At 39.9% G+C, this 576,716-nt stretch overlaps 10 protein-coding genes and 3 long non-coding RNA genes across 24 annotated transcripts; 9 read left to right on the top strand and 4 right to left on the bottom strand.

Annotated features, from left to right (window-relative positions):
* Positions 1–112,113: 112,113 nt before the first annotated feature.
* On the bottom strand, positions 112,114–120,040 carry LOC148649875 (uncharacterized). 2 transcript variants are annotated; one of them, XR_015925955.1, is made up of 3 exons: positions 119,354–120,040; positions 114,812–118,815; positions 112,114–113,357 (listed from the first exon to the last, which is right to left on the bottom strand). It is a non-coding gene; the product is annotated as an uncharacterized LOC148649875 (long non-coding RNA). The 2 variants fall into 2 exon arrangements; XR_015925956.1 differs by having other exon boundaries at positions 112,122–113,357; positions 117,744–118,815.
* LOC148649874 (procathepsin L-like) lies at positions 116,887–125,399 on the top strand. Of its 2 annotated transcripts, none has more exons than XM_088603082.1 (7): positions 116,887–117,016; positions 120,303–120,445; positions 121,177–121,368; positions 122,288–122,479; positions 123,552–123,717; positions 124,229–124,334; positions 124,995–125,399. In XM_088603082.1, exons 1-7 carry the CDS (start codon positions 116,917–116,919, stop codon positions 125,092–125,094), a joined length of 999 nt encoding a protein of 332 aa, XP_088459208.1. In that variant the 5' UTR covers positions 116,887–116,916; the 3' UTR covers positions 125,095–125,399. The 2 variants fall into 2 exon arrangements, with proteins under 2 accessions (XP_088459208.1, XP_088459209.1); XM_088603083.1 differs by having other exon boundaries at positions 116,917–117,024; positions 120,311–120,445.
* An 8,784-nt stretch (positions 125,400–134,183) lies between these two features.
* fabp3 (fatty acid binding protein 3, muscle and heart) lies at positions 134,184–145,026 on the top strand. Of its 2 annotated transcripts, XM_088603081.1 has the most exons (5): positions 134,184–134,320; positions 135,852–135,949; positions 142,177–142,349; positions 143,708–143,809; positions 144,750–145,026. In XM_088603081.1, the coding sequence occupies exons 2-5, from the start codon at positions 135,877–135,879 to the stop codon at positions 144,801–144,803; spliced, it is 402 nt and encodes a 133-aa protein (XP_088459207.1). In that variant the 5' UTR covers positions 134,184–134,320; positions 135,852–135,876; the 3' UTR covers positions 144,804–145,026. The 2 variants fall into 2 exon arrangements, with proteins under 2 accessions (XP_088459207.1, XP_088459206.1); XM_088603080.1 differs by lacking the exon at positions 134,184–134,320 and having other exon boundaries at positions 135,681–135,949.
* A 1,971-nt stretch (positions 145,027–146,997) lies between these two features.
* Positions 146,998–160,749, bottom strand: zcchc17 (zinc finger, CCHC domain containing 17). Of its 3 annotated transcripts, none has more exons than XM_088603078.1 (9): positions 160,646–160,749; positions 159,044–159,164; positions 158,396–158,440; positions 157,183–157,240; positions 155,130–155,230; positions 154,172–154,263; positions 152,484–152,584; positions 151,800–151,939; positions 146,998–149,080 (listed from the first exon to the last, which is right to left on the bottom strand). In XM_088603078.1, exons 2-9 carry the CDS (start codon positions 159,083–159,085, stop codon positions 148,835–148,837), a joined length of 825 nt encoding a protein of 274 aa, XP_088459204.1. In that variant the 5' UTR covers positions 159,086–159,164; positions 160,646–160,749; the 3' UTR covers positions 146,998–148,834. The 3 variants fall into 3 exon arrangements, with proteins under 3 accessions (XP_088459204.1, XP_088459203.1, XP_088459205.1); XM_088603077.1 differs by having other exon boundaries at positions 160,541–160,695; XM_088603079.1 differs by lacking the exon at positions 158,396–158,440 and having other exon boundaries at positions 160,541–160,694.
* Positions 160,750–163,480: 2,731 nt separating this feature from the next.
* On the top strand, positions 163,481–172,400 carry snrnp40 (small nuclear ribonucleoprotein 40 (U5)). The gene is made up of 10 exons (XM_088603076.1): positions 163,481–163,753; positions 164,710–164,839; positions 165,331–165,424; positions 166,271–166,436; positions 167,091–167,213; positions 167,725–167,845; positions 168,161–168,243; positions 168,599–168,660; positions 170,668–170,771; positions 171,682–172,400. Exons 1-10 carry the CDS (start codon positions 163,634–163,636, stop codon positions 171,729–171,731), a joined length of 1,053 nt encoding a protein of 350 aa, XP_088459202.1. The 5' UTR covers positions 163,481–163,633; the 3' UTR covers positions 171,732–172,400.
* Positions 172,401–187,538: 15,138 nt separating this feature from the next.
* nkain1 (sodium/potassium transporting ATPase interacting 1) lies at positions 187,539–295,707 on the top strand. Its single transcript, XM_088603074.1, has 8 exons — positions 187,539–187,810; positions 188,083–188,574; positions 271,310–271,447; positions 274,247–274,327; positions 282,862–283,059; positions 284,393–284,453; positions 287,181–287,262; positions 290,211–295,707. Exons 2-8 carry the CDS (start codon positions 188,521–188,523, stop codon positions 290,218–290,220), a joined length of 624 nt encoding a protein of 207 aa, XP_088459200.1. The 5' UTR covers positions 187,539–187,810; positions 188,083–188,520; the 3' UTR covers positions 290,221–295,707.
* LOC148649869 (uncharacterized) lies at positions 291,488–304,546 on the bottom strand. 2 transcript variants are annotated; one of them, XR_015925953.1, is made up of 4 exons: positions 304,492–304,546; positions 303,641–303,766; positions 292,774–292,866; positions 291,488–291,769 (listed from the first exon to the last, which is right to left on the bottom strand). It is a non-coding gene; the product is annotated as an uncharacterized LOC148649869 (long non-coding RNA). The 2 variants fall into 2 exon arrangements; XR_015925954.1 differs by lacking the exon at positions 292,774–292,866.
* Positions 304,547–304,669: 123 nt separating this feature from the next.
* On the top strand, positions 304,670–346,792 carry pum1 (pumilio RNA-binding family member 1). 5 transcript variants are annotated; one of them, XM_088603072.1, is made up of 22 exons: positions 304,670–304,797; positions 320,364–320,734; positions 321,105–321,173; positions 324,838–324,943; positions 325,346–325,533; positions 325,869–326,038; positions 326,826–327,096; positions 327,370–327,463; positions 330,271–330,387; positions 331,554–331,705; positions 332,129–332,267; positions 333,013–333,147; positions 333,733–334,023; positions 336,602–336,838; positions 337,391–337,658; positions 338,483–338,612; positions 339,280–339,414; positions 339,894–340,031; positions 340,932–341,057; positions 342,500–342,621; positions 343,466–343,658; positions 345,004–346,792. In XM_088603072.1, the coding sequence occupies exons 2-22, from the start codon at positions 320,375–320,377 to the stop codon at positions 345,133–345,135; spliced, it is 3,573 nt and encodes a 1,190-aa protein (XP_088459198.1). In that variant the 5' UTR covers positions 304,670–304,797; positions 320,364–320,374; the 3' UTR covers positions 345,136–346,792. The 5 variants fall into 5 exon arrangements, with proteins under 5 accessions (XP_088459198.1, XP_088459199.1, XP_088459195.1 ...); XM_088603073.1 differs by lacking the exon at positions 304,670–304,797 and adding an exon at positions 308,825–308,842 and having other exon boundaries at positions 324,841–324,943; positions 330,286–330,387; XM_088603069.1 differs by lacking the exon at positions 304,670–304,797 and adding an exon at positions 308,825–308,842 and having other exon boundaries at positions 324,841–324,943.
* Positions 346,793–358,821: 12,029 nt separating this feature from the next.
* Positions 358,822–485,246, top strand: sdc3 (syndecan 3). Its single transcript, XM_088603068.1, has 5 exons — positions 358,822–359,343; positions 465,519–465,630; positions 469,702–470,354; positions 473,826–474,051; positions 479,798–485,246. Exons 1-5 carry the CDS (start codon positions 359,281–359,283, stop codon positions 479,962–479,964), a joined length of 1,221 nt encoding a protein of 406 aa, XP_088459194.1. The 5' UTR covers positions 358,822–359,280; the 3' UTR covers positions 479,965–485,246.
* A 9,604-nt stretch (positions 485,247–494,850) lies between these two features.
* nobox (NOBOX oogenesis homeobox) lies at positions 494,851–513,227 on the top strand. Its single transcript, XM_088603066.1, has 8 exons — positions 494,851–495,431; positions 498,129–499,013; positions 500,029–500,135; positions 501,062–501,222; positions 501,697–501,806; positions 502,170–502,443; positions 506,527–506,912; positions 512,686–513,227. The coding sequence occupies exons 1-8, from the start codon at positions 495,386–495,388 to the stop codon at positions 513,141–513,143; spliced, it is 2,427 nt and encodes an 808-aa protein (XP_088459192.1). The 5' UTR covers positions 494,851–495,385; the 3' UTR covers positions 513,144–513,227.
* A 17,246-nt stretch (positions 513,228–530,473) lies between these two features.
* On the top strand, positions 530,474–539,210 carry LOC148649865 (uncharacterized). Of its 2 annotated transcripts, none has more exons than XM_088603064.1 (3): positions 530,474–530,554; positions 531,425–531,682; positions 534,193–539,210. In XM_088603064.1, exons 1-3 carry the CDS (start codon positions 530,527–530,529, stop codon positions 535,668–535,670), a joined length of 1,764 nt encoding a protein of 587 aa, XP_088459190.1. In that variant the 5' UTR covers positions 530,474–530,526; the 3' UTR covers positions 535,671–539,210. The 2 variants fall into 2 exon arrangements, with proteins under 2 accessions (XP_088459190.1, XP_088459191.1); XM_088603065.1 differs by having other exon boundaries at positions 530,502–530,733.
* Positions 539,211–552,257: 13,047 nt separating this feature from the next.
* On the bottom strand, positions 552,258–561,322 carry LOC148649864 (uncharacterized). Its single transcript, XR_015925952.1, has 2 exons — positions 561,241–561,322; positions 552,258–552,376 (listed from the first exon to the last, which is right to left on the bottom strand). It is a non-coding gene; the product is annotated as an uncharacterized LOC148649864 (long non-coding RNA).
* On the top strand, positions 556,449–574,158 carry laptm5 (lysosomal protein transmembrane 5). Its single transcript, XM_088603063.1, has 7 exons — positions 556,449–556,627; positions 561,288–561,393; positions 561,923–561,999; positions 568,733–568,864; positions 569,634–569,729; positions 572,392–572,490; positions 573,311–574,158. Exons 1-7 carry the CDS (start codon positions 556,529–556,531, stop codon positions 573,398–573,400), a joined length of 699 nt encoding a protein of 232 aa, XP_088459189.1. The 5' UTR covers positions 556,449–556,528; the 3' UTR covers positions 573,401–574,158.
* The last annotated feature ends 2,558 nt before the right edge of the window (positions 574,159–576,716 follow it).

Raw genomic sequence — 576,716 nt, 5'->3', positions numbered from 1 at the left:
AAATGAAATTGTACCACAGTTGATGCATTTTGCTTGGTGTGGCAAGGCTGCAAAGTCTTTTCAGACTAATATTTTGATGCCCTGAGTTATATTTTCTGCTTAAATGAGTGTTAGGTTGCATTGAAGAAAATCTGAACCCTAACCCTAACTACCCAAACCCTGAGCTAGGGTTAGGGTTAGTGTTATTAGAAAACATAGAAGATGTTTGATGGCATGGCTGTGTTTTAGGACAGAAGTGAAATTTAGGAAACGTGTTATTTTAATGTTCTCTGCACTTTTTTTTTCTTGCCTATATGGGTCTATCTACTGCTTTGCTCTAAATGGGAATGTTGTCCAAATCCCTGAAAAGCAAAGGATTGAAAGAAAGTGGTTAAATGTGTCAATCTGTTGCATTTGGCATTGAATGCACTGCCGTTTTAACAGGTGTAGGTAACATTTATTGGGTTTTCCTGACTCTTAACCTATTTTACGCTGATACCATTCTCATGGAGAGCACGATTCGACAATAAATTTTCCAATACCAGAAATCTTGTCAAAAATGAAATTGTACCACAGTTGATGCATTTTGCTTGGTGTGGCAAAGCTGCAAAGTCTTGTCAGACTAATATTTTGATGCCCTGAGTTATATTTTCTGCTTAAATGAGTGTTAGGTTTCATTGAAGAAAATCTGAACCCTAACCCTAACTTCGCAAACCCTGAGCTAGGGTTAGGGTTAGTGTTATTAGAAAACATAGAAGATGTTTGATGGCATGGCTGTGTTTTAGGACAGAAGTGAAATTTAGGAAACGTGTTATTTTAATGTTCTCTGCACTTTTTTTTTCTTGCCTATATGGGTCTATGTACTGCGTTGCCCTAAATGGGAATGTTGTCCAAATCCCTGAAAAGCAAAGGATTGAAAGAAAGTGGTTAAATGTGTCAATCTGTTGCATTTGGCATTGAATGCACTGCCGTTTTAACAGGTGTAGGTAACATTTATTGTGTTTTCCTGACTCTTAACCTATTTTACGCTGATACCATTCTCATGGAGAGCACGATTCGACAAAAAATTTTCCAATACCAGAAATCTTGTCAAAAATGAAATTGTACCACAGTTGATGCATTTTGCTTGGTGTGGCAAGGCTGCAAAGTCTTTTCAGACTAATATTTTGATGCCCTGAGTTATATTTTCTGCTTAAATGAGTGTTAGGTTGCATTGAAGAAAATCTGAACCCTAACCCTAACAACGCAAACCCTGAGCTAGGGTTAAGGTTAGTGTTATTAGAAAACATAGAAGATGTTTGATGGCATGGCTGTGTTTTAGGACAGAAGTGAAATGTAGGAAATGTGTTATTTTAATGTTCTCTGCACTTTTTTTTTTCTTGCCTATATGGGTCTATGTACTGCTTTTCCCTAAATGGGAATGTTGTCCACATCCCTGAAAAGCAAAGGATTGAAAGAAAGTGGTTAAATGTGTCAATCTGTTGCATTTGGCATTGAATGCACTGCCGTTTTAACAGGTGTAGGTAACATTTATTGGGTTTTCCTGACTCTTAACCTCTTTTACGCTGATACCAATCTCATGGAGAGCACGATTCGACATAAATTTTCCAATACCAGAATTCTTGTCAAAAAATGAAATTGTTCCACAGTTGATGCATTTTGCTTGGTGTGGCAAAGCTGCAAAGTCTTGTCAGACTAATATTTTGATGCCCTGAGTTATATTTTCTGCTTAAATGAGTGTTAGGTTGCATTGAAGAAAATCTGAACCCTAACCCTAACTACCCAAACCCTGAGCTAGGGTTAGGGTTAGTGTTATTAGAAAACATAGAAGATGTTTGATGGCATGGCTGTGTTTTAGGACAGAAGTGAAATGTAGGAAACGTGTTATTTTAATGTTCTCTGCACTTTTTTTTCTTGCCTATATGGCTCTATGTACTGCTTTGCCCTAAATGGGAATGTTGTCCACATCCCTGAAAAGCAAAGGATTGAAAGAAAGTGGTTAAATGTGTCAATCTGTTGCATTTGGCATTGAATGCACTGCCGTTTTAACAGGTGTAGGTAACATTTATTGGGTTTTTCTGACTCTTAACCTATTTTACGCTGATACCATTCTCATGGAGAGCACGATTCGACACAAATTTTTCAATACCAGAATTCTTGTCAAAAAATGAAATTGTACCACAGTTGATGCATTTTGCTTGGTGTGGCAAGGCTGCAAAGTCTTTTCAGACTAATATTTTGATGCCCTGAGTTATATTTTCTGCTTAAATGAGTGTTAGGTTGCATTGAAGAAAATCTGAACCCTAACCCTAACTACCCAAACCCTGAGCTAGGGTTAGGGTTAGTGTTATTAGAAAACATAGAAGATGTTTGATGGCATGGCTGTGTTTTAGGACAGAAGTGAAATGTAGGAAACGTGTTACTTTAATGTTCTCTGCACTTTTTTTTTCTTGCCTATATGGGTCTATGTACTGCTTTGCCCTAAATGGGAATGTTGTCCACATCCCTGAAAAGCAAAGGATTGAAAGAAAGTGGTTAAATGTGTCAATCTGTTGCATTTGGCATTGAATGCACTGCCGTTTTAACAGGTGTAGGTAACATTTATTGGGTTTTCCTGACTCTTAACCTATTTTACGCTGATACCATTCTCATGGAGAGCACGATTCGACAAAACATTTTCCAATACCAGAAATCTTGTCAAAAATGAAATTGTACCACAGTTGATGCATTTTGCTTGGTGTGGCAAGGCTGCAAAGTCTTTTCAGACTAATATTTTGATGCCCTGAGTTATATTTTCTGCTTAAATGAGTGTTAGGTTGCATTGAAGAAAATCTGAACCCTAACCCTAACTACCCAAACCCTGAGCTAGGGTTAGGGTTAGTGTTATTAGAAAACATAGAAGATGTTTGATGGCATGGCTGTGTTTTAGGACAGAAGTGAAATGTAGGAAACGTGTTATTTTAATGTTCTCTGCACTTTTTTTTTCTTGCCTATATGGGTCTATGTACTGCTTTGCCCTAAATGGGAATGTTTCCCACATCCCTGAAAAGCAAAGGATTGAAAGAAAGTGGTTAAATGTGTCAATCTGTTGCATTTGGCATTGAATGCACTGCCGTTTTAACAGGTGTAGGTAACATTTATTGGGTTTTCCTGACTCTTAACCTATTTTACGCTGATACCATTCTCATGGAGAGCACGATTCGACAAAAAATTTTCCAATACCAGAATTCTTGTCAAAAAATGAAATTGTTCCACAGTTGATGCATTTTGCTTGGTGTGGCAAGGCTGCAAAGTCTTTTCAGACTAATATTTTGATGCCCTGAGTTATATTTTCTGCTTAAATGAGTGTTAGGTTGCATTGAAGAAAATCTGAACCCTAACCCTAACTACCCAAACCCTGAGCTAGGGTTAGGGTTAGTGTTATTAGAAAACATAGAAGATGTTTGATGGCATGGCTGTGTTTTAGGACAGAAGTGAAATGTAGGAAACGTGTTATTTTAATGTTCTCTGCACTTTTTTTTTCTTGCCTATATGGGTCTATGTAGTGCTTTGCCCTAAATGGGAATGTTGTCCACATCCCTGAAAAGCAAAGGATTGAAAGAAAGTGGTTAAATGTGTCAATCTGTTGCGTTTGGCATTGAATGCACTGCCGTTTTAACAGGTGTAGGTAACATTTATTGGGTTTTCCTGACTCTTAACCTATTTTACGCTGATACCATGCTCAAGGAGAGCACGATTCGACACAAATTTTCCAATACCAGAAATCTTGTCAAAAAATGAAATTGTACCACAGTTGATGCATTTTGCTTGGTGTGGCAAGGCTGCAAAGTCTTTTCAGACTAATATTTTGATGCCCTGAGTTATATTTTCTGCTTAAATGAGTGTTAGGTTGCATTGAAGAAAATCTGAACCCTAACCCTAACTACCCAAACCCTGAGCTAGGGTTAGGGTTAGTGTTATTAGAAAACATAGAAGATGTTTGATGGCATGGCTGTGTTTTAGGACAGAAGTGAAATTTAGGAAACGTGTTATTTTAATGTTCTCTGCACTTTTTTTTTCTTGCCTATATGGGTCTATCTACTGCTTTGCTCTAAATGGGAATGTTGTCCAAATCCCTGAAAAGCAAAGGATTGAAAGAAAGTGGTTAAATGTGTCAATCTGTTGCATTTGGCATTGAATGCACTGCCGTTTTAACAGGTGTAGGTAACATTTATTGGGTTTTCCTGACTCTTAACCTATTTTACGCTGATACCATTCTCATGGAGAGCACGATTCGACAATAAATTTTCCAATACCAGAAATCTTGTCAAAAATGAAATTGTACCACAGTTGATGCATTTTGCTTGGTGTGGCAAAGCTGCAAAGTCTTGTCAGACTAATATTTTGATGCCCTGAGTTATATTTTCTGCTTAAATGAGTGTTAGGTTTCATTGAAGAAAATCTGAACCCTAACCCTAACTTCGCAAACCCTGAGCTAGGGTTAGGGTTAGTGTTATTAGAAAACATAGAAGATGTTTGATGGCATGGCTGTGTTTTAGGACAGAAGTGAAATTTAGGAAACGTGTTATTTTAATGTTCTCTGCACTTTTTTTTTCTTGCCTATATGGGTCTATGTACTGCGTTGCCCTAAATGGGAATATTGTCCAAATCCCTGAAAAGCAAAGGATTGAAAGAAAGTGGTTAAATGTGTCAATCTGTTGCATTTGGCATTGAATGCACTGCCGTTTTAAAAGGTGTAGGTAACATTTATTGTGTTTTCCTGACTCTTAACCTATTTTACGCTGATACCATTCTCATGGAGAGCACGATTCGACAAAAAATTTTCCAATACCAGAAATCTTGTCAAAAATGAAATTGTACCACAGTTGATGCATTTTGCTTGGTGTGGCAAGGCTGCAAAGTCTTTTCAGACTAATATTTTGATGCCCTGAGTTATATTTTCTGCTTAAATGAGTGTTAGGTTGCATTGAAGAAAATCTGAACCCTAACCCTAACAACGCAAACCCTGAGCTAGGGTTAAGGTTAGTGTTATTAGAAAACATAGAAGATGTTTGATGGCATGGCTGTGTTTTAGGACAGAAGTGAAATGTAGGAAATGTGTTATTTTAATGTTCTCTGCACTTTTTTTTTCTTGCCTATATGGGTCTATGTACTGCTTTTCCCTAAATGGGAATGTTATCCACATCCCTGAAAAGCAAAGGATTGAAAGAAAGTGGTTAAATGTGTCAATCTGTTGCATTTGGCATTGAATGCACTGCCGTTTTAACAGGTGTAGGTAACATTTATTGGGTTTTCCTGACTCTTAACCTCTTTTACGCTGATACCAATCTCATGGAGAGCACGATTCGACATAAATTTTCCAATACCAGAATTCTTGTCAAAAAATGAAATTGTTCCACAGTTGATGCATTTTGCTTGGTGTGGCAAAGCTGCAAAGTCTTGTCAGACTAATATTTTGATGCCCTGAGTTATATTTTCTGCTTAAATGAGTGTTAGGTTTCATTGAAGAAAATCTGAACCCTAACCCTAACTTCGCAAACCCTGAGCTAGGGTTAGGGTTAGTGTTATTAGAAAACATAGAAGATGTTTGATGGCATGGCTGTGTTTTAGGACAGAAGTGAAATTTAGGAAACGTGTTATTTTAATGTTCTCTGCACTTTTTTTTTCTTGCCTATATGGGTCTATGTACTGCGTTGCCCTAAATGGGAATATTGTCCAAATCCCTGAAAAGCAAAGGATTGAAAGAAAGTGGTTAAATGTGTCAATCTGTTGCATTTGGCATTGAATGCACTGCCGTTTTAACAGGTGTAGGTAACATTTATTGGGTTTTCCTGACTCTTAACCTATTTTACGCTGATACCATTCTCATGGAGAGCACGATTCGACAAAAAATTTTCCAATACCAGAAATCTTGTCAAAAATGAAATTGTACCACAGTTGATGCATTTTGCTTGGTGTGGCAAGGCTGCAAAGTCTTTTCAGACTAATATTTTGATGCCCTGAGTTATATTTTCTGCTTAAATGAGTGTTAGGTTGCATTGAAGAAAATCTGAACCCTAACCCTAACAACGAAAACCCTGAGCTAGGGTTAAGGTTAGTGTTATTAGAAAACATAGAAGATGTTTGATGGCATGGCTGTGTTTTAGGACAGAAGTGAAATGTAGGAAATGTGTTATTTTAATGTTCTCTGCACTTTTTTTTTCTTGCCTATATGGGTCTATGTACTGCTTTTCCCTAAATGGGAATGTTGTCCACATCCCTGAAAAGCAAAGGATTGAAAGAAAGTGGTTAAATGTGTCAATCTGTTGCATTTGGCATTGAATGCACTGCCGTTTTAACAGGTGTAGGTAACATTTATTGGGTTTTCCTGACTCTTAACCTCTTTTACGCTGATACCAATCTCATGGAGAGCACGATTCGACATAAATTTTCCAATACCAGAATTCTTGTCAAAAAATGAAATTGTTCCACAGTTGATGCATTTTGCTTGGTGTGGCAAAGCTGCAAAGTCTTGTCAGACTAATATTTTGATGCCCTGAGTTATATTTTCTGCTTAAATGAGTGTTAGGTTGCATTGAAGAAAATCTGAACCCTAACCCTAACTACCCAAACCCTGAGCTAGGGTTAGGGTTAGTGTTATTAGAAAACATAGAAGATGTTTGATGGCATGGCTGTGTTTTAGGACAGAAGTGAAATGTAGGAAACGTGTTATTTTAATGTTCTCTGCACTTTTTTTTCTTGCCTATATGGCTCTATGTACTGCTTTGCCCTAAATGGGAATGTTGTCCACATCCCTGAAAAGCAAAGGATTGAAAGAAAGTGGTTAAATGTGTCAATCTGTTGCATTTGGCATTGAATGCACTGCCGTTTTAACAGGTGTAGGTAACATTTATTGGGTTTTTCTGACTCTTAACCTATTTTACGCTGATACCATTCTCATGGAGAGCACGATTCGACACAAATTTTTCAATACCAGAATTCTTGTCAAAAAATGAAATTGTACCACAGTTGATGCATTTTGCTTGGTGTGGCAAGGCTGCAAAGTCTTTTCAGACTAATATTTTGATGCCCTGAGTTATATTTTCTGCTTAAATGAGTGTTAGGTTGCATTGAAGAAAATCTGAACCCTAACCCTAACTACCCAAACCCTGAGCTAGGGTTAGGGTTAGTGTTATTAGAAAACATAGAAGATGTTTGATGGCATGGCTGTGTTTTAGGACAGAAGTGAAATGTAGGAAACGTGTTACTTTAATGTTCTCTGCACTTTTTTTTTCTTGCCTATATGGGTCTATGTACTGCTTTGCCCTAAATGGGAATGTTGTCCACATCCCTGAAAAGCAAAGGATTGAAAGAAAGTGGTTAAATGTGTCAATCTGTTGCATTTGGCATTGAATGCACTGCCGTTTTAACAGGTGTAGGTAACATTTATTGGGTTTTCCTGACTCTTAACCTATTTTACGCTGATACCATGCTCAAGGAGAACATGATTCGACACAAATGTCCAATACCAGAAATCTTGTCAAAAAATGAAATTGTACCACAGTTGATGCATTTTGCTTGGTGTGGCAAGGCTGCAAAGTCTTTTCAGACTAATATTTTGATGCCCTGAGTTATATTTTCTGCTTAAATGAGTGTTAGGTTGCATTGAAGAAAATCTGAACCCTAACCCTAACTACCCAAACCCTGAGCTAGGGTTAGGGTTAGTGTTATTAGAAAACATAGAAGATGTTTGATGGCATGGCTGTGTTTTAGGACAGAAGTGAAATGTAGGAAACGTGTTATTTTAATGTTCTCTGCACTTTTTTTTTCTTGCCTATATGGGTCTATGTACTGCTTTGCCCTAAATGGGAATGTTGTCCACATCCCTGAAAAGCAAAGGATTGAAAGAAAGTGGTTAAATGTGTCAATCTGTTGCATTTGGCATTGAATGCACTGCCGTTTTAACAGGTGTAGGTAACATTTATTGGGTTTTCCTGACTCTTAACCTATTTTACGCTGATACCATTCTCATGGAGAGCACGATTCGACAAAAAATTTTCCAATACCAGAATTCTTGTCAAAAAATGAAATTGTTCCACAGTTGATGCATTTTGCTTGGTGTGGCAAGGCTGCAAAGTCTTTTCAGACTAATATTTTGATGCCCTGAGTTATATTTTCTGCTTAAATGAGTGTTAGGTTGCATTGAAGAAAATCTGAACCCTAACCCTAACTACCCAAACCCTGAGCTAGGGTTAGGGTTAGTGTTATTAGAAAACATAGAAGATGTTTGATGGCATGGCTGTGTTTTAGGACAGAAGTGAAATGTAGGAAACGTGTTATTTTAATGTTCTCTGCACTTTTTTTTTCTTGCCTATATGGGTCTATGTAGTGCTTTGCCCTAAATGGGAATGTTGTCCACATCCCTGAAAAGCAAAGGATTGAAAGAAAGTGGTTAAATGTGTCAATCTGTTGCATTTGGCATTGAATGCACTGCCGTTTTAACAGGTGTAGGTAACATTTATTGGGTTTTCCTGACTCTTAACCTATTTTACGCTGATACCATTCTCATGGAGAGCACGATTCGACATAAATTTTCCAATACCAGAATTCTTGTCAAAAAATGAAATTGTTCCACAGTTGATGCATTTTGCTTGGTGTGGCAAGGCTGCAAAGTCTTTTCAGACTAATATTTTGATGCCCTGAGTTATATTTTCTGCTTAAATGAGTGTTAGGTTGCATTGAAGAAAATCTGAACCCTAACCCTAACTACGCAAACCCTGAGCTAGGGTTAGGGTTAGTGTTATTAGAAAACATAGAAGATGTTTGATGGCATGGCTGTGTTTTAGGACAGAAGTGAAATGTAGGAAACGTGTTATTTTAATGTTCTCTGCACTTTTTTTTTCTTGCCTATATGGGTCTATGTACTGCTTTGCCCTAAATGGGAATGTTGTCCACATCCCTGAAAAGCAAAGGATTGAAAGAAAGTGGTTAAATGTGTCAATCTGTTGCATTTGGCATTGAATGCACTGCCGTTTTAACAGGTGTAGGTAACATTTATTGGGTTTTCCTGACTCTTAACCTATTTTACGCTGATACCATTCTCATGGAGAGCACGATTCGACAATAAATTTTCCAATACCAGAAATCTTGTCAAAAATGAAATTGTACCACAGTTGATGCATTTTGCTTGGTGTGGCAAAGCTGCAAAGTCTTGTCAGACTAATATTTTGATGCCCTGAGTTATATTTTCTGCTTAAATGAGTGTTAGGTTGCATTGAAGAAAATCTGAACCCTAACCCTAACTTCGCAAACCCTGAGCTAGGGTTAGGGTTAGTGTTATTAGAAAACATAGAAGATGTTTGATGGCATGGCTGTGTTTTAGGACAGAAGTGAAATTTAGGAAACGTGTTATTTTAATGTTCTCTGCACTTTTTTTTTCTTGCCTATATGGGTCTATGTACTGCGTTGCCCTAAATGGGAATGTTGTCCAAATCCCTGAAAAGCAAAGGATTGAAAGAAAGTGGTTAAATGTGTCAATCTGTTGCATTTGGCATTGAATGCACTGCCGTTTTAACAGGTGTAGGTAACATTTATTGTGTTTTCCTGACTCTTAACCTATTTTACGCTGATACCATTCTCATGGAGAGCACGATTCGACAAAAAATTTTCCAATACCAGAAATCTTGTCAAAAATGAAATTGTACCACAGTTGATGCATTTTGCTTGGTGTGGCAAGGCTGCAAAGTCTTTTCAGACTAATATTTTGATGCCCTGAGTTATATTTTCTGCTTAAATGAGTGTTAGGTTGCATTGAAGAAAATCTGAACCCTAACCCTAACAACGCAAACCCTGAGCTAGGGTTAAGGTTAGTGTTATTAGAAAACATAGAAGATGTTTGATGGCATGGCTGTGTTTTAGGACAGAAGTGAAATGTAGGAAATGTGTTATTTTAATGTTCTCTGCACTTTTTTTTTCTTGCCTATATGGGTCTATGTACTGCTTTTCCCTAAATGGGAATGTTGTCCACATCCCTGAAAAGCAAAGGATTGAAAGAAAGTGGTTAAATGTGTCAATCTGTTGCATTTGGCATTGAATGCACTGCCGTTTTAACAGGTGTAGGTAACATTTATTGGGTTTTCCTGACTCTTAACCTATTTTACGCTGATACCATTCTCATGGAGAGCACGATTCGACAAAAAATTTTCCAATACCAGAAATCTTGTCAAAAAATGAAATTGTTCCACAGTTGATGCATTTTGCTTTGTGTGGCAAGGCTGCAAAGTCTTTTCAGACTAATATTTTGATGCCCTGAGTTATATTTTCTGCTTAAATGAATGTTAGGTTGCAGTGAAGAAAATCTGAACCCGAACCCTAACTACGCAAACCCTGAGCTAGGGTTAGGGTTAGTGTTATTAGAAAACATAGAAGATGTTTGATGGCATGGCTGTGTTTTAGGACAGAAGTGAAATGTAGGAAACGTGTTATTTTAATGTTCTCTGCACTTTTTTTTTCTTGCCTATATGGGTCTATGTACTGCTTTGCCCTAAATGGGAATGTTGTCCACATCCCTGAAAAGCAAAGGATTGAAAGAAAGTGGTTAAATGTGTCAATCTGTTGCATTTGGCATTGAATGCACTGCCGTTTTAACAGGTGTAGGTAACATTTATTGGGTTTTCCTGACTCTTAACCTATTTTACGCTGATACCATTCTCATGGAGAGCACGATTCGACACAAATTTTCCAATACCAGAATTCTTGTCAAAAAATGAAATTGTTCCACAGTTGATGCATTTTGCTTGGTGTGGCAAGGCTGCAAAGTCTTTTCAGACTAATATTTTGATGCCCTGAGTTATATTTTCTGCTTAAATGAGTGTTAGGTTGCATTGAAGAAAATCTGAACCCTAAACCGAACTACGCAAACCCTGAGCTAGGGTTAGGGTTAGTGTTATTAGAAAACATAGAAGATGTTTGATGGCATGGCTGTGTTTTAGGACAGAAGTGAAATGTAGGAAACGTGTTATTTTAATGTTCTCTGCACTTTTTTTTCTTGCCTATATGGGTCTATGTACTGCTTTGCCCTAAATGGGAATGTTGTCCACATCCCTGAAAAGCAAAGGATTGAAAGAAAGTGGTTAAATGTGTCAATCTGTTGCATTTGGCATTGAACGCACTGCCGTTTTAACAGGTGTAGGTAACATTTATTGGGTTTTCCTGACTCTTAACCTATTTTACGCTGATACCATTCTCATGGAGAGCACGATTCGACAAAAAATTTTCCAATACCAGAAATCTTGTCAAAAATGAAGTTGTACCACAGTTGATGCATTTTGCTTGGTGTGGCAAGGCTGCAAAGTCTTTTCAGACTAATATTTTGATGCCCTGAGTTATATTTTCTGCTTAAATGAGTGTTAGGTTGCATTGAAGAAAATCTGAACCCTAACCCTAACTACCCAAACCCTGAGCTAGGGTTAGGGTTAGTGTTATTAGAAAACATAGAAGATGTTTGATGGCATGGCTGTGTTTTAGGACAGAAGTGAAATGTAGGAAACGTGTTATTTTAATGTTCTCTGCACTTTTTTTTTCTTGCCTATATGGGTCTATGTAGTGCTTTGCCCTAAATGGGAATGTTGTCCACATCCCTGAAAAGCAAAGGATTGAAAGAAAGTGGTTAAATGTGTCAATCTGTTGCATTTGGCATTGAATGCACTGCCGTTTTAACAGGTGTAGGTAACATTTATTGGGTTTTCCTGACTCTTAACCTATTTTACGCTGATACCATTCTCATGGAGAGCACGATTCGACATAAATTTTCCAATACCAGAATTCTTGTCAAAAAATGAAATTGTTCCACAGTTGATGCATTTTGCTTGGTGTGGCAAGGCTGCAAAGTCTTTTCAGACTAATATTTTGATGCCCTGAGTTATATTTTCTGCTTAAATGAGTGTTAGGTTGCATTGAAGAAAATCTGAACCCTAACCCTAACTACGCAAACCCTGAGCTAGGGTTAGGGTTAGTGTTATTAGAAAACATAGAAGATGTTTGATGGCATGGCTGTGTTTTAGGACAGAAGTGAAATGTAGGAAACGTGTTATTTTAATGTTCTCTGCACTTTTTTTTTCTTGCCTATATGGGTCTATGTAGTGCTTTGCCCTAAATGGGAATGTTGTCCACATCCCTGAAAAGCAAAGGATTGAAAGAAAGTGGTTAAATGTGTCAATCTGTTGCATTTGGCATTGAATGCACTGCCGTTTTAACAGGTGTAGGTAACATTTATTGGGTTTTCCTGACTCTTAACCTATTTTACGCTGATACCATTCTCATGGAGAGCACGATTCGACAAAAAATTTTCCAATACCAGAATTCTTGTCAAAAAATGAAATTGTTCCACAGTTGATGCATTTTGCTTGGTGTGGCAAGGCTGCAAAGTCTTTTCAGACTAATATTTTGATGCCCTGAGTTATATTTTCTGCTTAAATGAGTGTTAGGTTGCATTGAAGAAAATCTGAACCCTAACCCTAACTACCCAAACCCTGAGCTAGGGTTAGGGTTAGTGTTATTAGAAAACATAGAAGATGTTTGATGGCATGGCTGTGTTTTAGGACAGAAGTGAAATGTAGGAAACGTGTTATTTTAATGTTCTCTGCACTTTTTTTTTCTTGCCTATATGGGTCTATGTACTGCTTTGCCCTAAATGGGAATGTTGTCCACATCCCTGAAAAGCAAAGGATTGAAAGAAAGTGGTTAAATGTGTCAATCTGTTGCATTTGGCATTGAATGCACTGCCGTTTTAACAGGTGTAGGTAACATTTATTGGGTTTTCCTGACTCTTAACCTATTTTACGCTGATACCATTCTCATGGAGAGCACGATTCGACACAAATTTTCCAATACCAGAATTCTTGTCAAAAAATGAAATTGTTCCACAGTTGATGCATTTTGCTTGGTGTGGCAAGGCTGCAAAGTCTTTTCAGACTAATATTTTGATGCCCTGAGTTATATTTTCTGCTTAAATGAGTGTTAGGTTGCATTGAAGAAAATCTGAACCCTAAACCGAACTACGCAAACCCTGAGCTAGGGTTAGGGTTAGTGTTTTTAGAAAACATAGAAGATGTTTGATGGCATGGCTGTGTTTTAGGACAGAAGTGAAATGTAGGAAACGTGTTATTTTAATGTTCTCTGCACTTTTTTTTCTTGCCTATATGGGTCTGTGTACTGCTTTGCCCTAAATGGGAATGTTGTCCACATCCCTGAAAAGCAAAGGATTGAAAGAAAGTGGTTAAATGTGTCAATCTGTTGCGTTTGGCATTGAATGCACTGCCGTTTTAACAGGTGTAGGTAACATTTATTGGGTTTTCCTGACTCTTAACCTATTTTACGCTGATACCATTCTCATGGAGAGCACGATTCGACAAAAAATTTTCCAATACCAGAAATCTTGTCAAAAATGAAATTGTACCACAGTTGATGCATTTTGCTTGGTGTGGCAAGGCTGCAAAGTCTTTTCAGACTAATATTTTGATGCCCTGAGTTATATTTTCTGCTTAAATGAGTGTTAGGTTGCATTGAAGAAAATCTGAACCCTAACCCTAACTACCCAAACCCTGAGCTAGGGTTAGGGTTAGTGTTATTAGAAAACATAGAAGATGTTTGATGGCATGGCTGTGTTTTAGGACAGAAGTGAAATGTAGGAAACGTGTTATTTTAATGTTCTCTGCACTTTTTTTTCTTGCCTATATGGCTCTATGTACTGCTTTGCCCTAAATGGGAATGTTGTCCAAATCCCTGAAAAGCAAAGGATTGCAAGAAAGTGGTTAAATGTGTCAATCTGTTGCATTTGGCATTGAATGCACTGCCGTTTTAACAGGTGTAGGTAACATTTATTGGGTTTTCCTGACTCTTAACCTATTTTACGCTGATACCATTTTCATGGAGAGCACGATTCGACAAAAAATTTTCCAATACCAGAAATCTTGTCAAAAATGAAATTGTACCACAGTTGATGCATTTTGCTTGGTGTGGCAAGGCTGCAAAGTCTTTTCAGACTAATATTTTGATGCCCTGAGTTATATTTTCTGCTTAAATGAGTGTTAGGTTGCATTGAAGAAAATCTGAACCCTAACCCTAACTACCCAAACCCTGAGCTAGGGTTAGGGTTAGTGTTATTAGAAAACATAGAAGATGTTTGATGGCATGGCTGTGTTTTAGGACAGAAGTGAAATGTAGGAAACGTGTTATTTTAATGTTCTCTGCACTTTTTTTTTCTTGCCTATATGGGTCTATGTACTGCTTTGCCCTAAATGGGAATGTTGTCCACATCCCTGAAAAGCAAAGGATTGAAAGAAAGTGGTTAAATGTGTCAATCTGTTGCATTTGGCATTGAATGCACTGCCGTTTTAACAGGTGTAGGTAACATTTATTGGGTTTTCCTGACTCTTAACCTATTTTACGCTGATACCATTCTCATGGAGAGCACGATTCGACAAAAAATTTTCCAATACCAGAATTCTTGTCAAAAAATGAAATTGTTCCACAGTTGATGCATTTTGCTTGGTGTGGCAAGGCTGCAAAGTCTTTTCAGACTAATATTTTGATGCCCTGAGTTATATTTTCTGCTTAAATGAGTGTTAGGTTGCATTGAAGAAAATCTGAACCCTAACCCTAACTACCCAAACCCTGAGCTAGGGTTAGGGTTAGTGTTATTAGAAAACATAGAAGATGTTTGATGGCATGGCTGTGTTTTAGGACAGAAGTGAAATGTAGGAAACGTGTTATTTTAATGTTCTCTGCACTTTTTTTTTCTTGCCTATATGGGTCTATGTACTGCTTTGCCCTAAATGGGAATGTTGTCCACATCCCTGAAAAGCAAAGGATTGAAAGAAAGTGGTTAAATGTGTCAATCTGTTGCATTTGGCATTGAATGCACTGCCGTTTTAACAGGTGTAGGTAACATTTATTGGGTTTTCCTGACTCTTAACCTATTTTACGCTGATACCATTCTCATGGAGAGCACGATTCGACACAAATTTTCCAATACCAGAATTCTTGTCAAAAAATGAAATTGTTCCACAGTTGATGCATTTTGCTTGGTGTGGCAAGGCTGCAAAGTCTTTTCAGACTAATATTTTGATGCCCTGAGTTATATTTTCTGCTTAAATGAGTGTTAGGTTGCATTGAAGAAAATCTGAACCCTAAACCGAACTACGCAAACCCTGAGCTAGGGTTAGGGTTAGTGTTATTAGAAAACATAGAAGATGTTTGATGGCATGGCTGTGTTTTAGGACAGAAGTGAAATGTAGGAAACGTGTTATTTTAATGTTCTCTGCACTTTTTTTTCTTGCCTATATGGGTCTATGTACTGCTTTGCCCTAAATGGGAATGTTGTCCACATCCCTGAAAAGCAAAGGATTGAAAGAAAGTGGTTAAATGTGTCAATCTGTTGCATTTGGCATTGAACGCACTGCCGTTTTAACAGGTGTAGGTAACATTTATTGGGTTTTCCTGACTCTTAACCTATTTTACGCTGATACCATTCTCATGGAGAGCACGATTCGACAAAAAATTTTCCAATACCAGAAATCTTGTCAAAAATGAAGTTGTACCACAGTTGATGCATTTTGCTTGGTGTGGCAAGGCTGCAAAGTCTTTTCAGACTAATATTTTGATGCCCTGAGTTATATTTTCTGCTTAAATGAGTGTTAGGTTGCATTGAAGAAAATCTGAACCCTAACCCTAACTACCCAAACCCTGAGCTAGGGTTAGGGTTAGTGTTATTAGAAAACATAGAAGATGTTTGATGGCATGGCTGTGTTTTAGGACAGAAGTGAAATGTAGGAAACGTGTTATTTTAATGTTCTCTGCACTTTTTTTTTCTTGCCTATATGGCTCTATGTACTGCTTTGCCCTAAATGGGAATGTTGTCCACATCCCTGAAAAGCAAAGGATTGAAAGAAAGTGGTTAAATGTGTCAATCTGTTGCATTTGGCATTGAATGCACTGCCGTTTTAACAGGTGTAGGTAACATTTATTGGGTTTTCCTGACTCTTAACCTATTTTACGCTGATACCATTCTCATGGAGAGCACGATTCGACATAAATTTTCCAATACCAGAATTCTTGTCAAAAAATGAAATTGTTCCACAGTTGATGCATTTTGCTTGGTGTGGCAAGGCTGCAAAGTCTTTTCAAACTAATATTTTGATGCCCTGAGTTATATTTTCTGCTTAAATGAGTGTTAGGTTGCATTGAAGAAAATCTGAACCCTAACCCTAACTACGCAAACCCTGAGCTTGGGTTAGGGTTAGTGTTATTAGAAAACATAGAAGATGTTTGATGGCATGGCTGTGTTTTAGGACAGAAGTGAAATGTAGGAAACGTGTTATTTTAATGTTCTCTGCACTTTTTTTTTCTTGCCTATATGGGTCTATGTAGTGCTTTGCCCTAAATGGGAATGTTGTCCAAATCCCTGAAAAGCAAAGGATTGAAAGAAAGTGGTTAAATGTGTCAATCTGTTGCATTTGGCATTGAATGCACTGCCGTTTTAACAGGTGTAGGTAACATTTATTGGGTTTTCCTGACTCTTAACCTATTTTACGCTGATACCATTCTCATGGAGAGCACGATTCGACATAAATTTTCCAATACCAGAATTCTTGTCAAAAAATGAAATTGTTCCACAGTTGATGCATTTTGCTTGGTGTGGCAAGGCTGCAAAGTCTTTTCAGACTAATATTTTGATGCCCTGAGTTATATTTTCTGCTTAAATGAGTGTTAGGTTGCATTGAAGAAAATCTGAACCCTAACCCTAACTACCCAAACCCTGAGCTAGGGTTAGGGTTAGTGTTATTAGAAAACATAGAAGATGTTTGATGGCATGGCTGTGTTTTAGGACAGAAGTGAAATGTAGGAAACGTGTTATTTTAATGTTCTCTGCACTTTTTTTTTCTTGCCTATATGGGTCTATGTACTGCTTTGCCCTAAATGGGAATGTTGTCCACATCCCTGAAAAGCAAAGGATTGAAAGAAAGTGGTTAAATGTGTCAATCTGTTGCATTTGGCATTGAATGCACTGCCGTTTTAACAGGTGTAGGTAACATTTATTGGGTTTTCCTGACTCTTAACCTATTTTACGCTGATACCATTCTCATGGAGAGCACGATTCGACAAAAAATTTTCCAATACCAGAAATCTTGTCAAAAATGAAATTGTACCACAGTTGATGCATTTTGCTTGGTGTGGCAAGGCTGCAAAGTCTTTTCAGACTAATATTTTGATGCCCTGAGTTATATTTTCTGCTTAAATGAGTGTTAGGTTGCATTGAAGAAAATCTGAACCCTAACCCTAACTACCCAAACCCTGAGCTAGGGTTAGGGTTAGTGTTATTAGAAAACATAGAAGATGTTTGATGGCATAGCTGTGTTTTAGGACAGAAGTGAAATTTAGGAAACGTGTTATTTTAATGTTCTCTGCACTTTTTTTTTCTTGCCTATATGGGTCTATGTACTGCTTTGCCCTAAATGGGAATGTTGTCCACATCCCTGAAAAGCAAACGATTGAAAGAAAGTGTTTAAATGTGTCAATCTGTTGCATTTGGCATTGAATGCACTGCCGTTTTAACAGGTGTAGGTAACATTTATTGGGTTTTCCTGACTCTTAACCTATTTTACGCTGATACCATTCTCATGGAGAGCACGATTCGACACAAATTTTTCAATACCAGAATTCTTGTCAAAAAATGAAATTGTTCCACAGTTGATGCATTTTGCTTGGTGTGGCAAGGCTGCAAAGTCTTTTCAGACTAATATTTTGATGCCCTGAGTTATATTTTCTGCTTAAATGAGTGTTAGGTTGCATTGAAGAAAATCTGAACCCTAACCCTAACTACCCAAACCCTGAGCTAGGGTTAGGGTTAGTGTTATTAGAAAACATAGAAGATGTTTGATGGCATGGCTGTGTTTTAGGACAGAAGTGAAATGTAGGAAACGTGTTATTTTAATGTTCTCTGCACTTTTTTTTTCTTGCCTATATGGGTCTATGTACTGCTTTGCCCTAAATGGGAATGTTGTCCACATCCCTGAAAAGCAAAGGATTGAAAGAAAGTGGTTAAATGTGTCAATCTGTTGCATTTGGCATTGAATGCACTGCCGTTTTAACAGGTGTAGGTAACATTTATTGGGTTTTCCTGACTCTTAACCTATTTTACGCTGATACCATTCTCATGGAGAGCACGATTCGACACAAATTTTCCAATACCAGAATTCTTGTCAAAAAATGAAATTGTTCCACAGTTGATGCATTTTGCTTGGTGTGGCAAGGCTGCAAAGTCTTTTCAGACTAATATTTTGATGCCCTGAGTTATATTTTCTGCTTAAATGAGTGTTAGGTTGCATTGAAGAAAATCTGAACCCTAAACCGAACTACGCAAACCCTGAGCTAGGGTTAGGGTTAGTGTTATTAGAAAACATAGAAGATGTTTGATGGCATGGCTGTGTTTTAGGACAGAAGTGAAATGTAGGAAACGTGTTATTTTAATGTTCTCTGCACTTTTTTTTCTTGCCTATATGGGTCTATGTACTGCTTTGCCCTAAATGGGAATGTTGTCCACATCCCTGAAAAGCAAAGGATTGAAAGAAAGTGGTTAAATGTGTCAATCTGTTGCATTTGGCATTGAACGCACTGCCGTTTTAACAGGTGTAGGTAACATTTATTGGGTTTTCCTGACTCTTAACCTATTTTACGCTGATACCATTCTCATGGAGAGCACGATTCGACAAAAAATTTTCCAATACCAGAAATCTTGTCAAAAATGAAGTTGTACCACAGTTGATGCATTTTGCTTGGTGTGGCAAGGCTGCAAAGTCTTTTCAGACTAATATTTTGATGCCCTGAGTTATATTTTCTGCTTAAATGAGTGTTAGGTTGCATTGAAGAAAATCTGAACCCTAACCCTAACTACCCAAACCCTGAGCTAGGGTTAGGGTTAGTGTTATTAGAAAACATAGAAGATGTTTGATGGCATGGCTGTGTTTTAGGACAGAAGTGAAATGTAGGAAACGTGTTATTTTAATGTTCTCTGCACTTTTTTTTTCTTGCCTATATGGCTCTATGTACTGCTTTGCCCTAAATGGGAATGTTGTCCACATCCCTGAAAAGCAAAGGATTGAAAGAAAGTGGTTAAATGTGTCAATCTGTTGCATTTGGCATTGAATGCACTGCCGTTTTAACAGGTGTAGGTAACATTTATTGGGTTTTCCTGACTCTTAACCTATTTTACGCTGATACCATTCTCATGGAGAGCACGATTCGACATAAATTTTCCAATACCAGAATTCTTGTCAAAAAATGAAATTGTTCCACAGTTGATGCATTTTGCTTGGTGTGGCAAGGCTGCAAAGTCTTTTCAAACTAATATTTTGATGCCCTGAGTTATATTTTCTGCTTAAATGAGTGTTAGGTTGCATTGAAGAAAATCTGAACCCTAACCCTAACTACGCAAACCCTGAGCTTGGGTTAGGGTTAGTGTTATTAGAAAACATAGAAGATGTTTGATGGCATGGCTGTGTTTTAGGACAGAAGTGAAATGTAGGAAACGTGTTATTTTAATGTTCTCTGCACTTTTTTTTTCTTGCCTATATGGGTCTATGTAGTGCTTTGCCCTAAATGGGAATGTTGTCCAAATCCCTGAAAAGCAAAGGATTGAAAGAAAGTGGTTAAATGTGTCAATCTGTTGCATTTGGCATTGAATGCACTGCCGTTTTAACAGGTGTAGGTAACATTTATTGGGTTTTCCTGACTCTTAACCTATTTTACGCTGATACCATTCTCATGGAGAGCACGATTCGACATAAATTTTCCAATACCAGAATTCTTGTCAAAAAATGAAATTGTTCCACAGTTGATGCATTTTGCTTGGTGTGGCAAGGCTGCAAAGTCTTTTCAAACTAATATTTTGATGCCCTGAGTTATATTTTCTGCTTAAATGAGTGTTAGGTTGCATTGAAGAAAATCTGAACCCTAACCCTAACTACGCAAACCCTGAGCTTGGGTTAGGGTTAGTGTTATTAGAAAACATAGAAGATGTTTGATGGCATGGCTGTGTTTTAGGACAGAAGTGAAATGTAGGAAACGTGTTATTTTAATGTTCTCTGCACTTTTTTTTTCTTGCCTATATGGGTCTATGTAGTGCTTTGCCCTAAATGGGAATGTTGTCCAAATCCCTGAAAAGCAAAGGATTGAAAGAAAGTGGTTAAATGTGTCAATCTGTTGCATTTGGCATTGAATGCACTGCCGTTTTAACAGGTGTAGGTAACATTTATTGGGTTTTCCTGACTCTTAACCTATTTTACGCTGATACCATTCTCATGGAGAGCACGATTCGACATAAATTTTCCAATACCAGAATTCTTGTCAAAAAATGAAATTGTTCCACAGTTGATGCATTTTGCTTGGTGTGGCAAGGCTGCAAAGTCTTTTCAGACTAATATTTTGATGCCCTGAGTTATATTTTCTGCTTAAATGAGTGTTAGGTTGCATTGAAGAAAATCTGAACCCTAACCCTAACTACCCAAACCCTGAGCTAGGGTTAGGGTTAGTGTTATTAGAAAACATAGAAGATGTTTGATGGCATGGCTGTGTTTTAGGACAGAAGTGAAATGTAGGAAACGTGTTATTTTAATGTTCTCTGCACTTTTTTTTTCTTGCCTATATGGGTCTATGTACTGCTTTGCCCTAAATGGGAATGTTGTCCACATCCCTGAAAAGCAAAGGATTGAAAGAAAGTGGTTAAATGTGTCAATCTGTTGCATTTGGCATTGAATGCACTGCCGTTTTAACAGGTGTAGGTAACATTTATTGGGTTTTCCTGACTCTTAACCTATTTTACGCTGATACCATTCTCATGGAGAGCACGATTCGACAAAAAATTTTCCAATACCAGAAATCTTGTCAAAAATGAAATTGTACCACAGTTGATGCATTTTGCTTGGTGTGGCAAGGCTGCAAAGTCTTTTCAGACTAATATTTTGATGCCCTGAGTTATATTTTCTGCTTAAATGAGTGTTAGGTTGCATTGAAGAAAATCTGAACCCTAACCCTAACTACCCAAACCCTGAGCTAGGGTTAGGGTTAGTGTTATTAGAAAACATAGAAGATGTTTGATGGCATAGCTGTGTTTTAGGACAGAAGTGAAATTTAGGAAACGTGTTATTTTAATGTTCTCTGCACTTTTTTTTTCTTGCCTATATGGGTCTATGTACTGCTTTGCCCTAAATGGGAATGTTGTCCACATCCCTGAAAAGCAAACGATTGAAAGAAAGTGTTTAAATGTGTCAATCTGTTGCATTTGGCATTGAATGCACTGCCGTTTTAACAGGTGTAGGTAACATTTATTGGGTTTTCCTGACTCTTAACCTATTTTACGCTGATACCATTCTCATGGAGAGCACGATTCGACACAAATTTTTCAATACCAGAATTCTTGTCAAAAAATGAAATTGTTCCACAGTTGATGCATTTTGCTTGGTGTGGCAAAGCTGCAAAGTCTTGTCAGACTAATATTTTGATGCCCTGAGTTATATTTTCTGCTTAAATGAGTGTTAGGTTGCATTGAAGAAAATCTGAACCCTAACCCTAACTACCCAAACCCTGAGCTAGGGTTAGGGTTAGTGTTATTAGAAAACATAGAAGATGTTTGATGGCATGGCTGTGTTTTAGGACAGAAGTGAAATGTAGGAAACGTGTTATTTTAATGTTCTCTGCACTTTTTTTTTCTTGCCTATATGGCTCTATGTACTGCTTTGCCCTAAATGGGAATGTTGTCCACATCCCTGAAAAGCAAAGGATTGAAAGAAAGTGGTTAAATGTGTCAATCTGTTGCATTTGGCATTGAATGCACTGCCGTTTTAACAGGTGTAGGTAACATTTATTGGGTTTTCCTGACTCTTAACCTATTTTACGCTGATACCATTCTCATGGAGAGCACGATTCGACATAAATTTTCCAATACCAGAATTCTTGTCAAAAAATGAAATTGTTCCACAGTTGATGCATTTTGCTTGGTGTGGCAAGGCTGCAAAGTCTTTTCAGACTAATATTTTGATGCCCTGAGTTATATTTTCTGCTTAAATGAGTGTTAGGTTGCATTGAAGAAAATCTGAACCCTAACCCTAACTACGCAAACCCTGAGCTAGGGTTAGGGTTAGTGTTATTAGAAAACATAGAAGATGTTTGATGGCATGGCTGTGTTTTAGGACAGAAGTGAAATGTAGGAAACGTGTTATTTTAATGTTCTCTGCACTTTTTTTTTCTTGCCTATATGGGTCTATGTACTGCTTTGCCCTAAATGGGAATGTTGTCCACATCCCTGAAAAGCAAAGGATTGAAAGAAAGTGGTTAAATGTGTCAATCTGTTGCATTTGGCATTGAATGCACTGCCGTTTTAACAGGTGTAGGTAACATTTATTGGGTTTTCCTGACTCTTAACCTATTTTACGCTGATACCATTCTCATGGAGAGCACGATTCGACAAAAAATTTTCCAATACCAGAAATCTTGTCAAAAATGAAATTGTACCACAGTTGATGCATTTTGCTTGGAGTGGCAAGGCTGCAAAGTCTTTTCAGACTAATATTTTGATGCCCTGAGTTATATTTTCTGCCTAAATGAGTGTTAGGTTGCATTGAAGAAAATCTGAACCCTAACCCTAACTACCCAAACCCTGAGCTAGGGTTAGGGTTAGTGTTATTAGAAAACATAGAAGATGTTTGATGGCATGGCTGTGTTTTAGGACAGAAGTGAAATGTAGGAAACGTGTTATTTTAATGTTCTCTGCACTTTTTTTTTCTTGCCTACAGTATATGGGTCTATGTACTGCTTTGCCCTAAATGGGAATGTTGTCCACATCCCTGAAAAGCAAAGGATTGAAAGAAAGTGGTTAAATGTGTCAATCTGTTGCATTTGGCATTGAATGCACTGCCGTTTTAACAGGTGTAGGTAACATTTATTGGGTTTTCCTGACTCTTAACCTCTTTTACGCTGATACCAATCTCATGGAGAGCACGATTCGACATAAATTTTCCAATACCAGAATTCTTGTCAAAAAATGAAATTGTTCCACAGTTGATGCATTTTGCTTGGTGTGGCAAGGCTGCAAAGTCTTTTCAGACTAATATTTTGATGCCCTGAGTTATATTTTCTGCTTAAATGAGTGTTAGGTTGCATTGAAGAAAATCTGAACCCTAACCCTAACTACCCAAACCCTGAGCTAGGGTTAGGGTTAGTGTTATTAGAAAACATAGAAGATGTTTGATGGCATGGCTGTGTTTTAGGACAGAAGTGAAATGTAGGAAACGTGTTATTTTAATGTTCTCTGCACTTTTTTTTCTTGCCTATATGGCTCTATGTACTGCTTTGCCCTAAATGGGAATGTTGTCCACATCCCTGAAAAGCAAAGGATTGAAAGAAAGTGGTTAAATGTGTCAATCTGTTGCATTTGGCATTGAATGCACTGCCGTTTTAACAGGTGTAGGTAACATTTATTGGGTTTTCCTGACTCTTAACCTATTTTACGCTGATACCATTCTCATGGAGAGCACGATTCGACAAAAAATTTTCCAATACCAGAAATCTTGTCAAAAATGAAATTGTACCACAGTTGATGCATTTTGCTTGGTGTGGCAAGGCTGCAAAGTCTTTTCAGACTAATATTTTGATGCCCTGAGTTATATTTTCTGCTTAAATGAGTGTTAGGTTGCATTGAAGAAAATCTGAACCCTAACCCTAACTACGCAAACCCTGAGCTAGGGTTAGGGTTAGTGTTATTAGAAAACATAGAAGATGTTTGATGGCATGGCTGTGTTTTAGGACAGAAGTGAAATGTAGGAAACGTGTTATTTTAATGTTCTCTGCACTTTTTTTTTCTTGCCTATATGGGTCTATGTACTGCTTTGCCCTAAATGGGAATGTTGTCCACATCCCTGAAAAGCAAAGGATTGAAAGAAAGTGGTTAAATGTGTCAATCTGTTGCATTTGGCATTGAATGCACTGCCGTTTTAACAGGTGTAGGTAACATTTATTGGGTTTTCCTGACTCTTAACCTATTTTACGCTGATACCATTCTCATGGAGAGCACGATTCGACAAAAAATTTTCCAATACCAGAAATCTTGTCAAAAATGAAATTGTACCACAGTTGATGCATTTTGCTTGGTGTGGCAAGGCTGCAAAGTCTTTTCAGACTAATATTTTGATGCCCTGAGTTATATTTTCTGCTTAAATGAGTGTTAGGTTGCATTGAAGAAAATCTGAACCCTAACCCTAACTACCCAAACCCTGAGCTAGGGTTAGGGTTAGTGTTATTAGAAAACATAGAAGATGTTTGATGGCATAGCTGTGTTTTAGGACAGAAGTGAAATTTAGGAAACGTGTTATTTTAATGTTCTCTGCACTTTTTTTTTCTTGCCTATATGGGTCTATGTACTGCTTTGCCCTAAATGGGAATGTTGTCCACATCCCTGAAAAGCAAACGATTGAAAGAAAGTGTTTAAATGTGTCAATCTGTTGCATTTGGCATTGAATGCACTGCCGTTTTAACAGGTGTAGGTAACATTTATTGGGTTTTCCTGACTCTTAACCTATTTTACGCTGATACCATTCTCATGGAGAGCACGATTCGACACAAATTTTTCAATACCAGAATTCTTGTCAAAAAATGAAATTGTTCCACAGTTGATGCATTTTGCTTGGTGTGGCAAAGCTGCAAAGTCTTGTCAGACTAATATTTTGATGCCCTGAGTTATATTTTCTGCTTAAATGAGTGTTAGGTTGCATTGAAGAAAATCTGAACCCTAACCCTAACTACCCAAACCCTGAGCTAGGGTTAGGGTTAGTGTTATTAGAAAACATAGAAGATGTTTGATGGCATGGCTGTGTTTTAGGACAGAAGTGAAATGTAGGAAACGTGTTATTTTAATGTTCTCTGCACTTTTTTTTTCTTGCCTATATGGCTCTATGTACTGCTTTGCCCTAAATGGGAATGTTGTCCACATCCCTGAAAAGCAAAGGATTGAAAGAAAGTGGTTAAATGTGTCAATCTGTTGCATTTGGCATTGAATGCACTGCCGTTTTAACAGGTGTAGGTAACATTTATTGGGTTTTCCTGACTCTTAACCTATTTTACGCTGATACCATTCTCATGGAGAGCACGATTCGACATAAATTTTCCAATACCAGAATTCTTGTCAAAAAATGAAATTGTTCCACAGTTGATGCATTTTGCTTGGTGTGGCAAGGCTGCAAAGTCTTTTCAGACTAATATTTTGATGCCCTGAGTTATATTTTCTGCTTAAATGAGTGTTAGGTTGCATTGAAGAAAATCTGAACCCTAACCCTAACTACGCAAACCCTGAGCTAGGGTTAGGGTTAGTGTTATTAGAAAACATAGAAGATGTTTGATGGCATGGCTGTGTTTTAGGACAGAAGTGAAATGTAGGAAACGTGTTATTTTAATGTTCTCTGCACTTTTTTTTTCTTGCCTATATGGGTCTATGTACTGCTTTGCCCTAAATGGGAATGTTGTCCACATCCCTGAAAAGCAAAGGATTGAAAGAAAGTGGTTAAATGTGTCAATCTGTTGCATTTGGCATTGAATGCACTGCCGTTTTAACAGGTGTAGGTAACATTTATTGGGTTTTCCTGACTCTTAACCTATTTTACGCTGATACCATTCTCATGGAGAGCACGATTCGACAAAAAATTTTCCAATACCAGAAATCTTGTCAAAAATGAAATTGTACCACAGTTGATGCATTTTGCTTGGTGTGGCAAGGCTGCAAAGTCTTTTCAGACTAATATTTTGATGCCCTGAGTTATATTTTCTGCCTAAATGAGTGTTAGGTTGCATTGAAGAAAATCTGAACCCTAACCCTAACTACCCAAACCCTGAGCTAGGGTTAGGGTTAGTGTTATTAGAAAACATAGAAGATGTTTGATGGCATGGCTGTGTTTTAGGACAGAAGTGAAATGTAGGAAACGTGTTATTTTAATGTTCTCTGCACTTTTTTTTTCTTGCCTATATGGGTCTATGTACTGCTTTGCCCTAAAAGGGAATGTTGTCCAAATCCCTGAAAAGCAAAGGATTGAAAGAAAGTGGTTAAATGTGTCAATCTGTTGCATTTGGCATTGAATGCACTGCCGTTTTAACAGGTGTAGGTAACATTTATTGGGTTTTCCTGACTCTTAACCTATTTTACGCTGATACCATTCTCATGGAGAGCACGATTCGACAAAAAATTTTCCAATACCAGAAATCTTGTCAAAAATGAAATTGTACCACAGTTGATGCATTTTGCTTGGAGTGGCAAGGCTGCAAAGTCTTTTCAGACTAATATTTTGATGCCCTGAGTTATATTTTCTGCCTAAATGAGTGTTAGGTTGCATTGAAGAAAATCTGAACCCTAACCCTAACTACCCAAACCCTGAGCTAGGGTTAGGGTTAGTGTTATTAGAAAACATAGAAGATGTTTGATGGCATGGCTGTGTTTTAGGACAGAAGTGAAATGTAGGAAACGTGTTATTTTAATGTTCTCTGCACTTTTTTTTTCTTGCCTACAGTATATGGGTCTATGTACTGCTTTGCCCTAAATGGGAATGTTGTCCACATCCCTGAAAAGCAAAGGATTGAAAGAAAGTGATTAAATGTGTCAATCTGTTGCATTTGGCATTGAATGCACTGCCGTTTTAACAGGTGTAGGTAACATTTATTGGGTTTTCCTGACTCTTAACCTCTTTTACGCTGATACCAATCTCATGGAGAGCACGATTCGACATAAATTTTCCAATACCAGAATTCTTGTCAAAAAATGAAATTGTTCCACAGTTGATGCATTTTGCTTGGTGTGGCAAAGCTGCAAAGTCTTGTCAGACTAATATTTTGATGCCCTGAGTTATATTTTCTGCTTAAATGAGTGTTAGGTTGCATTGAAGAAAATCTGAACCCTAACCCTAACTACCCAAACCCTGAGCTAGGGTTAGGGTTAGTGTTATTAGAAAACATAGAAGATGTTTGATGGCATGGCTGTGTTTTAGGACAGAAGTGAAATGTAGGAAACGTGTTATTTTAATGTTCTCTGCACTTTTTTTTCTTGCCTATATGGCTCTATGTACTGCTTTGCCCTAAATGGGAATGTTGTCCACATCCCTGAAAAGCAAAGGATTGAAAGAAAGTGGTTAAATGTGTCAATCTGTTGCATTTGGCATTGAATGCACTGCCGTTTTAACAGGTGTAGGTAACATTTATTGGGTTTTCCTGACTCTTAACCTATTTTACGCTGATACCATTCTCATGGAGAGCACGATTCGACAAAAAATTTTCCAATACCAGAAATCTTGTCAAAAATGAAATTGTACCACAGTTGATGCATTTTGCTTGGTGTGGCAAGGCTGCAAAGTCTTTTCAGACTAATATTTTGATGCCCTGAGTTATATTTTCTGCTTAAATGAGTGTTAGGTTGCATTGAAGAAAATCTGAACCCTAACCCTAACTACGCAAACCCTGAGCTAGGGTTAGGGTTAGTGTTATTAGAAAACATAGAAGATGTTTGATGGCATGGCTGTGTTTTAGGACAGAAGTGAAATGTAGGAAACGTGTTATTTTAATGTTCTCTGCACTTTTTTTTTCTTGCCTATATGGGTCTATGTACTGCGTTGCCCTAAATGGGAATGTTGTCCACATCCCTGAAAAGCAAAGGATTGAAAGAAAGTGGTTAAATGTGTCAATCTGTTGCATTTGGAATTGAATGCACTGCCGTTTTAAAAGGTGTAGGTAACATTTATTGGGTTTTCCTGACTCTTAACCTATTTTACGCTGATACCATTCTCATGGAGAGTACGATTCGACATAAATTTTCCAATACCAGAATTCTTGTCAAAAAATGAAATTGTTCCACAGTTGATGCATTTTGCTTGGTGTGGCAAGGCTGCAAAGTCTTTTCAGACTAATATTTTGATGCCCTGAGTTATATTTTCTGCTTAAATGAGTGTTAGGTTGCATTGAAGAAAATCTGAACCCTAACCCTAACTACGCAAACCCTGAGCTAGGGTTAGGGTTAGTGTTATTAGAAAACATAGAAGATGTTTGATGGCATGGCTGTGTTTTAGGACAGAAGTGAAATGTAGGAAACGTGTTATTTTAATGTTCTCTGCACTTTTTTTTTCTTGCCTATATGGGTCTATGTACTGCTTTGCCCTAAATGGGAATGTTGTCCACATCCCTGAAAAGCAAAGGATTGAAAGAAAGTGGTTAAATGTGTCAATCTGTTGCATTTAGCATTGAATGCACTGCCGTTTTAACAGGTGTAGGTAACATTTATTGGGTTTTCCTGAGTCTTAACCTATATTACGCTGATACCATTCTCATGGAGAGCACGATTCGACAAAAAATTTTCCAATACCAGAAATCTTGTCAAAAATGAAATTGTTCCACAGTTGATGCATTTTGCTTGGTGTGGCAAGGCTGCAAAGTCTTTTCAGACTAATATTTTGATGCCCTGAGTTATATTTTCTGCTTAAATGAGTGTTAGGTTGCATTGAAGAAAATCTGAACCCTAACTACCCAAACCCTGAGCTAGGGTTAGGGTTAGTGTTATTAGAAAACATAGAAGATGTTTGATGGCATGGCTGTGTTTTAGGACAGAAGTGAAATTTAGGAAACGTGTTATTTTAATGTTCTCTGCACTTTTTTTTTCTTGCCTATATGGGTCTATGTACTGCTTTGCCCTAAATGGGAATGTTGTCCACATCCCTGAAAAGCAAAGGATTGAAAGAAAGTGGTTAAATGTGTCAATCTGTTGCATTTGGCATTGAATGCACTGCCGTTTTAACAGGTGTAGGTAACATTTATTGGGTTTTCCTGACTCTTAACCTATTTTACGCTGATACCATTCTCATGGAGAGCACGATTCGACAAAACATTTTCCAATACCAGAAATCTTGTCAAAAATGAAATTGTACCACAGTTGATGCATTTTGCTTGGTGTGGCAAGGCTGCAAAGTCTTTTCAGACTAATATTTTGATGCCCTGAGTTATATTTTCTGCTTAAATGAGTGTTAGGTTGCATTGAAGAAAATCTGAACCCTAACCCTAACTACCCAAACCCTGAGCTAGGGTTAGGGTTAGTGTTATTAGAAAACATAGAAGATGTTTGATGGCATGGCTGTGTTTTAGGACAGAAGTGAAATTTAGGAAACGTGTTATTTTAATGTTCTCTGCACTTTTTTTTTTCTTGCCTATATGGGTCTATGTACTGCTTTGCCCTAAATGGGAATGTTGTCCATATCCCTGAAAAGCAAAGGATTGACAGAAAGTGGTTAAATGTGTCAATCTGTTGCATTTGGCATTGAATGCACTGCCGTTTTAACAGGTGTAGGTAACATTTATTGGGTTTTCCTGACTCTTAACCTATTTTACGCTGATACCATTCTCATGGAGAGCACGATTCGACATAAATTTTCCAATACCAGAATTCTTGTCAAAAAATGAAATTGTTCCACAGTTGATGCATTTTGCTTGGTGTGGCAAAGCTGCAAAGTCTTGTCAGACTAATATTTTGATGCCCTGAGTTATATTTTCTGCTTAAATGAGTGTTAGGTTGCATTGAAGAAAATCTGATCCCTAACCCTAACTACCCAAACCCTGAGCTAGGGTTAGGGTTAGTGTTATTAGAAAACATAGAAGATGTTTGATGGCATGGCTGTGTTTTAGGACAGAAGTGAAATGTAGGAAACGTGTTATTTTAATGTTCTCTGCACTTTTTTTTTCTTGCCTATATGGGTCTATGTACTGCTTTGCCCTAAATGGGAATGTTGTCCACATCCCTGAAAAGCAAAGGATTGAAAGAAAGTGGTTAAATGTGTCAATCTGTTGCATTTGGCATTGAATGCACTGCCGTTTTAACAGGTGTAGGTAACATTTATTGGGTTTTCCTGACTCTTAACCTATTTTACGCTGATACCATTCTCATGGAGAGCACGATTCGACAAAAAATTTTCCAATACCATAAATCTTGTCAAAAATGAAATTGTACCACAGTTGATGCATTTTGCTTGGTGTGGCAAGGCTGCAAAGTCTTTTCAGACTAATATTTTGATGCCCTGAGTTATATTTTCTGCTTAAATGAGTGTTAGGTTGCATTGAAGAAAATCTGAACCCTAACCCTAACTACCCAAACCCTGAGCTAGGGTTAGGGTTAGTGTTATTAGAAAACATAGAAGATGTTTGATGGCATGGCTGTGTTTTAGGACAGAAGTGAAATGTAGGAAACGTGTTATTTTAATGTTCTCTGCACTTTTTTTTTCTTGCCTATATGGGTCTATGTACTGCTTTGCCCTAAATGGGAATGTTGTCCACATCCCTGAAAAGCAAAGGATTGAAAGAAAGTGGTTAAATGTGTCAATCTGTTGCATTTGGCATTGAATGCACTGCCGTTTTAACAGGTGTAGGTAACATTTATTGGGTTTTCCTGACTCTTAACCTATTTTACGCTGATACCATTCTCATGGAGAGTACGATTCGACATAAATTTTCCAATACCAGAATTCTTGTCAAAAAATGAAATTGTTCCACAGTTGATGCATTTTGCTTGGTGTGGCAAGGCTGCAAAGTCTTTTCAGACTAATATTTTGATGCCCTGAGTTATATTTTCTGCTTAAATGAGTGTTAGGTTGCATTGAAGAAAATCTGAACCCTAACCCTAACTACGCAAACCCTGAGCTAGGGTTAGGGTTAGTGTTATTAGAAAACATAGAAGATGTTTGATGGCATGGCTGTGTTTTAGGACAGAAGTGAAATGTAGGAAACGTGTTATTTTAATGTTCTCTGCACTTTTTTTTTCTTGCCTATATGGGTCTATGTACTGCTTTGCCCTAAATGGGAATGTTGTCCACATCCCTGAAAAGCAAAGGATTGAAAGAAAGTGGTTAAATGTGTCAATCTGTTGCATTTAGCATTGAATGCACTGCCGTTTTAACAGGTGTAGGTAACATTTATTGGGTTTTCCTGAGTCTTAACCTATATTACGCTGATACCATTCTCATGGAGAGCACGATTCGACAAAAAATTTTCCAATACCAGAAATCTTGTCAAAAATGAAATTGTTCCACAGTTGATGCATTTTGCTTGGTGTGGCAAGGCTGCAAAGTCTTTTCAGACTAATATTTTGATGTCCTGAGTTATATTTTCTGCTTAAATGAGTGTTAGGTTGCATTGAAGAAAATCTGAACCCTAACTACCCAAACCCTGAGCTAGGGTTAGGGTTAGTGTTATTAGAAAACATAGAAGATGTTTGATGGCATGGCTGTGTTTTAGGACAGAAGTGAAATTTAGGAAACGTGTTATTTTAATGTTCTCTGCACTTTTTTTTTCTTGCCTATATGGGTCTATGTACTGCTTTGCCCTAAATGGGAATGTTGTCCACATCCCTGAAAAGCAAAGGATTGAAAGAAAGTGGTTAAATGTGTCAATCTGTTGCATTTGGCATTGAATGCACTGCCGTTTTAACAGGTGTAGGTAACATTTATTGGGTTTTCCTGACTCTTAACCTATTTTACGCTGATACCATTCTCATGGAGAGCACGATTCGACATAAATTTTCCAATACCAGAATTCTTGTCAAAAAATGAAATTGTTCCACAGTTGATGCATTTTGCTTGGTGTGGCAAAGCTGCAAAGTCTTGTCAGACTAATATTTTGATGCCCTGAGTTATATTTTCTGCTTAAATGAGTGTTAGGTTGCATTGAAGAAAATCTGATCCCTAACCCTAACTACCCAAACCCTGAGCTAGGGTTAGGGTTAGTGTTATTAGAAAACATAGAAGATGTTTGATGGCATGGCTGTGTTTTAGGACAGAAGTGAAATGTAGGAAACGTGTTATTTTAATGTTCTCTGCACTTTTTTTTTCTTGCCTATATGGGTCTATGTACTGCTTTGCCCTAAATGGGAATGTTGTCCACATCCCTGAAAAGCAAAGGATTGAAAGAAAGTGGTTAAATGTGTCAATCTGTTGCATTTGGCATTGAATGCACTGCCGTTTTAACAGGTGTAGGTAACATTTATTGGGTTTTCCTGACTCTTAACCTATTTTACGCTGATACCATTCTCATGGAGAGCACGATTCGACAAAAAATTTTCCAATACCATAAATCTTGTCAAAAATGAAATTGTACCACAGTTGATGCATTTTGCTTGGTGTGGCAAGGCTGCAAAGTCTTTTCAGACTAATATTTTGATGCCCTGAGTTATATTTTCTGCTTAAATGAGTGTTAGGTTGCATTGAAGAAAATCTGAACCCTAACCCTAACTACCCAAACCCTGAGCTAGGGTTAGGGTTAGTGTTATTAGAAAACATAGAAGATGTTTGATGGCATGGCTGTGTTTTAGGACAGAAGTGAAATGTAGGAAACGTGTTATTTTAATGTTCTCTGCACTTTTTTTTTCTTGCCTATATGGGTCTATGTACTGCTTTGCCCTAAATGGGAATGTTGTCCACATCCCTGAAAAGCAAAGGATTGAAAGAAAGTGGTTAAATGTGTCAATCTGTTGCATTTGGCATTGAATGCACTGCCGTTTTAACAGGTGTAGGTAACATTTATTGGGTTTTCCTGACTCTTAACCTATTTTACGCTGATACCATTCTCATGGAGAGCACGATTCGACATAAATTTTCCAATACCAGAATTCTTGTCAAAAAATGAAATTGTTCCACAGTTGATGCATTTTGCTTGGTGTGGCAAGGCTGCAAAGTCTTTTCAGACTAATATTTTGATGCCCTGAGTTATATTTTCTGCTTAAATGAGTGTTAGGTTGCATTGAAGAAAATCTGAACCCTAACCCTAACTACGCAAACCCTGAGCTAGGGTTAGGGTTAGTGTTATTAGAAAACATAGAAGATGTTTGATGGCATGGCTGTGTTTTAGGACAGAAGTGAAATGTAGGAAACGTGTTATTTTAATGTTCTCTGCACTTTTTTTTTCTTGCCTATATGGGTCTATGTACTGCTTTGCCCTAAATGGGAATGTTGTCCACATCCCTGAAAAGCAAAGGATTGAAAGAAAGTGGTTAAATGTGTCAATCTGTTGCATTTAGCATTGAATGCACTGCCGTTTTAACAGGTGTAGGTAACATTTATTGGGTTTTCCTGAGTCTTAACCTATATTACGCTGATACCATTCTCATGGAGAGCACGATTCGACAAAAAATTTTCCAATACCAGAAATCTTGTCAAAAATGAAATTGTTCCACAGTTGATGCATTTTGCTTGGTGTGGCAAGGCTGCAAAGTCTTTTCAGACTAATATTTTGATGCCCTGAGTTATATTTTCTGCTTAAATGAGTGTTAGGTTGCATTGAAGAAAATCTGAACCCTAACTACCCAAACCCTGAGCTAGGGTTAGGGTTAGTGTTATTAGAAAACATAGAAGATGTTTGATGGCATGGCTGTGTTTTAGGACAGAAGTGAAATTTAGGAAACGTGTTATTTTAATGTTCTCTGCACTTTTTTTTTCTTGCCTATATGGGTCTATGTACTGCTTTGCCCTAAATGGGAATGTTGTCCACATCCCTGAAAAGCAAAGGATTGAAAGAAAGTGGTTAAATGTGTCAATCTGTTGCATTTGGCATTGAATGCACTGCCGTTTTAACAGGTGTAGGTAACATTTATTGGGTTTTCCTGACTCTTAACCTATTTTACGCTGATACCATTCTCATGGAGAGCACGATTCGACAAAACATTTTCCAATACCAGAAATCTTGTCAAAAATGAAATTGTACCACAGTTGATGCATTTTGCTTGGTGTGGCAAGGCTGCAAAGTCTTTTCAGACTAATATTTTGATGCCCTGAGTTATATTTTCTGCTTAAATGAGTGTTAGGTTGCATTGAAGAAAATCTGAACCCTAACCCTAACTACCCAAACCCTGAGCTAGGGTTAGGGTTAGTGTTATTAGAAAACATAGAAGATGTTTGATGGCATGGCTGTGTTTTAGGACAGAAGTGAAATTTAGGAAACGTGTTATTTTAATGTTCTCTGCACTTTTTTTTTCTTGCCTATATGGGTCTATGTACTGCTTTGCCCTAAATGGGAATGTTGTCCATATCCCTGAAAAGCAAAGGATTGAAAGAAAGTGGTTAAATGTGTCAATCTGTTGCATTTGGCATTGAATGCACTGCCGTTTTAACAGGTGTAGGTAACATTTATTGGGTTTTCCTGACTCTTAACCTATTTTACGCTGATACCATTCTCATGGAGAGCACGATTCGACATAAATTTTCCAATACCAGAATTCTTGTCAAAAAATGAAATTGTTCCACAGTTGATGCATTTTGCTTGGTGTGGCAAAGCTGCAAAGTCTTGTCAGACTAATATTTTGATGCCCTGAGTTATATTTTCTGCTTAAATGAGTGTTAGGTTGCATTGAAGAAAATCTGAACCCTAACCCTAACTACCCAAACCCTGAGCTAGGGTTAGGGTTAGTGTTATTAGAAAACATAGAAGATGTTTGATGGCATGGCTGTGTTTTAGGACAGAAGTGAAATGTAGGAAACGTGTTATTTTAATGTTCTCTGCACTTTTTTTTTCTTGCCTATATGGGTCTATGTACTGCTTTGCCCTAAATGGGAATGTTGTCCACATCCCTGAAAAGCAAAGGATTGAAAGAAAGTGGTTAAATGTGTCAATCTGTTGCATTTGGCATTGAATGCACTGCCGTTTTAACAGGTGTAGGTAACATTTATTGGGTTTTCCTGACTCTTAACCTATTTTACGCTGATACCATTCTCATGGAGAGCACGATTCGACAAAAAATTTTCCAATACCATAAATCTTGTCAAAAATGAAATTGTACCACAGTTGATGCATTTTGCTTGGTGTGGCAAGGCTGCAAAGTCTTTTCAGACTAATATTTTGATGCCCTGAGTTATATTTTCTGCTTAAATGAGTGTTAGGTTGCATTGAAGAAAATCTGAACCCTAACCCTAACTACCCAAACCCTGAGCTAGGGTTAGGGTTAGTGTTATTAGAAAACATAGAAGATGTTTGATGGCATGGCTGTGTTTTAGGACAGAAGTGAAATGTAGGAAACGTGTTATTTTAATGTTCTCTGCACTTTTTTTTTCTTGCCTATATGGGTCTATGTACTGCTTTGCCCTAAATGGGAATGTTGTCCACATCCCTGAAAAGCAAAGGATTGAAAGAAAGTGGTTAAATGTGTCAATCTGTTGCATTTGGCATTGAATGCACTGCCGTTTTAACAGGTGTAGGTAACATTTATTGGGTTTTCCTGACTCTTAACCTATTTTACGCTGATACCATTCTCATGGAGAGCACGATTCGACATAAATTTTCCAATACCAGAATTCTTGTTAAAAAATGAAATTGTTCCACAGTTGATGCATTTTGCTTGGTGTGGCAAGGCTGCAAAGTCTTTTCAGACTAATATTTTGATGCCCTGAGTTATATTTTCTGCTTAAATGAGTGTTAGGTTGCATTGAAGAAAATCTGAACCCTAACCCTAACTACGCAAACCCTGAGCTAGGGTTAGGGTTAGTGTTATTAGAAAACATAGAAGATGTTTGATGGCATGGCTGTGTTTTAGGACAGAAGTGAAATGTAGGAAACGTGTTATTTTAATGTTCTCTGCACTTTTTTTTTTCTTGCCTATATGGGTCTATGTACTGCTTTGCCCTAAATGGGAATGTTGTCTAAATCCCTGAAAAGCAAAGGATTGAAAGAAAGTGGTTAAATGTGTCAATCTGTTGCATTTGGCATTGAATGCACTGCCGTTTTAACAGGTGTAGGTAACATTTATTGGGTTTTCCTGACTCTTAACCTATTTTACGCTGATACCATTCTCATGGAGAGCACGATTCGACATAAATTTTCCAATACCAGAATTCTTGTCAAAAAATGAAATTGTTCCACAGTTGATGCATTTTGCTTGGTGTGGCAAGGCTGCAAAGTCTTTTCAGACTAATATTTTGATGCCCTGAGTTATATTTTCTGCTTAAATGAGTGTTAGGTTGCATTGAAGAAAATCTGAACCCTAACCCTAACTACGCAAACCCTGAGCTAGGGTTAGGGTTAGTGTTATTAGAAAACATAGAAGATGTTTGATGGCATGGCTGTGTTTTAGGACAGAAGTGAAATGTAGGAAACGTGTTATTTTAATGTTCTCTGCACTTTTTTTTTCTTGCCTATATGGCTCTATGTACTGCTTTGCCCTAAATGGGAATGTTGTCCACATCCCTGAAAAGCAAAGGATTGAAAGAAAGTGGTTAAATGTGTCAATCTGTTGCATTTGGCATTGAATGCACTGCCGTTTTAACAGGTGTAGGTAACATTTATTGGGTTTTCCTGACTCTTAACCTATATTACGCTGATACCATTCTCATGGAGAGCACGATTCGACAAAAAATTTTCCAATACCAGAAATCTTGTCAAAAATGAAATTGTTCCACAGTTGATGCATTTTGCTTGGTGTGGCAAGGCTGCAAAGTCTTTTCAGACTAATATTTTGATGCCCTGAGTTATATTTTCTGCTTAAATGAGTGTTAGGTTGCATTGAAGAAAATCTGAACCCTAACTACCCAAACCCTGAGCTAGGGTTAGGGTTAGTGTTATTAGAAAACATAGAAGATGTTTGATGGCATGGCTGTGTTTTAGGACAGAAGTGAAATTTAGGAAACGTGTTATTTTAATGTTCTCTGCACTTTTTTTTTCTTGCCTATATGGGTCTATGTACTGCTTTGCCCTAAATGGGAATGTTGTCCACATCCCTGAAAAGCAAAGGATTGAAAGAAAGTGGTTAAATGTGTCAATCTGTTGCATTTGGCATTGAATGCACTGCCGTTTTAACAAGTGTAGGTAACATTTATTGGGTTTTCCTGACTCTTAACCTATTTTACGCTGATACCATTCTCATGGAGAGCACGATTCGACAAAACATTTTCCAATACCAGAAATCTTGTCAAAAATGAAATTGTACCACAGTTGATGCATTTTGCTTGGTGTGGCAAGGCTGCAAAGTCTTTTCAGACTAATATTTTGATGCCCTGAGTTATATTTTCTGCTTAAATGAGTGTTAGGTTGCATTGAAGAAAATCTGAACCCTAACCCTAACTACCCAAACCCTGAGCTAGGGTTAGGGTTAGTGTTATTAGAAAACATAGAAGATGTTTGATGGCATGGCTGTGTTTTAGGACAGAAGTGAAATTTAGGAAACGTGTTATTTTAATGTTCTCTGCACTTTTTTTTTCTTGCCTATATGGGTCTATGTACTGCTTTGCCCTAAATGGGAATGTTGTCCATATCCCTGAAAAGCAAAGGATTGAAAGAAAGTGGTTAAATGTGTCAATCTGTTGCATTTGGCATTGAATGCACTGCCGTTTTAACAGGTGTAGGTAACATTTATTGGGTTTTCCTGACTCTTAACCTATTTTACGCTGATACCATTCTCATGGAGAGCACGATTCGACATAAATTTTCCAATACCAGAATTCTTGTCAAAAAATGAAATTGTTCCACAGTTGATGCATTTTGCTTGGTGTGGCAAAGCTGCAAAGTCTTGTCAGACTAATATTTTGATGCCCTGAGTTATATTTTCTGCTTAAATGAGTGTTAGGTTGCATTGAAGAAAATCTGAACCCTAACCCTAACTACCCAAACCCTGAGCTAGGGTTAGGGTTAGTGTTATTAGAAAACATAGAAGATGTTTGATGGCATGGCTGTGTTTTAGGACAGAAGTGAAATGTAGGAAACGTGTTATTTTAATGTTCTCTGCACTTTTTTTTTCTTGCCTATATGGCTCTATGTACTACTTTGCCCTAAATGGGAATGTTGTCCACATCCCTGAAAAGCAAAGGATTGAAAGAAAGTGGTTAAATGTGTCAATCTGTTGCATTTGGCATTGAATGCACTGCCGTTTTAACAGGTGTAGGTAACATTTATTGGGTTTTCCTGACTCTTAACCTATTTTACGCTGATACCATTCTCATGGAGAGCACGATTCGACATAAATTTTCCAATACCAGAATTCTTGTCAAAAAATGAAATTGTTCCACAGTTGATGCATTTTGCTTGGTGTGGCAAGGCTGCAAAGTCTTTTCAGACTAATATTTTGATGCCCTGAGTTATATTTTCTGCTTAAATGAGTGTTAGGTTGCATTGAAGAAAATCTGAACCCTAACCCTAACTACGCAAACCCTGAGCTAGGGTTAGGGTTAGAGTTATTAGAAAACATAGAAGATGTTTGATGGCATGGCTGTGTTTTAGGACAGAAGTGAAATGTAGGAAACGTGTTATTTTAATGTTCTCTGCACTTTTTTTTCTTGCCTATATGGGTCTATGTACTGCTTTGCCCTAAATGGGAATGTTGTCCACATCCCTGAAAAGCAAAGGATTGAAAGAAAGTGGTTAAATGTGTCAATCTGTTGCATTTGGCATTGAATGCACTGCCGTTTTAACAGGTGTAGGTAACATTTATTGGGTTTTCCTGACTCTTAACCTATTTTACGCTGATACCATTCTCATGGAGAGCACGATTCGACATAAATTTTCCAATACCAGAATTCTTGTCAAAAAATGAAATTGTTCCACAGTTGATGCATTTTGCTTGGTGTGGCAAGGCTGCAAAGTCTTTTCAGACTAATATTTTGATGCCCTGAGTTATATTTTCTGCTTAAATGAGTGTTAGGTTGCATTGAAGAAAATCTGAACCCTAACCCTAACTACGCAAACCCTGAGCTAGGGTTAGGGTTAGTGTTATTAGAAAACATAGAAGATGTTTGATGGCATGGCTGTGTTTTAGGACAGAAGTGAAATGTAGGAAACGTGTTATTTTAATGTTCTCTGCACTTTTTTTTCTTGCCTATATGGGTCTATGTACTGCTTTGCCCTAAATGGGAATGTTGTCCACATCCCTGAAAAGCAAAGGATTGAAAGAAAGTGGTTAAATGTGTCAATCTGTTGCATTTGGCATTGAATGCACTGCCGTTTTAACAGGTGTAGGTAACATTTATTGGGTTTTCCTGACTCTTAACCTATTTTACGCTGATACCATTCTCATGGAGAGCACGATTCGACAAAAAATTTTCCAATACCAGAAATCTTGTCAAAAATGAAATTGTACCACAGTTGATGCATTTTGCTTGGTGTGGCAAGGCTGCAAAGTCTTGTCAGACTAATATTTTGATGCCCTGAGTTATATTTTCTGCTTAAATGAGTGTTAGGTTGCATTGAAGAAAATCTGAACCCTAACCCTAACTACCCAAACCCTGAGCTAGGGTTAGGGTTAGTGTTATTAGAAAACATAGAAGATGTTTGATGGCATGGCTGTGTTTTAGCACAGAAGTGAAATGTAGGAAACGTGTTATTTTAATGTTCTCTGCACTTTTTTTTTCTTGCCTATATGGCTCTATGTACTGCTTTGCCCTAAATGGGAATGTTGTCCACATCCCTGAAAAGCAAAGGATTGAAAGAAAGTGGTTAAATGTGTCAATCTGTTGCATTTGGCATTGAATGCACTGCCGTTTTAACAGGTGTAGGTAACATTTATTGGGTTTTCCTGACTCTTAACCTCTTTTACGCTGATACCATTCTCATGGAGAGCACGATTCGACATAAATTTTCCAATACCAGAATTCTTGTCAAAAAATGAAATTGTTCCACAGTTGATGCATTTTGCTTGGTGTGGCAAAGCTGCAAAGTCTTGTCAGACTAATATTTTGATGCCCTGAGTTATATTTTCTGCTTAAATGAGTGTTAGGTTGCATTGAAGAAAATCTGAACCCTAACCCTAACTACCCAAACCCTGAGCTAGGGTTAGGGTTAGTGTTATTAGAAAACATAGAAGATGTTTGATGGCATGGCTGTGTTTTAGGACAGAAGTGAAATGTAGGAAACGTGTTATTTTAATGTTCTCTGCACTTTTTTTTCTTGCCTATATGGCTCTATGTACTGCTTTGCCCTAAATGGGAATGTTGTCCACATCCCTGAAAAGCAAAGGATTGAAAGAAAGTGGTTAAATGTGTCAATCTGTTGCATTTGGCATTGAATGCACTGCCGTTTTAACAGGTGTAGGTAACATTTATTGGGTTTTCCTGACTCTTAACCTATTTTACGCTGATACCATTCTCATGGAGAGCACGATTCGACAAAAAATTTTCCAATACCAGAAATCTTGTCAAAAATGAAATTGTACCACAGTTGATGCATTTTGCTTGGTGTGGCAAGGCTGCAAAGTCTTTTCAGACTAATATTTTGATGCCCTGAGTTATATTTTCTGCTTAAATGAGTGTTAGGTTGCATTGAAGAAAATCTGAACCCTAACCCTAACTACGCAAACCCTGAGCTAGGGTTAGGGTTAGTGTTATTAGAAAACATAGAAGATGTTTGATGGCATGGCTGTGTTTTAGGACAGAAGTGAAATGTAGGAAACGTGTTATTTTAATGTTCTCTGCACTTTTTTTTTCTTGCCTATATGGGTCTATGTACTGCGTTGCCCTAAATGGGAATGTTGTCCACATCCCTGAAAAGCAAAGGATTGAAAGAAAGTGGTTAAATGTGTCAATCTGTTGCATTTGGCATTGAATGCACTGCCGTTTTAAAAGGTGTAGGTAACATTTATTGGGTTTTCCTGACTCTTAACCTATTTTACGCTGATACCATTCTCATGGAGAGCACGATTCGACATAAATTTTCCAATACCAGAATTCTTGTCAAAAAATGAAATTGTTCCACAGTTGATGCATTTTGCTTGGTGTGGCAAGGCTGCAAAGTCTTTTCAGACTAATATTTTGATGCCCTGAGTTATATTTTCTGCTTAAATGAGTGTTAGGTTGCATTGAAGAAAATCTGAACCCTAACCCTAACTAGGCAAACCCTGAGCTAGGGTTAGGGTTAGTGTTATTAGAAAACATAGAAGATGTTTGATGGCATGGCTGTGTTTTAGGACAGAAGTGAAATGTAGGAAACGTGTTATTTTAATGTTCTCTGCACTTTTTTTTTCTTGCCTATATGGGTCTATGTACTGCTTTGCCCTAAATGGGAATGTTGTCCACATCCCTGAAAAGCAAAGGATTGAAAGAAAGTGGTTAAATGTGTCAATCTGTTGCATTTGGCATTGAATGCACTGCCGTTTTAACAGGTGTAGGTAACATTTATTGGGTTTTCCTGAGTCTTAACCTATATTACGCTGATACCATTCTCATGGAGAGCACGATTCGACAAAAAATTTTCCAATACCAGAAATCTTGTCAAAAATGAAATTGTTCCACAGTTGATGCATTTTGCTTGGTGTGGCAAGGCTGCAAAGTCTTTTCAGACTAATATTTTGATGCCCTGAGTTATATTTTCTGCTTAAATGAGTGTTAGGTTGCATTGAAGAAAATCTGAACCCTAACCCTAACTACGCAAACCCTGAGCTAGGGTTAGGGTTAGTGTTATTAGAAAACATAGAAGATGTTTGATGGCATGGCTGTGTTTTAGGACAGAAGTGAAATGTAGGAAACGTGTTATTTTAATGTTCTCTGCACTTTTTTTTTCTTGCCTATATGGGTCTATGTACTGCGTTGCCCTAAATGGGAATGTTGTCCACATCCCTGAAAAGCAAAGGATTGAAAGAAAGTGGTTAAATGTGTCAATCTGTTGCATTTGGCATTGAATGCACTGCCGTTTTAAAAGGTGTAGGTAACATTTATTGGGTTTTCCTGACTCTTAACCTATTTTACGCTGATACCATTCTCATGGAGAGCACGATTCGACATAAATTTTCCAATACCAGAATTCTTGTCAAAAAATGAAATTGTTCCACAGTTGATGCATTTTGCTTGGTGTGGCAAGGCTGCAAAGTCTTTTCAGACTAATATTTTGATGCCCTGAGTTATATTTTCTGCTTAAATGAGTTTTAGGTTGCATTGAAGAAAATCTGAACCCTAACCCTATCTAGGCAAACCCTGAGCTAGGGTTAGGGTTAGTGTTATTAGAAAACATAGAAGATGTTTGATGGCATGGCTGTGTTTTAGGACAGAAGTGAAATGTAGGAAACGTGTTATTTTAATGTTCTCTGCACTTTTTTTTTCTTGCCTATATGGGTCTATGTACTGCTTTGCCCTAAATGGGAATGTTGTCCACATCCCTGAAAAGCAAAGGATTGAAAGAAAGTGGTTAAATGTGTCAATCTGTTGCATTTGGCATTGAATGCACTGCCGTTTTAACAGGTGTAGGTAACATTTATTGGGTTTTCCTGAGTCTTAACCTATATTACGCTGATACCATTCTCATGGAGAGCACGATTCGACAAAAAATTTTCCAATACCAGAAATCTTGTCAAAAATGAAATTGTTCCACAGTTGATGCATTTTGCTTGGTGTGGCAAGGCTGCAAAGTCTTTTCAGACTAATATTTTGATGCCCTGAGTTATATTTTCTGCTTAAATGAGTGTTAGGTTGCATTGAAGAAAATCTGAACCCTAACTACCCAAACCCTGAGCTAGGGTTAGGGTTAGTGTTATTAGAAAACATAGAAGATGTTTGATGGCATGGCTGTGTTTTAGGACAGAAGTGAAATTTAGGAAACGTGTTATTTTAATGTTCTCTGCACTTTTTTTTTCTTGCCTATATGGGTCTATGTACTGCTTTGCCCTAAATGGGAATGTTGTCCACATCCCTGAAAAGCAAAGGATTGAAAGAAAGTGGTTAAATGTGTCAATCTGTTGCATTTGGCATTGAATGCACTGCCGTTTTAACAGGTGTAGGTAACATTTATTGGGTTTTCCTGACTCTTAACCTATTTTACGCTGATACCATTCTCATGGAGAGCACGATTCGACATAAATTTTCCAATACCAGAATTCTTGTCAAAAAATGAAATTGTTCCACAGTTGATGCATTTTGCTTGGTGTGGCAAAGTCTTGTCAGACTAATATTTTGATGCCCTGAGTTATATTTTCTGCTTAAATGAGTGTTAGGTTGCATTGAAGAAAATCTGAACCCTAACCCTAACTACCCAAACCCTGAGCTAGGGTTAGGGTTAGTGTTATTAGAAAACATAGAAGATGTTTGATGGCATGGCTGTGTTTTAGGACAGAAGTGAAATTTAGGAAACGTGTTATTTTAATGTTCTCTGCACTTTTTTTTTCTTGCCTATATGGGTCTATGTACTGCTTTGCCCTAAATGGAAATGTTGTCCACATCCCTGAAAAGCAAAGGATTGAAAGAAAGTGGTTAAATGTGTCAATCTGTTGCATTTGGCATTGAATGCACTGCCGTTTTAACAGGTGTAGGTAACATTTATTGGGTTTTCCTGACTCTTAACCTATTTTACGCTGATACCATTCTCATGGAGAGCACGATTCGACATAAATTTTCCAATACCAGAATTCTTGTCAAAAAATGAAATTGTTCCACAGTTGATGCATTTTGCTTGGTGTGGCAAGGCTGCAAAGTCTTTTCAGACTAATATTTTGATGCCCTGAGTTATATTTTCTGCTTAAATGAGTGTTAGGTTGCATTGAAGAAAATCTGAACCCTAACCCTAACTACGCAAACCCTGAGCTAGGGTTAGGGTTAGTGTTATTAGAAAACATAGAAGATGTTTGATGGCATGGCTGTGTTTTAGGACAGAAGTGAAATGTAGGAAACGTGTTATTTTAATGTTCTCTGCACTTTTTTTTCTTGCCTATATGGGTCTATGTACTGCTTTGCCCTAAATGGGAATGTTGTCCACATCCCTGAAAAGCAAAGGATTGAAAGAAAGTGGTTAAATGTGTCAATCTGTTGCATTTGGCATTGAATGCACTACCGTTTTAACAGGTGTAGGTAACATTTATTGGGTTTTCCTGACTCTTAACCTATTTTACGCTGATACCATTCTCATGGAGAGCACGATTCGACATAAATTTTCCAATACCAGAATTCTTGTCAAAAAATGAAATTGTTCCACAGTTGATGCATTTTGCTTGGTGTGGCAAGGCTGCAAAGTCTTTTCAGACTAATATTTTGATGCCCTGAGTTATATTTTCTGCTTAAATGAGTGTTAGGTTGCATTGAAGAAAATCTGAACCCTAACCCTAACTACGCAAACCCTGAGCTAGGGTTAGGGTTAGTGTTATTAGAAAACATAGAAGATGTTTGATGGCATGGCTGTGTTTTAGGACAGAAGTGAAATGTAGGAAACGTGTTATTTTAATGTTCTCTGCACTTTTTTTTTCTTGCCTATATGGCTCTATGTACTGCTTTGCCCTAAATGGGAATGTTGTCCACATCCCTGAAAAGCAAAGGATTGAAAGAAAGTGGTTAAATGTGTCAATCTGTTGCATTTGGCATTGAATGCACTGCCGTTTTAACAGGTGTAGGTAACATTTATTGGGTTTTCCTGACTCTTAACCTATTTTACGCTGATACCATTCTCATGGAGAGCACGATTCGACAAAAAATTTTCCAATACCAGAAATCTTGTCAAAAATGAAATTGTACCACAGTTGATGCATTTTGCTTGGTGTGGCAAGGCTGCAAAGTCTTTTCAGACTAATATTTTGATGCCCTGAGTTATATTTTCTGCTTAAATGAGTGTTAGGTTGCATTGAAGAAAATCTGAACCCTAACCCTAACTACGCAAACCCTGAGCTAGGGTTAGGGTTAGTGTTATTAGAAAACATAGAAGATGTTTGATGGCATGGCTGTGTTTTAGGACAGAAGTGAAATGTAGGAAACGTGTTATTTTAATGTTCTCTGCACTTTTTTTTTCTTGCCTATATGGCTCTATGTACTGCTTTGCCCTAAATGGGAATGTTGTCCACATCCCTGAAAAGCAAAGGATTGAAAGAAAGTGGTTAAATGTGTCAATCTGTTGCATTTGGCATTGAATGCACTGCCGTTTTAACAGGTGTAGGTAACATTTATTGGGTTTTCCTGACTCTTAACCTATTTTACGCTGATACCATTCTCATGGAGAGCACGATTCGACAAAAAATTTTCCAATACCAGAAATCTTGTCAAAAATGAAATTGTACCACAGTTGATGCATTTTGCTTGGTGTGGCAAGGCTGCAAAGTCTTTTCAGACTAATATTTTGATGCCCTGAGTTATATTTTCTGCTTAAATGAGTGTTAGGTTGCATTGAAGAAAATCTGAACCCTAACCCTAACTACCCAAACCCTGAGCTAGGGTTAGGGTTAGTGTTATTAGAAAACATAGAAGATGTTTGATGGCATGGCTGTGTTTTAGGACAGAAGTGAAATTTAGGAAACGTGTTATTTTAATGTTCTCTGCACTTTTTTTTTCATGCCTATATGGGTCTATGTACTGCTTTGCCCTAAATGGGAATGTTGTCCACATCCCTGAAAAGCAAAGGATTGAAAGAAAGTGGTTAAATGTGTCAATCTGTTGCATTTGGCATTGAATGCACTGCCGTTTTAAAAGGTGTAGGTAACATTTATTGGGTTTTCCTGACTCTTAACCTATTTTACGCTGATACCATTCTCATGGAGAGCACGATTCGACATAAATTTTCCAATACCAGAATTCTTGTCAAAAAATGAAATTGTACCACAGTTGATGCATTTTGCTTGGTGTGGCAAGGCTGCAAAGTCTTTTCAGACTAATATTTTGATGCCCTGAGTTATATTTTCTGCTTAAATGAGTGTTAGGTTGCATTGAAGAAAATCTGAACCCTAACCCTAACTACCCAAACCCTGAGCTAGGGTTAGGGTTAGTGTTATTAGAAAACATAGAAGATGTTTGATGGCATGGCTGTGTTTTAGGACAGAAGTGAAATTTAGGAAACGTGTTATTTTAATGTTCTCTGCACTTTTTTTTTCTTGCCTATATGGGTCTATGTACTGCTTTGCCCTAAATGGGAATGTTGTCCACATCCCTGAAAAGCAAAGGATTGAAAGAAAGTGGTTAAATGTGTCAATCTGTTGCATTTGGCATTGAATGCACTGCCGTTTTAACAGGTGTAGGTAACATTTATTGGGTTTTCCTGACTCTTAACCTATTTTACGCTGATACCATTCTCATGGAGAGCACGATTCGACAAAACATTTTCCAATACCAGAAATCTTGTCAAAAATGAAATTGTACCACAGTTGATGCATTTTGCTTGGTGTGGCAAGGCTGCAAAGTCTTTTCAGACTAATATTTTGATGCCCTGAGTTATATTTTCTGCTTAAATGAGTGTTAGGTTGCATTGAAGAAAATCTGAACCCTAACCCTAACTACCCAAACCCTGAGCTAGGGTTAGGGTTAGTGTTATTAGAAAACATAGAAGATGTTTGATGGCATGGCTGTGTTTTAGGACAGAAGTGAAATTTAGGAAACGTGTTATTTTAATGTTCTCTGCACTTTTTTTTTCTTGCCTATATGGGTCTATGTACTGCTTTGCCCTAAATGGGAATGTTGTCCATATCCCTGAAAAGCAAAGGATTGAAAGAAAGTGGTTAAATGTGTCAATCTGTTGCATTTGGCATTGAATGCACTGCCGTTTTAACAGGTGTAGGTAACATTTATTGGGTTTTCCTGACTCTTAACCTATTTTACGCTGATACCATTCTCATGGAGAGCACGATTCGACATAAATTTTCCAATACCAGAATTCTTGTCAAAAAATGAAATTGTTCCACAGTTGATGCATTTTGCTTGGTGTGGCAAGGCTGCAAAGTCTTGTGAGACTAATATTTTGATGCCCTGAGTTATATTTTCTGCTTAAATGAGTGTTAGGTTGCATTGAAGAAAATCTGAACCCTAACCCTAACTACCCAAACCCTGAGCTAGGGTTAGGGTTAGTGTTATTAGAAAACATAGAAGATGTTTGATGGCATGGCTGTGTTTTAGGACAGAAGTGAAATGTAGGAAACGTGTTATTTTAATGTTCTCTGCACTTTTTTTTTCTTGCCTATATGGCTCTATGTACTACTTTGCCCTAAATGGGAATGTTGTCCACATCCCTGAAAAGCAAAGGATTGAAAGAAAGTGGTTAAATGTGTCAATCTGTTGCATTTGGCATTGAATGCACTGCCGTTTTAACAGGTGTAGGTAACATTTATTGGGTTTTCCTGACTCTTAACCTATTTTACGCTGATACCATTCTCATGGAGAGCACGATTCGACAAAAAATTTTCCAATACCAGAAATCTTGTCAAAAATGAAATTGTACCACAGTTGATGCATTTTGCTTGGTGTGGCAAGGCTGCAAAGTCTTTTCAGACTAATATTTTGATGCCCTGAGTTATATTTTCTGCTTAAATGAGTGTTAGGTTGCATTGAAGAAAATCTGAACCCTAACCCTAACTACCCAAACCCTGAGCTAGGGTTAGGGTTAGTGTTATTAGAAAACATAGAAGATGTTTGATGGCATGGCTGTGTTTTAGGACAGAAGTGAAATGTAGGAAACGTGTTATTTTAATGTTCTCTGCACTTTTTTTTTCTTGCCTATATGGCTCTATGTACTGCTTTGCCCTAAATGGGAATGTTGTCCACATCCCTGAAAAGCAAAGGATTGAAAGAAAGTGGTTAAATGTGTCAATCTGTTGCATTTGGCATTGAATGCACTGCCGTTTTAACAGGTGTAGGTAACATTTATTGGGTTTTCCTGACTCTTAACCTATTTTACGCTGATACCATTCTCATGGAGAGCACGATTCGACAAAAAATTTTCCAATACCAGAAATCTTGTCAAAAATGAAATTGTACCACAGTTGATGCATTTTGCTTGGTGTGGCAAGGCTGCAAAGTCTTTTCAGACTAATATTTTGATGCCCTGAGTTATATTTTCTGCTTAAATGAGTGTTAGGTTGCATTGAAGAAAATCTGAACCCTAACCCTAACTACCCAAACCCTGAGCTAGGGTTAGGGTTAGTGTTATTAGAAAACATAGAAGATGTTTGATGGCATGGCTGTGTTTTAGGACAGAAGTGAAATTTAGGAAACGTGTTATTTTAATGTTCTCTGCACTTTTTTTTTCATGCCTATATGGGTCTATGTACTGCTTTGCCCTAAATGGGAATGTTGTCCACATCCCTGAAAAGCAAAGGATTGAAAGAAAGTGGTTAAATGTGTCAATCTGTTGCATTTGGCATTGAATGCACTGCCGTTTTAAAAGGTGTAGGTAACATTTATTGGGTTTTCCTGACTCTTAACCTATTTTACGCTGATACCATTCTCATGGAGAGCACGATTCGACATAAATTTTCCAATACCAGAATTCTTGTCAAAAAATGAAATTGTACCACAGTTGATGCATTTTGCTTGGTGTGGCAAGGCTGCAAAGTCTTTTCAGACTAATATTTTGATGCCCTGAGTTATATTTTCTGCTTAAATGAGTGTTAGGTTGCATTGAAGAAAATCTGAACCCTAACCCTAACTACCCAAACCCTGAGCTAGGGTTAGGGTTAGTGTTATTAGAAAACATAGAAGATGTTTGATGGCATGGCTGTGTTTTAGGACAGAAGTGAAATTTAGGAAACGTGTTATTTTAATGTTCTCTGCACTTTTTTTTTCTTGCCTATATGGGTCTATGTACTGCTTTGCCCTAAATGGAAATGTTGTCCACATCCCTGAAAAGCAAAGGATTGAAAGAAAGTGGTTAAATGTGTCAATCTGTTGCATTTGGCATTGAATGCACTGCCGTTTTAACAGGTGTAGGTAACATTTATTGGGTTTTCCTGACTCTTAACCTATTTTACGCTGATACCATTCTCATGGAGAGCACGATTCGACATAAATTTTCCAATACCAGAATTCTTGTCAAAAAATGAAATTGTTCCACAGTTGATGCATTTTGCTTGGTGTGGCAAGGCTGCAAAGTCTTTTCAGACTAATATTTTGATGCCCTGAGTTATATTTTCTGCTTAAATGAGTGTTAGGTTGCATTGAAGAAAATCTGAACCCTAACCCTAACTACGCAAACCCTGAGCTAGGGTTAGGGTTAGTGTTATTAGAAAACATAGAAGATGTTTGATGGCATGGCTGTGTTTTAGGACAGAAGTGAAATGTAGGAAATGTGTTATTTTAATGTTCTCTGCACTTTTTTTTCTTGCCTATATGGGTCTATGTACTGCTTTGCCCTAAATGGGAATGTTGTCCACATCCCTGAAAAGCAAAGGATTGAAAGAAAGTGGTTAAATGTGTCAATCTGTTGCATTTGGCATTGAATGCACTGCCGTTTTAACAGGTGTAGGTAACATTTATTGGGTTTTCCTGACTCTTAACCTATTTTACGCTGATACCATTCTCATGGAGAGCACGATTCGACATAAATTTTCCAATACCAGAATTCTTGTCAAAAAATGAAATTGTTCCACAGTTGATGCATTTTGCTTGGTGTGGCAAGGCTGCAAAGTCTTTTCAGACTAATATTTTGATGCCCTGAGTTATATTTTCTGCTTAAATGAGTGTTAGGTTGCATTGAAGAAAATCTGAACCCTAACCCTAACTACCCAAACCCTGAGCTAGGGTTAGGGTTAGTGTTATTAGAAAACATAGAAGATGTTTGATGGCATGGCTGTGTTTTAGGACAGAAGTGAAATGTAGGAAACGTGTTATTTTAATGTTCTCTGCACTTTTTTTTTCTTGCCTATATGGGTCTATGTACTGCTTTGCCCTAAATGGGAATGTTGTCCACATCCCTGAAAAGCAAAGGATTGAAAGAAAGTGGTTAAATGTGTCAATCTGTTGCATTTGGCATTGAATGCACTGCCGTTTTAACAGGTGTAGGTAACATTTATTGGGTTTTCCTGACTCTTAACCTATTTTACGCTGATACCATTCTCATGGAGAGCACGATTCGACAAAAAATTTTCCAATACCAGAAATCTTGTCAAAAATGAAATTGTACCACAGTTGATGCATTTTGCTTGGTGTGGCAAGGCTGCAAAGTCTTTTCAGACTAATATTTTGATGCCCTGAGTTATATTTTCTGCTTAAATGAGTGTTAGGTTGCATTGAAGAAAATCTGAACCCTAACCCTAACTACGCAAACCCTGAGCTAGGGTTAGGGTTAGTGTTATTAGAAAACATAGAAGATGTTTGATGGCATGGCTGTGTTTTAGGACAGAAGTGAAATGTAGGAAACGTGTTATTTTAATGTTCTCTGCACTTTTTTTTTCTTGCCTATATGGCTCTATGTACTGCTTTGCCCTAAATGGGAATGTTGTCCACATCCCTGAAAAGCAAAGGATTGAAAGAAAGTGGTTAAATGTGTCAATCTGTTGCATTTGGCATTGAATGCACTGCCGTTTTAACAGGTGTAGGTAACATTTATTGGGTTTTCCTGACTCTTAACCTATTTTACGCTGATACCATTCTCATGGAGAGCACGATTCGACAAAAAATTTTCCAATACCAGAAATCTTGTCAAAAATGAAATTGTACCACAGTTGATGCATTTTGCTTGGTGTGGCAAGGCTGCAAAGTCTTTTCAGACTAATATTTTGATGCCCTGAGTTATATTTTCTGCTTAAATGAGTGTTAGGTTGCATTGAAGAAAATCTGAACCCTAACCCTAACTACCCAAACCCTGAGCTAGGGTTAGGGTTAGTGTTATTAGAAAACATAGAAGATGTTTGATGGCATGGCTGTGTTTTAGGACAGAAGTGAAATTTAGGAAACGTGTTATTTTAATGTTCTCTGCACTTTTTTTTTCATGCCTATATGGGTCTATGTACTGCTTTGCCCTAAATGGGAATGTTGTCCACATCCCTGAAAAGCAAAGGATTGAAAGAAAGTGGTTAAATGTGTCAATCTGTTGCATTTGGCATTGAATGCACTGCCGTTTTAAAAGGTGTAGGTAACATTTATTGGGTTTTCCTGACTCTTAACCTATTTTACGCTGATACCATTCTCATGGAGAGCACGATTCGACAAAAAATTTTCCAATACCAGAAATCTTGTCAAAAATGAAATTGTACCACAGTTGATGCATTTTGCTTGGTGTGGAAAGGCTGCAAAGTCTTTTCAGACTAATATTTTGATGCCCTGAGTTATATTTTCTGCTTAAATGAGTGTTAGGTTGCATTGAAGAAAATCTGAACCCTAACCCTAACTACCCAAACCCTGAGCTAGGGTTAGGGTTAGTGTTATTAGAAAACATAGAAGATGTTTGGTGGCATGGCTGTGTTTTAGGACAGAAGTGAAATTTAGGAAACGTGTTATTTTAATGTTCTCTGCACTTTTTTTTTCATGCCTATATGGGTCTATGTACTGCTTTGCCCTAAATGGGAATGTTGTCCACATCCCTGAAAAGCAAAGGATTGAAAGAAAGTGGTTAAATGTGTCAATCTGTTGCATTTGGCATTGAATGCACTGCCGTTTTAACAGGTGTAGGTAACATTTATTGGGTTTTCCTGACTCTTAACCTATTTTACGCTGATACCATTCTCATGGAGAGCACGATTCGACATAAATTTTCCAATACCAGAATTCTTGTCAAAAAATGAAATTGTACCACAGTTGATGCATTTTGCTTGGTGTGGCAAGGCTGCAAAGTCTTTTCAGACTAATATTTTGATGCCCTGAGTTATATTTTCTGCTTAAATGAGTGTTAGGTTGCATTGAAGAAAATCTGAACCCTAACCCTAACTACCCAAACCCTGAGCTAGGGTTAGGGTTAGTGTTATTAGAAAACATAGAAGATGTTTGATGGCATGGCTGTGTTTTAGGACAGAAGTGAAATTTAGGAAACGTGTTATTTTAATGTTCTCTGCACTTTTTTTTTCTTGCCTATATGGGTCTATGTACTGCTTTGCCCTAAATGGAAATGTTGTCCACATCCCTGAAAAGCAAAGGATTGAAAGAAAGTGGTTAAATGTGTCAATCTGTTGCATTTGGCATTGAATGCACTGCCGTTTTAACAGGTGTAGGTAACATTTATTGGGTTTTCCTGACTCTTAACCTATTTTACGCTGATACCATTCTCATGGAGAGCACGATTCGACATAAATTTTCCAATACCAGAATTCTTGTCAAAAAATGAAATTGTTCCACAGTTGATGCATTTTGCTTGGTGTGGCAAGGCTGCAAAGTCTTTTCAGACTAATATTTTGATGCCCTGAGTTATATTTTCTGCTTAAATGAGTGTTAGGTTGCATTGAAGAAAATCTGAACCCTAACCCTAACTACGCAAACCCTGAGCTAGGGTTAGGGTTAGTGTTATTAGAAAACATAGAAGATGTTTGATGGCATGGCTGTGTTTTAGGACAGAAGTGAAATGTAGGAAACGTGTTATTTTAATGTTCTCTGCACTTTTTTTTCTTGCCTATATGGGTCTATGTACTGCTTTGCCCTAAATGGGAATGTTGTCCACATCCCTGAAAAGCAAAGGATTGAAAGAAAGTGGTTAAATGTGTCAATCTGTTGCATTTGGCATTGAATGCACTGCCGTTTTAACAGGTGTAGGTAACATTTATTGGGTTTTCCTGACTCTTAACCTATTTTACGCTGATACCATTCTCATGGAGAGCACGATTCGACATAAATTTTCCAATACCAGAATTCTTGTCAAAAAATGAAATTGTTCCACAGTTGATGCATTTTGCTTGGTGTGGCAAGGCTGCAAAGTCTTTTCAGACTAATATTTTGATGCCCTGAGTTATATTTTCTGCTTAAATGAGTGTTAGGTTGCATTGAAGAAAATCTGAACCCTAACCCTAACTACGCAAACCCTGAGCTAGGGTTAGGGTTAGTGTTATTAGAAAACATAGAAGATGTTTGATGGCATGGCTGTGTTTTAGGACAGAAGTGAAATGTAGGAAACGTGTTATTTTAATGTTCTCTGCACTTTTTTTTCTTGCCTATATGGGTCTATGTACTGCTTTGCCCTAAATGGGAATGTTGTCCACATCCCTGAAAAGCAAAGGATTGAAAGAAAGTGGTTAAATGTGTCAATCTGTTGCATTTGGCATTGAATGCACTGCCGTTTTAACAGGTGTAGGTAACATTTATTGGGTTTTCCTGACTCTTAACCTATTTTACGCTGATACCATTCTCATGGAGAGCACGATTCGACAAAAAATTTTCCAATACCAGAAATCTTGTCAAAAATGAAATTGTACCACAGTTGATGCATTTTGCTTGGTGTGGCAAGGCTGCAAAGTCTTTTCAGACTAATATTTTGATGCCCTGAGTTATATTTTCTGCTTAAATGAGTGTTAGGTTGCATTGAAGAAAATCTGAACCCTAACCCTAACTACCCAAACCCTGAGCTAGGGTTAGGGTTAGTGTTATTAGAAAACATAGAAGATGTTTGATGGCATGGCTGTGTTTTAGGACAGAAGTGAAATGTAGGAAACGTGTTATTTTAATGTTCTCTGCACTTTTTTTTTCTTGCCTATATGGGTCTATGTACTGCTTTGCCCTAAATGGGAATGTTGTCCACATCCCTGAAAAGCAAAGGATTGAAAGAAAGTGGTTAAATGTGTCAATCTGTTGCATTTGGCATTGAATGCACTGCCGTTTTAACAGGTGTAGGTAACATTTATTGGGTTTTCCTGACTCTTAACCTATTTTACGCTGATACCATTCTCATGGAGAGCACGATTCGACAAAAAATTTTCCAATACCAGAAATCTTGTCAAAAATGAAATTGTACCACAGTTGATGCATTTTGCTTGGTGTGGCAAGGCTGCAAAGTCTTTTCAGACTAATATTTTGATGCCCTGAGTTATATTTTCTGCTTAAATGAGTGTTAGGTTGCATTGAAGAAAATCTGAACCCTAACCCTAACTACCCAAACCCTGAGCTAGGGTTAGGGTTAGTGTTATTAGAAAACATAGAAGATGTTTGATGGCATGGCTGTGTTTTAGGACAGAAGTGAAATGTAGGAAACGTGTTATTTTAATGTTCTCTGCACTTTTTTTTTCTTGCCTATATGGGTCTATGTACTGCTTTGCCCTAAATGGGAATGTTGTCCACATCCCTGAAAAGCAAAGGATTGAAAGAAAGTGGTTAAATGTGTCAATCTGTTGCATTTGGCATTGAATGCACTGCCGTTTTAACAGGTGTAGGTAACATTTATTGGGTTTTCCTGACTCTTAACCTATTTTACGCTGATACCATTCTCATGGAGAGCACGATTCGACACAAATTTTTCAATACCAGAATTCTTGTCAAAAAATGAAATTGTTCCACAGTTGATGCATTTTGCTTGGTGTGGCAAGGCTGCAAAGTCTTGTCAGACTAATATTTTGATGCCCTGAGTTATATTTTCTGCTTAAATGAGTGTTAGGTTGCATTGAAGAAAATCTGAACCCTAACCCTAACTACCCAAACCCTGAGCTAGGGTTTGGGTTAGTGTTATTAGAAAACATAGAAGATGTTTGATGGCATGGCTGTGTTTTAGGACATAAGTGAAATGTAGGAAACGTGTTATTTTAATGTTCTCTGCACTTTTTGTTTTTTGCCTATATGGCTCTATGTACTGCTTTGCCCTAAATGGGAATGTTGTCCACATCCCTGAAAAGCAAAGGATTGAAAGAAAGTGGTTAAATGTGTCAATCTGTTGCATTTGGCATTGAATGCACTGCCGTTTTAACAGGTGTAGGTAACATTTATTGGGTTTTCCTGACTCTTAACCTATTTTACGCTGATACCATTCTCATGGAGAGCACGATTCGACAAAAAATTTTCCAATACCAGAAATCTTGTCAAAAATGAAATTGTACCACAGTTGATGCATTTTGCTTGGTGTGGCAAGGCTGCAAAGTCTTTTCAGACTAATATTTTGATGCCCTGAGTTATATTTTCTGCTTAAATGAGTGTTAGGTTGCATTGAAGAAAATCTGAACCCTAACCCTAACTACCCAAACCCTGAGCTAGGGTTAGGGTTAGTGTTATTAGAAAACATAGAAGATGTTTGATGGCATGGCTGTGTTTTAGGACAGAAGTGAAATGTAGGAAACGTGTTATTTTAATGTTCTCTGCACTTTTTTTTTCTTGCCTATATGGGTCTATGTACTGCTTTGCCCTAAATGGGAATGTTGTCCACATCCCTGAAAAGCAAAGGATTGAAAGAAAGTGGTTAAATGTGTCAATCTGTTGCATTTGGCATTGAATGCACTGCCGTTTTAACAGGTGTAGGTAACATTTATTGGGTTTTCCTGACTCTTAACCTATTTTACGCTGATACCATTCTCATGGAGAGCACGATTCGACATAAATTTTCCAATACCAGAATTCTTGTCAAAAAATGAAATTGTTCCACAGTTGATGCATTTTGCTTGGTGTGGCAAGGCTGCAAAGTCTTTTCAGACTAATATTTTGATGCCCTGAGTTATATTTTCTGCTTAAATGAGTGTTAGGTTGCATTGAAGAAAATCTGAACCCTAACCCTAACTACGCAAACCCTGAGCTAGGGTTAGGGTTAGTGTTATTAGAAAACATAGAAGATGTTTGATGGCATGGCTGTGTTTTAGGACAGAAGTGAAATGTAGGAAACGTGTTATTTTAATGTTCTCTGCACTTTTTTTTTCTTGCCTATATGGGTCTATGTACTGCTTTGCCCTAAATGGGAATGTTGTCCACATCCCTGAAAAGCAAAGGATTGAAAGAAAGTGGTTAAATGTGTCAATCTGTTGCATTTGGCATTGAATGCACTGCCGTTTTAACAGGTGTAGGTAACATTTATTGGGTTTTCCTGACTCTTAACCTATTTTACGCTGATACCATTCTCATGGAGAGCACGATTCGACAAAAAATTTTCCAATACCAGAAATCTTGTCAAAAATGAAATTGTACCACAGTTGATGCATTTTGCTTGGTGTGGCAAGGCTGCAAAGTCTTTTCAGACTAATATTTTGATGCCCTGAGTTATATTTTCTGCTTAAATGAGTGTTAGGTTGCATTGAAGAAAATCTGAACCCTAACCCTAACTACCCAAACCCTGAGCTAGGGTTAGGGTTAGTGTTATTAGAAAACATAGAAGATGTTTGATGGCATGGCTGTGTTTTAGGACAGAAGTGAAATGTAGGAAACGTGTTATTTTAATGTTCTCTGCACTTTTTTTTTCTTGCCTATATGGGTCTATGTACTGCTTTGCTCTAAATGGGAATGTTGTCCAAATCCCTGAAAAGCAAAGGATTGAAAGAAAGTGGTTAAATGTGTCAATCTGTTGCATTTGGCATTGAATGCACTGCCGTTTTAACAGGTGTAGGTAACATTTATTGGGTTTTCCTGACTCTTAACCTATTTTACGCTGATACCATTCTCATGGAGAGCACGATTCGACAAAAAATTTTCCAATACCAGAAATCTTGTCAAAAATGAAATTGTACCACAGTTGATGCATTTTGCTTGGTGTGGCAAGGCTGCAAAGTCTTTTCAGACTAATATTTTGATGCCCTGAGTTATATTTTCTGCTTAAATGAGTGTTAGGTTGCATTGAAGAAAATCTGAACCCTAACCCTAACTACCCAAACCCTGAGCTAGGGTTAGGGTTAGTGTTATTAGAAAACATAGAAGATGTTTGATGGCATGGCTGTGTTTTAGGACAGAAGTGAAATGTAGGAAACGTGTTATTTTAATGTTCTCTGCACTTTTTTTTTCTTGCCTATATGGGTCTATGTACTGCTTTGCCCTAAATGGGAATGTTGTCCACATCCCTGAAAAGCAAAGGATTGAAAGAAAGTGGTTAAATGTGTCAATCTGTTGCATTTGGCATTGAATGCACTGCCGTTTTAACAGGTGTAGGTAACATTTATTGGGTTTTCCTGACTCTTAACCTATTTTACGCTGATACCATTCTCATGGAGAGCACGATTCGACATAAATTTTCCAATACCAGAATTCTTGTCAAAAAATGAAATTGTTCCACAGTTGATGCATTTTGCTTGGTGTGGCAAGGCTGCAAAGTCTTTTCAGACTAATATTTTGATGCCCTGAGTTATATTTTCTGCTTAAATGAGTGTTAGGTTGCATTGAAGAAAATCTGAACCCTAACCCTAACTACGCAAACCCTGAGCTAGGGTTAGGGTTAGTGTTATTAGAAAACATAGAAGATGTTTGATGGCATGGCTGTGTTTTAGGACAGAAGTGAAATGTAGGAAACGTGTTATTTTAATGTTCTCTGCACTTTTTTTTTCTTGCCTATATGGGTCTATGTACTGCTTTGCCCTAAATGGGAATGTTGTCCACATCCCTGAAAAGCAAAGGATTGAAAGAAAGTGGTTAAATGTGTCAATCTGTTGCATTTGGCATTGAATGCACTGCCGTTTTAACAGGTGTAGGTAACATTTATTGGGTTTTCCTGACTCTTAACCTATTTTACGCTGATACCATTCTCATGGAGAGCACGATTCGACATAAATTTTCCAATACCAGAATTCTTGTCAAAAAATGAAATTGTTCCACAGTTGATGCATTTTGCTTGGTGTGGCAAGGCTGCAAAGTCTTTTCAGACTAATATTTTGATGCCCTGAGTTATATTTTCTGCTTAAATGAGTGTTAGGTTGCATTGAAGAAAATCTGAACCCTAACCCTAACTACCCAAACCCTGAGCTAGGGTTAGGGTTAGTGTTATTAGAAAACATAGAAGATGTTTGATGGCATGGCTGTGTTTTAGGACAGAAGTGAAATGTAGGAAACGTGTTATTTTAATGTTCTCTGCACTTTTTTTTTCTTGCCTATATGGGTCTATGTACTGCTTTGCCCTAAATGGGAATGTTGTCCACATCCCTGAAAAGCAAAGGATTGAAAGAAAGTGGTTAAATGTGTCAATCTGTTGCATTTGGCATTGAATGCACTGCCGTTTTAACAGGTGTAGGTAACATTTATTGGGTTTTCCTGACTCTTAACCTATTTTACGCTGATACCATTCTCATGGAGAGCACGATTCGACAAAAAATTTTCCAATACCAGAAATCTTGTCAAAAATGAAATTGTACCACAGTTGATGCATTTTGCTTGGTGTGGCAAGGCTGCAAAGTCTTTTCAGACTAATATTTTGATGCCCTGAGTTATATTTTCTGCTTAAATGAGTGTTAGGTTGCATTGAAGAAAATCTGAACCCTAACCCTAACTACGCAAACCCTGAGCTAGGGTTAGGGTTAGTGTTATTAGAAAACATAGAAGATGTTTGATGGCATGGCTGTGTTTTAGGACAGAAGTGAAATGTAGGAAACGTGTTATTTTAATGTTCTCTGCACTTTTTTTTTCTTGCCTATATGGGTCTATGTACTGCTTTGCCCTAAATGGGAATGTTGTCCACATCCCTGAAAAGCAAAGGATTGAAAGAAAGTGGTTAAATGTGTCAATCTGTTGCATTTGGCATTGAATGCACTGCCGTTTTAACAGGTGTAGGTAACATTTATTGGGTTTTCCTGACTCTTAACCTATTTTACGCTGATACCATTCTCATGGAGAGCACGATTCGACAAAAAATTTTCCAATACCAGAAATCTTGTCAAAAATGAAATTGTACCACAGTTGATGCATTTTGCTTGGTGTGGCAAGGCTGCAAAGTCTTTTCAGACTAATATTTTGATGCCCTGAGTTATATTTTCTGCTTAAATGAGTGTTAGGTTGCATTGAAGAAAATCTGAACCCTAACCCTAACTACCCAAACCCTGAGCTAGGGTTAGGGTTAGTGTTATTAGAAAACATAGAAGATGTTTGATGGCATGGCTGTGTTTTAGGACAGAAGTGAAATGTAGGAAACGTGTTATTTTAATGTTCTCTGCACTTTTTTTTTCTTGCCTATATGGGTCTATGTACTGCTTTGCTCTAAATGGGAATGTTGTCCAAATCCCTGAAAAGCAAAGGATTGAAAGAAAGTGGTTAAATGTGTCAATCTGTTGCATTTGGCATTGAATGCACTGCCGTTTTAACAGGTGTAGGTAACATTTATTGGGTTTTCCTGACTCTTAACCTATTTTACGCTGATACCATTCTCATGGAGAGCACGATTCGACAAAAAATTTTCCAATACCAGAAATCTTGTCAAAAATGAAATTGTACCACAGTTGATGCATTTTGCTTGGTGTGGCAAGGCTGCAAAGTCTTTTCAGACTAATATTTTGATGCCCTGAGTTATATTTTCTGCTTAAATGAGTGTTAGGTTGCATTGAAGAAAATCTGAACCCTAACCCTAACTACCCAAACCCTGAGCTAGGGTTAGGGTTAGTGTTATTAGAAAACATAGAAGATGTTTGATGGCATGGCTGTGTTTTAGGACAGAAGTGAAATGTAGGAAACGTGTTATTTTAATGTTCTCTGCACTTTTTTTTTCTTGCCTATATGGGTCTATGTACTGCTTTGCCCTAAATGGGAATGTTGTCCACATCCCTGAAAAGCAAAGGATTGAAAGAAAGTGGTTAAATGTGTCAATCTGTTGCATTTGGCATTGAATGCACTGCCGTTTTAACAGGTGTAGGTAACATTTATTGGGTTTTCCTGACTCTTAACCTATTTTACGCTGATACCATTCTCATGGAGAGCACGATTCGACATAAATTTTCCAATACCAGAATTCTTGTCAAAAAATGAAATTGTTCCACAGTTGATGCATTTTGCTTGGTGTGGCAAGGCTGCAAAGTCTTTTCAGACTAATATTTTGATGCCCTGAGTTATATTTTCTGCTTAAATGAGTGTTAGGTTGCATTGAAGAAAATCTGAACCCTAACCCTAACTACGCAAACCCTGAGCTAGGGTTAGGGTTAGTGTTATTAGAAAACATAGAAGATGTTTGATGGCATGGCTGTGTTTTAGGACAGAAGTGAAATGTAGGAAACGTGTTATTTTAATGTTCTCTGCACTTTTTTTTTCTTGCCTATATGGGTCTATGTACTGCTTTGCCCTAAATGGGAATGTTGTCCACATCCCTGAAAAGCAAAGGATTGAAAGAAAGTGGTTAAATGTGTCAATCTGTTGCATTTGGCATTGAATGCACTGCCGTTTTAACAGGTGTAGGTAACATTTATTGGGTTTTCCTGACTCTTAACCTATTTTACGCTGATACCATTCTCATGGAGAGCACGATTCGACATAAATTTTCCAATACCAGAATTCTTGTCAAAAAATGAAATTGTTCCACAGTTGATGCATTTTGCTTGGTGTGGCAAGGCTGCAAAGTCTTTTCAGACTAATATTTTGATGCCCTGAGTTATATTTTCTGCTTAAATGAGTGTTAGGTTGCATTGAAGAAAATCTGAACCCTAACCCTAACTACCCAAACCCTGAGCTAGGGTTAGGGTTAGTGTTATTAGAAAACATAGAAGATGTTTGATGGCATGGCTGTGTTTTAGGACAGAAGTGAAATGTAGGAAACGTGTTATTTTAATGTTCTCTGCACTTTTTTTTTCTTGCCTATATGGGTCTATGTACTGCTTTGCCCTAAATGGGAATGTTGTCCACATCCCTGAAAAGCAAAGGATTGAAAGAAAGTGGTTAAATGTGTCAATCTGTTGCATTTGGCATTGAATGCACTGCCGTTTTAACAGGTGTAGGTAACATTTATTGGGTTTTCCTGACTCTTAACCTATTTTACGCTGATACCATTCTCATGGAGAGCACGATTCGACAAAAAATTTTCCAATACCAGAAATCTTGTCAAAAATGAAATTGTACCACAGTTGATGCATTTTGCTTGGTGTGGCAAGGCTGCAAAGTCTTTTCAGACTAATATTTTGATGCCCTGAGTTATATTTTCTGCTTAAATGAGTGTTAGGTTGCATTGAAGAAAATCTGAACCCTAACCCTAACTACCCAAACCCTGAGCTAGGGTTAGGGTTAGTGTTATTAGAAAACATAGAAGATGTTTGATGGCATGGCTGTGTTTTAGGACAGAAGTGAAATGTAGGAAACGTGTTATTTTAATGTTCTCTGCACTTTTTTTTTCTTGCCTATATGGGTCTATGTACTGCTTTGCTCTAAATGGGAATGTTGTCCAAATCCCTGAAAAGCAAAGGATTGAAAGAAAGTGGTTAAATGTGTCAATCTGTTGCATTTGGCATTGAATGCACTGCCGTTTTAACAGGTGTAGGTAACATTTATTGGGTTTTCCTGACTCTTAACCTATTTTACGCTGATACCATTCTCATGGAGAGCACGATTCGACAAAAAATTTTCCAATACCAGAACTCTTGTCAAAAATGAAATTGTACCACAGTTGATGCATTTTGCTTGGTGTGGCAAGGCTGCAAAGTCTTTTCAGACTAATATTTTGATGCCCTGAGTTATATTTTCTGCTTAAATGAGTGTTAGGTTGCATTGAAGAAAATCTGAACCCTAACCCTAACTACCCAAACCCTGAGCTAGGGTTAGGGTTAGTGTTATTAGAAAACATAGAAGATGTTTGATGGCATGGCTGTGTTTTAGGACAGAAGTGAAATGTAGGAAACGTGTTATTTTAATGTTCTCTGCACTTTTTTTTTCTTGCCTATATGGGTCTATGTACTGCTTTGCCCTAAATGGGAATGTTGTCCACATCCCTGAAAAGCAAAGGATTGAAAGAAAGTGGTTAAATGTGTCAATCTGTTGCATTTGGCATTGAATGCACTGCCGTTTTAACAGGTGTAGGTAACATTTATTGGGTTTTCCTGACTCTTAACCTATTTTACGCTGATACCATTCTCATGGAGAGCACGATTCGACAAAAATTTTTCCAATACCAGAAATCTTGTCAAAAATGAAATTGTACCACAGTTGATGCATTTTGCTTGGTGTGGCAAGGCTGCAAAGTCTTTTCAGACTAATATTTTGATGCCCTGAGTTATATTTTCTGCTTAAATGAGTGTTAGGTTGCATTGAAGAAAATCTGAACCCTAACCCTAACTACCCAAACCCTGAGCTAGGGTTAGGGTTAGTGTTATTAGAAAACATAGAAGATGTTTGATGGCATGGCTGTGTTTTAGGACAGAAGTGAAATGTAGGAAACGTGTTATTTTAATGTTCTCTGCACTTTTTTTTTCTTACCTATATGGGTCTATGTACTGCTTTGCCCTAAATGGGAATGTTGTCCACATCCCTGAAAAGCAAAGGATTGAAAGAAAGTGGTTAAATGTGTCAATCTGTTGCATTTGGCATTGAATGCACTGCTGTTTTAACAGGTGTAGGTAACATTTATTGGGTTTTCCTGACTCTTAACCTATTTTACGCTGATACCATTCTCATGGAGAGCACGATTCGACAAAAAATTTTCCAATACCAGAAATCTTGTCAAAAATGAAATTGTACCACAGTTGATGCATTTTGCTTGGTGTGGCAAGGCTGCAAAGTCTTTTCAGACTAATATTTTGATGCCCTGAGTTATATTTTCTGCTTAAATGAGTGTTAGGTTGCATTGAAGAAAATCTGAACCCTAACCCTAACTACCCAAACCCTGAGCTAGGGTTAGGGTTAGTGTTATTAGAAAACATAGAAGATGTTTGATGGCATGGCTGTGTTTTAGGACAGAAGTGAAATGTAGGAAACGTGTTATTTTAATGTTCTCTGCACTTTTTTTTTCTTGCCTATATGGGTCTATGTACTGCTTTGCCCTAAATGGGAATGTTGTCCACATCCCTGAAAAGCAAAGGATTGAAAGAAAGTGGTTAAATGTGTCAATCTGTTGCATTTGGCATTGAATGCACTGCCGTTTTAACAGGTGTAGGTAACATTTATTGGGTTTTCCTGACTCTTAACCTATTTTACGCTGATACCATTCTCATGGAGAGCACGATTCGACAAAAAATTTTCCAATACCAGAAATCTTGTCAAAAATGAAATTGTACCACAGTTGATGCATTTTGCTTGGTGTGGCAAGGCTGCAAAGTCTTTTCAGACTAATATTTTGATGCCCTGAGTTATATTTTCTGCTTAAATGAGTGTTAGGTTGCATTGAAGAAAATCTGAACCCTAACCCTAACTACCCAAACCCTGAGCTAGGGTTAGGGTTAGTGTTATTAGAAAACATAGAAGATGTTTGATGGCATGGCTGTGTTTTAGGACAGAAGTGAAATGTAGGAAACGTGTTATTTTAATGTTCTCTGCACTTTTTTTTTCTTGCCTATATGGGTCTATGTACTGCTTTGCCCTAAATGGGAATGTTGTCCACATCCCTGAAAAGCAAAGGATTGAAAGAAAGTGGTTAAATGTGTCAATCTGTTGCATTTGGCATTGAATGCACTGCCGTTTTAACAGGTGTAGGTAACATTTATTGGGTTTTCCTGACTCTTAACCTATTTTACGCTGATACCATTCTCATGGAGAGCACGATTCGACAAAAAATTTTCCAATACCAGAAATCTTGTCAAAAATGAAATTGTACCACAGTTGATGCATTTTGCTTGGTGTGGCAAGGCTGCAAAGTCTTTTCAGACTAATATTTTGATGCCCTGAGTTATATTTTCTGCTTAAATGAGTGTTAGGTTGCATTGAAGAAAATCTGAACCCTAACCCTAACTACCCAAACCCTGAGCTAGGGTTAGGGTTAGTGTTATTAGAAAACATAGAAGATGTTTGATGGCATGGCTGTGTTTTAGGACAGAAGTGAAATGTAGGAAACGTGTTATTTTAATGTTCTCTGCACTTTTTTTTTCTTGCCTATATGGGTCTATGTACTGCTTTGCCCTAAATGGGAATGTTGTCCACATCCCTGAAAAGCAAAGGATTGAAAGAAAGTGGTTAAATGTGTCAATCTGTTGCATTTGGCATTGAATGCACTGCCGTTTTAACAGGTGTAGGTAACATTTATTGGGTTTTCCTGACTCTTAACCTATTTTACGCTGATACCATTCTCATGGAGAGCACGATTCGACAAAAAATTTTCCAATACCAGAAATCTTGTCAAAAATGAAATTGTACCACAGTTGATGCATTTTGCTTGGTGTGGCAAGGCTGCAAAGTCTTTTCAGACTAATATTTTGATGCCCTGAGTTATATTTTCTGCTTAAATGAGTGTTAGGTTGCATTGAAGAAAATCTGAACCCTAACCCTAACTACCCAAACCCTGAGCTAGGGTTAGGGTTAGTGTTATTAGAAAACATAGAAGATGTTTGATGGCATGGCTGTGTTTTAGGACAGAAGTGAAATGTAGGAAACGTGTTATTTTAATGTTCTCTGCACTTTTTTTTTCTTGCCTATATGGGTCTATGTACTGCTTTGCCCTAAATGGGAATGTTGTCCACATCCCTGAAAAGCAAAGGATTGAAAGAAAGTGGTTAAATGTGTCAATCTGTTGCATTTGGCATTGAATGCACTGCCGTTTTAACAGGTGTAGGTAACATTTATTGGGTTTTCCTGACTCTTAACCTATTTTACGCTGATACCATTCTCATGGAGAGCACGATTCGACAAAAAATTTTCCAATACCAGAAATCTTGTCAAAAATGAAATTGTACCACAGTTGATGCATTTTGCTTGGTGTGGCAAGGCTGCAAAGTCTTTTCAGACTAATATTTTGATGCCCTGAGTTATATTTTCTGCTTAAATGAGTGTTAGGTTGCATTGAAGAAAATCTGAACCCTAACCCTAACTACCCAAACCCTGAGCTAGGGTTAGGGTTAGTGTTATTAGAAAACATAGAAGATGTTTGATGGCATGGCTGTGTTTTAGGACAGAAGTGAAATGTAGGAAACGTGTTATTTTAATGTTCTCTGCACTTTTTTTTTCTTGCCTATATGGGTCTATGTACTGCTTTGCCCTAAATGGGAATGTTGTCCACATCCCTGAAAAGCAAAGGATTGAAAGAAAGTGGTTAAATGTGTCAATCTGTTGCATTTGGCATTGAATGCACTGCCGTTTTAACAGGTGTAGGTAACATTTATTGGGTTTTCCTGACTCTTAACCTATTTTACGCTGATACCATTCTCATGGAGAGCACGATTCGACAAAAAATTTTCCAATACCAGAAATCTTGTCAAAAATGAAATTGTACCACAGTTGATGCATTTTGCTTGGTGTGGCAAGGCTGCAAAGTCTTTTCAGACTAATATTTTGATGCCCTGAGTTATATTTTCTGCTTAAATGAGTGTTAGGTTGCATTGAAGAAAATCTGAACCCTAACCCTAACTACCCAAACCCTGAGCTAGGGTTAGGGTTAGTGTTATTAGAAAACATAGAAGATGTTTGATGGCATGGCTGTGTTTTAGGACAGAAGTGAAATGTAGGAAACGTGTTATTTTAATGTTCTCTGCACTTTTTTTTTCTTGCCTATATGGGTCTATGTACTGCTTTGCCCTAAATGGGAATGTTGTCCACATCCCTGAAAAGCAAAGGATTGAAAGAAAGTGGTTAAATGTGTCAATCTGTTGCATTTGGCATTGAATGCACTGCCGTTTTAACAGGTGTAGGTAACATTTATTGGGTTTTCCTGACTCTTAACCTATTTTACGCTGATACCATTCTCATGGAGAGCACGATTCGACAAAAAATTTTCCAATACCAGAAATCTTGTCAAAAATGAAATTGTACCACAGTTGATGCATTTTGCTTGGTGTGGCAAGGCTGCAAAGTCTTTTCAGACTAATATTTTGATGCCCTGAGTTATATTTTCTGCTTAAATGAGTGTTAGGTTGCATTGAAGAAAATCTGAACCCTAACCCTAACTACCCAAACCCTGAGCTAGGGTTAGGGTTAGTGTTATTAGAAAACATAGAAGATGTTTGATGGCATGGCTGTGTTTTAGGACAGAAGTGAAATGTAGGAAACGTGTTATTTTAATGTTCTCTGCACTTTTTTTTTCTTGCCTATATGGGTCTATGTACTGCTTTGCCCTAAATGGGAATGTTGTCCACATCCCTGAAAAGCAAAGGATTGAAAGAAAGTGGTTAAATGTGTCAATCTGTTGCATTTGGCATTGAATGCACTGCCGTTTTAACAGGTGTAGGTAACATTTATTGGGTTTTCCTGACTCTTAACCTATTTTACGCTGATACCATTCTCATGGAGAGCACGATTCGACAAAAAATTTTCCAATACCAGAAATCTTGTCAAAAATGAAATTGTACCACAGTTGATGCATTTTGCTTGGTGTGGCAAGGCTGCAAAGTCTTTTCAGACTAATATTTTGATGCCCTGAGTTATATTTTCTGCTTAAATGAGTGTTAGGTTGCATTGAAGAAAATCTGAACCCTAACCCTAACTACCCAAACCCTGAGCTAGGGTTAGGGTTAGTGTTATTAGAAAACATAGAAGATGTTTGATGGCATGGCTGTGTTTTAGGACAGAAGTGAAATGTAGGAAACGTGTTATTTTAATGTTCTCTGCACTTTTTTTTTCTTGCCTATATGGGTCTATGTACTGCTTTGCCCTAAATGGGAATGTTGTCCACATCCCTGAAAAGCAAAGGATTGAAAGAAAGTGGTTAAATGTGTCAATCTGTTGCATTTGGCATTGAATGCACTGCCGTTTTAACAGGTGTAGGTAACATTTATTGGGTTTTCCTGACTCTTAACCTATTTTACGCTGATACCATTCTCATGGAGAGCACGATTCGACAAAAAATTTTCCAATACCAGAAATCTTGTCAAAAATGAAATTGTACCACAGTTGATGCATTTTGCTTGGTGTGGCAAGGCTGCAAAGTCTTTTCAGACTAATATTTTGATGCCCTGAGTTATATTTTCTGCTTAAATGAGTGTTAGGTTGCATTGAAGAAAATCTGAACCCTAACCCTAACTACCCAAACCCTGAGCTAGGGTTAGGGTTAGTGTTATTAGAAAACATAGAAGATGTTTGATGGCATGGCTGTGTTTTAGGACAGAAGTGAAATGTAGGAAACGTGTTATTTTAATGTTCTCTGCACTTTTTTTTTCTTACCTATATGGGTCTATGTACTGCTTTGCCCTAAATGGGAATGTTGTCCACATCCCTGAAAAGCAAAGGATTGAAAGAAAGTGGTTAAATGTGTCAATCTGTTGCATTTGGCATTGAATGCACTACCGTTTTAACAGGTGTAGGTAACATTTATTGGGTTTTCCTGACTCTTAACCTATTTTACGCTGATACCATTCTCATGGAGAGCACGATTCGACAAAAAATTTTCCAATACCAGAAATCTTGTCAAAAATGAAATTGTACCACAGTTGATGCATTTTGCTTGGTGTGGCAAGGCTGCAAAGTCTTTTCAGACTAATATTTTGATGCCCTGAGTTATATTTTCTGCTTAAATGAGTGTTAGGTTGCATTGAAGAAAATCTGAACCCTAACCCTAACTACCCAAACCCTGAGCTAGGGTTAGGGTTAGTGTTATTAGAAAACATAGAAGATGTTTGATGGCATGGCTGTGTTTTAGGACAGAAGTGAAATGTAGGAAACGTGTTATTTTAATGTTCTCTGCACTTTTTTTTTCTTGCCTATATGGGTCTATGTACTGCTTTGCCCTAAATGGGAATGTTGTCCACATCCCTGAAAAGCAAAGGATTGAAAGAAAGTGGTTAAATGTGTCAATCTGTTGCATTTGGCATTGAATGCACTGCCGTTTTAACAGGTGTAGGTAACATTTATTGGGTTTTCCTGACTCTTAACCTATTTTACGCTGATACCATTCTCATGGAGAGCACGATTCGACAAAAAATTTTCCAATACCAGAAATCTTGTCAAAAATGAAATTGTACCACAGTTGATGCATTTTGCTTGGTGTGGCAAGGCTGCAAAGTCTTTTCAGACTAATATTTTGATGCCCTGAGTTATATTTTCTGCTTAAATGAGTGTTAGGTTGCATTGAAGAAAATCTGAACCCTAACCCTAACTACCCAAACCCTGAGCTAGGGTTAGGGTTAGTGTTATTAGAAAACATAGAAGATGTTTGATGGCATGGCTGTGTTTTAGGACAGAAGTGAAATGTAGGAAACGTGTTATTTTAATGTTCTCTGCACTTTTTTTTTCTTACCTATATGGGTCTATGTACTGCTTTGCCCTAAATGGGAATGTTGTCCACATCCCTGAAAAGCAAAGGATTGAAAGAAAGTGGTTAAATGTGTCAATCTGTTGCATTTGGCATTGAATGCACTGCCGTTTTAACAGGTGTAGGTAACATTTATTGGGTTTTCCTGACTCTTAACCTATTTTACGCTGATACCATTCTCATGGAGAGCACGATTCGACAAAAAATTTTCCAATACCAGAAATCTTGTCAAAAATGAAATTGTACCACAGTTGATGCATTTTGCTTGGTGTGGCAAGGCTGCAAAGTCTTTTCAGACTAATATTTTGATGCCCTGAGTTATATTTTCTGCTTAAATGAGTGTTAGGTTGCATTGAAGAAAATCTGAACCCTAACCCTAACTACCCAAACCCTGAGCTAGGGTTAGGGTTAGTGTTATTAGAAAACATAGAAGATGTTTGATGGCATGGCTGTGTTTTAGGACAGAAGTGAAATGTAGGAAACGTGTTATTTTAATGTTCTCTGCACTTTTTTTTTCTTGCCTATATGGGTCTATGTACTGCTTTGCCCTAAATGGGAATGTTGTCCACATCCCTGAAAAGCAAAGGATTGAAAGAAAGTGGTTAAATGTGTCAATCTGTTGCATTTGGCATTGAATGCACTGCCGTTTTAACAGGTGTAGGTAACATTTATTGGGTTTTCCTGACTCTTAACCTATTTTACGCTGATACCATTCTCATGGAGAGCACGATTCGACAAAAAATTTTCCAATACCAGAAATCTTGTCAAAAATGAAATTGTACCACAGTTGATGCATTTTGCTTGGTGTGGCAAGGCTGCAAAGTCTTTTCAGACTAATATTTTGATGCCCTGAGTTATATTTTCTGCTTAAATGAGTGTTAGGTTGCATTGAAGAAAATCTGAACCCTAACCCTAACTACCCAAACCCTGAGCTAGGGTTAGGGTTAGTGTTATTAGAAAACATAGAAGATGTTTGATGGCATGGCTGTGTTTTAGGACAGAAGTGAAATGTAGGAAACGTGTTATTTTAATGTTCTCTGCACTTTTTTTTTCTTGCCTATATGGGTCTATGTACTGCTTTGCCCTAAATGGGAATGTTGTCCACATCCCTGAAAAGCAAAGGATTGAAAGAAAGTGGTTAAATGTGTCAATCTGTTGCATTTGGCATTGAATGCACTGCCGTTTTAACAGGTGTAGGTAACATTTATTGGGTTTTCCTGACTCTTAACCTATTTTACGCTGATACCATTCTCATGGAGAGCACGATTCGACAAAAAATTTTCCAATACCAGAAATCTTGTCAAAAATGAAATTGTACCACAGTTGATGCATTTTGCTTGGTGTGGCAAGGCTGCAAAGTCTTTTCAGACTAATATTTTGATGCCCTGAGTTATATTTTCTGCTTAAATGAGTGTTAGGTTGCATTGAAGAAAATTTGAACCCTAACCCTAACTACCCAAACCCTGAGCTAGGGTTAGGGTTAGTGTTATTAGAAAACATAGAAGATGTTTGATGGCATGGCTGTGTTTTAGGACAGAAGTGAAATGTAGGAAACGTGTTATTTTAATGTTCTCTGCACTTTTTTTTTCTTACCTATATGGGTCTATGTACTGCTTTGCCCTAAATGGGAATGTTGTCCACATCCCTGAAAAGCAAAGGATTGAAAGAAAGTGGTTAAATGTGTCAATCTGTTGCATTTGGCATTGAATGCACTGCCGTTTTAACAGGTGTAGGTAACATTTATTGGGTTTTCCTGACTCTTAACCTATTTTACGCTGATACCATTCTCATGGAGAGCACGATTCGACAAAAAATTTTCCAATACCAGAAATCTTGTCAAAAATGAAATTGTACCACAGTTGATGCATTTTGCTTGGTGTGGCAAGGCTGCAAAGTCTTTTCAGACTAATATTTTGATGCCCTGAGTTATATTTTCTGCTTAAATGAGTGTTAGGTTGCATTGAAGAAAATCTGAACCCTAACCCTAACTACCCAAACCCTGAGCTAGGGTTAGGGTTAGTGTTATTAGAAAACATAGAAGATGTTTGATGGCATGGCTGTGTTTTAGGACAGAAGTGAAATGTAGGAAACGTGTTATTTTAATGTTCTTTGCACTTTTTTTTTCTTACCTATATGGGTCTATGTACTGCTTTGCCCTAAATGGGAATGTTGTCCACATCCCTGAAAAGCAAAGGATTGAAAGAAAGTGGTTAAATGTGTCAATCTGTTGCATTTGGCATTGAATGCACTGCCGTTTTAACAGGTGTAGGTAACATTTATTGGGTTTTCCTGACTCTTAACCTATTTTACGCTGATACCATTCTCATGGAGAGCACGATTCGACACAAATTTTTCAATACCAGAATTCTTGTCAAAAAATGAAATTGTTCCACAGTTGATGCATTTTGCTTGGTGTGGCAAAGCTGCAAAGTCTTGTCAGACTAATATTTTGATGCCCTGAGTTATATTTTCTGCTTAAATGAGTGTTAGGTTGCATTGAAGAAAATCTGAACCCTAACCCTAACTACCCAAACCCTGAGCTAGGGTTTGGGTTAGTGTTATTAGAAAACATAGAAGATGTTTGATGGCATGGCTGTGTTTTAGGACATAAGTTAAATGTAGGAAACGTGTTATTTTAATGTTCTCTGCACTTTTTGTTTCTTGCCTATATGGCTCTATGTACTGCTTTGCCCTAAATGGGAATGTTGTCCACATCCCTGAAAAGCAAAGGATTGAAAGAAAGTGGTTAAATGTGTCAATCTGTTGCATTTGGCATTGAATGCACTGCCGTTTTAACAGGTGTAGGTAACATTTATTGGGTTTTCCTGACTCTTAACCTATTTTACGCTGATACCATTCTCATGGAGAGCACGATTCGACAAAAAATTTTCCAATACCAGAAATCTTGTCAAAAATGAAATTGTACCACAGTTGATGCATTTTGCTTGGTGTGGCAAGGCTGCAAAGTCTTTTCAGACTAATATTTTGATGCCCTGAGTTATATTTTCTGCTTAAATGAGTGTTAGGTTGCATTGAAGAAAATCTGAACCCTAACCCTAACTACCCAAACCCTGAGCTAGGGTTTGGGTTAGTGTTATTAGAAAACATAGAAGATGTTTGATGGCATGGCTGTGTTTTAGGACAGAAGTGAAATGTAGGAAACGTGTTATTTTAATGTTCTCTGCACTTTTTGTTTCTTGCCTATATGGCTCTATGTACTGCTTTGCCCTAAATGGGAATGTTGTCCACATCCCTGAAAAGCAAAGGATTGAAAGAAAGTGGTTAAATGTGTCAATCTGTTGCATTTGGCATTGAATGCACTGCCGTTTTAACAGGTGTAGGTAACATTTATTGGGTTTTCCTGACTCTTAACCTATTTTACGCTGATACCATTCTCATGGAGAGCACGATTCGACAAAAAATTTTCCAATACCAGAAATCTTGTCAAAAATGAAATTGTACCACAGTTGATGCATTTTGCTTGGTGTGGCAAGGCTGCAAAGTCTTTTCAGACTAATATTTTGATGCCCTGAGTTATATTTTCTGCTTAAATGAGTGTTAGGTTGCATTGAAGAAAATCTGAACCCTAACCCTAACTACCCAAACCCTGAGCTAGGGTTAGGGTTAGTGTTATTAGAAAACATAGAAGATGTTTGATGGCATGGCTGTGTTTTAGGACAGAAGTGAAATGTAGGAAACGTGTTATTTTAATGTTCTCTGCACTTTTTTTTTCTTGCCTATATGGGTCTATGTACTGCTTTGCTCTAAATGGGAATGTTGTCCACATCCCTGAAAAGCAAAGGATTGAAAGAAAGTGGTTAAATGTGTCAATCTGTTGCATTTGGCATTGAATGCACTGCCGTTTTAACAGGTGTAGGTAACATTTATTGGGTTTTCCTGACTCTTAACCTATTTTACGCTGATACCATTCTCATGGAGAGCACGATTCGACAAAAAATTTTCCAATACCAGAAATCTTGTCAAAAATGAAATTGTACCACAGTTGATGCATTTTGCTTGGTGTGGCAAGGCTGCAAAGTCTTTTCAGACTAATATTTTGATGCCCTGAGTTATATTTTCTGCTTAAATGAGTGTTAGGTTGCATTGAAGAAAATCTGAACCCTAACCCTAACTACCCAAACCCTGAGCTAGGGTTAGGGTTAGTGTTATTAGAAAACATAGAAGATGTTTGATGGCATGGCTGTGTTTTAGGACAGAAGTGAAATGTAGGAAACGTGTTATTTTAATGTTCTCTGCACTTTTTTTTTCTTGCCTATATGGGTCTATGTACTGCTTTGCCCTAAATGGGAATGTTGTCCACATCCCTGAAAAGCAAAGGATTGAAAGAAAGTGGTTAAATGTGTCAATCTGTTGCATTTGGCATTGAATGCACTGCCGTTTTAACAGGTGTAGGTAACATTTATTGGGTTTTCCTGACTCTTAACCTATTTTACGCTGATACCATTCTCATGGAGAGCACGATTCGACATAAATTTTCCAATACCAGAATTCTTGTCAAAAAATGAAATTGTTCCACAGTTGATGCATTTTGCTTGGTGTGGCAAAGCTGCAAAGTCTTGTCAGACTAATATTTTGATGCCCTGAGTTATATTTTCTGCTTAAATGAGTGTTAGGTTGCATTGAAGAAAATCTGAACCCTAACCCTAACTACCCAAACCCTGAGCTAGGGTTAGGGTTAGTGTTATTAGAAAACATAGAAGATGTTTGATGGCATGGCTGTGTTTTAGGACAGAAGAGAAATGTAGGAAACGTGTTATTTTAATGTTCTCTGCACTTTTTTTTTCTTGCCTATATGGCTCTATGTACTGCTTTGCCCTAAATGGGAATGTTGTCCACATCCCTGAAAAGCAAAGGATTGAAAGAAAGTGGTTAAATGTGTCAATCTGTTGCATTTGGCATTGAATGCACTTCCGTTTTAACAGGTGTAGGTAACATTTATTGGGTTTTCCTGACTCTTAACCTATTTTACGCTGATACCATTCTCATGGAGAGCACGATTCGACATAAATTTTCCAATACCAGAATTCTTGTCAAAAAATGAAATTGTTCCACAGTTGATGCATTTTGCTTGGTGTGGCAAGGCTGCAAAGTCTTTTCAGACTAATATTTTGATGCCCTGAGTTATATTTTCTGCTTAAATGAGTGTTAGGTTGCATTGAAGAAAATCTGAACCCTAACCCTAACTACGCAAACCCTGAGCTAGGGTTAGGGTTAGTGTTATTAGAAAACATAGAAGATGTTTGATGGCATGGCTGTGTTTTAGGACAGAAGTGAAATGTAGGAAACGTGTTATTTTAATGTTCTCTGCACTTTTTTTTTCTTGCCTATATGGGTCTATGTACTGCTTTGCCCTAAATGGGAATGTTGTCCAAATCCCTGAAAAGCAAAGGATTGAAAGAAAGTGGTTAAATGTGTCAATCTGTTGCATTTGGCATTGAATGCACTGCCGTTTTAACAGGTGTAGGTAACATTTATTGGGTTTTCCTGACTCTTAACCTATTTTACGCTGATACCATTCTCATGGAGAGCACGATTCGACATAAATTTTCCAATACCAGAATTCTTGTCAAAAAATGAAATTGTTCCACAGTTGATGCATTTTGCTTGGTGTGGCAAGGCTGCAAAGTCTTTTCAGACTAATATTTTGATGCCCTGAGTTATATTTTCTGCTTAAATGAGTGTTAGGTTGCATTGAAGAAAATCTGAACCCTAACCCTAACTACGCAAACCCTGAGCTAGGGTTAGGGTTAGTGTTATTAGAAAACATAGAAGATGTTTGATGGCATGGCTGTGTTTTAGGACAGAAGTGAAATGTAGGAAACGTGTTATTTTAATGTTCTCTGCACTTTTTTTTTCTTGCCTATATGGGTCTATGTACTGCTTTGCTCTAAATGGGAATGTTGTCCAAATCCCTGAAAAGCAAAGGATTGAAAGAAAGTGGTTAAATGTGTCAATCTGTTGCATTTGGCATTGAATGCACTGCCGTTTTAACAGGTGTAGGTAACATTTATTGGGTTTTCCTGACTCTTAACCTATTTTACGCTGATACCATTCTCATGGAGAGCACGATTCGACATAAATTTTCCAATACCAGAATTCTTGTCAAAAAATGAAATTGTTCCACAGTTGATGCATTTTGCTTGGTGTGGCAAGGCTGCAAAGTCTTTTCAGACTAATATTTTGATGCCCTGAGTTATATTTTCTGCTTAAATGAGTGTTAGGTTGCATTGAAGAAAATCTGAACCCTAACCCTAACTACCCAAACCCTGAGCTAGGGTTAGGGTTAGTGTTATTAGAAAACATAGAAGATGTTTGATGGCATGGCTGTGTTTTAGGACAGAAGTGAAATGTAGGAAACGTGTTATTTTAATGTTCTCTGCACTTTTTTTTTCTTGCCTATATGGCTCTATGTACTGCTTTGCCCTAAATGGGAATGTTGTCCACATCCCTGAAAAGCAAAGGATTGAAAGAAAGTGGTTAAATGTGTCAATCTGTTGCATTTGGCATTGAATGCACTGCCGTTTTAACAGGTGTAGGTAACATTTATTGGGTTTTCCTGACTCTTAACCTATTTTACGCTGATACCATTCTCATGGAGAGCACGATTCGACAAAAAATTTTCCAATACCAGAAATCTTGTCAAAAATGAAATTGTACCACAGTTGATGCATTTTGCTTGGTGTGGCAAGGCTGCAAAGTCTTTTCAGACTAATATTTTGATGCTCTGAGTTATATTTTCTGCTTAAATGAGTGTTAGGTTGCATTGAAGAAAATCTGAACCCTAACCCTAACTACCCAAACCCTGAGCTAGGGTTAGGGTTAGTGTTATTAGAAAACATAGAAGATGTTTGATGGCATGGCTGTGTTTTAGGACAGAAGTGAAATTTAGGAAACGTGTTATTTTAATGTTCTCTGCACTTTTTTTTTCATGCCTATATGGGTCTATGTACTGCTTTGCCCTAAATGGGAATGTTGTCCACATCCCTGAAAAGCAAAGGATTGAAAGAAAGTGGTTAAATGTGTCAATCTGTTGCATTTGGCATTGAATGCACTGCCGTTTTAAAAGGTGTAGGTAACATTTATTGGGTTTTCCTGACTCTTAACCTATTTTACGCTGATACCATTCTCATGGAGAGCACGATTCGACATAAATTTTCCAATACCAGAATTCTTGTCAAAAAATGAAATTGTACCACAGTTGATGCATTTTGCTTGGTGTGGCAAGGCTGCAAAGTCTTTTCAGACTAATATTTTGATGCCCTGAGTTATATTTTCTGCTTAAATGAGTGTTAGGTTGCATTGAAGAAAATCTGAACCCTAACCCTAACTACCCAAACCCTGAGCTAGGGTTAGGGTTAGTGTTATTAGAAAACATAGAAGATGTTTGATGGCATGGCTGTGTTTTAGGACAGAAGTGAAATTTAGGAAACGTGTTATTTTAATGTTCTCTGCACTTTTTTTTTCTTGCCTATATGGGTCTATGTACTGCTTTGCCCTAAATGGGAATGTTGTCCACATCCCTGAAAAGCAAAGGATTGAAAGAAAGTGGTTAAATGTGTCAATCTGTTGCATTTGGCATTGAATGCACTGCCGTTTTAACAGGTGTAGGTAACATTTATTGGGTTTTCCTGACTCTTAACCTATTTTACGCTGATACCATTCTCATGGAGAGCACGATTCGACACAAATTTTTCAATACCAGAATTCTTGTCAAAAAATGAAATTGTTCCACAGTTGATGCATTTTGCTTGGTGTGGCAAAGCTGCAAAGTCTTGTCAGACTAATATTTTGATGCCCTGAGTTATATTTTCTGCTTAAATGAGTGTTAGGTTGCATTGAAGAAAATCTGAACCCTAACCCTAACTACGCAAACCCTGAGCTAGGGTTAGGGTTAGTGTTATTAGAAAACATAGAAGATGTTTGATGGCATGGCTGTGTTTTAGGACATAAGTTAAATGTAGGAAACGTGTTATTTTAATGTTCTCTGCACTTTTTGTTTCTTGCCTATATGGCTCTATGTACTGCTTTGCCCTAAATGGGAATGTTGTCCACATCCCTGAAAAGCAAAGGATTGAAAGAAAGTGGTTAAATGTGTCAATCTGTTGCATTTGGCATTGAATGCACTGCCGTTTTAACAGGTGTAGGTAACATTTATTGGGTTTTCCTGACTCTTAACCTATTTTACGCTGATACCATTCTCATGGAGAGCACGATTCGACAAAAAATTTTCCAATACCAGAAATCTTGTCAAAAATGAAATTGTACCACAGTTGATGCATTTTGCTTGGTGTGGCAAGGCTGCAAAGTCTTTTCAGACTAATATTTTGATGCCCTGAGTTATATTTTCTGCTTAAATGAGTGTTAGGTTGCATTGAAGAAAATCTGAACCCTAACCCTAACTACCCAAACCCTGAGCTAGGGTTAGGGTTAGTGTTATTAGAAAACATAGAAGATGTTTGATGGCATGGCTGTGTTTTAGGACAGAAGTGAAATGTAGGAAACGTGTTATTTTAATGTTCTCTGCACTTTTTTTTTCTTGCCTATATGGGTCTATGTACTGCTTTGCTCTAAATGGGAATGTTGTCCACATCCCTGAAAAGCAAAGGATTGAAAGAAAGTGGTTAAATGTGTCAATCTGTTGCATTTGGTATTGAATGCACTGCCGTTTTAACAGGTGTAGGTAACATTTATTGGGTTTTCCTGACTCTTAACCTATTTTACGCTGATACCATTCTCATGGAGAGCACGATTCGACAAAAAATTTTCCAATACCAGAAATCTTGTCAAAAATGAAATTGTACCACAGTTGATGCATTTTGCTTGGTGTGGCAAGGCTGCAAAGTCTTTTCAGACTAATATTTTGATGCCCTGAGTTATATTTTCTGCTTAAATGAGTGTTAGGTTGCATTGAAGAAAATCTGAACCCTAACCCTAACTACCCAAACCCTGAGCTAGGGTTAGGGTTAGTGTTATTAGAAAACATAGAAGATGTTTGATGGCATGGCTGTGTTTTAGGACAGAAGTGAAATGTAGGAAACGTGTTATTTTAATGTTCTCTGCACTTTTTTTTTCTTGCCTATATGGGTCTATGTACTGCTTTGCCCTAAATGGGAATGTTGTCCACATCCCTGAAAAGCAAAGGATTGAAAGAAAGTGGTTAAATGTGTCAATCTGTTGCATTTGGCATTGAATGCACTGCCGTTTTAACAGGTGTAGGTAACATTTATTGGGTTTTCCTGACTCTTAACCTATTTTACGCTGATACCATTCTCATGGAGAGCACGATTCGACATAAATTTTCCAATACCAGAATTCTTGTCAAAAAATGAAATTGTTCCACAGTTGATGCATTTTGCTTGGTGTGGCAAAGCTGCAAAGTCTTGTCAGACTAATATTTTGATGCCCTGAGTTATATTTTCTGCTTAAATGAGTGTTAGGTTGCATTGAAGAAAATCTGAACCCTAACCCTAACTACCCAAACCCTGAGCTAGGGTTAGGGTTAGTGTTATTAGAAAACATAGAAGATGTTTGATGGCATGGCTGTGTTTTAGGACAGAAGAGAAATGTAGGAAACGTGTTATTTTAATGTTCTCTGCACTTTTTTTTTCTTGCCTATATGGCTCTATGTACTGCTTTGCCCTAAATGGGAATGTTGTCCACATCCCTGAAAAGCAAAGGATTGAAAGAAAGTGGTTAAATGTGTCAATCTGTTGCATTTGGCATTGAATGCACTTCCGTTTTAACAGGTGTAGGTAACATTTATTGGGTTTTCCTGACTCTTAACCTATTTTACGCTGATACCATTCTCATGGAGAGCACGATTCGACATAAATTTTCCAATACCAGAATTCTTGTCAAAAAATGAAATTGTTCCACAGTTGATGCATTTTGCTTGGTGTGGCAAGGCTGCAAAGTCTTTTCAGACTAATATTTTGATGCCCTGAGTTATATTTTCTGCTTAAATGAGTGTTAGGTTGCATTGAAGAAAATCTGAACCCTAACCCTAACTACGCAAACCCTGAGCTAGGGTTAGGGTTAGTGTTATTAGAAAACATAGAAGATGTTTGATGGCATGGCTGTGTTTTAGGACAGAAGTGAAATGTAGGAAACGTGTTATTTTAATGTTCTCTGCACTTTTTTTTTCTTGCCTATATGGGTCTATGTACTGCTTTGCTCTAAATGGGAATGTTGTCCAAATCCCTGAAAAGCAAAGGATTGAAAGAAAGTGGTTAAATGTGTCAATCTGTTGCATTTGGCATTGAATGCACTGCCGTTTTAACAGGTGTAGGTAACATTTATTGGGTTTTCCTGACTCTTAACCTATTTTACGCTGATACCATTCTCATGGAGAGCACGATTCGACATAAATTTTCCAATACCAGAATTCTTGTCAAAAAATGAAATTGTTCCACAGTTGATGCATTTTGCTTGGTGTGGCAAGGCTGCAAAGTCTTTTCAGACTAATATTTTGATGCCCTGAGTTATATTTTCTGCTTAAATGAGTGTTAGGTTGCATTGAAGAAAATCTGAACCCTAACCCTAACTACGCAAACCCTGAGCTAGGGTTAGGGTTAGTGTTATTAGAAAACATAGAAGATGTTTGATGGCATGGCTGTGTTTTAGGACAGAAGTGAAATGTAGGAAACGTGTTATTTTAATGTTCTCTGCACTTTTTTTTTCTTGCCTATATGGGTCTATGTACTGCTTTGCTCTAAATGGGAATGTTGTCCAAATCCCTGAAAAGCAAAGGATTGAAAGAAAGTGGTTAAATGTGTCAATCTGTTGCATTTGGCATTGAATGCACTGCCGTTTTAACAGGTGTAGGTAACATTTATTGGGTTTTCCTGACTCTTAACCTATTTTACGCTGATACCATTCTCATGGAGAGCACGATTCGACATAAATTTTCCAATACCAGAATTCTTGTCAAAAAATGAAATTGTTCCACAGTTGATGCATTTTGCTTGGTGTGGCAAGGCTGCAAAGTCTTTTCAGACTAATATTTTGATGCCCTGAGTTATATTTTCTGCTTAAATGAGTGTTAGGTTGCATTGAAGAAAATCTGAACCCTAACCCTAACTACGCAAACCCTGAGCTAGGGTTAGGGTTAGTGTTATTAGAAAACATAGAAGATGTTTGATGGCATGGCTGTGTTTTAGGACAGAAGTGAAATGTAGGAAACGTGTTATTTTAATGTTCTCTGCACTTTTTTTTTCTTGCCTATATGGGTCTATGTACTGCTTTGCTCTAAATGGGAATGTTGTCCAAATCCCTGAAAAGCAAAGGATTGAAAGAAAGTGGTTAAATGTGTCAATCTGTTGCATTTGGCATTGAATGCACTGCCGTTTTAACAGGTGTAGGTAACATTTATTGGGTTTTCCTGACTCTTAACCTATTTTACGCTGATACCATTCTCATGGAGAGCACGATTCGACATAAATTTTCCAATACCAGAATTCTTGTCAAAAAATGAAATTGTTCCACAGTTGATGCATTTTGCTTGGTGTGGCAAGGCTGCAAAGTCTTTTCAGACTAATATTTTGATGCCCTGAGTTATATTTTCTGCTTAAATGAGTGTTAGGTTGCATTGAAGAAAATCTGAACCCTAACCCTAACTACCCAAACCCTGAGCTAGGGTTAGGGTTAGTGTTATTAGAAAACATAGAAGATGTTTGATGGCATGGCTGTGTTTTAGGACAGAAGTGAAATGTAGGAAACGTGTTATTTTAATGTTCTCTGCACTTTTTTTTTCTTGCCTATATGGCTCTATGTACTGCTTTGCCCTAAATGGGAATGTTGTCCACATCCCTGAAAAGCAAAGGATTGAAAGAAAGTGGTTAAATGTGTCAATCTGTTGCATTTGGCATTGAATGCACTGCCGTTTTAACAGGTGTAGGTAACATTTATTGGGTTTTCCTGACTCTTAACCTATTTTACGCTGATACCATTCTCATGGAGAGCACGATTCGACAAAAAATTTTCCAATACCAGAAATCTTCTCAAAAATGAAATTGTACCACAGTTGATGCATTTTGCTTGGTGTGGCAAGGCTGCAAAGTCTTTTCAGACTAATATTTTGATGCCCTGAGTTATATTTTCTGCTTAAATGAGTGTTAGGTTGCATTGAAGAAAATCTGAACCCTAACCCTAACTACCCAAACCCTGAGCTAGGGTTAGGGTTAGTGTTATTACAAAACATAGAAGATGTTTGATGGCATGGCTGTGTTTTAGGACAGAAGTGAAATTTAGGAAACGTGTTATTTTAATGTTCTCTGCACTTTTTTTTTCTTGCCTATATGGGTCTATGTACTGCTTTGCCCTAAATGGGAATGTTGTCCACATCCCTGAAAAGCAAAGGATTGAAAGAAAGTGGTTAAATGTGTCAATCTGTTGCATTTGGCATTGAATGCACTGCCGTTTTAACAGGTGTAGGTAACATTTATTGGGTTTTCCTGACTCTTAACCTATTTTACGCTGATACCATTCTCATGGAGAGCACGATTCGACACAAATTTTTCAATACCAGAATTCTTGTCAAAAAATGAAATTGTTCCACAGTTGATGCATTTTGCTTGGTGTGGCAAAGCTGCAAAGTCTTGTCAGACTAATATTTTGATGCCCTGAGTTATATTTTCTGCTTAAATGAGTGTTAGGTTGCATTGAAGAAAATCTGAACCCTAACCCTAACTACCCAAACCCTGAGCTAGGGTTAGGGTTAGTGTTATTAGAAAACATAGAAGATGTTTGATGGCATGGCTGTGTTTTAGGACAGAAGTGAAATGTAGGAAACGTGTTATTTTAATGTTCTCTGCACTTTTTTTTTCTTGCCTATATGGCTCTATGTACTGCTTTGCCCTAAATGGGAATGTTGTCCACATCCCTGAAAAGCAAAGGATTGAAAGAAAGTGGTTAAATGTGTCAATCTGTTGCATTTGGCATTGAATGCACTGCCGTTTTAAGAGGTGTAGGTAACATTTATTGGGTTTTCCTGACTCTTAACCTATTTTACGCTGATACCATTCTCATGGAGAGCACAATTCGACAAAAAATTTTCCAATACCAGAAATCTTGTCAAAAATGAAATTGTACCACAGTTGATGCATTTTGCTTGGTGTGGCAAGGCTGCAAAGTCTTTTCAGACTAATATTTTGATGCCCTGAGTTATATTTTCTGCTTAAATGAGTGTTAGGTTGCATTGAAGAAAATCTGAACCCTAACCCTAACTACGCAAACCCTGAGCTAGGGTTAGGGTTAGTGTTATTAGAAAACATAGAAGATGTTTGATGGCATGGCTGTGTTTAAGGACAGAAGTGAAATGTAGGAAACGTGTTATTTTAATGTTCTCTGCACTTTTTTTTTCTTGCCTATATGGGTCTATGTACTGCTTTGCCCTAAATGGGAATGTTGTCCACATCCCTGAAAAGCAAAGGATTGAGGAAAGTGGTTAAATGTGTCAATCTGTTGCATTTGGCATTGAATGCACTGCCGTTTTAACAGGTGTAGGTAACATTTATTGGGTTTTCCTGACTCTTAACCTATTTTACGCTGATACCATTCTCATGGAGAGCACGATTCGACAAAAAATTTTCCAATACCAGAAATCTTGTAAAAAAAGAAATTGTACCACAGTTGATGCATTTTGCTTGGTGTGGCAAGGCTGCAAAGTCTTTTCAGACTAATATTTTGATGCCCTGAGTTATATTTTCTGCTTAAATGAGTGTTAGGTTGCATTGAAGAAAATCTGAACCCTAACCCTAACTACCCAAACCCTGAGCTAGGGTTAGGGTTAGTGTTATTAGAAAACATAGAAGATGTTTGATGGCATGGCTGTGTTTTAGGACAGAAGTGAAATGTAGGAAACGTGTTATTTTAATGTTCTCTGCATTTTTTTTTTCTTGCCTATATGGCTCTATGTACTGCTTTGCCCTAAATGGGAATGTTGTCCACATCCCTGAAAAGCAAAGGATTGAAAGAAAGTGGTTAAATGTGTCAATCTGTTGCATTTGGCATTGAATGCACTGCCGTTTTAAGAGGTGTAGGTAACATTTATTGGGTTTTCCTGACTCTTAACCTATTTTACGCTGATACCATTCTCATGGAGAGCACGATTCGACACAAATTTTCCAATACCAGAATTCTTGTCAAAAAATGAAATTGTTCCACAGTTGATGCATTTTGCTTGGTGTGGCAAAGCTGCAAAGTCTTGTCAGACTAATATTTTGATGCCCTGAGTTATATTTTCTGCTTAAATGAGTGTTAGGTTGCATTGAAGAAAATCTGAACCCTAACCCTAACTACGCAAACCCTGAGCTAGGGTTAGGGTTAGTGTTATTAGAAAACATAGAAGATGTTTGATGGCATGACTGTGTTTTAGGACAGAAGTGAAATGTAGGAAACGTGTTATTTTAATGTTCTCTGCACTTTTTTTTTCTTGCCTATATGGGTCTATGTACTGCTTTGCCCTAAATGGGAATGTTGTCCACATCCCTGAAAAGCAAAGGATTGAGGAAAGTGGTTAAATGTGTCAATCTGTTGCATTTGGCATTGAATGCACTGCCGTTTTAACAGGTGTAGGTAACATTTATTGGGTTTTCCTGACTCTTAACCTATTTTACGCTGATACCATTCTCATGGAGAGCACGATTCGACAAAAAATTTTCCAATACCAGAAATCTTGTAAAAAAAGAAATTGTACCACAGTTGATGCATTTTGCTTGGTGTGGCAAGGCTGCAAAGTCTTTTCAGACTAATATTTTGATGCCCTGAGTTATATTTTCTGCTTAAATGAGTGTTAGGTTGCATTGAAGAAAATCTGAACCCTAACCCTAACTACCCAAACCCTGAGCTAGGGTTAGGGTTAGTGTTATTAGAAAACATAGAAGATGTTTGATGGCATGGCTGTGTTTTAGGACAGAAGTGAAATGTAGGAAACGTGTTATTTTAATGTTCTCTGCACTTTTTTTTTCTTGCCTATATGGGTCTATGTACTGCTTTGCCCTAAATGGGAATGTTGTCCACATCCCTGAAAAGCAAAGGATTGAAAGAAAGTGGTTAAATGTGTCAATCTGTTGCATTTGGCATTGAATGCACTGCCGTTTTAACAGGTGTAGGTAACATTTATTGGGTTTTCCTGACTCTTAACCTATTTTACGCTGATACCATTCTCATGGAGAGCACGATTCGACATAAATTTTCCAATACCAGAATTCTTGTCAAAAAATGAAATTGTTCCACAGTTGATGCATTTTGCTTGGTGTGGCAAGGCTGCAAAGTCTTTTCAGACTAATATTTTGATGCCCTGAGTTATATTTTCTGCTTAAATGAGTGTTAGGTTGCATTGAAGAAAATCTGAACCCTAACCCTAACTACGCAAACCCTGAGCTAGGGTTAGGGTTAGTGTTATTAGAAAACATAGAAGATGTTTGATGGCATGGCTGTGTTTTAGGACAGAAGTGAAATGTAGGAAACGTGTTATTTTAATGTTCTCTGCACTTTTTTTTTCTTGCCTATATGGGTCTATGTACTGCTTTGCCCTAAATGGGAATGTTGTCCACATCCCTGAAAAGCAAAGGATTGAAAGAAAGTGGTTAAATGTGTCAATCTGTTGCATTTGGCATTGAATGCACTGCCGTTTTAACAGGTGTAGGTAACATTTATTGGGTTTTTTCTGACTCTTAACCTATTTTACGCTGATACCATTCTCAGGAAAGAACACGATTCGACAAAAAATTTTCCAATACCAGAAATCTTGTCAAAAATGAAATTGTACCACAGTTGATGCATTTTGCTTGGTGTGGCAAGGCTGCAAAGTCTTTTCAGACTAATATTTTGATGCCCTGAGTTATATTTTCTGCTTAAATGAGTGTTAGGTTGCATTGAAGAAAATCTGAACCCTAACCCTAACTACCCAAACCCTGAGCTAGGGTTAGGGTTAGTGGTATTAGAAAACATAGAAGATGTTTGATGGCATGGCTGTGTTTTAGGACAGAAGTGAAATGTAGGAAACGTGTTATTTTAATGTTCTCTGCACTTTTTTTTCTTGCCTATATGGGTCTATGTACTGCTTTGCTCTAAATGGGAATGTTGTCCAAATCCCTGAAAAGCAAAGGATTGAAAGAAAGTGGTTAAATGTGTCAATCTGTTGCATTTGGCATTGAATGCACTGCCGTTTTAACAGGTGTAGGTAACATTTATTGGGTTTTCCTGACTCTTAACCTATTTTACGCTGATACCATTCTCATGGAGAGCACGATTCGACAAAAAATTTTCCAATACCAGAAATCTTGTCAAAAATGAAATTGTACCACAGTTGATGCATTTTGCTTGGTGTGGCAAGGCTGCAAAGTCTTTTCAGACTAATATTTTGATGCCCTGAGTTATATTTTCTGCTTAAATGAGTGTTAGGTTGCATTGAAGAAAATCTGAACCCTAACCCTAACTACCCAAACCCTGAGCTAGGGTTAGGGTTAGTGTTATTAGAAAACATAGAAGATGTTTGATGGCATAGCTGTGTTTTAGGACAGAAGTGAAATTTATGAAACGTGTTATTTTAATGTTCTCTGCACTTTTTTTTTCTTGCCTATATGAGTCTATGTACTGCCTTGCTCTAAATGGGAATGTTGTCCAAATCCCTGAAAAGCAAAGGATTGAAAGAAAGTGGTTAAATGTGTCAATCTGTTGCATTTGGCATTGAATGCACTGCCGTTTTAACAGGTGTAGGTAACATTTATTGGGTTTTCCTGACTCTTAACCTATTTTACGCTGATACCATTCTCATGGAGAGCACGATTCGACACAAATTTTCCAATACCAGAATTCTTGTCAAAAAATGAAATTGTTCCACAGTTGATGCATTTTGCTTGGTGTGGCAAGGCTGCAAAGTCTTTTCAGACTAATATTTTGATGCCCTGAGTTATATTTTCTGCTTAAATGAGTGTTAGGTTGCATTGAAGAAAATCTGAACCCTAACCCTAACTACGCAAACCCTGAGCTAGGGTTAGGGTTAGTGTTATTAGAAAACATAGAAGATGTTTGATGGCATGGCTGTGTTTTAGGACAGAAGTGAAATGTAGGAAACGTGTTATTTTAATGTTCTCTGCACTTTTTTTTTTTTTCTTGCCTATATGGGTCTATGTACTGCTTTGCTCTAAATGGGAATGTTGTCCAAATCCCTGAAAAGCAAAGGATTGAAAGAAAGTGGTTAAATGTGTCAATCTGTTGCATTTGGCATTGAATGCACTGCCGTTTTAACAGGTGTAGGTAACATTTATTGGGTTTTCCTGACTCTTAACCTATTTTACGCTGATACCATTCTCATGGAGAGCACGATTCGACACAAATTTTCCAATACCAGAATTCTTGTCAAAAAATGAAATTGTTCCACAGTTGATGCATTTTGCTTGGTGTGGCAAAGCTGCAAAGTCTTGTCAGACTAATATTTTGATGCCCTGAGTTATATTTTCTGCTTAAATGAGTGTTAGGTTGCATTGAAGAAAATCTGAACCCTAACCCTAACTACGCAAACCCTGAGCTAGGGTTAGGGTTAGTGTTATTAGAAAACATAGAAGATGTTTGATGGCATGGCTGTGTTTTAGGACAGAAGTGAAATGTAGGAAACGTGTTATTTTAATGTTCTCTGCACTTTTTTTTTCTTACCTATATGGGTCTATCTACTGCTTTGCTCTAAATGGGAATGTTGTCCAAATCCCTGAAAAGCAAAGGATTGAAAGAAAGTGGTTAAATGTGTCAATCTGTTGCATTTGGCATTGAATGCACTGCCGTTTTAACAGGTGTAGGTAACATTTATTGGGTTTTCCTGACTCTTAACCTATTTTACGCTGATACCATTCTCATGGAGAGCACGATTCGACAAAAAAATTTCCAATACCAGAAATCTTGTCAAAAATGAAATTGTACCACAGTTGATGCATTTTGCTTGGTGTGGCAAGGCTGCAAAGTCTTTTCAGACTAATATTTTGATGCCCTGAGTTATATTTTCTGCTTAAATGAGTGTTAGGTTGCATTGAAGAAAATCTGAACCCTAACCCTAACTACCCAAACCCTGAGCTAGGGTTAGGGTTAGTGGTATTAGAAAACATAGAAGATGTTTGATGGCATGGCTGTGTTTTAGGACAGAAGTGAAATGTAGGAAACGTGTTATTTTAATGTTCTCTGCACTTTTTTTTCTTGCCTATATGGGTCTATGTACTGCTTTGCTCTAAATGGGAATGTTGTCCAAATCCCTGAAAAGCAAAGGATTGAAAGAAAGTGGTTAAATGTGTCAATCTGTTGCATTTGGCATTGAATGCACTGCCGTTTTAACAGGTGTAGGTAACATTTATTGGGTTTTCCTGACTCTTAACCTATTTTACGCTGATACCATTCTCATGGAGAGCACGATTCGACAAAAAATTTTCCAATACCAGAAATCTTGTCAAAAATGAAATTGTACCACAGTTGATGCATTTTGCTTGGTGTGGCAAGGCTGCAAAGTCTTTTCAGACTAATATTTTGATGCCCTGAGTTATATTTTCTGCTTAAATGAGTGTTAGGTTGCATTGAAGAAAATCTGAACCCTAACCCTAACTACCCAAACCCTGAGCTAGGGTTAGGGTTAGTGTTATTAGAAAACATAGAAGATGTTTGATGTCATAGCTGTGTTTTAGGACAGAAGTGAAATTTAGGAAACGTGTTATTTTAATGTTCTCTGCACTTTTTTTTTCTTGCCTATATGAGTCTATGTACTGCTTTGCCCTAAATGGGAATGTTGTCCACATCCCTGAAAAGCAAAGGATTGAAAGAAAGTGGTTAAATGTGTCAATCTGTTGCATTTGGCATTGAATGCACTGCCGTTTTAACAGGTGTAGATAACATTTATTGGGTTTTCCTGACTCTTAACCTATTTTACGCTGATACCATTCTCATGGAGAGCACGATTCGACACAAATTTTCCAATACCAGAATTCTTGTCAAAAAATGAAATTGTTCCACAGTTGATGTATTTTGCTTGGTGTGGCAAGGCTGCAAAGTCTTTTCAGACTAATATTTTGATGCCCTGAGTTATATTTTCTGCTTAAATGAGTGTTAGGTTGCATTGAAGAAAATCTGAACCCTAACCCTAACTACGCAAACCCTGAGCTAGGGTTAGGGTTAGTGTTATTAGAAAACATAGAAGATGTTTGATGGCATGGCTGTGTTTTCGGACAGAAGTGAAATGTAGGAAACGTGTTATTTTAATGTTCTCTGCACTTTTTTTTTCTTGCCTATATGGGTCTATGTACTGCCTTGCTCTAAATGGGAATGTTGTCCAAATCCCTGAAAAGCAAAGGATTGAAAGAAAGTGGTTAAATGTGTCAATCTGTTGCATTTGGCATTGAATGCACTGCCGTTTTAACAGGTGTAGGTAACATTTATTGGGTTTTCCTGACTCTTAACCTATTTTACGCTGATACCATTCTCATGGAGAGCACGATTCGACACAAATTTTCCAATACCAGAATTCTTGTCAAAAAATGAAATTGTTCCACAGTTGATGCATTTTGCTTGGTGTGGCAAGGCTGCAAAGTCTTTTCAGACTAATATTTTGATGCCCTGAGTTATATTTTCTGCTTAAATGAGTGTTAGGTTGCATTGAAGAAAATCTGAACCCTAACCCTAACTACCCAAACCCTGAGCTAGGGTTAGGGTTAGTGGTATTAGAAAACATAGAAGATGTTTGATGGCATGGCTGTGTTTTAGGACAGAAGTGAAATGTAGGAAACGTGTTATTTTAATGTTCTCTGCACTTTTTTTTCTTGCCTATATGGGTCTATGTACTGCTTTGCTCTAAATGGAAATGTTGTCCAAATCCCTGAAAAGCAAAGGATTGAAAGAAAGTGGTTAAATGTGTCAATCTGTTGCATTTGGCATTGAATGCACTGCCGTTTTAACAGGTGTAGGTAACATTTATTGGGTTTTCCTGACTCTTAACCTATTTTACGCTGATACCATTCTCATGGAGAGCACGATTCGACAAAAAATTTTCCAATACCAGAAATCTTGTCAAAAATGAAATTGTACCACAGTTGATGCATTTTGCTTGGTGTGGCAAGGCTGCAAAGTCTTTTCAGACTAATATTTTGATGCCCTGAGTTATATTTTCTGCTTAAATGAGTGTTAGGTTGCATTGAAGAAAATCTGAACCCTAACCCTAACTACCCAAACCCTGAGCTAGGGTTAGGGTTAGTGTTATTAGAAAACATAGAAGATGTTTGATGGCATAGCTGTGTTTTAGGACAGAAGTGAAATTTATGAAACGTGTTATTTTAATGTTCTCTGCACTTTTTTTTTCTTGCCTATATGAGTCTATGTACTGCCTTGCTCTAAATGGGAATGTTGTCCAAATCCCTGAAAAGCAAAGGATTGAAAGAAAGTGGTTAAATGTGTCAATCTGTTGCATTTGGCATTGAATGCACTGCCGTTTTAACAGGTGTAGGTAACATTTATTGGGTTTTCCTGACTCTTAACCTATTTTACGCTGATACCATTCTCATGGAGAGCACGATTCGACACAAATTTTCCAATACCAGAATTCTTGTCAAAAAATGAAATTGTTCCACAGTTGATGCATTTTGCTTGGTGTGGCAAGGCTGCAAAGTCTTTTCAGACTAATATTTTGATGCCCTGAGTTATATTTTCTGCTTAAATGAGTGTTAGGTTGCATTGAAGAAAATCTGAACCCTAACCCTAACTACGCAAACCCTGAGCTAGGGTTAGGGTTAGTGTTATTAGAAAACATAGAAGATGTTTGATGGCATGGCTGTGTTTTAGGACAGAAGTGAAATGTAGGAAACGTGTTATTTTAATGTTCTCTGCACTTTTTTTTTTTTTCTTGCCTATATGGGTCTATGTACTGCTTTGCTCTAAATGGGAATGTTGTCCAAATCCCTGAAAAGCAAAGGATTGAAAGAAAGTGGTTAAATGTGTCAATCTGTTGCATTTGGCATTGAATGCACTGCCGTTTTAACAGGTGTAGGTAACATTTATTGGGTTTTCCTGACTCTTAACCTATTTTACGCTGATACCATTCTCATGGAGAGCACGATTCGACACAAATTTTCCAATACCAGAATTCTTGTCAAAAAATGAAATTGTTCCACAGTTGATGCATTTTGCTTGGTGTGGCAAAGCTGCAAAGTCTTGTCAGACTAATATTTTGATGCCCTGAGTTATATTTTCTGCTTAAATGAGTGTTAGGTTGCATTGAAGAAAATCTGAACCCTAACCCTAACTACGCAAACCCTGAGCTAGGGTTAGGGTTAGTGTTATTAGAAAACATAGAAGATGTTTGATGGCATGGCTGTGTTTTAGGACAGAAGTGAAATGTAGGAAACGTGTTATTTTAATGTTCTCTGCACTTTTTTTTTCTTACCTATATGGGTCTATCTACTGCTTTGCTCTAAATGGGAATGTTGTCCAAATCCCTGAAAAGCAAAGGATTGAAAGAAAGTGGTTAAATGTGTCAATCTGTTGCATTTGGCATTGAATGCACTGCCGTTTTAACAGGTGTAGGTAACATTTATTGGGTTTTCCTGACTCTTAACCTATTTTACGCTGATACCATTCTCATGGAGAGCACGATTCGACAAAAAAATTTCCAATACCAGAAATCTTGTCAAAAATGAAATTGTACCACAGTTGATGCATTTTGCTTGGTGTGGCAAGGCTGCAAAGTCTTTTCAGACTAATATTTTGATGCCCTGAGTTATATTTTCTGCTTAAATGAGTGTTAGGTTGCATTGAAGAAAATCTGAACCCTAACCCTAACTACCCAAACCCTGAGCTAGGGTTAGGGTTAGTGGTATTAGAAAACATAGAAGATGTTTGATGGCATGGCTGTGTTTTAGGACAGAAGTGAAATGTAGGAAACGTGTTATTTTAATGTTCTCTGCACTTTTTTTTCTTGCCTATATGGGTCTATGTACTGCTTTGCTCTAAATGGGAATGTTGTCCAAATCCCTGAAAAGCAAAGGATTGAAAGAAAGTGGTTAAATGTGTCAATCTGTTGCATTTGGCATTGAATGCACTGCCGTTTTAACAGGTGTAGGTAACATTTATTGGGTTTTCCTGACTCTTAACCTATTTTACGCTGATACCATTCTCATGGAGAGCACGATTCGACAAAAAATTTTCCAATACCAGAAATCTTGTCAAAAATGAAATTGTACCACAGTTGATGCATTTTGCTTGGTGTGGCAAGGCTGCAAAGTCTTTTCAGACTAATATTTTGATGCCCTGAGTTATATTTTCTGCTTAAATGAGTGTTAGGTTGCATTGAAGAAAATCTGAACCCTAACCCTAACTACCCAAACCCTGAGCTAGGGTTAGGGTTAGTGTTATTAGAAAACATAGAAGATGTTTGATGTCATAGCTGTGTTTTAGGACAGAAGTGAAATTTAGGAAACGTGTTATTTTAATGTTCTCTGCACTTTTTTTTTCTTGCCTATATGAGTCTATGTACTGCTTTGCCCTAAATGGGAATGTTGTCCACATCCCTGAAAAGCAAAGGATTGAAAGAAAGTGGTTAAATGTGTCAATCTGTTGCATTTGGCATTGAATGCACTGCCGTTTTAACAGGTGTAGATAACATTTATTGGGTTTTCCTGACTCTTAACCTATTTTACGCTGATACCATTCTCATGGAGAGCACGATTCGACACAAATTTTCCAATACCAGAATTCTTGTCAAAAAATGAAATTGTTCCACAGTTGATGTATTTTGCTTGGTGTGGCAAGGCTGCAAAGTCTTTTCAGACTAATATTTTGATGCCCTGAGTTATATTTTCTGCTTAAATGAGTGTTAGGTTGCATTGAAGAAAATCTGAACCCTAACCCTAACTACGCAAACCCTGAGCTAGGGTTAGGGTTAGTGTTATTAGAAAACATAGATGTTTGATGGCATGGCTGTGTTTTCGGACAGAAGTGAAATGTAGGAAACGTGTTATTTTAATGTTCTCTGCACTTTTTTTTTCTTGCCTATATGGGTCTATGTACTGCCTTGCTCTAAATGGGAATGTTGTCCAAATCCCTGAAAAGCAAAGGATTGAAAGAAAGTGGTTAAATGTGTCAATCTGTTGCATTTGGCATTGAATGCACTGCCGTTTTAACAGGTGTAGGTAACATTTATTGGGTTTTCCTGACTCTTAACCTATTTTACGCTGATACCATTCTCATGGAGAGCACGATTCGACACAAATTTTCCAATACCAGAATTCTTGTCAAAAAATGAAATTGTTCCACAGTTGATGCATTTTGCTTGGTGTGGCAAGGCTGCAAAGTCTTTTCAGACTAATATTTTGATGCCCTGAGTTATATTTTCTGCTTAAATGAGTGTTAGGTTGCATTGAAGAAAATCTGAACCCTAACCCTAACTACGCAAACCCTGAGCTAGGGTTAGGGTTAGTGTTATTAGAAAACATAGAAGATGTTTGATGGCATGGCTGTGTTTTAGGACAGAAGTGAAATGTAGGAAACGTGTTATTTTAATGTTCTCTGCACTTTTTTTTTTTTTCTTGCCTATATGGGTCTATGTACTGCTTTGCTCTAAATGGGAATGTTGTCCAAATCCCTGAAAAGCAAAGGATTGAAAGAAAGTGGTTAAATGTGTCAATCTGTTGCATTTGGCATTGAATGCACTGCCGTTTTAACAGGTGTAGGTAACATTTATTGGGTTTTCCTGACTCTTAACCTATTTTACGCTGATACCATTCTCATGGAGAGCACGATTCGACAAAAAATTTTCCAATACCAGAAATCTTGTCAAAAATGAAATTGTACCACAGTTGATGCATTTTGCTTGGTGTGGCAAGGCTGCAAAGTCTTTTCAGACTAATATTTTGATGCCCTGAGTTATATTTTCTGCTTAAATGAGTGTTAGGTTGCATTGAAGAAAATCTGAACCCTAACCCTAACTACCCAAACCCTGAGCTAGGGTTAGGGTTAGTGTTATTAGAAAACATAGAAGATGTTTGATGGCATGGCTGTGTTTTAGGACAGAAGTGAAATGTAGGAAACGTGTTATTTTAACGTTCTCTGCACTTTTTTTTTCTTGCCTATATGGGTCTATGTACTGCTTTGCCCTAAATGGGAATGTTGTCCACATCCCTGAAAAGCAAAGGATTGAAAGAAAGTGGTTAAATGTGTCAGTCTGTTGCATTTGGCATTGAATGCACTGCCGTTTTAACAGGTGTAGGTAACATTTATTGGGTTTTCCTGACTCTTAACCTATTTTACGCTGATACCATTCTCATGGAGAGCACCATTCGACATAAATTTTCCAATACCAGAATTCTTGTCAAAAAATGAAATTGTTCCACAGTTGATGCATTTTGCTTGGTGTGGCAAGGCTGCAAAGTCTTTTCAGACTAATATTTTGATGCCCTGAGTTATATTTTCTGCTTAAATGAGTGTTAGGTTGCATTGAAGAAAATCTGAACCCTAACCCTAACTACGCAAACCCTGAGCTAGGGTTAGGGTTAGTGTTATTAGAAAACATAGAAGATGTTTGATGGCATGGCTGTGTTTTAGGACAGAAGTGAAATGTAGGAAACGTGTTATTTTAATGTTCTCTGCACTTTTTTTTTCTTGCCTATATGGGTCTATGTACTGCTTTGCCCTAAATGGGAATGTTGTCCACATCCCTGAAAAGCAAAGGATTGAAAGAAAGTGGTTAAATGTGTCAATCTGTTGCATTTGGCATTGAATGCACTGCCGTTTTAACAGGTGTAGGTAACATTTATTGGGTTTTCCTGACTCTTAACCTATTTTACGCTGATACCATTCTCATGGAGAGCACGATTCGACACAAATTTTCCAATACCAGAATTCTTGTCAAAAAATGAAATTGTTCCACAGTTGATGCATTTTGCTTGGTGTGGCAAAGCTGCAAAGTCTTGTCAGACTAATATTTTGATGCCCTGAGTTATATTTTCTGCTTAAATGAGTGTTAGGTTGCATTGAAGGAAATCTGAACCCTAACCCTAACTACCCAAACCCTGAGCTAGGGTTAGGGTTAGTGTTATTAGAAAACATAGAAGATGTTTGATGGCATGGCTGTGTTTTAGGACAGAAGTGAAATTTAGGAAACGTGTTATTTTAATGTTCTCTGCACTTTTTTTTTCTTGCCTATATGGGTCTATGTACTGCTTTGCCCTAAATGGGAATGTTGTCCACATCCCTGAAAAGCAAAGGATTGAAAGAAAGTGGTTAAATGTGTCAATCTGTTGCATTTGGCATTGAATGCACTGCCGTTTTAACAGGTGTAGGTAACATTTATTGGGTTTTCCTGACTCTTAACCTATTTTACGCTGATACCATTCTCATGGAGAGCACGATTCGACAAAAAATTTTCCAATACCAGAAATCTTGTCAAAAATGAAATTGTACCACAGTTGATGCATTTTGCTTGGTGTGGCAAGGCTGCAAAGTCTTTTCAGACTAATATTTTGATGCCCTGAGTTATATTTTCTGCTTAAATGAGTGTTAGGTTGCATTGAAGAAAATCTGAACCCTAACCCTAACTACCCAAACCCTGAGCTAGGGTTAGGGTTAGTGTTATTAGAAAACATAGAAGATGTTTGATGGCATAGCTGTGTTTTAGGACAGAAGTGAAATTTAGGAAACGTGTTATTTTAATGTTCTCTGCACTTTTTTTTTCTTGCCTATATGGGTCTATGTACTGCTTTGCCCTAAATGGGAATGTTGTCCACATCCCTGAAAAGCAAAGGATTGAAAGAAAGTGGTTAAATGTGTCAATCTGTTGCATTTGGCATTGAATGCACTGCCGTTTTAACAGGTGTAGATAACATTTATTGGGTTTTCCTGACTCTTAACCTATTTTACGCTGATACCATTCTCATGGAGAGCACGATTCGACACAAATTTTCCAATACCAGAATTCTTGTCAAAAAATGAAATTGTTCCACAGTTGATGTATTTTGCTTGGTGTGGCAAGGCTGCAAAGTCTTTTCAGACTAATATTTTGATGCCCTGAGTTATATTTTCTGCTTAAATGAGTGTTAGGTTGCATTGAAGAAAATCTGAACCCTAACCCTAACTACGCAAACCCTGAGCTAGGGTTAGGGTTAGTGTTATTAGAAAACATAGAAGATGTTTGATGGCATAGCTGTGTTTTCGGACAGAAGTGAAATGTAGGAAACGTGTTATTTTAATGTTCTCTGCACTTTTTTTTTTTTTTCTTGCCTATATGGGTCTATGTACTGCTTTGCTCTAAATGGGAATGTTGTCCAAATCCCTGAAAAGCAAAGGATTGAAAGAAAGTGGTTAAATGTGTCAATCTGTTGCATTTGGCATTGAATGCACTGCCGTTTTAACAGGTGTAGGTAACATTTATTGGGTTTTCCTGACTCTTAACCTATTTTACGCTGATACCATTCTCATGGAGAGCACGATTCGACACAAATTTTCCAATACCAGAATTCTTGTCAAAAAATGAAATTGTTCCACAGTTGATGCATTTTGCTTGGTGTGGCAAAGCTGCAAAGTCTTGTCAGACTAATATTTTGATGCCCTGAGTTATATTTTCTGCTTAAATGAGTGTTAGGTTGCATTGAAGGAAATCTGAACCCTAACCCTAACTACCCAAACCCTGAGCTAGGGTTAGGGTTAGTGTTATTAGAAAACATAGAAGATGTTTGATGGCATGGCTGTGTTTTAGGACAGAAGTGAAATGTAGGAAACGTGTTATTTTAATGTTCTCTGCACTTTTTTTTTCTTACCTATATGGGTCTATCTACTGCTTTGCTCTAAATGGGAATGTTGTCCAAATCCCTGAAAAGCAAAGGATTGAAAGAAAGTGGTTAAATGTGTCAATCTGTTGCATTTGGCATTGAATGCACTGCCGTTTTAACAGGTGTAGGTAACATTTATTGGGTTTTCCTGACTCTTAACCTATTTTACGCTGATACCATTCTCATGGAGAGCACGATTCGACAAAAAATTTTCCAATACCAGAAATCTTGTCAAAAATGAAATTGTACCACAGTTGATGCATTTTGCTTGGTGTGGCAAGGCTGCAAAGTCTTTTCAGACTAATATTTTGATGCCCTGAGTTATATTTTCTGCTTAAATGAGTGTTAGGTTGCATTGAAGAAAATCTGAACCCTAACCCTAACTACCCAAACCCTGAGCTAGGGTTAGGGTTAGTGTTATTAGAAAACATAGAAGATGTTTGATGGCATGGCTGTGTTTTAGGACAGAAGTGAAATGTAGGAAACGTGTTATTTTAACGTTCTCTGCACTTTTTTTTTCTTGCCTATATGGGTCTATGTACTGCTTTGCCCTAAATGGGAATGTTGTCCACATCCCTGAAAAGCAAAGGATTGAAAGAAAGTGGTTAAATGTGTCAGTCTGTTGCATTTGGCATTGAATGCACTGCCGTTTTAACAGGTGTAGGTAACATTTATTGGGTTTTCCTGACTCTTAACCTATTTTACGCTGATACCATTCTCATGGAGAGCACCATTCGACATAAATTTTCCAATACCAGAATTCTTGTCAAAAAATGAAATTGTTCCACAGTTGATGCATTTTGCTTGGTGTGGCAAGGCTGCAAAGTCTTTTCAGACTAATATTTTGATGCCCTGAGTTATATTTTCTGCTTAAATGAGTGTTAGGTTGCATTGAAGAAAATCTGAACCCTAACCCTAACTACGCAAACCCTGAGCTAGGGTTAGGGTTAGTGTTATTAGAAAACATAGAAGATGTTTGATGGCATGGCTGTGTTTTAGGACAGAAGTGAAATGTAGGAAACGTGTTATTTTAATGTTCTCTGCACTTTTTTTTTCTTGCCTATATGGGTCTATGTACTGCTTTGCCCTAAATGGGAATGTTGTCCACATCCCTGAAAAGCAAAGGATTGAAAGAAAGTGGTTAAATGTGTCAATCTGTTGCATTTGGCATTGAATGCACTGCCGTTTTAACAGGTGTAGGTAACATTTATTGGGTTTTCCTGACTCTTAACCTATTTTACGCTGATACCATTCTCATGGAGAGCACGATTCGACACAAATTTTCCAATACCAGAATTCTTGTCAAAAAATGAAATTGTTCCACAGTTGATGCATTTTGCTTGGTGTGGCAAAGCTGCAAAGTCTTGTCAGACTAATATTTTGATGCCCTGAGTTATATTTTCTGCTTAAATGAGTGTTAGGTTGCATTGAAGGAAATCTGAACCCTAACCCTAACTACCCAAACCCTGAGCTAGGGTTAGGGTTAGTGTTATTAGAAAACATAGAAGATGTTTGATGGCATGGCTGTGTTTTAGGACAGAAGTGAAATGTAGGAAACGTGTTATTTTAATGTTCTCTGCACTTTTTTTTTCTTACCTATATGGGTCTATCTACTGCTTTGCTCTAAATGGGAATGTTGTCCAAATCCCTGAAAAGCAAAGGATTGAAAGAAAGTGGTTAAATGTGTCAATCTGTTGCATTTGGCATTGAATGCACTGCCGTTTTAACAGGTGTAGGTAACATTTATTGGGTTTTCCTGACTCTTAACCTATTTTACGCTGATACCATTCTCATGGAGAGCACGATTCGACAAAAAATTTTCCAATACCAGAAATCTTGTCAAAAATGAAATTGTACCACAGTTGATGCATTTTGCTTGGTGTGGCAAGGCTGCAAAGTCTTTTCAGACTAATATTTTGATGCCCTGAGTTATATTTTCTGCTTAAATGAGTGTTAGGTTGCATTGAAGAAAATCTGAACCCTAACCCTAACTACCCAAACCCTGAGCTAGGGTTAGGGTTAGTGTTATTAGAAAACATAGAAGATGTTTGATGGCATGGCTGTGTTTTAGGACAGAAGTGAAATGTAGGAAACGTGTTATTTTAACGTTCTCTGCACTTTTTTTTTCTTGCCTATATGGGTCTATGTACTGCTTTGCCCTAAATGGGAATGTTGTCCACATCCCTGAAAAGCAAAGGATTGAAAGAAAGTGGTTAAATGTGTCAGTCTGTTGCATTTGGCATTGAATGCACTGCCGTTTTAACAGGTGTAGGTAACATTTATTGGGTTTTCCTGACTCTTAACCTATTTTACGCTGATACCATTCTCATGGAGAGCACCATTCGACATAAATTTTCCAATACCAGAATTCTTGTCAAAAAATGAAATTGTTCCACAGTTGATGCATTTTGCTTGGTGTGGCAAGGCTGCAAAGTCTTTTCAGACTAATATTTTGATGCCCTGAGTTATATTTTCTGCTTAAATGAGTGTTAGGTTGCATTGAAGAAAATCTGAACCCTAACCCTAACTACGCAAACCCTGAGCTAGGGTTAGGGTTAGTGTTATTAGAAAACATAGAAGATGTTTGATGGCATGGCTGTGTTTTAGGACAGAAGTGAAATGTAGGAAACGTGTTATTTTAATGTTCTCTGCACTTTTTTTTTCTTGCCTATATGGGTCTATGTACTGCTTTGCCCTAAATGGGAATGTTGTCCACATCCCTGAAAAGCAAAGGATTGAAAGAAAGTGGTTAAATGTGTCAATCTGTTGCATTTGGCATTGAATGCACTGCCGTTTTAACAGGTGTAGGTAACATTTATTGGGTTTTCCTGACTCTTAACCTATTTTACGCTGATACCATTCTCATGGAGAGCACGATTCGACAAAAAATTTTCCAATACCAGAAATCTTGTCAAAAATGAAATTGTACCACAGTTGATGCATTTTGCTTGGTGTGGCAAGGCTGCAAAGTCTTTTCAGACTAATATTTTGATGCCCTGAGTTATATTTTCTGCTTAAATGAGTGTTAGGTTGCATTGAAGAAAATTTGAACCCTAACCCTAACTACCCAAACCCTGAGCTAGGGTTAGGGTTAGTGTTATTAGAAAACATAGAAGATGTTTGATGGCATGGCTGTGTTTTAGGACAGAAGTGAAATTTATGAAACGTGTTATTTTAACGTTCTCTGCACTTTTTTTTTCTTGCCTATATGGGTCTATGTACTGCTTTGCCCTAAATGGGAATGTTGTCCAAATCCCTGAAAAGCAAAGGATTGAAAGAAAGTGGTTAAATGTGTCAATCTGTTGCATTTGGCATTGAATGCACTGCCGTTTTAACAGGTGTAGGTAACATTTATTGGGTTTTCCTGACTCTTAACCTATTTTACGCTGATACCATTCTCATGGAGAGCACGATTCGACACAAATTTTCCAATACCAGAATTCTTGTCAAAAAATGAAATTGTTCCACAGTTGATGCATTTTGCTTGGTGTGGCAAGGCTGCAAACTCTTTTCAGACTAATATTTTGATGCCCTGAGTTATATTTTCTGCTTAAATGAGTGTTAGGTTGCATTGAAGAAAATCTGAACCCTAACCCTAACTACCCAAATCCTGAGCTAGGGTTAGGGTTAGTGTTATTAGAAAACATAGAAGATGTTTGATGGCATGGCTGTGTTTTAGGACAGAAGTGAAATTTAGGAAACGTGTTATTTTAATGTTCTCTGCACTTTTTTTTTCTTGCCTATATGGGTCTATGTACTGCTTTGCTCTAAATGGGAATGTTGTCCAAATCCCTGAAAAGCAAAGGATTGAAAGAAAGTGGTTAAATGTGTCAATCTGTTGCGTTTGGCATTGAATGCACTGCCGTTTTAACAGGTGTAGGTAACATTTATTGGGTTTTCCTGACTCTTAACCTATTTTACGCTGATACCATTCTCATGGAGAGCACGATTCGACACAAATTTTCCAATACCAGAATTCTTGTCAAAAAATGAAATTGTTCCACAGTTGATGCATTTTGCTTGGTGTGGCAAGGCTGCAAAGTCTTTTCAGACTAATATTTTGATGCCCTGAGTTATATTTTCTGCTTAAATGAGTGTTAGGTTGCATTGAAGAAAATCTGAACCCTAACCCTAACTACGCAAACCCTGAGCTAGGGTTAGGGTTAGTGTTATTAGAAAACATAGAAGATGTTTGATGGCATGGCTGTGTTTTAGGACAGAAGTGAAATGTAGGAAACGTGTTATTTTAATGTTCTCTGCACTTTTTTTTTCTTACCTATATGGGTCTATCTACTGCTTTGCTCTAAATGGGAATGTTGTCCAAATCCCTGAAAAGCAAAGGATTGAAAGAAAGTGGTTAAATGTGTCAATCTGTTGCGTTTGGCATTGAATGCACTGCCGTTTTAACAGGTGTAGGTAACATTTATTGGGTTTTCCTGACTCTTAACCTATTTTACGCTGATACCATTCTCATGGAGAGCACGATTCGACAGAAAATTTTCCAATACCAGAAATCTTGTCAAAAATGAAATTGTACCACAGTTGATGCATTTTGCTTGGTGTGGCAAGGCTGCAAAGTCTTTTCAGACTAATATTTTGATGCCCTGAGTAATATTTTCTGCTTAAATGAGTGTTAGGTTGCATTGAAGAAAATCTGAACCCTAACCCTAACTACCCAAACCCTGAGCTAGGGTTAGGGTTAGTGTTATTAGAAAACATAGAAGATGTTTGATGGCATGGCTGTGTTTTAGGACAGAAGTGAAATGTAGGAAACGTGTTATTTTAATGTTCTCTGCACTTTTTTTTTCTTGCTTATATGGGTCTATGTACTGCTTTGCCCTAAATGGGAATGTTGTCCACATCCCTGAAAAGCAAAGGATTGAAAGAAAGTGGTTAAATGTGTCAATCTGTTGCATTTGGCATTGAATGCACTGCCGTTTTAACAGGTGTAGGTAACATTTATTGGGTTTTCCTGACTCTTAACCTATTTTACGCTGATACCATTCTCATGGAGAGCACGATTCGACACAAATTTTCCAATACCAGAATTCTTGTCAAAAAATGAAATTGTTCCACAGTTGATGCATTTTGCTTGGTGTGGCAAGGCTGCAAACTCTTTTCAGACTAATATTTTGATGCCCTGAGTTATATTTTCTGCTTAAATGAGTGTTAGGTTGCATTGAAGAAAATCTGAACCCTAACCCTAACTACCCAAATCCTGAGCTAGGGTTAGGGTTAGTGTTATTAGAAAACATAGAAGATGTTTGATGGCATGGCTGTGTTTTAGGACAGAAGTGAAATTTAGGAAACGTGTTATTTTAATGTTCTCTGCACTTTTTTTTTCTTGCCTATATGGGTCTATGTACTGCTTTGCTCTAAATGGGAATGTTGTCCAAATCCCTGAAAAGCAAAGGATTGAAAGAAAGTGGTTAAATGTGTCAATCTGTTGCGTTTGGCATTGAATGCACTGCCGTTTTAACAGGTGTAGGTAACATTTATTGGGTTTTCCTGACTCTTAACCTATTTTACGCTGATACCATTCTCATGGAGAGCACGATTCGACACAAATTTTCCAATACCAGAATTCTTGTCAAAAAATGAAATTGTTCCACAGTTGATGCATTTTGCTTGGTGTGGCAAGGCTGCAAAGTCTTTTCAGACTAATATTTTGATGCCCTGAGTTATATTTTCTGCTTAAATGAGTGTTAGGTTGCATTGAAGAAAATCTGAACCCTAACCCTAACTACGCAAACCCTGAGCTAGGGTTAGGGTTAGTGTTATTAGAAAACATAGAAGATGTTTGATGGCATGGCTGTGTTTTAGGACAGAAGTGAAATGTAGGAAACGTGTTATTTTAATGTTCTCTGCACTTTTTTTTTCTTACCTATATGGGTCTATCTACTGCTTTGCTCTAAATGGGAATGTTGTCCAAATCCCTGAAAAGCAAAGGATTGAAAGAAAGTGGTTAAATGTGTCAATCTGTTGCGTTTGGCATTGAATGCACTGCCGTTTTAACAGGTGTAGGTAACATTTATTGGGTTTTCCTGACTCTTAACCTATTTTACGCTGATACCATTCTCATGGAGAGCACGATTCGACAAAAAATTTTCCAATACCAGAAATCTTGTCAAAAATGAAATTGTACCACAGTTGATGCATTTTGCTTGGTGTGGCAAGGCTGCAAAGTCTTTTCAGACTTATATTTTGATGCCCTGAGTTATATTTTCTGCTTAAATGGGTGTTAGGTTGCATTGAAGAAAATCTGAACCCTAACCCTAACTACGCAAACCCTGAGCTAGGGTTAGGGTTAGTGTTATTAGAAAACATAGAAGATGTTTGATGGCATGGCTGTGTTTTAGGACAGAAGTGAAATGTAGGAAACGTGTTATTTTAACGTTCTCTGCACTTTTTTTTTCTTGCCTATATGGGTCTATGTACTGCTTTGCCCTAAATGGGAATGTTGTCCACATCCCTGAAAAGCAAAGGATTGAAAGAAAGTGGTTAAATGTGTCAATCTGTTGCATTTGGCATTGAATGCACTGCCGTTTTAACAGGTGTAGGTAACATTTATTGGGTTTTCCTGACTCTTAACCTATTTTACGCTGATACCATTCTCATGGAGAGCACGATTCGACAAAAAATTTTCCAATACCAGAAATCTTGTCAAAAATGAAATTGTACCACAGTTGATGCATTTTGCTTGGTGTGGCAAGGCTGCAAAGTCTTTTCAGACTAATATTTTGATGCCCTGAGTGATATTTTCTGCTTAAATAGTTGGTTAGGTTGCATTGAAGAAAATCTGAACCCTAACCCTAACTACCCAAACCCTGAGCTAGGGTTAGGGTTAGTGTTATTAGAAAACATAGAAGATGTTTGATGGCATGGCTGTGTTTTAGGACAGAAGTGAAATGTAGGAAACGTGTTATTTTAATGTTCTCTGCACTTTTTTTTTCTTGCCTATATGGGTCTCTGTACTGCTTTGCCCTAAATGGGAATGTTGTCCACATCCCTGAAAAGCAAAGGATTGAAAGAAAGTGGTTAAATGTGTCAATCTGTTGCGTTTGGCATTGAATGCACTGCCGTTTTAACAGGTGTAGGTAACATTTATTGGGTTTTCCTGACTCTTAACCTATTTTACGCTGATACCATTCTCATGGAGAGCACGATTCGACAAAAAATTTTCCAATACCAGAAATCTTGTCAAAAATGAAATTGTACCACAGTTGATGCATTTTGCTTGGTGTGGCAAGGCTGCAAAGTCTTTTCAGACTAATATTTTGATGCCCTGAGTAATATTTTCTGCTTAAATGAGTGTTAGGTTGCATTGAAGAAAATCTGAACCCTAACCCTAACTACCCAAACCCTGAGCTAGGGTTAGGGTTAGTGTTATTAGAAAACATAGAAGATGTTTGATGGCATGGCTGTGTTTTAGGACAGAAGTGAAATTTAGGAAACGTGTTATTTTAATGTTCTCTGCACTTTTTTTTTTCTTGCCTATATGGCTCTATGTACTGCTTTGCCCTAAATGGGAATGTTGTCCAAATCCCTGAAAAGCAAAGGATTGAAAGAAAGTGGTTAAATGTGTCAATCTGTTGCATTTGGCATTGAATGCACTGCCATTTTAACAGGTGTAGGTAACATTTATTGGGTTTTCCTGACTCTTAACCTATTTAACGCTGATACCATGCTCAAGGAGGACATGATTCGACACAAATGTCCAATGCCAGAAATCTTGTCAAAAAATGAAATTGTACCACAGTTGATGCATTTTGCTTGGTGTGGCAAGGCTGCAAAATCTTTTCAGACTAATATTTTGATGCCCTGAGTTATATTTTCTGCTTAAATGAGTGTTAGGTTGCATTGAAGGAAATCTGAACCCTAACCCTAACTACCCAAACCCTGAGCTAGGGTTAGGGTTAGTGTTATTAGAAAACATAGAAGATGTTTGATGGCATGGCTGTGTTTTAGGACAGAAGTGAAATTTAGGAAACGTGTTATTTTAATGTTCTCTGCACTTTTTTTTTCTTGCCTATATGGGTCTATGTACTGCTTTGCCCTAAATGGGAATGTTGTCCACATCCCTGAAAAGCAAAGGATTGAAAGAAAGTGGTTAAATGTGTCAATCTGTTGCATTTGGCATTGAATGCACTGCCGTTTTAACAGGTGTAGGTAACATTTATTGGGTTTTCCTGACTCTTAACCTATTTTACGCTGATACCATTCTCATGGAGAGCACGATTCTACACAAATTTTCCAATACCAGAATTCTTGTCAAAAAATGAAATTGTACCACAGTTGATGCATTTTGCTTGGTGTGCCAAGGCTGCAAAGTCTTTTCAGACTAATATTTTGATGCCCTGAGTTATATTTTCTGCTTAAATGAGTGTTAGGTTGCATTGAAGAAAATCTGAACCCTAACCCTAACTACCCAAACCCTGAGCTAGGGTTAGGGTTAGTGTTATTAGAAAACATAGAAGATGTTTGATGGCATGGCTGTGTTTTAGGACAGAAGTGAAATTTAGGAAACGTGTTATTTTAATGTTCTCTGCACTTTTTTTTTTCTTGCCTATATGGCTCTATGTACTGCTTTGCTCTAAATGGGAATGTTGTCCACATCCCTGAAAAGCAAAGGATTGAAAGAAAGTGGTTAAATGTGTCAATCTGTTGCATTTGGCATTGAATGCACTGCCGTTTTAACAGGTGTAGGTAACATTTATTGGGTTTTCCTGACTCTTAACCTATTTAACGCTGATACCATGCTCAAGGAGGACATGATTCGACACAAATGTCCAATACCAGAAATCTTGTCAAAAAATGAAATTGTACCACAGTTGATGCATTTTGCTTGGTGTGGCAAGGCTGCAAAATCTTTTCAGACTAATATTTTGATGCCCTGAGTTATATTTTCTGCTTAAATGAGTGTTAGGTTGCATTGAAGGAAATCTGAACCCTAACCCTAACTACCCAAACCCTGAGCTAGGGTTAGGGTTAGTGTTATTAAAAAACATAGAAGATGTTTGATGGCATGGCTGTGTTTTAGGACAGAAGTGAAATTTAGGAAACGTGTTATTTTAATGTTCTCTGCACTTTTTTTTTCTTGCCTATATGGGTCTATGTACTGCTTTGCCCTAAATGGGAATGTTGTCCACATCCCTGAAAAGCAAAGGATTGAAAGAAAGTGGTTAAATGTGTCAATCTGTTGCATTTGGCATTGAATGCACTGCCGTTTTAACAGGTGTAGGTAACATTTATTGGGTTTTCCTGACTCTTAACCTATTTTACGCTGATACCATTCTCATGGAGAGCACGATTCGACACAAATTTTCCAATACCAGCATTCTTGTCAACAAATGAAATTGTACCACAGTTGATGCATTTTGCTTGGTGTGGCAAGGCTGCAAAGTCTTTTCAGACTAATATTTTGATGCCCTGAGTTATATTTTCTGCTTAAATGAGTGTTAGGTTGCATTGAAGAAAATCTGAACCCTAACCCTAACTACCCAAACCCTGAGCTAGGGTTAGGGTTAGTGTTATTAGAAAACATAGAAGATGTTTGATGGCATGGCTGTGTTTTAGGACAGAAGTGAAATGTAGGAAACGTGTTATTTTAATGTTCTCTGCACTTTTTTTTTTCTTGCCTATATGGCTCTATGTACTGCTTTGCTCTAAATGGGAATGTTGTCCACATCCCTGAAAAGCAAAGGATTGAAAGAAAGTGGTTAAATGTGTCAATCTGTTGCATTTGGCATTGAATGCACTGCCGTTTTAACAGGTGTAGGTAACATTTATTGGGTTTTCCTGACTCTTAACCTATTTTACGCTGATACCATTCTCATGGAGAGCACGATTCGACACAAATTTTCCAATACCAGTATTCTTGTCAAAAAATGAAATTGTTCCACAGTTGATGCATTTTGCTTGGTGTGGCAAGGCTGCAAAGTCTTTTCAGACTAATATTTTGATGCCCTGAGTTATATTTTCTGCTTAAATGAGTGTTAGGTTGCATTGAAGAAAATCTGAACCCTAACCCTAACTACCCAAACCCTGAGCTAGGGTTAGGGTTAGTGTTATTAGAAAACATAGAAGATGTTTGATGGCATGGCTGTGTTTTAGGACAGAAGTGAAATTTAGGAAACGTGTTATTTTAATGTTCTCTGCACTTTTTTTTTCTTGCCTATATGGCTCTATGTACTGCTTTGCTCTAAATGGGAATGTTGTCCACATCCCTGAAAAGCAAAGGATTGAAAGAAAGTGGTTAAATGTGTCAATCTGTTGCATTTGGCATTGAATGCACTGCCGTTTTAACAGGTGTAGGTAACATTTATTGGGTTTTCCTGACTCTTAACCTATTTAACGCTGATACCATGCTCAAGGAGAACATGATTTGACACAAATGTCCAATACCAGAAATCTTGTCAAAAAATGAAATTGTACCACAGTTGATGCATTTTGCTTGGTGTGGCAAGGCTGCAAAGTCTTTTCAGACTAATATTTTGATGCCCTGAGTTATATTTTCTGCTTAAATGAGTGTTAGGTTGCATTGAAGAAAATCTGAACCCTAACCCTAACTACCCAAACCCTGAGCTAGGGTTAGGGTTAGTGTTATTAGAAAACATAGAAGATGTTTGATGGCATAGCTGTGTTTTAGGACAGAAGTGAAATTTAGGAAACGTGTTATTTTAATGTTCTCTGCACTTTTTTTTTCTTGCCTATATGGGTCTATGTACTGCTTTGCCCTAAATGGGAATGTTGTCCAAATCCCTGAAAAGCAAAGGATTGGAAGAAAGTGGTTAAATGTGTCAATCTGTTGCATTTGGCATTGAATGCACTGCCGTTTTAACAGGTGTAGGTAACATTTATTGGGTTTTCCTGACTCTTAACCTATTTTACGCTGATACCATTCTCATGGAGAGCACGATTCGACACAAATTTTCCAATACCAGAATTCTTGTCAAAAAATGAAATTGTTCCACAGTTGATGCATTTTGCTTGGTGTGGCAAGGCTGCAAAGTCTTTTCAGACTAATATTTTGATGCCCTGAGTTATATTTTCTGCTTAAATGAGTGTTAGGTTGCATTGAAGAAAATCTGAACCCTAACCCTAACTACCCAAACCCTGAGCTAGGGTTAGGGTTAGTGTTATTAGAAAACATAGAAGATGTTTGATGGCATGGCTGTGTTTTAGGACAGAAGTGAAATGTAGGAAACGTGTTATTTTAACGTTCTCTGCACTTTTTTTTTCTTGCCTATATGGGTCTATGTACTGCTTTGCCCTAAATGGGAATGTTGTCCACATCCCTGAAAAGCAAAGGATTGAAAGAAAGTGGTTAAATGTGTCAGTCTGTTGCATTTGGCATTGAATGCACTGCCGTTTTAACAGGTGTAGGTAACATTTATTGGGTTTTCCTGACTCTTAACCTATTTTACGCTGATACCATTCTCATGGAGAGCACGATTCGACACAAATTTTCCAATACCAGAATTCTTGTCAAAAAATGAAATTGTTCCACAGTTGATGCATTTTGCTTGGTGTGGCAAGGCTGCAAAGTCTTTTCAGACTAATATTTTGATGCCCTGAGTTATATTTTCTGCTTAAATGAGTGTTAGGTTGCATTGAAGAAAATCTGAACCCTAACCCTAACTACCCAAACCCTGAGCTAGGGTTAGGGTTAGTGTTATTAGAAAACATAGAAGATGTTTGATGGCATGGCTGTGTTTTAGAACAGATGTGAAATTTAGGAAACGTGTTATTTTAATGTTCTCTGCACTTTTTTTTTCTTGCCTATATGGGTCTATGTACTGCTTTGCCCTAAATGGGAATGTTGTCCACATCCCTGTAAAGCAAAGGATTGAAAGAAAGTGGTTAAATGTGTCAATCTGTTGCATTTGGCATTGAATGCACTGCCGTTTTAACAGGTGTAGGTAACATTTATTGGGTTTTCCTGACTCTTAACCTATTTTACGCTGATACCATTCTCATGGAGAGCACGATTCGACACAAATTTTCCAATACCAGCATTCTTGTCAACAAATGAAATTGTACCACAGTTGATGCATTTTGCTTGGTGTGGCAAGGCTGCAAAGTCTTTTCAGACTAATATTTTGATGCCCTGAGTTATATTTTCTGCTTAAATGAGTGTTAGGTTGCATTGAAGAAAATCTGAACCCTAACCCTAACTACCCAAACCCTGAGCTAGGGTTAGGGTTAGTGTTATTAGAAAACATAGAAGATGTTTGATGGCATGGCTGTGTTTTAGGACAGAAGTGAAATTTAGGAAACGTGTTATTTTAATGTTCTCTGCACTTTTTTTTTTCTTGCCTATATGGCTCTATGTACTGCTTTGCTCTAAATGGGAATGTTGTCCACATCCCTGAAAAGCAAAGGATTGAAAGAAAGTGGTTAAATGTGTCAATCTGTTGCATTTGGCATTGAATGCACTGCCGTTTTAACAGGTGTAGGTAACATTTATTGGGTTTTCCTGACTCTTAACCTATTTAACGCTGATACCATGCTCAAGGAGAACATGATTTGACTCAAATGTCCAATACCAGAAATCTTGTCAACAAATGAAATTGTACCACAGTTGATGCATTTTGCTTGGTGTGGCAAGGCTGCAAAGTCTTTTCAGACTAATATTTTGATGCCCTGAGTTATATTTTCTGCTTAAATGAGTGTTAGGTTGCATTGAAGAAAATCTGAACCCTAACCCTAACTACCCAAACCCTGAGCTAGGGTTAGGGTTAGTGTTATTAGAAAACATAGAAGATGATTGATGGCATGGCTGTGTTTTAGGACAGAAGTGAAATTTAGGAAACGTGTTGTTTTAATGTTCTCTGCACTTTTTTTTTCTTGCCTATATGGGTCTACAGATGCAGCCATTCAAAACGAGCGGGCGATACCGCATTATTTTGCGGTGCGCTTTAAGCAGTCTACCGCGAGTTACCGTAAATTTTCCTATAATACCGCAAGTAAAATAATAGTATCCGGAATTTCCGCAAGGTGGAGCTAATAAAGCTCAACCTCTCATGTTTGTGCTGTCGCCATCAAAGTCTTTAACGAAGATATTACTAATAGGATTAATAATGAATGACCTTGGACAAGCTGTAAACTCAAAGTCTGGTCCACTGGTCCACATTCTTTTTTTCATTGACCGTCTTTGTAAAAGTAACACCACAGCATTTCGCAATCACGCATTTGTTTCCAATCATGCAAAGTACAGTAATTTTTGAGAATCGATTCACCATGCCTTTCACATGCTCATAAAATAGATTGATTTAGGAACATAAACATATTACCGTATGCAAACTGTACTGTATACAGTATGTATATGTATATTTAATGTCTTAACAGTGCCCGTTTAAGTATTGAATATTTATATGGAATTTTACCACTGAAGGGAAATCTTAGTACCTGAGCATAAAATGAATAGGAACATACTGTAACGCGTGTGAAGGCCATAAACGATATTAATTTTGGAACTTAAACATACAGTATATGGCTGGTCTCAGTACTTTAAAGAAAACATACACACCAGTATCCCATTTCTCCCTAAACATTTTAAGCATCGAAGTCTTTAACTAATGTGATACCGGAGTCAACAAGCATACTTTTAGAATTTGATTAAACGGGAATATAATATGGAATCGCGTATCTAAAGAAATTAATAACAATATAATTATATTCATGTACCGCAACACAAGAATAGTACACGCTGTACATTGTCTGTTGATAATGTTTCTGTAGTGTTTTTCCAGCACTCTCCATGTGACCTTGCTGGTGGCACTGTGGGTTAGGTTCCTGACTCCCATATCACATGGTCTGTGATCGAATCCTGCTAGAGCCGTGACTTTTTTTTAACAAACATTTCTTTGAAAAAATGAAACGTTTCCCTGAGTCAGAGATTAAATAAAACCTCACTCGCACCAAACAAATTTATATTTCTAAATATCACAACATGATCGAATTTAAGTCATTTTAATAACAATGAATAGTCACCTAGGCATTACAATATAAACATATATTGATTTAAATAACGTTTTGATTTAAATCGCAAATGCGGGTTTAAATATATGTGTTTTCTGATTCACAATCAGACAAATGCAACATAAATTGATATCTTTGTCTTCTAAGTATCTTAATAAACTTTCAGCATAGCTTTCTCCCCGTTTAGATTTATTTTGGGATCAAACATGGAAAGATTAGATTGTAATCGTTTTTATTTTTTAAATACATTTTAGAAAAGTGTAATCTATACTAAAAAGCTGTACACCACCTGCTATAAAGATACATATTGTAATACTTTCGGGTTCGGATAGGACAGACACAAGAACTCAGACTTGCGGAGTTAAAGCAAGTTAAAGCCTTGATTTTATATATCACCTTTAAAAGTGGCATCTCAAAGCAAAGTAAATACCCAACACTGATTGTACCCATCTGTCATGCTAATAAAGCAGCTTGAATTGAATTGAGAGGGGGGGGGTATATTTGCTTTGTGTATAAAGTACATTGTGAATGTTTTCACAGCCTTCACTTTGTCGTTTTTATGCCATTTTTTGACCATGCACGAATATTCCTATGTCCGTATCTTCGCAAGGGAATCAGTGCGAATTTTAATACTAATTAAATGACCGCGGGCACTTTCCACCCCCTCTAAATTCTCAGAGTAGAACAGACTAACCTTCTAATGAAAGACGGTCCACCCCCCACGGACAGGAAAAGTGCCCACAGGCACTTAAACTTAATATGGTCAGTAACAGTAAACAGTAACATGGTCAGAAGGAGCACGTACAAACGTTTCCGAAATAACCACATGTAAGACTCTGATGCTTAAAATGTTTAGGGAGAAAGTGGAATACTGGTGTGTATTTTTTCTTTAAACTACCAATACCAGCCATATACAGTCTGTAACGTAGGGATTTCTATATGTCTTTATTTAGTGGTTACATTAGTGACAAAGGCTAAACTTTTAGCTTCAGTAACGTGTACATATCTCCCCTTTTTATAAAACGACATGGTTGAAAACTGTTCCAGAGCCACTGTTGTTTCATCAGTGAAAAGTACATCATGAAATGCCTCTCCCTGTTCAATCCACTGGAAAAAAGAAAAGGAGCATAAAGCTTCTGATGGTCATAAACGATATTCATTTAGGAGCAGCATCAGAGGTATGTTTTTAACTGCACTGCATTGGAGAGAATACCATAGTGTGTTTTTTTTTTACTCCCTGGCGGAAACTGGCTTCCAGAAGAATCAGTATGGCTCAGAGATTAAATAAAACTTCACTCGCACCAAACAAATGTATATTTCTAAATATCACAACATGATCGAATTTAAGTCATTTTAATAACAATGAATAGTCACCTATGCATTACAATATAAACATTTATATTGATTTAAATCGCGTTTAAATCACCTTTATTTAAAACCCATAAATAAAGCTGATACTGTTTAGACTTTTAATTATTTAAAACTGTATTAAAGCAGCACGATACACAATGCAACGTAAATCGCTATCTTTGTCTTCTGTGTAATAATGTTCACCTCTCTGTCCAGCAAATTTACAATAGTAATAATAATGAACTTTATTGTATATGGCGCCTTTAAAGGTGGCTCCTCAAAGCGCTTTACAGGTTAAAAACAATACTGTTAGGCTGGGAAACCGATTTTTTTTTAAGAAATACAAAATGAGATATAATGATATGTTCCGGCTTAGACATTAACGAAGAGCATAACGCGTGTACTGTATACACTGCAAGTACAACCCCCCTCTCTGCAGGAGTGCTGGCTGTGACGAATTGAACCGGTTTCATGGATATTTTCAAAGTAGGAGGCGAGATTTCCAGCGAAAGACACCCCCCCCCCCTCAAAAACTCAGTAAGTACAGTACTTACTAGTTAAAGGCTAGGCTCCTCAATGAAATCGCTTTAACATGCTAATGCGTTGGTGTAACAGTCCGGGCGTGGCAAGCTTCTAATTTCAACCCGACTACGGCGAAAGGAACCCTTCTTTCATTAGAAGACAATGAACATATTTTAGCCCTGAATGAATTAATAGCAAACATGGTTTACATAAAAGACATTTTTCCAAGAAAGTTTAGCCTTTGTCACTAATGAAACCACTAAATAAAGACATAAATATAAAAATCTTAAGATTTTTAAAATACATGACTTTGCTAAAATTTATTTGAAAATAAAAACAATTACAACCGCCAGGGGAAAGAGAGAACAGGGGAGGGATGTTGGTTTTGCATAAGGGGCGGGGCTATGGAAATTAGGTCTGTTTGGGAATGTGTAGTTACATGTTCTGGCTGTTTGTGAATTATCGTTGTTGAGTATGGAGTGTTGAGGTATTGATTTTGTGTAATGCTTTATGTTGAAAATTGAGGTGGATTTTGTTTATGATAAACAGGATAAACTGGGATGGGAGGAAGGTTTGGTTTTGCATAAGGGGCGGGATTATGATAATTGGAGGAATTTGCGAGAGTAAAATGGTTTGATATATTTGATTTTGTATTGTGGTTGTTATCTATGTTTTTGGTTGGTATTATGTTTATATGGTTGTTTTTATTGGTTGGTTGTTATTATGGTTATTAATAATACGATCTATAGTTGAAATCTGAGCCTAAATAAAAAGAAAAAGCAAGTGATTAGGTTTATGAGCAATCTAATTACTTATTCGTTTAAAACGCTATATAAAATAAAGTTTATTATTAATTTGCTGGACAGAGCGGTGAACATTATTATGCATAAGACAAAGATAACGATCCTGATCAGTTTAGAAATCTGTGTACGCTGTAAGGTTTTTACTTCTTAAACTTTTAAAATACACGTTTTGAATAGAAAGAAATCCTCTTCCTGGTACAGTATGTATAGCAAACCCGCACGTCTTTTTTCTCCAATCAGAGGGGTGTCAGATGGTGTCAGCCAATCACCATTCTGAAGCCCTACCATAATCTCTGGTATGGGGAGACCCCAGAATTCTGTCCCATAGTTTAGACAGATGATAGATACTTTTATTGATCCCGTGAGGGAAATAAAGTAAATCATTTTCATTTTAGGAAATTATTAAACGCTCGGTTAAAAGCAAAGGAGATTGTCTGTTATAGTGGACATAAAAACAAGAGTTCGCTGGCATTATATCCTGGAAGACACAGACCGGCGCCAGACCGGTAAAATGCCTGATGAACTAGGGATTGGACAGTTTCCAAGTGCTTGTACAATCGATGGAAATGTTCAAATAAATGTGCAAAAGAAATAAACAAAATAATCATTTATTTCTTTATCATATTGGGTAGCTAATGTCCTCTCTTTGCTAGTTAGTGGCTGTGTTTCTGCGTTGGGTAGCAACGGGTGACTGTTCTCAGGCGGAAGATGTAAACAGCTTAATGTTCGTGTTAAATAATTTTTTTAAATTAAAATTCATTCTATACAGCAATCGCATATTTGGGTACCATTTCATAAAACTTTCATGCTTAAAATGTTTAGGGAGAAATGGAAGACTGGTGTGTATTTTTTCTTTAAACTACCAAGACCAGCCATACACAGTACAGTTTACATACATACAGTAATGTTTATGTTCCTAAATTAATATCGTTTATGACCTTCAGATGCGTTATGCTCCTCTTCTTTTTATGCTCAGCTACTAAAATTTCCCTTTAGTGGTAAAATCCATATAAATATTCAAAACTAAGCGGATTAAAATGTGCACAGTAAAGACATTAAATGATTAAATCTTTGCACTACCAACCAATGCACCACGAGTGCCCCTGTCGGTCATTTTGGCCAGCCAATCACTTACCTCGGTGCCCTCCGGTGCCCTGCGGTGGCTTGTGGTTAGGTTACTGTACCGCGGGTTTTTACCGCGCATTTTGAATGGCTGCATCTGTACAAACTAGTTTGTTGTTAACATTAGCTCTCACACTGTTAAGCCTTGCGTGTTCTCATCCCCCTAGATACATCAGCACAACCAGGAGTTTATAAATCTGCCCCTCCATCCTTCCTTCATCAGGGCTGGAGGAGTCCAGATCAGTCTCCTGTTCTCCAGTCTCACATGTTCACACTCACAACACACATTAGCACAGCAGCTGCTGGCTGAGCCAGAAGCATGATAATTAGCCCTCCACCCAGCTTCCATCAAGGCTAGAGGAATCCAGCTGAATCTCCTGCTCTCTGGTCTCACAACTACACACAGAACACATATGTTAACACAGCATCTGAGGCAGGAGCATCATAATCAGCCCTCCTCATCAAACCATTAATTCCCTGCAGTTATGCACTGGCCAATGGCCTGTCACAGATACATTGAACACAAAATAGCCGAATCCACAATCAGCCATCTGAAAAGCTCTGCTGATGGGTACGAGTGAGCTGGTGAATGTGGGAACTGTGGTACATCTTCCTCTTGAATTTTAGGAGCTCTAATTGCAATGCAATTCCGGTGATCCGGTGCCCTGGGGGGGGTGGGGTGGCAGTCCAAAGGGGGAAATCTGGGGTGCAGTCCAAAGTCCAAAACAGGGGGATCCAACCAAGACGAAACAAACACAGTTACAATCCGGAACGGGATCCGGAACAGGGACAGGGAACCAGAAAGATAAAAACAGGATAACGAAGCCAGGCGCTCCGAGCTCCAGTCTCAGATGGTCAGGACGCCGTGATGAAGCCTATGCTGTCAGGTCTCTCCTGGACCCACAGGTAGCTGGGCTTCTGGGCGTCCATCTCCCAATCCAGAGCCAGGAATAGCGAGAGCGCCAGGCTTAAATAATGGGACACAAAACAGGTGGCAGGTGCACATTATTAACTAAAATACGAAAGAGTCGGTGCGCCCTTAAGAGGAGGGATCCCGATCGTGACAATACCAAAGGCTTAATGAGATCAACTTAACAACCTCCCCGAGCTGTTAAAGTGCAGCTGCCTTGAAGAGACACTGGGCCACCAGGACCTACTGTAGATATCCCACTCCTGTTTTAGAGTCTTTGAGGCCAAACTAAAAAACTGAAACTGGAGTCATGGAGTTTTGGGCAATGGGAATTTTCTGTATTGCAACACTGGCAATTCCAACAGAACCTCAGGCCATGAGCACAGAAATGTCAGGTATGAACCAGTCAGGGAAGGGTAAGATTTCATCTCAGAACCCTAGAATATATACAAACAAGCACCTTTTCACACCTTAGCTTAAACTGATTAAAGAACACATTGCATGTGATGTTTTGATTTGTTTTTGTTTCCGTACAATGGAATTTTTGAAATAGCATAACTTCAACATATACCTATAGGGTGTAAAGCAACTTTAAACTATGCAACTAGACCTGAAAAGTCTGAAATGTTTCCTTGTGAACTATTCCAGATTCTACTTTTTTCACAACCTGTGTTGCAAAACACTTTTACTTTAGCTGAAGCAACATTAAAAACCTTTTTTATCCATTATTTTCTTGGCATATTTGAGCAGTTTAGAGTTTTATGCATCTTGTATTTTTAAACAAAGTTTGAGGTGCTTGTAAAGGATCTTGGCTTGATAAGAAATGTACAAACGGCTGGTCCTTTAATAAAGCCATTAAGATTTCGAAAATATATAGAGTACAGATACTTCTAGTTATGGGTTTGCCTCCTAGCTAAATCTCTGAGCACCACTTTTAAAAATTACAACCACTACCATTTTTCTATTCTGTCACAATCCTGAGACTATTCTTTAGTTCAAAGATGCTAATCATTAGTTACTCTTTTTCTGTTTTGCAGTCTCCTGTTCTTTAAATATATTAACACCTCGCTAAGTATTTTTTAGAATTTCATTTATTATTAAATTATAATCTAATTGTTACCTTCTGTTAGATTTTCACTGTATTAAACAATTATAATAGTGGTTAAAGCAGGTAGCTGCCTCAGCACACATAGGCTGCAAAGGAACAAGTAAAGGTTTATTCAATGCTGAAAAGAGAGGAAAAGAAACACAACGTTTCAGCTGTGTTTCAGCCGAAACGTTGTGTTTCTTTTCTTCTCTTTTTAATTACAATAGTGTTCTCACTAGATATAGAGCCACGATCATAAACAGACACTAAATTGGGAATGACGTTAATAAGAAGACGATAAAAAAGGGACAGCAATACCTTTAACTGCTGAACAAAATAATGCAGCAGATAGCATATCATGTACTAATAACTTTACCACACTTGAAACTTTTAAAAGATCTGTATGATCTGCAATCACACTCACCTATGCTCCTTGAAAATACATTCTAAATAGAATTGTAAATACATTCACTCCAAATTAGACAATTCCTGAAATGCTTTACATAAAATCTAAAACACAGAGAAAATTGATTAAAATAAGCTTATTTCACTCACATTGAAAACGAAAAGGGTTGGGGAGAATTAAACAGGCTAGAGTTTACCACGTTATCGTAGTAGTGTGGTTGAATCGCAGACTAAGTAAGGAGTGTCACAATGGCGGCCTCTGGTGGTCACCTTTTCTCAATACACCTGCTGTCCACCCTATCCCGGGCGCAAGATACAGCCTACTGGTCGAAATTGTTGTTAAATTTAAAATCATCTCACCAGTATCATGGAGTAATGTAAATTAAATTCAGGATCAAAGCATTTATCCTCAACATCTTGTGAGTGAACTAGATCCACTTTTCAATTTATAAATTAGTTTACAACAACCTCAACACACAGTTACATTCAATCCTCCCACAAGCCTTCTTTCTCCTGATTGAGCTACTGTAACATCAGCAATTGTGTGCAGCATAGCCCACTCTTGCTAAAATGAAATCTGTGAGACCAGCTGTAAGGGACTAAAGTCTACTGTTAAAATGCAGTGACTCTACATGAATCAACCTTCTTCTTAATCTTACTATTTCAATAAGTTTGAACTGTCCCCTGGAGAGATGGGTACTCATCACATGAACATCACATACAAAAGAAGAAGTTAACGTTTCTAGACAAAAAGAACACAGAAAACAAAGTGAGTAAAACTCACTATGAGCACTCCACAGTATACAGCAATATACTGTTTTAGTGCTGAAGAGTTTTAAAGAATAAGTCTAAAAATCCTAATTCTTAAAGTGCTTGAACTGTTTTAAATGCCTGCAATGCATGCAGAAATGTGGGACTACAAGTACCTATCATTGCCCACCGCAACACTGCAGGAGAAAAAAGTTGACAAAACAGGCAGCTGGATTTTTCTTTAGTCAAGACAAACTTCTAATTTCCTCCCCTTATATTCCATTATTAAAACTTTGTCAGCAGGACAGAGCAAAGCACAGTGAGCTGTGTTTTGTTTCAGAAAGGTTTCTGTTACGTTCCACATTCCTGCTCTAAAGGGCGCTCCTACTCGTTTCTCTCATTGATTCAGTTTCATTATTTTCCGGTGTCTTGTTAGTGTTTTGGCTTTATAAGCCTTCATAAGCCTAGGCTCAGCTTTGGAAGACGGACGTCCGAAGGCCCGCCTATCAGCAGGCCTGGAGTAGCCTGAGGCCATAGGCCTTCACCCCGGAGTCCTGACCTACTGAGTCCGGGGCTCGGAGCGCCTGGTCCCGCTAAGGTTTTAGTTCTCTGTGTTCCTGGCCTTGGTCCCCCTTTCCAGGGATTTGAACTGTCTTCGTCCCGGATGGATCCCCCGGTTTATGGAATATGGACTGTGCCCTGACAACCCTTTTGGATCTCCCTGAACTTGGTTGCTTCTGCTTTTCCCCCGTGCACCGGGGGAAAAGCAGTCATTGTCACCGACAGTCACCGTCCCCTGTCTGCCAACTCGTCCCAACCCTGCTGTATCTTCCTCTGATGTCCTTCTCCAGACTCTTCCAGATTATACCGTCACGCATAGGGTCTTTAACAACGCATTTCACTCTGGAGTCTGACCCGGCTCCCATGAGCTTCTCTCAAACCTTTGGCTATACTACTGTCAAGGAACTTTCAAGAAATGAGTGGATGAGATCCTTGGACCAAAAGCCTACTAACACCCAGTGCAGCTAACACAAGGGATGACTGGTCTTTCTCATTTTCTTATGTGACCAATTGAGGAAAAGGCAAGCAACATGCAAGAACTGGATCTCCTCAAAAAGAATCTGCAGACTCTTGTTTTTGTGAACCTCATTTCCCCATTCTTTCTGTCTTGGTGAAGGAATCTTTTAGAGTTTGTAATGTTCTTGTGACAGCCACCTGACACACCAGAGCTCTTCATAAAACACACCGGTTTCATTTTCATTCAGATGCTCATCAAAGAACTCAAGTGAGGAACGGTGAAGACAGCGCAGTGTTCAGCACATTAAAGAGAGGGAGAAATAACCACCTTCTTGTTTCTTACTTCGTCTTTTCAGGATGAAATTGATCATTCTGTCCGCTCTCTGCATTGGTGTGGTCCACTCAGCCAGCCTATTTCTTCAGGACTTTGAGTTCGAGAAGTGGAAACTTAAACATGGTAAGAAACTCATGGCAACCCGCACTCCTTGTTGATAAACCTCAGCAAGGAGACCATCTCACAGACTTCATGCCTAACACTCTTCTTTTCTCAGCCGAAGGGGAAACAGTTCTCTCCATTGTAATGTCTCGTCTCAGGGCTACAGTATGTGTAAAAAAAAAGATTGGAATAATTTCTCTTAACAACATTGTGTCTTCTATCCTCTTCATTCAAATATTAGAGAGGTTTTCCACTGTTGGTCGCGCAGTACTTTACTTTGTTCAACGTTTCCAAAAATCTTTGAAGTGAACACTCGAAAAGTTTGCCTCCAAGAACAGTAAAAATAGATGCTTACAGACACTATGAGTAAATGTAGAATGCAGCTCCAAGGATTCTTAGGTCAAAATGAGAAAGAAAGAATTGTAAATGAAAGAGCAAATCCAGTCTCTTGCACAGTAAGAACATCAGGTTACCAAATGTGACGAATGTGGCCGAACAGAAGTTTGCTGCTCCTGTCACCTTTTATTTATGTGCCGTCAATTTGAAAAGCTTGATCCGTCTAACGGGGCCTTCGGCTTCTGCTCCTAAAATCCCACCCGGCTGTTTGCGAGTCACGTTTAACCTCATTGTCTCAACCGCGATCAGTTTCTGCGCTCTCCGTTTTTTAAAAGCCAAGGTCTTTATGTGAGCTGGTCGTTATTTCCCGAAGACGTTGCTTTTGTTACAAACCAGTTTTCCAGACACCCACCTTCTTCTATGCGTCATGTTCGGTAGAAGGTCGGGTTGTTGCTTTGCGTCATCCAAAAATTCAAACCTCAACATCCTGTCTTCCTTTCTCGGACTGACTGTATTGTTATGTTACGGGTTCCAGCGAACACAAACGTGGGATCGCCGTAACGGTAATAAAGAACATTAAAGAGGAGACGGCTAATCCTAGTCCTTTCGTTATCTTCGTTTATTTAAACTCAGACTTTAGTATTGCGGACAAAATTAAATACCGTCTTCTAATACAACATCTTGTCTGTAACTAAAACAAAAGTTTACATATTTAACTGAGAATTAACAATAGTTGCACCGCTACATAAAACGAAATTACACATATTTCTAGACAATATTAAGAAACTCGAACATCACACATAGTGAATACTATAGTGTAATAAACTCTGAGGATTTTACATGAATTAAATGTTATTTAGAGCGATAAACTGTAAGCAACCTGTAATAAAGAATATTAAGAGAGACGGTTGGTTTTAGTCCTTTCATTAATTTAAACTGAGCGCACGACTACAGTACTCCCGGCTGAAAGCGTCCAGTCCCACGCCGCGCCGCACCGAATGAAAGAACTGGATCTTCGGCATTATCGTACCCTGAATCAAACCTTCTCTACCACTTACATTAAAGAATGGGTAGTCGTGACGAAAGTTACTTATGTTGTTGCACTCCGTAATACTCCACCAGTCTATTTTCAAAAGGCTCTATATGACAAGGGTCTCTGTACACACGAGGCTGGAAGCTGGTGGTCCAGATATTATTTTGTCTTCACAGCAAGAACGCGCCTGCACCCAGATCCGAAAGAGCTTCGCCCGGCAGGGGCTGTGCCATTTGCTGTAACGTCATGCTAAGTCTTTGGTGTAAAAGGCTGTAACCCAGTCTTGGCTTCTTTCAGATTTTCATACACATTTCCAACGACGCTGTGATGGACTGCTGTCCCGTTCAAGGTGACCCTGTCTTGCGTCTGTTGTTTTCAGAAACAGGCTCCAGCTGTCCCGAACTGGAAGAACATGTTATAAACCGGACGGATATTTCCAGGGGGCAAAATACTGTAACGCAACGGGGGCTCAGGCAGGCGCCCTTGCCGCAACTGGTCGGCCCAAAGTATAGGTGGCTCGAACCCGGGACTTCCGCGTCTCTCTGCAGCGACCTAGCCCCGTGAGCTAAAGAGAGATCTCTCCACAGCCCAGTAGCTGTGGTCCTGCTATCACAGGGAAGGGCGGTGACGTCACCCGCTCTGGTACGCCGGCTCTTACACAGTGCCTGTCGGCCGTAAGCGTTACACTCTCCCCCGCTTAAATCGCCGTCCCCCGGCGAAGGGCTATCCCACCCCGCTTCTGACACCAATGTAACGCAACGGGGGCTCAGGCGGGCGCCCTTGCCGCATCTGGTCGGCCCCATCCCGACTGGAGGCTCGAACCCGAGACTTCCGCGTCTCTATGCAGCGACCTAGCCCCGTGAGCTAAAGAGAGATCTCTCCACAGCCCAGTAGCTGTGGTCCTGCTATCACAGGGAAGGGCGGTGACGTCACCCGCTCTGGTACGCCGGCTCTTACACAGTGCTTGTCGGCCGTAAGCGTTACAATACTGTCTCTTCTGGTTTCAGTTTTTTTCACCAGGCTTCTAGTTTCCAGACTTTTCTGGTTTTATTTTCAGATAAACACCTGGAACTTGCACACAGTATGTTTTGATTTCCAGGGAAGGTCCTACAGAACCTTATTTACACACAAACAATCGATCTTACTGCAGGTGTAAAGGGGAATAATACGGTTGGTGAAAATAAAGCAGGTAAAGGAAAGCATGCAGATGTGAAATAGAAACTGAATGAGACCGAAGTTAGATTGTACACACGTATCGCAGCAAACGAACACACACGATCCTCCTTTATGAAAAAGAGAATGGCTTAAGCTCTTCTTTATTATTAACAATCTCTTTAGTGTCGCCAGCCTCTCCGTTTTACCGTTTTGTCGTTCACAAACAGAAAAAAAGACGTACTGCAATGTGGGCATTTTTTCAATGAAAAAAAATACAGTAAATGCTTTCATTTTTAAATGAAGCAACAGAACATCTAAACTTACGAATACACAGATTAATTTATAACTGAACTGAAAAACGAATTTACCAATCAAAGAACTGTAACGCATACGGCCGACATTGCAGGTTGTGGGAGCCGGCTTACCAGCGCGGTGACGTCACCGCCCTTCTCTGTGAATAGCAGGGACCGCAGCTGCCAGGCTGACGGGAGACTTCCCTTTAGCTCAGCCGGCTGGGTCCTTGATGAGTGACGCCGGAGGCCAAGGTTCGAGTTCCCAGCGGTGGGGGCCGACTTAAAGCAGCAGCGGCAGGGGCGCATGCCCACGTGAACCTAAGAGTGCTACAGTCCTATTATACTGGTGATGGTGACTTTCAGGTTTTTTTAACCATTCATAATACATCCGCTGAATATGAATCCTATTTTTCAGGCGGAAACACGGAATTTATGGACTTTCAGGAAACTTCAATGAGAAAGACTAGATTGTGTGCATTTCTGTTTGCAGGTAAGAACTACAGCTCGCCTGTTGAGGAGTCCCGGCGTAAAGAGACCTGGCTGTCCAACCTCAAGCTAGTGATCGAACACAACACGCTGGCCGACCTGGGCCTCAAGTCCTACAGGCTGGGGATGACTGCATTCGCAGACATGGTGATTCTCCCTGCGGTCTGAAAGTCATAGACTGATTCAGCTTTAGAAATCATCAACTCTCTAAGAAGATTCCTTTGCTTATGCACTTTGTCATATTCTGAACCTCATTTTCAAGCGAGGTTACCGATTTCAAGACAGTCCTGTCTCTCTGCAGTATGGTGTAAAAGAGCTGGTGGCAAGACCCAGATTATCACCCTGCAGCTCACAACTGGCAGCCCACTGAAGCTCAGCAGGCTGGCTCAGTACCTGGATGAGAGATCTCCTGGGAAAAATTAAGGTTGCTGCTGGAAGTGGTGATAGTGGGGCCATTAGGGGGCGCTCACCCTGCAGTCTGTGTGGTCCTAATGCCCCAGTATAGTGATGGGGACACTATACTCTAAAAAGGCAATGTCCTTTGGATGTAAAACTTAGGTCCTGCCTTTCTGTGGTCATTAAAAATCCTAGGGGGGAGTTGCCTGTGATTCATTTTTCTGCCCTTTCTTGTAACTCACATAGTTCAAGTAAAACTTTTAAAGACTGCAATAGGATGGTGTCTCAAATAATTAAAAAAAACAATAACCTGGTGAAACAATAACCTGGTGTATTTCTTCTCACTCTGGTGTAAATGAAAGCTTTATATCATAACAATTTGCTTTGCAACACATTATACATAGTAGAAAGCCTTGTTCGGAGAGGTTATGTGTTAACATGCAGTCGACTGGGCTGACAAGTCTCCCTATCGCCCCCCTCAGGACAATGAGGAGTACAAGCACATGATGTTCCAGGGCTGTCTGGGCCACTTCAACACCACCAAAGCCAAGAGTGGCTTCACCTTCCAGGCAAAGGACTCTAATGTGCTTGACAGTGTTGACTGGAGGACCATGGGATATGTCACTGGAGTCAAGAACCAGTTGAACTGTGGTTCATGTTGGGCCTTCAGTGCGGTAAGACGTTCTAAAAACATGAAATTAACACTTAGCCTTTTCAGACAGACAGGTCTGATTGTAGTTGGTTATCACTACTGAGATTACTTGCAGTCAATTGACCAGCACCAATGGAAATTAAAGACCGGGTTTTACTTGTTTTCGTAAAATTAGAATTAATATTTATTTTTGTTATCACACAAGGTTTGGAATACTTAGGGGTTTATCTCAGCTTTCCACCCACACTGGCGTGAGGATTAAATTGCCTCTTCTCCTTTGTTACAGTAACTTTAATGTGCTTATGGACAATTCTTCATGGAAACTGTAGCAGAGATCTGAAAAAAAAACCTCTTCATATTGTCAAAAAATGTGTCTCCCGGGATGAGATTTTAGCAGCCCAAAAGAAACATGGACATATTCAGGAGCAATGGTTAAAAAAACACCAGGCATTTCAGATTTTGCTAAATGGGTTCTGTACAATTACACTGAATGTTTTGCGAGGAAGAAACTGCTGACAGCCCACAAGAGCAGTGCATGATCAATAGCACAGCGATCAAGTACAATGGGAGCTGAGGTGGGTGTCACTGAAGAGCCATGAAGTCTCCGAATTCAGCATGTATTTCAGAAACAAGGCACCAGTGCACACAGCACATGGGTGTGTGACACCTGCTGTAGCTGAATCCTTGCCTCTCTTCATTCAAGAATCAGCTATGCGAGAATTTCTGATCAAACAGCTCCTGTTATTAACATTTAACTGGATGTCATGCACGCTGTGCTGTTATTTGGTGTTGAAAGATGACTTGTTTATTAATATAAACTGTCTGTTATTAGAAACTGACCCAACTGATATGTTGCATGATGCTGATCTTTGTCTTAATATCACATGCTGGCTGAGAGGATGTCATCTGATCAAGTGTGTGTGTGTGTGTGTTGTCCACAGACAGGCTCTCTGGAAGGGCAGCACTTCCGGGCAACTGGGAAGCTGGTGTCTCTGAGCGAGCAACAGCTGGTCGACTGCTCTAGAGCCTTTGGGAACTACGGCTGTGGAGGAGGCCTGATGGACCAGGCCTTTCTTTACATTAAGGCAGCGGGAGGAATTGACACTGAAGACTTCTATCCTTACGAGGCCAGGGTGAGATCTCCTCATGATCAATCAATGAGCTTTATTCGGGATCAGGAGAGTGCTGTAATTTGTGGTTTGGATGGGGCACATTTCTGATAAGTTTGTCACAACAGGTTCACTTATCGTCACCCCCATAAAATGGCTTCTCAGTTTGGTGACGGCGGCTTCAGTTTGGACCCCACACAGGGCTGAAAGAATGGAATCTTCTCAGTTTTGAGTGGAGAAGTGCACAAGATTACCTTATTCAATTCTTAGAAACCCTCAAAGTCATTGACAAAGCCAAGCCACTGCACTTCTTCAGAATAGACAGTGACACATGAACCAAACAACACAAGTGGAAACCGAGGGGAAGAGTATTTAAAACAAGACAGCATGTACTTTTTTGCACAATGGGATGTCATGGGAGTAGGACAAGATACAACATCTCCTTAATAAAACAGTTGGTTGTGATTCTTATGTCATGTAACCACAAGCAAGTAAACTAGCCAGATGGGTTGAATATTACATAGAGGGTATTCTATATTCCATAGAGAGTGACAATAAAACACATCAATAGCATCTTTGGGGAGTGCCCAGAGAAAACCCAAGAGGAACATGCAGACTCCTCATAAACAGATGCCCCAGGCAGAATGCACCACAAGGAGTCTTGAACAGTGAGGCTGTAGTGCTGTTCTACCACTGTTCTGGCCTTAACAGACGCTACTGCAATAATTGTAAATAAGATCACAAACCTGTGATAACAGAGACTGGTTGTCTATATCTTGCGAGACAGAAATTAGGCTGTTTGTAAGGACGAAACTTACCCCAGGCTGCACCAGTCCATTCAGATGTGGGCTGTGTATTAGTGACCTTTGAAGGGTTCTCTTAATGTACACTCTGCCTCATAAATGGTACAGAAACCATTAATCCTATTGTCACGGCAACAGGATTTTACTCCAGTTATAAATAATAGGCCTGAGTAAACTTTAGGTTTTCTTAAACTTGACAATTAATGACTGATAAGATTTCTGTTCCTCTATACTTGGTAACCCACCATTTATTATCTATAGTGTGATTATTTTTCTCCACTTTCCATGTCCAGGACTCGACCTGCCGTTTCAGTCCCAGCACCATCGGGTCCACGTGCTCTGGATACGTCGATGTCGTTCCCAGAGACGAGAGCACCCTCCAGAGTGCTGTGGCCATCATGGGGCCTGTGTCTGTGGGCATCGACGCAGGAAATCCTTCGTTTCAACTCTATAAGTCCGGTACTGTAGCAGCCCTCCCCTCCACCACAGGCGTGTGAGCTGTCCCAGGCTCTCAGCGTGATGCAGGCCCTGCGATCATCTCATCTCACCTCATTTTGTCACTGCTCACTCCTGGGGAGGCTCACGGTTGTAACAGGCAGAGCAGACCAGACTGCCCTTTCCCACAGCAACAGTCTCCAGCTCCTCAGGCCGGCTGAGAGATGGAATCCTCACCTGGGATCATGACCTTGTCATGGTGGAGAGGTCTGAGTGCCCCAGGGAGCCTAGGAGCTATGATGTCAGGAGCTTTGCACTCCTGGTAGGGTTGCCCTGCATCCTCCACAACAGACTTAAACATTAATAGGAATATTAATAAGTCTATTAACAGGAAGGAGATTTGCATTAGACTATGCTATCCACACTACAAATGTTGCTAGCTCATGTGCACCATTTAAAGTCTATTTAGAAACAAGACAATTTTTCATAATATAATCCTGCCTTCTTAACGAGAAGTGTCCCTGTCTCATTGCAGGCATCTATGATGAGCCTGGCTGCAGCTCCACTTCCCTGAATCATGGAGTGTTAGTAGTTGGCTATGGGACTGAGTCTACTAAAGATTACTGGATTGTGAAAAACAGGTGAGCCTAACGGTACTGGTATAACATTAATGCATGCTATGTGTGCTGGAAGAGGCTTTCTGTGCAGGAAGTACACTTTTTCTGGAAGGTTAGATACAGTACATGCAAGTTTGATGGACTAGAGTTTAGGTCTCTTGAACGACCTTGATCCTTTGAACTATCAATCAAACTTAACGTGTGCAAGGAGATCTTTTTTCACAACCATCCATAAAACTAAGACGACATTCACAGCTGTAGTTTATTCGAAAGATCAATACAGTCTTAAGATGACCCGATACATAATCAATAGTCAATACTACAAATCTAACACTATATGCAGTACCATCGATCCACAAATTGTGCCATACAATTCTACTGTACAATTGAATAAAAATGTTACTGAATGCCTTGACACAAAGGTTCCATCAACTCTTTTTAAAATAGAAAAATCACATTTCCTGTCAGTATCCTTCTCCATCTATTACTAACCACTCATTGTATAAATGAGCATTCTTATTTTCACATGACCCGACCTCAAGCTTCAAACAACGTGTTCCGAGTTACTGTTCAAAACTACTCCAAGGCACAGGAAAACAATATTTACAGTAGTATAAGTCCCTGCTGTTGGTATATTTGGTGAGTCTAACTCCTTTTATGCATTTACTGCGCTGTGTGTTCCAGCTGGGGCGTCTCCTGGGGAGAAAACGGCTACATCAGGATGTCCCGAAATAAACACAACCAGTGTGGGATCGCTTCCTTAGCCAGCTACCCTCTTGTGTAGAGAGGAACGTCGGGAGCAGAATGTTTCCTGGGGTCTCGCACTCTTACAGGGCAATTACTGAGGATTACTCATGCAACCTCCTTTACTTTTACGTAATTGATTCTAAATGTCTTCTCTTATAAGCAGGCTGAATAATTAGCTGGTTAGCTGAGGGTTTATGCAAAAGTGTATCTTTCTGACCGGTATTTCTTTTCTTGTGCTTCGTGGAGACTAAGGTTATCAAAGATGTATTGTAAATCCAGGCATGTGTCAATGAGCACAGGGGCATCTATTCTTACTAATAAAACAGATACATTCATGTGGAAGTCTTTCTCTGTTTATCTATGCTTGACCTGGGTTGCCAGAGTCTTGCCTGTTTGGGTTGAGTAAGACCAGGGCTGTCCAGCCCTGCTCCTGGAGGGATAGTGTATCTGCAGGTGTGTCAATCGGTTCATACAGCATACAGAGTGCCATTTGACTAAAGACCAAAAGTCTCTGGGCCACCAAGACAGGACAAGATTTTGGAAGTGCTGTTTCAGACTGTGAGTCAGCCTCTTTCCAACACGGTGGATAAATACACTTCTATCGAGGCCAGTAATGGCCAAAACAAGACCTTAACAGCCACAGGATCCTCTGGTTTTTATTCAAAATCTATGCTTAATTATTTAATTGAAGTATCTGGATAAAAAAGTCACATTTAAAAGCAGCTGTACCATTTAATCTGGCTCTTGAAGACTGGAATTATCCATTCCTGTCTACAGTAGGTTCATTTATTCCAAAGATATAAGAGAGAAGGAAAAGTTGCTACCTGGTGTCGTGTTCCCAGACCACAGAATTCTGCGTCCCTCCACTCTTTTATGCTAGAGCGACTGGTGGTCAAGTCTGTCCCACTGTGTGAAGACAAATGCATTCTGACACTGGGGTGTCGGGCAACTTTAGATTCCAAGGTGGACAGAGAGAAACCAGGAAACCAGTCTTTATGTACAGTATCTTACCCCTGTGTTGAAAATGGTTCTGTGATCCCTTAAAGAAACTGCCTGATATGATTTTTCATTTTTTATTCCCTGCAACCACAAAAAGCATTTGTATCCTGCTATGTTTCTTCCATCCTGCCGATTTTGGAAAGGATCTATCCCACTGGTCTGAGGATAAGGACAGCTGTAGACAAGGTATCACTGGACAATTCCAAAAATTAATATTCTATTCATTACACTCACTATGGTAACACCTGTCCAATCCTGAGGAAAAAGGGAGAACTGTACATATCCCAGAGGCTGATACAAATGTATTATACCTCTAATAAGATAAATATATTACCACAACACGCTGGTAATGTGGCACTTTGTAATGACAGCTTTGTGATAAAATGCAATTAAAGCAAGTCTCAGAACCATCTCAGGAGGTTATTTGATTCCAATTGTTCTATTATAGTTCAGATATATGGTCCAGTTCAAACCAAGACAATATCTCTTGTGCACAGGTGTGCACTCTTGGCGACTTGTATTAAAATCTGTCTAGGCAAATGTTTCCCTGTCTATTTGAGCAAACGCCAGGAGTCACTTGACTCTAACTGCTGTTGCCACAAGATATTCTAAATCCCAGCCTAGATGGAAACTGCTGTCAGAGATGACTTTCTATAATCCTGCTCAAAAAGAGAGATTTATATTGGTCTTTTTTCTGAAATATAAAAATCGATTTTTCAAGCCTGATGATACACCAAGGTCTGTGGTTTTTGCCTTAAACAAACTCTTGTGTTTTAACCGAAGGTGTGCTGTGTCCATTGCCCCGAGACCCTGTATTGGAAGTTGTTAGAAAATTGATGCCGTTAAGCCCTTCCTTGTCTTATACTCATCTCCCGCACATGCCTCCAGTTCCAGCCCCCCGTGCTATAAAAGCCAGATGTTCCTGCCAATCTAGGCTCAGCTTTGGAAGATGGATGCCTGGAAGCCCGCCTACCCGCGTGTCCGGGAGTGATTCGACGGCACAGGCTTCATCACGGCATCCTGACCTTCTGATTCCGGGATTAGGGAGCGTCCGGTCCCGTGACCCCCCTTTTATTCCCCCGTCCCTCCGCCGGATCCCTCTCCGGCTTTTAGCTCAGTTTGTCTGTCAGGATGGATTACCCGGTCTTGGACTTTTGCTACACTCATGGATTTGCCTCGGAATCCCTCGGACTGTTTGCCTCGGCCACACCTCCCCCGGACACCAGCGCACCCTGTTTTCCTTCCAGCCCCTTCCAGCATGCTTTTTTCCTCATGTTTTCCTCACTCCTCCCCGGATTGTGTTGTCTGCATAGGGTCCTTAAGAACGTTTTGTGACACATGTATGCCTTATTAAGACTGTCTTGTTTTATGCTTTGTATAAGCAAAAACGTCCCATGAAACATGTAGGAGTAGGAGCTGCTTGTAATAAAAGAAAAATGCTTGTGCTCTTTCCAGACTTTCCAAATGATACTTTAGAATCCCAGGAAATAATGCTAAAATATCACATTACAGGCATACTGTACACAGGTCTGCAATGCTGCAGTAGATCCACAAGATGGGAGTAGCGCACGAAATGTTTTCAACTCTTAAATGTACTGAAAGACTCCCTTTAACTTAAAAGTTACTTGACATCTGAACAGTTTCAATTCAGCAGTTTACAACTTCAATTAAGGGTTCAATTAAATAACTCTGCTAGGATGAAAACCATCAACTGTGGAAATCCAGAGCTGTTCTGTTCTTTAGGTTTGACTAATCTCTTTAAAAATACAGCCTCTTAATAACAAGGAAATGCTTCAACTTGTCCAATTAATCACATAATGAGTTCAATTAAGTACTCATTATGTCCTGAGATGGCAAAAAAACAGAAACTTTCTGACCCTCCAGGACTTGAGGTGTGCACCCTGAATTGGGGAAAATGTGTCCATCTCTGTTTTTATTTTGGCATGACTAGATTTTCACAGACACCCTACATCCATACATGAAATAAGAACCACACCAGTTCTTTGTACATAGTCTGTCAATCAATCCTACCAATCCTGTAATGTATGCAGGATTGAACATACTGTACACCTCACCAAATGGTGCAGTTATACTGTAGTTGGAATTTGAAAACAAAACCCTCAAACCTTTAACGATAATGCCATGACAGAGGAATCCAATTATCTATATTTTTCATAGGAAATTAAATTTCATTTTTGCCCTCCCCACCTAGCAGTCTGTGCCAAAGTATTCTGTGCATTTCTATGACCTAAATCCCTCTGCAGGACAAATTTGTACAGTGACGTGTGAGGCTGGTACTGAGACTGTAACTGCAGCTGTCTCTGCACTGGTCAAAGATTTACAAACACTGACCTTTGGCCTACTTTGTATATCAGGTGAGCAGTGCAGTGTGACTGGGTGAAAGAGTACTTAAGGGTACGATGACTTTGCTGGCTGAGAAAGCTGTTGAGGTGAAACTCTTAAGGCTCAATATTCAAAATGCCTTGAGTATCCTGCATCAAACAGAACAAATGGTCTTTGCACGTTTTGCACACAGCAATGTAAACAAACTTTAAATAATTATATTGCAGTTTGCAAGAGGTTTCCTTTTGACATTTGTTACAAAAGGTCCATAAAAAGTAGCTCTAGGAAGCTACAGAAATCCAAGGCATTCATGCATGAAGATTGAGAATTGCTTCATGTGCTCTCAAGGGGAACATCTCAAAGGAATCTTACTTACTCTGTTATGTTAATTAGACTTAATTGGGCATACAGGTGATATAAAAATGAGATGTTTGGTGGGGTGCAGCAGCTGTAGCAAAGGACAAAGAAGCATTACACAGTACAGAATAGTTTTAATGTAAACGGGACCTAAATACTACAGTACATGCAGGTGCAGGAGCATGCCTTGGTAGCAAAAAAACATTGCATGATCCTTCTAAATACGGTCACTTGTCTCGGGCCTGATTGTAGAGAAGCACTCCCTCTTATTGTGGTGTCCAAAATTTTACACCTAACTATATCTCCACAGCCTTTCTTACCTGTGCTCCCAATTCATTGTACCCCTTTTCTTTAATTAGATTAATAATACAATCATTGGCTCACAGGTCTACTCAAAAACCAGCTATGCACTGCACCTTGAGGTCCTACCTAAGTACTACTGAACAGTGGAGAAGTGAGATATGATCAGATGAATCATCAATGTTCTCAACAAACACACAAGTGCATGAAACAGCAGGCTTAGAGGAAATCTACAACCCTGAGTGCCTGGTTCCAACAGAGAATGGGTCTTGTGGTTCTATAATGTGGGCACAATTTCCTGACATGGTTTGGGTGCACTCCTTCCCTTAGAGACAAGCCTAGCTAACTGTCATTCAATGTTGCTGAATGATTCATTTTCATACAGTGTAGTGGAATGTCTTTCCTGCTGGGAGAGGTGTCTACCAGGATGACAATGTCCCCAGCCGCAGAGCGTGTGTGGCCACCCGAAAGGTTTGGTGATGTTAGCCACATGTCATGGCCTTCAACCAATCCAATCTGCACCTAATCCAGGATTTACAAGATATTCCAGCACGATGCGCCAGACTGCATTTTACACCTCCACCAATCAGGTGTGTGTTGACTGGCTTTCTCATGCAACAATGGTGCCACACCCCTCCTGGAGAATTTTACATGCTGGCAGACTCTATGCTGCAATGCACACATGCATAACAGGCTGTATTTGGTGGCCCAGCATCCTATTAAGTGACTTTACATGGGCGTTTCCTATTTTCTTGTCTACTACCTGTATATTATATGAAGGCGCTTCACACAATAGCTGGTGTGTTTTTTAATGGAGTTTTAGACTCATACAGCTGCTTTGTGAGTGATCAATGCCTTTGCATGGCCATGGCCGCAGGCAAGGGCCTAACCGTTTTTTTGGCAGCTGTTTTTAGTTTTCAGCCATATAAGATGTCTATGTGACAGGTGCAAGGGCTCTCAAGTCTCATCTTTCACAGATCCCTGAACTTCATGATCTACAGAAGTTCACTGTGCTGGCCTCCAGGATGGACTTGGCATCTGTTACGTAGTGGGTAGTTTGGTTCAAAACATCTAAGCTAATGATGTTTATTTTTTTTGTCACATTGTATCCTCTTATATCTTGATTGCTGAAGTACAGTATACAATTACACATTAAATCCCTTACTCATAGCAGAGCCTTAAGCTGTTCTATGTTTCTAATCTGTCATACTCCCTGAAATACAGTAGTTTGTAAAAAATAAGGAATTCCGATAAGAAAATTAGTGTATTAGTGTATTAGAATCTGAAATAAAAGAAGATCTAAATGCAAATGGCTCATGCTATCTGGTGTATGAGTTTATGACAATTCACACAACATAGGTATAAGAACAAGAATATCAGGAATAAGGACGAATGTGGATTAAGGATAAAGACAGTTCTTGTGTAGAACAATAGAAATAATATTAAGACAGGTTTAGGTTGAGACCTTGAGGTTTAGCATGAGACATTGCATTAAGATTGAAATAATTTGCAGTGGTTTGTAATAATGGGCTGATGATAACTCTCAAAGGCTAAGTGAGAATTTACATCGCACAGAGCATGCTTGTAGGTAATTTGTCTTATTGATGTCCAATGTCTCTGTCAATTGCAACTCATGTCCAATGTTAATTTAAATATAGGTTGTGTGAAAGCAGAACTGACACTGAAATGCAGACACTTCCAATACCATTCAAACAACACAATCAGAGCAATGTTTAAGAAGAGTAATACAAACATGAAAAATTAGAAGAGGACTTTTACCTAGCTTTGCTCATTTGAATACTAGTGGCAAACGATCTGCGATTTCTACCAACTCTACAAGATGACTCTAGTTTCTCACAATAATGTGTTAAGGGAAGATGACTGTTTCCTGCCTTTAAATGCTCATCAACTTAAACGCTACCTGTGTCCCAGGCTCCTTGGGCTGTTGTTGATTTTGAAATAGGGTCTCCATGTTGTCTTGATCAGGACCTTTTAGAATTTTGAGTACCTGAATTAGGTCCCATTACACAACCTCTACAACAATATCTTTCTACTAATGTGGTCACCAAAGAGAGGACTAGCTAATGCATTGTGTACTTCTATACTCTCAACATATCTGAGTATTTTGCTGACCTTTAATTGCTACCCAATACTGTCTAGTTAAAGAAAGTAAAAAACCTCTTACATCTCGCTCATATATTTTTCATTCCAATTCTCTAACACCTATTTGATATCTAAACTTCATGTGCTGGTTATGCAGCTTGTACTCTGCCAACACCATGTCTTTAGATGCCCCAGTTCCAAGCACTTGCACAGGGAGCAGAGAATTATGCTACAGCAAAAGCTGAGCAGCATGTGTGTTGTGTGCTGTTTGTTCAAAGGTATTGAGATGCTGACCTCCAGAGGATTACTCAAAAGTCAAATCAACCCCATTGCACAAATCTGTAAATACACTGTGACTCGACTCACACGTCCATGTTCTGTCTGCGTGTCTTCGTAAGAATCACAGCAGCTGCAGCTTGCCAGGTAGAATTGACTAGATACAGTTTTCCACAACAGATTGGTCTCATTCTTAAAAACCAACTGAGCAACAGCTCAATACTTGCATACATTTGAAGCTGTAGCCCTTGACATGTTAAGGGAATTTAACAATTGCTTAAGTGCCCACAGTCATCTGCCCAGGAAATGTGTTATTGTCTTTCAGCTGGCTGCTTGATTTTGGCCCAAGTGTTGCTAGATAATTGGAACGCATTTCAACCAGTGTGTGTGCCTCTGAAAGCATGGTTGGGGCTTTGATACTTACCTCTTAAACCCCACTGATGAAGAAGCAGCTGCAGGACGATGTTAAGAGAGGGGAGCTACGTCAGTGCATTTGCCGAGTAACCAGATAAAGAAGGTTCAACAGATGAAACATTGCGTTTCTTCATCCTACTTTTCAGTGTGGAACTAACCTTTTCTTCTTCCCTTGCAACTTCCAGTAAGATGCTTCCTGCTAGAAATCATCCAAGATCACACCTGGAAGGCTAATGTAACTAAGCAACTTAAGTTCATTACTTGTGTTACCAGAGTTCAAGTCTTCTGCAGTTAGGTGCTGGCAGATGCTTTGGGGGATATGGGTACATTGCTTGACCAAGACAGTGTATTCTTCTCTGATGCACTGTGGAAACAAGCTTATGTATCAGATGGCAGATTCTCTGAAGCCTGTCCACTCTTTCTAGTCTAGGCATGTATACTGTACGTGCTTCTCATTCAAATGGAATAAAGAAGGCTGGTTTAGGCATGTCTTCTTGCAGCTTGCTCAGATGGGATGAAGAAGGCATCCTGGTCTTCCTTTACCTTCACAAACTGGAGCAGCTTCCAAGGCTTCCATGCGAAGGGGATGCAAGCACGTTGGGATCCCAGTCTACCACGTGGGAGTCACGTCAGTGCAAAGCGTCAAGCAATGTTGAAAAGTTGCAGCCTGGCTGCCACCTGGCCTGCCTTCTGTTAAGAATGTAGCAACACATGGCTGAATCTGGAGCAGGGCTGTCAGAGGTTCAGCTTTGCATACAGGGGTTTGAACAGCAGGACCTTTCACTTTTGACCTCCAGTTCCAATGTAAACATAGGCTGGGTAAGGTGTCAGATTGGTGGCGTAAGATTTTGTAGAAGGTTGGAAAAACTGGGCTGTGGTTGTACTTTAACACCTGAAGTGCCCAATAAACAGCCTTAAATTGGGAGATTTTATTATATTTCACTGCAGTGTTTTACATCATGTTTAGCAACAGGTATGAATAAACTTTGACTCAGCATTACGAAGACAGAAAAGCCTTGAGCTTTTTTCTTCTTCTATTGCACTTTCAATGTTTTCAAAACCAGGTGGATGAAGCACAGCTTTCTGCATTTGTTCAAAAAGGAGGAGCGACTTCTAAAACGCCAGAGCAAGAGTGAAGATTTTCTAATTCAGAGATCTCGATCCAGAAGAGATGGGTGGACTTCAGCTTCAAATAAGCATGCAGTTTGCAACTATACTATTTTTGTGGTAATAAAAGCACCAGTATCATTTTGTCTCAACAAACGCTGACTAAGCTGAGGAAGAAAGCCTTTGCTAACTGTATTGAAGTGTGGTACTGTGCAATGTTATGTAATGTGGTACTGCCTATAACTCTTATTTTCACAATTGTTCTACTTTCAGTCTCATTCAAATTGCTATTGCATATACTGTACATTACACTTAGTAAAAAACAGTACTGAACTTTTTTTCTACTATTATGGAACTGTGAAAAAGTATAGAATAGGTCATGTCAAGCCTGTTGCTGTGCACACCACACGTCATGGCACAGTTCATATACTTTCACATGCATTTTCAAAAAACAGGCCAAAGAACATCTTGTAATTGTCGTGTTGCTATTTAATGTGGAAATCAGGCCCGTTATCAAACTGTAGGCTGCTCACGGCATGCGGCCCCTTGTGTTTTCTTGCTTTGCACCTGCCTGTTCCATCGGTGTATTTTACATTTTGTTATTGTTGCTCAATTAAGAGATGGACATTATGTACCCAACAAAGGCGTGCCCAAACTTGGAAAACGTCTCGATCAAAGATAAAGATAAAATCAGTTTTCAGGTATTTGTCTTGTTTTGGCGCAATGACTCAAAACCCCACAGCGGCTTCCAAACGCGATGCAGTGTCCGTCCGTCGTCACATGACGTTCTAGCGCGCGATCTCGTGCATTAGCGCGCTTTCCCAACAGGCTGGCAGTTTTGTTTTTCACCTTTATCTCTCAACCAATTACAAACTAATTCACTATATTAATTAGTTAAATAGGACTGACTTTAACGAATCCACCTTCAACACAGTTTGTCTCTATGTTTAACTCAGACAAAAGTTATAAAGGGTATCTCGACAAAAAAAAAACACGTGTAAACTTATACGTTACACTGACCAACAAACCTTTGCTGCACAAAACCGTAACTACACTACCCAAACCCTTGCGAGCGACACCCAACTATATGCCACGTGCACGGAAGAGAAATATCGCTGCGTCATGACGCATAAACAGCATAACGTGGACTCTGATTGGTAAATCTTTCTAATACGTCATTACGTACGGACAGGCATATATACAGGGTTAGCAGGGGGCGGTACGGCGCGCAGTAGTAAATTTAGGCGTCAGGGATCGCTGCAATTTCCCCAGCAGAAAATCGAAACGGCAGTTAGAGTGGGCCGTTAGCCGAATCCCATAAGGATTGACACCGGTCGGATTAAACAGTGTCAGCTAAATCAGAGGTAGCTAATTTACTTTCCAACCGTAATTTCTCATTTTACTTTTTTAAAAAAATTCTGGTGTCGTATCCAATTCAGTGTCTCCTAGAAGTCTGTAGCTTCACCGCACCTCGTGCGAAATTCACACGCATTTTTCCAAGCTTTCCACGATGCCCAAAATACTGGCGGGGACTGCGTGCGAGTATCTCTTCGCTCATTACCGCGTGGTTTAAAAGGAGCCCTTGGTCCTGCGTGTTTATGAGCGGTTTTGTCGGTGCATTTAATGCTTTTGCTATGGATGATTGTAAACATTTCTCCTGTCACCCCGTGAATGAAAATGCTTCAGATCTTTCCACAAGCCAGGGGAGTCCGAAAGAAAGCACTCATAGGCTGGGTGCATGTTTTGTCTTGGTGTGACTTGTAAAACTTTATATGTAGATCATGAGGAAAAATCGTGCGTTCCCGAGAACGGAAGTACAAAGCGCTCGTTTGTTAAATCTATGCGAGATCTATCTTGAGAGCATTTTTTGTGCCTGGTTGATATGTGCTTAACGGTATTAAAACAAGTTTGGGTGAAAGTCTGCCAACCTTTCAATATAAACCTTTTGTCTTGTAGGGGTTCTTCGGTAGGTCCTTAATATTAGAACTTTTAATTCGCTTCCTTGATTTTCATTTTTACACTTTACTACAGTCTAAGGGCACACGGAGCTCTATTGTTTTTAAAGGGTGTAGCGTTGTTATTTCTTGCCTTAAGCATTAACGTGTGTCGTGAATAACGAGAATACTATCTGCATAACTGGAGGAGGATGCTCAGATATAATCTGTCTTCTGAGTGTTAGCTACCGTCTTACTCCTGTCTTGCGTTTAAGGGAAAAGGCGTTTTAATTTCCGAGACATGAACACCATTGCATTGATAAAATCCTTTATTTAAAATTATCCCGTTGTGCATGAAGACGTTTTATGCAAAAGTGTGCTACCAGAAGGTTTAGCAGTTCTCCTGATAGACGATGTGGAGCATTGGCATTGTTGAGCAGCTGTTAGACGCACTCTGCTTCTGACGGGCCCCCTTGTGTGCTCAGAGATGGGGGGAAGGGGCCTGTCGTCGGGCAAGGCCGTGCACTTGATGGTCCCATTGACCTCTTCCAAATCGATTCGCAGCGGAGCCAGCCTGCGCATCTGCAAACTCGCTCGTCCCTGCCCTGAATCCCCCCCTCCTCCCCTTCGCTCCCGCCGTCTCAGTCTTTACATTTCATTATTCCCGCTGGCCCCTCGCGTTATTCCACTCCTCCCCCACCCCGCAGACAAATTCTTTGTCTGTTTCCCGTTTTTCCTCCCAATCCCATTCCCTCGCCGCTCTCGGCGCTTGATCCCCAGTCGTCCCGTCTCTCTCCCTCTCTCCCTCTCCCACACCCCCTCTCTGCTTCTCTGACATCACAGACTGCTGATATAAAACCTTCCAGTAGAAAGGCGAGAGTCCTGCGCTACTGCTGCTGCTGCTCTGTCACACATTCTCCCTGTCGGTGTTTGACACAGCTATCTTCTTTCCTCCACGCAGACTGCTCGCTGACCCTCCAGTCATCATGGTTGAGGCTTTCGTCGGAACCTGGAATCTGCAGGAGAGCAAGAACTTTGATGACTACATGAAAGCCATTGGTGAGTGAATCAGGAGAGACCTAGGGCAAAGCGGCAGTCCTCCGTTTTATTGGAATTCATCTTTCATGCATAATGCACGTCTTGCAGTCGGATGATTCAGCCAGGCGCAGGTGCTGTCAAAACTGCTGCCATTTTAACTCTTGCTGAGCCACCCACGAGCCCGACACAATCTGCCAAAATTGGTAAGGCGAACACAAAGGTGATCTTTGGTATTTGCGAGGTAAAATCAAGAGCTGGTGATGGAATTTAATGGAGAAGCACAGGCAGCCAATAGGGGAAAGATCGGTTTACATTGCCAGCCATAAGAATGTAAGCATTTTACCCATCACGGATAAATGGGAGATAAATGAAGCACTGCCTGCTGTGAGGTAGATGAAAGAAATACTGCTGTAAAATTCCCATTTTTACGGAGATGAGTCTTAAAGGAATCTCCCCATTTCTATTAACATTTTGCAGACATGCAAACCATGACGTGATGCAGCACCACTCTCTGTTGAATTAGGAGGTTATGTTTGAGAGGTGGACATTGGGCACCCGTATGTACGTGTGCACTTTCCAAAGCAGAGAGCATGTCTGAAGTGGCAAGCTGGGTGTGCAAAATTCAGTCCTCTCGGTCCTCCGGCATGCACTTCAAATAGTGCTGATTTACAAAGGGGGGGGGGGGGGCCCATTCATCTGAGGAAGAAGTGTTTCAGCACATTAACGGGGAGCTGAACAGCTGCCCCACCTTTTCCCTCCCCCAGGCTACGGTCTGGACACGTTCCTCTACTCTTGAGAGCAGGACATGTGCTGCTACATGTTCAATGCAGTGGTGCTGCTGAGCGTTATGTCATGTGGCACACCTCAGTTTCCCATGCTGCGTGCCCCAGAGGTCAGAATCGGGCTGGTTCAGCATGCGAGTCCAGTTAGAGTTTAACCCACTCATGTCCTTGGCTTGTCCTTTTTTTGTGCGGTTGAAGTGAACTAGTTCTGAGGGGGAAGACATTTATTTCTACGTTTTGCCTTGTTTGATTTGACCCTCATTTCATGCTTTCCCACCCCCTCCCTTTTTTAAAAAGCAGGTGGGGTGTATTTACCTCGTACAGAAATAGTGCCGGTTCTTTGCTCGGAAGCCAGATATCCCTTCATCCTGTTACTTGTTAAATGAAATGCGTTTAGTTTCTTATCTGCACTGAAACAACCTGGGCTTGGTCTCGGAATGCCCTTATTTTCTTCATGTGCTCTCACACAGCCTTTCTGATACTTTCCAGTGTGTGGCCATCCTTTAATGCCTGTGTAAATGATTTGACAGTCTGCGACGGATGAGTAATGCAGTAAGTAATATAGTATCTTTAAGAGCCGAAGTGCCAACAGTGCATTTTGTTGAAGTGGAACGACAAGTTTGTTTTACATGAGCTGATAGATGAGTGTGCTTACTTTATTTGCCTCTCGTTAGTCTTTGTGTGTTCCTTTCCAAGTGCTTTCACACCTCCTTTTCTTCAACAGCGGGTTATTTGGTAAGTATTTGCGGTCAAATCGGATTTCTGAGTTTTCACAGCTACAGGTATGGTGCCGCTCATGGCCTAAAAGAGACAAAAGTAAAATGCAGCTTATACACTGCAAACTGACTGGAATAAAAATGATATTTTAACCTGATCATACATGTTTGGTGGAGTTGCCTTTTAACTTTAAGAAGATGCTGTTGTTATCTTGAGTGAGACTGAAGATTCTTGCAGGATGGTCATTGTCCATTAATGGGTTATGTTGGGAGAAACGATGCACTTAAAAGCCACAGCAGAAAACCTGTGCTGAAATTAGTGGTGGCCTGAGCAGTTCTCAGGGGGGTTTGAGAACACCCTGACAGGTCTGCATGACATTGCAAAACCCTCAAGGTGTGGATCCAACAACACCATAAAAAGTCATTTGGCCATTAACACGTTTACAAACCGAACAAGCAAACCTCCCCGTATCTCATTTTACTGCCAGCTGCTTTTCAACCCAAGACTCTCATGCAGCTGGTTATTGTATCCCAATGAATGGGTCAGCTTCATCAGAAAAGCTGGTTTTGGTCTTGAGTACACCCTGCATACAGTATGTGCAGCTAAGGTCTGTGTTTCATTTATCCAATTCTGCCTTAATGTTAAAGTTCAACACCTTTGCATCTTCTGATGACCAGACTCATAACGCTACCAGAGCAGAAGTGCTGAATGTGCAAGTGGTGTCTGAGCCACAGTTTTTGAAGAACGTCTTCCTGCAGCTTTAAAACTGCACGTTCATCAAAAGGCAGGAGCTCTTGCATGCACATTACTAGTGAGTTTTACAGTGTAATAATAATAATAATAATAATAATAATAATAATTGCTTACACTTATATAGCGCTTTTCTGGACACTCCACTCAAAGCGCTTTACAGGTAATGGGGACTCCCCTCCACCACCACCAATGTGCAGCATCCACCTGGATGATGCGACGGCAGCCATAGTGCGCCAGAACGCTCACCACACATCAGCTATCAGTGGGGAGGAGAGCAGAGTAATGTAGCCAATTCATAGAGGGGGATTATTAGGAGGCCATGATTAGTAAGGGCCAATTGGAAATTTGGCCAGGACACCGGGGTACACCCCTACTCTTTTCGAGAAGAGCCCTGGGATTTTTAATGACCACAGAGAGTCAGGACCTCGGTTTTACGTCTCATCCGAACGACAGCGCCTGTTTACAGTATAGTGTCCCCATCACTATACTGGGGCATTAGGACCCACATGGACCACAGGGTGAGCGCCCCCTGCTGGCCCCACTAACACCTCTTCCAGTGTGACCTCATGCATTTGTTTTCACATATAAACATGGTGAATTGTCTTCCAGGAACCCAAATTTAACATTGACCCGGTCTGATATTTTTTTTTTAAGCTTTGTCCGCCAATATGCCGTTAACTGCCCCATTAATATCTAGCAGAGTTTCAATTGGGCAGTAATTGATGGTGGCTTTTACAGTATAAGGTGTCAAATGGTTGCTTAATTAGCAGATAAATGCCCCTTGTGCATGCAACAGGATGAAGTTCTCCACGCTATCGATATTAATCTAGACTCCGCCCAGTTGTGTTATTTACACAGAGTAAGGTCAAGTGTGCAGACGTCCAGTTTTTGGAATGATCATTTGCACTGTAGCCACACCTTGCTCTGGCAACACTCCAGCAGAGTTAATATTTGATGGCGCCACCCCTTTGCCTTTTGCAAGAGACCATGTGTAGACAAGGTCGCCATTTCTGATTGGCTCTGTGTATGGCTGAGGTCATGACCAGACTGTCCTCAGTGACTCCTGGCCAAATGTTTAGCCATTGCCTTGCATCCTGGGTGTGGAATAGAGTGCCCATTACTATATGGCTCCATTTCCTGGGTTGTGCTAAAAAAATTTCAACATACAGGCTAATCTGTTATAACTGTACAGTGTCCTTCAGAGCAAAATGTCAGTTTGTGTCTTATCCAGTTATTTTACTCCTTTCTATGGAAGCTTGTGCTTTTTCTAATTTGGTGTCTGTGTCTCTGCTTAGACTCTTAATTACCACTGTGGTTATTGCCACAAACAATACCTTCTGAAAACAGATTGTAAGATCCTGCCAGCAGGTCTATTATTCAGAAGCCGCCGCGCCTTCCTGTGTGGCACAAGTTAATCCACTAGATCCCTGATATGAAATTAAAGTTATTTTGAGATTTGTTCCGAGTAAGTTGTCTATATTCGGAAAATTGTGGTTGTCTGTCATTAACTCGGCTCTGTGCTGAAACAATTGAAATACCCTGCTGGGAAAGGAGCTGAGACCATCGACATGCACAAAAATAAAACTTCAAAACAGTAGGCAGCTCTGTGGGGAGAGCAGATCGGGATGGGGGAAATTTATGTGTGTAAGTTTTACTGTATTTGGATATAGTAAACCTTCCAATTGGATGAAAGGTACTGTTTCTTTCACTGTTTGCACGAAACGCTGGAGTTGGATATGGGCTGATCCTTCCCATCATGAGTTCAGCTTTGTGCCCTTGGGATGTGCACAGCCTGGCAGTGTGGTGGCTGGTGCTGCTCCCTCACTGCTCTTGAAACGTGGGTTCAGTTCCAGGTGGGAGTTTGCATGCTCTCCCCTGGTTTGACTTTTGTTTTTTGAGTGCTCCAGTTTGCACTCTCCAAAGACTTGTTCGTTAGATTAATTAGCATTGCTAAACCCTCGCTATGTGTGTTTGCCCTGCCAAGGGCTGGGCTAGCACCCCCATCCTGGAAGAGGTCCTGCCAGGAAGACAACACCCATAGATAGTTTGCTAGTAGCTAACTGATTGGAAGATGGTAGCCAGCTTTTTTTTTCCAAGTTTTTGATAACATTTCTTCCAATTCTCCTCTGTTGAAGGCTAAAGAGCTTGTTTGTTTTTTTGCCTGTTTATGTGCTAGTACTACATTGAAATATTGCATGAAAACCACCCCTATAGTTTCAGTGTGGTTTCTTGACTATACAAACTCAAGATGCTGGATGGAAGTCTGTGCTGTTTTACCAGTATTGTTCTTTAACTATTTTGCAATGAGGCTTTGTCAGAAGAAAAATATACCCACTATTCAATAACCAGGACATTCATTAGATCTATATATTCAACTAGACAAGAGGGAACGATCAGACAGGGGCTCTGCTGGAACATGTGCAAATTCTGCTTCGTGAACAAGCTGCTTGACCTGCTGTACTGATACTCCGCTGCAAAAAGGGAATGAACCTGATCAAACATGCAAACGAGAGGATCATCATTGTATTTTTTTCTTGTGGGAAAAAAAAACAAGACCAGATGGGTAAAAAAAACCCACAGCAGTAGCAGTTGGACTGGTTTGGTAATGATATATGCAGGGGCATATTCAGACATCTCTACATTTGTTTTCAACAGCTAGCTCGTTCAGGCCTTGATACAAATTGTTGTAGCTTCTCGGGCTCAGTGGGCAACAAAACGGTGAGATCCATGCCGGAGCTCATCCCGGTTTGAACCACACTATGCCAAATGGAGAGCTTCTCTTCTTAATGGGACAGCAGTCCATAGCAAGAATGACCTTCCAGCAATGCTGGATTTAGGATTAATCCTGGGGCGGTGTGGTGGCTCTGTGGCTAAGGATCTGCACCTGTGGCCGGCAGAGGAATCCTACTCTGTTGGGCCTCTGAGCAAGGCACTTAACCCCAACTGCTCCAGGGGCGCCGTATAAATGGCTGACCCTGTGTTCTGACCCCAAGCTTCTCTCCCTGTCTGTGTGTCTCATGGAGAGCAAGCTGGGGTATGTGAAAGGACAAATTCCTTATGCAATGGATTTTCCTAACAGTTGGTTCAAGTAGTTAATATTGCAGATTGAAAACTAGAAGACCCTGAAACCATGGGGGGCTGGCGCTGCCCATCTCTGATTCAAAACATTATCGATTACACATGGTTATTTTAAGACCATTTTGACAACCCCGGCACAAAACAAGCTATCTAAAATACTCATTTCATGTTTTGTTACAGCGTTAAATGATTTGCCTTTAAAATCCAATATGTAAAACTCTGTGGGATCCTTCTGGTTGGAATGTGGGGATGTAAAAATGCAAGTTATTACCAGCAAGAATAAAGTCCATGAAGGATAAAAGTAAGACCCAGAAGAGGGATTGGGTGAACGTGCGAAAGCAGTAGGTTTTATCAGAAGATACAGAGATGATTACAGACAGCAAAGCTTGTTGCTGTAATAAATGAGTCCTTTAGCCAGGGTAGGTGCAGTAGATTGTGTGAACTGTGTTAGAACGAGCTTGTTCATTTTTCAGTCAGTTTTCTACAGTCTTCATTGCGGTGTAGGTCGGTAAATCTCATCATCTCAGGGTCTCTCTCTCAAGCCACTGGTGATAAGCGGGACTGGGGCGTTACAAGACTTGGGATGGAGACATGCAAGTCCTAATGGACTGCTGCGCTGGAGGACAGGAAAGGACTGGGAAGCCCTGCACTACCAAACTGCTGCCATCTAGTCCCAGTATCGCACTCCTACATCTTAACAGCTCTGTAAAGTGAGCAATTCTGCTCTTACTTCCCTCTGCCTTTAGATTCCAAATACCTGCTGTTATTCCTTATTTTAATTCATTTTATAGATAACTGTTTGCAATTTCTCAAGGCCCAAGACCTCTTATTTGAATCGGCTACTTTCTTAAATGGTCAAAAATGTACTATGCTTTCTGCACTTGTGGCTTTGACCGATGGGTCCGAATTGTCTCGCAGGGGTGGGCTTTGCCACCAGGCAAGTTGGCAGCATGACCAAACCCACCACCATCATCTCCGTGGACGGAGACACGGTCATCGTGAGAACGCAGAGCACGTTCAAAAACACCGAGATCAAGTTCAAGCTGGGCGAAGAGTTTGACGAGACCACAGCCGACGACAGGAAGGTCAAGGTAAATCTTCCATCTCCTGGTTTCCTGGCTCTGGCCAGGCTGATTGTTAACCTTCATTTCTCTAAACCATTGGGGGGAGGGGCGTTTAGTTTAATGCCGATTCTAAGGAGAAGGTCATTTGTAGCATTGGTTTTAGCATTTCAGAAGGATTTTCCAAACGCATTTCGTTTTGTGAGTGGTAGTGCTAATGAGTGTGTCAGTTGGTTTGAGAATTGTAAACAGAAGCACTGGTGTGACTGTCTCGCACACATTTAACTTCAAATCAGCGCTATTAACTATCATATGGTCTCTTGGGACTCGGTTATCGATATAAAACTACAACTGACATCCTGATAGAAAAGCTGGTTTTGGAATGATTGAATGAAAAGTGAAATTACTTGGTTAAATGCTTTGATCTCTTTTGCCCCTGAAGAGTTACTTCCTGTAATAACTTGGATAAAAACAGGTTCCTGAACATGTACAGTAAGTAACCAAAAAGTGAATGATTTTTTTCCATTTGACCAAAAGCTATTTTTTCATGTGACAGCAGTGCATCAGGATGTCACTTCTTCATTTAAAACTTCTTCATTTAGGAGGATGCTTTGCTCATTAAGTATAGGGATTGTCAAGACGGGAATTTATTTTACAGTAGGAGTTGGTGGTGGGGGATTAAATCAATCCTAAGATAATTTTGTTTTACCTTAGTGTAGTGTTTAGTATTGCACAGATTTGGGAATGTTTGGAATCACTTTTGAAAGGATCAAAGCGTCAAGAAGTTGACAGGGGGTGTCTGTAGCCATTACAACATCTGGCAAACATTTACTCTTGACTTCACTCATTCATTCCAGTCTTGTCCACTGCAGTGCTGTGATGCATCCAGCTAATTAAATGATAATCAGCAGGCTCTATGTATTAAATTGCTGGTTGCAACAAAACTATTTGTGTTTTAGAAGTTGATTAGCCCTGGATTAACATTAAAGAAACCCAATATTGCCGCTAGGAGCGCCTCATTTAATGGTAGTTCTGACCACCGTATGAGTCATTCCCTTTCACTATAGTATGCGTCAGTGTTATCTCAAGGGAAATTGTTCCATGTGGGTTGTACAAGGTAATGTTTAAATATCTTTATTAACATGAAAAGCAAAAATACTTTTCCAGTAGCAGACATCCTTTTTCAATTCCAGATTCCGCAAACACAGGGAAGGGGTTTGGCTTTCGTTGACAACGGGAGTTCTGAATTCTCTCGCTACAGTCAGTGTCACCTTTGCATGTTTATGAGTGAACAGAATAGCAGAGCTCAGACCTGGAGAAACACGTGGAGCCCCGATCCCTGCGATTCTGTGTTAAGGTGATCATGGTTCCTCTTCCTCTTTCTGCAGTCGTTAGTAACAGTGGATGGAGGGAAGCTGGTTCATGTTCAGAAGTGGGAGGACAAGGAGACCTCGCTCGTGAGGGAAGTCAATGGAAACCAGCTCGTACTGGTCAGTAATCCTCACTTTAACTGGTAAACCTACAGTATTTAGCCACATAGCAGTGCTCATTAGTAAAGCAGTGGCTTTGTCATTTTCAAATTTTGTGTTTAATTCAAATATTTTCTTATATCCATCACAATCCCCACATAGATTATATTTTACTGTTAGGAAGTACTACCTGCTCCTAACAATCTTCTAGACCTTCCATTGGCAAGACTGAGCAGTCAGACACCAGAAGTCAGTGGGAGTGGACTGTGGAGTAATTCTTGTTTAAGATTATGAAATTGTAGGCAGTCCAACCAGTAGGTGAGACCTGTATATTCACATGCCATGCATCCAAAATGGACTTTGGTGTTTTTGTGAACCAACACATTGAGACAGGACTTTGTGGCAGAGGATACAACTATACTAAATGTCATAATGCATTCTATATTGTGTGGTGTCATGTGGTTTTTCTGACCATAGATATCTTCCATAGTTATGTTAACCCAGCACAGCAAAATGAAGAATTATTTTTAAAGTTATGCTGCTTTGCCCACAGTCCTAATAAAACCCTGAATTGTAATCATTAGTGACATTTTTTGGAAATGGAAAAAAGTCAGTAATGCTAATTGCTGTTATAACACGAGTGCTGTTTGCAAAACATTAAACCTTGGGGCTGTTTAGCAATTTTATGTAGATCAAAGTGTCTTCAGATGATGATGTAATAGGTTTTTATATAGCACCATTCATGATTCATTTCAAAACCGTTTTAGTCTGTGGTAGCAGTTTATGTAAGTTACATAAGTAGCAAAAAACAAATCCTTGGTGTTTTTTCTGGAATATAGAGCATGGGAAGAATTTAGAGGTGGATTTAAAGTGACATCTCTGTGAAAGAAGGCACAATATGTGCAAGTGCCTGATCCTGAAGTCATGCCTTGACTCGCCTGCTCTGTGCTTTGCCCTGCAGACCCTGACGATGGGAGATGTAGTTAGCACACGTACGTACGTGAAGGCGCAGTGAGAGGTTCTGGACTTTCTCCTCGAGTTCTTAAGGGCTTGATCACCTTCGCATCCCCAGGCCCTGGCAGCGAGAGTATGGACTGAAAACATGGGCTCACCTCGGCTGCTATATGTTGTGATGTTTCCATTGTGTGCCAGGCGTCTTGTCACTGAGCAATGCTAATTGTCATTGTTTTCCACTTACTGTGTCACTTGAAAATAAAATTCCAAAAAGCTCAAATTGATTGCATTAGCTTCTGCTGTGCTTCTTAGCCGGGTTGTTGTATGGGGCTGGTGTCTTTATTTCTGTCTGCGAGGTTATTGCTTGTAACAGACATTATTTCAGGGATGGGCAACTCCAGACAATCTCCCGATTTTCATTCTACTTTCGATCTCAAGCCAATTTGTTATCTAAGAAAGCATCAGGTTTCTTCAAAGGTGTTCCAGCTCCTCTCCGGACAGTTTCTGCAGGTTAACAAAACCTTGGAAAAGTAGCAGCACCCGAAGAGCAGAAAACAAGCTGATATAGGACATTGAGCGGAGTTGGAATTAAATCCACTATGGTATGTTAATATACCTTAATTGTAATATTGATTCTTAAACAGCTGAGCTGTTTGCAGCTAAGTCATGCACTGCCATGTGATGAATCCTGGTCACAATTACTGTAGCTATAGACAGTGTTTATTCTGGTCATGTATAAGCCATAAGGCTCAAGCTGAGTGCTAGTAACTTTTTTTGCAGGGCTCACAAATGTCTCAGTCTGGTAAGTGTGAAATTGTGGAGCGTTATTGATACCAAGAAAAAAAGTATATTACAGAAAAACCCTTAAAGGGAGATGTCTGCTTGGCACTACACCATGAAACTGTAAAAGATCTAATGTATTAGTTCTGTATTCTGGTCTATGCTAAGAAGATACATAGCCAGAGGTTAAAATTGATCCTTTCATGCAGACTAGGAGCACTTAAAACAAGTCACCTGCACCACATGTGTGTCTAATAACGAACCAGGCCACCATACTAATGAAGATCTGACTGACACTTAAGCCCTGAGAGATTTTGCCCAGATGGCACTGGATGAAAGAGCTAATTCTCAAAACTGGTGTATGAATCAATAGGCTTTAAGCAACCTCGTTTCCTACGCTTAAAGGTGTCCTATTCATTATTTCAATGTCAGCTGGAAAAGGAATATCCACAAATACAGCAAAGCTTCAGGAATTTCTATTCAATGTGAAGATGAGCAAGTATGAGCATGTTTGTGTGTGTCCAGTGATGGACTGGTGTCCTGTCCAGGGTGTATCCTGCCTTGTGCCCGCTGCTTGCTGAGGTAGGCTCTGGTTCCCCCATGACTCTGAATTAGATAAAGTGGTTAGAAGATGGATGGGTGGTGATTATACGATAATTTAATGCATTTTACAAGGTACAAGTTCATCATTTTATATTTCTACATTTTCATATGTAATACTTTATAAAAAATGAAAGGGTGATTGCTGTTCTACAGTAGTGTGACTGGATGGGGGGGGGAGGGGCTGTAGTATGAAATAAAGGCGGTGTATTTCCTGACCCACTTACATCAGAACTACATCATCTGCAAAAATGTTGAAGCTCACAGATATGAATAGATAAGATCAATCTGGGACTGATGAATCGGAAGCAACAAAGAGATTGGGGCAGGAAGGATGACCCTCATTTCTAGCCTTTATAAAGCATTTAACATCTCAGAAAATCCAGAAGATGGGTTCCCAGGGACCAGTGGAGATAAGACAGAAGCTGTTTGACAGCTCATTGCATTAAATGTAAAAGTATTGCACTGGTTAGAGAGATTGTAGTAGATAAAATGCAGTAAATACTGAAATAAAAAATTAAAGGAGGTCTATTAAAATCATACATTTCTTTTAAAAGCTAAATTAAATGTGTGATCCAAGCACATCTGAAAAGCATTTCTATGTTGGAAAATTTCAGGTCACACGGAATATCAGCAGATACAGGGCTGTACAGTGCTGATGCCCAGCATTTAAATTTAGAAACATTCCCAGACAAGCCAAAACAATCTGTATCCCCTGTCATGTGTCTGACATGCTGAGCTAGGTGACAGGCTTTGCCAAGCAGGTCAGAGGATGGCAGGAGTAAGTGTAGGACAGCCTGAAGAGACAGACTGACCTGGGTAAAAACAAAACCGACCCAACTCCCAGGCACAAACTGCAGCCCAGAACTTGATGGTACCTGTACATGTTTGTTTATTGAAGACTTCTGAATAGAAAACCACCATCAGGTACTGAGTTAGCAATGTATGGAGGGCTATTGATTTGAATTTTTTACCTCATCTGCAAAACTGTCCCCAGTTGCTCACTAAATGTTTGCTGCTGCTCTAGAGGTTGCACAAAGGACAGTGAATTTTGTGGTTTCAGAAGTCACCCAGATAAGTAAAGGGTTAATATTCTGACTGGGTAAATCGTGTAGGTCAGAATCCCCATGAACCTTTACACCAGTCACTGCAGATTAATTAATCAATAGCATTTTCAATAAGCTACTCAAATGTAAAAGGCAACTAGTCAAAGTCAATCAAAAGCCAGCCCAGAAAGCACCTTAAAAAATATTTTCATTCAACAGAAATCTGCAAGAATAAAATGTGTTGCAGTGTTACCTTGGAGGTTGCCCAATACATAGTTTCCATCTCATTGATACAAAAAATACCCCTAGCACAAAAATGTCTTATCATTGTTAATTTAGTTACAAGAAGCACTGGACACTACAGCCCTGGAAAACATTCAGATAAGAACAACCAGATAAGTTCCTGGTAAGGCTGCGAGAATGTGCTTGTCCTTGAACAGATGAGATTACAAGAGGTCATGACAGACACTGAGAATCCTGAAGGTACAGACAAGATTAATACAGTGGGCTCCTTCAGGATCTACAGCAGGACACAGCAAAAAAGTGAAATGAAGATTGCAGGACATCTGAGATTAGGAATTGGAGGCACTTCTAGAGGTGGGAGGAGCAAACTTCCCCACCACATTGTTGAAGCCGATTTTCCAGTGTTCTTCAAGAAATGGCTGGGAGAGATTCTCTGATCAAAATGCCATTGATCTGTAGCCTCTCTTGTATTCTTACCTAATTCATCTCTTGCTCATTTGGAAACCTCACTTCATAAATGTGAAGAATTATTTTTCCAAAGTAAAATCATTATGTTCCTTAGATGTCTCATCTAAGAATATGCAGCTGCTTTAGATGGTTTTGGCATAGAACAAGACCTAATGGATTCATAATCAATTCCAAAGTGGTAGCCTGCATAAGCAATAAAATACACCAGCAATTATACAGTATACAGCAAAGTTTTAACAAAGATGTCTCAAATAATCGTATTTATAAAAAACACAATACAACCAAGGAAACTCTGTTGTGGATGATGTCCAAAATTTTTTAAGCCTTTTTAGAGTGTTTTACATTTAGCATTTTTGTACATTATGTAAATATTTTTTGTTGAGCACACAAATTCCTAGTCTATGTGATACTGCAGCCCCAACAGCAAGAGAGGAGTCTCCGAGATCTACACTGAGAGACTATCGTACTGCTCTGTGGATGAGAAACTACAGTATCCCTCAGTCTTTGAAAACATCTGATCTGGTATCAATTACAACTGCAGATGTGCCTATCACTAAATTTGTACCTTAATTGATCACACAAATTTACGATAAACTTCCTATCAGTATGAATTTGAATGACACATGCACAAATACCTCTAAGTATAACAGTAATATGTACATTTTACAATTACAGCTGTATTAAAATATGATGGTAAGGTCTGCAGTAAATTGGTGATAACTACACAAAAATACCTCTGCAACTAAATTCAGCCACCAATGCTGCAGTATTAATTTTGACTTAAAGTCCTAAATTAAGCCATTTGCTGTGAAGCTAGAGGCCTTTGCCTAGATGTGGGGCCCTGTCTCCAGGCATCTTACAGCTGTTTCCTCTCTGAGAGGTGATCGGTGGCCCTAACTTCTGTCACAGCAGCACGTCAGCCAGGACTGGGCTCCACCCTCCCAGTCATCATCGCTCAGTCGCGCTTCCGGTGGGCCTTGTGCTTCTGTTTCTTGTGCTTCTTGCTCTTCTTCTTTTTCTGCTCCGAGGAGGAGGAGGACCGCCTGTGCTTCTTGCTGGATGAGCGCCTCCTCTTGGTAGGTCTGGGGTCATCTTCGTCGGAGCTGGAGTCCGAGCCGTCGTCGCTGTCCGAGCCGGACGAGCTGTGGAGCTGCTCCTGGAGCTTCTTCTTCATCTTCTTCTTCTTCTTGGTCTTCTTCTCCTGAGGGGTCAGAACAGAGGGCACGTCAAATGCCGGGGGTGCCCATGCACTAGCAGCAATGTCTGACCGAACCATTGTGGTCAGCAAATGGACAGTCGCCGAAGTGTGAAAAGAAACAAGATTTGACTCACTGAACTCCATCTACAAGAGTTTATATATTATGTGCTAGTGTACCAACATACATACTGGATGCAAAAGTAAGAGGGCTAAAAACCATAGAGAAATATCTGAAATATAGAGAAATATATATATGTAAGAAAGACAGCATCAACAAATTTTAAAATAATCCTGAAAATGGCCCTTTTACTTTCACTGCTTTTATCTTTACAAAAGTTATTCTTGCTGTTGCTCACCTGCAGCCCTGTATTGGTTAAAGCAGTTAGAAGATGTATTGATGATCATATATTTATATATTATGTATGCAGTATATTTAGTCCAGGAAACCAGTAACCTGTGATATTCTCTTCAGTGTCCTTACTATCAGTCCCTATCTTCCTCCGTCAACAGTCGCAGCTCATTTCCGACACCTGCACTGCTAACGTCAGAGCAAACCCCCAAACTCCCAAATCGATGACACTCATGGACATGACTACGGCAACTGTAGCCATAAAAAAATCCAGATGAATAAAAGTTGGACCACAGACAAACAGAGCCCATAATTTCAGAAAGAAAAGACAAATGGCTGAGGGTGCAGAAACAGTTGCTAATGGATCTCCTAGCTAACGCAATTTTGGGTTTGGGGTGGGTTACAGAGTTTCAGTGTCTTTCTCCTGTTGGAACACAATAAGGCAGACATTTGAGACCCTGCACTAATCTAAGCAAATACAGAAATTGAAATCTCTTCTTGAAAGAAGTGAGTGAGTTACCTCCCTTGACTGAGTAAGAAATCATTCACAAATCTTAAATTAACGTTTGCCTCAGAGCTTATTAAGACCCTGTAAGTAGTGCATCATTACAGTTGGGAAGGCACTCAGTGTCTTTTCCTCCCCCCCTCATTAAAAGTTTATAAAAGTTAACAATTCTCAAAGATCTTCAGCTAATTTAACAAGACCTGGAAATCATGCGGGATTCTGGCCCTCAATGACAGACTAACAAAAACAATGCTAACTTGTGGTTAAAGTGGTAATGGATTTTGAGGAAAAAAAAGAGCAGCCAGTTTTCAAACATGTTATCCGGAAAAAACGGTCAAGATGATCTCATCCATTTTGTGACTGACGTTTCTATTTTCTGGATCAACTTGATCTGGTTTTCTGTGGGTGTCATTACACTTTTCTGTATTTACAGCTGAAAGAAAGCAGGATTTGACAGACCTTTTCAGCTAGATTTAATTAATAAAGACTGCTCCAAAACCCTCAGCAGAGTTTGGATGTTCTCCCCATGTTTGTGTGGGTTTCCTCCATTCATTCCCATTTCTTCCCACAGTCCTAAGACTTGCTGGTGGGTTAACTAGCTTCCAGAAAAACTGGCCCTGCTGTGAATGTGTGCGTTTGTGTCTGTGTGTGCCCTGAGGTGGACAGGCGTCCCATCCAGGGGGGTGGCTTGCCGAATAGGCTTCGCCACCCTCCCATCCCTGAATTGGTTGAAAATGGATGGATATACATGTTAGATTACAGTAGTTCGAGATTGCTGTTGAGCACCCAGCTGTGTTTTGTCAGTGATGACTGCCAAATTGCACTGAATCTTCTGTTGGCAGACCTACTATGACTGCAGTTAAAGAACCCTCATAGGATTGATGTATCTCATGCACAAAATATCTAACAAAACAGGAATCAATCAGTCAGGTTAATCACTTTCTACCCTCTCAATGATGAATTACCTGATAATAAATGTATAATGACAGCACTGATAAGAACTTCAAAATAAAGCTCTTTAATAATGACAATGTTTCAGCTAATCACTCTATAAGCTATGGGAGTGGAATGTTTGCAGTTGAAGGAATGAAGGGTTTTTCCACACTGAGGTAGAACACACTATACACTTCCACTTAAAGGGTTATCCATACAGTGCCACAATACAATCAAAACCAGTCCTGCTGTGATGCTGTGAGTGTTGTGAACAGCTGAATGGGCTCGCAAACAACAAGGGATTCAGGAAGCAGCTGCTTATGAGGGGAAACATTCAAGCAGCTGTGAGAGACTTCAGTTCCCATCAGAAAAGCCTGGCTCTGTTCCAGACAGACCAGTCTATCAATCAGTCAGAGCTGCTCCAAAAGATTTTGAGAAATTTAAAAAAATATAGATTTTAAAGGTTTCCGCAAGGCCTGTACTCACTTTTCTTTTCTTGTGTTCATGGCTCACACAAAAACACTAAAAGCGGTCGCCTTTAACTGTAAAGGAAGAAGCTTTGATAATTCTCATGAATATTCCGTGTTCATGACATTATACCACAATGTTAATGATCTATTTAACACAAAGATTAATATTTCCTGCAACTACCACATTAATAATCATAATACAGTCTTATTTATATAGCACTTTTCTGAACACTCCTCTCAAAGTGCTTACATAATAAACATAATAATATGAAACCACAAAAAGGTCTGATTTTAACATCACGTTAGACACCATAAGGTTGAGCTTGGTCAGTCTTTCTGCCTGGTTGCCATCAGGTTTGTCTGTGATTAGCACCGTTTTTAACCAGATGCATTTTTCTGTACATTTCTAAATCATTCAAAATGCAGCCTAAAACAGACATTACGGACACTAGTTAAATCATTTACTTTCTTCCTTTTGGTAGGATCTTTCCCCGACTGGCTTGGCTGTTCCTGAAAGCCCTCTCCTGTCTGCTCCTCCTCCTCTTCTGGTAACAAGCTGTACTGAAGCCCTCCGGGCTGTGAAAAGCAGTCTTTTGTGAAATGACCTGAGGTGGGATCGAGACGAACTCATGTTAATGTTATATAACACAGGTTTTAAATACCTGTTCTCAGATTCTGGTATGAAGTTAGCCAATGAAAACCTGACCAATTAATTAATGGAAGGCAAGACGTCAGACATAAAGTGTTTAAGTTACATTTTACAAGTTGGTGCTCCTGGTGGACAGCAGCAAATAAACTGCACAGCTAGACACATTTGCTCATCATCCCTTGTCATTGACCTTACGTAATTGTGCTTCCACCCATTGTTAAATTACTAGATCGTTTTAAAAGCTGCAAATCAAATGAGGCCATTTAACCCATCGTGCTCATTTGGTTGCTTATTGAACCCAGGATCTCCTCTCTCTGCTCTGTCAAGACATTCAGTAAATCCACATCAACAACACGGCTGTTCCAGAACCCAACAATCCTTCTTGTACGTCTTTGAATCATTTACTGATCTCGTTAAGAGTATCTGAATTCTGTCTGGCATATTCTTAATTTTTCCATTTATTATACTGTAATTTTCATCAGTCCCTCCCGAAACCCAACCTTTGCAGCCACATTTCTTGCAGGTGGTATTGAGAACGGCCTCCAGGGTGATCCTCTGTTTGGAGTAATCTCTGAACTCCCGTCTCCTCCGCTCGTCCTGTCTGCAAGCGGAGCAGACAACACCGAGTCAGACAACAGGCAGAGGGCCAGCAAGGTCACCACACTTCAGACTAACTGGGCCTGACTTGTTGAGGTTCAATAACCCAACATACATGAAACGCAGGTTATGAATGAAGTACATCCTGGTTTTGCACAACATTCATTATGTTTACGGAGGAAAATTCAGACTGTATGGATTTACAGCATTATTCCTTCAGCTGCCAGCCATGACACAAGTGAATGCAATCAGCTTCCTAAGGAACCACTGACAATTTCAGGATAAACAATATCCTTTCCACCATCTGGTGTTCCTGGAATGCCCTGGACTTCGTTGTTGCACTTAAGAGTTGCTGTAAATGCAATATTTTTAAGCAAGATACCATTGTCGCTGGTATCCAAGACATTAGGTTACAAAGGACCCAGGCTGGCTCTCTCTTTGCTGTTTACTATTATAGGTTATGCATATGAGAAAGTCAGTATAGACTAAAAAAAAATTAAACCGGTACCTTTGGGTGTTGATTAATAACACCTTTTTCTCCTATTTAAGTGTAAAAAAAAATGTACAAAATGAAAAATAATTAATGAACTATCAGGCTCTAAATCAGGCTCTAAATATTTTGTTAAACTCATAAAAAACATTAACATACTGCAGAATTAAAAACTTTGTTTACATTTCCACCTAAATCCAGACTGGGCACATTTTCAGTCATATAAACTACTATTAGCACATAGGGGAGCATTTCTACAATGCAGCGAATCCATGGTGAAGACTTGCATAATCACAGCACGACATACACACCCAAACTTTCCGTCTGCCGTTGGATTTTCAACTTTTACCAGACAGAAGTTAAAGGGTGTGGCTTAACACCCTTCAAAGAGTATTAGCTGATCTCCAGAACCATTCTCCAAAGCCTTTCTCCCTGGTAATCAATGATGCAGCTGTAAGTGTGGTGGAGTCCTTTAAGTTTTTGGAAATTATGATGTTTAATACCCTTAACTGGGAGACGAATATCACCACTATTGCAACGAAAGCACACCAGAAAATCTACTTTTTGCATCAACTGGAAAACGTTGGTGTTTCCTTAGCCAATTCTAATAGTTTTTCAGGGCCATTATTGAGGGCATTCTGATAGCCTTGGCAAATGTTTGGCTTGGTAACGTATCTGCCTGCTTCCAAGATAAACTGCAGAGTGTTGTTCCCTCCGTGGAGAGGGTCACTGGCTGTCATCTGCCCTCCAATGATGATCTGTACAATTCCAGAGCACAGAAGCAGGCAGACAGGAAAGATTGCTGATGACTTCTCCCACCCTGGTTGCCACCTGTGACATAAACTTCCCTGAGGAAGACTCTACTCGTCTATTAAAAACAAAACCACCCTTTCCTAGGGCTGTCTTTTTGCTTAACCAGAAATCCTAGTTATATGTGCACTACCTTAATGTTAACTATTAGTCTTGTTTGTGTATGGTATATGTAGAATTTTGTAGCAGCAAGTACACCAGAGTAAATATCTTGTATGTAATACAAACTTGGCAAATAAAGGTGGCTCTGAGTCTGAAACAAAGAAAAGAAATGTAGAAAGGGTTACCCACTCTAAGCCAACATTGTTGGGATCCAAATCCTTTCCAGTTCCTTGGTTAACAACTTTCATTGAAAAAGAAAGTTTCACTTTCTCATCTTGAACCTGAAACAACAAAGACTTTTTACTTGTCTGGTAAATTATATCCCATTCACACTAAAGAGGAAAGTACAGCACATGGATCAGAAAGATGTTAGCACTGGGGTTTAACGTGAACACATCATGCATACACTGGGCAGAGAAATGCACACTAAAGCAGTTTTAATACAGTTCTCCAGAAACCCCATGACATCACTGATAAGAACATCATTATGGTTATATAAGCAACATGACCAGTGGCCGAATATATTAGGTATCAATGAATTGAATAACTTGAGTAACATTAGTTCAGTCTGATAACAATAGCATTAAACATGAAAGACCAGCTCACCTGTGCCTTATACACCTGAATACTTCACTGTCTGAGAAGCTCGCAGAACAAAACTATTTGTTGCACCTGTGGAAACTGCCAATTCTAGACAACCAAGTGAGAATTTATATGTTGCGGAGAAATTAAGAGTATTTAGATTAGACTGAGAACTACTGACTACTGCACATTCCAACATGCAGTAGTAGCAATCTGCTTTATGGTTGTCTAAGAGAGGGAAGTGTCAGAAGTGTCCCTGCTACTAATGAGCAGAAACTTTGATCAAGCCAATTGTTAGAGGTTAAACAATACAAGAACATAAGAAAGGTTACAAACAAGGAGGTCATGCAACTCATCTAGCTCATTGGAGTATTTGTAGCTAACTGAGGAACTGTTTTCTGAAACAGCTTCAACAATATATCTGGGTAGCCTGTTCTATACTCCCAGAATGCTTTGTGTGAAGACGTGTCTCCTGTTCTTACATTTACATACACGTTCACATAGTTTCCATTTGTGTCTGCTGCATGAAAAAAAAAAGGGATTCTGTTTTTTTTTCTGGAATTACCTCTTTGCCAATCACCTTCACCCACACCTTCTCCCCAACATCCACAATTTCGGATGGATTGTCCACGCGACAAGAGGACATGTGAGTCCGGTGTACAAGCCCTGGAAGACAAAGGGAAAGGGACTTAGATGTACAGCAGGGGTCCACTTTCAGACACAGGTAAGAGCAGGATGTGTGTATACTCTTCCACCAATGAATACAGCCCAATCAAAACAGAACATGGATCTCTCAAGCAGTGGGGAGTCAAAAGATATGGGATTTCCAATCTACTTTACAGTCATCAAAGGACTAGCTGACAAGGCTTTTTGTAAGCGTGCTATAGTAAGGAAAGAAAGGTTGATGTTCATCAGTTAAAGCACCAATTTAGATGGTCTCAAGGGTTCACAGCTAGCAAAAGTAAAGTCATCAGAATCTACTGAACCAAAGGGACAGCTTGCAGGATTGATATGTTTTAGAAGACCACTAGACAGTCCCTGATCTCCAAGGCCTTCAAGAGCAGTTTACTAGACACCAGAATATACTGTACCTGTAATTACCACTGGAGAGGAACTGACCACTTGGTAGGATTGTACATTTCATTATTATATAACACATTAGATAATCCCTTCAGATTTTTTAAACACTTTGACCATGGAGTTATATTTGTCTTGCAAAAGACTATACTCTACAAAGGAACAAAGGGACAAAGGAACCAATAGAAAAAAAAAAGAAATAACAGCCTAACTATTAACCGTTTGGTGTTCTTATGTGATCTTTGCCAAAATATATTTTTTACTGCTCACAAATGTAATAGCAGGAAAAACAATAGTTCTACAATGTCTCCAGGTTGTTCTTATTTTTCTTACAGGAAACATCTTTATGTAAATCCTATGTAAAGCTTAGGAAATGAAAAACGTTTTACAAACTGACAGTTCTGTGCATGAGAAGTGAGGGAAACTAGTAGTGGATGGAATTGGAGAAAAATAAGTTTAAAGAGTCAGACTTATTGTTCTATTCTGTTCGCATAAAAAGTAAAAAAGATTTTCATACTGTTTTTACATTGTCACTCTGATACATAATTACATACAGAATGTTGTTTTTACAATGTCAATTTGAATAACATTTCGAATGTAGCCACAGACGTAGTGAACACCAGGGGCTTGTAGCTCCGTGAAGCTGCCCCCCCTACAAACAGCACAAATGATGAAACCCACTGCATTCGTTAGTGCTGCATTTGTGCTGCTCGGTTGTGCCGTTGAAAGTAGCATTTGTGCTGCTTTCGCTTCTGAGGTATAGCACCTTATGTTTGGGGGGGTGTGACGTCACCTAGCCCCCCTATAATAGGGCAGGAGAAAGGAACCAGTCTGATTTGTTAGTGCTCCATTGTCCGCAATTGTGTTTCTTTGTTTGCCCAGGAGGTGGCGGTTTATTTTGCATTTATTACCACTATTTGTTGGGCGTTTGTGTGACTTATGAGTGTCTTCAGACAACAAGGTGTGTCCTCACCCTGTATTCTACACCAAGGATTGACCAGAAATATAAAAATAGAGGGACTGTGACCTAATCGTGTTATATTTAGTTACTAAATATTAAGACTTGCAAGTTAAATCCTTTTTTAAGAACACGCAATTGTTGTGTATGTTAACACAGAAACAAAACTGCTGACTATCTTCGCATCCAGTAATTGTGTTTGAACTTACCAGGTGGGTTTATGAGCAGTGAAAGTCGCTGTACATGGTCACATGATTACTCGAAAAATAAAGCGCTATATCTTGGGAACAAAAGCAGCACAAAAGCTACTGCAAAGCTACTTTCAATTGTGCAAACCTACAGAAACCAGCACTAACAAACCAGACCAGTTACATTCTCCTATGCCGTTGTAGGGGGTGACATCAGACCCCCCCAAAAATAAAGCACTTTATCTTGGAAACAAAAGCAGCACAAAAGCTACTGTCAACAGCACAAACTGGCACAAATGCAGCACTACCCGATGTGCTGGGTTTCATCATTTGTGCTGTTTGAAGGGAGGCCAACTGCACGGAGGTTGGGCTTGTGGAAAAGAAATCTCGTTTACCTTGCTTGCGACAGCCTGGGATTTTAATAAAGGCTCCATATTCCATAACAGATGCTACCTGAGAACAATAAAAAGTGGACACAACTGAATAACCCGCAATTATTTTTGTGGAGAAATAAAGACAGTTCAGTTTACTTGTCGTATGCACATGTGCAATTAAATGCATGTGAGATATTATCTCACAGTACAGGAATTATCAGATACATACTGCAAAATGTTGAGACATCTTAGATACTATTACCTTATACATACTGTGCATTATGAGCATCAACAACTTAATCAAAGTAATACCTTGGTATGGGTGAGAAAAATTTAAGCTAAGATGTGCTAGCAATCATTAATTTACATTGATCTTCAAACATCTGATCACATATGAGTTTAAGGTCAACTATGCAGAAGCATCCATTAGTGTGTATTGATGTGTTAATTGCTGTAGTAGCAAATACATCTGTTTCATTGTCAGGTGTTCCTCATCATTAAAATATTTTTTTCCTCTCTACACATCCACAAAGCTCAAAAGTTATTTTTTGTACTACAAAATACAGATCTATAAAGCTTAACTTAAAGCAGATGACAGAAAATTCAGATGATATAATTGTTTCTGCACAAAGAAAGAACAAGAGTGAAAAGAGTAGAAAAATGCACAAAGCTGCATATTGACCTGGCATAGTCAATTTCTATCCATACTGGAACTCCAAATAGTGCTTTCCATCCATCTATTTTCTAACTGCTTTATCTAATACAGGGTGGCAGGGAAGCAAGAGCCTATCCCAGCAAGCAATGGGAGCAAGGTGGGATACACCTTGGACAGGAAGCCAGTCCATCTCAGGGCACACACTCACACAGGGGCCAGTTTTCTCGGAAGCCAATTAACCTATCAGAGGAAAATAGAACACCCAATAGAAACCCACTCAAACACGGGGAGAATATTCGAATTTCGCACAGACAGCACCTCAGGAATTGAACCCAGGACCCCAACGCTATGGCGAACAATGCTATCCACTGCACCACAGTAGTGTTTCTTTTACAACATTCAGACCAGCCTGAGAGGTCAACACTGAAGAACATTGTTGTACCATCTGCTTCTTTTGGCACTGAAAGTCTAGTGGACAAAAAAAGCACTGCCTTTCTATCAAGGAGAGAACAGCCCACAATAGCTGAGCAGGATAATCATGCATTTTGTAACAGGGATGTACATGTTAACAGTACTTACAATGATGAATGCTTCCAGATACAGGGCCCAGCTAAACAGGGCCCCCTGGTGATAAGGAAAGCCACCTGCATTTTATTTATTTACACTCTGCATACGTTAACACTACTTATAAATGTATAACTAACTCAACTTGTGTGCATTAAATATGGAAAGTATGTGATTAGGAACAAGAGTCTAAAACTAACAAATATACAATTTATAGTATTTGAATATTAAGGTTTTTTCTATGCCAAAGTTCACTTCCATTGCAACATTTCAAGATACTGCAGATCAGTATTAATCAAGTCAATTTCACTACACAAGCACACAGCATTAATGTGAGAATGTGAGAATATGTCATATCAATATATTTGGCGATTTCTTCCCAGAAATATGTTTGGCACAGCCAAGGTTGTGACTAGGTTGGACAGGGGTAAGGTCCTCAGTGACAGCACCATAAGGTCACAGGTCTCTCCAGTCAATGGTGTTTGTACTGGCAGTTGTACTTTACCCAGCTGACCAACTTCACTAGCACTCTTAGTAACAGCTGCTTGGCACAGCCTAGGATTTAAACCTGTAACCTGCAGTCGATGACACCCTCACGTTTAATAGATTGACGGGACTCTTATCAATCTGAAATCAAGAGTTTAAACACTGATGCTACCTTACCTCTCCTCTGAGGATACTGTACAGCTCGGGCAGTTCATCCATGGCTGTCCTCTGGTCTGAGATCTATTCTGCTAAACTAATTTGCAGTGTGTGCCTCGACTTCATCTCCTCAGGAAAATTCCTAGGTGAAGTGAAAATAATCCTATTATTCCAAACTATACCTATACATAAAGATACTGGACAAAAAAAAAACAGAAACTCTGAATTGTCACTTGACAGGGTGTTGGGCCACCACCTGCAGCCTGTACGGCCTGTATGTGCTGGGACATGGAGTCTACCAGCATTTTGAATTCTGCAGGAGGGATGTGGCGCCATTCTTCAAGGAGAAAGACAGCCAACTCACTCCGGATTGGCAGAGGTGGAAAATGATAACTCAGGCATAGTGCTAGATTATCTCATAACTGCTCACTTGGGGTCCGGTGAGTGAAAAGACCAGAACATGTGGATAACATCAGTGTCTTGCTCAGACCTATGGCCCACCACTCATGCTCTGTGGGTGGAAAGAAGAGCTGCAACACAGGCTGAAGATAAGCACTCAGTACCATTAAGCAGCGATTACCATTGATCTTGCCTTCTAAGGGAATGAGCACACTCAAACCATTCTTGGAAAATGACAAAACCACCAGGACCCAACACAGAACCAAGGACTGAGGGCTGTAGGGTTCTTTAGGCTGGTGTGACGTGTACTCGTCTGCATGCTGCATGTGGAGAGCACGGTGAAGGATGATTCATCTATTCATCATTGGCCCTAACCAATCATGGCCTCCTAATAATCCCCATCTATGAATTGGCTTCATTACTCTCTGCTCTCCTCCCCACTGATAGCTGATGTGTGGTAAGCATTCTGGCGCACTATGGCTGCCATCGCATCATCCAGGTGGATGCTGCACATTGGTGGTGGTGGAGGGGAGACCCCATTACCTGTAAAGCGCTTTGAGTGGAGTGTCCAGAAAAGCGCTATATAAGTGTAAGCAATTATTATTATTATTATTATCTAGCATATCCCATTTCTTCACTGCTCGGCAGTCTAACGCCTGGGCTCGCCAGAGTGCACTGCAACATGGCAGTTGAAATGGGCTGAGATGTGCAGTCAATAGATCTGCAGTTGGACATTACAACCCCGGAATACGCACTTTTCCCACTTTAGACACCGATGCTCTCGAAACATCAGCCCGGCGAGCTGTCAAACGCGCCCAAATATCCACCCCTTTTCCAAAGTCACTGTGGTCCAGTATTTTTAACACTCGCAATCCCAAGCTTACCCAGAGTATTTACATTTTTGTCCACTACCTCAACAATCACACAGGAGCATTTTAGACATCCCAGTTAACCTAGCCAGCATGTCTTTTTACAAACTGTTGTAACATAAACCTGCTTCCGAAACGTAGGGACGAGAGTGAAAAGAGTAGCAAAACCAAAACTAACTGATCATGCAGCAATAGTGCACAGTACTATTAAACCAAAGGCATATTGCGTCAAACAAACACCATTACATACCAGAACGTCTGCCCTTAGCGAAAACAACATTGCACTTTACTGTATTAAATCTTTTGATATAAGGCAGAACATACTTCCTGAAGAAAACAAAACTAAGTCACTAACCCACGTTCGCATGCCTCAGCAGCTACAAAGAGCAGCAGAGTGCAGTCAGCGCCTGCGTATAACAGGCAGGCTCTACAACCAATACACGGCTCCTTCACTTTCTGTTCCGGGGTGAGAGTCCGCTATCGGATTTAAGGGGGCGGGTTATGGCAGTGCGGGCGAACAAGGAAAGGCCCAATTACATAGACGTAAAATAAAAATACTGTAAATATTATCCAATCAGAATCGTCAGTAGCCTGATGTTCTTTTTGCAGAGTCTCGCCCTATTGTGTTCCCGGGTGGAGCTTGGAATACAGGTGATAGGGTGAGAACACGTCGGTTGAGTTTACATGTTTATTTGATAATAGGGTTTTGATTCGGACTTGAGTAAAAAAATGATGGAGCAGAAGAGATCAAGAAATTAGATGGTGTCCGCGGCTCAGTCCCAGCATCTTAAACAGATACGATTATTTAATTCAAAATACATCATTCATCCCCAGGGGGTCAATTTAAACAGCAAGCGGTGTAACATGCATCGCGGGTGCAGAAGTAGTTATAAAATCTAGCCAGCAGCCATATCACCCTGCAACTCACAACTGGCAACCCACTGAAACTAAGCGGGTGTGAGCCTGGTCAGTACCTTCCTGGGAAAAACTAAGGTTGCTGCTGGAAGAGGTGTTAGTGGGGGCCAGCAGGGGGTGCTCACCCTGCAGTCCATGTGGGTCTTAATGCCCCGGTATAGTGAGGGGGACACTATACTGTAAACAAGCGCCGTCCTTCGGATGAGACGTAAAACCGAGGTCCTGACTCTCTGTGGTCATTAAAAATCCCAGGGTGTTTCTCGAAAAGAGTAGGGGTGTAACCCCGGTGTCCTGGCCAAATTTCCCATTGGCCCTTACCAATCATGGCCTCCTAATAACCCCCCCTCTATGAATTGGCAACATTACTCTGCTCTCTTCCCCACTGATAGCTGGTGTGTGGTGAGCGTTCTGGTGCACTATGGTGCAGGTGGATGCTGCACATTGGTGGTGGTGGAGGGGAGTCCCCATTACCTGTAAAGCACTTTGAGTGGAGTGTCCAGAAAAGCGCTATATAAGTGTATAAGTGTAAGCAATTAATTACACTGACAGAGACTGAAGAACAAGGTTAAAACGGACACTTCCACACAAAGCACTAGGTTGTTTGAAGATTCTATTTTAAATAGTATTTATTACAGAAATTACAGACAAATTGGTGGTTTATGCCACAATATACTTTGTTTTTGTCAAGTGTTTTATGTCATGACGCTTGCATTTGTACCCCAAAACACTTGGAAATCTGTGAAGTTTCTAAATATAATTGGCACTGATAACCGCTCCTCTTTACTGTCTGGTTTCTATTGCAGTACTTAAAAACAGAACATTTTTTTTCCAGCCACTTTTCTTAATTCAGATTCTGTTTCTAAAACTTAATTGCAATGTAAAATACAAATAGTATCATCTACCACAGAGGTGGCAATTTACTCCAGGGGTTGACCTCTTCGTGGTGCGGTGGCTCTGTAGCTAAGGATCAGCGCCTGTAGCTGGTGGAAGGTTGCCGGTTTATATCCTGCAGCTGGCAGAAAAATCCTATTCCGTTCGGATCCTGAACAAGGCCCTTAACCCCTAACTGCTCCAGGGGCACTCTGACCCCAAGCTTCCCTTCCTGTCTATATCTCCTGGAGAGCAAGCTGGGGTATGCAAAAAGAGAAATCCTAATAAAAGAAATTGTATATGGCCAGTAAAGTGAACACGCACAGGGGTCAATTACTTGTCAAATACTCCCAGGCAGTTAACCGAGATAATTTGACTGCTTGATTAGGCTGTTGACACACTGTAATGAGCACCCCAGCTAAATACCTACATCATAAACCACCAACAAACATTTCCATGCCTATGCTACAAAGAACCTTGCAGCACAAATTCCAACATCCTATAAGCTGACTTAGTAATAATAATAATAATAATAATAATAATAATAATAATAATAAACTTTATTTTATATAGAGCATTTAAAGGTGACTTCTCAAAGTGCTTTACAGAATGACAACAACAGTAAATAAAAAGAATACACAAGATAAAACACAATTTCAATATACAGAGGAGACCATGGATGGTGGTACTAAGAAAAGCAGAGGGGTGAAGAATGGAACCAGTTAAGTAAAGGCTTTTCTAAAGAAGAAGGTTTTGAGTCTGGATTTGAAGGAGCTTAGAGAAGGTGACTCTCTGACATCCTTGGGCAGAGAGTTCCAGAGCTTGGGGACATAACAGGAGAAGGCCCTGTCATGTAGACGGGCTTGGGGGACAGTAAGGAGACCAGAATTAGAAGAGGGAAGGTTGTGAGGTGGGGAGTAGGGCGATAATAGTTCAGACAGGTACTGAGGTGCCAAGCCATGCAGAGCCTTGTAGGTGAGCATGAGGATTTTAAAGTCCACACGGAATTTGACAGGAAGCCAGTGCAAGGACTCCAGAAAAGGAGTAATGTGATCATTTGCACTAGACCTGGTCAGGATTCTGGCTGCTGAATTTTGGACATACTGCAGTTTGTTCAAAGTAGATTTAGATACCCCAGCGAGTAGAGCATTACAGTAGTCAATTCGAGAGAACACAAATGTGTTGATCAGCTGTCCGTGCAGCTACGTACAGTGTCCATTCAGTTTTTCAGTATAACAGACAGGCATTTCAACCAATACACAGCTGCTCTACTTTCGGTTCCGGGGTGAGAGTCCGTCTATCGCACTCTAGGGGGAGGCGGCGGGGCGGGTGAAAAATAAGGCGACCAATTACATAAGACGTAAAATAACAACCTCTAAATATTATCCAATCAGAATCGTCAGTCACCGGAAGTTCTTTCAGCGGATGCTCGCCGCGTTTGTGTTGTTGGGTGCTCTTGGATGTGGTTCGGAGTTTAGCTATTTAGTTGAAAAGGCAACGGTTGTATCGACATATTCATTCGAAAGTAACGTTTTGATTTGAAATTGAGTAAAAAGAAATGATAGAGCAGAAGAAGAGGAAGGGAGTAGGGCCAACGGAGATGGCTCTGGTTCCGACGAACAAGAGACCAAGAAATGAGCTGGTGGCCGCGGCTCAGTCCCAGCAGCTCATGCAGATGGTAGGAACTAAAAATACGTTGGCTGAATAATGCGTATAGTTCATTTTATTTTACCGAGTTCTTTGTGTTCTGCGAATTATAGCCTAAACGACACCAACTTGTTATTTACAGTCGAGATATGGATGTTTTGACACACTGTACTGTTTTAAATTGAGTTCCGCCTCTTCTTTATTTTAAAAATCGGAACACCTGTTATTTGTATTTGAAATCGTGGTTAATATTTGGTAACATCAGTTCATGTTCGTTGAACATTTCAACGGCCTCAGTGCTTGATTTTGCAGTAGTGTTCGTGCAGGTTTTGACCTAAAATTCACCTAAGTTTCATACTAACAAATCATATTTCTGTTTAACAAATCAGATTTATCACAGCTAAAAAATTGCTTTATAATCCTAATGCTAAGTCTGAAACTACACTGCATATATAGTATGTGTAAAGTACAATAGCCAATTTAAATTTATTAGTTTGTGATCTGATCATTAAATCCTGCTTGTGAAATGTTAATTTCTTCTTTGTTTTATATTATTTTTAAAATCGGGCGCAATTATCAACGCAAAGATTGCAACGCCGAGTCTTCAAAGAAGAAGATGCGAAGGTTGTGACAGAAAGATGTAGTTTATCGAGGACTCCGGTCCATACACAGGAAGCCTAGTCTTAATTCTAGCTGGGAAAGTTTGTTTTGCCCTGTTTGTAGTTTAAAGATAATTTTTGTTAATGAGAAATCTAAAACATGTCTGTAAATGTACATGTTTAGAATACTTTTTGGAATTGGGGAAGGTGTTCAGATGTATATGAAATCGTTTGCTGAACACAGGATTGTGGATGCAAAAGCCTCTCGTCTTAAAGACAGTCCTGCTCAACTGGAGCTGATTAGATTTTATTGTGCTGTTTGTATGAACTTCTGCCCTGAATATTATGGCTAATCTGACTCTGTACCCTCTTGTCTGTGTAATCACAGGGCCCCCCACGAAGTTCCAGTTTGCAGGCTCCTATCATGCTTCTCAGTGGCCATGAGGGAGAGGTCTACTGCTGCAAGTTTCACCCCAATGGGGCCACGCTGGCATCCGCAGGCTACGACAGGCTGATCTGTGAGTACTTGTGATCAATTTCTTTTCCTGAGGTAATAAAAACACATGTATTAGTTCAGGTGGGTAGCTGCGTCAGCATGCGTAGGCTGCAAAGGAACAAGTAATAGGTTTATTCCGTGCTGGGGAAAAAAGAAGAAAGAAAACAACGTTTCGGCCGTGGAGCCTTCTTCAGGTGTGAGCAAATCGCATGCATGTTTGGTGTGTTGCGATTGGAGTAGAAGCAAAAGGACACTTAGACTGTGTGGCCAGCCTCTGTTCACCAGACCCCTAAAACAATTCTTTACAAAGTATGAGAGAGTATGACTTCACTCTTGTGTTTCCTAGGAAAGACTCGATTGAATACGATTTGTTCAAGGAATTTGAAAATCTCCTTATTTTTTTTGAAGAAGCAGTTGCATGTCCTTAGGGGTTCAGTACCCAAGATCATTTAAAAACAGTGTGTACAGAACATTCTTGGGCTTAATCTAGTTTTCTGCTATTTTTGCTTTCAGTGCTATGGAGTGTTTATGGGGATTGTGACAATTACGCCACTCTGAAAGGCCACAGTGGAGCCGTCATGGAGTTGCATTATAACACAGATGGCAGGTAATGTATACATACCTAAATTGTTTGATTTCTACAAAGGTTCTCCTTAGTTAAATAAGAAGATTGTGTTCATATGAATGGGTTTTTTATTCATAAACTTATGCAGCAATGTAGTTTAATTCCTCTACTTTTCAACAGTACTTTCTAGGTCCTTTTGTGTTGCTTACTGTATGCTTAGTTGAGAGCTTATTATTACTTTGAATCTGAGCAATCTAGCCTGGCAACATCTCACACATTGGACACCAAAGCTGTGTACCTTAAACAGTAGTTGATCAGCTGACTGCTGTGTGTGATTCTGGATTTAAACTTTATTTAGAAGATTTTAAGGGGCAGTAGTACACAGAATCAGATTATTCACATTAATCTGTTACCTGTATCATCATTGTACTTTCAGCATTCCTTTGGTTCTGTTAACATTTCTAGACTGGACACCTCACAGAAATGCTTTAAAAAGACAGTATAATAGTGCAAAATAGAGCTGAAATTTCCCCGAGTTTCATAATCCTGTATAGCTGGGCCAACCTGGAAGCATCAGATTCCTAGTTTTAAATGTCACCACCCAATTGTCTTGCTCTGATTGGTCAAGTGATTGAAGATGGCAGTTCATTCCCCATATAACCCTCACTCCACAGCATTCTGGGGAATGTGGTTCAGACAAGACTCTCCACCCTGTCTGTACTTACTGCCCTTTTACAGACAGCAATGAGTAGCATGACAGATTGTACAGAAGCGTTCAGAAGGCACAAAACTGAGATATCGGAGTAGGACAAAGGACCTGAAAGCTGCTCTTTTTAATGTTCCTAACATGCACTACCCCTCATTGCAAGCACCGCTTTTGCTCTGCAGCTTGCTCTTCTCAGCCTCCACAGACAAGACAGTGGCCGTGTGGGACAGCGAGACAGGAGAGCGGATCAAGAGGCTGAAAGGGCACACGTCGTTCGTGAACTCCTGTTACCCAGCCAGACGAGGGCCGCAGGTGGTCTGCACAGGCAGCGATGATGGCACAGTTAAAGTAAGTGTTTCAAGTTCCCTTGTGTGCTTTTCAACATTTTGGAGATTCTTAGAAATGAAAGTTGTAGTTTGATATGGAGAACTATTAAAAAAACAAGGCTTGTGTCTCAATGGAGAACTGCCTTTTCCCTTCAGATGTCACCTTGTTACATGCAGAGTAAAAAATGAAGGGTGTGAGCTTGATTTTACTTGGCATTGAATGTTATTGTTTATTTGATCTCTTTAAATTCAGAAGGTCACAATTTTAAATGTGTGTGGTCTGGGTTGAAGAAAGATCTTATCTGTCACAGAGCACTGTTGTCTTACTGTGCATGTGGTTCCAGCTCCTTCGGAACAGTCTCCTAGGATGGGGGTTTCCAACATTGCCTCTGGAGAGCCTCAGTCCAGTATATTTTGTAACTTCCCCTGAATCTTGAATAAAAGAGGTTGGACAGTCTCGTAAATTATTCTGGAATTAAAAAAGGTATTTTAACTAAGCATCCCTGGCCCTTGACACGTGAAAGGTATTTGGTGGGTTTTTGTTATATCCAGATGAATCTAATCTAGCACAGTTAAATTGGTTTTTGCTGATTTAGTTAAGGCTTTTAAGTCAAATTCTGTTTTGTTTTTTTTTAAAAAGAGGCCTTAAATGCAAAGCTTTAATTTATCTTTGTAGCTTTGGGACATTCGGAAGAAGGCAGCTGTGCACACCTTCCAGAACACGTACCAGGTCCTGGCTGTCACCTTCAATGACACCAGCGACCAGATCATCTCAGGAGGGATTGACAATGACATTAAGGTGAGTGTCTGCCTGTCAGTCCTCTGCTTATTTGGCTGGACACTTGAAGTCAAGCATGTGCATCTCAGCGTGGTCTTGAAGTTATATTGTAACGGACGCTCCAGGTTCTGTCAGCAGCGTGGGAAATAACAAGCTCACTGACAGTTGTATTGCCAGTTTCATTACAGTGGGGTGTGCTAATCAGGCACAGGAGAAAGTGCAGGCTGGACACAGGGGAGGGATTCACGTTGTCAAATTTAGCTGATTACTATAATTTTGTGATCCCTTTTGTTTGTTTTTAGTTGATCAGCATTATTTTAATTAACCTAAAGCCAATGCATTAGTACTGTAATTATCCTATAAAGCAGGGTTATGTTTTTAACCATACATACTGTATACTGTAGTCCATTATGCAGCGGTGTAGGGGTTGATTTACCTTATATGTAAATCTGGCTAGTCACAACGAGACCCTGCTATGTTTTTGCTCTGCTGCCCTAATTAAAACGAATGCTTTGCCGATGTCCTTGAACAGGTGTGGGACCTGCGGCAGAACAAGCTGATATACACCATGCAGGGACACGGGGACTCTCTGACTGGCCTGAGCCTCAGCTCGGAAGGCTCCTACCTGCTCTCCAACTCCATGGACAACACAGGTAAGCACTCGCTAGGCCTTGAGGTTGGTGGCTAGTTGCAGTTCTAATTAAGTAGCATTGGTGGGTGAAAGGCCAGTGATCCTTGATTAGTTGTGTTTATAATTTAAATGGGACGTGTGGAGATCACACACTCCTTATGATGACGGAATGATGAGCTCTTATAAATGACTGCATATGTAGATGGGCTATTTGAGGTTCATCCAGCACCATCAGTTAATAGGTCTAATTGAAGCAACAGGCATGGGTGATGGTAAAGGAGGAGCCAGAATTGCACATTCAGAACTCTCTTTCTTTATTATATTAATTTTTCTTTAGTTCGAGTCTGGGATGTCCGCCCATTCGCACCAAAGGAAAGGTGTGTGAAGATATTCCAAGGAAATGTTCATAACTTTGAAAAGGTAACTTTGCTGCTTTTTTTCCTGTTCTTTTCCCATCTCTGGTTTATCTGAATTGAGGAAGACAGATGGGAAGGGGGCGTGTTTTTAAAGTGAAAATATTAAAAAGCCAGCCTTTGTCCATTTATCAGGAGGTAATGAATTGGGAAGCTTAATTAAAATTTAATTCATCCAAAGATCTGTAGCAAAATACACATTTTATAAATTGATTATCGTGTACAATATATATTGTCCACATGGGCCATAATCTAACATTGCTTATTTTATTGTTTTATTGAACTTGGGCTGTTTGTTTTAGGGTGTTACATGATTGAAAGTTGTAAATAAAAAGTGTTCATTTTTTTTCCCCCTTCATCAGAATCTTTTGAGGTGCTCATGGTCCGCTGATGGAAGCAAGATTGCCGCAGGCTCAGCAGACAGGTAAGGTATTGGATACTGAGCAGTGATCTTAGATCTAAATGTTACCAGAAAATGAGTTGTATAGCACAGCAGCCTGACCCACTACAGGGCTGAGAAGATGTAGATCCTGGCCGTGTTACAGAAGTGACATCCCCCCCCACTCTGAGCCCGCGAGTGACTGTGATCAAATCCCAGCTGGGGCAGAGCAGAGTTGAGCCCATCACACATGACCCTGTGTTAGAATTGCTCACAGCTAGAGTCTGCTGTGCAGTTTGTCCCTGCTGTCACAGTGGTTCGTCTGTCCTTGACAAGCCAACTTCTTTTACATGTTCTGATCTCTTTACCAGTCTCGCTCTTGGTCACATTTATTTGTGCTCTTCATATTTTGTTATGGATTTGATCACCGCCATCGTATGCCAGTTTTATAATTTTCTTATTTTAATTAAGCTTGCAAAACAATTTGATCTTTAAGAGCCTGTGCAAATGCATCAGCTGCATTTCTTACTTTTGTGTTGTCCGAAGATTTTTCTTATGGTGGAAATACACAAAAACAATTGCAAATGGCACAAAGAAAGCCATTTTTGTTTGTCTCATGTTGCTAGTATTTTATTATTCAACCAATACCTCAGTAGCATCTTAGTTTCTAAAGAATCCCATTCAATGAGCTTCCACAACATGGTCTGGGTTTTGTGTCTAAGCTACCATATTATTTTGTGTATAGAAATGACTTTTCTGTCCTACAAGCACCTATACTTCGCTGTGCTCTAAGGGATCACCACTTGAGATAATGTGGTCCCACTAGATGGAGCTGTTTAGGGAGGTGAAGGGCTTTAGAATTCCCATACATAAATAACATGTTTTTTGCTAGAGATTCTACTTAAATGGGTCATAATAGGGTATAGTAACTGCTACACTGCTGTAAGGATTACCCAATTTGTTTCTGAGTTGTTCATTAGGATTAAAGCATAATTTACTCAGTAGCTCAGGCCAGTTCATTGCATACTGTTTATATTGTCTGGTATTGCTCTGCACTGTAGGCCATATATTTGAAACAGTAAATGACTTCATTATGAATCAGTAGATTTAGTTTCTTAAATTCTGCTAGAGAAATGGTGGATTATCATGAGGAGGTTTTACGCTGCTGAAGGCAAATTGTAGTTTTGTTGAGTTTGCTATTGGAGTTTTCTCATCTAATGGGCTGTATGTAGTTTACTGCTGGAGTATATTAATGTTTTTTGTGGGTTCTGAGTGCCATTTTGCTGGTGTGGGGGATTTGAGCCATAAAATATTGTTACCACATTTGTGCAAATTTACCGATCAGACATTGATTGCACATAAATGTGCAGTGTGGTCTGAATCCACTCCATTGCAATACTGTGAATACAGTATAACTGGTGCTGGAATTACTGTAATTGAAACCTTATGTGGTGACACTGTAGTGCAGTAGTTAGCATTGCTTCCTTGCAGCTCTGTGACCCTGGGTTCATATCCAGACCTGGTGGGCTATCTGCATGGAGATTGTTTGCTCTCCCCATGTTTGCATAGTTTCCTTACCACATTCCAAAGATACTAGTAGGTTAATTGGCTTCTGGGAAATTCGCCCTGGTGTGAATGTGTGTGTTTGTCTGTGTGTGCCCTGTGATGGACCGGCGTCCTGTCCATCATGGGCTGTTGCTTGCCAGGATTGGCTCAGGCTCCCCCATGACCCTGAATTGAGAGAAGTGGTTCGGAAATGAAAGAAAATGAAGACTTGTGCACCTCTCATTTATCCCCTCACCTTTTGCAGCCTGATCAATATCATGTTATTAGGTTCAGTCCATAAACATAGAAAGTCCTATGCTAATAGAATAATTCCATGCAATGCTTGCAATGCTTTATTTTGGCATTGTGTATTTGTGAGTTCTTATCTCAAAGTAGATGTGGTTAATGTCTCTTAACCAAGCAGCATGCACGGATCTAGCACTTTGTCAGTGCCAGTGTAGTGAAATGAAGGCCCATATCAAGTGAAGCATGCCTTGCACGTTGCAGGTTTGTGTATGTGTGGGACACCACTTCCCGGAGAATCCTGTACAAGCTGCCTGGCCATGCTGGCTCTGTCAACGAAGTGGTCTTCCACCCCGAGGAGCCCGTTGGTAAGAGTTGTGTGCAGTATGCACTTTTCTCTCTTGTCATGCCGTAGCACGGACAGACTCCACTGGCGATGGGTATATGTTGTCGAGATTTATGTAAAAACACCCATAACCCCACATGCCAAAATTTGTTTGGGACTTTGGTGGGAAAATTCAAGCTAGTGCATACATGTTCCCAATAATATTGCTGCTGTACAGATAGGATGGTGATGTAACTTTTATTATGGGTTCACAGTATTTCACATGATGTACAGGTTAAAGTATTGAGGATGCAGTTCCCTAGGTGTGAACATCCCCTTCTGTGTATTGCCATTATAAGTTTCCAGGGTTCTAGAATTTCTCAAGTTTTTGTAATAAAACAAACATTAAACAAAATCCTTTTAATGTGCTGTAAATGACCTCACTGAAACTTTGTGCTTTTAGAATCTGCAAAATTGCTTAATTTTTCTTTTTTTAATAGATAAGTTTCTTTTAATTCAGAGTTGTTCAATGTTACTTGGCTCCCACTTGGAGTATTCAGCATATATTCGGTATACTCCTACTTGGCGTGTTCCTCATTATTGAAGGCTTTGGTGTAGTAGTTATTGATTATTATGATGCAATTTCCCACACATAATTCTTGATGTACTGCACCTCCCCTTATCCTACAGGAATGTTGGAAAAGGGATTTGGGGTTTAGATTTTGCACCATTGCAACTGCTTCTGGAATTCTGCTTCTTTTGCTGTTAAACAGTGGTGTGATAAGGGGTCTCCTTGACTATGGATTAATAAAAATAAGCCTCCATGCCTTTGGTATCACAAGCATTACTCTTCGGGGAACTAGTACTTTTTTAGTTGAGATCAATAAAGACTAACTTCAGACTGAAACGAAAGAGATTAAGCCAAACTCATCTTATCTTTTCCTTTGATGCAGTTCTTTCAGGGTCAAGTGACAAGCGGCTGTACATGGGAGAGATCCAGTAGAGGACGCAGGGAAATCAACACCTTGTTTCTGCTTTGGAGTCAAACCACTCAACCTCATTGAATAACTTGGCCAGGCATGTCTCTAGTGCTGTCCTGGGATATGTGCTTTCTACAATCAAGCCACATGGCTTATATCATGCCAGCAAAACGGTCTTTAGATTGGCTTCGCTGGAATTGACACCTCCTGCACAGTCATGAGGATAATCCAAACAGAAGTTGACCCCTTTTGTAAAATAATTTCTGTTGTGAAGGCTGCCACAGAGCGCGTAGGAAATTTGTATGATTTTCCCCGAAAGTATTTTAAGAGGTATTTTAAATAACAGCCTGTAATAATGGGCAGGCAGGATTCTGGATTCCATAACTTGAATGATAGCAGTCTTTAATTACATGAACAGTCTATTCCTGTATTACAAAGTGGAAGAGATTGAAAAACTATGTTTACTGTCATATGCCTTACAGTTAGGTGGCATGTGATGTGAGTTAACTGGAACAGAGTGTTGCATGGTTTCGTTCAAGCTGTCTGAAGGTGGCTCCAGTTAATTCTCCACTGTGTACGTTGTGACTACCAATGTTTCCTGTCGATACGTAAACACTGTCAAACTGTATTTTATGTGAAATGACAGTCATTTCAATTTAAAAATTAAAAGAATGGAATTCAAGTGAAAAAAATGTTTGTGATTATCTGCTATTTTGATGTTCCCGAATATCCTGGGAAAACACAAGCCTTCCTGAAGAGGGTTGAAGTGTTTTACCTTATGGAAAGACTATAAATATTGATAATCCCACTTCTAACTTATTCAATGCTTTATGGAAGATGACCTGGCATCATTTTGTGCTTTGGTCTGCATAGCCATAACTCACCGACAAGTTAGAAGACCGCAGATGTGATACTAGGTAATGATCTTATCCAGTCGTCTTTCAATATTTCTTAAAAATTGACTTATAATAACAATATTCTGCAAGAGTCATGTAGGGTTAAAGCAAAAAGATTAATGTTTTTTTTAAATACTGTGTAATGAATTACCCTCAAGCCTTAATAAGCATATTGTAGAAAAACAGTACATGGTGAGAATATAATGCATACTGGTAAATGTTATGCCAGTGTCTTTATACAAGTTCGTAGTCTGTGCTTTATACAAACAAAAATACCCTTTGGTCATTTGTTATTAGCATTTCTGTACCACAGGTAAGTTTTTTTTATAACAGAACAGTGTACAGTGTACCCCCCCCGAAGAAAATAAAACATTGCTTACATTCAGCGATGTAAACATTTAAAAGAAATTGGTAATGTTTTGACTGGCCCCGTGTCATTTTTTTGACACGAGCACTGTATTGCATGCTGGAAACCACAGCGGTAAGGGAATGAAACTACACGTGTCCTTTTTCCTGAAAGAAACTGGTCCTCGTTTTACTGTCGGGAGAAACGAAGATCCCCCCGGAACTGCAGATTCCATATGCCTTATCTGCTCTGAAACCAATAAAGTCTGTAGGCTGTGTGGCCGGCACAGGGGAAATTGTATTTGTTGTTCGGTGGATTAAATAATTTTAAAATCTCTAAAATGCCACAAAGCTGTGAAAAACACCCTTTGTACCACAAGGAAATGTTTTTATTGTGAATTTTTTAAAATAAACTTTTTTATCTAAGTGCTTGGGCCCTTATTTTACACAAGGGTCTTTATTCTCTTACCATTGGTGTCATAGACTGATGAAGTGCACATCTCTGACCTCAACCATATCGGTAATTCCTGATGAAGAAACCCCTCATATTGTCTTTGTGAAAACAAAACTCTTTATTGAAGGACTGTGGTGTTGGTAGATGTGTTAATTAGAGAAGCCCTCTGCAAAGGTGTCCCAGGAATTGCCCTTTTTCTGAGGATGTGATTGTGAGAAATCTGGAGCAGGGAAAAGTTCTTAGTAGTTACATGAGGCTACCACTTAAAGCAATATATACCGAGACTGGCCCCTAATTAAAATCGGTAGCACTTACCATACTGTATGTGTGTGTGTTGGTGCTGTTTTAGTCTTTATCTGAGTATTTAAAAGCTAACTGCAAAAGTGGCTGTGCAGGATAGTATCACCTCACCTGTTCCTTAGAACATGCGCTTTGTGCAGCAGTGCTTCATTACAGACTCGGGAACTTGTATATTATGAACCAGTTAGTGGCAAAACAACGAGTGGAGAAACCAGAGCAGCTCCAGCCTGTCGGAGCAGAATTATGCATTTTGCAAACTGCACATCGTTCTACAAGATTAGGGCTGATCACTTCACAGCCATGAAAATATGCTGTAGAAACAATGTCATCTCCAGCCTAAAAACAAAAATCAGACACCTGGCTTCTTTTATTGTAGAAAGATTCTGCAGAGGATAAGAGTTGTCAGAACAGAACCAATAACTGCATCCAAATCAAGAGCACCAGTGCACTGCTTTCTTTCCAGCTTGATTTCTGTTATGGTTGGTGGCAAAGAGCCTTGGATGCAGCAAAGCTGTTTTCAATAGAAGAGTGTGTATAGAGCAGGCATTACATCATGCTGTAATATTGACTTTGTTTCTTACTTAAAGTCTCTATTTTAGTAAACATTAGCAGACATAAGGAGCATAATTTATCAGATATTGTGTCAATATTATCATACTGATGCATACTAAATACATTTTTAGAACACATGACTTAGGATGCCTTTGTAAATGTCTTTTTTGACATTTGAACTACAGGACTCTTTCGAAAATAGCAACAGTAATGATCCATCAGTCCATGTTCTAATCACTTTTCCAATTCAGGGTTCGCAGGGGAATCGAAGCCTATTGAAGTAAGGCTTGGACAGGACAGTCAGTCCATTGCAGGACACACACATCAGAGTCAATGCCTCCCCAGCTGAATAACCTACTCAAAATTCTGGTCTAAAGAGAAAGGGGAAGGGTATGTACAATTTCAGACTTAGACTGCAGAGGGAATAATATTAGAACTCATGACAGGCTTATAATGATTTTTGAGCATTTGCACATTAAAATATCTGCAGTTTCTTTTCATACTCCCCCCAATTCTCCTTTATCTATACAGTACAGTACGTGCACTATTCCTTCTTGCAGAGACAGTGGTCAGCTCAGAGCTGATGGATCAACACAGGAGTCCGACCCTCACTGCAGCTGGTACTGAAGCAGGCTGAGGAAGAGGAACAACCCGGAGCCTAGCACGGTGAGGAAGGAGCAGGTGATGGAGAGCAGCAGCCCCGCGGTGACCACCAGCTCCTCCAGCCCAAGGCTGCGGTGCGGCAGCGGTTGGCGGTAACGCAGGTAGCGGCAGGCCATCGCCACCAGGACCATGAAGCACAGGTAGCTGCAGATCACCATGAGAGGGTGGAGGTCCGCTGACACCTCCCTGGGCCATGACTGCCCTTCCTCCTCCGGAACGCGATGTCTTCTAACGACAGGCACCAGCCCCAGAGAGAGAGCGCGCCGAGACAGGAGAGGCACAGCTGTCAGAGGGCGGCCAAACGAAAAAAAAATGACAGCCTGTGGAGCACTCCACATTATACATGACACTGCGCCTCATGGAGGCAAGACGAGCTTTATGGACAACATTTGCGAGTGTCAGCGCCCTCAGTGTCTCCTGGCTGACAGAAGTTCCAGCTTTTTTTCAGCTCCCCTAGCCTTTGAAGGAGCAACATTAAAAAACATGAAAATCAATCTGAAAGTCATTACTGGGACCTTCGCACTGAAAGAATGTATACAGCAGGGATGGGTAATCTAGCATGTGTCTCCTGAAAAATGGCCACAGGATATGCAGCTGTGAGGAGCCATATGAATAGATACTTTTATGTGCATTAAAATGCCAGAGCAGCACGTCCTACATTGCATTTCATATGGAGAAGGTTAATAAATTTGTTCAGGAAATGTGATGATTCCTGCTAATTTTTTCACTCGGTAACATTGCCTTGGGGTCTGTGTTAGTAGTGGAAAATCACAGATTTAAGAGAACTTTATTGAATAAGACAGTGTTTTTGGTATAGGAAAAGCCTGTATGGCCTGCTTCACAGGTTTGCATTTACACAAGCTTCAGCGAAAGTAGTTCTTAGAAAAGGGTGTTTTTAAATATGCTTCGGTCCACCACTTCTACATATGTGTTGTCAAACTAATTGTGCAGTGTAAATGGACTACTGTGTGTGCACTGCACTGCAAAGGAGTTTGTCAGTTCGTTTTTGTTTTCGTTTTGCCTGCCTCCACTGCAAAAATATTGATTTATTTTTGCTGGGTGAAATGAAAACAATTGCAAATCAAAAACAGAATCATACTCGCCAATGAATGGATGCTGTCTCTTGGGTAAAAGCAGTAAAGCTGCTTGGTTTGTTAAAAATCAACTACAAAACTACAATATGTAGTCTTTTTTTATTTCACTTGATGCATTTTTCCAAAGTAGCAATTCATCTGCAATTTGTTTAACATTTTTAAATGGTAACAAAATCAATGTAACTTAATCCTCCTGATATTTAAACCTATTTTGACAGTTATAACAACTTTGACTGCCACTACCATATATATATTTCAATACTACTAAATATATGTTTATATAAATAGATTCGTCTGTGCTATGTACTGTATTGCAAAGCACAAATCTCATTTTATACTGACAGAGGCAGAGAGTGAGAAGGAGAATACAGACAATCTAATCTAATGGTGTGGGACTTCTGCTTTTAAATGTCATTTTTTTAAAGGAATGTCAAGGCTAAACAATTCTCATCAAGACAGAGGCTGTGAACACCTCGAGGATGGAAGCATCTGTAAAATCAAATTTTAATTCTATTGTTTGCTAATTAAGTGTTGTTGTATTCCAGTCTTTGACCTCATACTGTAATAACTGGATCTTATATTGTGTTGATTATTGTGTAACATACTCATTACATTGTAATTCTGAACAAACTATAACTCTAAATATCATAACCCATGCACTATCTCTCTACAGCTTGGTAATGATGGGTTTAATATCAGCCATCTTAGAAAAAGGTGTCATTGAAATAAACCCCCTAAAGTTTAGTTAGAATTAAAGTATTATTGCCTATAGCATACTTTAGCTTTAATTAACAATTAATTAGCCATCAATAGAATGATCAATAATCTGCAATTCTTTTGTATTTTTAAATAGCGTAGCAGTTCATAAATTACAAGAAAACCTAATACCAAATACATAAAATGAGTTATAACAGGAAATCCATAATCTGTGCCATTTTGTGCATCGGTTTAAGGTTTAGCTCTGGTTCAACGTTCTGCAAAATATCTAGAACCATTCCAGAAACAAAACATAAGTTAGATAAAATGAATGTGTGTTATAAATAGGAATTGTTATAAATATCTGAAACTGGCTGCAGTAATTAAACAGAATAAAGTTGTAGATATGCGGTGTACACATGCTCTGATTTTTCTAATTATTTCAAGGATATGTACACTTACCTTCTGTAGGCACTGAACAATTCATACTTCCCACTGATACAATGTTCATAGAAAATCTTCTCATGCATAAATGTCTTGCGTTGGATAAAGAGTTAAATTAAGTTCAATTAATCAAGAATTGTCACGTATAATTTAATTAAGGAAGACTGGATTACATGCAGTCTGGAGTCCAATCTATCAATCTAAGCCGAGAGGCGGTGTTTTCGATCGAGGCGGGACAGTGCTGCACTTACCCCTGTGAGGGCGCAGCTTCTAGGCTGCGGAAAAGCAATTTTCTACTGACAATCCACTGGGCTGTCAATGTCAAGCTCATCCACACATGAGCTTGTCACAAATAGAAGGCACACGTAAGAAATGATCCAGTGAAAAGTGTAAGTATTGGAACAGTGACGTGAACTTTGTCATTCTTGCCGTATTATAATGAAAGTTGCATTTCAGATCAAAAGATTCACAAGAAACAGAATTTCAGGTTTTGTTTCTGGGTATTATTGTGCATGCATATTTAGCCATATTGGAAAAATGTTGTTTGGTATGTTCAATCTGCCCATTTAATACTGGTATTAGGTTTTCTGCTAATTCCTACTACTGTATGTCCTACTATGTCACCATTTAAAAAAAGCTTAAGAATTGCAGATTAATTATCTTTGTACTTGTTTTAACATGGCTAAATGTGTATGCAAATACCCAGAAACAAAAGCTAAGATCTGATACCTTTTCATCATATTAATCTTTTAATCTGAAATACAAAAACCATTACTTCACTGTCCCAATATTGAGCTTTTCACTGGAGGTGTCTCTCTTGGTGGAAACATACAGGGTAGATTTTAGCATATTTTCAGGCAGTGTAAATACAATCTGCCCAATGAGCAAAGACAATCTTATTTCCAAACCTTGGTTGCCTGAAAACATATTAACCTTGTGGTTGCTGGTACAGTAGCTAATTGACCTCACCCAGCTGTTTCCTGAAAGATGGCAGGGTATTGATTAGAGATCTTGCTCCAAACCGCCACAAAACCAGAGCCCTAGATTTTAAAATTAAGATCAGGTAAGCAGTGTAACCTGTAACCCTTTTCCAAATTTGAAAAAAAAATGAAGCATTTTTCTGTCTGGTATTAAACTGGTTCCTTTTTGTGGCTGGTTCCACATTAACGGACATTTGGACATAACACTCAAACAACAATGCGTTAAGAAAAAATCTTTGAAAAAAATACACAGAGATTTTACCCGTCTCTGAAATCCTAAAGCTTCAAAACATTAGCGATTTTTTTTTCTGGAACTTAAAGGAGAACTGGAAGCATAAAGGAAATTAATTCAGGACAGACACTGCTAAAACATGCTCCCCAACCTGGTAGCTGAAGCCAGAGGCAGGACGAAACTTTTCAGTTCTTTTTAGATACTAAACTACCCACCGAGTAAGATGTTTCACTCAGCCATGTCGATGAAAATAGTAGGAGCGCTAATGTTGGAAAACTGAGCAGAGAGATATTTTGTCCTTGTAAAACTTTAGCTTAAGTTGTTACAATGCGACACTAATAAAGGGAATTCTATATTTCCAATCTTAATAACCTAATATGGCCTTCTAATTGAGTAAGCCCCATGACATAATACTGGGTGAAAACCCAAACAGTAGATTTAATATTACAGGTTATAAAGCAAAGACGATTAAGCGTGCTGATCGGGCTTTTGAGATGTTAAGGATCTGTCTTGATCTCTGCTTTTCTGCTTCCGTTTCTACAATGTAGCTGCAGCCGTTTAATAAGACCGCTGTTTCTAAACACACTATTATTATTTTTGATTCCTTTAAAATTACACCGAAATCTATTGAAATATATAAAGACCCTTTCTTTCAGTTCTTTTATTTCCCTTTCGGTGCTTGTGCAGCTTCCCCCATTCCACGATCTGATCAAATCTACTGAATGAGGTTTAACATCAGACAGGCGTGGTTTAGGAAGGTCGGGTCACAAACTACTTAATACCACCCAATCTATCGGCAATAAGGAAAACAGACATTAATAACGCTGAACCCGAGCTAGAGTAAGACTATGTTTCCAAAAATAGTATAATCTTTTTCATTCAAGACGATTAAGCGAGCACAATTGTGCTTTTGTGATGTTACGGATCTGTCTTTATTTCCGCTTCAGTTTTTTACAATGTGGCTGCAGCTGTTACACAAGACTTCTGTTTATAAACACACCATCATTATTATTGAGTTGCTTTAAAATTACAGAATGTTTTAGCTACACACAAAATAATGCTAATGGACGCACAGAAGAAAATGGTTTTGCAAGATGCCAAGACTGATCTTCTACTGGTGGCTACCCAAGGACTAATGCAATTATTTTTACTTATGAACGTGTGGGGAATGAATTGTTTATGGTTGGGAAATGTTTCCAAAAGTTGTGTTTGTAGAAATCAATTAAACATATCACATTATGGAAGCCTCCATAATCTTGTAGAACTCCCAACAAGATTTGTACAGTACAGAAAAGAATAAACACACAACAGAAGCTATTATTTGAAGAAAGTAATAAAATCTGTTGAGTTAATGCCCATGTTCTGTCACTGTACTGACTTCAGCTGTATTCTTAAATGTGAAAATTCCATTGTTTTTTTCCTAGGAAATCTTTTAATAAATGTTGTTTGACTTCTGAGTTCCCAAAACAGATAATAGTGGAGGAAGACTGGAAATAAGTGAGAAGCTCTGCAAATTGTATGACAAATCCACTTTCTTGTGTGGTTTCGGTCAAGACCTTATTAAGTTTCTTTATGGAAGGGTGCATTCTTTATATCTCAGCGTCCACCCCATCAATAGCCTCTCTGAATTACAAAGAGCAAGTACAACTTAACAGACACACAAGCATATTTTGTTTAATAATAAGAAACAGTTATTTGAGCTGGTCCTTTGAACACAACACTTCTGATTAAAAAAATAGACATGACAAAATCATCCTCTACACTGTGTAAAACAGGAAGTCATGGTCACAGACTTTCCTGTCCTTGACCCCAGTTTAAGTACAGTTGAGACCAGGTGCCTACATACAGAAGGTGTTGATAGCTGCTCACATATCTTTTCACGCTGGTAATCTTCTTGAACTCTCCTGTTAATTTGTTTTCAGAACACACATACAGTGCTTTGCAAAATTCAGATTTGAGATGGGCTGTCCATTCTCCCATGTAGGACAGCTTTGTTGAGTGAATTGAGTGATATTGTTGGAAGATGCACATTTTCTCTAGTGTTAATGAACTCTTTCAAAGTCACAGTTGGTTTCATATTGCCATCCCTAACCAATTTCATCCATGCCTGGCAGTTCAGTTAGCAGGGACAGACAGATTTAGGTAGTTCTCTGGGTGGAATGATACACACTACATTTACTAATGATCAACTCCACAGTGCTTTAAAGAGATATTCAGTGCTTTCCATTTGTTTATACCATATCTCCTGATCTGTGCTTTTCTATAGCTTTTCCCTGAGTTGTTTTGAATACTCCTTGGTCTTCATAGGTAAGATTTAGCTTAACACTCATGGCCTGACTAAAGGACCTTACAAGGATCTTACAAAGGCAAACCATATGAGCCGATATCATTGCACACAGACAGAGGCCACTCAAACAATTGTGTGGCTCATAAAAATAATTTTGTGCACTTAAATTAATTTAGGTTTGCAACAGCAAATAGTTTGAGTACTTTTTCCATCATGATCTCTCCTTTTTTCTTTCTTTGTTTTTTGTTTTTAATAGGTGGAGTGGGTTGTATATATAACAAATATAAAACAGCTACTTGCAAGTGTCATGACTGCAAGCTTTAAAGCAATGAAAGTTTAAATGGAATCAATTACTGGTTTATGATTTTAAATGATCAGGACTAGCAAAATGTTAAAACTTGGCCTTTTAAGAATCCCGTAGTTTTACATACTAGTATGAAGTGTCAATGAATTTCTTTCATCCTTGGAGAAGAAATTGCTCTGAACTATTTTTATGAATATGCACACATATTTGCTCCAGCCCTCTACCCTTTGAACAGGGGGTTTATAAAGAATGGATCTTGTGTTCCTAATATGACTTCATACAGTATATGCATTATTTCTTTCTTATTTAGGTTTATTATTATATTTAGACATTTTAAAGAATGCCAGTTTCCTCTAATTTTGTTCTAAAGGTTTAACGGCTAACAATGTAGTTGCTACAGTACTTGCAGGACACAGACTCCCCTGTTGTCAAAGAGCGCATCTATTTTAGTTGTATCAATGGAGTGATCATAAACTTAGAGATGAAAGCAAAGTCTTCAAAGTGATGTCACAGCTACTTCCTTGACTAAAGAATAAAGAAGTCATTCTTTTAATTGCTGGACTTCTGACACTCAATGTTTCCATTATTATGAATATTATAGTTCATCCCATAGACTTTTTTAAATAGGGCAGCAAGGTGGCTCAGTTGTTAGCATTTGCTGCCTCACTGTACTAGAGTCCTGGGTTAAATTCCAGACCAGGGGTGCTATCTGTGTGGACTTTGTGTGTTTTCCCTGCTCCCCTTTCTTCCAATAGTCCAAAAACATACTTATAGGTAAACTGGCTTGGGAAAACCGGCCCTGGTATGTGCAATATATGCATGTTTGTGTTTGAGTGTGCCCTTTGATGGACTGGTATCCCATCCAGGGTGTATTCTGCCTTGTGTCTGTTGCTTGCTGTGATCGGCCCTGGCTCTGCTTCTAAAATTGGAGGAATTAATGATACGGGCAGCTAAATATTTTTTAAATACTAAAAAGCTTTGAACACTTTTGTCTTGTTTTCACATATCAACTGTGTTGCATTTTGTTGTTCTTGTTTACTTAATGGATTTCAGAAATATTGAACCACAGTCATGTCACACTTGCAACAACATTGCAAAAGAAAACAAAAGAAAACACGTGAGGATTGTGGGACAATAACCTTGTAGATCCTTGCAAAATTCACAGTATATTCCTGAACCAAAATCTTGCAACAGTGCAAAACTTTCATGGAAAGAATCCCAGGGAATGTTTAGCAAAATAACTTGTTTCTTGTTTAGAGTTTTCTTGTTTCGTTTTTTTATACAGTATTTCGCAATGCACTCTTTGGCTTTTTTATGAGTCATGATAGATTTTACCTGTTTTTTTAAATAACCTTGCTTGTATGCTTCCTCTACTTTCTTACTGAGCATGCACTACTAACTGTAATGATCAACACCAGTGCAAAACTTAACTGTCATGGAATAGCTGACTTCAGTTCAAATCTTAAAATCGAGCCTTAGAATTTCAAAGCATTTCCTCCTTGTACCAGCAGGCTTCCAGTGGGAGTACAGACATGCACTCAACTTTGTGAATTACTGCAAAAGTGACATTGGCTGACTAGTAGGAGGGGCTCTTTCCTCAGGACAGGCATTTGAATGTCTAAGCCTCTGTACAGTAAGTGTTGATACCACACAGCAGGGAGCTCTATCTTCCAGATGCAATATTAAACAGAAGTCCTGAGTCATAAGATCCCATGGAAAGTTTAACCCTGGTGTCCTGGATAAATTGCACTCTGGGATCCTGTAGTCCCTCTCAATTCAGCTGGTGAATACAATTCTCACTTCTCTCCTGATCTGCTGTAAAGTGGGACTGCAGGAGTGGGTCTTCTCCTGTATGTAAAGTGCTTTTGGGATCCTTTGGCATGAAAAGCTTTGTATAAATGCAAGGAATTATTTTTCTTCTTCTATACTTTTTGCTATGTGCACTCTGTAGAAACAATTTTTACTATGGCATAAAATGAATTTCTTACATTTGCATTGTATATAACTTTATGCTTTTCTTCCAGCTTTCTACACTGCTGTGAAAAATCAAAATCGCTTTGTTGCCTGAGCCCCTTTGTCCAATTTTGAACCACAATCTTATTTTGAATCATAGCATTCCAAACTGTTCAATTGGAAAAATTATAGAAATGGTAATTTGGGTGACTGAATTAGCACACAATAATGTTTTACAGGAGCCACCAGGCTGAACGGTGGCACTGTGGCTAAGGATCTGTGACTGTGGCTGGAAGGTTGTTGGTTGAAGTCCCGTGACCAGCAGAGGAATCCACTCTGTTGGGCCCCTGAGCAAGGCCCTTAACCCCAGCTGCTCCAGGGGCACTGTATAAATGACTGACCCTGCACTCTGACCCCAAGCTCCTCTCCCTGTCTGTGTCTCTCATGGAGAGCAAGCTGGGGTATGTGAAAATACAAATTCCTAATGCAAGAAATTGTATAGGGCTAATAAAGTGATCTTATCTTAAACAAAGTAAACATCTTCATGCGTTGTGTAAGCAGTTCATTGCTTGCTGATAAGTACAGGTTGAAAACTGCCAGTGACCACCAGGGGGAGTGTTTTCCTTTGCTCTGTCAAAAGAAACAGCATCGAGTTCTAAAAGTATTTACCAATTAATAAACATTAACAGGAGAACAACAAAATCATTTGGGGATAAACACCATGCTAATATTAGACATTTTCTTTTGTGCTAAATAATTCCTTAATGTGGCCTAGATCTGATATAAGTCTGTGGCAATTGTGCAGTTTCTTTTAGCTGTCGTCAAAAGCAGTACTACAGTATAGTTCAGTATGTTGGCCTAATAATTTGTTACGTGCCTTACATAAAGTTACACAGGCAAACCTGTTTTCTCTCTTTCCAGAAATTGTTTTACCCTTTATATGTGGTAGCGCTACACTTAACAATTTTGCTTTATAATACTACTATACAACAAGACTATCGGTTTACAGGTATAACACGAATGTCTTATATAACGAATAGGAGATTTATATTTTTGGCTATGCCCTGTGATGGACTGGCATCCTGTCCAGGGTTAACCTTGTCTTACACCTGTTGCTTTTTGGACAGGGCCTGGCTCCCCTGCAAACCTGAATTTGAAGAAGCAGTTAGATGGATATATAGATGTTCTGGACAGCTTTTTCCCTCCTGGACAAGAGTCCTGTCCAATAAAATGCCTACAGAGGTCAGAGGTTGTGTGATGCTGTGTTCTAACTCTTTGGCTAAAGATCTATTGACGTCTTTGGCTATGAAAAACATGAAAACCCTTTTACTCATTTAATAGTTATTGCAGTCTATTTTTTTTTTCAAAGAAAGACCACAAAACAGGTTTGCCTAAAAATACACAAACCAGAGCTAGCAAATACATGCCAGAATTTACACGAAACAGAACAAAGACATCAACTGCAGAGCAGTGTGAGTGTGCCAGATTCTCTGCTAGAGCCTGTGACTTTTACAGCAATCACCTCACTGATTAATTCTGTTGATGATAAATGTTAATCACCAAAATGTATTCATTTATGTCACGCCTGTATAATAGAATGTCAGTTCACTTGCTAGAATAAAGTCATTTTCCTCAAAATAACTTTGTGAAATTGCTGCTGGTTCAAGTTTCTTTTGCTGCTCAATGCACTGTTGTAACATTTAAAGTGCACTTTTATCAATTGTACATACTTTCCTAGAAACCTTCTTGCTAAAAGGTCAGCAATTTGTCTTTTTTTTCAGCACTATTACCATTTCTAAGCTGAAGTCTCCAGAGTCTGGTAAGCTCATCACAGTTGCTGTATTTTTCTTGCACACTTTTAAGCTCCATTGTCTTGTCATTTTTAGAATAGAAAAATAGTTGAGCCTTTTTCCAAATTATTTTGTATTTCAACTTTTTCTCCTTTGCTGTCACTTACGGGAGGCATGAGGGAACAATGGTTAGCATTTCTGCTTTGCTGCACTGGGGCACTGGGTCCAATTTCAGACCTGGGGTGCTGTCTGTGTGTATGTTCTAACCATGGTGACATGGGTTTTTTTCCAGGTGCCCTGGTTTCCTCTTTCCTCTCCAATGACATAGTGGTGGGTTACTTGGCGTCTGGGAAAATTGGCCCTGGTGTGAGTGTGTACGTGTCTATATCTTTGTCTGTGCCCTGTGATGGACTGGTGTCCTGTTCAGGGCTCGTCCTACCTTGTAGTTGGTTGCAGTTGATTAAGGACCTCACCACACCGAGCTGCAGTGACCACACTTTGAGATTCATCTATTCACGTATTCTTTCAGCAACACAGACATCCCTGCAATCGTCTCATCTTTCAACATGGCTGTGCTCATCATCAACAGACTCCCGCACTGGATCCAGCAACAGGTTGTCTGGATAGTGTGTGTGCCTTCGCTAGGGATTTCCCAGGGCTGTGCCCTGCCTCAGGATTCATCTTTACAATTCCCATGAGAAGGTGTTGACGCTGTGGAGGAATCGAATGCAGAGCTCCAGATGTGCTCTAACTAGGCCAGTATTCTGAGCATAGCCTCTTCACAGCTACACTCATTTCCCATATAATAAAAATAATAATCCTTACACTTACATCGCGCTTTACAGGTAATGGAGACTCCCCATCACCACCACCAGTGTGTAGCGCCCACTGAGATGATATGATGATGCAGTACGCTCAACACACACCAGCAATCAATGGAGAGGAGAACAGAGTGATGAAGCCAATTCATAGACAGGGATTATTAGGAGGCCGTGATTGGTGAAGGTCAGGGGGAAGTGTGACCAGGACACCCCTACTCATTTCAAGAAATGCCCTGGTATTTTTAGGGAGTTAGGACATCAGTTTTATCTCTTATTCAAAGGACGGCACCTTTTTTATAGTATAGTTTTTCCATATACTGGGGCACTAGGACCCAACACAGTCACAGGGTGAGCGCCCCCTACTGATCCCACTAACACCTCTTCCAGCAATCAACAACCTTAGTTTTTCCCAGGAGGTCTGCCATCCAGGTACTGACCAGGCTCATGCCAATTGTGAGTTGCAGGATGATAAAGGTGCTGGCGAAGGATAAAGATAGTGATCTTAAGTGCTGCCCTTTGTGAAGTGATTGACAAATGTTTAGGTAAAAATTGGCAAAAAGTGTTGACCTGCTGTGCATTTTCTACTTTGATTCCAGCCATTAAAGCCTATGTGTTTCCTTTGTATAACCTTGTAAACACTTTGTCTAAAATAGCACTTCTTAGCCTCTGTCTTAAATACACCTGGTACTAATTGCTCCTTGTACCAACAGTGTGGAGTGGTGGCTGGGCCACTGGATTACGAACTGAAGGGTTGGGGACTCAAACCCTTGATTGTTTGATCAGGTTACCTCATTCACTTCACTCTGCGAAACTTCACAGCTGTACAAATTGAAAACACTTTGGAGAAAAGTGTCAAAGCATTCAAATAGCAGCAGTTTGCATTCTTTGGATTTAGCTCCAGCACGTATTTGGGCTGAATCTGTCAGTATTTTAAGAGTTTTATTAATAAGCCAAGTACATGTACTTTAACTAGGTTCATGCAGTTCTGTTCAGTCCGGGGTATATTCAGTATTTAGGCAGGTAGCTGCGTCAGCATGCGTAGGCTGCAAAGGAAGAAATAATAGGTTTATTCCATGCTGAAAGGAGAAGAAAGAAAACACAACGTTTCGGCTGTGGAGCCTTCTTCAGGTGTGAGGAGGCTGTGAGAAGGATCCACAGCCGAAACGTTGTGTTTTCTTCTCTTTTCAGCATGGAATAAACCTATTACTTCTTCCTATTCAGTATTCATATTTTTAATTTCTCAGCGGATTAAATGCTTTTTTGTTGTTAAAACCAAAGGCTGTTCTATGGTTTAACATTGACTCTTTCATTTTGATTATCACACCACCTAGAATTTTCCCTTCTGCAGGAGCTGTTGCAATACTAGGCGAATACTATACTTTTGTCTGTGACTACAGGACACAATGAATGGACAATACGTATTGCACATTAAAAAAGGATCAATACCCGAAGGAGGAATTCACAAACCTATTCAATGAATATGTTGTACCGTGCTTCTCCAGAAAGAGGATTTTTGAAAACCAGAGTGATTCAAGTGTGGCTGGCATGGAGCATAGCCACAGAGGTTTGTAACCGGCCGGTTTCAGCGGCTGTCTGGAGTTTTTTTTTTAAATTTATTTCAAGACTTTTAAACACAATTGCTTAAAAGAAACAGGGCTTAAATGTTTCATTGCATAATTGTGCCAAACGCCGTAATATACTTGTCATTTCCATGAGTGTTTTCCGCCAGCGACGTGCGTTCAGAGGTTGATAAAGAGCTGTTATATAAAATATTGAACTAAACTACAGTGCATACCTATAATCCTGAAGATGTACCATATCGATCAATAGGAGATAAAGATCAAATAACGCATTAGTACGAAAGCCTGTCACTCACAAAAATCCCAAAGAAGCGCTGTGCGGTCTAGAGGAGTGGATCTTGTCTTTGATTATTGTTATTAACGTGACATCAGAAGAAAACCCCACCGCCTCTGTGTTTCCCCCCGCGGCGTGAGCTCAGCACGCCCTGCCTGGAAGGAGCAGAGAGCCCACGTGGTCGCGCACACAGGCTGCAGAATTCATTATGTGAGAAATGAGAGGGGCTTGGTTGCGCTTCTTCTTTACGCTTCGCCTGCCTCGGCAGTGAAACTGACAAAGACCCCGGCGCTGGCTAGCACTTCTCCAGCCTGCATTCCGCGTCGCCCCCCTTCACCTCCCGCTCCGAGAATGCTTGTTATTTTTACTCGTTCTTTCTGAGGAAAGGGAGTCTGAGGGGGGGGACCTTCCTGGGACAAGGCGACGCAACACGATTCGTGAGTTTAATCACTCATTCCTTTGTGTTACATTTTCAGTTGTTTTAGGTTGTATAAAATAAAGCACGGTTGTGTTTAATTGTTTTGGTGGTGGTGGGGGGAGATTTGAAGACCCCCCCTTAATTTTGGCAGATACATCAAACGATCCTCATGTCTCCCTGTTTTCCTTCTCTCCCCCCTCTCTTTCCACCCCCTTCTCTGCCTCTGTTCTGCCTGTCCCTTTCTTTCCTCGTTTCTTGTCGCTGTGCTTCTCTTGGCTGTGGCTGGAGAAGGTGGGGCAGGGTGGATTAAGAAACCGCTCGCCGAGGAGAGGAGCAGGGGGGGAAGGATGACCCGCCGATAGAGACCCCCTGCTACACCACGGAGCAACACTGCTGCTTTCGGAAACACGAGGGGACCAACACATCCAACTAAACAAAGAGGGCGAAGACATCACCACGACGGCACGATGCGAAAAAACACCGGGATAATCTGAATGTTCAGTTAGTCTTTCAGACACCAACCAGCCCGTGGAAGGCGTGAAACATCACAATGATTCATAAAGCCCAGTGGTGATCAGGGCAGCGGAGTAACGGAGTGGACAGCACATTCATTCTCCACCCCAGCCTACAAGCCGGGTCTTGATTTTGATTTTTTTTTGGTATTTTGTTTTTTTTTCTGTCATTGAAGCTTCCCTGGATAAATCTTTCCTTTTTGTTTCAACACACACCATGGGGAAGTGTAACGGCAGATGTACTCTGGTTGTCATATGCGGTCTGCAACTGGTAAGTGGGTTTTTACAATGAAGAGTCGTGTGTCGCGCGTGGAAGTGTTTAATCGGGTTTAAATGCCGTTTTGTGTGGACTCACGTGGAAAGACCGGCTTCATAAGGCTGTGGAATCGCTACTTTCTGTGAATCGATCAGTTGGTTTTGTTTTATTATTTCCGCGGCGCTCTGTTATGTTAATTAACATCATGTCTCTTGGCTTTTGCGTTCTGGTAGCAGCAGGCGAAACTCGGGTACGATCTAAACGACTAAGCTAGTTTGCTTTTAAAACTGAGTCTTTTAGAACACCGAGGTTGTGAAAAGAGGAGAGTTGCCTTTTTTCTGGCTCCCGGCGGTGCATTGTTTAAGCCTTTCCAGCACCGGTTCTGAAAGTCACCACTGGGGGAAAAAAAACAATTAACTGCCTGGACCACCTGCGCATCGACTCATCACCTGAAGCGATGGTCCGATGGCGTGCGCGTTAAGAGCACAATAAACAATAAGTCCTGTCGGGGAAATTTCCTTTATATGATGATTTTTCCACTGTTCGAAAATCCGATGTTCCTGTTTAGTCAAACTTTACTTTTTCACAAACCCCGGATGAAATGTCCCCGCCAAGGTAAGAAATGTTTTGTTCCTTTTCTGTACTGCTCGTTCTTAAAGGATACTTTAAAAGGGCAATGCCAACGCGCTCTACTGTTAAATAAACACAGAATTACGGATTCGCATTGTTCTTTATTTCTACAGAAAGAGTTGTGGATACAGATCGGAATATTGCAAGAAGCTGGGAAAGACTGAGATGTGCCTGGTTGTTTGCATGTGCCGATATTATTTTTTATAAACACTTATAAACAAGCCGGGTTAGGTTACATTTTGCTAGTGTGAGAACTATAACAGCTGCTCTTAACGAGATAGGGGGTTTTGTCTATCTGCAGAAACATGTTTATATTAGCCCTCCTTCATTACAACCGTCAGATTCCCACTTTCGGTGTGATTTATTTTTTTAATCAGTTGTTTATTTCTTGTTGTACAGGAGAAGGGCTGTTTATCGCGTTTGCTCCTCTGACATTTATCTCAACAGCCTTCTGAAGCTGCTGTCTTAAAAGCCCCCAGTCCATTCTGACTCTGTGAAGCGAAGGGCCCCTCTTTCTCACCGCTGATGTTACTTCGTCTTTCATCCTTCTGGTTGTGTTTTTTTCTTTTTAAGTGAGCGGCAATATGGGTTAAGCGCTGTTGGTAACTTTCGGGCTGTTGGGACCTCAAACAAATCTTTTTCCCTCTGTGTCGAACAGGGATGGTTTTCTTTCCACCTGCCCGCGTGTGACGCATCTTTCTGTGTTGCGATGCCTCTTTGCAGAGTAGCGATGCCCTCTGGCTGTGTCGGTGGGCTCCAGCGCGGTCACTGTATTATTAATAGGGTCACGCTGAAACATTGTGCTGTTTCATCTCCGCCTTCTCCGATGTGTACTCAAACCGGATTGTCTAAAGCCTTTCTGTTTACATCAGTCTTTTCTACTTGTACCCTGGATCAGTCCAGTTATGAGTCGACATACAGTACATAATAGAAGTTCGCTTAGTTCCAGACAACCGCATAGTAGTCAGTTGTCTATATTCATTTTATCTGCGCGTAATTATTTGCATTTAAATTTGTTGTGTTTGTTTTTAGCTATGTTCTCAATCCTTTCGAATTACCTACATTATATTGACACGAGTGTTTGACAGGAGTATAAGATAAGGTGCCACAAGAGAGGAGGCTGCTCTGATGGGTTTGCTCAAGTACTGGTCGGTAGCTAATTGGTCACAAAATGCCATCTGCATCTTGAAACATCTCAGGCTTTTGGATTTGACTGTGTTCTTTGTCAGCTTGGGCCATACGTCCACAACTCTCGATGTAAACATATGTGTCTTTTTTTCATTTCTGAATGTTTCCTTCTCATCTTCCTGCTGGGCGCAGGCTAGGTACAGTCAGGGTATGTACAAACAAGCCAAAGACAAGTGATGAAAATTAGACCGAGCAGCTTAATACTGTGTTAATTCCTTTAGCCCTCCGAGACTGTGGCCTTCACAAGTACACACTGTGTTTGGACATTAAGCAGTCACGAGTATAAAATAGTAGTAGCCTTTATTCCAGCATGTGTTAGATTCCAGTAAATTTGAGTACTTCTCATCTTGTCTTGTGTTGCTTGGTCTAAAGTATTTCTAAATATAGGATCATTTTCTCTGTTGTCCATTTTTTGCAACTGTCTTCTGTTGCCCTCTTTTAATCCACAGTTTGTCCTGTGACACTGTTACAACAAAGTGGCTTTACATGTACTAAATGTAAGACCATCTGGCCTGTAATTGTGTTTCCATTTAATTACAATTCATTTGTTTAGATATTTTTACCACTCAACTTTTTATAAAGATCTTGGTCTCTTTGATGATGGCAAAGCAGTGCTGCGCAAACTACTTGTGCTGACTGCTAAGTCAGTTGGGAAATTAATAATAAAAATATTGATCTTTACTAACTAAGACATTTTAGAAGGTGTTTTATATTTAAAGGGTGCGTCTATATAGGACACATATAGAGGAATGGGGTGGCACGGGGGTTAACAGTGTTGCCTTCAACACTGGGTTCCTGGGTTCATTTCTGGACCAGGGGTGCTGTCTGTGTGGAGTTTGTAAGTTCTCCCCGTGTTCTCCTGGGTTCCCTGTGGGTGAATTGGCTTCTGGGAAAATTGACCCTGGTGTGAGTTAGTGCATGTCTATGTCTATATGTGCCCTGCGATGGACTGGCATCCCATCCGGGGTGTGTCCTGCCTCGCACCCGTTGATTGCTGGGATAGGCTCCAGCTCCCCTGCAACCCTGAACTGAAAGAGGTGGTTAGAAAATGGATCAATATATAGAAGAATGCTTCACATTTGCCTTCTGGATGTGAGTCTAATACACATGTCCAGGACATGTCCCATAACCTGCTAAGGCCAGAAGGAGAGTGCTTGATGCTGTGTTCCAGTTCCCTCAACCAGCACCCCCACTCCCTTTCTACTCCTTTCTGCCTATTGGGGGTGACTCCAGGCTGCTGATCAAATAGAGCACCCTGTTCTACAACTGTAAATCTGTGCACACTGTTCTGATCATCCAAAGTAACATAAACTTCCCAAAACATCTACACTTTCGGTGAAATCTATATCCTTCTGTGCATGATAGGAAATGTGAATAAACATACAGTACGTGAAACTTATGTAAGAACATAAGAAAGCATTCATATGTTCAGCTTGCTTGCACCATTCCACAACCCTTTACACCTACTTGTCTGTCATATAGATCTCACTGATAAATGCCTCAGATTTTTGACCTAATTAGTTTATTGAATCGGCACAAAAAGCATTTTTTATGGTTCAATAATATTATTAATGTTAATATTGGCATTTCATATTGGCTCTCTCCTGTCTGCTTTTCAAAACGGTGTTAGTAATGACAAAAAAAAAATGATCAGCAGTCAATATCAATTCAAACCATACGGACAGTGGCTGATTTGCTTTTTCAAAGCTGTTTAGGGTGTTCCCAGTCATGCATGAAGTGTAATCATAAAATCTGAGAAAGATACTAGGATAAATGAGAGAGTTTTTGTGTGAGTATTCTAGCAAACTGCACTGTTTGGTTTCAGTGAATCAGTGAAACTTTGACGCACTGCCCATTGTGAAATGCCTGACAATTTGATTCCACTTGATGGCATTTCAGTGGGGAGGATTTAGAGACCCCCAGTAAACTGCCAAAAAGCAGTGCATTTGGAATTTAAATTAATCTGGGTGCCTGTCTGCTGTGGACCTACAGTATGCTTGCATCTACCTCCTGGAGAGACACTGGCAATGCTTTTAGGGCTGCACTTTTCGGGAGATTACTGAGAAGGCTTGTTATGTCCAAGAAATCAAGTGTTTTCCAAATAAGTGGTTTCGAGGTGTTTTGTAATGACTTTGTCCCAGCCCATAAAGTCGCTCTTTCAGAGCACAAGCTGGGTCCTGCAGACCATACACTGATACATTGTTCCTCAAGTGAGCCTGCAGCATATGATGAGGCTATTGCAGCCATGTCACTCTAGCATTCAGTGCTTCACAGCAAGGGGCTGGCTAATCAGCATAGGGGCTTGGGGTGGCTGAGATGGGAGGAGGGGGTGCTGACTGCTCATGGAACAGTGGTGTCTTGGCCCAGATGAATTAATCTGATGCTGCTCAGTTGCTGTAAAGCTCAGAGTGTCTAACACTGCATGTGCTGTCACTGAGCCTTAGTACTGTCAGTGCAGGCAGCAATGCAGTGCAAATCCGTGCTTTTTATTTACAATGTACAGCAAAACAAAGAAAAGCAAAACAATAGCCTACCTCCTTCTGACTCTGACATAACTTCTTCTAATCTGCATCTATGGGCCGGGTAGCTAAGCTACTCACCCACTTCCTTTACCTCTGCCTGGTCTTTTGCTCATTTTCATCCCACTCTTGCTTGTACTTCTCAGCCTCACTGGTAAGTTGTGAAGAGCAGCTACACCTTTTGGATTTTGCTGCCTGGCCGAGGTCACAGATGGCTTGGAGTCCACATCCGCGCAGTAGGTTAGTCAGCTCTGGCTCCATGCACCACACTGCAGGAAACCCTGCTCTGCCAGCTTTGTACAGTCGGCCGACCAGTCATCTTTGCTAGAGTGCTCAGATGACTAGGTTAGGCATGCAGCAAATCATCCTCAAAGTGTTAGGGTGAAATAGAGTGGGAGGAGGATCCATCATCATCCAAATGGGGAAGAGTGTAATTGCATAATATTGTAAGATTGTAACAGAAAACTGTTACAGTGATGAGGCTCCCTGGGTTCCTAAAGAGATTTGAATTCCTGTGTATCAGGGGGTCTGACCTTTTGGCATAGGGGGTTTGACTGACACTGATGTTTGCCTGGGCTGCACAGATCTGGTGATCTGAGTTCTCTGAGTCACAATTTAAGAGTCCGAACACATTCACTGCTCTGTATGAGATGTGGGAGTATGGAACAAGCTCCCAGCCATGATGTGTAAGATGGTACCCTGACATATTTAAAGGAATGGCTGGATTATCCTCTGATTGATTAGCTACCAAATACCACAAGGTCTGGGTGGGCTGAAGGGCCTCCTCTTGTCTGTAAACTTTCATATAATAATAATAATTAATAATTGCTTACATTTATATAGTGCTTTTCTGGACACTCCACTCAAAGCGCTTTACAGGTAATGGGGACTCCCCTCCACCACCATCAATGTGCAGCATGCAGCATATGTATTGATATGGTGATGGAAGTCAGAAGTAAACTGTCCAATCATTCCTTTTCTGTAGGCACTGTGGGACTCATTGTGAGGCAGGGATTTCCATTTCATTTCAGGCTCTTCAGTGCCAATTTTAGAGTTTGTATTTGTGATCATCATCTCCCTTGCCCTTGTACAACGGTCTTAGTAGTGTACTGTGAGCTCAGCTGGCAAGACTAGATTTGTGATCAATAAAGATAAAGAAAAAGAATCAGTGATTCAGCAATTGCAGAAACAACATCGAAAAAGAAGAGAGAATTCCAATTTCCCCGTATGGCAGTTGTTTCAGAACTGATATATATATATAATTTTTACAATAGAAGGACAGAATGTGGGAATATTATTCACCAGGGTTACATGAATGATGAAAGTTCATTGTGTAGTGCCCTAAGAATTGTAGTTAACTGATTGACAGATCTATTGTATATTTTACTTTTATTAAAAGCTGTCTACAGAACATTTCTGGAAAATAAAATGCAGAGTTTAACAGCCTTGTTCTAGAGATCAAGTCTCAGTTCTGGGAAGATAATGAGGTTTGCTAGTATTTTGCTTATGTAATAGGACATTCTCTTCATAAGGGTGAGGCTGTTAATGGTACTGAAGAAGAGCAAATCACCAATATCATAGAATCAAAAGGACATTTTAGATAGAATGAAATATATATATATGTACTGGTCCTTTTCCATCTCAGAGCTTTAAAAACTTGAGATACTATGTACAATTTAAGTGTGCTAAGCCTAGAAACACAAATGGCTCTTTAGGCTACATTAACGAACACAGTTAAATGCTTTAAACCTTTGCCACTTCCTAACTGTAACTCGGAGACAACTGTCAGCAAACTGCCAGGGTGGGGTGAGCTCAGATTATCCAGAGACTCCTATCATACTGAAGTGTCTCCCTGCAACTTAGCAGTGCGGTCAGGCTGAAAAAATAACTTCTAGTTCCAAATTGCAAACAAAACAAAATTGTGATAACTGGTGCTGCTTATGTCTTCATCTCTTCTTGTATACATTTTCAGTTTTTGTGTAATATGAAGCTATTGATTTTGTTTATCTCCTTAATGATCCATTTTATGGACATAAAAAATGTTGTTTGCAGCAATTATCATTTCCTATACTTGTTTTTGAAGCCCTGAAAATAGCTATGAAAGTACCTCTGAACCTTGTGGTTATATATAACTAATAAACAAATCACGTTGTTGAGAAATAAAAGTATTTAATATCTCAGCACAGTTGCTGGTGTTGGCTCCTGTTCTTCATTCAGGACTGCTGTTAGCTGGAGTCTTTCAGGGAAAATCTAATTATAAAATGTGCAGAATATGATCTGAAGTTCCTCGTTGAACTTCTATACTCTTGGGCTCTCTGTTATTGTTCCCGGCTCAGTGCTAATTAGGATCTGTGAATATAGTTCCTCACAATCTGAGTAACTTGTGACTCATGTATTACTCAAAATTCTCAAAACATTTTTTGTCTTTTTCACATTCTGTGCAATTTTATACTTCAGTGTTTGCCATTTAGAATTCTTTTCACTTTCTTTTTGTAGGCAGACGTCTCTTGGCACCATATCAGCCTGAGAGATGTGTGATTGATCTCTCGTCATTAACCAGCAAGACTCAGTGGATGACTCAGTTGGCTGGAAGGCATTAGTTTAGACCAATGTCTGTGTGTCCTGAAGAGAGGCCTCTAATTTCTCCGCTGCTCTACAGAAAATGAGTCATGCCAAACTTTGACATTTGTAGATTTATTGTGACTTTTGTCCTGGGGATAATTTGATGATGATGATTAGAAATGTCCCATACTGCCCTAAAAGCCCAGAAAATTGATGCCACCCACTTCTTTTAAAGCATGATTTTAATTTGCTCTTCATTCTCTTACAATGACTCATGGTTTTTAATGACCCAGCATTTTATTGTACTTTATTAGAATCTGCACAGATGTCCTGGGTTATGGAGCTTAATGATGAAATGGTATAATCGATTAAATGTCAGAGGAAGACATGTAGGGTCCTTGCTTGCCAGTTCAAAGGTTATAGAAATAGGCCAAGTCTATTAGCAATGTTTTATTATGAATTGTGAGGCTATAATTAAGAAAAATAAGTCATGATTCCCATCTTAAACAATTCCTGAAGGTGTTTACACCTGAACCTTTAACAGTTGCCTCATGATCAGCAAGAACCAACCTGTGGATAATCGTTATGAGGAAACCAGTCATTCTGTAATTATTTAGCTTTTTTGTTGGATGCAAAATATGTCAGTCTGACATTTTCATATTCCAACCTTCATGCCTCATAGCTTTGCACATATTCTTTATTTCCCATTTTCCTAAAGCTCTGCCACTTTAGTACAGTAGGGGGCTTTCCCTGCATGAACACTCAAAAACTGAAACAGACATACATTACAGAACTTGAAAACAAAAGAGCTTCCAACTAGCTTGATAACTCATGTTGTCTGCCGAAACATTTAAGAGATGCTCTTTACCAACTGTACTGATGAAGCAGGAAAAACTGTGTATTACATTTTGTTTAAACTCCATAGCCTTTTATTCAAAATAAGGCAACAAGACGTAAACCCCCAGAACTATCAGTGACTTAGAGTATGTTGTAAAAGTCTAAAAATGCTCCATTATGTTTTGAATTTATAGTTTCCTTTGAAACGAGTGCTGAAGACAATTTCAGGCATGCTGTTGATTCTGTAATCTTACCTTTGTCTTTGATAACTCTTATGCAGCTTTTTAAAAGAACAAGAGAAAAGAAACCCACTGAGGTGTTTGTAGTCTTCTGATATCATTGATTATCGGCTGATTATTGAATGTTAACATCTTGAAGGTATTGAGGCATCTTGAGGTCTTTATATGTAGGATAATTTGATTGCTAAATGTTACGCTAAAATAGCTTGGGGGATGCCATAAAAACAAGGAAAAAGATTTAACAGTCTGAATGGAATAGCAAGCTTATCGAAAGGTCTACTGCTGTGAAGCTGATACTTTTAAGTTCCCTAATGGCTTTCTTGTGTTTGTTACATCAGATGCTGTGTACTTTTTTCACCATCGAGACTCCTTTACCTTGGAAGGTGCCAGATTATAATGCATGCACATCTGTGTACTTTCAGAGGTGGGCTACATTTCTTAAGGGGAGGCATACAGTAGATGCTATGACCTGATGGTGAAATCAAGAAACAACTAGAACTTCAGAAGGATCTCATCCAGCTGTTTCCTGAAAGAGGGACAGAGGGAGGGAGGATACAGCCCCTTTGCTATTTGTTATTTGCCAAACTAAACAAACACAGCTGGCAGGAATCCAGTGACTATGTCAGTCCAGACACTGATCAAAGGCTGGTGCTCCCATGTGGCTCAGCTGACAAAAACAGGCTGAGCTCTGTGAGCCAGATGTCACTGGGGCTGAGACCTGGCTGTGTCTCCAGACCAGGCTGCGACTGGGAGACCCCGAGTACAACTGGTAGAGCACCAACAGGGTAGGATTGGCAGTTGGCTGGGCAAGGCTCTCCTGGCTTGGCAGAGGTGACTCTTGTGAGATGCAGGCTTGCAGTGATGTTGGTAAGGCGGCACTCCCCTCGCCCCTCCCATCTGCCTCCTCTGGTTGGTTAGTGACTTCTCCAGCCACCTCCTGAAAGACGCCTTCAACAACAACAACTTAGCTTGGTAGCTTCTGGGAGACTCCCACGACCTGGGAAAGCACTGCGGAGCCCCCAGAATGTCAAATTCCAGATGACCCTGCAGGATGTCGGAGAACCATATCTGCGTGTTTAATCTCTCCTGAGCTGGACCAAGAGCCAGTGTGCCCGGAGTTTCAGGAGTGGAACCTTTAAAACATTTGGCTTTTCCAAGCTGGATGGCTATACAACAAGAATAATTAACAGTGATCAAAAGTTGAGATCAGAGAAATACAGAGAACAAAAGCAGTCGATGACAGAACCCCTCTGATTGAGCTCCTGCATTTAGAGTCAGATTCGTTCTCCTAGTTCCTACTGTTTGTGAGGGCACGTTGTGGAAACAGAAAGTCAAAACACTGTTTGTTATATGGATTACATCAGGTAATAGAGTTCCTTCTAATCCTCTTCTTCCATGAATTGCTTTACAGTAAAATACTAACTTTCAGCCCCAGAGGGGATTTTGGTCACCACATTACAAGAAAGATATTGTTGCTCTGGAATCAGTCCAGAGACAAGCGACCACATACATTCAGAAGCCTACAGTGCCACGATGACAGAAGTGAATCTTTTTAATTTTGAACGGAGAAGGCTTCGAGGGGCCCTAATTCAAGTATTAGAAATCGGCAAAGGCACTGACAAAGTCAAGTCATTGGACTTCCTCATGATCAACAGTGAAATATGAATGAGGAGGCACATGTGTAATCTATGCAGGAGTGCAAAAAAAACACACTGAAAACAGGATGAATGTCCTTTCATAAAGGGTCAGTGGGGTCTGGAATTGATGCACCCAGTGTTGACTTTCATGGAAGCTCTCTGTGGCATCACTGCAGTTCTGTGGAAATAAATATCGTGAAACTATATCGGTGAGATATCGGTGAAACTCCAGGAGTGAGTTCCAAGAAAAACAATGATTTGGAAAAGGGGGAAAAGAGCAAAAAAGTGTGTACACTGAAAGAACTTTTAATCTAATTTTACAAGTCACTTGTTACCCTTGATAAGGGTATTTAGCTTGTAAGAAGGCAAAATAAATTCTTAATTTAAAAAGATAGATGCGAGAGCATGTAGTGGAAATGTATACGTGAATTTCTTAGCTTCCATCTAAAAATTCCTAGTTGTGGTCTAGGCAGTGTAACTGGAAAAAGGAGGGGGTGGTGGCAAGACTGAATGTGGTCAGAAAACACAATCTTCATCCACTGAGTGACAGGCACGGACAAGGTGACAGGCAGGGCTCTTCGAGTCCTGAAGTGGCAGCTGTCAGAGAAAACCGCGACCGGATTAGGAAAAAGATTTTGGGAGAGGAAGCTGGAACGGGTGATGGGGAAATTAGGCGACAGGTTTATCTTCTCTCTTTCTTCACCTCTGGGCACAGCACCGACAGGCCTGGTGGCCAGCTAATCAAGTGGCACGCAGTTCCAGGAGGGGGGAGAAAGAATCTTTTTAATCTCCGTTTTTCTAAATGTTTCCTGAATTTCAGGACCTTTCTCTTCAGCTAAAGCCTCTCTGACATTACCTTCTAAATAAGAGAACAGCCCTTTAGATGAGAAGCAGTAGAGTACAATTTAAGCCACAGCTGTGATAATTAATGTGAAAATTAATAGAAGCAGTTTTCATTTGAAATGCAAGCTCTGAATAATTACTAGAGATGGAGACAGGCACTTGAACCTGACCTTATTATTTTTCCTTTTTTGTTTCTTTGTACTAAATACACAATTAAAATTATCTCTTGTACCACAAATAATATTTCAAGCTATGGTTATAAATTAGATTAATTGGGACGTATTCAGTAGTATAATAAATAGAAGGCATTGTTAATACTGTAAAGATTTTTTGTGCATTTTATTACACACCATGGTTTTCAGAACTTGATGGCTCATTTTAGCTTCGGTGCATTTGTAAAGAATCCTGATTGAAGTTAAAAGAAATCACAATCTTTGTTCTCTGAAATAGACTTCTGGATTTATTATCTGACAGTACAAAAATAAATCCAGTACTATTTAAGGCTTTTAAATGTTCAGAAGGATAAGGTTTTCTTTAAAGAAAATCTAAACAGCCAGCGAGTAGCATTTAAGACGTTGATCTTCAGAAGAACTGACACTCTGCGGATTCTCATTTAATCTACCTGCGTGGTACAGAGATATTGTCAGGGAGTCATAAAACAACTGCAAATTCCCAAATTAAAACAATACATATATATATAATGGTGGGCTTCTTAGTGTTCTCCTTTCATATTAAAAGTTAGGCCCTAAAGTTCAGAGTTTGAAAGTAAGCCGCGTCACTGCCTGACTGCAACCAAGCTGTTACTGTCCCAGCATATAGGCAGGGTATTGTCCTTTATGTGGGTTACAGCATATGGCCTTTTTATTTGGGTTTGAACCCTTCAATATAGCCAGGACGTCCAAGCCTGGAGTGAAGTGAGGTCATGTATAAAGGTCCTCATAAGCCATTATATAAGCAGGGATCTTCTGCACTTGTCTTCCAATAAGTAATTTTACATCTGTAGTGTACGAAACAGAACCGTTGATTGGTTTTAACTGCTTATCCATTTTATTAGAAATACAGAAGCAATGACATTCTTCGTCAGTACTGACACCTGATGTACCGCAAACGCTAGATATCATATTTGATGAATTCATTTAATTTTCAGTTGGCTGCCTGTGATATCAGATTTTGACAAGTCAGTAGGACTTGAGCCCCCGAAAAAAAATGTACTTCACAGTGTATAAGAGAATAAAAAAACCGGATTTCTTTTTAAGATTTTAATGTAAAGTTGTTTCCATGTCAGCTTCAAGTGAGATAAACCTAGATTGCTGGGTTTGTTTGTTCTCTCTCCTGAGTGGGACTTGTGACTTCAATAAAGACACAGGAGTGCTTTAAGGCCTAATTGGTGCTGCCGTAGACTGACGTCAAACTCTAATTTAAACTAAACGGCAGTGTGTGGTGGGCTGTTTAACGAAACCAGCTGTATACTATCTTTGAGTTAAGAGGCGATGTTGTGTTACTTGCTGCTCTTGAATGCATAAATGCCAGAAAAAATGAATAATTGTCTTTATGACTCAATTTAGTTCCTTCTGCACTGTTCAGCATTCTTTTAACTAGATTCTTTCTGTACTTTTCCCAGAAAATCAAAATATTGTTTTTTCCAGGAGGATCTATATGAATAGAAATATGCATGAATAATAACAATAATAATTAATAATTGCTTACACTTATATAGCGCTTTTCTGGACATTCCACTCAAAGCGTTTTACAGGTAATGGGGACTCCCCTCCACCACCACCAATGTGTAGCATCCACCTGGATGATGCGACGGCAGCCATAGTGCGCCAGAACGCTCACCACACACCAGCTATCGGTGGGGAGGAGAGCAGAGTAATGAAACCAATTCATAGATGGGGATTATTAGGAGGCCATGATTGGTAAGGGCCCTGGGATTTTTAATGACCACAGAGAGTCAGGACCTCGGTTTAACGTCTCATCCGAAGGACGGCGCCTGTTTAATATAGACACTTTTTGTCTTTCAGCACCTTTCATACTGTTACTCAGTCTCTGTGTAGGTTGGTCGGGTGTACTGGAACTCCTGGTTCCCTGGCATTGACGGGCACAGTGGTGCAGGATGACTTCAGACTGAAGTGTGCTGTACAGGCCATGTTTGAAAGCAGAGCTGTAAATGAAGAAAAATGCCACCTGACACTGACGCACAGCCTGCTGCCAAGCTACGCAAGGAGAATCGGAGAGTCTTGCAAAAAGTAGTCTGGTTGCCTCAGTCCTTGGAATCCTTCCCAGACAGACTATTGTGAGAATTGGGAATGGAGGAAGGTAAAGCAGAAACCCAAAACGAGAATGTGGGAATTACCTTACCAGGATTCCATCGATTTTACATACCTTGAAAAAACTCATTGTTATAATGCCTGAATAAGTCAAGTGCTTATTAAATGGATGACCGATTTGGACTTCAAGTTTGGAAATAAGTCAACTGCTTTTTAACTTTTGCCAGTCACTTACAATACTCCCTGAAAGAACATGTTAGGTACATGTCTTTAAAAAGATTATTGAATTGGTGATTTACAATGCTCTGGTGCATGTATTGTCTTTTTTTGAAAAAATGCTGTTTCATATTGTATTTGAAGTTTATTGCCAACCTTCAAGTGAGACGTCTTCACAACACTGCAGCTGGGCCTATTGTAGAATGCCAAAGGGCAATATTTGCTTCTCAGCTCAAACCCTGTGCAGTGTACCCAGATCATTGTCTCTAAATAAAGACTCCAGCTTCCACTTGTTGACGGCCAACCTCCCGTGAAGCAAAATGGGGAACTTTCAAAAGGATAGTCTGTATTTTTGTAATTTTGTCTATTTTATATCTATTTTAAAAAGCACATAAAGTAGCACAGTGGTATACTGGTTATTATTGTGGCTGCACAGAGCTGAGGCTTCGGGTTCATTTCCAGACCTGGGATGCCATCTTTGTGGAGTTTGTATGTTCACCCCATGTTCACATTGCTTTTCTCAAGGTGCTCTCTAAAAATACTGGTAAGATAATGGGCTACTTGGAAAATCGGTCCTGATGTGAGTTTTTGTGTCTGTGAGTGCCTCATGATGGACTGGCGTCCCATCCAGGGTGTACCCTATCTTGTGCCTGCTGCTTGTTGGGATAGGTTTGAGCTTCCATGTGGCCCTGAATTGGATAAAGCAGTGAGAAAAAGGATGGATGGATGGATACACTTGGAGCTTTTTCAAAAGCTTGTTTTAGCCCCTGTATGTACAGGTTCTTTTATACATACTTTATGTGTTTACAAACAAATAAAACAATCTTCATGCTACAATTCCTCGTAGGTTCTCACTGTTTAATATCTGGTACATAGCAGCCAGCTCAGACTTGGCTCATTGAGTATCTGTGGGATGAACATAACAGGAGAGTAAGAAATTAATGATCAATGGAGTTCTTCAGGGAATCTTGGAATTCAGCAGCAGGTTTATTATCTGTCTAATTAATCTGTATTAATTAGTCTATGAAAAAGTGTCTAGAGGCGATAAGATTAATCTCACCCCTCTACCATACTCCTCCTGCTCTTTCTGTGTCCTTAGCCCTTGAGGGTTTTCTATTGAACTGACAGGCAGATTCTGTCTATCTTTGAGGGTGGGAATCCTGCAGGCTTAAGATGAGTTTTTCAGCTAACATGAAGAAGGATATTTGAATTCTCAATCACATAATTGACTAAAGGTCAGACGTAGAACATTTCGGACACTGGGACCCCTGAGAACATTAGCCCCCTCTTGTACAGAGGTAGGGCTGTAGAGCACTGCTCTGCTTTGATGTTTGAGTAGGTTGCACATAAGATTCCTGTACTGTAGGTGCCATATTCTCCATTCTTATGCTTAAAAGCTTCCCTGGAGTATCCATGACTGCTGGAGTATCTCCATGTCTTTACATGGAGTCCCATCTTCATCGTCCCAGGCTTTGAAACACAGTTGATGTGCACATACTGCAGGAGGATACTAAGTTGTTCCTTGGGCAACTTTCAGTGGAGGAGCTGGGAGTCTTAGTTGGCGATATCAGTGTAGTTTTTCTTTTTCAGTTAGGAACAGCCAGTTCCATGATCAGACAGACTCATTTCATAATGCTTTTCATCTGCTTCTCCGAACCATCCCACTTTTTTTACTAAAGGGCCAAAATTGATATAGAGGACTTAGGTTTCCCTGACTGCAACCTTCCAGTGTCCTGCAAGTCACAGGGATTCTCATGGCCACCTCAAGCCCGCTGAACCCAGTCACGGCCTGCAAACAACGTATAACAGTAGAGCCTTTGCTGTTTGATTGATACAGGAACCCAGAAGCCAACTTCCTTTTTTTATTTTAATTTAGAACCGCCAATTATTTCTGTTCGTCAAGCCCGAGTTGCCAGCTGTGTTTTTCATGTCTCGGCTCCCAGCAGAGATCCCCGTGACCCTGCACAAGGGCGGTGAGGAAGTGGAGGCAGACTCCTCCGACCTGCCCGCCTTCACGCCATTTGTCTGGTACCACGTCTTAGCCTTGATTGGAGGAGAGGCGCACCCCTCATGGACAAGCATCCAGCAGTTATACCGCTGCACCTCCTGTAGGGGGATTCTGGTCATGATCGGCTCGGGCTTAAGTCTGCAATCAAAGAGCTCAGCCTGCTCTTGAGTGAGCTCCTTTACCGGTAGAGCCTGCATGAGCTCTCTGCTAACTCTGGCTGGATGCTTTCTGCTTTTCCTGCGGTTTCATGCCCCTGCATCCTGACAGCCCACAGTGCTCCAGGATCAGATCTATCTTCCCCTGATCAGCTTCTAAAGCGCCAAAGCAGAAGGGGCTCAGCCTCTTCCTTGGGCAGGTCTCCACCCTTGTCCACACCTGCGCTGCAGTGATCCACCTGTGCACAGATTGAAACCCAGTACCGAGAATGCAGTACAGCAGTTTGCTGTGTAACCACACATACATCTCTTTCCATGTGACTTTCCATGTGATTTCATTCAAACCGTCCTCTGTAAATTGAAGTAATATTGTTAGAAAAATGCTTTGAGAGGTAAATAAAGTTAGTGTGGCATGAAAAATGACCAAATCTTAGCATTGCTTCCAGTTGTAATCTCTTTCCTTTTTGTTCAAAGACACATAGATGTAATTCAGTCCCTCTTAATCAATATCATATACTATCGTTCACAGTCATCATTTTCTAATCACCTTTTCTGTTGTATTATATCAACGCAGATAATTTATTTTTAAGGTTGTCAGGTTTCAAAACCAAACATGCTGTTCCTTGCTTACATTTCGCTGATTGTTTTTAGTTGTCAATTCTAGCACAAACAAATGTACAACATAACTCCACCATGCCATTTTTCTAAATTTTCTTCAACTGTCATTACAGTGCTTTTTCAATTATATTTGTTACTTTATCTTCCTGACCCCTTCATCTAAGATCACTTAAATGTCCTAAAAAGAACAATTGAACTGCAAAATGATTTGGAAAAATGCAGAGTGAAGCAACATAAATTACATGATAAAATAATTAGAATGTGTCGTCAAAAAATCTGAAATAGGCGAGTCTATGTGTTCAGCATACATTATTATCGTAGGTGTGGTGTGTTGGGTAGAGCTCTGGTCTCCTGCTGAGGGGATCTTGTGTTCAAATCCCAGTGGGTGGATCCTTGAGTCATAATAATTTATGGTTTATGTGTGGTACCCAGACTGTGCTAGCAATTCCTGCTGTATAAACAGATATCCCATTTTGTACACTCTATATATAAAAGTTAATTGTATGTTGCTTTGGATCAAAGCATCAGATGAGTAATTTAATAATGATCATGGGTTTTTTTTCTAATCAAGCTACATGCAATTCTTTCCATTTCTGAAAAATTGCAGTGCTATGCAACATTCATCACTGCACATTATTATGCAGCTGCTGTTTTACACCTTTTGTATACAGCAGCTGCAGTTTCTGGAGGCTGGTTGTATAGCGTGGATATTATCCCTGTCTATCTTCGAAGCTTCCCTGACTGACAAATTAGGAGCCCTCAGTCACACGAATGGATTCCGTCAGACCGAAATCCTCGCCTTTCTTTGACTGAAAGATTGCCATTTCTCAGTGCAGTTCAGTCCCTCACATCATTACCTGATGACAACCTCAGTGGATGGTATTACTTGTGGAATACCTACTTGGGAAGGAGATGTATCAGAACCTTATGCCCCCTTAATCCGCCCTTTGTGAGTACAAGACCCCCAATGATATTTTGGCTAGGATATGCAGTATAAAAACGTGCTGTTTGCTCTGATTAATGTATTGCCTTGTATGTTTGTGAGTGGAGTATCCCAAAGATTAAGTTAATGTACCACAGTGTTTGTTAATTTCAAAATTTAATTAATCTGAATTGATAGTAGTAATAAATGCCAAGCAGTTCCCTTGACAGCACTGCTAGTAACCGTTTGAGCTGTTAATTAACATTCTAGTTTGTAGTTTGTTGTAAAATAATGATCAGTTCATTCATTGGTTAAAATTAAATGTTCAGGAATGATTGTTAAAAATTAGGTAATTACTGTATGTTTTACTGTTGCAAAAAGCTCCAGCTTCATGTGGCTGGAGGACTAAGCTGTTAATAGTACAAAAACCTTGTATTTGATTTAGAAAGTGCATGTGTTCTTTCTGATTAGATAAGAGCAATATGGCAAAACCAGGAAGCCTTCATTACATAAGGGTTTGACACAGTCAGTAAATGATGAATTACAGAACATTGTTTCTCAGCTCAAATCTGCATCTCGGAGCAATCTACATCTTGCAGGGCATGTCTCGAAAAGAGTGGGAGTGTTACCCAGGCACCCTGGCCAAATTTCACCCTGGCCTTTACCAATCATGACCAATCATGTGCACGCAAAATAAAAGACCTTTCTTGTATCAACAGTCGACTCCTGAGTGATTATGTACGTCCTATGGAGGAAAGAAAGAAAACACATCATTGAGCCCACACAGCTTGGCTGGATGTAGCGGTGTTTGTTGTTGAAGTTTCATCCATACAAGTGATGCACATTTGCAATTTTGTAGCTGGGTGAAAGAAAAGACTGCCAATTACCTCAGCATGTACTGTTGAAGAAGGAATTCAGAACTTCTCTAAGACTGCTCTAAGTTCAATTTGTTGAACCTGTCTACCAGTTTACCTGATTGTTTGTTGTCAGAAGGAATAAGTGCTCAATCAATTCTGTGTGTACATCAAGCCTGCCTGCCTGGATGAGGTGGTGATTGTTTAACTGTGGACTTACAAAGGCCTTTTCCCTCCTGAAAGACCTAATGATGTTTTTGTTTTCCTTCCTTGAGTGCTCATAGGTTAAAATGTATGAGAAAAGATAAGCCAATAAGACTTTTCCTCAATCTGGACTTTCAACTGTCCTTATGATCCAGCATTGCAGTGTCCCTAAGCCTCCAAATTGTGAGTGAAATGGGTTGCCATTGAGGTTTTGTTCCCTAATCCTATCTACTTCCTCCATTGCAGCTATTGACATGCATTGCTCAGCATGCATGGTTCTTGCTCGGTACTGAGTGTACATGAACTGTTCCTGTTTCCCTGAAAAAGGTGCATTTCTTGATCACCTGTCAACAATGAAAATGATCCAACATCAGTATTGCCTTAAATTATATCTTTTCTTTTGCAGTGAATTGAATCTGCAATCTCGGAAAACAAAGCAATCACATTCTTTTTTAAATTGCATGTTTCTGACCACTACATTAAAGCATTGAGGCAGTGCCTCAGGGGTGAGAATTTCACACATTATTTCCCCATTGGATCTTAATGCTTGCTGCTGAATAGACGGTGTTTCGGAACACAACTTTAATGCTCCTTGCATGTGAACATGATGAATGGTTCTGCGTGTGGCAGTGACAGAAGTGGCTTCAGGTCTGTACTGCATCTTAGGCACTAAGCACAGGCTCTGGAACGAGAGATCTCCCTGAGCTTCTTGCAGGGAGGTGTGGGTAAATCTGGGTAGAACTGAGGCAATGGGGGTTCAGGCAAGATGATATATAAAAGTATCTCCCATACCTCTCGTATAGATTTTGAGTAATATGGTAGCAAATCCCACAGCTTTTAACAGTCAGTAGACCTGGGTTGTGGATGTTGGTGCAGTGATATTGTGGAGGAGCCAGAGCAATTGTTGGCTGCCTCATCTGTGAATGAAGAAACGAAGCCAGATGATCAGTTTTGCACCGCCTGGATTTCAGCTGCCATCAGCTTTTGAAATGCATTTATTTTGATCTGAGTGCCTTAGACCAAACTAACAGAGTGACAAAGTAGAATTTTGGTGTGTTATTTGTCCAGTAAGGTTAATTTTTTTCTATGAGGACTAGGTAATCGTCAAATATGTCTACCTATGTTAAACCATCATATTTTAAGGGGTTGTATTTTCTTTTTTGCTACGCTGTATGATTTATTGTATTTCTTGCTCATTTGGATAGTGTTGTTTCTGTTTGGATAGTATTGTAATAGAGTTTGAACCCTGGCTCCATCTAGCGATTTGCAAATTTATAGCCACGTGTATTTTTGTAGGTAATCTGAAATCTGTGAAATAATGATAGTGACTGATTAGTGAAAATGTAAAACAGCTGCTCACATTCTGTTTAAGATCATTGCCTTAACCTGTCTCTAACTCCTTCCTCTCCCCCCCCTCTCATTCTCTCTTCTATCCTCCCACCTTCTTTCTGTGCTGCTTCAGTACCCCGAAGCACTCTCTAGTGTGTCTTCAATAACCACCTGCATCAGCCTGTTCCTGTTGATCCAGTGATTCATCTTTGTATCTGCCATTATTGCCCTGACTTGAATTGTTGTGCTTACTGGGTTACGTATAATTCTTAGCCTTTATTTACACCACTTAACACTGTATATTTTTGCACTTTTAAGGTTTTACTGATTGTATATTACTTAAGTGGCCTTAAGTGAAGACTTGAGCTGTAAATTAGTTACAGCTAATTAAAACGTCCTAATTAGCAAATTCTTGGTTGGATTGGGGGTGAGTTAAGTATTTGAGCGTTCAGTTTCAAGTTAAACGAGACCAAAATGGAGGGTTGGAGAGCAGGTTTGAATTCTGACTTGGCCAAAGCCAAAGACTAAAAAACAGGCCCTGCTGATGTCTGGCTTGGTGCTCAGCCTCTGCAGTGGGAACAGGGGAGTAGCAGGAGGTCTAGTCTTTCCTTAAGCCGACCTGGTAGGGCTGCTGTCTGAGAGGGTTGCTGCGTTGTGGTCCAGGGGAACTGTGCTGGACACATTCACACTCTGAGGGCCCAGGAGTGATGTTCCTGCAGTACGAGGGGCAGTCCTGCCTTTTTTTCTCCTTTGCCACAGTCCTCTCACACCTTCAGCATGACACTTACACACTGTAAGCTTACTGGCTGAATTGTTTATACCGAGGGAAGAGTAGTAATAAAAATAATAAAATGGAATAAGAGTGTAGTCTGCTGAGTTTGAGAAATGTGCTTGATGTTTACAGCAGAGAGGGAAGGAGTGAGTAACTGCCAAAGTTTTGAGTTGAGGACATTTTGTAAAGCTTTTAATGCACAGAGCTTGTGTAGTGCTGCCCCCCCCTTCCTCCTCCTCAATTAGAGCTAGGATTCTTATGATGAAAATGAACATAGGGTTTCTTAGCTACGAAGTACAAGGCGAAAAAGAAGGCTAAAAGCCCTGCATTAACACTCGGTGCTGTTCTGAGGCACCCCCTCACTTTAATTTCCCCTGACTGGAAGGGTTATATGAAGTGTAATCTGTGGTTTTAAAAGCTGTGCTTTGAACATAGCGTCTATTAGTCCTTAATTTACCTTTTTGCCAGCTACATCACTATTTCTACCTGCAATATGGTGCTAATAATCCTCAGGAGTTATTTACAATGGATTAATTTGTCTATACCACTGTGGCATAGAGGGGCTGAGTAATAGCATTGCTGCTCTGTGCTGTTTAATGTGCAGTCAGTTTAATGTAAAGTCTGCATCCAGGAAACTGGATGTATGCTTTACTTTGTTTTGTTGTGCTTTTGTTACTTATGTTACATTATGCTTTGTAAGACATTGAGACCTTTAACTACTTAACCAAATAACATTTGGTCAAGATCAATGTCCTCAATGAACAAAACCTTTTATATGGCTTCTTTACAATCAGTGAAAAATAAAGTATATTGTTATGCATTGAACAGATGCTTCTGAAAAATAAATCTGGAAATGAAATGCAAATTACAAGAGCAGCATAGAAAAAAGGAGGAAAAGTATTCTTTGCTGTTCTTCCTCGATTAGCTTATATCTTTGCATCCTTAAAGAGGTCTTCTTTTATAACACTTTGATGACGAAGACATGTCTCAGAGTGTTGATTGTCCAGGATGGAGTTTGTGTTATTGTATGGACATTTTTGGGTTCTTGCCCATTAAATACATTGGGTCTTTTTGATCATTGTTTCTGTCTTCCAGTTGTTGTAAAGATGGTGTATGCAAAACGTTGGTACTGGAGGGCTAGCGTGCCTGCAGGTCTTTTACAGTAGCTCTTTTTAAAGCAGTAGCACCTGACAAGCTGGGAGGTGTGATTAAACTGGTCTGATTAAGCCATTGACGAGCAGCTTTAGATCATTAAGATCTGAGTTGGAGTGAAAACCGTGAGACACATCAGTCCTCCAGGGCCAATATTGGATAACTCTACTGTAAAAGTTTGGTAACAGCATGTGTAGAGAGGGTGGGGAGAATTCTGGTTTTCGTTCTTCACTGAGATGACAAATACTGCACATTTGCACCCCTGCACTGCTAACTATTCAAATCCTATTTAAAAATAATCAGCAGATATCGATGAGGCAGTTTAAGCACAGTTTTCTCCTAGGAAGGCAGTTACGCTTGGAGGGTGGGTGTGTTAACTGATGAATCATGATGAAATGATCATCATTCAGAATATATAAGGCAATTCTCCACCCGCTTATACAGCTTCCTTGAAAAAGGAAACAACAGTGTCTGTCACCTGTTGATGGAGTAAGTTGTTTTCAAAAAGTAATTCCTTACAGTTACAAATCTGTAGTATGTTATAAAAGACTTGTTACAAAACCAAAAGATAACACTGTATTGAACTATAATAAAAAATATGTATACTTCCCCAACCCAACAATATATATATATATTGTATCTATAAAATAATTGTTTTGCGCTTTTTAATCTCAGAATGAGTTTTGGTGTGACTAAATAAAGATTATTTTTTTTTTGTGGGGGTCACAATTCTGGTAACTGTGAGACAAAGTTGCCGCCTCATAGCCGGATCTCACCAAAAACCTAAGCAAAGCCGAGCTTGGTCAGAGCCAAGGCGGGAGCCCTCTAAGAACACATCAGGTTCCTTTTGTGCATGATGCTCTTGGATCAGTTGGTGGTCCTCTTCCCCCTGGACCAGAATTTCCAATCCCATGCCTCCGCATGGTGATCACGGATGCCGATTTCGGAAGCCCCGTCCTTTGATTGACGTATTAAAATGAGGGCCTGGTCAAGATCCTGTGTCACCATGTAGTAGAGTAGGGTTTCTAACTCTGGGATACTAGCTAAATCCCACGCTGGGCTTGCACAGTGAACCCTCTTTCTCACTCCACCTGTGCTGCTATGTAGTGAGGCTGCTGGGGCACAGTGGGTATCTCACTCCACCCAGGTGATTGCGGCACTCTACTGGAGGATGAAGTGTGTCCCCTGTTGATCAGGCTCTTTGGGATTCTTTGAGTTGAAAAGCGCTATACAGATGCAAGGAATTTAATTTACTGATTATAATTAGTTCAAGTCAATAAGTATCTTTTCTGGTAGTTCTGCCTTTTTTAACTAAAATGAGCCCATTAGCTGTGAGATTGACTCTAATGAGCCACCTTTGCTCACCAGCAAATGACATGCAGACAGAAGGCACCTTATCCCCTCTTAACAAGTTCACTGCTCTGAAGGCTCTAATCACATACTAAAAAGCACCCTTGTATTACAGTGGCTAATTAATCCTGCCCATTACTTATTCATAAACAGATGATATTTTATTTCAATTGGCTGCATCTTCATAAAGAATGTTATTTTATGAAATGCTGTGTTGTAGCAGCTCTATTTCCTGAATATTAAAGTTTAAGGAAAAGCTGGGGAAAAAAAGTTTATAATCCATTCGTCATTGCCAGCTACAATTTCACTAAGAGGATGGAAAGGAAAATCAAACTAAATTCAATAAAGGGGAGGGAGAAGGCTAAAAAATGAAAGCTTTGCTCCCTCTATTTAGGAAAACAGAAAACACATAATCTGGTAATAAAACTTTGGATGCCGTTTAATTTATAATTTCTCACAGAATAGTTATCTCCTATACAGACAATTCAAATAGGAGCTCAGACTCAACCTGTTAATGGGGAATGGGTTTTTTTTTTCTGTGCTACCTGATTACTCAAAGATGAAATATGGCTATGCTGCCTTTCCTATCTGATCTAGTGATTGTCTTTAACCGCAGTAATGTAGTTCCAGGGGAAGAGGTGTCTGTTGAACAAAGTGAGCTGCATATCTGTACCACAGATCTCTGGGGAAGGGAGAAACACCCCGCTTTAGGAATGGAACCCCCCCTCATTTACAGCTCCTGTGTTCGAACTCCAGGCTGGTCACGCAGCTGAACACGAAATCCAAACCTTTGGGAGACTGAGAGACCCGGGGGAGTGCTGTCTTTGTAGCAGGCCCATGAAATACTAAAGGCGCCATTATGCATACTGTATGTGGTGATTAAACTGAACTTTCAGCCCATTTCAGATATTGTCAGATAAGGGATCTGGCACTCTCACTCTGATCTGCTTGTTCCTGCCACTCCAGATTCGATCTCGCAGATGGATTTGAAGGCCCCCAGTAGCAGTCACATTGCACTGAGTCGCACTGGCGAGCCAGTCTTGTTGCTGACCTGGAGCAGTTGCAAAGATGTCAGTGGACCAATAGAGCACACGGCCTTTAATCTGCGTACAGTATGAAACAAGCTAATACATGAGCCAGAGCGAGTTTGAATTTGCATTACATCTGACCTGTGAAAAGTTGGTGTCACGATTGACCTGCTGAGCAAACGGGAGGATGGACCCTATGCGGTACCTTAGGGGGTCAAGAGATGAGGGTGAAGTTCCCAGAGGGAAAGAGGGCTAGGTGAGGGGCGAGGTCCGAGTCGAGTTCCGAGGTTAGTAACAAAAGGTAGGCGAGTAGGTTTCCAATCCAGAAGAGGGCAAGGCTGAAGGCGTAGTCAAAAGGCAGTTCCGTGATTCAAAAGGTGGAGGTCAACGAGAAGGCTTCCAATCCTAAAGGGCAAGACAGTAGACGTGGTCGAAGGAAAGTCCCAGGTTTGTTACGAGAAGAGAGTAGAATACAGAAACAAAGAACAACCAATACCAGGTGAAGAGCAGGGGGTTCTGAAGGGTTTAAGTATTGTACGAGGAAGAAGGTGCGTTGATTGATGGAGTGTCATGGTTGGCTGATTTGCAAGAGCGGTGTCGTTTGGCAGAAGTGCTCAGGGCTGGAGTGTAATTAACGCGGGTGCGTTTCCGTGTGAGAATGTGGTAGGCAGAGGGCGTGACAGTTGGGGTGCAAAGAAAGATGTCATGTCACTGTAGGAGCTGTACGTTATGCTGAAACTGGAGGTGAAGCAGGAAAGGTGACAAAGTGAGACAGACTGGAAGTATATTAAGTAAAAAGGACTGGATATTTTCTTGAAGGAGGAGAATCCAGCAGGTTCAGAACTTGGCTGTGCAGTTTCGGATCTCTCCAGCATGCAGTGCATAAAGCAATAATGATTTCATACACAAACAGGCAGTGACATTTTCCAGCTTGCTGCTGGCTGACCTTGAAGGAGACAGAAGGAAAACTGCTTACCAGCTGCATGTGTCTAGACACCGAGAGTGAGGGCTCAAGGAATTGCAGAATAATCGAGGGGTCTCAATTCCTGGTAAGCCTAGTGTTTTCTGATTCTGCCTTACCTGAGAACTCCTTTACACATCTGGTCAGGAGTAGACAACTCCAGCCTTCCAGGTCAGCATTTTATTCTGGTTTTGATTCCATTTTAGAAATGACCTAATGGATTAGAAATCAAAGCAGCCTTTAATCAGTTAAAGCACCTGATTAAGGGCTAGAAAACTGTTTAACTGATTTTTCTGTCTCTCAGCGCCTCAGGAAATGCCAGACTTCATGGACTGAATGGACTTCTACCCTTTGTATGGTTTTGAGGTACCTTTCAACCATATTGCAGTTAAAGCACCTGATTAAGGGCTAGAAAACTGTTTAACTGCAATATGGTTGAAAGGTACCTCAAAACCATACAAAGGGTAGAAGTCCATTCAGTCCATGAAGTCTGGCATTTCCTGAGGCGCTGAGAGACATAACCTAGTTGTGTCAGCCTCCAAGCATGTGTGAAAGGAAACACACATTGTGAATTGTCTGCCTTGGCTCTAACTGGGTCCCATTGATTTAGCAGCTATGCCTTTGGATTCCTGCAGAAGCTGCCACTACCACTAATAAAAGTCAGATGGCAGAATGAAATGTAACTTCTGCGCTGTAGCTGAAAGGCTTAATCACCTCTTGCTTCACTTGAGAGACCCTGTGATCCGTACTGTTATGGTAAAAGTCCCAGGACATGTAGAGAAAAGACATGTTTCTGGAAGAGGGAATAGCTCAGTGGTGATGCAAAAGGTCATGGACCAAGACTGAAATAAACCTATGTGGCATCTGTGAGGATCTGAAGGAAGATTACGTGAGGGTAGTTGGGCTTGCAGGGGGTTTTAGAGGGTTTTGTTAGCTTCCTTGTACCCTGTTCTGAGCAGGTTGTGTTTGGTGGCTATGAATTGTTCATTGAATTGAACATAGGATAAATCTTTCAGGGATAAATGAGAGAAAACAATGTGATGATAAAGATGAGACAGGATGGGCTTCTATGTGAAAGGGGGGCAGTTGGTTTATGGACCCAGAAATTGGCTTCTAATACTGTATCTGTATCTGCATCTTCATCCCCAATTCCTTAGTCTAGACTTTAACAGTGAAAAATTGAAGGATGATGACTTTGTGTTTCACCTCATGCAGTTTGTGTGCAATGGTTGCAAAATCTAAAAAGTAATCAAATGAAAAAAATCTTAAGTGTGACAGTTAAGCTGCAGTAGTCCTGAAGCTGTCTGCTCTGAAATATGTGTTTCAGGGCCTGTTCATAGGATGCTCTGAACTAATACTAGATTTCATCCAGGTACTAGAATTCTGTCAAGGTCTCAGAATTTTCCATAGCTTTTTGCTTTGGGGTAGAGGTCTGTGTTGAACTGTTTTCTGTATCTGCATCGGGCAACATTTTTGACCACTCCTACTAATATTCTGAACATACCTACTGGATTCTGCAATTATCCATCACTGCAATCACAATATTTTATTTCATGTACAACAACCCCCACTGCCTCACTCACTCAATTTCATAGGATTATACTGTACAGTATATTAGGTATTTCAATATTGTAGGCGTATATAAGAGTACACAAAACCGCTAATTAGGCAGTATGTAACATTTTAATGTATTAATGCACATTTAAACAGACACAGTTTTAACGGTTTGTTGCAGCTCTCAAAACAGTTCTTAAGGTTGATGTTGAAGGACACATATTACATTGCAAGTCTCTTATCTTGCTCTTTCAATTACTTTGTTCCATGCCCACCTTCTGGCATCAGGGAAGTTGCAATTCATTATATCACAGTTGCCTGACTAATGCCCACTATATTGCGAGCACTTTAAATCATTTCTCACACCTACAAAATTTTAACTGCTTTCCATCACCCAGTAGAAAATGTGTCCCAAATGTCTGACTATACTTTTTTTTTCTTTTTTTTTTCTGGTAGCGTCCTGTTGGAATCACACCCATAGTAGAATAAATTTGTCCTGTTCCCACACCAATTAGGCTGGGCCTACAAGTCCTGTAGGATCTCAGTCTCTTTGAAGGGTGCTATTTTGATGTATATAGCGGTATGTAGTGCCCTGGGTCTTAAGTGTTGGAGTTTTCCGGGCCTGTGACTTTCTCATAGTCCTGCCTCCTCTCCCACTTTCTGTCTGTATCTTTACTCATCATTGGTGCGATTTTCTTATCAGTGAGCGCAGGCTGTGTTTTCCACTCAGTACATTAATTCTGATATCACAGATAAACCTGCAGCCATTCGGGGGTCGTGCAAGGCGATAGCTAGCAGTGGAGACACAAGATCCTCTGCCCATTGTGTTTCACATGATGGGAAAGGAAGGGATTAAGCAATGTTTCTGACCAGTTAAATCAGGAAACTCCAAATTGTCCTAATAGTTTGTTCCCTTTCGTATCATATTATCCTTACTTTCTGTAGCTCACTGTTACTTAACTCGCGGATTATGATCCAGAATGCAGGACATTTGTAGCTGATTAGCAAGTTTAATGGAGCTAGGACATTTTCCCTTACGGCAGGTTTTTTTTTTCCATCTCCAAAAACCTCTCGTACACCCACAGACCAGACAAGATGGTAATACTACATATTTGCCCTTTTTATTTCTCTAACATCTACAATTCATCACTCCCAGACCATAGAATGAACACAAGAACACAAAAGCACCCGCAAGGGATGCACACTCAAAACAAACGAGCTTCATAGTCTCCAGCAGCTCAAAGCAAAAGTCCCGGGAAAAAAAAGTCGAAGAGCAGCACCCTCATGACTAAGTGCTGTCTGGCATCGTGGGTCACTTCCTTCCTCCTTCCATCTTACCAAAGTCCTTCTAGTCCTTCAGTTCCACCAGTCCCGAATAATAAGTCCCGTTATGTTCACCCTGTCTCTCTGCCACAAATACAGGGTTGGAGGAGGAAGATCATACTTGAGCCTTCTACTGCTGCTCTCTGTGAAGTCCACCCTCCCTGGTCTCTGAGTCCTCTCCTGTGTCCAGTCATGCGGTCGCTATCTTTGGAATTCTTCTCCTCAGTCCTTGACTTAGAGCATATTTGCTTTTCTTGGCAAGAGCTCCAAGACTGAAATGAAGAGCACGAGTGTCCTGGTGATGCGTTGGGTGTAGGCAGAACTAACGAGTGGGAGCTAATTAACAAACCGACTGTATGCAGATTGCCAAACAATATATTGTCCCCTCCTCCTCTGTTCTGCTGCCGTCTCTATTTCCCATTATTCCAAGGTTTAAGCCTTTTTCACAAAACCCACCTGTCACCACCTACTGTGGAGTAATTGAGTGGCATCTGGGCAAACAGTGAACTGTTCAATCTTTGTTGTTTGCCAACTGTTCTACCCTTTGCTTCAGGAAGGCTTGGGAGACCTTGATTAAAAGGTGAATACAGACACAAAAAGAAACAATAGGAACAGACACTATCCTGACAGAAACACCAGCCATTATAGCATATTTCAAGTCAATATAGGCCCCAAAATCTGCTGCTCTGCTCCTACCTTTGTCAGTTTGTGAGTTATTCTTATAATTATAAACATCTCTTGAAAAATTTGGAGAAAATGTAGCTCTCACTTAAAAGCATGAATTTTCAGTGATCTTTTGTGACTGAAATGGATACCCTTATATAATTCCACAATACTTGCCTTTCAGCTGTTCTGTAAAGTCCGCACTGGAAGAACAATTGCTGGAGGGAGCATTTGAAAAATGACAACATAATAATAATATTTAAGTGGAACGGCTAAGATTCTCTCTTTAAGGTAGTCGCAAATTCCCTGTGTTACACCGTGGCTAGCTGAAGCTGACAGCTGCGGTTACTGACAGGCAGAAATCCAATCGCAGGGACTCTGGGCGGAGAAAGCTGAGGTTGCAGGCATCCTGGAGATGGAACAGAGTTATGGCAGACAGAGATCAGACTGTGTGGAAGGCCACAGGTGCAGTGCTGTTCTGGGCTTCAGTGTTCTAGGGAATTGTCAGGGTCCACGTTGTCAGATTTGAAGTTGCAAGCTTCAGCATGCTGACATCTGTGATAAAGTTCTTAATCTCACAAGTCAGTACTGAACTAGCGCTGCAGTGAATAGCTCAATGTCAGAGCACCATTCCTGTGGCAGTTTGGGGATTATAAAGGGACGCTAAATGGAGGAGTGATTGGCAGATGGATGGGAAGATTGGTAGAATGAGGGGCAAACCTACAAATGGCCTGAGCCATTTCCGAAAACCCTGAGAAATAATCGCTTGTGGGAATGTTACCTTGTCCCAGGGCAACCGAGGACTGCGAGCTGCTGCCTACTCGGGTTTGACACTCTGAAGCGCACTGTAAACCGAGGACAGTCCCTGTGGATTGTTACAGTGATCAGCACTGTGCTAAGTACTATACCAGAGCATGGTCTAATGGGTCCTAGACTCCTAATGAACCCAGGTTCATTGCAGGCTTCTTCACAAGAACAACATTTTTTTTGCACCAATTTTAAGGTTTCTGCTTTATGACTGTTGCTCTGCTCTACTCCAGAAAGGAGCATTGCCTGTGAACTCAGTAGATATAGCTGATGCTCCAGGTGGAGTGTTCAGGTACCATTCTGATAGTAATCACTTTTTAACAATAGAAGAAGCATGGAGAATGTTTGCGCCCCACACAAAGAAACATGAAATATTGCCCAGTTAAGCTGTGCTGTAAGTCTTCTCCTTGCCTCATTCCTCTTGTCCCTGAAATGGTGCCAGGTCTGTTCTGTCCTTCTCTGGCTCCGCTCATCTCTCTACCCGCTGCTCTTTTTTCATCGCTTGTCCTCCGTGGGTTCAGTCAGCACTGCTCCACGTTCTGAGAGCTGTCATCTGCAGGTGTCTTGGTTCCTCTTGACCTTTGCTCCAGCTCAGCGTTTGAAACTGGGTTACAGTTTGATCTTGTCCTTGTCCTTCCGGACCCTGCCTGAAAGTGTGCTAGTTACAGACATTGTTATATTGTTGGCTGTTTTCTTGCTCTGGAAGTGAAAGCTTAATAACACCATTGCCTCAGTCTAGTCCCAGGTGCCAAAAAATAATGATAAATTGATTAAATTTACCTGCAGCTACAATCAGATTTGTTCAGTCACTGCCAGCATCTGTTTCTGTTGGCCTGAACTGGGTCCGTTTCATGTGTCCTTCCTGAAGCCCTACAGAAGCAGAAGAGAACCAGGGATTTTTATTAACTTCCCTCCCCCAAAACAGTATTTTTCTTTCATAACCTGCTTCAAGTCCATTAATGTTGTGAGGATTTTATTTTCAGATGCAAAGATTATTTACAGCGTGGTCTTTTTTATTTAAGTTGTCTTTTATGCTCGCCGGTTTTCATTTGAAATTTGATTACATTTGATTTTACTAATGAATTTTCTGTCAGTTGGAAAAGTACAGTTCTTCACGGCAGTAATCTATAGCTGAAGATGAGAAAGAGAGCAGACCGTTAATTACACTAATCTGTCATACACTGACAGCAGCTTTTCTTGTTTTCTTAGACCTCTTGTTTCTTGAGCAGTGTCTACGAGGGCACTTGATTCAGCATCACCTCAGTAGACTTTTCAGTATCACGAACAAAGAGCCTAAACTGTTTATAGGTGGGAGATGGGGTCATTCAGGCTACTGGAGTCGTTTGGTAGTTAGTAGCTAATTGATCAAAGGATCTCATCCAGTTGTTTCGTGAAAGATGCCCGTGTATCAGCTTTGCCAACATGGCTGGGTAGCATGGTTCCATAATCTCACAAATCTTTGCATAAAGATGTGACATCTGTTAATTATTCACTGATGGAAGTCCACTGGGTTGACTTTGTCAGTGCCTCTGAGGATTCTGAACACATGACTCAGGTCCCCTGATAGCCTTCTCTTGTTGTCATGTACTGTGATATACCGTCTGTATAACACAGGTATAACATTGATATCAAGTTCTGTTCTCAAGGAAGGTTGCATCAGGAAACAAAATTCAGTGCAGTGAATGTGTAAATACTTCAGAAAGCTTGGATTTCATAACCATACTTGGCCATGATGAAATTCTGTTCATGTCTGATCTAAATGCCTCATCCCAAATGTGAAAATAGTGTAAATGGTACATATTCGAATCTCTTTTAAGGAATAATATGTCAAATATACAGTATTTGTAGACTTATTCCTTAATCCACAAAGTAGCCTTGGTTGATAATGTACTGCATCATTTTCCTAAATGTGCATTTGTATACAAAGTAGATATGTCTGTTTTCACTTGTCTGTTAGATAAGAGCTTTTTTTTTAACTTATGTTCTTGATAAAAAAATATTCAGATTAAATCTTCTGCACTCCTAATGTTCAGGTCTTCCAGGATCTGGTGTAAAAATGACTTGTTGTCATTTGTTTTGGTAAATGAAGTGCAAATGTTCTACATGCATGTCTCGGAAGCTTCACTAAGTGCCCATTGAATCCTGATGTCACTTGGTACTAGTTTAGTTAATGGAAGAATCTTGTTGCTAAGTACAAAGCCAAAGGTAAGTTAGCAACAGTAACTATAGCAACAACATCAGCTTCAATCACTAGGACATGTGAAGGGAACATCTATTGTTCAGACATCAGTGGAGAAATCTTTATATTGGATTTGAGCTGTAAGACTTAAGGCCTTAGCTCCGTACTTTGTCACTTTCAGCCTAGAGGACATGGAAAGCATGGGTTTCAGAATGCAAAATGTCCCCCTCACTGCAGTTGGTGTATGTGCAGTTTCTCCTCAGTCCTGTTGTGTCAGAGAGGACTGCAGAAATCAGATCACTGCTCGTAGGTGGAAAGTTACCCTGCAAAAGCGAATTATATGGAGTCTGTTTACATGCAGAAAGTCTCTTAGAATTGTGTTTTTTCAAAATACAGTAAGAGTTTGGCAATACAGAGAGCAAAGAATGAACTCTTTAGGGTGAACAAGTGTGTATACAAGTATAACTGAACTGGGGTATAATGGGCCTGACTCGGATACTTCAGAAAACAGAACATGATTCAGATTGTCACAACCGAGATGATGCATTTCAGTCCATTTCCTTTGATTGTTAGCAGCTCATCGATCCAAGAGCATTGTGAATCCATGCCAAAGTGCAGTGGAGAATGTTGACAAAATTGGTAGTTTATTCCAGGAGCCATAACTCTTTATATATCTCTAAAGCAATCTGGTGTTTGTCCTCTCTTTTGACTTTATATTGGCCATTATGAGTGTAGACTGATGACATGTAGTATGCTGAATTGCTATCGAACAATTGCGCAGTTACACAAGGCTTCTTTTGGAGTTGCCTTTGCAATTTATAACTTGAGTAACCCAGCCTTCCTCTGCACGCTGAGAAAATGTTAGCTTTGGATTTTCTATATCATTAGTCACACAGAATTTAGAAATTGAGCTTTTAACATGAACTACTCCATAATGAGGGAACAAAACAGACTTTGGAATTACACTGGCAGGTGAACTTTGGCAGCTAGGGTTTTGCTCCTGTGGTGAAGTGTTGGGCAGTCGTTGGATTTTTGAGGCATTGTCCAAAATAAGGCATCTGAGCAGATGTTAATTACATAAACATACACTGTTATAGAGTGGAGAAACATGTCTAATTTCGAAAGGAATTCCTGTCACACCTGAGCAGTCATGAGAGGTTAACCCAGTGAAGGTGCTTCTTTAGAATGTCAGTTGAGCCCTATAATCCAGAGTCTGGACACTGGAGGTTGAAGCCTGGGTTGTGTCATTAGGTGACTGGGATTCCTCAATGTCCATTGAGTGGCTGATGGCTTGATCTGCATCTTCCATTGCAGTTTAGCAACGGTCCATCTTTGGCCTGCTGTTTTTACCATTCAACATATTATATTGTATTTCAAACAAACATCTTCAGGTAACATACAGTGCAAGATTTCAAATATCTTTCACAAGGCTTTTTTCCATGTACTCTAGCAGTGTCTTTCTTAGGGTGGCCATATGTGCTCTGATATTATTAGTGTACAAAAAGGTAATTCTACTCCTGATATTAGTTTTAATAAGCATGTGGCTGGTTAAGATTTTATTTCCCGTCTGAGGAGCTGGGATCTTTACTTATGACTGCTATTTTTAGTCTCTGTTTTATGTAGCTTCTTCTCTTTTAATTTGTGCTATAATGGTAACTTTTCCCAATTTGCCTAAAAGGTATATATCCCCTCTGCCTTAGAAAAACAAAATCCCACAGTGCTCCGAAGTGAATTGCATATTTCTAGCAAATACAGTTTTGTTAGTTTAGCCGTCTGGTGTTAAGCACTATTGCCTCAAAGCTGTGGGGTCCTGGGTTCGATTCCACAATCCTCACCAGGAATGAGCAGCTTTCTGCTAAATGACGGAAGGGTTTGTTATTATATGTCCAGGAAAACAGAAGGGGATGTTCTTCAAGGGCACATAAGATCCACAGGACAGGACTCGCATTATGTAAGCAATCTTCTGCCAAACAGTGAAGAAGCCCATAGCCCACAGTGTCCCCAGTTTCCAGCACCTCTAAATAATTGTATGACACATGCTGTTGCTGTAAATGAGCAATATTTGAGATCATTGATATTGTAAGGAACATTTACCAATGTCGTATCCATATAAATATCTATTTAAAGCTATCCTCTCCTCTTTGAATCAATTGCAGTTTTGTTGCCAGAACTGTGGCACTGTACTGTAGCTATAATGTACTGTGAAAGTGATCTGTGACTTTGAGACAGAACTGAATAAACCAGATGTTCTATGTAAATCACTCCACTGTGAAATGGCTTAATAATACACTGAAATAGGAGAACAACTGCGATTGTCACAGCCAGAATAGGGAATAATAGAATATATTTGAAGTAAGTAGTGTGGTTTTTCCACCTAATAAAATTTCTCAATTGTCATGTGACTGTGGGAAGTGAAGTTATAGGCATAATACGGTAGTCTGTGGAAAAGATTTATGGAGCCATTAGTGTTGCAGTTTGTGTTGTATGAGATCAGGAGAAAATTACACTTCTCCTGTGCCACTTCAGTGCTAAAATTTTCTGCTTTTACAAAGACCTTTCTGACTGCACCTCTATACCGCGGTTCTGCACATTTCTGTCTCAGCTTTTGCTCATTATCAGGGATTCGATTTTGCCTCGGTGCAAACAGATCATTGTCACAGCTGAAACTACAGCAAATGCGGAGATTCATTATGCTAACAAAAACCAAGACCATCAAAGGTAGGTAGAGGCAGCAGGCTCACTCAACAGACACTAGGGACTGGAGAACTGAGAAGACCTGCCTGATTGTGGGACATTGTGACAAAAAAAGGGGTTTGTTCCGTCCTTTATGTCCGCCTCCACATGCTGATTATGGGCTTCCCATTCCCTGGTACTCAGAAAACCATGTGTTTGGAGTCAAGTGCTTCAAAGACATGTACTATACTGGCTCTGCTGGCAAAGACTCAAATTTGTGGGTTTTGGGTCACTGAGTGCAGTCACATTCATGGCGTAATCATACTCCCAGTTATTGCTGCATATACAACAAGCTCTGTTTCAATCAGGATCCATGCAAGTAGATGTTTATTAAGCAGTGCAATTCTTTCTATTGCTGTTCTTCGTACTGTACTGTACTTCTGAGGTTCCGCTGTCACTCTAGCAACCCTTTAAAGCTGACAAGCAACAATCCCTGAGCAGGGCAGTGTGCTATCACTCTCTCTTATTCGACAGATTCTTCAAAAGCAGGCAGGAGCTGGGGAGAAGGGGGTGAACTCAGGGCTGCAGGAAAATGTCTCCCATTTTATTAATTTACCAATGGGTGACATTAATCACTGGGAGGTGTGATGACGCATGTGGTAAGAGGGAAAGAACTGGCACTGGCACTGTGCTTCAGTGCTCTGTGATGTGTGTCATTGGAAGAATGCGTTTGCTGCCTTAACCATCTCTTTGATTTGTGAAAGCATGTTTGCGAAATCTGTTATAAAGCGCTCACACCTCAGAAACAGCAGCTACTTACTGGGAATCAGATCCTGTCACCATTGAGCAGCAGTCTGTTCTTTCCCTGCTTCATGGTCATTTTGTCTTCTTGACAGCTCCTTGGCAATTTTGTATTCTTTTGTGAGTGTTCTGAAAGTTTACCACTGTGTGTTTCCGCCATTTTGTTCACTTGCAGCACTTTGCCTATTCAGGAATGCCTTGTCGTACTTTTGACATGAACTCAGTGTTGCCATGTTCCCCGTTTGGCAGGCCAGTGTGTACTCCATCACTAGGATGGAAATTCAAGTTATGTACTTAATTGGTCACATATTAAATATTTCTCTGGTCCTTAGCAGGTGATGGATAACAGGTTCAATAAAACCATTTGAAACTGGCCATGACTTTGGGCACCCCCGGTATACCCAGCATAGCCCAATAGGCAGATGTCTATATTTCTAGGCTGGTAGACAATTTCTTCATCATTTCATCAGCTTTTCTTCTGCAGTCTTGCTCAAGCAAGAGTTGAAATCGCAGGTCCGGGTTTTGGCAAATGGATCTTAATGGATCCTAGCTTAGCAACAGCAAAGAAATGTGCGTGCATTGTTCACTTCTATCCCAGGAGAAAGGGTGAACAAGATGTGGTTAAGCCATCTTACAAACTGAAAGGGTTGTTTGATGTTTCACACTGATTTTTTTGGTTTGTACTATGGTTGTTGTTTTTTTCATATTCATGCTCAAATAACTTTTCACTCAATGCACCCCGTTTAGCGTCTCCCTGAGTGACATTCGGGAACAAAGGCCTCATCTGTCGTCCTCTCTGCTGTTGTTCCCACATTAATCCGTTCCTGGCTTGTCTTTCATTTCTTTTCGCACTTGATTGGCTAGTTCTCCAAATAGTTTCAGTCTTTAGCGTACCGAGTCTGAACAATTTTCCAGACAAGGCTAGGGTTTCTTATTTCCGTGCAGACTTTTATGCTGAATGTCACAAAAAAGCCAGTCATTCTGGTTTAGAATTAATTTCTCCTAACTTAGGTAGGGTTTTTAGCATTATTTTTATATAGCTCAGCAGGAGCGTGGCAAATTATTTTTACAGCTTCCTTGCTTATATAAGCTATTACATTGTTGATTTTCCTATGTGTTTTGAAAATTAGGCAATAAATGGTCAATTATAGTCCGTAAAGAAGCAAATGAGTAGACGTTTTTCTTGTTAAAGGCTATAGAAATTCTGTTTTCAGAATACAGCAAAAGATGAGAATATTTACACACTGTTATTAGTTTTAGATGATAAATCTCATTTTGTAGTCACCCCATATTAAACATTTCTATACTCGTTTGCTGTGTGTTGTGAAGTGAAAGTGAAAAATAGAGTTGGTAGCATTGCTGCCTTGGTCTGGGTTCAAATCCTGGGGTGCTATCTGTGTGGAGTCTGTATGTTCTCACCATGTTCACACGAGTTTCTGACCACAATCCAAAGCCAAACATTGGTTTCTGGGGCAAACTGTGCACCACATTCTCCCAGCTGGAGTTTGTTTTTCTGTGTGAAAACGATTCTCAAGCGAAATGTCTTACTGTACCTCAGAAAGGTAAAAAACCTTTTTGTATAATGCACTGTTTTGTTTTGTCCTCTGATTCTTAGCAAGTTGAAATGCAGTGGACTAAGTTACAAAAACATCAGATTTCACAGAAATTAGTTTTGCATCCTTGCAGCTATACTTCACACACACAGAAATGTATGGAAAAAAAACATCCAGACAGTTCAAATAAACACTACGTTTAAAAATAAATGTAACAAAAGACATCAAACCATACAGTCATTACATACCACTCCTACAGAAATCCACATAGAGTACTAGAACCTTCACGTTTACCCTCCACAACCACCTCGAGCCCCTCTAATTGCATATTACCCCTTTATTTTTGCACATAACCACTAATTGCACTTTTCCATAAACCAGTACGTCGTGATTGTGTGCTCATTTATTGAGTAGTTTGATTGAAGTTTTAGATAGTGGTGTGGAAAAAGGAGTGCAATCAATTCAAATTGAATTCAGAAAGATATAATTTGGAAGGGAAGGATGTAATAGATGCTTTATGCTGTGTGATAGAATGTCCAACTTACGTGCAGCTGTGATTACAAACAAGGAAGTATATTTTGCACAAAAAGCAGACCCAAGCTGCCAGAGCAGAAAAGGTTTATCCTTTTCTGAATGAATTTCTGTTCTTTGGCTTTAAATTGGACTCCAGGAGGTTTTCCAAAATATCCCTAACCATAACTGGTTTTCACACCTTCAATCCAAAAGGGTTGAAAATAAATGTAGTCATTCGCTTGGAATGTACTTTCTATATTTCTGTTCAAGTATTCAAAAACAGCTGACAGACAATATTGAAGAATATCGGTTAGCTTGGTTCCTAATTAACATCTTTCTCAGTTTTAATTAACTTTCTCTTTTTAATCAGCCTCGTAGGCAATCAATCATAAATCATCTGGGAGCCTCCCAAGGTCCAGCACTGAGCCCTTTTACAATGGAATATAAATTAGACACCTTCCAACTCTGTCAGTGTGAAGAAATCTCCATACAGTTAAGCAGAAGCGAAATTTAAAACCTTTCCACTAGGGATCTGATTTACACAAGATGTATGAGTAACTGTTGAAATGCTGTGAAATACTACATTGAGATGGGTGGAGTGATGGAATTATGGTGCTCAATTTCTAAATTCCTCTGGTGGGCAGCAGTTTCTCAAATGCTCAATATTCTCCCTTCAGATTCCTGGTGGCATGCTAATTTACATGGACTTCTTAACTCAGAATATCTGTATGTTGATGGTTCTGTCTGTGAAATGGAATGACATTGCACTAACACTATTAGACAAAACAGCGTTTACTCCTTTTACCAAGATTTTGGTAAAGACAAAGCAACACGACAGGTACACTGCTGATGCACTGTGCTGTAAGTAGTACATTAGATAATGCCTTTAACCTTCAAATAATTCTCAATGAAAGCCTGTTCAGTTCCTCACGGCTACAAGAAAATGTCTCTGGTCTGTTTTTGCAAGCACACATTCATAAAATACTCTACTTTGAAAGTAAACAAAGGTGTTCAAAAAGGTCCTCTTCTGGACAGACCTATTCCGAACTCTGTGGCGTTTGTAATACTCCCTGTACTGAATAAAAGGAGAAGAACAAAAAAGAGGACAGAGAGGGATAGGGAACAGGGTAAGAAGCATAAAAATGGAGACCAGCTGGTAGTTTTTCCAGGGAAGAGCAGGACTGAAAAGAGGACCAGGAGGCTGGTCGAGGAGAAATTGAAGAGCACTACGAGAGCTTGCAGATGGGACCCAGTCTGGAGACGGGAGGCAGGAAGTGGGAAGAGAAACAGTCGTGTTTGGGGGAATGAGCACCAGCAGGGCTGAAAGTGGCAGGAAGGAAATGAGAATTGCGGGACGAGTGAAGGCAAACTGAGAAAGGGAGACGGCCAAACGAGATGTGAAGGTTCAGGGTGGCCTGGGCTTAGGTCAGCAGAGGCAACCTACAAATCAAAAGACAGAAAGGGATCGCAATTTTAAAATGATGGCAGTCAGAACAGAATCTGTTCATTTCTGCTGAATTACTCACAGGATTTTGGGGATCTCCTGCTGGATTCCTTTTTCTATTGCCCTCCGTGAAGAGATTTTAGTAACACATTCCCTGAAACATTTCTGTAGGAATCCAGCATGTTAGCAGGAATTCTCTCAGTAAATTTTTGTGTTCAGGAATAACTATGTTCTGTATACTTGCATATATAATTACCAGCAGACACATTAAAACATTGTTGTATTATTTAGTAATACTACTTCACAACACATAAAGAAATCTTGTTACCACTTACAAACTCCAGAAGCACAAGCATTTCTCTGTAGGTCATTCTTCAATAGTGGGTGTTTTTTATCAATAACTTGTAGAGAAATAGTGGACATTTTATCATGGTATCTGAAATCCATCCATTATCAGAAAGCTTCTAGTTCTTGGTAAACATGAGCCCATTTTGTAAGCCTAGTGTACTAGTGTACTAGGTAGTACTAGATCCTACATGGGACCCAGTCCATCTTACGGCATACACAAGCAAGGGAAGCAGGGAAAGCCCGGGACTCAATAATTTGTTGTAGCAACTTAACCCACCCCAGCACTGTGCTTGTGCTGCCATCTGAAATCCACTGAAATGATAGTTTTGACTGGGTTTCCTTCTCTTCTCTGTGCAGCAAGCTTTATTTGGAAACATTTGTTGGCCTTCATTTCGCTTCATAGTGTCAAATACAGTAATTCTCAGCATAATTTAAAACCACAGGCACTGTGAAGAATTATTTTCAATTGTACATATCTATCCACAAGCAGTGGCAGCATCAGTGTGGGCTTAAGCAATTTGGACTGGAAAAATAACAGAGTGTAAAAATGTTTGTCACAGACTGCAGTTACAGAACAGGATGGGGGAAGTTGATTTGTTTTTACCTGTAGATCAGTCTTTCCTCACTGAGTGTGTGTGTGATTTAGGCACTATAGGTAGAAAGCAGCCCCAGTATGAGTGTCAGCCTCGGGACACAGACACCAATTATCTGCTTCAAATTCTTTCTCTAAACCTAATTGCTCTGAGTCGCTGCGGGTGACCCCAAGGTCAAGTCATGTCAAAACAAAGGCCAGAAAATCAATTTTGGTGGTGAATTGTCGGGGTTACAGCCTTGTACTGCCTTCCTTGGCTACCGCAGTTAAATGACTCCTTTTTGTGCTTTCTGAGAGAGATCTTGTTGTCTGTGTTGGTTTAATGAGGATTTGCTGATAAACAAGGCCTTGTGTCAGACAAAGCCTTTCCTCGACTCACTGTCAATTTAAGTTATTTGCTGCCCTCTGATCTATCGGTTTTGAGTTATGTTTTCATATACCAGCAGCACTTTTCCTTTAGATTTCCTGAAGCTACTTGTAACATTTAGTTAACACCACAGTTTTTATCCCACTCTGGCAGGCTGAATCACAAGCTACTAAGGGCACAGTTGTGTCATGGTCGTGACGGCTGTCACGGCAACCGTGAATTTGGGCATATGGTGTGAAATCAAGAAGCAATCGGAGCAGGTGTTCAGAAACTGTACTTGACTATTTCTGCATATTGGAGAAGTGACATACCAAAACAAGTCCAACAGCAGCAAGAATGTGAAGTGTGACTAGAAGGCAGCTCTTTTCTGACTGAAATTTAGACTAAAATTTAGAACAGGCGGCACTTCTTTACCCAACGGGTGGTGGGAGAATGGAACAAGCTGGCCAGATTTGTTGTTAAATTTGATACCCTTGTGTTTATCAAGTAATGGCTGGAAGATGTCCTTGGATCAATTAGCTGTTAACTAACTAATGGGTTAAACGGGCCTAAAGACCTCCTCTCATGTGTAATCTTTATATTCTTATTCTTATGAACAGTATCATTCACTCGTCCCAGCTGAAAACAGAGAAGTTGAAGTCTATTTTTTTAAACTATGTAGGCATGATTATATGTGTGTGGTTCTGTTGTTAGCAGTGGAAATGCTGATATATTTAAGTTTTAATGCAAAATGGTATGGCTATCCAAACCATACCTGTCACTATCGCTTGTTTTGGAATGCTTGAATCTCTATTAAGCATTGTAGGAGTCCTGCAAAGAACGCTAGCTCTCCTATGCCCTCCTGTATGCCCAATGTGAAAGCTGGATCATGTCTCTCACCTGCTCACCCCACGCTGGTATGACTTCCAAGTGGGATGAGTTTAAAACACAAACTGGAGAAATTCTACTCCATTGTTAACTGAAAGGCACAGACTATAATGTTGGGTTGATAATTATGACTCAAATGTCAGAGCTTTATGAAATTTGAAGACCTGTGTGACATTTATCAGTTCCTTGACAATCATTATTATTTTGTGAAATTTGGGCATTATTTTTTCGAGCAAGACCTACCTGGGAATCATTGGAGATAGTTATTATAAATAGCACTGCAATCATTGGCTTACAGCAGAAGTGTATTTTATACTATATTTAGGTTTGCAGATGATACACTAATAGAGGGAGTGGCAAGTGGCAGAAACAGCAGAAGCAAGGAGCTTATAAAAGACAGTCATGGGCTGGGAAGACACCTGACAAATAAAATTAAACCTGGAAGCGTGCAAAGTATTCGACTCTAGAAATAGGAACCTTCACTACACCTATCGCACGGATGGTTCTCAGCTGGAGAAAGCGATCAGGTGTTTATGCAGATTCTTCTTTGTCCCCATCAAGGCACTGCAAGGAAGCAATATGAAAAGCAGACAGGATCACTTAGCTACTAAACAACTAGACAGGCAAGATGGGTAAAAAATAAGAGGGCAGAAGTTGTCCAAAGAAAGGTGGTACTCTGTACCATTGTATAAGGATTTGAAGCTCTGTGACACAGTGCACAGAAGTAGTATATGTTAAACCAGGGTGTTAACTGTAGGACTCCAAGAGAAAACAAAGTACATGAATAGATTAAGCACTGGAAACCCAAGGGAAGACATTGTAATTATTGTAATGTGCAAATTTGCAGCAGTAAACATTCATAAGTGATGCTGCACCATTGTACTCCTGGGTGTGGGCTTTTATTTGGACTGTCATCTCCATTGCAATCATAATAACTCACTGCTGTGCACCTATTGATCACAGTGCTATTAAGGGAAGTGTATTGAAAAAGATATAAACCAACCCACTGGATAATTGTAGTCTGTTTGTGTAAAATTCCAGCCTGTCTTTTAGTCAGTTTTAGTCAGCATTATGAGATTTCAACTTTGCAAGGCTGTTTATTAGAATTTACTCTTGTGATGGATTATTCGGTCAGTGCAGCAGTGTATTCATGTGTAAGATAATCAAGTTTAATGCTGAGCAGCTTGCTTTCCCGAGAACTGTGTGAAATCTTTCGATTTGTCATGATTTTGTTCTAGCAAGAACGTTTTAGCAAGATGTGAATCATTTGTGTTATTACTGAGATAGCTGTTCTTACAAATGACATTGTTTTACAGTGTTGCAATCTCTGGTAATCTTTTATATCTGACATTTTGAAAAGAATTTGAAAAGGAATGATGATGTAGTTGCAGCAAATAAACTTTTTTCTACAGCATAAAATATGAATACAGAAATCAAACATTTGTTATCATGGAAATGTCATTATGGAGTGCAAAAAACACTTGATAGAGATTTTTTAACAGAGATTTGTAGATCCAGTTATTTGCAAATATAATAACATGGAACGTTTCAAAATTAGGTGGCACTGTGGCACTCCGCTGGCACTGGGGCGGAGCGGTGGCTCTGTGGCTAAGGATCTGCGCCTGTGGCTGGAAGGTTGCCGGTTCAAATCCCGCAGCCGGCAGAGGGATCCTACTCCGTTGGGCTCCTGAGCAAGGCCCTTACCCCCAACTGCTCCAGGGGCGCTGTACAATGGCTGACCCTGCGTTCTGACCCCAGGCTCTCTCCCTATCTGTGTGTCTGTGTGTCTCATGGAGAGCAAGCTGGGGTATGCGAAAAGATAATTCCTAATGCAAGAAATTGTAAAGGGTTAATAAAGTAATGTTGTTATTGTTATTATTATTATTATTATTATTATTATTATTATTATTATTATAAGGGATTCGGGATCAGAAAAAGAAATTGTGATGCCTTTGGCCATAAAATAATGACATATATAATGACATATGCAGCAGTATGACTTGTATTACAGCACTACTCTGTGTAGGATTTGAAACCCTGACCACATCTTCACTCTGCTTTGCTGTTGAAAACTGCAAAGACTGAGCTTTCTAAACCTGTAGCAGCCGAATGACAGAGTGCAGTGAACGGTGTGCAGATGGACTGAAATCAGCTGAGGAATTCTAAAATTACAGCTAACCAGAGTGCCTTGAATGTGATCATATCACTACGAGATTCTGGCACTTTTTCAGTCCTTTGTCAGTCCACTGCCCAGTGGAAAAATCTTTGCTATTTTCTTCCCTGTCCTTGCAGTGTTAGAAGAATTTGGCAGCTGGCTTCGAAAAGCTTGTTGTCACAGAGTGAGATGGGAGTTGTAGCATTAAGTTTCATTGCATTTAGCAATTTCAAATTTATGGGTCAACTCATTTTTGAAAGGAGTTGCTACTCACTCAGCCACTGTGTAGTTGGCATTGTTGATATCTCTTATTTGCTCAATTGTTATGTTTATGATTATACAAAATCTCAATTACCAGGCAGCATGGTGGCGCAGTGTTTAGCATAGAGTGCTGTCTGTGTGGAGTTTGTATGTTCTTTTGGGTTTGCTCTGTGTACTCCATTTTCCTCCCACAATCCAAACACATGCTGGTAGGTTAATTGGCTTCTGAGAAACTGGACTTGGTGTGAGTGTGTGCAGGTTTGTGGCTGTGTGTCCAGGGTGTATCCTGCCTTGTGCCTATTGCTTGCCTGGATAGGCTCCGGCTTCCCTGCGACTCTGTACTGGATAAAGCATTTAGAAATTGGGTGGATGGATAACTTCAATAACAGTAGCCCGTTCTCCTCATTTAATAAATATGTTAGTGGTAATAGGGTTACAGCTGGGTGGATAAGCAAGATCATAATCCTTATCTCCATAACTGTTGTTGGGCAAATAGCCTTTTCCTTTTTAAAGTAGCAAATTATATAGTTCTAAGTAGCATTACCTGCCTTGATTTGATTTTAACACTTTTTTGCCAATCTTCCTAGCAATTCTTAAATTTTGCCCAATTGCTTCCTTCTGACATTGCTCTGTCAAGCCCTCAATCATGAATAAGGGTTATGTACTTCAGCTTTGCTCTCCAGATTGCCTGGGGATTCACACAGACCCATATAGCTGGGGGAAAAAGGACACAATGGATTTTCTGAAATGTTTATTGGATGAATCACTAGGAAAGATGAATGCCTTTGCCAAATCATAGTCGGCTTTCAGCAGTGCATAGCAAATCAGACAGTACCCAGGGCCAGCAAAGGAGTGAATTGAATGGCAGAAAGATTGTTTTTTTTTTCCTTCTAAAGACGTTTCACAAGACGCGGTTCCAAAGCGCCATTGTTTTGTTACAATTGAGGATCTACTTCAAGAAAAAAGAATATGTTAGGCAATTCTCTTGTCAGAGTGTCCATTGATAGCAATCAGAATTGGTTCTCGTCATAAAGGAGGCCAGCAGCGTTTGACAGTGTTAATAAAGAATAGCTTCTGGCTGTCTGAGATCTCTGGCTGAGGTCCAAATCAGAGCAGAACCATGAAGGGAGGCGAGGGGAATAAAAGATCAGGAAAGGAATACAAAATAAGCGCCCAAAGTCTCTCAAATACTTTATTTTGTATTGATAAAATAGAATGTTACTAGGGTCAGTGAGCACTGTGCAGTTCAGTGGCAGATGAAGTGTGTTGCATCCCCTATGTGAAGTGCTTTGAGATCCTTTTTGCATAGAAAAAGTGTTATATAAAGGCAATTAATGAAAAGGAATTGCTGTCTTGTGTTGTGTGCTTTACTTACAGTTTTCAATGATTAAGAAATGAATGACCTGCTGACAGTTACTGGGGGGGACACTTTAAAAACCTTGAAGCTGAAATTTCTGGTTTAGTCTTTACAGAGTCAGGTAATGGAGTCAAATGATAAAATGGAAAAGTGATAAAGAAATGATAAAGTGCTGTGTACTGTATCCGGATAATACTGGAGGGTTAAACAGATGCTCCCTTAAGAAGCTGAATGTACCCTTTCAGGCTTCAGACATTTTCATATTTCTTAATCATTAAAGGCTGACTTCCAAACTGCAGTAAAGTAAGCAAGCTGTGTTGGATAAAAATAACTAATAAAAACATTGAGTAAGAAGTGTCAACATTTAAGGATTACACTTGCTAGCACCTATTCATTTTGAGGAATAAAGTTTACCTATTACCCTAGTGTAGACTATGGAAATTCCATTGATATGATGAAGCTGGGAAAACTCCAGATTTAAGGGTAAGTATCTATAAACCTATTTCATCCCCTTTTGCTCTCTGGTTAAGGTCAAATTAGCAGAAAATGAGAGTGATGTTTAGCCTGATGGACCATAGTCTTTTTAAAACCACAGTTTAAATGGATCACATGCTCTTGGTATGGAATGGAGAGTTAAAAGAAATGTTTACTATTGGAAAACAGATTTGCATTTGTTTTCTGTCTGATCTCACTACTTTTTTATTTGTGAAGGATGATGATGAAGCAACAAAATGTACCAGTAAAAAGTAAAGCAAAATAAGAAAAAGATTAAACCCTTCAGATATACATTATTAATTTTACTGTCTGGCTGTGTTGTAATATACTGTAGCAGCGTATCATATTTCAAACATGCTTATGTAGTTGCTGCATTAAACATAACAGTGCTTTTTTCTTTCAGTCAGTTATAAACCTTCTGTTTGTCAGATAGAGAAGATAGCATATCAGTGAAGGGCAGCTCAAAGCTCAGAGAAATCCAACAGGCAATTAAGGAGCTAAATTTGGCAAAATCCCACAGGGGCTGTTGATTTTCTGCTGACTTTACCAGCTTACAACAAACTACTGTGGGAGACAGGGTGTCCATGCTGTCAGGCAAAATGCTTCAGAAATATGGGCGCCCGAGTCTCTCAACCAGAACAGGAGTATGTTTAGGGTGAATTTTGAGTCCCAAAGATGAGAATGTGTTTTAGCCTGGAACACATTATTAGACCACTCTGGCCTCGATTCCCCTGAGATAAACTTAAAATTGGGAGAACACCACTCAACATGATTAGAATGAAATCTTCCAGGGTTTCGTCAGCATACCTGTACCAGGAAAATAGAGTAATTATTGTTCATTTTAAAGGATTCATGATTATCCTGAATGTTCCAGGTGACATGGAAACTTTCAGGTGTACTGAGAGTGAGATATGTGCTTTTCCTTTGTACAGTGCCATTTCTCCTGTAATGTGCTGTTGAGTTTCCACTACAGTATGTCAAATGGTGAGTGGCATAACAGTGGGCATGTCAGCATTCATGATTCTTAATTCCCTTCTGCTGGCTCAAGGGTCATAATGATGAGCCTTGATGACTGACATAAGAATGCAAGAACATTTGCTAATGAGAGGAAGCCACTTGACTCTTTCAGCTTGCCTTTCGCAGCTAATTGATTTGATGATCTCACAGCTGTTCCTTGAAACAAACAATGATAAGCTCTCATTTCGAACAAGGTCTTACTTTGATTCTAATTCTTCACCTTTAGAAATATACAGTATCCTAATAATTTGTCTGCTAACTTCTACATACAGTACAGGTAAGCTTTATTCTGCTAATTCAGATTTGGTGAAGAACCAGTGGTGGTGTTAGCACATTCGGTCCTGAACACCACCTTACTTTAAACTTTAAAGTGGAGTACCACAAGGATCAGTGTTAGGCCCACTGTTCTCTGGCAATAATGTAGACTGTTGTACAATTAGTAAATGAGCAAAAACTGTGGAGATGAATCAGAATTTAACAGGATGACCAAATATTACAATGGCAGGACATTGAAAAGTAGTACTTTTCTACTTGGCTGCAAATGAGATAACTCAATCAGCAGTGCACAATTACCATGTGATATATCCATAAAGTATCCATTGGCTCTCGGGCAAACGATCTTGTTTCTGTCTCATAGACATTTGGTATTCCTTTCAGATAGTTTTTACAGTAGCTGAAGTACAGTATACAGTATACTAGTATTCTTTATTGAAAACAAGTTTTTTTTCTGAATTTATTTAGGGTGAATAAATGTTCTTTATTCTAGATCCATCTAGACTAAAGTAGGGCCAATAGTTCTTTATTCAGTCTAACTATTCTATTTGTATTTATTGTTAATTCATCCTACTAGTAGCAGTTGCCATGTTGAAGTGAATTATTCAGGAAACAAAGTGCTTGTATTTAGCCGTGAACACCAGAACTGATGCCTCATTTTTGCAACTTCCCTCTTTGCACTGTTGAAGAGAAACAAAGAAAAGGCTACCTTCGACTTCTATTTCTGTTTACTATTGTGTAAGCTTCAAAACACTACAAACATTTTAAGATTGTTTTCAGTGATAACATAAATTACTGCTGGGTGCCGTTGGCAGTCTGCTGATCTGGTACAATCCAAATACAGCAATAATAAATTATTTTGTGTGGACATCACACTGAAAGATTAACTGGATGAAGTTAGAATCTATTCCCATATTGAAAATATTCCTTCTATATACAGTATACAGTATATGATGAAGCAGTGCATGTGTGCAATGTGCTCACAGGCTTTTAAAAAAATGCAGAAGGAGGAGGATGTTTCGCAAGTTGGAACCAATCGATCCTTGACTGCCGGGTAAAATGTATCTTATGAAGAAGATCGATGTCCTACACGTTTCTGTAGGTCTGAATGAAATCAAAATGTACAAACGCCCACCATTTGCAATCTGCAATCCCTGTACCTGATAGCACCTCATTGTTTCCAGCAGGTTTTTTTATTTTTCTCAGTTTACACCATACTGTAAAGTCCACATACTATATGCTTTGTTGGGTACATGCTCTCGTCATATACACAACCTGTCTCTATTTCTCCAGACATCTGGTGGTGTTTATTTGATTTTCTTTACAAGAGAAATAAATATTTCTTTTCTTTCCTGCAAGCAGGCATTTCCCTCTATATATAATTGGACAGCTGAGATTTCTAGTGTTCGTTTGCTTAAGCTTTGCGCCTGTCAGAAGGCTATCACATAAATTAACGTGTTTCTGGATCAAAGAGTTCCAAAAGTTACTGCATGTTCTGTACTTATGGATTGCCCATGCAATCTGTTAAATGTATACCTTATAGTGGTTCAATTTCAAACCTCTCTAGGTTTTAATATTTAATACCTTATAAGTCATGGCTGGTGTCTCAATATGCATGATGTAACAACACTTTTAAAAGCTGAAACTCATTCACATCCTCTGCAATATTGGAAGGTATAGTGAGATAGAGGTCTCAAAATATACACATGGTGAATCATAGTCGTGGTAGAGTAACATCACTTATTACATGTTATGATGATATAGCTCTCCAATTTTTTTTAAAACCACCTTTGAATGCTGCAGTGTATTTGACTTGATTTTCCTAATATTCGAACTTTTATCATTTACTGCTGTGCGTCTCCTCATTTTCTAGAGCAGGAGCGTTCAGCATCAACACAATATTTTGCATTAGTAACTTCTTCAGGCTCAGCAACCTCCATTTAAAATTCACAACATACATTCTTGATACTTGCGTGTGCTACTGTGCAACTACTCGTCTGCCTGACACTTGGCCGGCTTGGCTGCAGGTGCTCTGTAGCTGGCTTGCTGCTTTATTGACACACAAAGGCGAGCTGAACTTGAGCGGCTGTAATGCTGTCTGGCTCTGTTAGTATTTCTTGCTCTCCTGAGCTCTGCGGAATCGACCTCTGGGGTCTGTACAGGCTCATAGGCTTGAACATCCTGTGCCTGTCATGTCTGTGCATGTCTGAAAAAGAGTGCAGGAGTTTGCTAAATTAGTGGCCATGGAGCTTTAGTTTTCCCAAACAGCCTGATACATTGTTACAGCAGATATGGCTCTTTGGGACTTTCTTTGTCTACAGAGGTATCTTTTTGATTTTCCTGCTCTGTTGACTTGAATTGGATTTCTTAATAGATATAGGCGGAGTCTATATCTAATTGAAGCGAAAGTGGATTAATTAATACATGCAGAAGTATCATTTTAGTGTGTAAAGTTCTAATTCCAACAGTTGCTATTCCCATCCACTTTAATAAGAGGGCTGGAGATGTCTTGTTTGGTTTAAAGATGTAACATCAGTTTGCTGAGCAACAAATGCAAAGCTGACTGAAATTCAGAGCAGATAAAAATACATTTACTTTTGTCTTCCTAGTCCACAAACTGGAGTCCTTTTCAAATCTTTACTGAGTGATTTGTATCCATGACACCAAAACATGAATGGATTTTAAATCCTGGGTAAGCTAAGCAGATAGAGAACCAAGCAGCGTAAAGGTAAAGGTCTTGTTTGCAAATTAAATGTAATTTTTAAAACTATATCAAAACAATGTGTTCTAACTGTTTTTTATTCGTCATGGACAGAATAATGTGAGTGAATGAACAAGGGGAGGTTATTTACTTAAAAAAACATACTGTTCTGGTTGTTGAGAAGGGTTCAGGGATATAACACAAAGGAGAACAAAAGAATAAGCAGGCGATTTGGGCACAGTAGGTGAAAAAGGGTGTCTCTTTTGTTCTCCGTTGTGTTATATCCCTGCACCCTTTTTCTCTCTCTCTCTCCCTCATGCCTGAAGACTAACAACTGAAGCTCTCTACTGGCCAGCATGAAATTAAGCTCCTCTTGTTCCTTTAAAGCCCGCGTGCTGATGCAGCCTCTCCACTCAAACCTCTGTGCGGGTGCCTGCTTTTCTGGCTCCTACCACAGGTGTGCAAACATTTTTGTCGTCATTCCTGGGTTTTTGACATCTGTCTTATATTTACTCTTTTCCACTGCCAGCAGCTCGGAGCACTCTCAGGTTAGAGGCAGTCCTGACAGCAGTGGTATCAATCCCATTGTAAGGGGTATCATTGATAGCCAGGCCAGGGCTAACAACCTTGATTTTCCATTCACTGTGATGCCTGTGTTAGATAGTAGATACAGTACTTGGATTTGTACTTGTTGTAGGTCTCACCTTTTATCTGCATGGAAATGTTGGATAGAATGTTGCCAAAGAACTCATTATGCTTGTCAGTGTGTATTTTGGCACACTTTGTGCATTTAAATTGTTTCATCTGGGAGAAGCTGAGACACACACCTTCAGCTGTTAGTGTCTTGTTGTCGAATTACTGATTTGCTGTCATTTTATGAACTGATATTTGAGAGTCTGCACAAATTCCTCCAGGTTTGTCAGTTTTTCTATTTTCCGGTGGTAGCTGCAAAGCAGCATGCATAGGCTGCAAAGGAACAAGTAATAGGTTTATTCCATGCTGAAAAAAAGAAGAAAGAGAACACAATGTTTCAGCCGTGGAGCCCGACACCTGAAGAAGGCTCCACGGCCGAAACGTTGTGTTCTCTTTCTTCTTTTTTTCAGCATGGAATAAACCTATTACTTGTTCCTTTTCTATTTTCCGTGAGTTTTTTTCTTTGCAGTCCTAGAAGTTAGAACCTCTTAATGGGCTCTTGTTTGAACAGTCAATCTTGTTGCTCATCAGGTGAACATTTTTACTGCCTACTGATAATCCAGTCAACTTTATTGCTGTACTGTTTATACAGTACCAGCACAAGAGGAATAAAGATCATCTGTAGGGTAGTTTCTCCATAATTTTGTCAGGAACAGTTATTTCCGGGCCCTATGCGGACGACACGATCCAGAAGGTGAAGAAACAATAGGGGAAAATATCATGCAGGAGTGGGTCAGGAGACAGGGGGGCGTGTCCAAGGTGAGCAGGTGTCCAGGGGAAGTGAGTCCGGGGCAAACAATCCAAGCATTAATCCAAAAGGGAAATCCAAAATGGGAGGCAGAGTCCAAGACCAGGGGATCCATCCAAATTAATTAAAAACCAGAACCGGGTCGGGACCGGACGGAACAGGAACAGGAACAGGAACAGGAACAGGAACAGGAACAGGAACAGGAACAGGAACAGGAACAGGAACAGGAACAGGAACAGGAACAGGAACAGGAAATTAAAACCATAACGAACGGGATTCAATGAGAAGCACCGGGCAAACGCCTGTGTCTGGCTTTAAAGGTGGAACTAAAGAGGGGCTGGAATAAGGAACAGGTGTGGGGAATGGGACAGAACGAGGAAGGGCTGGAGCGCCCTTAAGAGGAGGAGTAACGATCGTGACAAATTTGAACCATTAAACTGTCTTTTAGTTTTTGTGACGCTTCAAGTCTTACTGTCCCCACAACAGGTACTGTAGTTAAATATGGGACTATGCTCACTTTCAGCCGGGCAAGATAAGACCCATGGCATGTCACATTGTTGGATGCTTCATGGCAAATTGATGACGCCCAGTCTGACTCAAGTCCACACACTCCAGGTGCCAATTATTGAGTTCCACTTCCTGGGTATTGTGCAAATGGCACAGTCCAGACTCTCAATGGTGAGAGCTGCATTAGAGAAGTCAACCTGTGTCAGTGTTTAACTACATTTGGAGATTTGTGTTACAACCTTTCCTCTTGTTTATTTCAAGTTTGTTCTTCATAAAATCATCTATTGCTATGATTCACTATTCACTATTTCACTATTATCATAAAAGCGAGTTGACTAATTGTGTGTGTTCAAATGAATAGCTTTGCTTTTACAGTTCTGCGTCAAAACCATTGTGTTCAAAATGTCACTTTCCATTAAATGCCGACTGATCTTGAGTACACTACAAAGATTACGGAAGCAGGTGTGTATTTTTTATTGCGCTATTACACTGGCATATTGGAAAGGATTTCCAATGTGCCCCTGAGCCAGGAATATCTGTTCTGTTTCAGTTTGAAAAGCCTTTGTCTTGGTTGGGTGTGTTCACTGTCCCTAATGGTTATTCTTCAGCATATTATTGTTGTAAATTAGCTTTAACTGACTTGGCATGGGTGCCAATTACCTTCAGGTTAATGGATTGTAATGTGTGTAATGGGTGACCTTGTTGTTCATTCACCATGGAAAAGCTGCTTTTTGCATGAGGCCTAATCAGGGCTCAGTCCTAATTGTTGGGGAATGGACATTTTGTGGCCTCTGCAGAAATGCTTCTTGTTGACACCCCCCACTGACAGGACTGGCTGACTGGAAAGACAGGGTCTAGGTTTGGTGTTCCATGCAGTTGCCATGGAAACAGTTGCAGCAGAGTGCTTTAGGCAAACTGGACTCTGTAATATATATATGCAGCATATATGTCTAGACTCTTGAAGTGGCAATAAGCACTTTCTCCTCATCAAGCTCTTTTCTAATTCAAGGCTGCATCTAGTTATTTGACACCTTTATCCAAGGTGATGTACAATCAATGAACTATAAAATATTAGCAGAACAAAATACACCACATAGTGTGGGATAAACAAGAGAAAATACATAATATGATAAGGTCTTATAATATGATGAAAAAACCTAGGTGCAAATAATAGGTAACAATTTATTTTTTAGGGTGCTAATTACACACTGCATAAAAACACACCTGCTAACACTGAAGAATGCATTGATAGTATTTATAAATGTCAGATTTGGCTTTCGTTCATAACCTTATTGTGTAGTCATGTTCTTGTCATCCTTTTGTGGGTATAGTAGGTTTCTGTGTGAATTTCCTGCCCTTGATTATACCGATGTTGACAAAAATCTGAAAACACTAGGTTCTAAAAGTAATCACAATGAAAACATCGCACTACAAGGCACAGGAATCTCAATGATACATTTTCTAATGATGGAGTGGAGGCGCTGGAAGATGTGAAGAGATAGACCAGTTTTGACTCTACAAGGTACCTGGTTCCACCTCAGGAGTGACAGGAAGGAGACTCAGCAGCAGACGGAGAAGAAGAGAAGAGAGAACATAAGAAATGATGAATAGATCTTGTTCACTAGTGTATAACAATGGACAGTATAATGGCAAAGGAATTACGAATTAAAAGCCTATTACAGTATGTACTCATTTTATAATAGTATAAAAGTATAGTATATTTTATAGTTTATAGTCATACTATATAGAATATTAGCCATTATACTATACCTATTCAAAACCATTGCAATAGCTAAACAGCTGCACTTTTCTTTGGCTCAGTGATGCCCCTGTCTGATACAGTTCCATGTAGCTTCAGCCACTGGGGTGAGTCTCTTTCTTTCACTAATTAACTTCATAAAACCAATTCACAGAAATGCGAAGGAATGTCATTCATTGGGAGATATTTTTCAGACCAGTGCTGGGCTTTTAAGGCAGCAGACTGTAAATGTTACTTGGCAAACAGCTCAAATTATTTATTACTGTATTGGACCTAGTGTACCACGGTTTAATGTGCTCAGTGCACTGGAAGATCAGCATGATTCTTTTACTGCATTGGATCATATTTTTTATATTTTGCTCAGCTCACGGATGTGACATTAAAATGTTTCGAGAGACATCTCCAGACTGTATATGTTTCTAGTGTATTTTAGCCCCATGTGTAATATCCAATATTCGCTGTCTCTTTTTATTACTCTGAGAGCGCTAGGTTTTGCATCGCCTTTCTTCCCTCAAAAGGACCTCCCTCCTTTCCAGACGCTAAGCGGTTATTTGCATGTGGCACCTGATTTCAGTCGCCCCTGGTTGAACAGACTGGCGCAGTTTTCGGCTTCTGTCAGTTCCCCCCTCTCCCCCCACCCTTCCAGCCTTCCAATTGCTTGAAATTCATGAACAGGATACCCCCCCCCCCAGCCTCTGCCCCTGCCTCCAAATCTGTTTTCAAACAAAGCCTGATGTGTGTTTCTTTTTAAAGAACGGGAAAGGAAAGCACAGACATCCCCAGGGATGAGTTAATTGCTCGTGAGAGATGGTGGCGAATCCAAGACAGCTCATTAGCGGTGAAGGAAACGGCGAGTGGGAGGGGCAGAAACAGCATGGTGTTTCAGTTCCAATAAAAAATGTGTTCCTCTTGGTTTTTCTTTTTTTGTGGGTAGATTTCTCCCCCAAAGCCAAGCAATCAGCTACTGATAGCTAATTAATTGAAATGATGCAACGTCTAGCGAAGTCCCAAGGTTTATGAATAAATTAACGCACTAAATTAGCTGCGGTTTTTACATCCCTCTTTGCATTATCAGTATTGTTAACCCCTCCAACATCAGAAGCACTTCCCCTAGAGCAGATATAGTGCCCTGTTAATGAAACAAGTCTAATCACTCTTACATTAAGCATGATCAATATTAGAAGATGCAAAGAAGAAGGCTCCACTACCGAAACTGTGTGTTTCTTTTCTTTTCAGTATGGAATAAACCTTTACTTGTTCCTTTGCAGCCTACGCATGCTGACGCAGCTCCCTACTGGAACTAATATTAGAAGATGTCGACTGTTGACAGTGATAGACCCCGTTAAGCTTATTCCTTCTAGGAAGTTGGAGATTTTGTAGTAAACGAATTTACAATACAAGTCACTTAAATCTCCAGGTTTATATTTCCAAGGCTCCTAATCCTCTCCCTGTGGACTCGGGTTTTCATTCTAGCCGAGGCCTTCGGTTAATTGCATCCTTAACTTGATTAAAATAACTTGACTGGAACGTTTGCTAGTGTATTTCTTTTTTTCTTCTCAAGAGGTGGACATCTTAAGGTATTTGTGAGGCACAATAGTTACAAGTCAGACCTCCAACATGTTTAGGAACTGAAAACCATTACAGAGTTCAAACTACTCTTATTACTAGGTCAATTAAGAGTTCATTAATGTTTCTGACAGCTCAGCTGGAGCGAAAACCCGGAGGTGAGCAAGACTCCGGGATGAGGAATGGGAACCCCTGCTATAGAGTATTTCAGCAGTCTACATGGAGAAAGGGGAAATATTGTCTGTGTAATAATGTTTTATTTTTTAATTGATTCACACCGAGAATGTTCATTTGCAGACACAAGATTTGGCAGTCTCTCATTAATTAACATTTTAATTACCTATCACCAGGGAGAATGGGTGTTCAGTGAACATTCAGGAGGTATCATGGAGTGTGACTGACGATATTTATTACACTTGTTAAATTAGCGTACACCCTAGTTTTGCAAAGAATATTTTCTTTGGATTCCAGCTGCATTCCAAAATGGTGTGAAAATAAGGGGCATCCTTCAGAATGAATCAGTGGGTGAATTCCAGAGCTGGTAATTATTAGGCGTGTAATGAATGGATTCTCTGTAGCCCTGCCTGTGTGTTCGCCTTATTAAAAAGCTGCTGATTCAAGACAATCTGTGTTAATGAATGAAGGACAGTTGATGGCTAGGCTGTGTTAAGTCTCCAGAAAGCTGGGGCCAGACTGTAGGCAGGGCTCCATGCCATCTTTGATGGTGCTGGCGAGCCGTGATTTTCCCCCTGGGGGGACTTCGGGCATGGTTTGGGCATATTTATGGAATCAGCTGATAGGAGGAGGGTTATCGGCAGTCAGTTACTGGTCAGCTTCGAAATGAGACACCAACTGATAGAGCCAGCTTTGCAGCTGGGCTGGTACCTTTTGAGCCCAAACGTAATTCAGGCAGAGCGGAGGCATCCTGATTCTATCTCGTCATTAATTGATTCCCAATTGAAACGGTTTTCCCCTTTTTAGAACATCAGAAAGGTTTCAAACCAGAGGAGGCCACTGGGGTCACTTGATAATGAGTTAGGGATTGATACAAGTCTCTCATACAGCAGGTTCTTGGACAAAGCCAAAGTATGGGCCTCAACCACACAAGCTGGGTAACTTGTTCCACACTCCTACCACCCTTTGGGTAAAGAGGTACCCCCCTCGCTTTGAAAATAGTCCTATGCCTCTTCAGATAAAAAAGGAGCTCACAAGGATCTTGAGCATGTAATCTGATGAAGCTGGTTGGGAGGGAACCTCTGTAGATCCAAGAAGCACTAAAGCACCTTTATTATTTTAATTTGGGCAAGCTTGCAAACTTTTTAGCAGCTTTCATAGAGGAAAGTGGTGTCAAAAACGATGAATGGTTCAATGCTGCTGTTCTGTGATTCCTGTGAAATGCTACAGTAAAAGAATACTGAACATTCAGCAAAGCATGGAGAAGTATGGCAAGCATGGGAAAATATGCAAAGTAAGCCCAATGTGCATTATATGCATGATAAAACAGCGAGGAAACTGCAACAATTCTGTCATGGTTGGCTGTAATTAAACGTGTTTCAGTATCCACTTGCCTTTTTTTCCACTAGTTTCATATTTGTGCTTTAATGTAAAGCAGCAACAGTGTCTCTGAAACCATCTGGATGCCTAGAACCTCACTCTTCACTCTTGGCTAAAACAGTAAAATGTGTTGATTTCTGTGTTAACTTAACCTGTTACAGTTACATTAAACTTTGTGGGAGGTACCTTTTTTTAATTAACAAGCTGGGAGAAATTGCATTTAAGAGGCAATGTATTATTTTACATAGCAATGACTTCATAAATCTCTCTGATGACAATTTAAAGTAATTTTCCCCTAACTTTTTTTTCAGTGTATAAAGTAATTGTGTAAACCCACAATTAACCTGCATCTGTAATGGATTACTTTTTAAGAGTCATGTTCCTAAACGTTGATTGTTTTTCAAATTAAATTTTCATAATTGTTTCATATGCCTTGTAGGAAGTAATCATAATGCTTCAGCGTTCTGCATAATATGCTTACATCCCAGTTCTATCTAATATTCTACTGATATCCAGTCATCAAATATTTGAATTTACATGCACACAAAAATATTATGAGCCCAGTGGTCCTTCAGTGCAACCGAGGTTTAGCTAACATCACAGAACTGAAGGTAATGTTAGTATTATTGATAGTATTTTACATGGTACAGTAGATGAGGTTTCCCTTTAACATTCCTGTTACTGTTGTTATCTATCAAGTTCTCTTTGAATATGTTAGGGAAAGGTGAGTATTGCTTTGAAATGCCAAGGAACCTATTAAAGCATGTTGGCATCCTGCCCTTTTAATCATTTTAAAGTCAAATGTTTTTTTCCCCCAAAACAGCACTCTGCCATGTTCATGTGACTTGTTACATGCATGTTATCTGATTCCTGTCCTTATAAGAGCACAGCTGACAACACAACAAATGGGAAAAAGGTTACAGATGAGAGGAGGCCTTTCAGGCCTCAGCCTTGCCTGTTAGTATCCCGTTGATCTGAACTTATTGATCAACAAATCTCATAAATTCTTCTGTGTACACTGGTGGTCACTATTACGGGCACACATCCGACGAAGAAATGAAACATCAGCAGTAATTATTGATTTATACAAATATTTATTAACCTTCTCAAGAAGGAATTGAAACAGAGGGTGGGATTGTTTCTGTTAGGACTTAACTGCAAGTCTTCTCATCCAAGTATCCTTTATTGTTATGGCAATCACAGCTGTATACACTCTCGACACCTTTAGCAGTGCATTTCTATTCAGTCTTAGCTTTCACGAGCAGTGATCCCGGGAGCCACAGTCCAGCAGGTTTTATAGGGGACTCATAGTGGCAGATGACTTGAAAACAGTTTGAATTAAAGATCATATAATTTAACAGCCGGCACTTGATTCAATTAAGTCATTATGAGTGCGCCCTCACCCACACCAAGAGCTGCAGTTTGTGATGGGATGTCTGGACCTCATTGCAACAAGATGCCCATTACTTTTACACTATATACTGTACCTTTGCTCAACCACCCATGCCCTCTACCTACAGTATGTTGATTTTTTTTTTGGGTGTTCCTTCGACCACGAATGACTAATTCTTCCCTCTTTTCTTTTCTTTTCATGTGCTCCCTCCTGGCTCCATAATCTCCTCTGGGACCTGAAACAGGTATGTTCACACGTGTGTTTACACAGTTCTTTTTAACACATGTCTTATTAACAGCAGTTGTGTGAATTGGCCTTTTGCACAGTACAGAAATCGGTGCTGCCTCAGCAGCTGCAAACTCTCTGGACAGACTTGGTCTGTCATTGAATCAGTTATTGGACAGCCCCTCAGGTTTTGATAGCGGTATTAAGAATTTCGAAATACAGAGTAATTTCTCTGTCAACAGGAGAATTTCAACAGGCCTAAGTAGTATTTTCCCCGATTTTTCTGCAAAATCAGAAAATGTGCGATGTTTACAGAACCCATGTTCCCTTGGGCAGAAGCTGCTGAGAAGCTAAGTTCTGTAACTTTAGGTAACTCAAACATTTTTAACATTAAAATGTTAAAAACGTGACCTTTACAAGTCATCTTTAATGCTCATAAGCAATAGTTGTGGATTAAGTAGAGCATTTCACTTATGTGAAATGGTTCCAGGCAACCAATCTCATGTTAGCGAAAATGAACAATTAATTTTCATGCTAAAATCAGACCATGTTGTGCAGCAAAGCTAAATGAATGACAAACGGATTCTGTAATAAATTTGCACAGAATTGCTGCAATAATGCTCAGCTATGAATCATGTAGTTTACATAGGGGATTCTATAATAAGCCTGATGCTGGGCCAATTCCAGCACTGCTTTATATACACAGCTCTTTTCTTGATACAGTACATTGCAGAAGAAAAACACTATACATTTATTTGTGAGTTAATAAGCAGAATTAAGGAAATAATAATAATAATAATAATAATAATTGCTTACACTTATATAGCGCTTTTCTGGACACTCCACTCAAAGCGCTTTACAGGTAATGGGGTCTCCCCTACACCACCACCAATGTGCAACATCCACCTGGATGATGCGACAGCAGCCATAGTGCGCCAGAACGCTCACCACACATCAGCTATTAGTGGGGAGGAGAGCAGAGAGTAATGAAGCCAATTCATAGATGGGGATTATTAGGAGGCCATGATTGGTTAAGGCCAATGGGAAATTTGGCCAGGACGCCGTGGTTACACCCCTACTCTTTTCGAGAAACGCCCTGGGATTTTTAATGACCACAGAGAGTCAGGACCTCGGTTTTACGTCTCATCCGAAGGACGGCGCCTGTTTACAGTATAGTGTCCCTGTCACTATACTGGGGCATTAGGACCCACATGGACCACAGGGTGAGCACCCCCTGCTGGCCCCACTAACACCTCTTCCAGCAGCAACCTTAGTTTTTCCCAGGAGGTCTCTTATCCAGGTACTGACCAGGCTCACACCTGCTTAGCTTCAGTGGGCTGCCAGTTGTGAGTTGCAGGGTGATATGGCTGCTGGCTGAATAGGTCAGTAATAGGTCCAGAACGTTTTCAAAACTCTACAACTGAGTCATGTTTATAAAAAGGCACATCAAAGGTAGAGCAAGGTCATACTTATTACAAAAATGTTGAAAATTATATGCAACCAAGGATTGGGTGATGTCTTATATAAAATATTTGATTGTAGGTGGGAACTGTACCCCAGCAATGGTGAACATTGTTGAAGCTGAGGAAATAACTGAGGTTAATACACTATCAGTGCCCTGCTTTATGACAAAGGGCCCGTCGAATTTACATGTGGACATGTATAGATCTAAAGAAAGTGCACTGTTGATTTTGACTTAGAGTATCATTAATATCATTAAACTATCATTATGTTCGAAATGTTAGATTGCAAGGTGACTTCTGTCGGATAGCTGCATTACTGTGCTAAAAAGTATCTTAAGGATATTGTGCCTCTGATGGTCATCTCTTTCACTGCACTACAAAATAAAAACCCTTGAAGATGTCAGAAAAAGGGACAACGTGCTAGCAATGATTTGTTGTATTGCAAATTTCACTTGAGACTTCAGGTTCCAGTGCAAATTATCCCTGGTTGTCAAAAAATCTGAGACAAAATGAAAATGTTACTTTACTCCTGATGAGGATACCCAATGTTGTTGCACCTATACTTTTTAGACTGGTGAATCTTCCACTGTCTTATACCAAACAATGCAAAAAGTTAGTGTAAATTCCTCACCATTTGAGTTCATTAGATTAAAGTAATGGTGCTACACCGTGATGGGATAAACACATCATTAATTGCTTGTTTTATTCCAGAATACAATATTTAAGTAATTACGGTGTACTTCTTACACTTTTATAGTTATAGAGTAAGATCAGGTGGGTGGCAGTGATTAGAATTGTGCTATCTGTGGGGAGCTTATATGTTCTCCACCTGTTCGCAGGGTATTTCACTGGGTGCTCCGGTTTCTGGGAAAACTGTCCCTGGTGTGAGTGTGTGTGTTTGTGTCTGCGTGTGCCCTGTGATGGAGTGGCGTCCCATCCAGAGTGTATCCTGCCTTTGGCCCGATTCTTGCTGGTGTAGGCCCTGGCACCCCAGCGATCCTGAATTGGATAAAGTGATTAGAAAATAGACGGATGGGTAAAATGTAATACACTAGTAGGTTGTCTTTACAAAAAATCTCCCTTATATGTTTTTACAACAGAAGGTTGAAATCTCCCTCATTGATCTTTAAGATGTCTTGTCTCATGCACTATGCAGGGTGGCAGCTGAATGAACGTACTAGGGCATTAATTTGAGTTTCCGCCTGTGAATTTCACACATCCCATGATAGTAGAGTCTTGGTCGCTGCACTGGTGTCATTGAGCCTCACCCAAAGCCCATAATTGCTATAATCTAGACTTGCAAAGAACACATCTTAAAGAGCACATTGTGATGAGTATCTCTTCCCATTCCAAGTGCACTCCTCCTCAAATACATAAGTACTGGTGTTCTGTCTCTTACTGGCATTTCACAAGGCTATCACGAATCAGGAACTTTTTTTTGTCTTCAATTACTCACTTAATCTGATCTAATTGGTCTTGTTTTTTTTTTAAAGATGATAATCCACAAACCGACATCCTTCCAGATAATTATCTTAAATTCTGTGTCAGTGCATTAACTCCTAGAGATTGAATCAGGTTAAAAAAATAAAGGAGGGTAAGAAAAGAAACAAAAGATCAATATCTATGTGCTCAGAAGAATCTTCACTGTAGCAGGATAATTACATTATATACTTTTCTGTCTTGCAGATTGACATTTTTAATTACTTAAGCACTTCACCAAAGCAGGGATGAGTATAGGTCAATTTTAACTTCCTTTTTGACTGTTTCATTGTTTAAGAGTTTGTTTATCTGCACGGTTTTAACAGGGAACACAATCAAGAGGCAAACATTAACAGATTGTGGGTGCAAGCTGAGATTAGAATAGTGAACTGTTTAGAACTGTATGTAAATGGTTGTGATGTGTAATAAAATAGAGTAAAAAGTGTGTTGCAACTCTTTACAGCTACAGAAAGTGCTGCATATGATGTTTTAATGGCCTCGTTCATTAAACATTTTTTTTGCATATTTTCCATCTACACTGGCCCTAATTAGCACAGATTTCATTCAAGTCAGAACTGCCAGTTGATTTTCGCATTCATTTTGATTAGGCTATGTTGGTCAGGCAGACCAGTAATAACTGCTGTGTGATTATTTCAATATAGATTTTTGGCATAGCATATTGTATGAGGCGGAATGTTTTTTTTCCTGTAGAAAGATCTCAAGACATTCACAGGGCTATGGTTAATAGGAGGTTCCAGTCAGTAGTTAATTGATCCAAGGATCTCTTGTAGCCTTTACTTAAAGGTAGCCAGGGTAATAGGCTGGGTAGTTTGTTCCAGACACTGTTAACGAGCTCTGTATAATAGAGCAGTAGGCAGTCACACCTCACAAACCCACAAACCTTACAGTTTATTGTAGCATTTTTTCCCAGTATTGTTTTGGAGCTCATTTTTTTACGATTAACCGAAATACAAATGCCTGACTCCCAGAGACAGGTCATTCAGGGTGGTTGTGGCAGGTACTGTGTGTTTCTAAAGAGTCTTCACTATCAGGAAGCTGCATTCAATGTGGCTACCTCTCTTTTTCAATGTTTGACATGTTATTTCAGCAGCTATATCATGCTATAACTCACAACTGGCAGCCCACTGAAGCTAAGCAGGTGTGAGCCTGCACAGCACCTGGATGGGTGTCCTCCTGGGAAAGCTAAGGTTGCTGCTGGTTGTGCTCACCCTGTAGTCTGTGTGGGTCCTAATGCCCCAGTATAGTGACGGGGCCACTATACTGTAAAAAGGTGCTGTCCTTTGGATGAGACGTAAAGCAGAGGTCCTGACTCTCTGTGGTCATTAAAAATTTCTGTGTGGTTCTCGAAAATAGTAGAAGTGTTATCCTTGCATCCTGGACAAATTTCCCATTGGCCTTTACCGATCATGGCCTCCTAATAATCCCCATCTCTGCTTCATCACTCTGTTCTCCTCCCTACTGATAGCTGATAGTGTGGTGAGAATACTGGCGCACTAAGGCTGCCGTCACATCACAGGTGGGATGTGTTGTAGAGGAGTCCCCTTTACCTGTAAAGCGCTTTGAGTGGAGTGTCCAGAAAAGCGCTATATAAGTGTGAGGAATTATTATTATTAAAAATGCTTCATCTTTCCATGTGTGTGGTGTTGTGTTCCACGTGTCAAGGAAAGGACACACGAACACTTGGACAGACCCACATGTTTCATGGAATGTAAAAATACCACAGTTTGAGACAACTCGCTTTTATCTGGATGTTTTTAAGTACTTGGTTTCTGTGAGGCTTGGAGATTGGCATCATGTGCATGATGTTTGACACCTAACAAGGAGTGCTTCTTGTTGGAATTTGACTGTAACAAAACATGGAAAATCCATCTCATGTGAGTATGATTGTTTTATTACATGTAGGAAGGCAATTCTGTTTTTCTTTTATATTAGGAAAATATAACATTGTAAAACATTCAACTGTTTTCCCTAAACTGTGACTACCTAAGGGCTGCATGATGTCAGTGCTAGCAGTGGTCCCGAAGTCCCAGGTGGAATTAGGACCTGTCTGTATGGAGTCTGCGTGTTCTCACCATGTTCACAAGGCTTTTCTCCCTTATCCCAGAAACACATTCTCCAGGTTAATTCAATTGTCTGAATTGCCTGCTCCAGTGTGTGTGTGTGTGTGTGTGTGTGTGTGTGTGTGTGTGCACCTTTGATGGACTGATATCACGTCCAGGGTGTAGTTCTGCCGTGAGCCCTGTACTGCTTTGCTCTGCTCCTGTTCACCACGACTGAAGTGGTAGCTGAAAATGGTTGGACATTTAATTTAAAAAATGCTTTCTTCGGTTTACTTTGGAACTCAAATCAAACGTCCTTACCAACCCAAAAATCACCATTGTATGTGTGATGCAATTTTTCAGGCTTGACTGGCTCTCCTGTGGTCTCACAATTTATTTCCATTTGTCGGAATGAAGCGATGCTTTGAATACTGCACTGAGACCTCCCTGAGGCCTTCTTTGTTCCTGGCTAAAGAGACTCTATTCATTTAACCTTTCTTTTCTTATGACATACAGTACCTTTTGTGCATTGGAATTTTCTGGTCTTTCTTTGTATAATTGAGCTCTTTCCAGAGCAGCAATGTCCTTTCTGCTCTGTGGTAACTAATAAAGCTCACACCTCATTTATTGTATTCTGCGCTGTGTAGCCCTGTTACCCTTTATTTCATATTATACAGCATCCCTTCTTTACTGCTGGCCTTTCAGCAACGACCAGTCACTGCTGCTGACTGGTGAAAGTTGACAGTTGGCACTGAGACAACACATATAGAATATCAGATGGGCAACCATCCATAACAGTAGTTTAAAGCAGGAAACACGACAGTTAAGCACAACTGTACTGAGCAGAATATCAACTAACAACATAAACAGGAGGAGGAAACTGTAACAGAAACGTTCGAATTTTAGTGTTTTCAGTATTTTACATTTGTCATACATAAAAATACAGTGCCTTTTGTTCTGTTGTTTTTTTATTCTTGGGTGAGTGACAGAATGTCTCAGACTCTGTAAATTCGTACAAATTACTATACAATTCTCAGGTATTAGAACAGTATAAAATGGCAATATCTGACCTCTGACCCTATACATAATAAACATTAATTTGCTCATAAAAGCACTAGTGACACCTGTTGACCTGTCATGAATGGCCTGGAATAAGAGATCTCGCCACTTTGCTAATCAGAGCCTGATGCTATACTGGTACCAGTGTGGTCCAGTGTGTTTAGACGTGGTTGCCTAGAGTAATCATGGATGACTAACAGTGATCACTCTTTCTCTCACCAATCTCATCTTTCCTTGTACGCCTGTATCATCCTGTTTCGTCACCTGCTGGTGCCTCCTCTTCACTCTCCTCTCTCCTGTGTGGCTCCTTCCCCTCGGCTGGTCTCTGCAGGAACGTCCAAGTGTTCAGATGGCACCAGCCATTCATCTTATAACTGCTTCTTCCAATTCAGGGTCAGGGAGAAGCTGGAGTCTAACCTGGCAAAAAACGGGCACAAGGCAGGATACACCCTGGACAGGATGCCAGCCCATAATACACAGACATGAATAAGCACACACTCACACTAGGGACAGTTTTCCCAGAAAGCAATTTACCTACCATTATGTCTTTGGATTGTGGTAGGAAACCAGAGCACCTGGAGGAATCCCATGTGACCACAGGGAGAACATACAAACTCCACGCAGACAGTCCCCCAGGAATTGAACCCAGGGCCCTAGTGCTATGAGACAGCAGTACTAACCACTGTCCCATGGCACCGGCCCCAGATGGCACCAATAAAGCCCAATTTATACCACAATAATTACTGCATCACATCTTGTGTTGCCTAATTTAAAATTGATTGATATGTTTTCATCTTTGTTGTTCTACACTCTGTATCTTTTTGCATTATGCAAATTGTTGCTTAATAGCAAATTATTTTCAGTGTAAGTCACAGCGGTTCAAGGTATTAGAAAATGAAAACACAAACAGGGTCTTCATACTTCTAAGAGCCACTAGACCTCTGATATATTAGCTTCTGAGTGAGGGTTCCTGTCCTTGTGAATGCCAGTATGATACAGGGAAGAAACAAGGTTGCCGTAGTGAGGAGAAGCTCCAGTGCTTTTCAATCCAGTTTTATTTAATCAACATGAAGATAATTAGCAAAATCAAGTTTATTGCATTTATTTTTCTATTTGAATCTGTGCTTGAAGCTCTGTAGATTCAAGCCTGACTTGGAGCTTTTTAATGTTGTGTGATATTCCCACAGGTCACAAAGCAGTGTGAGTCAAGACATGTGCTACAGTATAATAGAACCAAGAAACAGCTTTGTGTGGTGTTTAGAGACACGAAGTAACCGGTCACAAATATTTGCTAGCCATGTGTGAAAACAACAGGTGATTATTTTGTTAAATAGAAAAGGGAATGTGAGGGATTCAGGGATTTATACCTGAATGGCTTGAAAGTCTCATTCATTCTAGATCCACACAGCAGATTACAGCTGTTGCTCACATCGCAGCAATACTGATATAAAAAACATTATTATGGTGATGTCAGGTAAGTATGTATGAAACACCAACAGTGATCTTTTAGATAACACTGGCTCCTTATTGTTGGTCCATGCTGCATACCCAATGAGGGAAAATAATATTTCCTGCATAAGGAAAAATGGGAATATGGAATTAGACTTTCTGTTCTCTTTGTCTGAGACATAGCCTTTTGTTTATGGTGATTCATGAGGAAAACCCAGGGCATGAGGAAAAATAGCACAGTGAAGTCTGGTCACACACGTGTTAAGAGGCCTGGAATGGTATGGACAAGCATAACCTAAGGAGAATCAAGGTAGAAAAGTTTCAGAAGAATTTGAAACCACAGAATTTTACAGTAAAGTGTCCCTGTCACTATACTGGGGCATTAGGACCCACACTGACCACAGGGTGAGCACCCCCTGCTGGTCCCACTATCACCTCTTCTAGTACCAACCTTAGCTTTCCCAGGTGGTCTCCCATCCAGGTACTGACCAGGCTCAGACCTGCTGAGCTTCAGTGGGCTGCCAGCTGTGAGTTACAGGGTGATATACAGTAGCTGCTGGCTAATAATTTAATATCCTTCTATCCCGGATGTGCTGTTGGGCTTTCAGCCAGGGAAGGGAACTGGGACTGTGCAGGAGGGATGGGACCTATGAGTGTCATTAAGCCTGACTGAACTCTCGTGAAAACTCCAGGCGGAACTGGAAATTGGAGCTGATCAACCAGCCCTGCAGGGGCCAGGTTTATTGAAGACACAACTGGGTCTCATGTGTTCTCTGATCCTGGTGCGTGTTTAGTGTATGTAAGTGAGGGCTGCAGAGGAGGCTCAAGCAGAAGCAGGTGCAGGAGCATAAAAACTAATGGAGCGTGTGCCATTATAAAACATTGATATGAATAAGAATTATCTCTGATATTTCAAGCACCCTTGTCAAACCAGCCCTTTTTATCCTTTATCCCAGAGAAGAGAAGGCAACAATCTTCTAAACCTTTTTCCCCAGCAACTTTAGGAAACAAATGTTTTTGACATTTAAAGAAGGGTGAGTAAATAAGGTTTTTATCCCCATTCCTTCTTAGACATGCTAGCTAGCAAAATAAAATGGGAACTGCAGAGTTAATGAAGATAGGGACTTCGTTTCATATTTCTAAATGTCCTTTATTAATTATTCTATTAATGTTGGAAATTGGAAACCTTTGAAAGCCCTACCTATTGCCCTATCTATTTAGTGATGTTTGGAGAAGGGGGTGAATGTCAGGTCTCTAGAAGCCCTGAGGGATGTAGAAGACTGTGTTGACAGCCCCACAGCTTTTACTAAATATTTAGGATGATAAATATTAACAGGAAAAAAAGTTAGTGTTAAGTGTTAAGTGTAAGGTGACAGTGCAGGGTTCTATTGGAGCTCCTCTTTACAGCTGTAACAAAGACCTGGTGTCCTCCCTCAGTGGGACAGTGGAGGTGTTTAGGTAATGTGCCTTTACACAGGGGTCATCTGATTGTCCAGAGAGTGACCGGAACTGGAGAGAAATGTCACCTCTCAGGCTAGCAGGCTGCATAGTAACAAAGCCTTGCTCAGACTGTCCCAAAGATCTGCTTGTAATGCATAGAAGCATTTTAGAATTCATATTATACACAGAATTTAAATTTGATTTGAGGTTACTGTGTGGTATAATCAAGTCAAATACATATAGAGTATGTAGGCTTAAATGTTACAATGGAGACAGATACAGTGCCTAAATGAATGTTAGTAAATAAAGACAAAGCAGGGCATAACATTGTAAACATATTAACATTTCAAACTGCTTTCTATTTGTATAAGATATTTAAGATTGTGCCACTGTCCCTGTTAGTTTTCTTGCTCTTTACAAAAGTGTTTCTACATGCTTTAAAAAGCAGTAGCATAATGCATTCTTGGACAGTAATGTACAGAATTAGTATTGTCCATGCGTAGACTGTGAAAATACCCAGGCTTGCTGTAGTTTTGTAGTAAAAGAAGAGGTGTTTTGCAGGGGGCAGCGCAGGTATGAGACAATTATTTCTTGTAAGCATGCCAGGGAGACATGCCAGGACGTGTGGAGAGTTCTGATTCTGTTTCTCCCTTCAGATCCTTTCTGGCAATATAGCACCTCACCACCCATTTCATTTTCAGATATTTAATTTTGCAGCACAGTAGTCTGTCCCATTCTCCAGGAGCCGCGCACAGAGCAGTTCACTAACTGGCAAGTCCCAGGTGTATCAGCACATTAATAAGCTGTCAGACTCTCACATTCTCTCTCTTTGTGAAGCGCCACATTCCTCTCTCCTGATCCACACGCCTCCTTCGTTTTGTTTCACTTAACTTAGCGATGGGTCCCTTTCCAGTGATGTTCACGAATATTATCTCTGATCCCCAAGGTCACAGTGGTATGCAGGAAGCAGTCTCCTCCTTGAGACATTCATTAGGTGTCATGCATTAGTTCCTAGGCCATGCAGTGTTTATCAAATTTAAAAGATGTTACTCTAGCACGGCGGTATGGTGGCGCAGTGGTTAGCAGTTGCAGAAAAAACAGTTCAGGCAGAACAGAAACTTGTGTTTTGAAAATCTATCCATCTGCTTCTGGTTCTCGTCTTACCACATGCATCAAGGCACTCTCCAGAAATGGATACTATGAAATAATAATTGGCATTTCAGATTGAATTAGTGCACAAGTTGAAGCAGAAAATCAAGAAGGACGAAAATGAGAAGAAGCCCCTTTTTTTCCCACACACATGTGGGCAAGCATGAACGCGGACCTACTTCATCAGTAAATCTTTAGACGTAGAGGTCCAGAGACCAGAAGCTGAAAGTGGCGGCAAGGGGAAGGTTCATTCAAAATTGGAGGTACGTCTATACACAAAGAGGTGTGGGAGTGTGGAATAAGCTACCTGGCCATGTTGTCAATGGGGATACCCTGACCTCCTCTAAGAATTGTCTGGGCAAGATCTTAGGATCAATTACAAACAGAATTACCAGATGGCAGCCTCTTATTTTATTTGAAACTATTCTTGTTACCATCCATGCTCCTATGAAAATGATTATTAGATTATTTGCCAGGATGAGTGAAAATGAGATAAGCACCATAATTTTTCAGGATAGGTTTCCTAAAGCCATCACCAGGAAAATAGGCTTTCTGGTAATCGATGGATGCTGACCAAGGCACATTTGTGTACTAGTGTAACATTGAAGAGCAGCTATAGGATACAGCTTCCTCCAGGGAGGACAGGGAGAAAGACCCGTTTTTATGAGAGCATGTTTTTTTTAATAGATGTGGAAGCTAATTATATGCTAAACTGTTTTTAACCGAAACGGCAGTTTCTTCTTGATTGTCGAATTATTTTAATTGCCTATACCAAAACTAACACAGAGGAAAATCAACACAGAAACTCTCTCCCTGGCAGTAATTTTGACCTCTTCCCAGCAAACCGATTCTGAATAATTGAATGTTTCTTTCATGTTGTTCCTGTTATCCTATCCCAGTATCTTGATAACAAATAGAAAAGGAAACATACTGAAACATATACCGAGTTTGTTACATGTTTTAATTTAACTTGGCTGGCATGATTACTGTGATTAAAAATGGACCAGACTTTTTTCTTCTCTGTGATCTTGCTTTTGTTCTCAAGATCAAACGAGAAGAAGTATGCGTTGTTTCTGCTAATTGGGGGCCTAGTTTGTGTGTTTCATTCTACCTGATCTAAATGGCTTGCAGAAATCTAAAGAGCAAACATTTCCAGCTAATTGCCCAATTACTGGGCATCGTTATGTATGAGGCATGCATTTTCTGTCTTTGTGATCCAAGAGCGATGACCTTCTACAAATTGTAATTTCCCACTAGAGAGTCCAGGAGCTAGATTACTCCTTTTTGAAAAAAAATATGCTTAAGTGGCTGAAGGATAGTGTCCCTTTGGGAAGCCTTAATGCACACTGTAATCGTTCCATTGTACCTCAATGACTAACCCTTACTCCGACCATGACAGATTCTTCTTTATTGCCTGTTTTAAGTTCGAAATGATTACCATAGCAGAGTTTGCAGCAGGAGGCATGAAAGATTTGGAGCATGAGCACAGAATGGTATAAAAATGCTTGTACACTTTGGAATTACATGATCCCCGATTAAAGCATATATAAATGAAGTGATACACAGGGAAACATCAAACATTTTCATTTTCTTTTCCCTGCCTGCCGCATATGTCGTCACGACAAAATGAACCAACAGATATTACCTGATTTCTAGATTTGCTCTATTCACTGTGTTGCTGCCACACATCAGAAAGTGTTGCTTTTCCAAGGACTGGTATTGGAGTAGTTTTGCTGGTGCTGTGTGGTCTTAGCTGGGAATTCACTTCACACTCACAAATCCTGCTTAACCTGCAAGCCTGTCAAAGAACAAGTGAGCTCATCAAATCCACAGTTTGCAGACATCGCTGTTGAAAGGATGTGTCAAGGATTTTCTTTCCTTCCTGGGTGTTTAGAGGGCACCGCTGGCAGGTGTGTACTCATTAATAAATTAGGAAAGTAAGCTGTAAATGTCTTTCTTTGGCAAGTTTACATAATCCACTTCAACATATCCCCGATCTGCTTCTGTAGTGTATAGCGGTCGCCTTGTACTAAACACATACTTTCGGCTGACGGCCACTGTGTTTATGTAATATAACTGAAGTATTGACTTCATTACAATGCTTCCCCACTTTGTTGATGTTTTTTTAAAGTGAACATTTCTAATCTGAAACACATTACAGGTTTCTTTTGCCATTATTTGCTCCTTTTTGCCAACATGTTCTTTTTAACCACAACAGTGTTCTATTGGAGCATTCATTTCATTAAAATATTAATTACATGGCGAGCGTACTTTGTAATTCTGCAAATGAGACAGCAGTGGAAGTGGGAGGAGCTACGTTTGTAAGGCAATGCATATCCGTTGCATAGCAATAGTTGGTCAATGTAGAAGACTTTTCCTGTTGAAACGATTTGTAAAAAAAATAGAGAAGAAAGAATGTTAGCTACTTAATATAAAGTGGAATCAAAACACCTGAAAATAAACTGCAGACCCTGGCCCACAGTTTGTTGTGAGGAACAGAAAACTGCACAGCTGAGATATCGATGAGGCTGCTGTCCTTGGTCCTGAAGTGCTGAAGGCAGTAGGTGGGTTGCAGACCAGCAGGCAGATGGTCCTGTATGATAGTCGTACATTGCAAAGCTAATGAGCAGTACTGCTGGACCACACTGGCTGCTTTGATTGACTGGACCTGAGCACGAGCCTACAGATCTCTTCTGATAAACTGTTCCAGAAATTAGAGAGGCCACGTTTCCTCTTTCGAGGACTGATTAGACGAGTTGATTGAAGAGCTGCTCAGCTGCTGTTGAAAGGCTGTGCATGTCTGTGGGTCAAATCAGGCATTTTCCAAGAGAGGGGAGCCTCTATCCTGCACAGAGGCGCAGCACTCAGGCAGCTGAAGACAATGTAGTCAGTGATGTTTTAGTAATGCAAATGACAATTTTGACAAGCAGATTTAATCTTTTATATGGTTTAGAATATCAAAGGTAAGAAAGATTAAAAATGAATGTTGCAACAGGGGGGAAGCAATGCTTGTTTGGTTGCTCTTTGAATAGTCAGTTTAAGAAAATGGAAGATCTGCTTTTAGGACATTCCCAGCCTATCAATTCCTACTGTATGCTCAGTGTGTGGCAGACTTTACAACTCTTTGTGTAAAGATATCTCTTAACAACAACATGCAATTAAACAATGTTCACATCACAGTCCTAATGTGTCTAGAGTTTCTCCAAAAAAAATCATAATTTAATTTACTCAAATTCTTAATTCAGACGATTATTTTGCACTTTTCATTTAAGATGCTACAAAGAGACAAGCACCAGAATGCCTAATCAGCCATTTTGGGGTTTCAGGGTACGGGCCAACTCAGGGTTATGGTCTGGATGCAAACCGCTTTACACAGCCCTACAGCCATATAAAGCCTCATGCAGCCATTTGTTTCTGAATGTAATGGAGGTCTGGAATCCTCCAAGATCTGTCAGGAAGAGATTCTGGAAGTGGTCCACTTCTGGCCGCCAAACAAGTAGGATACACCAAGGTTGTCCCTCCCATTCTGTTTTTACATGTCGGTAGCTATTGTTGAATTGCAGCTTCTTGCAGTGCGATTGGCCCTTAGTACGTTTAGTGAGCACCGTGTCACTTAACAGGATAGCAGCCTTGCATTTCGCAGTTAAAGGATGGCTGAACAGTGAGGTAGTCCGGGGTGCTGTGTTAGGTTTCCAACTGAAATAATTTACACCCTGGGGAATGTGCACTCTCTATATAGCTGCCTGTGTACTGCATGTAGCAAAGACAGCTGATGAAAAATGGTCTTTTCCAAGAGGCAACACAGTATTACACTATAAAACACTATATAATAAATAAAAGTGTTCTTAGCATAATTATTTCTTGCTTACACTATGTTTATTTTTTGTGCATGATCCCCTAGTGTGTAACTAAGGTTTGTTGGATGCTTTTGTTAAACCTTTAGTCTATTGCAGCTTTTTATTTTGGCTTCTGTTATGCATGGCTCTCACCCCCTGCCGAGCACTGCCCCTGCAGTGAGATTTCACAGCCGTGTAATAGTGACTGCAGTCCTGGGTGCAATTAGCTTGTTTATCCACATGGGCATGAAGGTTTCTTTGGCAAGGGTTTCTTATATCTTACATGCAAACTGGCTCCAGCACAAAAGTAGAAACTAACAGCTTGTCTTTTGGCAAGAACACAAAATTCTCATTACTTCACAAGACAGATATTTTCTGTGCCTTTTTCGTAGCTCTCATTTGCTCCTGAGTGGTAGAAATGGAAGTTATTAACTGAAGATCAGGTGGGATAACAATGACAGGTCAATTACACACAGCTGTACCTAATCACCATCATTATGAAACTACAGTAAATACATATACTGAACACAAACATCTCCCTCTTCGTTTGTCTCAAGCATCCCTCCTTCCCCCCATCCCCATCTTAGAGCTGCCTCTTGGTTCAGTTCACTCTGAATGGGGTTTGAACCTCCTCATCATGTGGTCAGGAGGCTTACCCATTAACCAAGTGGGTTAAACAAAACCTATCTCTTGAAGTATTCTGGACATTCACAATGCATTCAAAACAGATGTTTTTGGCCCTAGGAAAATGTGAGAAAATTGAGGTTTCCAAACCCCCAAAAAATGGATTGGATTACATTTGGACAATTAGGTAAATATCAACTCTATAACTGCAGTATGTTCTTGAAAGCAGCTCGTGTTTTTTATAGCTAAGAGTGCAAAACATTAAGCAGCTGTGCATTCAAAATTCATATTTTGCATGTATTCAGAATTTTATATCCTCACCAAGCAATTTTGAACATTTGGACTGTCACCAAAACATCAGGGCACTTTGCAGCCTACAGTATATTTCTACATTTGCCCTGATCAGTCCGTGGGGATCATTTACTTTATGCCCAACCATTGTACTGCATTGTGTGTTTTATAAATCATCACCCAGCATGCATATAAAATTCTGTGCAAGTGACAAAATGTAGCCACTGCCAACCAACTGTGTTGGAAACAAGGATAGATTAATTTGACAAGGTAACACAGCTGATTTGCATTTTTGCTTTCAAAAAATGCAAATGCAAAAAAGTATAATGCTTGAGTGGAAAAAAGGTTTTCATATTCTGGGATTATTGTAATGCAGGCTTATTCTCTATATAATAAGACACCGACATAAAAAAATATGTACAATTAAGACCATTTTGACATGTTATAGGACCTGATGTGTAAAACAGTGGAAAGTCAGTAAGTGCCCTGCCTCACAGATCCAAGGTCCTGGGTTTGAAACCACCCTAGTATGTCTTTCTGTGTGCAGTTTGCATGTTTCCTTTAGTATGGATTTTTGCTCAGAGCTCCGAAAGACATTGGTTTTTCTAAATTAACCCTTTCTCTATGGCCTGAGTGCTGTCTATCCTGCCATGTTCCCTGTGTTTGGTAATAATCTCCACCTTGCTACAACCCTTACAAGGATGCTAATTCTGCTGCATGCTAATTATTCAAAGACAATAGAATAGAGAAAACAGTAATCTGTTAACATACAGTAATTTTTTGTACTCATCAGATAATATATAGAAAATTACAGGGCCAGTGTTTGTCTGTTGTTTACCAGGAGCTTATTTTATTTTTGCAAACTCCTTAAATTATGAGAAAACATGTCTGTTTTGAAATTCAGCTTTGCTTTGGAAAAAATAGCTTGTAAATGATTTTTTAAGTAATTACTTTTTTACTATATTCATTTTAAGTAAATTGAGATCTTAAAGGCATTTGAAATAATCTTTTTAATACACAAAATATCCCAGTGGAAAATTACAGATTGCCCCTAACTGGTAGATATTGCTCTAGCGCTTTATGCAAATTTCCCTTTTAAGTGATCATTCTACGTATTTTTTTCAGAAACATCAGACTCTTAACTATAGCTGTGTCTCCTTCCCATTAGTTCTATGCAGGACATAAAAATGACAGAAAGTATTTTACAATGACAGTCATCACAGTCAGCTCCCTCCAGGCTAAGCTTCTTAATAGTGTGCCAAATAACATTTATCCAATGTTGCTGTAAATATTCCAGTCTGTCAGGAACACAAGAACAGATATGAATCAGTAGAGCAGTCAGGTCTCAGTTTAAGAAAAAAAAAATACTTTAATCTATCTTTTTAAACTTTCTGAAGGCTTCCGAAAATATTTTAACACTGCCAGAGGAGACAGGATAGCTCCTCAACTGGAAATCAGTAGAATGTATTACAAACCATATGTGTGGAATAAAACTTTGTTGTGGCAGTGGTCTGGAGTGGGGGTAATTAATGAATTAATGAGGTATTTCAGTGATCAGTATCAGGGCAGCCTTTCTTCTGAGAATCTGTGACTTGGACTCTTAGGTGATGAACAACAAAAAAGCAGGGAAACATTCTGGAGGCAATGTAGACAATTCCAAAAGTAAAAGAATATGTTTATTCTCCTAGTTAAAACAGAAGGTGTGTTAAAAACAGTATTCATTCTTCAGTCTTGCGCAGTCCCTTCACAAACAATTGTACTTTTTTTAACATAATCCTGATCCTAAACACACCACCAGACTGAAATCTTTTACACAAGGATGAAGAATAGCAAGGTATGACTATGCTGTGCAGCTCCTGTCACCTGACATTAAATCTATTTGAATATTATAGGATGAGCTTGATGGGAGAGAGAGAAAAATGACTGCAGATGGAATAATCAATCATGTTCCCTGGTTTGTCAAAAAGGAGGATTGGCAGACTAGATTTGATGTACTGTATTTCATTTTTAAAACTGGGGCTTTCTTAAGTATAAACCTACCTAATCTATTCATCTAAACATAACATTGTGTCCAGGAACTAATAAATCACAATATATCTATTTATATGTTTTATTGTCTTTATCCCCAACCTCTCCAAAAGTAGGACAATTTTATTAATGCAGTGAACACAGGGCCTTGGTTGTAAAAATGGGGAAAACTTAAGTAGCTAAGGTGTATAGTTCATTTAAAAATTGTTGTATTGCACAGGGAATTTTCTTTGAGGTTGTATAACTGGGACAGTTATTAACAGAGCAATTTGTTATTAATGTTTTATCACATCGACATTGTTGTTTATGCACCAAAAAACACAGATGACTTTTTTTAACGCTTTCCCTTCTGGGAGGTTTTGAAAAGATCATTTATCTTTTGATTTTCCCATTTTTTTCCCTTTCCTTAATCTTTCAAGCATTATTATCCTGAATCCACTGCAGTGCCACTCTGTTGCGATGATCAGAAAACAACAGAATTCAGAGTTACATATTAAGTTATTTACATTGCTGGAATTAAGTATTCTTAAGATCACGTCTTTTTTGGCAGTTGACACCTGAAATGCAAACCTCAAAAGCTTATGATTTTTACTTAATAGAGACTGAGTCTGCTCAGTACAGTCTGGAAAGACTTTACAGGTCATCAGAAGTGACTTTGACCCATTTAGATTTATTCTTTCCACGGAGGATTAATGAATTGCATTTCAAAAGCCAATAAGAGTCCACATTAACTCAAAATCAAAACTATTAACCTACAGTACCAGTCACTTTGACAAAGCTTATGCAAAGGATGTTCTAAAATTCGGCTTGGTGCTGTGAGAGAAACACATACAGTATTATACAAGATGTGGATTTAACGCTTAAAAAACCTGGATGCCTTCTAGAATAACTCCAAAGCAGAAAATGCATGACCTCAGCGTGGTTTTTAAAGTTCATTTTCTCCAGCTGGCGGACAGGGGAAGGTGGGAGGTTGTGGGAATGAGGACGATGAGATTCAAGCCCTTCTGACTTAAAAAAATGTGACTCAGTCAACTTGCACAAGAACAAGAAATGTGCCTCGCCACCTACTAGTTTTGTATATGAATAAATCCCGTTGAATCACCGAAATATGTGCAACTTTGGTTTAAATGCCCACGGTGCAGATTGAGGCTTGGCAATCAGAATGATTTAGTACCCCAGATTGCAAGTTTAGCAATTTCACGTGCGAGTGTGCCCAAGTGTCAGATTGATGGCTCTGAAAACTGTGCCAATGGAGGGACTGTTTTCCGCCATGAACGGCCTGTACTGAGGCAGTGGTGTCTGATCACCCCATGCATGGTGATGAGTTAGTACCGTCCCAGGCCCCACTGGGATGCCATGTGAAAAACCTGGGCTTCATCAGATTAGTTCAGTGTTCAAACCGCTGACAAACAGGCCGGTTGCAAAATACCCTGAAAACTCATAAAATTGTCACCACGACAGAGGTTCGTATTATTCATAATGTTTTGTGCCTCCATTGAAGAGATTTGCCATACGTTCCTGATACACTGATGATCGTTCCCCTCCAGGGGGGGTTAAACTGCTGTAATTTCGTTTTGACAGGCAGAGTTCAGAATTCCGACACAAAGCAAAATATGAGATTGCCACCTTCCCTGGGGAGATGAGAGCTGAGCCTCTTGTTGTTTTATATACGGTATCTGAAATTTTGATCTTTCTGTTCCGCTGGAGTTTTTTTTCCCTGACATTCTTACTGCCTGTTTTCCAAGCTGCCGCTAAAACTCTAATTCTGATTCGAACTCGGAACTCAAATTCTCAGGAACAAGCAAGGAAACCAGAAGGTGAGGTTCCCAGGGAACCCTGAGAAATCCTGTCTGTGGGCAGTTGTTGAAATCAAGCAATAATAACAGAAAGGTCACAGATAGAAAGGAGGAATTCAGCTCTTCTTTGCATATTAACTAAATAGTAGCTAAATGATCCCAGAATCCCATCATTTCTTGAAGTGAAGTGACTGTGCAGTCGTTCCAGGTTCTCCAGAACCCTTCATGTATTGGTACAGGTTTTAGGGTGACTTAAGACCAGCATTATTTGGAGACTTTTAACACCTCAAGTTTTAAAAGGGAATCAGTGTGAGTTTTTTTATAAGGAAATACAGGAAGACTGGGGAGCAGTGAAAATTTATTTATTCTTTAGTATAAATGGAACAGTAAGCAGGCTTTATGTTATTTGTAACTTCTTTAGTTATTTTTATTTTGGGTGCAGGTGGTAAACTTGTAATTCAATGCAGTTAATTAAATAATTAGACCAAATGTGTGACCAAGTAGTAATTAAGTAGCCCATAATAATTAAGTTTTAGACTCCTATTCCGAAACAATAATAGCAATAAAAAAGGCCAACAGATTGTTAGGATATACAGTTAAAATAAAGGATTAAAATCAATAATTAAATTTCTACAATATCCCATTAACAACCTCAATTTGGAATATAGTGCACAATTTATGGTCACCATGTTACAAAAGAAATTGCATCTCTGGAGAAGTTCAAGCAGATAACATTCTTACACTGACAGCCTAAAAAGATTGAATCTTTTTAATCTTGACCAGATATCGAGGGAACTCAAATTATCAAAGACATGAATAAAGCCAACTCAATGTAGTTATTCAGAATCAACCAAGAAATACAAAACAGTTGACACAAGTGAAAATTTCATGAAAGTACATTTAAAACTGTTAACAGAAGACCCTTTTGTACACAAAGGATTGTGGAGGTGTGGAACACGCCAGTGAGCCATAATGTGTGATCTGATTTTATTTCTTCTAAGATACTGTAACGAACAGTTCTTTCCGGACCCTGTGCGGACGACACAATCCGACGGAGTGGGGAAACACTAGGGAAACGTCATACAGGAATACGGGGCTGAAGACAGGGGGGCGTGTCCAAGGTGCGCTGGTGCACGGGGGAGGTGTGGCCGAGGCAAACAATCCAAAAGAGTAGTCCTCAGGGAATATCCAAAACACAAGGGTAAGTCCAAAACCAGGAGATCCATCAGAACAAAGAATTAAAAACACGAAGGCCGGGTCGGAACCGGCAGACAGGGAACAGGAACGGGAACCGAGATTAAAACCTTAACGGGACCAGGCGCTTCCAGGTCCCGGACTCGCACGATACGGAAATCAGATGCAGAGACTGGATGAGCGTCAGCGCCTGGCTTTTAAGGTGGGCTGGGAATGGGAAACAGGTGCACAGAATAAAGTCTTGAGTGAAAGGGCTGGAGCACCCTTAAGGAGGGGGGACTATAATCGTGACAGATACATCTAGACAAGAATTTTGGATCGCTATTATTTAGCTCCTTGCAACCATACACTAAGATGACCTGAATGACCTTCTCTCATTTGTAACCTTTCTTATGTTCCTATATGAAATAATCCATCTTTTTTTCAAAAATTACAAATTCTTTCAAACATAATGCCCATTTTGTCAGTATGTCCTTGTGTTTCTGTAAATTTTGAAGTCTCTTGACTTGATTTGAATTGATTTGACCAATGGCTTTCAGGACCTTAAATAGCTGAATCAAGGCCCTCTCTAATCCTCTCTATTCGAGGCTAAAAAGATTCATTTCCCTTCACCCATCTGAGAGTGGCTTTCTGAATATGACAATAGGCCGTACCACCAAATCTTTCTTAGCTACTGAAATGAGCATGTATCAACTGATTCATCCAATATTACGCTTCTTCAAGATTTGGAATTCAGTGGCTTTTCATGAAAGATAGATACACTATTGATCTTTCAGGCTGTTGTGATTCTTGCAGAAACAGCACCCAAAGCAAAAGAGTAAAAGTGAATTATGAGCGTCACATATAGGCACATATTCAGGCTTAATTGCTGAAAAGCAACATATGAAGCACTGGATTTGTCATGTTATAGGGTGTCCAAAAACGAACAAGTAGAGCTTAATTCCATGTTGAGAAGTGGAAAGAAAAAAAATATCTGGGTGTTAGAACTTTCTTTGGGTGTGAGAAAGCTCCACAGCCAAAGTTTACTTTTTTCTTCTACTTTCTACTTGTATTACTGACTTAAATGTGAATTTAAGTCATTTACTGACTTAAATGACACAGACACACAATGCTTGTGTCGAGTCAAATCTCAACTAACGCACCCACCTCCATCATTTCACTTTAAAAAAAGCACTCACATGTTACATGTGCCTGTAACTCCACAGCAGCTGTCTGCAGCCCCATTTCACCTCTCTCAGCCTCTCTTCTGCACGCACATACTGTACAAACACATCCCTGTCGCTAAAACAGCACGCTTTTATAAAGAGGTGCTTACTGATTGCTTAATGTTGAGGTCAATAAGCAGCAAATGAAAGAACTTTGAACAAGGCTGGACGAAGGGAGTAGCAGTGAAGTGCCAGACCAGAGTGACTGGGGAGAGGGGTGGTGGTCACATTTGTCTAATAATACATTATTTTGTCAAAACTGCCTGGCAGAACGCTGACATTTCTACTGATGTAAAAGCAGTGGTGAATTCTAGACAGTAATGTAAAAGTGGTCAAATCAAGACACATGGAAATACAGGGTAAGGAAACGGATATGATAAGGGGGTGTATTTGACCCTGTTACACCAGTGTGCCAATTAGATAAAGGAACAAGGCAGTCTCATTGAAACGTGATTTTCCCGGCTGCTCCAAAGAGATCAGGATAGCATTTTTTCTGTCTCTATCTCTGTATCCCTGTGACTGAAAATACTAGAGTTCAGATTAATTCAGCAGTAGTGGATTTATACAGTCACATTTTTTTTCAACAAAGTAGCTTTATGATGAAAATAACACAGAAAGACTTGTGTGTTAGAACACCCAGTTTGTCTGGTGAGTAATATTCACTGAATGCCACTGGCTTATTTCCAGCTTCAAAAATAAAGAAGTTGAATATTTGATTTTTTTTTTTAAATGCATGCATGGCTCATTTGTTGCTACTCCAGATGTTATTATGCCTGCACGCTTCCATTAAATAGATTAAATTTGTGTCTTCCTTTCCTTTGTCAGTAGAGCCTGTTGGCACAAGGAGTGGTATTCAGTCAAATAGTCTGCCACTTCAGTAGAAACCAGATTAGCTTGTTGACACCTTTGTGGTGTTTTAAACACAGAGAAGCACACTTTAGCATATACAGTATATTCATTAAGTAAGATTAACCTCACAGCTACTAGAGTTAGAAGATAATGTGTAATGATTACATAACCATAATTACTCTTTAGAAGGAACGGTATTTTGGAAAAAAAATTACTGTGGGAAAAGTCAGTGTTATGTATAATGAGTTAAAACACCTTAAACACATAAAGCAAAAATTGTGCGAAAGTGTACACATTCCTCTTCAATACTAGTCCTTTAGGACTTCTCTTAAAGCATCACCTTCTTTAGACCTTCAAAATGCGTTAACTTGTTTCAGTTAGAAATGATCAACTTAATTACCTAATTATGAGAACAGAAGCACATACAATTCTGTTTTCCCTAAGGACTGGCATTACAGAGCAGAGTCCTACTTTGCAATTACTAAAAAACTTCGGAGGTGCTTTAGCATAACGAGCTGATAAAGAAGATAGGGACCTGCAGGGTTTTCTTTTTCATTCAGCCAGCAGAGTCTGTGCCAAGGACGGGTGGCTGCAGTCCTCCAGGGCAGACTTCCTGCCGCTTTTCCAGATGTTTTTCACTTAGCAGCTGATTCACTGATTCACTTTTTATTCCAAAGATTAATTAGACCAGTTAAGTCATTTTGAGTGGAGGTGGAATGAAAATGAGAGTTTCCTCAGGATCCTCAAAGACTGCAGGTGGCTTTCCATTATGTGTACCAATAACACAGATGAACTCTCTCATGTATATGGATTTTATGTAACTTTATTGGACTTTTCAGACGGTATCAGGGAAAATACTCCCCAGTATACAGGCAATGACCTAAAGCCTGTATCTGTATGTCTTCCAAAGGCAGCTTTACAGCTTTATAGGTGTAGCAGTGTATGCATGTTCAAGGCTATGACCATGACTTGGTCATGCAGCAGAAATCTTCTGCATTCCTTCACTCAATTGGTGCCGGATGTTACTAAAGTTCACCCCGATGGCACCCAGTCCTGTGCCGTTGCTTGGGAAATCCCTGTCATTGCTCATGATAGAAGCATTGCTGCCTTGCAGCACTGGGGCCCTGGGATCAATTTTGGACTCATCTGCATGGAGTTTGTATATCCTCCCCATGTCCGCTTGGGTTTCCTCTGCTTTCCTCGCACAGTCCAAAGACATACTGGCAGGTTAATTGACTTCTGGGAAAATTGTTTCTGGTGTGTTTGTGTCTGCCTGTGTGCCCTGGTATGGACTGGCATCCTGTCCAGGGTGTGCCCTGCCTTGTGCTTGCTGCTTGCTGTGATAGGCTCTGGCTACCCCTGAATTGGATAAAGTGGTTAGAAAACTTATGGGTGGACGCCAACAATAGAGCCCAGACCCAAATCTGCAACATCTAGACTTGAAACTTGAGAACTTCACACTGTGAGTCCCACAGTGCCGAGAGGAAAGCTGGCATCCGTCGGAGGATTGACGCATCGCTCCTTGACATCTCCGCAAACTCACGAGTGACCACAGGGTGTCACTGTTCTGCGGCAAGCTGGAAATTCTCCTGTCGACTGCAAAGCAGCTAACTCTGGCGGCATATTTCTGCGCGTGTGCTCCACTGCTTGGGAAATTTGACACAGCTGGCTAACGGCGGACACAGACTCGGTGGGGAATGCAGGACTGAAGGAGTTTTCTTGCTGGCTGAACTAACCTGGAGGCCTTTCCTCTCATTCCTTTTGTTGTTGTTTTTTACTTTGTTGGAGGATGGTGAGGAATACATTTTCTAGTACCCACACAATTTATTTGACAAGAGAAGAGTGCACAGAGACCTTGTGGGGCTCAAGTGTAGTTGATGGTGGTTGTATTTCAGAAGACAACGAATAAAAGCACAGTTTCAGAGCAGTATCAACAAAGAGGTAATTGGCCTGAAAGCTTCTGAGATCCACTTCAATTACGGTCTTGTAGTGTTGCAATAACGGACAATGCAGTAGCGCTTGGTGAGCGCTAACTGTTGCTTATAGGAACGAAGCCTTGGGCTGTTCTTTGTTGCTGTGAGCTGTGGCAGTGAAACACAAATCAGCACAGCTGCTCTGGGATTACCTTTCACTACAGGCTGAGCCACAGCCACTAGCACCACTGACGGATCCCACTTGCATGAAGTGAGGAGCAGTTAAAGAGATGGTGAGGGAATCTGACAAGGTAATCACATTACATCTGCAACCTCTGGCGGGTGTATTAAATAAAGGCTGGAGCTATGCAGTTTGCTTTAGTGGAGAGAGCAAATTGGATGAGAAGAGGCTTGCTTTTAAAACAGTCCTTTAAAATGTTCAATGTCCAAAAAGAGGGAAAAACAATGTAACTAAGGTCAAAATCCCACATTTTTGTTTATGTTAAAAAAGCAATTCTATGGCACATCAATACAGCCACAGCTATGTACAAAATAGTCAGTAATACTTTTAAAATGTATTGAATGTATTTTTACTACAGTAAAATATTTTTACATTTCTCTCTGTGACTTGCTGTACATGTGCAGGCAGGTAGTCTGGGTGCTCTGCTCCTGCTAGCTAGATTAAAAACCCAAGTGTTGACCCTTTGTTTTGCATAATACTATTTTTATAAGTAACATAACGCTCTTATTGATTAGTTGATTGGAAACACCATTAACACTGGAAATATCAGAGCAGTCTTTTCGAGTATTTACCTGTCATTCATTTTAATTTGTTTGTTTGGGATTAAGATTTTTGCCTTTTCTGATCTCTTGATTTGTAATAGCTACCTGATGATCAGTTTGGCTCATCCGTAGAGACTCTGCAGCGGCAGGCAGTGGATAAGTATTGCTAACTCTCTCCTGTGACTCAGTGGTTGCAGTTGCTGAGTCACTAGTTTTATCAGCTGTGACTTCCAGGAGAGTCAGCACTGACTGGAGGAGCAATGTGTGGGTTCCCGGCATGCTCTAGGCTTCACGACAGTGAGTGATGCCTAAGATAACTTGGCCAATTTATGCCCAGCTAGCAACAAGCCCCAAGTGCCTCTAGGTTCAGGATGGCCTGGTCACAAAAATGTGTATTATGGATGTGTATGATGTAATCCAGGCCAATAACAATGCCATGAATTTGGTCAGTTTAAGAAACCTCATTTTTAAGTACTTCTGTCCAGTCGTTTAGTCACAAAAGGGAGTTTACAGTCTTCGTTTACAGTCTTATAAAAACAAAGATACCCAAAAGAAGGTGTGACTGTGCAAGGAGTCTAGCAGGTGTCCGCAGTTGCCTACTAAAATCCTTAATCCGTTCACTTTAGTAGTTATAGGCACATATGTACATACTGTATACATTGGTTGTCCCAGTTTTAATTAAAATGGGATATGTGCTGACTAACTTCTCAACACCAACTTTACAGTCGGGCAGAGGCTGCCTGTTCACTTCTGGGGTCTGTACTGACACTTGGGTCTGTATACTGGCTGCTAACCAGACTCTGAGCTTCATGAGCAGCTTAAAAAAATCCCAAGAACAATAAGGAAGTTTTATCCCCGGTGATGTGAGCTACAGTGGAGTGCCTGTGCAGAATCTTGTAAAATGCCGAACCCCAGTCTAAGCGCTAGTAATGGGGTTCACTGTGCCAGCACCCAACACCACTCTACCCCACAGCTAGTGAAGAAAACAAAGTACCAAACCTTGTGTTGCATTGAATTGCCTTGCATTTGCATTTGATGAGGTATCATTATGAGATGACATCGTAACGGTGATCTCTTCCAATCCTTTTGACAGGCTGTGCTTACTGTACTATAACTGCACGTGCAGTTATTCACCCCAGTTCGGTGCACTCTCTCGCTTATGCCAGCAGCAAGAGAAGTGTGAGCCCGCACGCTTAAAGCAGCCTTGATAAGAAAGACAGAAATGTATGCAACTAGCAAAACCCCACTTGCACATGCGCTTACATGGTACTGTATATTCCTCGTGTATGACCTCATGCATCATTCGGATGCCGAATGTTATAGTGACTAATTATCCGAGTGATTCAAAGTGAATTATCTTGTGGTGTATATCTTGCTTCACCATTTTTTATGGGTGTCCTGCAATTTGGGAATTTGTGTTTTTTACTCTGTCCTCCCTATTTTTTTTCAGGTAGCAGCCCTGGAAAGACAGATTTTTGATTTCCTGGGCTACCAGTGGGCGCCGATATTGGCTAACTTCCTCCACATCATGGCGGTCATTCTGGGCATCTTTGGCACCATGCAGTACAGATCTCGTTACCTCATCCTGGTGGGTATCTAAATGAATGCATTAGCTGTGGGTTTTGAAGGAGGTAAACTGGAGCATTGACAGTAGCTGTTGCTTAGTCACTTAGAATAGGGTCACTATTCTACAAGGCGGCTCAGAAAGTCACTACGATTGACAAGTACTGAGTCAGTGTCTTGAGTTACTCAGGGTGACATGAGCACAAAATCTACCTTTAAGGGAAACATTATCTTAAATTCTGAGAATTTTAGCTTCCTTTAGTACAGAATATCTAAGCCTCTTCAGTGTCTGGACATTTGAGCACAAATGTTACATATTTTGAAATTGCTTTTTAATTAATCTGCTTCTCTGATAAAGAAATCTGCATTTACTCAGGCACCTGCACTCTAGATCAAATCATGTCAAAAAGACATAAGCCTCCATATTAAACTATCTCAATATCAGGGGTATCAAACTCATTTTTTATCGTAGTACAGATTTGATTTAAACGTATTTCAAGTGGACCATACACATCATCAAAAAAAAAACATAGAATAGAATTATTTATTTGGGGTGTTTTGCATTTTGTTTTTTTTTACCACATCATAACTCCCTTTAAAATGTGATAAGCTGTCTTCTTGTCCTCTCTAAATGGCAATTTAGCAAAACATGTTCATCGCCTTTAGAGTATGGGATGTTTTTTAGCTTAATTAGCCATCATTTTTAAAATAGAATAGTTTTTTTTTATTGTACACTACATAAATCTGTGCTCTGTTGAAAAGAGTATTGTCAGGACATGTTGTTCTATAGCTGGTGAAAATAAATGAGTAGCTATATACATCCACCCCTCACCAACAATTAATTAACATGTGTTTTTTTAACAATGTGTGTATTTCAATATCTGTTTTTTTGCCGTTCAAAGCCGTTTTTGCACAAATGAAGGCTGTATCCTTCGTACTTGCTTCCCTTGAGATCTTACGTAATGATTTTATAATTTTTTTTATTTATGATCTTTTTAAAACCAGTGCTTCTGGTGTTATCCAAGCAAAAAAAAAAAAAGGAAAGCATTCCCCAGACTGTAAAACTTGAAGTGATAGAAATATTTAAAAAAGACAAGCAGTTGGAAGATATTTGCATTGCCTGGAATTTAGCTATGCTGTGCATATGTTCAACAATTTACAGTTTTTAAATATTTTGTCATGTTGATTATTGTACTAAGTTAAATTAGTTAATTATTATATACAAAAGCTCTACTGTTCTCTGTCAGTAGAGAGCTTGTAACAATGGGCAATGTTGCTCAAGTTGCTAATCCACAGAAATTAGTCATAAGCTTTTACATGCAAATTAATGTAAATTTATTTTTTATGGGAAATACAAATCGTTTTTGAGAAACAAGTTACTTTGCTAACCAAGGTATGGGTATATATGTATATCAGCTGGTAAACTGCAAGACTGAAACTCTCAAGAACAGGTTAAAGTGAGATATCATGACAAAAATAAACACTGAAAATTCTGAATATTATTTGCTAGATACAGTATCAGCAAAAAAGAGAATTAACTTCATTGCTATTGCTCTTTGGCAACAGCCAAGTGTAAATTGGTCCAAAATCTTCCACTCTTATCTTAGACAGATGTCCTTGACTCTTTCTGTTATTGTCCTGTTTGCGTTGTTTCACTGTGCGTAATGGAAAGACTGCCCTTGTGATTTGGTCACATTTGGCATCTGCACGAAAAGCTAACGTCAAAGAAAAGAGAAATCTTGACAACGAAACTCCTTTCAATCCTGGTAGCTTTAAGCTTGTCACCTGAAAAAAGATTGTTTTATTTTCGACTAGACATATGTCTCTTGTGATGGATTTTCCTGGAACAGTAAGCAGACAAATCTTCACAGGCTCACTGAGTAAAGTCGGAGTCTTCCACCTCTGAAGAGATTCTAAATTAAAGAGAAATTAATCCATGTTCTGTTACCATGCTCAAATAAAATGTGTCGCACATTTTATCTAAGCACAGATAATGTGGCTGTATCCAAATTGTCTTATGTTAAATAGGGATAAAGTGGGGGTTGGGTTGTTTTTGACATCACTTTGCAAAGTTTAAAGTTCAGAATCTTGAATTTATTTCTAACCCACTAGTCAGAAGCATTTTTGGATACTTTTTGACTCTGCTTAAAGATTTGAGCCACATATTCAGAGTACCATTAAAATATCCTAGTTTTATTTACATAGTATTGCTCAAAGCAGATCCTGCTTACCTATGTCTGGTGCTGACAAACTTGTCCATGCCCTTGTTTTTTCAAGGATGGACTGGTGTTTTCACAGCTAGCCAGCATCTCCCATACTGTAAATCAATTAAAAACACTCCGGCTTGTGCAAAACAGGTGCTGATCATGTCCTCCCAAGATCCTACCAAGTTGAGGTCTAATGTCACTTCTCTGCTGCAGTCACTACACTGGTTACCTGTAGTATAGAGTGGATTTCAAGATCTTACATTTAATTTGCAAACCTTTGCATAGCTTTCCTCCACTGTGTTTTGAGGGTGCCCTTCTGCAATCTTATACTCTCTTTTCTCACGCCATATGTTTAGCACCCACAGACCAGGTTGTTCTGAGCTGGGGAATTCTGTGCCTGTGGCCTTTAGAAGTTCTTAATCTGTAAATATAGTTTTTAAACTAACCCAAGTCTTACTTTTAACTAATCACAATCTTTTCCATTTCCACTGTTTTGTTTTAGTGTTTTTTTTTAACGTACTTTAGAATAGTGCCTTGCAGTGCAAGGCTTGAAATGTACAGTATGAATGAAATTTGATCGATTACAGCCATTTTGTCTGTTGTGTTATGTATTGTAGTATGCGTTGTGGCTGGTGCTGTGGGTGGGATGGAATTCGTTCATCATCTGTTTCTATCTGGAGGTGGGACATCTCTCTCAGGTAGGTCTTCTGTCAATTTGAGCTCTATTTATGTATGTTTTTTCTGTGGCCATCATATCCTGGGCAAGGACATGTGACAGTCTCACCCTGAGCCCTGTGCTTCTGGTTTAGGCTTCGGGCTTTTGATAATATACTTTCTGAAAATGGATGAATGGGAAGCATGTTTATTAAATACTGTAGCGTGATCCAATAATTATAGTTTGTGATTCAGATCAATTCCCTCAATGAATTACAGAACAGCTTTGTAGTCTCTGGGTTCTGTGTGTAATAAATACAAAAACAATAATTAAACAATCATGGCAATGTATATATTACATTTATTATTTCTATAAACTATATGTATGTGTGTGATTGTCTTCGTATTTGTTCCTGTGTGTTCAACCTACTATTTCCAACAGGAAGGCCAAAAAGGTTTTGTGTGTTGTAGTACGCTGCCGTTCCAGAAACCCATCTCAGAGTGAAACATGTGGTTTTGTAAATTAAAATTACAATGGTAAGCTATTTATAAGCACTGCAGCTGATTTAACCTTGATAGTGCGCTCCAGTACCATGGTGGGATATGGGAATGTCCCCAAGCATAAACAGATGTGATTTAGAAATTGGCAGCAGTGCTGCAGGCTGCACTGAGGAAAGATTATAGACTAACCCTTGGTTTAATAGACTGATAGAGGGGTAGGAGTGTCCATTTTTGCCGAATGTCTATTAAGTCACAAATTACGTTTTTTCAACCCCAAAACACACAATTACACGAGAATATATACTGTATATATACTACACATGATTTCTGGAACTTTTGACTCATTTTTTAACTGTTGTAATTGACACAGTCAATGCCTTTTGTAACATAAATATACATGCTCTTTATTCCATGTGTCTTAAATATGCTGTATAAGATTTGCTGAAGCATTCATAACACAAATAGCAACCATCTTTAGCAATTGACATGCCCCTTTAGGGCATTATTGATATTCCTGAATTTTCTCACCTTCTCACCTGGACTGAAAGAAGCTCTGAGTCCCAGTGCCAGTGGTATTTATTTTTAAACTTGTTTTATTATTTGATCATTTTACAGAGCTTTTTTTCATGTGAGCATTTTAGCATATTTTTAATTATTGTTTTTTTTTATTCACTAAACCACAGGAAATGCAAACAACACCCATCGCAAGCAATTTGCCCCCAATATCAATTCTCCTATACTTTGCCAATTATTGCGAGGAAAGTCTGATATTTTTATAATTTTACAGATTTTGTCTGTTAAAACCAAAGCCCATTAAAACAATTATGTTAAACCAATGGTTTACTGTAATACAAATATGGAGGTAAAGAGAAAATAGCTCATTTAGTGCCCTTTACGCAAATGGTGAAAAGCAAAGTTAATTCTGTTATTTAGAGTCATCAAAACTCTAAACCTTTTCTTGGAATTCCAACCTGCTTTTCAGCATCACCTTGCTGTGGGCAGCCGACTCATTGACACAGGAATGCTGAGGTTCAGCTAAAGACACTACCTGTATCCTGCTTTATACCTGGCAGCTGTCTGCCAACTCTTACACTTATCTTAAGGAGCCTTCCCTTTCATTTCCCTTCTGCACTGGACAGCACTAAATTAGTGTTCACATACCTTTCCTCCACACTGAGCTCAAACCACCTGGCCTTAAAAAAAAATTAGGAGGAGCCCCTCAGAACACAGAAACATTAAGAATGAGGGCATGTCAACTTGGCTCTCTTTTGTTTAGTTCAAGAGCGTGGCTAAGTATCATTAAAATGATCGATTCATATAAGTTTGGAATATTATTATTATTTCAACTCAAGGAACCCACAGAGATATAAACAGAAACAAATACCTCAAAGTCACTTTGTGGCAGGAATGTCCATTAACTTGCAAATGGTGGCGCACGATGAGTCAGTAGCACAGACAGGACTTGAACTAGAAATCTCTTGGTAATATGTAACATTATATCATAATTAGTAATGTGACTTTTCTCTTAACTTCATTACCACCTGCTATAATCCTGCTGCTGAAAACCATGGGGAGAGGAAATAATTTGAATTTGATTATAATTTGAAGTCCAATCCTCAGGACAATTCAAGTAGTTGTATTTAAAAAAATATATAGGAAGAAATGAGTATTATTCCATGTCATCTGAGCTCTCAGCGATGTAACTTTTGCAGCACTAGTGGCACCTGATGAGTGAACATTTATAATTACCATGTGTTGGGTGAAATATTTGACAGAAACTAATACGTCAATACCTTTGGCCCGTTGGGAACTATCATCACAATGCCAGAGGCTCAGGAGACGTGAGGAATGAGCAGACTAGCTATGTGGTGCGTGGAAGCAGTTAATTATGCTATTAATCAGCTAAGTACAGCTGAAATTCGAAACATCATTCATTGCCAGCCATGGGTCGTTACTCTTTCTCTTCTCACCTGGGCTGACAGAAGCTCTGAGGCCAGTGTGGCCTGCCTGTCCCTGTTTTGTGAAGGGACATCATGTCAGAAAGACAGGCTTGGAAACTGCATTCTGTTCTGCGCAGTGAAGCCTGTGACCTCTGCAGACACCATTTCGAAACAATGATGGAGTGTGCCAGAGCTGTACAGTAGATAGATGTCTTGTGATTTTCATCGGCTTTGTTAGTAGGTGAAATGTAACCTTGTTTTTCGTCAATAACCACTAGCAGACTATTGCAAAGAGCCCATTGCATTTGGTGTTTTTCTGCTGTGGTCTTTGGTTCCCACAAACACTACTTAGTTTGTGACCAAGTCACTGGAGGTCCAGGGAACAGTGCATATTTTTACTGACACTGGGTCTGATCCATTGAGCTCTCAGGTAACAATGTTGTTTCACTGCTTAGTGTCTCAGTTAGTAAGTAATGTGGGTGCAGGATGAGCAGGAGTTGCCCAGGGATATATTTGCTTACTGGGGCAAACTGTCAGGTAGTTTGCCAGGTTACATGCACATTTGCACTAATATTTGCAAGAGGGGTATCAGTTCTCTATACAGTGTTGGCTCTGCTGTAGGTTCTGTGGGGCTCACAGTGTTAAAATTAAGTGCATTTTCTCCACACAGAGTAATTTCCACCGTGGTCTGTGCAGTTGACTGGCCAATACTGATTTTTCAATATAAAAAAATAACAACCACTGACCTTGGTGCTTATTATTACACCTTCTCTAAAAGACACGATTTCTAATACACGACTGCCAGTTTCTGAGGCCATTTCACAGCTCATTGTGCTGAGCAGTTCAGCTTCAGAAGTTCACGGACTGTCATCAGCGCGCCCATAAAGGACATCCTCCTTATTCAAGACGTGAAACAATAAACCTGTGTACTATTGTTTACTCTTTTGACCTTGAAAAGATGGAATGTCGGATCCTGCAAAGACACCTGGATGATGTTTGGCCAAGTATTAACAGAATTTAAATATGACCCCAAACAGCGCTATTGTACTGATAGCATACACCTCAAGTTTTTTGAAGGTATGCAGTAAAGCCCCTTGAGATTTTCCTGTCCATCTCTCTTCAGAGTCTATATTGGATTTTTTTCTGCCATTGTAATAGGAGTTTCCATGGCAACACTAATTATGCTTTGGACAGCCTCTCACGCATTTCTGAAGAGACCTATCTCTGTTCTGTCTCTGTATCATCTTTAAATTTAGAGCTGGGCGTCTCTCAACTCCAGACTTGGGTAGACGGTACAGTTTTCCGCTTCTTCTTTGATAACACCTGCTTGTTCCAAATGTTAGAAATCTCCAGAATGTTATTTGAAATGGAAGAACGTGAGACTAGTGTAAAGATAAAAACACAGATTTCCTGTGAAAAGAAGTTGGGTGCGGGTTTTATAAAGTTTATTTTTACCAAGCAGTGTCTTTGTTATGGGAACTGTACAGTAGAAATGACAGTAAATTTTCAAGAGGGGCAAAGCCTGCATAAACTGTTGATATCTGTAATGTATCCATTTCCGGTGACTGTACTAAAAAATAGACTGTTATGCACTGGAGGTTCAGAGACCAAAAACTAGAATCACTCCACTAAATGCAGCAGATAGAAAACTAGAACCTGGAAGAAAGACCATTTTGCATACCCAGGGGCTGAATGCTGCAGTGGCATCTTTAATCTCAGACAAAACAGACACAAACATTCTGATACAACCAAAACCACAAAAGACTCGTTTGTTTGTTTTTTGCACATTTCTCTAAAGTACAGCTAGACAGCTTCAAAATAATAATAAATCCTTACAGATATATAGGCATTTTTCTGGACACTCCACTCAAAACTCCCCTCCACCACCACCAATGTGCAGCCCCACCTGGGTGATGCACCAGTACACTCACCACACACCAGCTATCAGTGGGGAGGAGAACAGAGTAATGAAGCCAATTCATGGATGGGGATTAGGAGGCAATGATTAGGATTAGGAGGCAATGATTGGAAAAGGCCAATGGGAAATTTGGCCAGGATGCCGGGTTAACATCTGTACTGTTTTGGAGAAGTACCAAAGAGAGTCAGGCCCTCAGTTTTACGTCTCATCCGAAGGATGGTGCCTTTTTACAGTATAGTGAACCCATCACTACACTGGGGCATTAGGACCCAAAAAAACAAGTCTCTCTCTGAGACTCTTTGCTCCAAAATAAATTTACTTCTCAAAAACAAAACTCACACTACTACATCCCAGGGTTCATATCCCTCTGCTCCATTCTCCTGTGGTGCAGAGTATAATAGAGGCTTACCAGCTAGAAGAGATTGTCAAAAGTCCTCTGGAAGCATCTGCTTCCTAGCTTTAAATGTCACCTGACTAATCGTTTTCCACCAGTCCCACCAAAGGTGACTGTGGACAGCAGGTCATTCCTCATTGCTTTCTGGGTAATGTGGTTCAGACAAAGCTGTTTCTTAAAAGAACCCTTAGTTTGTTGCGTGTCATGAGAAGCTGTGGCATAGCTCAGTTTAGTGGAGCACAGCTAAATACCTGTAAACAGCAGCAAAAGGAAAGTATATCCAAAGCAAAAGTGCAACAGTGCTTTCCTGTTGTGTCCTGGGTCTTGTGAGCCAGCCAACAACTGCCATACAGTACAAATGAAAATGTGATCCAATTTGTGCTTTACTATTACTGCCTTATTCTTAACTAGAAAAGGACACAGACCAAATCTGACTCTGTGGTATCTAATGCTTCCTTGAGATGTGAAGCTTTGCTCTTCTGTGTTGAGGAAATGAAATAATTCATGTTTCTCATGGGAGATCAAGGACCCCCTGTGCATTTCCTCCTGCTATGCCATTTCTCCACCGCTGACAGCTTTATAATCTGGTCTTTTGTCTTTCTGACAACAAGGCATGTGAGCGACGGTTTCTCTAAACAGTTGCAGGTCCACTGGCTTGTACCAAAGTATCTATTGAACGCGTTAATTGGGGAGTAGTTCCTCTTCTCCTTCCTTCATAAATAAGCCCTCCGCTGCAAGCTGTCAGCGTGCTGTAAACAGCTTGTTTTGTCCTGTTGTAATGCCTCTCACAAATCTTGTTCCTATAGGCTGAGTTTTCTATGCAGAGCGTATTAATGCCTGTAAACTACAGGGCTGGTTTGTAATTTCTTTAACCAGACCTGATAGAGTGAGCAGCGTGCATAAGGCCAGAAATCATTAAATTGACCTCTGGAGCTCAGGCTGTGTACTGCTTCTGTCTGGGCTAGAGTTCAGGGATCCATAGGTTTCTGTTTGGCAGGCAGGAGTGGGATAGTTCGGCATGCAGAAGCTGCAGTTCAGGGATAGCGTACAAAACTTCACCGACAGTCCAGATTTCATCATGCCTTGAGTCTTACAGATACACCATGAGGTAAAGAGTGGTGTCTATGTTCCTCAGTCAGACCCAGGATTCTACCTTAAGGACACCTCCACGCATCCAATTCATACACCCCAAGCCAGCACTAGATGACATGTACTTATACTATTCAAGTACACCTTAAAAACCTGAGTGGTTACAGTGTCTCATCTCCATCTCCCTCTCATCTCCTTATCTCATCCCTCTTGTGTTCTTCAGCAAACTACTGTTGCTTTGCATGACCCAGCTGCATAAGTGGGTACCAGCATTGCTATGGGGTTAACCTGCAGTGGCGCAGAATCCCATATAATAGCCTTGAGCTCTCAGTTCAAGTAATGCTGTAGCAGCCATTGAGCCATTGCAGTCTTGTAGTTCTAATTCATAATGACATCAAATCCTGCATCAGCCACTTCTGCTCCATTTGGCATTTGTAGATTGGGGGCTGTGTGAAGAGCCCACACTCTCCCCATGCAGATCCATAGCTTCAGCCAATGAGCTGAGCTGATTAAAAGTGACGTTTTCATATTGGGAAAGGGGAAAACAAAATGAATTTGGCAAATTTCAAACAGTGAAAAAAGAGTGAGCTGCTTTTGGCACACGTGGCGACAGATAAAGACAATGCTCCATCACCACGCTTTCCATACTTACAATGAGTACGAAGTATCAAGGTGTCATAGAAGGAGACCTCAGAAACATTTCAAGATTATGACAAATGAACATCTGGAAAATGTTTAATGCTATACAATGTCATTCATTGGCTCCTGACGTCTGACAGAAAACTGATCAGGATGATTGCTCTGGAAGAGTTGTTACTTGGAGCAGAAATGCAAAAGCTCGTGAATCTGCTGTTTGGATGTAACCGAGCCTTTTTACAAGAGTTGAAGAGGAAAAGGAGAAATAAATGGGGTGAATCTTTGCTGTGAAAGTCATGGTGTTGCAGTGCTTAGCATTGCTGCCTCACAGTGCTGAGGCCCTGGGTTTCCTCCCACAGTCCAAAGACATGCTGGGAGGAAAACTGGCTTCTGGGAAAACTGGCCGTGGTGTGAGGTTGTATGTTTCTGTGTTTGTGTGCCCTGAGATGGACTGGCGTCCCATCCAGGGTGTACCCTGCGGTACGCCCATTGCTTTCTAGAATAGCTCCAGCTCCCCTGCCACCCTGAACTGGAAAAATGAGTGGATCGATGGAATCTTTGCTGCACTTGTCTCTTGCATCATACTGTGCAACAGTGCACATTTTGCAAAAATTAGATAAGAAGGGGTCAATCTGAAACTGACATTGTTTGCTTTTTTCTTAATGGAAAGAATGAAGTTTTTCCCAGCAAATCTTGTAATACTGTATATATATGGGGAACAGGCAGTGGAAGCCATTTTTTAATGAAAATTGCAGGATTTCGACGATTGTAGCAGGTTTATCTTGCCTATGCAAGAAAAAACCAACCAAGCTGTTATATTAACAGTGAAGCAAACTCTTTGTAGCTGTGCTTCAGAATTGGACTTCCAGTTACAATCTTCAGTTTTTAAATCCCACGTAATGCAGTTTTAGTGGCACTAAGAAGTCGTCTTGAAGCATGTCTGTGTGTGTGCGTGGCCTGGCAGGGGGCCCAGCCTCTCCCTGCTCTTTTGAGGGATGGCAGGTTTCCTGTCTGCCGGCTGGCTCTGTTATCGCGGTTGTGCAGGCAGATTAGAGAGCTGCCATGTGCATGCTAGATTACAGATGGCAGAAGATCTAGGCAGGATGATCCCTTGTGCTCTCTGGGTCTCAGCCTGGGGTCCAGAGACTGTGATTAGCTTGGAAATGAGCACCCCCACCCCCTGCTCCATGGGAGCCCAGCTAATGAAAAAGGAAGACCAGGCTAGAAAAGGCAACAATCGGTGCAATAATTGTGCAATAAATACACTGCAAAGGGGTATATTTATTCGTTTTGATTATTGCTCGGAAATCCTCTTTGGTCCCATACTCCAGTTTTGCCTGATGCTGAATAAGTAACTTTCAAATTAACCCACATCAGCTCCTGTAGCTTCAAACACTGAACCGTAAGAAATCCTAATCCCATTGCCATGTACTGTAGGAACGCATCAACAAAAATATCCCCTCACACACAGACACTACCCTCTGCTGTACTTCTGTCATTGTTACCATCCACCTTAAGGATCTCGAAGGGATGATAATTTAAATTTAGCACACTGCTACCAGGGCGTTATGATTGAAAACCTGACCTACTGTGTAATATATACCATAGATCTTCTTCCAGAACAAGCAGCATAAAACATGACCACTCACTCTTACAGCTGGGTATTTATGGAAGTAATACAAGGTCAACTCTGTGCTTGCAAATGGAAGGCTGTGGTCCTTTGACAGTTACTGTATGTGCAGTATACGCCTTACAGTAGGTTAGGACTGTCAATCTGATTAGCTATCTATGCAGGATATTTAATTCACTTATGAAAACGATGCCTGGAGAACACACATCCCATTCCAACAAGCACCACTCCTGTGCACAAATGATTGGCTGAAGATGGGTAAAATCCAGGCATCGAGTGCATCCAGTGATGATTGGCATCTCTGACATCTCATCATATCAGGCTTCAAGATGGTGATACAAACTGCAAATTAAAAATGACAAAGACAAAGTGAGTCCCAGATTACGCTGTAGAGGTAAATCACAGTGCTCTAGGAGCTCCCTACTGTAGGTGGATAATGGCATGTTCTTTTTTTTCTCTGCATTGCTCAGGACCGGGATTTCCTGATGACCTTCAACACCTCATTGCACCGGTCCTGGTGGATGGAGAATGGACCGGGCTGCCTGGTCACCCCAGTGCTCAACTCCAACTTGGCACCAGATGACCACCATGTGATCACAGTGTCAGGCTGCCTGCTGGACTATCAGTACATTGAGGTGGTCAGCAGTGCTCTGCAGGTCTTCCTGGCTGTGAGTAACACCCAGGTCTTTGGGGATTCAAAATGAATATACTAATAACACAGAATATCTGGCAGCTGTCAAACAATACAGAACCATTTTGCTGGTTTGATTTCTAATATCTAATTGACCTGAGTGTCTCATCCAGCAACTTGTTTCTACACCTTGGCTGGGTAGATTGTTCCAGACACCCAAAACCCTATGAGTAAAGAAAAGCCCTATTGCCTCAGTTCTAAATGCCCCTGTGCATCAGATAATGCTTGTGACCACTGGTCAGTTTTTCAGTGCTTATATTCATAACAAAGAGCGAATTTCTGCACTAGGTAGATATCTCTATGCAAGGTGATCTCACAAAATTATTACAACAATTTAAAACAACATGTGCTAAGAAACACAGCAACAATACAATTACTGCTAACAGAAATATAACATTTAAATTCATGTTTAATCCACGGACCTCAACTAGCCTTTGCTTGACTGTTCCCAGGGAATTGCTTCAATAACTGGCAGGGCAGCTTTTAGTTCCAGACAGCTATAGACCTTTGTTTTTAATTCTGTTGTTTTTTCCACGTTTTTTAAATGTGGATTTTTGCTTGTGTTGCCTGGTCTGTCTATGAGCGTAATATTTACTGTTTTGGAAGCATTGTGCAGTTCTGTGTAATTAGAATTGTGCTACATAATTTAATTTAGCAGTACAGTCTGTGAGAGCTGTGCGCAGCCTCTGACATCCTGAAATATGCGAGCCTCACAGAGTGCTTGGAAACGCAGCCTGGCCCTTCTGGTGCTGTCATAGATTTGCTTGAAATTGATTTACACTTAGCATGCCCAGTCTGCTACCTCAGAGGATTTCAGATACTACCCAGTCCCGCCTACATACAGTAGATGTTTCTGTCCCAGGGTAATGTATGACTTGGAGCAATCCAGTCATACTGTAGGTGCCTTGCAACTTTTTAAAGATCATGCTGAATTTTACTTCATCTTTCACATTTTCTATGCTGGTGATGTACAGTAGCTGCTTTTCCGGAATTTGGGGATTTGTTTTTCACTGTGTGCTCTCTTGCAAGGATCACATTAGCGGTCTCACAAAAGACCTGAATTGCCCAAGGGAGAAAAGCCGTAGGTTACGAGCACAGCCTGGCTCTGAAATGTTGGTCCAAGCTTTCATTTTTATCAATGACGTTTTTTATATGTTTAGAAACTGTGTGTTCCCGCTATCTTTTGCAAAGTGCTCTTGGTTGATGTGTATTATGAAAGCTCTGAGTTAGCAATATGGTATTGTGCAGTAGTCCAGTTTCCAAGCTCTAAACGTTTTTGTCTCTCTCCCTCTCTTTCTGTCCCTCTCCAGCTCTTCGGCTTTGTGTACGCATGTTACGTCAGCAAAGTGCTGCTGGACGATGAGGACAGCTGTGAGTTTCCTGGCTTTGGAATGGGGGTCTGTGGGGGAACTGGGTTACACATTTCTTCAGCAGAGCACAGCAAGAGTTTCAATGAACTACCTTGCTCTAGGGTATAGCAGCAGTATGTAGTCCATGATTTGAACCCACAACCCTCCTAATTTAGCAGACATACTGTAGCTTATGGATGCCAAGGGAGTTCAGGACACTTTTTCCTATAAGCACATCCTTCTTTGCAGATGGGCTTCACAAAGACAGTCATGTACACAAGAAACCTGCTTGATGAATACATTCAGACCTCACGGACACTTGGCAAAACTCCTTTCTCTAGCACAAGAAATGGTCCTCATCGAATAGAAAACCATTGACACCATGCATAGACAGAATTTCCCATAAACCATTACTCTGTCATAAGCTTTCTCATAATTCATGAACAATATGAACACTTTCTTAAGCTTCTAAAAGAAAGTCACACTTCTCATGCAGTGTGATCCATAATCAGGCATAAAGCCCCACTATACATTCCATGTCTTAATGACTCACTCTGTGAAAATTATTGAGAGACCCTGAATAACAGACTTATTGCTCTGTAGTGCTTTATTTGAGGTGGATAATAGTATTGTGACTGCAGTGTGCCAGTCATTGGGGACACTAGACAAAGTTAAATATAGCTGGGATAGCCAGTGTATGTCCTCCTCCTGCCTTCACCTTTACAGCTGATTTTGTAAGCATTCCTCACACATCCCATAATAATGTCTCAACCTTTGCATATTACTCCTCAATCATCAGGCTCACATCTGGACTCCTCATTGCCCATTTCAAAGCTACAGGTTATTTCTTATGCATCATGCACTGTAGGTCCACACTTGATTCACATTTCTCACATCTCATGTGATTCTTTTGTTATAGAGATGTCCTAACTTTTGTGTTTCTGCTGCTTTCTTGCTTCAGCCTATATTGCAACTACTGTATTTTCACAGTATGTCCGGCTTCATGATATGCATCAACTGTACCAGCTCCCTGTAACCAGTTTTGATAGCCATCTGCTTGCACCTGAACAGCTTGAGCTCCTTCTGTATTCCACCACCTATTGCTCTGCAAACTAGCTCACTCTGTAGCAGACCTCCTAAAGCACTATCCTTCTCATTGTTCAATCGTTTCCAACATACTATACCTTCATTCACTCCACCCTGAGCTCTGGGAATTCATTTTCATAGAAACCCATGCGCCTTTGAGTGTTCAGCTAGCACAGACCCACTCCTGAAGGAAACATAAAAAGAGAATAAAACTTGCCCCTTTGTTGTTCATATAATGTTCATATTGAATATCAATATTTTATATTGAATATTCAAGCTAAAAAATGTTATATGCTTTTGTAACATTACCTATTTTTTTCCTTTTTTGTTAAATAATTATTTCCTTGTTGCATATGCTAAGTGTGTTGTGCATGGATATTTTCTCTTTGTTGCCTACAGCTTATATCATTCAGACAACACATTCCAGAGAAGTGAATAAAAAGGCTCTCAGTCCTGACAGTTCAAAACAAAAATCTAAATGAAAGAAAACTCTAGTTGGGCAGCACTGTGTCGTTCCTCCAGAATGTGATCTGACTTTGGATCCCAACAAGGTTTCCCACAGCTTGAAATGATACTATCATTGATAAAAGTTCACTTCGGAGGGATGCTCACACTGTTATATACTTTTAATTGAAAAGAGCTATCGTCCCATCTCTCTGATATCCTCTGACAGCAAGTTGTTACCTTTGCCTACCCCACAAGAACCATGTTACCAGATGCCTACCCCACAATCAGGTGGGTTATAATAAAGGGTGTTATAAGCAAACACACCTCCTCCCTATTATATATGATGCTACACACAATGCATGCCCCTTCTTCTGCGAGATACTGAGAAGCCTTATTATGTCTGTGGTTTCTAGATATTCTGGGTTTGGGATCAGGCTTCAATAATGTAGTTAAAAATGTCAGCTTACCATTCAGCAGAGATGTCAATGGACAGTTATTTCCAGTTTGCTATTTGTATTAATCAGGGAGGCCCACTTTTCCCACTGTGGTTTGCTTTGAATTTGGTGTTACTATCACAAGATATGTGTCAATTTCTAATGCTATTTCTCTTAATAATTGTCAAATAGCATAATGATCTACACTCATGATATGTTGTCATATGCAGACAATGTCTCCCAATCCCTGGCTCAACAGCTATCTATTTTTGAATTTTCTGGTGTTATTGGGGTATAAACTGAACTGGTCCAAGTCAGCTGTACAGTACTGCTGTTACACTGGGCGGTAAAGAGAGCCAGCCCTCCTTCAATTAAGATTTAATCATCTTCACTGGCATTACAATTGACTTGAATGATGCCATGTGTGGACTGATCCTCTCAGTTCTCTTCAAGCTGGAGTTTCCATTGTAAAACTGAATGTGCTTGGTCACTTGATTATCACTCAAATCCATAAAGGGGAAAATAATCACACATTTTGTGGATTTCAAAGTGAGAAAGAAAACGTTCACACTAGCTTTCTGTTCATCGTCTGGTGATGCATTGACTTGAAAACCATTTCAAAAAACATGTCTGTAGGCAGCGAAAGCTTTTTCAAACACAGGGGAATTTGTTTTTTGTGTGCATTTAAGATGATAACAAAAATAAGTACAGATTGACATTTTCTGACTTTTTCTTAATTTACTCTACCTCTTGTCCCCTGTTGTTTCTTCTTCCTCTGTCAGTCGATTTCATTGGCGGGTTCGACTCCTACAGCTACCACCCCCCTCAGAAGACATCTCACCTTCAGCTGCAGCCTCTCTATACGTGAGTTCCTCCCTCTTCTCTGGCCATTGAGTCTCTTTACCACATGACTCCTGGGATGAATGACTGTCTAAGTAGTTTCTAACAGTTGTCACTGACAAATATTTGAACAGTCCGGGCTGGATTCATTTTAATAAAGTGAGGACTGATCTATTTCCAGAAATAAGAGGGGCAGTGTTTATGCTTGCCATTGTGTGAGCATAAAAAAGAAAAAAATTGAAAAAAGATGGAGCATGTATGAATTTGAAGGGTCCTTGGAAGTCCTGCTGTTTTATTAAATGCTTCTCTATTTAAGAGTCCATCAAGGTGTATAATGATGGGTGAGGGTTAGCAATAGGCGAATCCAGTGGGGATTATAACGCAAGAATGCCAACTAAAGACAGCAGAGGACTGCACGCGACTGTGCCGAGGAAGAAAAAATAAATGATGGATAAGAGATGGAGGATTCTGGGAAATGGGAGAGAGGTGATGGCTAACACAGAGCAAAACGCACGCGTGATTTTTGAATTTAGCCTTGGAGAGAACTCTTGAGAATGTTCAAGATGGTTTGAGAATGTTCTAGAAGCTTTCAGAATGCCTCTCAAGCCAGGCTTCGCCTGACGCAGTGACAATGGAAAACCACGATCGAGGAGAAAGGAGTGTGTAAGACTCTAAGATAAGTTAATGATAGTGATGGGCCATTAAGCCTACATAGGACTGTGGAATTCTATAAGCAGCTCCCCTGTCTTGTGGTAGAAACTGTCTCCTTGGGATCCTTTAAGAGTTAGATACAATTCTTTGAACATTAATCTCCTAGCAACACAACAAGCAAGAGGGGCCAATGGCCCCCTCTCATTTTGTAACCTTTTGTATGTCCTTATGAGCTTACGTCATTCTCCTACACACTGAGTGGGTCTGTAGGGCAGTGATGGCAGTACATCTCAATGACAGAAGGAGATAAAAGCATCCTGAGGGCATCTGACTCTTTAGCAATTGCAGTAACAGCGCAAAAAAAAAAATGAACCAGAACTCTGATATTAGATCAGCCTGTGAGCTTTTCTGTTGTGTCAGGAATGACAAAACTAGTCCTTGTCCATTTCCCAGATGCTTAAAAGGCCTTTTATAAGTTGCATTTAGGTCCTAGTTAGATATTCATTTTGCATCCCTAGCATATGTTTAAGCAATCATACCCATTTATATTTCTGAAAATGGAAATTTGTACATGATGTGATCCCACGTTTTTTTTTTGTGAAAAAAAGACTTTTAATGAGAAGAAGCCTCTGGCAGTTAGCTCCCCAGCGGGAAACACTGACTGATTTTGGGAGTCAAAATGAGCAGCGCTTTGAAACTCCTCCCTGAGGACCCCATGTCCTCAGACAACAGCGACATTTCCTGTGCTCCCCAGACCTGCTAAACGAAAGCCCCATGGGTTTGGAAAGGCTGCTGTTGAGAGAGGAGCCCACAGGCAATGCAAAGCCTGATGTGTTTGTGTGACTCTCCTAAAACAATGAAACAAGCGGAGAAACGATGAGCCATTTGGCATGAGGAGAAAAGCAGGTAGGGAGAACAAGTATCAGGGCAGCTGATGCTTTATTAACGTGTTTTGTAGGAACTTAATTACAAAAGGAGGCTTTTAGAGGTTTAGAGAGAAACATCATCACCAGTCACATACAGTAGTAAAGCATATTTGCATCTTTAAGAAATCAAGGCAGCCTATGAGTTGGAATGCAGCACTACTGCCTAGTAATCTTATCTAATCATATCTCACAAGCTAAGGAAGGCTGGGATAGCAGACCTCTGAGGACAGCAAGGACCAGTAGGTAGCGAACCTCTTCCCAGACTATAATTTCCAATGCACAGCCCTCGGTGATATACAGGATGTCCTTCAGAGGAGACATGAAGTCAAGGTTCTGACTCCTTGGTCATGAAAGATTAAGCTGTTTGTAAGAGTATGGGTGTAAACCAGGACACTGTAGTTCAGTTCAACTCTGGGCTTGTAAATTTTGACCTACACAAATTAGAATTCAGTCTCCTGTCGCCATCACTCACAGGTCACAAAGATATACTCAGAGTCCTGTCATATTCACAGTGACCTGTTCAAGTCAAGAAGATGCTTCAGTATCAGCTGTGTTCGGACATTGTGAAACCTGAGATCTGTTAGTTTTACTAAGATTTGCAGAAGTGTCTCTCATCCAGATAAAAAACGTTTTAAAATCAATTTGCACATCAATTTCAAAGTGTGTCCTAAGGCCTTTAATGGCGGTCTTGAGAGCTAGCCTGGAAGCTCTTTTGGGTGTATAAGTGCTGTCAATCAGTAACTTTAACCAGTTTCCAAGAAATATGTCAGATTTTTGTTTATATTCATCTGAATGTTTATGAAAAACTTTAGAAACCATGGGAACTTTTACAGAAGAGAATTGGTAGTTGCTTTATCACTGGCATTTCTGGGGGATCTCTGTTAGCAAACCAGGGGTAGTTCAGTGTTTTCTAACTGGGAAAAAGAGTTCTTCACACGTGGCCTTTGGTGATTCACTTTGTATAATGACTTTCAAAAGTCTGTCCCACTGTTGCAAGCAGTATTTCTTAGAACGTTAGACTAGACAATTTCATTAAGAAAAATTATTGCTGCCAGCCTTTTCCAAGTGCATAGTCACTATTACCTACATTATAATTATTTTCCTTTTTCCTGAAAGCAAATTGACATCGGCCCCTGGATCACAGGCTCATGAATAGGTATTGTGTTGAATGATAATGTTGGGACACTCCTGTTCTCCAGTAGACTTTTCTGTTCATATTCCCCATGCAGTAGAAACGGGTGCAACAGCACTTTTCTAGGAACGGAGATGAAAATTGAATCTGGCACACTAAGCGAGCAGGCTAGCAGCAGTGCAGTCTAACAGTAGCAATCCAGTCTGGCTCCTAATACAGTGATTGCTTCCCCTTCTGAACTTATTTTCTTTTCCCATCCACAGGTCTGGGTAACTCGTCCAGATTAAGAACACTCACACCCTCTGGGAAATCCCTCTGAGTTGAAAACACAGGTGGATGGTGGTGGTGGGTCTTTCTTCCATCTCCAGTGCATGAGAACTGAGGTCTGGGGGAAGGCAGCGCTGCAACTTTTTTTTTAAATTGTACAATTGTGTTATTACCTCTGCCACTTTCCTGAGCGAACGATAACATGGAGGAGAGGTCAACCCGGGGAGTGTATGAGTGCCACCTGCTGGAAGCCAGGCTGAACTGCACCACATATGAATAACAGAGTTCACTCCCAGCCTTCAGACAGAACTAAGCTCTTCAAAACCACATTGAGGACCAAGCTGAGGAATAACATCTTTTTTATTTTATTTTCTAAATGTGTCAGAATGTATTTTTTGTTGTTTTTATTCTGTGTGGTATAGATACTTTTTCAATGCAGATTTAACAGGGTTATAGATGTGAGGGTGGGTGGGCTGGGTTATGTGAAGCCTTTACTAGTGCAGAGTATTTTACTGGTTTTTCATTACACATCTTCCCAGTGGTTAACAGTCCTTCTGACAGACCAGAAGTGTGGGATGAAAAAAGATAAACATTGATACATTCACAGACAAAAAAACAGACAGTGACTTAATAAAAACTTCCAGGTTACCATACCACATTTTCAGACCCTGCCATGTTCAGACAGCCTCGCAGGATTCAAACCGATGTTTTTATATTCATTGGTTTTACAGGTAAATCCTTGTAAAATCACAATTCATATTTGTGAGGATGGATTGCTCCAGAATCCAAAAAGTAACCTAAAGATTTAACCTTGGAGATCCTGGATTGAGCGAAGCATGTTTGTAATTCACCCTGGCTCTCTGTAAACACTTTCTGCACATGAAAATCAATTTCAGCTCCTTGCACAGCTCTGAAAGCTCGCGTTCTGAAAGGGGGTGGGAACAGAGCTGTGCCGATACGTGACAGAAAGTCTTCAGGTCCTGTGATGGCCAGGGGAACAGGACGCTGGTATTGATCGCAGGTTCAAGTCAAGGCGGCTCTTGAACTGTGGAGCAGTGAGAGCTGAATGAAAGGAAAATGAATAAACCTCTACCCATAGCCCCGCTTTAGCGGAAAATAGGTATATTTGTAGCTGTAGCTATAGTTTATTAACCCTTTGCAGTTCATTAACTTGAGACGTGCTGGCCTTGTTTGACTCATAGGAGCACTCAGTACTATGGCAAAATGGTTTTCAGAGTAAATCAGAGATATATTCAATAAATCAAGCATTACAGAATGCTCAGTGAGCAAGCACAGTAACAGAATGCTCCTTTATCTAACCTTAGGCTAACAATGTCAGGAGGTGCCTCTCCAGGTCTCTCTACACTGGAAGCTTAAAAACTGAGGAACCGATTAATGTAAGGAGATACCCAGGTGTTCCTTTTCCCCTTAAAAGACATAACAAACACTTAAAACAATGCAAAACCTATTTGACCATGTTGACTGCATGGCTACATTCCCTGCCTTTTCTTTCTTCTTCAGTCTGCTCATGTCAGTCCCAATGGGGCCAGGAGATCTGAAGAGTCGAAAACAAGACAAATTGATATTTTTACAGATTAGTTTCTTTGCTTTTTATTTCCAGACGGTGGTGGTGTTCTACACACGCTACTGTGAAGTCATTCATTTATGTATCTCTGTGATTCAGTTTCTCTGTTTACAAAACATCTAAACAATCCGATTCTCCAGTTATGATTGTTAAGATTTATCTTGGCCCAATTAAACATAGTAAATTATACACACTGATCCTAATGCTGGCAGATTAACATGTTCAGGTCTGGACATGAATATATTTTGTTTTTCACTCACCACTGTTATCTCTTAACCTTATTGACAGAGGTTCAATAACAAAGTCAAAGTGTCTCGGCACAGTGCTCTGCTAATTGAATGCACGCTATTGGAACTAAAAAAGGACACACTAGAACAATAACAGAGTTGTTGTCTGTGATCTCACTATTTAGATCTAGATTATCTTTTTGCTGTAACATTTCCAAAAACATGAGGTTTGTCTGTGACGCTGTGCAGTTCAATGTGGACACAATTTCTCACACTTCTTTGTGTGAATTGCTGATGGGCACATTTTTAAGAGGAAAGGGCAGATGTTTCTTTTTTTCTGTGTATTATGAATGGTACAATGGCTCCCTCTCCTGTCCAGAGTCTGTTCAATCAGTCAGTGGCTGCTCAGGACTAAACAAGATATCATTTGGTTATGTGGGACCAGGTTTGGACTGCAAAGGGTTAAAGAACAGAGTCACACAAAGCCAGTTGCGTGTGTTTTAGAATTCTAGGGAGTCTAGAACTCTTGGTGTTTAGCTATGACTTTCTATGCAGTATCCACTTTACTATGTGGAGGTTCTGAAGTGTCACATCTGGATCCAGACTGCAATTCCTAAATAGGCTGAGTGTCGCAAGTCATAAAAAAATGTTAGTTTTTATTTAAACTGAATGAAACATGAAAGTATAGGGAGACAGTTTATTTGTTCAATTTGTGGAGTCTTCATTGCCATACTGACTTGACCAGACCTTAATATGCAGGTTGTCTTCGGGCATTAGGAGAATCAGTCACTGCATCTCTTATTTTAAACTGGTCCCACAGACGCTTCACAAAACATTTCCCTGGGATGGATAATGCCAGAAGAGAATGAACAGTTGACTGAGATGCCCTCAGAATTGCTGGAAACAAAAGATTAGCTTTGAAAATCAGACTCATGCCAGTTGTAGGAGTGTTATTGGTCTGTGCTCTGGTGCTTCCTCATTGTCACTGAGGAGTTCTAAGCAGCCCTTGTATAATATAAGTATGTGACTTGAATTGGGCTTTTGGTTTTGTTGCACCTGATCTTGAAATCATTGATTTTGATTTTATGTTCAAATAAATTGATATGGAACAGGTTATTGATATCAATGAGAACTGTACACCTTAAAGACTACAACTGGTCAACTATATGAATTACAAGCATATAGTGAGGGAAACGCATTGTGTGCAAACCACTGTTTTTTCCTTAATATTTCATTAAACTGACCAGCCAATCAAATCCAGCAACAAGGACACCAACAGTAATACTGCCATTTAAAGGGAGCACAGCTGTTTGTGTTTGAAGATAAATCTGACACTATTTTGACTTGCTCTCAAACAGGATAGATCAATCTTTTCTTGTTTTTTTATTCTGTCCTGCAATGGGAATGAGTGTCATAAGTGCCAAAAGAGTGAAATGTACTGTATGTCACAGAAATAGTGAGCATTCTGAAGCTTTGTTCTTTGTGAATTATTCAGATATCTTCCAGGTTGTCTTGGATGACCATTACAGGTCATCCCTAAATGAAGTGGAGGACAGATTCCACAGGCTTCCTAAAGCTGAGTGGTTTACCTTTATTGTACTGTGTCTAACAGTGACTTTGGAATGGATGGAAGACTAAATTAGACCTTGTTTAGAACTGTCCTGGGAAAGAGAGCAAGTCCTATTGGCCTCCAGTGAGGTTGGGAGAGAGGGTCCTTAGAGAAACAGAGCCTTTCTCAAGCAAACGATGGGACATGCAGACAAGAACGCTGCTCTCACACCTGTCAAGAATCTCCTTTCTGAATGAGAGCGCACAGATGAAAGTGCAGATGATAGCACCTTGTATTATCATACTTTTTTGGTTTCTTGTATCTTAAACAATCTCCAATTTGCATTCAGCTGTTTATTGAAGGATCCCAGAATTTTGGCTTCAACAACCTGACTGGACATCCACTTTTTGGGTGAAGAAGTGACCAGATGCCCAGGGGATTTCTGATGAAGCACTTCTTTTTAACTTTGTGTCTATTAGGAGCAGGCAGAGCTGGGACATCCTCTCAATACCCCCAGCTAATCCAGTGAACTCCAGTGTGCCTGTTGGTCACAATTAGCGCACCAGAGACCATGCATGGAGGTGCTATGATATCCGAATAACACTCAGGGGTAGCCCTCCTCCTTCTGTACCATCACATGAAAAATGCACAAAAACACATTTGGGGGGACCCCAAACCCCAGCTAGCTCTTAGTTGTCCCATTGGCCACCCCCACCAAACAAAACCTGCTGTCTAGGCCATGTGCCAGTGTGACATAGCTTGTTCTCTGCCTGAGAATCTGTGTAATCCCTGTAGAGGGGGTGAGATATTTATGGGAGCAGGCGTAAAGCAAAAATATTTTTTTTAAATAAATCCGTGATCGGGACAGGTACAGCTCTGCTCTGTCGGGTTCAGATCATAGTCGCATTGTCGATCATTGGGCTCACAGCCACATAGTGCTACTGGGACAGACAAAGACAAACTCCACCGTGAGAGAATTCTACACTACAGTATCTAGGTTTCAAGGCGGGTGATCTAACCATCTGTAACAGGCTCTGTGCCACTCAGTTCTGCTCTGTTACATTGCACAGAACGTTGTTGTGCTGTCTGATTTGATAGACAGTCCGCAGAGATGACAAGTCATTTATGATTGATAGGATTGCAGTCATGATTAATTGCACTAAATCTCACAAACTCATTTAAAAAGCTTAGAAAAGTACTGTGTAAGGATAAACTGGCTCCCAATGAATTTCATGTATTGAAAATTAAAGTTCAGGTAAGACATTATCATCCTGAAAACCCTTATGCACATTACAGAATGTGTTCATACCACCAGTACCGAAGACTTCACAGCCATTTCCTATTCAGTTCAGTTCAGTTTTTTTCTCATATGCACAAGTGCAATGAGATGCTTATTTGCAAATTGTAAATTTTATTTACATTCTGTTACCACTCACCTCTCCACGGCACAGGGGACTTGAAAAATGGAAATTGGACAAAATTGGACAGTTTTTAGTTCCCAGGACAGTTCACTTAGTGTCTGGTCAGAAATATTTAAAACCTCAAGTTTGCAGCCTTTTCAAGCACAGAGTATGTGCAACAAAAATGTCCGGTGTGGTTTGTATGTAAATTTTAAGAATAAAAATCTAGAACTAGATGTGAACATGGATCTGTAGTAGTGTTAGGACAATGAAATTGGGTCTATGTGCATGTTAATATTACAGTGAGCAAGATCTGTCTTGCTTCTGTGAAAACTACTCCTGTCTGTCTTGGTTACCTGTGTGGCTGCTGTATTACTCTCTGTCTGAATTTACCCTGGTATGACTAAGACACCTGTAGCGACTTCACTCAGAGTACTTGCTCATGAGATTTCTCAGTATGTTTCTATTTACATTTTAACAGAATACTCATCTATTCTTTGTGGAAGAAAAACAAAATGCACTGTTTTTTCTTGTGAAATTTTCCCCACAGGTTCTCAGTTTAAATGTTGACTGTTTAAAAGGAGAAAACAACAAAAAAAGACCATTTAGTTCCTATTACAGAAATTACTACTCACATATTGAAGTCTTGAATGGTAGCACTCCTGAAAGTGAGCTCTCTCGTCTTTTCAGGACAAGAAGAGCATGGATTAAAAAGACGTGATGACCCTTTAAGTTGCAAATTTAGTAGTAGTATTTTATGTAGTATTTTACTATTACTTCCAAGATCATTTTTCTGTGCAAGAATGTTAATAACTGAGTATGCTTTCATATTTAGTCTGGAGAACCAATGTAGACAAGTTGGCAGAATTCATAAATGTCATACTGAATATCAGCTGAAAAGACAACATAAAATCCAAATGAGGAGCCTTCTTTGGATGAGCCTTCTTCACACCCGAAGAAGGCTCCACAGCCGAAACGTTGTTTTCTTCTCTTCAGAATGGAATAAATCTATTACTTGTTCCTTTGCAGCCTACACATGCTGACGCAGCTACCCACCTGAACTACTTAAATCCAAATGCACTATATTCAAATGTTTAATTGTAATGGTTAGAAACATTGCACACTTTTCAGATTATTATGGTTGTGATAAATATTTTGATCTAATTTAGCACGAATATATAAAGTATAGTCTTAAAGTAGACACAACCAGTCTAATTATAAAGGCTTTTAGGAAACATGCCTGTTTTATCCTAAGGAGCTCCAATCTGTGCTCATAACAAGAGTGACTAATAAAATGTTTGGTGGTCAAGAAAGCAAAGAAGAAGGAAAGCAAATAACAATCGCATCAAGGCTGTGTTCTATGATGCTGTGTGATCCTTTCAGGATTATGTGTCCATAACCTCTAAACTGATAGGTTGTGTAGAATTTCTCAAGTTTTTCTAATTACCCTACTTCATGCAAATTCTTGGAAAATGCTGATGAAATCATTTGAGGTAAAGGTTTTTAATATTATATTGATGAGTTTATATAAGCCCTTTAAACCTCAGTTAAACTTGTAATCAGATTCAGGGACCAGATGTGTAACTCAAACAGCTGGTGGAATTAGCTAGAAATAAAAACATGATCTTGATCTTTTTTTTTTTAATGGAGCATACTGCCTTACTTTCACCTCTGGCTTTAAACACATTCCCTCAAGAGAAACGATATCACCCGACACTGTTTTCCAATGTATGTTTCTCTGGTGCACATGGGTGTTGGGTCATTTTTCACTGGCCTTGAGTAATTAATTGGGTGAATAAAATTAGAATTCACTAGGAAACTTGGTTTGTTTTGAGCCACATGGGAGATTTGCCAAAACCGGGCTTTTTGTGCTTCCCCATATTCATCAAACTACAGAAACTGCACACGAGTCCTTTGTTACACCAGTGAAATATTTGTTATCCAGGGACAAAGTATATTCCCATGATCTGTTGCATTAAAAAATACAATGTGCATGCTCTGCATTTTAAGTGGATATTAATAAATGTCCATTAGGCCCTAATCAGCCCGAGTATGTTCTAATGGGGGATGCTTGAGGAAGGAGAATTGTTACTGCCACAGGACAGGGATTGGGAAGACACCAGACCTGGGAAATGAAGACCTCTTTCTGGGCAGGAGGCAGGTTCGCTCCCTCCTCCTGTGGGAATGATGGTCTCGGACAAAGCCTTAGTGGCTTCCTGCTCTAAGAGGTCCTGAAGAGGCAAGCTTGCTTTTGCTAATCAGCACGACTCTCTTGTTTCGCTGATTTGCTGATGCCAGTGCATGCCTAGTAGAAAATAACAAAACCCTCAGCTGTGGCTCACTGAAGGATGAGTGCCACAAGAGGATAATGCACCATCATACGCACACTGTATGTGCATCTATTTTATGCATTCAAATCCCAGAGGGTGCATTATGTGCAGTTATCCTCTGTTTCTGCTCATAGTTGCCATTGAGTAGCTCTAATGAAAGCGATAGAGGGATGAATGTATAAGAAGTTATTTGTCCAGGATTTTAACCCACTTCTTTCTAGGGCACCTTCAGGCTTTCATTGACATCAACAAGAGATGTGGTAACACTTCCTGTCCTGTGAGGCACTATGGGACTCACAGCCTGGCAAAGGACAAAGGCTCTACAAGTGAGTTCGACAAGTCGGTCTCTCTCAGGTCTTTGTCAAACAGTAGTGTCTGAAAGGTGCTTAGCAATACCAAATTGAGTGGCCTGGCAAAACATGTTTCTTTTCTTAGAGGAATGTCTTCTTACAGGGTGTGGAAACCAGAAAGGAAATGATGGTTCAGTATTAGGCAAGCCTGACAGGACTCATGGTATATGATGACATCACTTCCTTGGTCTCTCAAGAGCTTTCACATTGATCTAGACGGGGCTGTGGTGTAGTTGGTTTTGACACAGTACTTGCACTGTGGTGCTCAGGCGCTCAGAGATGTACCGAGATTGTGTTTTGGCCTCAGGGTCCAAATTGCAAATGCTACACAGGTTTGCCTGCACTTTGCGTGTTAAACTGTTTACATCCACTGTGGCGTAAAAGCAAAAGTCATTAAAGCCATTTGCATATGCTTTTAGTTATGGTATGAAGTTTCACATCTTCTTCTCTTAACTGACAGAGGCAAAAACCGTTCCTGAACAAATGTGTTAAATTTCATGTTGTTTAGGGTATGCTTCTCTTTAACCGGGATGACCCTTTTCAGATCGAACCAGGCTGAGTTCAGACACTGAGTGAAACAGTTGTACTCTGTAATACCAGCTCTACAGCAATGCTACCAGAGTGCTGCCTCTCATGCCTGGAAGCTTTTAGTTTTACAGTGCTCATACCCAGGCATCCTTGAGATGCTTGGGTCAATTAATTACAGAAGAGTCTGGGTGTACCGCATGGCCTCCATATGTTTATAACTGTTCTTATGTTCACAAGTTTCATACTGAACTGAAGCTGGGATCTTCAGGACTGTGTTCCATTTAAAGTGCTTTTGGAACTTTATTTTTTAATAATCCCACCTGAGGATTTAAAGACACCCGTGAAACCTGAAGGACCCAGTGAAGATAGCAGTGGTAGACCTGATCAATTGAATTCCATCACAAAAACATCCAATAATCTCCAAATTATATTTTTTAACATGGTCGTAGTTTTAATAACATAGCTCGTTATCCTTAATAATACTTGTGGATACTGCTAACAAATTGTGAACAGGCAGAGGTGCCTCAGCGCTCCAGGCTCAGAGTGAATCTACACTTGATTTCAGCTGTTGTCTCATCAGCTGCCGTGACAGTGATAGTCCTCCCAGCGTGAGGGGGAGCACTCTGGATTTGTTTTTTTTTTTTCTGATGGGAAATAAAAAGACCCTCTTTTATGGAAAATAAAAAGATGCAAGTTAAATGTTGTATTCCAAACACTTGGATTAGTCCTACCAAACCAGTTGGAATGGATCCATAAGCTAATATCCTAGGAGAAGATTTTTTGCCTTGCATGTCCATACTTGTAACATTATTCTTCTTTGTATGTGATGAATTTGGTGTGAAGAGACCTGAACTGACAGATGAGATGTTTCGGGACACCGGGACAGCTGGAGTCAGTGGATTGGCTGGGATTCTTGGGACTGGGGCTTTGCCCTCTTTTGAGAAATAAAGCAACACTTTATAGCCAGTGTCAATGATTCTTGTTCTGTTGCATGTCAACCATGTTATCATTTTCACATTTTCGGTGACGATTTCTCTGCATGGATTAGGCGAAAATGTCAACCCAGCAATAAATTGAATTGTTTCCGCTTCATTTCATGGTTAGCTACTGGTCTGTGGGGGACCTTTTTGTGTATCTTTTCCTGTTTCTGTAATTTTCCCAAAGGATTGTGGGACTGCCTTAAAACCCGCTCCATGTTGGACACTGGCACCTGAGTGATGTCTTATCCCCAAGTGTAGGGCCTTTGAAAAATTCCTGATCTCAAAAACATGGTACAGAATGTCAGATCGGCACCTCAATCAATACTGTATATAGGGCTAAAACTAATAAATAATGAAATAATAGGGCTAAAATAGATTATTATGGCAGATGGTGCTTCTGCCCCATAGCTGGTCTAGGGCCCAGGGTTCAATTCAAGTCAGGGATGCCTTCTGGTTGTGTGTTCTTCCTGAGTCCATGTGGGATTTCTCCCACCTACTGAAGACATGCTCGCTGGCTGATATCTCTAAGATGGACTTGTGCATCTTCCCTGTGATGGACTGGTGTACCATACAGGTTGTAATCTGGCACGGTGCCCTGTGCATTCTGGTTGCCTCAATTCTTACCAGGTGCTGTGCATAGCTTTCTGATAATAAATGTTTCTAAAATATTAACAAGACATGGAGGTTCTTTGGGCTGCGTTATTGCTGTAATGCACCATAAGCCCTTTGCTTGGACACCAACCAAGGAGACAGGCTGTTGCCCTCTCAGACACACCAGCGTTTGTGTCTGCAGTAGTGAGTGGGGCAGGAGGCACTGTGGAACACCTTGCCAGAGCTGGGGGTGATCGGCAGGAAAGGACAGCTATTTCCCCACAGGATGGGAGCGCTCAGGTGGATGAGGAAAAGCAAATTCCGAGAGAGGTACGCAAGAGTAGATTCGATATGAATATAGATTTATTTCACGTGGACATCAGTGTTAAATGCCGCAGCATGAAAACTATGTTCCTTATGTTTGTCCTTTGTAAGAAAGAGATGGACAAGGTTTGGCTTGGTAGGCTAGCATACCGCACAAACAATACGGAGATCTGATCTATTTTGAAATGACATTTTGAAAAAGGGTTAATGCTGCTTTCCTTTCTCTAAATGGTAATGGGGGTACTATTCCTGGTAGTTGTGAAGAAGTTGCCATAAAAAAAACTTATCCACCCACTTTATGTTAAGCTTTAAAGAGCAGGAGAGAAACGCAATGTGAAATATTAAGTAATTAACCCCTTACTGAACTCTGCATCCTCTACAGCACAGTGTCCTTGGTCCAATGTTACGTCTGTAGACTATCTCGGCAAACAAAGTGTGCAGGGCAGGGTACACCCTGGATGGGACGCCAGTCCAGCGCAGGGCAGACAGACACAAATACGCACACACACCAGGGCCAGTTTTGCCAGAATCCAGTTAACCTACCAGTGTGTCTTTTTACTGTGGAAGGAAACCAGAGCACCTAGAGGAAACCCAAACATACAATAGGATAACATAAAAGCTCCTTGCAGATTGCACATTAGAGCTCCAGTGCAGCGAGACAGCACTGCTAACCACAGTGTCACCGTACCGCCCTGAAAAGCAGTAAACGTGCCAAAACAAATATTGCTGCTTCAGGTTACACAGCCCAATGCAACTGACCAGACATCGTGATGCATCGCCTCCCCCTGTGGCATCTTCTGAAAACAGCCTCCGGGAAATTAATGGAAATGAATCTTTTTTCACTTGTATCATTTGACTCAGTGTTGCTATTTAATTAATAACAACATCCGGAAGGCTTAATCCTAGGTGGTTACAATTGAAATAAATGCACTGGTTTGTGACGGATATTTATTTTCAGATGATGCATGTAGCCAGTGCAACGCTCGGTTGTTTAAAAAAATAAACATATATCCCCTAGGTATTTTCGATCTGTCTGCCGAAGGGTAAAACAAACATTATGCTAAAAACAAGCGTTCAGTTTCACAAACACAAATCTCGATTTACTTCATAGCTGTCCCTTATCTCCTGACCTGTCGTACTGTATACAGTATCTGTATTTTCTAACGTACTGTATTTGGGACTGGGGATTTGAATAAGAGGCTCTGGGCAGTGTAATTACTGAATTTCTTTGCAAAGTTCAGTTTCAGTTTTCTGTGCGCTTTTTGTTTGAGAGAAATAAAAAACGCATCCATCTCTAAAACCAAGACATTTCCTCAAACCACAACTATCGACTGTTCTCAAACGCTCACCCGAAAACAGTGGTCAGGTTTAAAACAAATCTATATCTATCCGCTCTGTGTATGTTGTCTTGGATTGAGAACTCGAGGACATTTCAGAAATAAGAACTTAATGGGCGCAAACTATCGATTAAGTTTCTAAAATTTAATGTGTTATGTCTTATTCTGCTCGATCTATCGACTTTCATTCTATCTAGTGTATGAAGACAGTTCTAATAATGCTGCGCGTCCACGCTTCGTATTTTCAAAACACAGCATCCGTACAAAACAGGCTGTCAGTGAATAAATGGTAGGACAAGTCACTCGACATTTTTTACGCGTTATTAAAGCAGAGTCCTGTATATTTAAGTAAGCAGCTGCGTCAGCATGCGTAGGCTGCATTCTAACAACCTGAACCTCCTATCACTGGACATGAAAGGAACTTCAGCACAAAGCAAACTCTACTACGCTGAGATTATAGAAAGTGCCCAGCACTTTTATTCTCTGTCTGGGTTAAGATTTAGTACATCAGGATGATGAATACATTGAATTAAGACAAATAGGATGCTCGGATATGCTCAAAGGATCCATCTATCCAATATCAGATACACAGGGAGAGAGACGAGACACTACAACTGGGATGGAATGCCAGTCAATAACACAAAAGCACACAGTGACAATCTGGAGACACCAATTCACCTAGCCAGCATGTACTTGGAAAAGTGGGAGGTCGCTGTAACAACAAATAAAAACTCATACAAATTGAACGCGCAAACTCCACACAGACAGTGTATCAGGCTGCTGGTAGTGAACCTAGGATGCAAAAAGCTGTGCACAGAAGCACTAACCAATAGTCCAACCATAGCAAAATAAGCATTGATAACATATCAAGGGACGCAGTGTTGGCAGATATCGGGTGAACATGATCTCCACAAATATGATCTCAATTCAAAATCAAAACCAGCCTCTACACAAACAGCCCCATCCAAAACTGTCCTACTTATTTCACAAAAAAGTATTTCTGTTTAAACTTATGTAAAACATTCTAACAAAAATTGTTTAAGCATTTTCAGATTTAAAAAAAGCAGAGCATGAACACTACATTGTACTTATTCACATAACTATCAAACACTGGGTTGTCCACAAAGTACACTTTGAACATGATAATTTTACTTTGCCAATTTTCTTCTTAGTGCTCTGCATGATCATGGCTCTACACAGAGAGTGTTTCACTGAAGAGGAAAATCACATTAAAGCAAGCCTGTGTGGTTTTCTTTCTGTCCCTCTCTCAATGGCTCTTTCTTTTCTTCTGCATGTTTGTGAAATTCAATAAATGCATGTTTTTGATGGTGAATATCTAGAGGTGCAAATCATTTCAAAGGGTCTGGCTTGAGAGAGCAAATTGGAAAATCTGAAAAGGGAAGACTTGTGTCATCTATACCAGACAGGGATAAATGTTTATATCTAAGGCTGAATATATTACAGTACATGTTGTGTGTAAGTCTAGGTTTCCTCAACAACAACTGACTCACATGATGTACAGTACGGTCTCCACATTCCCAAAGAAATGGTTAGAAACTCTATCTACAAATACGCTGATAACTCCCACTACATCTACAAACTCCATCTACAGATATGCTGATGACACTACCATCATTGGCTGAAGCGACAGAAAAGATGAGACGACCTACATGAATGAGGTCAGGAACCTGGTGCAGTGGTGCTCAGTGTCAGCAAAAGCAAAGAGCTGGTAGCTATAGAGATGGTTAGCAGCCTCGGCTTCCTGAGTACCTTCATAACTAATGATTTAATGTGCTCCCTGCATGTAACTGGAGCTACAAGGAAGGCACAACAGCTTCCTCAGACAGTTGAAAAAACAAATGGTCTGTCCTCACCACATTTTACAGGTGTGCTGTTGAGAGTGTGCTCACGTGGGAGATTACAGTGTTTTCTGGCAGCAGCTCGTTTTTTTGACTGAAAGGCGTTAGGTCAGCCCAGTCCATCGGTGGAGTACAGCTTCCCTCTGTTGTGGACATTTTTGCTGGCTGGGAGTATTGCTAAAGATAACAATCATCCTGGTTTCTCACTTTTATCTCCCCTACCCTCTGGTGAGCATTGTAGGAGCATAAAGGCATGAACCTCCAGATTCAGAGACAGTTTTTTCCCAGCTTGCTGTCAGATTACTGAACTCAACCCCTAATACTGCCTAAACTCATCCACATTACTACACCCTCATTTCTACTCACCCTGATGGGTTTTTTTCTCTTCTCACACTGCTTGTTTGACTTGCTTTTTTAAAGTTGTATGTTACGTCACTTGTTGTTGTTGCGGTTGCTGTTCTGTGTTTATGTGTTGGTGATTCCTTAATGCCTCTGCATCGGAGCATACATGCAAATACAGTAAGCATTTCATTGCACTTGCGCACATGACACATAAACTGAACTGAACAGAAAATGGATGGATGGTTGTGTAGCACAAACTAAATTTGTTACCTAAACACATTCATTCTTTCAGCAGGAAATCCTTTAACAGAAATGGTGTTGTGTCTAATTATGTGTGGAATTGAACTGTACTGTATCAGTTCACCAGATTATATTGGTTTGGGTTTGTGTTGGCCAGGCATGGTGATGGAAGTTTGTTCCTAATTACACGTGTGCTGTCTGCTGCCAAGGGACACGATTCATTTGATTGAAGGTTTCAAACATTTTGGTCAGTGAGCATTTGTCATTGTGTCACTATACCTCAGTGCATTTAATTTCTGCACATTAGATGGGATTCTATCACACATTCAGTGTTTCCATAATAATTTTCAACATTACATGAACCTGTATACAAAGCATACTACAGATGAGTGAAAATATTACATATTCCAGTAAGGAGTATGTAAAGAGGCAGATTAAAAGGGTTCCCTCCTTTATGTAAAATGGTAATTATTATTGGGTTAATGCAATTACCCATATTCCTGAATGAATATTTATTATAAATAATTCAGATTAAAGAAATAGTAAATGAAGGGATGAATCTTATCAGAAACAGCAATATTAATATTTGAAATCTTAGTTTCATTACTACAGATATTACAGTGGTACAGACTTACGTATTGCAATGCAAAAAGGAGCGTGGACGGCCTCTCCTGAGAGCAAATGTTCAATTTCTGTTGACGTGTTTCAGTATAATTGTACGCTAAATATGTGTGTGCATCTACACACGTAACAAAGGATTTAGAGCGGTCCTCCGATCCCCCTCCTTCTCGCGCTGGCTGAACTCTCCTCACAGACGGCTTCTCCTGTCCCATGATGCCGCGCGGGCTCCAGCCCCCACTGAGCCGCCATGTTGTTGGAGTGAAAGCTTGGACTCGGAGAGTTTTGGGGCTGAAATCCATTTCCATCCACCCGCTCCGCCTGTAAGTAGACCAACTGACTTGGGTTGCGGGTAGACTTTAACCTGTACTTTGTAAAACCTTTGGGTTATTGGCACGGTTTGGGGAGCCGGAGTCTTATTTTGGTGGATTTGAACCTGTGTCGTCCCCCCTCCCCTTCTCTTCCTCCCCTCGTATCTGTGTTTCTGCCCGGAGTGTTTGGGCCTCTATTGTTGTCGCTATTGCAAGATCAACCTAGCCTTTTGCGCAATATAATAGTCAAAAACGCATTGTAGCACTTATAAAAGCCGCGGAAGCGCCCGCTCCCGTTTCATGGGCGCTTGGTTTTATTTGTAAGTCTGATTTCTGTGCTAATTTGGTACTGGTTCCTGTCTGCAGAAGAGATAAGGCCATGTATTGTTGCCGGGGACGGGCTGAGACTAGAAAGGTACATAAAAAAAACAGTATACCCAATGCTCAAAGACTAATGGCAGGAAAAACCGGGCCTCTGAAGGTTTTCGTGCTGTTAAAGGGTACTTTTGCACACAGGAGACAGCCTTTTAGTGTTTTGTTTTCTTAACCCGAACTGGGTTTGTTTATGCTCCTGGCAAAAGGGCTGCGTTTAATACAGGGACAGTTCGACTGAAACAAAAGCTTAAAAAGTGATGGATGCTTTATTGTGGCGCTGGGCTGGGAAGCGGCCACTATATCGTGGGGAGCTCTCGGCTGCCGGGGAGAGAGGCTGGCTTTTGCGGCTGCAGGCGCCTGTTGTGATTTCCGGGTGTTCAGTCCTGCCGCTGGTTCCCATCATACAGGACCGGCAGGGAATGGGCTCTGTGTGCAGCCCAGGCGAGGAAGTGGCGGCGGCTCTGACAGATGGAGATACAAAGGCTGGCATCGCATCAGTAGCTGGGATCCCATGCGTGGTCGTGGGGCTTTCGCAGAATATTTTCTCACTGTTGTATTTTTACACGTGCATTTTGGAGCACGCTTGATTGTGAAGATCGCTGTCAAAATATGCTTTCGATCAGGGTACGGTAACGGGGTTTTTTTTTTTGCCTGCCTGCCCCCCTCCCTCCTTCTTCCTACAAAAAAAAGTCAGCGCCGATGCGTTTGCATCTTCGGAGATGGAAACTCATTTTCCACCTGAACTTCCTGTGAGGTTCACAACTGAGCTGAGCCAACACGTTCCCTGCAGAACGGTTGACCATCGCCCTAGCCCTGTGGCTTCTGGTGTTATCTTGGCCCTGTAGGTCTTAGCTGAGCAGCTTTTCTTTAATAGCGTTTGATGTGACCTGTCAGTATGATTTTGTCTGTTTGGAAGTCACTGTCTCATAAAATAGGGCAAGTCAAAAATAAGTAAAGCACTTTAGCCCTGCACTTTTATCATCTTTATAAAGACCAATGCAGTTCATTGCTTAAAATCCTAAATGTTTGGTCAGAGTATTTCTTGGGTCTGTACTTGTCTGTGTCCAGTTTACTCCAAGAAAAAAAAAACTTGTTTTCGATTTTGTTTTGGGTCTCTCAAAATCTTCCACTTTGTAATGCGTCTCTGGCTTAGCTAAAGTGTGAAATACTGTGGTTCGTTGTATCACATGCCAGTGCTACCTGTTAGACAAAATTGGAAAATGTTCAGATTCTCGCCTTTTCAGTTTGAAATAAACTGATTTCTCAAGCCACTCTTAAGTAAGTTTAAATTAATTTGCTGCTGTTCGTTCATCTGTTTTTACATCCCAGAAAGAGATCTGTAGTAAGTTGAAGGCACACTGTCACAACACGATTTACAAAAACCTGTACTGCTGCCTTCTGCAAAGTATGTCAATTCATGTTTTCTTGCATACACCTTTGAATTTCCTTACCTTCACATGATCAGTGGGTTGTTTCCTTACTGCATTTTCGTTTAAGGAGCGTTCGGACATTGACAGAGATTTTATCTTGCATCCAGTTCCTGTATTGTGTAGTTCTATTTGAGTACTCTTGTACATTTTGTACTTTGCAGCAATTTACATATACCTGGTAGGACCTTATATGTTGAGACCTTACATTTCCGTTTAGCTCTGTTTTGCTGCTCTTGCATTATGGTGTACTGTACTGCTTGTTTTGTTCATTGCCTTACAGGAGTGATGTTTTTGATCATATGCACTTTGAGCCTGTGAACTTGTTCCCAGAAGTGTTAAGTGTGATTTACTTTAAATCAGATTGCTTGATATAGGCTAGATGTTAGTGTTTTTTTGTCCAGTGTTATTTTTTTAAATGACACTGTACTATCTGGTTTTTAACTTGGACTTGAATTCTCTTTTTGCTTTCCTGCTTTACCACTGTTCTTAGCAGGAATGCCACTGAGTCACACCTAGATATAAAGGGACTAGAGGACTAGTGCCACCGATTGTTCTCCCCGAGAGAATGCAAATATTTCGTAAGGTGCGGAAAGAGTACATTTGTTGCCCATGGTGGCATTCGGTTTCAGAGCTTCCAGGAATTTAGCGGCCGGACATTGACAGTAGTTTTAAACGATCTGAAATTCTTGAGATTATCTGTGGTGGCAGTGATAGTGGTAACAGATGCATTCCCTGTGAAACGATTTCACTTGCTGAACATTTAAAAATATCTGTAGGGCATGGCGTGTGTGGGCAGCTGCTTAACCTTGAGTTTTCTCTTGGTTTTTTTTACCTGTTTTAGAATTAGCCCTGCCCATTGCACTCTAATTCTAATTCGAATCATTGGACTTTTCGTGATGTCATTCCCCTTCTGTCTGCTGTCATGGCCATCACTCATACTTACAAGCCATTGTTTTTAAAGTGTGAGTGTTAGAGTTGGGAATATTGTAGCAGTTGTTTAAATAGTTAATGAGTACGTCTCTCATTTTGGAGTCCTCCATTGTATGAATATATGCAATTTGCAACAAAACTATAGAATTTTCCTGCTCTGTTTTTTTGGTCATTTTTCATGATACACATTTTAAAACCATAAAAGTTATGCCTTACTGGAGCAAGAAGAATTTGGCCGCATTTTGAAATTAGCCCATTTATGTACGTTAAGTTAAATGTTCACCTGCATGTGATTTGAACATTAATTTTTCTTGGCCTTAAAAAATGTTGACTACCTTGTTTTTATATTACAATGAACAATATGGGTTTAGTGTATAAACTACACACATAAATCAGTTTATCATTAAAATAATATTTTTAAAGATCAAATATTTCAATTTTTGTGTTGAGATAATAGCAGTTTTGAGCTTACCAGCTAAAAACAAGCTCAGACAAATCAGTCAGTTACGAACGATTCAAAACTGAGAACAGAGTCATTAAAGTCTTGATGTTTCTTCCTATTTTACAGGCTGTTACTTTAAAGTTTTGAAGTAGAGTGCAGAAGTGCTGGTAGCCAGCTCAGATCTTTCTCTGCTGCATGCTTTCTAGCTATAGTGAAATCATTTTGGGGGTTTGCTGTGGCTGTTATAAGCTTTGTAACCCTACATTTGCCCTGGGGTTGTAACATTTTTTTGTCTGTTTTGCGGAATGTAACTTCCTGGTGGGCACATCTTGGAGCACTTCACAGCAAGAAAAGGTAGAGCAGGGATGTAGGATCACAAAAGACGGGAAAAATAGGGAAACATTTCATGGCTGAATTCCAAGGTGTTTCTTGCACCTATTCGTTGTATGACAGCAGATTGTGTTAGCAGTCTTTAAGAATTCCATGTGTGGCCTTTATTAGTGCTATATCTGATCTTTGTTGTATGTAGTATAGTTCTGCACTTCAAATACATCACGTAGAATGTGGTTAGTTTTGTTTCAAACATGTTTTTAGAAATCAAAATGCACAGTCTTAAACACTGTTTAAGCTTGAAAGCTTAAAATTCTTTTTTGTAAAAAAGATTTCTCATTAGTTCTATTAGTTGAAAAACAAATAACACCCTCATCAACATATCTTTCTTTTGGCATGAGTTCCATGGAGACATTTATTTCAGAGCTGAAGACCTGAAAAGAAATATGTTGTTGTGTTTTTATCTTGCATGCAAGCAGCAGCAGAGTAGAATCTGTTGTAGCTGGCCTGCTTAATGTTATCATTCAAAATCCATGCTCGATGGGAGAAGGTAAGTTACTTTTCATTTTAAAATTGTTTATCCCTTTGGGAACTGGAAGCTAAACTTAAGATGTGAAGTTAAATCAATTTATCTGTAAACGGAGCTTTGAGCTGTTGTAAATGGGTTTGAATTCAAGGCTGATCTTCAAGTGGAATGAGTTAGAATAAATTTGTTCTTGGCGTCTTGTGGGCCTAACATTGAGGGCTTGTAGGAGGGATGCAAAAGAGTGAGCTTTGGTTAAAAGATGGACTGTTCTCAAACAGATTTGGCAAATATGTTCCATGACACACTTGCTGTGGTTTAATTTTTGAAGTGCTATGATAGTGACCAGTTCCAAGTCTCTCAAACTACTATTATGAATAACAAGAATAACACAAGCACCAAACGATATTTTTCTGTTTATTCCATGTGGTAAATGTTTTAATTGGTTTAGCTCTTAAGTTTTTTCTTTATAAAAAAATAAAAAGTATGTGACCTCTGATTTGCCTGTTACACTTAGTCTTACTTGCAGCCTTTCTTATTGATTTACATGGGGGTATTATTTTTGAATTGTTCATTAGGTTTGGTCTGCATGAAAGGGGGGATCAATTTCAAACTGTTTGCACCAGGTGTGTCCAATTGTGGACATGCAGGCCTGTAGTATCATCATGTTTTCATTCCAGCCTAGCTCTTCACATAAATCATCCCATTATTGACATCTGATCAATATACCAATATATCCCGGCTCAGCGGTTGCCTGAATTGGGATCTCCATGGCTTCATTGTTCTCAGTTGTAATCGGGATTCTCTCATATCAGTTTGGACTTCACCTGTATAAAAAATATATGCAGTTAAACTGGAGATGGTAACTCTCATGTGCACAAGTTAAACTACAGAAGGAGTGAAAAACTGTTGACAGCATAGAAATCTATAGTGTTTAACTAGGTGCGAGTCTACTGGGCTTTATCCCAGTTGTACACAGTTGATTGTAGTAAAAATACACAGCAGAATATTCTTTGTACCATTGTTTCAGAGTTTGTTTAGTTTTTAAATTATAGGAAAGTTGTGTTAAAAATCCTACCATTAGTCATTTTGTTTCTACTGCCTGTAATCAGATGATGGAAAACCCCTCTGTACTTGGCAACATTTCATTGGGTGGACAGATCAAAAGTAGTAGGTCAAGAGTAAAATGATCATCTTTCTCTGGAGGAGCTGGTAACTTTATCGTGGGTTTGCCAGTGAGCCAGTGCATTATTTCATCGGCTGAAAGCCTGGGTATTGTCTGGTAAAGCTAACTTGTTTTACAAGTTCCTAAATGAATCATTGAGACAAATGCACATTGAGGAGTTTTGACAATGTTTTTTCAGCTTAGTTCCACCAATTAATTCTGTTTTCCAATAACTAAATATTAAGTGCTGGACATTTTTATACAATTAGTGGAAGCTGTCAAAATGTTGGATACTGCACTTAACACACGGTTCACTGAAGGATATAAATGAAGGAGAAATACTGCATATCTCTTTTTAGATGGATAATACACTTATTGTGGGCCTTTGGTACAAAACATTGATGCTTTCTGCTGTGTAAGAATTGAAAAAATCTGCGGCCATGTGTTATTTCAATTGCTGGCTCCGGGGCCCTCTAACATGAGGCTATACAGCAACATGTCGCTTGCCTACTGCAAAACACAGAGCTTTTATCAATCTAGCTTTTAACAGCAAACTAGGTAAGCTAGTGGGAAGCAAAATGAGTAGGACAAGTTTTATTGGGGTAAAATAATAAGCCATTTCTTGATATAATCAACAAACTATTGATGAAGGTTTGCTCAGATTTTGATTACTGAAAACTCCTTTAAAAAAATTCTCAAACGAGTCAGATCAAAACCCCTGTCTTAAAACAAGCAGTGTTATTAGTACTGTGCATGAGTAAATGCAGTCCATCTCGGAGCTGTACCTTGTGTGTATTGTGCTTTGAAGTAAACTGCCCTTTCCTTTCACGTGGACTCTCCTTTTTGTGTAGCAGTGGACTGGAGGCCTCAGTGTCCAACAGATGGATTTCTCAATGTAGACAGGCTTGCGTGTAAGATTTCTGTAAGTCCGGTGTCACTTGAGCCACAGCAACACTGGACCTCAGTTGCAGGTAAAAAATCATTGGTAGATGGTTGTTTTTTTTCCAGAGGGTGAGAAAGTAGCCCATAATCAGTTATAATTATACTGTAAAACACATAATGATATTCCATAGAGAATCTCCCATTCATGTCCCTCATTTAACAGATTGATAGAGGAATAGTAATTCGACAATGGTTTCATGTTTCGAAGAACCCTTGTAAATGATAGAAACTTTTCTTATCATAGGGTGGCAGTAAATTTTAGGAGTGGCTTTGCTAGTAAAGGTGCTTGCTTGAAAGCAGGTGTTATTTTGTGACCGTGGGTTCAAGTCTGGTTCATGACACTAGCCTACTCTGACTGGGATTCCACACCCGGGTAGGGTGAGATTAGAGAGCTAGGGCTCTCTCGAAGGTACAGTGACCTCTCTGGTGCTTGTGTTGCCGGTGAGGAAAGTTTGTTTCCTCCGGCACAGGGCTGAGGTGCCTGTGGTATGTTAAAAGATGAGTGGCTTGGAGGTGGGTGGGTCCAAGTAGTCTGCCTACATTTCCTCCTCCTCCCCCTGAGTGCTGCTACTGACACTTGAGATACAAAAAAAACACACAATTGGCTATTCCAGATAGGGTGTGTATTACAAAAATAATGGGAGATTCCAAATCTTTAAAATAAATCTCTGTAGCAGGCAGGAGCTCTTTCCGACACATTGACTGACTGCTTAATTTATCTTTGTAGTGTTTGTAGTACTCTGCTGATCTGCTGTAGATTGCCCAGTGGACCTCAGGGAACAGGATTTTTTTCCAGACACAGTTTCAGTGCCCTGGTCTTACAATTCAGCTGCAGTCAGAGATGGAAGTGTTTACAGTACAAAGCAAAGTTGCTTTGGTTTCTTTTACAGTACGTAAATGAGTGTAATGTGTGAACGTTGAACTGGGTAGTATATGGTGTTTCCCTCCTTTATTCTTCTCTTATTTCAAGTGTATTCCAAGAGTCACAGCCTCCTCCAGATTCACCTATTCCATTGATAATTACTATGGGGCTTGGGTTTTTCTCATCTAGATCTTCAGCCATCTTCAGATTGCTGTTACCCTGAAAGATAAAGCTGCATCCAGTGAGCCCACAGCTTCTAGATGGATGATATTTCGATCAGCTAGATGTAAATAACCAGCAATATATCCCACTAGAGCAGTGACAGTGCTAGATTACTATCAATTTACCATTAAAAACCACTTGGATTTAAGATCATGTATATGCTATCCACTTGAAGTGGGCTTCGGTGATCAGAATTGCGTTTCCAAACTCAACAGTAGTTTATTCTTGTGACATGGATTTTTTTTGTGGGAGCTTTAGTTGTTGATGCAGGTGAATTAAGAATCAAATAGAACTGTTAGAGATAAGGTCTGTCTCATGGACAAATAGGCAATGTTTTGTAAAGGCGTTCTGTGTTATTTTTGCACGCTTATAGATATGTCAGTAGTTGTTTTCAGATTTTTCCTTCACCACTTTTTACTGATAAGGGAAGTAGCTCTATTGTTTGGACATTTTGTAGACATAAAAAAAAACTAGTGTTCAAGGTCTTGTAATTAACTTTATGCTGACATTGTCTCAGGTCCCTTATTACTGTTTTGGAATTCATCACAGATTTCAATATTCAAAGCAGAAGCATCAGCCTTTTTTTTTGCTAAGTTTAACTTCAGTGCTGGCCGCCCTCTTATACAAAATACAACCCTTAAGAATTTGAAACTGTGAGCCCTGTACTCTGATCCAGATGCCAAAAATTATAAGAATCTGTTAGCGAGATCAGTGGTGTTTTCAGCATTGCTTTCTAAGAGATATCCTGCCAGTTAAGACTGTGTGTTTATAGAGTTAAACCATGTTATTGTATGAATAAATAGCATAGCTCTGACATAGCAGAGGCTGGTTTTGAGACATGAGGAGGTTGCTGTGTTTTGGTCACATACTTGCCAGCATTCTTCTGTTATATGTTGTCTATAGTTTAGGTGTATGAGGTATTGTGTTTTTGAGATGAATTTTTAAAGTGCATAACGTCACTGTGGTTGAATTGTCTGCCGTTGTCTTTGAAATGACAGAAAACTACAGCTTTTCAACCATGTTGAGGTGGAGTATATGTTCGAGGGCTAGGAACAGTTTTCTGTTTGAAAGTAATGGGCCTGGTAGACCTACAGTCATACTGTGTACAGCACCATTAGAGCAGGATACCAAGAGCTGCAAAAACAGTTTTTATACAATAGATGTGGCCACTGATGTGACTGATGGTTGAATGAATGGGGCTGGGATATTTTCTTGTAAGTTTAATTCAAAGGAACATTACTTGGTACAGATTATCTAATGGACAAGACTTGTGGTTAAACGATTTACAGTGTTGGGCTTGTGAATTCTTTCCGGCACTCTTGTTCTAATCTCTGTACTTAGAGACAGAAGCCAGAAATTCCTGAGATTAATGTTAGTCTCTGTCAAATGTTTATTTGAACATGCACAGGTTAAGACGTGTAATGCCAGCTGAATAAATTGGTTCGTTAATGGGTGTTAAGATTGTTGCATTCTCTAACTCCTGTTTGCAATATTCATGTAATTACATTTTGAAAGAATTTGCTGAGAAAAAATGATCGCAGATGTGATAGATCCCAATCATACCTTCTGTCTGTAGAAGGTTTTCATCTACACAGTTTACTTAATATAGTTTTAACACAAATGTCTTCTACAGCTTCTGAGGTGTATGTAGGTTTTCTTATGAAGAGATGGTACAGTGTAATAACTAGCTCAGTGCTGGTTTTGAGTTGTATTGTCTTTAAAGCAGATTGGTATATGATTATGTTCCCGTTGTAGCAATTACTGTCATTTCTTAAAAACGTTATTTTAAAGATGTGTTAATGGGTTTTTATGGTATTACTGCTGTATATGAAATGGAGGGGGGGAGATCTATAAAGAGTTGTCTTATAGTTACTTTGGAGGACATAATGACAGTCCTGTAGCAGTTTTAAAACAAGATGCGAATCTTACTTTAAGGTTACAACTTGTTCTATATGATCATTAACATGCAGTTGAGTTTTAAAGAAGTAGTATGTGATTATTTAATAAAGATAAAAATGATCTGAACTAATTTAAAATGGATTAGAAATGTCAATATTTAATTTGTTTAAATTTATTTGTAAAGGCTAATCATTTTACGGCAGGTACACTGTTGTGCTGCTCTTGAAACCAATTGTTCAGACCTAATCTAACAGACATTTTTGTTCACACGGGTAGTGGACAAGAAATGGAGAAAAAATATTAAGTGATAGGGTGTTGGGCCACCACATGGAGCCAAGTCCGTTATTCGCTGTGGCATAAAATACCAGCTTCTGAAATTCTGCAAATGAGATGTGACACCATTCTTCTATGAGAAAGTTAGTCAACTTACACCTGGTTGGTAGAGGTGGAAATCAGTCTCAGGCTTCATTCCAGAATATGTGATTGGGTTCAAATCTGATCAGTGAGAAGGCCATGATATGCATAATATTGGTCTCTTGCTCACTAAACCATTAGAAGACCGTGCATGCTCTGTGGCATCCTGGATGACACCCCTTCCTTGCAGGAAAGATGGATTGAACTCAGTACCCTTAAATAGCTATTGGCATTTAACTTGCTTTCTAAGGAAATAAGATCACTCAAATCATTCCATGAAAATGCACCTCACCACATTACAAAACCACCAGAACCCAACACTGTTAGAACCAAGGATTCAGTGCTGTAAAGTTCTTTAGGTTGGTGTAAGACGTGGTCACCTGCATGTTGAGAACACAGTGGAGGATGATCCATTTGATTATATCTCATTTCTACACTACTCTGTAGAGTATTGCCTGTGCTCTTTGAACCAGTTGTGATGAGAGGTTTTCGCACTGCAACCGAACTATTTTATGCTCTGTGGGGTTCTCGGCGAACTCTTGTCTTCTGGCTGTTACCTAGGTTAAAATTTGCAGTTGATTGCTCTGCATTTGCTTTGGACGTCAAATGAATGCACAGATCTCTTGATCCTGGAGCATACGTGCTTCTGCCCACTGTTGTCCTTTTTTCATTGATGTCTTTAGTTCGATGCTGACATCACCTTAAGCACCGTTTCTCATGATTCGGTAAATTGTGGTCGCTGAAGCTCCTGCCAAACACACCCCAACACTCAACCCACATTCATTGTTGCTGGTCTTCTCTTGAAGCCATATTAGCCAGAAATATAGACAACCAGGACTGTCCATCATTTTTAAACATGACCCTAAACATGTACCAAATATCTGATTGATTGGAAGCACTTATTTAGTGTATTTGAAAGCCTTCGTTATTTCCCATTTCCCATATATTGTCAAATACAAAGGAGCATCTGTGTGTTCACAGGTAACACAAAAACCTTTGCTTTTTAAACAGATCAGACATGCACCATCAGGACCAGCCAATTGTAGAATTATAATACTTCCTGAAAGTTCTGTTAAACAATTGATTTAGACAGATTCCAAAATTCTGTTATTCACCTCTTTCTTTCTACATTTACTGGAAGTTGAGTGACACCCACAAGCCCTCTAGTCTTGACGTAATGATAATTACTCTACTGTGACCGCAAGTCCAATTAAGGGGTTTCCCTCAGTTAGACAGCAGTGAGCCTCTTGTGGATCGTCCTTTGTACATATATAGTTTGTGAAATAAAACAGTGTGTGTTGCAATATTACAATTCTACTTTTAGATGTTTCTGGTACCTTTTATGATATTTTTTATGTCTTGACAAAGTAAATACTTAGCCGTTCCTTAAATTTTCCTGCTTGGCCTCCTTGTGCCAAGCCAGTTATGACCTTGGAAGTACTTGGTTCTGTTTAAAAATGACTCATGTTGTGTAAGCTAATAGTGTAATTGTAGTGCCACCTCATTACATTCTTTTATGATCTCTTAGCCAGCCAATTTGTGAAACTAGCTAAGGTTTACATTTGCTTTTCACCACCTGTAAGAAGTCTTAGGTTTTGAAAGGACTTGGATCTTCAGAATGGTGTTGAACCTTGTAGCAACGGTTTCCAGTGGAGGAGGTACTTGTAATGCCAGTTAAACGTCAGTCTTCCTGGAGCCTCCTAGTGGGCTTCATAGTAGTGAGATGGCTACAGTGTACAGTCATAGTACACAGTGCTTCTCAGTGCTGACACTGATTAAAGCAACTTCTGGATTATGAGCCATCCATTTTGAATATTAACATTTAATTTAAAAAATCCATTAGATTCCCGAGTGGCTCAGCATCTCAACAGAGGGTATTGTCTGAAGTGCATGTGTACAGCTCTGATTTCCCCTTTGGCCTTGGAAGGGTTGTTGACGATGAGGCCATCGTAGTGGTGGCTCCAAATTTGGAAGGAAGAAATATTAACTGCAAGTCCTGAGTTCAAAATAAAAACAAATTTACAGTTTACTCATTGATCTGATTGTGAGGTTATCACAAAGTGAAGTGCAGTTGAGACGAAAGTTCATGGCCCTTGACACATGAATATGGCGTTAATTTATATAAACCACAGTTTAAACATTCTTTGCAGTTGTTACATTTTGTTTTTAGTCATCGTAAAATTCCTGCAGGACTTGAAATGGTGTTATGATATCCTGTTTTGGTGCTGTGTTCAAGCTGGGAGGCCATCAGCTTTCAGAGTCTTTGGTGTCGTCCTTCTGCTGTCACCTATGTCATTAACATTCTTTATTAGCGATTCTCTATTGGAAGCTGATGTCTTTGTTAAAAGGACACAAAGGGCTGTAGAGCAATTATAAGCACTGCAGCTTAAGGCTGCCATGGAGGGGAGAGAACATTCAAGAGCCCTATAAGAGCTAAACAGCCTTTCCAATGTGCCCTCTACCATTTCCTTGATGGCATTTGGATTCTGTCTTCAGGATAGATTTATCTTGAGCCAGTAAATATGAATCGCACCCTCTTTAGGGTGCTTAGACTTCTACAGACTTAATAGATCTCACTGCCTTCTCATGCTGTCTCAAAACCTGGTTGTTCAGGTTTTACCTTTAGATTGTGATGTTCACCCCACTGTTGTCTATAATTTCTGTAAATAGTGTTGATTGTTTGTCATTTATTGTTCAGAATTAGATCCAGTGTTTGCTAGTTTCCTTTTGGGGGGTGGCAATAGTGAGTGCAGTGAGGCCGGTGATTGCCGGAGGCCCTGGTAGCTGTGTGTTTGTACAAGTGCTAGTCATTTCCAAGCAATGATAAGATTTATAGCTGCCAGTTACACAAAAAGCAATGGAAAAAGTACTAGCAGGTCACCTGGCAGGAACCATCCTTCAAGAAAGTTCATGCAGTGAATGTTAAGTTGTATCCAACAGTTGTCGAATTGCTCTGCAGTGACGCAGCATCTGAAATCTAAAACGACTAGGGTGGTAGGCAAATGAGATTTAATGTTGACAAACAAAATACTGCTTGCAGGGAGCAGGGGAATGTTATAAATATCCAAAGGCTGGCACTGAACCTGAAAAAGTCGTTTTTTTTTGATGGTTCAACTTGATCTTCATCTTGACAGTGTGGGAGGGGGATTAAAAAATAAGTGCTTGGATCTAAAGTGAACACTGGCTTTGAAATGAATGATAAATTATTCAATACAAAGTATCCACTAATTATATTTAGAACACTAACTTTGGTCCCCACATGGCAGATGTCAAGATAAGCAGGTTAGTCTTGAACAGAGGTGATGGAGGGGATTTGCATTCAAAGTCCTGATCATGATCTTATCAATGGATAATAGTCTCCTTAAATGTTTCAGGTGTAGTGACTGAGTTGACCTTTTTCTGTGTGTTGTGAATACAGCTCTAAATTAGCCACTGGAAAGAGTGACGTTTTTGGATACATCTAATGTCCTATGCATGTGCTGTAAAATAATAGAGAAATTGTTAATTTTTGTAAGCCACCCCACCTCCACCTTCTAAAAATGCCAGTTCCGCGTGTCAATTATAAAAGGGTTAATTCCAGTTTATCTCTCCCTTATTACTCTTTGGACATTCACATTTTTGCAATGATCATGCAAACACTGGAATGACAGCAGACCAGAATTTTATTATTTGTGAAACCGTCTAACCCTGGGTATCACTCTGCAGGTCTGCATGGACATTTCTGTCCACATGCCAACACATCTCTCATGTTTTGTGATGTGTAACTTATCTGTCAGATTGATGGGAAAACCAAATGACAATATCCTCTGCTTTCCACTCTCCCGTGGCAAAATATCAGTTTATTCATGAGAATAAAGGTGAACTGCAGAGTTTTCAGCACCAAGCAACTGACTAATGACTGTGTGCCGTGACAGTGTGCAAGACTCAATTCTACATTTTGTGCTCGTTGGTTTAGAAAAACAGCTGAATATCACACTGTTTTTTTAATATGATAAGATCCATAAATGGAAAGAAGCTACTTTGCTGTTCAAAATGAAGATAGTGCATTGATCATTTAAAGTAAACTGAGGCTACAGAAAACGCCAAAACGGTCAATTTGAAATTGAGATCATGAGTTCAATTAGAATGTGAAGTACAATATACATTTTATTTTTGGCATGTTGCAGACATAAATTTGGGCATATTAAATAATTCGTGTTTAATCTAGGTTTGTTAGTGGTGGTAGACATTTACTTTTTAAGTTAAAGGTGTAAAAGTATTTGCCTCCATGTCCCTTTGAGGTAATAATTGCATCTTATTGGGAAGTCTTCATAGTAAAGACAGGAAAGCCCAACAATTGGGGAAGAGATAATGTTAGTGTGTTTGGGGGGGGGGGCGGGGGGCTTGCAAGGAAATTAAATATCCCTGCCAGATAATATTTCATAGCAGGAAAGGAAAAATGGCTGTTAAGGAACAGCTGATCGCAACACTACAAGAAAGACATTACAGATCTTTTAAATTCTCACATTCATCTGGTGCAGATTCAATAGAGAGATACATGAGGATTTCCCTGTAGATCTGTCCATGCAACAGCAAAGTCTGTTTTGGTCATTTAGGTAATTTCATATCATGATAATACAATGATAATAATCAATCGAAATGCAAGGTATTGGCACTGACAAGGATTGGGCTATGACTGTCAGCAAACTGGAGCTCTGAGTGTTTAAGGCTGTGTGGCTCTTACTTTAGCCACAAGGAGCCACACTCATATTCACAGTAGATGCTAGCTATAAAAATATGCCTGCTAATGTATTTGGAGGAATGCACAAGAACTGTCAGCATCTTGAATTTTTGTAGCTCTAATTCAAAAGATGGATGTGATCACTGCTAGCTGGGCTATGTCCTAAGTCTGCTAGCTTTCTCTAGGGGGCTTGAGTTGCATGAGGAGTGAGTTTTTCTGCTTTGTGTTTTCAGATTGCGTCGGTGCTTTTGTGTGGTTTGCTAAATTGGCATAGGTGTGTTTTGCCGACTTGGTTTAAACCCACAGGGAAAACCTAGAATTCCTTAAATTATAAACTGTTCTATCATTTTTGTTTTTTGATACACAGGATGTCCAGCTACTAGACACAGCAGTTCCTTTTTTAATGTGAGAGGTTTTCATCCTTAAAAATCTCAAGACACTTTAAATATAAGAGGAGACCCACTTAATTCACCACATAACTGCAGAACACATTTGGAAACTATTCTACATATAGTGGAGTGCTTCATCACTTGAAACTCAGTTGGAAGTTTAGAATGGAAATGGGTTAACATCCCTATCCTTTTTAAAAGGGATCTTTGTGGAATATCTAAAGTTAAAGGTGGTATCAGAAATTTGTAACCTTTAAAAGTACAGCTGCGTGAGTCCTTTCCTATCTTCAGGTTTAAAATGTGGACTAGAAACCCGTGTATGTTGATAGTGTAGTGCTCAAAGACTGGACTTCGAAGGAACCAAACATTCTAGCTGAGCTTTCTTGTGTTTACAAGTTATTCATAATACCCAGAGCTGTCCATCTAGGCAGTGAAAAGTCATATGACATGACGCATTCTTGTTAAAGTGGATTTGCTGTGTTATTAACGTTAAAATCAAAGAGCTGGTGTAGCTAGTGTGTAGAACCACATATGACGCTGAAACTGTCATCTCTCCGACCCTATATCCTGGCTTTGCACTTATTGAAATGGCATTGGCCATCTCATTGGGCAAATTGTTCAATATGAATACGTTCTTGCACATTTAGTGTGGTCCGCCAGCGTACTTATTCTGTTTGTATTCTGAAGCAGTTTTTATTTCGTGTTTTGTACATCACGAGAAGATGGAGCGTGTGGTTTACTATGCTAATATATTTTGTGTATGCGGTAAGTAAAGTGGTAGATATCAACTAGCATCATGCTGTGCTCCATTAAAGGCCAAGAAAGGGGTGTGGGCATACAAAAGGATAAACTAAATATAACTAAAAGGTGCTTTGACATACTTTTGCTTATACAAACCACCTTGCTAATTCCCCTTATCCCTGTGTTTCCTGCAGGTGCTGGTGGAATGAGCGTTGCGTGTGTGTTGAAGAGAAAAGCAGTGCTCTGGCAGGACTCCTTCAGCCCCCACCTTAAACAGCACCCACTCGAGACGAGCCAGCCCAGCATGCCTGTGGTGTTGACGACGGGGTCAGGAGCCCCCCCGGCAGGGCAGACCCCCCAGCCCGCGCCCCCCAGCCAGCCCCTCCCCGCAGGGGCGCACTTGGGCCAAGTGCCCGGGTCGGCGGGAGGCGCGGGGCGCTCCCAGGACGACGCCATGGTGGATTATTTCTTCCAGCGGCAGCACGGCGAGCAGCCAGGTGGCGGGGGGTACAACAACGGCAAGCACCGCTGGCCCACCGGGGATAATATCCACTCCGAGAACCAGGTAAGGGTGGGCTCTGGGACCGAGGGGAGGGAAATAATGAGCACAGTGGACTTCTTATGAATGAGCTCTGCCCTGTTCTGAGTGCTTCAACCAGTAAAGGTGTGCTCAGGGCATGGGTGGACTCGGTACCCCCTTGCTGGGCTGTGTCCTGTGGCCAGTCTGGTTCCGAAAGGCTGCAGTGCGTAGTTGGCGGAGGTCTGCCAGGGCTGGGTTGGAGGATCCTCAGCTTCCTTCTTTTGGTGCTGTGATCTTGGCTGTGGCAACACAGCACACGTTTAACAACAACCTTGAAGGAGCTCTGGTTAAATGACTTATTAGTTCAATAACGGATTTTGTCTCTTAGCGATTTATCTTTGTCTTTTGGCCTTAGGTCCGATCCATGGATGAATTGAATCATGATTTTCAGGCTCTAGCGTTGGAAGGGAGAGCTATGGGGGAGGTGAGTATTCAGCGCCTTTATTGGTCTCATTTTTCTTTTATTTTCTGATGAGCCTGATACAGACATTAACTCATTACTCAATATGGGTTCTTTGCTATGTATGTGCCGTACTATCCTAATAGCAGAATGAGGACAAACGTAAGCTGCTGGATAGTTTAACTGATGACATTCAGCAGGTATGTCAAACTCATATGTCACAATGGGCTAGGCTTCATTTTAAATGTACTTTAACTGGGCCTTGTATAAATGCGTAATACAGAAATCATTGAAAATCAGGACACAACCGTTATATAGTATTGGTTTTGTTTGTTTTTTTACAAAGACATACCTTCCAAAATATTTAATTGTCATGAGGAGCCGGTGAAGAGGCAGTTTTGCAAAAGGAACTAATACATCTCTGAGTTTTAGGTGTTTTTTTTGCATTAATAACTGTCATTTCAAATATAGCTGTGATTATAACAATAGGCCAAAAATAAATGAACAACTGCATGTATGATTTTCATTTGGTGAGTGGCAAGACTGAAATGTTTTAAAAAGGCTGTGGTGATCAGCATCACCTGTAAACACTGCTTGAGGGACTCACAGAACTCTCTGGGGCTGTGGTGTTAAAAATATGGAATGCAGGTTTTGCTTTGTTTCTTAATTAGCAGGTACCAGTGTTTTTAATGAAAACAGATTCCACAAAGGACAATGTTAAAAGCAGATTGGTTGACATGAAAACAAGTTGATGAATGTTTATTCTGTAGATCGGCAATATAAAACCAATTTTCTACAATTATTGCACATTTAAAACATGAAATAGATTGACAATTAAGAATTAAATCTGTATAGTTTGCTGATGCTGCAGCCTCCTATGCCTGGCACTTCTTAGTTTGGACCAATACATCAAAATCTAGAGACTGGGCCTTGGAGAACTGAATAATGAGTTCAGGTGGGCGTCTGTGAGATGCGATTCCACCTGAAATCTTTCTTCAGTTCATTACAGAACGAAGCTGCTAACATGGATAGAATTTAAAAAACAAAAGACTTCGGCTGGGGATAATTTGGTATTGCATTTTGATAAAATGTTTTAGAGTCAACACTGGAAAACTTGTGTTGCATACAAATCAAGAAATAGGAATTTCTTCACTTTTTTGAGCACACAATTTTTTTCGATTATGATAGGCTTTTTTGCAATGTTAAAGAATGCACCTTATAGGATTTTTCCTCATGATCTTGAAAGGACAGTTTTGGTGAGAAATATGTCTGGCAGTCGCAGATGTTCCAAACTGCGGCGCAGGGGTTTAGAGAAGTGTATGTACGGGTCTTGCTGCACTATTTTCCCTTCTGTTTTCGTGTCAAGACATGGCCCTGTCAAACAGGATCTGTGACATCATCAAACGGGCGCACTGCGATTGGACAGAGGTAGAGAACTTGGATGGCTTTGTGTCAGACTGTTATGGTGCCATTACCAAGGGCACTGGGCAGCTCAGACGAGACTCTTGTCGCTATATGGACGTGGGCTGCAGGTTTGACACCCCTGACTTACAGGAAAAATGAAGCGATGGAATCTCATTCAGTTTGCATAGTTGACTCTTTAAGAGTCTTTAGACTCTTAATTTTTCTGTTGGAAGAAATTCATCTTTTTTTCTCCAACTGTATTTTTAGCGTTTTACATGATGCACGGTCACAAGCATCTTGTGCTTTGGCAGTCTGAGCTGTGCCGCCCACCACAGTGTGCTCACATACACGTGCCAGTGTGTTCAATTATTTAAAGAAATGCAGCAGGAAATGGCCTTTTCTCCTAAGCCAGGGCTGTTGAAGGATGGCAGGCAAGTGAGCACTGCAGTGGCAGGGAGGTTCTAGTTTCTGAACCAGGCACTGTCAGGGGCTCCTTTTCCTCCATGTGGCTGGGCTGCTTATGTTTATTTTACTTCTGCTCAGTCAACAGTTATTCCATGCGCAGATAGTTCTGTTGCTTTTCATCCACAAGGGTCTCAAAGTGCTTTACATATATGAAGGGACAAATTTCGTCCATCTCCCTGGAGATGCTTAGCTGCTATTTTTCTCCAACAGCCGATCAGGTGCCGAAGTGTTAAAATTCGTGTGGGCTAGCACTATGTGATTAATGACCTGTCCTCAGGACCTCGATTTGTCTCATACAGCTACCCCTTCGAGTTTGGATATTCTTGTCCAGAGGGAAGAGTACCCTCTATATATTATAACCAATAACAGCAGCAATTAAGTTTTTCTTTGGATGTCTCCTGTGTCAATACTGACCATCCTGTTTTCTAGTGGTTAGATTGTGATGTGCACACCTAGGGCTGGTTGACTGTTTTGTGCATACGCCTATTCCAATTCCTTAAAATAACTAGCATTTGTCATGTGTAGCTCATTTTACTTGTGTGGTAATGGCAAGTGTCACTGCTTGTGTCATTCTGTTCTTATGTCTGAATGGCTTTAAGTTTTATATATGAGTACCCTTGAGTCCATCAATCATAGGTCTGATAAAGTCAAATAACTACAGGATATGTGGAAAGCATATGTAAAAAAAAATTTTCCTCCACATTAAGGCACATATATTATGGTCTCTTATAGTGCAGAACCTGCATAGTGTTACAAGATAGCTAACAATTACACAAAAATGTCTTAATCTGCAATGTACAGATGTAACTGCAACTATAAACAAACATAGCTGCTGGAAGTGGTATGACAGGTGAACAATTTTATATTGGCTCATAACTTCAAGAAATAAACTCTAGATGAATCATTATTGCAAAGCTCTACCACATTGAATGCATGTTAAAAAATAAAACTACTAAAATGCAGTTCTATAACAACTACATAATGTTTGTTTTTGTTTAGCCTTAGAAGTAAACTTCAGAACAGGTTTTAAGATTAGCAGTGATGGTATGTATTGTGTCTAGCAGAAGTAACGATTTAGTTTTACAATTAGGCCCATTGTTTATTGGAGATTTATTCTTTGGATCTTGCAAAATATGTTCAAGGGGTATAAATCTGGAGCTTGGCTACCTATGTCAAAGGTGTGACATGTAATACCGGTACTAATTAATGCAGTAAGACTGGATTTTTAAGTTAATTGGGAGGACTAGAGCGACAAATTCCAACTCTAGTGTCAGTGTAAATTAATTAATCTGTTTCTTTAGTTCTGGTTATATTTTTAAAATTATTTTAATTGTGCTATGTACCATATAAAAAGCATTTTTTAAATGAGTCTGGAATGGTTGTGTTCTGTCAGTCACTGTACACTTGATGCGCTCTAGTTCCTTTTTTTATTGTAACATGGATTTCACTTAAACATTTCACTGAAATTAGGAAGTGCTTACCCGCCACGCTTGGATAACCATGGATCCTGATACCATTTTTTCCTCCATGAATTTAACACAGTAGGTAGTTCACACAGTCAAGGATCAGATGTCTAGACATCTAATGTTTACTTTGTCTAGAACTGGGTTTTGTTTTTAATTTCCTAAAGCTCTTGCATGCCGCTGTAGGAAGGGCGCTATGTAAAGTTTGCATTGTCTCATAATGTGACTCATTGGGTGTTCTCTGTGCATTAGATTTCTGTTACCCCTGTAGTTGCCGAAAAAGATGCTTTTAAAAATACCGTTGCCAGTAGAAGTCACAGTTCTGATACCTGTTTTCTGCCTCCTGTGCACCACAGCAGCTCCTTCCTGGGAAGAAGTTCTGGGAGTCCGATGACTCGAGTAAAGATGGACCAAAAGGGATATTTCTTGACCAGTGGAGGGACAGTGCATGGGGAACATCGGGTAAAACATAAATGCAATCTTTTGTAATGTATGCAATTGGCAGAAAGCCTCTGAGCTTACAGTTGGTGTAAGTGTAGGGCGTCATGAAGTTTGAATGGCTTTAATGTTGCAGAAAATGCATCTGTTTGTCCTCCTCTCATGTTTGTGAAACGAATTAAATTTGCTGTAAGCTGAGATGTAATGGCTCTGGCAGTAGCTCCAAAGTGACCATTACCCCTTTACATTGTTATGCAATTGTAGTCATCAGATTATTAAAAGATATTTAAAAATGTACATTGTAGAGCACCCAGAAGAATCTCTGGATGTGTCTTTACAGTGTAACAGGCTCCCTTGTGGTGGCTCCACACAAGGAAGGTGTTGATACAGGTGCCAGTTGTAATAGATCTTCTCATCTGTCTACAGATCACTCGGTTTCCCAGCCAATAATGGTGCAACGGCGACCCGGCCAGGGTTTCCATGGCAGCAGCGAGGTGGGCTCGGTGCTGTCGCCGCGCTCTGAAAGCGGCGGTCTTGGGGTCAGCATGGTGGAGTACGTCCTGAGTTCGTCCCCAGGGGAAAAACTGGACTCCTGCCTTCGAAAGGGAGCTTTTGTAAGTGGACATTCCACGTGAGGAGTTCTTCATGGAAGAATTTGTTACGAAGGAGAGTTTTCACAAATGGAGAGGAGTATTGTTTCTCCTTTTCTGGATACCTCTCCATATATATATATATTTCGGTAGGCATCGATGTAGAGGTGTACAAATATATTTAAGCTGTTTTACAAGTCTGCACAAAGCATACTGCATAGTGTCCTACTAGATGTCAGTTTGACAAAACTGATTATGGATGCACGTAAAAATATTTAGAGCCAGGTTTTCTTTTATAGGTTCTGAAAATTACAGAACGGCTTCTTGAGACATCAAGATAATTAGGTTCTTCCTTCCAGGGACCTCGAGATCCCGAGGCAGATGACGGTGAAAAAAGAGAGAAGAAGCCCAAGGCGACCTTTGACACGGACAAACTGAGCGACCTGAAGGAAGTGGAGAGTGATGGGATGGACAAACCAAATGGCCTGCCTGTGCAGAACGGGATTGATGTGGATGTTAAGGATTTTAGGTATCTGTTCAAAAACTTAAGACTTAAGACGAGGGCTTTTTTAGAGATCCATATTAAGCCAGAAAATGTGTTTGTCATACCTGATTTAAGCTCCTGACTCTTAGGAATAGTGCTTTGGTGATTGTAAGTCTGAGTTTCAGTATATATTTAAAGGAGTTGCAATATGGGTTTGTTTTAAAGAATTATAATGAGAAGAATATGGCAGCATTGCAAATATTTATAGACATTTGTCTTTGTATGTTGTTGGACATAGAGAATACCACATTGTTCAAGTCCTTCAGCCACCCTGCTGATCTCTCACCTTCATCCTCAGTTTTGTATAATTTTTTGGATAAGCCTGCTTTCAATTCCTTTTGAGTACATAAAATGTTATTGTATTGACAAGAGGCTCCAGCAGGGAGAGAACCTTTATGATAGTATGAAAATGAAAGAAACTGGAAAGGTATTCCAAACTGCAAGCCACTTAGGGCAGACTCATTGAGTCAAATGAAGTCATTAACAGATTTCTTTGAGATTGATTGCCTGCTGTTGAGTGTTGCAGTCAATTCTTTCTCAGTCTTCAGGAGCCCTAGGCTGTTTTACTGCTAAAAATTCAAAATCAATGTCTGGCTTTCTTGGATGGCTTATTAAAATAAGTAAAGAACCTTTGGGACTCTCAGCAATAGTTATCAACAACACATTCGAAATACAAGCTTAATAAGAATGGTGCCAGAAGTGATAACTTTCAAGGAACCACTTTGTGGCTGTCTCTGTAATCCTGTATCCTTGGTGTACTTGTTCCCGACAGCCGCACGCCTGGGAACTGCCCGCCGCCAGGAGCCGAGGTGGACCTCCTGGGCCCCAGCCAGAATGGCTCCGAGGCCCTGGCCCAGCTGTCCAGCAGCAATGGAGCCAAGCCCGTGGAGGACTTCTCCAATGTGGAGTCTCAGAATGTGCCCCTGGACCACATGGAATCGGTGGGCATGGAGCCCCTGCAGTTTGACTACTCTGGCAACCAAGTGCCCATGGATTCCACAGCCGCCACTGTGGGGCTGTTTGATTACAACTCCCAACAGCAGGTAGGACACTGGGAGTTATTAGTGGTAAAACTTGAAAAATCGCCACACCTGCCTAATACTTCAGACTATAGTTTCTTTTGTTGGTGCTGCCAAACTCTTGTTTTGGCAAGTGGGGGTATTCATATTTCTTTAGACTTAATCACCTTCTGTGTCTCGTATTTTATCATCTTAAAAATAGGCCATTGTTATAAATTTTAAAAAGCTCTTGACACCTGGAGTATACGTCTTCCTCAACCGATACCATTATCTCCCTCTCGCCCTGTGTCCACACAGCTGTTCCAGAGACCCAGTGCCCTGGCTGTTCAGCAGCTGACCGCAGCACAACAGCAGCAGTATGCCCTAGCAGCCGCTCAGCAGCCTCACATAGGTAAGAGCTTTCGATTCCCACAGCGTGTGCAGAAGGACATATCCCAGTGAAAACCTAAAAATTAAGATCAGCTCTGTTTTGGAAATATAGAAGATAATTTTACCAAGCCTAAACTTGAAAACCAAGTGTTTCGGTATAGTAAGTGATCAACAGCTTTTCTGTTATCCCAAAATAAAAACAGTGAGTGACATTCCCTCCATGACAGTATGTGCAAATGTTCTCCGAATAACTTATTTGACTAACAGTTCGTGTTGAATTTCTTTCTTGGTCTTATTTTAATTGACAAAGAAAAATCCAGACTCATATGCGCAGTTATGAAACAAATCTGTATATTGTTGATTTTATTTTTCTTGCAGCAATTTCATTACAACATGACAGAGTATGTGGCATCTATATTTAAGATTTCCATTACCAGATGTTTATTAAAACATCTTAGCTTGCTTGCAGATTCCATTCACCAAGGGAAAGATAAGTGATGAGTCTTGATTGACTGCCTAGTTATACTGAAATACTTGTTGGTTTGCAGTGGCTCAACACATGTGACTGCAGTTTTTCATGAAGTAGCAATTAGACCTTTTGTCTCTTGTTGGCAACATGAGACAGATGACACAGTTCCTTTACTTACCCACCTGCAGTTATCAGTTTCTTTCAATCCCTTAATCACTGCCTTGGAAACGGTTAAATTAAGGAAGCCTTTGTTCTGATACAACATAGATGTAGGGAAAAATAGCAATTACTGGAGATCACCAAGTCATTGTTGAGGAAGTGAGTGGTGTTTAGAATGGAGAAGAGGCTGCAAAGTGGAGTCCGACTCTGTTTATCTTTCTACTTGACTATAGAACATATAATCCTCCCTGAACATAGGTGGTTATTCAGTATTCTTTTTTCAGCTTGATAAGATGGAGAACATTGGTTGTGCTTTGTAAAGCTTCCTCTGGTGCTACTCTGAATGAGCTAGCAGTTAAATGTTTTAATTTTTTTTCACGAGGTAACCTGCTCTTTAGTTACAGCACAGCTGACTCCAGGGGTTTTCATGCACTTGAGAATGAGATGTACATTAAGGGCATGATGCAGCACATATATAATGCTCATGGTTGCCAAGGTAGATGAGCAATGTTTAGATAGTGATTTACAAGGCATGATCAGTCTCTTCCTCTCACTTGAAATTCCTTAAATGTCCTGGAAGACATGGGCACTTCTTAATGTAAACTCATATTTTTGGGTAGCAGGTTAAAACATTGTTAAAGGCAATGTCAAACTGATTTGTGTCCATGCATGTGTCATACATTTATATGTGCATATTAATTTAAATTTGTGTGGAACTTAAACAAAAATTAAGAGAAATAACCTATCGTGAAAACAGGAGGATGTCTTAATTTAGGATTTAAATTTGGTTATATCTGTTAACACAGTGTGCATTGCATAATTTATTAGGAATGAAAGATCAAGTGTAAATTATCCTTGCAATATTGGAATGCAAATGGACAATTAAGAATTTGCTCTCCTATATTAACAGGATGATATCTTATACTAGGCCGTACAGTTTCTTTTCCTAAAACTGCAGCTCATATTTCTTTAAATGGGATAATCAAGAGAAAAGTAGGAGATTGGTCCACGGAATCCTTCCTGTAAGTGTTTGTAATGTGAGAATTTAAACTTTTCTTAGGTACATGGATCAGAAAGACTCAAACAAAACGTGTGGAACTGAGATGGAAACAGTTAAATCTTGCATAATGTTGCATAACTTGCATCGCCTGCATAACATCGTGAATACATCCAGGAAAAGTAGAATGATAAATTTGTGTTCCAACTTAGTTTTTTGAGTGTCCTTGAATGGTTGGCTTTGCATTAGTCTTCTTTTTAAAATGCAAGAAGAAGTAAAACCAATAAAATTACAAGGGGCACTGGGATAGATTATAATAACTTTACTGAAATGGTTTCAAAAGTAAACCTCATCATGTTACTCTTTTACAGCTTCTGGCAAGCTGTTGGTTATTTTCATGCAGAACTGTAACTGCAGGATTGCATTTCCAGCTAGTCAGTAAGGTTCTTTGAAGTGAATTCAGTTTTTAATCAGTAATTTTGTCATCTGTAAAATGGATTATGTAATTCAATCCCTGTTTAATTCAAGTACTGGAAGATCATTAATTGAGCTTGCAAGTGATATTTAATCAGTAGATTTTTGTTTAAATGGTGGTTTTTGATAAAAGGTGATACTACAAACTGAGAAATTAGTGATTTATTTGAAAAAGCATTTATCTTTCAGTGTTATAAGATCAGAACCATTGAATCTTGCGTGTTATGTATCACTATTAGAAATACTTGCTTCATTATTGAGTTGTATTTAAAAATGCTGTGGAGTGTGCTTTTGCAGCAGTCTGCACAATTGTGCAAGTTGTTTTACAGGGATTAATGACAAAGCTTCATCCTTGAATCAGTCAGCTTCTGGCAAAGGAATGAGGCATTTGGACCTTTTTTGTGTTCTTGTTCTGGTTGATGCAAAATGTGAAAATCTTACTTAGGAACATGTTTGAAGTCAGTTTGACAGTGCAACTAGAAAGTGTTCTTTTGGAAGACAATTACGAGTGCGTAGACTAATCTGTAGAAGGAGTAGTTTTGGGATCTTTGTAAATTCGTTTTGTTGCATTGTGCAAGAGTGACTTGGTCAAAAGACAGATGTGAAGCTCTGATGGTTGAATGAGTTGTTTGTGTCAAAGCTTTATGTGGTTTCTCCTGCACCGTTAAGGTTGCGAGGCTGCAGGGCAGTCTGCGGCTGCCGTCCTATTGAATTCTGTTTTTACTGACAGGTGTGTTTTCAGCAGGTCTTGCTCCCGCTGCCTTTGTCCCAAACCCATACATCATCAGTGCGGCTCCTCCGGGAACAGACCCCTACGCAGCAGGCCTGGCTGCAGCTGCCACCCTGGGTATGAGCTTTCTTACAGTTTCTTTACTTTCCCCTGGCTTGTCGTTGTTCCTCAAATGGTCCCCTTGAGAAGATTACTTTCATTGTGTATGGGGAGTTGTATGTTGTTACAGCTCTCAAACGCAGTTAATTCAGTTTTTATACACCATCTTATTAGGGTCTTATTCTGAATTTGGAGAACATATGAGACCATGTCAGGCTTCTTTCGATTCATTGTTGGTTGTTTAAACTTTTTGACTAAAATAATTCAGACAGGTGAATTGGCTGTCAGGTTTGGCATTGGGGCATAGTGGTTAGTAACGCTGGGGCCCTGGTTTCAGTTCTGGACGTGGGGTGCTATCTGTGTGGAGCTTGTATGTTCTCCCTTTGTACATATGGGTTTCCTCCCACAGTCCCATGAAATATTCAATTTATTTTAATATAGCGCCTTTCACAACAAGGTTGCCCCAAGGTGCTTAACATACTGGTATAATTGGCTTCTAAGAGAATCGGCCTGGTTTGAGTGTGTGCATGGTGTCCTGTCCCAAGTGTAACTTGCCTTGCTCCTGCTGCTTGCCTGGTTAGGATCTGGCTTTAGGCAGAGTGGTGTGATTATGGACTGATGAAATTGCCTGAATTGTTTTCATCCTTCAGAGTAGTAATATATGGTCATTTATGACATATATTGTCTTTCTGACAAGGGCCTTTGGCACAAGGAAGAAAGTGTTGCATAGTGGTATTTTGCATTTGAGCTAAATTACTACAAGCAGGTGCATCTGCAGTTAGTACTTCTCTGTTAATTGAAGCCATGCCAAACAGAAATATGAGCAGACTATTCTTTTTCAGTATATGAAAGAGAAATGGCTTGGACTTGCACCCCAGAAGCTTCAAATCTGTCGTGAGATGAGAGCTTAAGAAACAAAAGGGGGGTGGTTAACATGTCCCATTTCTTATCAGTGCTTCACTAAGGTAATTAAGGCCGTTTCCCATCCAGAGAAACTTGAACCGAGTATCAGATAGGCTGTATCAGATCTCGGCATTGTGTTGAGTTCAAGTCTGATAATTGATTTTACAGGGTTTGTTTTCGGTGTTGTGCATAGCAGTGCTTTGAGTTTCTGCCTTCATCAGCCTTAAGTATTCCGACACACTAGCTGCCTCCTTCTAATGTATTCCTTTGTTGTGGAGCAGGCCCTGCAGTGGTTCCCCATCAGTACTATGGAGTCACCCCCTGGGGAGTGTATCCAGCCAACCTCTTCCAGCAGCAGGCAGCGGCTGCTGCTGCGGCAACCAACTCGGCCAATCAACAAGCAGCATCCCAGAACCAGCAAGGCCAGCAGCAGGTATACTGATTGGCTATCTCCTTGTGTGCATTAACCTCGCTCATGGCTTTTATCTGAGACCACAGGTTTTCTGTGAGAAAGACACTGTAATACATACATTGTGCATATTGTGCTAGCCAACCTTTTACACAAATAGTCTACTAAAGAATCATGAAAATGATGACACAAACCATTGGCACAAAGCTTTCAACTTATCCTGGCATGCATATTTGTAGAGGCTTGAGTCATTTCTTTCACATGCTTTGTTGTTTTGTTGTTCTCCTCAGACTGCCATTAAACAAATAAGTTGTACTTTTCTAATGGAGAGCAGTCACCTAGCTTATTTATTATTCTTGTAAGAAAAGCTAGTGAAATATTTTGCGTTCACTTGCTTTTCACCTGAAAACTTGCTTTTGACAGGTTTTGGCTTTTTTTTCGTCTCAGGTTCTTCGTGCAGGAGGTAACCAGCGCCCCTTGACCCCGAACCAGAGTCAGCAGGGGCAGCAGACAGACCAGCTGGTCGCCGCAGCAGCTGTGAACTCGGCTCTTGCGTTTGGCCAGGGCCTTGCTGCTGGAGTACCTGGTCAGTGTGCAGCCCACGTCCGCCCGGGGAGCTCTTAGTGTGTAGCTGCCGATAAGAAATTTAAGGGCTTCCTGAGTTTGATTCTGTAACACCTTGATACACAAAATAATTTAATGTCTAGCCCTCCTCATAACTTTAGAAGTGTTTGCTGTTTTTGATATTCAGTTTTGTGCAGGGTATGTGCCCTTTTTTCTTAGCCTAGACTTTCTCAGCAGAGAAACTGCCTAGGCTGTCATAAATCAAAAACTGCCTCTTTCATGGTTTATATAGAGAACAGTAAAAATCCAGTTTCAGCACTTCATAAGCTTTTGCTGTTTTCTCCTCAGTTATGTATTTTAAGCTACAGTAGAGCTTTCCCTTTGAAATGGATTTACATTATATCCCAGCTAATGAAGTACTGTACATCAAATCGACAGCTGACTAGATTGAAGTATAGAGATATGTATAAGTAAGGTATACAGTTCAGTATTTTTCAGATGTATAACTAAGGTATACAGTTCAGTATTTTTCAGAAAAATGTCTGTTACAGTATTATACACCCAGGCTGCAAGCCTTACTGCCTTTTAAATGTTTAGACAGATACCAAGAGTGAGCTAGTCAGTAGCTGAAATCCAGATAGTTGGAGGAGGGAGTTCTCATATTGTCTACACTTTTGTTGCTCTTGTGTTTTACATTTATGTAACAGGGCTGTAGAACGTTTGATTGGTAATTTGCAGTTCTGAGTCCACTGATCTCTTGAATCCAGGCTATCCGGTTCTGGCTCCTGCTGCCTACTACGACCAGACAGGGGCCCTGGTGGTGAACGCCGGTGCCAGAAGCGGCCCAGTGCGGCTCGTGGCCCCAGCCCCCGTGATCATCAGTCCCACAGCCGCTCAAGCAGGTAAAGTGTGCTCCCGGGCCTCCCCGTGTAACCTCACTGAACTCTGGCTTACAGCATGCCGCTCGGCTTTAGCAATAGAAATTGTTCTTCAGAAACTTATTTGTTTTAACAGGTGCTTGAAAAGGACAAAGTGACTTTTTGCACTATTAAAGTTGATTGTTCTTGGCAGTAATGATTTTCTTCATGCCAACTACCAGTCTTTTAATAGTTTTCTTGCAGTCCAAAAAATTAATCACCTGTTTGTATTGAAATCCTATTAACCCTTGGTTTTTTTTACTGCATTGGACTGTTGTTGCTGTTGCATGGGGAAGGTGTGGATGGGAAGGATATAAAGAGAGTGCAAGTTACTGGTGTGTGTGTTCAAGGTTAATTGTGAGGAAAGCCGAGGAGTATATTTAGGCTTTCATTTTTCTTCCTTTTCTGGCATTGGTACGCTGCAGTTTAGATGCAGATAAATCATTTGCATTTATTTGCTGCATATGTTTGTGAAATTCTAAGATGAGCCAACCCCAGGTGATTCCAATCTTCCAAAGCAGCTGCAGACGCGTTTTAACCCCTTGTGCCCTCTTTGCGTCTCCTCCTCAGCTGTAGCGGCAGCTGCCGCCTCTGCTAACGGGGCGAACGGCGGCCTGGCAGGGGGTGCCAGCGGCCCTTTCCGAGCCCTGGGCACTCAGCAGCCCCAGCCGCAGCAGCAGCCTGGGAACAACCTGGCCTCCAGCTCCTTCTATGGGAACAGCTCTCTGAACAGCAGCTCCCAGAGCAGCTCCCTGTTCTCTCAGGGCTCCGGCCAGCCGGGCAGCACTTCCCTGGGGTTCGGGGGCAGCAGCTCCCTGGGCGCCACGCTGGGCTCCACCCTCGGGGGCTTCGGCACTGCCGGTGAGTGGGCCGTTTGGCCAGGTAGATGGCTTTTTCGACAGGGCGTTCCTTTAGACTGCCATTGTTTTGTTTGTTCAAGAATTCTGGTCTTTTGAAAAATCTCAGTACTTACAGGTGGATTGGAATTGTCTTTTGCAAAAAGGGGTTTTCATTTGTCTACAGGGTTTTCACTGGGGAATACAAAATTTAAAACTAGTTTTCTGACTAACCTTTTTGTCTATCATGGTGATGTAGATCAGATATGTAGCTTTGTTTCCGTAGGGATACAGCAGCACATTGTAAATGGTGTATATTCAGGGAGCAAAGATTGTTTTTCTTGCACAGAAACCTGATTACCTGCATTTATCAGAATAAAAACTCTAAACAAGGGCTCCATTGGAGAGAACTACACCAAACTCACAATGAGATCAGGGAATATAAAGCTACTTGTGAGACAGAATCATGTTTTTTTCCCCCCAAATGCTCGGGACATTATTGCACATACTGCACTTAACGTTTCCTTGTCATGTCTATAATACTACCACATGTGAAGATTAAAAGTCTTGCCTAGCTACTTAGCACATTGGAATTATTAATCTGAAGGCATATAAATGAAACCAGGTTTCTGATAGTTGAGAACCCAAGTGTGGACTCTGCTGATTGATAGTAGTATGACTGCTACATGTAATATGAGAGCTGATTGACAGAGTATTTGCTGCACCTGATGATCATGTGATCCGTGCAGGTGAACTGGCATCAACTAGCTGCCAAAACTTTTGATTTCTAGTTAGGTTTAAGGGTAAGTGAAGCCATCTGTGCCATGTCATCAGACTTTTTCATACTCAAGTTTAAGATGTATGTGTAATGGATATTTGAACAGGGAAATCTATAATGTCTGATATCTAGCTGTTTTGGTGCAGTTTAAGACTTACTGAGCCCACTCAGTCTCTGTGATAAAAAGTGTTCATGTCACTGCTGTTCACACTACATAGTACTTTCTTGCTCCAGACAGGGTAATTTGTCAAACTCCTGAAAGACACTGACAAGGAACCCAGTGTAGACTGCTTTTCACTTCAACAGTGAAACACAATCAGGGGACACAATTGAAAACTATATGGTGGAACATGCCCCAGATGACCCCGTTTTGTTTGCAGTGTTTGTTTTTATGCATACTTAAGGAAAGGCTGCCAAGTGTGTCAGTAGGGATTTCACTAATGCGGTGATCTTTCACACCCAGCCAGTCATCATTTTACTCCAGTGCAAATCCAAAATGAGAAAGGTGTTGTGTCTTTATGATTTAGTCACACCTGAAAAGTAGTTCACTCGGGACAGTAATAAATGGGCAATTCTGCAAAACAGGAATGTTACACTCAAATGAACAACGATAGACATTTACATTGAGAGGGCAATACTGGAGCTGCTCTCTCATGTATTTATTTTCGTTACACCTTAATGGAGATCAATTCTAAGCCGTAACTTTCAAATGTGTTGGCATTGATTTTGTGTTCTTTACCTCGTTAGCTGTTTTAGATGATTGGTTCAAAATTATTAAAAATGTTTATACAAGAGTAAGTTGCAGGATCTTAAATCTCCAAAGATCTGTCAGTCTGCTGGGTTCATGCCCAGCAGTTTCCTGAACTGCAAAGCAGCCACTCAAAATGGGAGAACTGCCTACAAGAGAGAAAGTAGCTGTAAAATACTTGGTTAAATATAGAAAGGTCTGAATAAATTTCTTTGCGATTGACACTTTAAAGCATGGAAAATTTTTATTTAATGTGAAACTGGTCCCATCTGAGCTTAGCGACCTACCCAGAATCAGCATATGGAAAAGGCTTAAAAGAGCATTCTAGTCGCTGCCAGGTGTAGATAAGCTATGAGATTGATATTGACTTCAAAGAATTTCTTTGTCATCTGGTATGCCTCCATCCTTGTGTTTTTGCTAGGGGTGGAAAGACAGAATACCATATCTGGGTATAAGATGAAAGCACTTATTTGCATGACTGTAGTGTTCTGCAGATGTGAGTGTGCTGAGGAACATTTCCAAGGTTCCATGTAAAGAAAGCGTGCAAAGGGAATCCATTATCTTATTTTTTCAGTGAGTTTGAGGTCCAAAGTTCTTCATTAAGCAGTACATAGAGGACAGTGTGTGCGTCAATCACATTAAAATATTATAGTTTAGTAATATAGTAATAGGTCTTTTAAAAAAGGTTTCAGACCCGATTTCCGAAATTTGACTTAAATACCTTTAGGGGGACTAATTAAGCTAATGATGCTGAGCACGAGGTTTCATTCATGAGGATGTTTTGCACAGTTGGGTAGGTGTGAGCTTTTCTGTAAGGGACCACATGCACTGACAGTGAAATCGGTTACAAATTCACCTGTAATTTACAATGGAATGTTGGTCCTCTGGTGGAGAGTAAGAGTTAACCAGCTAGTGTACTTTGCCAAGTTAAAGCAGAGGTTTGATTTATCAGGCTTCACAAAACAATTACCTTTTGTGGTCAACATTGTCCTCCATTAGGCTCTCCCCCTATCGGTGGTAGATGCCACAGCTTCAGCATTCCTCAATTCGTAATTCACTTTTGTATTCTTTTTCCAGTTGCCAATTCCAACACTGGCAGTGGTTCTCGCCGTGACTCCCTGACTGGCAGCTCAGACCTCTACAAGAGGACCCCCAGCAGCCTGACTCCCATCGGCCACGGCTTCTACAACGGGCTGGGCTTCTCCTCGTCCCCGGGGCCAGTGGGCATGCCCCTGCCCAACCAGGGCCCCAGCCACTCCCTCACTCCACCACCCTCCCTGTCCACGCACGGCTCCTCCTCCAGCCTTAACCTGGGTGAGTCGCGCTGTGCTCGGCCCTAGTAGGAAAGCATGCATTGGGCAGAAATGTAAGACAGGTCATTTTCTCGTCGTTTAAGCTGTACCAGTGTATCGCTGATCACATCACCCATTGCAGGGGGTGGATTGGAGAGCCGGGTACACTTGGATAAGAGATCATCTTACTGATCATCATGTTGGATGTGCTGAATATTTGGTATTTTTAATAAGCAACTTAATATAAATGCCTTTAGATGAAAACATTTATTATGCATATCCTGTGTGTATCTAAAATGTGTAGGTTGTAAGCGTCCAGTGGAATTAAGCACAATGGGAGTTTGCATAGAAGCATGCTATGATGCTTTGTTTAACCAAAAATGTGGGAAAATGTTTATGCAGTGCTCTCGCCATTTGCCATTACATGGAAGTGACAATACACAGGGAGCAATATAACTGGGAGAGGATGAAGCTGTTCCTTAACATTTGGGAGGAAATTGGAATGCAGAAGGACAGGTGCACAATTACCCAGCATATTTCCCAGGTGGCAAACTTTTCTCCATCTTCCTGACAGGTGGCCTGACCAACGGCAGTGGGCGGTACATCTCCGCGGCACCGGGCGCTGAGGCCAAGTACCGCAGTGCCAGCAGCGGCTCCAGCCTCTTCAGCCCCAGCAGCCAGCTGTTCCCTTCCTCGCGGCTGCGCTACGGCATGTCCGACGTCATGCCCTCGGGGCGCAGCCGGCTGCTGGAGGACTTCCGCAACAACCGCTACCCCAACCTGCAGCTGCGCGAGATCGCCGGCCACATCATGGAGTTCTCCCAGGACCAGCATGGATCCAGGTGTGGCATTGCTGTTTATTTTAAGTGAACAAGGGCATTGTGACAGAGGTTTTGAATCCTGCTCCTGGATCCCTGTGAGTCTATTGGTTTTCATTCCTGCCAAGCTGAGTTATTTAAAATGAAACCTTAATTGACCTACCAAGCTCTTTGAGAGAATTTGAAAAATTTTCTTCTATTCAAATGTTTGGGATTTTGTTTTACTTATGAAATGCAGTAGTTATAAGGCTACTTCCTGCAAGTGGTAAGAGCTGAAAACAAATCATTTCAGAAGAATACTGTTATCAAGTCAAATTGTGTGTGGGCCTCCAGGACCAGGTTTAAGAACCCCTGTTTCAGCCGGTTGACCAGTTAATTGGGGGAATTCTTGCTTATGTCTCATTACTTAATATGGAATATTGGATTATTAAGCATGGATTATTAAACTAGTGTTAGTCTGGTGTTAGCAGTCTGCATTGGACTGGCAAACTGTCCCAGGTGTATCCTGTATTGTGCTCGTTGCTAGCCTGGATAGGCTCCAGCTCCACAGCAACACTATACAAGATAAAACAGTTAGAAAATGGATGGATAAAATAATAGTGCCAGATAATAAAGTACTCGGTAATAGAATGGTTTACTGAGTTAGTGAGCAGTAACTGGCATGCATGCTGACAACTAAAAAAATAACTAGGTTTTGAATTTTAAACTGTACAAAGATATTAGCATTGAAGTCAGGAATTAAAGATGTGATACAAAAATGTGCTTGCATCTCTGTTGAAGTGGAGCAGGGTTTTTATTCCTCTGTACCAGTGGCCTCTGTGTCCTGAGACTGTGTATGTGTTTTTCAGGTTCATTCAGCTGAAACTGGAGAGAGCCACACCAGCAGAGAGACAGCTGGTCTTCAGTGAAATTCTGCAGGCTGCCTACCAGCTCATGGTTGATGTTTTCGGCAATTATGTCATCCAGAAGTTTTTTGAAGTGAGTCATTCCTGTGCATGTTCGTCTTGACACTTTTATCTAAAGCAACTTTCATTTGTACCCTTTTATGTAGCTGGGTACTTTTATTAGAGTAAGTATTTTTCTCAAGGGTACAACTGCACTTTCTCATCTGGGATTTGAATCCTAACCAGCTCCTCACTGCTGCTCCTTCTTATCACACTGTTTGTTCCATTTGTATTTGCCTTATTCCAAAAGTCAAAATGGGTACAACTGGTGAGTTGCAGCTTGACAAAGGCTGGTTTAGAAGTCAGAGAAAGTTTGTTTCTGCAGAAGCTACCAGCTGAGAGCCTGTGAAGGAATATATTTTGATTCTGAAATAGAACAATATTGTATTGTATGAGTGCATGATTTTTCCCACTCTAGCTAGCGATCACATACTGTCGATCTCATATGACAAATAAGTAACTTCATAGCTTTTTTTTTTGATGGTATTTATATACCACCCCGCTACACTTAAATCAGTTTGATAGGTATTACACTTCATTTGCACCACAAAATGATCATTTACATTCAGTGTGTTCTTGTAGAATTTGTCAGTGTTGAAAGATGAGACTTGCTCCTGCTAGGCAGATTTTAGAAAAAAGAGAAACGGCTTAGTGAATCAGCTGTGCTTTTGTGTGAGAGGGTCTGCGTCTCCTGTCCTCAGTTTGGCAGCCTGGATCAGAAGTTGGCGTTAGCTGAGCGAATCCGGGGCCATGTCCTGTCTCTGGCGCTGCAGATGTATGGGTGCAGAGTGATCCAGAAAGCTCTGGAGTTCATTCCCTCTGATCAGCAGGTCATTGTAAGTGTCACGTCCCTTTGTATGTTTCTCATCTCTTTAACGTTGTGGCTGACCTGACCCTGTGCCTGAAGGGAAGTTCTGTGTTGTACATCCCTTTTGTTCTATAAAGTAGAAAGTTTCTTCTAGGCAAATTACCATTTTCTACCCAAAAGAGCCGCCAACTTAGTTTGCACTTCTCAAACCTTCATTCTCAACAAGTTTTTTTGTTTAATTTAAATTTTAAGTAAACTAAAAGTTTGCTGTTACTGTTAGGGTTTTAAGATTAGAAAACCTCAGCCAAAATTCCAGTGAATTCAGTGTTTTGGGAAGCTGGGTGTTGGCTCCTTTTTTATGTTCAAGTTGAATATGCAGATGGTTTGCTTCAGGTTGCTAGTTCAGTCCCTAGCAATGTTTTGTTTCGTTGAGTTTTGGAAAACCAGAAGATCCTTGGCTGGGACTCCTCTGCTGTTGGTAACAAGGACATGTCTTTGTTTTTTCAGAGCGAGATGGTACGAGAGCTGGATGGCCATGTGCTGAAGTGCGTTAAAGACCAAAATGGGAACCATGTGGTGCAGAAGTGTATTGAGTGTGTGCAGCCCCACTCCCTACAGTTTATCATCGATGCTTTCAAGGGCCAGGCAAGTGCAGCTTTAGGCTACAACTGGAGCTGCGGATGCAGCACTGAGTGTCAGTAGAATGAATTGTATGGAGTCCTGGCAAAAGTTCTGTAGGGCATTATTGATACACTGCTTACTATCTTGTCCTACTTCTGTTGCACCATTTCCTGTGTGATCCACGTGCTTCTTGAAATGCCACTAACAACTCAGCAACATCACGCAAATCTTTAAGGATTAAAAATGCAGCTCCATTTAAGTACTCAACCTGTATAAGAAGGTAAGCCGCAGGTTTTTTTAAACATATTTAGACCTGGCGTTTGTTTCTGTTACATACCCATCCAATTGGGAATCGCGACTTGAGTTTTTCATGGCTGCAAACTCAAGTGCAGAAGAGAGAGAATGAGACGGTTAGGACTCCTGACCCACCTGCATTCAGGCCACTCATATTTTGACACGTCACACACTATGCAGCCCTGGTCAGGTTCAGCACCAACTGGAGCAACAGTGGATCCATAATATCACCATTGGTCTAGATGGTTACAGGGGTCACTCTCACCCAGAACTAAGAGATCCATCAGCAACACTCAGCCAAATGTACGCTGGCACTTTAGGAAGTGGAAGTCACAGCCATTTCGACATGCCCCAGCTTTGAACCAGCAACTGCTGGATTGCTGAGCTTAATGTGCCTCCACCAGTCATCTCTGTTAACTGGTGAAGCCACTTGGGAACTATGTAAAATATTGTGGAGTTCTTTAAATCATTCACTACCAATACTGAAGAGAAGGCTCATCTGCAATTTGAAGAGCTATTGCAGAGTGTGTGGTGTTCAGGATGCAGCTTTAATTACTTCTGCATAAGTCAGCACATATTTCATACATGTGAGTGGACTGACTGTCACTTTCCTTCCTGCTGTACTCTCAGGTGTTCGCTCTGTCCACTCACCCTTACGGCTGCCGTGTGATCCAGCGCATCCTGGAGCACTGCCTGCCAGAGCAGACCCTGCCCATCCTGGAGGAGCTGCACCAGCACACGGAGCAGCTTGTACAGGTAACCCTGCCCCTGCCCCTCTCGATGTGGAGCTGCTGAACCTGGCTCTGAAGAGACCATTGTTGGCATTAGAAAAACAGTTTACTAACATTTCTCCCAGAAATATTTCAGACACCCAAAGCACTATAAACAGTGTAGTGAAGAATAATTTTTCACTTTTTATTACTAATTATTTTCACATTGGTAAATTGTGGCAACTTTCTTTGTGAGTCTTTTTTTTTTTTCAAAAGATGATAGGAAGTCATTAATCACAGCTAAAGTAAAAGGAAACCCTTTCGGTGTATGAACAGAATATTCAAATTAGAACTAATTTTATAATGGACACTAGAATAATAAAGATAAATGGTAGAACTGCACACGACATGGAAACGAAGCAGTGGGAGATGTGGGATTCTACACACGATACACTACACCAGCACAGCAACAAAAGCAACACAGCAAAATATATTAAAATTCCAGTTCTATGTACAGTTTAATACTACATATTTACATTGCTTACTGTACTTATAAATAAAGACTATTGCATGAAGTAAAACTACTTTAATTTGTCTAGCAACATAGTCTGTGCTTCTCTAAACTTGTTAGGATGCTTTGCGTTTAGAAGCTAAAAAGTCAGGGCCTAGAAAAGACAAATTACATAAACATCTCAGTTATAAAATAATACAGTAGTATATTATTTTTATATAATACAAAGCTTTTTTTGCAGTGATTTGATTAGAAATTTGCCATTTTTTGCAGGTAAAGTCAAGGGGATCAAAAAGTCTATGGTGTAAAAGCAGGGAGATATTAAGCAGGGCCCCCCTGTATCTCTATAGCATGGCTTGGCTGCCAGCTGTCAGTGGACATTATTTTCCAAGGCAGGGAATAGGGTTTTTGGGACTAGCATCAAATGTTGGGAAATAGTCCCTCCCTGCCCGGAGTGTGGTGGAGCACAAATCTGAAACATTATTTAGTGCTAAACAATCAGGACATGACACAATTAGGTGTTACACCACCTTGAAGCAGTTGTGTATTTTTAACATTTTACAACTGTGGTATAGTTGACCTCCACTACTGAATTTGGAGCAAAATTTTCCAAGCTACCTGACTTTTTATAACCTATTATTATATCATTTATTGGGTGTAAACAGAGTTTTATTCCATGCTGTAAAGAAAAGAGAGACAACGTTTTGGCTGTGGAGACACCACCTTTTTTATTTTCAGCACGGAATAAACTTTTTCCTGTTCCTTTGCAGCCTATGCATGGGGTGAAGCCACCCACTAGAGTGTAAATAGGGTATGTTTAATGTTCTTCCATTTAACTGCGATTTCTAAAAATTGCCGCATTAAGTGGCAGTGGCTAATATGTTTATTTGAATTGTTCATAATTCTAGCCTGTCTTCGTGTAACTGTATTTACCATCAATATGTTAAGTTTCATCAGTAAGTTCCTCTTCTGCACAGGACCAATACGGGAATTACGTCATCCAACATGTCTTGGAGCATGGCCGGGCAGAGGATAAGAGCAAGATTGTGGCTGAAATTCGAGGCAACGTTCTGGGACTGAGTCAGCACAAGTTCGCCAGGTATTCATTTAGATCTTGAATGTATCAGACACAGTCAAGTTGAAGCTGTGTAAGCTATATTCTTTGGAGGGAAAAATCTAGATGTTTTGAAACTTCAATTGGTAGTTTGCGAAGATGAAAAGGTGTACTTGCTTGGCATTGTGTTTGGATTATACCACTCTGCCTGGGGTCATTGCTACTGCTTTGTTTGTAGAGTTTGAGGAATAACTGGTGACTGGGCGTTGGCACGCGAAAGAGGAAATGTAGGTGTGGGAGTATCTTGGGGAAAACCATCTTTAAAAAAAACTCAGGATTTATTTTTTTATACATACAGGAAGAATTCTCATTCAGTTTCAGTTAATTTTAAAAAAACATTGAAGAGGACAGTGTGAGAATTTTCATTTTGATTATTATAGTTGAAAAAATGCTTCTCCTGATGTAGTTGCTCACTAAGGTAAGGTACTGAGGTAAAGGTCCTGGATTGGTTGTCATTTGTGCCCTTTGTCGCTTGTAACACTGTCTTCCTGTGGTGGTACTAATGTCATGCCAGTAATTAAAGGGTGAAAAAAGGTGTCTTATTTCCTGCAAGGGTTTCTCCATACCTCACCATCAGGCATCATAAATTGCCAAGTGTGATAAATTGTCACTGCTGAGGTGCCAGAGGGTGTCAGTTTGCTCTCCATTGCAAAAAGTACATTTGGTTATTAGCATAAGACAGAAATGACTCCATATTTGTAATTTGGCCTGAGAGCTCAAAAAATATTTGTGCTCTGTCTAGCTGAAGGTAATCCACAGACCTCATGATCACTTCAGCCCTGCTGTGTCTTGGAAGGCTACTTTTCCAACAGTCTTCTCTCTCTTGCAGCAATGTGGTGGAGAAGTGTGTGACCCACGCCTCTCGGACAGAACGTGCCATGCTGATCGACGAGGTGTGCACGATGAATGATGGCCCACACAGTGCCTTATACACCATGATGAAGGACCAGTATGCCAACTATGTGGTGCAGAAAATGATCGATGTCGCTGAGCCAACCCAACGCAAGATTGTCATGCACAAGGTAGGACAGACATTCAAAAAAAGAGCTGTTGCACTTATTTCCATTTGTCCTTGGCATATTGAATAGACATGGAGTTTGAGAGAAGGCATCACACTACTCTTCCTGAGACCCCAGGAGAATTGGAACACTAAGAGCCAGGGCTGTCTAGGTTTGACCATCCAACAGGTGGCGGTCACCCTTTTGCCCTATTTCTTTTGGCTTGCTGAGCCAGTGCAGGAGAAGAACATGAAATGAGCCCATCAGTTCTCTGTCAGAGCTCTGGAGCCATTGCTGACCTGACACTGTCAGGAGCAGATGAGACATTCATTTAAGGAACTGCTGCAGTTTAAGTATAAGTGGAAAAACCCCATCTGAGCATCTGTAACAAGCTCGTACATTTGATCAGAATATCGTGGGTAAAATTGTTACATTAAAAATGAGATAGGTTAACTGAAACAGCAATTTCAGAAAAGACCGAAGATGTATTTTTTGGATATATATATAATACAAAGAGGAACTTTTCTTGGAGAAGGAGACATTTTCTTGGTAAAAGGAATCTTAGTAATAGTCATGAATTGTGCTATTAATAGTTCCTTGTATAAATTGTCTAATTTTAGCTTGTTCAGCTATCCAAAATGAGCACTTGGCAATTTGAAATATTCACCTTTTAATACTTAAAAAGAGCCACAGAGCAGTAAGACGTGCAAATTAAATGTAAAAGATGAGAACCTCACCTCTTTTTTTCTCTAAAGATGTTCCTCTAAACCATGTAAAAGTCATTCTATTCAAGGTTTAGCATTTTTTAATTGAGACGTTTGCTGATATTCAGACCAAAGAAGCTATTAATTCATGTTAATGGTAGCTTTAACGAGAGACCTTGAAAAGGTCATTCTCAAGATATTTCTGTATAGCAAAAATGAAGTATTAGTAGCCAATCTATAAATTGTTAAAGAATCTCAATAAAAAAACATTTAGTGGTTGAGTGTTCTTGTTCCTGTTTTTCCGATTTATGTTTTTCTATTTCTAACAAATGTAATTAAAAAAATTGAAATTCTGTTTTGTATTTTATAACAATTTAAAATTAGATTTTACCAGCTTAATGTAAACATAACTATAGGACTAGTTGATTCTATTACATAAAAGTGAATGGATTTGGCTTTTGGTATTGTAAATTTCAGGAGTAAGGATGTTATAGTATGAAGTAGTAACTCCCAATTATGGCATAATGTGTTAGCACTGTACTTTGTACAAGTTTCTATCTGCAAGCCTAGGGTAATGGAAACAATTGTGAACTTGGTGTCTACTGGAAACAAAGCTACTGTTTTCCTCAGTCAGGTAAGAAACTGTCTCTTTCCACGTTTCCCAGATCCGGCCACACATTGCCACCTTGCGCAAATACACCTATGGCAAACACATCCTGGCCAAGCTGGAGAAGTACTACATGAAAAACGGCGTGGACCTGGGTCCGATCTGCGGGCCTCCCAATGGGATCATGTAAGGTGATCCCACTCTCCTTCCTTGTACACCTTCGAGCAGAGTGCTGGCCCCCCTGAGCAACCTGCGCTGGAAATGTAGGGCATCTGGGCTTTCACCCCCCTCTCTCACTCTCTGTGGCCCACTTCACCCACCCTTCACTTTTTGTATAAGGTTGCTAATTTATTTTACAGAAGCCTTGTATTTTTTTAATTTGTTGATCCACATTGCTAACATGAATTTTTTTTAATTTAAAAAGCCAACTGCCCTGTTTTTTTTCCTCCTTTTTTAAATCTTTATCACTGGTGTATAGAATTCTTGTACATAGATTTAAAGAAAAAAATGTACATGTTTGGGGCAGTGTGTTTCTCTTCACTGTTGTATTTATAATCGTTGCGGAGCCTGCAGGGCAGCTGGGATAGGTCTCTTCAGCTTTGGCAGCCAAACTTTAAGGCGAAACACCTGAGTTTCTGTCGTTAATCAATTAGGGTTTTTTCTTTTTTTAAACTTGAATTATGTTAGAAGAAAAATTTGATTTAATCTCATTTTGCTGTTTGCTACTGCTAAGGCGCAAAGTACTTTTGTTAACTTTTTTATGGTATTGAACTTTAAGGAAAAGTGTCAATTTAATTTACAATTACTCAGTTTAAATCCTAGAGAAAGGGGTTGGTGTGATGCATTTCCTGTGTCTCTTTCTCTTTTTTTGCTAACATACAGCAGAATTTTGATTATTTAGCATGGGAGGAAAGTTTAAAAATAAGTTTTTGGTCTTGCTTCTATAAATATATAGTGTATACTTGGTGTAGACTTTTGCATATATATATAAAAAATTTGTAGTTTTTTCTGGTTTTGATGTTCAATCTGTAACTATAATGTACCCTAGTAGTGAACACATACTTTTGATTGTATAATTGTACATTTGTAAACCTTCTGTAATGTAAATGTGGAAATCTTGGAATCAACTATACAACCCTTTTTGGTATAAAGAAAAATACAAAAAAATTAGAAACCTGTGCATTTCAGTGTATATTCACACTTTTTTTGGTTGTGGCATATAGTTGTTGTATATTGTAAATTGTAATATCTATCAAATATTTTGTTTTGAAAAGCCCTTTATATACAGCATAGTACTTGTAAAAAGAAACAAAATGCTTCATGATTTTAACATGTCACTACTTAATTTAAACTAAAAGAAAATTCCAGATTTAAAAAAAAAATCATTCTTCTGTTAAAAGTAGTGACCTTTTTTTTAGACCTTTTAAAAATGTAATGGTTTTCCTTTTGTCACATTTAATGAAAAAAGGTGGATTTAATACCAAACCCTTTAGGTTACGCTTCTTACATCATTCTGTGGGTTGAAATCTTTTCCCCTTTTTGTACAGAAAATACCCGTATTTTGCATTTTTTTGTCTACTTGTAAGTGATTGTAACATACTGTCGATTTTTCTTTCCTTGTTGAAATACAGAATTGTAACACTACGCGGTGTACATTTATGAAAGCCTTGTGTATATTTCCAATGAACTTTTTGCAAGCACACTTGTAACCATATGTGTATAGTTAACAAAATCCTGTGTATGCTTATGCCTGGGCAACTATTTTTTGTAACTCTTGTTGTAGATTGTCTCTAAACAATGTGTGATCTTTATTTTGAAACAAAAAAACCCTAAAATTTCACATTTTTGTCAAGAGTCTGTGTGTATTTCTTGAAGTATTCACAAGCATTACCTCCAAGAAACATTTCTGGTTTTATTAACGTTTTTCTATTAAGTTTGATGGGTGTTTTAAGACAATAAGGTTCGCTCCATCATGCTTACATAATGATTGGTGTGTGTGTTCAGCTGAAACATCCTGTCCAATGGCACCTTGAAAAACTCCGGTATTAGCTTTCAACAGAGTGGCTGGGGATTGAATTCAAGCTGTATAACTGAAGTGCCTCCTTTTTCCATTTCCAAATAACCTGATCTGAAGTTCCACTGGTATCCTTAGTTAACTCTTGATTCTGAAGTAATGGCTACGATTGATGGTTACACTTTTCAAAACCTTAAGTGTTTGAATCAAATCCTGTTGTGGGCTGTCCAAGGCTAAGGGAACCTCAGTTTGTGTAACCAGCCTGTCCTTTGAAGAAATAGTCTAATTTGAGCTTATTCCAGGGACAGGGTGTTTTTTTCTGGAATCTGTTAACCAGAGCTCAGAACCCCACATGTGGAGCATGTGCTTGCAGTCATTTTTCACTTAACCAGTTAGGTGTGGTGCTCTCGACAACAGCATTGTGAGCTCATAGTACTCTGGATTCTCCGAGTTTGCCACTCCGAGTCAAGCCAAGGATCTTGTGGTTGGCTTGAAGAGCTCCCTGCCATGTTTACAAGCTTGAGGGACTGGAGATCACAGATGGTCAATGAAACCAACAGTACTGAACCAGCACTCTCGGAAAACTGTTTCCAAAGCTTATCCCCCAAAGTTAATTTTTTTAATGTTTTAAACTGGTTTCACATGCCCCAGTTAGGACTTTTCTTAGACTGCCTTACCTAATTTCATATTACATTTTGAGAGTCAGGGGCTTCAAAGTGGTTCAAGTGCTGTACACTCCAGACTCTTGTTCTGTGATCCAGATATTGTGTTCGAGCCCAGTGGCAGTAATAAACAAGGCGGTTTTTCCCAGATATCGAAGAAGAATTGGCTTCAGTGCTGCAGGCGGAAGAGTTGTTTGGACCAGTTGGCAAAGTGGCTCTCAACTGCCAGTGGAAAGGTAACCCCCTGCTGTTTCCTGGGGGCCTGTAGGATTTCTTCAGATATCACTAAGAGGGCTTGCCTCCCCTCCAGTCAGCATAACATCTTGTACAGCTTTGTAGCAGGTCAAAAGCTGAATAGACAGCTGGGGTGTCTAGAGGAGCTGTACTCTTAAGATCTAACCCCTCAGTTTTGGTCTTGGTCATCCCATTGTCTTGATTTTCTTTTTTTCACTGGTTTCTTTTAGGGTGGACTCTTAATTGGACAATGAGGTCCCAGACTTAATTTAATTTGCTCTTTCTGTGGGAACCAGTTCCCATGAGTACTGTTCATGTCGAGTGCCTTTTTACACAACGATAAAACACTGCCAGAAATTTGGTTTCCGTATTGTCTAACCAGTTTTACAATGCGCTGTTGTGTGGGCACAGTATGTGAATGGCTGGCCAAGTTTTCCTTTGAGAAATGAATTCTCTTGTGCTAGATAATTTCTCAAAAGTCTGCTTTTGCCACTTCTACAGCTTAAACCAAATCCGGTTCTTTCTTATTAGTTGTCACTTTTGAGTACTGAAAGTGCTCAGGAAAAAATCTTCCGATTTTGCGATTTATCAGAGTCCTCCGCAAGAGGGCAGTGCTGCCATATCTTCAAAGTTGCTTTGTACTCTGGTGTGAAAAGGGAATATTTTGAGATATTTTAAAAAAGGTCCAGATATCACATTTTAATAAGACTGCATCTCTGATCTCTTGGTAGTTATTCTGATCATTTTAATTGTGGCTATGCAAATGTTCCATAGGCGTGTTGCAGAGAAGGTGATTTTTCTCGTTTTTGCAGACCTGCTTATCGATGCGCGTCCGAGCAAGTGAGAAGTGGTTGCTCTCCAGCTGGTCCCTTGGTTTGCATACTGGGGGTCTTGTGTGTCACAGGAGTAATAGGTTTGCTTGTTTGTACCACAAGAGGTAGACAGTTTAGACCAGAGGTCTTGAACCCTGATCCTGGAGAGTTCTTATCCTTTTTCTTGTAGGTCACCTATTTCTAGACATTGGCAACACCTGTACAATACTGAATAATTAAGCAAAGGATCTGTTCAAATCTGGAGATGGAAGGTTACTCAGGTTGTGCTTCCAAATGATCTCTGAAAAACTGAATTGAACAAATTGCCTGCTTAATTGACCAATATAATTTAGTTGTGAGCTGCAGGGCGATATAGCTGCTGGCTAATATGATGATAAGACTAATTGATGTCTTCAGTTGTGTTCAGTTTCTGAACCAGTTGAAGATTTTACATTTTAAAATTAAATATTAATCACATTATCGAGTAGTAATCAACCTTAACACTATATCAGATACCTCAAACATTTTTTGTGAATATACTCCACAGACGTCTCTGGAGTTGCAACCATAATTCTTGGCACCTTAATGTCTACTTTCTAAGAGGAATAAGTATGCAATTAACTAAATCTGTATTATAACTGTTACATTCAATAGTTAGCAAATAAACCTGTTTCAGACACGGTCAATATTTAATACTTCATTCATATTTATCATTTATTTATGTCATTTACGTTGTTATTGGTCCACTACAGAAAAAAGGGTCCACTACAGAAAAAAGTCCCCCCTACATTCTGCCAGGAATTATGTTTCCTGTAATTTGTTTCAAATAAGAAATCTTCATAAACCCACTGCAATTTATTTTCACAGTTCAGTTTCATCAGCAGCCCCCCCACCCAGACACATGCAGGAGCAAAACACAGCACTTCATAAACCACAGGAGAAATGGAATTTGTAACTCTACCCCAAAAGCATAGAGACGCAAAGCTAATCATGATGAAGAGGAGTTTGACCGAAACACTTTAAGAGCATATCAAAGTACAAGGCAGCTTACCAAGATGGCTCAGTAATTGCACAATATTAATTAAAGGGTGGTGTGAGCTATTAATATGAGCGTGAAAATGGAAAAGAAAAAAAAGAGAATAGGAGACGTTGTCAAATAAATTAGCATGACTATATAATCTATTTCCTAATACAACAGCATAAGACATTCTCTTAGTTTAAATTTCAAACTCCTGCAAGAACACATGTTTTGATGGGCTGCTCGTTACTGGCCTTGTCTAAAAAATGCTAAGCATGACTTTTCTAGCTTTTAAAAATAGTTTGCACAAATCCATCAGTTATCGAAGAGCTGCTTATTCCTAGTAAAGGCTCGATTATGCAAATTCAGAACCTACCCCAAGAACACAGGATACATAGGGGAATTATCGCAGGGAACACACACAGACACAGCACACATGGAGAAAATAAATACCCTGGTTAAACTAACCAACATGTCTTTGGAAGGTTGGAGAAAGATGGAAAGAGACACTTTGAAACTGAAGTCTTGCTGTTTCATAATTTGTATTGTGCCAAATAACTCTTGAGCTCACATACAAATTACCCAGGGAAAAATAAGAGCATGTTGGGATTGGATTCAAGCTGGGAGACTGAGCACTTTTGGATGCTGTCATTGGCAGTGCCAAAGAGCTTTGTACAACTGAGACAACATTCCAGTTCATTTTTCTTTGTCAGCTGTCATTTGCCCTCATTTTGTGCTGCTTTGTGAGTTTGGGATTTTAATAACCATTTCCCCAAAGTTTTCTGCACTCGGATCCCTGCAGTCTGGTCTCAGCTGGAGGAGAACTCTGGCAGAAACCCTGCAGTTCAGCCATTCTCTTGGGAACCTGGTGTCTTTCATAGTGGTTTCATTTTTTAGAGAAAAGCTCTGCAAACACAGAAGCAAGAGTGTCATTAATGAGCTCACAGGCTCTTCTATTAATCCCAGCTCCTCGCTGTGATATTATACAGGGTCATGATTAAGACATGAGCAACAGGGCTGTGCTGCATCAAACTCTCCTAATGTGGACAAGTGAAGGTAGGATCTGAGCTCTTACTCTGGCTATTTAATATCTTATTGGTTGCATATACTGCTGTGTGTTGAATCCGTAATTCTTCATTCGTTTTTGAGGTATTAATGCTCTCCAAGGTTGGTTGGGCAGACCGAGTACTTCCAACAGCCCAGAAGTGATGATAGCACGGAATAAACCTCTCTGCACAAAATTCCCATTATTCACTGGCTTGTTTCCGTGAAAGCAAGAAAGGTAATTGTTACATTTTTTTAGATACGTTTTACTCTTAAAGATTAAAATGGGAAAATCTACTTTACTGAATGCCATACCTGTCAGTTCTAAAGTACACGGGCACCATTGCATAGGCATGTTATCCATGTGCTTATCATTGGATAAGGTGTACCTGTACCTTATATACTGTATAGAAACATCTTGTGGATGAAGCCCATAGTCCATAACAGTCCATGAAGACCACTTCCCTGCAATTTTTGCAAGTATTGTTTTCCAATTAGCAACTGGTTAAAACCTAAAGAAAGTTTGATTTAATTTTTATTCAAACACGTTTGAATATCAAAGATGCAATTAAGGTCAGAGGTGACATGTAAATCAGAGGACACTCATGTACTTGGGAACTTGATTTATCCTTGATTCATAACGTTCCCGGTACAGTGACACTACTGTCCTGTCGTCTAACGACGGGGTAAACACCCCACCAAACTGGAGAATTGGAGTATAAGCTAAATTAATTCTGGGGGTGAGTAAAAGCTTTTTTTCCAGCTGTCTGAAGAGAGGTGTGATTGAGGACTTGTGTACAGATGCATATAGATTCCAAGTCTATAGCAATGCTTGCACTGCATTTCTCATTTAGTGGTAATGTGTTAGATTGGATGTAAAATGTTGAAAAAGCTATATACTGTAGTTCACTTACATAAGAACATAAAGGTTACAGGGGGCGATGCCATCTGGCCCATTTACTCTTATTTAGGTGATTGATTATAATTGACAGTAGAATTTCATTATAATTAACATTACTTATGTTCACATGTAGAACTCTACATGCTGTCCAAATACCCCAGGGCTACCAAACCTAGATTCCCTTTAAATCGGATGTCTTTTGTGCAACGTACATGTGGTAAATTAGCATGCATGAGCAGCACGTGATTGCGTAAAACATTCCCAGAATACAGTACGTTCACAGAAGGGAAGCTAGACTGACTTAAGAAAAGATTCATAAAACTAAAAGACTCATAGAACTAAATCTCTCTGCTTAAGTCGCTGGTGTTTGAGAGGGGATCTGTTTGAAGTCTTCAGGTTATGAAATGGAATAAAATTCAAGACTGGAATTTACTTCAAAGTTCGTTCTTCAGATAGGACATAGGTCAACTCACCAAAGGCAGCTGGGGATGAGCAATGGGAATCACTTCATTACTCAAAGGAGATAGTAATGTTAGATAAAGTTTTCCTGCCACATTTGTGAAGTCTTTGCACTGCAGACATGAAAGAGTTCTGATAGACTAAAAGGCCAACAGAATATTTAGGTACATATTATGGAATATATGAATATTAATCAGCTCTGACTGTTTTACAATGCCAGAAACCAGAACCATCTAAAAATATTATTATTCTGCTTTGGATATATGTTGTCAAATTTAGCTGTTATGAACAGTTTTTTGTCATCAACAAACGTGATGGCAAGAAGAATTATTATGCTATACAGGCAGTATAGATTAGAGCAACCAGACTAACTTCTGGTCTGAAAGGACTATCATACTGAGACAACTCCACAGAACCTAATCTTTTAATAATCTTGAAGTTTTTCATAAGGTCAGTAAAGTTAAATAGTAACCCTTTAACTATCTCTGCCCGTCCTTCGGATGAGACGTAAAACCGAGGTCCTGACTCTCTGTGGTCATTAAAAATCCCAGGGCGCTTCTCGAAAAGAGTAGGGGTGTAACCCCGGTGTCCTGGCCAAATTTCCAATTGGCTCTTACTAATCATGGCCTCCTAATAATCGCCCTCTATGAATTGGCTACATTACTCTGCTCTCCTCCCCACTGATAGCTGATGTGTGGTGAGCGTTCTGGCGCACTATGGCTGCCGTCGCATCATCCAGGTGGATGCTGCACATTGGTGGTGGTGGAGGGGAGTCCCCATTACCTGTAAAGCGCTTTGAGTGGAGTGTCCAGAAAAGCGCTATATAAGTGTAAGCAATTATTATTATTATTATTGTTATTATTATTATTATTATTATTATTATTATAGTGGCTCCTGACATCATTTTGTTCCGTTGATGTGCAAAACCATTAATGGCATGGAACCCTTACAGGGAAAATGGGAGAAATGGACCAGAAGGTATCCAATAAACCACCTCTTTTCTAGAGATCCTGTGCCAAATGAGTTTCTAACAGCTTTATCCAAAACTGGGTCTCGGGGGAGCCAGAGCCTATCTCGGCAGGCAACAGGTACGAGGCAGGATACACCGTGGATGGGATGCCAGTCCATAGCAAGGCACACAGAGACCCACTCACAGCAGGGTCACCTTTCCCAGAAGCCAATTAACCTACCAGTATGTCTTTTGACTGTGGGGAAAAATCAGAGCACCCAGTAGAAACCCATGCAAACACAGAGAGAACATACAAACTCCACTCAGATAGCACCCCAGGGTGCGAGGCGAGTCAGAAATGCTGACCACTGTACCACAATGCTACCCCTTATAGGCCAGTGAATGTTTGATTTCATGGAGCCATTGCAGACTTCCCTGGAATAAAAGCTGGGAGACCCTAAAGAGAGGGTCATTACATGAAAAACCTTCTCTTTGACCATCCCATCTCAGAGCGTGGTTATCTTAATCTTCAGCACTGTGCTCTCGGCATCCCAGTCGATTCACTTTCCAATTCTTAGTTTAAACATTTGTTTGAAACCACAGCCTGTCATCAGTCCCAATGGACTATCATCAGCACATTAGTTGGCCGTGAAAAGATCGTGACTTGAGCGTGGCACTTATCAGACGGCGTTAAGATGTGTATTCATGGGTCTGATCAGCAGGGCTCTGGTTTAGACTGCACTGGGCTCTAAACCAATTACGTCAGCTGTGCCACTGCCTGTCGTCAACAGGTGACAGTGCACAGTGTTGCCTGCAGCTAAGGCTGCTGTCAGCTCCTAATTAAAGACAAGACACCTGCCCCTTCCCCTAAGGAGCTGAGCCAGGGGACCAATCTTAAGAGCCAGGTGGACAGAACATGCTTTTATCTCTGTGTGTGTGTGCGCATATATTACTATCAATGCAGTGAGAACACTGGAGGAAATATCTCCATAAAGACAGCAGCTCCTGAAATATAAATGAAACAGCTCATTCTGGCAATACTTACCTTTTCCTTGCTTTTTTTAGTTTTTCTCAGCTTCTCAACTGTTTCTACTCAATGTCAAGTTTCTAGTCAGAGGTACTGACAAACAGAACTCAAACCAGACAACCAATGACAGATGCACATTTAGAGCAGAGAATATGTAATATTAGTGGGTACGTGGAACAAAATATGTACAGGTTATGTACAAATATGTTGATGAAGATCTTGGATTAAAGAGTCTATCTTCCAAAACTCCCTAATCTTAGTCAGTCTGACCAACACAACGCTTAAAACACAAAACTCATAGACAGGGAGAGAAGCTTGGGGTCAGAGCGCAGGGTCAGCCATTTATACAGCACCCCTGGAGCAGCTGGGGTTAAATGCCTTGCTCAGGAGCCCAACAGAGTAGGATTCCTCTGCCAGCCATGGGATACGAACCAGCACTCTTCCAGTCACAGGCACAGATCCTTAGCCACAGAGCCACCACACCACACTGCATGAGCTTTATTTGAAAAACAAATCAATATAGACTTGTGCTAAGTTGAAATTCTTGGACCAGAGCAGACAGAGCTTTGTCTCGAGGCGCAAACACAAATTGTATAATCACATAATAATCACTGCAATCTCGTACAAGACAGGAGATAAAAATACAAATAGGGATTTAATGTCCTGTTTTTAATGGATAGCAGTGTTTAATCATTTTGATGAGGACTTCAACGGGACCTCCTTGTTTCTATAGTATGATGTCACCTCATAAAGATGTTTCTTTTCTAGCTGCTGGGAATACAGAAAGGTGAACTATGAAGAAACCATGGAGCCCCTCCTGCTCATTCTGGTTGCTTAGGAACATATTGATGACATCATCCAGCTAGTTCAAGAGTGTTCTTTACTAACATGGCAGGACAGCTAGTCTTTATGGAAGAAATGATATGTCTCCTGGTTCTTCTATTAAATGTCTCACCACTTTCCTCTGGTGAGAAGATGAGATATTTGTGAAATTAAGTTTTGTATAATGAAATGCAGGTACAAAGTCCACTAAAGCTCCCTACAGCATCAAGAGGCCACTTATATAGAACAATTGGAATCTATGGAATTTGCATTACTCAGAAAGGAGTTAAATTGTTTATCAGATGTGGCATTAACCCAAATGTTTGTATCATACTAAACACATCTATTTATTTTGATAAGTTAGATAAATAGTTGAGGTCTGGGTGGTGCCACTCGCAGACTGGTTATGGTTGGAAACCAGAAAATGATTAATGAAAAAATACTCTTTCCTTATCACTGCACAGGCAGAAATATGCTTAGAGGCAATGACTTTTCTAAATAATACAATCTTTTAATAGAGTATTTTAATTGTAGAGCTTATTAAAATTGCAGATACTGTTTAATTCTTAGTGTCTACAGCAATTAGTCAGCACAGTGTTCATACTGAATATTAATATACAATGTATTGTATTTACATCATGTTTAGGCAACCCATTTAAATATTTAAAATATTCTTCCCTTGTAATATTTAAAAAATAGTGAGATTTTGTGCTCAAGCAATTATTCAGGGAGTCTGAAAATAATAAATCTGGCAATCAAAATAAATTCACTGGAGTTTTTTTGTTAGCTGTAACAATGCAAATTAAAATATAAGATATCGCAAGAGTATGTTTCCAGAACACTGCCACATTTTAATTGTGAGCTGTGTGCATTACTGTGCTACTTCCTCACTATGAGCTGACTGGTTTTGTTGCCTCTCATTCCCAGCTACTGGTTCTAGTTATGGGATCATGTTCACACACACTGAGTGGACCATTATCCTCAGCTTTTACTGTTTTCACCTTGTGACTGGATTGGGAGAGGGTCCAGGAAATGGAATTCCTGAAAATCTTGTCCACTCTGCCCAACCCTAACAGCACTCATCCAGCTGTGCTCACCATATGGAGAATCCCGGTCACAGCTGGCTAATGGCAAGCCCAAACCTTGGTAATGTCTGGGCTACAGGGCTCAACTGGCATGCTGAAGAAATAGACATATGTGGAGAGCCACATGGAAGTCGCCAACTAGCATTTACTTTCAGCCTCCTGGTAACATACAGCTCACAGGATGGTGTGCCCCTCCAGTGATGCCTACACCGAAGAGAGGCAGGAACAAAGCCGAGAGTAAACCAAAGGATTCTGCACTCACACAACAAAAGGTACTGAATAACGGTAACACCTCAGGTTAGTGGTTGTAGATGTCATGCATACATGTTTTAGAAATACATTATATAAATAAAGCAGCCTGTGTGGAGTTTGTATGTTCTTCCTGTGTTCCCTGAGTTTCCATAGGTTTTCTCCTGGTGCCTTAGTTTCCTGCCATAGTCCAAAGATATGCTGGCATGTTAATTGGCTTCTAGGAAAACTGGCCATGGTGTGAGTGTGTGTGTGTCTGTGTGTGCCCTGCGATGGATTGGTGTCCCATCCAGGGTGTATCCTGCCTTGTGCAGGCATGTCCCTTGCCTGGACAGGCTGCGATTCTTTTGCGATCCTGTATTGGATAAAGAGATTAAGAAGATGGATGGAATTAATGAATCAATCTACATCTGATAATATTAATACACTTCTGATACTCTGGAATGATTAAAATAGACATGTAGGAATTTGGCAGTTACTTTAAAACCTAAACCTTGGTCATGATAACATTTACAGAGAGCTATCTATCTGCGGAGCTGGAGTTCATGACAGAATGTCCTAAAGAATTATTTTCAAAACAAAACTGTCCTTCAGTTTGTAGCTCCTGCAGCACTAAATTAATGGCGCATGTAAGTATAAGCTAATGGAAATCATGAGTCAATACTATACGGTATGCAAAAAGTGCTCTTTTGTATAATACATCCCTGTGGGTTATAACTAAAAACCAACCAATAAACCAACCAATAAAAGCAGAAAATGATGAAGATGTGGATTCTAACCTCAGGTTGTAGTCTGGAAAAATCTGCAAAGAATTTACAAGCAATTTCTTTGGACAAGGCTGTCTGGCCAAAGCTGTTTTAATTCAGCTTTTCAAATTTGTGTTATTAAATTATGAGAACTCTATAGGCTTAATGTGAATGACTGAAACTCAATTCAGATGATTTAATTTACATTGTGAAGCAAATCCTGCGTGGGTTCATGGATAAAATACTTGAATTTGTAGATACTTTGAAAATGGCTAATGTATCAAAGGGTGTTAGCGTTATGAAGTTTAATTTTGGAGCTTGATGGCTGGATTATGCTGCTATGTTAAAGTGCTAATACTTCTAATTGAAACGTTTCAGACAGAACTATGTTACCATGGAACTAAAAATTAATCAGTGGATGTACAATTCCAACAAAAGACTCACATTTTGATTTAACATTTTTGTTCAGAATTCAGATATAAAACGGCATTTTTACTAGGAGGTTTTTCCAGTAGCGTTGCAGTGTCTATGTTTGACACTATGTTTGAGTGGGGAGTTGTGTGGGCATGAGCAGGGTGCAAAGGAACAGGTAAAGGTTCACTCCATGCTGAAAGAAAAAGAAATGTGTAACACCTGAAGAAGGCTCCACCGAAATGTAGAGTTTCTCTTCTTTTAGGATGGAATGAATTTTTGTAGTTCCATTGTAGTGTCTATACAGATGTGCTCTACACAGACAGACAAGTCACAGGAGGAAATACTGTTCAAAGACGCTTCTAATTCATTTATAACTGAGATTAGGAGGCATTTATTTACACAAAGGGTGGTGATTGAATGGAACAGGCTACTCAGTCATGTTGTGGAAGATGATGCACAGGCTTTGTTCAAGAAAGATTGAGATCCTTAGTTACTAATTAGTTACTAATTACCAAATGGGTAGGGAGGAGTAAGGTTACATTTGTAACCTTTCTTATGTTATTACAAAACAGTTTAATTGCTTTATTGGGTTATGTCTAGAACAAGAATTCTGAGAAGACTAATTTAATCAAATACTGACTTCAAGGACAACAGAATAATTAGGATTATGTCTTTTGACCTAGAATGCAGATATATAAGAAGGCTGATCCAGATGTTGGAATGAAAATGTACTTGGTTCTTGTTTTTTTACTACTATGTTTTTATTATGATTTAAAGCTTTAAAACTCTTCAGACCAAATACAAAACAAAAGAGTAATACTTCTCTTGATACACAATCTTGCAGTTCCTCGAAGGATCCGAGCATCAACAACATGCCTCATTCCAGAGCCCCTGGTTCTGTAAAAAACGGCCTCCACATTTTAGCCCTCAACGCATTAAGCCTTAAACAAAACCCCCCCAAAATTCTGAATGAACATTCTGAATGGTGGTTGTTTGATCTTCTCTACAAATTTAAACTCAAAACTGGCGATTACAATACTGATAACAATTTCCTCTTTTGGCTTCTGTTGTCAGAAAACGGTGTCCGAAGGGACACTTTTTTCTAAAGCTCTGAAACTGTGAATTGACACAATCAGCAGAATGGAAATGTGCTAATAAGCGTTGCTCTCTCATCACTAACAATACATCCCGTTAGATTTCCCCCCCAGTGATCACGAACACTACACACAGATCCGCTGAGTTACATAGCAAACAGAGGATGAAGGGTTACCTGCTTCGTATTCGTACACGTCGAGACACTGGCTACGGCGCTACGCTCAGTACTACGATCCTGAGCTGGAACGATGAAAAGAACAGCTCACCCCGCAGGCGGGACGTGCTGGTCACGCCGGACCCAGTTGCCAGTCCCGACAAACGGTGCTGCAGGGGGCGCGCTCTCCTCTATCCGCGGAAACCGGCGGTGCACCACGACTCGCTCTCCGTCGGTTTGGTGATGGAGGCGGATCAACATTTCCTGCACACGCACTAGCAAAGCGAGTTTAGGCGAGCTGAGGGAGAGAGAGGGCGAGAAAGAGAGAGAGAGAAGGAGAGGGGTTTACATTCTCACACGCCAGAAGTCCCTCTGATAAAAACACACTCGGGGGAGGGAAAAAATAAAAGTGGAGAAACCAGGATAGCGCGCATAGCTGATTTCTCCTCTAGCACTACAGGCGTCCTGGGCACTGGGTAGGAAGAAAGGACAAGTGGGGGATTTGAATCGGATCTCCGCTTCTGAAGCGTGTGTTTCATGCACATTTGCCCACCGAAGTAGGCAACTGAAGATAACATCTGTTTTTTTCACCGAAAGTGAGAAAATAACCCGGGTTGTAAGGTTCGTTTTCGCTCGCCGCTCCAAGTACCATGAAGCTGCCTTGTTTGATAGCGCTGGGCTCCATCCTGTTACTACTAGGCGACACCGCAACGGTAAGTGACAATTGTCCGGCGGTTTTCCTCGTGTGCCTTTTTTTTTTCTTGTTAAATGCAGTCTTCTGCAGATGTCTGTTTGCTTTTGACGTATGTATCCCTACCTCTTTGATCTATTCGGTGGAAAAGGTCCTCTTTTGTGGAAACCGCGGTGTGTAATTGCAGCTTCTGTAAGCGCGATTAATGCAGCGCAGCCCGTAGTAATTCCGCTGGAAGTGACCCATATTTGCCTCCAGTTTGACGATTTTTAACTATTGCCCCCATACACGCTTTTCGCTCTGAAAAGGATGCACAGAGAAGCTGTTTGGACTTTGGCATTACCTTAGAGTGGAGCACAAAGAGTCTCCTTTTAATATTGATTTCAGCGCTAATGCCGTGATTTAACAAGTGGCTTTGACGCTTTTTGTCGGAATTTGTCGGATTTTCGCATATCGAGAGAGTGTGTTAGGGGAGAACACTGCGGTAGTAAAGAACAGTTATCCCGGGGGAGAATACTCTAGTTTTGTCGGGGATTTCTTGGGAGTTGGGAATGCGAAATGGTACAGTGTGAAACTCGGATGTGGGAAGTGTGTGTGTTTAAGGCTTAATGTGGTGATGGAGCAAAGACTTTAAAGCAATTAACGCATCGTCCCGATTTTTAAAAATGTATATCTAGAGACTCCATGTGTTGGACTTGGTGCCTTTAGTCTATAGTACGGGTATATTGTCCACTGTACAGTAGCGGATTATTGTATCCGAAGGTCTGTGCTTTGCTTTCCAAAGACAGCCTAGTGAACTAGGTATGTGATGCTGCTCTGTTCGTCTAAGGCATTTCGGAGGTTCCGACTAGGTAGGGAGGAATGGGCAGAACCACTAACGCGGTGAATGCTCTGATCGGATTGCCGTTCTTGCTAAGCCTCTGTCAGCGCAGAAAGGTGCTATTCCCAGGCTGGTTTCCAGCTGCGTGTCCGCGGAGAGGCGCAGGGCTGATCCCAGGGGTCCGAATCAGGGAACGGGACTGGCGCTCGGCTGCCGGCAGCGGGGCGGGAGGGGGTGAGAGGGGGGTGATGTCATTGTCGAACGCGTGCAGAATCGGCTTGAGGTAGGAATAGAGTCGCCGGAGGTCTTTCAACAGCAGGAGGTCTCTCCAGCGGGCAATGTGACTTCCCCTCGTTTTTTTTTACTCCCCCTCGTTTTTCGAGTCCATGCTGCCAGAGAACACACATGCTTATTGCGTTTTCGCATTCGTATTTCTACATCTTATTGACAAAGCCTACAAAACAAAAATATATCTATAAAACCCATCGTCGGCGGGTTTTTTTTGTGTATAACAGTTTTACAGCCTGTGTAGAATTAAGTTCAAACAGGTTTTTCAGAAACTTGCAGATCAGCCTGTAACAGCTAGGTTCTCTGCAAGAAATACACTTCTCTTTTTCTTAACTCCTTGCCTCTCACACACATACAGCAGGTGTAACAGCCATTCTAAAAAAGATGGGCTGATTTGTCATGTTTTAGAAGTCGGGGAAAATTTAGGCAGCCCAGCCTCAATTTAAAGGTGCACTGGATCTTATTAGTAATTGGAAAGAACATGGGAACTTCAGCACAGGCATTCCTGGCGTCTTTATTGAAAGGCAACTCTGACGAAATTTAAATGTTACTAAATGGAACCGATTTCCCTTTCGTTACCTGTTTCGCTCTTCGTTTCAGAAGCTGCTCTTTCGAATTGCAGATGTGGATTTTCTTACATTTAAACTGCGCTACTGGACAAGAAATCAGTTTAAAAATTGGGGACTGCCTCTCTTTGATGTGGTGGCTCACCAAAGAAAAGCTGAAATAATTGTGCTGTTCAAAGGACGCTTGCATGACACCTAATCCCAGCTAGACTGATTGAAGTGTCTGATAGTTTGATTTACATTCAGTCCGTGTCTTTTTCACAAAGATCAAGGCATAGATGAAGAGGATGGAGGAACGGCTTATTGAGTTGACTTTGGCTGTTTTGTCATGTATGATGCCTGTCAAGACAAAGTGGAGTCATTAATTTATTATTGCCGGGTGACATGCCTGGTATGTGATGAATGCAGATCTTTAATTGGGTAGATCGCTTTATTGGGAAATGAGGGACATATACGTCACTCCATCTTATGGGGGTTCTCGCAAAAGAGATGGGATGAGGTCGATTTTAAAAACAAGGTATAAAGGATATTGCTTTTATGCGATTATAGCGTATCTGGTAAGAGTTGGTGTGTGCAGTTGCAGTGCCAGCATTGTAACTGCTGTATGTACTGAAGCATTTCACTGAAATCCAAGTATTACAGTTGTTGCATTTGGTGTCAGCTGTTGTGTCTGATTGACCAGTATCATTTCCCATGAAAGGACTGAGAAATCTGCTTCTGTAAAAGGGAGGTTCTGATTCAGTGAACGTTTCTTTACCAAGGACAGTGACATCACCTTTAAAAGCATGTTATACCAGCTCACAGTGTATATTATCATCAGGACGTATACAAAGCCTGTAATCATTTTACTTTTGATGTGTTCCAAGAAATCAACTTTACCAACTAAATCAGCGTTGTGAAAGATTTAATAATAGCATAGTGCTATGTGTGGGGCTGTGGATTACAGTTCAGCGATGCAAATAAATGGCTACAATAATTAAACTAACTACATTAGGCTCAATCATGCAGACAACACAAATACTAGATTGGGGATTGCACAGATTAATACATACATTGTACATTATTACTATTGTGTGTTTTCTCTGACATCCTCTATGTCTGTCTAGTAGATGAGCTCCATTAAATAATTATTCATTTGGGGTTTTTCAGTTTAGTGGAGGTTAAAACAAAAATGAAAAGGGCCAGTTGTCTGATTTTGCCTGTTACAAAGTCAAAAGGAAATTAATTAAATTTTGGTTTTGCATTTCAAAGAAAAAAAATTAAACCTGAAAACATGGGCAGGCATGTAGAATTCATTTTCTCTTTCTCCGCAGGTGTACCAATTTCTTAATTTCTTCCTGCTGAGTGCCAGTCAGCCAATGCAGAATCTGTTGTTCCACTTAAAGTGGTGATGCCCTCACTCTGTCACATTCTCAGAAAAGCCCATCTGAATACCAGCCCCCTTGTCTCTCTGCCCCTACACACACATTGCTTCATTAGGACCTGTATGACTTAATGTTCACTTTATTGGGATTAGTTTTTCCATTTAATTGAGCAGCAGAGTAGAGCAATAGGTAGGGCTCTGAGCTCTTGATTGGAAGCTTGTGGGTTCAAATCCCAAGGAGAAGGCTGTTGTTGTACCTTCGACCAAGGCATTGCTTATCTTATTGCTTACTGTAACTGAGTTTGTTCTCCGGTACCTTAGCTTGTGAAATAGATGATTAAAAATGGAATTGTGGCATATAGTCGCAATCCTGTGATTTTGTGCTCATGGTGGATGTGAAACTTGAGTGTCTTTGTGGTGCTCATATCCTGTCAAAGTCTATGTGAAGGAAATGCTGTTTACTGATGATGATACTGGCAGAGCAGTTTCTCTATAGTTTGTCTGAACGGATGTTACTCTGCACTGTATGAATTACACCCCCTGTCATGGGCGGTTTCATGGGACCTAATGTAATAACCCAACACTGAGAATCTCTTCAAAGTCACGTTCAGTGGTGCATTGAACAGCTTCTGATAATGCATGGAGTATGTATGTTCGTTTGTTGCTAGGAGACCAGTGGAGCCATGGGCTCCATGTAGATGAGTTCGCCACTTGGTGTGAACAAAACTATTTGAAGACCAAAGACATGGTAACTGATTTCAGGAAGAACTCTCAGACCTGCATCAGGGGTGGTACAGTGGATAAATATAAGTACAGTATATGGGCAGTGTTGTTGACTGCAAATTAATAGAGGCAAACATGAGTCTATTTTCAAGGCAACAGCATCTATTTGTATTAAGGAAGCTTATACATTTTATGGTTGATAATTCATTGATTTATCAACAAGGATATCAGAGAGTCACCTTCTCTAAACTCCTTCAAATCCAGACTCAAAACCTTCTTCTTCAGAAAAGCCTTTACTTAACTGGTTCCATTCTTCACCCCTCTGCTCTTCTTAATACCACCTTCCACGGTCTCCTCTATTGTTATTGTTGTAATTGTAATTGTGTCTTATCTTGTGAAATCTTCTTATTTATTGTTGTAGTCGTCTTATTTATTGTTATTGTCATCCTGTAAAGCGCTTTGAGAAGCCACAATTAAAGGCGCTATATAAAATAAAGTTTATTATTATATTATTATTATTGTTGATCATGTTTTGTCAGTCTTGTATTTTAATGTGCTTTTACCCTGATTTACTGGTCTGGGAATCCAAATCTGAGAAGTAGCAACAAACTGGGTTGTATTACTATACCCTGTCAGAAAGTCATTGGTGCTGATCTTTTGGCCCAATCCTATGTCTCATTTACGAGTTTTGCGTGAAGCATGGTCCAATTTAGAGGACAATTCACTCTCTTTGTTTAACGAATTCCAGTTATAGATACAGATTTCCCAATTTAATAACAAAAAGGTTAAAGTTCTAATTTATACTTGCTGTTATAACCTTACTTAATAAACGGTTCTTTTAATGCATGTACTGTATATGTGTATTATTTGTGATTTTTCTTTATATTGTTTGCTGCTGTAAAACAAATTGCCCCATGGAGAAAGCCAAGTCTCCGATTTCCTGTTTCTGTTGATCTTCCTCTAGGAATTTCAAAATCGCACATTTTCAGCATAACTGTGGCAACATACTGTAGATCCACCCTGAAATGCCACTGTTATCATTCAGATGGAACCCATTCATACCAGACCTCCACTACAATATTTTCCATCAGTCAAAAATGACAGCTGATCTTCAATAATGTAACTAAAGGCAAACTTGCATCCCTTGCCCTACACTGAGAAAATGGCATTTAACTGCCAGACATCACATCAGCCTGTCCTTTACAATATCAAGGTCAGAAAGTAAAGGTTAAGCAATATATCATTAGATATTCATGTCTAGTCTGGCACCAGGGAACCACACAGCTGGTGTTTTTTTTATTCAATCTGAGGATTAATTGAATTTGTTAATTGAATTCTTAACTGAGCTAACAAGCTGCTTGACTACTTGTAGTCAGCTTGTTGCAAGTTTTTCTTCTACTTAGAAGATGTAGATACTTCAGAAATGCAGTGGTTGAAAGTCAACTTCCAGCATAGGAACTGAAGACAAAGAATTCCACCTAATCCTATTATAAGGTCAATTAAGGGTTCAGTTAAGTAACTGAGAGCTCAGCTTGAACTAAAACCTTGTGTGGGTTCTCAGGACCAGAATTGGGAGCCAAAGATCTATAACAATAGAACAAAGGTTCTGAGAACATCTGTCTTCTCTACTAGTAGACTTACCTGCACAGCTGAGAGTTGAGAATTGCATTCTGAGGAGCTATGGAGTTTCTTGCATGAAGTCTGCAGGATAGTGATACTTTGTACTTGCTTTGTTTTTTTAATCCCATATTTTTATGAATGGTCTCTCTCTATGTGTGTTCAATCTGAAATTACAGTAACAATGAAACATGTAGATATTGAAGGCCTATTACAATGCCTACTGCTGAATTTTTTCCTATTTAGCATTCAAGAATTCTTTTGAGAAAAGTTGCCTTTAAAGATGTCAGTTTAGAGCCTGGACATCTGAATATCAGTATGATAGGCGGTGTGGTATACAGAGTTGAAAACACTGAAATATGAGACATGTGCTTGACCCGTTTTCTTCCGAGGAGTGAAAGCGATCCAAAACACTTCAGTTTCACCTCTCTTTGTATCGACACAAAGATGAGGGTACCCACGTGTCCTCTGGGTTTGCAAGAGCTGTATTATTTTTCGTTTATCGAGTTCCGGTCTCTGTAAACAAATGTAAAGTTTTTTTCCATTCAGAAGCTGGGGCAGGCAGTGTGGAATAGTGATTAGGGCTCTCCACCTCTATGTGGAGGGTCATAACTTCAAACCCCAGCTGGAGATAATGCTGCTGTACCCCTGAAGTGTAGGCACTTTACCCAGATTGCTCCAGCAAAGCCTACCTGTGTAAACCTGCAAGAAATTTCTATGCAAATTCTTTGAACAAAATAAATTAAGAAGTGAAATTGTGTTAATCCAAGCCAATCATTATACCTTTGCATAGCAGGTACTTTCTGCGCATAATTCATGTTTTAATCCACAATTTATTTATGATCTATTTGTACTATGTACATATGACTGAATTTTACATTGTAGTTTGTTTTCTATGTCCAGGGTTTTGAGAATTATTCTAACAAAGAGGCTCAGCTTGTGACCTTTTTATCACACGTAGGTGTTGGCTTAAGGGGGTGTGAAAGCGAGCAGATGAAGTCCCCAAACACATTCAGCTGTTTAAAGTCATAGAAACAAGGATGATAGAGTGTCCAGTGATGCAGAAGAATTACAGGAATCTTCACATTGCTGGCTGAACATTAATGACCCATACAGTAATTACCTCTACTGCTATAAATGAAAGCACCAGCAGCTTTAAACTCATGCAGGTTATAAATATTTTATACGCAGTTTAAATTGCGGATAATTAAAATTTTAATTCTAAACAGGTGATGTTTAATCCATATAAAACTGAACTGAAGGTTTGGAATATACACAAAACGGCACCATGTAGAAACTTAAGGTATCTCTTTACAGGTTTTAATGTCTCAGCTTTGAATGTCTACAGGTTTTAATTTTGAATAATGTCCTGGAACAGGGAGTTTGGCTTGACTCCTGAAGACTCTGAGTTCCGTGCGCAAGGAAGGCCTGAGGATTTGTGTAGTACTGTATGTTCTGCCCTCCGGTACCAGGGCAGGAGTTGTTTTGCTGAGTGGGCTGGAATACTGACTGACCATTTCATATTGTAGGGATTTATGTAGAAAAACGGAATAGTGTAAATAAACAGAGTGGGAGGAGAGAGAGTAAAGAGGTAGGGACTTTAAGAATGCCATTTCAAAGGATGGATAGCTTAATTAGAAAGACATCCCCGCTGTTCCTTCTGGTATGGAATTGGAGAATAGCTGGATAACAATACTGCCTGTAAGAGCTCGCTGATATGTTCTGAAATTTGTACAAAATCACACTAATTTAGATGAAATCTTCAACTAAATATTTATGTAAATATTTTGTAAATCTTTTTGTTGCTAGGTAAAAATCCAAACAATAACAAGGGTACTTTTATGCTGTATATGTACTAGGGACTGAGCTGGTAGTTGTGCTGCTGTGTGCACTGCTCTGGGCATCGTTATTTAACATTGTACAGTCTCGTAGTGTGAGATGAACTTCTACAAAATCACTTCCTTTATGACATCACTTCCTGCAGGTTTCAGACGCGTGTTCATCCTCCCCTTGACAATGGACTGGTCTGTAGGCCTTAGGGATTTTTTTAACTCATTTGGCCATGCGTGATGCACTAAAACAGATACCAGAGAGATAGCAGCAAGTTCTTCTTTACATGGGGCTGAGGGTATATATTTACAAACTCTGTAAAATCCCCTAAGACCCTATAAAAGAAAATACTACTTGATGAGGTCCCTGCACCAAATACTAATGAGTATATTGACAAGCAAAATAGCCTGAGTAACCTTGTCAAGGTTGTTGCCTGTTATATGTGATGGAGCAAACATCAATTGTCACGCCTTCAAACTGAGACACTGATGCGGCAGGAGAGGGCTATGTTCTAAGTCTCAGGTGTTTGATCTCTATATTGAATTTTTAAATTCAAGTTAGTGTTCTGTTTTCTATCTATGCTATTGTGACCTGCTGATCTTACCCCTTGAGCAGAAGAGCTATGAGGACCTGTGCACAGGTGACATACCCATCCAGCATTTGACACACTGTGATCTCTCGGAGTCAGGTTAGGCTCCAGGAATGGCTGTTGACTGGTGTGCAGAGGGGACTAATAATAATAATTACCCGTCATTCTAACAATGTCGCTCAGCGGAGAAGCACTTAATTGTATTTCATAAGACTGGGCATGTTTAGACATCCTTTCTAGATACATAATGACAGCACATGGAAAATGGCACTATCTCCTGATGCTCGGACACTAGTGGATACTCCTTGTGCCCCAATGAGCAGTCTAGAATGGATCCCTGCCAGAGGATAATTTTCCTTTGGTGTCATTAGGTTACTTCAGACCACTGGGGAATCCAGTTGTACTGCATCAAGGAAACCTAGTTGAGGCGATCCTGAGAGCTGAGCTGAAGTACCGCAAGGCTTTCATGGGGCTCATGCAAGCCAGATGAAAGAAGTCGTTTAGCGACTATGACTGATAATTACAGCCTCCTTCTGTTCTGCAGGGTGGAGTTTGGTTTTCTGTTCTAATGTGTGATGCACAGCCTTCTGATTGACCTGGCCACTAACCACAGCTCTAACCACTGCCTCCCTCTGCCTGTGCCAGGCAGTGGTTCTTTCTTTCAGAATGGGTGCCTGGCAATGCAGTCAGAGCCCTTCCCATAATTCAGTCCTTTGGCACTGTCAGTAGCTAACCTTCCCATCCCAGGGGAGGAGTGGCAGGCTGTAAGGTTCTCCATCTGTATAGCAGCTGCACTGGTTTAGTTTACTTCACAGAATACCACAACTGGTGCCTTTTTCCCCGCTGGCCTTACATTAAGCACAGCACAAAATCAAATTAAGCTATTTCTGTATTTTCCGGTAATGTGATGCAGGGAATTGGGGTTAGGAGCTTTGGGAGAAGCTTTTACCAAAAAGATCTTGAAGTTATTTTTTTTCTAATTTTTGGCTTTCAAGGTCTGTCCCTAATTCTTTTTTTTTTCTTCCTTTGAATAATAAGCTTATTCAAAGCCAGAGGAATGCTAGAGGTCTCCAAGAGTTAACAAGGCTATGAAGCTCATAGCTTGTGAAGAAATTTCTCTTTCATGTATTTTTTCTGAGGTAAATACTGTAGTTTTGTGTTTTTTGTTATTTTTGCAAGGCAAGGGTTTAACAAAGTACTTACTGTGTGACTAAATTGAGACAGCAGGGCAATTTGGTGGGAAGTTTAGTATTTATGTATATATCCACTTTCTCCTGCAGTAATGTGTCAGACTGTGGCGCTATGACTGACTCAATTCTAAATTGATATGGCTCCATCTCTTTCATACAGATTTTGTAAGCTTGTCTTAAAGTGCTGGTGTGACAGCTCTGGGCTTTTCCTGAGGTTCCAAGCATTGCAGTGTACGATATGGTTCAATACATGTTTTATTCTTTAAATGTGTAGTTTTCTCTGACATCTAGATGATGAGGGTTACAGGAGACACACAAAAATCATGACAGGTCTTCCTCATAATTAGGGTAGTCTGATACTGTGTAAGTAGAGCAACACTGCCATTCTTTCCACTGAGTTTATATGTGAATATTTTTTTAATTATTTTTTTTCCCTAAGTGAAAGATGTGTTTCTACATGTCTACCCAGATTATAATGTCTATAGACAGCTGAATTCCTGCCCAGCATGGAAGACATTGCCATTTGTAGTAGTAGCCAATCTGTCTGGTGCATAGGGTGGTTCAGCTGATACTAAATACACGATATCCAGTGAAGGTAAATGATTTCATAAAGGCAAATTATTAAGACTGTGAAGAAGGTAATGGTGTGTAGAACTGGACTGCATAATCCAAGATTTGCACCACACTCCAGCAGGATTGAGATCTGGGTGTTATTGTGGCCTGTCTACTGCTCAGGAGTAGATTACCTGACACTGAGAATAGTCTGTTCATTTCACTTGTTGACTTTCATTGTTTCAGTTTGCCTCTTTTTGCAGTTAGAAAGGGGACAAGGATTACTGTTCCATACTCGGCACACTTCTTTGAAATGCCCCTTAACTTCAGATAAACCTATGATGTCACTTTATCTAAAAAGTATTGTAAATGAGAACCTTATTTTACATATCCGTAATTGTGCTATCTTTTTTCATCTACAGAAAAAGAGAAGTCTCCTTCTTGTGGATATTGTAGGGTCACAAATGAAGTTCATATTGCACTTTTTTATTGACTCTACATAAACACATGTTTAGCAGCAGCAGGACACCTGCTCTACACTGCAGTGCTGTAACAGAAAGGAAGTACCTGGTGTTACATGTGTTCACTTAGTGTTTTGGCAAGTGTTTCGAATTTCTTTGCACATTTTTCTTCCAGGAATAGTTAATTAAAGCAGTCACACTGTAAGCAGAGACGGCAGCACACAGCGTTCCCAAAAAGCTGTAAAATAATAACAACTGAATCTCACATCAAGTGTGTTTGCCTTCAAGGCCTCAGACTATGTATGACAACTCTTAATCAAGAATGGCAGCTCTAGAGCATGAGTACAAACTAGAAGAAGTAGTGTAAACTGGAGCAGGGCCTGTTCGCCTAATTTGCCCAATAAGGAACTTTATGAAATTGCTTCTCCGAGGATTCAGTTGAATCATGTTTCATGACAAGCCTAAGCCATTTTTCTCATGCCTGCTACTCTTTCTGCAGCACTGACAGTAACAGGGGCTCCCCATAACTTCCCAGGGTAATTTTTGGGATGAATCGGCCAATCATCTCTGGACTCCAAGCGACCCCTGTCAGCTCCGAAGCTTGTGGTTTTGTTGTGAGGGATGTTGTTCTCCACCAGTTGTTGCTGAACCTATTTGTACAGGACTGCATAGCCTGTGCAAAGGAAGATTGTTTTGAGTGAAGCCTCCAGTTCCTCAGTCTCCCCCGTGTGCGGTTTAATAAAAAACACAAGTGGCCATGCCACACTGGGTGAGTGTATAAAAGAAATAAAGAAATAAATTATTGGTTGTTTGGATTTCTTTAAATAATTGCCTTTTCCTTTTATCTGCTGTGACTTTCTGGGTACGTTCAGGCTAGAGGTGACATCAGTACATCAGTGAAAGATGCCTTGCTTCTCCAATCGGTGACAACTCTCCTGTCAGGCGCTGTGGAGCCCGCTGTGTGTTAGCAGCTGTGCCCTGATGGTTGGTCAGCTTAGAGAAGCATCAGGATGCCACAATTGGCAATTCTAAAGAAACAGCGGGCAATTCAAAACTAGTTTTCTATAAAAATGAGAATTACAGAAAAAAACCATTCCTTCAAATTTCAGCCCAAATAATATTTGCAGTAAGAATATTTGCTCGTTATTTCTGGGTCAAAAATGTTTGATCTTAGATCACATAAGTACTTATTAAGAAAGCAATTACGCTGACAAAATTTTGATTTACTTAAAAGTTTCTACTTTATCTCCCAGATTTTGAACGCCATAGTCTGATTAATACAACAGTAAAGGTTTATTATTGAGGTTTGTTTATGTGCGATTTATCTGTTCAGAGTCAGGTGTCCTACCGGGGCATCTCTGGAGTAAACGGGAGAGTCAGGCTTTCCATAGCAATGCGGCCTGCTCCTCTCTGCCTCCTGCAAGTGAAGGGTTTCCATAGCAACGTCGGCGTGCGGCTCAATTCCCATGCGAAGACAACTCTATCAGTTTTTATATTGACTGTCAACGGAGCATGTATAAAACTGGGCTAATTAAGATGCTTCCTTCACTAGGCACGGGCATGTTAGCTCTCCTCCAGGGACTCTTCGCAGGCAGGGCTGAGGTAACCAACCCTTGTGCTGGAGAGGTTGTGCTGGGATGAAGGGCAGAGTGCTAGTAATGGCTGACAAGGCTGGATGCCGTTGTGTGTGAGGTAAAACATAGATACTCTAATGGCAGTTTGTTGGATTCTCATTCTTCTGAAATTGGTCCAGATGGTACATTTAAAAACTTGACAGACCCTGCAGAACACTGTTTTAAAGGGGCTAGGTGCTACATCCATATATGTATCATATATCGACATCATGATCTGGATATCATATACAGCATGATTCTTTCGTAGTCAACAATTTTAAAGTCACAGTATCTGTAAATATTGCTATATGACATGCCATGAGACTTACCATAAGCACTACGACTTATACACCTGCTTTTTTCACTTTGATTCTAAAGAATGTCCTCATAGTGCTCCTTCTGGTCCTGTGATTATCCCACGGCTTGAGATGGGACAAGGCTTGAACCCGAATGAAAGTAGAGGGGCTTTAGGCTGGTTTGATCTTAAACACCTTTTTAAAAATGGTCAAAGTACCACAGTTCAAAATCGTGCTCTTTTGAAATGTGCCATGGGATCTTTCAAGCCCACATTTGGGTCAGGACCTCTATTTAGTGTCTCTTTCAAAGATGGCACCACCTAGTGTGGTAGGTATATGGGACAGAAGTTTCTTAGTTGGGGAACACAGAGATTAATGCCCCCTGCTGGCTATACCTCTCTATCTCCAGCAGGAAGGGAGCCCCCCAACCCATCCCAGATGTGGCTTCTAAAATATAGGCTCATAGGCCTGATGACTGATGAAGGTATCTCTTATTTAAGAACCAAGAGATGATATTCAACATGCAGATAAAATACAAAACTCTTAAATGTTAATCTTTTAATTACCGGGACATTGTGATTTATGGCAATATGGCCAATGCCCATACAGAGCGTTTATTTGTGAAAATGTGCATGGCTTGCAAAACTACACAGCATCCCTAGCCCCACACTATTTCCAAATCCATGACTGCTGAGCAGCGCTGCATGCTGATTGTCAAGACAAAGAAAAGCGAAATGAGTGTCTTAGAAGTTAATTAAAATACAGTAGTCTGGGGTATAAGAGAGGCTTTGGAAATCTGAACTCCAGTGTTGGAAGTACAGCAGAGCATGGAGGTTCATTTGTAAGACAAAGTGAGTATCCATGGAGCTCTGCTGCTGGAGATTCCCTGGCATGGCTCAGAAAAGGGGGACATTGTGCAGCCCCCAGATGCAGCAACAGCTGCACTTCCTTCTTTTTAATATCCTTTGTCATAACTGCCCTGCTTGTCGATGAAATCATAGGGTAATTTTGCCCTGCTGTGTATCGATTTTCCTCCCATGTGTTGATACTCAGATAGTCTGATGAGAGGAGAGGGCTGAGTGGAGGCTTCTTGGAGAAATAAGGCCTCGGGGGATAACTGTAGACTGAAACAGATTGCTGCCATTTGGGATAACTGGCTTATTTCCTCATTAGAAAGTCCCTGCTAGTGCACATAAGTGTCATGTTACTCTCTCCCTGCCTCTCCAGGCACTTTGCTTGTGGAAAGTTCAGGAGGATTTTTTCTTCTGTCTTTGTGTTAGCAGAGAGATGTAAAATGGGTTTTCTACAATTAGGCTTATGATTAGATTTGGCACGGTGTGCTGTAGGCGGCATGTGTCAAAGTTCGGTAGTAGCAGTCGCTTCAGATTGATTCTCTGTGAAAGAAATAGGCAAAATACAGGATTGGAGTTCTTGTATGCGATGATTACACTGGAGGCCTATGTGTTGTTATTGGGGAGAAAAAGAGACTGATAGCATCAATTTTCTGCACTTTCCCTAAAAATAACCACCTATAACACATAGCTTCTTTTCAAGGTATTAACAAAAGGGAAGAAGATAATCAAACAAAATATTTTTTTTCCGGTGTATATTCATCCTCTGTACAGTGCGTAACTCTGTTTCACTCTGGTTCAACTGCAAGGAATACACAATGACAAAACACACCAGACTCCACAAAGATAAAATGTTTTGTTTTTTTTCCTACTTTTTTTCTTGGAATTAACCTCTGCACATTCTTTTGATTTTTTTTTTAGATGACCAAAGTCCCTGAAAAAGCATTTATTTTGAAAAATTGAATGACATAAATAACATTGTTTTCTGCAGATGTTACTTTTTTATAACATTAGGATTGGTTTATTGTGTATTGCCTGTACTTTAAATAATGTGCCCATGAAAAGTCTTTATTAATCACAACGGTTCTGATCCTCGCCAGACATTTACATGTCTAGATGAATAAACTAGCACAGGGCTCTGATAGCACAGCAAGTTTCAGCTATCTTAAAGAGTTGGTGCACTGCAATCTGTGCAACAGCTTTCTGCTGACACAGTTTTCTCAATTTGTTGGCATAGATTAATCCTGGGATACTGGGATTTTAAAATCTCACTTTACAGTTGCACATTTCACAGTCCCTACTCAATATAGCATCACGTTTTCTAAAGGTACTATGATTGTAGATGTGAGGTTACAAACTTGTCATTGCTAACATGATCTAATATAAAGTGAGGTAGCTCCATTTCTTTCTGTGCCAGATATTAGCTTGGCTTTCAGGCAGTTTGTCCACCCAAGCTGTGTACTGAAAGCAGGGGAAAATGGCTTGGGTTACCAAATGAATTACTATTTTAGGAGATTTGGGTTTTCTCTCATCTTGCGGTCTCCTTCACAGTCTGAAACCCGATTCTGATTGCTTACACACATGAAACTAATGTGTCTTTTGGAAAGCTTCTGCAGAATGGTCTATGCACTTTTCAGCTCTCCCCCAAGAAAGAGTGGACTTTTTTTTCTATGAATGTACGGTATATATTTTCTGAAAGAGATCTTCAGAATACGAAGAGCAAGCAAATGGGAGTCTGACATCCTCTTAACTTTTACATGCAAGTGTCTGCAAATATTTGCTGTGATATTTCTTAATTTCTTTTTGACGCTGTTTCCTAATACGTTTTCCTAGACACAGCATATACGGGAATTAAATCTCAGCAAACCAGCACCCTGCTTCATTCAAGATTTGGATGGCATGAACAGAACACCAACATTATGCTTGCAATGCCAGTAAACTCTGTAGTTCTCTTTTAAGGATCTTGTCAGTTGAAGGTCTGCCTTGTAAAAAGCATTAGATTATCAACTGGAACATTCCTCCAGCACTGGATTAGCAATAACTAATTAGTATTGCTATTTTAAAAAGTCAGATATCATTATTTAAATCGTATTATAATTAAAGATTCAGAACAGGGATGTAGATCTCTAATGAACTAAACTGGGGAAAAAAAACTTGTGGGGTACTGCATTTGGAGAACCTGTGTGGCCGGTTTAAGAGACACACTGTTAAAATGATCTGTGGTTTCTAATTTAGCCCAAGAGCAGTGAGGTTAGGATTCTGAAAAGCGGCGTTACCTTTTCGTGGGGTTTAAACAGTTCTGAAGGAGTTTTGGGGGTATAGCACAGCATGTAACAGGTCCTACACATCAAAAACCACTTGAAATCCCTCCTCATCCTCCGCCAGGAACAGGAAGCCTTTGGAAGACTGTGACAGATTGTAGCATTTCCTTAATCATTGTTTGTCATATAGTAGCCTGTATGCCATCTGTAAAGGAACTTGTTTTTGTTTCTGCCGTTTTACTTTTTATCTCCTGCCTTTCTGGTCTTCCCAACATTTTCCCCGCGGGGTCTTTAATCCTCCGGTTTAACGTGATAATTCATGTCAATTAGATTTGGATAACTGATCGATGGTGAGGAACGCACACTCCCTCGTGACTCTCTCCCTCGTGAGCAGGCCTCACTCTCTCCCTGAACCCTTGGCTGCAGTCTTGACACTCTTTCAGGGATGCAAATGCTGCTCCTGCCAAGCCAAGTTAGCCGAGAAGGCCCACATTAATCAATGGGCCGTGTATAATACAGTATTGATTGAATCAAGTGAGGAATCATTACACAACTAATTACAACCTGGAATTAATGAAACTACATTGCTGTACTTAAGGCCGTGTCTTGCATATTTGCGACCCTTATACACACACAGACCCTTTGACCCTTGATATGTGCAACAGTACTCCTTACAACCTTTTTCCCATTACATTTTCCTCTTCTGCCTTTGTAACCGGATTGCCACACCTGTATTATGGCGATCCAACACTGTTCGAATAGAAATGGAAAGTGAAGCAGGCTTGTTCTCCTATAGCGGTATTGAATTAGACTAAATCGGAATCTCTTTTTCCCCAGCGGTCTGTGTGTAACACAAAAGTGTCCTAAATGTTATGTTAATGGCATGCCGTGTTCAAAGTGTAAAACGCACTAGCAAGACCTCATTTAGAATATTGTGTACAATTTTGATTGCCACATTATAGAAACAATAAAGCCGCTCTGGAATCAGTCCAGAGAAGAGCAACCAGATGCACTTTGGGGCTCAAAGGTTTGCCCGACACTGACTGGCTGAAGGAACTGAACCTTTTTAAGTTTGAGGAGACCTGATACAGGTATTCAAAGGCAAATCCTCAAAGGCTTTGTCATTTACCCAGTAAATGGTGCAAGTGGAAGTTTCCGGAACTGCAGGCACTTCTTTACACAAAAGGTTATGGGACTGTGGAACAAGCTACTCAGCTGCGTTGTAGAAGCCGTACCCTGGTTTCATTAAGAGATGAGATGAGATGCCTGAATCAATTAATAAAATACCAAATGAGCCAGATAGGCAGAATGGCCTCTTCTCGTGTGTTAATTTTCTTATTCTCTTATGGCCTTTTCTGTTGTTTTTTTTAAGCACAGTCTTTGCTCTGCACTGCAGTGCAGTATGGGTATTCTGACAAGCTGTTTAGTTCCAGTTGCTTCGTTGTAGATCAGGTGGTTAAAATGTTTTAACACAGGGAGCCAGAAGCGAAGTAAGGAGATTACACAGAACCCTCATTTCTCACATGCCAGCTTCTGGATGTGTGTCACCAAGGAGAAAGCACTCTGAAGCAGTGCCCAAGAACTCCCTGGCACTACTGTTGTAGTGGGGCCCTGTTTCCGTTCTGCATTCATACAGTTGATTGTACTTTTTTGATCGCTCACAGCTGGATGAGTCCTGAGATTGTAGTTTATAGCTCTACATTCAGAGATGACTGCTAGCTAAACAGTGGCAGAAGGCTGAGAATGTAAAGCAATTTTTGTTTAGCTTTTTTTTGCTTACAGAGACACTGTGCTTATAACAAAGCATAATTCCTGGCACAGTTTGTACAACATAGTAAAACATTGTGTGGCTGCTTCCTGTTTTGTAGCCTTTATCAGAACATTGTTCTTAGCTGCTGCAAAACTGTTTAGCCATGCAATTAAAATAAATATGACTGCTTAAAAAATGTAAAGCTTCACAGTCAATTATATATAACAGCTACAATAATTAGAACTGAACAAAAGGATTATTCATAGTGTGATTTGTGGGACTGAGCTGAATTAAAGGTGACTGGAATATTTGTCACCTGTAAAATGAAGAACAACTGTAGGAATTAGTTAGGGGAAAAAAATCAAAAACGATTTCACCTGGTGAGGGTGAGGGATGTTTTCGTACACATTTCAGGTTTCACGTTTTATCGTGTTTGGTCTTAATAAAACGCGCATGGTTGTGAAAACTGGGGGTGGAATCCCTGCTTCTGCTGTAGCTGGTAGGTCAGGCTTGAGGTAGGTTACAGACCTGACCGATCAGCTTCTCAGTTCTGGGGTGGACAAAGCTGCTCTCTTGTTTAATGGGAGTGTAAAAACAAGACGTGTAGATGACGAGATGAAGAGTTAAACTTACTATAATGAGGGAAATAGTTTTAGGGGAATAGGAGCATATCAAGCTGTAAAAAGTCACTGATTAAAAAATATGACCAGTGAGAATTTTTCTAGTTTTGGGGTAGTCTTAATTATTAGCATGATGTGATCTTTAGCTACTGTATGTAAGAAGGCTATAGAGTTCTATATGATATATAGGATTATACGTTATTAAAAATATAAGACATTATTAAATGAAATAGGCCCTGCAACCATTAGTTACTAAACATACAGTACGTAAAATACGAAAAAAAAAAAAACAGGTTTATTGGTCACAAAGATTTTCCACATTTTCACAGTGTAAACTTATATCTGCGTACTTACAGAGAGACAGATTCATCTTGGCCTGGGAATTTGCATCTGTATAGCAAGCTGACGTATTGAAGAATGCCTCACTCAGATCAGGACAGTAATGCACAGGAAAATTCAATGATTAAAGTTTCAATCATTATTCCACCTCTTACTAATTACCCTTCTAAAACAATCATTTATTGACAGTTTTGGGGAAAAAGTTAGTGAATGATTTATTACTGTATAGTGTTCTGTTCTTATAAATGGCAACCTCTTTATTCATGACTGAGAAGATTCTGAGTACTGTGCAGTCATTACACCTGACCATGCAAATTCAAGCTACCGACTCTGGAACTCATTTCCATCTATCGGCTCCGCAGGCAGACAGAGCCTTATGGCATTTGCTTAAACATTAGAAGAAGCTCATTCTGACCGTATTACCAAAAGGATGAAGAACAGAGTTGCAGACTGGTTGGAAATAATATGGTGTTTAATGCAGTCAAGTCAGGAAAGTGTGGATTACATTACAGCCCACTTAACACTCCGAAAAGGTTTTGCTTCTTAAGCCATTTTAAATGCATTTGACCTGTTAATTGATTGATTTTTTTAAAGGCAGGAAGCCTTTAGAGTTAGGTGGAGGATGATGCTTCAGTCTGATCGACTGCTGCTTAGTTTAACTGATTTTCTGAGAAGCGGCTGTCAGAGATTGATTCGAATCGGAAGACAAGAGCAAACCATCTTAGGTGCATTGAAAAGCCTCCATCTTGTATATTTAGCCTTCTTGGATTCCTTTGTAAGTCTTAGGTGGCTAGGTGGTCTGGTGGTAAAGGAGAATTGTTGATTACCTGCAGATTCTCGGTTCAAGCCCTGGCTCATTGTGTTTGACTTTCAACAAGTTCCTATCCCGGTGAGCTTTCCTTCCTGCAGAGAAATAAAGCTGAGGCTCTATTACCAGTGGCTTTGAAGCAGCAGTTGTTGCTCCATGGCTCTCCATCTGGCCCTTTGCAAGTTGAAGGGGTGGGTGATAAATGTGAAAAAAAGCATATCACGTGATACAGACAATATGCCTACTGTATCGTGATATTGTACAATTTTGAGCAATGGCTTATAATACTTGTACTTGCAATCTTGTTGTAACCAGGTGAGTAGTACAGAGGGTGATCAGTTGTCGCCTTTTTTTGTATTTCAACACATTCATAAAGAAATGTGGATTAATATGACAAGTATTTCAGTACTCCATCAAGTTTGGACTGTTAGAAATACCACCTCTGGAAGTGTTTGTTGGGCTGAACAATTTGCTTTCTCTCTCACCAGATGCATGGAGTTCTTTGATTGCTTCCATGGAATAATGGATACGAATGCCTGATAGCTGTTTGTTAGTAAATGCAAATCCTTGTCATTCTATCCCCCTCCCAGCAGACATCATCATATTTATTTTGGACATCTTTGCCTCGCGAGCAACAAAATAGTGGGCACTTTTCTTCCTTTCCTGACTGCCAGAAAAATTCCCTAGAGCAAGCTTGTCCCTAATTACAGAGCTACATGGCAACGAGGAGTAGCAGGCGATGAGCCTGGTGGAGGTATCTATGGAGCTGTTCTGTGACGTAGATTATGGAAACATACCACTGGGGATCCTTTTCCTTAGTAGAAACCCCTTTGAAGAGGGAGGGGTGCGCTGTGTAGCCTGAACTCCACTGCCTCTTGATTTCTGTGATTTTCCGATTGAGCCCAGCAAGGATAAGTCAGTGCCTTGTGCCTTTGGGGCACAGAAAAACCCAGAGTTAGAAAGAGCTGGACCAGCCCTGCACTGGATTCTGGGTGTTTCGCTTCACTGTGCCGAAACTCCAGCTGACTCAGCGAGCAGGCCTGGGAGGGTACTAAATTGGGCTTTGGTTCCCGGCAGTGAAACTGATTGAATAAGAAGTGGTATTTCTCTACTTGGAATTAAATAGTAAATGGAAACAGCACTCTTTCATCCAAATCCGGTGATCCTCTAATTGCTGTGATCCTCTGAGTCCTGCAGTCATGACCATGCAGTATCCAGCAGTAAATGGAGATATTGTACCTGATACAGCAGAAAACACTAAAAACCGAGGAACTTTGCATGTTAATTCTGCACTTTAACTCAGATCAATAAATATTTAGGCAGAACTGTAATGAAATTTTACAGGACTAGATTTTATGTGTGCAATAGCCATCAACAATTATAACTTTTCTATTTGTTTTTTTTAATTGTGCACAGCCTAATTGGCTACAGACCTGTGCTGTACATTTTCACTTTAGAAATGTAATACTTACACTTATCACATAATCGGTTTCCCATTGCCTCCCATCACATTACTTTTTGCCATTCTCCAGATTCAGGCCCTTCCACACATTGCAACAGTGCAAAACATTTATATGCAATCAATCAGTTTGTATTAGTATGTACTCCCTGTGCAATGGTACACCTAAATTGGTTTTAATTTAAAATTACAACTTTTGTGCACCTAATTAATTGAATAACCTCTGTCTTGGTATAAGAATGGCAGTTCAGTGGCTGAGAACATGTGCAATAACATCCCAGTCACTCATGGCCATATATTGGGGAAAAAAAACAACAACCTCAGATCTGAAATAGACTCTTTTAACATAGCTGTAAATGTGCAGCTAAAGCTTTAGTGGTCAGATGAGACAAAACTGGAAATTTCTGCTCTAAATACAGAACGTTGCATCTGTCGAAAACCTAACACAGTGTATCACTCAGTCTACACCATCCCTCCTGTCAAGCGTGGATGTGACAGCCTTATGCTGTGGCACTGCTTCTCTTCAGCAGGAACTGGGAAGCTTGTCAAGACTGATGAGAAGATGGAAGGAACAACGTATAAGCAAATCCTAGAGGAAAACCTGCCTCAGTCTGCTAAAAACTTAAAAATATGAAGCAAATTCACCTTTCAGCAGTGCAGTGACCCAAAGCATAAGGCCAGAGCAACAATGGAGCAGGTTGATAAGAAGAAGGGAATGAATGTCCTTGAGTGGCCCAGTAAAAGTCTTGACTTGAATCTAATGGAAAATTTTGGACAAGGCTTGAAAGACACTATTGCTGCTCCCCAACCGACCTGACTGTACTTGGGCACGTTTGTAAATAAGAATGGGTGAAAACTGCATCATCTTGGCGTGCAAAGTTAGTAGATCCTTATCGGTCTCTGACCCAACAGAAAAAGTCTTATTTTTCTTAGCTTCAAAAAAGAAAAGGCTGTGATTGCTGTCAAATGTGCTTTTACTGTGTATTGACTTGACTTGGATGGGTGAACACCTAAGCAATAACTCAACATAAAAAAACATATTTTAGTTTTTGACATTTATTTTGCAGTTTCTGTTGTCGTGTAACTGATTACACCTGTGTTCAGTTTATGCATTCAAGTTTCGAGCAAAAATGTTTACTTTAAAAGGGCATTATTTTGAAAGCAGGGATCTCAAGCGCTAAAAAAAAGAAAACGTAATTCTAAAACAAATCGGTCTGGGACCTGAGGGGAGTGCCTACAAAATATTTGTTTTGGTGTCTTGATTCAGGTCCCATTATAAAATGCAGAGAGTGTAGCCCAAGAGCTAGGGCAGTGTGTGTGTCTATGAATTAGATTGGACGAAGACTATTCAGACCCAGACCTCTGACTCTCCACCCCATCTCCTGCCTCTTTCCTGGTATGTTCCTCTGGAAGCCTGTGACTTTCTTTGTTTCTTAAGTCATAGAAACTCTGCCTCCTACCTCCTCCCTTTTGTTCTGCACAGTTTTTGGAGCATCACTTGGGCATTGCATGTCAAAGACACCTAGACAGGACCATGCTGACGAGCAGGAAAATGTGCTTTTAATGAGGCCTCATCCCCTTTTTCCTCAGAGGGAAGTTACTTCTCCGGAGGCACCACTGTATCTAGTAAGGCACCGACGTCACCTCAGAGTAGGCACTCAGTTTCCAGTTCCTCAAACCTACAAGGAAGCCATTTTAATTTTTTTGTGTTATTGTTACTCTTTGTTAAGACTGGGCTAACAAAAGTCCTGGGTGGGATTTAAAAATAATAAACCTAAAATGTTCCCTTACATGGGAAAGCAGTTACGATAAATTCATTTTTTAGCACCTCAGCAGCTGCTGTGTTGTTACTTAACAACTACAGGGTAGTATTACACAGATCTCTGGGCTGCTAACCCGAGGTTGTTAGTTGTAGTCTCCACTGTGGACGTGCTGTTGTCAGCAAGGTGCTTTATCTCAGTTGCCTCCAGTCCACCAGATGAAACAAACATTGCTGATGAAGTACTGTCTGAAGCTTGTAATTTGCTTTATTTCAGGGTTTGTATTTTAGGACAAGTCAGCTGAAAACCAAACTCTCACCTATACAGCTAAGTATTTGCTAGAGTCATTCTGGAGTTCAGTGGGGTCCCATGGTTAAGATTACAACAGCAGCATCGTATTTTGGACCTGTGACCCTCCAGTTTAGAGTTTAGAGTGCTAACCACCACTCCAAATTGCTGCTTTCTAGTTACTGGTGAGCCACTAGGCTGAAATATGCAGATATTGTGAAAGGACACTAAAGGTTGTACCAGGACTTCACCATGAAAATGTTGCACACGTTATTACTCACATTGAACTCCGGCTTTCATTACTCTCGTGCTGGTGCAATTGTATATATACAAGAATATCCCTGCTATTCCTGGAACTAAAACCCGTTCGCTTTAGATGTTTTGATTACTTAATGTGTGCTTGATCCCTGTCTGACATGCTCAGCCAAGGGCTTTTACTCGCACTGCATGTGAAATGAGAATTAAGACATTTCCCGGCTCTGGCTAAGAAGTAGGGCACTGGGCCATTCACTCCATTAAGCTCATAGTCGCTCATAACTCAAGCTGGCATGAGGGTGACCTTTGACCCTCGGGAGGAGGGGGAGGGGCGGTGAGGAACGAGCCTGCTTGGAAGACTGGCGTCGGTCTGCCACTGGCCTTGTTGTAATGCCACCGTTGTGGCAAAGAGGGTTTTCCACCTTCTTAGAGCCCCAGTGAATCGAATAAATAAGATGACTGCTGCCTGGGCTGCAGGCTGCAAAGTGTCCATCTGCTTTCGTTAGCAGGTAGCTGGAGCCCTGTCAGAGAAGCTTCACGAAGCCCTAAGCCTTGCAGCTATCGCAGAAAGGGAGGTGCTGTAGAGTCACTTATGTTCTGTGCAGTAAATCTCAGCTTCAGCATTTTTTTTAGAAAAGGTATTGTGCAGCTTTTTGAAAAACAACTCCCTGCCCTAATAGGGGAAATTGTCTTTCCTGGCTAAAAGAATTAAACGAAAAGGACACTGTTGATACCTGTTAAAGGATGGGCCCGCTTGGATATGCAGCTGCTCTGAAGCATCTCCTCAAGACCTAATGGGTCAGGCAGCTCTTTGGGTCTTGCAGCTCATTCCTGCGTTTGCAGTGGTTGCTGCGTCACAGTTGAGTTGTGTTGCTTATTGAATACTTTTCCTGTTTAGATTTCTAATTGGTACCCCTGTTTTTCTGCATAGTCCAAAAGTAGCCTCCTGTCTATGTTCCTAAGAGTTTTATTTATTCATGGATGAAATCTTTCCTGAATCACCATTATTTTGGTCCTCACTGCACCCCTTTCTGCTTGTGGGGAAGCTAATAAACCAGTGGCACTCTAAAAACTGATGTTTTCCCCTGGCTGGGTTTTTAACTTCAAACAATTTTGAATTCACATTTGGAACTATAATACTCCCCTCTTGCTGTCCCAGCACAGAGCTGCACCCCATCTCCCCTTTGCCTTCCTTCAGAACTAGTTTATTGGCTCATTGATTCACTGGTTCATCGGTTGCTCTGAGCCAAAAAGACTGAAGAGTTTTGGATAGAAACACTACTAGGTTTGGCTCCTTTCGGGGGTATTCGACCTTGAGACTTCAGTAGGTCTCACGAGTTCATGGTAGGGCTGTTTGGAGCAACATACTGCTTCAGTCCGAGCCCCAAATCCAGAACTGGGATCTCAGAAGTCCACCTGAGAGGAATGAAAGTCTATTAAGACGCTGGTGAGAAACACCTTGCCTTACAGAATGAACCATGAACAGTTCGCAGGAGACCACCCCTCTACCCCCTGTACTTTCTTGTCACCATCGAAAAGCAAATCCTGACTTGGGTAGGGATGGATTATAGAACCCACGTTTCCCTTGGCACATTTCTTCTCTGGTAAATATTCCTGATGACACTGTTGTACTTGAACGTAAGAGTGATCTTCTACGAATTTCGGATTTTGTTTAATTTGGGACGCGCTAACTGCATAGTGATTCTGGAGTTTCGTTTTAAAAAGGCTCTCTTTGGTGCTTGTTTGCATTATTTTCCTCAACACAGAATATTAACACCAGCATTTACTGTAAAGACCATTCTTCCCACTCATTCTCCAGGACTGTGCCTCTTGCGACTGATGCATTTTGCTTTGTAAATGTTTATTTCCTGCGCTGCATCTCAGATCTCGCACTGAATTCACAGGCTATTTTATGCTGCCACCCTTCCTACGTACATTTGTTTTCAGATCCAGCCTTTATTGTGGAGGGAGTTTGATGGGATATATTAGAGTTTGAGTTTTTCATTTGTTTTTTTATTTGCAGCTATATACAGTAAGGTGCTCTCTGCAGGAAAGGCTGCACTGACCTTTGAAGCAGTGATAATTGTTAAAATTAAAAAAAGCACTAAAATTGAAGATTGCTCTTCTTACTGCTTACCTTCATAGTATAGTAATCACTTTTTACATTAAATTTAATCTGAAGAAATTTGGAAGTCTCAATATTATAGACTATACCATAGAGTATTATAGACTATACTGTTTTTTTACCATACATGTTTTTTTGTGCAGATGTTTTGTTTATGCTAGGATGTGCCATGCTGTGCAGAATTCTTTGGCATTTTTCATTGTCCTGCTCAATATTTTCTTCTCCATTTGGAAACTCAATAACGGGGCCATCTTCTATTGAAATTGTAGCTATTTTGATGTTTTTATGTTAGTTAAGTTAATCTTGAAGGATCTGTATTTTATAACACAACAAATAGCACAGAGATCACCTGACAGCAGTGTATATAAAGCTGACAAAACACAATACATTATATTTTTTAGGCTTAGGGATATATAAAAGTGAATTGTTGAAATGAATGTGAACCTTGTAGAAGTGTGTGGCACTCGAACACCTGACTCTAGCCAGTAAGGAACACATCCATCCATTATCTTACCATTTCTTCCAATGCAGGGTCACAGGGAAGCTGGAGTCTATCCCCATAAGCAGTGAGTGCAAGGTAGGATACACCCTGGACCAGAGGCCAATCCGTTACAGGGCACACACACACTTACACCAGGGCCAGTTTTCCCAGAAGCCAGTTACCTAGCAGTATGTTTTAGGACTATGGGAGGAAACCAGAACATCTGGAGAAAATGCATTCAAACACATACATACAACATACAAAACTTTGCGCAGATAGCACCCCAGGAATTGAACCCAGGGCCTCAGCGATGTGAAGCCACCATGCTGCCTGTGAGGAACATATCTGTGCCTCTAAAGCATGTCTGAGGGTTGTCTGGAACGAAAGAAAGAGTCAGCCACCTCAGTCACACAGTGCTTCTTTGATTCAGAGGGCAACTTCAGGTCAAGTGCAACATGCAGTACTCCTACCTCTGACCCTGAATTGATGGTTCAGTTATTAGACTGGATAGTAGCTGAGGGAAAGAACAGATGTGCCAACATTCATTTGCTGTTTTTAACTGACACCAGCTGTGAGATAACTGTACAGTCATTTTCAGAGAAAAAACATGGCTGCAGGTTCATTAAATCTGTAATGTCTCTCAGCCAGTTCAATTTGTCAGGTCCACTCCTGGGCCACTGATCTAGGTGGAAGGTACTGTATGACATGACCTTGACATGTTTGTACCTCATGTTTAAATGCTGTGAAAGGAAAGAGTATAACTGGTAGACTTTTCTCAAGGGAACTGGGACCAGGCAGCAGACCTTGAAAGTCATGCTGAGGATGTGGCTTCACATTTGCATGGGCTTTGGATTCATACATCTTGCTTATACTGTAGATTGTTGCCTATCTGTTAATTTTGCAGTTAGTGTTGACTTTTAAAATGGATAACAGGGCTCACAGGTGCAATTTGGGTAAGTTTACTTCTGCTGATTTCAGGCTGTTAAGGCCTCATGGAATTCCACTTGACAGAACCTTTTTAGTCTTGAAACAAGAAGATCACAACTACACTTGGAGAATTAATTTCTGACCCTGTACAAACGGGCTTTACACAGCCTTTGCTCCTACACAAAGCCATGGTTTTAAGCCATCCATCACAAAGCCTGCTACCAAAATGACTTGTGCTGAAATGTTCACACAGAACTATCTAATCTTATGTTTAGTATTCCAGGGCACAATGGTCCGAGACATTCAACTGCATACAGGTAATATGGGCTGTTGAACAATAAATGTAGTTATCTCGGTCTGTTTGACCGTGAATTGTTCTGTTTACTGAAGCACGAGAGGTTCTCTAGGGCTAGTTTAGCTCAAACAGTGGAGCATGGAGCATTGAGGATGAGTGATTCTTGTATGCTTTTTGTGCGAATGCTATTGCTATTCTAGTCAAAGACACTGCTGTTGGTTTTACTATTATTTGAACTAATGTCAAGGCTCCTGGAACACTATGGGGAGCAGGCATGAAGGAGCTGGTTGGAAGGCAAACGTTGATTCTTCTGACCATGACCATGACTTTTGTCATCCATCAAAGGGCTTTTTAAAATATGACTCCAAGGATCGTGAATGCACATTCACTCAGCTCTGCAGACCAGTCATGAGCTGTCACAGATATTACTTAAAGACGGTTAAAGTAATGGATGGCCTCTTGCTTCTAATTCAGCGTTTTTATGAATAGTCCGTTATGGATCCTCCTAATGATCTTCATGGCTTTTCTAATTAGCTCCTCGAGGTTCGTTTACTTGCTAAGGAAATCGGCAGCTTCCGGCCTCCCTGGTGCCACCCCCACCCCCCATCGTGTCACTTCCCAAAGCTTTTATCTTACTGGCTGGGAGTTTTCCAACTCTCTGTTGCACAGAGACGTTCCCTTACATGTCTGCTAAGCAATGTCCCGCCTTCTAAAAAAATAGTTAATAAACCCCAAAAGCAGGCTTTTAAGCAGAATAAGAGGTGTGCTGCTGGCAGAAATATAGCAAGATGTGAGAGAGAACTGCAATCTCATTCTTTCCTGTATCCCCAGCTAACCTTTTTTATTAAATTGTATTGTTGGTGGAAGCAGGGGGCAGGTCAAATGAATTCTTGTGTAAATGAGAGTAATGGGTTTTTGTAATCATGTGATCAGACGGCCACTGTGCATTTTGTTTGATCAAATTAAGCCCTTTGCCGGTCGTTCTTTATTTTGACCTTTTGTTTTCTGTTGATTTTTTTTTAACTAAGCAGTAAGACTCGCAATGTTCCTCTGAGATTAAAACAGGCCTCTCCTTTTAATCTAAAATCCAGCCGTCATAATCAGGCTGGCTATTTCACTTTGGGTTTATACTACTGTGCTGTTTTCACCTTTTAACATTATCATAAGATAAGATCAGATCACTTTATTGGCCATATACAATTTCTTGTATTAGGGATTTGTCTTTTCGCATACCCCAGCTTGCACCCCACACACAGGAACACAGACGGGAAGAGAGAAGCTTGGGGTCAGAGCGCAGAGTCAGCCATTTATACGGCAGCCCTGGAGCAGTTGGAGTTAAGGGCCTTGCTCAGGGGCCCTCTGCCAGCCGCGGGATTTGAACCAACAACCTTTCCACCATTGTGGGTTGCTACACAATGTGGAATAGAAAGAAAACAACTCCCCTTTCCCCCACTTCTCACTCCCTTCTATGTCAGAGCCACAGTTCGGAGCCCCTGGTTCTGCAAGCTTACCATTACAACGGTGTTGTACTACCTCATTCACTGCAGCATTGCTATTGGGCCATCATTCATTTGATATCACATTTAAAGCCTTTCTATTCCATATTTTCTGTGCGCTTGTATTGAAAGCCTGAAGAGATTTAGGGCCTTGAGGATGTCTTCAGAGGTCTAGCCCTCATGCTCTAGATGTAGTTGGTTCTTAGGTCATTTCTCTTCTGCATGTTAGAAATAATGCATACACTCCTTATGTTAATGAGCTATTTTTTCTGTAATAACTGCACCAAGAACCAAGAATTCAACAATATAATGACAATATTGTACTTAATCAGCCAAAATGTAGCTGTTAGTGGAATGTGTTTTCTTGAGGCGTGGATACAGTGAAAGTATCTGTCCCTTTCTGCAAGTCAATCGGCTTCCGGTCTCTGTGATGCAGTGCTGTGTTTCTGTTGAAGAGAAGAGAAGCAGGTGATGATTGCACTCAGCTGATGATTTTGCATTTGCTTTCCCATCCAGATATTTTCATCTGAGATTTTAACATGCAACAAAATGGCAGCTAATGGTGACTAATGGTTGAGCTGGCTGGGGAAGGAGAGATGAGGGAGAATCATTGGGCAGAGAGAAAAAGGAAGTGACCCTTATAGCCATGTGCTTACAGACAGTGCAGCTTGTCCCTGTCAAGCTTATTTCTGTAACAAAGATGCATTGAGAAGCGTCAGTGGTATGAAGGGCTCCATTGAAGAACTATGAAGATGAAAAGTTATTTGGAGATTAAGCAGAGCTGCAGAATCCTTTCACCCAGGCATTCAGGGTCACAACCCCCATGAACATACTGATTCTTCTATTGACAGAAAAATGAGCAGCACAACTTATTTTCTCTACTTACCTCCACTGCAGACTTGCGGAATGTTTGATCACGCAGTGACACTGCTGCCCTGTGAGCAAAATCAGAAAATCAGGTTGGGGAAAAAACAGCTTCCCAGCCTCTGATGCTTCAGAGTGCTGTTCTCCCTTTTTGCTCATTCTCATTCAGCTGCTGTGCCGCTCCGCTTCCAGGCTTCAGAGTGCATAAGGATGAGCTTTTCTATTTGAACGGAGGTTCAGTAAGATATGTCTTGTTCTAAAATGTATCCGTGTCGAATGCTCTTTTGTTATGTTTTTCGTGTGACAAATTCTAATTTCCTAATGCCACCTCAGATCCACAGCATCCATCCTTATCTCCTCATGCATGGAGTGCTGTTGCAGGCTAAACAATACACACCTTGGGCTGAGAGCTTTATTTGTGTCTGCCACAGGAATTATTGCTCTTTCCTTGACCTTGTCCCAAAACTGCTCTTTAACATACCAGCTTCGGTCCTTGCTGAATTGGTAACTAAGCGATTATTCTAATGACAATGTTCCTCACAAAGTCTTTGACTAAGTGCTGGTATTATTTCATGTTGGACATTTTAGCTCTGCATGTGTGTGTCTCTCCAAAATAAAGTGTGGAAAGTGCACTCCTAACTTCAGATATTGCAGAACCGGTTACATTATTGTGCAGGTGCAAAACTCAAATGTTAGTTTTCCTCGGTTGTTTTGTCTCAGTTTTATCTTCTGGTCCAGAAAGGTAACAGTGACAAGCCAGGCTTGTCCAGACTTGATGGATGAAGCCAGACTGATTGATATACAATTTTTAAAAAGCTGATCTCTTCAGAGACCCATCTAGAGGTGACCCACAGGCCCTTTTAAGCCCTACATTTCTGGGACGGAGGGCACAAATCATTAAACACTGCCTTGGAATAAAGAAGCTTCCAAAATGCTAATGTTGTCTCAAGTCCAGAGCCCTAAATGCCAGAGAGTCGATAAGAGAAATCAAATGTTTTGCCATAAGTGCTTCATGATTGCTAAGTCTAGGTGACCGTTCTTTTTTTTTGTGAGGTGTTTTGAATTTGTTTTTTCCAGAACTTGCATTTGAAGTTCAGTTTGTTGCCCAACTACAGGTGCACGGGAGAGGCTGTGCTCCTCTGTTGGAGAGGCGGAAAGCCACTTTTTTAAATATCCAAAAGTCTGAGGAAGAAAAAGTGAAACGCACTTTCTCCAGCTTTTAGGATCCATTAAGTGCTTAATTAGATGATGCTGAATGAAACAAAAAACATTTTCCGATTGGGGGGGAAAAAACATTTTTTCTGGTTTTGGAAGGTTGAGATGTAGGCTTGAAGGCTGATTCCCTGCCTCCACTCTCCAGATACAGTCATGGTGGTTTGAGGAGGAATGATGTTACATTTCTCATTTCCTCAGTCCTCTGAAGAGTTGCAGTCTCACCGGGGACCAATTATATCTTTTATTAGTGTCCCCCAGCATTTTGACATTTCCCAACAACCGAAAACCGGGCAATCCTTCAGCCTGTCCTGAGCAGATTCACTGATGTCTCAAGTGTCTTTTCTATGGGTCTTTATCCTCAGTGCTTGTTTGGTACGTAGCATACCGTAATGATAAATATAAGATATTTGTCTCTGACAGGGTCATTATTTTAACCAGAAGCACAAGAAGGCTGTCCCTTTGTGTGATATCTAAAAATAGATTCAGGTCGCTGGTCTGTCCAGTAACTCTTTTGGTTGATGCTAGTATATCCCCTTATCTCCATTCTGGCAAACGTGTTATATACAGTATAGACGTGTTTGACAGCAGTGAACTGAATTCTGTGTAATTTAAGGCATTTGACAAGAAGTCTTCCTTTTTCTCCATTCTTCCATTGGCCATCCAGTATATGGGAACTAAAATTGTTGTAATTTACGTTGTTTAGAATTAAGTGAAATTGAGTAAATTAATGATCTTGAAGTGATCTTTAATAATGATATTCTTTATTTCAATTAAGAGTACAGTTACTCTACTTTTATGTCTCCCGATATATCACAGAGAAAGTATTTGTCTTTTTATAATGATGTTGCTATTCTTTAAACAGACTAAGTTAAGTGTGTTCCAAGTGTGTGAGACCTTTGTTTAGAGTGCAGATTGTGCCCTGTAGTCTAATATTTTGTATTACGGCGTGTGTGATACCCCCCCACACACTGGGAATTAATACTACATCCACCTGGGAGACACCTCTGAGCCCCAAGGTGTAACAGAAATAGATTCAGGAAATTGTTATAGCCAATTTTATTTCTGAATAACGTAAAATCATATTTGTTTTAATTTCTTGAGATCTTATTTATCCTTACTTCTTTGTTGGTGATGGTTGTTGTGGTGTTTTGTTGTCTTGAACTCTTCTACAAAACAAATTTCCCTTAGGAGAAATAATCAAGTTGGAATTAAATTGAATGCTGGCAGGATCCTGTAAAGAGCAAGTAGATGCCATTATTAATATTAATTTATTTAACTGTACTTTTGTACAAAGCTACTTCTACTAACCCATTTTTATATTGACATTTATATTTTATATTTGCTAATGATGCTCAGGTACTACTACAAAACTGTTTACAAAAAGTTTCTGGCTTGAAACCAAAAATATAGTTCTGTATCAACCACGTACATAGCATTACTCAAGGTTGCTTATGTTTAAAAGACTGCAGTAACACTCAAAGTAGTGACTATTTTTAGTCACCATGGTGACCACTTTTATCATACGGCTGCACTAAATGCAATTTTAGTTGCTTACAGATAACCACTTTTATTTTTATCGTTTCAAATGCACTTTTCTCAGTATTTTGCTTATATACAGTATAATACTTATTACTGGTAATATTATTTTTAAGCACTGTTATACCCATGTTTAAAAAATATACCTTGTAATGTCTGTCTTCAATACAGTTGCTTCTGTCCATATAGATTCCAGCTGTGTGGCTGCTGTGGGAAATCTCTAACTGTAATCCATTAAGGGAAAATGAGTGGAATAGCTGTTTGTGGGGGGAAAGAGCAGTGGACATCAAGCAGACTGAAACATTCATGACTTTACCTATGACCATGGCTGGTTTTGTTATAAAAGAAGATCTTCCATCCAGAAGTTTAGCCCTGTTTTGTCATGAAGCTGCCTATACCAATGATATAGGACATTAAATCGATGGATGCAATAGCGTCAATGGGCAAAGAAACTCAACTACTCTATTTCTGTATGAAATGTATACTGCTGAAAATCACCCTTAATCAATTGTCTCCCATCTGACCATTTTCCAAAAGCTTTATCCAAGTCAGGGTTGTGGGGGAGCTGGAGCCTATCCCAGCAAGCAACAGGCACGAGGCGGGACACACCCTGGACAGGATGCCAGTCCATCCCAGGGCACACACTCACACCAGCGCCAGTTTTCCCAGGAGCCACATAATCTACCAGCATGTCTTTGGACTGCTTGAAACCAGAGCACCTAGGGGCAAACATGGAGAGAACATCCAAAGTAGGCCCCAGTTCTGCAAGGCAAATTGCAAATTCGTAATATTGTGCTAAATGGAAGGTGCATTGCATTTGTCAATTTGGTCAATCCGCTTCAGGTGGAGTCTTTCCTGGAACACTCTAAAATCCTAATCAGTGTTCTAAAAATGTAATATTTGTACTGCTATGCAATCCTAAATAGAAGCATGTTCATCTTGGAATCAGCCATCATAGGGTTGGTGCTGGGATCCTGTACCCATATAGGATATTTACCAGAATCCTATTCCTGGACAGATGTAGGATGATGATTGTTATAATAAATTTGATTTGTAGGTGCCCTTAACCAAGGAGAAGAATAAAGAGAGGACAGTAAATTTACCCAATAAAGAAAAAGTAGAAGTAAGTTGGAATTAGAACCCATCGCGCAGTGATGAGTCTTTATACAAGTTATAAATATGTTGAAAGTGGCAGCATCTCTAAAGCAGTTGGCAGTGAGTTGCACAGACATAGTTCAGCACACACGAGAGTCTCCCGTTGTGTAGAACCTGGTCTTTGGTTGAATAAGAAGACTTGAATCAGCAGATCTCAGATTAACAGCAGGACTGCATTCATAAAATTCATGTAAAAAGTCCTTAAGGTAACCTGGAGCTAGAAAACTTGGTGCTTTAAAGAGCTTTAGCAGAACCTTGCATTTCACTGTACATTTCACAGATATCAATGCAGTTTACAGAAGATAATATTGATGTGCAGATGCACAGCGCTTTTAGTTAGGACTGAATACTGGATATGCTAAAGCATATTTAAAACCTTAGAAGATATGCCAGTAAGTTAAGCATTTTAATAGTCAAATCCTAGCGAAATAAAGGTTTTGTATTTTGGCTTCAGATAGGCAGAGCAAGGACCTTAACCAAGCAATGGTATGTTGGGGAAAAAAAGATCAGCTTTGTGATGCTCCATACTGTACATGCACTTCAGGTGATAAGACAAGATTTAAAATAAAACCAAGGTTGCTAACTTCCATCAAAGGTTTGATTTTGGCACCATCCACAGCAAAGCTGAAATCATCAACTTTGTAAAGCTGATGCTGAGAGGCTGTGAGCATAACCTCAGTCTTGTCCCAGTTTTGCTTAAGAATATTGACCGGGATGCTACAGGATTTTCTGCCAGGCAGTGTGAAAAACAGCAAATCTTCCATCTGAAATCATAGCTCAGCCGTCGCTGCTCGTAGTGTGAAAAGTAGATGACCTTACAGTACATGAGGATGTGTATTGTCCTCAGCTCTGCCATGCTGATAAGATTTAAATTGCTTTGTGCCGAGTGAATAGAGAGTATATAAAGAACAGAATAGGAGCAGTTATAATAAGCAAATAATGTCACTGCCACTGCTACTATTACTTTTGAAATAACTATTATTTCGTGTTTGTGAGCATATCTTTTTGTGTCTTGGCTAAATTGTAGGCCTGTATCAGTCACACCTAAGTTTGACTCTACTTCTTCATCTGATCAACTGTGTAGGGGACTGCTGATGCAGATCGGGTATCATGCACCATTCAAGTAGTGGCTGCAGTTCTGTGGTGGGTGAATTGGGTCCCCTCCTGTATGTAAAGCAATTGTGAATCCTTTTTGAAATGTTTTTTTTTTAAATTGATGTTAATAATGCTGCTGCAATAGAATAGCCTATAGTATACTACAATGTTACTACTATATTGTTAAAGTGTTACTGCCGCTGATATTACTATTCTCATTGTGATTTCTATTGAAATCACTTTTGAAACTTCTATTGCTATTCTTTTATCTATCACCATTACTAATGCCTCTGCCTACAGTCAATACTACTACATTACTTCCGTTGCTTAATGTTTTGGCACAGATTGTTCCTGTGCGTAGGTGCAGTTTTCCCAAACTGAAGCGCACGGTTTTTGCCTGCTGTTTTCAGGTTAAAAATGGGCGAATTTGTTCTGTTGTTCATTTTGGCTCCATAGAACTGTTTCTCCCACACTTTTACAGCTCTCTCTCTCTCTCTTTTGGAGCAAAACAAGTTGTTTATACTTTTTGAAGAGGATTTGCAAACCATCCTGACAAATCGCAGTCAGGGGAGGGGAGTAGGCCTGCTAGGATGTGAAACCAGCAGCTACTTTGCAAAGTGAGTGAAATAGATTAATTGAATACAGAAACAATAAAAATAGATTTGCCCTTTTGCAAATGACAGAAAAGCTACAGATGGTAGAAAATGCATTACTAGCAAACTACACAATCACATATTGAGTGGACAGCAAAAAAAAAAAGAGCAAGTGAATTATTTAATAGGTATGATCGCTTTGCTGGCTGTAGAATTGAATTGTAGCATTTATGTTGTGATGTGCCTTCAAATAATTAATTAAAAGTTTCTCTGTAGCTGCATCTCTGAATCTCTGGCACTCCGCATATTTTTTTGCTTATTAGTTTTGTCTTAACCAGGAAAATATCTTTTTGTGCTGTTTCTTCTTTGGTGAAACTCCAGCTGACAGCACAGGGAAAAGTGCTTGAAGTGCATACTGTAATTGTGTAACAATTACAGATGAGAAATCGTGTATCTGCAATGAAAAGAGAGGGTGTATGGTGCAGTAGGAAATCACTGTACCTATAGACCAGGCTCTGGGATGGTGTCTTGTGCTTACCACCTGTGGTAAGTTATTCTGGGTATTTACTATATGCAATGTTTTCCCAAATAAAATGGAATAATAGCTTGACTCTGTATAATTATTTGTACCTTTGAGCTGTAATACCCACACCCTGAATGGCTGCATAGATTAGGGTGAAACCTTAACAGGTTTCTGAGGGAACAATATAATATAACACTAAACATTTCATTTGAAAACACAGCTTTCGAAGTAGATATTGTGACCAGGGGCCAATATAGCCCATTTCTTCTACACTTCAAGCTTTTCCGTTAAAGGTTCCAGTAAAGTGAAACCTTTACCTGTGACAAGGTCTGTACGTCTAGGCCTTGGGACATTATGACCAAAACCATAGCTGGAAAATTTGGTTTTGGAGTTTGACCTCTCCTGTAAAGTAACAATGTCTGCATTTCAGTCAAGAACAAAATGGGGGTCTCTTAGTGAAGCGACCTGTTAGGGAGTTCACTCTGAATACAGTGAATTGAGTTCTGTGGCCAGGCAGTTTTGTATGGCTTCAGGGGCACATTTAGTCTTTGGATGGGAATTGTAAGACAGCAGGAAGTTAGGAGGGACCATGTGTCAACTAAAGAACACTCACAGAGCAATAACGTATGAGGAAGAGGATACACAATACTGGAAATAGTCTCACACTCCCAGGTTTATCTCATACTTTAGGGAATCCTCCACACAGAGTTATATCATAATAGTTCCTAGAGGATTGGAAACAGTTTTGTGGGCTTTACACTAGCAAAAGCTCTCAATTCACTTCATTGATCCAGTTTGGCAGTGCTAGCTGTATTTAAAATTCGAGAGCTGAAAATGTAACAGACACCTCTATTTCAACGTAGAGCAGCTGTACAGCTGCACAGATCTGAATGTGTTAAAAACCTGATCTTCACTTAATCACACAATCAGACCTGTTAACTAACTGAGACATTGATTTAAACTAGAGCTCCCTCTGGGAACCGAGTTCCCTGATCATTTATCTACCGACAGAACCATAGTAGGGAATGTGGCACCAGTGATTGCAGCTTACATGATGTGGATAAAAAGTAAGAGGTGGCCTATTGCCTTTCCTCAGGGTAATCACTGAGACACAGTAGTTTCTTCTTGTCCGCAATTGATAAAGGGATCAGCAGTGTCACTGATGTCACTGAACAGAGGGCAAACTTTTCTCCTCTCTCCACTCTGCAGTGACATTCAGTGCACGTGCTGGAGGGCTCTTCACAGTTTGGTGGTGATGCTTCCCAGACAGACCACACTCAGCCTTGTCTAAACACTGTAGATCCGTTTAGCTGGTTGAAGTAGCAGACATTTTGTTACATAAAGTTATTTAGATTTTGTTTATTTGTGTGGAATTTTTCAGCCTGCCCCTGTATCTACAGATAAGAGGGGTTGACGTGTGAGATGGGACAACAGATTTTTACACATTACTGATCCATACAGCGGTTTCATTCCTTGACTTTTCAGCTGATTTATGTTCATGAATAAAAACTACATATACAAAGCATAACAGCACAGTGAGAAAGCTGAACAACAACAGTATATACAGTGCCTTGCAGAAGTATTAAGATCCGTCTTATGGGGTTCTATTTTGTGAACTTACAACTTGACGTGGAGACTATGTTGATGTGGATGCTAGCAAAATATAAAAGGAAAATTTATTATTTGGAGGAAGCAACAATTACAGCTGGTTTTTTTTCGGTACGTCCCTACTCTTCACAGCAGCTTGATGAACTTCTTGCCAATTTTTCTTGCCAGATTTGCCCAAACTCTCTCCAGTCATTTTTCCACAGATTCTCACCAGGATTTGAGCCTTTGATTGAGCAACTCAAGGACATCCATTTTCTTATTAGTAAGCCATTCCGGTACAGCTTTGAATCACTGTTCTGCTGAAGGGTGAATTTTCAACCCAATTTTAAGTCTGATACAGACTTAAACCTATATCAGTCTGCAAACTTGCTTGCACTGTACTTTGCTTTAGTCATTCCTGCTTTAAATCTAGCCAGCTTTCCATATCCTGCTGAGGAGAAACCTCTCTGTAGCATAAGACTGCCACCACCATGTGTGACTGAGGAGACGGACAAATGTAACACTTGAAATTTGGAAAATGTTCCAGTTCTGTCCCATCTGATCCCAACACCTTTTCCCACATTTTTGCAGGATCAGTCACATGCTTTGTGACAAATTCAATGTGGGATATGATGTTTATTCCACAGCTCAGCAAAGTGGAATGGTCCTGTTGACTGATCCACATTGTCTCCCATCTCATTCATTGAGCTCCGAACTCTGTAGCTCTTTCAAAGTTGCTGGCCTCACAGTGGCATCCCTCACCAGTTCCCACCTTGCCCAGCTGCTGTTTTTGCAATTAAATTAATCGCGGTTTGACACAGTAAAGGGTTTGAGTAATTATGCATTCATGACTCCATTTCCCTTTCATATAATTTCTTTTTTTTTTGTTTCTTTGCAAGGCGCTGGATATCTGTAATGTGTGTATATATGTGGAGAAACAGGATGAGTGTACAGTACAGTATGTGTAATAATCTGTTTTTTACATTTTATAAAACATTACGTTTCTTAAAGCAAGGGAAATGCATTATTTTTTACAGTAACATATGTGAATTTGGTTATTTGGATGTATAAACAATTGAACACCTGGCACCAGCTCTTAGTAAGAATGGTGTAACTTCTGGCCTGCTTTAGGTGAAGGATTAATGGAGGCTATTGCATTTGAACCCGGGGCCCTGACATATGAAATGCTGATTTTTAAACAGTGGTTTAAGCAATCACCTGGTTGGAATGGCAAACTACGGTCCTCTTCCAGAGCACCGATTGCATTGTCGTTTATCAAACAGAAGCCGACGCCATCAATTTTCACTATGACCTCAATTTGCGTTTCGGAATGACAAACCACAGGATATTGCTGCCTGCTGTCCCATTTCGGCAACGCACCTGTGTTTCGGAGACAGGCGTGTGACATCACAGCCTGCAACGGCCGTCTAGTCGGCGGTGTGATGTTCCAGCGGATTGATTGGGTTTTAATTTTGTGTACTGTAATCCGCTCTGCAGGTTCAGACTCTGGAGCTGCGTGGCGTGTGGGGATTGTTAATGGCTGCAGCCCAGCAGACTGCTTTTGCATCGCTATGGTAACTGAAGTGTCCAACCAACAGGCTGATAGAGAGAAAGCCTGCTCTCATCTTTTCCCACAATGCAGTTTGCCTTTAAAGATTTTTTTCTGTTGTTTTGTCGCCTGTGACAAAGAAACATAAATATGTATTTGCTTTCAGAAGAATGTGGGCTCCAGGAGGGAAAAGGGAGAACTAAATTGAAAATCGATCAGAGTACCATAAATACGGTCAATTCTTATCTTTTTAAAGAATACAGTGACGTGCAAGGGAAACATGAAAGAATCCTGATGGTAATAAATGTGAGAAAACTGCTCCGTTCTATGCCGATGATCAGCCAGTGCCTACTCTGTAATTAAAAATTTTAGAAATGAAAGGATGTTTGCTCTTTAATAAGCCAGTGTGAAAGAGAGCATAGAATCAATGATAAAATGAATCTGTTTCTTTCTAAGCTCCTCTGAAAACAGGATTGGGATGGGGGAAATTTATGTAATACAGCTTCTGAGCTTGTCCTTACCTATACAAGACATTATGAATACTTAAACATGGCTGGGTGTGAAAGTGAAAGTAATGGGGACTCCCCTCCACAACCAGCAATGTGTAGCCCAACCTGTGATGCGATGGCAGCCATTGTGCACCATAATGCTCATCGCACACCAGTGGGGAGGAGAGCGGTGATGAAGCCAGTTCATAGATTAGTAGACCATGATCGGTAAAGACCAATGGGAAAGTTGGCCAGGACGCTGGGGTAACACCCCTATTCTTTTTGAGAAATGGCGTGGGATTTTTAATGACCACGGAGAGTCAGGGCCTCGGTTTTACGTCTCATCTGAAGGACAGTGCCCTTTTCCAGTATAGCGTCCCTATCACACAGACCGCAGACTGAGCGCCCCCTACTGGCCCCACTAACACCACTTCCAGCAGCAACCTTAGCTTTCCCAGGAGGTCTCCCATCCAGGCTTACACCTGCTGAGCTTCAGTGGGTTGTCAGTTGTAAATTGCAGGGTGATATGACTGCTGACTATAAATACTGTATCTAGAAATATTTTATTTGGCGGTACTTCTGGGCCATCCATTGCAGGGGCTTTCAGAACTCTACAACCAGTGTCCAAGCATCTCTGCACTGTTTGTGTTTTTTTATGTTTCTGTTATTTTAGTCTATAACCAATTCAGATAAAGGTCAAACCTACGTGGGTCAAAGCTGACCAAAATAAATCATAGACTTTGTTTTTATAGCACCTGTAAAAGAAATCTCAAAGGACACAGTGCTATATAAGAGAAACATAAATTCATATTTTGTTGTTAAGCTGAGATCGGGCAAGAAAGGAGTTGGGTTTTAGTACTGTATTTTGGTTTTAGACTGGGAGGGATTTTGGACTGGGATTCAGTTGTGGACACTTTTTTCAGAGTGCTGCAATGCAGGCCCAAACAATTCTAAATCTAGAATCTCCACTGTAGTCTGAGTGACAGCTGTGGTTTTCCATTCCTATTAAGCAATTAGCATATTGCAATTACTTGGCCGGTGGTAATTAATGACTCAGTGGTGCTAAATACATAGCGTCACGCAGTGGTAATTATGTGCTGTGTTGCCTAAAGATCAGATAACTTTTTAATAGGAACAGACTGCAAGTGAGTTAATGTAATATCTCTCCGGGGTGGAGGGCGTAATGGCTACTTTCATATGAGTTTCATTTTCATGCCTTAACTATGTACAAGACAATGTAGCTCTTTCAGGCCTGGAATGTGCAGAGAGTTAAATTGCTTAACCTCTAAGCAGGCCATCATTATTTGGATTTTACATTCTGGGAGCAGGTTAGAATGGCACTGATTGAAGTGATTATTTGTAACGGAGGAAAAGCTTCGTCACTTAAATTCTGATTAATCAGGATTGCGATTCACCCTGCCAGAGAAGAAAGAAATCCTTCGCCCACGCTCATAATGTCAGGTTGTATTTGTTGGTCCTAAGCGCGCACCAAATTATTTTTAATTACTGCTTGTTTGAATAGAACTGAAATAAGCCGACAACTGTTTCACAGAAACGTCAATGGACCAAATTGTCTTCAATCTCCTTTTACCAGCTCCTGCTAAACCCAGTCCAAACAATTGAACTGTTGAGCAATAGCTGCGTTGTGCAGCTCTGAATTCTGATTTTCCATCCAGAAGACAGTCTATTTAGAAGCACCTGAATCCAAACCAGAATCAGCAGCAGATTCGGGAGAGCCTGACAAATCCAAGATTGTCATTTCCTGATAGCAGTGGACTGTTTACATTTTGTTGGGGTTGACTGTGCTGCAGCCAAACGGCCTGTCCTTGGTTTGCCATGCAGCAGTGACCCCCAAGGATGTTCAAAACGACTGTGATTCTCCTCAGTCTCTGTGAAGCCTGTGGTGTGTCAGATGGCAAGCAGCTCAGCCATTGATGTGTCAGGAAAGAGTTCACAATCCTTATCACACCGGTACTAGTACAGGGGTCATAACAGTGAAAGTTGATAAGATAGTGGTGATTCCAAACTGGGACTCTATCGTAAGAAAAGTAATTGGTGATTCGTTTTTTCTAAAGCGAAAAAACAGGCTTCAACAAAGTTGTGCACAATTTGTGCTCAAACCCTGGGGAAGTCCAGAAATGAGTGAAAAGAGTAGGGTCCATCTTCAGGACAGAGATCAGATGGCCAGGATCTCTGTAAACACTACGTGGAGCAGCACCACATAGAAAAATCTCTTTTCTCCCTCTTGACAAGTTAATGAAGCACTACTAAAACCAGATGATCAAATGATCAAATTCATTTCCAGTACTTTAATGATCGGGTTTCCTTCACAAGGCTGGTACCTTGAAAATGAGGTTAACTTGATCAGTAACACCCATAGTGCCAGTGCAATCATACATCTTGCCATGAACCAGATGCGGTCACCCCAGTGGCAGAGCTATGTGATGTAGAAACTACACCGTCGTGCTGAGATGTGGATCTCAGAAGGATGTTGAGGAAAACTAGATGTTAGGAAGGACAATAGAGAATACCATGGTGTGATGATATGTTGAAGCTGTAGTGGAACAAGCCTGTCCTCAGTTCTGTGTCTGATTGGCTTCATCTCACAAGACTATCCTTCAGTTGAGAAGTGTTGTGGCAGAGTAACACCAAAACCTTCCTAATGTGGTTTCATTAATTAAATGTGGAGTGGGCAGCCAGCACTCAGCAGATGATAGAGGTTAAAGGGTTAGGAAGCGTGAGCTGAAAACAGGTTTTCGGTCTGAGCTGCTTGAAGACAGCCATGGTGATGGATCTGCTTGCTTATCTGACAAGGCCATTGGTCTAAGCCTCTGCACTTCACCCATCCTCCATCAGCAACTGACAGCTGCTCTCTCTGTCTTTCTCTCTAAAAAGCCCTGTGTTACCTGCTGGCTGCCAATTCAGCCTGAGCAAGCCATCACTGTCAGGAGTCACTGCCGAACTGTCAGCCCTAGGCCCGTGATACATCTTATTCCTTTGCGCAAAACCAACAGTACTTAATAACCGCACAACAAGATTATTTTATGAAATAGCCGCTATCTTAACGCCATTCTTTGTTTTATCGATCCCCACTGTATTGCCTAGAGCCCAGTGTGCAAGAATCGATGCTTAAAGAATTAGAATTGGAACAATTTCCCTGAGGCCTTATCACCTGGGATTCTGATCTTCCCTAATCAGAGACATTAATCAGAGCAGCAAAGCTGGGGCTCTTCAGTTGACCAGTTTCACCCCTACAGGTCAGCCGGCTGATGTCTTTTTGCTACCTTTGTACCTGGGTAACCCATATGAACAGATGTGGGGAGGAAGAGGCAGAAAGTGTTATTCCAGGTGCCCAGAGATTCTGATTGCTTTTTAAAACAGATAAAGCATGTTTAGAAGATCTCTGATCTTCTTTGGAGATTGGAGTGCTGTGCGTTAAACACAACTGTGACAGCGGAAATGGAGAAACGAAGAAAAAACAGTGATTGCTTTGAGTGTAATACCTTTTTAGCCTTAGTGTCAGTTCTAATTGAAATTTAAAATTAAAGCACCACTATTAATTGCAAATGAGCACTTGAATGATATTATACAATCAAAGTAACGATTACATGAAAGTGTACAGGTCAGCTAAGAAGGTATGCAATTATCAATAATTCAGATTGCACAGTTACTACATAATTGTCCAAATCCAAGTCATCATTAATTGACCAGCTTTGAACAACTGTTTACTCTGTTGTTGGACTAAAAATAATCACAGAGGAGCTCTGAAAATAGCTTATCTATTTAACAGTTTACTTTAGAGTGACTCTAGAGTGCTGTGGGAAATATACATTGCATTTTACATTTGTTTTAATTCAAGTTGCAGATTGAAAGAATTTGAGATTTGTCTATTCGAATGTGATTGTTTAGGCGTCATTCAGCTGTGCCAATGGGGACCAAAGATGCCCTTTTTATATTGATCCCTTTATAAATAAAAGTCTAATATTTCATGAAACCAAAACTTAAAATAAAAATGCATGGTGGTTTCAAATAGCATGGAATGCCCTGTGATTTGATATAGTTTGATTAGGGAAAGAGGTGGTTTTGCATTAACAGTACATACAGTACAGTACATTACCTTCAGTTTGCATTGTGAACCGTGCTGATTGACATCATTACAGGGCCTCTCAATTCAAATATTTACATCACTTGTACCTCCATCTCCACATTTTTAATGGGGGTGAATATTGGAGCCAGTTGCACTTTTCACTTAAACTCCTATCCAAGTTTGTCTCCAAAAAATACAGATTGCAAGACGGAATGGTCTCCCTCAGGATTACTGGTAATCCAAAATTGTCCTGGTGTTTCCAGGATTTAAAGATTAATCTCCTGTCACCTGTTGCAAACAATCTGGGAGATAAATTTCCTTTTGAACTGACGGCATGTTGATTAAGTGACCTTTCTTTTTTCCAAGGAAAATGTCAGATCAAGGGGGAATCGGATCGTTTCCACATGGCTCTAATTTCGGTGGTAATAACCCGAGTTGTCTGTATAAAAGGATTGCTCAGATCTTTTCCAAGAATGTCCAGGTGAACTTCAGCAGACTGAACTCTGGAATGGCAGAGACATACTGTAATGGAGGTTCTCTAGCTTTTTAACTAAACCAAAATAGCTTTTCAGGCTGTGTTAATGACGCTACACTTTAATCAATCCCAAACACAATTCATGTACTGGAGCAGATAATTGATAGCTCTTTCTGTGCAGTTCTTGTGCTGCTAAGTGTGTGCCTCTTGGGTCCTTTTGCTTGTTACTTCTGTGCTCACAGTAGCAAGACAAACTCTAAAGACCTCAACTGTCTGTCTTACTTCCTTTATTCTCCCAGATGGGAAATTTATTTGCAGGCAGGTTAAATACATAACACAATACATAATACATTTTAACATAACATGAACCCATTAATAAATAAGCAACATACATGCACAGGATGAGAAAAACACATTAGCAGCTTTTAGTACTTTAGTATGACAAATAAAGTAGTTGAGTTAGCATAGTGTGAAATACTGCAGATACATAAGTTATCTGCACGATGAAAAAATAAATAAAGTAAAATATAATAATCATTTGGCCAGATTAAACAGGTTAATAGTTGGGGGATTAAAGAATAATTTACAGTAGTTCTATTGCACTTAAATCTATAGAGTCTAAATCAGTGTCCCGATGGAAGGAGCTCACATTGACTGTGCAAGGGCTGGTCATGAGAGTCAATGATTATATTGGCCTTCTGCACTGGTTTTTGGTATAGTTGTATGCCAGCTGCAACTGTTCTGCACCGTTAATTTTGCCGGACACCTTCACTGTCCTACATACTTATTGAGTTTGTTTGTTCAGGTTACCAAAGTGAATATTAGAGCGATTCAGTAAAAGTCACAGTATATTGTATATAGTCATCCTTGTCTGGTTGGAAAAGCATTGTCTCATTTAGTTTTGGTCTTTGTTTTAAATGAGAGGAGACATCTTTCCTAATCCAATAATCTCAGACTGTTTCTGGAAAGACCCCAGGATGATTTACTCAAATGAGTGAAATAGTCCAAGTGGCAAACAAAGTTAATTGCTTAAAGTCGACTTTGACACTTGCTAATTGCTGTCTCAGTCAGGGGAGTGGTGGGGGAGCTTCTTCGTTTAATGTGACAAATGTCGATTAATTAGCTGGTTATTCCGTGTGTGTGTGTCAATTAATCGTTAAATTAAAGCTGCTGCAATCAGAAATGCCAACACAGTGGGAGCAATGCATCTTTTTAGTCTTTGGGAAAAAAGGGGGAGGGGGGTATATCGAACAATTGCATTCTCTGAAAAATAATTAGAAAATCTCAATGCTTCATTGCTATGCTGTTAGCTTTAAAAGGCAAAGAATATTCCAAATTGCTTAGGGCTCACGTGTTGCCTAATTAAACAAGCTAAAATAAGTAAATCAATAAACATTTTTAGATTCAGAGCTTGTGTTTTATTGCACTATTTTATGTGCAGCAAAAATATAAATAGTGAAAAGCAGCATACCTGCATATGGCAAGAGGACATTAAGGGGAGAAAAATACCTCTTGTACTACTGCAGCAACGGCAATACACACACAGCATTAATGCCAGAGGAGGAGACAGATTTGAGGTGGGCTGAATGATGTATTTATGCTTCAGTTAGGGTACTGGGGTAAACAGAAGGACAGGAAGTCGAGTTTGTATGTTGGGTGGAGGGGGCTGAGGGGAGAGGGGAGGAAATTCTGCCCAGAGTGTTGCTTTAATTACAGGAAGGCTGGAGCACAATCGCTGTCATCTGGGGCTCACCCAGTGAAGAGAGTCAGCAGAGATCAAAAATCACCCCTCTACAAAAACAATGCTTCCTGTTTTATCAATTAGCAACATTTTATAGTCATCCCCAGACAGGCGTTCTGGCCAGCAGGCTTTAGATTGTGGATTTACAGGGATTTTGCTGGTGTTTAGAGTTAGTTAGCCCCAAAGCTACTGTGGCGCTTTTGAAGTTACCTCAGTATTTGTAGAGCTAAGGAGCTTTCGGGTTTGTATACAGTAAGCAAAATACTATTTGCCAAATATTAGTTTGAATGAAAAACAACTTGACAACTGGCTAGTTCTCAGCAGCGTGTATGTACTCCTGTAATTTTTATCTCTTCAAGGTATAGTAAAGTATACACTGTATCATTGGCAGTGTGTACAGCATATGGACCAGGGGAAAAGGCTGCTTCTTTTGAGAATTCATTTTAATTAGTATTCTTCTTTGTTTTGCGAGTAACAGTATTCCACTCAGACTCCCCTGATAATGTGTTTTCTTTTTTCAAATCTGGAATCACCGAGCGTTATTTTTATGGCCTGTTTTTCCCACATGGGGACTCGGCCATCCTGCCTACCCATCGAAATGCTGCACGTTTGGGCTTGTTACAAGGTTTGCAGCAACACGAAGGAGAGTGAGCTCTGATTGGAGGAGTCGTGCATCTCTCATGACATCACTACAAGCCAGCATGTGGCTAGGAGGTTGCCAGGGTTGCTATTTTACCAGGAGCTAGAAGAACTCAGCACTTCAGGCGCTGTGAAGCTCTTGGTGTGAATCAGAAACAATTGGCTCAGGCAGTTGGCTATGAGAGTGTGAAAAGCAACTTGTGTGGCTAGGGAATTAATGCGCAGAACAAAATATATCTCAATGCATGATTTTAGCACTGTTTTCTGTGTGTCTTATTAATGGTGATAAGTGCGAATCGCGTTTCATTTCAAGTGAATACTGAAAATAGATCTCTTGTAAATGAAGAGGCAATTCCTTCTGTGTTGGAAGTATTTTCATCCACCTAGCCTTTACAGTAAATACACAGCAGTTGTATGTGCAGTAGTTAATAAGATGTTAAACATACATTTTAAAGAGCTTCACATTGGTGGAGGAGCTTTGAGGCGAGCAGGGCTGCCCTGAAATTGGCCAGCCAGGGATTTATTTGAGCACAGAGGGCTCGTCCTGTCACAAGCTCAAATTTCGGGGCTGCTTCCTCGCAGCTGGGGGGGAGGGGGTGCTGTGCTGGAACAGCTTGCAGAGGAAGGAGGGGTGAGATCACCATTCAGAGGGTAGAGACCGCCCCCGAGATCTGAGCATCCAGACTGACTGAATGAAATGGTAATGCACTGCACACTATAAACTGCCTTCCTGATAAATGAATTATGCGCAGAGACCTGTGCTTGTCCCTTCTTGCTCACCACTTTAAATGAACACTAGCATCATAAAAGTGTAATGCTGTGCTTCTCTGGCTACTGTGCAATTTCTGGCCAAGGGAGCCATGAGTGTATAATCTATTGGCATAGATAAAACTTGAGAATAGAAAAAGACTGCAACACGCCCTACAATATGAGGCCAATTGCTCACAGTCCTTTACAATCAAGAAGTTAAAAGGAAAGAACAATCAATAGTAGTGTTCAAATATCTTGACAAATTTATCATCCATGTGGACTGTTTTGCCACCTGTCTGTATTGCTGTGGCAGATTAAAGGCCTGCTATTGTGTTTCTGCCATGTCCTGTTGCAAGGTTTTGAAAAGTATTTGATACAACGGTATCAAAGGGCTGTAAGAGAGAAATGGAAGTATCTGTGCAAAAGATTCAGATATCAAAGTTCCAAGAAAGGGCCATCCTAGGAATTGACCAGCACATCTGATAAATTGCAAGTCTTGAGTTTGAGCATAGACAGTGTGTAAGCAGCATAACTGTACATACAGTAAATGAGCATGAGTCAGAGTTGTGCTGCACTGTGCATGACCAACACAAAGCTGGACAGGTCTGGCACAAGATTTCTGTTTGGGTCTTGTTAACCCATCAGAGAGAGGTTCGTAGAAGGTCTATCCTCAGTCTTTGACAACACTGTGGCTCTGAGACTCAGCAGGAAGAGACTGAAAAAAATTACCTTCTTTCTCTGCATGCGCAATGACTAGATTCTCTATTTTTTACCTGCTTTCCTTTCTGGACAGTGAATTGAATTGGCTGCATTTTAACAGAAACGGGGCTTTTGTTAAGTTTTTGAATTGGTTTAGTTCGGGTGTCAGAATGCAAGAACTGCATTATGAGCACCTGCTGAAAGTCAACCATAAGTGTAGTACCCAAACCTAGTTGTAGACTAGGTTTATAATTAAACTCAGAGTCTGACTTTGGGATGCTCATTCACAATTCTCTTCAACTATACTTTGTGTATATCTCTTTATTATTACCTTGCTCTTGCAATGTGAAACACGACATTAGACATTTGACATTAGAAACACGACATTAGACATTAGAAACAAACCAGAGGGAAATCTACTGAAAAATTATATATCTAGTCTGCAACTTGAAACACATTGCCACCTCAACCCGCTGTTCCGAAAGAAAGACGGGTATGGAATGGGGAACCTAGTCATTGCCTGTGGAGAAAGAGAAGGACAATTTTTAAAGTTTAATCTCAAAGTTTGCATGTTTTATTCTGGGGAAAAAAGTTGGCAAAAATCCTTATAAGGCTCTAGCTGTAAAATAGCAAAGTTAAAAATGATAATGGGTAATTAAAAGGCTCTTTTTCCAAGCTGAATAGCTTGGATCAAATCCTAGAAATTGATTTTTTTTAGAGTATGTCTGAAACACGAAAGATTTCCACACAGAACTTTCTCAAGGTATTGTGAAGAGATTGAGAAATGCTGAAAACTACAGCTGTGACCAGAAAGTGTTATTCAAAACCAAATAGATAGCCACTGCAGATGAGCCAAGACCCAGTCAGAATTCTGGATTTGGGGTTTTTGAACCGGGTGGGGTCTGAAGATCTTTGGTAATTAAGCTAGAATATAAGTATCCATATAAATGAGGGGTGTAGACAGCCATCACAGTACATTCACAAGAACCATATCACTATAGTGGAGAAGAGCAACTCTAACCTCGTAGAATCTTTGGATTCTTCCTGTAGAAGTTCATCAGCTTTCACAATTGAAGAAGCCCAGGGGACAGGCTTCTGGCCCTGTTTTCCGAAATGTGTTTCTGCAAGCCATGCCTGCCTGCTAAGAGACATAGTTTACTTTTTTTTTCTTCTCAAAACACAGCTTTTGCAGCACCCTTTGCACATTACCAGACATAACCACATTCATGCACTGAAACTGTCACTGAAGTGGATCTCAGAGAGGCTTCTATTGGTTTGCGATATGGGTGGAAAATCACAGCAGTCCAGCAGTGCTACATACTGCACATTATCCACTCTAGTTAATGAAATTTGCAATCATTCATTCATGAAAATAGATCCAATTCTAAAACCTTATCTAAAGCGATTGTTTTTTCTCCTCAAGCTATTTATATCTGCTCTCCTACTGGGTCGGTACTGTAGGATTTCACTCTTAAAAGCATTTTTATTTTAATGCTATTCTTGTCAGGTTTTCAATGGCGTATAAAAAATATTTTATTGATAGAAAAAACAATTCTGCCCTCTATGCCACATAGTAAAATGTCCTGAAACTTTGAGAGAGGAATATGAACTACTATGGGGGTAGTGTTAGATCAGAACTGCTTTGACTCCTGGTCTGTTTTCTTCTCACAAAAGCAAATCACTGGTTGACCATTCAAATTAAATATGAGATAAATGTACTGTTATTAGAACTGCTTAATAAAAAAAAGAATAAAGTTCAGGAGCAAATAGGTAAACTGCAGTATCATCAGTATCATTTTTAGAGGACTTGGGGGGAACTTTCAGAGACTTTGTACCTTTGCAGCTTTGAATATTTTAATTTAATCAATTAGTCTAATCTATGGTTGGGGACAATCAGTTGCTGTAACCCATCTGTGACTGTGCTGTCACTCAGAGTTGTCAGTCACCCTGTCCCACACAAAACTCCTTGTGTTTAGGTTTATACTGCTGTCAATGGCTTGTTGATGCACTTCTCAGACTACTATTGAGTCCTTTGTGTTGCAGTTAGTTGCAGGAGTTGCTGTAGTGAGTTTTGAGGTGTGGTGATCAGCTACAGTATATGAAACTGGTAGTATAAAATGCGGGAAATAATTGCTGATCGCAAATGTAAGAAACCACAATTAGAAAAAAGAATGGAAATTGGGGAATACAGGAATAGTGATATTTGTTATTGGGCAGCTGGATGACTTGTTACAATAAGAACAGCACTGCTAATAGGAAACCTGGCTATAAAGGGATAAGTGCTCTTCAGTCCTCAAGTTGTCTTCTTTAATTAAAAGATTTTTCTCTCTGCTTTATTGTGGTTTCTGTGGTACACAGCAACGTCAGATTCGCGTTTCTCCTTTTTCCTGGCTGCTGCTGCTCTTAATTAAAGAAAGAAGAGCTTTTCTTAATGTCTGCAGCAGCCAAATTACTGAAAGGCCATTCTGAAGGACAGATTAATGAGCACCAAGGCGCTCTTAGGGTTATTGTCCAACTGGCATAGAGTTACAGTCATGCAGTGCTCTCTTGGAGATCTCATAAAGCCACTCAAAATAATGGATTTAACATTGGTTGCATAAGATAAGATCACTTTATTGGCCATATACAATTTCTTGTATTAGGAATTGGTCCTTTCACATACCCCAGCTTGCTCTCCATGAGACACACAGACAGGGAGAGAAGCTGGGGGTCAGAGCGCAGGGTCAGAGCGCACTGTCAGCTATTTATATGGCGCTCCTGGAGCAGTTGGGGTTAAGGGCCTTGCTCAGGGGCCCAACAGAGTAGGATTCCTCTGCCGGCCACGGGATATGACCTGGCAACCTTCCAGCCACAGGTATAGATCCTTAGCCACATCCGTTATACATCACACTGCTGTCAGTTTTTAGAACATGAAAAGCTGTTTCTTGCTTCCAGTAATGAACATAAGAGCAAATTGATGCTAGAAATAGGTAGAGGCTGTTTGACATAATGCATCTGACCAAATCAGAAGGATTTGTTGAGGATTATCAAACCATTTCTTGAAGGATCCTAGTTAAACAGTCTAGATTATTGTTTTAGTCTCTTAATTTCCACTAGTGTCCGTGAGTCCTTATTTTTTGGAATGCTGTGATCCTTGTCATTGTATCTTTCAGCATTTTAAATACATGCTCCTGTTGTGTCCTTTGCTGTTTTCCCTTCTCCTTTCCTGAGGTTTCATGACAGGGATAACATTTGAAATGATGCATACAAATAGGAGCTATGCTGACATGCTTCACATGGCTGGATCCTGTTCCCGTCTTCGGTAGTGTTAAGTGAAATGGAAGTACAAGTCTTGCCCCTGCTTGGCATGCTAATCCATCGCAGGTTTTGTGTCTCCATCAGGCCACGCTTTCAGAATTGTGTCACGGCTTCCTCATTGTTATGTCACTGTTGATCTCACCGAGAGTGCTAGTTCCTGAGCTGTGCAAAAGTAGGCATGTCTGGAGGTGGGAGATGGAGGTGGTGGCAGATTTGATAAGAAGCAGTCTGATCTGCAGGTGCTGGTGTTCTTATTTTTAGTTCTTTATTTAGCTGGCACCTTTTATGCACGGTGACTTCCTTTCGAAACATCCAGTGAACTGTGAAATGTGAGATTGGCATGCCCAAAAAGAAATGGTTCAGTGGGTGAGATCAGGTGCGATTTGGGAAATGTAAATTTCTCTAGATGTATCTTTCGTGTCTTCAAGAGGTTTTGTACAGTGAGGCCATACCAGTCAGAGCTGTAACTTCCAAAGCAATGGCTGAGTGCCTAAGCCCTTTCCACGTGAACGTGTCATCGCAGTCCTTTCACGTAATACATTGAGCCAAATGAAAGCATGGTGCAGGTGTTTGTGAGAAGGTGATCTGGTTACCAGGAGCAGTGAAGGGAACTCTGTGGCACTGCAGAAATGGACAATAGAAAGAAAAACTAATCTGGACAAGGAAAGGCCCAGCAAGCCTGGAGGTACAGTAGGCAAGGTCTGCAAGAGGAGATGAAGCTGAGGAATGGGAACGAATTCCCCTCCATCTTTTCATGCTCCTCTCAGCTACACGCTTTGAAATGTGAGCCTGGTACCAGGACTCTGGCTGCAGTCTAGGATGATGTAAGAAGGCAGCTATGTAGGCACACACCCCAGGCTCCCAACTAGTCAACTTCAGTGGCAGCATCCAGTGTTAACCCTTTATTTCCTCATTTTCCCCGGAGGTATTTGTGTGTGTGTGTCATGGTCTGTGTATCTGGATATATTGATTAGCTCTGAATGCCGGCAACTGTTTTAAAAGGGGTGTGTCGTTAACTCATTCAAATCTATGGATCTGTGTTCTACTGACACATTTTTTATATCAATAATAGTTGTGCTTGCATATTGATTAATTAAATGTGCAATATATTCAAATGGATTTAAAAAAATACATTTAATAATATTAATTGTTAAAAATCACTGAACAAAACATCCCAAACTGAGAAAAGCCTCTGTTATGTATTCTGCATTGTTGGTTTGGCATCACTGCTCAATTTTGTAGCTTCTCCCTGTGGCTTGATGTTTACATGCACAGAATTTGCTAAAGCTACATTTTATTCTTAAAATAAGGAAAAATGTATTAGTTACCAGACTTTCCTATGGTCTATTTGACTGCCTAAGCCATGACCACCTGATCCTTGAAGTGTCTCTCGTGCTTTGCCTGTAAATGTTATTGGACATAAGATGTGTGACAAACAATGCTCTCACAGCTTAAAGAACAACACCATTGTCTACTGTATACTGTATGTTGATCCAGTCCTTTTCCTCTCTTCAGAAGGGCTGAAATGAGCTAGCGTCTAACTGCTTTCTTAGGCACAGCCATTTTGTCCAAAATACTTGACTTTCCATTTAAGTATAAAAAATGATAAGTAATAAGTAAGAAGATAAGTGATCTGTATTGCAAGCTTTCCTGTGAATTAATCTAGGCTGTTGCCACTGAAAGTAAACCTGTTGAATAGCTTTTGTTTCTACATGAAAGATCTTTCATTGGCTAGTATAATGTAGGAACTCACACATCGGTCAAGCTCAGTTTCTATCCTTGTTGCGTTTCAGTTTAATTTCTTTGCTGCTAATTACACTTTCATTGAGCCATACCACCCATTTTTTCCCAAGGCAAATCGAATGCTTTTCACACTGGCACACCCAAGCAAAAATGACAACAAGCATGATAGACTGTATTCTAAGAAAACCGACTCACGAAAAATGTTCTAGTAAGAACTAGACAAAGAGATATGGAGATGTAGGCAACATGGCGATACGACCATTTGAAATGTCTCGATCACCTTCAGATCTAAGCTGTGAAGCCTACCTTACAAAATGTTGTTTTCTCCATTCATTGTGAAACATTTTAATTCTGGACCTTAATAGGATTTTTTTAGATAAATCCACAGGTTCACGTGCATAACTAAATTCAGGATTTGGTTCAGTTCTTTCGGAGCACAATGTATCGGCTTTATTGGAAAATGAGCTGATGGTAGCAAGTAAACTATCAGCCAAGGTTTACTAGACATTTGATCCTCACATCTGTTCCTTGTTCTTATTTCCAAAATATTCTGTTTTAGATACAGTTTTAGAGGCAGGTAACTAGATAACAGATGAATGATAAATTCTAGAAAAGGGTTGGAAAAGAAAGCAAGGACTTGGGGGGAAAAAAGTTAATTAAATTCAAGCTTTTCAAATGCAGTGAGGCTGAGATCTTATACGAGTAGGACTCGGTATATATCAAATAACACCTGTTGACACCTGAAGAAGGCTCCACAGCCAAAACATTGTCTCTTTTCTTTTCAGCATGGAATAAACCTTTACTTGATCCTTTGCAACCTACGCATGCTGATGCAGCTACCTACTTGAGCTACTTGTATATCAAATCAAGACTGACGTAAAACAACTCTGGAAAAAATGACTCAGAAGCTCAAATACTTAAAAATTTATATTATATGACACCTGGAAGGCAAAACAAGGAGTCCATGCAAAACTTATACCTTCAGGTATAATATACAGGTTATACCTTTGAATGGACTGCTTTAAGCATCTTTTGAGATTCCTTGTAGCAGGACTGGGGACTGAAGAGAGTTTGTGTTGCATCTGTGTTAAAGAACTGAAAACGTGAGAAGAAAAAAAAAGCAGGAAAACCAAATTCATTAACCAATCAGTGAATTTAAATTAGTAAAATGATAAAAGGAACAAAGTGAATAGCTACAGTATAAGGATTTGCTCCGATGGTGCACTTAATTACACTATTATTCAAACATGTGTTGTGGAAGTACAGTATTGTGTTAGTACAGAGCTCTGTTCTGGTGATTCCAGACTCAAGGAAACAAGTGCAGTTGATTGAAAGTAATTTTGTCCCTGGTTCCTGCTGAATAACGGAAACAAGGGACTGTCTGGGTTGGGATACGGGAATGTGGGCGTGATGACTCTTTGGGGTTGTAGTTCCGTGATTGATTGGTTGTACTTGGAAGAATGGGGTCTCCGAAGGTGAGGAGAAAAAACAGCCAATAACAGTCCCTCTACAGGCGTTCATAAATCTACTCAGCCCATAGTGCCTTTATGCGTAAGACAGACAATGACATAAATCACCTGGTTTCTTCTAGTTTGTCTGGCCGCCGCCTCAGTCCACAGCTTTGTTCCTTTGAGAAGGATTTGCTGTAATATGCTGTAGGTTCCCATTGTTGTTTCAAGCTCTTCCTGATCCAAGTCAGTTCGGGTATTACTTAACAACATGTTGTTGTACGCTCTTAGTAAATGAAGACAGAGTTTGGAAAACTGTGCTGTGTAGTGCATCTGCCTTAAATTATTTTTAGTGAAACTCTTGAGTGTGCTGTTCCATAGCCTTTTTGAACAGGATTCAGTTTACTGCAAGCAATTTAGAGGCATGTATAATACATTATTGCTGGTCAATTTCCCTGACAAATATATGGCACATTGTTAATGCTAGTATATTTCTGTACAATGCAATCCGGAGTTTTTGAAATAGTGAAAGCAAACATTATGGATGTGGTATTTTTTTTCCAGAATTCCCTTACAGTTCTAAGTACTCCTCCATAAAACAACTTTCCTGTAGCTGCTGCAAAATTATTATATCATGCATATAGTATATGATAAAGTAGTATATCATGGAGTCTCACTTGTTCTGTGTTGTGTAATACTCTAGCTTGATTTACTCCACAGATCTAACACTGCCAGGTATAGTGCCCATGAAGAGGCTATCACTCAAGAAATGAAGTCCATTTTTGTGAGTTCAGCTATATGCTGCGATTTACAGCAAGTTCCTGTTGGTAGTTTTACCATGAGAGGCAGCGAGCCATTGTGTAATTAGTTTTAGCAGGAGGAGATAATGTGCAACCAGGCTGCAAGGATAATGCATTACAGGATTGCAGTCAGATTGATCTCTTCAGCCCTCTGTTACTGTGAGCAGGAAGATTTATTCCTTGCTGATGAGGAGGGGGTTACGTGTGTAAACAAGCATTATTTCACCACATTCCAAGTTATACAGCACGCGCTGGCATGTCTTGAGGGTCGTTTCTTGCCATAATGAGATGTTTCCACTGCTGTGCCAGGTCGTTTCATTGTAGAAGCCGTTACCTCTAGGGCCTGAAAGAAGACTATCCTGTTTAGGAAAATACTCTTACTGTTGTTATTATTATTATTATTATTATTATTATTATTATTATTATTATTATTATTATTATTATTATTATTATTATTATTCATTTATTTGTCTCTCTTCTAGCCAAATTGAGTCACAGTCATTACAATTTGTTATTTTTCTATAAGATACACGTTTTAACATAGAGTTAGGCATATAGCAGTCCAGATTAAGCACCTTGCTTAAGACAGAGAAGTTCAGGTCACTCTGTTATATTTCGGTGTTTGAAGCATTTTTAAAATAAAGCTGAATTGATGACTTGTGTGAGGAGAACAGCTTTTTTCATGGTAATCGGTTGCAATTTTCTACATAAATGCTTTACATTGGCAGTAAAAAACTGCTTTACAGTTGTATTGGCTAAAAACATGATCAGTTCTTTTTAAGGAGACAATTCACACATGCTATGCCAAAGCACTTAGCATGAAAGTGTGACACAAAGACAGCATTGCTTATTGGGATGTGTTCATGGCAACTGTCATGCTTTCTGTTGTGCCGGTGGAAGGAAGGGGTTAAAGGTAGTCTTTAAATGGATTGTTCCAGTTACTGTCTGATTTTCAGTGGTACAATATATGTGTGTAACAGCAAGAACATACTTGCCTTCTGTATGTCCTGTCTGTGTCCCAGTGGTACATTTTCTAATTCATCCACTCTCCACAGCAATGTTCTGCAATGGTCCTTTGATGGAAGAACCAGACTAAGGAAGCATAATAGTTATGTCAAATCAAAAGGGATCTGTGCCTGCCCCACTGCCCAAATGAGACTTCTGCCTGACCCCAGTGCCAGCCTGAGCTGAGACCTGTTCCTATGAGGAGATCAGTGTCCAAGAGCTGATCAGAACAGGAGGTGCTGAGATTATGTGTGCCTGACCCAGCTTCGTTAATATAAAGTGACTTTAAAAGCAGCTGCCTCCCAGCCTGCGCTGACACGAGAGTAAAAAGAAGATTCCAGTCACTTTGAATCATTGCAGATCTGTCTTCTTAAGGGGGGTGAGGGTTTCTGTCAGGCACTGTAGCTTAAACACACCTCCGTCAGACCAAACATTCAAGGTGCCTGACCCCTTACTATCACAATGAAACGTTAATGTAAATCACACTTTTACAGAGTTTGTTTGGGTTTTTCTATATGTCCTTCTTTATATACCTTTCTCAGAAATATTTGCTTACATTTATAACATGATTTTTAAGGCCTTAATGTTTTATCTTGTGTGTACATGTAAATAAACCTGTCATGTATTTTTGTGGCCATCTAGCATAAAAAATATATATATTTTAATTTGTTGTGCTATATTTCGTCCAATAAAATGAGAGAATTGCATGTTTCCATGCAACATCAGTGAAAGAGAAACTTGATCTAAATCGCCCAGTAACCCGGACTACATATTATATCACTTTAATGGGTAGAAAATGACAGGCAGTAGTACTAGTTCTTGGACGGAGTTTTGGTCTTTATTTGAACCTTATTGTTGAAACCTGCCTGAATAATGTTTTAGTAGTTATTGCATGGGATTCCACCAAGGGGAGGGGCAAAATTGGCTGGGCCTGTCTGGTGTTGGGTGAGAGAAAGGTGTCATCATAGATCCACCAGGTAGCTGCAAACCTGGCGCCTTTCCTGTATGACTGTGGAGCTGATGTGATGAGTGTATCTCTCCTTGTCCCTGCTAACATTCAATCACAGTCACTCTTGGGCTCCAAGCATTCACAGTGCCCAAGGCAGTGGATAACTCTGACATGCGAAAAGACCTGGTTCTCTGCTGTGGGAGAATCCTACATGACACCAGTAACAGGTTCTGCTCTACTCTACTCTTTCCAGAATTCAATCACAGTCACTTGTGGGCTCCAAGCATACACAGTGCTCTAACAGGAGAGAATGTCACCGTGCCACATGACTGTGTGGCCTGCACCTTAGAATTGTACCCTGTTTAGATTTCAGATCAATTTGGTTGGCCATAAATAGAAATCTACTTGAATATGAGACATTTTAGGTTTACCCTAGCATATGGCCTGACTGTGAGGTGTGATCATCATCACATCAGCACAAGTATTCAAGAATATTGGGTCTTTTCTTATTTCCTAATCAGTGTGTTTTGTTCCCAAACCTCACACCTCTTTCTGCCATCACTAACCCCTTCTCTTCCCACACCATGATTTGTCCCTTAACCACGACAGACATTCTTCCTCTACAGCTTCAGCGTTCTGACCACGCTCGTAGTATTGGTGCGTATATTATGGTCTTGCTTGTTCTCTCCCCGTTGTGCTTGCAAGCTGAAATCTGCACGCTATCATTTCCTCCTTTGGATGCCCACGATTGCATAGAAACCTGTTATAGTCCTGTTGTGCTCACCATAAAATTTCAGACCCTGCTCCTCTCCTGTTCATTCTGTCTCGGCTGTCAGGAAGAAATAGGTCAGCACGTTAAATTGCGTCCCACAACGGCATTTACAAAACGAGTCGGAAAGCAGCAGCTGCTCAACTCCCACTTGGGTTCTCCCAGTCAGCGTGCAGGAATGTGAAATGCCCCTTGTTTTATTACCTAGCATGCATTTTGAATTCAATCATATATCAAGGAGAGCTGCCATGGAATGGCTATGCATTTATTCAGATGTTGGTTTCCTTGGGAGTGCGGGGTGGGGAGGTGTGAGGTGACTACCCATGTGTGAAATCAGAAATTCATTAATGTCTCACACCAGCACTATTACTTGTAAGAAGAAGTATGCAAGATATTAGACGGCTTTACCTTCCCCCAAACAAGAGCGATTATTTGGGCTGTGATTTCTGGAAGCAGTGCCAGAATGGTCCTGTCTGAGCTGGCGAACATGTGGAACTGTAGATGAGTAAGAGATTCCTTTGATTAAGCATCACTTGGTGTGTAAAAACCCCAGAACTGAATTCACAAGGTGATGAACAAAACGGGATTGTCAGAATAACACGGCCTCCAATACATAGAAATCACATTGTATTGACTTGAATAGCGGCTTTCCTGAATTGTAACCTGTTCTTGTCAGGTCTCAGGAGCCTTGTCTTTGGATAGGACAGGTTGGAATGGGTTCCCTTGAGATTTTCTCCAAGGAAAATTTAGTTGCTGCTGTAATTGGGATTGGTGGATGGGTAGGTTACTCTAGATGTGAATTTTTAAACCAGGGTTAAGGAATGGTGATCGGACGCTCAGCTGTAGGAGGTGCCAGCTTTCAGGTGATATGTTAAAAGACAAACCTGATTACTTACTCATTAGTGCAGTTCATGAGAATACAGATGTTAAACTTGGTGTCCTGGGTAAATCCCACTCTGAGGTCTGCACAATTTGGCCTACCTAAATTGTCTGCTTAATTCAACTGATGAAGCCATTTCACAACTCTTCACCTGTTCTGCTGTGCAGTGGGGCTGCTGGTCCAGAAAGCCTGCTGTGTGTTACCCAGGTGGAGCTGTTGTGAAAGAGGGATGAAACACTCTAATCACATGTCAGATTTTATTAAATCCCAACTCTGCATGAATAGTCAACTCATTTTGTGTAGCCCTCTATTTAATGATCTTCAGTGTCTCCTAGGTACAGATATTTTTTGAAAATTTATCCTAACAGATTCGGATTGTAATGGAAGTAACAAGATCAATTTTGTGTATGTTATGTTCCTTTTGAAGTTTTTCACCCCTTATCTTTTAAATGAATTAATAAAAGAGGAAGGCTTACATTATGGTTCTTTCAAAAAGTGTCGATCTGCAGGCAGCCTCAAGTGTTTGGTTGGCGCTGTTGTCTTTTTTTACTTCCATCCAAATTGTTACTGTGGCGCTCTTATTTAGACTGACTTCAAATACTGCTTTGTCCAGAGATCAAGGGGAGTAATGACTAGTCATGGCAGAAGAGAGAAACTGCAGCAATCGGTGCTGTTTGTTTTTGATTGTGATCCAAAACCACTTTTATTCTGCCGAACATATGAAATCATTAAGATGGGTTTCATTGCACTCCCGTAGTCTTTTTGGACTATTCTTCGATTTAAGCTTCTTGACCGTACAATAGTTCCATAGGCTACTGCCTGGAGAGAATGGGATGTAAAAATGTAATTTTATTCTTTCACATTGAATATTCTGTGCTCTTAAGCAGTGATTTCAGTAAAGCAGAAGGGTAACTATCATTTGATTTCAAACGGTCAGTTCTATCCAGTCGGTTCTAAGGTTCATTCTGTCTTTTTTGTAGAAATACATTTTACATGAATACACATAGCACCACTTTGCTGTCACAGAGGGTTTCCCTTTTTAATTTTCTTTCAAATTTGGTGTGAAATTGCATGGGAAATCTTTCTGATCCATTCACAGTTTTATACCAAAGTATGCTGATTTAATCAGAACAGCTGTCAGTTCCTTTGTCTGTTTTTACTCCTCTGCTTTAAAATCTGTAATAAATCTAATGGAAGGTTCATTTTGGTAGTCTCTGTTTTGGCACACATGGTTGTGAGCTTTTGACTTAGGGTGGAAGAAAAAACCTCAGGTGCAAAAGCTTAAATTAAGTCATAGAGTTGTGTTACTGTATCTAAAGATCCTTTAAAAATACAGTACTGTATTTGCATTGTGAATCATCTGCATTACATTTGGTAAGAAACCAGTTTATGCAGTTTGTGGGTAACAAATATCCAGCTACAAAAGCACAGGAGACTATGCAGGCAGACAGCCTTTTGTTGTGCCTGCCAGTCATTATGAAGAGAAAAACATCAGAAGCAAAGCCTTCTCCAAGCACAGCGGTTCATTTCACACAGCCTCCATTCTTTTGAGTCTCCTTTCACTCTGCAGATTGTTCTCTAACCTGGGTTTTGAAAATTTTGGGGCAACCCGGACATTTTTGTCCCTGAAAAAAGTCTTCTCCTGGGAGAGTGATCTTCAGAGAATGGGAAACTGGAGATCTGGTTGAAGATCTAGAATCAGCGATGATCTTCCTCTGTAACTGACTTAGTGAAGTCATTAAAATCTCTGGCAGAGTGAAAGCTAGAAGACTCCAGATTCCTCCATGAGCAGGGGTGAGGAGTCAAAACTGGAGCCTTGTGGAGGCACAAGTCATTGAATACACTAGAGTGAATTTTGGTGATGAGAAAGGGATTGCCCAATCTGTTGTCAGAGGACGTAACTACTGTTTTATTGCTACCAAAATTGCTCAGTGAATTTATCCACCCATTTTCTAACTGCTTTATGCAATACAGTGTTATGGGGAAGCCAGAGCCTTTCCCAACGAGCAACCAACGCAAGGCAGTATACACCCTGGAAGGGACACCAGTCCATCGCAGGGCACACGCAGATACAGACACGCATGCACTCACATCTGGCTGATTTTCCCAGAGGAAACTGGAGCACTCAGAGGAATTCCACATGAACATGAGGAGAACATACAAACTCCATGCAAATAGCACCCCAGCAATTGAACCCCCCCATTGTGCCACTGTGAATTTAGTTGCTGGTTATCACTGTATTGCAATCTTGGGATGTTTATTCTACATCATGGATATAGCACATAATACAAGTCCAGTCTACACCCACATATACTCTGATCTCCTCAGTTATACCATTCATTCAGAGCTCTTTAATTACTTTCCCACTGCTCTCCCCATTCTGCTCATCAGCTCATGTGAGAGTGTGCAGCAGCTCTGCTTTCAAAGAGGTACATCATTAAGTGATACTGTTGAGGAATATTTCCTCCACATCTCTATCTCTTTTTAATAGCCAGTTACTGGATTGTCAGTCTTTAAAGACGAAAAACCTGAAACTCATCACAACTGACAGAAAGCTGTTTTGCTCTTCGCATTTGTATGGTTGTTAGTAGGTTATTGATCCACAGGCCATAGGCTTCAAGACGCTGGTGTATCAATGTCTGCAGCCTAGCTTTAATTTGTGTAGCAATAGTGACATTATTTTAACACTTAGCTCCCTCAAGGAAAGGCTTTAGTGGTCTGTAAAGTGACTGGAACATACACATTACTTTGTATGCTGAAACCAGAATACTTTAGCCAGCAGAAGTGTTAGGAATGAAAGAACCAAGCTTGTCTTTCATCTTGAAAACAGAATGCGTTATTCTGCAATGTGAGACAGTCCATTCCTTTAAATCTACCTAATCCCTGTCCCTGGAGTCTCGTTCCTTGAAGGCTTCCTCTCATGGAAAGGTGTGATTAAATGTAAACTTTCTGCCCTCTCCTCTCTGGGGTTCTCATGCAACTGACTAACTCTCTCTTCTCCTTCTCTCCTGAGATGTTAAAAGGTCCTTGTTTTTCCTTTATGATGCCTCTTCAAGGTCCTTTACCTTTTGAAGCCAGACATTGAATTTGATTCTCTCAGGAAAGCAGTTTATCCCTTAAAGAAAGGACAGAGGGTATTCATTAGAAGAATCCCCTGGGTTTGTCAGTGTAGGAGCTTGTGTGTGTGTGTGTGTGTGTGTGTGAGTGAGCAGGATAATGTATGAGCAAACGTCTCCACAAAGACTAATTTGAGGTCGTTTTGTCATTTTGGTTGCTTGTGGCTTGTTGTTGATGTTGATGCTTCTTGTTGCTTTGTCAAAGTAGCTTCTAATACATAGCTAATTTCCTTGCTCCATTCAGCCACAACTCTCTGTGTGAAGAAGTGCATCCCATTCATTTTCTAAAACAAGTGTTTAGATTGTTCCAATGTCCTTCCAGGCGTTGCCTTTGTAAAATGCCTAACCATGTCCTGTGTAAAAAGCATGTATTCCCAGTATGTAGTGTCACAGATAGGATTGGACCACTGTGCAGGTGGACTTGTGGTCTCAACAAATTGCTGCACTGAGATTGGCGATGGTGGACATAATGGGACTGTATAGCACTTTCATGGGTGAGTGTAAAGCATGTTCCTCAAGGAGAATTAGTAGAGCAGTGCCGCATGCTAAATATATGAAGAAGATTGGCAGGGAGAGGCCTGCCCATCAGCTACTCTGGAACTGTCTCCAGAAGTAACTTTTAATCTGCCCCATGTTTCCCCATGATGCCTCTGGCTGTCGTGATTTTTTAGATGTTTGTAAAGCCCGATTCAGTTGTTTGGTCGAATTCCAATAACGATAGAAGTTGATTCGTACTTTGGTTTTAACCCGCCAGGCTGAGGGAATGACAGTGTTGGTCAGAGATCAGTCGTCCCCTGCCTCCTTATGAGGTATGAGCCAGGAAGAACTGCTGCAGTGGTGATGGAGGGGTGCTAGAGAGAATGCATGCAGCGCCTCTGCGTTTAGCCATGGAGTTGTGTTCAGCCAGCGAGCTTTTCCACTCAGGGAAGTGGAAGTATAACCTGAGTTTCTTATCAATAACATTATTGCTAGAGTACGCAAAATCAACGCATTAACAGCTGGTTTCAGAAGAAGGTGGGGCTGACTTGAAAATTTCAGAATGCCATTTCCCTGTCTTTTTAATCCTGTGTGAATCGACCATATCAGTGCTTGACAGGGTAGATATAAGGATTTTCAGGGTACAGTATTTCACCTGCAAGCTACAATCGAGGAGAGGCAGAAGATGGAGAGCGTAGAAACAGATGCTGTCAACAATGCATTTAAGCTTATCTAAGGTGATTCATATCAGGAGGGGAAAAATGCATCAATTGATCCTTGCCAAGATGGTAGTGTCCTTGAAAAAACAAGATGCATTGAAATCAGTAGGCCTTCTCTCTCTTAGCTACTTCAGTGAAGATTCCTTCCATTCTCTCTGCAATATACATGTTAAAGTTTGTTTCTAAAGTTCAAATTATTTAGCTTTTGCAACTGCTTATTTCAAAGACAATATCATTCTTTGTATCCCTTTCATTGTTAACTGACCATGTGCGAAAGCCTGCGTCTTTGCATGTAATTAACTACTGACTTGCTAACCCAAGTCAGCTAGTCCTGTGTTAATTGCCCTTCAGACATGTCCAGTAGTCTCTTTTGGTTTGTTTCTGAAATGCACAGGATGACACACAAGTGCTTCTCGCTGTAACAGAGACATTACAACAAGTTAAGGTACACTGAGAAAACGGTAGAGTGAGCAGACACTGTTTACTGTCTCTACATGTCACTGCAGTAAATATTTGCAGATCATTGATGCAGTTTTATTGCTGCAGACTGCCCACAGAAACCCAATCGTTCTCCAGCAAACCTACGCTTGAAACGAGAGTTTTTTTCCATCTGCTTTGCTGATATCATTAAACGTTTTCTTTTGCCTTATGTTTATATAACACTTCAATTAAAATAAATAGTATCTCTATTTCTTTGCATTTATATAGTATTTATCATCCCAAAAGACCATATAGGAAGGAACCCTCTTCATCCAACACTGAAACGCAGGAGCCATTGCAGCTATACAAGCAACCATTCTGTCTTATTAGTCCCATCGCACAGCAGGCCATGGGTAGGAGAGAGAAATTATTTCAGTAGCTGAGTTAAGGGGAATCTTTAGGGAGGTTAGACTGTGCAAGCCCTGAGTGGATCTCTGGGGTCTGCAATCCTACTCTTATGAATATTGACACAGGATCTGTAAACCCCAATAAGTTGTCAGTTTAATATCTCATCCAAAGACCAGAGCTACATCCCCAGTCAGCATACTGGGGCATTGGTTTGGAAATTCTGATCCCGAGGGAAATGCCAGATTACAGTAATTGGATTCCATTTTAGGAGCAATCAAGGTCCTGAAGACCTAATAACCAGGAAGGGAGGAATGAGAACTTTGCACCCCTACCTCTGAAACAGCTTCTCAGCTAGTGCTCTCTGCATGCACCACTGTGCCTGCAGTTTCAAATGGATTGTATTAATGCAGCTCTCACCAGCAGAACTGCAAGCTTACACGCACTTGGTGAGTCACAAGGGACATAGGTCTGTATTAGACTCAGGTGCACTGGCTGAATTAAACCCTGCCAGCCCTGGTCACAGAGTAGCTAATGTCCCAGTCCAGCCTTGCCCCAGTCAAAAGTGTTTCCTGCATTTCCAGTCTATCCTGTGCAAAGACCCAGACCCAGACTGCGGACATTTGTTTGCACATGTTGTTGAATGCGTTGGTCCCAAGGAAATAGACTGAGGAAATCTCGCCTCACTGGGCTTCAGCTTCTTGTTTCACAGTGAGGTAATGCAGAGATCTGAATGATCGTTAACCCCTGGAGAATTGCCCCCCTGGTGATACATGTTTAAGTCCAGTGAGCAGCTTTTTTGGAGTTCTTGCTCATTTGTAAGATGATTTATGACTTTTAAGATAAAGAGCTGCTATTTTTGTGCCTTCTCTCTCCATTCCTCTCTTAATGTTCTTCCTCATCAAGTTAATTTGGTCTCTATTAGATCCCTCTGGTTGGCGTCACATGCCCCACTTCACTCTGATGACGGTCATGCAACTTTAATCGACTGAGCAGACTGCTTCTTCTTTTTTCTTTTGCCTTTTTTTCCCTTCTTCAAGACCCAAGGCAAGAGAAAACACTTAGCTGACATTAAAATTTCAACAGTGTTCCTGCCTTCCTCATTACAGGTCTTGGAAATTCATTTCATTCTTGAAGTGCCACACAGGATTTATGGGGATTTGTGCTGAAAGGTCAGGTTTCCTGGACCCTTGTGTGTCAGATGTGTCCAGTTCCATTTTCCTCTAAGCTCTCTGCAGACGCCTGGCGCTATTACAGCCAGTATAATTTTATAGGCTACATTTCCTCATTTCTTTGTGAAACGTCCTACATTGGTAAAGTACTGCTGATCTCAATAGTAAAAAGACAGGTAGTGTTGGGCCTTCAGTAGCCCTGAATAGCATCTGAAACACTAATCACCTTTTGCTTCGGAGTTAAAGGGTGCTCCTTGTCTCAGCATGGAATGATTTCCCAAAAAAATCATATTTTACAGAACTTGAGATACTTTACAGTATATGGTTATGGATGGTTCTCCTGTCTTGACCTTTTAATGGCAGGTGGATTTTTTGTCAGACAAATTTCGTGTATGGTACTGTACATACAGTATGGTACATGTATGGTACATAGAAGTTTTCCTTTTTGTTATATATCAATATCTTGTGTTTCTTTAGCAAAAAAAAGCAGTGGCTGTGGTTAAGGACTGTGGTAAAGTGGCAAAACCCTTACCTGGTATAGATGGATGTAAAAAATTTAAAGACGTGGTAAAGTGCAGGAAAATCTAGTTTATATGTATATTGTATGATTCACTAGGCTGAATATTGTTAGGTACATCTTCACCGTCTGAAAGGGGGGACTATGCTAGAGATGTTGTGCTTTTGGGTTTGGCATGGCCTGTTATTGCAATTTAAATTATACAGAGACATGTATCTCTCATAATGCCTGGTTCTAAGAGAAGGTCTGGAAATTCTGGGGCTGTGGGACTGACAAAACATGATTAGGGTCAGTTCTTTCTGGTGCCATTCTTGGCCTTCCGGAAGGCAACAGCTTGCATGCGTGTTGAGTGGATGGGTTCGACATCCTGGTCTGGCTGGTGGGATGGCAGATATTCCTGGCGTAGACACCAAGAGTCCTGGCCTTTTCAGGGATCGAACAAGTAGACCCCACTTGTGTCGAGTGGAGATCATGATGTCCCTCTTGGAAGGATTGTTGATGCACCATGTCTGGCAGAACCAAGGCATTATCAAGGACACATGGCACCACCTGCACAGTTCAAAGATGCAGAGAGTTACAGTTTGGCATCATGACTCTGCCCTGGCCTGGCCAGTCATCAGACAGCAACTTCATGGGACACATTCAGCTTACTTAGAGTATTGAGCCTGTTAACACTGTGACAATTCTCATTGCTTCAAAGTGAAGCACAGGCAGGCTTAACAAATGAATAAGCTGCTTTCAGACCCACAGTTGTCCACATTGTTTAAGTGTAGAATGATTCAAGAGAATATCACTCCCCTCAGTAATGAGGCATGTTCAGATTGCATTTTTTACATAAGGATATAGGCAGGATTACAAATTAGAGGAGGCCATTCTTCCTACCTAGTTTATTTGATTATTAGTAGCTAATTCTAGATTTTCACAACACTTCTTGTAATAATCATGTCCCGTTTCCCTGTTCAGTCTCAGAGATTGCAGTGGTAATCTTTCTTTCTTTCTCTCTTTCATGTCTTCCTCTCTCCTGGCATCATGGGATCACATTGGATGTTCATTTGTGCAGGTAAGAGTATTTTATTTTTATTTTTCTTAGACTGCGATGCCAGACACTGTTCCCTCTTGTGTGGAACAAGTAAAATCCTGATGCTGAGTTGTCTGTCAATTTTACTTTTCTTTGAAAGAATAAAGTGAATTACCAGATGCAGGAGTGTGTTTAATAGGAAGAACATTATGCATGGTTTTGAATTTGATGCGCTGTTATTCAAGGGCATTTTGTAACGGGTTATTAGTACTCATCTAGAAAACAACCGGCTCGAACTCACTGGTGGTTTGAGAAGAGAAAGCCAGTAGATCTGATGGGTTGTTTTTCTATTTTCTTATTTACAGATGAATACTAATAATTTGATTCTTATGTCGTAAATGCCCTGTAACCCCATTTTAAATTATGCAGAGCTGCTAGTACAATGAGACCTATACCAGATTTTCTACATTATCATTCATAAACTGCTTGTGCTTGTTGCTCATCTCTGTCTGAGAGCACTCTGTCCCAGCAACCTTCACTTTGAAATGACACTGCAGATTAACTCAGGTTATTGAATGAATCCCTGATGAGATACAAGAATCCTGTCGTTAAAATTCTGTAGCTTTCAAACAAGCTTGGGCAAATACATCAACAATAGGCACTTTGACAACAAACTGGGTGCTAAACATTAGTTGGTAAGATATCAGTGCTAAAAACATCCTTAACATTGTAATGATTTCAGGAGAATTTAAAATGATTATCTGTTTTACGTGAAGGTAGATATTAACTGCAGCACTAAAGCCCTGCATTCTGCTGTTCTATCTGCATGGAGTTTAAAAAATATTCTGCAGAAATCTAGTTTTTAAAATGCAGGAGGATCTTTCCCTACATAATTAGGTGTATATCACAGGATAGCAGGAAATTACTATTTACCACAGGAAGGTAACTGTTACACTTTGGGAGCATGGCCTTTTGGGTAGGATGACCCTCATACTTTTTTATTGAGAATAAGAAGCATTAAGGCTGTGAAACAAAAGAATTACATTCCTGTTATTTTTAATATTCAGTCCTCTGGTTGTTGTTCACGAAAGCGCATAAGCCTTTTCCTTGAAGGATCTCAATGACTGGAATTCCTCTGCGTGGTTCAATCATGTGTTTGAACACCCACAATCCTTTGTGTTGAAACGGCACCCTTTTTTCAGTCCAGACCATCTCTTCTTGTGCTTGTCTCTGCAGCTTAAACTTGGGAATGTTAAAAATGTTTAAAAAAAACACCCCTTGGATTCTGCCACTGCCACTAGTCTCTCCTAATTTAGGATTTTTGAAAGATGTTCTGCATTTTCCAAGAAAGTTTTATTTTTCTCTCAAACTAAATATGAACCAGTGAGAGTGATGATAAAAAAAACAGTTTTCTGCAAGAGAAGATTGTTTGAATTGTGAAATTCCAGCCTCTGTAGCTAGCGACACATTCTTCTGTGGTGTTGCATTGGTAATCACATTGTGGAGCTTGCTTCGAGCAGAAAATTCAAAACTGCTTTAAAATACGACGTGCCACTCATCCGCACAGCACTGCTGTGGATCCCTACAGGTTAACCTCCTTAGATTTGCAAGAGAGCTTTGTTCTTGCCCCCGGTGCCCTGCATATTTCCCCTGCCAGTCTGGTGCTGTCGGCAGCTGTGTGAGAAAGCAGTGACCTTCGCTGGGAGATGACTTTCTCATACCTGTGAGACATTGATTATATGTACCAGCACTCCTAATGCACACGCACTGTCTGCAGCAACTTCTGTTATCGCAGTCTCCCCTGCTCTCCACCTCCCACTCTGTAGACCTTGTTGCACATAGACTTGCATACAAGACGGGTGTGACAGGAAGGCTAAATTTCTTGCCTCCACAGTCCACTGTTATTAAATCCTTGCGTGCTGTCCTGTTTTCTATTAGCAGAAATTGCAACCTCTCCCGAAGAGCCTTGTCCTGTGCTCAGGCAAGTCTATATATATGTTGTCGAGCCAAACGATTTCACACCCTTTGCTAAATATGACTGGGCTCGGCAAAGTGTTTTTGACAATTCCAGTGCTTCCTCAGGATGGCAGGAATGATTATGGGAACGCCTTGGCATTCATGATGCCATCTAGGTGTGGAGATTCATGTGCAGAATCTGGATTTGCTGGCATTTTACTGGGAGGTTATCTCATGAAGAGTAAATTGCAATCAGAGTTGCACAAACTTTGGGGATTCATTCACACAGTGCCAATGGTGTCCCACTACCAGTCTGTGCTCATCACACTAGCCTCCATCTCTCTCCTGTCAGACCTGTTCCAGAGCAGATCTGCTGCATTGTGCTCAGGGGCTTTGAGCAATCAGCAGATACGTTTGTGTCTCCATTCATTATCAGAACGTTGCTTTTTCTTGGCAAGGCAGATGTGTTCGGAGCAGGGTTCGAAGTCCTTGTCCCCATGATCCCACCTCTGGGTTTTCATTCAGATGTGCTCTGAATTAATTTACTTAATTTTGGTTTTTTTCAGCCCGTTATAATTTGCAAGCTACAGTAATTTAAAGCTAGCTTCAATTCTGAAAATGAGAAAATCGGCCTGGCCAAATTAGTTCAATTGAGTAGCTGAGAGTGTAACTTGAATGAAGGTCCAACATTAATTTGGGTCACAAGGACTAGGATTGGGAAACACTGGTCTAGAGTAATGGCCATATTGGAAAAAGGGCTTATAGTTCAGAAAGGAACCCCCTAAGAGCCCTGTGTGATGATGAGGAATATAATGTGAAGGTTTGGGATTGGTCTGCTGATGTACAATTGCTTGAATTTTACATTTTCTTCAATTTTTCTGATACATGTGGCACACAAACCATTTTTTGGGCACCAAATACATAAAAACCTTGGGGAAGATGGATGTCTCACACAGAGCTTTCACTTTTTGGGGGCTGTTTTTTTTCAGTTTGTTGACTCAGTAGTTAGACCTCACACATACAGTACTGTATTTACTAAGATCAAAGACAGTATTATGTTGTAGGAACCAATGGAGACAACCCTCAAAGCAACAGTTGTTGAGTGTAGTGTTCGCTCACATACAGTATGTGATACATATGTGTATACTGCTATAATTGCATTCTGGGGCTGTATAGGGTACTATTGTGTAGTCACGACAGGCAAACCAAGACAATTAGTATCTTTTAAGTAAAAAAGAATGATTTCTTGATGCCACTTTATCAGAGCTGGTAGAGAGCACTGTGTTTTCAAGATTATTTTGAAGTTACTAGAACAAAAAGAGGTCTTTTTGAGCATTAGAGCAGTTTTTGTTTTAACATTACTCAGACCTGCGTGAAATATTCCCAGTATTCATAATATATTATTAATTATTTAATATATGTTTTATTATTATTTATATATTAATGTAAATATATAGTATAAATAAGATGCACACTATTCTTACTATTAAATACTTTTCTCAAAGCTTACTGCTGCTCTCAATATTTCAACTCAGGGTGGATGTTTAGAGTTAATTCAATAAAGGATGTTATAGATATGGGGAAGGCTTTGTTTAAAACATTATCTAGTGTTTTCAAGCATTATTCCTTTTGTCATGCAACACAACACAGAGTACAGGATTCTTTTACTGTCTCCGCTTAGTAAATAGAACCCAGAGACTGAAAACACTACCATATCAGTGATTGATGTTACTGAAAAAACTGTCTGTGGAATTCTAATTCTGTCCTGTTCTGACAAGGAGGGGGAAAGTGTTATGGAAGTGACACAAGAAATAAAAATAAAACTTAAGCTGAACAAAATCCCAGATCTTTCACTTTTTATCCATTATACAGCCCCGATCTCGATGCACATACTTGAGCCTTTTGAAAAGTTTCTTAGGAACATTAGAAAAGTTATGATCACCAGGAGGCCATTCCACCCTCCACTTCTAGCCTGGAGCCTATTTGAATCAAAGACTGCATTGAGGCCAATCTGGAAGAAACCCAAAGGGCTAGAATCTGCAGTGCTTCACAAAGGCTTTGGCTGTTTTGTTAAAGGTCTTACAGACACGTTTTCAGGAATTGGAAAACCGGTGCAATTATTAACATGCCTGGTACCTTGGTTTTACGGTACTATATACTGTATATGGTACTATGCATAAGTTCTTATGCATTTTTCACATTCTGTGGCTTGCTCTTTAAGTGATTTATAAAGATAAGAGCATAACGAAAGCTTACAGGTCAGATGATGTCCATAAGTCCATCTTGCTTTTTTGGTTGGCAATAGATTGAATTTCATCAAGCCATTTCTTTAAACATCAAACAGAGTCAGCTTCAGCAAAAAAAGGCTTAGGAACGTATTCCAGACTCCTACAAATCTTTGTGTAAAGAAATGTCTCCTTTTGTCTGTCCTGAGAGAATCTAATCTTCTAATTATGTCCCCAGGCCTGTGCCCAGAGTCTCCTGAATTGTCTTGGTCACTGTCAGGATTTTTAATACTTAAATCACGCCCCCAATATAATCACCTCTGTTTCAGGCAAAAAAGGGTGATGTTTACTTAATCTGCCTGAGTATCATAAGGACAATTTACACAACTGTTTGGGATCTATTGGTCTTTTTAAAGAAGCAACAACTGAAGAGCTGTGAGGAGTTTTTAAATTGGTCCAAATAAGCCAGCAATGAGCTTAACGAAAGGTTACAGGTGAGACGAAGTCTTCAGTCCATCTTGGTTTTTTGGCTGGCCATAGATTATTGTTCTGTGAATTGTTCCTGGTTAAGATTGTGAAGATCTGAGTGTAGTCTTACTCTTGAGGAACCTGATTGGTCAGCTCTGGTTTAGAGTCAGGCTACTTATTTCAATTAAGGGTTACAGCAGTGGGCCAGCACTGAAGCTTAAAATGTCTTCAGCCTCTAAGTTCACTCAATGAGGCTCTGTCTAGTTGCCTGTGGATGCAGAGAAAAATTACAGGTATCTTTTCTCTTTAGAGCACCAAAATTGTGGAATGGCTGACACCCCTTGTACGGGAGGCTCCCACTGTTGCCACTTTTAAATTAAAGTTCAAATACATTTTTACCACCTAGTATTTGGAGCTCTGTTAAAGGACTGCATTGCTTATAGTTGATATATTCTAGTTTCATTGTTGCTCTGTATTTCTTTTTTTTCCCATAGTTTGCATTTTGTGATTTCTCTTCTGATGGTGTTTCTGAGGTCTTTTCAAAGAGTGAAGAGTGTCATGCAAAAATAAAGATCCATTAATATCAGAATAAACATAATTCACCTTGTAGGGTCAGAGGACTTCAGTCAGCGCTACAATCTCTGGTTGTGTGTCTTTATAAATTGTCTAGTGTTGACCTTAAGATCTCGAGAGGACAGCCTACTGTCCTGTGGCCCCTGACCTCATGGTCTCGAACCTAGGTCACGTCATGACTGAGTTTCCCCACAGTGATGAGCCGGGGTGTGGGTGAGACTTAGTCAGGCTCTTTGGCTTGGGCTCTCCCTGCTGTATATAGAATTGAGCTGTGGTGGACATCAGCCACGTTTGACTTTCCACTCGCGATATGATTACCCCTTATATACAATTTTTGTTTCTCCTTAATATCCATGTCTTTAAAAAGTTGTGTCTTTCTAGTTGCTTCTGTGCTCTCAGCTAGAGAGGTTTGAGTTTGCAGATAGTACTGGGGGTCTGACACATCTTGCTAGTTTCTCCTTGAAAGAAATTACAGACCCATTAGTAACACAGCTGAATGTAGGATTGTGCCTTGAGTTTGCTCAGTCAGAGCAGTTGAAGTTCTAATGTTTTGCGAGTGTGTGTTTGGCTGAGAGGAGGTGGCTGTCAAGGAGAATGGAGGCCAGGAGGGTTTTAATGAGGTGCTGCCATGCGGAGTCTAATCAAATCCACAGGAGGAGACTGGATTGCTGTAAATAATTCAGCGATTGCATTTCTGTAGTCGTCTCTGGAAGCAAGGTCTCAGACATGGCATCGACCCGGCCAGGCTGCTGTTGCTGTGCTCACCCATCCTCGCTCCCCATAGAACCAGTGCAATCTGACTTCCCTGCAGGTTTTGATGGAAGCAGTCATCCAGCTGGCCTTTTGCTCATCCCATCGCAACCTCTATCATGCAGGATCATTTCTCCATTTAATTTCTCAGCGTTACTATGCGTTACTCACATCAGGCAAGACATTTTCAGGGTTTCATGAATGTCTACGTATTCTGGACCACTGAATTCCACTCTGGGCTTGTTTAATCTGGTCAACTTTAACACTGACATAGGTCAAGCAGTTTCTCACGCCTCCACCTGATTGGGATCATTTTCTATTCTCCTGCAAGCAGTAGAATTCTGTGTTTTTTTTAAACATTTTCCGTCAAATTTTTTGCACGACACCAAACATGCAGGATTCCTCACATACCTTGGAGAGCTCAGATCCATACGGTTGAAGTGTGCTCCTGACTCCACTGGTGCCCATTTCAATAACATGTTAGTAATCTATAGTAAATAATACCTACAGTAAATAATCCAGCCATTATTTTGTTTGTACAAAGCCTTTTTAATTAAATTTGACGATATCTAAGCTTTGTTATAAACAGGGTGTGTAGTGTAATGGAGTGTGTAACACAACAACGGCGGTTAAACTCTCTAGGAGTTGCCACTTCTCAGGGTGTGCACTACAATTTCAGATCACACAAGGTATACACTATATGAACAAAGGATTAAATTAATTTGCTCAGATGGCCCCATAATATTCTGAGTGTGCTCAAAACAAGAGGTGTGTAATCCAAAAATTACAATAACATAAATCCTGCATGTGAATTTTTAGAAGTGCATTCAGCCAAGACATCATGTTAGTTGATAACTAAAGTTATGGTACAACAGGCAGGACGTGAGTACACCATTTACATTTAATGTACAAAAGGGCTGTTAGAGAACAGCTTTCAATGTCTTTAGAGCCCTTGAGATGTAAGGAATAATGTAGTGATGACAAGCTGTTAAAAAAGCCCAGAACCATATTGAAATATGTATAGTTTGGAGTCCTGAAGGAAGGCAGCTACAGGGGCTCGGCTGGTATGTTAGGGCCAGGGAAAGTGTATGTTAGGGCCAGGGAAACCCTACAGAGGCTGATCAGTGGGCGCTGGAGTCAGCAGTGGCATGATGCAGATGATGGAGCTGTGTGCCTAATCCTCTGTCTGTTAAACAAGCACAGACCCTCTTTTCATTTAGCTAAAACGTTCTTGCTGTGCAGTGCCTTTCAGCCTGCTGAGAGTGAATTAGAGTCTTTTTTTTCCTTTTCCAAAGTGCTTTCTGTGACCCCAGATGGGGATTAGAGAGGTTTTTTCCATGGACACATCTGCCATCACCTTATAACTTTCTGGTACTGTACCTCAACATCTGTCCACATCTGGCTCCTGCCCAGTGTTAATCTCCCCCCATACACACCCCCTTTTCCCCAAAGTAAGCCAGACTGGACTTCATCTATTTGGACAGCCTGTGTGCTTTAAAAAGGGGAGGAACACGGGTTATATAATCACATTGCATCTTTAGTGTCTTTAATGTCTTATGAATTATGAAGGTTGCTCTAAAAAAGAATTTGTCCTTTGTTCTGATTGACTAAAACCTCAGGCTTTTGTTTCTTTTTCTACACTGAATACATTACCACTTCCCTATTAAGGTCCACTCTGGCTCATATACCTTTACAATTAGGCCTCGTTCAATGTGGAAACCCCCTGTGATTGTTTTAAGATTAGAAACGGCACACTCGGAATCTGAATCCTCAGAACTGTAGAATCCACAGATCTCATCAGCATTTATATCTAAGCAATACAACTCACTGAAGAGGGTTTTTCATGGCAATCTGGAGAGCTCTTTTCTATCATAGACTGGTAAGGAAGGGTGCACACCCTCTGTACATCAGTTATGAATTGTCTCTGAAAATATCCATAGCTTGTCCAGTCCATTTGAATAGATTTTGCTATCTACATTTAGACACCCATCTTTGAAACATGACGGACTTTATGATCCACGTATAGCTACTGTGTCAGTAGAGGCACACCATATACAGTACCAATGTGCATCCTGCCATCAGTTCTACAGTATTTGTTATATGCAGCATCAATAAATTTACAGATTATTTGCAGTGTAGAGGAAGTCCCCTCCCTAAAATTGTGCCAAGATCCTTCAAACCCCCAGTCCCCTTTCATCTCTTTTTTAGGACAAATAAGAATATCAAGTGTTGATGGGGCAGTCCTGCCACAACTCTGACTGCCTTATCAGCTGGACTGCTGCAAAGGTTGCATATCAGGAATGTGGAGAATCCGCACAGTTCTGACACTTCGTCTCCACACAGACGAGGTTGTGAGGGGTTTCCTGAAGGGAGTAGATAATATTGTTTGTATATTTTCTAGAATTTTGTCTCCCATTCTTTGCATGTCCTGTAGTATGTGTTGTTAGGGCCTTGTTGTTATTCCTGTCATTTTGCAAGCTGACAAACTCTCCCGGCACAAAAAAAGATTCTGAAATCCTTCAGTAATCTGCATGTCAGGGAGAACAGGTGGAGCAGAAATGCAAATTGCGCTGTGACTTTTACAAGACTGATTTACCCATGTGTTCACGTTGAGCCTTGAGGAATATCTCCTGATGAAATTCAGTGCTAGAATACAGAATTTAAAGAATAACAACTTCTTTAGTAGAAACAGCAAGGGATATGCATAATATATCTCTGGATATGAAACTTTTAAATGTGACAACATTTCAAAAGTGCGTTTCAATGGTACTGGGTAACCTGGATGATTCATTTTAATCTGAGCTTTCTTGTATTCATTCATTTGAGAAACACTGGTAAACATGAGGTATCAGTAAGTATTTATATTTACGTTGATCTCTAAAATACTTAATTGGACAAACTACCTGATAATGTGGTTAAAAGCAGTATTCCAGGAGGTTAAAAATTTAAAGCTTATTTGATTTCAAGCTGAAATGTCTTGCTGAATTGAGGGGCTCTCTTGGACCAGGGCTGGCCATAATTAGTATACAGTATGTTGTCTTGTCTTTCAGTTCTGCACCCTACTCTAAGGGTTTTTGTATAGCTTAGCTATATAGTAGTATACTTTGTATAGGTTGGTTATATAGAGTAGTAATGTATTTCTTCACACACAAGTGAAATACTGCTCAGAGCTAATCCTACTGATCAGCAAGGAGCAAAGCACCTGGAAAGAGGAGGGTAGCAGTTTCGGACCATGTGCAAAGAATTTCAAAGAGCCAGCAGTATCATACTCCCAGCCCCTGGCCCAATCTGCTTCAACCTCTTTCCTTAATTGTTTCCCAGAGGTTCTGACATTTGAAATAAGTTTTACCATGTCGTTGTTCACAGTGTCATTGCATTATCAAGTTAAAGATCATTTGCACTTTGGAGACTTTTATAAGGCTTTGCTGATTTTTCACCTGGCTTTTATTTCCCACATAGAGGTCCAGTAAATGTATTTTGTTATAAGATGAGGACATTTGCTTGCACTTGCTCTTGCTAGTTAGAATCAGTCTTTGTCCACACTAGCGCTCTGACCCTTGTGTTGTGTGCCTTCACACAAAGAAGAGTTGTGTTTTCCAGGAAGCGCCTGTGGACTGTATGAATGCACAGTGATGTTTGAGCGTGTCACTTAAGATTGTTGATTGTTTCTCAATTTTTTTGTGAGAAAATGAAGATTTCTTTTTTTACAGGTCACAAAACAATACAGCCTTTTCCCTGCAGTACAACCCCTTGTTCATGTGTCCTTTAACGATTTCTCAGCTCAGGAATCCCCAGAATCCAGAGAAAATGTATTGGTCTCTATGTACAATATTTGATCTGTCAGCTGGAAATGATCAGATAATCTAATTTGTTTATTAATTTCAGCATTTTTTATGGTGGCAGAAATGGTACTTCCTTGATGCCTAGTGCATTGTAAAATTGGAGTTGGAGATAGCCGCTGATTATTAAAGCTGTTAAGAACTTGGATAACTTCCTGAGTCACAGTCAGATGACATTTTCATGTTGCAGCTCTGCTACCCCTTTTTCACCTAGTTCATATTTCCCACTTTCATGTTTAAGAGTTGGGTGGCATGGGGACGCAGTGGTTAGCATTGCTGTCTCTAAGTGCTGGGCTCCTGGGTTCAGTTACTGACTTGGGTTCCTGTAAAGCGCTTTGAGAAGCCACCTTTAAAGGCGCTATATAAAATAAAGTTTATCATTATTATTATATTGGGTTGCTATCTGCACAGAGTTTGCATGTTCTCTCCCTGTTCACATAGGTTTACTCCAGGTGCTCCGGTTTCCTTCCACAGTCCAAAGACATACTGGTAGGTTCATTGGCATCTGGGAAATCTAGTGTGAGTGTGCACATGTTTATCTCTGTGTGTGTGCCCTGTGATGGACTTACCCCCTATCCAGGTTTTACCCTGCCTTGCGCCCGGAGTTGGCTCCAGCTCCCCTGCGAGCAGCTCGAAAATGGGTGGATGGATGCTTAAGAGTTCCAGTTTATACCACCAGTATAACACAGAGTGAGGTGATAGGTTCACGACTGATGGAGCCACAGGCATCTTGTTTCACACAGTCTTTCTTTTTTAATCAGTCATGCAAATCAAACACCTCTTACGCTTAAAAGAGGCATTCAGCCATTACATGTTTGCTGTTTTTCAGTGTTTTCCACCTGTCTTTGTCTGGTATCACACACTGCTTGTAACTGTCGAATGACGTGAAACAATTGTGCATTTGTCATTCGTGAGACATATACTGTATGCTGCCATTTCTCCCAAAGTAGGATATTTTAAAATAATTCCCCGAAAACAGAGATCAGTTGGTTTGACACTTGAATATTAAAGTTTAGTTTTTACTGGTGGCAAAGAAAAATGCTGAAATTAATTTTAAACACGGGGCTAAAAGGTTTTTCCTGAGAAACATATTGAAAGAAAGCTGTCATTTTCTGTGTCTCTTTTACTGTCAGAGGGGTGCTGTATAGTTGTATCTTCATTTCAGTTTTCACTGTCATGGAGGTGTTGGATTATGACAACCTTCTGGCTTGATCATCTGCATTGTGTTATTTAGCCTATCAATCTGTTCACATTGAGGAGTACCAAGATTGCTGTGGCTTTTCCACTACTTACTTTACTGTCCCAGAAGGGTAATGTGATTTTCATTCAGGTTATGTAACACAACGTGTTATACATTTGATGCATCGTGAATCTGCTAACAAATAAAATGTACATACATTAAATTAAAAAAACAAGTTAGCAGCTTTACGTAATCTTCACCATCCAGCAAGAGCTACATCAAAGAAGTTGGGTCATCAGTGAGTGAGATAGATGCATAATAAAATAAAAAAAATAACGATTAGTTACTTGTCCCAAGCTGTGGGAATAAAAGATAAAACCTAGATCCACTGACTTTAAATATAGCTAGTCTAAATCAATGCCCTGATGGTAGTAGCTCAAAATTCACTGTATAATTGGTGGTCATGACTGTCAATGATTATATGGCCTTCTGCAATATTTGTTTGGTATAGATGTATGCCAGCTGTAGCAGTTGCGCTCCAATAACTTTGCTGGCTACCGTCCCTATCCTGCTCAGTCTGTTTTTATTGCATATATTCAAGTTATCCAACCAGGCTTCCACAGTGAATGCTAAAATGATATAGAATAAGGTCATAAGTAAAAAGGCTGTCAAGAATAGACCTGTCTTTCGCCTCTCAATTCTTTCAGCGCTTGGGTGGTTGTCCAGATCAAGGAAGATCACACAGATGCTACTCTGCCATTGGCAATTTGTCAGTCACTTCTAGCAGCCTGTAAAGAACATTTTCCAGAAGCTTCCCATTTTTTCTCAGTTCTTGTATTTGTTCGTGTGTGACTTATCTGTGCTGTTGTTCTGCGTGATCCTCGAGCTGCGTTTCTATCCAGGTTGTTATAGTGACCGGTGACGCTAGCAGAAGTCACATTTGCTCCTTGCACCCTGTCCAGACTTCCCCCACCTGCTCGCCTCGGGGAGTCAGATTTAGAAGAGGTGTCTGCAGGAGCTGCTTGCTTGGACGGCACAAGCGAATTGATAGAGGACCAAAAAAAAAATAGGCCAGATTAATTGCACGCATGAGAGGATGTATAACAACAAGGACAAAAAGAAAAGCCGAAAAGCCATGTCTCTGTCAAACCGCTCCTTAAATCAGGTGGACTTTGCTTGTGAAGGAAATGGAGTTTTAGAAAAGTTGAATTAGCAACAGTTAAACTGGAGGCCTAACCATTTGTGATTTTTCTCGGGGGGAGGTTGTGGCTTTTGAATGGACTTTCTGGCCCATCACTGTGCTGTCAGCTGAGTTTTTCAGACCAAGATCTGTGGCCGAATCAACCCGAATGCCTTTTCTTGCCTTGTTGGAGAGCCATGGCAGGCAGGCCTGGTCTTTTTACGGCCTCCTTGGCTGATGGTATAGAAAGTCGAGCAGGAGGGCCTGGGATCCCAGTTTTATTTCCCAGAGAGGGACCCCACTGGTTTGGGGCATTGTGATGGAAAAAGAGTGATGGAGGCCGACCGTACTAGGAGGCTGGTAGGCAGAGCTGTCTACAGTAAGATCCGACTTCCACAAAAAGCCACTTTTGTGGCCACAGTCCATTGTGGTTTGTGTGAGTTACTCTTGAATGTGGAAGTGTTAGGTTTGGAATTACAATGTCCTTTAGCTAATGCATGTCCTTCTTTGTGTAATCTGCATCCTGCTTGCTAGAGTCTGCGCCCTCCAGGGGCTTGTCTGTAGTATCATTCTTGATTTGGTTGATTCTAACAGGTTTACAGCAGAACGGATGTTTTAATTGCACAATAAATTGCGCAATACAGGGGAGGATCTCTGCACCCTGTGACGGTGAACCTGTGGTCCTGCATCTTGTGTCTAATTTTATTGCTCAGACACAACATTCCTCCCCGCTCCACCTTTCTCACAAACACAAGCTGCTGTTGGATATCTACTTGCACAGCTTGGATCTGTTGGATAGACTGTCTCAGACTGTCTTTGATGGTAGCTGACTTCCCCTTTTCAGATATGGAAATTTGAAATAAAGTCCTTTATAAAAGCAAGTTGCAATAACAATGTGAGGCAGTTGTGTTACTAACAACACCTGTTTGGTTGCAGGGAGGGTAGCTTAGCTTATCAGTTACCCATCTATGGATATCTTAGTGTGGGTTTCTGCAAACTAGCACATTTAGAATAAGGCATTTCCTGTGTTACCAGCCCCAGGAATTTATTTTAAAATGCCTCTGCTGTTGACTCCTATATTTACGGCTTCCAGCTGTGACTTAATCATATCCCTTATCCTCAATTGATACGATTGTGGTTATCAGTGTCCACACCCTCTACAAAATACTGGGGTAGTGGAATAGAAGTCAAATTTTCAAATACAATCCACAGCCCAAACAAACTCCCTGTGAATCACAAATTAACTAAATTCTAGTCTGAAAGGTTCTAGGAGGTATCTTAGTTTAACATTTCAGAAGGATTGCGTTATGTCTGGCTGCCCTGACAGATTGTAGAGGATAAAAAATTCATAGTCATAGTGAATCACTTTTAGTACAAGGACCATTTTTAGAATATTACTAAGCTCGTGATCCAGAATGGCTGATTAAATAGCTCCCAGGCTTATCAGAGAAAGGCGGATAATTGGGTTCTCGTTGGCTCATCTCCTCGAGGTGGCCTCGTGGAGCCCAGATAGCCCTGAGCCTTGCTCCTCATGGCAGTGACAGAAAACACGCTGCTGCTGTATTTGCGACTTACTCCCATTTTTGCTTCTCTCCATTGTCTCTTTTATCTGATGGCAGAAATAAAGAGGACAGAGGGAATGCAGATGGCAAAGAAGTTAGTGTCACCTTTTTACTTTGTGAGAACTGCTCGCTTTTTAACAGCTCTTTAGAAAAAAAAACAACTGCTATGGCTTTTTATTCATTCTAGATCCAGCCAAACACAGTGCAATGGAAATCTGTTTTGCTAATCTCCTGAATGAATGAGGAAGTGGGTTTTTAATGGCTTTTAATAGTTTTCTCCCCCCTTTCAGATATCATTTCCTTCCCCCTGTGACTCCAGGGTAGTGTTCCAATATTGGGGTGCAGCATAAAGCTACTGTATTCGGACTTTATTATCAGTTATTTTCTGGTTGTTTTGTTTTGAATGGCACCTTACCATCGACCAGGTTTGTGAAGCAGCGCCCAGGATTGTTTTTAGATCGTCATGCTTAAATCATCGTGAAGGAGTTGCCTTTATAAATCTCTTTTGAGCTAAGACTTAGTTTGCTCTTGGTACGTGAAGATCAGTTCTACATCCTTGCTGTTTACTATGCCGTCTGTTACATGCATAGACAACCTTTCACCTTTTTGTCGAAAGCGTCTGAGGTTATCTTTGTTCAGAGTACATGTTCGTAGAGAGTTTATGAAATGAAAGGTTTCATCTTGGATTGCTCATTTGGTTGCTAATAATCTGGCAATCCCAGTTTTGGCATAAAATGCATGGTTAGGGTTTTTGTTTCAGGAAAATGCAACTCATCGTGTAAAGATGTGTCCCCTGTTTCCTCTGCTGAATTTCCCAGTATATTTCGACGATCTTGTATTGCACTGTAAGTGAAGTGGAATGACATGTCTGGTACTTTCACAATTTATAATAGTCGCGGTATTGTTTTCTTTTTTTTACCTTTTAACGGTCTTGCTTTCACATTTATTACAGCTGTGCTATTCTATTTGAGGCACATTTTTCCCTCAGAGAACTGTCAGGTACATGAGCCAGCCTCCTTGGTGGTAACCTCAGGTCCCACGTGGGGCAGTCTCTGTCAGGGACTTTTCCGAGGATCCTGAGCGTAGCCGTGAAGTCTGCGGGATGCACAGGCAAACAATCCAAAATCGTAATCCAGAAGCAAGGTCGATAGGTGAAGCTAGAGATCTGTTAACCAGAAAGCGCAGAGACAAACCGAGAAGAAAATCCAAAAGGCGAAATCCAAGAGACGAGATCAAAAAGGGAAAAGTAAAGTCCAAAAACCGAGAAATCCAACAAGACAAAAACATGCACTAGAAAACTCTAAAGGAAGCTTTTCAGTAGAGAGCATGGTTTTGGTGCGTGAGGGAACTTTAGATAGTGAAGGGAGAGGGACCTGGTTGGATAATTGGTTCAGCAGCGAGAATCTGTGGAATCTGGTGCCTGTGAGAATGTGATGGGTTCAGTCAGGAATGGGATCATGAAACAGTGGGTTTGGGAATGTAATGGTGTTTGCAGGGCGCGTGCAGGGTGTGACAGTCTCCCTGTCAAAAGTGACAAGAAGCACACCTCAAACATCACAAACCTCTGAAGAGTTTCATCAGGCAGACCCTATTACTGTATGTAGTCCATCTCTCACAATAATTTGTGTCAAAGAGAAGAAAATCATCCAATTCACATTGCTCCTACCTGAATATCATCCCCGGATATTCCAAATTGAAACTGAATGTTCAAAATAAAGCAGTGATATTGTACAAATTTGATTTCTAACATGTGGCAAGATTTGCATTAAAAAACAGCGATTTGAGAGCCAGCAAGAAAGGACTCATTCCTACTATAATTCCATGAATATTTTAAAGAGGCCATTTGACAGCTTGCTATCAGAGTTAAATTTCTATAATAGGTTGCCTTTAATGGTAGCAGATATGCTCTTTCCTTTAGATCTGCCACAGAGAATTTTGCATTGAGATTGCTTCTTTGCAGAAGATCAAAGAGGAATATTTTTGGTTTATGGGGGCCACATGGGATAGCGCTTGACTTTTAAAATACTGCAAGCTTTTTTGATCGTGATCCAAGCAAATAAGATAATGATAAGGATGGGGAGGATGAGATAACAGACTTTTATATGTTTTTATTCAGGTAGGAACACTCAGCAACTTTATTCACATTGGCAGCTTAGTCACATGGAAAACTAATTTACTAGGACTATTTTAGATATTATTCCTCACTAAATATTACCTGCTGGTTTCTTATGACTTTTATGCTGCTGAGGTTTGTCATTTTATTTTTTAAATGGCCTTTGGTAACAGAGTGTTCAAGTTCTGTTTTGAGTTTTTCTTTTTTATTTAAGTGTGCTAGCTTTCTTGCACGCTATATGGTAGGACATTTTTTCAAAGGATATGTTGACATGAAAATGACGTTTCTGTGCAACATTTCATCAACAAGTGCGAGTCTGTAGCTTGCCAAGGTCATGGAGAGGTGAGGCTTTAACTTCTGAGAAAATGCATTTTAGCAACTCTGCCCTTATCAAAGCCCTAGGTTTTAAAATTCATTTAATATAAAAAATTCCACTTAATATAAAAATCCTTTAGGGTCATTTCTAAATATTCTTAGCAGACACTTTTGAAGATTTGTGAAAAAGCTATTTAAATTAATGTTCTCGTACAGACTTATAATGGTCCCTTATATGGCTTATAGGATTTCTGCTGTAATTTTGATAGATACCTACACAAGCTTGGAACTTCATAGGAATCTTATGGGAGTTTCTCTGGATATGACTCACAATGTTTCCAGGGGCTCTGTGCTGTATGTGGACAGACATGATGCTTTGGGTGTTGGCCTGAGCCCTCCCTCTGGGCTGGGTTCTGGCTGTGTCTGACAATTAGGCTAATCTTTAGTACAGTCTTATCTCAGCTCAACATAAACATCTTCAAGGGGAGTTTGGGGGGGGGGGGGGGCTTGTGTTGTTGCTCTTCTTGGTTGCCATGGGAACCCTCAGACCAAAGTCTCCCCTGGGGGATTCTGGGCTTCTCCATGCTACAGACTTTTACACTTGCCATCACTTCTCCCAATGTCTAGCTTCTTGCCCGACAAACACGGTTTTGTAATAGGAGCGCAGTGGGTCTGTCTTTTTCAAGTTGGATTGATGGCAGTGAAGAAATCAAGGCTGACTAGCGGCGCTATCGTGTTTCTGTGGGAAGGCCCCAGCTTAAGCTACATCTTACAGCACAAATGAAAATCTGGCTTGAAGGGAGAAAAGGAGGGGTTCTTAACCACTCCTTAACCACTCCTTGGGGCCATCGTTTGGGCCTACTGACATTTGATCGTTAATTCTGAAAGGTGCACTGCTTGCCTTTGCTATGCATGTCCTTATCTAGCGGGGTTTAATTTCTGACTCCGGGGCAGGCGAGTGTTTGTACAAAGCAGTATAATGATCACTGAGCTGGATGTGTAAGACATCTGGGCTATTGCTGTGTTTTTTTCCTCACCATAAATGAGAACATGCCCTTTGTTTTGCCCAAATATACGCATAATGTGGACTATCGGCTCTCCTTTCCTGAGGGTTCTTCAATTCTCACTGCCCTTATGAAGCTCTGACTAACAAGGCGTGTTGTCCAACAGTGTTGTTGATCCATACATTGCACCCCTTTCTGTTGCACCTAAGCTGTAACCAGGAAGCTTCTCCGCTTATCAGTTCCTCAGCTGAAGCGACTGCAGCAAGCAGGGTAGTGTCTAACACCTCATCTCCACTGAGGGAACTCATCGACACTCTTCCACAGCTGGTTGCACAACAGTCCATTAATTCATTAATTGAAACAGGAGGAGCGGAGCACAGAGTCATAGGTATTTAACTTGGAAACGATCCCCCACGGGCCTCACACAGTCTGAAAGGTTTATCTGCAGCAGGATCCTGTCCTGCAAAGCATCCATTGAATTCTTTTGGGAATTCATATTATTTTGGGAAGCTGAAAGGGCCAGTCCTGTGCTGTTGTTGTGTACTGTATATATAGTTGAGTTCAAGGGACTTTAGAAACTCCCTGAATTCAGTGGCAGAACATCTATCTCCAAGGGGAAGAAGCCCATTAAGAGACTATCTTAATCTAGTGATCTGCTCACTAGAAAGTCTCTTTCCAGGCAGCTTCAAGGAAAAGAAGCAATTGAACTGGCAGGAGAGGGCCTAAAGGCTCTGAAGAGCAGAGCTCTCAGTGTCTTGAACCCATGTGGATGAGAAGGGTCAGGGCAGGCTGCCTATGCCTGGCTACTTAACCCCTCTACACAACATGCGGCTGCTGTCAGGCATGAGGGGTGCTCTTTTTTCAGTGTCTCTCTGGATCTGCTGTGGGGGATCATGGTGGTGCTGGTGTCAGTCTCGGCAAGGACAAAATATTACTGTACATGTGGTTGCTCAGCAGATCAGCAGCACAGTGCAATTCCGTAGGGCTGTCTTTCAAAGCAGCGCTCCAGAATACATTTTGCAACAGTGAGATGTCAGCACAAGTAACTAAAACACAAGTGGAGCCTTATACAATAATCATATTTAATATTTGTTTGTAGGGCACTGTAAAAGCAGTGATCGCGGTGCAAACATTTCTACACCCTTCCTTTTATGTAACATCACACACTGGCAGATCCACAATGAAACAAAGCAGGCTGCTCCCTTATTTGAAATTCATCAACTCAGCTTTACACTCTGCAAAATTGTCTGTCTTCCCTTTGAAAACTACTTTGCTGGCCATGGGAAGATGCCCAGCCCGGAAAAAAAAAATCTCTGTCTTAATCAGTCTGGCTACTGCGTCAGTCTTTTGATTTTTCTTTCAAGAGTGTCACTTCTATGCTTTTGTGGCAGAGGTCACTTAGTATGACTTTAGGTCATGTGGTGATGCCCCCCCTGCAAATATGAAAAATTGCTGCCTTCCATTTTTATTCTTCCTGTATTTTTCTCTCAAAACTTTGTTCTGAAACCAGAATATTTAAGCACCCCAACCAATGTAAAAAAATAACTTTTGCATGGTTGTCCATGTAAGTTACATACATTCCATACTACTGATCTAATCCTGGCCTTAGCCAGATTCTCTTTTAAGCAAAAGATGGGGGAATATTAAGAAACTATGGTGAGTGAAACACACTTTCAGTATTAGTTGTATATAAACAAGTGAATCATGAGAAGGGTATTAGAATGATAACTGTATCTTTCTGAAATATACAGTATTTAACTCTCTATTTGTCAAGGAACAAGTAAAAGGTTTATTCCATGCTGATAAAAGAAGAAAAAAACTCAACGTTTTGGCCGTGGAGCCTTCTTCGGGTGTCTGCTAGTTATAAATATATACTGCTAGTTAAAAAAGGGCCCAGTAGATGCAGGGGGGCCCTGGAGGGCGACTAGGGGGCCCCAGCTGTACCATCGCTGACCATAGGACAGTTACCATGAACACCATATTTGCACGTCTCCATATACAGTAGTGCAATAGACTTTTTCACTACTCTTGGAAGGTGATTAAGAATGCTGTACCCTGATTTTTGAGCTTTGAATTCAGTCTTGTTTTTGGGCTGTTAGCTTTGTGAATTGTTTTCTTTTCCCCATATTAGTCTATTAGTGCCTTTAAGCACTTTCACGTCGCTCTGCCATTAAAAGGAACTATGAAACACAAGAGATCATTTAATGATCTGTTTGCTCAGCATAAGAAGGAGCATAGCCTGTGAACTGATCAACAGTTAACATTTGATGGGCCCATCTTACCCCCATACACAAGGTTAAAAGTGGACATGATTAATTCGCTGGGAAAAGTGACTTTCTGTTTAATTACAGTGAAGGGGAGACGGAGTGGGATTTAATATCTTTGCTCTTTATGATTTATCTGTGTCTTTGAAGCATATTAATGCTTTAGTCCTTCTGCATCTGGAGAATATTCTCTGGGCTAAATTTAACGGACTGCAGAATCCTTCTTGGATTTCAGCTAAACTTCAGAATGAGATCAGATTCCAAGGGGGCCTGTAAGTCTTAAATCTTTAGTAGCTGCCTACGCAAAGAAAATTCTACAAGATTCCCGGAGAAGACTCCTGTAGGAGCTGGAGGTCATAATCATCGCTATTTCCTGCAAGAATCAACAAGAATGCCATGAGGATTCCTTTACTTCCCTGTGAAAGGATATTTACAGGATGTTTCTTCTGGCATTCCCGGAGGACTCTTGCCATAGCCCTAAGGATTTTGACCCATGAGAATTCCACAGGATTTCTGCATATAGCTTTCACAGTGTCTGGTAGAATCACTGTGTTTGGATTGTTTTCCCTGAAAAATCCTAAATGCAAATTACGTTTTTTTTTTCAACTTTTTTTGGCCTGTTTAATCATTAGAACGATAACCCTCCAGTCTACACAAACTAGATGAACTTGTCAAGATCTCCGTAGGGCAGATCCATTCATTAACCTTTACAGCAGTGTTGTAGAAGCTATAAAGGGCCAAGAGTTTAGACTCCAGTCTGCATTATAAAACAGAACACTGAGATCTGTCGCTGATTTTAACAGCATGCCTAGACACTTCAACCTGCTAGAATTCTGCATTAATCTCAGTCCATTTCAAACCTGGAATTAATATGGTGTTTGAAATCACTCCTAAACAAGTACTATATGAATAATAACAGGCAACATCAGTCTTTTATCCCTTAATTTACACAGCATATACTGTAACTGAACAGCAGAAAAATACATTAAGGAACATGTCTTTTAGAAGGGAAAAACATACTGTAGTTTCCATTGTTCATATGAGTAATGTACTCTTCTTGCCAAATAAGGAACAACTGACTACATGTTTGCATTAATGGGGTAGTTACTAATCAAATTATTAATGAATAAGTAATTATTAATCAATCATTGCCCCATCAAGGCAATAATTTAAATGGGAACCCTGCTGCAGAATGTAGTTCCAGGTGGTTAGAACATATAAGCTAATGCTTTTTGGAGCACTATGCCCCCTGGCAGTTATCATTTTTTAATAATGTGACAATGACTTCAAACACTGGGGCCCTTTCACCCGGGAGCCTGGTTGAAAAAGGGGTGCAGGAATCTGTCTGGTGTGTGTCCTGTACGTGAGAGGTGTAGCCTTATTCACCCACCAACAACCAATGAAAATTGAGGAAGGCCTCCCCTCCTGCAAGCGGAACTCCAAGCCAAATGAAGGCAGTATGGGCATATCGATTTCCTGAAATCTTTTCAGAGAAGCAGGTCACCTAATGTACAGTATCAGCATTACATTACCGTACTTAGTGCTTCATGTGCTTCCTATAACTGAACACAATATGTTTTCATACTGCAAATACAAAACCCTGAACTAGTCTGGAGACAGCATGACACTTCCCCCCACATATTTACAGTATGACGTGTAGAGAAACATGTACGCTTTTACTGGGCTACATAACAAACAGAGCTTACTGAAGCAAAGTTTAGTCCATATTTAAAAGAAAGTCTTTGAATCCTTAAAAGTACTGTACTGTCTTGCAATTCCCTGACCTCCCCAACTGATCCAAAGAGTAGATAACCCTAATCCAGCTAATCTGAGGTAATATTAGCACAGAGGCTGTTGTTTGAGTAACCTGAGGACTCTTTGTTCAGATAACCAGGGAGAAATCTCGCATCCTCATCTGTCAGTAGGTGTGGCCATCGTGGCAGTTCCTTCAGTCTCTTGATGTGTCAGGATTAGAGCTGCAGTCCTGAGAATCCTTCCCTGAAAGTGTTTCCTAAACCACTGAGGTCAATCCAATTACCGGCTCACCAGGAATTCTGAATTAGTTTTTTTCTGCCGTTGCTCCTTGCTAATGGTATGCTCCCTGGGGTTTCTGTCGGGTTTGTGCCAGCTGTGTAAGTGACAGGATGCCCACATGAGGGTTTTAAAGGAGGCCTCACACGCATGCACTCACCCAGTTAGACCAGCATCTGTCTGTGGTATAATACAGTGCAGAGTATGCAGGAAATGTGTAGAAATCCAAGCCCAGTTCACTGGCAGTGGGTGCTGTTTTTCTTTCCTTTGAAGAAAGAAAGGATCTGCATTTCTAAATTGAAATGTATATGAAATATACAGTATGAAATGCAGCATGTTTGAAGTTTCTCTTTAATCAAATTTGCATTTCACTAAATGCTTGAAAATGTTTGCTGGCATTAAAGGTGTGTAAACTCTCTTAATAGGCTTTTAATGGACAGGTAAGATACTGTACGTTTTTAACACACTGCCCTTCTGTTGCTCAAACTACAGAACTTTGCAAATGATCCAAGTCCACTCTGGCTGTGGCTCGTATTTCTGGTCAAATCAACAAACTCCTGGAAGAAGCTGTCACGTACCCACCATGTGCATCATATCAGAGTAACTAACCTTTGCGGTTTGTTGTCCATTCCACTTCCCTCTTTCCAGCAGTTGGACGATTTAAAGAAGTGTTTTGTGAGGTTCTTAATAGGGCCTCCTTGGTGGTGAAACACAGTTTACAGTTTCCCTTTTGGCATCTTTGAGTAAAATGCCCTATGCGTTGAATGTAGCAGTTCAAAACTGTTGAAAGGGCTTGTACAGAATGGGGGACAAATTAAGTTTTAAACCACACCTGAATCCTTCTACAAAAGAAAGTTAAATAATAGCTTACTGCAAATCTCCAGTTGTAATTCCTAAGCTAACGTAGCATCTGTGAGCGATTGTTGCCAGTTTCTGTACCAGATCCCCACAATTGTTTAACTAGTACAGTAAGTACTGCCTGCTATGGGGAAGCTTTGAGATAGGGTTTCATTTAGTTTGGTATCAACCCAAACAAACAAACGTTTCAAACATACTGTATTTCAAACAAAGACCGATTCTTTTAGTGTTAGCCATGTGGCCGTGTCCTGACTGTAATGTTGTCGCTTTTTTTTATTTGTTTCCTCTTTCCATTCATTGGTAAATAGGTGGATGCCCACAAATTATATTGTATACTGGGCATCAAGCAAGATAATATTTAAAGCTTTGGCAAGCAGAGCATATTCTTGAACAGGCTCAGGTGTTCATTTACATCAAGTATGAGTATCTGTACATTACAGTACATCAGTATTAGAGCCTGGAAGTAGATTTGATTTCATTTAGCGACAGTGTCATCACTAGCTTTTGTTCGCCAGTGTTTCTTTTTCTGTTGTCCGTGGTTCCATCGTGAAAGGTGGCCTAACACAGCCTAACACCATGGTGCGAATGACATCAGGTTGGTGTGCGCTGTACGCAGGCTCGTCTCTCTGACTGCACGCGCGCGTGTGAGCCCAGAGGATGTGTGTGTGTGCGGGAACGGGTGTTCCTTGTGTTTGCGAGTCAGCCAAGTTGGCTCTGGGGCAGGCCCAGCGCAGATGGAGACGTTGTCAACAGCCTCGATGATTGTATCCCAGAGCTGGGCAGCCACTTAAGCTCTGCAGCTGCCTGCAAGTCTGCTGGAGCTGTCAGTTCCTGAACTCCTGACCAATCGTGGCTCCTGTGTGCTGGAAGATATTTGCTGTGTGCTAGATTGGGGGTTCACATTAGTGAGCCAGCTTCTTCCAAGAGGATGGATGTCTGTATGACACTGGGCTGACGGAGACTTGGGTGCTCTTCTAGGCTGATGCATTATTGACATTCTTCAGAAATATTGCCATCACAAATATTTAACCGGTGGTTTCCAAAATGACTTAAGTCTGATAAAGCACTCACATTTGAGACCACATGAATCCCAGTTTTTGCTGGTTTAAAAGTGAATAGAGATGCTCACCATTTGTGGTCATGTACTGTATGTTGTATGCTTATGAGTGTGGGGGTCGAGTACTTTAGTATTTTAGTTTCTTGCTACACAGTCTTCACAACTTCCATTTGCATCCATCTGGTCCTAATTTGATGGTGAACCTTTATGAACCCTTTTTGTCAAAAACTGTACATCGAAATCAACCTCTTGGTTTGTTAATATGATTATCCTTGAAGTGTTTTACTGGTGAAATTAAAGTAAGACTTTTTGTTAATAGGGACTGTAAAATAACCATATTTGTTCTTAAATTGAACTCAGACTCTGCGGTTGTCTGCACTACAGAAGGCTTCTGTCATCCCTATGCAGGCTTCCTTTCTGTGGTTTTATTTGTGACCATCTCTAAGATGCTCTGTATTAGCAATATGGATAGTGACATTTTTAAATTAGGGCTGTAATCTATTTTTTTTTTACTGCGGCTTTTAAGCAATTAGGAACCTTGCTTTAATGTTCTTGAAGCACCCTTTGATGTTTGGTGATGAAGGTTGCTGCATAAATGCAAATGGAACAGCATGTTTACCTACCAATTTACTGCCCTGCAGTCTGAGCTGAGCTGCTCTTGCAAACAGTTTGCTAATTGCACAGGGTACACAAAGGTACCAGCTATAGGAAGATCAATGATCCCCATAGTTGTTTAAACTCTTCAAGTTCTAGTTAATTTGATTAATGTTATCTTTCCTGTGCCGGGTTTTGGTTCCCTGTTTTTTGCAAAATGCAGATTATACTGTATATCGAAGGTGCAGGTACTGTGTTGTGACTCCGTTGTGAAGTAAAGTATGCAACTTTTTTAAAATATTGCTCAGGTTAATTATGTCTGCCACTTTAACCTGTTATATAGGATACCTTATGTATTTCTAAAAAACAAAATAAAGGGCACACTTCCAGGTTATAAAGCAGGCTTTGAAATGCTGAAATGGTCCCTCTTTGTGGATCATGACAGTGTCCTGCAGGCTTTGGTTTTCAATATTTGTTTCAGGTTTAATCCCAGAAGACAGCTGAGCTGCTTTTTTAACAAACAAGTGGAAGAGAGTGTTTTGTTTTGGAGTTGGAATTGGCCTCCTTTGTTAGTTATCATGAAAATAAATTTGTAGATTAAACTGAAATGCTTAAAAAAAATCTTCACTCGGTCCTATATGCAATAGGTAGCCCCCTTTAAAATAAAACAGCAGTACAGAGTAATTATACAATGCCTTTCTAAGGCATTTCTCTCTGATTTGGTGGTATTGTTAGATTTAAAGTTTTTTTTTCTTGTGAATATATAAATTATGATGGGAGGGTTAACAAGTCGCGGTACTGTACAACAATACGAAACAGACTTTCCCTCCCCTTCAGCATGCTACCCCTGTGAAATGGGGAGCGAGAGGCCTGTGGTACAATTAGGCTTATTTACAAGTTTGAGTGGCCAGTTCCAAGTTGAAAACAAAGGAGCTTTTGATGGAAAACATCTCGTAACGGATACTTGAGTGCAGAGCTGGAACAGCTAATGGAGTTTGAAGAGACTTGTGCTATCTGCCTTTGAAGGCATCTTCAGGAAGAAAAAAAATACCCACTTGTGTTTCTTTTCCATTCTGCTGAGGAAAAAGTACTCTCTTTGCAACCAATGTTGCTGTTTCCTTCCAAAGAATGTGCTGTGGGATTGGAATGTGGAAATATAGGAAGTATAAATATAAGTAGTGATGGGATCCTCAGCTCACTGTGAAATGCCCTGTTTTTACCCAATGTGCCTATCCTTTGTTTGTTCCAGTACTTAGTCTCTAAGGCACTGTGTCTCTTACGCACTGACTCAGCTATTATTTCAGTATGCCAATGGCCAATGGTACAACTGTGATAGGCCCCAATCTACTGTATATGGTGGCTCACAGGCACTATGCATGTTATTGCTCACACAAAGTCTTTACTGGGACAAGTTGTCCTCTGATACTCTGAAGAATTGATATTCACAAGCCAACCGCCACCTAAAACTGTGAGCTAACACATTTTCATGTCAAACATTCCTTTAATCACACCCGTGTGAAAATGTCAACTAAACCTTCACCAATTATTTTAAAAATGAACTAATTCGCCTCCAGTTAGGGCTATTTACAGATATCAGGGACCTGAAACTGCCTTTACCTGCAGATCAGCAATAATTCTGCCACCGTAGCAAACAGCTCTTTAAGGTTCCATGTTCTTGTGCACATTTTCACATGCTTGATTTCTAAAGGTCTCCTGAAGGAGCTTAATGTTAAAAATGTTTATGGCCTGTGGGACTCGGGAGCCCCCAGAAGCTGAAACCGTGATATTTTATAATGCTAATTGGTAATGGTAAGTAATGATATTGAACGTTTCTTGGAAAGACCTTTATGCAATGATACAGAGCAGAGTGTAGCACTTTGAGTATCTCCATATATCAAGGCAAGTGTTATATTTTGTCTTTTTGCCAGCATTTGCTGTTGCATTCTGCTCTGCTAACTTAACTTTTGCTAATACTCGCTGCCTGTGATTGTACGTTGTTTTGGCTCGGTTCAGCAGCAGAAGGCATGTTGGCAGGCAGATGGCATTTTTATGCCATCGTGTGTGTCTCTGGATACTCTGATACAGTCAGGTGAAAGTGACAGATCGTTGTCGTCTCCAGTGGAAGACGCTGCTCTTGTTTGACACCATTATTCAAGTGCTTCAGAAAACCTGATAGCTAGAGCATAAGGGCTGTCTGATGATCTAGGGCCTAGTGTAGTCTTAAAGACATATTTTACTTGTCACTGTTACCAGATTGATGGTGCCGCCTCTGAGACAAAGATGTTGCCTGTGTGCTCTTTGGCCTGGATGTTGTTTAATCAGAGTTTTCCTCCTGCTAGGGATGAATAGTTTAAAGAGAGTTTAATCTCTGCTTGCATAGCTCTTTCACTGTGACTTGCATTTTGACTTCAGTTTAGGCCATGGGTTAACGTTATAATATTTGAGATTCTGGTGTATCACAATTGAGCCAGCTTTTGTGAGTAATCTCTGGGGAAAGAAGAATCCAGGGTGTAGTCCTGCTATGCCTCTAGTGCGGCTGTGGTTTGCCACAACTCCCACCATAAATAAATACTGTAGCTTTCTGGTAATGGATTTATGGATAGCTGGTTTTTATTTTTTTTTGCACAAAAGGCGCAGTAAAATCAGACCTTTCCATTTTATCTTATCTTGTTTTAAATCAAAGCTCTGATTCACTTGACCCTCGGTAGAACTCAGGCCCACAACCTGATGTCAGGTCTCTAAAAAAAAAATGTAAGTGATTTCTGGAAGCACCAGGAATTTAAATTTGCGGCTGGTAGTTTGTTTAAAACTGTGGCATTATCTGAGACAGTGTGCTGTGTTCATTTTGAACGTTAGTTATTTCAGGAGGGCTTTACAGGCAAAAGAAAATTGAATTTAAAGTGAAAGTGGTCTCCTAAGTGGTCGCCCTAAGGCTATGCAGAACTGGGCCCTTTTTGTATGTAATTTAATCAGTCCTGATCAAGTGTTTAACCATCGGTCAGATATTACTGGTGAACCACGTGTCATCAAGCATGTGTCTTGCGTATTTCTACAGTACTAAAAGTACAGAATCATAATTGCCCAAACATTGCAGAGCTTCAGATCCTTTATAGTGGGGGGGAAGACCAGGATTTCCACATTAACTGTGATATAAACCTAGCTTCTGATGAATAACGTTGCTTTAATTATCTCTAAAACTGTCAATTATGGCTCCTATAATCCTCTCCTATAAATCTTCCCACTAACATTGACACTGAAGAGTATGGTTTTGGGAGACAAGCTCGCGTCTTTTTTAGTTAATCAGTATCACAAATTCAGCCTTTTCATTGAGCCGGTTTTCTTGATTAGCAACATGGTAGCTGTACTTGTGTTATGTCGAGAACCTCTTTTTCCTGAGCGATTGTTATGCACAGCTATTGATTGGGAAGAAAAGCCAAGCCATTTGCAGTCCTATGGTGGTTGTGTTTTCTTTGGTGGGGAAAGACCATGGACACGAAGAGGCCTTGCTACTTGCAGTGGGATAAGATGACTGCCAGGAATCTCCTTCACAGCTGCTGGATTGAGTAGAAATTCAGGTGATTTTGTCGCTTTTGAACTTTAGAACGGAGCACTTTGCAAGACCTTTGATTTGCAACAGTTGTAGCACTGGCGATATAAAGAGAAATGTTAGGAGTGTTTGTCGTGGTGGAAAATCCAATACATTATTCTTCTAGTTACAAGATAATCAACTTGACAAGTAGGAGAAAAAAAAGCATAAATAAGTACTCGGAAGAAAAAAAAGTGATTTAGCCTTGGATTATTCCCAGTATCCACATGGAAGGAACTGCAAATGAATTCTCGTGTGCCAGAATGTCAATAATACTGTAAATCTGGGCAACTTTATTTCCGTATCACAACAGCTCTCATGGTGGCAGGACGCTGACAGAGTAGAGAAAGCACTGTCAGTCTTTTTGGAATACCTGGGTGTCTGTCAGATTAAGTCAAGCCACGTACTGCTTACAAACGCAGAACCTGATGACAGATTTCCATCAGGTAGAAGGAGATGCCTCTGGCAAAAAAGGACAGTCATCAGGCAGCACTGGCAGGTGGGTAAGGACTTTGATTTAACATTAGAAACATGAGAAAGTTTGCAAATTTAAAGAAATCAATTTTTAGCCCCATTCTAGCTTGTTTGGTTGCTAGTAGGCAAGCGATCCATGGATGAAGTGAAGTCATTTCTTTAAAGAAGCCAAGGTATCTACTTCAACTTTATAGCTGAATAGCGTCAGATTCCCACATTGGACTGGTTACAATGCAGCTACAGTATGTCCTTTTTGAAGTGTTGCAAAAAATTCAACAAAGTATTCTAAATCTGTCTGTACCAATGTATTTAGATACGTTAACGTCTCTTGACCTGTATTCTATAGTTTTCATGATATATTGTAATGTTTTTTTCTAAACAAGGGCCTCAGCTGAGACTGCTGTAATAGTTTGGATTTTCGCAGTCCTTGTACTTGGCCTTTGGTGATCCCTATTCCTTTCACCACTTAACAACATTTGAGGCCTTTGGAAAGAAAGTCTTTAAAGAGAAGCTATTTAAAAAGCAGCAAATAACTCAGAAACAATGTTGATTCACTTCCAAACAAGTGTCACTGACTGTTTATTTGTACAAAGAATTTGATTGATTGTTTTATCAAACCGAAAACAGACACCAAACAAGAAATGTCAGCCCTCTGGAAAGAAAAAAAAAGTTGCTGTTTCTCATATGCAATTCAATTTCTACTGTGCCAGAGAGTATTAGCCAGTGCATTCTAATCATGTTAAAGGGAGAGTTTGGTCTTGTGGCTGCATGTTAATTTATTTTCTGTAATACTTTGTTAAAAAGAGCAGAGATGTTATTAGATTAGAGGTATTCAGTGGCTGGCCTGGCTCCAGATTACTTTGTGTATTGAATTCATAACAGAATGGGTGTTCTGTGTGGCAGTGCTGGCAGCTCGCACATGGGAGGGAGAACAACAAGATCAGATTGTGTTGGCAGAACGCCCCAGTCTTAAACACTGGCGATCGCGGATCATGTGAAAAGTGTTACAGGTTGAAAGGAATAAATGGCTTTCTCGTTGTTATTGTAGGGCTCCGACTCCTTTCACTGTACAGTATCAGTGTCTGATGCCAACTGGGGATCTTCAGAAACGTTTCATTACCAACGGGACATACAATTCACATTTTTAATCAGAGCATATAGTGGATCCTGTTCCCCTGAAGTTCAGCTTTTAATACTTATGAGTTGATCGTAATGTGAGATATTTAAGTTATTACATTTAAATTGGCTTTGCTAATTGATAGTGAGGTCCTGAAATAATACATAAAAGTTGTATTATTCCATTTAACCAAGAACCTCAATTGTGATTCAAGGGGAACATGTCACAATTCAAGACTGAAATGGTACACTTTTCTCAGTGGTGTGGACTCTAATTGCAAAGCCTTTTCTTCTATAAGATGAACAATGCTGTTTGAAGGTGCTTTTAGGCACAGTCACATGTATTGACTGTTCACAGGGGATGTCACCTTCAGCAGAATACAAATACTCAGATTGTCCACTCAGTTCCTGGGATGTCTAACCTCTTACATTGCTTCTTGTATGAGCATTGCTGAGAGAGTGATTAGTTTCTCTACCCTGGTGTCTCTCTAAAAAGACAGATGGAGCAACGGGGTGTGCATTTAAGTCTTAAGACTTGATTTAAGAACAGGAAGCATGTGTTTACATAAAAGTTTGTGAGGATCTGGCACAAGATATTCACCCATATTGTTCAATCCTTCAAAAAATTGAGATCCTGATTATGCTATTTGGAACCAAATGTGCCAGATTGGATAAATGTCCTTCTGTTCTTTATAACCTGCCTTATAGTCCTAAATATGTTACAGTGACTCCTACTGGTCAGAAAGTTTACTGCATTTGTCTAGAGCACCTGTTTTAAAGGCAAAAGTGGCAGTGATGACAAGTCTCCACCCTGGGTGAGAATTATTTGACTCCTCGTCTTTGAATTAAACTGTGGGTTTAATTATGGCCAGAGTGGGATTTCTCTGTCTTACTCACACCTGGACAGGAAGTGGCTGCAGAGCAGAACTTTGTTTGGATCTTAACCCAAAAATATCCTGTCAATAAACACAGTTGTTCTTCCTGTGTAGCCCTGTGACTTGATAATATTGCTGCTTTCTCACCGACAGGAGCAAATTGGATCTGGCCTGAATTAAAAAAAAAAAACAATTCAAGGCCCTGACTGAGTGCTAGTACACTTTCATTCCACTTTAATCAAAGTTTAAAGAGCTCTTTTCGGCTTCGTCTCTGAAATTGTCATGAAGTGTGCACAGTGACACTTGCAGTGAATGTCTAATGAACGGCTCATCCTGCCTTGGCCGTTATGGAACCGGACGCGCTGTGGCGGGAATCATTTAATACAATTTCACGTAGAAATCAATTCACTGCTGCTGAAGGTAATGTGGGAAAGCTTCATCCCCGGTCCACAGTTTCTCCTTCCAGGACAGTCGTATAATGTCAGGCTGCATGTCAAGTCAATTTGCTAGGCCTTGCTGCCGTGATAAGAATAGCCACAAAACTCTCTTGACTCCTGACATCACAAGCATCTCTCTCTCTCCCTCCCCCCCCCCCTCTTCCCCACTTCATATCACTTAAAGCTGCTTAATGAATTTTTTTTTGCCCTTCTGCCACCCGCCTCATGTATTTTGTAAATGAGTGATTAATGGCGTCGGCTGTCTTTGCCTCACCATGCTCTGCGGCATCATCATCTGCTTAACCCTGTGCTTTCCTCCCTCTGTCAGGCTACTCACTGCCTCTCCCTGGAGCTCTTTATTATCCCTTTCCCCGCTGGGATTGACTAAAAAAAGAATGCTTCCTCTTAACTGATCGCATAACAAGCTCCTTGAGATGACATTCTTCCTCGCTGAGGTTCATCATGGCAAAAAATCCACCCATCACTTATGCTGTCTGGTGCGGTTCTCAGGGTTCAATGGTGACCTGTCAAAGAAAACACCATATACTGTAGCAAACTATAGAAAAAAATAGTCAACATTGTAGAGCAGCAGTTAGCATGGGTTCGGTTCCCAGGGTGCTACTGTATCTGCGTGAAATTTGTATGTTCTCACCGTATTTGTGTGGGTTTCCTCCAGGTGCTCCTCCCGCAGTCCAAAGACATACTGTACTAGTTGGTTAATTTGATTCTGGGAAAATTGGCACTATTGTGAGTTTGTCTGTGTGTGCCCAGAGATGGACTCATGTCTAGGGTGTACCCTGCCTTGCTTAGTGGGATAGATTTTGGCTTCCCTGTAACCCTGTATTGGATAAAGTGACTAGAAAATAGATGGATAGATAATATTCCACCTGAAAGTGATATGTGATATGGCAGTGATATGGTTCTTTTGAAGCATTTATTAGGTTAATTAATTCACAACAGTTTAATATATATATGGCATAGTAAAATAATTATGAAGTTTATCGAGCAGTAAAGATTTAAAGGTAGCAGTAAAGATTTGATACATGTCTCTGCTTAGTGATTTTTTATTACAATTTCCAAGCACCACAACATTGTGCTCTGCTCCTCCTGTGGAATACCTTCATCATAGACCTTTACAATGGAAGATTCAGCACCGATGTGCATCTTTCATTCCCATTGAGTAAAACAGCTTAATCAGCACTGTGATTTAATAATGGTTGTGCAGGAAAGAGCCCAGTGAATGGTAATCACGGGTTTCTGAAATGTATTTTCTTCACTATTGTTAGCTGAAGGAAATAGATCAGTCTCCCATTACACAGCTGTTTTGCCCATTTCTGGTTTTACAAGTGAAGTAAATAAGGGAAATATCCAGTGCTCTATAGCTCAGATGTAGTCACCTCACATTGGCCTCATCTCTACAGACAGACATTCAGAGTTACTGTATTCATTTTTCTACTACATCAGTAAAATTTGCATCTGCAGCTCATGGAAACCTGGAGTGGATCTAGAATTTAACATTTGCCTGAGGTGGCAAAAGCTCTCACGCAATATCATGGTGCCTACAGGGTTATGTTGATGGTATAGCAAAACTGTGGCTGGGAAAGCTGACGAAGAAGGAAAAAAAAACATATACATCTATCTCTGATGATGCCAAACAATGTATGGCTGAGATTGTCAGGTTCACACTTTGAAATTGTCACCAGCCAGACTGTTGCTGCTGTTCTGCCAAGGGATCAAAACAGTGGAAACTAGCCAAGTTGCACAGCATTCTCAAGATTAAATGGGCTTCAGTTTGCATTAGAGACTATTGTGAGTAAAACAAATGTGACAGGCTCCCCATGTGTAACCCGCGATGGTCATTGCGGCACATGACTCAATCCTGACATTTGTTTTTACTGCATGGTAAATGGTATCAGATAAAAACAGATTAAATCAGGAAAATAAAACAATAAGGGGGGCAGTGAAGGTTCTGGTGTGATGCCTTCTAAACTATAACATTGCAAATGCTTGATGTAATGGAATAGTTCAATGAAGACTCAAAACTAACGTGATGGGGAGGGAAGCAGTCTCAGAGTCTCTGACTTTGCAGTTGACTCTGATTTCCAGTTATCCATTAGATGTGAACAGCAGTAATTCTTGCCCATGAGCAGTTGTTATCACAGCAATCCTGCAGCATCAGAAGGATGACATTGTCAGATGTGGACCGGACGCTTGGCCATGGCTCTGTGAAGCCCTCTTTTCCCACCCTGTGCTGCAGTTCTCTCAATGCCCCCACTCTCTTTTATTCTTCCTCCTCTAGTCACCCAGGAGCCTCTGTGCATGAAGGTCAGTCTTTGACCCCGTAGCTCTGCTCTCCAGACACACTGTTCCAAAGCCCTCCTGAGGGAGAAGTTTTCACAGGCGCCAGCCCAGCCCTGGGACCGAGTCAGGGGTCAAACTAGCAGGCAGCGGGGGAGATGGAAACTGGATGTAGACGCTGCCGTGTAGACAGGGGTGTTTTATTACTTGTGGAAGAGGAAGGATGAGAAACAGTAACCCTGATAACTCCACTCCTCCAGGACATTCCTTGACGCACACATTTTGCAACAGTAGACCTGCAGCTAGCGTTAATGACCACGCTACCGATCCTGCCTTTACAAACCACCAACGCCCAACGCTGTGGACAGATGGAACCCTGCCTTCTTTCAGAAAGACGTCTGTGGTGCATATTAGTGGAGCTTCTCACTCATCGTGCAGACGCTGGCAATGTCTGGCACCACGACTAGCAGCATTTGGGCTGACAAATGTCTTTCAGAAACACTACATAATTTTGAACCTTCAAAAAATTCTACCCCCAAGTTTAAAATAATACTTAAAAATTGTGAAACAATAAAATCCTTGAATCCCAAACCCCAAATCCAAAAACTGAATCCAACAATTAATTCTTAATTTCTATAACAGTCTACCTTTTTAAAGGCGCCTTTCAAAATAAATTCCCTTGGGACGTAACTCTCAGTCACAAGTTTAATGTAACTAAGTATCAGACAGTCAAGGCATATGAGAAAAAAATTTGGAAAAAAGTGGGGGGAAAAATGCATTCAAAGGGATCATAGTAAAAAATGGCAACAAAGAATTCTGGCAGTTTCTTGACCCTGGACATAAAAGTGTGACATAAAATAGGGTCATAAAACTGTGTTTAATCTAGTTCTACCTGCGACTCCAGAAGGGGCTTCCCAGGAAAGGCCTGTATTCCTGACACTCCAGTGAAGCCCAGACCAGGAGGCAGGAGGGGGTCGAGAAGGAGTGCACAGTCCCGCCGGGAGGCTCTTGGGAACACGGCTGGGGTAGGCAGGCCGGACAGGGAGCTCAGGTGACTTGTGACGATTAGAGAAAGCGTGAGTCTCAGAGAGGCGCCATGTTTTATTTAGGTGCGCATGAAAAATTCCTGGATGTTTTTCATGGAGGCCCCTCTGGGACAGAACGCCCAGTGGAGGAGGGAGGATTGCAGAAGGAGGGAAAGATGGAGTGGTATACTGGAGTCGGGAGGAATAATGTTGGAGAAGTCTGACCTCTGACCAGAACCGCAGCGTTTAATTAAAAAAAAAAAAGCAGGAGACCTGACCTCCTGGAAATGATGTATTAGTTTGGCAGGAGAATAATCCTTTTAGTCTCTGAAGACTGAGTCATGAATCCTTTAACTATGTGCTGCATTTAAAATATTTTTCTTTTATGTGACTTTTATGCCCTTCATATAAAAACAAAACAAGAACTGCATAGCTTTCCATCCATCAAAATGTACTTGTAATACTTTACCTACATACAATATCGTCAACACCAGCTGCCTTCTTGTGTGTATCTGCTGCGTACCTTAACAATTCAAAAGTACGTTTATAACCATTTTGTTATTTCTTTTCTGTAAGTTTCATTGGCTACTCAAAGGACATATTGAACTCCACCTCTGAGCCTTGTGTCTGCACTCATAATCAGGCACGTAGGGGTTTTATATACTAATTTGGTTTTGTACATTAAAAAGCAGAGTAAGAAGACTTATGAAAAGAGGAAGATGTCTGGCTCATCATGTTCATTTGCCTGTTAGTTGTCAAGATCTATAAATTTCACGGAACACACTGCAGCGTCAGGTTTCGGTAACATGTCTAAGTAGTTTAGTTGAAGTCGACATTCAGGGACCAGAAAAAGTGCAGCTCTAATTGGAAAATTATTAGTGTATTTATAGTTCATGTATTAGATTGGCTCACTAGTTAACCGTGTAAGCCAACATAACAGCTAGATAAATGTAATAGGTTTAACATCTATATATATTGGGAATTACATTTATTGTGTTTCTGGAAGTGATGTCATAGTGGATGAGGAGTTACAGCAGCAGAAGTGAAGGAGAACATGGTTCATTCCTCCCAAACTGTCATTAATCTTCAGATGCACAAAGGATGTTGTTTCATAATTTAAAAGTTTAATGTATCACCAGGCCCCATTCTGGGATCCTCCTCCCCACTTTATAGGCTTATAATTGCACCTAACTTATGGCAGTTCAGTTCATCTGGAAACTACACTCCCTGAATTTATTTTCTGTCATGACTAATAGGGAATTTCTTCCTTGTCATAGCAGTGGCAGAGAATAATGACTCCCTTTGCCCTGAACATGTGTAGCTGATTTTTTTTTTAAACAAGTAACTGCTGGAAAATATTTAATGGATGGAGTGTGCTTCTCTTGCTCTTTTAAGGCTTTATCCCATCTCGGATCTCCCACAACACACAGCTGGGCTCCAGAGGTATTTTTGAATGGAAGTCTGATTAAAGTAAACTGAGTACATGAGTCACAAAAGGTTCACATTCACATTTGTGGTCTCTGGTGGTGGCGTAGCTGAGAAAAAGTGAAATAAAGTTTTGAGGTGAGTGAAGTATTGTGTTTCAACTCTGGCTTACTACAGTGAGAAAAGCTTCAGTTTCAATCAATCTAAAACTAGTAAACTTTCTTATGAGGGGATGCTCATTTTTTTCTGGTATGAAATGAATACGAAGCAAATTGTTTTTGTACTGATTGAATGTTTAATTGCTTTTTGAATCGAGTTTGTTTCGCATTTTCAATGGCCAGTGCCAGATCTTGATGTTTTTGTTGTACAGAAGATGCTTCCATGCGGTGACTATAGAAATTTCAAAAGACACATTTCAGGCTTGTTATTTTGCCGAGCTTTGTAGATTTGAAGAACAGAGTTAACCAGCAGACTCCTTCTAGCGAATGCTGGGACGGACCAGACCCCGTATAATGAGGGTCACATGTTTTTAATGACTAAACCACTCCCTTTCTTAATTGTCGCTACAACACTGGCCTCCTGCATAACAGATCTGTACCCTTTTGAAAAAAACATTTTCGAGTTCTTTTTGTCATATACCCATTCGCTGTGGAATAGTAAACGTTGTGCTTTGCATGTTGCAACTCACAGCTGCAGAACCTGTACTGCGCACTGGGAGAGTGAATATGTGTTGGCACTCCTCTGAACCTCTCACCTTTGAGCCAGTTACCTTTTAACAAGTCAGGGGATACGCTGCCCCCTTACAGGGTTCAGCACTGACTGGGGGAGAGGCGTGTCTCTCTCTGCCATCACTATATGCCTACATATGCTCAGGAGGCCACAGGGGCCCTGTTCTGACAGGAAATCTCTGGCTGACCGACTAATCTCTACCTTAGGCTGTAAGTGACATGACCTATGCTCAAACCAGCAACAGTTGGATCACAGGGTGCAACCTTGGTAGAGTGCCTAATGAGTTAGGGCCCCTGCATTGTGGACTTTTCATTGACAGCGAATAACCGCATTTATTAATGAAGAGTAAATCACTCGCTTTACTGTTCTCCAACACTATCACTCTGCACCTTCGTAATAAACTCTCTAGCACTTGGTAGCTTTAAATCTCTTCAGCCCTGTCTCACTGATAATGAGCTATAAAAAGACTACTGTGGGCTTGGCAGTGCTCTGGTTTTGTAATGAGCACGTAAACTGCCATTGTATTGTCCGGCTTTTAATGAGTCCTCAAACAAATCATTTCCCAGCTTCCCCCTTTTTGTTCTGTTTCGTACAGCAAAACAACATTTTTGAAAAATAAGTTAAAAGCAAATCGGCAGTTCCAAGAAAACATCATCTCTGCAGCTGAGCGGTAAAAAAGCGATTAAACCGACAATAATGGGAATAAGACCTGGGCCGTTTCCATCTGTGACAGGAGAGTGGTGTCATTCAGATGACAAACAAGACTGTTAGGATGATCGCTCTTTCTGATTTGCGTTTCTGACCTAGACTCTGTTTTAATTGGAAAACCATGTTGCGTGAACATTTGACGATAATTCAGAAGGGATGGCTAAAGCATCTGACAGCCGATTAGGAACATCTGAAGAGGTATAGGCATAGCCTATACTGCGCCGATATGATTCCTTGATTCCAGGATTATGATGGAAATATTTATTTCCACTAGGTAACAAAAATGTGCTTCATCATGGGTGAACAAGAACATACAAAAAATGAGTCCAGATGAGATAATTTGGCATCCTTTTGCACATTGGCTTGTTTGGTTGTAAACCAAAAATCACATCAGACCACTATTCCCCAGGTGGTCACCATAATCAGTATGAATAAGGAGTTAGGTCCAGATACCCAGGACTCTCCTGTCCTGACTACAGCTACCACTCTCATTTGGGACTGGATGCCATTCCATCTCAGGGTCCCTATGAAAGGAGCAGTGAAACCTAGCTAGCCATATCTTTGGGAAGAAGGCAAGAGCCTGTATTCTTGGAGAAAACCTGCAAGAGGAGAGAGGAACATAGCCTGTACAGAAGGAATTGAACCAAGGTTACTGGAGCATTGAGACAACATTCCTACTATACTGCTGTGCTACTTCCAGATGAAACCTACTGTTCAGTAGCAGCACAAGTCTGAATATTGGAATAATCAATCACTGCAGCCGAGTCAACATTGCCCTCATCCTGACAGCGAGGTTTAATGATCAAAACCAAACAGAATTCATGAGGGTGCAGTTGCTTACTGGAGGCCTTGGTCACTGGTTTGAACATTTTGTTTTACCTTTGAGGATAAACCATTTTCTAAAGGTCAGGGGTTCACTGACTCATCAATGAGAAAATGTTACCACCCAGTTTATTTTGGATGCAAAATCTAATGGACCTAATGGAACATAATTGCTCTTGGCCCACCTGTTCTAATGGAAATTCCAGCTGAATAAATCACAGAGGACTGTGAAAGTGACCAAGAGTTAGGCGTTACAGCCGTTAAATGCAAATTGAATTTTTGAGATTCCAGAACTTTTAAAAGTTGCGGACTGATCCCCAATACGAGCATTAAAACATTTTTCATCTGCATATGAATGTAGGGATGTTAATATTTTAAAAAGCTACATCATGAAACTGAATTTTCCAGCTTCATTTCAGCCCTCCGGTGGCCTAAATGTATTCTTTTTCAAACCTAATTCAAAGAAACGTCATTACCTGCAACAAGATGAAGCTGATCTGCTTCCTGCAGGACTTTTATAATTAGTGTGTCTAAATTGAAGTTTCTCTTTTAAGGAACACCAGTGGACAGCTGATTCCCTGGTAGTGTTGAACTATACCAGCACAGAGCTGGTGAATGGTAAAGCATGTCATGTTGCAAAATGATTCAGTGCTTGACTGCAAGCAACCAGACACACTGACAAACTCCATTCTCCTTCAATGTGGTAACTGGTATACAGTACATATAGCAAAATGGGATCAATTTCACGTTAATTAATTTAGACTCATTTTTAGTTTATAAGGCCAAAATTACATTGCCCATATTGCTTGTGTTTTCAACATTTCATGCAGTTTTTGCCAATAAAATTTGATTTGATGCTTTACAAATAAATTGGCTGACAATGTTTAATCATTTAGTGTTGGGAGAGGAATGGCAGAAGGTATACAGGCCACCATGGGGGTGTTTGGAGAACTATGACAGGTCCATCACAGCACATTACTGGATCATCAGCGATACGTGCAGGATATCTTGCAAATTTCCATTGCCTAAACTGAATTACAGCTTATGTGGTGGCTTTCCCAACCTCTTATGTTCTCAGAAGGCAAACATGTGTCATGATGAACTGCCTCACAATTTCCTGTCATGCTTGCTGCTCTGTTATTTGTAGGAGCAGAAGTCAGTACAGTGGGCTTTCCCCCAAAGAAAAGATGTCATGAAGCACACAGTGTGCGCTTCCTAGGCCTTGTTCCTTTAATTTAGCCCACCAACCACAATCGCAGCTCTGTATTTTGCTCAGGCCTGGACATGGTGAACCTTGTGATCTGAAAACATTTTTTTTTCCTTGTACATGTTTGTCCCCTGAACTTTCGAGCTGAAGCTGGTTCACAGTCTTTCTGTATGGCTTTTTCTCAATGGCCCTTTTGTGCAGTGTTTCCTTTCGAATTGAATTCTTGTAAGATCAAAGCAGGCGGTATCCTGTCTTTGTGTGTTATCAGGCTTTCACCCAGAAATGTGAAAGGAGGAAGTTACTTTTTTCAGTCCTTAAGCTCAGAAATCCTCTGTGTCAGCTGGAATAAAGATCAGCTGATACAGGTGTACTACAGGACCAGGTGCAAAAGAAGTCCCTGTGCCCGAAGTCAAGACACTGCTACCTTGTATCAATAGGCACCCTCGACAGCTCACTCCAATTTAACTGTAGGTTGTCAGCCCAGGCAGTGTTTTGTCCATTTAATTGATCCTTCATTATTTAGTCCATAATTGCTTATTTGATTGAGTTAATTGGTTTAAAGTAAGAACTATGTGGGACTAAGACCTGTACAACTATAAATGAGTGAGTGGGAGAGTAATTTTTGTCCTGTCATGATGTTTGTGGAAATGACATATTAGTTAATAATAAAAATTAATAATAATTGCTTACACTTATATAGCGCTTTTCTGGACTCTCCACTCAAAGCGCTTTACAGGTAATGGGGTCTCCCCTCCACCACCACCAATGTGCAGCATCCACCTGGATGATGCGACGGCAGCCATAGTGCGCCAGAACGCTCACCACACATCAGCTATTAGTGGGGAGGAGAGCAGAGAGTAATGAAGCCAATTCGTAGACTTAAACTCACTAGGCAGAGCTGTGCAGGCACGCTGGCAGGAGATATGACCTGCTGGCACTGCTGCAGCTCTGGATATGACCCTCAAATTCTGTCGGTTTTGTCAGCCACTGAGAACAACCCAGTTCAAGAGTGGCCATTCTTGATACACAGTAAGACAGTTAGAAATGTCCTGGAGTTAAAGGTTGCTCTTAATCATCCGCTTCTGAAGACATTCATCAATCTGTGAGACTGTTCAGTTACAGTAAGTGAGGAGTGACTGTGACATTGAGGCCTACCATGCTGAGTATATTATTTCTGGATGTTTGAGTTACTAATAATCTAAACCTAAAAATTTAACTGCCTTCAAAGCTATACAACTGCCAGGATCGTGACTCTTCTATTCCCAGCTTAACCAGTTGTTTCCATTTTTTAAGTGGAAGAATTTTAAAACTTACCATTCTTCAAGATGAAACATATTTAGTGCAAAAGATATGTTTCCTCATAGGCAATCAAATGACCAATTTGCTATGTATATGGTAGCAAAAACCCAGGGACCAGTCCAGACCATTGGAATGTACTGTAAGATCCAGGAAAACAAAATTAAACAAACCAAAACTACGTAGCTTACTAGAGTCCTTATTAAACTTTAGTATTTTCTGGAGTAGCTAACTATGCTTGCCCCACACAAACTGTAATCCAAGGTGGTCTACTGACAAAGCTTCTTTTGTTTCTGTGGTCTACCAACCCCAAGTGAACAAACTCCCTTTTATGAGCCTACTTTATAACAACCTACTTGTGAATTCCACAGTGTAACAGAGAAGAGATCACCCTATTTACACACTTACTTAGCTGTCCATTAACTGTTTGTACGTGAATCAGTTCTGAAACTATTTAGGAACTAGTAAATTAATTCCATGCTGAAAAAATCAGAATTTCAGCTGCTGATCCTTTCTCAGTTGTGACAGATCCTGGAGGATTATGGCACCTCAAGAAGGATCAGCAGCCAAAACATTGTGATTTTCTTTCGTCTTTTCAGTGTGGAATTAACTTTTACTTGTTCCTTTTCAGCCAATGCACTACCCTTGAGGCTGGTTTAGCGGCCTCTAGTGGTGAACTTTTGGTAATGTCTCAGGCCTTCAGCCACAGTATAAATGGAGAAATAAATCAGTCATGTGACTGGAGGTCATGAACATCCTTTTCCTTTTCAATAGCAAGTGAAGTGAAACATGCAGACCATGACTTCTCTTTTTGTCTCAACCAATGCTCAGTGAATGTTTCTTCATTCTAACATGGGCCGTCTGGCTTGCTTGCAGGCTTATCGCTGGCCGCGAGCTTCAGAGGAGGTGGGCCCGATGGACACAGAGGGTTCAACTGACGATGGGTTTATCGACGATGAGGATTTATATTCCGGCTCCGGCTCTGGCTGTAAGTATCTCAAGAGCAGCGTTGACCATGACATTTTTTAAAACTGAAAAATGAAGATGACAGCACACTAGTGCAGTCGTAAGACTTCATTGATAATACTGTGTCCAACTTTGACCACCATGAAGATACATTCTTGGGGTTAAAGTGAAGCCCTGCACTAAAAGATATTAATGTTTTACCCTTCAATGGGGAAGACTATGACAAGACCTGACTGAACTATTCTGATTCCTGAAAGGTATTGACCAGGTCAAACTGGTGGAACTATTCAGAAACAATAGTAAAACATGAACCAGGGGACACAAGTGGAAACTATGGGGGAGTGCATTTGCAACTAAGAACAGAAAGCATTTTATACAGTACTCTTGAAGGTGAAAACTAGACTTCTATCTAGAAATAGCTGGATGATCCCCTATCTAGATATGGCTGGATGATCCTCATATCAAGAACCAGATTAGATTGATCAGATTAGCTCCTCTTATTTGTAACCTCATCAACGTGTATGTCAAAATGGAAACTAAGTATGAAAAGACTAGTTTTGGTCCTCGGTTCGTTTACAGCTCGAGTCGCAGAAGAGCAGGTCCACTCTTCTGAGATCTGGAGTCCTTTAGCCTTTGAAAATAGAGCCAGCAAGTGATTAAGACCTAGAAACAAAATTGATCTATGCCAAATCATTATTTTAGTTTAAGTAGTTAATTTTACTTAGCTGTCCAGTGTATTTGTTTGCTATGATTATCTGATTATTGTCCATGATTATTCCACCATAATGTTTCAGGGAAAAAAATCACTCTCTCGGAAAGTGTACCACAGCATCCGTGTTAACCAACCGAACTCAGAGGAGTGTGAGCATTATTCACCCTACAGTAGATATTTCCTTAATAATGTATGGAAATATTGTTAGATATTTGTAGATTTCAATATAAGTATCACTGTTGCTACAGTAATTAACAGGCATTGTTTTTGCAATACACAACATTATGCATAGGGTTTGCCATTATGCATGAGCAATACACAGCATTATGTAGGACTTTGTGTTTGACTCAATATTTGATTGCTGTCCAGTTCATTCACAGTATTGTGCTTCCTGCTGCTCTCTTGGCCCAAGACCATCACTCATAAGATGATACAGAACTAAGAAAATAAGCTGGAATAAAATAATATATATCTGTAATTCACAAAAAACAGAATCATAGATATAGAAAACAGTGGAATTAGAGATCAAAAGTTATTCGTAAAAGAGTTCCCCATGCAGGGCTGTTCCTAGGACCTGCAGGGTCTAGGGTAAATCTATTCTGAGAAGTTTTATGTAATGTCCTCTTACAAAAATGTATTGTTCACTGTGTTGGATAAGGAATAAACTGAGATGTCATTGTACTTATTTCCAGACTGTTTTGTGGCTTCATCAAGGGCATCATTACAACAAAGCCAAAAGTACTTTATAGTACCTTGAGCAAATTGCTACACAGAAATGTAATCTTCAATGTAGTCTGTGACTCACAGGAGTGTCATATGACAGCCAACCTTGTTAAAGATTCCATAGCACTGCTTGTAGCGGTAGGGATGTAAACTCAGCTGACCTGGTTAAATTCCACTGTGGACTCGGACAATGTGGCTTACTTAAATATTCCACTAAAATCAACATGTCATTTTTTTGTTTTGTAAATGATCGATTGTGTAGTCGGGGATACATTTTGGTGTTGGATAAAGCGGGCCCCCTTCTAAATGTAAGTTGATTTGGGAGGCTTTCATGTCAATTAATTTATCTAGCACATTTCATAACGCACACATAATAACATTATTATTTCTCGAGAGGATTGCAGCATGAGAAGAATCTTCAGAGTACAGACTGTATTTATTCTGGTTTTACAGGGGGATAACAAGCAGTATTTATAAGATTACAGGCTCATGCTTTATCTTTTTGTTGGGGGGAGCGTGGGGTTGTGTGGCTGGTGATTTATTTTTTATATCCGTGTGCAAACTTGTTTTTTAAAGTTATCTTCCCCAGTTTCAGGGAAGAGAGATATTTTCCTTCTCCTCACAAAATTTGTTGTGTCTCCTCAGAAAGCTTCTGCACAGATTGTGAGCTTGGAGAGAGGGATTCTGCCTCCTGCTTTTGTAACTGTAATGATATTCAATCTGCTCTGCACTGGCTAGGTCACTCCAGGGCATTAATTAATAAAGACACAGCTCTGTTCTCTCTTGGTATGCAGCCTGTCCCTCGGAATTAGCAGATTGGTTACCCTGCTGTTGTCACTTAGAACTGAACATCGACAAAATTACAACTTGTCATTGATTACAAACCTGTGTGTTGAGAGGGTGTCAGAGGATAGAAGAAGATAACCTTAAATGCACTGCAGACACAAACTGTGATACCCCTACTATATGTGAGTTGTCAGCCTTACCAGCGATGTACAATATACTGTAACAGATGTCATTAGTGTACAGTATGTATTTGGGAAAAGCTCTTTTTCAGTGGCTTTGCAGAAAATCCTCAGTGATTGATGAAGCAAAACTGGTTAGGAGGAAAACTAAGACAACAGTCTTGACAGTTTCATCTGTAGGGTGAAGATTTTCACTGATTACGTCATCTTGTATTGTGTAATCTGATCACAGAGAGACTGGACTCTTTAAACCTGCTTGAAGTCTTCCATAGTAACAACCTGCAAATAGAGTTTGAATATGAAGCTGAATTATGAACATCTCTTTGTTAACCGTTATAATGTGGCCTTAGGTCCCTTACCGTTAGGGCAACTATAAGTGAAATTGAGACTAATAATATAGCTTCAGGGTTCTTATACGCTAATGTTTCTCCACATTGTGGTTCTTGAGTGAATCCTCTGCTGTTAATGTTTTATTAAAGCAATATGCCTGTTCAATATAAGACTACATGAAAATTTGAGATTTAAGTGCACGTTGAAGATTGGTAAATAGAACACTTCATTGCAGTAATATCACTTTGCTAGACAGGACTGTATTGCTGTTACTACAGCCCCAGGTGTGAAAGACAAAAGCTTGATTTATGTTGTGCAATGCTCGGTTAGCTTTTATTAATACACGAGCCATTATCAGGCAGTGTGTTCCCCCTCTGCTGTGTCAGTTAGAGAGAATTTAGTACTATTAGTACTGTGATTACAGGGCTCTGGAACAGAACAAAAGCAGTCAACTTATTTTTCTTGCACCTTGTATGACCAGCTGTGACATTCCGTGTGTACTATAGCCAGAATCTGAGAAGGGTGGTTGTCAGTACACAGTTCAGACTCCATTTTGAGCAACAGTGATCTGTTAAATCGAGTGTAAAGTTAATTTTTCTTTGCCTTTGTTAAGTTGTTTTGCATCATTTTTAAAAACGATATGCAGACTCTGTACTAATGGAGAAACGCTTTTTTTTTAACTTCTGTGCAGTGTTTTATTTTTACACCGTAAACAAACCTTGGTGTGTCTGCTGGTAATAAAAATGTTTATTTTAGCTCTGATTTTGTGTATAGAACAGACTTCTAAAAGTGGTATGTTTTTGTTTTCCAGCAGATTGTGCGTTTATTTGAAAATGTCTGCATAAATAAGAACAATAAGAAAAAAGTGTAAGAAATTTAGGAAGTAGATTAGGAAACACTGACATCTGGCAGGGAATGTCAAAACTGGCCTTCATCATGACTTTAACCCTAAAGAAAATGGAAAACTGACTTTGTGAACATTAACCTGTGTGTTCTGGTATAAAATGCCTTTCATCTCTGTCTCCTTCTGTGGGATGAAATTTAATTAAGCTTGGTGCATTTATAATTAGACCTTAGACACTTGAGTAAATAGATTCTAAGTGCAGTGCATATTACAAGCTGCTGGCAAATAAGGTTAGAGTGAAACATATTTAATAGAGGCAAATAAAAAAAAATACAAATGCACACAAAGTGGAACAATGTGTGAAACTAAGCCTTTAATCCAGCAATGCATTATTAGAAAGCTGCTTTTCTGGGTTGTGACAACCCCGAACATATGCTGGATTAATAGTAGGAGTCCTCTTCTAGAAATGGCTGAAAATTGACATTGTCTCTCGCTTTCTCTTATCCACTCCTCCTCAAGTCCCTGTTGTACAGCTGAAGCCGAGAAACAAGGTGACCTTCAGCACGGAAGTGCCAGTCTCGCTCTCCACCACGCAGGCCACCTCACCAGCCCCCTCCGTGCCACCTGCTGCCATGCCAACAGGTACCCAGCGCCCGCTGGTGGAGCCAGGGGAGAACGAGAAGGAGAGCAGCTCCCTAGCCACGGAGTCAGGCCGCCAAGAGCCCGGCTCTTCCGCTTCTGTCCCCATGGCGACGACCAGCTCGGCCACCACCACGGCCCAGCAGACAGTGCCCACGACCAGTGCCACGGACCTCAGCACCACAGAAGAGGTCAGGGAGGACGTCTTCATCCCAGAGGAGACCGAGGAGAGACGCACCACTGCCCTGCCCACCGCTGCCGTTACAACCATGATCACGGCGACCACGGCGGTCCTCCGCAGAAGGAAAACCATGTCAAGCACTCCCACCGTTCCTACGGCGATGTCTACCACAGCTGCAGCCTCCACCCCTGGCCGAAACAGGCCCTGGGCTCCAGCAACAGCCACCCCCACTGCTGCTCCTTCCTCTTCGACTGTGAGGCTCCGTCCTGCACAGACCACCACCCTCCTCCCAAGGACAGAGCTCCAGACAGAGCAGACCACCTCCGGCCTGTTCCTCAGCTCTACAGCACAGGTGAGACAGTCACAGTCCATCGGAGTCGAGGGCCACGCCACGTATTGAAATATTTTTTGCATTTTCCCTTGAATACATTTAAGAACTTCTTTTATTGCTACAGCACTCAAGACGTTTCTCATTTTGAAAGCTTTGATACAGAAAATATGTCAAAAACTGCCTGAATCTGAAGTCAGAGCTACAGAATCTAGAATCAGAGTCTAGATTCTAGAATAATCTAATACACTATCTCACAATGGCCTCATGCATAACTGACCAGTACAACAAACAGCAAAACTTTTAAGAACTACACAATTTTGTTCTCTTGGCTTAAATGCAATACCAGATAGTGATGGGCAATTGGTGATAACACTGAAAAAACATGGGGACCTGGCCAGTCACAGGGGTCAGTGTTGTGTAATTGGATGAGATATTTTTGAGCCCCTAAAGAATCTTACTTACATCTCGATATTGACTAGACTAGACAACAGGGCCAAACCTGAACTTCAGCTTGGGTTCAGAGTGGAGCTGATCCACTCAGTCCGGTTCAGACAGTGTAGGAATTGCACTTTTTCTATCGTGTTATGTGAGCATAGTCTTCTAATGCTCTGATGAGGCTCCCACCTCAGACAATACACAGCTGCTGTGAGGAAGCTGCAATGTGCATATCTGCTTTTATCTAACTCTAGAGTGAAACAGTTACTTATCCTTGTAAACAGACCAGGGAATGTCTGGGAGGATATAAACAAAACACCTGGTTTGCTGAAGAAGTTGGTGCCCTACAGCTGCCTTCTCACATAGCTATGAGTCATGCCTCAAGCATCCAGGAAAGATTATTATTACTGTGGGTTAACAACATTTCTCAAATAGCACAGTGCTGACAAACGTTTGCATAAACCATAAAGCTGTGTGTTTTTGTATATTCCTGACTAAGGCTGGTTGGTGAGCTGGGACTAGAGAGGACAAAACCCTCTGAGTGTTTGAATCTAATGTGCAAAGCTCTAAGACACCTAAAATCTCTATTAGCATTTTCCACTATTATAGTTTTGCCTGATATTAATACAATGGAATATGGATGAGAAATAGCCAGATTTGACTTTCATTCCCATTGTTTGACGCACGATCTCAACTCAAGGTAAAATGTACAGAAGCAGCCAATTTGAAGTGTTGTAATAGCAAATCTGTCCATGTATTACTCAAATCTATTTGACTCATTGCTAGTTGTTCATCAATACTGACATCATTCATTCCTCTCTACACAGCCATAAAGCTAACATGCTACTTTTGTGACTAAAAATGCAGATTTGTCAGATTTAGCTTAAAACAAAATGACTAAAATATAAGCAGAGGATCACCGTATAAATGATTTTGTGCATCAGAAAGGAAAACTTTTAAGTGACAAGAGAAGAACAATGCAAATGTTTAAGATTTTTACCCGGAGGTTATGTTCCTTCGTTCTTTGGAATCAGAAAATGGCTATTTCAGAAAGAAAACAAAATAACAAGAGTGACTTAACTTCCTAATTCTTGGATGCCTGAATGTTTCCGAAATGTAGAAGAGGTATATCCTTGACTAATAACTGCTCAAGGGCATTTATTATGCTTCATAAAAGAGTAAGTTGCCTCGTATGAGATCCGAAGCACTTGTGACTGCAACTATATTTCCACATCAAAGACTCTACAATAGCTGTTGCCCAAGGAAAACTACTACTAATCCAAAATGGTACGTTTTTTTTGGCTTTCGGCTGCCCATGACCTTCACTTAATCCCTGTCAGGCTGCGGCAGACAGTTTTAAGAGAGGCTTTCTGAGGATGCGACCATGCGTGCACAGCCTCCTCCTTTTATTCTCCCTGCTCTCCCTGTTCTCCTCTCTCCCGCTGGTTCACACTCCAGTCGGGAGACAGGAGAAGCACTCGGCATCAGACTTGATGGAATTTGCAGACAGTTGGACGGTTCCGTCTCCTGGGACGCTCCCAGGCATTAAACCTGTAATGGAACCGGTTGCTGGTATGTCGACGGATGTCAGGGCAAAGTTAAAGAGGATTCCGGAGTGTCACAGTTAGCGTCTGGGGGTGAGGAACCGCAGAGGAGAAGCAGAGGCTCCCCATCTGGGCTGATTGGTTCTGCTCATCAAAATGCCACTGTTGCTTTTCTAAGTCTGGGGCTTGGGAAGGGAATGGCAGTTTTTCTTAGTGAATTCTCAGCTTTCCTTGCTGCAATGAAGTCTTTAAACTTCAAAGTGCAGCTTACCAGGTTAGAAAATGTTTCCAGGGTTAGTTGCAGTCAAGTTTCTTGCGGATTGGCAACAGCAATTACTATTTTTTATATTTACAAAGCATCCTGCTCGTTAGGCCTCCCTGTGAGCTGGGTTTTCGAAGTTCAGTTTGCCATGGTTCAGCAGTCCAGTACAGAAGTGGCTATCGACACCATTGAATTAATTGTGCACGGGCTACTGAGAGTGCAAGCTGTTTCAAGTGCATGGTACTTGGGGTTAAAGTGTTGCCTGCAGCATCCTGAGATCTCTTGGATCATCACTCACACTCCTTAATAGGGAAAAACCTAAATGTGCCTAAATGTTCTGCAGATTTATTTTCATAATTAAAAAGTACATCCAGAACATGACGACCAACCAAATGGGAGGATAATTACATTAATAAGTACATTTAGTGCTTACTGCCAATGTTTAAGGTTTTATGATTTCGTCCTCAGTAGCCCTTTTATTAGGGCATAAAACTTTCTCATACTTTTCTCACCCCCCATACTGTAATACACACAATGCAACCTACAGTATATTCAAAATGAAGAAATAGATTGTTGAAGTGGCTCAATACCCAGAGCTGTGCATGCCCAGAAAATGAATGCTATAGAGTGATCAACAAGACCACATCTGGGCTTTCATATTTATAAATCAACAGGCATCAACATTTAAAGATATATAATCGTACTTATTGAGGATTGAATCAATCGGGTTTCATTTATTTTGTGCTTACTTCATTGTATTTTGTATTTTTCTCCTTCTGACTTGTACTACATTTCCACCACAACAGTCTCATTGTCAGTATTTGTGCCACCTCCAATGTGAACACCAAAAAAATGTGTTTCGTCACTTGTGCTGCTGCGCTGTAGGTGTGAATGCCCCATTAAGCAGAACATGCATGCGTCTACTTCCTTGCAGCTTATTCCTTTTCTTGAATTTATAGATATTTCTGTAGCAGCACATTTGCACTTATCACAAATGTATGAAATGGATGTTCTAAGCAGTTCGCTGCACTCTGGGTCTTTGGTAAGGTTTTTCATTGATTTAAGTAAAATTCATGTGAGTGCCTGTGCTAAAATGAAGAATCTGAAGTTTACCTGTCATTGTCCTCTCCAGTATTTCTGTTTCACGGTTCACAGTTATGCAAGCAAGTACAGTATAGATGTGTTTGCTTCTTTCCCCAAAGTCAGAGTGAGAGACGTCCTGGTATTACAGAGTGTTTTTCCCTCACGCAGACGGATGTGCCAGATGGCAGCCTCACGAACGAAGTAGGCTTGGCCGGGCCAAGTGGTGATTTCGAGATCGAGGACGGCAACACCAGCAATGAGATTGTGAAGAGCAAAACCAAGGAGCCGGAGGACAAAGTGGAACCCGACTTCACTGGGAACACCATTGACACTGGTAGCTCTGCTGCCCAGCTCCCACAGAAGAACATACTGGAGAGGAAGGAGGTTCTCATAGGTGAGAAAAGCCTGCAGGATCCGTGTTGGACCAACGCTGAAGTCCCAACAGCGCCCCCTCCTGCCTGTCCTGCGTGCCTTCAGCTTGAAAGAATCACGAATGTGACATCCTTTCATCCTGGAACCTCCTGGCATTTCTTCTTTTTCTTTTTTAATTTCTTCTTTCTCATTTTTTGTTGCAGTGAAATTTCTATTTTTCTTTCTTAATATTATCATTTTTTTAGGAAAAGTGGGTCAGACTTCAGAAGGAGATGGATGCTGTCTTCTAGAAATCTGCTTCTTGTTACTTGTTAATCTTCATTACTTCTGTTTCTCACATTTTCACTGTTTTCAAAATCAATATTAGTTATTTTCCCCTATTTTTCCCTTCCCACAAGATATTATATATATCAAAAAGAAATATTCACAGGTAGTCTCACATTATCTCGGAATGTATAGAAATTTACTGGTTTTTATTGATGTACATATAGTCATATAGGACAGAAAATGGGACATATTTCTGTCTCCTGAATACTGATTATTTTCTTTCTCCAGGAAGAGATTTTATAACATCTGCTTAGCACATACGGATTCATTCCTGGCTGTCAGACAATCTGACAGGTCTGTTCTGAATTGTTTCAACTATGAGCACAGCAGCTGAAATTATTCATTTGCAGGAATCATGGAAATTAGGTTGTAATGTTTCTCTTGAAACAGCTCGTTCGAAATAGGACTGGAGCTCTTTTTGCTTATATGGATGATTCTTCATTTTCATTTCCCATTTTTCGTATGTTCACATTCAATTTGGAATTGGCAGTTATTGCACCCAATATGTCTCTACAACCCCTGGACGTGGGTGAAAATAGGATTTCTTGTTATCCAATGAGCCCAGTGTGAAGTTTTTAGATATTTGACATATTGCAAGTCCTACTGTGCCTTGCAGGGTGTGTAGCCCTTATCAGTGGAATGATGCAACTCTCACTGACAGCACTACAAATGTCTGAGCTCCTGACATTGAGTGAGTAAATGCACTAATCGTTATATCCTATTACAAGGAAGTGTGCATGTCATTAGTGATCTTTGTGTACAAGACACCATTAATTAGATAAATCTGAAGAATATTGTTCCTGAGTTTGCTGTGCAGAACAGTATTACCAGGATTCTGCGTTCCTTCTGGCAGTATTCAACATGTATGAGAATTAATTATTCTGTGTACAAAAAAAGTGCCGGTTTTATCACAGGTTACAGGATTCATCTTGTTTACACAGCATTGAACCGTAACAGTTACCCAGCCTGAAGTAGTGAGTTTTGTGATGTTCCTTGTTTCTCTAGACAATAGCAGGCAGAGTCTTTCAGTGCCCCCCCCGGCCTCTCCCACTCACTCTCCTCAGCCTCCGAGAGCTCAGCTAGAAGCCCCCCTAGCCATCACTGACAGCCATGTCCTTGTCTCTCTCCCCCAGCTGTGATGATGGGAGGCTTGCTGGCAGTGGTCTTCGCAGATTTCCTGGTGATAGGTAAAACAAGCAGATAGACCTAGACCTAGGTAGATGAACCCAGTTGGGGTTAGAACCCAAGTGTCTTCCCTGCTTTGTGTGTTTTCCTTGGACCTTTCCGTGACATGCAGTAAAAAAACAACAAGTAGAACTTCCCTCTAAATCGACCACATCGAACTGTCATAAACCAACCCAGGCTGTACTGTACATCTCATCAGGCCAGTGCTGAAACAGAGCAGATGGGATAGTGGAGCTGCCAGAGCAGAGTTTAGTACAGTAACTGTCCCCACCAGGCATTGTTTCATACTGTTTTCTTGAATGGACTCAACGGCAGAATTTCATCATTTTTGAATGAATTCTATGATGGGGCAACTGGATCATAAAAAACTGACTTGTTAGGTTATTTTATACAGGATCTTGTAAAAATGTTTTTTTGTGTTCTTGCTGATGTTCTGTTGGTTCAGTTTGGATTCTCAGTTGTTGTGTTAACATCATAATGAAAAGAATTGACATGGTACTGCACACTGCAACTCTGAACTACCCCACGATTAAGTGAACAGAATAAGTCCCATATGCATGAAAAACTCTTGATTAATTATTAGTGGATTAGTTGCTAGTATTTAACAAGACTATGTATAATAGAGCTTCTTTCATTTTACGAACAGGGGTACGTCTTGCTTTGCAGACACGAAAACACAGAAAGAAAGCAGGCAGACACAGATGCTACAGTATGTCTTCAACAAACCAGCAGACAAACAAACATCATCACCTTACACCACAGATAAAGAATTATGTTAATTCTTTATCAAGAAAAGCAGCATTTCTGTGGCAGTACTGATGACGTGCTCATATTTGGCACATCTTATGTCCTTGCTGTTCATAATGGTGAAGCAAAATGAATGCAAAGCCTTTATATGGGCATTTGCTTTAGAATAATTGTTTCTTCACCGGCTAATCTTCCTTAAAGATCAGTCAGACCTGAAAAATAAGAATGACTTGTTTCTCAGGTTCATCTTCAAATACTACAGTTGGACCAGTCTGAAGTCTGATATGTGGGGAGGTCTTGCTTACTGTACATGATTATGGACACTGGCCCCTGCTTTTGAGCATGATAAAAAGTATTTTGGCTTCTCCCTCATTGTCAGCTATAAAAACACAGTATTGTATTTTCAGGGCTCATCCAGGATGGTAGTTAAGAGTGTGCATAAGAGATGAGTGATTCCTTGAAGGCTGTCCTTAGCACTTTCATAAATCCAGATTATTCCTTACCACCAATATTAATGTACAAGGTTTGGAAACTGGCATAACAAGCAAGATGCCATGTGGCGTTACAATTCTGAAGAGCTGTGTTTCTATGTGGGTGACTCAAGACACATTCTCAGAATCATGTGGCACCCTCCTGGTTGAAGCAGTGGTCATCTGAACAGATGCTCCAGTCTTCAGCACTGGGATTGTGGTGTGAGATCAACATCCTTGCCGTTTGGAAAGCACGAACGTGGCCAGTTAAATTTACTGAGCAACCATATTTTCTCTGTCTCGTGGTCACCATGGCAGGCAAAAAGATTTTACCACAACGAAATGACAGCCTACACTGCTTCCTTCTAGTGGGAAAAAACAGAAAATAAAAAGCACCGAATTGACTGTTTTTGTCATAAGAAAGTTTGGGTTTCTTGTCATTTGCTCTCCGACCACATACCTCCCTTTAAACTGTAATGAACGCTCTTGAAGTGATCTCAGGATCCCAGTTAAAAGTATTCAATGCCATTTGGGTTTCGGATGATTTCTGGAAATCAATACACTTTTAAATGCAGCACTTAGGTTTTGTAGAACATCCTACATGGCTATTTCATGCTGAACTAATATTTTTGTAGCAGATTTCTTGCTCGGTATGTGGCAAAAGACCCAGAGATAAAATGATTAAAACAATTGGCTAAGCTGGGAGAAATGGAGGACTGAAATTAAAGTTAAATAGATTTGATGTGATCTGTCGTTTTTTTAACTAAAAACAAGGCAAAACAATTAGCAGGCTGAAGATAGAAGCTAAGAGCTATTCATTTTGTTTGGTGATTTTTCCACCAAAACAGGGTTTTATGGGGATGCGTTTAAATTGCAGGAAATTTTTGTTCACCTGATGCATCATGGAACTCGGTTTCTGTTCTGCTTTCATGCTTTATGTACTGTACATTTCAGTGGTTACAGTCTGTGGTGTGTTAGGATCTGTCTTTGGGCAAAGCAAATCACATTACTGTCCCCTTCTCACCCCACACTTGTCATTTTTTTGCAACTCGGTCCTCTCCCCTTACTCTCCCCTCAGCCTCTGTTCTGCTCTCTCTTTTATGCTTAGCTGAGCTCTGCTGGATGTCCTTTGCAAACACACAAACCACAGTCAAGCTATTTACAGAAACTGGCATTGACAAACATACCAAAGGCTTCAGGCTAAGGCACTTTCCTGAGGTAAAAAAGGCAGAACTCTGAGTTCTGTGTACACCACTTCCAGATAAAACCCCACAGTAAAACAGTCTATTATTGACCCAGTCCATGTGAGAAATTCAATTAGCCAGTCCTTAAATTGTTAGTATTTGCATTCTTGGTTTTTGTTTTTCTTTTTACTATATTTTTACGTTATTGATTGTCAAGGTCGTACTGTGTAGGATTGCTTTATTCCCTTCTCTCACATCATTTAGGGCAGCTTTTATCTAATTCAGAGTTATATATCATGTCAGTGATAAAGTTATAAACAGGAACAAGTAACACAGGTAGGTTTATTCCATGCTGAAAAGAGAAGAAAGAAAACAACGTTTCGGCCGTGGAGCCTCCACAGCCGAAAAGTTGTGTTTTCTTTCTTCTCTTTTCAGCATGGAATAAACCTATTACTTGTTCCTTTGAAGCCTACGCATGCTGACGCAGCTCCCCACCTAAGTTATAAACAGTACCACTGGTCTGTAGATCTTTGCAGGGGAACACAAATCCTAGTCGCCAGGTGTCACATTTCAACATTTCATATAGATTTTCTTCCAATTTTAACAGCATAAGGTCAAGGAGGTGACCAGTTTAACTGATAATTAGTTGAGTTTCCTATTTAAAGAAAACAATCCCTAAAAGACTGAGCCTTCAAGATGACCAATGTTGTGGGTATTTTTTGCTGCCTGTGTTCTGTTTGCGATGTAATTTACCAGCATTGGCTTTGAGTGACGGGACTTGGTAATTACCTACAATTCTGTCCTTTTTCTGTGACTCTTCTCCCCTCTCATTTTCTGCAACCCTGCCTGCTTCTTCTCTTGTCATTTCCTTTTCACTGCAAAACTGTCTTTTTGTGTTCTTGGGTTGGATTTTCCTGTAGTGGTTTGGCTGGGATGTCTCTACAGTATGTCTCACCTAAGGTCCTGTTCCGTTGTAAATTGCTAAATATCTCCCTTAGTTTTCTTGTACCCACCTCGCCTGAGTCCAAACACTATCTCAATTTTTCACCTCCCTCCCTTTTGCTGTAAATATTGCTGGTTTGTTGAATTTGACTCTTTTTTTTGCCTTCCCTCGAGGTTTTTCAGTGTGTTCCAGTAGCTGTGATCTCTGAACCTGTGTAGCTGCCGTGAGGCACGCAACTGTGTTTACAAACAGCCCGTTCCACAAAATACAGTGTTAAGCCTCACCAACTGCTCTTACGACCATGCAAAGCTAGAATTTTGCTTCTTGTTTTTTGCATAGTGACATGTTTACAAAGTGTCGGCTGCAGGTTCTTTCAAGATGCCGGCCTCCTTTGAGAGCAGCAGGCAGCAGGGCTGCATCCCAGTGCCTGCTTCCTGCCAGCACTGGAGAAGCACCTACTAGAGGTGCTTTCATCACGTTACGGTTTGGAGTTGGGGAGTCCTCTGGCGTCTGCGTGCGACGCCTGGCAGATAGCAGCCTGAAGGACACGCCCCAGCTGAATCAAGCAACGACTAAAATTGAATTACACACTGAAAAGTGGAAAGAAGAAACCCAACGTGTCAGAAGAAGGCTAAACAGCCTGAACATGGCTCCTTCTTTCTCCTTTTCAGCGTGGAATTAACCGTACGCTGACACAGCTCCCTGCTGTACCTGCTGAATAAATGCAATGTGACTATTTGGGAACGGTTCTGGACTTAATACATTTAAAAACTTGTCAGGCTGCAGTCAGTCAAAGAAAAACCACAGGCACTTTACTTAATGCAGGGGTGCGTGATACTGTATTAATCAGCAACTGCTTCAGTGCATTCCCTCTCCTCTAATGCCTCTCCCTCTCTGTCCTGACTCCTTTAGCTGTGATCGTGGGTGGAGTGGTAGGGGCTCTCTTCGCCGCCTTCCTGGTCATGTTGCTGGTGTACCGGATGAAGAAGAAGGACGAGGGCAGCTACACTCTGGAGGAGCCCAAGCAGGCCACAGTCACCTACCAGAAACCAGACAAGCAAGAGGAGTTCTATGCATAACCAGTGGCCAACCTGAGAGTGCCTATCGCTCCACGGACTCTGAACGCAAAGAGAACTCTCTTTTAAACTTAAGAAAAAAACAAGAGAAAACACAAAAAAGGAAAAAAAAGCTCAACTTTTTTTTAAATTTTTCATTATTTTATAACGTTCAAGCTCTTTTAACCTTTTCCGGCACAATTGTTTCAACCTTTGGTCCCAGCACTGAAAAACAAAAAAAATGAAGGTTGAGGCGACTGCAGTTGAGCTGGTGGAGGGGATCGCTGTTGGGCTATCAGGAACCAGAGGCTATGTTTTGGAGCTGTAATTGAATCAGAATTAGGAACAATTTGAACTAATATCAGTCGTAAAAATCATAAGGCACCACGTACAAGAGGGCCCTGTGATTTGCAGCACAATCCTTTTAATGAAATGATCTTATAGTGACTGTTGTGTTACCAGGGAAAAGCCGTCTTTTGTGAATATCTGTCTGTTTGACACAACTCAAGATATTTTTCCCCAGCAGAAAGCATTAGGGCTCATAACTAAAGTACGGCTAAATATAGGGCAGGTATGTTGTCTAAACTGATTTACAGCAAAGTGGATGAAATTTTAATTACTTTTTAGTTATCTTAAAAACATTTCTGCGCAGTATAATTCACCTATCTGCTGCGCTACTGGAAGGCAGAGAATGAGACTGTCTGCCTTCATCTCGTATTGCCTGTTAACAATCAAAGCAAACTGGAATAAAAAAAGAATGACAACAATTCAAATTCCGATGTAGTGCCTTTCACAACTTGGTGTTATGTTGCTCAGATCAGCTTTGACTGCATAGCTAACTGTTCAGTCCTTATTAATACATGTACAGTGGTTTGAAAGACATGTATCCAAATGAGCTATCTCTTGCTTTCTCAACAATTCTACTATGATTAGTTGAGCCTAGAAGTTTTGGGGGGATATTTTTCTTAATAAGCTAAATTTACAAAGCTCTAGGATCCTGATTTACAAATCTATAGGCGCCTAATTTATAAAGCTATAGGAACCTAATTAAAAAAACCTCATCAGGAGCCTAATTTGCGAAGGTATAGGAACTATTTAAGCTTTCACTGCAAGTTTGTTTCTTTATTGTATATAAGGAATAGTGCATATTTAAGAGTGATTATTGTATTCCATTTATCTGTAGGCTTTTAATGTGCCATAGAGAGAAGTTTAATCAAACCTCTCGACTATATTGAGAATGTTTTCTTGGTATACTCTGCTTAATATAAGGACTTTTGGGGATTGTTTGGGAGGGATGTTTCTCTGGGGAAGGGGATATACCATAGCAGATGTTTTGTTCATTTGTTTTCCTTTGCATAAACTTCATGCATATGCATGCTGTATATGCATTGTGTGCAATTTCAATTACCTGTATTTAAAGCTTGAAGCTTAGTCTTAAGATACCCCTTCCAAATGCCCCTACATGTCTAAGTAACCTATGATAGCCATATTGCATAATTATATTGATTTTGTACAGGGCTGCCTTCAGGCTTATAATATAAAACTGTAGGTTTCTCCTTTCCCACTGAAATGCACACAAATAATTTCCGTCTGACTCCAGAATTCAGTCAGTTGTAGGTGAAAGAAGCACATAGTTCCATGGACACAGATATGCTCTGAGTAGGCAGTTTAGTATAAACCTTTAGGATGCTTTTTAAACTACAATTTACAAGTAAGAAAGCTGTGAGTCTCTGTGGTGTTTGTAATTCACAATTAGTCTGAAGACTGTAAAGCAGACAGGAGCTTAGGACACTTAAAATAATCACTTGGCTGTAAACCCATTTGGATCCATTTTTTATACTGTATAAAACAAAATCATACTGTTGCATAAAGCTTTATTGATGTAAATAGCTTATTTTTTAATGATTTCATTGATAATTGTAATACAGTCCTTTGTTTTTAGATGCATTATATTCATTCTTTGCACCAGCACATGAGTTAATAAATGCAGAATCCATTCTCACAGTGTCCACATTCTAAAATGAGTCTGGACAGGTAGTAGAAACTGAGAACAATCAATTACATTCCAACTTTTATTTAATAGAATGTGATTGTGATTCAGTCATAAAACACCTAACAACAGATTTATAAAGCCCCTTGTGACCTAGCAATGAAACTGTGGAATCTGACAGGTTAGCTGTAGGTTTAAAAGCAGAAACAGATGGAGACTGTTTTCTTCAGTTCTGGGAGGGAGAGTCGTATGTATATTACCTGATCACTTTTCAAGATGTGACTCTCTAAGGGCTTTATAAAGTCTTGCTACATAAAGGCTAAAACTGTTACAATATGACATTGGTGTCAGACCATCTCCTTGGTAAAAGAGAAAAATATTTCATCATTAACTCTAGATTGTTGATTGTGATTGTGTAAAACTAAATACCAGATTTAACCTATATAAGCACAAGCTATTACTTGGAGGTTCTGCAAGAGACAACCCTGTAGTGTTTTTCTTCTTTTTTAAAATCCCTGAAATACACCAAAGCAGGCCTCTGTTTAGTTTAAGAAGTTGCTTTAATATTTTATAAAACTCACTGACATCTTAGAGGGCTACACATCATTTCATAACTTGCATGTACAGTAGATACAGTATTCCAGAGATTCACGTGATAACCTGATCATTTTGTAAGCTTGACTCTTGTTCTTCTGCTACGTCCTAGCTAAAGGCCTTTTTAGTGTTCAGTGTTCTTTGTTGTGGCGCTGACGCAAAGCTTTTGGTGCAGAATATTTCACCAAAACTGTCACTGTATAGTTTCTGTCTGAAAAATGCAGCTTTTTGCATCTCTTACAAAACTATATGAATCTGTCCAACATGATACTGGGAAGATCTTACAGTTATGTGTCAATCCTGAAATGTCATAATACATTTTTTATTAGTTAGAGCAGTAGTTCTCAACCTGCAGGATCCTTTCATCTTGTGTTTTTTATACCAAATTAGCTATTAATTGGAGACTAATTAATTCCTGTAATTGGACTTGATTAGACCTTGTCAGCCTGTTGCTGCACTCAGTCTTAGTAACTTCAAAAATATTCTGTAGTTCTGAAGTAATTCAAGAAAAGGAACCTCAGCTTGCTATTTCTCTATTTTCCTAAAAAGCTTTCCACAGGTGACCATTTAAAGGTGGCTAGATGCAGTTAGGAATTTACTTGCATTCCACACTCCTGATTGGAGGCAGGCATGAAGCTCAATAATCATTAATTGATAGTCATTGATAACCCCTTAAATGTTCAAATGAACTGAAGTGAAGTTACAGTATCAATCTGTTGAGATACTTAATTTCTGTGTGTCTTCAGTGCTAAAGTAAATGCTATCAGCTGATCCCCTGGAATAGGATAGAAAGTGTTGTTCCTACTATCTACTCATCATAAACTGACCACCTATTAAGAGCTGTTAAGAATGCAATAAGGGGGTAAACTTTTAGTAAAAAAATGAGGCGTGACTCAAAGTTCATTATGGTAAAGTTGTGGGAGCAATCAACTTAAGTTGGGGATTTTTTAAACCAAGGACTGAATGCAGAAATAGGTAAGCATCAACTAGCACCAGTAGATCAACTGCTTAGTTGGAATGTTAGAAGGTAGTTGGAAGGTCCTAGTCACAGGTGGAGAGACCTTTGGGTGTTCTCTATAGTGTACATATTGATCAACTGCCTGAAAAAGACGTGCCTAGAACATGGGCTTTTCTTTAAGAAACAGAAATTCTGACTGTGAATTGAAATATTTTTGAAGGGGCAAAGATGTAATCATAGTAATGATTGGGGAAATGCGAGAAAATAGCTGCCGGCTTCTGAATCGGTTTGCGAACTGCATGTTTCTCCCTCTCTCTAGAACAACAGTGCTGGGACTGAGGTGGAGCGTGGAGGAAAAAGTTGGGAGTCTTGTACCAGAATGAAGTAGCTGTGTTGTCCAAGGTGTCTTGTAATGTATTGATGGACAATGGGAACCAATGGGGTTTCCAAAGGTGGAGTTGTCAAATCTTTAACAGCTGTATATACCTGTATTTGTGTGCGTGTGGGAGACCTTGAGAGGAGCACACAACTGAGTGAGTGTGCTTGTTCCTGTTCCTTTTCACATATCTACACATGCTCTTGCAGAAGATAGCCTGCAGATGACGATGCTACCTGCTGGGTAAGACGCAGCCGGCGGTTAGGGAAAAGCAGAAAAGATTTTGAAAATCTGTGTTTCTTAAAAATGTCGAGGGCCATGCTGTGCTGACTTTGAAGGCCCATTACATGCGCAAGTGGATTACACCTCAATGGGAACCAGATGAGTAGGACTGTACATCTCGGACCACGTCGACTCGGACTCTGGATCCAGCTCAGGGCTCTTCTGGACACTGGGATTGAATATGTTGATCAAGCACGTGGAGGTTTTCCATGTCCATAGTTTAAGAGCAGTAGTGTTCAGTCAGTCACTAAGAACCAGAGTCCTACTGATGCTCTTGCACACAAGCAACATGAATAAAAGCTGTTTCTTTCCCTGCTTTTGCCTTTGGCGTTTTCCCACTCTAAGCCAGTGCTTTCTGTTCATTTCTGGGCTTCACATGTTTTTGCCTTTTGATTCCAAAGCATCGACACCCTGGTGCATATCATCTCTTGACCTGTAAGATGGTTATTGCAAAATCTATTTTCCATATCTGTCGGAAAAGACAGAATACGTACTGAGTAGGTTAGGTTCAGCTAACAGATGCTGTGAAATGGCATATTTTGTAATCCAACCAAGAACTAGCTAGAAGCTGAGCTACAGTGGAAGATGTGTACAAGGACTGTTGCCTTTAGCAATAGTGACGTGAAGCTTATCAATTGGTTCAATTTTCCCTGTGTAAGACATTATATTCCCCTAATATCACTGTAGTGCTGATTGCTGGCATGCGTGGAAAGGAAAACTTTCTAATCACCAGCTTTCTTAAAAATGTATGACCTTTTTAAGTGTCAGAAAAGCATTTAATCAGTATGGAACTGCTCTCTTTTCTCGTCTTGACCTCTGCGATGTTCAGCTAAGGCAAATAGTAGCAGTACTCATTATCAGTCTGAAATGCATAACATAGTGACTCCTATTTGTTTAATATACAAAGTGTGACTAATGCGTGAAATACTGGAGGTGTAGAGAAACAGAGGGGCTAACTGGAGCTGGGAGCTGGGCATTATCCAGTGATGTCAAAACTGGTTTCACCAAGGCCAAACACCTTCTCTTCTTTTCTTATTTTCTCTTTCCTCGTAAATGTGTCACTGCCAAATTGTCCGTAATAAAAGGTCTGATTGGGCTTCACTGATTCCACTGCTGTTTTCATTGGCTTAAGGTTCACTGGCTCGCTCCTTCTTGTACAGTGTAGATCATGAATGTCTGCTTGAGTTGCAAAACTGGACACGAAAGCATCTCCCAAGACATCAGATGGGTTAGCTGTAAAGCCACTTGTACATTTTTCCTAACAATCCTGACACCAGACTCTTCAAAAGTAATTAATTATCACATCTATCTTGTTTAACAAGCTTTAATAGGATCATTTTAACAGTGTTGCAGACAAGGCCTTATAAATGTCAGAACAAACATCAAAATTAAGAATTTGAACTTGAAGGTATTGATATTGGTATTGAGAGATCTGTCTGCCTGGCATAACGTTTTCTTATGGGCAATATTTGTCCATTCTTTCTTCAACAAAATAGCTTCCACACTGATCTGGAAAATTCAAAGCCTCAGGAAGCGAAGTAGATTCATACATTTAAAGTCTATCCAAAAACTGCAACTGTAGCGATATGTAACACCTACTTTGCTTTACTCATCTATGTATAACTGCAAGTGTTTTTTTCCTATTTTTGCCTGGAACTAAAAGTGGGAATTTCCCCCCACTCTAATTAAAAAAAAAACTTTTAATTATAGTTATTTACAACCTGGAAAAATGTGTTTTGTCAATAGTTCTTCTGTTCTGTTTTAGCATATTCAGCATCTATTAGTCTGTTTATGGAGAAACATCTCAGTGTTTTTGGTCATGTGACCATGTTTTTTGCAGGGTGATTGAGAAGACATTTGTGCCAGAATGAGTCCATGAGCAAAGAGTGGCCTGTCCTGAAATTGCCCACAGAATGATTGGCTATTACAAGATCTGCCAGCTGAAGCTAACTTTCCTGTGATTAGAACTTCAGTAAAATGTGAATGGCTAGAGATACAACCAGCATTGTCTTGGGGTTTTTCAGCTTCTCACTGGGGAGCATGGGTGGGTGGTGCCCTCTCTCAGAGAACATGGATCTTCTTGGGTGATGGCCTGAGAGAAACGTGAAACCTTTTAGGGCTTCAGACTTGGTTCAAGCATTCAATCGTTATCCCACAGATGGCAGCTTGAGACAACTGGCTGCTCAGCCAAGCACAGACGTGAAAAGTCAGAGCCTGTGGTTCCTCTTGTACTGAGCAGGATTACCATTGCAACAACACTGCATCAGTAAGGTAAAACTAACCTCGGAGAATAATAATCTCCTCAAGACTTCATAAAGGAATGGAGAGTACATCACACTCTTACTCTCTGAAGGCAGTGCTATGTTAACTGGACATGGCCTGAAACACTGTGGGTTCTTCGTGACAGTCCTGGGTCCAAGCATACATTCAATACCTTCTCTGTATACAGTACCTGGTCATACACATCGAGTGTCTGTCCCATTACATATACTCCTTGTTCATACAACTTGTTCTTATCATTGCCTTTTCTATATTGTAATTGTCTCTGTTTGTCTTTAGGGGGCACCATTTGCAGTGGTGTTTACTGGCCTGGTGGTTTTAATGCCCAGGGTGTGCTTGCGGCCCTGAATTGGATTGCCCTGAAGGCTTTGCCAGCCTACCTTTAAAGTGTATATCATGAGAAAGTAATAAAACAGGGGATTTTCTTGTTACACTGCATTGAAAACATGATTTGCGTTGGTGTAGAGTTGTCATCTTTGTCATTATGTTTTATCAAAAAGAAGTTAGATGAACATATATCTTATTCAAGAGGAGGACAGGCAATTCAGGAAAGCTACAGTACCTGAACCACACGAAGAAGGAAAGATAAATGTTTTGCAATTGCACACACTATTGACTCAAGCCAGTGCTGTCTGGACTAAATGAACATCTTTACTCCTTGAATCACTGAATCACTTTCCTTGCCATCTGTTTTTTTCTGGCATTTTACCTTGCCCAGCCCAACCAGCTGAGTTTCTGATGGAACTGGCCTTGATCCATGTTTACCCAGGCTTGGCCCAGTGGAGGTGCAAGGGTCAATCCCAACACTGTCTACTGCTACAATCCTTTAGGAGGCAGAGCCATTCAGTGATTATCCCACTGGTGGCAGCTTCGCACAATTAGCTCCTCAAACTACCCCCCCCCCCCCCCCCCCAAAGTAAATGTGGAGGAAAATCCCTTCAAAAAAGAGCCCCCTAAAGGGACAAATCTTTCTGCATGAGAGGGATCATGGAAGGTGGAAAATGTGCAAGGTGATCCGAACTGGCCAACATAAACACAGTCATCGTCTCAGATTGAAAAAGATGGCTATCTCTCATGATCATATTACTAAAATGCTCTAGCCATTAAAATGTAATTAAAGATTTTGTGTTTTTTAAATTTAGCCTGACTAACATTGAGACAAGATGCATGGTTTTTTAGCACAGTTGGAACTGACTTGGCTACTGAAATTCTTACTTGTGTTCTTTTATCTTATCTGACAAACTCTCAAAAGAGAGCGTTCCTAAAGGAGTCGGCATCTTTATCATTACAAATTTCAGAAAAGAAAATTGCCTTTAAAATATCCTCATTTTCCAGGAGGAGGCCACATTTAATTAAAATTTGAGAATGCAGACATTAAAAATATATGACCTTTAACTGAATTGCTAACCTTGAAGGTTTTTGTTCTTGAGAATTTAAAAACATTCCAGCTACACATACTGTCTGGAATACAGATTAAGATATTGACTAAACAATAACCGCTAAGACTTTATTGCTTTATTCCTTTAACAGCATTATGCATTTGTGCCTGTGACACACCTCAGAAATATCTACTTAGTTTCACGTGACTGGTTCTCTGTGTATCTTTTTCCTTAGAAGAGGAATTTATACTGAGTTTCTGAGTTTTAAATGATTATAAAAGAACAAGACATGAATCATTTTTATTGGCAGCAAGGCATTATTCATATATTCAAAATGAGATTTGCAATTTCCTCTGCATTTTTTTTTAAAAAGTGCTAAGATAATTGTCCTTTTTTGAGACAGTGTTGCACCTGTTTCACCCTAGCTTGGTTCATGTCCTTCTGCCACTGCATTCATAAGCTGCAATGCTACAGATGTTTAGTTTTACTGGAGAATAAATTGTGTCACGAGGTGCTTACTGTTCGATTAATTTGGAGATGAGGTGCTTATTATTATCTTCTAAGAAAATTTAAACTAACATTATCTTAACTGAAATTAGATGATGATTTGTTTTACTGAATTACATCTTTGAGTACATGTGATTATTGCTAATTTTCTGAAATAATTCAAAACTGTCCACAGCTCTGACTGTCCCATACTGGTGCTCTGAAACATGAGCATGGTAAGAAATGACTCTGAAATAGGTGAATAATTCCTTCTCCTGAGTGAATGATTCTGGTTTGGAATGCTTCAGGCGAAAGGATGTGAACCTGCTGATTGACTCAAAGGGGAATCTCATGTTAGTCCCATAAAAATCCCTTAAATCCCTAAATCCTGGTAAATATATGCTCAAACCTAGTGTCATACGTACTGTACAAAAACCAATGGATTTTTTGTTTTATTACCAAGTTAATTAACAATTAATCATGTTATCTGTATTTGAATGAGGATATGCGTCACTTCAAAATAAAGATTATTTATCAAAGCTTAACTAGCATATTGAGAAAAAGTATAAAAATGTATCTATGGTGGCAAAAAAATAAAAATACATGACTAATACATGCTTAGTGAGTAACACTCCAACTGTTTCAGCTCACTCTCTCTGCACTCTTCCTCATGCCTCAGGTGTTTCATATCACTCTTCCTGCACTCTTCCTCACACTCCAACTCTTTATCCTCACTCTTCCTCAAGCTGTAGTGGCACATTTTCCTCTTCTAGTGCTTCAGCCAGCTCCATACAACCTGATCTGTTCAGAATCTCCTGAACTGAGGCACAGTTATCCTGCTGACATGCTATGAGGAATGTCCCATTTCCGAAGTGTAATCGTATGTTAGCCCCCTCAATCTTTCCACTGAAGGATGAGTTGCTCTCTGTGTGCTCAGAAAGAGATATTACAGTAAATGCACAAGTAATAATAATAATAATAATAATAATAATAATAATAATAATAATAATAATTGCTTACACTTATATAGTGCTTTTCTGGACACTCCACTTAAAGCGCTTTACAGGTAATGGGGACTCCCCTCCACCACCATCAATGTGCAGCAGCCACCTGGATGTCCACAAGTAATAATAATAATAATAATAAACTTTATTTTATATAGCGCCTTTAAAGGTGGCTTCTCAAAGCGCTTTACAGGATGACAATAACAATAAATAAGAAGACTACAACAATAAATAAGAAAATTTCACAAGACAGGACACAATTATGATTACAACAATACAACAGTAACAATAGAGGAGACCGTAGAAGATGGTATTAAGAAGAGCAGAGGGGTGAAGAATGGAACCAGTTAAGTAAAGGCTTTTCTGAAAAGGAGGGTTTTGAGTCTGGATTTGAAGGAGTTTAGAGAAGGTGACTCTCTAATATCCTTGGGCAAAGAGTTCCAGAGCTTGGGGGCATAGCAGGAGAAGGCCCTGTCGCCCATACAATGTAGACGGGCTTGGGGGACAGTAAGGAGGGCAGAATTTGAAGAGCGGAGGTTGCGAGGTGGGGAGTAGGGCGATAAAAGTTCAGACAGGTATTGAGGTGCCAGGCCATGTAAAGCCTTGTAGGTGAGCATGAGGATTTTAAAGTCTACGCGGAATTTGACCGGAAGCCAGTGCAAGGACTCCAGGATAGGAGTAATGTGAACACTTGCACTAGACCTGGTCAGGATTCTGGCTGCTGAATTTTGGACATACTGCAGCTTGTTCAGAGTAGATTTAGATACCCCAGGGAGCAGAGCATTGCAGTAGTCAATTTGAGAGAATACAAATATGTTGATTAGCTTTTCAGCCACAGTTAATGATAGCATAGGGCGTAGTCTTGCGATATTTCTAAGGTGAAAAAAAGATGTTTTGACAGTATGCTGTACATGTGGGTCGAATGTTAAGCCAGAATCGAATATAACCCCAAGGTTTTTCAATTTTGATTGGAGCTCAAGTACAGAGCCATCTACAGACAGGGTTACAGGACTGGCTTTACGAAGTTGATGGGGGGTACCAATAAGCATGACTTCAGTCTTGTCACAGTTAAGATGAAGGAAGTTTTGAGTCATCCAAATTTTTATGTCAGAGATGCAATTAGATAGAATAGAGACAGCCACATCAGTGTCGGGTTTGGTATGGATGTATATTTGAGTATCGTCAGCGTAAAAATGAAAGCTGAGGCCATGTGATCTTAAAAGCTGACCAAGTGGGAACATGTAAATGCTGAAGAGCAAGGGGCCCAGTATTGAGCCCTGAGGGACACCAAGTAGCACATAATCAACATATGGGAGTTATTGGAGATGGCTCAGGGTTCCTACGGGATGATTTTATCATGGCAAAGAATTCAAGTATTGTGTAGTGTCATGGCTAAAACTAGCAAACTTAACAGGAAGACATGGGAACTATCATATAGAGCAAAAACAACTGAATTATGTGATTCCTGCAGCAGGGCACTATAATGGTAGTATTGCACAAACAACATCTGCTTGTCTCACAGCTGGAGTGTGGGGGGGTATTTGAGCTGCCTTTCAGTCACACATTACATTGACTGTGGATAACTCCAAATCCCCTATTCCTGTGCTGACAGCCACATTGTAGTGTTTTAAAACACCTGTGTTGTTGATTTTCTGATTTCATGGCACATGTCCAGAATCTATCCTCTAGAGATTTTGTCTGTCTCTTGTTTATGAGGTGTTATTCTACATTACATAAAGCTGCAGAAATGGGGTTATTTAATGAAGAGGGGTGCTTGTGACAGTGGTTACTCTTTAATATCTCATTCCCTGGTCCTGGAAAGAGACAGGATCTTCTGGTTTTCATTTCAAACCATCCCTCAATAATTTCACATGTTTTAGTGAATTAGGGAAACTTAACTTTGTATTCAGTGGCTGAAGACAATTATAGTCCAAACCATAAAGCTTATGGGGCTTTCTAGTTCTAGGCATTGCTGCGATAGAGAATGTCTGATTGAATAAATGTATAATTGAAGGCATTGCTGGCCTGTTGCCTGTTGTTTATTTAAAACAGTGCTGATTCTTAAAATAAATAATAAAAAAATGAAATGATAGAATGATTTATTAAATTCCTTGGCTAGGAAATTAACTGCATTGTGTCTATCTAGTGGACTGTTTTACTGATTACCTTATGCAGAAGGGTGTACTGAAGCCAACTAAATTAATTCTGAAATTAAACAGTTTATCTCCATGGCTCTAAGTTATAATTAGTTGGTGCATTCTTGCAGAGAATATTTATTCAGGTCTATGCAGGCTGGCAGTATTTGACTAGAATAACCAATAAATTCAGCATTTTCATAAGGATTGTTTGACCAATAACAATTGGTATTGGTCATAGCATAGTACAGGTAATGTATAAAAGGTTCCTTTTTTCAAAACTTGTTTTACGTCATACTGCTCTTAATGATAATTATGTCTTTCTACGGGTAGCACTTCAGAAAGCAGCTGAGGGAGACTGGAACAAGCTATTCAGTCATGCTGTTGAAACAGATTCCCTGGTATATTTCAGGGAATATTTCAAGAGCACTGGATCAACCACCTATTAGTAATCAAACAGGCTGGACTGACCAAAAGGCTTCCCTTTATTCTTTCTGCATATTCTAACAAAAAAAGACTGAGAAACAGCAGATATACTGTGGATCTGCTGGATGAGTCCAGCACAATATCTTTGCTTTGGAAATACTGTATATATTTCCAAATAAATGTTGTACAATTTTCAATGCAGATTTTTTGCAATGATTTTAAAATGTACAAGTCAAACCAAATTTCTCCTTTTTACAGTGAATGAGAGTTGTGGTGCGAATATGACCAGTTAAGTCTAGCAATCAGTGGGTCAGAACACAAGCAAAAAGCAAAATGTAAAAAACTGAAAAGGAAATGAAAATGATGGGTAATGTTGAAGTGGGATATGCTACCGCCTGTGCTATTCAGAGTAATGATGTATATCAGACTGATGATTTGATTTTCAAGGCATCACTGACAAATGTCCCTAATTAGAAATGACTCATTTTGTCTTATGGTTTATTAGAAATGTTCATCACCTTCTCATTACATCTTCCAACAAATTATTGCCTTTATAGACCATGACATTCTAGAAAATAATGCAGACGTTTGCTCACTTAAGTAATATTCAGGCAGAACTAATGGCTGCTATGTGACATCAGCTGAGCTTTCTGCATTCATCTTTACCACTTGTTCAATGCATTAGTATTCATTAAGAATCTGAGCTTACTGTGCTCAGCATTATAATTGGTGATAAAACAGGCAACATTAGAAAAGGAGATAGAAAATAACCTACTATTTTCTAACGGAAGGATAATTTATTATATTAAAAGCCATACCCACCTGATTCCAGATTACTCAGTTTACCTCAGCTATTTTAGATCACCAAATAGTGCACACCACACCTCTCACAGAAGATGCATGAGCTGCATCTCTTGCTAATAAAGCAAAATAACACACCCCAGCTTGATGCTGGCAAGACCTGTTTAACCTGAATGACTGTGTACTGCTAGATGTTTCAGTGGTCAAAACTGTACAAAGGATTATACAGTAAACATCTTGTTACAGTGTATCTTGGTTATTTTGTACAATGTTAACAGCTTCAAAGGATGTTCTCTTTACTGCTGTGTTTTGGTTACTAACCAACAATAACCAATATACTCAACAATCACAACCATGCTCAACAGTTCCTACAGTATGTCTCATTATATCCTGTCCAGTAAACAAAGAAGTCAAATGAGCATGTGTTCTGTGGTACCTGGTTACTGCTGGAACACAGCTTTGTTGTCTTAGTGAAAGTGTTCATGAAGCAAGCCAGTCCATTACTCACTCATCTCCCACGTGTTTCAAAGGTTCACAATAATCGAATCATTAAAGGTTTAATTACAGAACTGAGGGAGCTAAAACAAACGCCATGAGATGCTGGATTCCAAATGGCCTGAAAGGGAAGTTCAGGGGAAACTTTAGGCTCAGTTGGGACAGGACTGCCCTGCCCTGGTGTGAAAGATGCCATTAGTTTGTCTGGCAGCTACTTTTTGCTCGTTTTGAGGTTTCAAACAGCTGGAGAATTCAAGGTACAGTTTTGCATGTAACTTGAAAGCCATCTCAGTAACATTTACCTGCTGAAAATCCTAAAGATCTAGTTATTTGAACTTCAATCAAGAGTTAAATGAAGTTGTAGATTATCCACCTGTTATGTGAAATCTCTCTTTGCTTGTGTAAGGGTCATGACCACCTGGGCCTATCCTGAAAGCACAGGCAGCAGGAGGATTGCACCCTGAACATACAGTACAGTACTCAATACCCTCGGCACACTGCACCCAGTACAGTGCAGTACTTACTGTGCATATTGTACTGTACACATGCTTACTTCGCCATCTTTGTGAGACTTCCCATTTTATTTTTATTGATTATAATCTACCTTACATTCAGTTACTTCATTCTATCAGCTTTGCACCAATCTTGCTTTGTATTATATTGTGTCAGTATAACATGAGCAGACAGATTTATTTCATTGTAATGATGAGATACCTGTCTTATAAGGCACATTGCTAGTATGAAAATATATCTTCTGCAGACCTGGAACATAAGATTGGAGTGACATTTTCAGGTTAGCAGCATGAAGTCCAATTGTATTCTGTGTTGAGTTTGATTTTCAGAAAGCTTTTGATAAAATTCTCCGTAATTGATTAATTCTCAAATTTCATGCAATACACAGTGGTAGTAGTGAGTGTATTAGGACTGAATACTTGTTAATGGATAGAAAATAGAAAATGCTGATATTAGATTTAATTAGTTATGATACAGATCTATATTATGGCCACTATTCTTAATTTATACAGTAGCAATGATCTACACTCTGTACATTTTAGTATACTAGGTATCTGCATATTGTATAATAGCAAAATAGAAGGATTAGCAAACACTGTTGAAGCAACAAAAATATCAAAACATAAATAGAAATGTGCCTTTAAAATTCTCAAAACTAAAGTGAACTCCATAAAGTAAGTAAAGTACTTCTGTTTTCATTGAAAGTTTTAAACCAATTATCATAAAGACTCAAATTTATTAAGCACATTCTCTGATGAAGTTAAATGTAATTAAATAGATTCATTTAAAACCATAAAGCTAAGTAAATAATTGGTACGGCTCAATTCTGTGTCCTCCCGTAAAACAAATCAGAAAAAGTAGCTCGCACTGCATTTTTTTTAAAGTAGCTTCTGAGGGCACACACCTCGCTTTTACCGTGCATTCGTTTGCAGGATTTTCTGTGTGCTTACGGGGTCGCAGCACAGAGCCGAAGGCACACACATACAGTACATTGTGAGGACAATTTGAATACGCCGATTAGTTTACCTAGCAGGTAAGAGGAAAAGGGAACACCCCCGCAGAAAAACATGCATTTCCCCGATAGAAGGCGCAACAGCAAGGAAACGACTGAACTGTCGGGAGGCAGAAGCGCTAACCGTTACCCCTGCTTTCCACTGAAATATAAAATAAAGAATTTGTGTTTGTGTTTGTGTTTGTGTTTGTGTTTGTGTTTGTGTTTGTGTTTGTGTTTGTGTTTGTGTGTGGTTAATTTAAAAATAGCTATAGCTATTAATTAAAGAGAAAGAACACTTTTATGTCTTTAAATACTAAGACAACTGAACAAGGCATACTTGAAAAGACTGAGACAACGAAGGTGAAAAAGCAATCGTCTTAATTTCAGTCAGGTGTTTGCACCTAAAAGTCACGAAGCAGGTGTTACTTTGGATCGAGCCATTAAATTATCCTGTGATAAGTTACATTTTAAACACTAGAAACTTCAAAGCGCACCCTTTGACTTAGAACACAAAATTAACCGTTCATTTTCCGCAAATTATCTAATGATCTTCAGATACGAAACCTAAAGTTTTACAATTAAAGAGTGAACTTCAATTATTTCTGTTGCCATCACCCACCCCGTGCAATCTCTAGAGAGATGGGCTATCCTACTTTCAGAAGCGAGGTCGGTCTCAGATTAAAAAAAATAAAGTCGATTTGAAAAGTTAGTTGACAATATCCTGTTTGTAAAATGGAGAAGGATCAAAGCGAAAACCAGGAGTCCGTTAATGACTTCGGTAAGAAATTGGGTTTCTTATTTTATGCGTGTAATCATTGCATTAGTCAATAACTTAATAAACAAAGCGATTGATTGTAAGGGTATTTTGAACTAAGCATTATAAAGAACCACCAATTTGCCTTTCCAATAATACCATTTCAGTAATCCCACATGCGAGTTGTGTATTAATGTATAATAAGGCACGCATTAAACTCACCTTCCCAGTCAGTTAAGGAACTGTTAATGCATTAGATTCATTATATACTATTTTTACAACTCCAAATACGACTTCTTTAAAAGAAGTTAAATTATTTCATGCGGAACCTAACTGTTGTCGGTGAAACTGTTTGAAATTACCTTACAATTAGGAAATATTTCGTTCCTCGTTTAATCTGGGTTAGTTGGATTGTTGTGTTTAAAACTCACGTTTTATACTGCGAGTCGAGAGTTCTTTCGAGTTTAAGAAGGAAAAGCACCCCTATAGAATGGTAGCAGATCAGAGTGAGGGTTTCTGTAGTTACCACTTACATTTCTGTCACTGTTTTTCACCTATTGTGGATAAATTGCATTATTTTGTTGAAACAAACTGGTGATTTTTATACGAACGTGCATGACTATATGAAGTTGCTTGACTGAATAGGCTGTCTGTGGTTTGATACAGTACAGTATGTCACCTTGGGGTACTTGTTTACTGGTATTAAATATACTGGTTGCTTTACAATTCCCATGTTTTAAGCGCAGTCTCTTCCATAGTGTAGGCCGTGTTTAATGAATCGGTGACCAAATCCTGAACGTGATTTATCAAGCATCATATATAATCGCCCCAGTTGAACAGATCTCATAGTGTAAGGAGAAATCTATCTGCTGTCTCACCTTTGGCCTTTATGACTTCCTCATCAATGTATAGAAAATGTATAAAGAGGAAACGGCCGTTTATGGGTACAAGATATCAATAGTAAGAATAAGAGCGGTGAGGAACCATCGGTATTATCTCCGTCTTCCTGTGCAATTTGTTGCCAAACCTTTTATCAGTAGAAGATGAAAGGAACGTGGGTGCAGAGAATCCAGCATACAGTATTTAAGATGCAAGTAGCCAAAGCTGATTTATCAAGCAATGCATATAGTATCATAATTTCTACAGTTCAACACCTCCATACCAGAGCCTGTAGCACATTACTGTACAAATGAAGAGACTTTGATACACAGTGATCAATATTACTCTCTTTTCTGGCTTCTTGGGATGTAATGTGCCATGTTGTTTCCAGACTTTTAAATGGTACTATGTTTGCATATTTCATACAGTGCTGCTAAAATGCTTGGAATCACTCACAGAGAAACTTGGGAAGGACATATATGTATCTAAAGGAACAAGTAATAGGTTTATTCCATGCTGGAAAAAAAAGGAAAAAAGAAAACACAACGTTTTGGCCGTGGAGCCTTCTTCAGGTTCTTTTTTCCTTTTTTTTCAGCATGGAATAAACATATTACTTGTTCCTTTGCAGCCTACACATGCTGTCGCAGCTACCCACCTGAACATACTGTATATGTATCTATATACACATGTATATGTGAATTCCAATCCCAGAACTTCCTGTAGTTGGACGGGGGGTCCTTATTTTGAGGGACTGCAGGATAAGGAGTCCCCAGGTTTAGAGTACTTGGAGACCCATATAGCTGGAGAAGATGAAAGTGGGAAATGTGTGATGGAGGTCTGCAGTCAGTGAGGGTCCTGATTTAAATTCCAATGTCTCCACAAAGCATAACATCAACTTCTGGTACTTGTCAGGCACCTGTAGACTTTGCAGTGATGTCAGTGGGGGGTGTAGTGCTCATGCAGCCAGTACTGACTCACCTGCAAGGACTGTGGAGCTCACAGCAGTTCAAATTCTGAATGGCTCTGACAGGTGTGTGTATTTAAGGTCCTCTTTTTCCCCAGTGCAATGAAGTGGCTCAGTTAGTATGTTTCCTTGTAAGAGGAGTTAATAGACAATTAGTGGTTACAACTTGAGTGGGTGCAAAGAAATGTGAAGGGCACCCAAAATGGCATATAAGATAAAGAAGAGAAGATGTGTGTGCAAATTAGGTAAGCTTCTCCTACAAACCATCTACACTTTGAGTGAAGGCAAAGTATAAATTCAGGATAATTGTACTGTTGGTGTATGCAACCTGAAGAGGAGTGTTTACTCTCATTAATCAAAGTATTGTTTAACAAAGTAAGTGTGAAAAGAGTTATTTAGAGATGTGAATGGCAGAATCAATAAAATATTTAGTGCTTTTTTATTTAACACCAATTATGCTTGTTAAGAAACAGTATCAGAGGCTCATTAGATGTTGCAGGGATAGATAATTTGGTATCAAATGAAGGATGAAAAATTAGTATTCAGGATACACCAGCATTTTTGCTAATCAGAAGGAAAAGAACTGTATTTAAAGGTATTGAAAACATAATTGATGTCAACTATATGTATTGTCCAGAACCAGGCTCCTTACATGAAGTTGGAATTATAACCCTGTTCAAGTGGGGAGCTGCAGCAGCATGTGTAGGCTGCAGAGGAAGGAAGGTTCATTACATGCTGAAAGGTCAAGAAAAGAAACTCAATATTTCGGCTGTGTCTGAAGAAGGCTCCACAGCTGAAACATTGTGTTTCTTTTCTTTAACTTTCAGCATGAAATGAACCTCTACCTTTTCCTTTACAATCCTGTTGTTTCTCTGCAGAGGAAGAGCAAGATAGCCTGCTATGTAAAGAGCAGCTGGAGAGTGACCCAGAGAGCAAGGCTCAGCTGGGTCTGAGGCTGCAGCTGTCCTGTGAGGAGGATGAGGTGGTGGAAGAGGCTGTGGCGAAAGATGTGAAAGCAGAGGCAGAGGAAGAGGAGGAGGAGGGGTTCAGGAGGGAGGTAACGGATGTGAGGGAGACCCCCCCCATGTCTGCCTACCGCACGGTCATCATCGACAGTGAGCAGGCGGGGGGCGGACCAGAGGAGAGCAGCGTGGTGAGCTCAGAGGAGGACTTCTGTGTGCTACAGGTGGAGGGTCGCGGGACCCCCAGGGGGAGTGGCCAGTTCCTTGGCCAACCTAGCATGGAACCCGAGAGCCAGATGAATTTTGTCACTGTCTGTGGACGAGTAACAGGACTGTTCGACTCCCGGAGGAGGGAGCAGGCAGAAGAAGAGTTTTCCAGCTTGCCCACCCCGTACTGCCAGCAGAACACCTCAGGCTCATACCACGAGGAGGAGCACACGCCACAGCTGGGGACCAAGAGGCCTCGGCAAGCTGCAGCGAGTCCGGCTCAGCAGCAGACGGAAGGACCCATAAAGCTAGAGCAAACCGAGGCTTCGTCCAGTGACCCTGCCTTGGTGATCCCCTCCAAAGTGCTTAACCTGACCGAGTTTCAACCAGTTGACCTCAAAATCAACTCTGCTTACGTCACCCGACGCCATACCCGCTACTCCAGCCGGGCTAAAGTCTTCCCAAACTACAGGGCAGCCGGAGGTGGGGCGGCCCTGGGAGACTCGAGGGACGGTCTGAAACAGGATGAGTTAGCCGACAGCGGGCTCATGCCTCCTGTGCCCAAGAAGAAGACAAGGACCCTCTACACCACTGGTTAGTTCTGTCGTCCTCGTCGCTGATTAAACCCTCTGATTACACTATTTGGTTACTTCCATTCGACAGATCACCAGTGGAAGAGTCAGAAGGTGACTCAGTAGAAAAAAAGTTAGTAGATCGTCAATAAACAACTAGCAATCGGACCAAAAATACGCCAGTATATTTACTTTTACTCTTCCTTAAGCTACTATAACAATTTTATTTTGAAAATGGAGACATTTTTATTAATTTATGTGCCAGAAAATCTAATGGGACTGTGCCATAATCTATTTGTGTTTCTTACAAATTGTGATATAAATCCATACAGCTGGATTTTCTTTAGCACTCTGGGTAGTTCAAGTTCAAGTTCAAGTACAAGTTTATTGTCATTACACTCATATACATGGTATATGGTATAACGAAATGCTATTTAGCTAGCTCTCGGACATAAGTAGTACAAAGAGAAAAAAAAACAACAACAACAATACAATTGTGTAGCAAAAGAAAGACAGAGACAACAGGCAGTGTGCAAAAAACAACAACGGACGATGTGCAAAAAGAACAACAACAGGCAATGTGCAAAACAACAAAAAGGTAACAGGTTATGTGCAAAATATGTATCAACAGAATAAAATAAAGGGATAGAAATTATGGGGAGTGAGCTTTTGACATGTATGGTAGAGGTAGATTTTCAATGTGTGTTTGGGTTTTTGGTAAGAAAGAAAGGAAGAAGGCACTGTGAGGTTCAGATCATAGGTGAGAGTGAGAGTGAGAGAGGCTGGGAATTTAACAGTTTCATAGTGCGGGGGTAAGAACTGTCTCTGAGTCTGGTAGTCCACAGTAGGGTACTGTGCTCAAGGGTAGAGGAGGAATCAGGAATCCAGAATCCTAACCATTATGCCACACTGGCCCCCCTTTTCTTAGAGTCTCCTGGAACCTTAAAATAAAGGTAGCATTATTTCTTGAGTTATGAGAATGAGTGGTTCATTGTCCTGGATAGTTTACTACTCTAACGTTCTTGCTGCCTTTGCAGAACAACTGGAGGAGTTGGAGCGCCTGTTTCATGAAGACCACTATCCGGATGGAGACAAGCGCAAAGAGATTGCCGCTGCGATAGGCGTCACACCCCAAAGGATCATGGTGAGGGAATTGGTCATTCGCCTCCTTGGACTTGGGGGTTGATTTTTGTTCTGCAGCTTCTGCATCATTGTTCTAAAAGTCTGTGTATGGGGGGGGGGTAAAACTTGAGCCACCAGGGGCGGTGTGAAAGCTAGAAATCTGTAAATGAATGGAGAGATTTGGAAAGCAATTTGTTCAAGCAAGTCCAGCCTCCTGCATACTTTCTGTGGCAGAAAGGTTTATTCTCTTGATGTATAGGACATATTGATACCTTCCTCTCTTGTTCTCTATTTGTCTTTACCAGACGTGTTACTCAGTAGGTTAAATTGATTGTATACCTGTTCTCAGTCAGCTGTCTTACTAATGAGGTGATTTAGTGCTTAAATAGCCAAAAGCCAAAAATCTAAATTATGCCAATATCCAAAACACACATACTTTAAAAATATATATATATATCTTTTTTGTAAATAGTAAATACTGATGTTTCTTTTGATGCTCAATACGGACATTGGAATGAAATATTTAAATAATTTAAACCATTAACGTGCATTGTTTGTATTGTGTTTCTCTGCATGAAATGAGTGTATGTTTCTACTGTATATTTTGCAAATTTAATGCAATTTGGATTTCTTGCATGCTCTCATTGGTTCAGAAATCAAGAATATTTCAGTCAGAATATTCATTTTGCACAAAATTAAAAGCGATGCAGGTTTTGAAAATAGGGATGTGGTAATAGCTAGATTCAAACCCTTCTTCTCTGTCTTTGATTGCAGTCTAATTTCAGCTTTTCAATTCAAGGCGTCTTACTGACAGCACGAATATTATCTGTGCTGCCAAAAGCACTTTCACAATAGCGTATATAAAATCCACCATCTTCCTCTCCCCTGTGTACCACTGTCTGTGTCTCAATCCAGTCTTCAATTGCAGTGACATGCTTCTCTCTCCAGGTCTGGTTCCAGAACCGTAGAGCAAAGTGGAGGAAAACGGAGAAGAGCAACCTGAAGCAGGAGAAGAAGTCATCTGCTAGTAGCATGGCAGTCACACTGACCAGCACCATTGCAGTGCCCCAAGTGTCCAGCCATATTGCCCTCACAGCGCCCCCTGCTGGGTAAGGTTTACACGTCTTACAGGGATGTACTGTACGATGTAAAGTCACATGCCTGAGAACACAGCCTTCTCTATAGTCCCTACTTTTGTACATAAAGGTGTGTGATTTTCTTATTTTATTTTTATAGAGACAAGTCTTGTGCCTTCTTCACTGTCCAATTACATTGTTGAGGGAATTAGATTGATTGATTTCTGCTTAAAAAAAACAGCAAGCACAGAGTGATCGAAAAGGAAGTGACAGAATCCTGCTGGTTACCGTTACAGTGCCATGTCGTTGGAACCAGTTAATTGAGAACCGTGCCAAAATAGTTAGATAAGATCCTCAGATTAAATAGTTTTAATGAACAAGTGTAACCTTTCCTATGTCCTTGTGATCTTGATCCTCTTAGGTATTTTTAACGCCAACACTTTCCACTTACCGTACATGCATTATTGAAACTTCAGCCTGTTGTGTTCAATCTGTGTCTCTCGCCAGAGGCGGTGTGCTGGCTACAGTTCACAGCCAGCCCATTGTCCCACGGATTGTCCCACAGCCGAATCAGAGTCACTTCAGTGGAGTGATGACCACCTCCTCCAGCCCTCCTGGTGAGAATCCCAAAGTTTATTTATTAAAAACGTCTGTGCTGCACTTTCCATATGGTTTTGCTTTGCTCGGGGGTAAGAATCAGCACAACACTTTAAAACGGCAATAGTATGACCTCATGCATTTTGTGCAATCTATGCTTTTTTTAAAAAGGATATATTCTGTACAGTAATGCATTCATGTCTTATTCAAAACACAATGTCCTTTGCCAAAAAACATCACAAAATGTAAGATCAAAGTTGGCTGTTGGGTCTGCTGGGCAGCCCGCTACTACCTATCAAGGTTTCTAGTGGGAAGCTCAATCAAGATTTCGAGTGGACCATCCTTCAGTGTTGTCAGTTTCCTATGCTGTTTGCTTTGCACAGGCCTGATGATCACAGGACACAGAATGGCTGCAGAGATGGGACAGGCTACACTGGCGTCCGCTGGCCAGCAGGGGGCACCGATGGATTACCTGCCGTGCATCCCCAGCCCTCCCCCTTTGCGTCGTGCCAGCTTACCCCTTGGCACCTCCTTCAACCCCACCAATCATATCATCCCCCTGATGCTGGACACCCCTGAAAGCTCAGGCACACAGGGCTCCCAGGAGGGCCCTCCCAGGGAAGGCCTGAGCTACAGCCTGCACAGCGAGAGCTCTGGGTGAGTGGAGAAGGCAAGCTTGGCATCCAGAGCATTACCACACTTCACCACAATTACTAAAGGGTCCTGTCTGCCATTTCATGTTTATTGCATTTCTGACACAAAATGTACGGAATGGTCAAGCTCTCTTACACTTTATTTGAAAAAGCAGGTTTATTGGAATGAGAACTTAATCTTGGCTGCCTGCATTCCATAGTAACAGTGTTACTTGCCAAAAAAAGGTAAAACAGCTTGGAAAGGTGGAAACTCACTTCCTATCCCCCCCCACCTTCCGGGGTGCATCGCTCTTAACACAGCCCCGTCACCCTCAGGGGTGTGTTGCACTTAACACGGCCCTGTGTCACACTTGAAGAATTTGAAATCGCACGCTCTCAATTCAAAGCAAAACCACATAATTATCATATTGCTGGCTGAGACCTTTGAATGTCAGTGTTTTACTATCAATAGTTTAGTACTGTAGTAACCATGTGTGTTAAAAAGTTGTGATATTTTTGCGCAACTGTTAGATGATTTGCTGCTGTAGGTGAGTTTCCTAACAGCTGTGTTGTTTTTCTGTCGGCGATACACAGTTAAACAAAGGAATTAGAACTCTTTATGCTTTAATTTGTCACCATGTAAACTAGACCATATAGAAATCAGAGGCATTCTTTATTAATTTTATTCCTGTTGCACACAATTTCTTTTTCAGACAGCAAGGACCAGTATACAGTAGTTTTTTTTCCTGTGGTTCACCAATGACAAATCCTAAGAGAATGTTTGCAGATCATGTTATAAACAAATTATCAGTTCATATTGGTATGCATGTTCCTTGTTTGAAATACATCTGCTGGAGGTTTTTATGTCGAAACTGCATTAATTTTTCAGAGATCAAAGGGTGACCTTTCTTTTCAAGTGTGTGTGAGCTATTTCAGGTATAATCCTCGTGAAATCAAAGCACTTTTTCTTTTTTCTTACTTTCATTTGTTAAAACCTAGACCACTATTATTTTATGGGCTCTTGGTTTTAAGAGAGGCAGATTTATAGTTAGAAAGAGTGATGAATAAATAATATCAGTGATGAAAGCCTTTCAGTTTTCATACTCTTGTATGACAGGAATTGGCAGCTCCAGTCTTCAATGTGATGGAATCCTGCAGGTTTGCCTGTCAGTTATCTATTGATGAAGAACAGTTAATGTGACATTTTATCTGGGTAATTAGTTTAATTGTTTAATTAAGATCAGATCATAGGTGGAACTAGATGACTCTGTGGCGTCATCCATCCCTGATCTACATTGTAGATAACAGAGGGGTGTTTTCAAAGAAAAGGAAAAAAAGACTGCTAATGGGTGAGAAATCCAAAAACAAGAAAAAGCATAACAAAGAATGAACAGAAGTGTTCTGTTCATTGCAGTGGCAGACATAAAGCAATTTGTCATATTGCGTTTTGTTTTTTAGTGTATCATCACAAGATAAAGGTGTTTTGACAACATGTAAAAAATCCATATGCTGTGTGAGAATGACAGCGGTTCGATTCTGTCTAAAAAATGATCCATCTACCCCCTGAGACAATCGGTAGAAGGGGCTTTAACATATGAGTGCAGAAACCCCATATCTAAAATTGGCTGATTTATTGATGATGAATATTGTATGTAAAACTCTACAAGTTACAGTTAAGATGTCCCGGTAATTTTATTCATTTGATTAACAGTATATAGAGGCAATGCTTATTCTTTGAAGTGTACATGTTACTAACACAAATCTGGAAATAACTAATAATGTACTCCAGGATGATTTGTGAAGATCTGATTCCTCTTACATTCGCTCCCAGACCTTTAGCTTGGCAAAACCATCAAGACAACTTTTTTCATGCTGAACTGTGCCAAGGGCTTCCTCCACATGTTTTTTTCATTCTGTGATTACAGAGCAATGACAGAGAGCAAGTGGATCTGCTTGTTAATTAACTCGGTCGCATTAAAAGTGTGATGATCTGAGAATAAAAAAAAAACATAGCCTAAAGCTATAGATGACCATCTCATGTCTGTGCCCAAATATTTTAAAGCACAGAGAGGATGTTAAGAAATGACTCAACTCAGGGTGACACTGGGTAAGTGTCATGATATATCAAGAGCAGCTCATGCTGATTATGAATTGAATTGGCATAAAAAATAATTATAGCGTGAGACTAATGTAGTGCCTTTGAGAGAGCTAACACACATTAGCAACACTGATTATAAATGAGATATTACAGCTTCTAATCAAAGCATGCACATGAGCGTAGTCTTTAGGAAAACCTGTAAGATTCGATTTGGCAACAAATGCAGTTTAATCAACAGCTAAAAGTCATTAATCACGCCTCAACAGTTTCATAGTTTTTGGTGTGATTTCTACAGTGTGGTTTGTGAAATGAATTATTCGTATTAAATTGATTTAGGAAGATTAAATTGTCAAATGAAGCAAATTATGGTTTAGTGGTTTTTGGAGCTTTGGCAAGAGGCTACAAAATATTATGCTTTTGCATAATGAGAGGTAGTGCTTGCAAAGAACTAAACAATTAACAGCTGTATCCAATAGCTTCACTTGTTCTTGAGGCAGAATTTCTGTTTTGTATCCATATACAGTATGCACACTTTACTTTGCATACAGAATTGCCATTGTTTTCTGCAATCTTATGAGAACTCTGTCACTGAGCAAATGAAATCATGATCCGTTCTGAGGTTTGTTGTACACAAGGCTGAAGGGTAGTTTTCAGCAGTGATTGATAGCTGACATTTGTTTAATTTGCAAGTGTCAAGTGTGATGCAAATTCAAATTTTTTTTACATTATTTTGAAAATGTTTTAAATATTTCCAATACATTAATGGTAATGAAACAAAGAAAAGCTCTATAAAATATTTTTTTGCATGCAGAAGTGTCCACAAGTGGAAGATTACATACTATTGTTGATGCTAGGTTTAATATTGATAATGTTGTGTGAATGAATGGTGTATGAATGGGCAGGCTTGTGATTTCATCGTCCCTGTCATGCTTGCTCACGCTGTAGTATCGCTAACGGCACAGGAAGCGCCATCAATGATAGAGCTGTCAGTCAGGCCATCGCCACAACAACGAGATCAGGAAGGAAATGAATACCACCTGTACATATTTAAGACCTGCCCTTGTGACTCTACGATGCCCAGTATTAGTGTATTTTCACCTGGTTTATGCATTGTCATCTGTGAGCTACTTTGTTTTCGGCTGTGCTAGTTTACTGACCTTTTCTCACTTTTCAGATTACCTTCTGGCTTTTTGCTCGTGCTTGTGCTCTTTTTGGTTTTGGGGCTCTTGCCTCCTCAGTTTTGACTTTTGGATCTCCTTCGGTACCTTGACTTGTGTTTTTCATGGCCTTGACCCCTGCCCGTTTGCCAACTTCTATAATAATATCTAAACATTTAAAAACAAAATAAAAAGACATACTGTATTAAATGAAATACAAAAATATTAGTACAGTAATAAACTTTCTTTTGGCAATGCTCTTTAAATGAAAGAAAAATTCAGAATAGAAGCTGAAGACTGTGCTTAAGACCTTCCTAGAACTGACAGTTCCGGGTGTTTAGAGCAAGACCATTCACCCAGCACGGTGTGGTGTGACACAGAACACTGCCTCATGGACATTAGGGTGTGTTTTTGTGTTTTTGTAACATCTCAGCATTCACTTCAGTTGTTCTCTTTGTCACTCTCCTCCCTTCGATATCAAACATGATGTCTGTCCATTTTTCCTTCCCAGTCCTGTTCACCCATCTTCTGCCAGTCCCTTATCTGTTCCTTCTCTTCGCCCTCCTGCTCTTCTGCCACTTTTCTTCTGTCTCATCTGAACCAGATATCCCCCATTTCTACCTTCCAGCTCCCTTCAAGATCCACCTGTCGTGTGTTCAACTCTCACTTTTTGTTTTTGTTAAGGTTTTTCTGTGAATTGTTTGTACCGTTAAATTTTCCAAGTTAGTAATTGTCTTGACCATAAGTTACTTTGAAAAGTAACATTAGCTAAATTGAGAATTTTAATGATCAGTACTATTGCAGAGAGCAATTCTTTTAAAATAGTTTAGTAAAAAAGTTATTTCTTTTCCAGATCAAATACCTCCTCACTGTGTGACTACAATGAACATTTGGGCACCTCCGTGAAGGTGGACACACAGCATTATCTCCACAGCAACCCGGGCACCAATCAGCTGGCTTCTTACCAGCTGAGCTCGTTTCCACAGCAGCACAGCAACCTGCTGCCTACCCATAGCCTGAACTCTGGCCAGCTCCCCCAGTACCAGCGCCTGCCCTATCTCAACACCAGCTGCCCCCCAAGTGCCAGCCTGGCACCCACCCCACCTGTGGACTCCAACCCCTCCTACCTCGCTTTTGGAGCAGCTGGCAACACTGGGGTCATGACCTATGCCTCAGGAGGCCGTGCCTACTTCCAGACACAGGGAGGCAACCAGATTCTGCTGCAGCAGGGAGTCCACGGTGAGTTCCTTTGAATTTGGTTGTGTATCAATGTCTAAAGGAGAAGTAAGTTTAACAGCTAGAAGTTCTATAGAGTTCTATAGGAACACATTTGTAAACAGGTGATGAGGACTGACGTATCATGTTCTTAGCATGTTTACATCAATGGCAACATCTTTCAGGACTAAATGCAACCAATTAAAAAAAACATATAATTGGGATAGGGAATTGTTCTAAATAGTAAGATAAATGCAACAGAAATTAGAAAGGACAGAGGATCTAGAGGGCTCATTTAGGGAACAATGCTTTAAGATTTCTTTGGACAATAGCAGGAATAAAGAGGTGAGCTCAATTGCACTGTTGTTCAGTGAAGAACTTAAGAGCCCCACTACGATGTGTGACTGTGTATCCCGATGCTTAGCGACTTGCTAAGAGAACTTCACACCTTCCTGAATATCATGTGCTGTAAATGATTGGTTTCTGCTAATGCAATCCCAGTGAATATTCTCATATTGTTGCATTGGCCTCAGTGTTACCTTACTTACCTTTCCTCAGCATTGCCTTACTGTGCAAGGTTTCTTATTCAGCCACAGGGATAAAGAAAGGTTTTTGAAAAGAAAGGGCCAGGTTTGTTCATGTAACAAGTCTGGAAAATCACAACATCATCTGCAGGTCTCTGAAGAGTGTGCAAACTCTTGGTGAGCAGCTAGCATTGCTGTGTACCAGGTATGGCATTCTCCTAGATTTTGTGGATCAGGCTCTGAAAGTTGAAAATTAGTCATGGGGAATTTTATAGTTTGTGGGAACAGAACATACAGATTTACTTATAATAGAGATTTGTTACAATAGTGTGATATCCTTATATTGTACACCCTAAATGTATTGTGTACACTTTCCTTAAATTTATACTTATTGTTAAAGCGTTTTGTGTAGCCTTTCAGAAGGTAATATGCAGGCTACATAAAGCCTAGTTATAGGAAGTTTGATCCTTTCCATAATCTTAAAGTTAGCATGATGGAAAGGCGATTCATCAAAGAAACAAAATGTTCCACCTTCACACTCTCTGAGGACTGCCTCATGGTATTGAAGATGGAAGCTTCACCTTCACAGCTTTCACTGCACATGGTTAAGAATGTAACACCTGTGTGCCTCACTGAGCAAATGTACTGAAACAAGAAGCTATAAGAGGTGCCACTGTAAGAGGGCCTTCTCTGCAAAGAGCCCTTAATGTATCAACATGCCCTTGGTTTGCATGTCCGTCAGATGAAATGGAGGAGCTGATGTCTGAAACTGGCCACTACAGATTGTCCTTACGGAAGGTACAGTTGTGAACCTATAGTGATTTGTATCCATCCAAATTGACTTTGCCAATCAGTAATGGATGTTACTGGCCAGAAGCTGTTCTTTGTGTGAGTGAAAAGAACAAATGACCGATTTAACATCATCTTCTTAGGGCCATCATGAAGGTTTCTGGTTTCCTTTCAACCTGAGCACTAAATTACCTAAATTAACTCAGTATTTGCTTAATTGAACATGTTGAAGCTTTTCCTTGTTCCTTAGAAGACTTATAAAATCTGCTGGGCAGCGGCTATGAGGACCGGAACTGGTTACTCTTTCCATAACCATCCTTAACCTTCGGACAGTATTATAGGATAAGCCAAAATATGATGAGCTACTGTATGTAATCACAATTGGAATAAGTTGCACCAAACTGGCTTAGTTTATGTTTTAAGTAATTTAACCGAAAACAAGTCTGGTTATGTCTATCTAATTCACACTTTGCAGGGCTTTGTGTATAAGCTTTTCAGTCCTTCACCACACCGTCTCAAGTTGCCATTTTATGGATTGGAGGATGTTTCACACTCTGTGCTTATAAAAGACTTTATCTCTTTCTTGGAGAGCACTTCAAAATGGCGAATAGACTGTTTAATGTGTTTCATAACACACACGGGCTCCAAGGCTTCAAGAGGTGAAAGGGAAGGTGACATTTTTAAATGGCAGACTAATAAAGGCAGAGTAGCAGCTAATAGACGAGTCATCAGTCTTCTCTGATATTCCTTTCATTCTGGAGTGTTTTTCCATTTCTTTCCCCTGAGGTCAAAGGACATGACAGCCGTGGTTTCTCAGGCAGACTTGTTTCTATAACATATAATAAATACAATGACAAAAAAGAGATTTTTTTCATATCCATCCAATTCCTAAAGTATATTGCTTCAGGGGAGGAAAGCCAGAGGGTCAAGCACTTTGCTCAGATTGGATACGCTGAGCCTTGTAGGAAGGCCGTTGAGGATCACTCAGACGGCGACTCCGACACCGTGCTGCCAATCACTTAGTTTCAGAAGCTATAGATTTTTTTGCTTTGCTGCATGTGTTGCTCCGCTGCTATGAACAGACAGGGCCTGTCAGCCTGTCCTCTTTCAGTCACAGTCAGTGGGCTGGGGGAGGCTTCTTTATTTCCTGCCCCGTCAGCCCTCTGAATGCTTCTAGAGGTGACCGGGTTTGGGTGTCATTCAGTGAAGTTCGAGTTTTGTTTCCTGATTTCTCAACTGGTATACCTTGGCACAGTGGTATGCCTTCAGCCTTTAACAGGTCTGAAAAAAAGCCACACTTGGGGGAAAACAACCCAAATTGTTTTTGTTTTATATTGTTTATACTGTTCATTCGTGGTATGAAGTAACCAAACCAAAGTGTTGTGTTGCATATTTAGTACACACACGTGACAAAGGCCATGCTCCAAGATCTTTCGTGTGGGAATCACTTGCGCGGCGAGTTCAGTTTTTCAGATTTGTCAGATGTAAAAAAACAAAAACAGAATACTTGAGAGTGGCTGAGCCAGAGCTCCTTGTTTCACTGACAGCGATTCTGCAAAGCTGTTGAGTTTACAACATGAGGCCTGCACAGAGATGCAGGCTGTTTTCATATGCGCACTGAAATGAACAAGGGTTCCTTTAGCTCCATCCAGAGTTTGTCAGTTTGTCCTGGTCATTTACCCTGTTGAATGCATCTGGATGCAGCTTGGTAATGGGTTTATTTATAATTCTAAAAACAAATCAAGAGAAACTTGGAAAGAGAAAATTGGAAAGAAGCTGGCATTGTACTATGGGTATGCGTTTACTGTAGCTGTCATACTGTACATAAAAATGAGAACGCGTGTCAGTGTGTCCTGCAATCGAATCTGGCCTGTTCAGGATATAGTCCCATCTTGCTTTTATCATAAAGGGTCTTGGTTGCTGTGATGTTTGCCAGAATTAAGGCTTTTGGATGGACTATTGGTAGAGTGGGTGTACATTACCAGTATGTCCAAGGTGATAAATTCAAAATTGTTACTTTTACCTTCTCTAAACTACAGTCTCGGCTAGTTTTGTTCTCTCAAGATGTATATACTGTATATACCTTCTTAAGCATCTGCCACTTTATCTTTCTCGCGTGTCTGTCCCACTTTTTGTGAATGGTATATTTAGCCGAGTCTGTATTTTGCTCTATTAAATACATTGCATACAGTATGTACAAGCCTTAATAGCAACGTTTTATTTTTTTCCCGTTTTACCACTTCGATGCGTAACATCTTTAGGGTGTTTAGTCCATTTTCTCAGGCTATTGCATAACGGCTTTGTTAAATTTTTCATGCTGCATTCTGCCTAAAGCATTTTAAAACACTGAACAACCACAACAAAAATAAAACTGTCAGATGATATTATTTTGGTAACCATAAAAAAAGCTAAAAGGATAAATTACAAATGTTTCTCTTTCAGTTTGGAGGCATAGAAATAGACATCAAGTGTGGCTGGAAGGTTTTTCCATTATTCACAAGTCTCGGTACTAAAGGATTTTCCTTGCAAGCAGGGTCTATGAGAAATTAAAGTGCATTTTATATTTATGTAGCTTGATTTATTTAGTGCATTATGGGGTCATGAAGCAGATCTCTGAAATTAAATGCATTTCAAGTTATTCTACAATTTATGTGTGTAATTGAACTATAGTTAAATTATTTTCTACTATATATTCTACACTAAACACTGCTGTTGCATCTTTTTACAGTTACTCAGTATTATTTACCAACTTAGTATTCAGTTAAGCATTTTGCCTATGTGCACTTCACAGTAAACAGAAAATAACATGGACCAGATATTTGCTGGCTGGAACAATCTGTAAATGTATCTATGTCCAGTTGAGTAGGATTGTCATAAGATGGTTCACCAAAAAAATAATCCAAAAGCACCTGTTTGGTTTGGAGCCATCTTACAGTATATGTCCAAATGTCGTGACCCAGTATGAAGCAGCCTGGAAATTGGCTTTCCTAAAGCTGTCTCTGTCTGATTTCATAAATTTCAGCCCTTCTGTGGAAGCTGACAAAATCGGTAGTGATGTAAAGTTTAGAGACTCTATTGTAGGCTTGGCGGCGAGACACTTTATCTTTATAGATTCTAGCTGTATTTCAGCACAAGGACAAAACAGCCTGGCTGAATAGAGGTCAATGAGAACAGCGTCTGAGATGATTTATTGTAGTGCCAAGGTTCAAGAGCTTTGGACCAGCCCTTGTACTGAACTACATAGTACATGAGCAGTTTGAGGTACAGATCTGTCTTAAACCCATTTGGCTGTGAGAACAAAAGCCAGGCCACAAGGATGAAATCATAACTTCCCCTCTGACGAGGTGGAATGAAACGAGCAGTTGCTGCAGTAGGGAAGATGAGGTGTAGGGGAGGATGATGCACAGGTAAGAATATCTTATACATGTTTGATTCTTTGGATGCGGTGGTGCAGTAGCCCTTTGCTCTTGGACCTCAGCTGCCAACTATTAAACTCATGTCTTTGCATGTTCAGATGCAGCACCTTGTATTGGACTTCTGTGTGGCCAAAGGCAAGCTGGAATAAATAACAGACATGAAATAACCAATTATGTACAGTACATGCAATAACTAACAAGCAGGAGCACTTTTCAGCTTTACCTGGAGTGACGTTTCCTGTTGGATCACTATAGGACCACTTAAAAGAATATTTTTGCTCCTACTCCATTATCCTCATCTACTTTGTTATTACCTTGTCTTGGAATTCATGTTTCACCTTATGTGAAGTTTTATGTCTGTTTGTTTCTTCTGCAGAACGATTCCAGAAACCTCAAGTTTAATTAATAATCAATAATAAATTTACAACGTGGATTTAAAAGGTCATTTTAACATAATAGCTTCCCAGCAATATTAGAAATTCTCCAGTGTTGACATATAAATTGCTTTTGTGTTTGTTCAATGGAAAAACTGCAATGCATTTGTTGATATTGGGCATCTCCTGCAGGACCAAAAAATCTAGTGATTGTTTAGGCCCTGTTCCAGAACCACTACACTGACTGACAGAAAATGCAGGAGCATTACTTATTATGTTACTTGCTAAGGAAATGTTTGCTGCAGTTCTACACTCCAGTGAGGCAGTCTCAATTCTCTAATAAAAATATTTGGCAGGGTGCTCCCCTTCTTTCTTCAGGGGCACCAGGTATTGTACCGTTGGGTGGATTTTTCAAATAGCCAATCAGTTTAGTCAACCCATTTAAAACAGCCAATCAGGTTATTCTGCTTATCACCGGGAGGAGGGAGGAAGCCCGAGTATCCCAAGCACATTCCCAAGACCATGTGGAGAATATGCAACACAGTATCCAGGGTCGGAACTGAAAACAGGACCCTGATGCTGTGTGGACTGTGTGGACAGCAGTGCTTTCATTGTATCACCCAGACACCCGCTCTAAAGCAATAGTTTTGAAAGGAAAAATTTCTTAGTTCATCTGATTTGTGTTGTGTTTCAGGGGGAATAACGACCTTTCAGGCCTTTCCGTGGAACGACATATACGGCCAGCCCAGCCAGTACGCCCCTACACTCTATCAGAGAGCGCCGTACCAAGGCCTAGCCCGGGAGCAAAGCCTGTATCAGCAGGCCCCAAGCCTGATGCCAACCCAGCGTTATATTCAGGTCCAGAGGCCCGCCGCAGGGTCGGCACAGAACCTTTTCCAGGGGACCCAAAGAATACTCCCTGCTCCAGCTGTGTACCAGCCTCCCCGGCCCATGCGGGCTGAATTCCCGGCCCCGGAGAGCTCCGAATGTCAGGACACGCCGGCTGGGACAAAAGAGCCGGACTCCAGCAACAGTAAGTCAGACTGCGACTCCGTACAGCAGACGCTTCCCGAGCAAGTTACAAGCCAGCAAGCCCGAGGCACGGAATCCGACACGACATTCGAGTGTGACTTTTCACCCATTCACTTCTGAATGCTTATCTAGCTTTGTTTTCTGTTACCTTGTTTTGTATTTGGACTCCGGGATTTTGCTTTCAATTAAAAGGCTTGGCTGAAAGTGACGTCAAAGGTGTTTTCTCTTTGTTCCCTGAGCAGCAGTGCAGAGGTTTCCTGAGCGCCACTGGTGCTGGGTGGGCATGACTTGGCCAAGGTGTTCTGAGCTTAGCTGTGCCACAACAGCCACTGCAACTTGCCTGTGATCAGTGTTATCAGTGAAAGATTCACCATTCCCCAGCAAAGTGTCATAGAGCTGACAGTGTACCAGGTAGTGTGGGTGGTAATAGCAGAGAAGAGTCTCCACAGTTCTTGTTGTTATAGGTGCAGCAGTAAGCCGAGATAATGAACTGTTGATTCCAAAGCTGGAAAGTACAAAACAGAAAAATAATTAGTGACTCCAGATGTAAAAAAGCCTAGTATTAAGCTTGTGCACACCTAGTGTAAGCTCTTCCGTTAGCCATGCCCAACCTTAACACCAAAACGGGGGAGGCACCACAGTTGTCTAGACCAGGACCACCCTAAAAACACAGAACTCCTCTTTCAGACACAGGAACGTTTTTTTTTAGCATTTCCCATGTCACCTGTTCCCTTTCTTCTCCTGATGTCAAAAAAGGAGTTAGTCACTTTAAATTGCCTGTATGTGTGCACCCTGCCCTGGTTTTGTGTTCTGTCCTGCCTTGTGCCACTGGGATAGGTCCTGAGTTTTTGTGACTCTTAGGTGGCTTTCTGGGCTTTTATGGGCAGATGCTGTTGTAAATGGCTTGACTTTAAGGTGCCACATTGGCAAAATGAATAAGAAATCTGTATCTCCTTAAATGTTCTCTCTTGCTACTTGTCCGTGACGCTAGGAAGTGTTAATATGGAGAGTGTATGTATCCATATTAATTGAATCTAGCTTGGGCAGAACATGTCGCATATCAAAATGAGTTTTAAATCCGAGTTTAACAACAGCTGCCAACTATTAAAAAGCTCTGTGAAGTTGGCACCCCTACAAACAGCACAACAATGAAACCCAGTGCATTTGTTTGCACTTTGTTCCCAAGATATAGCGACTTATTTATTAGGAGTTGTGACATTTTCCTCCCTCTCAGGATGCCACAGGAGAATCAATCCGGCTCAGTTCGTTTGTGCTCCATCTGTGCTGTTCAAAGCAGCATCTGAGGGTCTTTCGTTTCCGAGATATGACACCTTCTTGTTTGGGGGAGTCACATGACTCTTGTTTCTGTTGTAACGGCTGAGTTACGTCACACTTCCTGAGACATAAGGTGCTATATCTTGGAAACGAAAGCAGGACAAACACTTCTTTCATTGGCACAAACTAGCACAAACAGAGCAATAACAAATGTGCAGGTTTTCATTGTTTATGTTGTTTGTAGGGGTGCTACCTTAATGGAAGTCTATTAAAACTGTCAGTGATGTACAGTAATAAGTTAAAAGATAAGATATTCTGAACTTTCAGAATCTGATGATGTCATTTAGGGGAGCCTCGCAAAAGTAATTTTTTGGGGATCTACTTTCAAGTGCTCTCATTGAGATTCTCTCATTGTTTCTTTTCAAAGGCACATCACTTAAATTTCAGTAGAAAACGTAGTGAGAATAACCAAAAAAATCTTTCCAGTGCGGCATGAACTTGTGCTCCAGACCTGTACAACATCTGCTTGTCCTGTTAAATACATCTTCCCTTGATTAAACATGTCTTGTAGTATAACATCAGGAAAGAAAGTGATCCTTGTGAACATTTGCATTACATAATTCAGCCTTTTAAGGCTGAACTCTCTGGCCTGTGTGTCTTCAGCCACAGTCCACTGGGGAGCTGCTAGTCTTGGGCTGACCCTGATGCCTTTTGCCTTTTTGCTTTGCACAAGATGTATTATCTTACCATCTATATATGGAAATGTAATTGGTTTATTGACCTGGCTCCCGTTCTAGAGACAAACCACGTGTGTTCTCACCTGAACTCGGTCACCCACATAATTGTTGGCCATCACTTCAGTTCACACTTGTACTTTTGTACATGTTAACCATGACAAATTCTCCACAGCAAGCTTTCATAAAGGAGCTTTAATGAGCATAATCTCATTTACCCTTTCCTTAAAGGATTTAGACACCCAGTGTTCTTTTGTGTAAGAAAATGCCTCCTTTTCTTAGTCCTCAATACACCTGTGGGTGACTTTTTTGCATAATTGTGCCTGCCTTTGAAGATTTGAAATGCTTGGATCAGTTCGTCTTTCTGATCAAGACTTAAGGGATTTCTTTAACTTGTCTTTGTGTGACATTCCTTTCAGACTGGGAATTATCATATGTGAGTTCTTTTCTGCAACAATAATATTCTTGTAGCTGGGAGACCAAACCTGTGCACACAATACTCCTGGTGTCTTGAGTAATCCTGAAAACCCTTCCTTTGAATTAAATTCTACACATTTCCCTAAAATGACCAAGCTACATATCTGGACTCATTGTAATGAGGTCTTAAAAAGATGAGATTCTGAAATCCCCAAAATAAAGGCAACTCAGTGCATTTCTTTTTAAAGGCATGGTGGTTAGCCCTTTGCTCTCAAACATTAATTAGAAACTCAGTTTGAAAGACTTCCAGGAAAACAAGGCTGAATAAATGGCTAAATCTTAAACTTAAAAAGAATTATTACACAAAAGTCATTACACTGATTGTTTCAGTTGGCTTTTCTATTGATTGTTGTGTGTCTCTGTTGACCTTGGGGACTTCAGCATACCCATAATGGAATCCTGTCCTTGGGTGGTGGCAGAAAGTTTTTTTGGGTAGCGTTGGCCCGCACGGTTTAAAAATGCCTCCATTCTTTGAAAAATGTCCAAATTCTTCTAACACCCCATGCCACACTCACTCCAAGCTCAGAATTTCTGTTTCAGGTTGTTTAGCTTACCGTGATAATTTTTTTCTTGTGGGATTTTTTTTTATTGAGCATTACAAAATTGGTAGTAATTTCAGGTTTCTTTGAATAGCTTTCTTCAGACCTGCAGTTCTGTGGGATGTTATTTGTGTTTAGAACTAAAAATGTAAAAACCTGTACCAGACATATGACACATCCTCCAGGCAGACCTTCACCTCACCTTAAGGTGTTTAGCAAAAACAAACTTGCCACTTCCTCTGACCTGTTCTCTAAAAACTCTCTGTAGTGAGGATACTGGTGCAGAAAGGCAGCTGCACATCTGCCAGGTGGAAACTGCAAATCAGTGGTGCTTTACAAATGGGTGCCGTACTATTTGATAAGTTATTTGGGAACCTTTGTGCACTATACATTGAGGGAATGGTATTACAGTAACGTATTTAAAAGGTTATTCAAAAAAATTGTAATCTGTAGAAGACTTAGTTGCTTTACTTTAATCATAGCAGCATTTTAAAAAACCTAGCATACAGAAAATGTACCACATACATTTATTATACCCAGCATCTCGGGCATTACACAACATTTGCCTTTTATTGGTAAACAAATTAATGTAGTATTGTGACGAGAACAATATTGTTGGTGAATACAAGCGTAGGACTTAGCCATGTCACTGGATCAGAATGCTAGAACACATTTACAACAGGGCTCTTGAGCAGTTCAGCCTGTCCATCCTCATTGCTTAGACATTTCCCCCTTGTCCACTGACACTAACGTTTGACCACATGATGCTACACATATGCAAAAAGAGCAGCTTTGCTTAATCTCCACAGGGAAGATAAATTAATGCTTTATCTGCTCCAAATACAGCAAACAGGGTGACCATAGGATCCCAAGTTCATGGGGAAACGTGACAGAATTTTTTCCTAACGTTAAAAGAAATTGCATTGCATGTTTCCTAAATTGAGAATCGTTGCTTAATAACAATGCTTGAAAGTGACAATAGAAAAAAACAGAAGATACATTTCTGTTCTAAATATCCAAATGTATACTTTCTGGCTCCCCAGTGAGCCTGTATTGAAGTGGTTAGAAAATGAATGGAAATTCGCACATATACTCTTTTATTTTGTCACAGTGTACAGTGTTTTATAGTTATTATTCATATATTGACCATTTAGCTTCTCCAAACAAATCATTAACATTGATCAGCTGTTTTCTGGGTTTTTTTCTGACCAATTCTAAGAATAATGACCAACTAATCATTATCAGAAAATAATTCTATTAAGTACCAGATGTAATCTCAGGCAAAGTGTACTGATTCAATTACTCAATTGTCTTTCAGTTTAACAGTATTCTAGTGCATCAGTTTAACATACAGTAGCATCATATTATCACAAGCAGAATTGCTCTGATCCAGCTTTGAAAACCTTTTAAGAGCTGCTTTTGCTTGAATAAAATATGTGCTGAAGCATATGAGGATGCATCATGAGGATGCTTTATTTCAGTTTTGTTATGACAACTGGAATACTAGACTGGACTCAAGGGCTTGACTAGTTTTTCCACAGGAAAACTTCCACAGTCTTTATGTGGAAGACAGCCTAGACCCAGCTGTTGGATATATTTTGCTCTGTAATACCAGGTCTGTTTCATGGCTGCCAGACATCACCTACTTCCTCTATGAAACTCTCCATCCAATTGTGGTAATCGGTGAAACAGTACTCTTTAAAAAAGGGAGATTGTCAGGCACAAGGCAGTATACACCCTGGATAGGACGTCTGTACGTTGCAGGGCACAGGCAGACACAAACTCAGACACGCACACACTCACACCAGGGCCGGGTTTCCAAGAAGCCAGTTAACCTACTAGTAGGGAAGTACAGTAGGAGACCAGAGGAAGCCAGAACAGAAGAAGACCACATGAACAGGGGATAAACATGCAAACTCCAAACACGTAGCACCCCAGGAATTTATCCCAGGACCCGAGAACTGCGAGATGGCAATGCTAACCATTGTGCTACCATGCCACCCCCCATTAGTTCAGTGTTCATACATTTCCCGAGTTTTCTAGCATTCTGAGCCTTGAAAAAGACTCGCAGCAAGACTTCACAAAGGTGAATAGCAATAAAGTATCCACAATCGTCATGCTTCTGACTGCTCAGCTTGTGTGGTGAGATCATTAAACTCTAAAATTACTGTCGGAGTCCTCATTTGTTTCTCGTAGGGGGCATATTTTTGCCTGTAGCTCATTCTTCAACATAGCTCAACTATTCTTCATCATAGTCTCTCTGTTTCTTCTGAACAGCAGGGAGGTGATTAATTCTCTAATGTATTTCAGTGGTTCTCTCTTTGCCTCTCTGCTGTGCTATTTAACATTGCACTGCTCTCTAGCTAGGGGATCAGCGAAGATACAGATCAATAAGGGCTTGTGGCCTCTGCTCTCAAAGGCTCTAACCTTGTAGCGATTCACAAAAGTCAGTCTTCTTCGTTAAATGCAAAAGAAATATTCTGCAGTCTTCAAATCTGACACTGAATGAGCGATGGCAAGCCAGGAATATGGTTGGCACTGCAGACTGAGGTCTGTGATGCCAGTGTCTCAGTGCTGTGGTGCAACTTGGGATTTACGTTTTGAGACAGACTTATTTGCATTTTTAAAAGCTGTGCAAAATTGCACCCTTGAGGTGCCAAATTATTAAAGTACTGTATATCAATACTCCCTTGACATGCTTTGTTTAAGTAATTATTGCTATTACACTGCATTTTCTTAGACAATATGCAGCTATATTTTGTATCCGCAGCATTTCTGGATATTCTTTTCATCACAATGAAGCTGATCAGCTTCACATTGATTCTTTGCTTTGATTGATTCAAAGCTGCTGTGTGGTGCATAACATGTCCTACATAACAGGAAAGCTGTGATAGACAATCAGGAAAAAAACAGCAAACACAGAGGTTCTGTTTTGTCTAACGCCGTCGGATAGTAACATTGGAATCATTAGATACACAGAATTATTTAAATTATTTCATAGACGTATATTGGCACTGGAGAGTAAATGTAAAGAACAACTCGAAACCAAAAAATAACAATCAAGCTCACATGCAACTGTAACTGAAAGGAGATTTTTCTCATCCATTGGCTCTGACACTGGACTCTTCTTTCAGCCCTTTTTTCCTGCTGCACACTATGGCACTAGATTCTGAGCTTGCACCAAGCTGCAACGGTGAATTCTAGTGCAGTTTTAGTGACTGCACCGTTAAATTTCCTTTGTCAGCCTTCTTAGCCTGCAGTCAGTGGGTGAGCCTTGTATTTCTTCTTTGCTGCTCCCACTGACCGGTCTTAACCTAATTAAAGGTTTAACGCAAGAAGCGCGGAGAAATTGTGGTTCTCAAATGAGGAAGCTCTCAGCGAGGTCTGGTGAAGCGTGGCACAAACCATTGCGTTTCGTGAAACGCGTGGCGCTTGTGACAAACAGAAAAGGCTGTGCTATGGTTTCAGAAGGGAAGGAAGGGCCAGCTAGCCGGGGAGACAGACAGAGAGCAGAATCGGAGGTAAAGTACTGGGCTGCAGAGTGGGTGTGGGGAAGATTCCTGGCGCTGTGCTTGCCCTCGCCATCTGGAATTGCCATCTACAATATGGCAGTCCGAGGCCTGTCTCACCTCTCTGCCAACCCGTTCTCATTGATGATTGTCCCACAGCTATGGAGCAGATGTGGGGGTGGGAGCAGCTTGGAGAACTGGCCCGAGCCAGCTGTCGGATCGTCATGCATGTCGCACTGGTTTTTTTTTTGAAGAGGACAAGAATTCTGGGAAAGGTGTTTTTAACCCCCTTCTTTCTTTTCCATTTTCTCTCAAACTTTTAAGATTCCACATGGATGGGTGAGGTGGCGCGTTTCTGTGACGCTGTGGGTATCCCCCGTAAGCTGTAAAAATGGTCAACTTCGAGCTGCCTAAAAGCGCTGTAAATATTATGATCCCAGGAGAGTTGCTCCATTCTTCCTGGCAACAGTACTGGAAACCTATTGCAAGATGAGCTCTTGCAAATCATTGATTAAGTCTAGATGTCCAGCTGCACATCATTTGTACTGCTCACATTTGTGAGACCTGGTTTCACTTTTCTCTAACCTTGCCTGGTATGGGGTATCGCAGTCAGCAGTTCTAAAATATGAAATACTGTATTGAAGAAAAGAAGTGTCATGCAAGACCATTTTAAAATCTGATTGATTTTGCCATGGCAAGACATTAGTGCACATTGTACTTCTCCAGACATACTGTAGGTATTGACACAGTGTATCTGAGATATTATATATATCTGTCTCATACTGTAAAGGAACAAGTAATAGATTTATTCCATGCTGAAATTTATTTTTTTCAGCATGGAATAAACCTATTACTTGTTCCTTTGCAGACTACGCATGCTGACACAGCTACCCACCTGAACTATGTCATACTGTATGTGTATGAGACATTACTTCCCAATTTATTAATTGTAATAAACATTATTAGATGGCAATTCTTTATCAGTGATGTCTCCTCTGAGTTTATTGACTATGCAATGATCCTAGCATGTGGTAATTAGGATGATATAGTGAATTAACTTAGATTTACAAAGTAGTAAGCAGGCAACATAGGGCTTTGTGTAACAATACAATTTTAAGCAGTGTTCACAGCAGTAAATGCCTCCATTATCATTATTCTTTGAAGAAAACATCTGAATAATGGAAGAATCATTTCTAGCAGCTTCTGCTTTTGTAAAAAAAGCTCAATTCTGTCAGAGAAGAAAAACAATTTTAGCTGCATTAAGCACATTTTGAATTATGAAATTGCAAGATGATGTTTGGGACCAGTTGCCTATTAAAAAGCAAATGAGCAAGAAAATGAGTACATTGTTCTTTCTTTATATAGTTATATTCAAATATACAGCATATATATATATATATTAGTGTGGCTGGTAATTACTCATACCCTTAATCAAACATTATTACTTTCTCATAATGCTTATTACATGAGTCTTTGTATGCTTAAGAAAGATATGGCTTTGATTTAAATGCTCACCTCTAAAGCTTAAGTTATTTTGACTATTTTTTCAATATGCAAAAGTTATACATACAGTGTGTCCAATAATTATTAAAAATTAGTTTTGAAAGATTTGTAGTTTTCTTTATTTCATGTGCTGCTTTCTTGTGATTTATTTCAGTTCAATATTTCTTTTTACATCTATTTCCAAAAGTAATATGAAAAATAAAGATATGTTCTTGGAATACAAAATCTTTGTACTTTTTTTTGTAGTTTTTGTTTTTTTAATCTAACATTTGTCCTGTTGTCAAAACACATGATAAATCGCTTCATAACAGGTAAACTGATTACAGATCTGGTGACTGGCAAAACAGGTCAGCTAAGGGGAGCACATTCACTGAATCACTTAAAGCTCTCCAGAGTCCTGAGACCTGACTCACAGGAGTATTGCACAAACTCCCAGAATTGGTACATATTGTGTATTTTCGACCTAAAATGTAATTAGATCCTCATGAAAGTCTAAATATAAAATGTAAATAACCTGATTAAACACGATACAAAGACATAAGATGTATTTAGATAATTTCTCTTATAAAACCATTTGAACAGTAAAGATCCTTGTATGAATAATCAGTGACTTAATCTAAACATCTCCTGTAACTGTTTATTAGTCTTTCACAATGTCTTTTAGAATTTCTTTCCCATTCTCCCTTACAGAACTGGTTCAATTTAGCAATATTCGAGGGTTTCCTTGTGTAAAGAGCACGTTTCCAGTCATGCCAAAACATTCCAATGGGGTTTAGAACTAGATTTTTGACTTGGCCAATCCAAAATGAAAAGTTTCTTCTTCTTATCCGTTCAAGTGTAGGTCTGCTTGTACTGTATATTTAGGACCATTGTCTTGCATGATGACCTACTTTTGGCTCAGCTTCATTTGACAAATGGATACCCTCAAATTCTCCTCCAGAATTTGCTGATACAACAACACATTCACGATTTTATCAATGAATAAAAGCTGTCTGGGTCCTGAGACAGCAAAACAGCCCAAAACCATGCTACTCCCATCACCAAGCTTGACAGTTGGGATGAGAAAGACAGGGTTTAGTATCTATCACAAAACATTTCTCACTGAGACCAAAAAAGTTCCATTTTCAACTTATCTTGCCAGTCTTGTGGATCATCCAGGTACTGTTTGGCAAAGCGTTGTTCTTTTTAGAGAGCTATGATTTCCTTCCTGGTTGTTCTCCCAATAAAAGCATTTCCATTAAGTCTTTTCCTGATGGTTTAGGCATGAACACTTACATGAGACACAGCAAACAATGAAATCTACAGTTCCTTAAATGACATGTTGAGGCTCTTTGTGACTTCCTGGGTGATTTTTCAGGTTGCCCTTGGGGGACTTTTTTAGCAGAAAACAAGTTCTGGGTACAGTCGTTATGGTTTTGAATATTTTACATTTGTAAACTATCTGAGCGTTGATGGATAGAGCCCTTTTTTACCTTTAATTACAGTAAACAAATGTAATTTCCATGATGATATTGTTTGCTATGGACTGGCATCCCATAATGAATGGATAATTATTTTGGAGGTTAACAAATATTTCACTTCTTAAATATTAAATATTTTGTATAAACATGTTTGCGTTAGTCTTTCATTAATAAGCTACAATCAATGAGAAGACATCTGAGGGAGAGATAAGGTACAGTGAGTGTCAGCAAGAACTAAAGGGAAAAAACGTAAATATGTTGATTGAATAAATAGTTGAACACAATATTTGGTGGTAGCAACACGGACTACAATTATAGAAACAAATATTTTTTTGGTTAAACCTAATTTGTGACCAGTTTTCTTGGCAGATTTTCGCCTCAAGTTGCTTGGGGATCACTTATGGACAGTAATTTTCATGATTAATGAACATTGCAGTAATGAACTATCTGGCCAAGGATCCTTACAGAGTCAGACATTTTTGTTCTAAATAATAAGAATCTCTGTTATTGCACACAGAGGATATTTAATTAAGTGCGTAGCTCATTAAGGTAAATTTGTGCACCCTAATTAATGTAGGTTTGCCAAAGCAAAGGATTTGAATAATTATACAATCATGACTTTTTCTTTTTTCTTAATATGACTTTATCTCTTTAATTCTTTTTGTTTTTTGATTTGAGTGTTTGACATGACTGGAACCTTTAAAAAACCCTTGTCTGAATATTTTTGCAAGGCCGTGTATATGGCAAACGTGACAGGTACTGTATATAGGCTTGGCTCAACACAGGTTCCCTCTGCTGGATTAGGTAAGGAAATGTCACAGTGGTTTATTACTGGCAGTTTTATTTTCCATTCGCTTTCATCTGCATAATAGCCTAAACATTCTGATGCCAAAAACATCAAAAAGGGCATCTATTAGACAAAATCACAGTGAAACCCAAAAGAAAAGTACTATAAAACTCAGAAGATGAATGGATAATGTGCAAAACATGCAAAACTGTTGGATATGAATGCTTTGTGTGCAAAACATTGCATGTCACAAACCTTTATAGTTTTGATGGATACCATGTTGATGCATAACATTGTTCAAATTCATATTAACCAGGAACACCTTTATATTTTACTTGCTCAAACAGCTAACATGTACAAATTAGTTTGTAAAAAGATCAGCTTCAGGAACAATTAAGAAAGGTTGTGTCGTTGACCCTGGTCTGTCAACTAGCCAAACTGCCCGTTAGAATTTGCTTTAACAGCATGGTTGGGCTGTTTGTTCCAAAAACCCACCACCCTCTGTTTAAAAAAAGGCCTCCTATTCTCAGACTTAAATATATTTCCTTGTAGCTTCCAATTGTTTAGTATTTCAGATACTTCTCCACCTTCCCACCTGATTTGTTCAAGAGTGAAGAGAGTTCATCTTTTAACCTGTCTGAGTGTGACATTCCCTTTAGATCTACAGTATACAGTATTTTGTTATGCCTTGATTTGTATTGAGGGCAATGTCCCTTTTCTTTTATAGTGCTCATTATTTTGCACTTTTTAAGTGAGGTCGAAAGAGTGCATTCTATAACCCAAACATTACCCTCTGCGCATTTGCCATTTCTTTCTAAAATGAGGAGTACTCATTTTTCACTCACATTTAAGGGCATATATTTGAGAAATCAGAGACTTTTTCTTCATAAATATTTAAAATATATATACTGTAGCTCTTTTCTCAAAAAGCCTTACAAAACTATTCTGACCATGTTTAAATAAATGGCCTTAAGGTTTTCCTAAAGGGTTTACATTGACTTCCTATTTAATGCCCAAGGGGCAAATACAGTTCAGTTTGTTAAATGACCTTTTTCCAGCCTTGGTGTGTACTAAGAAAAGAGCCTCCGGTATTAAACTGGCCTGTAGGGCAAATAGTTTGCATTCAATTATTCTTAATGAAAAATACATTGTATGACTTTAGATGGCCTGTGCCTTAAATGAGTTGATTCACTAGAACTTTTTAACACTCTTTGGATATTATTTAACAAACTAACAAAAGGTATAATTCACAAATAGGTATAGAGTAGGAAATGCTATTTATCCCATTTAATTAATTACTGAGGGATCTTGCTTCTTTACTTCAGTATGCTCAATGAGTTCCAGGGCTCAGCAGGATGTTCTAGTATTCTTTAACACCTCAATTGTTAAAGCCTAGAGGAGCAAAACGGGCTATTGATCAAATAAATCCTGAGGTCTGGAGTTTCTAGTTTTCCTCTTATCAGGGTTTTAACTGATTTAGGAGCTTTGTCAGGTACCTGTGTTTTATTTTCCAGGACTAACTTACTGAGAAATTAGAGAGAACTAGAAAACCTCTAGCTACAAATTGAGCCAGTACTTGTCTAAGTCATGGATCTCTATATTAACTTTACCAATACGAATAGCTGTACTATAGTTCAGTTAGCTAAATGGATGGTGCCATCACTAAGTTACATTTAGGAAGTTCGTTTTCATTTGCTGGTAGTTATTACCATTTGATATATACAGTACTTACAATTATCACATCATACGGGTCATCCTGATGACATAGGTTCGCTCTGAAAGTGTGGAAAGTATTAACCTTGAGACTGCCCTGCAACATCCATACTGTAAATGAGTTGCCGTTCTCACAATCTGTGGAGAGAGCATTGCACATCGGCTTGACACTACATTTAATTTCCTGTCTCCTTCCAGCATTGGAAGCTTGAGCTTTAAAATTCTCAAGCTTCGGAGGCGTGTGGAGGGGGAAGAAATGTCACAAAAATAGCATCAGTGGCTAATGGTGTCACGGCAGAAGCTCCTGGGGAATCAGGTGCAGAGCTAAGCAGATGTGTTGTGTCTAACCGAGCAAATTAGCTTTCTGCTCTTGGTGCTGGTGCTCTTTCTTCAGGCCAGTTACTGCAGCCAAGGCCTCTTTGTACTGTATGTCATTCAAGCACAGATACGTGTTGAAGGGAAGTGTTATCATGTGTTTAATCAGATGTAATGTTATTCAGTCTAGTAAGCTTAATGATTGCAAAATATTCCTCAGAATGAGCTCTAGTGATATGTACTGTGATATGTACTGTATTTACAGAATAAGGTCCAGTGATGTGTACTATCCAGTAATTCAGGTATTGTTTTCTTCACAGGTAGGATTCCATACCTCCTGTACTTATATGTAGTGATAAAATACAATAGACTCATTCAGTTTTCATTTTAGAGCTTGTGGAAGAGAAAGTGGCAGATGGGCAGAGGCAGGAAGAGAGAGACTGCAGTCTCTAAAGCCTTTAGCATAGATTTATCCAGTGAACATCGAGTGTAACATTGATACAGGATCTAGATAGCTTTTGGACACTTGTAGAGAAACTTTGGGTGGCTCTGCAACAAGCTTCATTCCCAAGTTTATTGACTCCTTTAGGAAAAAGGTTCTTGGATCATTAAGCTGCAACCAAGCAATGACCTTAATGGATGCCTTGTCTTTGATGGTAGTAGCTTTTTCCTTCACACAGCAGTAGACACATTCCTGTTTAAAAATTAAATATCTGCACTTGCAGCTTCTGAGGAGTGATCACAATTTTGTTCCTGAAACAACAAATAAGTAACATCTAGCATCATTTAAGAAAGTGAATAACTTTTTAAATGGATAAATTACGCTACAACTTGCTTTTCTAATTGAACTGTGGTCATTTAAGTATGACAGAGTGAATAGTCTGAGGAAATGGAGGACAGTTTTGTACCAGAAGCTACTGTATAGTCAGAAAATAATGGATGGATGTGAGTTCTATCAAAAAACAAATTCCTGGAAAATATTAACAGCAGCCAGACAAAGCACTTCATTGAAACACTATGTAATTCCTTTGCTATTGCTTGCTACGGGTCTCAAAAACATTTCAGGCTTCAGTCCTTTTAAAATATTAAAATGTGTGAGTGCACTAATTTTGTACTACATATAAATATTATCCTGGTGGGCGTAAGGGGCTTGAAAATATGTTTCCTTGGAATGAAAAGAAATAAAGCTGTCAAACATATTTACTTCAAACTAGTGTTGATTTATATTACTTTCACGTAATTGTGTTCACTCTCTTGCTTGTATTTTCATCATTAGGAGCAGCAGATGTTGTATTGAGTTTGTGGAGTAAAAAAGCTAAAATATCTGTAAAACTGATTCCCTCTACTGTTGAAGAAGGGTCATTACCACGGTTTGCAGTCAATCCATTGAAGCTAATCTGCTTCAATGAAAAGCAGATTGTGTAACATTTTTGCTAAGCAATGAGCACACAGGCCTGAAACTTACAGCTATTGTCAAGCATCAGCACTGCTACTGGATCCCCAGTCCTGGTCCTGAAGGACCATACCTCTTCCGGGATTTGTTCCAGCTAAATTCTCATTTAAGCATTTGAATTCTTACTGGATAATAGGATTCATTTAAACTGTGTGACTGCATTCAGCTCTTAAACATGTTACAGGCCTTTTAACTAATGCATTACAAAAGCAACAGAAAATTCCTGCGTCCTGGCCAAATTTCCCATTGGCCTTTACCAATCATGACCTTCTAATAATCCCCATCTATGGATAGGCTTCATCACTCTGCTCTCCTCCCCACTGATCGTTGATGTGTGGTGAGCGTTCTGGAGGACTATGGCTGCCGTCGTATCATCCAGGTGGGGCTGCACATTGGTGGTGGTTGAGGGGAGTCCCCATTACCTGTAAAGCGCTTTTAGTGGAGTGTCCAGAAAAGCGTTATATAAGTGTAAGCAATTATTATTATTATTATAATCCCTGCTCCAGGGTACAATCTGTCAATGTGCAGAGGCTTCTTTAAATAATTACTTTTTTTTAAATAACTATCTGCTCGGGAATGATAGAGAAGTTGAGGTGAGTCAGTAAAAATGCCTTTAGTTTTAGTAAGCATACTAGTGATGAGCATATCCTTGCCCAGTACAGTACAGTACTAATTGTGGTACCAATAGGATGCCAGTGATATTTCACATGATATATATTGAACCTGTAAGTGGTATTACTGTGAATTCGAAAAGTTTTTTGGAGCCAATTACAATTGTCAGCTAAAAGCCAAAATTTCAAAATAGGAAAAAACTTGATTCCTAAGGGGAAAATATTCCTGTGACTTCAACGTCGATGCTTCGACCAAGATGACAAGAGGGAATCAATAAGGAGAAGGAGGCTGGGTAATGCATGCCAAAGACAGAAGATGATAGAAGAGTCATGGGGAGGTCTCTCTTGTTATTTTTAGTTTCCTAACTAAATGAATAACGTCACAGTCTCATGCTGGGTCCTGTCTCTGTTATATGTTTTTAGAGGTAGGAGTTTAAATTAATTCCATGTTGAAACGCAAAACAAATGATTCAGCTAAGATGCTTCATCAAGGGGGAGTCATATATTAATTTTTTATATAATATTATTTTCATTTACACTCACTAATTCAGATATTAAGAATCCCCAGTCAAATGCATATACTGTGAGAACTCAACATCAGGGTTAGCATTAACACCACACAGGGTTCCTAGGCTATCCATCTAGTCCCAACACATTACGTTTCTGACCTGATTTTATTGCAAAACACAGGCTTCAATATAGAGTATAAACACCTGAAAGGAGGAAACCTTCTTTATTTGCAGTGACACCAAGCACCTTCTGAACCTTAACAAGTACAGTGAGTAATATGCTTGATTTGGGAGAGACCTTCAGTTCTGGGTTTTCTTTTGAGCCTAATGTGCCAAATATTCTAAAGAAACTGTTCTTTCTTCTTGAAAATATTCCCAGGCTGTGTCCTACGCTGTCCATATCTGACAAAAAACTGCTTTATGCATGTGTTTCTTCAAGGTTTGATTATTACAGGGGGGTAAGCAGTCCTTGAGTGTTGCACGTATTCCTGGCTTTTACTCTATAAAAGCACATAGCTTTTATGGCATATAGCATATATTCAACGTAAAGCATATACGTTATATGCTCCTACAAAAGACTGTTGTTGTCAGTGTAGAAGAGGCAAAAAGGTTTTTTTTGTGATACAAGGGTTTGGAGTCCAGCCTTCTATATTATACATGACTTGTTCATTTGCATTCTAAGGGAGGCTAATTTCATACCTTCATCTATCTTCTCCCATGCTGATGGGAAGTTTGCAGGGGTGTGGCAGTGAGCTGGGATGAATAATTATTTGATTATTCCAGTGGGACACGAAAAGGGTAAACATGACTGTCCAATATAAATGGAAAAGGAAAAATAGAGAATGAGGAAGGGAAGAGGAAAGGTCAGCTCTGACAGCAGGGAGTGCAGTTTAACAAATTGAGACACATCAGGGGGAATCCTGCTGTGATTGCAATCAAGGCAACAAGCCTATTTGCACACCTGACTGAACAATGCAAATGTGCTCTCGGCTCCACCTTCCCCAAGGTCATGCCTCTGCTAAAAGCTGGGCTATTACCTGCTCTTTGTATCCATGCAGAATGTACAGTGAATGCCTAATGACCCTGTTAAGCATTCCTGCTGTGATTCTGTTCTTGCGTTGTGACTATGTAAAATGTCCAACAGTCTGTGAATCCCCTAGGGTTTAATCAGAATAAACTCCTAGACCCTGAAACAGCTACTGTACATTAGCACTAGTCAAGATTCTCTGAAGATCCACATGCTTGTTTTGGGATAGGGATTGACTAAATTTTTTAAGGACTGTACCCTAGTTACTACTTTTTTTTGTTGTTCTTGTCTCCTAAGCAACTTTTTTTTAAACAATCAAAAATTGACAATGAAGGGAGGTTCCTGAGTGACACAACAGATAAAGATCTAAACTAAAGTTAAGAGTGCAGGTTGATTTCTACCTGTAGATGATCAATGGCTGCTATGGACTGACTGACAGAGTATTAGCTGATTGATAAGCTGACCTGGAGTCCTCAAGTCAATGTATCAGACAAAGCTTTCTACAGATTTAAGTGGACTGAGATCACATGACTTCCTTGAACGGATTGCTGGTTTATCACTGGTTTTTAACTCCACCTACAGTAGCAATGTCTCATTTGGGTCCATAACCCTACTGAACCCTGTCTTACACCACATTTGCAATAACAGGGGGCATAGTAGTGTGTTTCCTCATTCAAAGCTTTTATCGTCTAGGGGCTTCTCAAATTAAAAATGACACATTCAAAGCAACTGAATGAATGAGGCTCAGTTTGGTCATCATTCCTGAGAAATTTGAATTGTAAAATGGGTCTCCTCCAGGAGCTCCAGGTCCAAAGATATACTGCTACGTTAACAGGCCCTGGTGTGTGTGTCTGTGTGTGTCCTGCATGGACTGGCATCCCATCCAGGGTGTATCCTGCCTTGTGCCCATTGCTCTTGCTCTGGCTCCCTGTATTGAATGAAGCTGATAGAAAATAGATGGACACGTGAATGCAAGAGAACTGACTTGAAGACACGTGAATATGTTCATGAGAAATATTTTAGATTGCGAATGAGTAATTTTAACTCAAATATTGTTGCAAGTTTCATTTACTGAATAAAACCGATACTTTTTATACATATGGCGTAGCTCTTTGAATGTATTATATTCTAACGAGGATGTTACTATTTTTATGCTGAAAAAAGGCTGAGACTTAAAATACACTTCTTTCAAACGTACATTATTGAACTGAAATGGTGTGTGAGCACAGGGACAATTCAGAGATACCAAACCCTGGTTTGCAACTTGTACTTCCAGAACAGGGTCTGGTTTTCCTCGACCATACCAGAGGCAAAAAACTTGGTAATGGAAGGAGTTATGGTACCAGAACCGTTCTTCGTAAGAGTTAATACTTGAGGGTGTGTCCTTAAGGAGTGGGCTTCACCGCCCAACCTGGTTGGTTGAAATGTTTGTTAAATTATTATTGGCTGAATCTCACGTCAGAAATATTTGGTAGGCGGGATGTTATGATTTGACAGGATGATGCGCCTCGCTATTGGCTGAGAGGATCCTGTCAGAGGATTGTATTCGTGAGTCTCCGTCAACACTTCACTGAAGGGGTGGGTCTTCCACATGGCCGGGTTTCAGAGTAGAGATAAAGGTATGCCTTTTAAAAATGTGTTTTGATGTAACTTATGGCAGGAGAAATTGCAACTTATTGAGAAAAAAATGTTGTTTGGACTGGGTCGTGGGACGGGGGCTCGGAGAGTATAAAGCGGTGCAAGAGGAAACCGCGATGTGGAATGTGATACAGTATCTGCAAGAAAAAAACCCACAAAGGTAATAACAGCCTGGGCAAAGGACTGACATGGATCTGCCCAGAGGCCGAGTCGTCTCATCCAGCCCTTGGTTACGTACTGTAGTACTATAGTGCTATCGTCCCTCTTAACAAAACAATTCTTGTTAGCTGTTAAGTCATTCAAGCCTTTCTCTGGCTCTCACGTCGGCGTCTTTCGCTGTTGAATTCTCCCACTCATTCTTGCAATTTTGTAAGGTACTTTATTGTGGTGTGCCGAATAATTGCGTGTGCGTTTGCAAATGTTCTGCCATAAATCTGTTTAAACCCGCTTCAGTGCATTATACAGTATCTGTCAGTAATCCCGTGCCCTGTTGCAGAAGTTATTAAAGATGTCCCCTACAATGTGTTGTTGGCGTTTAGCCGTTGTGTTTTGAAGAACACTCGATTTATGTACAGCATGTGTCGTTGTAACTAACCAGGTTCAAGCCTTTCATTTTAAGCATAAAGGAGACTCACTGCAGTCGTGCACCGTATTGTAGGATTTACTGTAGCATATGATTCACTTTATGCGCAACCGTATGTTGTAACAGAAGTAACTGCAAAATGTTGTCCCCGATGCTGCTCATTTTCTAACGAAGATTCGTTATTGTGGTGCAGGTGCGGTGTTGCTTCTGTAGAGCTGAAGTATGCCAGTGCAGTTGAAGCAAGTGATGTCTTTTTTTTTTGGCACAGGATCTAGCATGAAGTCCCTGACAGCCGGGGAAAAGGGTAGCATGCAGTCCAGTGGAGAAAATCCTTTGGCCCCGGGGGTAGTTCATGTGAAAAAGGAACTGGTGCTGCTAGATGGGGAGGGTTCTCAAGACAAGTCCTTTGACTGTACCAAAGTACCGCTTAAGCCATGCTGCGAGATCAAAACTGAGACGGAGGACTGCCCAGCCACCTCAGACAAGCCCCTTCCCCGGGAACTGTCTTCCACTACAGCTGGGGGATGTAAGTAAAGGCCCGACATGGGTGGGGTATACAGCCCTTTCAATGACAGGGCTACACAATCTGCAACCTATTCCAAGCCACTTCATCATGCAATTTTGCTTTAGCCAGCTCCTTAATTAGTTATTTGAAAAAAATCAGATCAATAGAACAATTAAGGAGCTGGTTTTATCACAGTACTGGAGTGGAAGCACGGTGGAAGGGTTATGACAGTTTCATGACAGGGAAGATTACTTTTTTAATTGGCTTTCCTTATTGAGAACATGCAGAGTTCAAGGTCCACACACCATATGCATGACCACCTGAAACTCACCCCTGCAGCTGAAACGTCAACTGGTCACATCGCGTAAACAGCAAAATTACAGGGCCCAGTGTGTGGTTTGGCCAACTTGGGGGACAAGCTTTGCGAGCTTATACTGACCTCTGACGAGAATGTATACAATAAACACTTTGAGGTCTGTTATGCTGTATGTTGCTCTGTTGGATTGAACCAGCCATCTTTAAGATCTCTAACATCTTGACAGAGGGATCCAGAAACTTCCTTAAGTGGACCTCAGAATAACACATTTGCTGCTAGCCCATCTCTTAGTAGAATTTGTACGATATAAATCTCATGCAGACCATTGTACTGATGCCTCTGTCCCTTTTAAAATAAATTCTTTTGGTGATTAATGCAAGATCGAGATGGAGGTGCATGTGACCATCAGTATAATATACTAATGTGTTGCATGGCCATATCAAGTTGTAAATATTACATTAAAAAGTAATATTGCCAGATTTTTCAGTGACAAAAAAAACATTGTGATCATGATGATGCATACAGACCTGCATAATGCATTATGCATCACGCTGCAGCAATCTCTGTATTGACAGCTGCTGTTTATGATGGATTGGAGTTTTTCAGATTATGACAGTAGCCCATCTTTTCCATCGCTTTAAAAGGCAGTAAAATGTAAGAGCTGACTTTTGGCCTTGTCAGTTGCGTCCAATAACATAATACAATGTGCCATCTGCACACAGTTTTCAGGCAGTGATAGGCACCCCATCATACTGTATACTGTAACTGACGTCATTATGTCACACCCAAGACATTTGTATATCCAGTACATAAAACCTGTCAAAAGGTGTCAAATTGCTGTAGTTAAGCCAATTGATCAACTGGGTCAAGACCCCCCCCCCCTTTTCTGCTCCTTATGACTCCAGTGTCTTCTGGGTGTATTTGTGTCCAAGCCCATAGATTAAGAATTAGCTCAATTAGAATCTGAGCACAGTAGGTGCTGATTTCCTGTTACTATTAAATGTAGTCGACTGCAAACCTCAAGCATTTGTAAGAAATAGAGAATAAGTGGTTAAAATGATTTGTTCAATTAAATGACCAGTTAATTAAATGGCAGCTCGGCTGGAACAGGAGAGCCAGGACTGGGAAGCTCTTAATGGAGCAGTGAAGAGCTGAACTGGAATGAAGGCTGCAGATGCTGTGAGCCACCAGAGGAGCACCCCTGCTAAAGCAGAATTGTTTTTATGGGCTGTTCTTCCCCAGTGATGTGAATAATACAGTCCATTACTTTGTAGAATATTAAGGAAAAAATGCTTAAGTTCTCTTTGACCTACACAGGCTTGTTGTTTCCTTGTAAAGACATATTAAAGGAACTTTAAGTAGAAAACATTTACATGTCAGCTATTTTCTATCTTTCTGAGGGAGTTACAGCAAAATAGCTTGCAGCAGAAAATCCAAAACCACAATGCAGTAGGGTATTAACTTTCCATTGGAATGCAGTATATGGCATTCTTCTCTGAAGATTTCTGAATAGCCTTCAGAAAAGGCATTGCTAATGCAGAAGCATGGGAGCAAAGCATTTCTAATGAGTTTCTGAATGATACCTCCTAAAGTAAGTAAAGCAAAGAAGACTGGCAGAATGGTAATGCATTTGGATGGAAAGTTATTGCTTCTGTTTTAAACGTTTAAGGAAAAAAACGCCATAAAAGAGTTTGAGGGGTGGTGGGATGATGAACCCCTGCTTCCGTACTTCAGTGTTCATCATCTCTGGGTGACTAAATGAGTTGTGTGCTTTGATACAGAAATACCTGCAAGAGGCAGGGGACTTGAGAATGTTCTGAAATGTGGTTCATGCTCCAGATCTTTCACACCAGGTGCTTGAGACATGGCTGCATTCACATTTATATCCAGATTATCCCTGGAAGATAATCTTATCGATATGAAAAAGCGCCGTGGAACAAATGGGCTTATGTCTACCCAGGTAGCTGATGCATTTGAGGAAACATTTAGTTTTACTATGTGTAAGGCTTTTTGTTCTTTGACAATTCAAAAGGTATTTTAACAAATTGTCTTTACAGTTTAGGGTTTAGCTCTCACAGAGCCAGTCAGAAAGTCTTGTATTGTGCTGTTTTAATATTTAACTTGAAACGGACACGCAGAGCTTATAATATGTATTCTAAATCACAAACACGCAAATGTTACTGTGTGACTCCGTATCTGCTATGTTCTGCTACAGTGTCTGTAAAAGAAGAAGAGGAGGAGTTGTCCCTGTGTCTCCACACTGATATCCTTTCACCTGGAAGAACTGAGCTGGAAAATCGCATCAAGACGCCAAGTGAAGACTGCAATGAGCCTGAAAGTGTGAAAAAAGAAGACGGCTTGCAAAACCAGCAGGTATTCCTCCCCGCCAGGGGAGCCAGCAACCCAGAACTGAAATCATCGGTGTCGCCTGCCTGCGCTGCCCAAAGTGGGGCTCCTCCGTCACTGGCAAGAGAAGGGAAGGCCGTGAGGCAGAACGTGTATGGCTGCGATCAGTGTGAAAAGAGCTTCAGCCGGGTGGGGACTCTCAGGGCGCACCAGCGCGTGCACCGCGAGAAGCTCCCGCTCATCTGCAGCGACTGCGGCAAGGCGTTCAGGGATTCGGCCAAGCTGAAGATCCACCGGCGTGTCCACACTGGCGAGGCTCCGTACCGGTGCGAGGAGTGTGGCAAGTGCTTCAAAGAGTCCGGGACCCTGACCAAACATCGCCGCGTCCACACGGGAGAGACTCCGTACTGCTGCACCACCTGCAACAAAACCTTCAGCATCCTGGCCACCCTACGTCGGCACCAGCGGATCCACACGGGGGAGAACCCGTACAGCTGCCAGCAGTGCGGCAGGAGCTTCCGGGATTCCGGCAGCCTGCGGACACACGAGCGCGTGCACACGGGCCAGACCCCCTACCACTGTCACACCTGCGACAAGGGCTTCAGCCAGCTGGGGACGCTGAAGAAACACCTGCGCATCCACACCGGCGAGCAGCCCTACCACTGCACCGTCTGCGGCAAGACCTTCAGCATCTCGGAGACGCTGAAGAGGCACCTGCGCATTCACACCGGCGAGCGGCCCTTCAGCTGCGCCACCTGCGGCAAGGGCTTCCGCGAGTCGGGCAGTTTGAGGAAGCACCAGAGGATCCACACCGGAGAAGCCCCCTACCGCTGCTCGGAGTGCGGGCAGAGCTTCCGGGAATCCGGGAAACTGAAGATTCACCAACGGATCCACACGGGCGAGACTCCGTACCACTGCACCGTCTGTGGGAAGAGCTTCAGCCTGTCCGGCACCCTGAAGATCCACCAGCGCATCCATTCCGGGGAAACTCCCTACCAGTGCGGCGTCTGCTCCCGCAGCTTCAGCCGGCTGGGGGCCTTCCGGAAGCACGAGCGCATCCACACGGGAGAGAAGCCGTATCTGTGCTCGCTGTGCGGGAAGGGTTTCCGGGAGTCGGGCAGCCTGAAGAAGCACCTGAGGGTGCACTCTGGGGAGACGCCCTACCACTGCACCGCCTGTGGGAAGAACTTCAGCGAGCTGGGCAACCTCAAAAAGCACCAGCGAGTTCACACTGGCGAGAGGCCTTATCACTGCGCCCACTGTGACAAGACCTTTGTCTACTCTGGGCAGATCAAGACACATGCCTGCAAGGCTCCTCAACCAGCGCAGGCCCCACAGGGTACTTAACATAGCTGCTCTTCTGATCTCTTCAGACCTAGAGCACAACGCTCATTAGTACAAGTCCATCGAAGCAGCTGAAAATCACTGACTGTGGGAGAGCTGGCCTGTGATTGCTGTCTTTTGCTATTGAAAAGGTACTTTCTTATACAGTTGTGCATACAGTGTGACTGAATCAACAAATGAGAAACTTCAGAAATGTAATTTTGGGAGATACAGCTCCACGTCTGCTTGTTGTTGGTTATGCAAATGATTACAGTATTCTTTGGACTGTGCCATCTTGGCTGAGATGTGAAATGCTGGCCAGGAAGATGAGGTAGTCAGAAACCCTCGATGTGAAGCAAACCAAGGCAACGTAAAGTATCGTAAGGGTACTTCTTAGCCTGTCAGGCTCATTTAGTTTGTGTTAGGTAAAACACCCCGAACAAGGACTATTTCTTAAAGGATACCATAGTTCGGCTTCTTTATTGTATTTAGGAAAGGTCCAAACTCCCATGGCACACTGAGTCATGGGAGTTTGGACCTTTCCTGTGCCCCAGAACTGTACATTCACATGTGTTCCCAGGTCCTTGTGTCATTACCCATTACCTGGGAGGGACAAATGGGGAGAAAGACATTTAGAGTCATTCTGGGAAAAACTGAAAGGCATGCTTGATGCGGGGGTTGTCTCCTGTCCCTGAAGTTCATTTTTAAGTACCGTGTGAAGAAATATGAATTATTTTTATATGTAAAATAATACAATTATTATTTTTAAGTGTCTTGCACAGTTATTAACGTGTGTATATATAGTGAGAGGGAATGTTGGTCATTCTAACCTCACTCTAGGAAATGGCATGAGAATCTTCAATTTTGCCTCTCAAGCTTTCAAATATTATAGACTTTTTCTTTAAAACCTTTGATAAAGCTAACAAATGGCATGAGATCTTAAAAATTATTAGTGAATAGAGTAGTTTGTGTTAATGATGTTTTATGAGACGGTGCATAATATCTCTAAAAATGTCCCTTTGTGGGACAGGATCCTTGCTTCAGTGTTGTCCCAGGACCTGGATGTCAGAACTAGGGAGGATTTCAAATCCCTTGAAGTCCTTTGAAATCCCCTAATAATCTCCTCTTTCAGAGCCTTAGATGAAATCTCTTGAGAAGAGATGCAAGCCTCTGGTTATATTATTATTTCTTGCCATTCCTGAACTAAAAGGATAAGCACTGTGATTGTTACATATATTAGGAGGTGCTGAGTTAGTGTTTTCACCTGTAGCAAAGATAAGTTTCCTTTCCATGGGAATTGGAAGCAATGTTATTAATGCATGGTAATTTTCTTACTTTTAACGAGCAATACAGGGATTAATGCTCCCTTTCTGTCTTGGTTATAACACAGTCTTATGAACTGCAAGCTTGCAGTTTTTTTGTATTAGGTTCACATTATCATACAAAAACCTTTTCAATGATAAATGGAAACACATTTCTGATTCAGCACTAGTGTGTGCACAGAGTGCTCTGAGGGAAGACCAATTGTATTACATGCACCTAACAAATGAGCTATCTGAATGAGATAGCTAGATTTATTTATTTGTCATGAGTCATAAATTGCTAGTTTCCAAAGTCAATAAATTACCAAATCTGATTTAACAGAATGGACGTGGATTTGGTCAGTCATTTTTTGCAAATAAATCTGTAGATGCACATTCTGCTACTGTACAGTACTTGAGAAGGCTTATTATTGCATTGGAGCCCCTAGGCAGTAGTGTTGCTAGGTTTTTCCATTGCATGGCAAAAGTGCACTATTGCTACAGCTCAGATAGTGTTGCAGTTACCTGATAGGCTCAACAACAGCCTGTCATCCTGTTCCATGACAAGCTCTGTCATTCCAATCTTTCCTGACTGCTGCAAGGCCCAAGGTCCATACATTGTACAATACTATCGAGTTTTCAGCTGACCCCCTCATTCCTCAGTCCGTCTCTTTATTGTGGTTTTCTGCTTTTAGGATTTCTGAGGGGCTCTCCTTTTAGCAAGAAAAAGTAGAAACATTGAGTAACACTTCTACAAGCCTATCTACTTGTGTTAGCTTTACCTGCATTCAGTACCTTCTATAAAAGTAAAACTGCTGCTTAAACTAGTGATAGATTATCATTTGGCAAATAAGCGCTTTAAGAAACTGCACCCCTGAGTAGTATATACTGTAGGTATACAGGATGAGATGTTCAGCTTAGTCTTGTGTCTTTTTGACATTTGTAATTTAGATGAAAAAAGTTCTTTATTCTTTATTAAGTTGTTTGCTTAAACCTAATATCTAACGATTGTAGCTAACCACTATGAGCAGAGCAAAGCATTAAGCATTCTGTAAGTTCACTGTATTTCATAACACTTTATAGAAATAGTACCAATAGAACAGAGCTTGACTTGTTTTTCTTTTGACAAGGATTTAATAAAGCCATTTTATTTTTATTTGTGAATTCATTGAAGGTTGACTTTCAACAGGTAAACTTTGTTCTCCAAGCCAGACTGCATGTGTGATTCACAGTCGCTGTAAGACAAAATTAGCTCATTTTAAGTTCAGTGTTTTCTGGTTCTGTCTGTGCTTTAAAAGTCATGCCATTTTAAAAGCCTAATTGAACTCTGTTGTACCTCTGCCTAATTGCAGCCTAGTTTATTTTCTGCAAATTAAAAGCAGAAAGGCTTGGCGGACAGCACTTTGTATACTGATGGATTGGTTTTGCTAAGGAAGAGGAAGGTAAATGATCAAGAAAGCCTAGTGGAGCACAGCTTAGCCAGTCTCATTTTGTGCTTCGTATTGTACCAGGAGGTACAGGCAATTTTTCAGTTAAGTGCATGACTTGGAAATTTAAGAACGTTTTTTATGACTCGGTAGATTCGGGAGCCATTTCTGAATAATTTCTTGAATTGTCAGGTGGCTGGTATTTTGGCTTCTGTTAAGTAGTTGTCTGATAATGTGCACCAAAGGAATTTTTGGGAAGGGCAAAGAGCTGACTCATGTGATTCACTATAAATTCTTAAAAAGGAACAAATTGTTCTTAAGCTACATAACACTGCTTGTAAGTATGGAAGGACAGTAATATTTTATTGGCAGATAAGAAGCTAAAGAGTCTGAAGTATTGGGGTCGTATTGGAGAAATAAGAAACAGAACAGAAGGTGAATTTCACTTAGTACACAACACTATTGTTTTCAGATTTCACTATTCCACTTATAGACCAAAAAGAACGACAAATCAGATTAATTTCCCTCTTTATGAGCCCAACGTCTGCTTTTTTTCCTCATCTGAATCCGTTACTTAGAACATCTGGAAAGCTGGCTGTAACTGCATTTGTGATCACATTTAGTGCCTAAAAGTGGCAGATTTTAAGTTATGTGGAAAAATGTTAAATTTGAAATCTTGAGCAGTTCAAGAAAACTGCTATCAACAGTCATTAATCAGATTAATAAGAACTGCTTGCATTTATAAAATGTTTTATTGTGCATGCTTCAGACAGTATTATCTGAAGCAAACATAGGAAATATTATTTAAAATAAACTGTACATTTGTGTTAAAATAATACATTGTCGATCGTATTTCTGGAAATAACTGTTTTGTATTTCTGTCTCTTTTTTATGTGTTCTGCATGTATTTTTTATTCAATGTGCACAGCAAGTCAAAGCTAAATGAAATCAAGAGATGCTGTTTGGACATGTTGCTGCAGAGAGTGAGGAGCAAGTCAGATTAGCCAGCCCTATCTCCTCATCCCATTATCTTAAATACCCCTGTGTTTTGCACTCTGGAGGCAAAGCAGGGAATCATTAGATGCTTAAATACTCATTTCCTCTCACCAAGCATTTAACTGCAATCAGAAAGGCCAGTCTCCTGGAAAAAGCTCTGATCCATTTGCTATCTTAGTCAAATGATATTTTGAGGATGTAATTATGGTTTTCCTCACCTCCCATCTGACCTGATTTCAAACTAGAAGAAAAGGGGCAAAATGTTTTGGTAAATCTTAAGATTGTTTTTAAAGGATAAAACTACAACCGCTCCTAAATAGAGTTCATCTCGCTAAATGAAAGTTTAGTGGAGCATTCAGCAAGCATACATCAGTTTCAGGACATTTTTGTATTCTCTGCACTGTAGTAAGTGCACTTCACAGAAAACCAATAGGGATGCTGTGTTACTAGACAATAACATCACATGTTGGGAGATACCTAACTATGCTCAATTGATGTAATTAGAATGAAAATAAGTTGTGCTTAGGTACTGTCCTAAAATACATCCCCTTAGCACTGACCTGCTGTTTTGTGCATTGAAACATACATTTGTGGAGAGGAATCCTTGTTTTTAATATTAACATTGAATGAATATTGCCGTCTACCTCTTAATACTCAACCTGTTCAAACATTTCCATTTTTGTTAGACTCATGATACTTGTTTTTCCCATTTAGAATCTGGCTTTATGAAATACGTATCTGACCTGACTCAGGTAATTGTTCACTTATTGTGATTGTGGGTTTACCAGCTGTGGTAAAGCAAGGAGCTGTTGTAATCATTCAGCCTGCAGACTGTGTACAGGACATCTTGAGGTGTCTCTCTAGTCATTAATTTTGTGCTGTCACATACTGATCCAATAAACTGGTTCAAATGGCACATGTGCCTTTTTTTGTCATTGCCCAAATGAGCATAGGAGGAAGAAAGTGTTGTATGCACTTAGTAGTACTTTGTAGCGTAGCTGCGCATATTCAACTGACTCTCTGTTAATCAGAGAAAAGCCTGCTAACCTGAGTTCACCCAACACTGGAAATGCTTCACCTGTTGTGCATCACCACTTGGGAAGTCCAGGTTAAACCTGCTAATTCCTGCACCACAGGACTCAACCTAAGCTCTATGTTTCTAGATGGCAATGCTTATATAACTCGTTCTCACTATTGCTACCAGTGAAATGCCAGTGAATAATTATAACGTGAGGGCACATTCGTAGACACTTTTTATAGAAACATCTATTTCATAATGTTCATTCTACTAAGGTTCCCAGTAAGGCAATGATATGCACCTGATTCCATTTGTCATAACTCCCACCAAGCTTTCTTCGAATGCACTCCTATATTTAGGTTTGTGTGTCACAGAACCCAGCACTTTGTTTAAGTCTGTTTTATATGTGCTGAGTGTTGTCAGTAGGCTTGAGAAACCATTTGCTCTTTTAACATGACAGTGTTTGCAAACTGTGATGTGAGTAACTTCACTGAAACTCACTGCATAACTTTGCATTGTTCAGGTTTACCTCCAGTTTAAAAACTCTGATTGGTACATAATGTTGTGTAATTATATCTCTAGCATCCGCCAATGTTAAGCAGCAGTGTTAAAACGATTCTCTTTTTGGAAACAATTATCAGGATATCACACAGGCACACGAAATCGAAAAATGACATGCCAGTTTTGGCTTCAGGGGAAAATCATGAGATAGACTCATTCTCATTCTTCTGTTTCTGCTCTCAAGTGATAGCACTTGACCTGCTGTTGGAAATTAATAGATGAAATAGGGTGTTCAGGATATATTTGTGTATAGAAGAAAGGGACAAGATTAGAATTTTACCTCTTCCTGAATGTCTGTGACACAGAGATGAAACATATTTGAAGTTTATTTGGCCTAAACTTCTATGACCTGAATAATCATAAAGATGAGGCTAACAAAGTAAAATAGAGGAATTCTGTTGCACAGTTCTTCAGTAAAAGAACTTTTGGTCTACACACTTTTGTTGATTGGTTAAGATACTGTATACGTAAGGCCTCAGAAGAACACAGATCTCAGGTTGATTGGTTGACACTGGAATTCCATGATGTTCTGTGGAAGATGTGCTATCCTGGAAGGAGAAAGTCGAAGCTATCAGAGCTGAGGTTGGCTTAATGTGCCCGACTTGGGGCACAGGCACCAGGGACAGCAAGGCCGGGCAGACGCCTGTGGGGAGCACGGGAGAGGAATAGGCATGCGCCCGAGATACAATAGGCACCCAACACTGAAATGGGGTAGAGAGGGGAGCGTGGACGAGGTGTGATGTTCCAGAGGAGGAGAGAAGGAGAGAAAACTAGGAGCTGGGATGTTGTGTGCAGTTCTACCGGAGCTCTGGGGAGGGTTAGCAACACCCAAAGAAGGTGGAAGAGGAGAGCAGACATCATGGCACCTAGTGGATCCCAGTTATTTCCACAGAGAAGTTGCCGAGTTGCTTGTTTGAGGTGGAGCGGGGAGGCACTTCCCGCCTCAGCTTGAAGGAACAGTAGTCGGACCGCTGAGCCCGGCTGAGGTATAGAAACGCCGGCGAGCGCCAGGAGGCAGTGGGGTGGGAGACAAGTGAAGGCGCCGATTGCTGCAGGAGCTGGCAGGAACGTTGGGGGATGAAGAGACGGAGATGTGGAAGTGAAAGGTAAGAGCAAACACAAAGAGGCTGCTTAGGAGATGAGACATTTACTTGTAGGAGATCAGAAAAGGAGAGATCAGACTGACCTTCACCAGAATATCTGCGTAAAAATGTAATTTACATATCTAAAAAAATGTTTTTCCACTAATTTAAGTGGAATAGATTTTCACTACATGTTGGTATACACAGTAACTTTTTTTAGGTTAGTCAAACACTGATTCATCCAAAGATCAAATGTGCTGCTGCACTCTAGAGGTGGTATGGACAATATACATGTTTTACTGCTTCAGTCCATAAGAAACAGGTGTCGAAGGTTCCCGACACTTATGTTTAAGTTTAATGGACCTGGCTTCTGTTTCTTAGTGTTTATACCTTCTGTTCTTTTGCAATTTGGTCAACTGTTATTAAGCTATTTTAGTTGTTTAAACATTTCAATCTTGGCTTAGCCCAATTCCTTTATGAAGTACAGTGAATTATGCTTTATTGTTTGCTTACTGAGGTGTGGTCTCATGGTAAGCACTGCTGCCTCACAGCTCTTGGGTCCTAGGTTTAGCTCTGGACTGGATTGCCTTCTATGAGGAGTTTCCATACAATATTCTTCCTGTTGGCACGGGTTTTGAATCTGGATGCTCCAAATTCAAGCTGAATTGATTAGTCAGTGTCCCTAAATCGTTTTCATGGCCTGGTTATGACCTCTGCTCTTGCTTCCAATTACTCTTGTCATGAGAATAAGCTTCCTGTTATTGGATAAATGGGTTTCCTCACTGATCCCATTTAATAAGAATGTGCAAGTCAAGCTTTTACTGTATGTCTGACCTTTATTTCATGAAAAAAATGTAAACTGGCCAAAAATATTTTAATCCTGTCATCTCCTCCAGCCCTTACTTCTAAGGAGGAAGCTGTAGGAGATGCAAGTCGATGCCTCCATGACCTCGTGGATCACTGACTACCTGACGGGCAGACCACAGTCTGTGAGACTTCAGAACTGCGTGTCTGAACTGGTAGTGAGTAACACAGGGGCACCTCAAGGGACAGTTCTTTCTCCATTCCTCTTCACCCTCTATACTTCGGACTTTAAGTACAACTCAAAGTCATGCCACCTGCAAAAGTTCTCAGATGACTCTGCAATTGTGGGATGTATCAAGGGTGAGCAGGAGGAGGAGTACAGAGGACTGGTCAGCAGCTTTGTGGAGTGGTGTGGGGTGAACCACTTGGAACTGAATGTTACAAAGACAAAGGAACTGGTGGTAGATTTCAGGAGGAAAAAGGTCAAACCTACTCCTGTCTACATCCATGGGAGTGGCGTGGAGATGGTGGACTCGTACAAGTACCTGGGAGTGCACATCGACGATAGACTGGAATGGTCTAAGAACATCGAGGCCATCTATAAGAACGGACAGAGCCGACTTTACTTCTTGAGGAGGCTCAGGTCCTTCAATGTGTGTAGTAAGATGCTACACATGTTTTATCAGTCGGTGGTAGCGAGTGCCATTTTCTACGCAGTGGTGTGCTGGGGCTCTGGGATTAGAGCAGTAGATTCCAAAAGGCTGAACAAGCTCATCAGGAGAGCGAGCTCTGTCATTGGGTCTGACCTGGACCCCTTGGAGGTAGTGGCTGAGAGGAGAATGATGTCCAAACTGGAGGCCATCATGGACAACTTCTCCCATCCCCTCTATGACAGGCTTGCAGGAATGAAGAGCACGTTCAGCAATAGACTGATTCACCCACGGTGCGACAGGGAGCGCTACAGGAGGTCATTCTTGCCGTCTGCCATAAGACTGTACAACGCATCCACCTTGCGTCTTGGCAGAGGCAACAGCGACAGTGACCTGTTTCTGGACTAAACGCATATACACATATATTGCTACATCTGTTCTCTTTCTTTTTCTTTTTCTTTTTCCCGTTTACAACCACTTTTGTGCAATATATGCCAGGGACCTGTGCAATACATTTATATTTATATTTATATCTATGGTTACATCTATATTTATATTCATACGTGTGATACGATTTTCTGTGTACTGTTCTGTTCAAGTTTCCTCTTGTGTGTCCGGACTGTGAGTAACTCTTGTATTGTATTGTATGTATTGTACTATTAGTATATAATTCGTTACACTGTGGCTGTGTTGTGTGTGTTAAGCTGCTGTTGCACTGCAATTTCCCTCACGGGATCAATAAAGTATCTATCTATCTATCTATCTATCTATCTATCTATCTATCTATCTATCTATCTATCTATCTATCTGAATTTGTTACTGTACATAGTTATACTGTAGGTACTGCCAGCAACCCATTAACTGTATAAATGAAATGTATAAAGAATTTCATGCTATTATTACCACTGTCTCTAAATGCTCCTTGGTGCAAACAAAGTCAGTTGTAATGAAACTTTATAAAATAATTATATCTTAAATTTTTCTGTGCAGGGTCTTCATAGTTTGAAGGTGTTTATATCCCTTTACCTTGAATAAAAGCTTTAGCACAAAGGTTAATAAAATTAGTGAAGGTTTCATTCCAGCCAGACTGCTGGTACTGCTGTATTTGTAATTTCACCGTGGTAAAACAGTTTGTCCAGATGGAGGCACTGTTTGCCTACAGTTCCACTTAATGTGATTTGTGTGCTGTTACCAGTGACCTTTAATTAACTGTAATATACTGTACACATAATTTATAATATCCAGCACATCTGTAAAAATGGCTTGAACTACTAAGAGTTAATGTTCACGGTACCTCAGTGTTCGTGTTTTCTCTGTTTTTTGTGTCTTGTTAAAATTACGCGTGGAACATATTACTAACATACACCTACATAGACATTAACAGTTAATTTAAAGTTTTCATAGTCAAGGATTCAAACATCTCTTCACGCAAAGCCTTGTTTCATACTGTAGATAGGTAGCGTAAAGTATGCCGTTATTATTATTATTAATGTATGCTTTAGTCCATCTTAACATATTTAACTCATACTGCTGGTTATTTTATTGGTGCATTTTGAATAAAATGCTGCAAGATACAACAGCAGTGCTCTACCCCGAATTTAAACTAATGTCCTTTCAATTAAGTCCAGGGCCCCACATCACTACTCCACACTGGTACCTATAGTAGGCAAGCTTACTGAAATACAATGAAGATTTTTGCTTATTGACTTAAAACAACTTTTAAATTAACCTAACCCAAAATCTAGTAAGGAAATGGGACACAAATCTGACTTGGAAGCAGTACACTGGCTTGGAAATATTAAAGATCAGAAAAAAGACTTGCTTCTTAAGCACTGACTTTAAAATAACACAGCATACAGTTGATTAATAGTTTGAGTTACTTCTTCATTGCAAGTTATGAAAACATATTTGTAGACTGCAAAATTACACATAGAGTACTTCAAAAGACATATAAACAAATGCACTTATTCCACTCTCCAGATGTCTTTGTTCATGAGCTGTCAGAGTATCCTGTAAGGTGAGGTGGAGAGCTAGAAGGTGCAAAGTCAGATTGAAGTTGCATGAAACCTGGTATCCAGTTGTAGAGACAGTGTGATGTAGTACAGGCCATCCTATAGTTACATGCACTACACCTCAAGACAACTCCTGCCTCTTACAGCTCTAAGAGCTCTGCTGAGCTGTGCACAACCACAGTTCAAGTTCAAAGTTTATTTGCCATTTGTAGCAAGTACTGTACATTGGAACTTTTATTAGTGCTTGTTCTCTTAGTGCACAGATAGGTGAAGACCACAACGTAAAAACGTTAATAGTGTAGTGGAAAAAGGTGGTATCATCCAGTTTACAATACCATATAACATAAAGTGTATGATACAACATAGTATAGAAAACAATATTGCACAATATTCAAAAGATGGAGGGAATGGATCAATGGTCAGTCAGTTTGCATTTAGCTATTGTTAAATATAATGTACTTTACATTTTAAGGAAGAACTCTGTGCCATTGAGATATGAACGTGAAAGCAAAAAATGAAACCACATACAGCACACTCTTCCCAAACACTCCACTCACATTCTTTGCGCCATAGAAGTAACTGGGGCTAGGAAAAGGGCTTCATCTCTTACAAAAATGTTTTTGCATTGCATGGGCAGGTCTTTAATAATGTCTTGTGCTACTATGTTTATTGATTGGAGTTGTCTTATGGCTGAAACACAGCCAGCGTAAAAAACATGAAAAGCAAAAATATTTTTATTATGCAACTCAACATTAAGCAGGAATTTATTGTATATTTTCTTTGAGTGCTTTATTTTGTTGTTGTTTTTTTTATAAATTCACAGATAATATCCAAGATAAATATATTGACAGTTAAATGCTATCCATTTTTTCACGTTCTGATAGCATTAAAGGTCATTAGTCTCTACAGGATGAAACGTATTTCTTTCGTGATTTATACAGGCTGAGAGGTCGCTTTCCTCAAATATACAGCACTGCCACTAATTCAGCTAATGCCGGTGTTTGTAAGTCAGATCAGAAGCATGTTAAAGGGATTCCTAAAGACAAGCTCTTAGCTTCAGGAGGAGGCAGTCTACACAGACACACCATTTCTGACAGCTGCTTAACTTCACTGAGACACAAGGCCTGTTCTGGAACACAAGCTGGCTCTAACACCCTGCCTGGGGGTGTTATTCCTGGCAGAAGCTGACCACGGAGGACTTATCAGGGAAGAAGAATCATTTTGGTCAAATAAACTTTGAACACTGGAGGCTTGATTTTTTTTTTTTTAAAGTGACCAGAAAAAACAGAATCCCATTCAGGGAGTTTAAGTTTCCATTAATGGGGTGCTACAGAAAAAAATATATATCCTTTTTATTCATTATTGCCCAGAATACTGCAAAGAGTTTTTCAACATAATCTTACACTTTTTTCTATCGTTTGGGAGTTATGTCAGATTTGTTCACAGTTATTTTACAAGGCTGTTGCATTGAATAGATGTAGCATGTCAGTTTTGACAGATTTAGTAAGTTGATTGGTGCTTTTCAATTACTTCAATAGCTGTGACCTACTGTGACGCTTGAGACCCTACTGTAAAGGGTGTTAGCATTTTAATTTAAAGTGATATCTAAAATTCAACGGGTAACCTGCTTCTGAGGCCAAAATGGAATTGTTCCAAATGCTTAGAAACATATAATGTCAGATACACTCATCACAGCTCTTTTGTGGCTCTCCAGTCCTACACCTGGACACTGTAGAGTAGCTAAATATGTTTTTAAACAAAGGTTATGTGCTTACCGCACTGCAAGACAGTGAAAAATCTAGTTTCGTCTCCTCCCTGCAACTAAATAGCTAATGATAAAATTGAGCCTGATTCATTTTTACAATTTGGCAATATTTTTGGCACTAACCGTTAAACAAAGCCACAGATTTTAAGGGCTTGGATGAGGTATTCAAAACCCCAGGCTTGGACAATGATAAAGGGAAGCATCATCATGGACTGAGGGAGTGATGAACTGACATTTTCTGTGCAGCTTGGCCCTGTGGAGAATCGTGAATGAAGACCCTTGAGCCTCTCCTTTGACAGGCATTTCTATAAGGTGCTCTTTATGCTGAGGAAAGGAAAAATGAGGTCTTTTTTCATTGCCAGTCACAGTGGAATGTAGGGCAAAATCCCAAGAAATGCTGTTCCTGAAAACATATCGTTCTATATTACAGGACTGCTGGGAGCAGTGCAAGACATCTTTGATGTCTGGAAATGCATTTTATAAAAAAGGCTGCAGGAAAAAGTATCCCGTTTCACTGTGTTTTGGGATTTATGGCTCTCTGATCGTCTGTATGTAGCCACCATCCTGTATAATACAGGGCTTGTTCTCAATGAACTGCGCAGACTATGAAGCACTTTTCTGTGAACCTTCCTATAGACTTGTGTGCTGAAAAGGGACTGTGAAAGGCTCCCTCTAGTGGACAATCTCCAGATGTCCAGAAGTATAGATGAGCTTTGCCTTCACACCATTCTTGATTGTGGATGAAAGTGTTTTAAATGCTTCAGAGAGCACAAATAGTAAAGCAAGTAAAGCACTTCCTGTAAATTGGAAAGAAGACTTTGAATTTGAAAGGCAGAAGGGATTGCTCCACTTGAAGCATTGCATTTTGGAGATCCATCCATTCATTTTCTAACCAATACAAGGTTGCAGGGGAACCTGTGCCTGTCCAGGAAAGCAACGGGCTCAAGGCAGGATACGTGCTGGATGGGACTCCAGTCCATACCATGGCACATGCAGACACAAACACAATTTTGCAAAAACCAATTAACCCACCAGCATGTCTTTGGACTGGAAGGAAACCCATGTGAACACAGGGAGAACAAACATCACATGGAAAGTGCCCCAACAATTTTTTTTTCGGGGCCCAGAGTTGTGTTGCAGCAATGCTAACTACTGCACCACCATGCCGTTCCAGTTTGGAGATTTGTGTTTTTATTGGCTGTTACTCTACAGGGTCATAATAGACAGGACTTCAAGTTTGATGCTTCAACCAGCCCTCGAGAGCCACAACCCAGCAGTCTACATGACTTAGCAGTTACCAGTTATATTTCTAAATACCTGGAAACACTGAATTTTCTTACTTTAAGCAGTTCATTTGTTGAATTAAGTAATTCAGAGATCATTTTTCAAACATTGAAACACCCTAATCCTAATCTACAGCCCGAGTTTGTTGTTCCTGACTGAACTGAACAAATCAACATTATATACTGGCCAGCAAAGAACATTTTAACAAATCCAATTGAACAGAATTTCTTCCTTTTATGCAATTCAACAGAGCTATAAGGCTATTGTTTTTGCGACATAAAACAGGATTAACTATGAGCTTGAAACAAAAATGTTGGACATATTTGTAGAATCTCACCCCAGACTTGTTTTTGCATAGACTAGGAGATAAATGGTGTGAAAAGAGCAGAACAATGCAAAATAATGTTCTTTCTTTTTTGTTTAATGTTTGCACCAGACCACAGCTTGGAAATAACTGTAGTATTCCCCAACAGAACACAAACAAGACAAAGATTTCTAACAGACCAGTATGCAATGTTTATTACTCGCCCTGCATCCTTCTCACTGGAATTCCAGTACACGTTTTATAAATACAGCTCTACAGCAAAACTCCCTCCCCCTAGGTCTCAGCTTAGGGATGTGAGGGCGTTGGTGGTTGTCAGTCATTTTAGTTGAGGTAACTTTACATTCTATTCTCAAAACTTACACATGACATGATATCTATGTTTTAAGTTGTTCAAGTTGAGTTGCTCTGCCTTGCTTCTTCTTTTAAAGGCCCAAAGCTTAGTTTAACTAGATGAAAGATCAGTAGCTTAAAAAGTACAAGACAATATGCTTAAAGTTGCCTTAAGATACACAGCCCATCTTTTAGCCTGTAAATAAAAAGGAAACGTACGGACCTCTATGTTGAGTTTGGCTGACTGAAAGTGGACTGCTTCTTTAGGTGTGTAGACGTGTAACCTCCATCCAATGACTTTGTTGCAATGGGAAAGTAGAAAATAAGAAGGGCACTATGTGATTGATGTCAGGACACAACAGTCTGTTTAGTTACTGTGTATAAGCGCAAAAAGGGTACAGTCTCAAATTCAATTCATATGTGGTCATTTGAGGGGTGGTTCTAATATTGTACTCTTCAACAATGTTTGCTCCCAGTCTTCTGAAAAAGCACTGTAAAGTATGTTAATTGATAACTTACTGTATTTATGGAAAAGAATAATAGAAGGAATTCTTGTTTTCAACTGATTATTATTTTTGGACTATTTGAAGACAGAATAAATGAGTATGTTAGTAATGAATTAAAAACATTGAACATCAGAGGATTATTGGGGTTTTATTTTTGTATGCAATGCACTGATTTTGTGAAAAGTAAAGAAAATTGCCTACCTGATATGATCTAACTAACAAAGGGGCAGAACACACATTAGTGGTGGTTTAGTCCCCGTTATCTCCCTTTCTATCTTGCAATGTCATTAAGTTCTCCACCACTGAAGATCCAGGTGCTTTTTTTTGCGGTACCCTTTAGGGAAATTCTTGGTTCTTGGATCAATCGTGGAAAGGTGCATCCTCAATTCTTGTAATTCTATTACATATAAACTCAGCAAGAGAAGAACCGCCATTTTACTTTAATCTCAATTTTATAAACTACAGTAAAAGTACTTGCCTCTCACTGCACTATTTTCATTCTTACAGTATTCCATTGATTTTATTTTTATAAGTTTGATTACAGATCTATTTTTTTATTCATTGTAAAAGAAGGTTATGTGGCAGTTTTATCTTTTGGAGCCTTATGGAAAGGATAGCACTGGCAGAGGTAGTGTCTTTGCTGGCTTTCAATTAAATTTACTATTTTCATTGGACTTCTCTGTCCACAGCTTTTCCCCACCCAATTGAAACGGAACTGAGTCTGGTTACACAATTCCAACTGTCAGGGGAAGACAAAGACAGTGAAGTGATTTGTGTTTTTCGAAGAGGTGGAGTAGCAGAAGTTTGTGTCAGGAATCCATATTGTGTCACCCTGGGTGCTGATGAATCAGACAGCATGTAAAGAAGGAAGGAAGGGAGGGGAGAGAAAAGGCCTTTTCCATTTTGTAACATCTCTGTTTACCCATCCAGGCTCATGAACAGAATTCCCATCCATTACATTTGGCAGTGTTCCAAGACTTTTGTGGAAAAGTGTGTGACTTTTGTATATATTTTATTTTGTATGTAGGACATATCCATTTCTGTCTGTCTTTTGTGGTCAGTGCTACTAGCTTGGAGCTCATAAGTCTCATGTTAAGTTTGGAGACTTTACTATCTGTGTGGAGTTCACATGTTCTCCCCATTTTCCCAGGATGTTCGTCTTCGTGCTTTGTTTTTGTCCCATGTTCCAAAGACATGCAGTCTAGGTTGACAGGCAAAGTTGTGTTTGTTCATTGTATGTGTGCCCTGCCATTGACTGGTGTCCCACCTAGGGTGTAGCACAGCCCTGTGCCCTATGCTTTTGAGACAGGCCTTGAATGAAGAATGAGAAGATTTCTGCTAATGAATGAGGTGACTGTGATAAAAAAGCATTGTATTGAATTTGCAAATGCCATACTGTAAATCAATGAGGCGTCACCCTCAGGTTTTGTACTAAACGTTGGACATGGTGAGCTGTTATTAAACGTGGAAAGCTTTCCCATTGATGTCTGTAGTATATTATACATTAAAAGAGTGATATTCCTTCACATCAATATAGGGGGCAAATGAAAAGCTTAAAAGATGCCCCCCAGACTGTTTGTTAAATTACGCTGCAGAATTTATAGCCTGTACAATACTTTGTACGTTTGTAAGTCACTAGCTCTTTCATGTTTCATGCATAGATCAGGAGGGTGAGGTTATGACAGAAATCCAGAAACTGTGGAGATTTCATTGCCTTGAATTATTTGGTGATTTCCAAAAGACACATGAATTTGATTTTGTTTCATAGCATAGCTTGCTGTGTGCTGTCCCGGGGGTCTGAGCAAGCTTGAAAAGAGACGACTCGTGCGTTGCTGTTGCTTTTTTTATCAGAGGGAAGGAAGTGGTGACGCACTGTTGCACCAGCAGCGTTTCCGAGCAGCAGTGTGCAAGGAAGATTGCATCTGTAGTTGTCTCTGCACTTGGGTCACAGCTATTTGCATGTGTCAGTTGCACATTTAAAAGTGACATGGATTCTTTTAAAAAAAAAAATTAGAGAGTTATTTCATAGAGGAGCAAACTAGCCCTCCAAGAGTCACAGTATTTCATGTTTTTATGTGCTTCTTGCAATAAGCAGCTGATTAGGACCAAGTCAAAATGGCTAATTGAAGTTATGTACAGTAGCTTAGTCAAGAAATTAGAATTGGACTTTAAATGAATTACAGGAGAAGCTTTAGGAGTGATTTCATTACCCATGATTTTACTGCTTCATGGAGTTCGTATCAGAAGTTCCTAAAGAAGTCAGCTCCTTATTTGCAATTATGCACACTTCCACTTGCCTGCATATATTAGGCTCGCACCCAGGACTCCCCTTTGTGTATTTTTTTATCCACCCCCTCTACATACATGCAGCAACTCCCCTGCAGCCTCCTCGCGCCGATTAAACTTGACATATTTTGTTCATTTATTATATTCAATGGGATCAAACCAAACTTCTGAAACAACATTTGGTCTACTTTCAAAAACGGTGTAACTTTAAGTACAAATATTTACTAGGTATACAGCTACAGATCCTAATGAATGCAAAATAGAGACAAAGAATATTGAAGGTTTATTGGAAAACATTTTGTTGGCAGCACTCACCTTGTTGAGGGAATAGCTGGTTGACCTTGGCTCAGACGCCCTACCTTAACTGCCTTAGCTGTCTGAGCCTAGTGAAAAGAGCAGATCAGGGAAAGTCTTTTGTAAATTAGTGAGAAGTAGTCTTTAGCATATGTAACAACCACACCTGAAGAAGGCTTCACAGCCGAAACGTTGTTTTCTCTCTTCTCTTTTCAGCATGGAATAAACCTATTACTTGTTCCTTTGCAGACTACACATGCTGATGCAGCTACCCACCTGAACTGCTATAACAGTATATTTATACTTCAAACATAAATCCATGATCTCGGGTACTTAGGCTTTTAAAAAGTAAATGATCACGGTGCTCTCAATAGCCCCCTCTCATACGATGGCTGTGATTTAATAAGAAAGAACATTTTATTAATTAACATTTTATTAACAGTTCCCCGAAAAGCTAGGCTATATTAGAGCTTTGTGATTTGAACTCGACTGATAGATTACTTTTCTTCTGTCTGGCAATGTTAAAGATCATTTCCTCCTTAAAGCGTAGTGCAGTTGTAGCCTTTCAGGTCAGTCAGTGCAGACCCATAGGATTGTACTGGACAGCTAGATGGTTATGTTAGCACAGCTCTGCAGAAGGAGGGCAGCTTGAACAGTTTGTGCTATGAAACACGTCCCTTTGCTAATCAAGGAAACAGATTTATTTCTATAATAATCCCTATTTCTGTTCCTTCCTAAAATATTCCTAATTTTTGTTCCTTCCAGGCTATGTATTGCAAGCCTTGGTTCTCTAGTCCCTGTGCTCTTGTTTATTTGGGAAGTGTGTTACGTGAAGAAACTCAGACAGTAATTTTCCACAACTGAGAAAACCGCACAGCACAGCCCCTGGCATCAGAAATCCAAGACCACGTGTTTGTTTGTGGCACAGTGGCTTGTTAAGATGATACCTGAGCTGACCAAAGATCTTAAAACACTCTTTTTGTATTTTTTTGTGTGTTTTGACTCCCTCTTCACAACAGCAGCTATTGTTCAGGACAGTGCGTGTCCATACTTGATTAAGGTTTCAGTTGTTATTTCTGTTGTTTTTTTTTAAATCATCAGAGTGCTTTGAACTAGTTTTAAACTATTTTTAAACAAATCCCCCACAGAGCATTCAAATGTGTGTGTTCTCACTGTCACAAATAATTCAAAAGGAAGTGACATCTCATTAACATACAAAAGTGTTCCTCTGCACAACAGAAGATGTGTTCACCCTGAGTACATGCAGATACAGTATATCAAATTCAACCCTTACTTGCTATATTGATATTCCCTCTGACCAGCCTGCATTTAATTTTATAATACTAGTCAAATGATACATTCACCAAATTTATGGAGGTTTTTCTTGACTAGATATTACCTATATTTAGTTTTTAGATGTGGTGATGTGTATTGTAAATATTTAACTGACTGGACCCTTTATTTACTGTTAGAAGTGCCACCTACAGAATATCAAATTCTCTCATATAGCAAAACCTGTACTTGCAAGGCTCAACTAATGTGTGAATAAATGCTTGTATCAGCAATGCTTTTGGAGTGGCACATGTATTATACAGATTCATTTATTAATGATTTATAAGCTATTGATAGATCTTGAATAAATTAGTTACATACAAATATACCAAATTGATTCCATAAATACTGCAACTTATTTTGTATGAGAGATTCCTTCAAACTAAACTATCTGCCCTTTATGAATGTATTACATTTTCAGCCGTTCATAAAATTATTTTTTGTCAATGAAATGAACTAGAACAGAATGCGTTCAGTATATAAGTTTGAATTTTTACCATTCATGAAAATGCATAATATTCAGTTTATGCCACAGATGTCATAGTTTGTGAATTTGCTGGCTTAAATCCAGGTGCTGCTGTGCATGTCTAGGACAGTAAACCTCAGACCTGAAGAGAACGTCAAGGCTGTGCAGGTGCATGATAAAATTACTTTAAACAGCATTTCACGATGCTGTGTAAAAAAACTAAAAAATGAAAAAATGCAGCTTCATGTGGTCTTAAACAGATGAAGCTGTAAAACAGCAGTTGTGGTGAATCAACATTTTCTCAAACAACCAGAGTATGTTGTATTTTTATAACCAGATGAAAGATGGCTTGTAGCAAACTGACAGCACCTTGTCTGAACGGTTTTAGTCTGTAGGTGCTGTAAAACAATTTTTTAGTTTACATATCTTGATGTAGCTTTGTCTTGCCTATTTAAATTGTCTGGAAAGGGTGATTGTCTCTCACACAAGCTCTAGTGATACAGCTAAAGAAGTTTGTTTAACAGAAATTTAATGGAGTCTGGGCAGATCATGCAACTGATACCATAACAGTAAACTTTAGATGTGATGGTACAGTTGAAATTCTAAACACAGTGTAAACACTATGCAAGCAGTTTCTGTTGTCCAACAGCATTTAGTTTCTTCTAATTTAAAAGAGACACTTGATTTACAACAATGTGTAAGGTAAGAAGGCACATTAAAAATGTAGGAGAGACTCATTACATTTTTAGCTGTTAGAAAAGTTTGGTCTGTCTGCTCTTCAGACCTCTCAAAGATCCACTCTAAATTACAAATATTGTACTGTATGTTTAATGGCAGCGTGATGGCGTGGTGGTTTGCATTAGTTCTTCAAAGTGTTGGGGCCCTATTCAATTGCCAGGGTGTTATCTGTCTGGAGTCTGTATGTTTTCCTCATGTTTGCATGGGTTTCCCCCCATAGTCCAAAGACATACTGGTATATTAATCAGCTTCTGGGAAAACTGGCCCTGTGACTGTCTGTGTCTGCTTTTTGGGATAGGGTCCAGATCCCCTGCTTCATTGAATTAGATAAAGAGGTTAGAAAATAAATGGACCGTATATTTGCTGTCAGTGAAGGAAAAAAAAAACAGAAGTTCAAACTGTTGCAGCGACTGTATGTGCTATACTATACAGTATATATGAATTTAAAAAGCTGCCTTAACTACTAAACTCAAACCTTTTCTTGGCTTTCTTTTCAGGTTTGAAAGTGAAACAGGTAGAATAACACTTATTAAGTATTATTTGAAATAACTGAAGTTGTTTTAATTATGGAAACTTAGTACCATATTTTGTTAAAGAGGACTGTCCAGACAAGATATCTGCACAGCACTTTGTTCTTTGAAGGCAGCAGTTCACACTTTTCTTCTGAATGAACCACAGGGCACTAATGGAAACTACAGCATGTGGAAGTGCATTTAAAGCTGAGAAAGGAGGGCAAAGGGTTGTGGGAGTATGGAGCAATCTCCCTAGCCATGTTGTTGATGTCGATACTCTGGCCTCTTTCAAGGAATGGCTAAATAAGATTATTGGATCAATTAACTACTAACTGCCAAACAGGCTACATGGGTCAAATTGCCTCCTCTCATTTGTAACTGTTTTATATACAGTATCATTAACCTACGAAACCATGATGTGAAGCGGATTTCCTGGGATCCATTGAAGAAATTGATTAATACATTAATAGCAAAAAAAAAAGCAAACAAGATGGATTAAAAGGCCATTTTTAATTCACAGACAAGCAATGGTCCCTCAGTCTTTGGAGAGTTTGGGGCTCAAAGGTACATTAATCTTCATTAATTAGTTGATTCAGTTAAAGAACTGAGACCCAAAATGAAAAGTAGAAGACTCCAGTACTCACTCAAAGATGCCCTTTCTGCATCTAATAAATATCTGTCCCAAGCCATTCTCTGATAATTACAAAAGTTTCAACCAAATTATTAGTAATTCAAATAAACTGCAGCCTTAAACTGCTCTTTTTTAAAGCAGGGGTTCTTTCTTGGAGTTTTAGAGCCTCTTAATAAGGCGCACCTGAAGTATCATATCAAATTATGTTCAACTGCTGTAATTAACCTATTTATTAGGTAAATTAGATTGTGAGGCGTATTTCCTGGTATGAAAACCTACAGGACTACAGTCCTTCAGCACTGGGTTGGGGTCATAAAACCTGAGCTTGAACACTCAACATTCTTGGACATTCTGAGGGGAATGTTAGCTCTTTGTGTTCCCAACAGTGTGCAATGCTTCTTAACGGGCACATAAATATCTGGTGGTTTCTCTCTGGCCACCATGTGACTGCTGAGTGACGAACAGGAAGGAAGCCTGGCTCGAGGCGTTGTGTTCTATTTGTTTCTTCACTTTCCTTCTCTAGACAAACACCAAAGAAGTCGCATCATTTTGAGAAGCCAAAATGATGTCCAAACCAAATTCTGTTGATCTGGCCTTTGCCTATCGGGGATTTTGCTGTGATATCCGAACTGCAACCTTTAGCATCGGTGTATATTACCTGGTAAGAGCCTTGCCTTTGATCTCAGATGCAGACATCAGGTGCATTCAGTGTAGAGCTTGAGTCAGTTAGACTGCTATGTACCAAAACAGAAACCAATTGAGCTTTTATACAAAACCATTTGAATATTCCTTCTCAATTGTTGTTACTTCATTTCAACTCATGGGACCTGTTCATCTCCTGTTTTCTTTACATGAGTTTCTTTTCGTGGATTTGAAACCAACGGGTACAAAGCATATAGTGCTTTATCAAATTAATTTGAACTTGGTGAAAAAATCCAGTGTTCCAGGAATGTGTGCTCATACAAAGAATATCAGAAACATTTGATGAATTTGGAGCTATAAAGTACTTAAACTGGAGAAGTGTAAGGTGAAATGAGGTTGAAACTGTATGTAAAGGAGGCTCTTTTCTAGAATTAAATTATCATGCCATTTAGCTATAAAAAGCATAACTGTGTTTTAGTGAGATATTCTAGTGACTAGTGTCAAAGATAAAGTACTAGCAGCAATAGTACCTAATGTTCGCTATTATTTTTACTTTAATACTTTGCCACCTCCTTTATTGAATGGGGTTGAATAAGCTGAATGTTTGAACCCTTTCTTATGTTCAGTAAGCAAGAAAAATACAGAAGACCCATACTATTAACATTCTGATCTTAATTGCTTCACTTGTCTTCATTTCATAAAAAAGTACAGCCTGTCAGACTTGAGTGAATAATTTTAACATCTACCCTGCTGAAACCAGAAGCATTGTCCTATAATATTCGGAAGGATTTTTCAAAACTGTGACAGCCTGTCAGTATTCTTAAATATAGAAATTCAAATCAAGAAATCAAAATACCTGAAAACATTGACAACACAATATGAATTTTTTAACCGATAAAAATCCTTTTAACAAACTATACTGTATGTGCAGCTGGGGATAGATCACCAGCTTGTGTCTTAAATTGGTTAATTTGCATTTAGAACGAAGCTAATTACAGTATTTTATTAAAGCTGGAAACCATGTCGTCATTAAATACGTTTTTTAAAAAATTATAAATAAGTGATGGTGCCCACACTTTATGTAGTTATGTGTCAGAATGCATAACTCACAAAAATATCAACCCTTCAAAACTAGGAATTCTATGTTCCAGGAAAAAACAATAATTCCATAGTGAAGAGAGTGGTTTATTCAATTTATAGTCTTGTTTATGTGTTTTTCTGTGAATGTGTACCTTCCTGTTATGACAGAAACAGATGAGGGCAGAACTGTTAGTACTGGCAACTCTCATGTATAAAAAAGAAATGTCTCTGTGACTGGGAGCTATTTACCATAGATCACCAGTGTTCAATAATTACTCTCCTTCTTCCACATACACACCTGTTTGTAAGTTATACTCTCCCTTCGTCCACTCCCTGTCTCCAAACTTATCATATTCTAATGCCACCCTTTGTAATGTAACCCGTTTCAAATTCCAACATCCATATGTTGAGCGGTGCTTAATAAATGGAAAGAAAAAGATGAGAAACTTATTTTTAATGGATTGTTTAAAAGTGACAATGTGTATGTAGGAGTAAGAGTTCAGTAAGTAAAATGCTTGAATTTAATATTAAATATGACGTGCATGTACACACTACATTTCACAGTTACAGGAACAATGAACGATATACACACAAACTTAGGAAACAGACTGAACTCTTCCTTCATTGTCACTCAGATTTAATAAATAATCTGATCTCTAAAGCTATTCTCTACCCTAAAGTATGGCAAGGAAACTAATGAACAGTGTAACTGTACAGTTAGGGAGGGTAGGTCTGTTTCCTGGAAAATTATCTTAGAACACTTCCTTTAAAATAATGCTGATATTTATGAGCACAGATAAACATTTCCTTCCTTGAAGCAGGTAAAAGATTCAAATCACACTGCCATGGACGCTATAGTGTGGCATTGCAAGACAAGGTGGATCCTTTACCTTATCTTTCCCCCATTATGTCAAAGTTAATAGTATGTTGTGTTTTGCCAGCTTGTGAAGACAGTACAAAATATTCCCAAAGGCAAAATTAAGTATTGTATGTCTCTTGATTGTTGCTGTGGCAGGGGTGCCATTAATGGAGTCTTTATACTGATTTCTCTTAATCACTTTCTTCCCTCAACAGATCACATTAGTTTATTCAACTAACGATACTGTCAAAAGCAGACAACCATTAGCTACAGCTTGAGAAATAGGAAATCCTATACCTTTTTTTTCTGTGTCATTCCTCTCAGCCTCTTCTCCTTCACTCATTGTTGGCGGTCAGGATTTATACTGTATGTGCAGATGACTGAATCTTATCCTAGCCCACACAATATTTTGAGTTGATTTGGTACATCATATAGGTTGAAGAAGCTACTAATCCAATTGCATGAGTACATTTGGATATACAAAGCATGATATTAAACTCTAATACAGTAGGTGTATAGTAATCTAGCATCTTCCTTTCAAAATGTGCACAGTGAAAAACACTTTAACTCACCCATATAGACATTCACACCTTCTAGGGTACTGTCTAGCTTTAAAGTCTTACTATTTTGAAATAGGACAATTTGTTTCAAACCAACATCTTGTATAAAGTGCATATTTAGACCTTTTGCTAGGATGTTGAGTCACATATAATTTGCCTGTCAAATCAAAACTACGGAAGAAATAGTGTGCCCTTATTTTGAGAAATAAATACTAATTTGAAAGACATCACTGGTCGTGAGATTCGTGTATCATGAGTGCACCTTATCTGCCAGTTTCAATCTTGCAACTTGTCTAATGGAAAATGTTTGCAAAGGGGAAGTCAGACACTCACCACAGAAGACATGACCTGGAGAATCATACTGTACAGTTCCTCCAAGCCTAAACTGATATGATTCTCAGTATGATTCTCAGCGGTTCATCACAGATAAATAACATACACATGTACTATATATATTAGATAAGGATCACAGAGTCCTCTGTTTTTTTATCCTCCCCCTTAATTTCTTAACTGAACTAATCATTTGGAAGAACACCAATTAATCTATGTTATTTGTGTCTTTATTTGGTGTTAAGTGAATAATACCAGTAGGGCTTAAAGAACTATGAATACTGATACCTGGACTTACCCTTGTAGAAATAACCTGTATCTTTAGATTTACAAGTGTGTCATGTTGATGAGCAGGTTATGTTGCCTGCATAAAAATTGCCTTTGAAAAAGCATTTTTTTATTTTCTTGTCCTCTCTGGTCATCTTTAGGGATGAGTACCAAATACAGTCTTTCAGAAACTGGTTCAGGGTAATAGATTCTGGCCTGCCTTCCTGTTCCTTTTATCGCAAAGATCTCTCTTGAGTGTGTTCCTTAAAACCTGAATTTTAGGGATTGTGAATTACCATACCAGAATCTTCATTCAGAATTTGAAGCCCCATCTCCCTATGTTCTGAAACAAGGGCTGATTGTTTGAATCTGGGGGTTGTACACCATCTTCCATCTTATTATTTTGAAATATTAGTTATCTAGATTGTTAGATATGTTGAACCAGTTTTTCATATAATGAGTTGAGTTGTGTGAGAGTACTGAGAGTATAGCATATGAGTTGTGTGAGAGTACTGACAACTCTGAAAGCAGGACGTTAGTTCAGATGAAATGGCAGATATTGTCTGAACCAAAAGACTGACAAAGCAGTGGAATGTGCCAGTCTTATTTGCTATCCTCTCTCTTCTGAGAATGTTGCCCATATAAACCCATATAAAGTGCCTCATCACGAGTGGAGGGAGGTTTGCCAAAATGCAGGGTGCTACCCCATAAAATAAATTTCAAAGAATACCAGAATGTTTGAAAAAAGGATGACCATATCACAACGCTTTCAATAACCACTTATCCAACTCAGGGTCATGGTGGCCCAGAGCCATTGTTGGGAAGCATTGGGTGGAAGGCAGGATATGCTATGGACAGGACGCCAGTCCATCGCAGGCAGACTGACACACACACTCTCACCAGGACTAATTTTACAGAAGCCAATCAACCTACCAGCATGTTTTTTTTTGTCTTGATTGTGGGAGGAATTGGAGCATCCAACGGAAACACTAAAAGGGTTGTGGGAGTATGGAGCAATCTCCCTAGCCATGTTGTTGATGTCGATACTCTGGCCTCTTTCAAGGAATGGCTAAATAAGATTATTGGATCAATTAACTACTAACTGCCAAACAGGCTAAAGAAATGCAAAGTGAGGGAGAACATACAAACCCCACCCCGGTAGCACCCCATTCAATTGTTAACTGAACTGATGATTTGAAAGAAAATCAATTGAACCCAGTGCCCCAGCACTGCGAGGCAGCGATGCTAACGGCTGCACCACCGTGCAGCTCAAGGTTGAAATTCAGAAGAGTTTGAGTGTGGTCTACTTTACAGATAGTGCAGAAAAAAGGAATAAAAGAGAGGAGAAAATGAAAATAGCTTAAAAAATAAATTACACTAACATTTGATATATTTAACATATTTTCAATGATTGGACCCAAAGATTAAATGAAAAGGACAATGTGGATTCTGAAACACACGTTTGAATTAGCAAGATAAGGTGCTGCAGCTCAATTGCTGAAAATCCTTATTGCAATTGCTGGCCATATTCCTAACCTTAAACTTGATCCTCACGTTGCTGTGCTGTTTCTCTGTCACTGCAGGTGACGAGTCTGCTGGTATGCATCGACATGATCCTGGGCCTGGTTAAAGGGAAAGACATGTGCGGCTTCATTCACACCCAGCAGTATACCAATGGAGAACGCATCTGTAAGTCACATCATTTCAACTCTGAGGATTTAGCACCACAAGACTGGGACTGGTCAGGATTGGATTGGGTGCTTGTTGACCAGTAGATGATATTTTTGCTCCTTGACCACAATTTGCAGTCAAGTGTCCTAGCAAGGGGACAGAAGACACTAAGCTGTAGGAGGTGCCAGCATTTGCCTTTACAATGAGAGATTAAACAGAAATCCTGACTTTTTGTGACAGTCTTTTCCATCTGAGTTTGAAGGCTCAATGTTACAACATTTTCTAATGAATCAGTAATGTTTTCCTGGTTGCATTAAACATTGCTCACTGAACATATGAGTTGCATTGGTGTTTAAGGAAAAATGTTTTAATTATTTATAAGCAAGGAAACACTTTATTGAACAGTTATGAAATTCAAGCTGAATTTATATCACATCCATGTCCTAGTCTTTGTCTTTTGCTTAAGTAAACCCATACTTATATTTTAATAACATTTTAATAACATGACTCAGCTCTAACACAATTTCTTTCTGTCTTGATTTTGTAGTTGATACGACCACCAACTTCTTCCTAATTGCGGTGATGATCATCTCAAGCGTTTATGTGCTCTTTGGAGTTCGAAAAGTAAGTTATTCTTCTTCACCTTTAAGGAATTACTACAGTACAGTATGTTTGTTCCTGGAGTCCAGAGATCTTTAGCTCAGATCTGGGCTGCCATAGGGCTGAGATACTTTGTTTTTATAAACGTCTTTATTTAAAATGAGCATAACTCCTGTTTGTGTACAGTAGCTCTACGGGTAACTGACAAACACCACTGTAGAGGAAGCATTTCTATATCTTTGTATTGTTCAGCATGTCAGTCATAACTAATGGAAGGGAGGATTCTACTGAATACAAAGCTTGATTGTAGCAAAACTTGAAGGCTTCTGGACATTGGTCAGATTCTGATATGCTGTGTTCACATTAAACTATACCTCTCTCCATTTGTAGCCTATCTGCAGAACAGGCTCTACGTTCTGAGTGATTTGAAAGGGCAGGCATAGATGAGTCTCTCAACTAAACCATACTATCAGACAGTAGTATGTCATAGGCTGAGAGTCGGTGTTTCATGCCAGGCTTGCCTGGTCTCATCGTTGTGACCCTCTAAACTGTGGCACATGCCTGTGATCATAAGGTGTTTTCAGTGGATTAAGTGCCAGTTTCCAATGATCTAGATCAGGGATGTGCTAGAGAAATCTTAGGCCTGTAGTTCTGGTGTTTGCATCATTAGCAAAATTGGTGCAATTAAGACAATAATGAGCTGATTGAACATTAATTATTAATTAATTAATTATTGAACAGTGGCCTAAATTTACACTTTTCCGAATGATCTCATGCGACAATGTCAATTTGCATGCTACAAATTTTTACCTCTCCGTCGCACTGTATTGCGATGCATGGAACAGGTAAAGGCTTATTCCACACTGAAAGGAAAAAAGAGAAACACAACATTTCAGCTGGGGGCTTTCTTCATGTGTGAGGGAGAGAGGGAAAGTAGCAGATAGATAAAGCATAGTAGAGCAAAAGACAGAGCAGTAAAAAAGGTGTGGAGAGCAGGGAGGAACTGGACACAGAGCAGGTGAGAATGACTATCCTGTACTATGATTGAACTTGCATTTGCCATCAGAAGGAAGAAACCCTGAATATGTGGATATTAAACATGGTTGACAGAGACCACAGTTCATTAGAACTTGTATTGTGGCAGTGTTTAACGTTTTGTTTTTAAAGAGGAAAAGAAATGTGGGATTCAGCTCTACATGAAATCAGGAAATCATTCCTACAAGTACTTGCTTGGTTGTTGTGACCGCAATCATTTCTCCAGGAAAGAGCTGCACATTCCTGCTCTTGGTTCGACAGCACTGCTTGGAGTCTTGGACTGCATGTCACTGTCCACTGTCCACTGTCCACTGTCCACTGTGAAGGCATCCTTAGTACTTGCCTGGGTCCAGTTATCATGGCTAGTGCAATCATGAGTCTGAGTAACATCCTCATGTTTTTCAATTCTTTGATTGAAGCTGGTTGGCTTGACAGCCCTACACTGTATGAAGGGTCTGGGGGAGGACAGTGTGTTGATGGGTAACTGTGTTGATGTAGGTTTAATCTTCAAGCTCGGTTGTCTCAGTGGAAACTCTTCCTGAAATTTTACATGCATACGCACTTGGAGCTGTCTCGTGGACTTCTTGTGTAAAGTAGGGCTTTACTTTTCTCAGCGTTCTGTCTTTACAGTTTTCTTCACATAACTTACATCATTTTCACTTCTCCATTTTAGACATGTAACTATCTTCCTAGCACATACACAGTGTGGCCACATCATCGCAACACACTGAAGGGTTTGTTTTGGAAAAGGGTAGAAATGCAATATTTACAAAATAATATATTAACAGTGCCTATTTGGACCCTTTCTCAGTTTTCATGTTTTGTCACTTTAAAGCTTGTAATCATGATGCTTTGAAGTAGCAGTTAGTATTGGTTTTACAGTATGTGGTACACAACCTACTCCACACATTCAAAGCAAAAATAAAAAGAGAGTAGCACATCACATAAGCATTTAAACTCTTTCCTATATCATATCTAAATTGATTTACTTAACTGTTATTTACTCTATCTAGCCACTCAACTAATTGAGTGGGTTCTGTCTGTGTGCTTTATTAGCAGATCATCCTAATTCAACAGCAGGTAAAGGAGGAAACTGGTGAGGAATGCCAGTGTGAGAACAGTCAGTCATGTGCATCAGTCAGCAATATCCCAATCACAAAGCTGGGCTGTGTGGTGGAGTGGAAAACCCATCTTATACCCTGCATGGAGTTTACAACAAAGCATCTGAGTGATAAGCAAACATGTGGTTTGCTGTGGGCAAACGAGACAAAATCTGAACTATTTGGTGTCAAGCGTTATGTTGACATCTCCCAGTCAACACCATTCTAACAGTCAAGCAGTATTGTGGTGGCAGCATTGTATTATGGAGATGCTTCTCTGCAGGGATTGGAAAGCTTGTTAGGATAGATGGAAGAAAAGTATAGGGAAATACTAGAGGAAAACCTGTATCAGTTTGCTAAAGACTTAAAATTGGGGAGAAAAGTCCACTTTCGACAGGACAATGATCCAAGCCTCAAGGCTAAAGCTATACTGGAGTGATTTAAAAATAAGAAAATGAATGTCTTTGAGTAGACCAGTCAAAGCCCTGGTTTGATTCCTACTGAGAATGGGTGGAAAGGCTTGTGGAAAGCGATCTCCAAAGTACTTAGGAGAGCTTGAAAAACAAACCATGCACAACAAGATTGTACCTGGCTATTTCAACAGAGTTGATAGAAACTTGCGGAAAATGACACGTGGCTGTAACTGCAGGCCAAATATACTTCCACCAAGGGGCTATGAATTCATGGCTATGAATATATATGAAATCATAACATGAAAGTCTTCAGTTTGAGCATTCAAGTGTTGAAAATAATATCAAATTCACAAAAGGGGCCACTTTAGAAAGGATTTGAATATGTTTGCAAGGCACTGTACATGCCAAAAGTAAAATATAAAGAGATATCAAGAACTTCTATGTTTGTTTTCCCATGGGGAACATTTGCACAACATGTCAGAACTCTTAAAACTTGCTTCTGCCTATTTTTACCAAAACGGTGATTGGTTTCCTACTGCGTCTCCACCATAGCCCAGCACTCAGAAGGCTCTGACAGAGTCAGATCTTGCATGCAAGTGGCATCTTTGGACGTGTCCAGGTTGAACATTTGCTCCTTTGTACTCGTGTTTACTGGGAAATTCCAGCAGCTCATATCGATGCAGGCAGAATGTAAATTATAGGTAATGGCCCAGGCATGTGTGAGACGCATTGACAGGGTAACCTGGGAGGGAAATTGCTATATAAATAAACACAATCACAGTTCAGTTACTCTTTAAAATTAAAATAATATACAGTAAATAAAAGCATTCCTGCTGAGGCACTCGGAATTCCCGGCAGACGCTCGGGAGCAGGGTTTGGATGACAGCAGCAAAGCAGATCACTATATGAGCAGAAAAAAGGATGAAGAGAAGTCTTTTAGCTAAACGGAAAAGATGTGATTCTACAAAAAAAAACACAGAGTGTGGTAACGTCCGACATCTATTTTCCTATGCTGTAGATGTCTTGTATCTGATATGCCCTCTGCATAACATGATTGTTGGTCATTATTTCTACTACATTTTCACTTCACGCCAACTAAGCAACCTGCTACCTGCCCCCGAAGAATTCTCCTCAACTGATTTTTCACTGTCATGATGTCCAATGTGGAAGCAATTTTCTATTACAGAATTGTCCGTGGGAAAGCATTCCTTTTATTCTGATCACATCTCTGTTCGTTCCATTCTGAAGGGCTTTATGGGAATATCCAGCTGAGGAAATAACAGCCTGCAACACAGAATCACCCAGAATGGCTTCATTAGGAAAACAGTAAAGACAAAATTAAGTAAGGAATGTAATAAGAGGTGGCACATTATAAAAAAGCTGCACGCAAGCTAACAGAACTTGTAGGGACATCCATTTAATTTAGAAACTTTTCATTTAGGTCTTGTTAGAGGACTGCTTATGTAATCTGGCAGTGTCCTTTTTTAGTTTATGTCCATAAATCTAATTTTAACTAATAAATAGCAAACAGGTCTGTAATGAGAGGATGCAGAGGGTACATACATGTGTTAATTGCAGTACAATGGATTTGGTAAGTTTTTGTATATTGATTTAAATGTGAATGTTCATGCATTTAACTGGCAATTCTGTGATAGACTCACGTAACATGCTAATAGGAAATTAGAAAGACTATATTATAATATACTGTATAATATCTTTTATAAGGTTCCTGCAGTACAACTATTCAAATAACAATGCAATTGCATTAAGTGTATTAATCAGACAAAAAGATGTTGTTTTTGTTGCTGAATGTAAATGAATATTGTATGATGAACAGTAATGCCTACTCTTGAACAAATCACCTGATCTCAATTAATATCTTCAGAATGAGCATAGAATGCCAAGGACATGAGATATACGGATGATCAATCCTGGCAAGGAAAGAGCCCTTTTACCAAGCCTTCCTTGATTTACTCTCCATATTCTTCATGAAGGTGTCTGTCCTTGGGAAAGTATAATTTTGGGGCAGCAAAGCTGCCTTCATTACTATGCACTAATGTAGCACAGCTGAGGCGTGATTAATGAAAATGCGCAGACCTCAGCTTCTCAACTCAGAGAGACTTTTCTGTACATTTATTCACATCCACCAGCAGATATGAGATGTCACAGCTGAGTGTCACTCTAGGCTTAATTGCGACAAGGATCACACTCCTCACGAGTACCAAATGAAGTGTATGAAAATTGCAAAGATTCGTGCACCAAAACAGCAATGCTCAAGTGGCAAAATATGTCTTCTTCTTCTAGGTTCACACTGACAATAAATTAAGAGTCTGAGCAGTACGAATGGAGGGTACACTTAGGCAGGACAAAATAAAGACACCACACTTGTATTTGTTTTTAAAATCACCTCTTTAGTTATAGTGGAATCAGATCAGAGCTGTATACGATAATCAGAACAGGCCTGAACTGTCTCCTTTTCAAAGTCTATGGGTTGATGTCCTTAATTAAGTAAAATAGTTTTATTTGCAAGGTTCAGTAACAAGCATGTTATCACCAGCGAACAAATGGCTTGTGTTCGTGCTTCTATTTTCTAGTATCAACTGGCAGGGATTCTCCCTTCTGCGCTCCAGGTCGTATAGCATGTAGATCTCACAAGTTGTAGGGGTTGTTCCATATTTAATCACACTAGTTTGTCACAGCTGTAGACTGAAAGTCTGCAGTATGCGAGTAATGGTAATAAAGAGCTAGACTGGGCAAAGCATGAACATTCCACCTTCACCAAAGAAGGTTCAGGTCCTGGGGAATGGGCTGCATTTGAAATTTTCAGGACTGTGCAATGATAAAGGAGTGAATAAAATTGATATTTAGGAAGGGATATGGTAAGAATTATTCCAAATCACACCATGATCATTTTTGCTCTTTTCTTTCAATGAACCTGAGTTTGTGTATCGTTTTCTTATTTATTCTTCAACCAACTATTTTAAGGTATAAGATATAGAGTATGGCACCTGGTGCAGAATTCATACATAGTGGGTTGATAGGAATGCACTGACTATACAGTATGTATCGCTCATGCTGCTGAAATTTAAGGGTGCCACAGAAAATCTTAATAACCTTTTGAGTGTCTCTGTTACGTGTCTCAATGTTCCAGCACTTTTCTCCATGCACAACAGTGAATATATTAATAAATTCCGCATGTATGAAATGTTTTTGGTTTCTCCGATCATGCCACATAAATATTTGTTCAGTATTTTGAGGCACGAAAGGAGTACTTGATTCAATATTTGTGGATGTGGTCAAACATGAAAATCCTCACTGTGTTCCAAGGGAGCTGGTAACTTACAGCCATTCCTTTACAAAAATGAAAAGCTTTTTATTCTTGGCAGTGCCAGAGTTTCTCAAGACAGAATTTTGATCTTGTCTCGCACAGTGCAGAGAAACATTGCCAGACATCCAATTTCTGTTTCACCATCTGCTAATTTTCATTTTACTCAATGCAAATAAAACAGCACCTAAACTAATTCAACACAAACCTTCAAAGGTTTGGGTATGTAACTAAGAAATCCTTTGATAACATTTACTGAAAAATGTTTTGTACAAATACTGTCTTTCCATTCTTATAACTATGAGTTTAGGCTTTCTCCTCATAATCTAATCAAACTCATATCCTAAGCCCAGGGGAGATAACAGTCGCAAGCAGATTTTCTTAAAAGTTATCAGCAAGACAGCTTCTACTTCACATACTGCAAACAAAACTCAAAGAGCAGAGATGGTTTTTGTGCCCAGGGAAGAGCAGACATTTACTTTAAGGTCTATGTAAAGACTCGCTAGTTCTTGACCAGACACTGGGGTCATGGCTACAATATGCACACTTCTGAGAGTCGGTGTCTCTTGCCAGCCTCTCAGTGGTGCCTTCTGTGAGCAGTTGGACACACAGTGCCAATGTCTACTCTCCAGCCTGGATTGGATGTGGCAGATGCAAAAACATTGAAAGAATTGTCGATGTTTTCCTTGGTAACTCAGACAAAGATCAGGTTCAAATCCTCTGAACTGTGTAGTAGGTTGTCATGGTTTCACTGAATTTTGGGATCATTACAAAGCAAATGCTAGCATTGAAAAAATCCAATGACCCATGGTGTTGAGCTTTCCGTATTTGCTGATTTTATTTTACATGGTGTTTACCCTGCACACTCTTTCTGTGTTGTGCAGTATCGTCCACGCCTGCTCCTTCCTTTCATCATACTGCTGGTCCTGGACATCAGTCTGTGCGTGATGTCATTGTTCAGCGGTCCTTGGGGACTCCCAGGGACCCTCACCTACGAGGAGGCACTCATGATGTGGGTGAGTGAAAACGTGGAAGAAAATAGCTTCTAAGAAAATAGTTAAAATGTCTAATAAGCATTTTGAAACAAAATACCAAACATCCTAAATTAGTTATTAGTTTATTATTATATATATACTCCCCGTTTATTTCACTCTTCTCAAGGTCATTTCTTGCAAAACAACCGCTGTGAAGACATCCCAAACATATTGGCAGAAAATTCCAAAAGAAGATGAGACTCAGAATTGTGAAGTGCTAAAAACAGCATTTAACCAAGTTTCCTGTGGGCTTCCTGATATTTGCACACTTCCCTCCCACGAGTCCTAACAGCATTTTTTTTCCTGAAATAGTTAGAATAATAAATCATTTTAGGCGAGAAAAGAATTTTTTTTAAGAATCACAACCAGAGAAAGGGGCAAATGTGATCGTACTGTATAAACCAATGGTTTCAGACCTTTGTTTTTCTTTACTCTAAAGGCTTGCTGTAAAAAGCATGCCACACTATGGAAATAGATGGAGTTTAAAAGTAATAATGGTAACAAATAGAGAAGCATGAATACAAAAAAACTGTGCAGTAGAAGGGTGTCTGAAACAAACTATCCAGCTATGTTGCCAAAGTTGACACCTTGGTTTCTTTATTCAAGAACAACCAGTGTGTTCCTTAGATCACTTGGTTATTACCAACAGGATGGGCCAAGTGGTTTCTTTTTATTGTAATCTTTTGTTAATCTTATGTTCTTGTGAACTTGCTGTGAAACCCAGCTCATTTCTGTCCATCCTCAACTGCAGGACTCTGTTGGTGTGAAACATGAGCTGTCCAACAAGGAAATTGCACGCCTGACGTTGATCTTCGGTATCACCTTTGTCATGTATCTCCTTATCAAGGTACCATCTCATCCTTCTCCGGCACAAGGCAGCAGCATTAGTAGGAAATGGGAAGAGACTGCTGAAAATAATGGTGGTTAAACTTAAGTTTCAAGTTAGGAAAATAACCTTTATTTCCAATTGAAACTTTGTCATCTATTTGCCTCATGCTGGTGACAGATGCTATACCGAGAGTCAGTTAAATTATCTGACATGTGGAAAAGATCAGGATACTCTGTTAAAGAAAATGTAAAGGGTCAAAGCTGATTAACCTCATCTTACACAGCATGCATTAGAGAAGGGAAGGAGAAAATGCTTCAGTGTTCTTGGTGAGTTCCTAATTAAGATGGTGATACTGGATTCAGATAATTCATTTCAATACAACATGAAATCTAAAGTAAATAAAAGGAACCTTCTTTACAGAAGGCCAAGGTAAACCTAAAGAAGCTAATTTCATTGAGGACAAGAACATTTGATTAAGATCTTTTTATGTTGTGTTTATGTTGTTTTTTATGTATGTACACACATTCAAGAAAATATTTACACCATCCGCCACATTCTACACACCTTCCCACTTCCTAAAACACAAGCACCTCAAGCACAGCTTCACATCACAGATGGGTAACTTTCCATCTCTCTCGATCCAGGAATAACAGACATTAAAATGCTCGAAATATGTATGTTGCGCTAATTCTTTAATCATCCCGCTCTATTTCGGTCCACGGCTGATACTTTTTCACTCTCTGTAACCACCAAGCCATTCCATTTCTTTTATAGATACTGTAAATGGTGTTTATTGATCTAACCGGGCAGCAGTTATTTTAGGCAGACGGTTCGTGTGTTTTTTTTGCCGTGTTGATGTTTAAAACAGATGCATGTTGATCTTTTGCATTTTTTTTTTAAATTCACGGCTTGACATCTCAGAGGACCCCCAACCCCTTCCCCCCAACATGATCTTTGAGCAAATCTTTCAAACTCCTCTAGCTCTGCTCTCTACCCCCCTTGCCCCCGGGCAACCTGTGAATTCAGAGCTTGTTCAGAGAAGACTGAATTTGAGACAAGAAAGATGGAACTGTCGACAGGATCCCTTTGATATATCTGAAACTATTTGCACAGCGCCTAAACCTTACATGTGTATCACCACTCTGGCCCAGTGTTCACTGAAATTGAATGTTACTGAAACATTGCAGATGGCAAAACAATCTCATTACAGTTATTTCTGCTTCCATGTTTTTACTCTCTCACATCAAGGGTAGTACCCAATGACTGGACTATTCCTAAAGTAATGCCCATCCATAAAAATGGCAACCAAATCGGACCAATTAATTTTAAAACCGTTTAGTCTTATGTTTATTATATCAAGGTTATGGAAACAATAATAAGAACTATACTAGATGTTCATTGACACTGGGGTGATGTAATTAGTGGAGTACCGCAGGGATTTATATTTGGATCATTGATATTTTGAATTCATATCAGTGATCTACTGTAGATTAGATTCTAGTACAGATCAAAAACTAGAAATGTTTGTAGATGGTTGTGTACAGTTTTGGTCCTCAAAATAAAGATATGGCAGTTCTGTTATTCACTTCTTGGAAGAGCAAGAAGATACATTTCACATAAATGAATGCCCTTCTTGGACAGGATAAAAGGACTAAACCGTTTTTGTCTTGATCAGAAAAGGCTATGAAGCATTTGATTCAAGCATTCAAAATCCTCATAGACATTGACAAAGTCAACACCTTCTCACTACATTCAGTACTTGAAACCAAATCAGATACCTGTTTTTTAGTGTTAATGTGTTAGAGATGTCCAGAAAAAAAGCACTTATCCAGAATTGTGAAAGAGGGACTTTAAATTAGTTCTCTCTGTGCCATTACTGACCAAATGCCAGCCAAACTCAGTGCTTTGTATTACACTGCATTGTCTTTCCCAGAAAGTCGGGACCTCTCCTCTCCTCTCAGCTTTTGCCCTAAATTACAAACAGAAAGCTATGTTGGCATCCTGGCATGCAGGATATGGCCTTAGGTTTCTTCTGGTGCCAATTTAGTTTAGTGATTTTAATTTAGTGTACACTGTGAGGAATAACAACTCCATGTTTAAATATGGTTTCCAAAATTCACCTCTAAAATTCGGGTTCACAGCATTCTGATTTTGACTTACATTTCTGTTATAGAAACCGACCCTCTGTGTTTTTAGCCAATCCAGCACTTTACTTCCATGTGAAATTAAAATATTAAAAATAATACAGATATTTTATTGCACATATTAATGTTTTAGACACACATACAAACGTAAGTTTGTCTTTTCCAATTTCAAACTTAAGAGTTGAAAAGGTTTGTACGCACATACTGTACAGCAGTTTACAATAAAGAATAAGTTCAGATTACATTCAAAAAGCAGGAAATTATAAAACATAAGAAAGAAAATCTAAGTAACCAGAGCAGTGCCACAGCTGAGATCACTAAGCTATATTACAGTTCAGAATGCACCATGAGGAGCATGTTTGGGCCCTATAAACGTCACAGAACTGAAAGAAATGACACAATCAGCCACTTAATCTCCATCTAAATGAAAGAAGCAGACTAGCATGATAGTTCTTTGAATTGCCAAAGGAAATAATTTACATCACCTGCATTTGGTCATGATTACTACTTGTGATTGTGTTCTTCTTGATACTCAGGTGTACATGGTGAATTGCGTGATCAAGTGCTATAGTTTCATCAAGGCGCACAACACCCGTGCCAAGGACACTCAGACAACTGATGAGAAGAGCGCTGTGGTAAGTCACCTCACAATAGTGCAGAACTCAGGTTTAACACAAATAACAGCCAAGTGCAGAACAATTAAAAATTGATCTTTTCCATGTCAGTGCTGTTGTTACAAAGCAAAGAGATGCTTTTCGCATGGCTTATCCCAAATTACCCCCCCACTTGGACAAAACTGAAGCTGAAAGGCCAGGATCCTCCGGCCCCAGAATTTCGAATCCAAGTATCCAAGTTATGCACAAGCAGGTAGTAGGTGAGAGCTCATACTGATAAAACTGGGAATTGTATGGTCATCCATAGGATGCCAAGAAAGCCTTGGCTGATGTCAAAGCTGCCCAATCATTTTGTGATGGATCCCAGCCCTTGAGATCTCATGGGAATATTTGGCATAATGACATAGCCCACACTGAAAGATCTATGGCCTACAGAGCTCACGGACTGTGAGTTCTCCTGGCAAGATGACATAAAATATTTTTTCTCATCTAAAGGAACACAAATTCCAGTTTCTTAAACTTCAGTATCAGTATTCTTTGTACACTTTTTTAAGCACCTGGCTGTGGATGAGTTAAATATATATAAATATAGTAATACATATACCAAACACGTCATGCCTTTATAAACATGGACTTTCACTCTTCAGAAAAGCAGTCAGTAGACAGGCTTTGACCACGGACCCGAGGCTTGGAAAAGGACAGAAATGACACTTGATGGGCAACTGAATCTGTGCTAGACCTGGCAAGTTTCAAGCTCTAAATGTGAGAGACAAGAGCAATGACAGATTATGCTTTAAAGACAATCAGGGTAATTGTCACAGTATTGCTGTCTTTCCCCCAGGTTGTGCTGCCTTCTTATGATGAGGCCCTAAAGCTCCCCTTCAAGGAACTGCCTCCTACTTACCAGGAGCCAAGTGGCCCTCAGGAGTAATAGAAGCTTAATGGGGATGCCATGCTACCATTCCTTGTTGCTTGCAAGTCTCTACACTATAATCAACCCTGCTCAGCCTGAGAATTCCAGCACAGCTCCATGCGGCTGTCTGAGGTGACTCGTTAGCTAAGGATACAAGTCTGGATGCTAGATTTGCCATGCAATCATATTATACACATGAATGGCATCACTGAGTAACTTGATCTGCTCTGTCTGATTTTTTTTTTGTCTTTCTCAGAATGTTCTGAGCCTCTGTAGAAATGATGCAGGGAGGTTGTGAAGAGTGATGTAGCTGTAAAATGTTTTAAATGAGTATTCCTGCTGACAGTGATCCGCTGTTCTGAGAAATTCTTTATGAAACAAAAGTAAAATTGCAACCTTTCCAATTAATTTTGTTTTAGCATCTGGCAGGATTTTAATTTCCTAACCCTAATCTTACATTTCATTTTTTGTGGGATTCTAATGATATACAGTCTTCATGCTTTTAGTTTGTTAATTAAGATAATATTAATAAGATAAGGAAATTAAGATAATATTTGTTCTTTGTCAACAAAGCTGTACTGAAGTCGGTATAAGGCCACACAGTTTTATAAAAAATGATAGCCTCCTCAAGTCATTTTAAAAACATCTCATAATAGATCATTTTTATCAGAAATATTTTTAACTTTTTGTATCAATTGTAAATGCTTAGAAAATATTGCTAGGTGATCAGCGTGCTACTGTTTCTGTTTTTGAATAATAAAGATGGTTAAAACACCTCTACCTCTTTTTTCAGTTTCTTCTACACTTACCAAGAAGGTCACATAATCTACAAAACCAAAAAAGGATTTGTACATATTTAATATTCAGACAATTACCTATTGCAAGTTCTCCTTATACTGCCATACTTTCTACTGGCATATTTAGTTTCTGAATGTGATATCTGATTCAGGACGTGTTTATGTCCTAAATATCAAGAAGTACTTTGCTCTGATTGGACCTGATAATGTTGGAGATCTCAAAGTCCTAGACTGAAATATCTTTAGTACTGTTATTCCACAGATCAGCGAATATGCCATTGCATACATTTGTTGCTTTACAAAACAAGTCTGTCCCCATCAAAAAATGGATTCATGCAAAGCCTATTTCAGCATTTTTTTTTTAATTCTCTTACAGGCCTTAATCCGATCTATGTCATAGGTCACAGATGCCACATTCTGTCTAAAATAAATCTACAGTGGTTACCCAATGAATGAAAACCTTAGCGATAGCGATATTGATGAATCAGGTTCTACATTTGTAACCACACTTTCAAATAGTTGGCCGATATTTTCCAGGTATAATGCTGGACTGCATTTGAAAAATACCGTATTCTAGCTTGCAATGTTTTGAAGATTTTGTAAAAACGATAGTTCAAGCTCTCATATATCAGGCTTGCATAGTTGCATTGAGTAGAATTCCAGACATTCCACACCTGCACTTGCTTACATAATGCAGTCCAGAACAGAAATGACACAACATCTCTCCCGTCATTTCCCCATAGTGATTCTGTGCTCTTCTCAAAACACTTACTTCCCGTATTGATGAGTTCCAAGTTACAAACGTTTTTGTAACTTGGGTGACATGTTGATGCTGTAATTAGCCTTTCTGCCTCGAATCACTGGGGACTTAGTTTTAATTCTTGACCTGGGGTGCTATTTGTGTGGAGTTTTTGTGTTCTCACCTTGTTGGCATGAGTTTCCTCCCACAGTCTGAAGACATAAAACAGTGCCTGTTAACACTGTTCAGCAGATGAGGCAATATACGGCTTTGTCTACTGTTTAATACAAAAAGCTATGTTTTGTATTATAAAAGCTGTAAGGTTTAAACAAAATTATTACATTTCTGTAGAAAGCGGCTAAGGAATTGTGTTTCCCAGTAAAAAGTGAAAAGAGCAGAAAAAGCAAAATGGCCTAGACTTTATACATAATTCATATATACTTTCAAGGCATCTCTGACTCAGTAGAACAGCTGCTTCCAGGGACTTCAAGGGGACATAGCCAGAACTCAGGAAGCCCATCTTCAAGCTATAGGTTTTATCATGCTTGGTGAGGTTTTAAGACAAGTGCTCTGTGTATCCTGCCTTATATGGTCTCTAGTTTCAGCAGACGGACACTGTTTAGAATTCCTAATTCCATTTTTTTTCTTTTTCCTGTTCACAGAGGTAGCTACTGAGCCATTATTTCAGTGTGTGTAGTCTACTGCTACACCATGTTAATTGCCAGTCTGGCCAAATAAAAAAGGTGAAAATAAATGTGTTAAGACGTGTTTAATGCTGAATGAAAAGTGGGTTCTCAGCCTGTAAAGACTACCCTGTTCATACTGCAACTCGTTATATATCAGATATATAATTCTTCAGGTCTGTTGTTTAATTTTAATCATTGTTCTTCTCAGTAAAACAAACATAAAAATGTTTTACCACAGTACATACACATACACAATACACTTTAATTTTATTTTAATTAAGTTTAACACTAAAACCAAGAGTAATTTGTAATTTGTCAGTTGCAAATAAAATAAATGCATTTCTTATCGTCTTTCTTTTATTTCTGCTTTAGTTTTTAAATATTACAGTATACCAATATTTAACACATCCAGCTCTTTCAATCATGGTTAGTAGTCTCATTTTTAAATTTCGAAATGGATTTCTGAAAATAATATGAGTATAAGTATCTGAATTTTAATTTAAATTTTAATTATTATACCGATTGATTTTAATTACTTCTTTTTTGTTGGAATTTGATTTGCTTTTTAAATATTGCCCCCTGTTCACTTGTTTTGATCCATGAGAAAAGCAATTAATTTGATATTACCTGAAATTATCCTATAAAAACAGAAGAAAAGAACTAAATCTGTTTAGTTGTCCCCATTTATTCCCTAAAACCCCAAAAGTCCTGGTGCCGCCAACTCAGCCCTGAGTCTATCCAAGCACCGACTCAGTCAGCAGGCATCCAACAGTCTCTCCTCTCTTTACTGTCTCCTGGCATCCAACACTCAGCCGGAGTGCCTATTTCCCAGCCACCCCCCCCATCTCCTCCTCTTCCTCATCCAATATACTTCTCCACTATTCTCTATTCAGCCCCTTTTGTTCTTCTTCCAAGCATCAATTTCTACTCCATTTGGCACAGTGACACCTCATGAATCCCTTCTACCATCCTTTCTTCTTCAACATATGGTGTCCAACACACCATGTCTTTGGTCCCAGCAACATCCCTGCCCTGCTGTCATCCCAGGAACACCACTACTACATGCACATACTGTAATTTTGGATTAATCAGTTAATTTTGGGCACTTGATA

The sequence above is a fragment of the Lepisosteus platostomus genome, chromosome 13 (assembly GCF_059453375.1).
Source record: "Lepisosteus platostomus isolate fLepPlt1 chromosome 13, fLepPlt1.hap1, whole genome shotgun sequence".
Classification (NCBI taxonomy): domain Eukaryota; kingdom Metazoa; phylum Chordata; class Actinopteri; order Semionotiformes; family Lepisosteidae; genus Lepisosteus; species Lepisosteus platostomus.
This window is presented reverse-complemented; position numbering and strand designations above follow the sequence as displayed.

Coding starts and splice junctions, on each gene's coding strand:
- nkain1 (XM_088603074.1), top strand. CDS start 188,521: ATGGGGAAGTGTAACGGCAGATGTACTCTGGTTGTCATATGCGGTCTG. Junction 188,575..271,309: donor TCATATGCGGTCTGCAACTG/GTAAGTGGGTTT, acceptor ATTTTTTTTCAG/GTAGCAGCCCTGGAAAGACA. Junction 274,328..282,861: donor AGGTGGGACATCTCTCTCAG/GTAGGTCTTCTG, acceptor TGCATTGCTCAG/GACCGGGATTTCCTGATGAC.
- LOC148649865 (XM_088603064.1), top strand. CDS start 530,527: ATGGCCGGGTTTCAGAGTAGAGATAAAG. Junction 530,555..531,424: donor GTTTCAGAGTAGAGATAAAG/GTATGCCTTTTA, acceptor TTTTTGGCACAG/GATCTAGCATGAAGTCCCTG. Junction 531,683..534,192: donor TTCCACTACAGCTGGGGGAT/GTAAGTAAAGGC, acceptor GTTCTGCTACAG/TGTCTGTAAAAGAAGAAGAG.
- nobox (XM_088603066.1), top strand. CDS start 495,386: ATGGAGAAGGATCAAAGCGAAAACCAGGAGTCCGTTAATGACTTCG. Junction 500,136..501,061: donor TCACACCCCAAAGGATCATG/GTGAGGGAATTG, acceptor TTCTCTCTCCAG/GTCTGGTTCCAGAACCGTAG. Junction 501,807..502,169: donor CACCTCCTCCAGCCCTCCTG/GTGAGAATCCCA, acceptor TGCTTTGCACAG/GCCTGATGATCACAGGACAC.
- pum1 (XM_088603069.1), top strand. Junction 333,148..333,732: donor TCCCACAGCCGCTCAAGCAG/GTAAAGTGTGCT, acceptor TCTCCTCCTCAG/CTGTAGCGGCAGCTGCCGCC. Junction 341,058..342,499: donor ACACGGAGCAGCTTGTACAG/GTAACCCTGCCC, acceptor TCTTCTGCACAG/GACCAATACGGGAATTACGT.
- fabp3 (XM_088603081.1), top strand. CDS start 135,877: ATGGTTGAGGCTTTCGTCGGAACCTGGAATCTGCAGGAGAGCAAGAAC. Junction 135,950..142,176: donor TGACTACATGAAAGCCATTG/GTGAGTGAATCA, acceptor ATTGTCTCGCAG/GGGTGGGCTTTGCCACCAGG. Junction 142,350..143,707: donor CCGACGACAGGAAGGTCAAG/GTAAATCTTCCA, acceptor CTCTTTCTGCAG/TCGTTAGTAACAGTGGATGG.
- laptm5 (XM_088603063.1), top strand. CDS start 556,529: ATGATGTCCAAACCAAATTCTGTTGATCTGGCCTTTGCCTATCGGGGA. Junction 556,628..561,287: donor GCATCGGTGTATATTACCTG/GTAAGAGCCTTG, acceptor CTGTCACTGCAG/GTGACGAGTCTGCTGGTATG. Junction 572,491..573,310: donor CTGATGAGAAGAGCGCTGTG/GTAAGTCACCTC, acceptor TCTTTCCCCCAG/GTTGTGCTGCCTTCTTATGA.
- sdc3 (XM_088603068.1), top strand. CDS start 359,281: ATGAAGCTGCCTTGTTTGATAGCGCTGGGCTCCATCCTGTTACTACTA. Junction 359,344..465,518: donor TACTAGGCGACACCGCAACG/GTAAGTGACAAT, acceptor GCTTGCTTGCAG/GCTTATCGCTGGCCGCGAGC. Junction 474,052..479,797: donor GAGGAAGGAGGTTCTCATAG/GTGAGAAAAGCC, acceptor TGACTCCTTTAG/CTGTGATCGTGGGTGGAGTG.
- snrnp40 (XM_088603076.1), top strand. CDS start 163,634: ATGATAGAGCAGAAGAAGAGGAAGGGAGTAGGGCCAACGGAGATGGCT. Junction 167,846..168,160: donor CAACTCCATGGACAACACAG/GTAAGCACTCGC, acceptor ATTTTTCTTTAG/TTCGAGTCTGGGATGTCCGC. Junction 170,772..171,681: donor CCACCCCGAGGAGCCCGTTG/GTAAGAGTTGTG, acceptor CCTTTGATGCAG/TTCTTTCAGGGTCAAGTGAC.
- zcchc17 (XM_088603078.1), bottom strand. CDS start 159,085: ATGGATGAACTGCCCGAGCTGTACAGTATCCTCAGAGGAGAG. Junction 158,441..159,043: donor ACAGTATCCTCAGAGGAGAG/GTAAGGTAGCAT, acceptor CCTTATCACCAG/GGGGCCCTGTTTAGCTGGGC. Junction 155,231..157,182: donor CCCAGGCTGTCGCAAGCAAG/GTAAACGAGATT, acceptor TTTGTCTTCCAG/GGCTTGTACACCGGACTCAC.
- LOC148649874 (XM_088603082.1), top strand. CDS start 116,917: ATGAAATTGATCATTCTGTCCGCTCTCTGCATTGGTGTGGTCCACTCA. Junction 120,446..121,176: donor TGACTGCATTCGCAGACATG/GTGATTCTCCCT, acceptor CGCCCCCCTCAG/GACAATGAGGAGTACAAGCA. Junction 122,480..123,551: donor TCTATCCTTACGAGGCCAGG/GTGAGATCTCCT, acceptor TTCCATGTCCAG/GACTCGACCTGCCGTTTCAG.